Here is a 576,716-nt window from a genome sequence, read left to right as displayed (position 1 = left end):
ATTCATTGATGAACTGTAGAAGTTTTCTGGTAGCCTCTTTAGGATCTTGTAGGTATAGTATCATGTCATCTGCAAACACTGATAGCTTTACTTCTTTTCAATTTGGATTCTTTTTATTTCATTTTCTTCTGTAATTGCCATCGGTAGAACTTCCAAAACTGTGATGAATAAAAGTGGTGAGAGTGGCCATCCTTGACTTGTACCTGATCTTAGAGGAAACGCTTTCAGCTTTTCACCATTGAGAATGAGGTTAGCTGTGGGTTTGTCATATGTGACCTTTATTATGTTGAGGTAAGTTCCCTCTTTGCCCACTTTCTGGCAAGTTATTATCATAATTTTGGTGTTGAATTTGGTCAAAAGCTTTTTCTGCATCTATTGAGATGATCAGATGCTTTTTATTCTTCAGTTTGATAAGGTGGTGTATCACACTAGTTGATTTTCAGATATTGAAAAATCCTTGAATCACTGGGATAAATCCCCCTTGATCATGGTGTATGATACTTTTAATGTGTTTCTGGATTTAGAGTGCTAGTATTTTGTTGAGGATTTTTGCATCTATGTTCATCAGTGATACTGACCTGTGATTGTCTTTTTTTATGGTATTTTCATCCGGTTTTGGTAGCAGGGTGATGGTGGCCTCATAGAATGAGTTTGGTAGTGTTCCTTCCTCTGCAATTTTCTGCAATAGTTTCAGAAGGAGAGGTGTTAACTCTTCTCTAAATGTTTGATAGAATTCACCTGTGAAGCCATCTGGTCCTGGACTTTTGTTTGTTGGCACTTTTTAAATCACTGTTGCAATTTCAGTACTTTTGATTGGTCAGTTCATATTTTCTATTTCTTTGTGGTTCAGTTTTGGGAGACTGTACCTTTTAAGAATTTGTCCATTTCTTCTAGATTGTCCATTTTATTGGCATATAATTGCTTTTTGTAGTCTTTTATGATCCTTTGTATTTCTGTGATATCTGTTGTAACTTTTCCTTTTTCATTTCTAATTTTATTGATTTGTGCCCTCTCCTTTCCTTTCTTGATGTGTCTGCCTAAAGGTTTATCAATTTTGTTTATCTTTTCAAAGTACCAGGTTTTAGTTTGATATTTTCTATTTTTTTTTTGTTTCTAGTTCACTTATTTCTACTCTGATCTTTATGATTTCTTTCCTTCTACGTACTTTGGGTTTTGTTTGTTCTTCTTTTGCTAGTTGCTTTAGGTGTAAGGTTAGGTTGTTTATTTGAGGATTTTCTTGTTTCCTTAGGTAAGATTGTATTGCTATAGCATCCCTCTTAGAACTGCTTTTGCTGCGTCCCATAGGTTTTAGATCATCATGCTTTCATTTTCGTTTTTCTCTAGGTATTTTTTAATTTCCTCTTTGATTTCTTCAGTGATCCATTGGTTGTTTAGTAACGTATTGTATAGCCTCCACATGTTTGTGTTTTTTATAGTTTTTTTCTGGTAGTTGATTTCTTATCTCATAGTGTTGTGGTAGAAAAAGATACTTGATATGATTTCAATTTTCTTAAATTTATTGAGGATTGATTTATGGCTGAAGATGTGATCTACCCTGGAGAATGTTCCATGTACACTTAAGAAGAAAGTGTATTCTGCTTCTTTAGGATGGAGTGTCCTAAAAATGCCAATTAAGTCTGTGGTCTGATGTGTCATTTAAGGCTTATTTCCTTATTAATTTTCTGTCAGGATGATCTGTCAATTGGTGAAAGTGGGGTGTTAAAGTCCCCCACTATTATTGCATTACTATTGATTTCTACTTTTATGGATGTTAGCATTTGCCTTGCATATTGAGGTACTCCTATGTTGGGTGCATATATATTTACAATTGTTATATCTTCTTCCTGGATTGATTCCTTGATCATTATGTAGTGTCCTTCCTTGTCTCTTGTAGCAGACCTTATTTTAAAGTTGATTTTGTCTGATATTAGTATTGCTACTTCAGCTTTCTTTTGATTTCCATTTGCATGGAATAACTTTTTCCATCCCCTCACTTTCAGTCTGTATCTGTCCCTAGATCTCAAGTGGTTCTCTCATATACAGAATATATACAGGTCTTGTTTTTGTTTCTATTCAGCCAGTCTGTGTCTTTTGGTTGGACCATTTAATCCATTATATTTAAGGTAATTATTAATATGTATATTCTTAGTGCCACTTTCTTCATTGTTTTGGATTTGTTTTTGTAGGTTTTTTTTCTTCCCTTCCTCTTTTGTTCATTTCTCTCTTGATTTGATGATTATCTTCAGTGCTGTGTTTGGATTGCTTTTTCTTTTTTGTGTATCTATTGTAGATTTTTGGCTTGCATTTCCCATGAGATTTTGATATAGAAGTCTATGTATATACAAGATTGTTTTAAGTTGCTGGTCTCTCAGTTTCCAGTGCATTTCCAATATCCTGCATTTGCACTCTCTTCATGATTGATGGTTTTGATATCATATTTGTGTGTGGATGATTTCCTACCATTACTGTATGTTTGCCCTTACTAGTGTGCTTTTCCATTTGTAATTGTCTTGTTTCTAGTTGTGGTCTTTTCTTGTCCGCCTAGAGAGAAGTTCCTTTAGCATTTGTTGTAAAGCTGGTTTGGTGGTGCTGAATTCTCTTAGCTTTTGCTTGTCTGTAAAGCTTTTGATTTCTCCATTAAATCTGAATGAGAACCTTGCTGGGTAGAGTATTCTTGATTGTAGGTTCTACCCTTTTTTCACTTTCAATATATATATATATGCCATTTCCTTCCAGCCTGCAGAGTTTCTGCTGAGAAATCAGCTAACTAACTTATAAGAATTCCCTTGTATGTTATTTGTTGCTTTTCCCTGGTTGCTTTTAATATTTTCTCTTTGTTTTAAAAATTTTTCAGTTTGATTACTATGTGTCTCAGCATGTTCTTCCTTGGGTTTATCCTGCCTGGGACTCTATGCACTTCCTGGATTTGGATGACTGTTTCCTTTCCCATGTTAGGGAGATTTTCAGCTATTATGTCTTCCAGTATTTTCTCAGGTCCTTTCTCGCTCTCTTTTTCTTCTGGGATCCCTATAATGAGAATGTTGGTGTGTATTAATGTTGTCTCAGAGGTCTCTTAGAGTGTCCTCATTTCTTTTCAATTTTTTTTTTCCTTATTCTGTCCCATGGCACAGATTTCCAGCACTGTCTTCCAGCCCACTTATTCCTTCTTCTGCCTCATTTATTCTGCTATTGATTCCTTCTAGTGTACTTTTCATTTTAGTTATTGTGTTGTTCATCTCTGTTTGTTTGTTCTTTAAAGCTTCTAGGTCTTCGTTAGACATTTTTTGTATCTTCTCAGTCTGTGCCTCCATTTTTTTTTTCTTAGGTCTTGGATCACCTTTACTATCATTACTCTGAGTTACTTTTTAGGTAGATTGCCTATCTCCACTAAGTTTTTCTTGTGGGTTTTTATCTTGTTTCCTTGTCTGGAAGATATTTCTCTTCCATCTCATTTTGTTTAACTTTCTGTGTTTGTGTTCTCTTTTCTGCAGGATTGTAGCTCCTCTTGCTTCTGGTGTCTTCACCCTGGTGGGAGAGTTTAGTAAGGTGAAGCTGGTTCTTGTCCCTCTGGTGGCAGGGCCATGTCAAGGGATGTGTTTAGAGATGGCTGTGAGCTTGGTATGGCTTTAGGCAGACTGTCTGCTGATGGATGGGGCTGTGCTCCTATCCTGCTGGTTGTTTGGCTTGAGGTTTTCCAGCATTGGAGCCTGTAGGTTGTTGGGTAGGGCCAAATCTTGGTGCCCAAATGATGACCTTCTGGAGAGCTCATGCTAAACAGTATTCCCTGGGGCCACTGCCACCAGTGTCCTTGCCTCTCAATGAGGCACAGCCAACCCTTGCTTCACCATGAGACCCTCTAAGACTCGTAGATAGGTCCAGAAGTCTGAGTTCTTATGCTGGTGTTCAGTACATGTGCCATGTGAATTGTTCCACTTCTAGATGTATTTTTAATGTTTGTTGTGGGAGAAGGTGAACTACACGTTTGCCATGTTGATCATGGGCCCAAAGTTGACTCAACTATTAAGCCATTTTTATAAAATAGTAACTTTTATTTATTAGAAGTATAGTTGATTTACAACGTGTGCCAATCTGCTACACAGCCAAGTGACTCAGGTATACAAATATATATGTTCTTTCCCATTATAGTTTATCCCAGGAGACTGGGTATAGTTCCCTGTTCTATACAGTAGGACCTTATTGTTTATTCATTCTAAATATAATAGTTTGCATCTAAAACCCCAAACTCCCAGTTCATCCCTCTCTCTCCTTCCCTCCCCCTTGGCAAACACAAATCTGATATCTATGTCGGTGAGTCTATTTCAGTTTTGTAGACAGGTTCATTTGTGCCATACTTTAGATTCCACATATAAGTAATATCATATGGCATTTGTCATTCTCTTTCTGTCTTATTTCACTTAGTATGATAATCTTTAGTTGCATCCATGTTGCTGCAAATGGCATTATGTCATTCTTTTTTACAGCTAAGTAGTATTCCATTGTATATATGTGCCATATCTTCTATATCCATTTATCTATTGATGGACCTTTAGGTTGTTTTCATGTCTTGGCTATTGTGAATAGTGCTGCTATGAACATGGGGTGCGTGTTATCTTTTTGAATTATGGTTTTGTCTGGGTATATGCCAAAGAGAAGAACTGCTGGATCATATGGTACTTCTATTTTTAGTTTTCTGAGGAACCTCCATACTATTTTCCATAGTGGCTGCACCAACTTACATTCCCACCAACAGTATAGGAGAGTTCCCTTTTCTCTGCACTGTCTCCAGCATTTGTTATTTGTAGACTTCTTAATGATGGCCATTCTGACCAGTGTGAGGTGGTACCTCATTATAGTTTTGATTTGCATTTCTCTAATAATTAGCAATGTTGAGCATCTTTTCATGTGCCTTTTGGCCATCTGTCTGTCATCTTTGGAGAACTGTCTATTTAGGTCTTCTTCCCATTTTTCAATTGGGTTGTTTGCTTTTTTGTCATTGAGTTGTATGAGCTGTTTCTATATTTTGGAAATTAAGCCCTTGTCAGTCACATCTTTTGCAAATATTTTCTCCCATTCTGTAGGCTGTCTTTTCATTTTGTTTATGGTTTCCTTTGCTGGGCCAAATCTTGTAAGTTTGATTAGGTCTCATTTGTTTATTTTTGTTTTTATTTCTATTGCCTTAGTAGACTGACCTAAGAAAACATTGGTACAACTTATGTTAGAGAATGTTTTGCCTATGATCTCTCCTAGGAGTTTTATGGTGTCGGTGTCATGTCTCATGTTTAAGTCTTTAAGCAATTTCATTTTTGTGCATGGTGTGAGGGTGTGTTCTAACTTCACTGATTTACATGCAGCCTTCCACCTTTCCCAGCACCACTTGATGAAGAGACTGTCTTTTCCCCAATGTATATTCTTGCCTCCTTTGTCAAAGATAAAATGACCATAAGTGTGTAGGTTTATTTTGGGGCTCCCTATTCTGTTCTGTTGATCCACATGTCTGCTTTTGTACCAATACCACACTGTTTTGATTACTGTAGCTTTGTAGTATTGTCTGAAGTCTAGGAGAGTTAGGCCTCCTGCTTTATTTTGTTTCCCTCAGGATTGCTTTGGCAGTTCTGAGTCTATTATGGTTCCATATAAATTTTTAAATTATTTGTTCTAGTTCTGTGAAAAATGTTATGGGTAATAGGGATCACATTAAATCTGTAGATTGCTTTGGGTAGTATGACCATTTTAACCATATTAATTCTTCCAATCCAAGAGCCTGGGATATCTTCCCATTTCTCTGAATCCCCTTCAATTTCCTTTATTAATCTTTTATAGTTCTCAGCCTATAAGTCTTTCGCCTCCATAGTCAGGTTTATTCCTAGGTATTATTTTTTGGGTGCTATTTAAAATTTTTTTTTCTTTTGCATTTCCTTTCTGATATTTCATTGTCAGTGTAAAAAAATGCAACAGATTTCTGAATGTTAATCTTGTATCCTCCTACTTTGCTGAATTTATTTATTAGATCTAATAGTTTATGTGTGGAGTCCTTATGGTTTTCTATATATAGTATCATGTCATCTGCATGTAATTACAATTTTACCTCTTCCCTTCCAATTTGGATACCTTTTATTTCTTTTTCTTGTCTCATTGCTGTGGCTAGGACTTCCAATACTATGTTGAAGAGAAGTGGTGAGAGTGGGCATCCTTGTCTTGTTCCAGATTTTAGTGGGGAGGCTCTCAGCTTTTCACTGTTGAATATTATATTGGCCATGGGTTTGTCATAAATTGCTTTTATTATGTTGAGATATGTTCCTTCGTACCCACTTTGGTAAGAGTTTTTGTCATGAATGGATGTTGAATTTTGTCAAATGCTTTTCCTGCATCTATTGAGATGATCATGTGGTTTTTTACTTTTATTTTGTTTATGTGGTGTATTACATTGATGTGCATATAAAATAATAGCTTTTATTCTCTGAATGTTTCCACTGTATCTAGAATTGTGGAAGATACTATCAACAAATTAATCCACAACATGTGAAAGAGTTATTATGATCTCTAATTTCCAGCATTCAAATATAGAACTTCAATGATGTAAAATAGGTTAACCTAGTTTAAAATGTTATAAAGTGCAGAATCTAATAACTCATATCTGAACTAAACTGATTCTACAGCTTGTGTACTTTCTATCAAGCCAAACAAACAAACTTGGAGAATTTGATGGCTGTGGAAAGTTAGGTCCTGTTTTTATTCTAATTCTAATATACTTTTTATTCAATGTAAATCATGAGTGCATATGTAGCCAAGCTATTCTTTATGAAGTTGTATGAAATTGCAAGTGTGAAACACTGATGCAGAATGTATCTTCTATCACTTGAAATCATTTTGAATACAGGTGTTGGGATTTATGCTTTCTTAATTTATGAAAATATATAATTGAGGTTTATAATTTTCTATAATGTTTAGTAAATGAGTCAATGCATATCTTCTAATCATGTTTATTGATAAAAAAGAATTTAGGTGAGAAATTCTGAGGAAAATAATGATCACAACTCGCAATGGCCAGGTATAGACCATTTCATAATACATCTTAGCTTGAAAAGGATCATTTATGGCAAAAGCAATTGCCCTCATGATTTGATGGTAACAAGCATATTAAGTGGAAAAGTAATCTGAGAAATGCATGGATACTGTTTGTTCATACTCTCTGTACTCTTTCATCAAGTAAGTGGATATTTGTTCTGTAGCCTTTAGCAACTTTTACGAATTGCCTTTACTACTTAGACACCTCACCATTTTTTTAGTGTATTTTACAATTGTGCCCTTAATACACATAATTCATTATTGTTCTCTGCTTCCTACTTCTTGTTTCAACTAGATAATAAGTTCCTGGGGGGCAGAGGCTGTGTCTTATCCATGTTAATCCAGTGTAGACCACAATCTCCACAGTGTTTAGCAAAACACATGCAACTAGTATTTAGCTAAGAAACTTAAGATTTCTAGCCCTAGTAAAATCTGTGGGCATATGGACTCTCTGGAGCACTTTAGTGAGAATGTAAATTGACACAACCTTTCTGGAGGGTAATTTTTCATTATGTATCAAAATATAAAATGTCCAAGCCTTTCAACTTAGAGATCCCCCACCACCAGAACACTTTTCTTAGGGCTTTTCTCTGTGCATCATTTTCTCCTTACTACCACCACCTCATTTCCCACTTCACCATACTTTTCAGTTGGCTAACTCCTGTTATTTCTTAAATCTCAGGTTCAATGCCACATCCTATGAGAAGCTCCTCCTAATGTTAAAAATGTTAAGTGGCTTTATTTTGGATTCCCAGAGCCCCCAGTATATCTCAACCTAGCATTCATTTACACAAATTGTTGTATCCTTATGCCCAAGAGCGTCTGCCAAATTGTATGTACTTAATGGGTGTCCATTAATGAGTAAATGATTAAGTAAATGAATGAATAAATTACTGTGTTTGGACCCATAATGTAGAAAATGTTTGTAAGTATTTAAAAAATTACATCATTAAAATTTACCAGCTACCATAACAATATTTTTTCATAGTAGAATATCCTCATTTCTTTAAAGAATTATTAAAACACAAAAGCAAAGAGAAACCTAATTTGATATTCTCATTCTATAGTTCCTGCATTAAAGAATGATCCATATGCTTACTATAAGCCTCCTCTCAAAGTATGATATGGAGCTCTATTAAACAGAAAATATATACATCTGGGGTTTCTATTAGGGCGAATCATAGAAACTGAGAATAAGCTACCCTGTGATCTCTGAATGTTATATCCATATTCTATTATAGTCCAAATTAGCTTGAATTTATTCCTCAAGAACACTGTACAGTAGCATCACTAAGGAAAGAATCCTCTTGGATCATTCCAGCAAAAAAAGAACATTTTCTTTCTACCACCTTTTTATCTTACTAAGAATCCTTTAATAACTAATACTTTCATAAATATGCAGTAAGGATAAAGGGAAGAAATCAACTATATGAGGGGAAGTTCGTTTTGTCCATTCATTCAATTTGCTGTTTATTTGCTGTACATATTGAAAAAGAATCAGTTAATTATTTCTGTTTTCCCCTAAAAGGAATATAAGATTCCATGTTGCAATATATTAGTCTATCACTCCTCATATACATATACACATTTATGTATAGTTTTCAAACAAAAATTAAACTTCTCTCATCTAATCATTAGCCAATTAATTTAAATGACTTTAGATCTATCCAGCCTCTTAGTACTCATTTCATGCAACTACCTAAATACACAACTGGAGGGACTAATTACAGAGAGGATTTTTTGTGTCTTCTGCAAGGACTGAACATAAGCACCTGACAGAGCCAGCAGTGGAAACACCTCTTCACACCCAGTCCAAGGCTCCCAGCCCCCTTCAAATCACCTCCCACTTCATTCAGTGTATTACTTTAAAGTGGTGTTAATGACATTTTGGGCCCTAAACTGTAAATATCAACCAGGTAATCACTTATCCCTTAACTCATTCTCCAAAAAGCTCACAAGTTGAAAAATAACATTTTACAATTTGTATTATATCTATTTGCCAAAAATAACACAGCGGTAACCAAAACACACACACACACACACACACACACACACACAACTAAACTAAGGCTAGTAACAGTTCCTGTCTAAAAGAAAGAAAACAAAAAAAAAGTCAGTGATTTTGCAGGCAAATATTTCCTACGACTCTCTCATGCCATTCCCCCACCCTCCCCTACCCCTTGGTGAGATTAATCGTGTGAGAAATGACATGAGATGCCCTTATGAAATTTCGTCTGGAGCAATTTTTACTGCTAATGGAAATTATAAATAATATGTGCCTTTCGTCAACTGCATTCTTCAGTAATCTAATTGTATCAAGCTAATGAGACCTGGGTTAGGAAATGTTCTGAGGTTCCCATGCCCCAGGTCAGGGAATGCAGAAAACATCTCTGAGCAGATGTGCTTAGTCTCATGCGGATGGCAGCTGGAGCACTTGGTCACTCCACAGAGCGCTGGCTGTGTGGGGGCCTGTGCACTTGACCTTGTTGCTAGAGGTAAAGAGCCTTCCTGTTGGTTAGCTGCAAAATCGAAGAGAGAAGGAGGGCAGAGGGAGATAAAAGTCTCCTCTTCACCCTCTGTCCCCCCCCTCCCCACCTTTTCTTTCAATAATGGTGTAGAAGTTTCTCTTCCTTTTCTTCCAAGGGAAAATGGTTATAAATGATGCCTGTTCAGAAACTAGCACATGTGTTGGCATCTGCCTGTGTTGAAGGTGGCCAGAGGGCCTGCGAAGGGTTGCATGAGAATGAAAACACCTCTTTTCTCTGTTTCTCCAAATCAATATTGTTTACTCCACATTTACAAAGGTTGATGTGACACCACTCCAGGCTGTTATAGACTTAAACTGCTTCAAAGATGATTTTACGTTATGGTTGGATGAGAGGCGTTTAAATAAAAAAACTCCAACGTACTCCAAAAGTGGCATATGCTATGACCACCCACTCCTAACCTTGAGGTTAGGAACTGTGGGTGGCAGACCTGAGATATAATCACCTACATCCTCTGAATGATGTCATGAGAGGGCAAGACAAACTTAGGAGTTGATTCTAATATTTTGGGCAATCTCCAAAATCCAATAGGAGACTTGTTTCCCCTTAGTTACTCATAAGTTTTTTTTTTTAATTGTCCATTTTAATGCAGCTGGAAAATATTTTTTCTTTTATCTTTTTCTTTGTCTATTTTTTAACCAAAGTTCGACTAAACTCACTCCCCCATTCTTGCCCAATTCCATACACCATGTAAGTGAGTACACACACACACACACTCACACACACACACACACACACACAATCTGTGCTTCCTCTTTTCCCTTGATCCAAGGGACCACTGATTCCATAGCATCACACCAGCAAAGAATTATTCCTTCAGGAAGCCTCCCTGAGGTTTTATTTAGGATGTTTCCAATGTCCCAAGAATGAGGAGGCTCACTGATTTTCTAAGGATGTGATCGGTTCTCACAGTGAGCATTTTCCCTCTCTTTTTATGTTTAACTCAAATTCTTTCCTTTTAGTCTTTTGTGCTGTCCATTTGCATCCTGCCAAATTTGCATCCTGCCAAATTCCTCTCCTGAGGTGTTTACATCTCTCACATATTTGGAGACTGTTATCATGCTCCGTTTAGCAATCACTTAGCCAAAATATACATTACTCTGTGCTCTTTTAATCTCTCCACATAAATCAAGCCCTCGGTCCCCAAATCATTTTGTTGTTCTTCTATGAAGTCACTCCAATTTGGCTTTGTGTTCTGAGGTGACAAAAATGGAAGACAGATTTCCCTGTTTATACACAATTCTGTTATGTTGAGAAACCATCACCTTCTGCTCATAATATGAAGCTTTTTCATATGCCAACTAACTCAACGCCCCTCTCATATTGTTGGATTATGTGGCTGTTACATCCTTTTCTCCCTGGAGATCTAATCTGGTGGGAACCTTGAAGTGTTTTATGATGTTATTTTTGAACAATAATGGGAGTAGAAATTACACTTATTTTTGATAAAGTCAGCAGAAGCAGGCCTCCATGTCCCCACCCCAAATGTCCCAAGCATTTACTGGATGTATGGATTTTTCACAGTTTTCCAGGGAGTTTCCATTAAGAATAAAATGAGACATGGAAATTTCTAGGCCCCAAAAGGAAAAAAAACTTAGAAGAGGAAAGCAGAAGTTTATAGTGAAAATACCTCTTACAACTTTACCAAATATGCTTTGATATAGGCACAGAATCAAAAGTAGTTTATTTTATAAGCCCTAGCTAAATTTCAGAAAGAAAATCAAATGAATCCTGAATACTTAGAAGTTCTTCAGAGGCATTTTCTTCCAAAAGTGTATCAGGTTGCTGTTTTTAACTTTGTGTCATTTAGTGATAATCCTACAGCTTCCTGATTGGCTAAGGTATTTGGAACTGACTGGCCTTTGAATCACTCTTTATGTTGAAGGTGCGTGTGGATGTTAATCCATAGGTCATTAACACCTCATATATGTTAGTTCAGAGATCTGGGGTGTGCCTGTGTTTGCACTGCCAACATGCATAGCATTTCTTGGAAATTCAGAGGCTTTGTTTTCTGAGGGTTTGATTTGAAATATTTTCCACATAGGCATTTTCACTCTCACTCGGAGTAATCACTTTTTTGCAATATGGTTTTATTTTAATTCTTCTTTTCTGAACTCATCGATTAGCAGTGATACGCATGAGCTGGAAAGTCAGAAGAGGAGGTACGAGGTTTGCTTAATTGCTCTCTGGAGATGATATCTTGGGTAAAATAAGCACATCACCCTTCCAGCTCCATATTAATCCTGATTCCTAATCTTTATCTACAACAATATTTCCATGCTTATGAAATTTACAAACTCCCAATCTGACTCTCTTGATAAATCTCAGACTTTACTTTTCTATTAACATTAGAAAACTGAGTAAATTATCCTTCTTATCTTCTCTTCAGCATTTGACCTCAGATGCCACCTCCTAGATCATCATACCTTTAATCAAAATATTATATGTAAGAAAGATGTATTTATATATGTATGTATGAATATGTTCCTTAGTTTGACACTTTGTCATATATATTCATACATGCAGAAATGTATGTATGTTTGAATATATATATACATAGCCTTGTTTTTGTAACTCATATGTATGTATATTAATGTATAATTTTTATTTCTTATTAGAATATATGCTCAAAAGCAAAATGGTCAGTGCAAAACTCTTGCCTACTTTGCCTATCACTTCTCAAAAAACAAAAATTATTGGGAAAACAATCTGTTGGAAAAAAATCAAGATAATTAAAGTTGAACACGTTAGAGAAAAGGTTGATTTTAGAATTTTCAGTGGTCCATTTGCTTTTTATGATGTAGATAAGTTTTATAATACCAAAGGAAATAATACAAAAAAAGAACAAATAAAACCTCAAATCCTCCTTGCAGCAAGGTAGTAATCCCAGGCACTGAGTCTTTAAAGCAGTGTTTCTGCCACCAAGCCTTTGCAGTTTCTATTCCTTCTACCTGAAATGTTCTTCCCTCAGGTACGTGCATGGCTTATCATTTTTGCTTCCATCACATTTTGTTGAAACCTTCCTTTCTTCCTGAGGCCTCTTTTGATCAATCAGTCTAAAATTGGAGCACTCATCCAAGCACTTGCTATCTACCTTCCATGCTTCATTTCTTTTCTCTATCATTTATTAACATTGACTATGCCAGACATTTCACATTTTCATGCTGCTAAAATGTAAGCTCATAAAGGCAGACATTCATGTCTCATTGTCATATCTTTAGAAACTACAGTAGGCATTGTTATATCTTCGGCCTACCATAGGCATTCAGTGAATATCTGCTGAATAAATAAGTTAAAATAAAATTCCAACAGAACCAAACAAAATAGAAAGTACTTTGCAGTTTATTATAACAGACTGATGTTTACAATATACCTTTCTATAAAGCAGAATTAAAAATGAGGTAAATGTAATTGAAATAGCAGTGTTGAATTTAAGGGAATTAATGTGTAATAGGAAATTTTTATGTCCTGTTTATGTTTGCATACATGCACACACATATATTCAACTTGCAAATATATCATTAATTTCTAACTGATATTGTAATAGAAAGAGACATGCAGTTCACCCTTAATGTCATCTCCACGAAGGTTCTGTAAGATATAAAATAGAGAAGAGTATTGGTTTAATTAGGAGCACTAACACAAAAGTAATGTTTTCCAAATCCTCTCTGTGCTTCAAGGACTAAATTAAATCATGTTTCTTCCATAAAACCACTGCCAACTGTTCTAGTCCATATACATCACTCCTGTCTTTACATTCATATTTCCAGGTTAATAGTTTTTGAGAATTGTTTTATGCCAGACACCACCCCAGTGCTGGAGAGACACAGCTAAGGAGATAATGTCAAAAGACAGTCTTGTTTAGTCCAATTTTGCCATGATCATTTAAAAAAATAATCTCACTTCCAATTCACTTCCCCTGCTCCTTTTTTTGTTTCTTCCTCTCTTGCACATACTACTATTCAACCACATATTTTACTTATTTATCCTATTTGTTGGTATCTCTTCTACCAGTATGGAAAGAATGCAACCCCACAGCATATAGGACAAAGTTAAGCACACAGGAAGAACTTCTTATCCTGCCTTTCTTTGACATCATCTAAGAATATAATAAGTGGACTCCTGTATGTTAGAATCCATCAGAAAAAGATGAACCATTCTGAGCAGCTAAAACAAAAGAAATTTAAGGCTGGTTATTTGTTACATCAGGATTTGGAAGAGGCTGCAAAGGCAACCAGGGTAGAGTAAAGCAACTCAGAGATTATCTTGGACCAAGAGCATAGTGATTGAGGAAGAAACTTCTGTAGGCTTACAGTTTTACAGGGGACTTAACAGAAATTGATGTTGACAAATCAATTTTTTTCCTACGGCTAATACACTTTAAAATTTATTATTACTTAATTTATTAAAACACATTCTATGTATAGTATCATGTCACCTACAAACAGTGACAGTTTTACTTCTTTTCCAATTTACATTCCTTTTATTTCTTTTTCTTTTGTTTACTGATTTCACTAATTTTATTTTTCTTACTTTTTGTGAAAGCTTCTAATTTTGGTGCAAGAGCCTGGAGTTTATGATTACTAATCAATATTTAGATGTAATGAAAAATCCCATATTTTTCACCCAGTGTATCATTTATTGATCATTTTTGTAGCTCAGACAGTGGCCTGGGTGGCTTCCAATGGATTGTTCTGTTTACTCATATTATTCCCATTTTACGAGTGAGGCAACTGTGTCTTCATGATGTGAAGTAACTTTCCCAGTGATTTGGGTATTAAGTAAAAGAAGCAAAATTCCCACCCAGTTTTGTCTGGTTCTACCATCCATTCTGTAAGCACTAATATCTTAGTTCCAGACACTTGATGGCTAATGAAATAATGAAATGTAGTTGAGTTTGAGATGACTGGTCTGGGAATAGCCCTTATTTTGGTTGATACTGTTGGGTGTCTTTCACAGTTGCTCAACAGGTTATCTGTTTCAGATTTATTTTGAGATTAATTAATTAATCCTTAAGGGCTTTTCCCATTGTGTCAAGTTCAAACAAAAGAAAGCAATCCCACTACTGGGTATATACCCTGAGAAAACCATAATTCAAAGAGTCATGTACCACAATGTTCTTTGCAGCTCTACTTACAATAGCCAGGACATGGAAGCAACCTAAGTATCCGTCGACAGATAAATGGATAAAGAAGATGTGGCACATATATACAATAGAATATTAATCAGCCATAAAAAGAAACGAAATTGAGTTATTTGTAGTGAGGTGGATGGACCTAGAGTCTGTCATACAGAGTGAAGTAAGTCAGAAAGAGAAAAACAAATTCCATATACTAACACATATATATGGAATCTAAAAAAAAAAAAAAATTGGTCATGAAGAACCTAGGGCCAGGACGGGAATAAAGACACAGACCTACTAGAGAATGGACTTGAGGACATGGGGAGGGGGAAGGATAAGCTGGGACAAAGTGAGAGAGTGGCATGGACATATATATACTACCAAATGTAAAACCGATAGCTAGTGGGAAGCAACCGTATAGCACAGGGAGATCAGCTTGGTGCTTTGTGACCACCTAGAGGGGTGGGATAGGGAGGGTGGGAGGGAGGGAGACGCAAGAGGGAAGAGATATGGGGATACATGTATATGTATAGCTGATTCATTTTGTTATAAAGCAGAAACTAACACACCATTGTAAAGCAATTATACTCCAATAAAGATGTTAAAAAAAATCATTAAAAACAATAACATTAAAAAAATAAAAAATGGGGCTTCCCTGGTGGTGCAGTGGTTGAGAGTCTGCCTGCCGTTGCAGGGGACATGGGTTCGTGCCCCGGTCCGGGAAGATCCCACATGCTGCGGAGCGGCTGGGCCTGTGAGCCATGGCTGCTGAGCCTGCACGTCTGGAGCCTGTGCTCCGCAACGGGAGAGGCCACAGCAGTGAGAGGCCCACATACCACAAAAATAAATAAACAAACAAATAAATAAATAAATAAAATAAGAAATAAATAAATAAAAAATGAAACCGACACACTCCCATTATAAATTGAAAGTATGGAGCAAATAAACAGCACAAACCCTGACAAGAACTAATAGTTGGCAGGTTTAGCATTTGCTCCACTAAAGCCTGGGCTGGTGTCAGCAGTTAATTGCGTTCTCAGAAATATCATGGAAGTGGGGGAGGGTGATGGTGTGGTTACATGTCCAGGTTTACTACTGGAAAACCATGGCTGTATTTTCCTTCATTCTGAAAGGCATGGAGGAGATTTAGTGTTTTTCTGGTTTTTGTTTTATTTTATATGGGAGTGTAGTTGATTGACAGTGTTGTGTTAGTTTGAGGTGTACAGCCAAATGATTCATTCATATATTTACAAATATCCATTCTTTTTCAAATTCTTTTCCCATTTAGGTTATTACAGAATATTCAGCCGAGTTCCGTATGCTATACCATAGGTCCTTGTTGGTTATCCACTTTAAATATAGCAATGTGTACATGTCAATCCCAAACTCCTAATCTATCGACCCTCTTTTCCCCTTGGTAATCATAAGTTCCTTCTCTAAGTCTGTGAGTGTTTCTGTTTTGTAAATAAGTTCATTTGTATCATTTATTTTAGATTCTGCATATAATCAATATCTATGATATTTGTCTTTCTCTGCCTCACTTACTTCACTTAGTATGATAATTTCCAGGTCCATCCATGTTGCTGTAAATGGCATTATTTCATTCTTTTATATGGCTGAGTAATATTCCATTATATATATTTACCACATCTTTATCCATTCCTCTGTTGATAGGCATTTAGGTTGCTTCCATGTCTTGGCTATTGTAAATAGCACTGCAATGAGCAATGGGGTGCATGTATCCTTTCAAACCATGGTTTTCTCTGGATATGTGCCCAGGCATGGGATTGCTGGATCATATGGTAGCTCTATTCTTAGTTTTTAAAGGAACCTCCATACTGTTCTCCATAGTGGTTGTACCAATTTACATTCCTACCAATAACATAGGAGGGTTCCCTTTTTTCCATACAGTAGGTCCATATTAGTTCTCTATTTTATATATAATAGTGTGTATATGTCAATTCCAATCTCTCAATTTATCCCTCCAACCTCCTGCCTTTTCCCCCTAGGCAACCATAATTTTGTTTTCTATATCTGTGACTCTATTTCTGTTTTGTAAATAAGTTCATTGTACCATTTTTTTTTTAGATTCCACATATAAGCAATATTATATATTTGTCTTTCTCTGTCTGATTTACTTCACTCAGTATGACAAACTCAAGGTCCATCCATGTTGATAAAAAGGGCATTATTTCATTCTTTTATATGGCTGAGTAATATTCTATTATATATATTTACCACATCTTTATCCATTCTTCTGTTGATAAACATTTAGGTTGCTTCCATGTCCTGGCTATTGTAAATAGTGCTGCAATGAACATTGGGGTGCATGCATCTTTTCGAATTATGGTTTTCTCTGGATATATGCCTAGGAGTGGGATTGCTGGGTTGTATGGTAGTTCTATTTTTACTTTTTTCACGAACCTCCATATTGTTCTCCATTGTGGTTGTACCAGTTTACATTCCCACCAACAGTGTAGGAGTGTTATCTTTTCTCCACACCCTCTCCACCATTTATTATTTATAGACTTTTTGATTATGACCATTCAGACCAGTGTGAGGCAATATATCATAGTGCACTGATTTGCATTTCTCTGATAGTGATATTGAGCATATTTTCATGTGCTTTTTGGCCATCTGTATGTCTTCTCTGGAGAAATGTCTATTTAGATCTTCCACCCATTTTTTTTTATTGGATTGTTTTTTTGACATAGAGCCGCATGAGGTGTTTGTGTATTTTGGAGATTAATCCCTTGTCAGTTGCTTCATTTGCAAATCTTTTCTCCCATTCTGTGGGTTGTCTTTTCATTTTGTTTATGGTTTCCTTTGTTATGCAAAAGATTTTAAGTTTAATGAGGTCCCATTTATTTTTGTTTTTATTTTCATTGCTCTAGGAGGTGGATCAAAAAAGATCTTGCTGCGATTTATGTCAAAGAGTGTTCTGCCTATGTTTTCTTCTAACAGTTTTATAGTATCCAGTATTACATTTAGGTCTTTAATCCATTTTCAGTTTACTTTTGTGTAGAGTGATAGGGAGTGTTCTGATTTCATTCTTTCACACGTAGCTGTCCAGTTTTCCCAGCACCATTTATCGAAGAGAGAGACTGTCTTTTCTCCATTGTATATTCCTACTTCTTTTATCTTAGATTAATTGACCATAGGTGTGTGGGTTTATTACTGGGCTTTCTATCCTGTTGCATTGATCTATATTTCCATTTTTCTGCCAGTACCATACTTTTTTGATGACTGTAGCTTTGTATTATAGTCTCAAGCCATGGAGCCTGATTCCTCCAATTCTGTTTTTCTTTTTCAAGATTAGTTTGGCTATTCGGGGTCTTTTGTGTCTCCATACAAATTTTAAGATTTTTTTGTACTAGTTCTGTTAAAAAAAAAAAGAAAAAAGATGCCATTCATAATTTAATAAGGATTGCATTGAGTCTGTAGATTGCCTTGGATAGTAATTTCGACAATATTGATTCTTCCAATCCAAGAACATGGTATATCTTTTCATCTGTTTGTGTCACTTCCATTTATATCATCAGTGTTTTATAGTTTTCAGTGTACAGGTCTTTTGCCTTCTTAGTTAAATTTATTCCTAGGTTTTTTATTCTTTTTGATGTGATGGTAATAGGATTATTTAATTTCTCTTTCTGAGCTTTCATTGTTAGTGTATAGGAATGCAAGAGATTTCTATGTATTAATTTTGTATCCTGCAACATTACCAAATTCAACGATGAGTTCTAGTAGTTTTCTGGTAACATCTTTAGAATTTTCTAGGTATAGTATCATGTCATCTGTAAACAGTGTCAGTTTTACTTCTTTTCCAATTTGGATTCATTTTCTTTTTCTTCTTTGATTGCTGTGGCTTGGACTTCCAGGACTATGTTGAATAAAAGTGGCAAGAGTGGACATCCTTGTCTTGTTCCTGATCTTAGAGGAAATACTTTCAGCTTTTCACCATTGAGAATGATGTTAGCTGTGGGTTTGTCATATATGGCCCTTATTATATTGAGATAAGTTCCCTCTATGCCAACTTTCTGGAGAGTTTTTTTTCATCATAAATGGGTACTGAATTTTGTCAAAAGCTTTTTCTGCATCTATTGAGATGATCATATGATTTTTATTCTTCAGTTTGTTAATGTGGTGTATCACACTGATTGATTTGCAGATATTGAAGGATCCTTGCATCACTGGGTAAAATCCCACTTGATCATGGTGCATCATCCTTTTGATATATTGCTGGATTCAGATTGCTAGTATTTTATTGAGTTTTTGTGTCTATATTCATCAGTGATATTGGCCTGTGATTTTCTTTTTCATGTGGTAGTTTTGTCTGGTGTTGGTATCAGGGTGATGGTGGTCTCATAGAATGAGTTTGGGAGTATTCCTTCCTCTGCAATTTTTTGGAAGAGTTTGACAAGGATGGGTGTTAGCTCTTCTCTAAATGTTTGGTAGAATTCACCTGTGAAGCCATCTGGTCCTGGACTTTCGTTTGTTGGCACTTTTTAAATCACTGTTGCAATTTCAGTACTTTTGATTGGTCAGTTCATATTTTCTATTTCTTTCTGGTTCAGTTTTGGGAGATTGTAACTTTCTAAGAATTTGTCCATTTTTTCTAGGTTGTCCACTTTATTTGCTTGTTGTATTCTCTTATCATCCTTTGTATTTCTGTGATGTCTGTTGTAACTTCTCCTTTTTCATTTCTAAACTTATTGATTTGAGCCCTCTCCCTTTTTTTATTGATGAGTCTGGCTAAAAGTTTATCAATTCTGTTTATCCTTTCAAAGAACCAGCTTGGAGTTTCATTGTTCTTTTCTATTGTTTTCTTCATCTCTATTTCATTCATTTCTGCTCTGATATTTATGACTTCTTTCCTTCTTACTTTGGGTTTTGTTTGTTCTTTCACTTCTTGGTTTAGGTGTGATGTTAGGTTGTTCATTTGAGATTTTTCTTGTTTCCTGAGGTACGATTGTATTGCTATTAACTTCCATCTTAGAACTGCTTTTGCTGTGTCCCATAGGTTTTGGATCATCGTGTTTTCATTGTTATTTGTCTCTAGGTATTTTTTGATTCCCTCTTTGATTTCTTCAGTGATCCACTGGTTGTTTAGTATATTGTTTAGCCTCCACATGTTTGTGTTTTTTACAGTTTTCTTTAGTTGATTTATAGTCTCATAGCATTGTGGTAAGAAAAGATGCTTGATATGATTTCAATTTTCTTGAATTTACCGAGACTTACTTTGTGGCCCAGCATGTGATCAATACTGGAGAATGTTCCATGTGCACTTGAGAAGAATATGTATTCTACTGCTTTTGGATAGAATGCTCTATAAATATCAGTTAAGTCCATCTCACGTAATATGCCATATAAGGCCTGGGTTTCCTTATTGATTTTCTGTCTGGGTGATCTGTCCATTGATGAAAGTGTGGTGTTAGAGTCTCCCACTATTATTATGTTACTGTCGATTTCTCCTTTTATGGCTGTTACTATTTGCCTTATATATTGAGGCACTCCTATGTTGGGTGCATATATATTTACAATTGTTATATCTTCTTGGATAGATCACTTGATCATTATGTGGTGTCCTTCTTTGTCTCTTGTAACAGTCTTTATTTTAAAGTCTATTTTATCTGATATGACTATTGCTACTCCAGCTTTCTTTTGATTTCTATTTGCATGGAATACCCTTTTCCATCCCCATACTTTTAGTCTGTATGCGTCCCTAGATCTGAAGTGGTTCTCTTGTAGATGGCATATATACAGGTATTGTTTTTGTATCCATTCAGCCAGTCTATGTCTTTTTGTTGGAGCATCTATTTCATTGACATTTAAGGTAATTATTGATAAGTATATCTTACTGGCATTTCATTAATTATTTTGGATTTGTTCGTATAGGTTTTTTTTCGTCTCTTCCTCTTTTGTTCTTTTGTGATTTGATGACTAACTTTAGTGCTGTGTTTGGATTCCTTTTTCTTTTTCGCCTGTGTACCTATTGTAGATTTTTGGCTTGCAGTTACCATGAGGTTTTGTTGTAGCAGTCTGTTTATAAACAAGATTGTTTAAGTTGCTGGTCTTTTAAGTTCAAGTGCATTTCAAATATCCTACATTTGTGCTCTCCTCTTCTCACAGTTGCTGGTTTTGATACCATATTTGTGTATGGATGATTTCCTACCTTTACTGTATGTTTGCCTTTACTGAAGAGCTTTTCCATTTGGAATTCTCCCATTTCTACTTGTGGTCTTTTGTTTTCCTCCTAGATAAGTTCCTTCAGCATTTGTTGCAAAGCTGATCTGGTGGTGTTGAATTCTCTTAGCCTTTTCTTATCTGTAAAGGTTTTGATTTCTCTATCAAATTTGAATGAGAGCTTTGCTGGTTAGAGTATTCTTGGTTGTAGGTTCTTCCCTTTCATCTCTTTAAATATACCATGCCATTCCCTTCTGGCCTGCAGAGTTTCTTTTGAGAAATCAGCTGATAAACTTATGGGGATTCCCTTGCATGTTATTTGTTCTTTTTCCCTTATTGCTTTTAATATCTTTTCCTTTAATTTTTGTCACTTTTATTACTATGTGTCTTGGCACCTTGGGTTTATCCTGCCTGGGACTCTCTGTACTTCCTGGACTTGGCTGACTGTTTCCTTTCCCATGTTAGGAAAGTTTTCAGTATTATCTCTTCATTAGTCAATATTCAATATTTTCTCAGGTCGTTTCTCTCTCTCTTCTCCTTCTGGGACCCCTATAATGTGAATGTTTGTGCATTTGATGTTGTCCCAGAAGTCTCTTAGATTGTCTTCATTTCTTTTCATTCTTTTTTCTTTATTCTGTTCTGTGGCAGTGATTTCCATCATTCTGTCTTCCAGCTCACTTACTCGTTCTTCTGCCTCGCTTATTCTGCTCTTGATTCCTTCTAGTGTAATTTTCATTTCACATATTGTATTCTTCAGCTCTGTTTGTTTGTACCTTAGTACTTCTAAGTCTTCGTTAAATATTTCTTGTATCTTCTCTATCCTTGCCTCTATTCTTTTTCCAAGATCTTGGATCATATTTATTATCATTATTCTTTTTTTTTTTTTTCCTGCGGTATGCAGGCCTCTCACTGTTGTGGCCTCTCCTGTTGTGGAGCACAGGCTCCGGACGCGCAGGCTCAGCCACCATGGCTCACGGGCCTAGCTGCTCCGTGGCCTGTGGGATCTTCCCAGACCAGGGCACGAACCCGTGTCCCCTGCATTGGCAGGCGGACTCTCAACCACTGCACCACCAGGGAAGCCCTGAATTCTTTTTTGGGTAGATTACCTATCTCCATTTCACTTAGTTGCTCTTCTGGGGTTTTATCTTGTTCCTTCATCTGCAACATAATCCTCTGCTGTCTCATTTTCTCTATCTTTCTGTGATAGTGGTTTCCATTCTGCAGGCTGCAGGGTTGTAGTTCTTTCCGCTTCTGCTATCTGCTCCCTGGTGGATGAGGCTGTCTAAGAGCCTTGTGAAGTCCTCCTGGTGGGAGGAACTGGTTCTTCGTCATTGGTGGGTGTAACTGGGTCTTGTCTTTTTGACAGGTATGGCCTTGCCAAGGGGCATGTCTAGCTGGCTGTGGGCTCAGAAAATCTTTAAGCAACATGTGTGCTGATGGGTGGAGCTTTGTTCCCACCCTGTTGGTTGTTTGGCCTGAGACATCCCAGCACTGGAGACTGCAGGCTGTTGGGTGGGGCCAGGTGTTAAGAAAATGGCAACCTCTAAAAGGCTCATGCCAATGAATACCCACCAGAACTGCTGCTGCTAGTATCTTTGTCCCCAGAATGAGCCACAGCTGGCCCCCGCCTCCACAGGAGACTCTCCAATACTAGCATGTTGGTCTGGCCCAGTCTCTTATGAGGTTCATGCATTTTTCCCTAGGTCCTGGTGCACAAGAGGGCTTCTGTGCACCCTCCAAGAGTGGAGGTTATGTATCCTCCATTCCTGTGGAATTCCTGCAATCAAACCCCACTGTCCTTCAAAGCCAGAATCTCTGGAGGCTCCTCCTTTGGTTGCCAGACCCCAGGCTGGGGAGCCTAATGTAGGGCTCAGAACTCTCACTCCTGTGGATGAGCTTCTGTGGTATAATTATTTTCCAGTTTGTGGGTTGTCCACCCAGCAGGTATGGGATTTGATTTTATTGCAGTTGTGTCTGCTCTACCATCTTGTTGTGGCTTCTTCTTTGTCTTTGGATGCAGTGGATTTTTTTGGCAGGTTCCAGCATTTTTTTTGGCTGAGTTGGGTCTTTGTTGCTGTGCGCAGGCTTTCTCTAGGTGCAGGAAGTGGGGGCTACTATTCATTGCAGCGCATGGGCTTCTCATTGCGGTGGAGTCTCTTGTGGAGCATGGGCTCCAGGCACACAGGCTTCAGTAGTTGCAGCGTGCGGGCTCTAGGACGCATGGGCTCAGTAGTTGTGGCTCACAGGCTTGATTGCTCCATGGCATGTGGGATCTTCCTGGACCACGGATCAAACTTGTGTCCCCTGCATTGGCAGGTGGATTCTTAACCACTGCGCCACCAGGGAAGTTTCAGCAGTTAGTTGTGATTTTGGTGTTTTTGTAAGAAATGATGAGCTCACATACCTCTACTCTGATATCTTTTTTTTCTTTTCCTGTTTTATTTTTTTTCTTCTCTGAGTGCCATGGCTAGGATTTACAAAACTATGTTGAATAAAAGTGGAAACAATGGATATCCTTGCCTTATTCCTGATCTTAGAGGCAATGATTTCAGCTTTTCACCACTGAGAATGATATTAGATGTGGGTTTGCATATATGGCCTTTATTATGTTGAGGTGAGTTCCTTCTAGTCCCACTTTCTGGCATATTATTAACATAAATGGGTGTTGTACTTTGTAAAAACCTTTTTCTGCATCTATTGAGATGATCGTATGATTTTTATTCGTCAGTTTGTTAATGTGGTGTATCACACTGATTGATTTGCAGATATTGAAGAATCCTTGCATCACTGGGTGAAATCCCACTTGATTGTGGTGTATGTTCCTTTTAATGTATTGTTGGATTCAGTTTGCTAGTATTTCGTTTAGGTTTTTTGTGTCTATGTTCATCAGTGATATGGGCCTGTAATTTTCTTTTTTGTGGTATCTTTGGTTTTGGTATCAGGGTGATGGTGGTCTCATAGAATGAGTTTGGGAGTGTTCCTTCCTCTGCAATTTTTTCAAAGAATTTCAGAAGGATAAGTATTTTCTATATATGTTTCATAGAATTCACCTTTGAAGATATCTGGTCCTAGGCTTTTTTTTGTTGGAAGTTTTTAAATCACTGTTTCAAATTCAGTACTAGTGATTATCTGTTCATATTTTTTATTCCTGGTGCAGTCTTGGAAGGTTGTATCTTTCTAAGTATTTGTCCATTTCTTCTAGGTTTTCCATTTTTTTGGTGTATAGTTGTTTGTAGTAGTCTCTTATGATCCTAATGATGTTATCAGAAAACTGCTAGAGCTTATCAATGAATTTGGTAAGGTTGCAGGATACAAATTTTATGACCAGAACTCTCTTTCATTCCTATACACTAACAAACAAACAGTTAAAGATCAGAAAGAGAAATTAAGAAAACAATCCCATTTACTACTGCATCAAAAAGAATAAAATACCTAGGAATAAACTTAACTAAGGATGCAAAAGAAAGACTTTTACACCAAAACTATAAGATGCTGATGAAAGAAATTGAAGATGACACAAAAAGATGGAAAGATATACCATATCCTTGATTGGAAGAATCAATATTGTCAAAATGACTACACCACTCAAGGCAATCTACAGATTCAATGCAATCCCTATCAAATTACCAATGGCATTTTTCACAGAACTAGGACAAAAAAATTAATTTATATGATAACACAAAAGAGCCTGAATAGCCAAAGCAGTCTTGAGAAACAAAAATGAAGCTGGAGAAATCAGGCTCCCTGACTATAGACTATACTACAAAGCTACAGTCATCAAAACAGTATGGTACTGGCACAGAAACAGAAATATAAATAAATGGAACAGGATAGAAAGCCAAGAATTATACCCACACACCTATGGTCAATTAATCTATGATAAAGGAGGTGAGAATATACAATGGGGAAAAGACAGTCTATTCAATAAATGGTGCTTGGAAAACTGGACAGCTACATGTAAAAGAATGAAATTAGAACATTCTCTAACACCATACACAAAAGTAAACTCAAAATGGATCAGAGACCTAAATGTAAGGCCAGATACTATAAAACTCTTAGAGGAAAACATAGGCAGAACACTCTTTGGCATAAATTGCTATAATATCTTTTTTGATTCACCCCCTTGAGTCATGAAAATAAAAACAAAAACAAACGGGACCTAATTAAACTCAAAAGCTTTTGCACAGCATAGGAAACAATAAACAAGATGAAAAGACAAGCATCAGAATGTGAGAAAATATTTGCAAACAAAGCAACTGACAAGGGATTAATCTCCAAAATATACAAACACCTCATGTAACTCCATGTCAAAAAAAAAACCCAACCCAATCAAAAAATGGGCAGAAGATCTAAATAGACATTTCTCCAAACAAGACATACAGATGGTTAAAAAGCACATGGAAAGATGCTCAACATCACCAATTATCGGAGACATGAAAATCAAAACTGCAATGAAATATCACCTCACACTTGTCAGAATGGCCATCATCAAGAAGTCTACAAACAATAAATGCTGGAGAGGGTGTGAAGAAAAGGGAATTGTCCTACACTGTTGGAGTGAATGTAAATTGGTACCACCACTATGGAGAACAGTATGAAGGTTCCTTAAAAATCTAAAAATAGAACTACCATATGATCCAGCAGTTCCACTCCTGGGCATATATCTGGAGAAAACCATAATTTGAAAAGACACATGCACCCCAATGTTCATTACATCACTGTTTACAATAGCGAAGACATGGAAGCTACCTAAATATTCATCAACAGAAGAATGGATAAAGAAGATGTGGTACATATATACAATGAAATATTACTCATCCCTTAAAAAGAATGAAATAATGCCATTTGCAGCAACAAGGATGGACCTAGAGATTATCATACTAACTGAAGTAAGTCAGAGAGAGAAAGACAAATACCATATGATATCTCTCCTTTGTACAATCTAAATTTAGAAAATGATAAAAATGAACTTAGTTACAAACAGAAACAGACTTACAGATCTCAAAAACAAACTCATGGTTACCCAAGGGGAAGCGGTGTGTGTGTGGGGGGATAAATCAGGAGCTTGGGATATAAGATACATGGCCAACAAGGACCTACTGTATAGTACAGGGACCTCTACTCAGTGTTCTATGATGACCTATATGAGAAAATAATCTAAGAAAGAATGAATATATGTGTATGTATAACTGAATCTGTTTGCTGTACACCTGAAACTAGCACAACATTGTAAATCAACTATACTCCAATAAAATTAAAATTTAGAAAAATTTTAAACATTTAAAAAATTTCTTTCTTTCATGTGGGATGCCCAAGGGCCCAGTAGGGGCCTGGTCTAGGTTGGTGGAGTGTAGGGTTCTACAGGAAGGTATACACGGCACAGCTGGAGCCCACAGCGTGTGCTTTGTGACTTTGGGTGTGTGGGGGGAGTAAGTCTGGATCCTGATTGAGGGGCAAAGCGAAGATGGGCTGAGATGCCCTGAGTGTTAGAGGTGGTTCAGAAAGTAGAGGAATCAGGCCCCAGGCACTGGAACCACTAGCACACTTCTCAGAGGAAGCTGGATCTCACAGAATCTATGGGGGCTGCACACACCACATACAACATAAACCGCAATGCTGGTGGATGCCTCACCCACCGCACCCACCCTCAGAGTCCCAGTGCGGTGGCACCTGGCCCCAGAGTTCAGGCAAGGCCTGTGGAAGGGCTCTGGCCCAGTCTGTGCAGGGGAGGAACCACCCGAGACAAGAAAGGGGCCTTAAGCAACAACAGAAGTTGTCCGCCACCCCTACCCTTGAGGGACAAGGGGACCGACAGATTACTCGAGCCCAAGACCGCATTCACGTGGAGGAAGCTGAAACCATTTCCCACTCATCCAGTAAGAAATGAACCACAGAAGGGTCAGTGCCACTGCAGAAGATACGTTTCAGGGAAGAGCAATGAAGTCACTCTGCTTTCCCCACTCCTGCCCTCCAACCTTTCAACAGTGCCTGCCACTGGTGAAATCCAGTCTAAAGTCAGCTATGAAAGACATCCTGCAGAAGTCAGGCCCCATTGCAAGACAATAGAGCAGACCAAAGGGGCGGGGTGGATGCCTCTGAGGGCAAACAGGCCTGGCAACTGGAAACACCTAATAAGAAAAATCTTCTGACAGAACACATTTTTGAACATTTAATTCAATACAGCTTTTTTTCTGTTTTTTTTGGAGGTATTTTTTTGCTTGTTTTTTGTAGGATTCTGGAAACTCGGACCAGCGAATATTTTAAGTATGAAATGGTGATTCAAACATGGAAAAGGCTTTATAAGGAATTCTCTGGTACATGACTGAACTAGATATTGGCACTTATTCATGTGGATAAAGAAGAGGTTTGATTCAAAAGGGTAAAGTTGTGGCAGTGGAGGAAGGGAAATACTTATTGGAAAATTATCAGAGGATAATTTAGAAATTGACATTAAGAAAGAAATGTCTTATGGTTTAATCTCTTATATTTTTTGAAAAGCCCAACATTACCCAAGGAACAAATTTGTTTAAATTGGTAGTTATGTTTTCTATGTAAGATAAATAAGGAATAAACAGAAAACGATTGTACTCATTCAACTTTTTAGCTGAATTAGGAATAAAAAGGAAATGTTCTCTCTGTCCTCCTGAGAAGACAGTGCCCTTCAGGTAGAGAGAAAGAGAGAGAGAGACAGAGAGATTGGACAAAACCATATCAAATAAGAAGCCTCTGTAAATATAAAAGCTTAGTTGGTATTTTTCAAACTGCTTAATGCTGCTGACTGGACATCTTTACATGACAAACACCAGATGGAAAAATCAGTTGAGAGTCACAAGCCAAGGATGATTTCATTATAAAATGATCATTTACTCATAATTATCCAGAAAAGCCCAAAAACCTATAGTGCTTTCATAATAACGTTTATGTTACCAAAACATAGCAAGAGTGTACTTTTGCTAAAAGTTTACATTCTAATCTGCAGGAAAGAATTATTCTAATATGATAAACACATAAAATCCCTAATTTTAAAATTGGAATTTCAATTTCCAGTAACACATTTCCCCATAACACCATTTGCAGTATTTCTCCTAAACTACTGTCTACAAAAATACTGTAATAACACAGCTTTTCTGATTAACCAAACAACTGATGATCAAGAAGACAAAGTGACTGATTTACTCTCATCCTTATGTAAATAAAATCTTATTTTTTTCTCTATAGCTGCACATAACAATGAGATGCTTTTAATAAGTTTTAAAGACTTAGAACCAAAAATCAGTTTAGCAAATGCCTCTTCCAGTGACCACACATCATGACGTTTGCATTGTTATTTGGTGATAAACAAAATAAAAAGATCTGTCATTGAAACTTAAATAAGGGAGATTGGTTTCATAAACTGCAACATTCTAAACTTTAGTACTGTAAAATCAACAGCTTGAGGCAGCTCTCCCAGCTAACACAGTTGGATTGTGAAAGATTAATAGCTACAAATCATGACCTTTCACTTTTGACATAAATTCTAAGAAGTGAAATGCAATTGGAAAAACCGGTGAAACCTTAAATCATTGCCATAGAGCAGAATAATAACCATAGAGCTACAATAACTAAATATATACACCCAATTTCGGGTCACACATTTCCTCTTGAGCTTATATTATAGCAGACCCAATGAATGTACAGTTTCATGCTTTCATTCCCACTGTACTTCTACAAAATAAAGCCTCAGTTGCTGACTCCCTAGATAATGCAAATTGTTTACAAGCATGATTTCCAGAGAAAATAAACCTTTATAAATAAAGAAAATTCGTTTCATCTGACATTTTAATAGCCCTTACCTAGAAGCCACTTTGTACAGGCATTACTTCATAATATTACAATTCCAAATCTTCTTGAGGAACATATACCAATGACTTCCACTATATGTTTAAGTTGATAAAATTAGAAAATGATCATAATATGTTGGCATATGTGTAAGTTTTTTGAAATAGAAATGTGTATCTTTTATTATGGACCATGACCTTTAGCAATAATTTATCACTACTAAAATACAAATGAATGTATAACTTAATTATAATACAATATAATGCCATTATATCATTCATAATCCATTTATGATTATAATAAAATATCAGACATATGCAACTACCAGAAACAAGTCAAATCAGTAATTTTTTAATTGCCTTCAACCATGCTTCTGATAAAGGAATAATTAAATTAATACCTGTGTACCAAATGTGTTTGCAATAAAGAGTTAATTGCCCTTTTCATGATAATGTAAAAATGGAAATCCAAATAGTGTTCAGTGGCACAGAAGCAGCTCATCAAGCTTCACTCTTCATAGCCCTTTAGGAATAAGAGCTATCATGTTATAAATTCTGGAGAAAAAAGATCCCTGGATGAGAGAACTGATGAGTAACAAGCCATATTCTGATGTGTCAGATAAAAAGCTTCCTATAAAACACCATTTTCATAAATCCCATAATCCTGGCTAAACCTTTGCAATGAAACATGAAAAGTATCTTTAGTTTCCAAAACAAAGGGGAAACACACACTCATTTAGTTCATCTTTATGATCCTCAGATTCTAGCCCTGAAACATGACTCAGCCTTTGAACTTCAAATATCACGTCCATTCATTGGTTACGGGCATGTCATCACATCTGTTTACTGGCTATGGGCATGTCTCAGTTTTAAAATGAAAAGAAAACCTTAAAGATGAATTTCTGTTTGTTGGCCTTCTCTTAAAATTTATCATTTTGTTCACAAGAGAATTAAGATAACTCGTCATAATTCTCTTAGGAAAAAGAAATGTTTCACTGTTGTTCATTTTAAATGTGCGTGTCATTATTTCAAGATAATGAGCTGTTAGAAACCTGAGCATTTGCCTATCTCTTTTGACTTTCAAGATGATATACTTGAAAATGGACTAATATTTTTTTCTTCCTGAGGGCTATATAAAAAAAGACACAACACATACAAAATGAATAAATGCAGAGAACCAAAGAGGACACATGGATATCAATATCATCACAGATATTTCAATGAGATTTGGGGAGACTGAAAGTAGAGGGAAATGTGTAAGTCAAAGAGTAGAGCAGAATTTGCTGTGAAAAGGCTCCTGTCTCTGAGAGATGAGAGTTGATTTTCCCATCAGACCACTGAAGTGGCTTTGGGCTCTGAGGAGATTATACAGAGGGAGAAAGTGACAAGTAGGTCTGGAAAAAAGCAATAATTTAAGGGTCAGTATTTGAGATGGCTGTGCCAAGTAGCACTGTAAGCCCCCACACAGAGCCTGGACGGTCCAGAATTTACCTTTGTGGGGAAAAAAACAGCAGGATACTTTTTAATAAAGATATTAAATGAGATATCTCGGGGGAGAAACAGTAAAAAGACTATGGGGATACTGAAACCCTGAATAAAGCTCTGATTGTTTTGATATGTGACATGTAGCCCAATACCTTGCTTGGTAAATCTATGAAGATGCCTGCCAGTCGACCTGACTTACTCATGTACACAAGTCCTACTGTCTGTTTAAGGGAGGGGCATGAGTAGAACTATTTGTATGTTTACAAATTTGCCAAAGAAAACCATATCTGCTAACCGTTCTTTGTTCTTAAATATGAACAAATAAGATCATCAGATCTGTAAAAAATCAAGAGCATCAGAGAGAAATACCAAGATAAATATAAAAGCTGACTGCAGAGGAAAGAAAGATAACAGGTAATTCAATAAATGAAAGAGGAACAAACAACAAAAACCTCTCTTGTATAAATGGAGAAATTAAAGGTGATGCTATGTCAGTATAACAGAAACATGATAATATGGAAAGGGAAAGGAAAAAAATCTGAGAGTAAAATAAATTTGCTTAGGTGATTAGAGATTTAAAATTTGGTACACAAAGAAGGAAGAAGAGGAGAAAAAGGACAAGGAGGAGGGGTTCTGTCCCAATATGTAGAGCAGAAAGATTAACAAAAACTGCGAGAGAAAAAATACAGAGTTCTAAAAAATAAAATTGAGAAAAAAGCTGGGAAGAAATTATCCAGTATCAGAAGGGAAAAGGGAGAGAGAATTTAAGTCAGGAATCTAGATTTACTGATTCAACAAGTGCCCAATATCCAATGAAATATATTTTTTCAATTATCCTTGTGAAAATTTAAGAATGCCAAGGCTAAAGGTACTGCAGTTTTCCAAAAGCATGAAACAGCTTATTTAAACAAATAAAACTGAGAATGAAACAAGAAAAATCTCAAACAACCTTACCTACCCCTTAAAAGAATTAGAAAAAGAAGAAGAAAAGGAAGAACAAACAAAACATAAAGTCAGCAGAAGGAAGGAAATAATAAAGATGAGAGAGGAAATAAATAACAGATTTAAAAACAATAGAAAAAAATCAATAAAACCAAGAACTGGTTCTTTGAAAGGGTAAACAAGATTGGCAGACCTCAGGCTAGGCTCACCAAGAAGAAAAGAGAGAGAACCCAAATATATAAAATAAGAAATGAAAAGGAGACATAACAACCAATACTGCAGAAATACAAAAAACAATAAGGGAATACTATGAACAATTATATGCCAACAAATTTGACAACCTAGACGAAATGGACACGTTTCTAGAAACATATAGCCTACCAAAATTGAATCAAGAAGAAATAGATAATTTGGACATCACTAGAAGCAAAATAAAAACTCCCTACAAAGGGTGAATTCTGCCAAATATACAAAGAAGTACTTATACTGATCCTTCTCAACTCTTCCTAAAGATTGAAGAGGAGAGAACACTCTCAAAGACATTCTATTAAGCCACCATCATCCTGATACCAAAACCAGACAAAGACATCACCAAAAAAGAAAATTACAGGCCAATATCTTTGATGAATATAGATGCAGAAATTCTCAACAAAATATTAGCAAACCAAATCCAACAACACGTAAAAAAGATCATACTCCACGACCAAGTGGGATTCATCTGAAGTTCACAAAGATGGTTCAACATATGCAGATCAATCAATGTGGCACACTAATGAAAGAAAAAACAAAAGCCACATGATCATCTCGATAGATGCATAAAAAGCATTTGACAAAATTCAATATCCATTCATGATAAAAACTCTTACCAAAGTGGGTTTAGAGGAAATATATCTCAACAAATTAAAGCCATTTATGACAAACCCACAGCCAGGATAATACTCAACAGTGAAAAGCTGAAAACCTGCCCACTAAAATCTGGAACAAGACAAGGAAGCCCACTCTCACCTCTTCTATTCAGTATAGTACTGGAACTCCTAGCCTCAGCAATCAAACAAGAAAAAGAAACAAAATGTATCCAAATTGGAAGGGAAGAGGTAAAATTGTCATATGCAGATGACATATTATATATAGAAAACCCTCAAAACTCCACACAAAAATAAAACTGATAAATTCAGCAAGGTAGCAGTATACAAGGTTAACATATGGAAATCAGTTGCATTTCTTAATACGAACAATGAAATATCAGAAAGGAAATGTAAAAAAAAAAAACCTTCTAAAATCACACCCCCCAAAATAAAATACTTAGGAATAAACCTGACCAAGGAGATGAAAGAATTATATGTTGAGAACTATAAAACATGATAAAGAAATTGAAGATGATTCAAAGAAATGGGAAGATATCCCATGCTCTTGGATTGGAAGAATTAATATTGTTAAAAATAGCCATACTACCCAAATCAATTTACAGATTTAATGCAATCCCTATCAAATTACCCATGACATTTTTTCACAGAACTAGAACAAATAATCCAAAAACTTATATGGAACCATCAATGATCCAGAATTGCCAAAGCAATCCTGAAGAAAAAGAATAAAGCAGGAGGCATAACCCTCCCAGACTTCAGACAGTACTACAAACTACAGTAATCAAAACAGCATGGTATTGGCATAAATACAGACACATAGATAAATGGAACAGAAAACAGAGCCCAAAAGTAAACTCATTCACCTACAGTCAATTAATCTCCAACAAAGGAGGCAGGAATACACAATAGAAAAAAGTCTCTTCAGCAAGTGGTGCTGGGAAAGTTGGACAGCTGCATGTAAATCAATGAAATTAGAACACACCCTCATACCATGCACAAAAATAAACTCAAAATGGCTTTAAGACTTAAACATAAGACATGACACCATAAAACTCCTAGGAGAGATCATAGGCAAAACATTCTCTGACATAAGTTGTACCAATGTTTTCTTAGGTCAGTCTCCTAAGGAAATAGAAATAAAAACAAAAATAAACAAATGAGACCTAATCAAACTTACAAGATTTGGCCCAGCAAAGGAAACCATAAACAAAATGAAAAGACAGCCTACAGAATGCAAGAAAATATTTGCAAATGATATGACCGATAAGGGCTTAATTTCCAAAATATACAAACAGCTCATACAACTCAACGGTAAAAAAAGCAACCCAACTGAAAAATGGGCAGAAGACCTAAATAGACATTTCTCCAAAGAAGACATACAGATGGCCAAGAGGCATGTGAAAAGAGGCTCAACATCGCTAATTTTGAGAGAAATGCAAATCAAAACTACAATGAGGTACCACCTCACACCAGTCAGAATGGCCATCATTAACAACTCTACAAATAACAAATGCTAGAGAGAGTGTGGAGAAAAGGGAACCCTCCTAAATTATTGGATGGAATGTAAGTTGGTACAGCCACTATGGAAAACAGTATGGATGTTCTTCAAAAAACTAAAAATAGCTTTACCATATGATCTAGAAATCCTATTCCTGGGCGTATATCCAGACAAAACCCTAATTCAAAAATATACATGCACCCCTATGTTCATAGCAGCACTATTAACAATAGCCAAGACATGGAAACAACCTAAATGTCCATCGACAGATGAATGGATAAAGAAGATGTGGTACATATGTAAAATGGAATACTACTTAGCCATAAAAAGGAATGAAATAATGCCATTTGCAGTGACATGGATGCAACTAGAGATAATCACACTAAGTGAAGTAAGTCAGAAAGAGATAGACAAATACCATATGATATCATTTATGTGTGGAATCTAAAATATGGCACAAACGAACCTATCTACAAAACAGAAACAGACTTATGGGCATAGAGAACAGACTTGTGTTTGCCAAGGAGAGGGCGTTGGGGCAGGGATGGAGTGGGAAGTTGGGGTTAGCAGATGTAAGCTATTGTTTATAGAGTGGATAAACAAAAATGTCCTACTGTATAGCACAGAGAACTATATTCAATATCCTATGATAAACCATAATGGAAAAGAATATAAAAATAGAATGCATAAATGTATAACTGAATCACTTTGCTGTACAGCAGAAATTAACACAACATTGTAAATCAACTATACTTCAATTTAAAAAATTGATAAGAAAATGTTGGAACTAGAAAAAAAATGAGACTGGCATTGGAATTCTTCTTAGCAATACCAGAGTATAGAAAAATTATTACTCAAATGTAAGGGCCAAATAAAGATATTTTCAAGAAAACAGGGTCTCTAAAAATTTACCTTCCATATATCATTTTCTATATAGTTATTGGAGTATGTGCTCCAGAAAAAAATACCTGAAAAATAAGAGGAGGAAGATACTGGATGTAGGAAAGGGTGGTTAGAGCCCAGGCAATCCCTCTGTGCAAGTCTGAGCTGATGGTTGTCCATCAGGTCTAAAAATAATCTGGTCCAAATTGGAGCATGTAGGTAGAGGCCCTCAGGAAAGAGGCTTCTAGGAAAACAGAAAAGGGACTTCACAAAAGGTAGTATGTGTGAGAGGATGGAAATCTTGAGATTTTGATAAATACAAAGAGTGTCATTAAAGTTTTCAAGAAATAAAAAGATGACAAAATACCAGGGTGCAAATATTAGCCAAAAATAATGCACCATGATTTTTAGCACTTGACGGCACATAGAAAATAAGAATCCAGGTGAACTTAGTATTAGAAGTATTTTCCTTTAAGTGGCCCAGGCATCATAGCGTTAGACCTTTAGGAAAAGAAATTTAATCCTATTTTCTCTGGCAGTGAACATTATTTACATGGTTATATTGATGCACACAGTATAAATTCACCTCCAACTTTAAAAATCAACCTTTGGACAGAACATACAAGCATTGCTTATGTGTTATGAAGAGAATCTAAATATTAACCAACTTGCTAAATTAAAGTAAATGAGAAGAACTTCATTCTTCTAAGGAAAGGTGGAATAAAGGGTAGTTTAAAATATTGACTGGAGTTGATGGCTTAATAAGTATAAGTACATACATATTATTCAAAGTTACAACACAAAGGATGGAAGAACTCAGAGTAATGATAAAACTCAAACTCTGGGAGGAGGATATGGAGGGAAAATGACATAGAGTGAGATAAATCCTATCTTTCTTAGGAAGTGAACAGACATTGTCTCAAGTTGGAAAATTAAGAAATGAAGATAAAAAGATATAGTGTTAGGAAGATAACCTACAGAAGAATGAAAACAGAAATGGTCAGAAAAAAATTGTCCCTGGAGATTGAGGATGGGAATAAGAAAAAAATGAGATGGGTGACTGCTTTTTGTTAGAAACCCGTCTGCACACACAGCCATGATAAAATTTCAAAATAAAAATAAACATTGCTTCTTTTAGATCACTTCCAACTAGTTGTTAAGTGACCCAGGAAAAAAAAATGTTTTTTAATTCTTAAAAATAATTTACCAATTAAAAGAAGTCTTTGTCAAAGCAACCATTACCTCCAACTACAATATTATTTCAACTAGAAACTTGTTTCAGAATGTAGAAGAGAATAATAATACAGGAACACCAAATTTAGCTATGAGTTCAACAGAGTGTAATTTGTTTGCATGCTTGGAAGCATGGTTGAAATGGTTAATTTTTTCCCCCAACATCTATTTGCATACTTGTAAACTTTTTAGCAAAACGGTGGAAATTATTACATTATGTGAAATTATTTCACTGTACAAACTTTGCTTCTCGATTGACAGAGAAGGCTGTGATGATTCTCAAGGATTTGTGATGATTGCCAAGATCTTTAATTTGTGAATTAAAGCGGATTTGTGAGATACATTAGCCAACTAAGCCTAACAGGCCAAAAATGCACTCCTTTAAAAATTTCTAAATTTGGAATTAATATAAACATTTTCCACATTGAGCACACAGCTGTTATGTGGTCTTTGAATCAGGAACATACTGTCAAGTGAATGGAGCAAATTTTCAAATAAGCAAAATATAGAAACTTTATACCATATATATTTTTAAAATATATACTTGATATACTATTAACTGCTTTAAGCCAATGGCCACTCTAAACTGGATCCATGTAAATTTCAAGAACTGTCCTAACTATGATGTTTGGTCAAAATTATTGGTCTAGTACATGATACAATGAGTGTTACTGATTCATTTCCAGTCTCTCCTGATTTCACCAGTGGTTAGAAGAAATGGAGTTCATGTATGTGTTGACCATTAGTCCTATTTTATATATATATAAAACATGATCCTATTATCTATTTAACAATTTCCTGTTAATCTGCTGCAGTGACTCTGGAATCCATATATGAGGCTTGAGAACTTACAAAGTAGAGCTTAGTTGCATAAAAACTAGTGTTCTCCAGAGCAGAGCTGCTCAGTGCACTTTTTTTTTTTGCGGTACGTGGGCCTCTCACTGTTGTGGCCTCTCCCATTGCGGAGCACAGGCTCCGGATGTGCAGGCTCAGCGGCCATGGCTCACGGGCCCAGCCGCTCTGCGGCATGTGGGATCCTCCTGGACTGCGGCATGAACCCCTGTCCCCTGCATTGGCCAGCGGACTCTCAACCACTGCGCCACCAGGGAAGCCCTCAGTGCACTTCTGTAGTATGTAAGGTATGAGAACAATTATAATCCAATGGTATATTTGAAGAAATAAGGACCTTTTTTTTTCAGTTCTGGCTTCTTTTCACTTTTCTTCCACTTCGTATTATTTATTTTTTAATGTTTTCTTTTTTTTTAATTTGAATTTTATTTTTTTTTATACAGCAGGTACTTATAGGTTTTCTATTTTATACATATTAATATATATATGTCAATCCCAATCTCCCAATTCATCCCACCACCACCACCCCTGCCACTTTCCCCCCTTGGTGTCCATAAGTTTGTTCTCTACATCTGTGTCTCTATTTCTGCCCTGCAAACCAGTTCATCTGTACCATTTTTTCTAGCTTCCACATATATGCATTAATATACAATATTTGTTTTTCTCTTTCTGACTTACTTCACTCTGTATGACAGTCCCTAGGTCCATCCATGTCTCTACAAATGATCCACTTTCATTCTTTTAATGGCTAATAGTCCATTCTATATATGTACCACATCTTCTTTACCCATTCATTTGTTGATGGGCATCTAGGTTGCTTCCATGACCTGGCTATTGTAAATAGTGCCGCAATGATCATTGGGGTGCATGTGTCTTTTTGAATTATGGTTTTATTTAGTGGGATTGCTGGGTCATATGGTAATTCTATTTTCAGTTTTTTAAGGAACCTCCATACTGTTCTCCATAGTGGCTGTATCAATTTATATTCCCATCAGCCGTGCAAGAGAGTACCCATTTCTGTATACCCTCTCCAGCATTTGTTTGTAGATTTTCTGATCATGCCCATTCTAACCAGTGTGAGGTGATTACTTCATTGTAATTTTGATTTGCATTTCTCTAATAATTAATGATGTTGAGCAGCTTTTCATGTGCTTCTTGGCCATCTGTACGTCTTCTTTGGAGAAATGTCAGTTTAGATCCTCTGCCCATTTTTTGACTGGGTTGTTTGTTGTTTTAATATTGAGCTTCATGAGCTGTTTATATATTTTGGAGATTAATCCTTTGTCCGTTGATTCCTTTGCAAATATTTTCTCCCATTCTGAGGGTTGTCTTTTCGTCTTGTTTACAGTTTCCTTTGCTGTGCAAAAGTGTTTAAGTTTCATTAGATCCCATTTGTTTATTTTTGTTTTTATTTCCATTACTCTAGGGGGTGGGTCAAAAAAGATCTTGCTGTGATTTATGTCAAAGAGTGTTCTTCCTATGTTTTCCTTTAAGAGTTTTATAGTGTCCAGTCTTACATTTAGGTCTTTAAGCCACTTTGAGTTTATTTTTGTGTATGGTGTCAGGGAGTGTTCTAATTTCATTCTTTTATATGTAGCTGTCCAGTTTTCCCAGCACCACTTATTGAAGAGACTGTCTTTTCTCCATTGAATATCCTTGCCTCCTTTGTCATAGATTAGTTGACAATAGGTGTGTGGGTTTATCTCTGGGCTTTCTATCCTGTTCCATTGATCTATATTTATGTTTTTGTGCCAGTACAATATTGTGTTGATTACTACAGCTTTGTAGTATAGTCTGAAGTAAGGGAATCTGATTCCTCCAGCTCTGTTTTTTCCATCAAGATTGCTTTGGCTATTCGGGATCTTTTGTGTCACCATACAAATTTTAAGATTTTTTTTCTAGTTCTGTAAAAAATGCCACTGGTAATTGATAGGGATTGTATTGAATCTGTAGATTGCTTTGGATAGTATATTCATTTTCACAATATTCATTCTTCCAATCCTAGAACGTGGTATCTCTCCATCTGTTTGTGTGATCATTGATTTCTTTTATCAGTGTCTTATAGTTTTCTGAGTACAAGTCTTTTACCACCTTAGGTAGTTTTATTCCTAGGTATTTTATTCTTTTTTTTTTTTTGCAATGGTGAATGTGATTGTGTCCTTAATTTCTCTGATCTTTAGTTGTTAGTGTATAGGAATGCAAGAGATTTCTGTGCATTAATTTGTATCTTGCAACTTTACCAAATTCATTGATTAGCTCTAGTAGTTTTCTGGTGACATCTTTAGCATTATCTATGTATAGTATCATGATATCTGCAAACAGTGACAGTTTTACTTCTTCTTTTCCTATTTGTATTCATTATATTTCTTTTTCTTCTCTGATTGCTATGGCTGGGACTTCCAAAGCTATGTTGAATAATAGTGGTGAGAGTGGACATCCTTGTCTTGTTCCTGATCTTTGAAGAAATGCTTTCACTTTTTCACCATTGAGAATGATGTTTGCTGTGGGTTTGTCATGTATGGCCTTCATTATGCTGAGGTTGGTTCCCTCTATGCCCACTTTATGGAGAGTTTTTATCATAAATTGGTGTTGAATTTTGTCAAAAGCTTTTTCTGCATCAACTGAGATGATTGTATGGTTTTTATTCTTCAGTTTGTTAATATGGTGTATCACATTGATTGATTTGAGTATATTGAAGAATCCTTGCATTCCTGGGATAAATCCCAATTGATCATGGTGTATTATCCTTTGAATGTGTTGTTGGATTCTGCTTTTTAGTATTTTGTTGAATATTTTGGCGTCTATATTCATCAGTGATATTAGTCTGTAATTTTCTTTTTTTTTTTGTAGTATTGTTGTCTGGTTTTGGTAACAAGTTGATGGTGGCCTCGAAAAATGAGTTTGGGAGTGTTCCTTCCTCTGCAATTTTTTGTTAGAGTTTGAGAAGGATCAGTGTTAGCTCTTCTCTAAATGTTTGATAGAATTCACCTGTGAAGCCATCTGGTCCTGGACTTTTGTTTGTTGAAAGATTTTTAATCACAGTTTCAATTTCATTACTTGTGAATGGGCTGTTCATGTTTGCTATTTCTTCTTGGTTCAGCCTTGGAAGGTTATACCTTTCTAAGAATTTGTCCATTTCTTCCAGATTGTCCATTTTATTGGCACAGAGTAGTAGTAATGGCTTGAGTAGTCTCTTATGATGCTTTGTATTTCTGCTCTGTCTGTAGTAACTTCTCCTTCTTCATTCCTAAGTTTATTCATTTGAGTCATCTCCCTCTTTTTCTTGATGAGTCTGGCTAAAGGTTTAACAATTTTATTTTCTCCAAGAACCAGCTTTTAGTTTTATTGATCTTTGCTCTTGTTTTCTTTGTTTCTATTTCATGTATTTCTGCTCTGATCTTTATGATTTCTTTCCTTCTACTACCTTTGGGTTTTGTTTGTTCTCCTTTCTCTAGTTCCTTTAGGTGTAAGGTTAGCTTGTTTGAGATTTTTCGTTTCTTGAGGTAGGATGGTATTGCTGTAAACTTCCCTCTTAGAACTGCTTTTGCTGCATCGCATAGGTTTTGGGTCATTGTGTTTTCTTTGTCATTTGTCTCTAGGTATTTTTTGATTTCCTCTGATTTCTTCAGTGATCTCTTGCATGTTTAGTAACGTATTGTTTAGCCTCCCTGTGTTTGTTTTTTACATTTTTTTCCCTGTAATTGATTTCTAATCTCATAGTGTTGTGGTTGGAAAAGATGCTTGATATGATTTCAGTTTTCTTAAATTTACCAAGGCTTGATTTGTGACCCAAGATGTGATCTATCTTGGAGAATGTTCTATGTGCGCTTGAGAAGAAAGTGTAATCTGCTGTTTTCTGATGGATGTCCTATAAATATCAATTAAATCTGTCTTGTCTATTGTGTCATTTAAACCTTGTGTTTCCTTGTTAATTTTCTGTCTGGATGATCTGTCTATTGGTGTAAGTGAGGTGTTAAAGTCCCCCACTATTATTGTGTTACTGTCGATTTCCTCTTTTATAGCTGTTAGTAGCTGCCTTATGTATTGAGGTGCTCCTATGTTGGGTGCATATATATTTACAATTGTTATATCTTCTTCTTGGATTGATCCCTTGATCATCATGTAGTGTCCTTCCTTGTCTCTTGTAACAGTCTTTATTTTAAAGTCTATTTTATCTGATATGAGTATTGCTACTCAGCTTTCTTTTGATTTCCATTTGCACGGAATATCTTTTTCCATCCCCTCACTTTCAGTCTGTATGTGTCCCTAGATCTGAAGTGGGTCTCCTGTAGACAGCATACATATGGGTCTTGTTTTGGTATCCATTCATCGAGCCTGTGTCTTTTGGTTGGAGCATTTAATCCATTGACATTTAAGGTAATTATTGATATGTATATTCCTATTTCCATTTTTTAAATTGTTTTGGGTTTCTTTTTGTAGGTCCTTTTCTTCTCTTGTGTTTCCCACTTAGAGAAGTCCCTTTAGCATTTGTTGTAGAGCTGGTTTGGTGGTGCTGAATTCTCTTAGCTTTTGCTTGTCTGTAAAGCTTTTGATTTCTCCATCGAATCTGAATGAGATCCTTGCCAGGTAGAGTAATCTTGGTTGTAGGTTCTTTCCTTTCATCTCTTTAAATATGTCATGCCACTCCCTTCTGGCTTGTAGAGTTTCTGCTGAGAAAGCAGCTGTTAACCTCATGGGAGTTCCCTTGTATGTTATTTGTCAGTTTTCCCTTGTTGCTTTTAATAATTTTTAAAATTTGATTGCTATGTGTCTCAGTGTGTTTCTCCTTGGTTTTATCCTGCCTGGGACTCTCTGTGCTTCCTGGACTTGGGTGGCCAGTTCCTTTCCCATGTTAGGGAACTTTTTGCCTGTAATTTCTTCAAATATATTCTTGGGTCCTTTCTCTCTCTCTTCTTCTGGGACCCCTATAATGCAAATGCTGGTGCATTTAATGTTGTCTCAGAGGTCTCTTAGGCTGTCTTCATATCTTTTCATAATTTTTTCTTTATTTTGCTCCATGGCAGTGATTTCCACCATTCTGTCTTCTAGTTCACTTATCCATCCTTCTGCTTCAGTTATTCTGCTATTGATTCTTTCTATTGTATTTTTCTTTCAGTTATTGTATTGTTCATCTGTTTGTTTGTTCTTTAATTCTTCTAGGTGTTTGTTCAACATTTCTTGCATGTTCTCGATCCTTGCCTCCATTCTTTTTCTGAGGTCCTCGATCATCCTCACTATCATTATTCTGAATTCTTTTTCTGGAAGGTTGCCTATCTCCACTTCATTTAGTTGTTTTTCCGGGGTTCTATCTTGTTCCTTCATCTTTGTTCCTTCATCTGGTACATAGTCCTCTGACTTTTCATTTTGTCTATCTTTCTGTGATTGTGGTTTTTGTTCCACAGGCTGCAGGACTGTAGCTTTTCTTGCTTCTGCTGTCTGCCCTCTGGTGGATGAGGCTATCTAAGAGGCTTGTGTAAGCTTCCTGATGGGAGAGACTGGTGGTGGGTAGAGCTGGGTGTTGCTCTGGTGGGCAGAGCTCAGTACAACTTTAATCTGCTTCTCTGCTGATGGGTGGGGCTGGGTTCCCTCCCTGTTGGTTGTTTGGCCTGCGGCAACCCATAGGTTCCTTGGTGGGGCTAATGGGGGACTCCAGGAGGGCTCATGCCAAGGAGTACTTCCCAGAGCTTCTGCTGCCAGTGCCCTTTGCCCCACAGTGAGCCACTGGTGCCCCCTGCCTCTGCAGGAGACCCTCCAACACTAGCAGGTAGGTCTGGTTCGGTCTCCTATGGGGTCACTGCTCCTTCCCCATGGGACTGTATTTTTTTTTTTTTTTTTTTTTTTTGCGGCACGTGGGCCTCTCACTGTTGCGGCCTCTCCCATTGCGGAGCACAGGCTCCGGACGTGCAGGCTCAGCGGCCATGGCTCATGGGCCTAGCCGCTCCGTGGCACGTGGGATCTTCCCGGACCGGCGCACGAACTTGTGGCCCTTGCATCGGCAGGCGGACTCTCAACCACTGCGCCACCAGGGAAGCCCTCCCCCTGGGTCTTGATGCACACACTACTTTGTGTGTGCCCTCCAAGAATGGAGTCTCTGTTTCCCCCAGTCCTGTTGAAGTCTGCAATCAAATCCTGCTAGCCCTCAAAGTCTTATTCTCTGGGAATTCCTCCTTCCATTGCTGGAACCCCAGGTTGGGAAGCCTGACAAAGGACTCAGAATCTTCACTCCAGTGGGTGGACTTCTGTGGTTTAATTGTTCTCTAGTTTGTGAGTCACCCACCCAGCAGTTATGGGATGTGATTTTATTGTGATTGTGCATCCCTTCTACCATCTCATTGCGGCTTCTCCTTTGTCTTTCGATGTGGGCTGTCTTTTTGGTGAGTTCCAGTGTATTGCTGTCAATGATTGTTCAGCAGTTAGTTGTGATTCTGATGCTCTCACAAGGGGGAGTGAGCGCACATCCTTTTAATCCACCATCTTGAAGCAATCTCGTAAAGACAATTAAAAAGAAGAATTTAGCCCTTATAGAATTCATTTTTTTTGAATGATTCCATATTTAGCCTGATGTAAAGATGTTAGCAGACCCTTTCAAACACGAAGGATTTTCAAATACAATGTCTTCTTTTTGGAATCCATACACTGCTATGTAGATGAATTTTGTGAAGACATATTAGAACTAGAATTCCAGTTTAGAAAACCAGACACCTTCTTATTCACTGAGATGGTTCACACAGTAACAAGAAGTTATTTCCAGTATGTAACTGACCACTCTCATGTTTTGGTAATCTACCACTAAAAACTGGGACAATGGAGGGCTTATAAAAATGAAATAGGGAGCTTCCAGGAAGATGGCGGAAGAGTAAGACGCGGAGATCCCCTTCCTCCCCACAGATACACCAGAAATACATCTACACGTGGAACAACTCCTATAGAACACCTACTGAATGCTGGTAGAAGACCTCAGACCTACGAAAAGGCAAGAAACCACCCACGTACCTGGGTAGGGCAAAAGAAAAAAGAATAAACAGAGACAAAAGGATAGGGATGAGACTTGCACCAGTGGGAGGGAGCTGTGAAGGGGGAAAGGTTTCCACACATTAGGAAGCCCCTTCACGGGTGGAGACTGCGGGTGGCGGAGGGGTAAAGCTTCAGAGCCACGGGGGAGAGCACAACAACAGGGGTGCAGGGGGCAAAGCGGAGAGATTCCCGCACAGAGGATCAGTGCTGACCGGCACTCAGCAGCCCAAGAGGCTTGTCTGCTCACCCGCCGGGGCGGGTTGGGCTGGGAGCTGAGGCTCGGGCTTCGGTCAGAGCGCAGGGAGAGGACTGGGGTTGGCGGCGTGAACGGAGCCTGCAGGGGGTTAGTGTGCCATGGCTGGCCAGGAGGGAGTCTGGGGAAAAGTTTGGACCTGTTGAAGAGGCAAGAGACTTTTTCTTCCCCCTTTGTTTCCTGGTGCGCGAGGAGAGGGGATTAAGAGCGCTGCTTAAAGGAGCTCCAGAGATGGGTGCGAGCAGCGGCTAAAAGCGCGTACCCCAGAGATGGGCATGAGATGCTAAGGCTGCTGCTACCGCCACCAAGAAGCCTGTGTGCGAGCACAGGTCACTATCCACACCCCCCTTCCGGAGAGCCTGTGCAGCCCGCTACTGCCAGGGTCCCGGGAACCAGGGACAACTCCCCCAGGAGAATGCATGGTGTGCCTCAGGCTGGTGCAACGTCACACTGGCCTCTGTCACTGCAGGCTCGCCCCGCACTCTGTGCCCCTCCCTCCCTACGGCCTGAGTGAGCCAGAGCACCCGAATCAGCTGCTCCTTTAACCCCATCCTGTCTGAGAGAAGAACAGATGCCCTCTGGCGACCTACATGCAGAGGCGGGGCCAAATCCAAAGCTGAGCCCCTGGGAGCTGTGAGAACAAAGAAGAGAAAGGGAAATCTCTCCCAGCAGCCTCAGAAGCAGCGGATTAAAGCTCCACAATCAACTTGATGTACCCTGCATCTGTGAAATACATTAATAGACAACGAATCATCCCAAATTAAGGAGGTGGACTTTGAGAGCAAGATTTATGACATTTTCCCCTTTTCCTCTTTTTGTGAGTGTGTATGTGTATGCTTCTGTGTGAGATTTTGTCTGTATAGCTTTGCTTCCACCATTTGTACTAGGGCTCTATCCGTCCGTTTTTTTTTCTCTTAATATTTTTTTATTTTAATAACTTTATTATATTTTATCTTTATTTTATTTTACTTTATCTTCTTTCTTTCTTTTCTCCTTCCTTCCCTTCCTTCTTCCCTCCCTCCCTCCTTTCTTTCTTTCTTTCCTTCCTTTCTCTCTCTCTCTCTCTCTCTCTTTCTTTCACTAATTCTTTCTTTCTACTTTTTCTCCCTTTTATTCTGAGCTGTGTGGATGAAAGGCTCTTGGTGCATACAGCCAGGAGTCAGTGCTGTGCCTCTGAGGTGTGAGAGCCAAGTTCAGGACACTGGTCCACAAGAGACCTCCCAGCTCCACATAATATCAAACGCCAAAAATCTCCAAGAGATCTCTATCTCAACACCAGCAACCAGTTTCACTCAATGACCAGCAAGCTACAGGGCTGAAAATTCTATGCCAAACAACTAGCCAGACAGGAACACAACCCCACCCATTAGCAGAGAGGCTGCCTAAAATCATAATAAGGCCACAGACACCCCAAAACACATTACCAGACGTGGACCTGCCCACCAGAGAGACAAGATCCAGCCTCATCCAGCAGAACACAGGCACTAGTCCCCTCCACCAGGAAGCCTACACAACCCACTGAACCAACCTTGGTCACTAGGGACAGACACCAAAAACAACAGGAACTACGAACCTGCAGCCTGCAAAAATGAGACCCCAAACACAGTAAGATAAGCAAAATGAGAAGACAGAAAAACACACAACAGATGACAGAGCAAGATAAAAACCCACCAGACCTAACAAATGAAGAGGAAATAGGCAGTCTACCTGAAAAACAATTCAGAATAATGATAGGAAAGATGATCCAAAATCTTGGAAATAGAATAGACAAAATGAAAGAAACATTTAACAAGGACCTAGAAGAACTAAAGATGAAACAAACAATGATGAACAACACAATTAATAAAATGAAAAATACTCTAGATGGGATCAATAGCAGAATAACTGAGGCAGAAGAACGGATAAGTGACCTGGAAGATAAAATAGTGGAAATAACTACTGCAGAGCAGAATAAAGAAAAAAGAATGAAAAGAACTGAGGACAGTCTCAGAGACCTCTGTGACAACATTAAACACACCAACATTCTAACTATAGGGGTTCCAGAAGAAGAAGAGAAGAAGAAAGGGACTGAGAAAATATTTGAAGAGATTATAGTTGCAAACTGTCAAAAATTAAATACAAAGAAAGCATATTAAAAGCAGCAAGAGAAAAACAACAAATAACACACAAGGGAATCCCCATAAGGTTAAAAGCTGATCTTTCAGCAGAAACTGCAAGCCAGAAGGGAGTGGCAGGACATATTGAAAGTGATGAAGGAGAAAAGCCTGCAACCAAGATTATTCTACCCAGCAAGGATCTCATTCAGATTTGATGGAGAAATTAAACCCTTTACAGACAAGCAAAAGTTGAGAGAGTTCAGCACTACCAAACCAGCTCTACAACAACTGCTAAAGGAACTTCTCTAGGCAAGAAACACAAGAGAAGGAAAAGACCTACAATAACAAACCCAAAACAATTAAGAAAATGGGAATAGGGACATACATATCAATAATTACCTTAAATGTAAATGGACTAACTGCTCCCACCAAAAGACACAGAATGGCTGAATGGATAGAAAACAAGACCCGTATATATGCTGTCTACAAGAGATGCACTTGACCTAGGGACACATACAGACTGAAAGTGAGGGGATGGAAAAAGATATTTCATGCAAATGGAAACCAAAAGAAAGCTGGAGTAGCAATTCTCATATCAGACAAAATAGACTTTAAAATAAAGACTATTACAAGAGACAAAGAAGGACACTACATAATGATCAAGGGATCGATCCAAGAAGAAGATATAACAATTGTAAATATTTATGCACCCAACATAGGAGCACCTCAATACATAAGGCAAATACTAACAGCCATAAAAGGGGAAATCTACAGTAACACATTCATAGTAGGAGACTTTAACACCCCAGTTTCACCAATGGACAGATCATCCAAAATGAAAATAAAAAAGGAAACACAAACTTTAAATGATACATTAAACAAGATGGATTTGATATTTATATGACATTCCATCCAAAAACAACAGAATACACATTTTTCTCTAGTGCTCATGGAACATTCTCCAGGATAGATCATATCGTGGGTCACAAATCAAGACTTGTTAAATTTAAGAAAATCGAAATTGTATCAAGTATCTTTTCTGACCACAATGCTATGAGACTAGATATCAATTACAGGAAAAGATCTGTAAATAGTACAAACACATGGAGGCTAAACAATACACTACATAATAACGATGTGATCACTGAAGAAATCAAAGAGGAAATAAAAAAATACCTAGAAACAAATGACAATGGAGACACGACGACCCAAAACCTATGGGATGCAGCAAAAGCAGTTCTAAGAGGGAAGTTTATAACAATACAATCCTACCTTAAGAAACAGGAAACCTCTCGAATAAACAACCTAACCTTGCACCTAAAGAATTAGAAAAAGAAGAACAAAAAAACCCCAATGTTAGCAGAAGGAAAGAAATCATAAAAATCAGATCAGAAATAAATGAAAAAGAAATGAAGGGAACAGTAGCAAAGATCAATAAAACTAAAAGCTGGTTCTTTGAGAAGATAAACAAAATTGAAAAACCATTAGCCAGACTCATCAAGAAAAAAAGGGAGAAGACTCAAATCAATAGAATTAAAAATGAAAAAGGAGAAGTAACAACTGACACTGCAGAAATACAAAAGATCATGAGGGAGTACTACAAGCAACTCTATGCCAATAAAATGGACAACCTGGAAGAAATGGACAAATTCTTAGAAATGCACAACCCGCCAAGACTGAATCAGGAAGAAATAGAAAATATGAACAGACCAATCACAAACACTGAAATTGAAACTGTGATTAAAAATCTTCCAACAAACAAAAGCCCAGGACCAACTGGCTTCACAGGCGAATTCTATGAAACATTTAGAGAAGAGCTAACACCTATCCTTCTCAAACTCTTCCAAAATACAGCAGAGGGAGGAACACTCCCAAACTCATTCTACGAGGCCACCATCACCCTGATACCAAAACCAGACAAGGATGTCACAAAGAAAGAAAACTACAGGCCAATATCACTGATGAACATAGATGCAAAAATCCTCAAGAAAATACTAGCAAACAGAATCCAGCAGCACATTAAACGGACCATACTTCATGATCTAGTGGGGTTTATTCCAGGAATGCAAGGATTCTTCAATATATGCAAATCAACGTGATACACCATATTAACAAACTGAAGGAGAAAAACCATATGATCATCTCAATAGAAGCAGAGAAAGCTTCTGACAAAATTCAACACCCATTTATGATAAAAACCCTGCAGAAAGTAGGCACAGAGGGAACTTTCCTCAACATAATAAAGGCCATATATGACAAACCCACAGCCAAGATCATCCTCAATGGTGAAAAACTGAAACCATTTCCACTAAGATCAGGAACAAGACAAGGTTGCCCACTCTCACCACTCTTATTCAACATAGTTTTGGAAGTTTTAGCCACAGCAATCAGAGAAGAAAAGGAAATAAAAGGAATCCAAATCGGAAAAGAAGTCAAGCTGTCAGTATTTGCAGATGACATGATACTATACATAGAGAATCCTAAAGATGCTACCAGAAAACTGCTAGAGCTAATCAATGAATTTGGTAGAGTAGTAGGATACAAAATTAATTCACGGAAATCTCTGGCATTCCTATACACTAATGATGAAAAATCTGAAAGTGAAATCAAGAAAACACTCCCATTTACCATTGCAACAAAAAGAATAAAATATCTAGGAATAAACCTACCTAAGGAGACAAAAGACCTGTATGCAGAAAATTATAAGACACTGATGAAAGAAATTAAAGATGATACAAAATAGATGGAGAGATATACCATGTTCTTGGATTGGAAGAATCAACATTGTGAAAATGACTCTACTACCCAAAGCAATCTACATATTCAATGCAATCCCTGTCAAACTACCACTGGCATTTTTCACAGAACTAGAACAAAAACTTTCACAATTTGTATGGAAACACAAAAGACCCCGAATAGCCAAAGCAATCTTGAGAACGAAAAATGGAGCTGGAGGAATCAGGCTCCCTGACTTCAGAGTATACTACAAAGTTACAGTCATCAAGACAGTATGGTACTGACACAAAAACAGAAAGATAGATCAATGGAACAGGATAGAAAGCCCAGAGACAAACACATGCACATATGGTCACCTTATCTTTGATAAAGGAGGCAGGAATGTACAGTGGAGAAAGGACAGCCTCTTCAAAAAGTGGTGCTGGGAAAACAGGACAGGTACATATAAAAGTATGAAATTAGATCACTCCCTAACACCATACACAAAAATAAGCTCAAAATGGTTTAAAGTCCTAAATGTAAGGCCAGAAACTATCAAACTCTTAGAGGAAAACATAGGCAGAACACTCTATGACATAAATCACAGCAAGATCCTTTTTGACCTACCTCCTAGAGAAATGGAAATAAAAACAAAAATAAACAAATGGGACCTAATGAAACTTCAGAGCTTTTGCACAGCAAAGGAAACCATAAACAAGACCAAAAGACAACCCTCTGAATGGGAGAAAATATTTGCAAATGAAGCAACTGACAAAGGATTAATCTCCAAAATTTATAAGCAGCTCATGCAGTTTAATAACAAAAAAATAAACAACCCAATCCAAAAATGGGCAGAAGACCTAAATAGACATTTCTCCAAAGAAGATACACAGACTGGCAACAAACAAATGAAAGAATGCTCAACATCACTAATCATTAGAGAAATGCAAATCAAAACTACAATGAGACATCATCTCACAGCAGTCAGAATGGCCATCATCAAAAAATCTAGAAACAATAAATGCTGGAGTGGGTTTGGAGAAAAGGGAACCCTCTTGCACTGTTGATGGGAATGTAAATTGATACAACCACTGTGGAGAACAGTATGGAGGTTCCTTAAACAACTACAAATAGAACTACCGTATGACCCAGCAATCCCACTACTGGGCATATACCCTGAGAAAACCATAATTCAAAAAGAGTCACGTACCAAAATGTTCATTGCAGCTCTATTTACAATAGCCCGGAGATGGAAACAACCTAAGTGTCCATCATCGGATGAATGGATAAAGAAGATGTGGCACATATATACAATGGAATATTACTCAGCCATACAAAGAAATGAAATTGAGCTATTTTTAATGAGGTGGATAGACCTAGAGCCTGTCATACAGAGTGAAGTAAGTCAGAAAGAGAGAGACAAATACCGTATGCTAACACATATATATGGAATTTAAGAAAAAAAAAATGTCATGAAGAACCTAGGGGTAAGACAGGAATAAAGACACAGACCTACTAGAGCATGGACTTGAGGATATGGGGAGGGGGAAGGGCAAGCTGTGACAAAGCGAGAGAGAGGCATGGACATATATACACTACCAAACGTAAGGTAGATAGCTAGTGGGAAGCAGCGGCATAGCACCGGGAGATCAGCTCGGTGCTTTGTGACCACCTAGAGGGGTGGGAAAGGAGGGTGGGCGGGAGGGAGATGCAAGAGGGAAGAGATATGGGAACATATGTGTGTATATATATATATATATATATATATATATATATATATATATATATATAATTGATTCATTTTGTTGTAAAGCAGAATGTAACACACCATTGTAAAGCAACTATACTCCAATAAAGATGTTTTAAAAAAAAAGATGTTAAAGAAAAATAGAAAAAAAAAAAGAAATAGGAGGAATTATTAAAATACTTTACAGTGTGCTAATGACAGTGCTATGCCCTTTGCATGCTTTATCTTATTTAGTCCTCGCAACAAACTCCTGAGGTGAATATGGTTTCAATATTTCACACATCACGGAAAAAGGCCACAGACTAGTAAGTGACTTGCCCAGGCCGTACACAGCTGGTGTCTGATACAAGATTTTTAAATTTATTTTTACAGTTATTTTTACAGTTGAATAGCCATGGACAACACCTTTAAACAAAACCAGATATTGATGCCAAGTGGAAATGGTTGGGAGAAAGTGGTAAGTTACCCCACAATGTATCACAACTCTGGGAAAGAAACACTTGAAGACTATACCTAACAAAGGCATACAGAGGGAACAGGAGGTACGTCAGTTTGCAATAAAGGCAGAACGTTTATTCTAAATCCTTGTATGTCTTTACATTGTGGCTACAGTAGCCAGCAACATGATTTTGCATTATCATATCTATGTAAAAATGCATTTCAATTCTTTATACTATTAGAAGGATCTATCTCAGCACCAGCCTAATATTAAATATGTTATTTTCCTTCCTGTTTCCCACTCTTTTTTAGAATTTGCTGCATTTTATACTTAGTATTGAAGGTTTCTTAGAACATGCTCCTATAATGGAAAACTATATTCTGTGCAATTTTTCTTTGTACTGGAATGTTTTAAGTGTTTAAAATATTGAAAATACATTGAAAGCCTATGCTAGCATAGCATCACACAAGATAAGGCCACTGGGACTGTGGATTTTTGTTTTTTCAAAGATGTATCATATAGCAATGGTACATGGAGGACATAATTTCTCACACAGTAGAGACTAAAGGATTTGAAATGAATACTGCTTTATGGTGGGACTTTAAGTACCATTAAATGTAACTAAGATTTCTATTCCATTTGCCCAATTTGATCAACTGGTGAAATTTACTAGCTGATCAGAGAGCTAAGAAAGAGTAATAATTACTATTAACAGCAACAAGAAAGTTTCCGAGAAACTAAACAAAATGAAATACATTTTAAATTAATTTGATGTTGCTCTAGAGTCTGGAAAAGTAAGGAGTGTATATTTATGCTGGCTAAAAAATGAGACAAAACACCACAACCTTCCTCAGTCAATTACATTATAAAACTGAATATATATAGTAACATTAAGATGCTAGTACATGCTACTTAAATTAAAATCTCACATTGTTACATGGTACCACAATCCGTAGCCCTACAGCAAAACAACTAAAGGTAAATAACTAAAATCTCCAAGAGTCAAGATGAAGAATTACATGGTGAGGTTCATGAGAACCTGTACTTTGTCACCTCAAGAGTTATGATTTCATTCCTACTGCTAGGTCTGGAAGCAAGTAGGTGTGCAGTAGACACATACTGTGTGAATGAGTGTTGACTGCTATAGTCATATGTCTCATAACCAGAGTTTCAATGTACACGTAGGCCCGATTCCTGAACTCAGGATTTACTATGATTAACTGTGTGACTTTGAGGAAACGAACATTTATGGGCCTTGGTTTATTGTAGAAAAGAGAACATAATAGTTCCTACTGCCTTGGGTTGCTGCAAACATTACACAACAAAATCCTCAAAAAGTTCTAAATTTATACCTTGCACATAGTAAGCACTCAAAAAATGTTAAATGCCATTTCTATTCATACCCAGGGCCAAATATTCTCAGCGCATTCTCTAAGTTGTATACTCCATCTTTCGAGTTGTTTATTTAATGATAGTGGTTAATGATTTTGCTTTGGCCCTGATACCTTTGTCCTATTATATAGAAACATGCTTGGAAACTCCAAAAACATCCCATGCCTGCATTTAGGTTCACACCAAATTTGGTTTGTCTATATGGGCATTCTCTTTCAGTTATCTCTTTTAGAATTGACACTATGACTACTTTTATTGCCACTAGACACCTTGGTGACCTAGTGTAGAACATATAATGACAGGATTCTAGATGAATGGAAAATTTCAATTTTAGATACTTCATTGCTAAGTGTCCATCTATAAGATATAGTTAAGTAGGATGTAACTAATCCTTAGAGGTACTTTTTTCTTTTTTTTTGGCCACAAAAACTTATCTACTCTCAATTTCCATTGCTATGCCCATTTTTCCATCTCTTTCTTTCTTTACTCATTCCTTTCATTGCTCTACACATATTAACTGAAAACAAATATTACCATATCAACCCATAATTAAGACAATTCAATAACTTCCCACTGCTCTAAAGCTAAACAACAAAGTATTTAGTTGATCCTATAAGACGCTGCAGGTCTGCATCCTTCCAGTTGCTCTGGTTTCTGGAACGAGGATCCCCACTGCTTCCTGCTCTTAGCCTCACTAGCTCCCCTTTAATTCCTTTGGCCCACTGTGACCTTCATGCCACCAGATTTTGCAAATGCTCTTCTTTCTTTTCTAAGTTCTCTCACAGCTGTTTTCTTCCTCTTCTACAAGGTCATATTCCATAAAACAAGCAGTGGAACACTCTCTGACTCTCCTTTTTATATATATATATAAAATTTATTTTATATTTAATGTACTTTATTTAAAAGATACCATCACTTGTAAAACACACTGCTATTGTAAGCAAACACCAAGAAAGAGAAAAGACCACTCGTTATAGTTGCAAGACTCCATGGATTGTAAGAAGTATCCCAATTTCAGAAATGTCAAAATGTAAAAATAATTGCATCTTAAAAATAATGAAATATGGTGTTTCTGTAATCATCTGATTGACAGTGGTCCCTCCGCCCTGCCCTATTAAACTGTGAGCTCCATGAAGGCAGAAAGTGTGTCTATCTTTGTGTTGCCTTTTTATATTCATCACATGGCATACTCCTTGGCAGGTATCAATACTAGCAGTTAAAAAACTGTATTGAATAATCTGACAATATATGCTAGACATGTTAGTTGCTTTTGTTTTTTTCTTAACATGAAATGTAAACACCTCCAACTGCCTTCTAAATATCTTCACTTTACTTATAAATTCCTCAAGTAGAATGTATATGTTATTTACTTTTGCTTACTCCACATCAGCTAAATAATATCTTTCACATAGCAGATCTTTGTTAGCTGCCTTAATTATGTTCCAAATAATGTGGGGGTAAATATATAAGCAAAACAAAACTCAGTGCATGGTAAATTTTAATGAATACCTTGCAAATTTGAAGTGCATTTTTTGCCACCACAACTTGTTAAACATATTCCAGAAAAGCTGCCTTATCAATTTCCTTATACCTGCCAAATTACATCACCATTTGCCTGGTCAATTAGAATTCTGAACATTAAGTACTTTTTACTTTTTGTCTCGTATTTAGCCTCATAGTCAATAATTATGTTCAAACATGATTTCTCTTGAAAAAATTTTATCTTTCTCTTCATCACCACTTTGTCACTTTATAGATGCTCAACACCTCACACTTGGATTTTTGAAAGTCTTTTTTTTTTTAATCTCTTAGCCATAGATTGTACCTATTCATAGCTATTATTTTAACCACTTCAGTTTAAATTTTCATAGAAGTCAATTTCAACATGCTATTCTGCTAGGAAATGTTCACGATGTCTTATATCTAATTTCATAAAACCAAAACATCTTTTGCTGATTTTTAATGCCCTCTGAGTCATCTTTGCTCATGGTAGATACCTACCACTATTCAAGACAGAATTTTTACCAACATGCTACTCTTATTCATGTATCTATGACTTCACTCCTATACTACTTATTACCAATGTTCTCCTTTTCAAATCCTTAAGGGTACAGATTTATGTCTTCTGCAAGAGTTGTTCTCTGCCCCCCTACAATCCTCACTTCAGTCTCCTCTGAATGTTCAGAGAACAAATCTCACTCTATTATATGTTATTATCTTTTCAAAATTGTCCCTCTTTTATCAACCATTCATAATCATGATTATAATATAACTTGTTATTACCATTAGAACGCATCTGTAATCTCAATTTTCAGCACCCAGCCCTAAAACCATCACATCCTGTATCTTAGCTATCTCCCATTAATATTCTTCTCCAACAATTGTTCAACCTCACTGGGAACTAAACTCCATGAGTCCAACCAATTTTTCATGGGCTATCACTTTGCTTCTGTGTTTATTTCCTACCTTCATCTATTAAATTCCACCATTTGTCATTACAATTTACCCTGGGAATCTAAGAATGTACTCTTGTCTTAATCTTCCTTGCAGTACTAATCTGGAAAAACCCCAAACTTGATTAAACCCAAACCTCTGCTAAGTCTTCGTGTGGTAGATTAAAGAGATCCCTGTGTTCTACCCTTCCCTTGAGAGAACCTTGAGTAGTTTGCTTGCCCAACAGAAGTGTGATTCTTAGTCTTCTGAGGCCAGGCCACAGGAAACCTTGCAGCTTTCCCCTAGGTCTCTTGGAATACTTGCTCTTGGAAGCCAGCTGCCATGATGTGAGAAAGCCCAAGACACCCTCTGGAAAAACCCACGTGGAGAGGAATTAAGGATCCTACCATCAGCCCACTGAGATCCTGGCAGGAATCATCTACTCACCAGTCTTGAGTAAGCCACCTTGGCAATAGGTCCTCTGCACCATTTGGACTACCAAAGTTGATGTTGCATGAAGCAGAGATGAGCAATACTTTCTGAGCTCAGCTTAAAATTCATGTCCGTGAGCAAAATAATGATTGCTGTGGTTTTAAGCCATTAAGTATTGAAGTGGTTTGTTTGGTATTAATCAATAACCAGTAGTACCTTGCCTGCACGCATGCAGATTAACACCACTAGAGAAAAGCACAATCATGCTGACTTGCTTTGATTTACATCTTGCTCACAAAACTCAGGCAGCTCTTAAGGCTTTCCAGCAGTCATACTATATTTACTCATCCATTCACTTTCTTACTTTCTTGGAAGAATGTATCTTTCATTTTCCTCTTTCCTCAAACCTAAAACACCTTTCTCCATCTTTTCCTTCCGTTGCTAACCTTGTTTCCTATTTTCTGATAAAGGAAAAGCAATTGGGATATAATTTCTACAACCTCCGATCATAACTTCTACCTCCTAGTTGCTTGTAGAACAAAATGATCTTCTTCCTCTTAATATCTCTGCTCCTTCTCAGTCTGCTTTTTTGTTCCACCCCATCTCCCTTAACTTGTATCTTTAGAATTCCTCAAGGATAAATCCATGGACTCATTTTCTTCTCTATTTATACTCACTCCCTTGGTGTCCCCATTCAGTCTTATGGTTTTAAATGCCAATCGACTGACACAGCTTCATTTACAGACATGCCATAGTTAAAAATACTTCAGTGCTAAAAAATGCTAACAATCATCTGAGTCTTCAGCAAGTGATAATCTTTTTGCTGGTGGAGGGTCTTGCCTCAGTGTTGATGGCTGCTGACTGATCAGGGTGGTAGTAGCTGAAGGTTGGGGTGGCTGTGGGAATTTCTTAAAACAAAACAACATTAAAGTTTGCCACATCAATTCATTTCACAAAAAATTTCTGTGTAGCATGCAAATGCTGTTTGATGGCATTTTACCCACAGAAGAACTTCTTTCAAAGTTGGAGCCAATCCTCTCAAACCCTGTCCCTGCTTTAGCAACTGTTTATGTAATATTCTAAAACCTTCGTTGTCATTTCAACAGTCTTCACAGCATCTTCACCAGGAGTAGATTCCATCTCAAAAAACCAGTTTCTTTGCTCATCCATAAGAAGCAATCCCTAATCTGTTCAAGTTTTATCATGAAATTGCAGCAATTCAGTCACATCTTCAGGCTCCACTTCTAGTGTCTTTCCATTTCTACCACATCTGCAGTTACTTCCTCTACTGAAGTCTTGAACCCTTCAAAGTCATGCATGAGGGTTGGAATCAACTGCTTCCAAACTCCTGTTGATGTTGATATTTTCACTTCTTCCCATGAATCACAAATGTTCTTAATGTCATCTAAAATGGTGATTCCTTTCCAGAAGGTTTTCAATTTACTTTGCCCAGATCCATCAGAGTTATCGCTAGTTATGGCAGCTATAGCTTCACAAAATGTATTTCTTAAGTAATAAGACTTGGAAATCAAAATTACTCCTTGATCCATGGACTGCAGAATGGATGTTGTATTAGCAGGCATGAAAACGACATTAATTGCGTTGCACATCTTCATCAGAGCTCTTGGGTGTCCAGGTGCATTGTCAAAAAGCAATCATAATCTAAAAGGAAGGTTTTTTTCTGAGCAATAGGTCTTAATAATGGGCTTAAAATATTCAGTAAACTATGTTGTCGACAGATGTGCTGTCATCCAGGCTTTGTTGTTCCATTTATAGAGCACAGGCAGAATAGATTTAGCCTAATTCTTAAGTGTCCTAGGATTTTTAAAATTGTATGTGAGCAATGGCTCAACTTAGTCACCAGCTGCATTAGCCCTAATAAGAGAGTCAGCCTGTCCTTCGAAGCTTTGAAGCCAGGCACTGACTTCTCCTCTCTAGCTCTGAAAGTCCTAGATGGCATCTTCTTCAATAGAAGGCTGTTTTGTCTATATTGAAAATCTGTGTTTTAGGGTAGCCACCTTCGTTAATGATCTTAGCTAGAACTTCTTGATACCTTGGCTGCAGCTTCTACATCAGCACTTGCTGCTTCACCTTGTACTTTGATGCTATGGAGACAGCTTCTGTCCTTAAACTTCAGGAACCAACCTCTACTGGCTTCAAACTTTTCTTCTGCAGCTTCCTCACCTCTCTCAAGCTTCATAGAATTGAAGAGAACTAAGGCCTTGCTGTAGATTAGGCTGTGGCTTAAGGGACTGTTGTGGCTCGTTTGATCTTCTATCCAGACCACTAAAACTTTGTCCATATTAGCAATAAAGCTATTTCTCTATCTTATTATTTGTGTGTTCACTTTTAATTTCCTTCAAGAACTTTTCCTCTGCATTCACAACTTGGCTGTTTGGCACCAGAGAGAGACCTAGTTTTTGGCCTATTGCAGCTTTTGACATGCCTTCCTCACTAAGCTTTATCACTTCTAGCTTTTGATTTAAAGTGAGAGGTGTACAACTCTTCCTTTCACTTGAACATTCAGAGGCCATTGTAGGATTATTAATGAGCCTAACTTCAATATTGCTGTATCTCAGGGAATAGGGAGGCCTGAAGAGAGGGAGAGAGATGGCGGAATGCAGTGGCCAGTGGAGTAGTCAGAACACACACAACATTTATCAATTAAATTTACTGTTTTATATGGACGTGGTTCATGGTGCCCCAAAATAATTATAACAGTAACATCAAAGATCACTAATCACAGATCAGCATACCAAATGTAACAATAATGAAAATGTTTAAAATATTGCAAGAATTACACATGACACAAATATGACACAGAGACATGAAGTGAGCAAATGCTATTGGAAAAATGGCACTGATAGATTTGCTCTAGGCAGAGTTCCCACAAGCCTTCAATTCCAAAAAATGCAATGTCTGTGAAGTGCAATAAAGCAAAGTGCAATAAAAGGAGATATGCCTGTATATCTCCAACCTTGATCTTTCCCCTAAATTCCAGCCTACTGAAATATATACACTGTCTACTTTACATCTTCACTCTGATGGCAAACCTGCAGCTAAAACTTAACATGCCTTAGCTCAAACTCTTCATGATATGCCTCTCAAAACCTGGTCCACCAGCTTTCCCCATCTCAGTCAACTACAAATTCTCTTCTCATTTCCTCAGGCCTATCAACCTTGCCGCCATCTTTGACTCTACTCTTTCTTTCCTGTCCAGTAATGAATCTATCAATGAATCCTGTTGGCTTGATCATAAAAATATATACAGAATTTCACCATGTCTCTCTATGTCTACAGCTACCACTCTGTCTTAAGGTACTGTCATCTTTGTCTCCTCATTGGTCTCTGTGTTTCCTGTCTTAGGCTGTTAGTAAGGGGTTGAGGAGAAGGCAAGGTTTTTCTCAACACAACAGGCCATGAAATCCTTAAAAAACTGTTAAGTCAGATCAGATCAATCTTCCTAACACCCTCCAGTAACTCCCTAACTTGGTAAAAGCCAAAGTCCTAAAATGTCCAAAGAGACCACATGATCTGTCCCCTTCTGAGTCATATCCCACTTAGGCTTCCCTTCACCCACTCAAGTCTAGCTCTATTGGCCTCCTTGCTTTCCTAGAATTTCCAAGTTCTATATCTTGAGCTTTTGTGTTTGCTATCTTCTACTCAACCCAGAATCTTTTATTTGCTGCTGGCTTCCTCACCTTCTTCGGGTCTTTGTTCAAACATAAATTCCAATCACCCTATTGCAAATCAGAACATCCTCAAGCCTTGCTCTCTCTAGTAGCCTTCATAGGTTAGTTTTCTCCACAACCCGTATCCCCATGTGGTATTAAATATTTTATTTTATTTTTCATCCTTCCAACTCCCTAGAATGCAAGCACCATCATCTGTTTAGTCTGTTCTATTAACTGCCAAATCCCCATCATGCAGAGCAGTGCAGGTGCACAAAAGTATCTGCTTAATAAATGAATGTACATGTATCAGTCTTACATTCCTCCTAATTACAAATCAAGCTCCATGAGGATCGGTCCTATGCCACATGCTTCACCAGTACCCTCACACGATCTAGCACACATTTAAGGTTATGGTAGTTTTATTAAAAACCCTTGATGATTGATTGCAATTAAACAAAAGGTTCCTCAGCAAATTAGTAGGGCCCACAGGACACTATTAATAGGCTTTGAAGGCGTTTAGTACTGCATCAGTGCTCATTTCCAAGCAAAATTATTATCAAAATCACAAAGCATGATGTCTGATTATAACATTTCTCAAATTAACCCCAAGACTACTGTGAGTGTACAAAGTAATGAGGGTGAATTTTGTTTCAAAAATCAAAAATTTATACTTTTTACTAAAACAATGTGAGATTATTCCCGTTTATTTGAATTACTGAGACTTAGATCTTTGACAAATTAAAAATACTGAGTAATTTTTATACATACGAAAAACATTATTCTCATTTGTTTCTAAAACTTTCCATCACTTGGATTTTAGATCTTAAATACTATAGGAAATTATAACCCCAAAAAGTATTTCTCACTATATACCTGTCTAATAATAGGTAGGCTTAGAAGTAGAATTGAGTATTCATGGATACCTTATGTTTTTAAAGGAATTCAAAAGTTTCCTGTGTTCAATTTCTGGGCAGATAGAATTTATTTGTGCATATCTGCTCTTCTTTAGAGACAGGGAATGGACATAATGGAAGGAGTAGAGTTTGGTAGATTACTGAAAGCTTGGTCTGAGATCACAGAAGAAATTAGTAGTAATGGTAATTGATAACATTTAAATCATAAACACAAATGTGTTTGTTATTGTGTGTTATTTTGTTTTGCTGCAGGGTTGTAAGCACCTGTTATGTCTTAACTCATTGAATGCTCACAACAACATAGAAGAAAATACTATTCCTATCCAAAACTCACAGATGAGGGAACTGAAGCACAAAGAGTTATGTACGTTATTCAAAATCACAGAAAATGAAAAAAGGCTAGGTTAGAATAAAAACCTAGAGAGTATGGCTCCAGAGACAATGATCTTAAATATTATACTATGTTGCTACTCCAATAGTAAATACACACACAACACACCTCACACACACATGAACACAAAAGTATACAAAGCTACAGTCATCAAAATAGTATGGTACTGGCACAAAGCAGAAATACTTTTGTGGGGTCAATGGAGCAGGATAGAGAGCCCAGAAATAAACCCACCCCTCTATGGTCAATTAATCTACAATAAACGAGGCAAGACTATACACTGGAGAAAACACGGTCTCTTCAATAAATGGTGCTGGGAAAACTGGACAGATACATATAAAAAAAAGAAACTAGAACATTCTTTAACACCATACACAAAAATAAACTCAAAATAGATTAAAGACCTAAATGTAAGGCCAGATACTATAAAACTCTTAGAGGAAAACATAGGCAGAACACTCTTTGACATAAATTGCTGTAATATCTTTTTTGATCCGTCTTCCAGAGAAATGGAAATAAAAACAAAATAAACAAATGGGACCTAATTAAACTCAAAAGCTTTTGCACAGCAAAGGAAACCACAAACAAAACAAAATGACAACCCACACAATGGGAGAAAATATTTGCAAATGAAGCAATGGACAAGGGATGAGTCTCCAAAATTTACAAACAGCTCATGAAGCTCAATATCAAAAAAACAGACAACCCAATCAAAAAATGGGCAGAAGACGTAAACTGACATTTCTCCAAAGAAGACATACAGATGGCCAAGAGGCACATGCAAAGATGCTCAACATCACTAATTATTAGAGAAATGCAAATCAAAACTACAATGAGATATCACCTCACACTTGTCAGAATGGCCATCATCAAAAAACTCTACAAACAATAAATGCTAGAGAGGGTGTGGAGAAAAGGGAACCTTCCTACACTGTTGGTGGGAATGTAAACTGGTACAGCCACTACACTATGGAGAACAGTATGGAGGTTCCTTAAAAAACTAAAAATAAAGCTACCGTATGATCCAGAAATCTCACTCCTGGGCATATATCCAGAGAAAACCATGGTTTGAAAGGATACATGCACCCCAGTGTTCACTGCAGCACTGTTTACAATAGCCAAGACATGGAGAACGGATAAAGATGTGGTACATACATACAATAGAATATTATCCAGCCATACAAAAGAATGAAATAATGCCATTTGCAGCAACATGGATGAACTTGGAGATTATCATACTAAGTGAAGTAAGTCAGACAGAGAAAGACAAATATCATGATATCGTGTATATGCAGAATCTAAAAAAAAGTGATACAAATGAACTTGTTTACAAAACAAAAACAGACTCCCAGATGTAAAGAATGAACATATGGTTACTGGGGGGAAGGGTAGGGAGGAGGCATAGACTGGGAGTTTGGGATTGACAGGTACACACTGCTATATTTAAAACAGATAACCAACAAGGGCTTACTGTAACAAAAAATAAAAAGTGTATAATTTTTAGGAATATGTAAAAGAGATATTTATAAATATTTTTTCTAACTGCAGAGTTATTGGCATTTTAAGAAGGGCAGAAATGGCCCATGCACACAGGATATCCTCTATCCATGGTGACTATCCACTGCATGATGGAGTTTCCCCTTCAGCCATCATCAGAGCTGACAGCCCCCTCATATTTACAAATGCTTTTGGGATGGAAAATGCAGTGAAGCCCCAAGGGTGGGAACCAGCTCATTTCTCCATTCCTTATCAAGAAATTGCCCAAGTGAAATGTACAAGTCAACATGAGTCTGTCTTAATTTTTGAAAACTATAAATTTTTAAAAACTATAAAAAGCAAAGATTTCCCACATAAATACTACTCAATGTTAAATAATCCTCACAGTTGGGTATTTCCAGTTTCTCTATTGAGTCAATTCTACTGCAGCTAATTGCACTTCCTTCTCCTCTATTTGTAGTGAGATGGAAAACATGAGATGAGCATTGTCCTTTCATGAATTTCATACCCATATCATACTGTCTAATCTTTGCATCTATTGTAAATCCATATTTCATATGAAAACTTTCTATAATCCATAATCCCTCTATTAAAAAATAAAACAGCTTATCAGAATAAAGAATAGAATTGTATTTGCAATTAAGCATCAATCCAATTAGGTAAGTGGGTTCTGGAAAGAAATATAGTTTAACAAACACCTCATACAGTGCTTAAAACAGATTGGGCTGACAGGTCTTACTACCTTGGTGTCTCATTCCAAGATTTACAATGGTATAGCTCCCCTTTTTAGCAAATTAAACCTTATGTCAAGGCTTCAAATTAAATCCAAATCCCCTCTCCTTCCCCTGCAGAAGGAACAAATTCGCCCCACATGCCGGTAGTCGAGGGGGGCTGATAGGAAACAGAGTAAAGTGAGAGCTCCCCAACCTGGAAGGCGTCACACGGCCAAATCAACTGGGATAAGCAGTCAAGTCCACTTAAGGTTTTACATAAAAAGACTGGTAAAATACAGAGAATTTAAATATAAGAATTTTTTATACCACATGAAACTGACGGGGTGCCAACATTTTACATTTCTGTGCTGTGCAAGCACTTTATGGGAAATGTGCTTTTTATTCCATTTTTACATGTTTGTTATGGGTCTGTTTTGCAAAGATTGCTCCAAGCCTAGGTAATAAAACTAAAAAATGCACACAAATGGCCATGATTAACGCATAGAGCAATCTATGCTTCTATATGTATGAAATGCGTAATATCCCTCTCTGGATATTTCAATGTAGCAAAATGTGTGGAGGTCACTCTAAGTTTCACAAATTTATTGTAACAGCAGACCTTGCTGTGGAATTATTCTAAAATCCTAGAACACAAAGTGCTTAGTTTTGTATACTTATTTTGCCTGGAAAATATTGTGAATCTCTTTCCTATATGTTGCTTGGCATTAATGTCTGTATCAAGGATTAACAGGAATTGCTTCCATAGGAATCTGAGGATATAGCATGCATATGAAACATTTCAAAATATATTATTAGAATATTATCTTAATATGAGTTGTAGTATATTGATCACTACCCAAATAAAACTTTCTGATTTTAGAGGACACCTTGATTACCAAATATTTGTGACGCTTTCCAATGCCAGTGGAACAAAATCTGGTTCAAAATGCTCTGTAACCACTGGGTAAAGTGGTGAATTTCAGGATTAGTCATTACTTTGTAGAGGGTTTTATTTTCAGGATATACTTCAAAATATGAACGTGTTTCATCACCATTAAGATAGTAGGGAGAGATATGCAAACTCTTCATGGAAAACCTGAGTTATAGAAAAGTAAACAGTCTAAAACAGCTTGACACTGGTATGGTTGTCCAAAGTAGGTACTGCACAATTCTAGGAAACTGTGTGTGAAAACACACCAGTATGTGTTTTCAGGGAATTCCCTGGGGGTCCAGTGGTTAGGACTCTGTGCTCTCACTGCCGAGGGCCTGGGTTCAATCCCTAGTCAGGGAACTAAGATCCCACAGGCCGCATGGGTGTGGCCAAAAAAAATGTGTTTTCATCATAGATTTGTATGTTTACTAAGTGTCTCGATAAGGCAGGCATTTCAGAAGTGAGACAACTATCCTTAATGACTAAATGGATGGTGATAGATGAAATCAGAGCACACAAATTATTTTTTTGTTTGTTTGTTTGCTTTTGTATGGAATGCTTTAAATAATCTGAGTAGATACTTTTTAAAATTCTCTCAGTGGCACTTGGGGATTCTGAGCTAAATTGTAAGAAACCAGTATCTAAAGGTGAGAGTTTAGGAAACAAGATATAGAAGAGAAAAAGGCTTTCAGCATATTATAAACATGAATTCTTACCCAGTTTCTTCTTTCAGATACTTTTGGCTTTCATTTGTAATTAAATTCCAGGTTCAGTTTATCCCAGCTCCATAACTGGCAGCATATTAAAAAGAACATGCCACTTGCCAATTTATTTTGCAGCTATTTGGTTCGGAGTTACACATGGATTGCTATAAAGGTTGATATCTTTGTGTTATAGTATGGTCTAAATTCAACTTCAGTTTCACAAACTCTTGGATAGAAAGCAACATTGGGTTTATTTTACTAAAGAAATTTCATTTTTAACAGATAAGTAGCAAGATGTTTGGAGAAAATAAAAAGAAATCTGATTCACCTCAAATCATGCAATTTCATGGGTATGTACACACACACACACACACACACACACACACACACACACACACATGCCCTTTTAGGACAAATAATTCAATGATGATATATTTGTTGTGGTCCACAACTTAAATCAGCAACAAAGAAGTCATCCTTTGGGGTTGCACCAATTTCTGAATCATTCTTGAACAAGTTACCCTGCAATTTCTTCCAGTCATTGCAGGGAATCCTGTGATTGAAACTGTCAGGAGTTCTGTGAACGATTATTTTCTGTGGCTCCACATCCCTGTACCCACTAAGCCAATTTTTTGTTCTTAATATTGGATCAGATCTTTTACATATGAACCAAAACTGCTTTAGAGGATCCATTTCAGTATAGCCCATAAATTGAAATGAGAAAAAAACTTGTTGCCCTACTTTCTTCTCTGTATTTTAGCTGGATAAGTCCTTTTAAAATCTTTCTTACTTAGGAAGAAGGTTAAAAAAATCAAACCACATAGCAGAAAATAAACTCTTTACATTCCAATTAATTGGGTAGAAAAATGTCAGAGGATGTGTCCCAACAGTATTAAAGAACAGGACGTCAAGAGAAAACCAGAAAATGTGAACTTATGAATGAGATGCACCGTCTGCTGTTTCAGCTGGTTTTCCTCTGGATATTCTTCCAAAGCATAAAATTGCTATGTCCCACCAATACAAGGCACTGGCACAGAAATTACTGGTTCAGTAAATCTTAATTTTGGAACAGATTCTCATTTGACAACTACATTATTTCAGCTTATTTTAGTTCCATCACAAAAAGTGAAGCAAAAAGCTTCCTTCAAATGAGACACAGGCCCTTAGATTTTTTAGTATTTCCAGAAGTCTGTGACTTTTTTTTTTTGAATTAATATCAATTTAGTTTCAATATTCATAAAACTTCCTCCTATATAGCTACATCCCACCATTATGTTGTTATTGTCTTTATACATATTTATACATATTTAGCCTTTATACATTGTATAATCTATCAACCTAGATTTATAATTATGTTTTTTTATAAGTGGAGTATAATTGCTTTACAACGTTGTGTTAGGTTCTGCTGTAAAACAAAGTGAATCAGCTCTCTAACTAGACATCAGCTGCTTGATTTCAAAGGGCAGTGAGTGACTGCCTACTTGGACTTTATGGATCTGGGAGGGAATCTTCTAAGTAAAAATCTCATTTAGGTTTGCATTCATTGTCTGAAGTACATAAAAATAATATTTTTTCAGAACAGTCACAAAAAATGTCTTCCTCTATAAGACCTCAGGAATTAAAATATATGTTGAGTGTAAAGATTGGTGGCCACTTTCTGAAGGGAGGCATATCTATGAAGTAAAAATTTGCATAGAATTTTTCCTAAGACTAGTTGTTTTAGAAGAAACTTCAAACTTTATTGTTATTCATTAGTTCATTAAGATGTGTTTTATATTTTTAATTACTCAGATTTTGTTTCTTTATATAAAGCAGCAAAGCTAATATCGTCAACAAAAGACTAAAAAGAAATGCAATTTATGAATACCAAAGAGTTAGCTATGGAATATATGTGGGATAGGAGTCTCTATGAGTTTATCTTTCTAATATAACTATTAATTTTCTCAGAAATATATTGTAAATGGACATAGCAGTTATTATAACTGCAAGTATAAGTTTCCACATATAAAACGTCTTAATATGTAATATTCAATAATTTTGCTTTATTAATTATCACAATAAGGACTTTTTTATATGTTCTAGTAAATGTTCTACTTTAAAATAAACGCACTGTATTCCCCATTTTACAGATGGATAAATACAAATCACTTCAATGCATTTACCAGGACAATACACTTGTAAGTATAATCAGAGCAACAAAATTTTCCATGACTCAAAAAAACTCAGACATCAAATTTATCATTTTCTTGTTCTCCCATAAAAGTACAGTAATGATAGTAAAAGTACAGTAAAGGATAGGTAATAGGTAATAGGTAATAGGATTTATCCTCTTGGTATTCCCCCAAGGTGTTTCCCTCTGCGAAACTTTTATCCATATACTCCCCACTCTGGTCACCCAACTTTCTTCAATGTCCAATTAAAACAGTTTCTACTTGAAAAGACGATCTCATTGTTTTGAGTGAGCTGCCAAAATAGGCAAATACATTTCCGTAAATAGTAAAATTCTATTTTAAATATGTTCTGCCAGGATCCAAGTAACAGTTTTAGCAGCTAAGTTTCCAGGCAAGACAATACACAACTATTTAGTTAGTCTCTGTAACATGACCCTAATATCAGGAGAAGGCTGCTTTAGTTTCAGTGCCACCAGAAAAAAAATTGCCTTTCTCAATTTGTCAGCTTAAAAAAAATTGATTGCCATAGGGACTTCCCTGGTGGCGTAATAGTCCCCAGTGCAGGGGACACGAGTTCGATCCCTGGTCTGGGAAGATCCCACATGCTGTGGAGCAACTAAGCCCATGTGCCACAACTGCTGAGCCTGCGAGCCACAACTACTGAAGCCCACGTGCCCTAGAGCCCCTGTGCTGCAACTACTGAGCCCACATGCTGCAACTACTGAAGCCCACGCACCTAGAGCCCATGCTCCGCAACAAGAGAAGCCACCGCAATGAGAAGCCCGCGCACCGCAACGAAGAGTAACCCCTGCTCGTCGCAACTAGAGAAAGCCCGCGTGCAGCAATGAAGACCCAACACAGCCAAAAAATAAATTTAAAAAAATTTTTTAAAAAATTGATTGCCATAAAGTGAAAATAATATTTAGATGAAATACAATTTAAATAGCCCGTTGTAATGACCATGATAAAAATAGTAAAACTATTTTGGCGATAAGGGTGTTTGAATATCTTTGACAATAACGAAATATAGTAGACAAGCAAAATAAGTTATGATATGATTTTGAAATCAGATTACTTCCTTTAAGTAATATTTGGTCGAGGTCCTTGCAGGAAGTTGAGAACATTTAAGGAGAGTTTAATAAATGAACTCATTTCAAAGATGTAGGCAAAGAGTAGTGTAACTATCAGGAATAGTAGAGCCCTAGGGATGGTAAGAGCTAGTGAGATGCCCACAACCCCAGGCCTGAGGTGTAAAGGGGACAAGGTGGCTACTATATCTCAGAGGTGGGGCGCCATATGGAGAGGATCCCTAGACCTGCTGACCTCAGGGTCTGGAACCCCATCAGCCATGGTGCCAGTGAAATACATTTCCTGAACACACTCTCTCCCCACTGGCTGACCTCACCTCAAGCCAAAGGGCAGAGACCCTGTTGATGTTGTCTGTATGGGCCATTTTGTTGGGCCTTAGAGCAGAGGGGAGAAAATAAAAGATTGGATCGGGAGGGACAAAGAAAGACACAGAGGACTGTTTGTTTTAGGCTTATAGACATTTATATTCATAGATAGTTTAAGGTCACTGAGAGTGATTGTTTCTTCTGATGTATGTATCTGAGGTTGATATAAATGCTCATTTTCATATAGGACTTGCTACACACACTCCTGAGAAATTTACATCTATTACTCTATTAAATCTTCTCTAGTAACCATGTTTGCTTATCCCCATTTTCACCATCCCCATTTGGCAGATAAGGAGACTGAGGCACTGGACAGTTAGGTCAGATTTCACAGCTAGGCTGTCCAGCTAGAACTCTTAACTATTACATAATAAATCCAGTCCATGCTCTGTAGTAGTTGCCAAAGCCCCGTGATTATTCTATTAACCTAAGTGGATGTGATGGTTGAACATACTATCTGCACTCTTAGTCACTATTAGAAATACCTATATATGTTAACACAGTATTAATAATACATAAAATACATTTTTATTCAACAAAAAGTAGTAATTACTTTTTATGTGCCAGAGTTTCCACTGGCTAATACAATTAAAAACTGAACACACAAAAAGTTCAAAGACTTATTCATAGGAGAGATATCAAATTTTATTTTAATTATTTGTTTTAGTTATAACTGGGAGTGTGTAAAATCATTGCATGGGACATACTTATATACTAAAAAAAATTCAGTGTTTACCTGAATTTCAAATGTACCTGGATTTTTATTTGCTAATCTGGCAACCTGAAGATGAATAGAAGTCTGACCCTTGGGAAATGTGGGGGGAAAAAAAACCCTCCAAGCAGAGGGAATACGAGCAAAGAGACCTGCACATAAAAGTGTAGGTGTATGCTGAAGTGTGTGTTTAGAGAATAAAGAAGCAGTTTGGTTCAGTGAGGGGGGTTCATAATGTCCACAAGATGGAAAATCAGAAAATTTGACTGCAAATGTACTTTGAGGTCAGATAATTAAAGAGTTATACCCTGTCAAAGAGAATCACTATGAATCGTGGAGAGATTTTAACTAGGGACAGGTCGAGATCATATTTGCATTTTTAGAACCATAATTTGATGGCAGTATGAAAGGATTAACCAAAGCAGAAAGGGGGAGACATTACAGAAAGCTCTTGGAATCATCCAGAAAAGAGATGTAAAAAGCCTATAGTAGAATGAAGAGAAATTAATTTATTCTTTATATCAAACATGACAAAAGGCTTTCTCCTTTTCCATTTCGTATTTTTGCCGCCACAATTTTAGTTCACATAATGTCTTACACGGATTATTTTTTTGGTTTATTTTTTAAAAATTTTATTACCACAAGTCTTATAAGATTTGGGAACTGGCCTCCAGTGACTATAGGGACCCCTGAACTTTCTTGGAACCCTGAAGGACAAGACAAATCATCCCTTGATAGATGCACTTGGCCAAGGTGCTTGGTGAGTGCCATCTGTCTGAGAGACAGTCCAGAGGCTATTACAGCAAGATGAAAATCTAAACAAATGATCAAATCTGTCAGTGTAGTTTTATCTCTGTGATATTTTAACTGTTAAGATGATTTCTTATAAATCCGTTCTGTAAAGGTAGTCTCACTCTTGTCAAGTATACCAAAACCTAATCCGCATTATTTCCACCACATGCCTTCTTGAATGGTCACAAAATAAGATATTATACTTAAATATAAAATTGATCATAGGAAAAATATTTTTAGAAAGAAATCTTTCATGTGAAATGGAAGCAGTTTTCTGTATTTTCATTTTCAATGAAGTAATCATTCAGGCAAAATACATGCTCTTTTTATATTACCTACACAATTGTTAAAAAGTCATAATTGGAGGCAAAATACAGAAGTTGTTACAAAAACTTTATGTACTTACTTCATATAATATTAATCTCCACTATTGTTGGTTTTTCTTTTTTTTTTTTTAAATTATTTATTTACTTATTTATGGCTGCATTGGGTCTTCGTTGCTGCTTGTGGTCTTTCTCTAGTTGCAGAGAGTGGGGGCCACTCCTTGCTGTGGCACGCAGGCTTCTCATTGCAGTGGCCTCTCCCGTTGTGAAGCATGGGCTCCAGTTGCATGGGCTCCAGTAGTTGTGGCCCACGGGTCCAGTGGCTCCGTGGCATGTGGTATCTTCCCGGACCAGGGATCAAACCCATGTCTCCTGCATTGGCAGGTGGATTCTTAACCACTGCACCACCAGGGAAGCCCTATTGTTCTGTTTTAAATGGTGCTTTTAAAAAAGAATCAGAAATCAATGAAGGTCTTCTCAATGGTGAAAAACTAAAAAAGCATTTCCTCTAAGATCAGGAACAAGACAAGGATGCCCACTCTTGCCACTAATTGGAAAAGAAGAATTTTTGCAGATGACATGATACTATACATAGGGAATCCTAAAGATGCCACCAGAAAACTACTACAGCTAATCAATGAGTTTGGTAAAGTTGCAGGATACAAAATGAATGCACAGAAATCTCTTGCATTCCTATACACTAACAATGAAAGGTCAGAAAGAGAAATTAAGGAAACAATCCCATTCACCATTGCAACAAAAAGAATAAAATAACTAGGAAGAAAACTACCTAAGGAGGTAAAAGACCTGTACTCAGAAATCTATAAGGCACTGATGAAAGAAATTAAAGATGATACCAAGAGATGGAGAGATATACCATGTTCTTGGATTGGAAGAATCGTGAAAATGACTGTACTACCCAAAGCAACCTACAGATTCAATGCAATCCCTATCAAATTACCAGTGGCATTTTTTACAGAACTAGAACAAAAAATCTTAAAATTTGTATGGAGACACAAAACACTCTGAATAGCCAAAGCAGTCTTGAGGGAAAAAAATGGAGTGGGAGGAATCAGACTCCCTTACTTCAGACTATACTACAAAGCTACAGTAATCAAGACAGTATGGTACTGGCACAAAAACAGAAATATAGAGCAATGGAACAGGATAGAAAGCCCAGAAATAAACTCACGTACCTATGGTCAACTAATCTGTGACAAAGGATGCAAGAATATACAATGGAGAAAAGACATTCTCTTCAATAAGTGGTGCTGGGAAACCTGGACAGCTACATGTAAAAGAATGAAATTAGAACATTCCCTAACACCATACACAAAAATAAACTCAGAATGGATTAGAGGCCTAAATGTAAGACCAGACACTATAAAACTCTTAGAGGAAACCATAGGCATAACGCTTTAAGACATAAATCACAGCAAGATCTTTTTTGACCCACCTCCTAGAGTAATGAAAATAAAAACAAAAATAAACAAATGGGACCTAATGAAACTTAAAAGCTTTTGCAAAGCAAAGGAAACTACAAACAAGACAAAAAGACAACCCTCAGAATAGGAGAAAATATTTGCAAACGAATCACTGGCAAAGGGTTAATCTCCAAAATATATAAACAGCTCATGCAGCTCAATATTAAGAAAACAAACAACCCAATCAAAAAATGGGCAGGGCTTCCCTGGTGGCGCAGTGGTTAGGAGTCCTCCTGCTGATGCAGGGGACACGGGTTCGTGCCCCGGTCTGGGAGGATCCCACATGCCGCGGAGTGGCTGGGCCGTGAGCCATGGACACTGAGCCTGCACGTCTGGAGCCTGTGCTCCACAACGGGAGAGGCCACAATGGTGAGAGGCCTGCGTACCGCCAAAAAAAAAAAAAAAAAAAAAAAATGGGCAGAAGACCTAAATTTACATTCCTCCAAAGAAGACATAAAGATGGCCAAGAAGTATATGAAAAGCTGCTCAACGTCACTAATTATTAGAGAAATGCAAATCAAAACTACAATGAGGTATCACCTCCCACCGGTTAATCATCTGAAAATCTACAAACAACAAATGCTGGAGAGGGTGTGGAGAAAAGGGAACCCTCTTGCACTGTTGGTGGGAATGTAAATTGATACAGCCACTATAGAGAACAGTACGGATGTTACTTAAGGAACTAAAAATAGAATTACCATATGACCCAGCAATCCCACTCCTGGGCATATACCCAGAGAAAGCCATAATTAAAAAAGACACATGCACCCCAATGTTCATTGCAGTACTATTTACAATAGCGAGGCCATGGAAGCAACCTAAATGCCCATCGACAGATGAATGGATAAAGAAGATGTGGTACATATATACAATGGAATATTACTCAGCCATAAAAAGGAACGAAATTGGGTCATTTGTAGAGATGTGGATGTATCTAGAGACTGTCATACAGAATGAAGTTAAGTCAGAAAGAGAAAAATATCGTATATTAATGCATATATGTGGATCCTAGAAAAATGGTACAGATGAACCGGTTTTCAGGGCAGAAATAGAGACACAGATGTAGAGAACAAATGTGTGGACACCAAGGGGGGAAAGTGGCTGGGGGTTGGGGGTGGTGTGATGAATTGGGAGATTGGGATTGACATATATACACTAATATGTATAAAATAGATAACTAATAAGAACCTGCTGTATAAAAAATAAATAAAATAAAATTCAAAAATTCCGAAAAAAAAAAAAAAATCAATGAAGGTCTAATTCTTCTTTCACATCATAACAGAACAAGAAGCAATATAAAAACAAACGGATCAAAAATGTCAAATAGGGCTTCCGTGGTGGCGCAGTGGTTGAGAGTCCGCCTGCTGATGCAGGGGACACGGGTTCGTGCCCTGGTCCGGGAAGATCCCACATGCCGCGGAGTGGCTGTGTCCGTGAGCCATGGCCACTGAGCCTGCGCGTCCGGAGCCTGTGCTCAACGGGAGAGGCCACAACAGTGAGAGGCCCGCGTACAGCAAAAAAAAAAAAAGTCAAATCATAGTAATAAAAGCATGCACTGCATTCAATCAATAATGGGACCAAGAGAGTTTTGTGTATTAAGAGCATGTAGAAAGAAGGAATTATATCCTATTAGTATAAAAGAAGAGCTGAGCTTTCCTCCACACAGCCAAAACCAGTTCAGATTCATTGAAAATGACCTTGACCTTGTTGAACACATGAATGTTTCGCACAAGAAAAGAAAAATCCATAGTCCACCTATACAAACACCTGTCCATTCATTAAAAGAAACAAACAAAATAGGAACATATTTTGATATGATTCCATAAAGAATGATCCCTTGTTCTAGCCTGTCACGTAGCCATTTCTGTATGTGATGCATAAAAACATTAAGGATTCTGTACTAACTTCGGGGTGCTCACTTTCCTTCAACAATAATTGTCTTAATGCCTGTTTTAATCAGTATTAACTGCTAGCAATAACATGCTTTTAATTATGTTTTAAACGAGTCATTTATTAGGCTGTTTTGGGAAGCAAATTAGTCAAAAGGAGCTGTTAATCAAAAACGTGTTACTGGCACAAAATAAATGTTCATTTAAGGAGCCATTTGAAATAAACCTGGCTCATTGCCTCTGACAACCTGCAAGGACACCAGGGCCTCCCGAGGATAACTCCTTCAGTACTTGCCAGGATATGCCTTGCTGCTCAGAAGTTATAAGGAGAAACATTAAGCAGTTTAGGTCATTCATCAGCTAACTTTTACTACTGTACTCAAGAAAATGAGCCTCCTAGGAACTTCACAGCAGATCTATTCTTTCATTAGCTAAGTAATATTGAGAGAGATGTTCCTGTCACTGCGAATGGAGAAATCTATTGCACTGAATTTTAGTGGTATCCGTTTTGTCTATGAGCTGTCTTTGCAAATTCCAAGGTATTTAGGCTGAAAAACTAGCATAATTATCTCTGAACATTTTTCGTATATATTCATTCCCTTTTATGGAACGATCTCTGGCTGAAATGTACCACTGGGCAAGATTATATATTTTATGTTACACTCCAGCCTTAGGACTGGGCTTTCTCACTATTATCCTCTATTAGCAAGATGCAAATTGAAATACACCTTTGGAAAATATCTCAGAGCAATTGTTTTGATGATTTAATTCCTCAATTTTAAAATAACTTAAAACTATGTATTGTTAACTAGACTTTTTGTGGGGATCATTTTGCAATGTATACAAATATTAAATTATTATGTTATACACCTGAAACTAATATAATGTTATATGTCAATTATACCTCAATAAAAACTATTTGAAAACATTTGCCATTTTGCACTGAAAACAATTTTAAAGTCTATTCATTTGTTGGCTAGTCTACTTGCCCTTAGGATTTTTGCTTACAATTTACTATTCTTTTCTATCTTTCATGTTTGAAGATTAAGACTACTAAAAATTAGATGTTCTTCAGTAAATATTTTTCCACCATATCATAATACAGTTTTGGAAATCCAACCTTCAAAGAAGACCTACTCCTTTTTGAAAAGCTTATTATGTATGTGGCCAGCAAGGTGATCTTTGCACAGCCAATTAGCTCACCACAAGGCTTGGCATGCAGTAAGCAAGAATAAATGTTACTGAATGTCTGTTCAACATATACATATATCAAGCACCTGCTATATGTCAGACACTGAGTAAGGCATAAAGGATCCATAAGGAAAAAGACATGGCAAGCTCTCCTCACTGAGTTGTACAGTCCGATGTAGAGTTTAACAGTTTCCTACTTTATACAACACTAATCCAATATAGCACTAAGAAAGCTGAACAATACTGTCTGAGGGTGATACAATCTGTGGTATCTACCACTTCCTGGATTTCTAGAAAGTATTGATATATTCAGAGACTTTCCACCATGGATTTTTTTTCTTTTCTTTTTTTAATCGTTATTTTGTGTTTGTTTTAGTTTTTCTGTTTTGATATTTGGTCTTTGAAAGAAAGGAGTCAAACAAGAGTGAATGGTCTCCAATATCCCCAGGTGTGGCTCAGTATGCTGACTGGAAATGGAAGGTTGAGAGTCCTGTGTGGGAGATAAAAGCTTGGCTGGTATCCCAACATGGCTCCCTTTAAGGAATATAAAACATCAAGGCAGGTCTTAATTCATTTTCTCATCAGGAAGGTGGCAGGAACCTAAGGCAAAGATACTCTAAAATGATTCCAGGACATGAAGATGTAGTCTGATCAAAAGATGGAGTCTGAGATGCTTAAATTCCCTGAAGTAATTTCCCCAGTCATATGAGGAGAAAAAAAAAAAATCAAGAGTTACTCTGAAAAAAGGAAAGGCAGTCAGGGCAAGACATCTCAGGGTCTGCTTGGTCTGCCACAGAAATGACAGGCATGACAAGGAGAGAAAATCACTAACAGTATGTCCAAAGTACATCACAGTTGTAAAGAATGAAGTTTTTCATATTGACAATCAGGCACCAGAGGCTCGGAGAACATGAGCTGGCCTGTGGGGATCAGGGATAGAAGTCACGGGTAGGGGTCAGGGGTGGAGTTGGGGTGGCTGTAAACCTGGATGAAGTTTTGCTCCCATAAAAACTAGAAGTGAGAGAAATACTTGAGACATCCTAAATGGGTTTATTATTACCTTACATCCTGGCTGTTCCCAGAAAAACAATGACTCACATTAATAGAGCTCATGCTGTGTGCCATTTTGGTGCAGAGTGCTTTATATACATTATCTCATTTAATTTTCTCTCTAGGTAGCCCCTATTTTTATCCTCAAATACAAGTGATAGAACTGGTAACTTAAAAGATTAAGTAGTTTCTCAGTCACACCTCAGAGATAGGACTTGAGAACCTGGGTCTCAATATCATAGCTTGGAGAACAGTCAAGGGAAGCTGCCGGACCTGAATCAGCCTGTGAGGTGAGTTAGAAATAAATTTTGACTGGGTTATTCCAGTGGGATGTTGTGGTTGTTCTGACTGGAACACAGGCTATCTTATCCTGGATAATGTAGAAACTTCCACCAGATCAGATCACATACAAAATACCCTCTAAGTATTTGTGAGCTGAATGGGTGGGTGGATAAATGAGTAAATAAATATAGGCACCTACCAGGAGTTTAAATCTTTATTAGCTAATATATTGGCTAAATTTAATTATCATAACAACCACGGGGGTGCAAACTAGTCCAGACTCTGTACTATAAAGATTTTTTCTTAATGCCTTACATCGACATAGCATTTTTCCCATAAAAATCCAGTGATGTAAATTTTGTTATTAGTTATTGTTTGTTTTGTTATTGCTGGTGTGGAAACTGAGGCTTAGGAATGTTAAGTAACTTATTAAAAATCACATAATTATTAAATATCAAAGCCTAATTTTAAATGCAAATTTTCTTATCCAAAGTATTTTTTTTAATTTTTTGCACTATTAGAGCCTTCTCCAATTGTAGCTCTTGATAATCTGAACATCCTAGAAAATAAATGAAGCAAAGGTTCTCTTTTTCAAGCCTGGTCTCCATTTATTAACTTGCTAATGTTGCAATGTGAATTTGAGTGATTTAAAAATCATTTCTGTATATAATGGACAATTAATATATCAGAGGATTATGTACTTAATCTGTACCATAACAGTTATTTTAATGAAAATATATGTTTCAATTTAAGTTATGTCAATTTAAATCATGCTATTGACTAACTCCTGACATAAATGAGGTACTCCTATCATAAGATTTTTTTAATAGTAGAACTCATTTCAAACTCTTCTCCCATAAGGCTATATTCAGATGTGAAAGGAGGGCAGAAAACTCAAGTCAGACCAGTGAGAAATGGAAGGAAATGATCATAAAAACTCTATTAACTTTCCTTCTTGTTTTCATTGGTCCCAATTCTGACTTGTGCATGCCTCCCTCTCTCACAGCTGTCCAAAATGGTGGAGAGGGAAAGGAGGGAAAGGGTCCTCCCATTCCTTCTGCAGCAAACCACATATGAGCGAAGGAGAAATGCAAAGTTGAGTTATTTTGCTGGTACCATGTAGCTGCTCAATTAATATTAGTTAATTGACTCAATATGAAAGAGTTAAGAATGGAAGGTCTGGTTTATCATGGGTGAATTGAGCAATACTGATTTTATTGATTCCCACTAAATTCTATCACTCTGTATCCAGTTGGAAAAAAATGCTTTTCATTATAAAACATTAGAAGTTTAATTCAGCATTAAGAATGACTCAATTTTACTATGTATTTAAACCCTTTGAAACATCTTCTCAGCCAAATATCGTAATAAAATTTAAAAGTACTGATAGTGTCTTACTATGAGTTATTTAATTTTGATTTTTATGAAAGATTCACATTTTTTAATTTGATATTTTAAAACTGATTGCTTTTGGGGATGAATACTTGAATATATCAGAAAGTGTTAGGGTTGTGTGGGTCTCTGCATGATGATAGAGACTGGCCACTTAACTTTTCAAATGACCATCTTCCTCATTAAGTGCTATGTTAGTGCCTCTCCACTGATTATCATGTTGCACAAGCCACAATAAGAGATTACTTCTGACCCCGCTCTGTAACTAAAGGATTTTCCAGTTAACGATACAACCATAGTCTGCCTGTCTTAGAGTTCTGGAGTTGCAGAAATGTGATCTTTGCAAAACAAATTAACTACCAACCTCCCTGTCTATATCATCTGGTACATTTATTTCAATCAGCACTGATGGTAACTTTCTACTGGTTCTAAACTTCTATCAAACTCTCCTTTTATTTGTTGTGGGTATAGAGTCAAACAGTTTTCACCAGAAGAAGAAGATAGGAAACCAATGACTAGACCCATGCATGTCTTAAATCAGAACCACCTAGCATCCATTTTTATAGCCAAGTTGAAACAAAACCTTATTTGGGAGTTTTTAATAACAAAATAACAGCTTTAGTTTTCAAAGATAGATGTTTTGGCCCTTCTACATGTCACTTAGAATGGAACCAGATGTTACAGAAATTCATTTGTGAAAATCCTATACAGAACATTTTTTTCAGGCTGAGAAATTAATTTTTTAAATCTTAATGGGATAACTTGAATCACTTTTTAAAATGTAAACATCCATGGTTTTGATGCCCTAAAAAGCTAAATTTAACTCTCAGGTTTAGAGTTATTTCAGGGATTTTCAAAGAGGGTGATATTGCCCTGAACGGGCAATAATTAGTTATTTGGGGATTGGGAAAATGATCATTTTCTCAGTGTATAAAGTACAGATATACATACAGTACATAATGAACAGTATATACACTAAAATGTCATGGGAGGATTAGATAAAGATGCGTAAAGGCTTCTAAGGAAAGCAATAATAAACATGAAGCTGAGAAACACTATGCTATTCTAATGCATTTGAAGGTCAGGAGAAAAGTCAACATATGATATAATTTATAGAACTATTCAGAGAAATTTATAGAACTATTCAGTTTCTAGTTGCTGTATTTTATACATGAAGACAACTATTACTTCAGCTTCTTTCATTTTAAACTATTCTTTAACGAGTTATGTTCCAGGAACAGAAACCTGCCAGCTCTAAACTATCCATAAATATCTTCCTATTTTCTTCTATAGAACTTGGAGTTATAAGTAATATGTTTAGCCACCGTGAAATGTTTTGCTCATATACTACTCTTTTAATTGAGATATAATTGACATATAACTTTGTGTAAGTTTAAGGTGTACGTGTTAATTTGATGCATTTATATATTGCAATATGATTACCACTGTAGCGTTAGCTAACACCTCTATTATGTCACACAATTATTTCTTTTTTGTAGCAAGAGCAATTAGTCTCTTAGCAACTTTGATGTTCCTAATACAGTATTGTTGACAGTAATCACTATGCTGTGCATTAGATCTCCAGGACTATTTTATCTACTAGTTACAAGTTTATACCCTTAAACAACATCTCCCCAATTCCTCTGTCCCTCAGGCCCTGGGGACCATCATTCTACTCTCTGTTTTTACTAATACAGCTTTTTAAAACTCTCTGCCTTTTAGTGATAATTTTTAGAGTTTATAGGCATTTCCCCATCACCACGCTTTTTCCTAGATGGGTCACTTATTGACCCCAAATAAAACACTACACAAATGCACTTGTGGGTACCACTATTCTCTAACTAGGTGAAATCACTGATTCAGTATTCGGTTTTAAGTGATATGCTTACATGGGTGTCAATGACATCTTTACAATTCTTAGGCAATAGACCTATGCTTGCTTACTTCACAGAGAAAAGTCAAATATCAAAATAAAAACATGAAGATCTGTTACTACTACTAACTCTTTTATTTACTTACCTCTCAATATTTAAGCTTCTATCATGTCTCAGAACAACCAAAACTCCAAGAGTAAAAATATCAAACAAGGAGAAAAAAACCCCCTGCATATCACTTTGGAAATGTTACCAATACTTATTCTAAGTCCAGGGATGAAATAGCTTAAATTCTAACCTAAAATCATAAAAAGCAGAATCAAGAGTGTCTTATTTTATGTGCAATAGAAACATTAATACAAATAGCAACAAAAATATATATCACATAAAATGCTGTAAGTGATCACTTACAATTTCTGTTAAAGTTAAGAAATGAGTAATTATGGGAAACACCTCAAGCTTATCACATCAAAAACATTTATAATATTCTCATAACAATGCTGATTTGAGGAAATAGCACGTTGTGGTTGGGGGGTGATTCAGAATAAAACATTATAGTGTTTTCTATTCTAGGCCCATATTTAAAATATCAAAAAGTAGTGTTGGTTGTGGATAAAATAATATTTTAACTCACAAAATTCTGAAAAGAACATTATTAAATGACTACTAACTGTATACATGGAGTATATAATAATTATATTAATAGAATAATATTAAATACAGTAATCAAGTGCAAAAATAATAAGAGCTCTCAATTAACCTAACATGCTTGTACCTACTCTTACATGAAAAAAGACAAGGAATTTTAAAAAAAGAAATTCTTTTGGGCTTCCCTGGTGGTGCAGTGGTTGAGAGTCTGCCTGCCGATGCAGGGGACACAGGTTCGTGCCCCGGTCCGGGAAGATCCCACATGCCGCGGAGCGGCTGGGCCCGTGAGCCATGGCCGCTGAGCCTGTGCGTCCAGAGCCTGTGCTCCGCAAGGGGAGAGGCCACAACAGTGAGAGGCCTGCGTGCCACCAAAAAATAAATAAATAAAAAAATTTGTTTGACTTTGTAACATATATTATCAGTCTAGGATATGCCACACAGTCACAGACTAAGAAATATGCTGTCTCATTTCTTTTACATTTTATGTCTGTAATACACCATATATAAATATATAATTAATAAATAGGTAATATAATTAACATTATTTAAAAAGTAGGAGCAATAAGTATTATATCTGGTCAATAAAAGAAAAATGAAGATGAAAAAGTTGTGAGAATAAAAAGATTCAGTGTCTTAAAGACTGAAATGATCACAGGTCAATGTGTTTTTTCAAATATCAAATCTTATACATGAAACTGTTTAAAAATCTGAAAATGAAAGAAAATGCATTGTTACCTCTGGAATTTTTGGAAAAGAATTTCTAAAAAGATTCATGTAAAATATTTTGCACCATATTATGTAGCAAAACATAAAGCACTTAAAATTGGGGGGAGGAAAGCCATTGATAAGATCAAAAACTTGGCAAGAAAACACTTTCCATGAGGTTCAATCTCATTTCATGATAAGCAGTATAATTTCATGGCTATAGTTTCTACACACAGCAGCTCTTTAGAGTTAATAATATTGTAGTATCTCCTTAAAGAAAAAACGGACACATGACAAAATGCTAAGTGACTTTTGGTCTCTTTTGGACTCTTTTTCTTCAAACGTTCATTACTTACTCTAGGCCATAATCAGGTTCAAGAACTGATGTAGGTGTCAGAGGTGGACAAGAAGTAACAATAGAAACAAATATCCATGAGTAGTAGTTGTAGGCAAAATCATCTCTTTTTCATTATTAAATTCATAGGCTTGAATTTTCATGGACTGATTTTGTGTATGCCAAAGGAAGGTGATTAAAGGAAATCTCAATGGAACCATTAACTTTAGTGTAGGATTTGGTAAGACTTGGACACCATCCATAGTGTTTTACTGACTCAAGTACCAAAACTGCTCCCATATTTTGTACCATCTCATTAGTCACTAGGGATAACTTCAGAGGGTCCTCAGGGTATTAAGTAGGGACATCAGTTCAGTAGGAATAGATCTATTACATATATTGATTGAATAAGCAATTTATAATACACCAGAAAAATTATTACATATTTGACAATGATATTCTTTTGAATAATATTAGAAAATTAGAAAAATAAAGTTATAATTTGATAAAAGTACCAACATATATTCTAGGATTTATAAAGCACTAATATCTGAAATAGCATTTAATGTAACAATGAATAGTATTTCAGAAGATAATTTCTTAAATTATTACCATGATATAACTAGTACTCCAAAATTATTCAGGGAAGTGATTTTTAGGAGGAAAACACAATAATCAAAAAAAGCCTTATGTTTCTATGTATCCTTATTTAGTTATTCTCATAATCTTGGAATCATATATATCATAATTTTTAAAAATTTTAAATTCTTATGTTTACACATGACAGACTGACCAATACTTTACAGTCCCTGGTTATGGTAAATAATCTCCAAATAATTTAACTGTTAAAATAAAATTATGAGTAGGCTCAGTAGAAAACTGACTTACCATGTTATAGACCATAGCCATGTCATGTAAGAAGCTATGAAAAGTTTATTCCAACCATAGTGGTGCCATATTGAATTACATTTTACTTAGTAAATTTTTCTGCCTAAAGCACTATTTTCACTTTGTATATACACTGTATTCTAGGTCTTATTACCATTACATTATCTCACATATATATTAGGACTAGGTATACTCAATGAGACCTTTTTTACTGAATGACATAATTTTTCAATCAAAATTTAATCACAATTTTCTGAGTTTGTTCTGATGGAAGAAATTAATGGAAAACTAATTTATTGGGAAGAGATACTGCTTGTTTTATTTACTTTGGTTTGAACTGGAACTTCCTATGTCACTAGTTAAACTTTTAAAGAAAAACAAGGTATTAGAGAGGGAGGATAAAGTAAAAATTAGTTTCTGCAATGTACTGAAGATAAAAATCAAAGTTGTCATTTTTCATACCGAGTTTAAATGTTTTGAAAAATAAAAAGAATTGTATTTTCTTCATGGTAATCTCCATTTTCATCCCTCTTTAGCTGTACTTAGTTCTAGCAGAAAGCAACCCAAATATAAGTATAGTTAACCCTTGAAAAGCATGAATTTGAACTGTGCAGGTCCACTTATGAGTAATTTTTTTCCAATAAATATATTGGGAAATTTGGGGAAATTTGTGAGAATTGGAAAAACTCAGAGATGAATTGTGTAGCCTAGAAACATCAAAATAAAACGTAGAAAATTAGGTATGTCATGAATGCATAAAACATATGAAGATACTAGTCTATTTTATTATTCACTACCATAAGATATACACAAATCTATTATAAAAAGTTAAAATTTATCAAAACTTAATGCACACACTTGCAAAGCACCATTTGCAGTCTAGAGAAATGTAAAAATTAACTGTAGTATGTCCTGTACTATGGTAATAGTTTTGTAGCCATCTCCTGCTGCTATTGCAGTAAGCTCAAGTGTTGTGAGTATCCACTTAAAATGGCTTGTGACTCTCATCATCTCAACATGAGCAGTTTCTCCAGTAAATTGCATATCACAATAAAAAGTGATCTCTCTCAGTTCCTGTGTATTTTTCATTGTGTTTAGTGCAATACCATAAACCTTGAATAACACTCCAGGACCCATGCGAAGTGCCACTAGTGATGCTGGAAGTGCTTCCATGAAGCAGAGAAAAGTCATGACATTACAAGAAAAAGTTGAATGTTTGATATGCTGTAGATAGAGGTCTGCAAATGTGGTTGCCAGCCATGACAAGATAAATGAATCCAGAGTAAGGACCATTGTCAAAAAAAAAGAAAAAGAAAGGAAATTCATGAAGCTATCACTGTAGCTATGCCAGCAGGCATGAAAATCTTGACTTTCTGAAAAATACATTTTTATCTCACATTGAGAATGTAGCTTTTATGTGGGTGCAAAATTGCTATAAGAAAGGCATACCTATAAACTCTAATATGATTTGAGAAAAAGCAAAACTTAAGGCAAAAAGAAGGTGAAAGATCTAAAGCTGGAGAATTTAATGCCAGAAAAGGATGGTTTGATAATTTTAGAAAGAGGTTTGGCTTAAAAAATGTCAAGATAACAGAAGCAGCTTCTGCCAACTAAGAGGCAGTAGATGAATTCCCAGACATTACTGAGAAAATCACTGAGGAGAAAGGAAGTCTGCCTGAACAGGTTTTTAGTGCAGATGAAAGTGCCCAATTCTGGAAAAAAAAAAATGCCACAAAGGACATTTATTAGTAAGGAAGAGAAGCAGATACCAGGATTTAAGGCAGGAAGGGACAGGCTAAATCTACTGCTTTGTGCAAATACAGTCGGGCTTATGATGAGGACTTCCCTTATCTATAAAGTTGGTAACACCTGAGCCTTGAGGGGAAAGATAAATACCAGCGTCCTGTCTTTTGGTTGTACAACAAGAAGGCCTAGACCACAAGAACACTTTTTCTGGATTGGCTCCATCGGTGCTTTGTCCCTGGTCAGGAAGTACCTTGCCACCAGTAAGAGACTGCTTTTCTTAAATTTTCAACATCTTTATTGGAGTATAATTGCTTTACAGTGTTGTGTTAAGTTCTGCTGTATAACAAAGTGAATCAGCTATATGCATATGTATATCCCCATATCCCCTCCCTCTTGCGTCTCCCTCCCACCCTCCTTATGCCACCCCTCTAGGTGGTGGCAAAGCACTGAGCTGATCTCCCTGTGCTATGCAGCTGCTTCCCAATAGCTATTTTACATTTGGTAGTGTGTATATGTCAATGTTACTCTCTCACTTCATCCCAGCTTACCCTTCCCCCTCCCCATGTTCTCAAGTCCATTCTCTATGTCTGTGTCTTTATTCCTGTTCTGCCCCTCGGTTCATCAAAACCATTTTTTTTTTTTAGATTCCATATATATGTGTTAGCATAGGGCATTTGTTTTTCTCTTTCTGACTTACTTCACTCTGTATGCCAGACTCTATGTGCATCCACCTCACTACGAATAGCTCAATTTCATGTCTTTTTATGGCTGAGTAATATTCCATTGTATATATGTGCCACATCTTCTTTATCCATTCATCTGTCAATGGACACATACGTTGCTTTCACATCCTGGCTATTGTAAATAGTGATGTAATGAACATTGTGGTACATGACTCTAAGTAGTGGGATTGCTGGGTCATGTGGTAGTTGTATTTTTAGTTTTTTAAGGAACCTCCATACTGTTCTCCATAGTGGCTGTATCAATTTACATCCCCACTAACAGTGCAAGAGGGTTCCCTTTTCTCCACACTCTCTCCAGCATTTATTGTTTGTGGATTTTTCGATGATGGCCATTCTGACCGGTGTGAGGTGATACCTCATTGTAATTTTGATTTGCATTTCTCTAATGATCAGTGATGTTGAGCATCCTTTCATGTGTTTGTTGGCAATCTGTGTATCTTCTTTGGAGAAATGTCTATTTAGGACTTCTGCCCAGCTTTGAATTGTGTTTTTTTTTAAATATTGGGCTGCATGAGGGCTTGTATATTTTGGGGATTAATCCTTTGTCAGTTTGTTCATTTGCAAATATTTTCTCCCATTCTGAGGGTTGTCTTTTCATCCTTTTTATGGTTTCCTTTGCTGTGCAAAAGCTTTTAAGTTTCATTAGGTCCCATTTGTTTATTTTTGTTTTTATTTCCATTTCTCTAGGAGGAGGGTCAAAAAGGATCTTGCTGTGATTTATGTCATAAAGTGTTCTGCCTAAGTTTTCCTCTAAGAGTTTTATAGTGTCTGGCCTTAAGTTTAGGTCTTTAATCCATTTTGAGTTTCTTTTTGTGTATGGTGTCAGGGAGTGTTCTAATTTCATTCTTTTACATGTAGCTGTCCAGTTTTCCCAGCACCACGTATAGAAGAGGCTGTCTTTTCTCTATTGTATACTCTTGCCTCCTTTATAAAACATAAGGTGACCATAGGTGCATGGGTTTATCTCTGGGCTTTCTATCCTGTTCCATTGATCTATCTTTCTGTTTTTGTGTCAGTACCATACTGTCTTGATTACTGTAGCTTTGTAGTATAGTCTGAAGTCAGGGAGCCTGATTCCTCCAGCTCCGTTTTTCTTTCTCAAGATTGCTTTGGCTATTCAGGGTCTTTTGTGTTTCCAACCAATTGTGAAATTTTTTGTTCTACTTCTGTGAAAATGCCATTGGCAGCTTGATAGGGATTGCACTGAATCTGTAGATTGCTTTGGGTAGTGTAGTCATTTTCACAATGTTGATTCTTCCAATCCAAGAACATGGTATATCTCTCCATCCATTTGTATCATCTTTAATTTCTTTCATCAGTGTCTTATAGTTTTCTGCATATTGGCGTTTTGTCTCCTTAGGTAGGTTTATTCCTAGGTATTTTATTCTTTTTGTTGCAGTGGTAAATGGGAGTGTCTCCTTAATTTCTCAATGAGATTTATCATCATAAGTGTAAAGGAATGCAAGATATTTCTTTGCATTAATTTTTTATCCTGCTACTCTACCAAATTCATTCATTAGCTCTAGTAGTTTTCTGGTAGCATCTTTAGGATTCTCTATGTATAGTGTCATGTCATCTGCAAACAGTGACAGCTTTACTTCTTCTTTTCCGATTTGGATTCCTTTTGTTTCTTTTTCTTCTCTGATTACTGTAGCTAAAACTTCCAAAACTATGTTGAATATAATGGTGAGAGCGGGCAACCTTGTCTTGTTCCTAATCTTAGAGGAAATGGTTTCAGTTTTTCACCATTGAGAACGATGTTGGATGTGGGTTTGTCATATATGGCCTTTATTATGTTGAGGTAGTCTCCCTCTATGTCTACTTTCTGGAGAGTTTTATCATAAATGGGTGTTGAATTTTGTCAAAAGTTTTTTCTGCATCTACTGAGATTATCATATGGTTTTTATCCTTCAATTGTTAATATGGTGTATCACATTGATTGATTTGCATATATTGAAGAACCTTTGCATTCCTGGGATAAACCCCACTTGATCATGGTGTATGATCCTTTTAATGTGCTGTTGGATGCTGTTTGCTAGTGTTTTTTTGAGGATTTTTGCATCTATGCTCATCAGAGATATTGGCCTGTAGTTTTCTTTTTTTGTGACATCTTTGTCTGGTTTTGGTATCAGGGTGATGGTGGCCTCATAGAATGAGTGGGAGTGTTCCTCCCTCTGCTATATTTTGGAAGAGTTTGAGAAGTATAGGTGTTAGCTCTTCTCTAAATGTTTGACAGAATTTGCCTGTGAAGCCATCTGGTCTTGTTTGCTGGAAGATTTTTAATCACAGTTTCAATTTCAGTGCTTGTGATTGGTCTGTTTATATTTTCTGTTTCTTCCTGTTTCGGTCTCTGAAGGTTGTGCATTTCTAAGAATTTGTCCATTTCTTCCAAGTTGTCCCTTTTATTGGCATATAGTTGCTTGTAATAATCTCTCATGATCCTTTGTATTTCTGCAGTGTGAGCTGTTACTTCTCCTTTCTCATTTCTAATTCTGTTGATTTGAGTCTTCTCCATTTTTTGTTGATGAGTCTGGCTAATGGTTTATCAATTTTGTTTATCTTCTCAAAGAACCAGCTTTTAGATTTATTGATCTTTGCTATTTTCTTCATTTCTTTTTCATTTATTTCTGATCTGATCTTTATTATTTCTTTCCTTCTGCTAACTTTGTTTTTTTTTGTTCTCTCTCTAATTGCTTTAGGTGTAAGTTTAGGTTGTTTTTTTGAGATTTTCTTGTTTCTTGAGGTAGGATTGTATTACTATAAATTTCCCTCTTAGAACTGCTTTTGCTGCATCCCATAGGTTTTGGGTCATCGTGTTTCATTATCATTTGTTTCTAGGTATTTTTTGATTTCCTCTTTGATTTCTTCAGTGATCTCTTGGTTATTTAGTAGCGTATTGTTCAGCCTCCATGTGCTTTTATTTTTTACAGTTTTTTTTCCTGTAATTGATATTTAGCCTCATGGAGTTGTGGTCAGAAATGATACTTGATATGATTTCAATTTTCTTAAATTTACCAAGGCTTGATTTGTGACCCAAGATATGATCTATCCTGGAGAATGTTCCATGAACACTTGAGAAGAAAGTGTATTCTGTTGTTTTGTGATGGAATGTCCTAAAAATATCAATTAAGTCCATCTTGTTTAATGTGTCATTTAAAGATTGTGGTTCCTTATTTATTTTCATTTTGGATGATCTGTGCATTGGTGAAAGTGGGGTGTTAAAGTCCCCTACTATGATTGTGTTACTGTAGATTTCCCCTTTTATGCCTGTTAATATTTGCCTTATGTATTGAGGTGCTCCTATGTTGGGTGCATAAATATTTACAATTGTTATATCTTCTTCTTGGATTGATCCCTTGATCATTTTGTAGTGTCCTTCTTTGTCTCTTGTAATAGTCTTTATTTTAAAGTCTATTTTGTCTGGTATGAAAATTGCTACTCCAGCTTTCTTTTGATTTCCATCTGTGTGGAATATCTTTTTCCATCCTCTCACTTTCCATCTGTATGTGTCCCTAGGTCTGAAGTGGGTCTCCTGTAGACAGCGTATATACGGGTTTTGTTTTTGTATCCATTCAGCCACTCTATATCTTTTGGTTGGAGCATTTAATCCATTTACATTTAAGGTAATTATTGATATGTATGTTCCTATTACCATTTTCTTAATTGTTTTGGGTTTATTTTTGTAGGTCTTTTCCTTCTCTTGTGTTTCTTGCCTAGAGAAGTTCCTTTAGCATTTGTTGTAAAGCTGGTTTGGTGGTGCTGAATTCTCTTAACTTTTGCTTATCTATAAAGGTTTTACTTTCTCCCTGAATCTGAATGAGATCCTTGCTGGGTAGAGTAATCTTGGTTGTAGGTTTTTCCCTCTCATCACTTTAAATATGTCCTGCCACTCCCTTCTGGCTTGCAGAATTTCTGCTGAAAAATCAGCTGTTAACTTTATGGGGATTCCCTTGTATGTTATTTGTTGCTTTTCCCTTGCCGCTTTTAATATTCTTTCTTTGTATTTAATTTTTGATATTTTGATTACTGTGTGTCTCAGCATGTTTCTCTTTGGGTTTATCCTGTACTCTCTGTGCTTCCTGGACTTGATTGACTATTTCCTTTCCCATGTTAGGGTAGTTTTTGACTATAATCTCTTCAAATATATTCTCAGTCCCTTTCTTTTTCTCTTCCTCTTCTGGGACCCCTATATTCTGAATGTTGGTGAGTTTAATGTTGTCCTAGAGGTCTCTGAGACTGTCCTCAATTCTTTTCATTCTTTTTCTTTATTCTGCTCCCTTATTTCCAACATTTTATCTTCCAGCTCACTTATCCGTTCTTCTGCCTCAGTTATTCTGCTATTGATTCCTTCAAGAATATTTTTAATTTCAGTAATTGTGTTGTTCATCACTGTTTGTTTGCTCTTTAGTTCTTCTAGATCCTTGTTAAATGTTTCTTGTATTTTTTCCATTCTGTTTCCAAGAGTTTGGATCATCTTTACTATCTTTACTCTGAATTCTTTTTCAGGTAGGTTGCCTATTTTGTCTTCATTTATTTGGTCTTGTAAGTATTTACCTTGCTCCTTCATCTGTAACATTTTATTTTGTCATTTCACTTTTCTTTTTTTTTTTTTGATGGGTGGTGCTATATTCCTCTTACTGGTTGTTTGGCTTGAGACGTCCAGCACTGGAGTTTGCAGGCATTTGGTAGAGCCCGCCTTGGTGCTGAGATGAGGACCTCTGGGAGGCCTCACTCCGAATGATATTCCCTGGAGTCTGAGGTTCTCTGTTAGTCCAGCAGTTTGGACTTGGAGCTCCCACCACAGCAGCTCAGCCCCAACCTCCGGCCTGGGAACCAAGATTCTGCAAGTTTTGTGGCACGGTTAAAAAAAATAAAAAAGAAAGAAAGAAAGGAAGGAAGGAACGAAGGAAGAAAGAAAGAAAGGAGCAGCGCAATATCAAAGAATAAAATGCAAAATAAAATTAGAAAGATAAAACATGTATTAAGAAAAAAAAACTATAATTGAAACAACTGGTCACTGGGGGTTCCTCCCGGTCCCCTTAGGTGTCCGTGGTCCCCCACCAGTGCCTGGTAGGTGCCCTAGTTGTGAGGAGATGCGAATTCTGCATTTTCATAGTATGCCATCTTTTCTCCGTCCCTCTAAAATTTGATGTCTTTTAATTGAAACTTTTTCAAGTATTTTCAAGAATATGAAGTTTTATAAAATTGTCTTTTCAAATTTTTCAAATAGAAGTCTTCACATAGGATTAAAAACTTGCTGTTCAGGAGAAACATAAAGCATTACCAGGAGCACGTGTCTTCAAGGCTGTGCTTCCAGGCTTAAGGATCTTTGTAGGGGCCTTAAGCCCACTTGGTTTTAGCATACTCATTGTCCTTAGTACGTCAGAGCTGTTTTTCCTTTTCCTGTTGCCACTATCTTTCCCCAGTCATTGATACAACTGTGGGTGTTTCTACAGTGAAGTCAGTCTCTGGGTTAAATCGCTCGCCGCTGCCTCGGTTACCATCAGTCTCCACCACCTGCCACACTGCAGCAGCAGCAACAGCAGCTGTGCAGCCACGACCTCCCACCTCCTGGCTCATTAGCTCCAGGCCAAGAGACTAATTTTAAAGTTCTTTTGATATTGGACAGCGTCCCCTGGCCACCCAGAATTGCATGAGTTCAACACCAAAGGTGTTGGTGGTTTACCTACCCCCAAATACAACATCTCTAATTCAGCCTCTAGATCAGGGGGTCATAAGAACCTTTAAGGCTCATTACACACTGTAATCTATGGAAAGGATTGTTAATGCTATGGAAGAGAACCCTAACAGGGGGACCATCACAAAAGTCTGGAAGGATTACACCATTGAAGATGCCATTGTTGTTATAGAAAAAGCTTTGAAAGCCAGTAAGCCCTAAACAATAAATTCCTGATGGAGAAAAGTGTGTCCAGATGTTGTACGTGACTTCACAGGATTTCTGACAGAACCAATCAAGGAAATCATGTAAGATATTGTGGTTATGGCAAAAAGGTGAAGGGTGAAGGTTTCAAGGTATGGATCTTGGAGGAATTCAAGAGCTAACAGACAGCACAGCACCACACCAGAGGAATTAACAGAATTTGACTTGATGGATATGAGTGCTTCTGAACCAGTGCCAGACAATGAGGAAGAAGATGTAGAAGGAGCAGTGCCAGAAAACAAATTGACATTGAACAATCTGACAGAAGGATTCCCATTATTCAATACTGATTTTGACTTCTTTTATGCCATGGACCCTTCTATGATGCAGGCACTGAAACTAAAGCAAAAGGTAGAAGAAGGATTGGTGCCATAATGATACATTTTTAGAGAAGTGAAAAAGCAAAAATGTCAGACAAATTATGATGTAAAGTTACATCAAGGGTGTATGCCTCTGGTGCCTCCCCTTCTACCTTCTCCACCTCCGCCACCCCTGAGACAGCATGACCAACCCCTCCTCCTCAGCCTGTTCAATGTGAAGATGACCAGGATGAGCACCTTTATGATAGTCCACTTCCGCTTAAAGAAAAGTAATTATCATGCCTACAGTATAAACTTATCTGTTGTGTATGTGTGTGTCTTTGTGTGAAAATCTATGATTAGGTTGGCCAGAAAGTTTGTTCAGGTTTTTGCATAACATCCTATGGAAAAACCCAAACAAAGCTTTTGGCCAACCCAGTAATTATACGGCAAGAACTACATGAGAGGTTTTGTGCCACCATCACCACCACCATCAACATCACCCAAGTATTCATCATGTGCAAGACTTGTACTGAAGTGGATAGCCTATCCTGATATAGACATAAAGAGAGTGATATTTAATATAAAATTAATAATGTGTTAGCTTTCTTACTGTTTTATAACTTTGCTTTCAGAGAATTACATGACTATACAGTATGCCTCTCTCTTCTAATGGGAGAAACTGAGTATCAGCTGATCATCACAGGTAAGTGGTTTAAAAAAATGTAACAATGTTTCCAATACTGTATTATGAATATGACTGTAGTACTGTATGCCATAAAATTTTTATAATGATTCATTCATTAGTGTATAGGCTAGGCTATCATGAAGCCATGGTATTGATTACACTAAGCTACCATAAAACAATTGTATTGCTGTTTCTTTGTTCTCAGTGAATGAATCATTTTAACTGTAAATAAATATAAATTTCTTTTTCACATTATCTTTTCACTTTTGATGTCTAGTTTAGCAATACATAATATATCTACAATGCTTGGTATCATGTAAGACACTATTGATATAGGTACTGATGGACAGACCATTCACCTTGTAAACATACAATGTAAACTTATGGTATGTATAAATACAATGCAGTACTATAAATTTATTTTCCTTACAATTTTCTTAATAGCATTTCTCTTCTCTAGCTTGCTTTATTTTAAGAATACAGTATATAATACATATGATATACAAAATATGTGTTAATCCACTGTGACATTATCATGTAAGGCTTCCAGTCAACAGTGGGCTATTAGTAGTTGTTTTAGGAGAGTCAAAAGTTATATGTGGATTTTCAACTGTGCAGGAGGTCAGCACCCTTAACCCCTGTGTTGTTCAAGGGTCAACTGTACTTTGATCACATCATGCTTTCACATTCTTTTAAGATATCAATTTCCACACTTAAAGAGTAAATATCTGGCTTAAATTATCGCATGTCCTTTTTGTGCTAAAAAGTCCATATTCATGCAACCTTTATGCTGTCTTCAAACACAAGATAATCACCTGAAAACAGGCATTTACTTCATACACCTCACTGAGAAGAATGCAAAAATCTACCAAATCCATAATATCAAGAATGGAGTTGAAGAGCCTAAAGAGACAAAAGATTTTGATGAATTTTTGAAAGACTTAAAGCAGATAGCATATTACTGTAAAATAAAACAGAGTTGAGAAAGCTGAACCCCACACAAGAGAAGACTATAGCAAAGATGAGAATGTGACAACTGGAAAGAAAGAAATGTATTCTCAAGAGAGACAGTGACTTTATCTTTTAAGGTGGGAGACACTTGAGCATGTTTAATTATTGATGAGAAGCATCCAACTGCAAGAGCATGTCCAAATAATCAGAATGCAAATTGAAAACCATTTGAGATTAGTGTTAAAGATGTTTGTGGTGACATTAATATATTCTGTTATACAAATTTCTCCTCTTACACTTAGATACTCAGGGATGGGTGCAGAGAATAGAGATAGCAGGGTTCATCCAGGTTTGAGTTTTCACTGAATAAGTGTGATGAAAAGACAGAAATTAGTTACTGGTGGAATGTTCCTAAAATGATGGATCATGAGACCTACAGTGGATAAAATATGTAGGAAAAAAAAAAAGAAGGGGTGATGGATTTGGACAAAGTAAAAGGGTTAATTAACTGAAGGTTTTGCATGTGTCATTAAAGATTGTAGTTACGGAGCAACTGAAAATGCAACTGAGAAGTTTCCATGACGTTTTCAATCATGTATGAAGGCAAAATAGTGAGTTTCAAACACACAACAATTTAGAAATTTTGACCTAGTTTTACCTTGCTAAGAAACTCATTGGATGTCCTCACGAACATTACATAAGGAATATGTGGAAGTTATTATCGTAGGTTCCATGAAAAAATGGAACTCACCCAGAAATAAAAAAGGAAAAGAAATTGCAGGCTGTTGGTTTGACCACAGGTCTAAAATATAAATGAGAACAGGAAGCCAGGGGACTCTTAGTTAAATGTTTTCATGAAGAAAGAGGAAACTTAAAAAAAAAAGTGTGATTAAGAATCTGGACATTCTTAGTTATATATTGAGCAAGACAACTTTCTTGTCTTAAAAATTACAAAGAGAAAGAAAATAATTAAAATTACAGTCAAAAGAGTTGCTCAAGATGAATAGAATATGAACTGGATGGAAATATGGCACATTTTAAAACATTTAACATACTGCTTGTTTCTTTACTGAATAATAGGTAAAGAAACAATATCATACATAATATATACAGCTTTTCAATGTCTAGAAAGTTAGAGTAACAAAATAATATATATGGTATAAAATTTGATAGGGTAAAGCTTTATGCTGAAATATGTCTGGAGATGAAGAGGAGAATATAGGTAGATGAGTTTGTAGTGGAAAATTTAAAAAAAAATAGAGGTTTGAATTATGACCTAATATACAGATATAGTTACCAGAAAATTTAAAAATAGTAACATAACTAAGCAAACATGAAGTAAGGGAGTAATGAAAGTAGGAAGTAACATATTCCATTAATCTTCCATGTAGATAATGTATAACATTAATCAACTGAATTCAGAGGTAAAAGAATAATATTTAGAGTTATTTTTGTAACTGACAGGAGAACTAAAACGAGAAAATGCTTAAAGTTTTAACATTTTGGACACACAAAAGGAGACAAGGTGTGACAGAGAATACTACTTTCAATTAATATCTTTTGTACTCTTTGGGCATTTGTTTATAATCTATTTGTTTATACTCTAGTATAAAGATAACATACTCTTTATTTCCTGGTTCCTTGAAACATTTTCACTCTATTTTAATTTATTGCAAGACATTCTCTGTGGGACCTTCCCATGAAGACCATCCAAAAATCAAAGGCAGGAAATGAAATGACTAAGTAATTGCTCAATGGTTTAAGTTACGTTAAAGCTCCACATTCCTTCATAATTGCCCATTTTACTCTAGATACAATTCAAGGTGTAAAACTATGTTTCATAAAACTCTAAATAACTGTGTACTAACAAGTTTTGAGATTGTGCTCCGCAGTAGGCTCATTCGGAAAATTATGGTTAACTATGCTGACAGAAATTGCCAAATTTCATCCTTAGGGATATATACATACATGTGAGAGAGAGAGAGATTGAGAATGATTTCAAGGAATTGCTTCATGCCATTGTGAAGACTAGAAGTCCCAAATCTACAGGGCAGGTGATCAGGCTGGAGACCCATAGAACAGTTGATGCTGCTGCTTTAGTTAAAGGAAGTCTGGAGGCAGAATTCTTTTTTCCTCAGGGGAACTTCAGTCTAAGACCTTCAACTGATTGGACGAGGCCCACCCACATCAGGGAGCATGATCTGCTTTACTAATATATACTGGTAAATTGTTAATTTCATGTAGAAAATATCTCCACAGTGACATCCAGACTGGTGTTTTACCAACTGGTGTCTGACCAACTGGGTACCATGGCCTAGCCAAACTGAAACATAGTTAACCATTGCAATGACAACTATTACTATATATGACTACTTTAATTTTTAAATTACCATTTAAAATATCCACCATAAAACTAAAATACTAAAAGATAAATTATTGCAAATAGGGCATTTAATTTCAACAGCTATCATAGACAGTATTAAAATACCACATTCAATTTATATAAGGCTTGCTCCTGAATCTCCAATAAAGTATTTTTTTTCTACCCTCCAAAATTATATTAGCCCTACTTCTAAAGGATTCTGGATAAATCTGTAAAGGTTGTTTGAAAATGAACAACCTTTCTTGCTGTAACTTTCATAAGATTCCCATTTATTTCTTGCTGTAACTTTCATAAGATTTATTTCTTGCTGTAACTTTCAGAAGATTCCCATTTTTGATTTATCAATCTCTGTTTCTATACTGTGTGAAAAATTACCTAGTAAAAATATGTCCTCAGATCAATTCTACCTTTTGACTTTATCTGTTCTCATATAATGCCACCTTAAAATGTATGTACTTAAACCAGAATATTTCTAGTATAGCTTAACTAACATATTGTTCTAATGTACATTGTACAAATAAATTTTCACTGTAAAATTTTTACTTATTAATGTGAAATAAACAAAACTGTTCCAGCAACAACTGGCCATTTTTTAAAATCCATTTTACAGTAAGACTGACAAAAATTCCCACTGACCTGCTGGCTTCGTTTTATGTGCTAACACTGAAGCAGAGTTTGATTAGAGATTCTGAATTTATTTACTTTCCCTCATTGTTTATGTCTGTGTACACTTAAATGGCTGCCATGTTCTGATTCTGGCTCAAGGGAATATGAGTTTTAGGAGAGTTAATGGGGGAAGAATGTATGTGCATGCAGCCAATGTACGCACATTCTGTGTGTGTATATTTATACACATATCTATGAAATACTTGTGTAACTATACTTATAATTTACTTACCTACTCTCTCCCGCCTCTATCAGAAGATGCACGTGATCCATCTGTGTGTGCACATTTGTGAAAAAAGTCTCCATTCATTGTTCCAAATGATTCAAGAAAATATGAAATTAGTGTATAAACCTGTGTGAAGAGAAAAATAGAAAAGGCATCCCATGAGTTTCCTAATCTGGGTATGACATAACTTGAGAGATAAAATTATTCAGTGATATATTTATAAAAGGTGGAAGTTTGCAGAAAATACACAAAATATCTTGGGGAAACCATTCATCTGAAGCAAAGATTCTGAATCTTATCAAAGTTGCGTGATCATATATGGAGTTAGTGGTAAAACTGAAATTAGAGGTCAGTTTTCTTGAAGATTAGCTTAGACCCACATCCTTGTTCTACTGAGACTCAGTTTTCATATTATGCTTCACACTAGGTAGATTCCTTCTGCAAAGAGACTTAGAATAATTCTAAAAGAACTTGGGAAGAAAGAAAATTTCCATAAGAACAGACAGGTTTTGGTTTTAAAAATAAAACGCAGAACTCTAGCTACAAAAGTGTTCCAGAAATGTAGTTTTCAAATTTCTAAGCCTCTGTGGTATAGAAAGGCATCCTAAAAGGAGTGTAGAATAGAATATCTCAATAATTGCTACAACCTATATCTTGGCTGCTCAAAATCCATGCACATCCCTCTACTTAAACTTCAAAAGAGAAACAGTACCAGTAACTATGTTTACCTACTATGCATAATTAAATAATTATGAAAACACACCTAATCTTTTATCAGTAGGAGAGATCCATAATCATATCAGGAATTTTATCCATCTCTAAGTGAGATTCAATACTCTTCTAGGTATCCTACGTTACTATATTATAATATTCAGATAATTTTAGGTCACCTCTACCAACTAGGTGACCTCTGATTAAAAAAAAAAAAAAAGATTGGCCAGATATATGAGACATTATTAATAGAAACTAGTGAAAATACTTGAGACATAACTAATAGAAAATATCCAAGTGGAAAGATTAAAACAAATCTTTTGTTTATGTTGTGTGTTCCTCTGTGTTACAAAAACAGCAAAGCATGTTCTGACTCACAAAACAATGATACCATCCATTGCACTGAGCCACAGTCAGCTCTTTCATAAGAGGCATGATGTTTTCAGTTCTACAGCCAAAAATTCATCTACAGTCAGAAATTCATCAGAAAGCTATAAATGCTATGATTAGTCAACAAATATATCTTACGTAGATTTTAAGCTCTGGATAAAACTTTCAGGAGTGATTTAATAATTATAGCTTTCAAGTAAACCTAGGGCTCTCATGAAGAAAATGGTGACCAGGTGTTTTGTCATACCATTATAGGGCACATTTTTTTTTGTAAATATATAACATAATAAAACATGTTTAAGCAGTACCCTGAGGGCTTTGTCAGTTACATGAAGAGATCACTAAGAGTGATATTTGTTATATGTTGACTTCATTGAAGAGAGATGATTCTTCTGAGCTTTTCAAAAATGGGAGAGAATTTTGGTGTGAGGTGGCATAAAATGATTTGCTGGAAAATGGTATGACAGATGCCTGCTCAGGGTCCTTTTGACTTTACATTTGTGCCATCCTTTAATAACACTATGTTTCAAGAAATGCTCTGCAAAGGTCTCAAATGGAAATTGAACTTAGTGTGAATTCAGGCAAGTTCTTAAAGTTTCTAAGTCCTGGGTTTTTCATCTGTAAAATGAAGAGATCGAGCTAGACTGGGATTTTCAAAATGTGTCCTATTTATCCACACACTGAGGTATGCCACGGGGCCACATGAGCGAAGTTCGCACACTCTCTCCTTTACCTTTACAGCCTGATTCTAGCTACTGGAAAAACTGATGTCTGAATTTCATTTGAGCAAAGATCTCCACGTTCCATTCTAGAAGCAGTAAAGTACAGTGAAATGAGTTCAAATGTACTTTTCAATGGCCTGAAATAGGGCAAGAGACTGAACCTCTTTAAATCTTGGTGCCCTTGCCTATAGATATTCATGATAGCATCTCTTGATGGCAAAATGCCATAGCAAACTGAGAATCTCTTGACTTCCAGCTTTATGATCTATGATGCATTTCTTCTGCCTTTTTCTCTGCTGAATCGCTAACATTTTTCTCAAATGTGCAAGGAAGAAGTCTTTTTAGTCAACTGAGAAGAAATAAAAAAGGGATTCAACACCTTCTATGATTACAAGATATGGAAAAACTCTTGCAGTTTGTATAAGAGTATATACCCAACCATGTTAGAACAGCTTTAAAATACATTCTTTGAAGTACTTTGGGGCCATCTCAAATATAATGCAAAGAAAATCTTTGACTTAGCTATTGCAAACATTTATTCAACTGCAATGCAGTTATTACATGTATTATGTTACTATTTTATGTCTGTGTTTATACATGTAATATATTGGTACACATACGTATGCTTCCTTATTATCTTTCACTTTATTTTCCTAACTATTGCTAAGTTGCCTAAAAAGCTAGACCTCAGCTTTTAAGTACCTGAAACAAAAGATAAGTAGACAGGGGAAAATGTATGTTATTGGCAAAAGTGGAAACCCTAGAGGAACTGTGCTCATCCATCCTTCTTGTTATGTTTCTTCCTATCTCAAATCAGCTCTTAATCACTAGTTGTGCTTCACTAAAAGTCTTCTACCCCTGCTGAAGCTTGAGTGAGCCCTGAATAATCAGTGGATGCATTCTCAAACATGAACTGACAATGCAGAGGCTTCAAAGTTCTGAGCCACACGTTAACTTTTAGGAAAAAAAAAGTCACTCCGAGCATTTTATAGACAGCAAAACTATCCTAAATAACTCCAAAAGATCATCATAAAAAACAAACGAAGAGTCCAAGGACATTTTTTGTTTGTTTGTTTCCATGAGGGCGGATATTTAATAGAAAATTAACAGAGGGCTGAATGAAATAGAATTCCTTTCGAACATCTAAGTTTTCAGAAGTGTAATGGAACCCTGGGTGCTTGGGACAACATACACTGGAATATTGGAATATCTGTTGACTTAGAAGTGAATTGTGGTTTTATCTCCCCTACAGTCCATCTCACTGTTGCAGATTGCTGGACTAAAATTTTTATGTGAATATGTTGATAAACATTTTTTGTTTGTTTGTTTTGTTTGTGAAGATTGAGTGTAGACAGATTTCATTAATAATATCTGACATAAGACAATTTTAACAGGATACTCTCATTTCTCTGTGTTTCCTACCTGAATTCTGAGGAGAAACTGATGTGAAAGTATTTGCCAATTCTTGCTGATAGTTCAGCTAAAAAGTCACTTCCATGGGAAACAGTATGGAGAATCCTCAAAAAATTAAATATAGAACTACCAAAGGATCCACCTATGCTACTTCTGGGTATTTATCTGAAGAATATGAAAACACTAACTCAAAAATAAATATGCATCCCTATGTTCATTGCAGCATTACTAGCAATAGCCAAGATGTGGGAACAACCTAAATGTCCATTGATGGATGAATGGATAAAGAAGATGTGGTACACATGCATACAATGGAATACTACAGAGCTATAAAAAGAAGGAAATCTTGCCATTTGCAACAACATGGATGGGCCTTGAGGGTATTATACTAAGTGAAATAAGTCAGGTAGAGAAAGACAAATACCGTGTGATTTCACTTATATGTGGAACCTAAAAAACTAAACAAACAAACAAACCAAACAAACAAAAAAACAAATTCATAGATACAGAGAATGGATTGGCAATAACCAGAGGGGAAGAGCATTAGAGGGGGGGTGAAATGGGTGAAGGGGGTCAATTGTTTGGTCACGGATAATAACTAGACTTATGGTGGTAATCACTTTGAAGTATATACAAATATCAAATTATAATGTTACACCTGAAACTTATATGATGTTATAAACCAATTTAACCTCAATTTTAAAAAAAGGTCCCTTTCCTACAACCACTTCAAATTCATAAAACCACGTATTCCTCGTTTCAGCACTGGAAAGCTCAGAGCCTGGCATATGGTAAGTGCTTAAAAACATAATTGTTGAGAATACAAGAAATTATTATTTTATCAAAGTTTCATATTATCTTTCCTTGCAAAGAATTCAAAGCTAATTTTATTTTATAAAAACTATATAACAACATCACAAAAAGAATTTAAAATAGAAAAAAGGAGAGAAACCATTCACGATCTTGTTTGAATAAAAAAGTAGTGCACTTTTTGTTATTTGACTGTCAGTATTTTTTCATATGGCTATTTCCAGAGTTGAAGTGATAACACAGTAATATTTTATATTTCTATTTTCTGATGTTGTGATATCATTTCTATTGTTATCATTGAAATAAATGTATATTACTTCATTTTTATTATGCTAGTGGTGAATATAAGGTTGTTTATTTCACCATTTCAAAGAATATTGCAATGGATAGATATGTTCTTAGTTTGTCCCATTTTTACTGGTTTTTCCATTGGATATATTTACAGAAGAGGAATAATTAGGTTAAAATGTATAAGATTTTATACAATTGATTATAGATCACTGAATTATTTCAAAAAATGTACACATGATTCATCAGCAAGGTACAGAAATTCCAATTTCAGAGCAACTTCACAAGTACTGGAAATAATAAACTTTTCTAATGTAATTGAAAGAAACTGTACTTTGTTTTGTTTTTTGCGGTACGCGGGCCTCTCACTGTTGTGGCCTCTCCCGTTGCGGACCACAGGCTCTGGACGCGCAGGCTCAGCGGCCATGTCTCACGGGCCTAGCCGCTCCGCGGCATGTGGGATCTTCCCGGACCGGGCACGAACCTGTGTTCCCTGCCTCGGCAGGCGGACTCTCAACCACTGAGCCCCCAGGGAAGCCCTGTACTTTGTTATTTTAACTATATTTCTAGGATTGCTATAGAAGTAGAAAATATTTATGTTGTTATGAGTTATACTTTGTCTATGATAATTCACATGAGTGAGTGGTGTGTGGTTACCAGAAAACAATAGTTAATATTTATGGTAAGAGTTTGGCATGTATTCATTTAATCTTTAAACCCTATAATGACAGCATTTTAAAAACTCATTTTAATATATATGGACACTTAGACTTAGGGAAGAAAAATCACACAGTTCATACATGTTGCACCTAAAGTAATTCAAAATTATCCAAATATCTAGAGGATGGGATGGGAGATGTGAGTGAAGACATGCAAACTGAATGAGACTGCTTAATTCCTGTTGGAGTCCTCGAAGTCTCCCAACTTGACTTGTATTGTTGTTGTTGTATTTGGCTTGTTAGTTTCATTGTTTTAAAATTCCTGAACACTATACAATCATTTCTTGAAACTAATATGTCACTTGATATTTTGAAGAGTCCACAATACAAAATTCTCTTTGTCTTCATAAGCAATACTGGAACAATCTATAGTGAACTTCTAGGTGAAAGAAACCTTATGGGATGGTTAAAGGTCAAGGTCAATGTAGTTATGAATTTTTAGTTGAGTAACTTGAGACCAAGCAGGTCAAATGATTGGCCCAAATCTGAATTAGTAAGTAGCAGAGCTGTGACATTTCATTACCCTACATTCCCTTGTACTATCTTGCTATTGATTCTTTGTATGGAAATGTTTGCTTTGAGGGTGGTAAACATAATGTCAGGGTCCTTTCTCTATGGCAGGAATTAAATTTTATAATCACTTCCAAGCAAGGTGTTAAATTCCTGTTATTCCAAGCCCTCACCTGTGCATTAAATCCTCATGCTGAGACAGAATGTGAGAGTGCAGTACATGCTTCCAAGGATACAATTAACCCTATTCCTATTTGTACTGCATGTCACGTGGTCACATTAAAAGATTTTATTGTTTTGCAGATAAAGATTGTTTGAGGCATCCTATGTTCATCTTGAATTATTCATGAAATATCATTATTTATTCATTAGTTCCTGAGCAATCTTGCTTAGTCCAAGTACCTATACTCTTTTGTTTCTTATATGAAGATGTGTTAGGATAATAGCTTTATATGAGATGTACAGTATTAAAGGGCAGCTTCTAACCATTTAACCTAGCATGGACATTTAGAGACAGAACAACTCACTGGTAAAGAATACATAAGAAAATTAAGATAGGGGATGCTAATCAGAAGCAAAGTCAAATCATTTTACATTAATGGGCAATTGTTCAAATGCTAGTGTGTCACGATTAATAGTACTTATTTAGAATCTATCATCTGAGTCTCTGAAAGAACTCAAGAACTTAAAACGCTAGTTTTGAACGAGTATTCAAAAGCCTTACCTTAGAATGTACCTAAATGCTCTCAAATAATGCTTTATCAACCTGTTGATTTGGAAGTAGCAAAGGAACTCCCTGGGGAGAATATAAAGTAGAGTTTTATGAAGCATGATACACCAAGAAATGGTCTATGTGAATGATGAATTGAACAGTGAGAAGGAAGAGGATAAAAACAGAAATACAGAAAAAATGAGGTGGGAGGGGCTTCCAAAAGGTGTTTATGAGTTAGAAGATACCCCTGCTTGTGGGAATAGGAAGGACTTAAGAATGACTTACCCAAAACTAAGCAAATGAGCTTATAGATGGAATACCCATATCATATATTTCCCAAACTAGTCCCTTTTAAGAGTGAAAGTGGGTTACACTAGGACAAGAAACATAAACTAAGACTGTATTAAGTAAATCAGGGCATGCCATTATCCTAAATATAGAGGACTTAAGTGAATACTTATAACGAAAAGTATTTCCTGTTTATCATGCCACACTAGAATCTACTCAGCCCTTTGGGGATACTGAGAAATAATGCTCAGTAGAGTGTGTAAAGTCTAAAAAGGGATATATGTGAAATGACTGAAGGAACTCAAAACATTTAGCTTGTGTAAACAAAGGTATCAATAACTTATCATGATAGTTATTCTTAAGTAGTTGAAGGCATATCACATTATCTATGAGTAAGACTTACTTGGCCTAGCTGCACAGAATAGAACTAGAACTAATGTGTGAGTGATGACTGGAATATAAAAAGAGTTTATGACATGGTGTCATGCTTTAGGAAGTTTGGGTTTACCTAGGTTGGAATCACAACTTGGTTGCCAATTATTCAGAGGAACTTAGAGAGTTCTTACCTCTGTATCTCAGCTTTCTCATACTAAGGAATGACTTCTCTAAGGTTATACATGTGGCCATCTCAGATTCCTCACTGCTAGTTGTGCAGGGAATGTTCTTATATAAAGAGAGATAGTTAGAGCATCAACCCCCATTCTTGGTTAACAAGATATCTCTGGGAGGTCTCTCTCTACTTTCAGTTATCATCACACCTCTTAAAAGTTGGACGTATTGCTCTTCCTTTCACATTTTATCCTACGTATAGGTACATAGTTCAGGTGATACAGGTTGCACATCTATACAAAACTCAAGTAAGGGGTAGATGTTAAAACAGGAAAAGGGAGTAACATGAACCAAGGCAATCCAGTTTTAGGAAATTGGATATAAGTTCAACTTGGAGTCTTACAGTAGAAAATTCATGACATGGCTTCATTGGGCAAGTGCCATCTTTAGCAAGCCTACGTCTACCTCTGGCAGTGGGCCCTTGCCCTCTAAGCTAAAGAAAGGGGCATTATTTCAACATATTATAAGGCACAAACTTTTCCAACTAAGTATCTCTGATAGAAAGAGCAAGAGAAATGGGGCTGTGTGTTTGTGTGCTCATACAAACTTTGGGGAAGTGACAATATGTGTCACATATGTGACAATATGTGTGTTTATTTATGTGCTATCAGGCTGAAATGGTCTATCAAAAGCATAATATTTCTTTGGATTCTTACAATTTTCTTTAAAATCCTTAAAAATATTGCATGTACTCTATATCTACCTTATTTTCAAATAAATATAACAGTATAAAATGACTACAAAAAAGTTGATGATGCAAGATGTGCAGTTTTTCCCAGGAAATCTCATATACTTTATATTCCTCATAACTTGCATAATATCTGCTTAGTAAGTTAGGGTTGCTGTAACAGAATACCATAGGCTGCGTGGCTTATAAACTACAGTTTTCACAGCTCTGGAGGTTGAGAAGTCCAATATCCAGACACCAGCAGATTTGGTGTCTGGTGAGAGTTCACATCCTGGTTCACTGACAATCATTTTCTCACTGTGTCCTCACATGGTTGAGGCAGGAAGGAGCTCACTAGGGTCTCTTTTACAAGGGCCCTAAACTTATTCTTGAGGACCCCACGCTCATGACATAATCACCTCCTAAAGGCCTCACCTACAAATGCCATCACACTGCACATTAAAATTTAAGATATAAATTTGGGGAGGACACAAAACATTCACTCTATAGCAATATCCCCAAGGTTTTGTTTTTAGCTGTGCATTTATGAAACAGGCATGTACATTAACAACTGAAGAGGGCAGAAAAATCCCCCAAATGACATAAGCAAATATATATATACCCAACTATCACTATAACTGTATTTTAGAATACTTTCATGATGCTAAAATGAAACCTGTACCTCTTAGGTATCACTTCTCATTCCCACCTCCCACCAGCCCTAAGAAACTACTAATCTATTTTCAACCACTATGAGTTTGTCTATTCTGGACATTTCATATATTTTTTAAAAATCATACAATATGTAGTCATTTTTGACTGATTTCTTTCACTTGGCATAATGTTTTCAAGGTTCATCTAGGTTGTAGCATGTATCAGTACTTTAGACATTTTCATTGCTGAATAATATTCCATTGTATGATTATATCACACATTTTATTTATATATTCATCAGATGATCATCTGGGTTGTTTCCGTTTTACACAATTATTAATAATGTTGCTCTAAATATTCACATACAAGTTTTTCCATGGAAATAAGCTTTTATTCTCTTGGGTATATATCAAGGAGTAGACTTGCTGAGTCATATGTTTCAAATTTAACATTTTGAAGAAATCACAAACTGTTTTCCAAAGCACCTGTCACAATATAAATTTCTATCACCAATGTATGAGAATCCCAATTTCCCCACATTCTCATGAATATGTGTTTTAAAGCATCTTTTTGAGAAGAGCCAACCTAGTGGGTGTAAAGTGGTATCTCATTGTGGTTTCGATTAGCACTTCCCCAAAGACTACTGATTTTGAGCATTTTTTCTTGTATTTATTGGTCATCTATATATCTTCTTTAGACAATACCTATTTAGATATTTTCCCCATTTTTACTTATGAGATATATAATTTGAACATATTTTTCCCACTTTGGATAGTTTTTTACTTTATTGATGATACTATTTAAAGCACAAAAGTTTTTATTTTGATAAAATCCAGTTTTTTTCCTTTATCACTGTGCTTTTGGTTTTATATCTAACAAGACATCACCTAACCCAAGACAACAAATATTTACTTATATTATGTTTGCTTATAAGAGTTCTTACATTTAGGTCTACAATCCATTGAGTTCACTTTTGTATATTGTGTGAGATAAGAGTCCAGCTCCATTTCTTTGCATGTAAATATACAGCCCCTTGCATTGATAAGCCTACTCTTTACCCACTGAGTGATCTTGGCACTTTTACCAAAAATCATTTGACCGTATATTTGACAGTTTATTTCTGGACCCTCTGTTCTATTCCATGGGTCTGTATGCCTGTCTTTATGCCAGTACCACAGTATTTTGATTATTGTAACTTTGTATTAAGTTTTGAAATTAGGAAATGTGAGACCTCCAACTTTGTTCTTGACTTTAAAGGTTGTTTTGGTTGTTTGGGGTCCCTTAAAATTCCATGTGAACTTTAGATGGAATTTTCTATTCTTGTAATAAACGATGTTGGGATTGGAATAAATCTATTCCATTAAATCTGTGGATCACTCTGGAGAGTACTGGCATCTTAACAACATAAAGTCTTCTAATCCATGAACAAAGGATGTGTTTCTATTTATTGGGGTCTTCTTTAAGTTTTTTCAACAGCTTTTTGTAGCTTTTAGTGTACAAGTCTCTTGCTTTTTTGGGTTTTTGCTATATATATTTTTTTATGTCATTGTAAATGGAATTGTTTCTGTAATTTCTTTTCTTTCTTTTTTTTTTTTTTTGCGGTACACGGGCCTCTCACTGCTGTGGCCTCTCCCGTTGCGGAGCACAGGCTCCGGACGCGCAGGCTCAGCGGCCATGGCTCACGGGCCCAGCCACTCCGCAGCATGTGGGATCCTCCCGGACCGAGGCACGAACCCGTGTCCCCTGCATCGGCAGGCAGACTTCTCAACCACTGTGCCACCAGGGAAGCCCTGTAATTTCTTTTTTATATTGTTCATTGAAGTATATAGAAATTGAACTGATTTTTAGGTGGGGATCTGTATCCTGAAACTGCTAAATTCATTTATTAGTTTTAATAGATTTGGGGAGAATCTTTAGGTTTTTGTACATAAAAGATCATGTTATCTGCAAACAGGTAATTTTACTTCTTTCTAATTTTGATGCTTTTTATTTCTTTTCTTGCCCAATTTCTGTGGCTAGGAATTCCAGTATTATGTTGAATAAAAGTGGTGAAAGCAGTCATCCTTGTCTTATTCCAGGTTCTAGAGGAAAAACTTTCAGGTTTTCATCATTGAGTATGATATTAGCTCTGAGCTTTTATATATGGTCTTTATTAGATTAGTTAAAAATAAGAAAAAATGTTTTTATTTTACCTTCTCTTATTCCTTCTGAAATGGTCTTCCTTATTTTATGCAGAACTGAGTTTCTAACCTGTATTCTTTTCTGCCTCTCTAAAGAACTTCTTTTAACATTTCTTTGAAGGCAGGTATGCTAGAAACAAATTTCCTCAATTTTTGTTTGTCTGAAAGAGTCTTTATTTCTCCTTAAGTTTTGAAGGATAATTTTGGGAATTCTTGGTTGGTGTTTTTTCTCTCAACCCTTTAAAAATTTTACTCCACTCTGCTCTTGCTTGAATGATTTCTGAGGTAAGTTGGATAAAATCCTATCTTTGCTCTTTCATAGGTAAGGTGCTTTGTTCCTCTGACTTCGTTCAGGACTTTTCCTTTCTCTTTAATTTTCTATATGTTGAGTATGATGTGGCTAGATGTATTTTTATTTTATTTATTTATTTTTTTGATGTTTATCCTGTCTGCTGTCCTCTGGAGCTTCCTGGGTCTGTGGTTTGGTGTCTGACATTAGTCTGAGGAAATTCTCAGTCATTATTATTTAAAATATTTGTTCTATTATTTTATATCTTTTCTCTGGTATTCCTATTACAAGTATATATACCTTGTGTAGTTGTACCATAGTTTTTGGATATTCTGTTCTATTCCTTTAAGTTCTTCATTCTCTTTTCTTTTCAGTTTTCAAGAGTTCTACTGACTCTAGCTCGGAAATTCTTTCCTCATCTGAGTCTAGTCTACTAATGAGCCCATCAAAGTCATTCTTAATTTGTGTTACAGTGTTTCTACCTATAGCATTTCATTTTGGCTCTTAGGATTTTTATCTTTCTGCTTACATTGCCCATATGCTCTTGTATATTGTATACTTTATCAATTAGGAGCCCTTAGCACATTAATCATAGTTGTTTTAAATTACCCATCTGATAATTCTAATATTCCTGACATATCTGGATCTGATGCTTGTTTTGTCCCTTCAAATTATGTTTTTCTTTTTTTTTTGCCTTTTGGTAACCTTGTGATTTTTTCTTGATAGCTGGACATGTTGTATTGGGTAAAAGAAAATTATATAAAGAGACCTTTAATAATCTGGGGGTGAGGTGTGGGGGTGGGGGAAGAGTTCTGTAGTCCTATGATTAGGTCTCATTCTTTTTGGTGAGCCCATGTCAGTGGACTGTGAACTTCATCAGTGTTTCTCAGTCTCTATCGCCCACCTTAGGTGGAACAGGATGGATAGAGTGGGCTGGAGTTGGGTATTCCTTTCTCCCATATAGAAGGCTAGAGTAGGATGGAGTTGAGTATTTTCATTCCTCCAAATCAATTAGTGTCTGATAATACCCCAACAGGTTAGTCTCTGATTAACTGGATTCCCATGAGGGCAGGCCTTATTTAGAAAAGTGCTGTGGTTTATTTCAAAATGCTTTTTTTCCTCTCCCCCTCCAGGAAGGACGAGGGGATTTTTCTCTAATATTTACTGTAGGAACCTGGTGAAGCTCTTGAAGATAAATCTCATAATAATGTGGGGACACCCTTATGATTGGTTTTTCCTGGAGTTTTTAACCCTCAGAGCTGTCCTCACTAAGCTTCCAGCAATTTGTCAGTTCAGGTTTTCCTACCCTGGCACTGGTTCCCATGATAAAACATTTAATTCTGTACTCTGGTAAGCCATGACTCCCTGTCCATCTTCTTTGCCCATGGTTTCCTTTAGCTCCTTGTGCACATTTAAGACAGTTGACTTAAGATTTTGTCTAGTATGTCCAATGTCTGGGCTTCCTCAAGGACACATTTCTGTCAATTTGTTTTTCTGTAAAATTTCCCAAGTTTCCTGTTGTTGATTGTTCAGTGCTGTCCTTTTGTCGTGACTTTTCTAAACCATTTTTCAAAGAATATATTCACTGCATTTGGAGTCACTAAAGTGTTTATTCCTTTAACTCAGTGGTTAGCCAGTGGCCAGGCAGAGATTTTCTTAAATGCTTGAAGTCAAAAAGAGAAGGAAAAGAATTCTACCCTTCCAATCAATCATAGCATTGATACAAACTGGAACATCCCTTCAATGCTAAACAGGCTGCCTACAGCTTTGCCTTTTCTTGTACCTCCTGCTTGTTTGGAACCTGCAGATCAGTCAAGGGTGCAAGCCTAGAGGTATTCCTAGATCTCTTTATGCATGCGTCTGGTTCTGCGCATGAATGTTGTCCTCCCTCTTCCCATGGTGTATGTGAGGGCCTCTAAGTGCTTATTCCTAAAAAAAGAGACTTCCTCTTTTTGCCGCCTCCTTCCATGGTTTTGGGTCTATATCCGTCTTATTAAGCAGTCCTCTGATTGCTGTAAGTTTTGGATTAAATTTCAGAGTTCTGAAAAATCAATTATGTCCATCTTTGCCAGTTCATGGTTGTTTCAGTGGAGTTCCCTACTCTACGATATTTTGTGACATCATTCACAGTACTGTTTTTGATTTACTCTCTTGGGAAAGGGAGGGATCTGGATAGTCTTAGAGTATTCCATTTGACCTTTCCCACTATGATCACTCTTTCTCAACAGATTAGTGGCCCAATATAGGGTTACACTAACTGATAAGCACATAGGTTCTAATTAAGTTTTCAAGGATTGAGGAAATACCAGTATATAGGTGGTGGATCCAGTGGGTTTACTGGAAGGAGGACTTACTGCAGTCCAGTGTGAGTACTGGAAATAAATACTATATTTATTATCTACCTCCTATAGGTCCCCATTCTAGGGGAACTATGATAGTTCTTTGGGTATCCAGATAAAAATATCAACTTAGAACATATGTTCAATAATCCTTGAAATGTCTGGACATTCCTCCTTTTCCAATGTATAGTTACCCAAATAAATGATAAGTACTGAGGCTCCTTTGGGTAAGAATGGGGTAATCATCATTTTATATACCTGCCATGGTGTTGCCGGGTCCTTCCTTCTAGAGATCCAGTGGACTCTGTGTATGAAAACTGGCTCATATTCAGAAACTGAGCAAAGGACCATGACTTTTAACTTAGGAGACTGATCTCACCCTCCTCATCCTCCATTCTTTTTTTTTTTTTTTTTTTTGCGGTATGTGGGCCTCTTACTGTTGTGGCCTCTCCCGTTGCAGACCACAGGCTCCGGACGCGCAGGCTCAGTGGCCATGGCTCACGGGCCCAGCCACTCCATGGCACGTGGGATCTTCCCGGACCGGGACACGAACCTGTATCTCTTGCATCGGCAGGCAGACTCTCAACCACTGCACCACCAGGGAAGCCCTTTTGTTTTGTTTTATTGATCAAAGATGTTAAGCAACACCCTTGTTGGACACCTATCACTTTATTCCCTAGATGTTCTATGATCCTTTTCCATAAAGATGTCTCTATAATCTTTCCGGTCTTTACGGTAATTGTGTCCTCTTGACTCTTCGTATTTAAGCACAATTACTTCCCCTCTATTACTTTGTTATCATGGATGTTAACAAGTACAGCTTTATCTGACTGCCTTTCCAACTATCCTCGCCTGCAGAGGAGAACCATCAACAAACTTATCAGTGATGCAGGTGCCTCTATTATCAGCATATTCCTTATGAATTCCTTAGTGAATGTTGCATCCACTCAGTCTTCCCATTGAACATAATTTTTGGTGAATCTTCTGCCCTTACATAATATAGTCATTCTAGCATTTCCACCTACCCCAGCCTATTATTTTTTCTACCATCTCTCAGGGTAACATAGACATTTCCACTTCACTGAAAGCTGACCATTATTTTTCCAAGATTCTAGGAGCAACCCAAATGGCAAGTTTGACCCCATCCTGTGGGGTTTTTCTCAATGTGCTGAATTCTGTGTCCTGAAAAAGTGTCCCTAATTCAATGAAATCTTGCTGATCTAATCTTACATTCTGATCCTCTTGGTCAAGTAGCCTTGAAGAACCAGTCTTAGGAGGACTTTCTTCATCCCTGTCAATACATGCCATGTAAACCTTGCAATTATTTAGAGTTATAGTCTCTATCCTCCCTTATCAAGCCCAGCACATCCTCAAGGCAAATTATGCTGCGATTTAACCCTAGGTTGTTTTTTTTTGGCCTGGCAGCAATGAGAGCAGGTGGGAACAGCTCCTGAGGGGCCACCTTTTGTCTGTGGGAGAGAGACTTCTGCAGAATCTTCCAGCACAGCTAGATGCTACATCATTTTTTTTAAAAGGATGGACCATTTCTGGAAGCCTGAAAAGTCCAGGCAAGTTGTAGAGTCAATATCCTTGGGGATATCCCAACTTGTATCTCCTTATCATATTTCAGGATATCAGATTCCTCTCACCCTTCACATAACAGATCTGTTTTGCTGAGCAGTCAAATGTCTTTAGAGTGCTTGAGCTCTTACAATTAGGTCTTCAGTCTGCTGCTCATCTGTGTCAGCCCTTCCAGTGCTGGAGATAATGCCTTCTGTGATTCTTACATTAACTGCTTGTTAAGAGGTCTCAGTCTTTCATTATCCTCTACAGGGCTTAAATACATCACAGCAGTAACCAGCCAACTCTGCTGTCTTTGTAGGCATTGTTACTCCTATATATTTCAACTTTCCACACTTTATACCTACCACTGTATTCCCTCTATGGAGAAAATTTCCCAGATTACTGTTGGTAAAATTTTCAGCAATTGAAGCACCACATTTTTCTAAGTAAACTGCATGCCCTGCCTACCAACCAAATTGCCATCCTGCCTGTGAATGAGTCATTCCCAAATCCCAATCTTGTAGCCTCCTTTCTCAGACTATCCCAGTAGCAGTACCATTTTTATTAAATTTAGGTCTTCCAAGAAGCAGGCATCAAGATGGGATTAAACATACAAGAATTTCAATAGGGGAAATGTCTGTGAGAGAAAACAAGGATGAAAATAGGAAAGGCTGATCCTGAGCGAAGGAGATAGGGAAGGAAGGTTGGATGAAAGCATCACATAATACCAGGAAGTATAAGAATGGTTTGGCAAGAATTTCAGGGAGAGTTTGAGCCGAAGTCCACCATCAGAGGAGTCTCCTGTTTCCAAGACTGGTCCAGTGTTATGATTGTATCCCTGCTACACTAATCATTGGTTGGTAAGAACCTGTGGCCTATGTGAAGCCTGTGCTTGTTACAAATGAGGCAATGAATTTCAGAGTGCAACTCAACCTTTAGACAATATTGTTCCCTGGAAGTTGGAGGTCTGTAGGTATACTCATGGCTGCCACTCTATGTAAGATATCTTCAGTTCAAGTCTAGCAATTTATTTTTTTAATTGATCAGGTTGGATTTATCATAAAAGTATGAGCCTATTTAAATTCTAGATAATCTAGTAACATATCTAATTAAATTCAGATATTAAAGAAACAAGAAAAGAATTTCTGCTATCATTATTTAGTGTAACAAACACTGTAAGAATAAAGAAAGTGAATATATATGGAAAGAAATAATTACATGTCATTATTCATAGAGGATAAAATCATCTATATAGATTATTAGGTTAATAAGAAAATTCAGCAGTTTTCTATTAGGCCTACAATCAAAAATTAAACTTGTTCCTTCAGACAAAAAACAATTAGAAATTGTAATTGAAATGCATGGAGAATTTTCAAAGTAATATATAAATAATAAGTAGTAAACACTAGAAAAATATTCAGAAATTTTATAGAAAAAATTTACAAATTTATTGAAAGATAAGAAGACCTAAATAAGTAGAAAGAAAAACCGTGTTCATGAATGGGAATTTTTCATATTTTTAACTTCCTCAAATTAATCTCTAAATTCAATGTAATTCCAAAAAAAATTACAATGGGCATTTTTTTATAAACTAACTTTAAATTTTATATAAAAACAATAGGGTTATGAATCAATGAAACAAAGTTTGAAGGAAAATGAAAGTGAAGAAATTTTCTCTATAAGTTACAAATATATTTATAAATCTATAGTATGAAGAGAGTGTGGAATTTATGTAGAGATACATAAAGGGATCAATGAATCAGAACAGAACACCATACATCTATAGAAACTTTAAACATGAGCAATCTTCCACTCCTGGCTAAGAAACAGTAGCAGGGAGTGGATTTATCCTCTGTGCCTAAAACAACCATAACACTGAAAAATTTATGAGAAAACTACTTTCAGACATTAGGCAGTGCAGGAAATCGATCACTGAGAAAGAGGAAACAGACAAGGTGAGCCCTTTGATTGTCTAAACTTACTGCCTGGAGAAAATATGTAAGTCACAGAGGCAGCAAAAAACAAAAACAAAAGCAGAAACCAAAGGAGACCCTAGTAGATCCTAGAAGTCTCCCTGACTTGAAGAAATAAAGTTGTGAGTCCTAAGCGACCAAAGCAGTCTGAGTTCATAGGTCAGAGGACCAGAAAGGAGAATGATACAAAAGATAAAGTTCTGTAGGTCTATAGAAGGTCATTCTCAAGTCTTCAGCTGAGTACTGATTAGACTTTCTGAACAGAAATTTCCTGAGGTCCCAGAAATATCCATCTAAAAAGATTAGAGGGAAAAAAATCCCTAGAGCTGGACAGAGACTAGAACTAGTTTGTGTTTTCCACCAACCAGAATGGAAAAACCTTGTAGTTAGTGAAAAACCAGGGAGTCAGGGAGTCTACTTAAGTATGGCTTAATAGTAAGTCAAATTTAGCCAAGAATATAGGCTTCCCTTATCTTGATCCTAACAGGAAACTTAAATAAAGGAACTTGAAAGGAGCAAAGTATTTTCAAGTAACTTAGCTGCATACCAAAAACAAAAGCTTAATAGTATTTGTAGGAATATGAAAATACCTGGCACCCAACAAGGTAAAGTTTACAATATTTAGAATCAAATAAAAAATTTCTAGGCATGCAAAGAAATAAAACAATATGACCCATAATAAAGAGAAGTTATTCAATAGAAATTAATTATTAGTTAAGAACATTAAAACAAAAAATATGAATTATATACTCCAAATGTTCAAGAAGTTAAAGATTGACCACGTTAAATTCAGACATAAAAGATATATAAAATATGACTAAATCAAATTTGTAGAGATGAAAAATGAATGAGATTAAAGAACACAGAGAATGAGATTAACAGTAGATTAGACTTGCAAGAGAAAAGATTAGTGAAACTGAAGATAAAGCAATGAAAAGTGTCCAAAATGAGACACAGATAAAAGGGACTGAAAATAAATGAACGGATCATAATGAGCTGTAGGACAACTTCAAGCAGCCTAATGTACACATAATGAGCTTCCCAGAAGATAAGATAGAAATTGGGAAACAGAAAAAAGTATATGAAGTGGTTGCTTACGGGCAGAATGGACAATGATGGTCTTGAGAGAGAGAGTACAAAGGGACATGAAGAATTTTGGGGAGACAGGTTCTTTTTCTTGATTGTAGTGACGATTTTATGAGTGCATATATATATATAAACTTATCAGTTTATACAATTTAAACATGTGCAGTTTGTTACATTTCCTTAAAACCTTCATAAAACTGAAAACTTAGTGGGGAATAAATGGTCTAATGATTTTGGGAGAGCTTGTCATAAGGAAAATAAAGATTTACTCACTACGTTACATAGTATATGAAAATAAGTACTAGACATAAGATCTAAGATTTAAAGGTAAAATTTGAAACATCAAGAAAAAATGTTTTTATGACTACAAAATAGAGGTCAAGTTTTTAATAAGACCTAAAAACTAAATACCATAAGAGTGAAAGACTGGTACATTGAGTTATATGAAATAAGGATATCCCATGCATCAAAAAACTTCACAAAAACATGAAAAGATAGATTGCATAAAAACTATTTACAATCCAGAGGATTACTATATAGAAGACAACTTCTGTCCAATTAATAAGACAAAGAAAACTTATTAGAAAAAATGATAAAATATTAAAATAGTTGATACACAGTAGAAGAAATTACATTTCTAATAAACATAAAAAAGACCCCTGCAACCTCACTAGTAATCAAGAAACTGTAAGTAAAAATGACAGTGAGAATGAATCTGTATTTTCAGTAAGTAACAAAATGTTAAAAATCCTGATGTTACACATTGTGAAAAGAATTTAGGATAACTATAACTGACATTATTGTACACTGCTAGTGGGAATGTAAATTGTTTAAACACTTTGCAAAGCAAATTGTTATTATCTATTAAAGTCAAACATTTATAATACTTACACTTTAACTAGAAATTCCACACTTAGTCTTTCACCATAGAGAAAATCTCATGCATTAATTACCAGAAGATACTTATTAAGAATGCTACTCCAGTAATATTTAGAATAGAGAAAAATTATAAAAACTCAATGTCCATCAGCAAAAACTGGATTTTAAAATTGAGTTCATATATATAAAAAGTGTTATATGATAGACAAACTAGATGAACCAGTTATGTATAACAACACAGAAGTCTCAAAAACATAACAATGAGTTCCCATAAACAAGTAACATAAGAATATGTAAGCAAAATAACAAATAAATAATAGTTTACATTTTTCCCTTTATTTTTTGAAAGATATTTTTGCTAGGTATAGAATTTTGAATTGACAGGTTTTTTTCATGTTGGTACTTTAAATATTCATTTATTGTCATTGGGTTTGCATAGTTTCTAAGAAGAAGTCAGCTGCATTTCTTATTTTCATTTTCTCTCTGGCTGCTTGCAAGGTGTTCCTTTTATCTTTTCCTTTTTTAAGCAATTTGAAAATTTGAATATTATGTTTCTAAGAGTGTGTATGTGTGTTTTCTTATTTATCCTGCTTGGGTTTCCCTGAGCTTCTCAGCTCTGTGTTTTAATACCTTTCATTATTGTTGGACATTTCTTAGCTACTATTTCTCAAACCTTTCTTCTTCCATGTTCTTTCTCTCCTTTCCTTGTGAGACTCTAATAACGTGTGTTAGACTATTTGATATTGTATTACAGCTGTGTATGCTTTTGTTTGTTTGTTTTTTCATCTCATTACAGTTTTTGGATGCTCTGTTTTTTCTTTTATCTTTGTGATTGTATTTTGATAATTTTATTGATTAGCTTTCAATTTTGATTACCTTCTCCAGTTGTTTTGAGAGTGAGCTCTTTGAAGTCATTTTTCACTTTTGTTGCCTTTTCATTTCTTTTTTTTTATTTAACTCTTTTTCTAGTTTTGAACTCTCTGTTGAACTCCCCATTTATTCCTTCATATTGCCCATTCTGTGAAATCCTTTAACATATCACTCATGGTTATTCAGTTCAATAATATCTGGATAATATCTGTCTGACTTTATAACTTTCTCTCTTCACAGTGGGTGAAGAAAATTTTTTAAATTTTTCTTCCTTTTTTTGTCTTGTAATTTTTATTAAATGTTAATGATAAGGTATAAAAAAGTAGAGAATGAAGAAAATAGTATTCATTCCTGCAATGGGCATACCTCTTATTCTACCAGGCTGTTGGTATGGGGTTTTAGCTGGTTTCTCTCTCTCTCTCTCTCTCTCTATCTATCTATCTATCTTGCTATGATAACTTAAGGACACAACAGGCTTCAAATTTCTTCAGTGGTGAGATCCTATTGGTTGAACCTAGGGTGATGGCTCCAGAGTTAGAAGGATTTTCTCATTGTCCTTGCTGTATCCCCAGCTTTACCCTTAACTACATGCTGTGCCACACATGTGGTCTCCCCACTCTCTTGTCCTCCCTCTGTTGACATACTTTGCTGCTGCTTGTTACTAGATAGGTTACTCAGCTGATGATGTGGGTCAGGACCTTTTATCTGTTACCCTCATTCAACCTGAGTCTAAGGCAGGCCATGTGTTCTTATGCTTTGAAAGGGTGGTTTTATACTTTGAAATATAAAACATAACACTACATGCTGTTTGTTGACAAATACACATATTTTGATTTATATAGCCACAAGTGAGATAGAGTAATACTAAATATAGGATTATAGTATACTTTTGCAGAAAGAGGATGGAGAATAAATTGGAGCAAGGAACACATAAATATCAATAATATGTATATGATTTCCTAACCTGGTTAGTTGTTACAAGAACATTATTTTATTATTATATTTTATATTTTATGTGAATATTGGGCACACATAATTTATGTTTAATGAGATAAAAATATCCCAAACTTAGCTTGAAATTTTATTCTAATTAGCTTTATTTTTCCTTTCTTCAATGATAGCCACCCATTATGCACAGACATAATACTTCTTTACCAAGACCACTCAGATTTTTGTAATGTGACAATTAGTAGAACATAAATTTAAAAAAATTAATCATCTGGAAGAAGAATTATTTCTCTACAAATATTTATGATTTTATTAAATTGAGTTCTATTAATTGGGTAGGAGTCATAATTGCCACACAAAAAATGGGAAGCTATGACTAGCTGAAAGAACTATTTGGAACACAAAAACTAGACCAATTAAAGGCTATATATATTTAAAGAAGAATAGCCTTTAAAATCAGCCTTAGCCAGGTTAGAATCTCATATTGCTAGTTGCATAAACTTGGGCAAATTGAATAACGCTAAGCTCTTTTTTCCTCAAATATAAAATGAAGATAATATGCCTACCTTGGCAGAGGGATTAAATAAACAGGGTACTTATTTTAATTTGTACAGAATAAAAATGTGTTCTTAAAAATAAGAAACTACTTCTGTGATTTTAGGAATTTCACATGCCTTTTATGTACCAGTTTCCGTTTTTCCAACTAACCATAATTGCTTTTACCACCTACCTACAGAATTAAAAAATAAGGATAAAGTAAGATAACATATAAAACTTGTTCAGAAAAGGTATGGTACTGTAAAAAATTAAGTTATTATAGTGACTGGGTGTTTGCTTTCTTTCAGACAATTTAGTACCAGAATGGAAAAGCACTAAATTGAGTGACATTAGAGATTTACCATTCTTCAGTGATGAGGTAAGCACATAATAACATGTTTAGCAGTCCAAAGGAAACAGAGCTGTGAACAAAGTTTTAAAAATTAATGGTAACACACAAATCAGAAAAATAGCAAAATAACATAAATTTGGGGTTTTATTGCTTTTCTTGGCTTTTATTTTCAATATCATGATTTTACTTTTTGCAAACAGGATTAATATCTTTTTAATTGGAATGACAGTATGATGTGTAAACAGGTCTATAATAAATGTAAACCATGGATCAGACGATCATGTGTATGGAATTGTGAAACATAGTATGCACCACTCAAATATACTGCAAACTTAAACATCTTTGAGCATCAGAAAAAGTTTTGACTGTATGGAATCAGTAATAGATTTATTTTAGAAGTAGTATAGATATACATCCTCCACACTTTTAATAAATTAATACTTAATAAAATTTGTGATAATTTTTCCACCTTATTCTATATTTAGTCCCAACAATATTTGAAATCTATCCTACAAGACTTTTTTTCCTTTTTCCTACTTAAAAGACTGAAATTGTTCTTACAAATCCAAATTAGTGTGTTTACAGAATTTATATAGTTTGTTTGCCTTGCTTTGATGTTTGGCAGTTGTCCATAAGTAGCTATTCTGACTAATCTCAATTCTATTCCATCTAAGATTTATAATGGTGGTGATGAAAGAGTTTCATGAGGCACATAGAGAGAATTGTTTTCCTTTTCTTACAGTTGAAAAAAATCAAGACACACTTGCGATTTCACAAGATGATAGTATTGGTCATAACATGAGCTCATAGCTTCTCCTAAATGCAAACAATACATGCAATGACTGACATGGATACCATTTTTTAAAGAAGAGATAACATTTGATTGAACCTTGGATCAGATTTCAAACCAATCTGATTTATTCCACTGCAGAAAAACCCTGACTCTTGACAGGAAGAATTTAGTTTAATTATCTACCACTTATGTCAGGGGAAAATTATTATGAAAAATACGAACCTGTTTCTAAAGTTCACCATGAGGCTACAGTTGTAACAGGAAGAAAGCATTAGTGATTTGAAGCTCAACTTACTTAGTTTTCACTTATGGTGGGAATGTGTGCTGAAAGTTGAGACATTTGTTACCCTTTCAGCAAAATAACTGAGGTGCTGGCTTTTTGACCCTATTTGGGTACCCATAGATGGAAAGAAGAAAAGGGATTTCAAATCAGAGTCCCAACGTGTATGTTTTTCTCCTTTCCCTTTTTGGTTCAAGGCTCTCAGGCATCAAAAGCATAAGGTATCTTGGCCTCTTCTTTTCACAGCTTGAAAGTCAGTAAAGCTTTCAACAATCTCCTGTCCTTAATTGCTTTCTTTTCCATATATATTATATATAATTTTTCCCAAGCCCCAAAACAGCCATTAAAATTCACCATCAGCTATCCAGTTATAGAAGTAGCACAGAAAAGAGCTGAAGAGAACTATTAGTCATTGGCACAGAGCCAGGAATTCAAGCCTGATTTTCTACTTCTATTTCTTGAATTTAAGAGAATATGTCTCAAAGTAATTGCAGCTTAAGAGAAACTCTCAAGCCACACCATATATGTGTGTACAAGGAGAGAAAGAAATACATGTGAAATGGATTAAAAACTACCTTGATTCTCAAAGTTTAAGACCCTTCAACAAAATGGATGAAATTTCAAGCTCCTTTGTCCTTTCACACTAAAGTTTCACAGTGTTGCAGGGTTTGTCCGCACTTGCTACAGAACAGGTTAAACCCAATGATTCAAAGTAAATTCTTTAGCCATCTTCAAGTTGGCTAAATAGCAGCTCTTTTAAATCAGATGAATACCCAGTAATCTATACCATCCCTGGAGCATGAGACAAAATGGTACTAAGGTTGACAGAGGGTCCCTTAAATATTCCTCAACTTTCCTAAAGATCTGTGGTTCTGCAACAAACTTGGCTCTATTTCCTGTCAAATTTTTGCTTGTCTTTTTTAGTGCTGAATTTATATTTCCTCAAAATATGCATCATTTGGACTCCCCTGTCTCTGACGTCCATTTGTTCTAGAGCATCATATGTGCCAGACATGATCATTTGTTTTATTTTGCTGTATGTGTATGTACATTGTATTGGCCCTTCCACTACCTACTAAGTATAACACTATCTTGAACATAAGAGAAATAAGGTACTTCTAAACTCTGTGCATTTATAGATATTTTCCATGTTTTAAAAACAGTGTGATAATATTACTTGTTATAAGAAAAATAATTAATTCTAAACTAGGTATTTCTATATTAAGGATCAGTTACTTCCCCAGTGATCAGTGCTAGTCTATAAGAGAGGATTTCAGGTTGCCTAATCCTCTGAGGATTGAACAATTTTCAGCCCGTATATACCAGCATCTAATCTGATCGTCGGTGTGTTTTTTCATACCAAGTGCTCAGTAATGTGATTAATCTCTTAGAAATACTCATATTTCTCTACTATTCCCAATCCCTGGGCAGCTATGGGAATTATTAGTGTATTACTTTGTTGTTGCAAATAGTCCTAGTCCATTTGACCCTAGATTGACTCAAAACCATGTATATTTGTTCAATGGGCACAGTACCAAACTGAGAGTTTTATTCAGTGTTTCATCCATATGGAGACATTCAAGAACAGTTGGTAAATATCATGAAAGAGAAAATCAAGCAAAGACACAGAACATTATCAAGTAGACCAGTTTTAAAATTTATCCCCCAAATAGGTCCAAACTTTATACTCCAGGGAATATAACTTAATCACATATAATTACTGAGGCACAACTACTCATGTCTCCCCACATGACATATGGAACATATGAAAGACTGCTAGTTTAGTCAATCTGGCCTCTTGTTTCTGAGCTATAACCTTAGAGGTCATTCTGTAAGATTTTCATACTCTAGGTAACATGCTTTATTCTTCTTATATGATATTAGGGCTGGATTTTCCAGTAGAGTATATAAACTACAACATTTTTAAGAGAAGAACAAAAATCTACATACAGTAGGGGAATTTTTTCCCAACTACTTTCTCAACATTAAATGTATGTTTTAACCCACTACAAAAACATTCAATTACTATATTGTATATCAGAAACTAATATAATATTGTAAATCAACTATACTTCAGTTAAATATATATATAATTGAAAGTCTAAATATTTCTTAATTAAAATATTTCTTTAATTGAAAATACATCATTACGTGAAAAGAACTTAAATTTACAGAATACTTTCACATAATGAACCTGTCACTTGATAATAAAAAAGAAGCAGGAGACCAATTTGATGAACACAAATCCATGCATACAGAATGATGTTAAAGCTTATTTTTCCTTAAAAATTATGGCTAAAAAGTAAATCTTTCTACTCTAGTTAAGAAGTCATTATAATAAATTGTTAAATTTAACTGTTCTCTGTAAAGATTTCATTTAAAAAATTTTTAAATAATTGTCAAAAATGAAATTAACCCAGTTAACCATATAGAACAAATCTACCAAGACCAAGTAATGTCTCATTCAAAGTCTGAATTTATGTTTTCCTCAGGTGCTGTAAGACATCTCCAATATGTATATTTCATTGCTTCCCACAAAGCTATATTATAAATTTAAAAGACTAAAGCAGCTAAAGTCTAGTTTTGTTGTTTTACGTGACGTATTTCAAGCACATGCTTTGAAGTGACAGCTTGGGGTAGAGTGAAAAGAAATTAGAACAATTCCCTGGAACCAACAGTTGTTTTGTATTCTAATCCCAGTTATAAAGTTAATGAGTCTTCTTAGGGAATTGGAGTTCAAATAGTGGGTTAAAAGTTCACTGAAAGAACAAAGTTCAGGGGAAAATTCAAAGGCAGTCAAAAGAAGAATGAAGAAGAAGAGAAGGTGAAATGGAAAAGTCTAAAGGGAAAGGATGCTCTGAAATATGTTACACACACTTAAGAACAAGACTAAAAATCTCCAAAAAGAACGGAAAATGAGGTCATTTACCATTGTTCTCCATGGCAAGCACTATTGATGGAGGTTGCTTAGATGAATATCAAAAGCTATTATTTTTATTCAAATGCCCTCGCATCTTAACATGAATAGTCACCTCCCCTTAATAACATTTTAAAATTAATTATATCAGTTCATTCAATTAAGGGGATGCACTGACCATTTCTTTGGTTTCACAGAGGACATGATGAAGATAAAACACTATAATTTCTGTCTACGTATTCTTTACATTAAAAAATACACATGAGTTTTGGAAAATGTAAATCAATAAGCTACATTTTTAATTCTAAAATTAGCTATCAGCACAACTCCCTGCTCCTTAACTAGAAATAGTTTCATTGATTGTTCTCCTGGGTTGATACCGGCTCCTCCACTTTGGTTTGTCTTAATGGTGGATCTTGACTGCCTGAAGAAGGAGCAAAGGACAGTGCCAGGAGTACTGAATTCAGCCTTGTGTTAGAGTTAACTGGCCCCAACTTGTGTACAAATCCAGTCAAAGGAAATTAGCTACATGTGAGGAAGAGCTCTAAATTGTGAATGATTTTGAAAAATAATTCATATTTCATATATCCAGATCTGTTACCTTCTTAAAAAGTGTGGTTGTACATTTTTTCCAATTATCTTGCTATTGTTCAAATATTCTAGTGCTTTCTTAAGGAACTGAGATAAAATTAATGCCAGAAACTATAGTCTAAGTGAATTGTGATAATGGGCATTATTTTTATTTCTTTTTTTAGATAAAGAGATTGATACTCCATGAGGTTAAAACCTGTGATTTCTCTACCTTATAATGCTGAGTAACTGGGGACAAAACAGCTATATGACAGAGAAAAAGGAGAAGAAAAAGTGATAAATGAGATCTGAAGAAATTTACAAATGAAGCTCTAGCATTTTGATTGTACTAAGTGTCTAAAATACCTATATTGAAGGTTAACCCTATCTAAACTTTGTAAAATTTGTATATCTTTAAAAAAAAATCATCATTGCTATTTCATAGTCACACCTATTTAAGAATTAACTTGTTAGGAATTATACATTTTTATTGTATCTATAAGGTAAATATAACTTAAATTATCATGAAGTAAAGTAAAATACCCTGATTAATGTTTTCCCTCTTACACAGTGTATCATTTGTTTAAAATTCAGGTCAATATGTTTTATTCAGAACACAGTGAATCTAATTTTAAAGTAGCATTATTTGCCTAACTTCCATGGACAATTTCCAGTATTGTTCCTGCCCACTATAGATCCAGGACCATCAAAGATGCAATCCGGGAGTATCTTCTGATTTTCTGATTTAAAAAAAAAAAAAAAAAAAAAAAAAGCTGTTTCCATATCATCTCTGCCTCTCTTATCCTTGTCTTATAAAGCAGTAGTTGCTGGGATTATATTCCTGCATTTCAAGGAAAATGAGGTACTGAAATGTCTGTTTGTTTCCTCTGACAAATTAGTTTACTGTCTTCAGACTTTCTGAGTGGGCCCTCAATAAATACCGACCTGAAGTAAATTAAACTTCAACACATGGAATAATGTGTTTTCAGCAAATGAAAAAAAAAATTCTGTAAATTTCAAGAGGGCACTGCATATAATGAAGTACCTTATGTGGACTTAAAGCAATAAGCGTAGCTATGGCAAAGACCTTCATCTAGGTATGAAGAAAGCAGTGAAATGTGATACTAAATTTTTAAGTTCAAATCTAGGAGGGCTTCAGTTCTAGGAAACCAAGTCATTCAGAAACAACCTGGACATCAGCACACACAAAATAACCCACATGCCACCCAGAAATCTGAGTCACAAATTTTTAATATTTTATGATCTATAGATGTTATGAGAATGTTTTAACTAATTATGTAGAATTTTCAGAATATCACATTTTGGAAGATTTACAGAATACAATATGCACACCATAGACACTAGGAAAAACTTGCATTAAATACTCTTTTCACTGTTAGAAATTTATTATAAATGCCAAATGATGTTTACCTACGCCCCTGAGTTTATTGATTATTATCCTGGTTATCTGCAAGCTCATTTTCACTGTAACAGAGATGGCCTCTTATCCCCCAATTCTCCAAGTAACCAGAAATCTGGTCTTTGTAAGACAGAAAAATAAAACACATGACAGACATTAGGGAGGACTGTGAGATTCATTGATTCAGCATTTAAAAAATGGTTATTTACAGGTGTGGGCAAGTGTGGCCTAGAACCCATGTTCTTGTGATTTGGCGGGTGACAGAGTCTTGCATTCATCTAAATTGCAGAGAAGGTTAGCCTCTATTTACCTTAGTCTCTGCCTGATAGAAGTGTCCACTGCTTAGAAGAATCCAAGTGTACAGGACCAATATTTACTTCTGATGTGCTGAGAGGTGGGGAATTACAAAACTTGTCCCAGATGAAAGCAGTTATCCAGACATTTAAACTCAGTGTTGAATTCTTTACATATGACTATCTTCAACTACTTGAATATTTCATCCTGTCAATAAGGTTAAACACTTTGATTTTTTTTTTTTTTTGGCTGTTCAAGTTTTAAGTTTACTTGGTCAATATAATGACATTCAGATCCAACATAAGAATTATATTATTTCATGTAACATCATAATTAGAATTTAAATTTTATATTAAAGTAAACTAGGTTAGAAAAATATTTATTGTCAGAATAACTGAAGTATCCCAATAACTGTTAAACATTTTTCTAAGGATACATTTTGAACAAGTGAAAGTTTGGTATTCTGTAAAGTTTAACAAACTGGATATTGACCATATGCAAAATACAGTATGATTTGTTTCAGAGAACTATTTCTTCAGTTTACTTAATTACCTAAATATCTATAAATGTTTTTGGAGATGTGAGATTAACTAGATATCTACAGACTAAAATAAAAATGTGTGCAGCTTGAAAATAAGGAAGAAGTTAGCATGCCTTGTCTCTTAGCAATTTCTCTTGAATACCTACCTACAAGTGATGATCATTATCATTCATCAGTTTCTCAGTATGTACACCAATTTCAGATTCTCCATTTTGCCAGATAAATTTATAAAACTTACAAAAGGGAAGAGGAGGTTCCTGCATTGAGTAGAAAATTAGAATTAGAGTTCTATTTAGCTTGCATATCCAGGGAAATTCACATTAATTTGGAGAGAGATTCATTTGTGATATATGTTGTCATGGGTTTTAAAAGATACGTTTGAGGATGGAGAAAAGATTAAAATAGACCTCATATTTTACACTAAATGAAAGACATGTTTCCTAGTTATAGGCTACTATTAATTTCCTTGCTTCTGATATACCCAGAAGGAAACTACAATCTAAAGGAATGTTTTAAAAACTTCTATATCCAATATTAATGCAGTGAGGTAAGCTGAACACTCAATGTAAGGAAAGCTCACACCTACAAATATTGCTGAAACTCCAGTTAGTCAAGGAATCAAAGAAGTTAAAGCATTTATACAGATTTTATTGAAAATAAATCACTATCATATACTCAAATGTATGCATGATTTGTTCATGGAGATTATTTTTGATCCTCTGTAGATTTCTTTTTGTAGAGTATCTCCTGCCCTCTTTAGTCCAGATTTTATAACTACATTTAGGAAAGAGATCTAATTCTACAGCATAATTCTGACTTCAGCTTCTTCTATTACTTGGTGAAAATAGGTCATTATTAGCCATTTCTGGCAGGAACAGTTGACAGGAAACAGGACAGGAAATGATATAATGATTCCAGAATTGTATATTTCCCCTATGCCCTGCTGTTTGGGGAATGACCTTACAGTTAACCAAGAAATTAGGCGGTGGTACTGAACCTCACTCATACTATTGAACTTTTTTGTCTCTCGCTCTTCTTTACTTAAAAAAATAGATTAAAATTCTAGGACCAATAGACATAAAGAAAACAAAGAAAATATTTATCTGTTAAATTACATATACTTCTAGATTTTTGAGCAGACTATTCAAAGCAGACATTAATATCCAGTTAGCTAATAACAAATATAGCATATAAACCACTTAAATATTAAAACAACAAACTTCTCAATGCTTTTATATTTATGGAGTTTATTTTCTCATGAAAATGCAACTTTGATGCCATTTATTATTAAATACATAGTTTTTTATTTACAGTTAAATCATTACATTTTAAAACTGCTTTTTAAGATGTGTGCTTTTATATGCCACACAATGATAAATTACATTAATATGTGTGTCCGTTGTTATTTTTTTCTCTAAGATAGACGATATCTCCTACATGAAATATACCCAATAAAAATTACATACCTAAAACTCAGACAAACACATAGGCACAAGGATACCTATTTAAAATGTAAACTCTTCCATTTAAAATTGTATGCAAATGCAGTCAAATAAATTCCATTTATACTTTTTGTGTGGTATAAATTTACTTTATATCTTTTAAAACAGATATCCAATTCAGGACCTCACCTAAGATAACTAATTGCTCCACAAACAAAAGTGCAGACTCTAACACAGGAGGTCTGATGTTCAGTGTGATCTAAATATTTTGTGTTACTCCAGCATGGTATTAAGCCCTCTAAATATTTTAAAACACTTAACTATTTTATTTACATTCTTTTAGTCATTAACTTCAACCTGTTTTAAATTTATGTCACTGGAGAATTGAGAATAACAAAGCTGTACAAATTTAACAATTAGCCTTACTATGTAATTGCTCAGAATAAACATCCTGATTAGTCAAATCACTATTAAATTTTAATCAATGTGAGTGGGTGTTTCTATTTTTGATTGGGGATTTCACATGGATTTTCTAAGCAACTCCTTTTGTATGTGAAGTTGAGATGTTTTCTCTCTTCGTATTATGCCTAATGGATTGTGTCTCAATCTTACATAATGCACTGTTAGTGAGTAGTCAAAGACATTTTTCTTTCATATAAGCTTTCTCTTTATAATGCTAATGACACATTTTTCTTTTCTAAATGTATTTATTTTCTCTTGATGTTTAAATAAATAAAGGTATATATATAGAAATGTTCCAGTTTGTTATAATGATATTTTCAAGAAATAGAATTTAATTTCATGCAAATATTATTTGTGATTTTAGGTAAAAAAATGACTTTTAAAAAAGAACAATGCTAATTATTTGGAAGATGAGCATTTCTTTTTTAAAAAGAAAATATGTCGTGATTTCACCCACACAAAATACAATATCAGAAGTTGAGTTAATATCTAACAATTCCTAAAATTCAGAAAACAAGTAATTTTTTTCTAGGAAGATTTATTCTATTAAATAGACATATAACTGTAGTTTTGTTTTTTGTTTAGTTTGAAAACCTTCCAATCAGAAACAACCAATTAATACAGAATAGCATTTTTGTATTTAATATGCTGCAGACTTCCTTTCTATTGATTTCTTAAATGAATGCTTATGAAGTCTTCAGGTGTTCTGAGATAACTAACTCATTTCCTACATATTCTCTTATGCCATCATTGTGAGAGCATTATCCCTGCAGTCAAATGTTCAGAACTACTTCATCTCTTTTAGCATTCTCTGATAATTCAATATAGTCTACCAGGGGACAGGTGGAATGGCTTTTGGAGTAACAGGTTCTATTACAAATGCAATCAATTCTGTGAAACAACAGGTTTCATTTTTTTTCAGCAATGTATTTAGTTAAAAGACTGAAATAAAATAACACATACACAAACATTGCATTTATGAAAATGAATAAAATATTTTCTTCCAATCACAGGAATCATGTTTTCTAAATGCAATCTTTGTATTTTCTTGTCTTTTACAACCCAGCCAGTTCTGAATATGGTATTACTTTGAAACTTATCAGAACAAAGCACTGTTGAAATGACATTCTGCTTTTTTCTTGCTCAATGTACAGTTTGTGTTCTACAATTTCCATTTAGTCTGTTTTCCTTAATTAAATAATTATTCTGCTTTTTGAGAAGTTACATGTTTAATATGTGACTATGTAAATCTCCAGATAACTAAATGTACTTCCACTGTAATTTACCATTTCTAAGAAACATTTGAATGGGAATAATAGAGATCTCATCTTTTTTAAAGTAATGATGACAAAATTATGAAATTGTATTACTTACTAAAGTTAAAGACAAGTTTAAATGTGCCTTTGCTTTTCGTTTGGATCATTAAATGGTTAATCTGAACAAGCATGGGGGGAGGAAAAGAAATTAACTAAAGTAAGTCCCTTGTGATACAATGACACTTGCTCTATGCTCTTACGGAGAAAAAACATGATGATAAAACAGCACAAAGTGGAGTGTTATGAATTTTATTAATGACTAGGAGACAGTGTGCAAAACATCAAAGGTCTGTGGAAAAGATTAATGACCCCGTGTGAGACTGTTTAATTACCTCCAGCTAATTAGATTCTTGACCAAATTTTTAATATCTGCATTCCTTCTACAGCCTAATTGAGATTCCACATTATTTATCAATCTTTCAAAAAGCCCTTAGTGGACTGCTTTTTTAGTTTTTCCCTTTGCACTTTGACTCCATTTATGGTCAATTATTAAATAAAAAGCAAAGTAACTATTCACTACAAATTGTATATGTGGAACACTTTATGCCTGTTTATTTTGACTAGGAGACTATCACTGGCATCTTTTATACATAATGAAGCACTCCAACTAATAAACTAACTCCACCGTAAACAACGTGGATAATATTTTTGTTATCTGGGCTGTGCTCAGGAACTCCTCATGTGGTTTCTGTAAATTAGCCTTTGCAATAGTCAGTTAATCCTTTTTTCAGTTTACCTTGGTTGGGGCCCAGAGACCCGTGGAATGTTATCATACAAACTAGCGAGAACAACTCAATCAATTCTTTTCTTGTTTTTCTTTTTTCTTTTTGGTAAATTTAGATTGCCTTTTAGTGTTCAGAAAGTCTTAATTGCATGCCAATTTGCATCAATAAATATCAAGCTGTTCCTTTTGAAATACTGGTATCCCAAATATATATACAATATACTGTATATTGCATTTTATATATATTTATATATCACATAGCATTTCTGAAGGAGAAACATTTGATATAGTACCATAATGGAAGGAAAGGGCACTGTTATGGACAACCCACCATTCACCTAGAAAATGCTGATGACTTGGATTGTCCTTAACACACAGTGAGTAAAACAGGAAGTCCAAACTCAGCAAGGACCAGCCGAATTATCTTTGTCTAGGCAACAGCTTTTTCTAAATGATGTATAGATCTTACCTTTTTAATTCATTTATTTTTAATATAACAAATTCATTAACATGACAGATCAAATATTATTCTATCATCTATGTACTTATAGAACCAATGGAAAAAAAAGAAAAACTGAAGCAGTGCAAACACATCGAAAATGTCAACCCAAGACACATGAATCTAACAATGTGATTCTATTGAGGGATTCCAGGTATGTTTCATCTTGGGTTTTAAACCTAGAAAACATACATTGGGCTTCACAAAGCAAAACAAATTTTCAACTATTAATAATAATAATCTTCTATGTGTTTTTAGTATTATTCTTATGTTCATCGTTTCATCCAATATTTATGAGCCATCAATTCATCCAACATTTATAAAGAGGACAGGGTGATTTTAACTATTTCATGGGAGGTGTAATTCTCCATCATAACACATTTAAGCATGGCAGAAGAGTCATTCACCATTTTTTTTTTGCTCACTTTTAGTACTTGGTACAGTCCACTGTGCCCAATGTTGCATTTATTCATACTGTTAATCATCTTTAAAATTTAAAAAAACCCAAAAAACAAAATCCTGACAAGATGATTTCCAAAGTCACTTCCACTTCTAAAGTTCTATGATTCCAAAAGATTCTCATATCTCTACAACTCAAATACTTTCTTCCAGTGTAGTACCAAGTTTCACAACAATGGCCAGAGTCTAGAATCCCCATAAATAACTTCACTGTAGGCCTGCCGTATACTCATGCTTCAGATTCACATTTAGGTTAGATTAATATTAATAAGAGGAGCACCAACCTCCTATGAAATCTCATGGGAGTGAAAACAAAAGCAAAGCCTGTTATGCACCCCTAGGGAGACAGAGCCCAATAACAGTGATGAGATTTGGGGAAGTCCAAGGAGGATAGAATACATGACCAAAATAGCATGGAGCAGAGATAATCTCCCCACTCCACTCAAGAGAGCTGTAGATCTGAGACCAGATCCAGGACCCATGAATGAACAGAGAGAAGGTAAAAATTTACATCAGTTAAGTCTCTGAACTCCAAGACACCACCAACCCCATGTCACAGATACCTGGATTTCAACATGAAAACTCTGGCAAAAGGCAAACAAACAAAAAAAGTTAGCTGTTAATGGTAAAAATAGCTATGAGAGGGACAAAGCCTTATCTGTCATTTGTGCCCGTACGAAAATAAAATTTCCAGATTCTTTCCCCAGAGAAAGTTTCAATGAGAGGGAGGCAGCATGAGGAGATTGGCACCTAGATTCCAAACACGGGAAGGAAAGCAAGAGAGAAAGTACAAGATACACCAATGTAAACCTTGATTTCTTCTTTATATCCTTGACTAAGATTGATCCAAGGACTTCCTCACAGGAATCTCTGGGACTCAGTCAAGGTAGAGGAAAGGGATATAATTGCACCATGCCTCAGGCAACTCCTTTATTTTTAACATACTGATCAGATGATCTAGTCAGGACATTCCAGAAGCTTTTAGACTAATAGAGAAACCTCAATACAGCACCACATTCTTAGTTCCGGCCTTAGCTAATAGCATTCATTCACCATCTTAGTCCACACATTCACTCATTTACTTATTGTTTTAAGCAAGCATGTTGTGAGTGTCAACTCTGTATGTGATGGCATGTAATGATTAATCAACCATGGTTTCTGTCTTCCAGGAGTTTGCCATCTAGTACAATCTTATGTAGTATCTATAAATGTGGAACAAATCTGGGGGCAGTCTACTTTAAAAATGCATCCAAAAGAAATGAGAGATACTTAGTAAAAATGAGGGCTCACTCTCCTTCCCCAGAAGTCCCAGGAAATCTTATTCATGTTTTTGGCACTGGGTTCACATTGAAGATTGAGGCTGAGATTCCTATACTTTTAAAATCAAGGCAAAAGGCACCTGGCCAGCAGCAAAATTCAGATAATTTTGACATGATAATGAGGATAAAGGTCCCCTTTCCTTAATCCTACATCCATCTGGAAAAAACCTGTGGAGGACTTCATGACTAAAGCAGAGGAATCACCTAAGCCAACTTTCAGATCCTTATAGTAAAATCCATTTTACGGCATCCTTGGTAGGCTTTCCTTTCAGAGCCTTACCTCCCAAGAGTCAGGCCACTTCTAGTTACATTTTAACACATCATTAGTTGTAATGCTGCCATTTATGCTTATATACTGTGTAGCAACTATTTAAGCAAACACCCTAAATTTCTCCATATCATTGTTATAATTGTAAATTCTTGTAATTATGTTCTCAAAAACTGCAGGACTAATCTGGGAATAATTTCTTACCATTAGTTTTCTAGCTGCCATGTTTTTGCTCCATACTAAATCACTCAATAATTTGTTGGAAATACCAGTAGATTTTGGTGAGAATTAGGGTGAAACTCTTAGCAAGAAGGCCTTTTTTCCTACCATTTAGTGCAAATTAAAAAGGAAAACTTATCAATAAGACCATCTAAGTATGAAATTTCAGGGAAACAAGTACTCTTATCCACTTTAGTAAAAAAATTTTAGTTTAACTTTTTATAGTATTGAGTACTTACTTAATATAAAAAAAGAGTCTGAAAATTTCTGTATCTTTGGTCCAATATTGCCCATTGATACAGTTCAATAAGAAGAAAAAGGGGATGATGATGGTGAAAGTTACTCAAACTGATATCAAAATTATGGAGGTGTTTATTTCTAAATAGTACACTGGTCTATTATGAAGTTAAAAGAAAATATTGTGAAAATTTTACATAATGCTGAGAAATTATCCTAGCTCTAATTATGACTAAAAAAAGATGCATACAAGTTTATAAGTAACCATGATCCAATATGTTAAAAATACACACAGAATATACTTACCTAGAAGTCTATATATTTTGTTTATTTTTAAGGGAAAAGAAGTTTTGAAAGGACATGTATAACATAGATCCACTTCTTTAGCAATACTTAAAAATAACTTGCTATTTTATTATATACTTTTAATTCACGGGGAAAATCTGTAAGACTATACAAGCTCTTAACATTTACTAGCTCTGAAATTGAAATGTTTATTTTTTCAGCATGTTTTTGTAATGTTTGAATGTTTACAATAAATATTTTCTATCCATAAAATACATATTTATGAGTAGAAAAATTAAAACACATAGACATAAGCTGGGAAAGATAAACAATAAAATGTTATAATGGATTTCTTTGTCTCTATTTTTTTGTATTTGTCAAATTATCTAACATAACCATATATTATTTTATAATTACAAAAACATAAAATAAATTTTAATTAGGATGACATTATCCAAATAAACATGCCAAATGGACTTAATGAATTAAAATCTAACTTCAGATAATACGCAATAAAACCTTCAAGTAATAAAGCACATATCCACTTATACCTAAAATATAACACTAACATAAAATAAGGATTTTTATTTTCTGATACTGTTATGTATTACTTAAAAAAATGCCATACCATTAAGTTTTACACTACTAAAATGTTGGTCAATCAAACGTGAAAAGATGAGATTATACGTTTATGAAGCAGTCAGACAATTTTAGATCTTCCTTTTTCAAGACTTGCTAGAACTGCCATCACATTGAATGTAAATTACACGTAAAATATAAAGCATTCTCTTAATTTAAATTGCTCTTGATCATGCCTGTTCAACTTATCAATTGTTCCTACATTTTCCCTTAGATATATAAAACAATAAAACGCACACTTGCAACAAAGCAGACATTGAATTTAGATCCCTAATATTGTTGTTGACATTACTATTTAAAGCAGTCAAAGGAAGGTATGTGTGTGCATGGGAGTGTGTAACATGCCAGTTTTTCACTGGTTGTTACATTACATGGAACGAATATTCAATTCTATAAATAGAAAGAATATAAAACCTTAATCAATAAACTTGATAAAATGCATGTCAGTTATTTTATACTATTTGCTCTCCAGTTTGGATAATTGCTGCTACCTGTAGCCTAAACCATTAACCTCTCACCCTCAGTAAATTGAGATTTCCTAGCAAAAAACCACAGCACCAAAAGGAAACCACATTTCTAACAGGAGAGAGAGTCTGTACCACACTGAATTTGAGAGTTAAAATTGTGTTGGCGTTTTGTATTTTCTTTCAAAAACAGCTTCTTATAACTCCTCAATAGGCTCTACTTATCCCCAGCCATGAAAAACAGCAGTGTTTCCAACTTTTCACCTTTCAACCAATGTGTCCCTGCAGTATTCACAGTACTAATGAAAGAGATTCTTGACAATGTCACTATGGACCACCCCAGAAGTGGAGTCCTGCCAATGTAAACCATTATTACAGAACTGACCACTCATCTCTTGCTGTGAGGTCATTCAGAAACTTCCCCTGCTTCCCTATTGCTCACACTGTCTCTAAAGAGTGACATCCTCCCTTGAACCATAGACACTGAGGCAAGCCCCCTGCTACTGATTCCCATCCAGATCGCTATGGACAACATCCACACTTTGATGCTACTGAATGGACTTTCTTTCTTTGGGGGGAAAATCAAAGAACATTCAAAGAAAAAACAACTTGGTGATGACAAAGAAATGTCCACAAACTGATGCAGTCTTTGCTTTGGAATTTTCCTCACATCCTGAGCTTATAACAAGCAATGAAGCTCCTTGAGCATAATTATTTACTAATAAAAGCACCAAATAATATAAGAGCTGTGTTTTTGCCAGGATCACATTTAACTTCTAGGGGTGAAAATGATTTGGGTACAAATTTAGTCTACAGTTACTGACATGAGAGGAATTCAGTGATATGGATTATGAGACATGGGGACTATTAGACTCTATTAAATAATAGAGTGACCTGTCACACACAATTTGTGTTGAGTGCACAGAAAGTTTAGGTTGCTATAGGTTTGGAAATTGCTATGCAAGGATAAGGGAACATAGATAAACATCCAGTGTTGCTAAGAAACAACTCATCCAATCATTTTTTTCCCTAAAATAACTACCAAGTATCAGGTATTTTCATATACATGGCCAGACATGCCAGGTTGCCCTTATAGAGTCAAAGATAAATACATCCTCAGTGTTTAACTGGGTGTTTAAAGTGCCTTCCCCTTTGCCAAATTGGAGAACTTAGTCCTCCATGTCCCTGTCTTATACCTTTGCCTTTTGATTTCTTGCCTTTACTAATTGACAGTACAATGCCAAGAATGAAGGGTTAGTTGTCGCTTTACTCATTTGCCAAGAGATCAGCTTGATTTAGGCTCAGCAGTCCCTTATGTTCCACCTGTAATGGATAACCACCACAGCATTGGATGGAAAGATTCACTTAAGCATATATCATCAGGAGAAGAAAAATATTTTGTCCTTGCTCTCATGAAAATAAATCATGATATAGACAAAGAGAGAAATGTAAAAAGTTAAGTAAAATACAATGGGGTGGGTGTTGATATAAATTATGAAAAATTATTTTTGTTTAAAATTGGAGAAGAATGTACAGGGGAGCTGACACAAAAAAGGGTTTTAATGAATAATTAGGAGTTTTCCAATGGAGGACTTGGAAGGCGAGTTTCAGTATGGAAGGATAGACAACAGCACATGTGAATGTACAAAGCCATGGAGAGAAAGCCAGGCAGGCTTTAGTTGGAAGTGACTCAGTGATGTTCTGGCAAATGGTTAACGACCAGCTCTTTGGAAACAAGCGAAAACCATGATATCAGTGAGTACACAGTTGGGAAAAGGCACACACCGTTTCCTGTTATGAGCAAGCACTAGCACCTTACTGAAGCTGGGTGATATGGTAGGTCCCCAATCTTCTTATACAGAAGTTATAAACATAATTGAGCATTCATGAAAATAGAGCATTATGAAAATAGTGAGTAGAAAATTACTACTCACCAAGTAGTAATTCTAAATTTTTAGTTTTTGTTCGTTTTGTTTTTGTTTTTGTCCTTTTGGCAGGAGGGAGTCTCCTTCAAGCATCAAAGTCTGTTTTGCCAGTTTTCCTTTTACAGCTTTGTTTGTCTTTAACAATATTTCTACTCTTCTCTGGGCTGAAGAAAAGATAATCAAGCCTGTTAAAATATTACGTTAAGTAAGAGTCACTAGGACCCTCATTGAGGTCAAAAGATTTACAACCCAAGACTAAAAGACAGTGGTTTCTGACAGCTGTTGCAAGGCCAAGCCTTATTTCCAGATTCAGGACTATGGGTTGAAGGGTTAAGATGTCCTGAATATGAATCTCCTGGTGAGTAGAGTTGTAATATATGGATAGAAACATCGTAAACAAGTAGGTTACTTTTATGGTTTAAGCTGCAAAAGATCAGCTAGTTCCTTCATGTGAGAAAGAAGCAAAAGCAACAACAAAAATATCTGCCATTATTTTATTAATAGAAAAAAAATAGTGAATAATGATGACTTATTTAAGTAAATTGCTCATCTTATTAATGCAGGAGCCCCAAGCAAAATCTTTATAGTGTCTAGCAGGTCATATAAATGAATTCAACAGGGCCAAGTAAAATATAGGAGAAGTAAAATAGAGTATCAGGGACCACGACAGGCTGGAAAAGGAGCAGCTACCACCCATGCATTTTGTCATGGAATAGAGGTCCCTTTAAGAAAAACTGAGATTTCATGTAAAATTTCCTGATTCTTAAAAGTTGGCAAGTAATTCATATTTTAAACACACTGTGTGGGCCAAACAAAACATGTCAGCGGGCAGGATTTTGCCTGTTAGCCACCAACTCGAGACCTTTGCTTTCATTCATTCTAAACAGTGCAATGTGGTTTGTATTATGTGGTATTGGCAGGCAGGTAGTATGTGGAGCTAACGTGCCTGGATTTATTTTACTTATTAATTACTTTATATCCTGCCTTGTTCCCAGATGTATTTGAGATAGTTATTAAAAAAAATCATACAATAATATGATAAAGTAATTGAGGTGAAGGGAGAAAGGACTAAAATCATAAGAAGCATCCTAGGGAGAGGTAATATAAAGAAACAAAGGACATAAAGTTATAAAGTTAATAAAAGAAATAAAATTATGTAAGATAACAATGCTTCATTGAATTTCATAGCAGCCAAAGTAAAGACTGAAACAAATTTCCTTGTAAAATTCATGTCCATCATGTGTCAGATAAACTATGCTAGATCATTGAGAAAAATGGAGCTTTACAAAGAACTGAGGTCAGACAAAAAAATTCTGCAAGGGCTTTTGTATTTTCCAGCAATGGAAGAACCTTTCTTCTCACACAAATGGCCTGGTCGCCTCATCTCCAGTAACTCTTGGCAGTGAAATCACAAACTACACTAAAAGCACAATATTCACACATGGTTCTTAGGGGCCTTTGTCAAAAAATATTACTTCCTCCTTCCTGCCCATATGTATACCCCAAATGAGGAAAGTTCTCCTGTGCTCACTGACAGATTCACTGATCCCAAATATCAGTAAACTTTGTGGCCAAAACTTTAGTTAAAATCAGGACAGTTTTCAAAATTAAATTCCATTCAATATTTATTAAACATCCATAATATGTCAAATATGGTGCTAGATGCTTGGTAATTTACAAAAGTGAATAAAAAATATAAAAGTAACCTGCTTTTAATGAGCTTCCCTTCTAGTGAAGGAAACAAACAGGTTTTCAAATAATTATAAGATGCTGTGCTAAGTCATGTTAAAAATATATACAAAGCACAGAGGTAACAGAAAGAACATGATTATTTCTCTCTTGGAGGCATGAGAAAAGGCTCCCAAGAATATATAAAGAAGGCTCTTTAATATCATTTTGAATGATGATTAGAAGATTGCAGGTATCTCTGGGAAGGGCAAGTAGCCTTCTTGAGATATGCAAAAATATTTTATTTTTTGCCCAGAGAGACTTTTCCACCACTCTTTTTCTGAGGTGCTCACATCATTGGTAGTGTCTCACTTTCAATTATATTCACATCACTGCATTAAACAATACATTCTGATCCCTTCTTTTTATTACTCCCAGTGTGTCCATATGACTTACACCTGCTGCCCCACATTGAAGAATTCTATTCATTCCAACCAGCTATCATGCCTCTAGTATACATATAGATCCAAGAAAATTGGTATTTTCTATTCTGATTCCCATATCCTATCCCCTATGGCTTCAGGTTACCTGGAATAGGTAGCAGCCATACTCTCTGATATTGCCCAATACCTTGGAAACTCTGACCAGCTGTAACTGTCAATTTACTACTGCCTTTTTGGTCAGATTCCCTGGCTGTTTTGATCAGATTCACTGACTCTCTTTTGTTCTCTTCTTACATCTTATTTGTTGGGTACTTTTTCCCTTACTGATCATGTTATTCCTTCTTTATGGCTAGAGGAACTCTCTTCACTTCATTTAAAGCCCCTAACATTATGAAAATCCCATTAATTCTTTGCAAATACTTTCACTTGCCCAGTGTGATGGACCTTATTCCTCCTTGGGAAACACTGCATCTGTTTCTCAGAGAATCCTCTAGTTTAACTAAACAACTATGATTTTCCAAAATAGTAATGATTCCAAACATCCTATCTATTGCTTTATACACGTAGTCTTCCCACACTTACCTCTGTAGTATTGATGTAAACTCTACTTATGGAAGAAAATGGTGTTAGTTAGGAAGAAAAGGTATCTTAAGTATAGCACTCAATTGCATTTTAGCTCCACATCCTGAGACAGGAAAATTAGATTTAGCAAAAGAGTATTAGAAATACTTCTGTGATTACCTACATATATTAGATTCTCTCTCTATATATATTCAATTCCACAAAGGATAAAAAACATCAGAAGAGAACGGCAGACAAGTATTAGTAGACCGCACAGACAAGTAAATTCAAAGTTTTGGAAGGGCCCTAAATGTTGAAAAGAAAATAGACAATCCTAAAAGCACAAGTTCAGTCCTATGACCTCCATTTTTGAGGAACCAAGGTAGTTCGCACTCTAAAATTTGGTTATGTGCTTTGTTCTCAATAAGAGGCACAAGATCTCACAGGTAGGTATTTTTGGAAACAAAGAGGCAGAACCTTCTAGGAGCTGGTATATGTCAATTTTTGTCAGGGTCAGAGGTCTAAGCTTAACAGGAGTATCTTCCTTTAAACCCAAAACATACACAGAAGCACCATGCTCTAGTGAATAACAGTACATGTTTAAGTTATCAATTTTTGCATCTCTTGATTTGGATTTCCGCTCTCCCTTATACACTGTCTCTCACTGTCCATTAGAGCACAATAGAACTTTCTCCTGGAAAAAAGTTTCCAAAGAAGAAGAAAATTTCCAAAGAGGAGGAAGGTTGTCAGAAATAGCAGGAGGGGACTTCCCTGGTGGCGCAGTGGTTGAGAGTCCGCCTGGCGATGCAGGGGACACAGGTTCGTGCCCCGGTCCGGGAAGATCCCACATGCCGCGGAGTGGCTGGGCCCGTGAGCCATGGCCGCTGAGCCTGCGCGTCCGGAGCCTGTGCTCCGCAACGGGAGAGGCCACAACAGTGAGAGGCCCACGTACCAAAAAAAAAAAGAAATATCAGGAGGACAATAGGTAATTTCTCCTACCTCAAAGGAAGAGATCAGAAGAGGAAGAATCAAGAAGTTACAAATTGAGAAAAAAAAAAGTTATGAATTGCAAAAGAATGTAAAACCCTTAAAGTATAGAGGAATAAGATTTCTCATCAAGTGTTGGACAATAAAACAGTGTAGAATGTGAAAGAATTCAAGTAATAGTTGATGTCCAGTACCCTTCGATAATTCTTTCACTTTTACTAAGAATTCATTTTCATTCCCTTTACAAAATCACTTATTGTTATCAAAGTCAATGTCAGACATTTCTATATAGAGTTAAGAACCCAAGAGAAGCACAATCTTTGAGATAACACCTACTCTCCATCGCTATTAATAGATCAGCCTCAGATCCTTGATTTGCACCCTGTTGGTGAACAAGTAGGTATACCAGTGCTGTTGCTCCAATAACTTCAAAAAGGGAGTGAGGAATAGAAAAGAATGCTGAGTCAGAGTTAGGAGAGACATGGGTTTTATTGACCTGGGACTTTGCATTTATTTTTAAAAAATTGGTTAAAAATAAACCAATTAATTTATGTCTCTAAGAACATTTTGGGTCTTTACAGAGTTGGCAAAGCTGTAGTGAGAGAAACAAAAAGAAATAAACTTGGTTTTCCTTTTAACATACAATTATTGTCCTGTTAAACGTAAATTTAATCCCTATTTGAGACATGCAATTTAAATTGTGACCAAAAATATTATAAGCATGCTGACTACTTCTAATTAAATCAGGTGGCCTTATTTTAATGAATGGAGAATTTCGAGCGATACCAGTTGCAGTAACAAGCCGATGACTTGCTTTTCACAGTCAACATATCATTAGCATTTGGACCCAGGAAAGAGAGTAATTATTTTTTTTAAATAAACTTTTAAAATTAAAGACTAGGTATACATAACATAGTCCACCCCTGAGTTTCTTTCTTTCTTTTTTTAAGTGCTATTTGAAATAGACATAGACTAAACAAATTAAAATGTGCAAAAACACACCTGGTCCTTATCTGACCAACAGCTAAACCTTGGTACATGAACTGCATAAACTTATCAGCTGTTTCCTTTGCCCAGTTAGCATTGTCTTCTGGGTTTATTTTTTAAGACTTGGATCTGCATGGTAACCACTTAAACGTTTAAGGCTTGTTCAGCTTTATGGAATAAAATATAAATTGTTTACTACATCAGGGTATGGAGAGAAGAGCTAAATTCTCTTACTTTTAATATTTCTCTTTGATATCTGCCCTCCTGGACAGAAATTTCAAGCAACAGTTCCCAGCAAACATATGGGAAAACCCATTGGAAATATTGTAAGGTAAATTAATAATGGCAGATGCTGGCATGTCTGGATGTTGTTTATGCTGAAGAGTCCTGCATTCTTTATGTTTTGAAATTATTCTGTTGTAACCGTTTTCATATTCGTTTAGTTTGGCGGTGTATTCCCTCTCTAAAGGTGTCTGCATTTACTTGACTACAGAAAATATTTACTTTAGTAAAGGGCAGCTTAACCTTTCTTTAAATTTGAGGTGAGTTAAAGGTCACTGTAATTATTTGCTGTATTATTTGTGTCAGATTTGAATTACTATGAATACAGCCCATGCATTGCCCTTTATTATGAAATAAGCTAAAAGAAACTCAACTTCTGCATCCAGCCAGCATATTTTATGGAACCAATCAGTGTTGCAGAACATTTTCAAGGTTCTCTCTTGGACTGTGATTGACTGAAAGTGCTTGAGGTTAAGGTCCTTTCCCAGAGGGAGGGAAAGAGACGATTTAAAATGGCAGCTCACTCTCCCCGCCCCCACTCCCAGCTATGTTTTTGATGGCTAGCAGCCAGAATATGGACAGAGTGGGGTTCAAGGCTATTAGTGAAACACTGCAAGCAGTCACATTGGAAAAAATATATAGACAGGGCATTAGAAGGGTGGAACTGCTGAGCAGAGGAGGATTTCAGAACAGATAGGTTTTCATTGAGTGAAAATTCAAAGTTAAAACATGAATATTGGGATAAGAAAAGTCAGGGGAAAGTAAGGAGAAAATGATGGAAAAGTTTTGAACTCAAATAGGTTAAGGCATAAAAGTAGGTGAGCCTTCATTCTTTACCCTTCAGTCATGGAGAGAAAATAATGTAAGGTAACATGGTGACCCCACCTTTAAGCGCACACACGCGCACACACACACACACACGCACATGCACACGCACACACACATGCACACACACATCAACCAAAGATATTTATGTATGATTCTGGTGACAAAGAAATATCAAAGTTCAAATAGCAACTGAGCTACACTAATAAGTGTAGTTTGTTTACTTGGGAGGTTGCATGATGGGATGGAAATGAGTAGCACATTCAAAATAGTGAAAACAATGGGATTTATACTCCCAAATTAATCAGATGTTGCAAGTAAAGAATATCCTTATTTTCTTCATATAAAGGTAATATTACCCTTTTGTTGTGTGTTCTAAGAATACTAATACCTGTATAGTACATAGGAAGTGCCTGTAACATAGCAAGCATTCAATAAATATTAGCTCTTATTTTCACTATCACTATCATTATTATTACTCAAATACTTAGGACAAAAAACATACCTACAGCAAACACACACCTTTGGCACAAGCTAAAGTGAAGGTAAAACTGAAATCGACTTCATACCTCTATAGCAAAGGCATTCAGTATTGATAAAATACGGTGAAAAGTGTCTTTCAGGATAACCTACATAATTATAACAGTATGGTCACAAAAAATGGAGATAATAGAGTCAGAGCAGGAAGAAAAAATTCCAAATATTCAAAAGCATCTGTAAGTGTTGGTGATGATTACGATTACTGCCCAATAGCTAGCCAGGATTTTATTTCAGTTCCAGGATATTCTGTATTCGGTTATAGCCAAAATTTCTGCCTTTTAGATCCTTCATCTACCACTTCTTACCACAATAAATAAATTCTGTAAAACTAAATTAATGGTCGTTAATAGTGCATGTGGCTTTCAAAGCAACCATTTTGAGGGTTTTTTACATACCATAATTTACATACCATAATAGTCACCCACTCTAAGTGTATAATTCAATGATTTTTAGTACATTTACAGAGCTATGCAACCCTTCCCTCAATCCAAACATTTTAATGGCTTTATTGAGAAGCAATCCACCTACTATTTAATTCATTCACTTAAATTTTACAATTTAAAGGTTTTCAGCATACTCACAGAAAGCATTTTGCTGCTATCAGGACAATCTACTTTTTAGAACATTTTCTTCATCTAAAAAAGTAACTCTGTACCCATTAGCAGTTACTCCCCATTTCTTCCAAATTTCCTCTTCCTAGACAACTACTAATATGCTTTCTGTCTCTACAGATTTGACAATTACGGACATTTCATTGTATATAGAATCACATAGTATGTGGTCTTTGTGACTGGCCTCTTTCATTTAGTATGTTTTCAAGGTTTATCCATATTTATCAGTACTCCATTCCTTTTTATCTGCAAGTAGTATTCAATTGGATTAATATATCACTTTTTGTTTATCTATTCATCAGTTAATGAACGTTTAGGTTGTTTGCATTTTTGGCTCTTAAGAATACCGCTGCTATGAAGGTTCAAGTGTAAAACTTTGTGTGAACATATGATTTCATTTTTCTTGTGTAGATGCTCAGGAGTGGAATTGCGAGGTCATAAGGCAAATCTATGTTTAATATTTTAAGAAACGATAAAATTGTTTTCCATAGTATTTACAACATTTTATATTCCGATGAGTAGTACATAAGGTTTCCAATTTCTCCTTGTCAATACTTGTTTCTTTGTTTTCATCCATTTTTGGTAATAGCCTTTCCGGTGGGTGTGAAGTGGTATCTCATTGTAGTTTTGATTTGCATTTTCTTAGTGAATAATGATGTTAAACATCTTTTTATGTGCTTATTGGCCATTTGTATATCTTCTTTGGAGAAATGTACATTCAAACCCTTTGCCCATTTTATGTTGGGTTGTCTTTTTACTGCTGAGTTTATGTATTTTCTACATTTTCTACATTATTTATCAGATATATGATTTGCCAATATTTTCTCTCGTTCTGTAGGTTGTCCTTTCACTTTTTGATGGTGTCCTATGATAAACAAACGTTTTTAATTTCAAAAATTTTATTTTTTTCTTTTGTTGCTTGTGCTTTTGGCGTCATATCTGAAGAAACCATTGCCTATCCAAGGTTATGAAAATTTACACCTATGTTTCCTTCTCAGAGTTGTATACTCTTAGCTCTTACTTTTTAGGTCTGTGATCCATTTTGGGTTAATTTTCATATGGTGAGCAAGAAGTCCAACTTCATTCATGTTTAGAGTCAGTTGTCCCAGCATCATTTTTTGAAAATATTTTATAGTCAGTTGTTCCAGCATCAGTTTTTGAAAATATTATTCCCTTCCTATGCCCCCCCACAAAATGACTTGTCTTGGCATCTTCGTTGAAAATTAATTGACAATAAATGTAACTTTACTTCCGGACTTTCAATTCTGTGTCATTAATCTATATGTCAATCCTTATGCCACTACCAGATTATTTGGATAACTGTAGACTGTAGTAGGTTTTGAAATTGGGAAGTGTGAATTCCAACATTGTTCTTATTTTTCTAGATTGTTCTTACTATACTGAGTACATTGAATTTCTATGTGAAGTTTAAGAACAGATTATCAAATTATGAAAAAAAAAGACAGCTGGGATTTTGATAGGAATTGCATTGAATCTTTATCTCAGTTTTGGGTGTATCTGCCATCTTATCAATATTGATTCTTCCAATCCATGAACATGGAATATGTTTCAATTTATTTAGGTCTTCTTTAATTTCCTTCTTTATAGTTTTTGGAGTATAAGTTTTATACTTTTTACAGAATATATGGTTAAAATTATTGATTTTTTTTCCTTTTGATGTTATTGTAAATAAAATTGTTTTCTTAATTTTATTTTTGGGTTATGCATTGCTAGTGTATACAATTAAATTTTGTATATTGATCCTAAACTCTGCAATTGGGCTGAACATGTTTATTAGTTCTAGCATTTAAAGTGGATTCCTTAAAATTTTCTACCTACAAATTATGTAATATGCAAAAAGAGATAGTTTTACTTGTTCCCTTTCAATCTGGATATCTTTTACTTCATTTGGTTGCTTAACAGGCTTGACTAGAACCACTGGTACAATAATGAATAGAAGTGGTGAGAGTGGACATCCTTGTTTTTTCCTTATTTGGGGTGCAAAGTGTTCAGTCTTTTATTATTAATTATGATATTAGCTGGGAATTTTTTGTAGATGCCCTTTATCAGTTTGAGAAAGTTTCCTTCTTTTCCTAGTTTATTGTTTTTATCATTAAAGGGTGTTAATAGAATCATGTGATTTTTGTCTTTTTTCGTTGATAATTTGTATTACATTGACTAATTTTCATGTTGATCCAATCTTGCTTTACTGGATAAATCCCATTTGATAATGATGTATAGTCCTTTTTATTTGTTGCAGAGTTGGTTTGCTAGTGTTTTGTTAAGGAATTTGTGTGTCTAGAGTCATAAGAGATATTGATCTGTAGTTTTCTTGTCATGTCTTTGGTTTTAATATCAGAGCACTGATGACTTCATAGAATGAGCTAAGGTATATTCTCTCTTCTTCTGTTTTTTGGAAGAGTTTGTAAAGAAATTAAATACTTGGTAGAATTCACCAGTAAAGCCATCAACCTGGGTTTTTCTTTGTTTGAAGTTTCTTACAATTACCAATTCAATCTCTTTACTTCTTATAGATCTATTCTTATTTTTTATTTTTTCTTGAGTCTATTTCAGTAGTTTGTGCCTTTTTATAAATTCCTTTTCATTAAATTATCACTAGTAATGATGTCTCCCTTTCATTCCTGATTTATTGTCTCTCCTTTCTCTCTCTCTCTCTCTCTCTTGCTCACTGTCTACCTAGCTTAAGATTTGCCAGTTTTATGAATCTTTTCAAAGAGCCAACTTTTGGAATTTTAAAAAAAATTTTATCCTTTATTTTATTAATTATCTGATCTAGTCTTCATTAGTTTCCTTATTTTGCTTTCTATAGATTGTTTTATCTTTTTTATCAATTGTATTAAAATGAAACATTAGATTATTGATTTTACTTCTTTCATTATCTTTTTATTCTTTTTTAACATGGACATTTACAGCATGAATTTCCCTGTAAGCCATGCTAGAGCTGAATCCCAAAAGTTTTTATACATTGTGTCTTCCTTTATGTTCATCTCGAAGTAGTTTCTAATGTTCTTCGTGATTTCTTCTTCAACACATTGGTTATTTAGGAGCACATTTTTTAAGTTCTACATATATGAGAATTTCCCCAAATTTTTTCTGTTATTGAACTGCATTTCATTCCATTATGGTCAGAGGACATATGCTGGATAATTTAAATAATTTTAAATACACTAAGGCTCGATTTATAGCCTAGCATATGGTCTATCCTGGAGAAGATACGCCCTTGAGAAGAATTTGTATTCTGCTGTTTTGGGGCAGAGTGTTTTGCAGATGCCCATTTTCTTATTTATCTTCTGCCTAGTTGTTCTATCCATTTCTGAAAGTGTAACACTGAAATATCCAACTATTATTGTTGAATTATCTTTTTCTCATTTCAGTTCTGTCAATTTTTGTTTCAAGTATTTTGAGGCTCTGTTGTTAGCTGTATATAAGTTTGCAATTGTTAAATACCTCTGATGGATTGACAATTTTCATTAAACAAGTTATAAAAGTTATAATTTTCCTCATTATCTCTAGAATATTTTAAAAATCTATTTTATCTGATACTGGAGTATAGCCACTCCAACTTTCTTATGTATACTATTTGCAAAATTTATTTTTTCCATTTGTTTACTTTCAATTTATTTGTATCCCTAAATCTTAGTGTGTCCTCTATAAACAGTTTAGAGTTGGATTTTTTTTAAATTGCAGTGCACAATCTTTTTGATTGGGTTTTTAATCCATTCACACTTAATGTTATTATAGATATTTAAATTTGTCTGCAAATTAACATTTTGTTTTCAATATGCTTCATGTTTTATTATTGCTGTTGTTATTGCTTCTCTGTTCCTCCATTACTGCTTTTTTCTAGGAAGAGATTAAGTTGACATTTTCTAGTGTAATATTTAATTTTCTTTTATAAATGTTTTCAAAATGTTTTAAAAAATTGTAGTGGTTGTTCTAGGGCTTACCATAGTCATCTTATCACAATCTACTTCATATTTATACAAATATAATTACAGTGAGATACGGAAAAGCTATTCTCATAAAGCTCTATTCTCTCCTCACACTTTTGATGCCATTATTATACACCTATATATGTAAAAATCCAAACATTACATTAGTATAACTATTATTTGGTATAACATTATGGCTTTTAAAGATGCTGAGAGAATAGAAATTCTATATTTATAAAATCTGTTATAGTACTTACCATTTCTGTTTCTCTCCCTTTGTTCCCATGGAATCAGTTCATCATCTAATACAATTTCCTTATTCCAATACAACTTTGCTCCCATTCACTTCCTTTGTATTTTATTGTCAAATATATCAAATTTCTATATGTTATGTCAACATACAATTGTATACATTATTTTTACAATTATATTTAAATCAGTTAAAAATAAAGATGCATACATTACATTCTCTTTTTTAATTACATAATTACCTTTACTGGTTCTCTTGTGCGCATGCGCGCATGTGTGTGTGTGTATTTGCCTATTTGTGTATGCATTCAAATAAGTGTCTGGGGTTACTTTCTTTCAGCCTGAAGAATTTCCTTTAGTCCTTCTACCAAGGTGAGTCTGCTAGCAACAAATTCTGTGTTTTTGCTTATCTGGGAATGTTTATATTTCATCTTCATTTTTGAAAGATAAGTTTTGCTGGATACAAGATTCTTGACTGACACAGTTTTTTGTGTGTGGGTTCTAAATATGTCAATCTTCTACCTTCTGGTTCCATTGTTTCTGCTTAGAAATTAACTCTTAATCTTACTGGGGTTCAACTACCTGATAAATTGCTTTTCTCTTTGCTGCTTTCAGTATGTTCTATGACTTTGTCTTTCAATATTTTTACTATGACGACCCTGGGAAAAGATCACTTTTTATTTTTCTTACTTGGAGTTTGTTGAGCTTTTTGGCATGTAGGTTAGTATTTTTCATCAAATTTGGGAAGCTGTCAGCCAGATTTCCTTAAAATATTTTCTTCTCTTTTCATTCTTTACTTCTGGCACTTCCATTATATGTATGTTGGTGTACTTAATAGTAAGCTTTTCATTTTCTTTCTTTTTTTCCTGTTCATCTTTATAGATGTATCTTTAAATTTGCTGATTCTTTCTCATGTCAGATCAAATCAACTGTTGAGCCCCTCAAGTAAATTTTTCATTTCAGTTTGGTACTTTTAAATTTCAGAGTTTTCTTTTTCTAAAATTTCTTTCTCTTTCTTAATAGTCTCTATCTGATGAGACATTGGGATTATATCTTTCTTTAATTCTTTAAGCATGTATTCCTTTAGTTTATTTTTCCAACATATTTAAAATATGTGCTTTGAAATCTTTGTCTGTCTGAATTTGCACATTTTCAAGGGCAGTTTCTATTGATCAATATTTTTCTTCTGTGTCACACTTTCCTGTTTCTTCTCATGTTTTGTGTTTTATTTCTAATTTGGACAATTGTATAATATATACAAACTGTGGCTACTGATCCACTATTTCCCACCTCAGTGTGTAGCCTCTAATGTTTCTCCTCAGAGGGTAAAGCTTTGGGAATCTGTATAGTCACCTAAGGATGACAATGGTTTTAGCAGGACTCTCTTTGCTCTTTCCCTGCCTCTTCTTTAAGTTTGGTGTCTCCTTTTGGCATCATACTCAGGTGTTAGCCTTCACTAACTGCTAGCTAATTTTTCTATTGTTTTTGATAATGCCCTGAGACATAGTTGCTCCATGGTCTGACCCAATTAAATCTGGGATTCTTTGAAGAGGTAATATTTGAGGATGGCTCTTATTGGCTACCTTTTTCTCTGGTTATTTGTGGTAAACTTCTCACTGATTTATGGTTTAGTTTGTTGCTCTAATATAAGCTAACAGCCCTCTCTTAATTACTTACCTCCATATTCTCTATTATTTTTAACAGCACATTTAGGTCTGAACTTTCTCACACTTTGCTCAAAATAAAGTTGTTTCAGGTAGAGCTTTAAAGCTCTCTGCTCTTATAGTCTAGCTGTTCCCGGCAAAAACTTCTATGCCACCGCTCTGGATGTGGGGTCATGGAACGTGTCGCACTTCAGTTGGAATAAGACTGCAACTCCATCAGCTGGGCATTAGTCTGAGTTTGGAGGGATGAGGGCAGTCTCTTGTCTTCCTGACATGCTTTGCCAAGCACGGAACCTCTGTACTTCAAGCAAGCTGGGGTAAAGGCAATCAGAGCCATGGTACTCTCAGCTTGTTGAACTTGGTGTAGAGTTTCTGCCCTTCATATTGGAGATGAGTAGAGAAAGAAAGCCCCAGACCTCTCAGTTGCTCTTACATGGAATTAAGGCTCTGGAATTGGAAACTGGGAGGATGAGAAATGCTGGTATCCTGTCCCTCCCAGGGATATACTGTAGCTCTTGAATGAGAACTGAGAGGAGGGGGAGCCCTTAGCTCTTGGGTGCACCTGCCCTGAAAGGAATTTCCATCATGCTGAGTTGGGAGAACAGCGGGAAGTAACTAGTTGTGGCTTGAAGGCCACCACAAACTCTTGCTATTCGTTCTGAGATTTAGTAGATTTTCTTGATTGAATATTTCTTCATTTGCTTTATGTCCTTAGAACAACTTCCAGAGACTAAATAGTTGTTTTTATTTAAAATAATTTTCACAAGTTATGATTGTTTCACTAGGGAGAGGATCCACAGAGCTCTTCATGCTACCACTCTGGAAGTCAACTTCCTATTAGTACATATTTTTATACATATTGCGTCTTAACAGAAATGCTTAGTCTGGTGAAGCTAACTTTTTGTTTCTTAGGATAAAACACATAGAAAGTCAGGCAAGAAATTGTCATGGGGATTTACAATTCAGGAGGCAATGATGACTTAATGTGATTAGTGTAAAGCAATGTTTCCTGCATCAAATATCAACTTGGTTTGTGAGAAAAGTCCATACTTTTGAGATTCACCTCCAAGCTACTGAGCCAATAGGTTTCAGGAAGAGTCTGACAATTTGCATATTTAAATAAGCGTCCCAGTTGATATCGAATGATGTGGTCAAAGTATTCCATTTTGACTACTCTGGGACTAGGGAAAAAATTGAAGATGAAAGAGCTAGATTCAAACATGTACAAAATATGTAAAGGAAAAGGAAAGAGTGAATTAAAAAGAGATGCATTTCTAAGAAAACAAGAAACTGTAAAATATAGCTAATTATACTTCACCAATGATTGACTAGCACTGGAACTCAGAGAGTGAAAGAACTGGACTGATTTAGGATATCTTGAATAAAACAATGGACCCTAGGTTAAACTAAATTGCAAATGTATTTCCATTTATTTAATACTCTTTTAATACATTTTTTTTGAGTGGCTACTATGACCAGGCACTAAACTAGGAGCTTGAAGTATGTCAGTGAACAAAATGAATGAAGATCCCTTCCATGATGCACTTTAAATCTGAGGTCCAGGAAAATATAATGAATTCTTCTGAGCTAATTCTTAGCACCTAAAAGGGTACAGCCCTAAAATTATGAATACTAATTCGGTGTCCTAACATCAGTGACAATAGACAGAAAAAAACATAGGCACACAAGTGATACTGGGTAAAAGTGGTGAGAATTAAGTCATTTAGAAACTCAAGTATTAAATTTAGAAAAGGACCACCAAGAAGAATTCAGAGCTCAACTAAAATTATTTGTTTCTAGTCACCATTGGTCTGACAATAATGGGTTGAGATCACTTCCTCAACTGCTTAAGAATTAAAGGAATAGTGGGCCAGAGCAGTCAGTCACAACCTCTTGAAAACAAAACAAAACATGAATTCTGTTTTAGCACTCACAAGTATTTCTACACATGAGAGTTTAAGGGTTTTGTTTTTTTGTTTTTAATGAAACAATGCTTGAGAAGTCTTTGGGAAATGACAATAATTATCTTCCTTAATGTTTATTGAATACCTACTGTATGTCAAGTACAGTGATCCAGACTGTACATATTATACACTATTTAATGCTTATAACAATCATATATGCTATGGAAGAGCATTTCTCTAACCCTACCGGTGGGAAAGCTGCAATTTAATTTCTCCAGTCATACATAAACTCAATGGCAGAGGTGGGGTTGACTTTAGAGTTCTGCTGGCTTAACCTCTTCACCATCCTAACCATCAGTACAATTAAATCTATGGAACAAATGATTCCATACTCAGTAGTAGGAAGAAAGCAGAATATTGGAAAGGTAGAAAGCCAATAAGCAAAAATACTAAAGCTTTTAAGAAAAATTATTGGGTGTATGCAAAATGCCAAAATATTACTATCTATCTTAGTAAACACATGAACATACAGACTATGTGGGGTTTATAGAAACAGCCCTATAATTCCCTCAAGAGTGAATTAATGTGAATTCAAATGGTTAACAATTATATCCTTTAAACTTCCTTGCATGCCTAATTATGCAAAGAAAAAGAGAAAGATCTACTTATTCTTTCATACTGATAAATATTCATAATTGATTAATAATGATTGAGCAGCCACTGGGCTAAGTGAGATATAGATTTCAGACTCTTGAAACTCTGTTTAGTAATTAAACCCCACTTCCTCTTATGGCTTATGTTTTCATAAACTGAAAACTTGAGCCCCTAAATAAGTATGAGGTGATTTCAGCTCCCTTAGCATTAGGAGAAAATGGTATCTATCTTCACCCACAGATCTTGACCTAATTGCAATCACTCTGGGGAGCTGGGTGAGTGCTATGCCTTATTCAATACTCCTGGGTTTAAAGTAAGGCTGAGTTTTAATAAATGCTTGCAGAGTGGATAAGAAAACTTGATCATATACCGGGGTGGGGGGGCGGTGGCGGGGCGGGCAGAGCATTCCATTGACTTGGCTGGAGAAGGATGTGAATTCCAGAAAGAGAGGTCAGTCAGTTTTGTCACAAGTTGCACAGTAGTCCTGGTTGGGAATGGGATAAAATAACCCACCGAGAAAATGGCTGCTTCCTAGTAGAATTGCTCTTTATAATTTTATTGTCTATGTAAATACGAATTTGAGATAATGTTTCTGGTTTAATGCTTGCCATTTTTAGAAGGCAATGTTGTACTAAGTAACTGATTCTCCCCATGATAATGCCAAAACATAAAGATCATACTTAAAGGATGGTGAGGAAAAGGACATAGGAGAATGTGTTAGAATGAGATAATGGTATTCCCATATCAGCCTCTCAGATTCATGTGATCTCTCTACCTTATAACCCTCAGAACAGCTCCAATGCTTAACAGCAAATATAATATTTTTGCCCTGTTAAATTTTAGAACATGGAAGTAAAGAATAAATTTGCCTCAGTGTATTACTGTAGTGGAAATGGGGACCCAAATGGATAAAGAAGTCTCCTCCTCTCCTCTCCTCAGGAGAGGTCATGGCACACTTGACAAAAGTGCTCACCTTTTGCACTACAGCTGAGCAAATGCTTAACTACAGTATGGTTTCTCATACTGTATACCCAGTTTCGTTAAAATAACAAAAAAAACAACTCTCCATTATGGATTGGAATTCAGGGTAAAGAATAAAAAATAAACATGTTAGAAAGTTTTTAGCAGATGGAAGCCCTTTTTTTTTTTTTTATTTTTTATGGTACGTCGGCCTCTCATTGGTGTGGCCTCTCCCGTTGCGGAGCACAGGCTCCGAACGCGCAGGCTCAGCGGCCATGGCTCATGGGCCCAGCCACTCCGCGGCATGTGGGATCTTCCCCGACCGGGCCACAAACCTGCGTCCCCTTCATCGGCAGGCGGACTCTCAACCACTGCGCCACCAGGGAAGCACATGGGAGCCCATTTTAAATTTATAAGGATGCCCAACTGGCGCAAAGGAAGCAAAAATGATAAACTCAAGAGACCCAGATGTTGTTTTATAGCCAATCTAGTGAAGGGAAAATAACCCAGCTTACTTTATAACTAGGGGGAAAAAAGGCAAGCAGTGCAAAGTGATAATATTATAAAACTCATTATCAAATTATTTCTCTAGTGTATAAATAGGTTGTTTAGTGCCAGGAGATAGAATAGGAGACATAGGAATTTGTTAGCTAAGTAAATTATTAGCCATTCAAATAAGCTCACTTTGAGAAGTCTGATGAACTAGAAAAAGGCCAAAATGTTACACCAAAAACAAATAATGTCTTAAAACCAATCTCAAACATTTACAGTGCTGCTTAACAGCTTATTTTTTTTCTCTTAAGAGGCCCCCAGGCCACAGACTTTAAATAAATTTGTCCAGCCTTAAGGAAATGGGGCAAGGTAAAATGAGAAAATAAGTCAAAATTCAACTTGTACATTAGCAATAACACCAAACATTTCTTGCTAGACTATTAGATAGAGTCATGGAGTTGCCAGCTTCCATATCTGTATTTATGTTATAGCAATTATTCCAGGCATTAGAGTTAATATTTATAATAGTGAAATTAATTGATACAATAAAGAATTTGGATATGAGGATAGTCTGGAAATTGAGGACCAATTTTCAGAGTTGCACAGAGTAAATCGGATGGTTGCCTGTCTAACGTTCTCAGCCTTCACCTGCTACTCCAATTTTTCCTTTCCCAATCAGTGAAGACAAACAAAGGCCAACAAAAAGACACGACCATTCTATACCTCTATTCACTTTTGATTGGACAGAGATTCTGAGCCCTCACCCTAAGGCTTCCTCTGCCTGTAACAACCCTCTTACCTTCCTTAACCAGCCATCATCTTAGAGAAAGTATTTTCTGGACTTCACAGTTTGTGCTACACATTCCAACTCCAGAAATTTTCACAATGTTATCACATTATGTGAAAATTAAAAGTTTATATCACTTTTTAGAAATAGCGTGGAAACCTCTTGAGGATAAGGGACCGTGCCTTATTATCTTGGTACTCCTGGGTACAAGTCTTTGGCATATTACAGGCCTTTGATAAATATTCAGTGGACTGAGTTAAAGTTCAGTATAGTCTTTGGGGAAACAAGTAACCCCACAGGAAGTCTTAGAAGAATTAGAAAGGCATTAAAGGGCTGATGTGAATTTGTAGTTGCTTGATTGAAAACATTTTGGTTGCTGACAATGGAGACAATATTAGAGGATTCATATTCAGCACCAATGATTAAACTATTGCAGTGAAGCTGTTTAACCTTCTGAGCCTGAGGTTTTTCATCCATATAATAGTGATACTGTTAAGACTTAGTTTACTAAGTTCCTCATAAAATAATCGTTACAATGCTCTTATCTGACTCATTGTGAGCACCCATTAAATAATAGGTGCTATTGTTAATATTATGACTGTTGTTAGGAATGAGAGCCAGTGTTCCACAGGTAGTATCAATTAAGATTAGGAATGTAAAAAAAAAAAAAAAAAGATTAGGAATGTGTAAACAATGTACTGTGTACATTCAAGATGGTTAATGCAGTCATTTTTAATATGCATAATCAACATAAATATATATAGTATGTGCCTTGTAACTTTTTTTTATTAAAAGTTTTACTTCCAAAGGTAGCTTTCTATCCTCTTCTTTCAGACTTCTATTGTCTCCTTTCCTCCTTTTGCCACCATAAAGTGAACAGCACACATTCAGCTTTTTTAATGACTTGGATATTTTGGAAAGTTTGAAATTAAAAAAAAAAAAATCTACATGTTATCCTCAGTATCTAAAATAGACTGTAAAGCTGTAAACATTATCCATTTGAAATTTAAAGAAATACAATGAAAACATGTTGAATTAAATATGCTCATATGAGCACATTTATGGCAAGCAGTAATTTTGTTGACTAAGGGAAGATTGCTTTGGATTATCATTTATTTTGATAAAACCAGACTTCTTTCAAATAATAATGTACTTTAATTGCACAAGGAACCCATTCCATCTGTGTGTGAATATTCTCTAATTTACAACTTATGGGAATACTTCAAAATATGGTTATCACACATGAAGGTACATCCCTCTAAAACAAGTTATTTTTCAACACTTAGACTTAAAGGATTTTTTTGAATTGTAAGAATACATTTCCTCTACCCTCCCTTTAGAAAAATCCATAGATCAATTTTCTTTTTTAAAAGATATTATAATAACATGGAAAATTTTAAAATAGAAAGTCACTATTAAAACATCCTAGGTAAATTGCTTCCTTCAATAATACAATCTGCTTTAGTCGCATAGCATTTATTTTGCAAAGATTGCTATAAATCCAGTGACGTGATGGGCACTATATACTCACATTGTATTATATGCGACTAAAGTGTCTATCATTGGTTTCAAACATATTGGAAAATAGCAATGTTGTGCTTAACTGTAAATTTTTTATTTGTATTAATCACAATTGCATGTTTCCATCTATCCAGACTTGGAAGCTATAAACTCAATGAATTTATATCCTGTTTCATTCACAAATGAATTGTGCTCCTGAATTTTAACATGCTATTCCTAAAACTATTAGCTGTGTATATGCTTTATGGGATGTTCCTACACAAGCTGGCTGTTCATCAATTTGGTGTCCATACATTTCTTTGAAAGCTATATTATAATTAGAGTTTAGGGTACTACTATTCAGTAACCATAAAACAGACGTAAAATAATTATAACTCATTTAGTGAAATTAGAAAAGGAGCAATTATTAGACTCCTATTGTGAAGCTTTGCTGTGAGGGATAAATAATCTATCTGCAAGATATACTTTAAGAACACCATTTTCAAAGAAATAAACTAGATAGATGACTGCTTTGTCTTTGTGCACTTGAGGCAGAAGGGATGGAACTGAAAACTTCTGTTGTGTATGTGAGTTTCCTGAACTTTCTTGAATGGAGACAGGAAAATTAAAAAAAAAATTCTAAGGATAGTAAATGCTTAAGACAGATTTCTGCTCATTCTAATTTGTGAAGCTGAGAAATTACGTGTCTCAGATGTTGTAAATATGTTACATAAATTAATTTTTATTTGTAAAGTACACTTCCCATAAACTGCCAAAAATAAAATACCGCACACATGTTGTTTTTTGTTTTTTTACAGTCTAAGGCACTGAAACCCTATCTGAAAATCTTAATGATCAAGTTTTCCGGTGTACTCTATTGGGCTTTATAATTTGCCTTTTATTATTCAATCATCCACCCCCTGGCAAAGGTACGTTCATCCATTCAGAGATAAATGAGAAGAGACAATGTCTAAGACTTTCTCTGCACTTCATTTCATTAAACCTTGCTTCATCTAAATAATTTTACAGTGATACCAGACCTCCAATGTCCAATGTCCGATGTGTATATACATATGTACAGAAGCATATATGTGTATACATATGATATAGAAAATAATCCACTTAATAGAATACTAATGTTTTATGGAAAATAAATCGACAGATCTTGTAAATCTGTACATTTCATTTCTTTCAACTGTTGCTGAGAAGAATGCCTGGTGGCAATAATTCATATATCTAGGCTGGGTGAAATGGCACAGTCTATGAAATGAAAGGACTTAGTGACATATCTCCATTAAACCCCATGTGACAATGAGAGAAAAAAAGAAATCTCTTGGCATTGGCTTTAAGGAAGACAAGATGAAGGTCTATTCTTTCTTTCTTGTTACCCTTAATGATTTATTAATATTTGCCTTATGTAATAATATTGTCAAATCTAACATGTAATACCCCCCAAATTAAATTTTGACACATATTGCAATTGTGAAGGTGTTGGTTGAAGAAGCAAAAAAATAAAAAAGGCATATACTGTTTAAGTGCTGGGTCCATCACTAATTTTACTTGTCTAATAACATAAATTCTGTTTTTGTTTTTTTTTACAGGCTAGTTGTTTTAATATTTTATTATTATTTTTTAAAATTATTTATTTATTTGGGCTGCGCTGGTTCTTAGTTGCGGCACATGGGATCTCTTTTTTTGTTGTTGCTAACATATTTATTGGAGTATAATTGCTTTACAATGGTGTGTTAGTTTCTGCTTTATATATAACAAAGTGAATCAAGTTATACATATACATATGTCCCCATATCTCTTCCCTCTTGAGTCTCCCTCCCTCCCCCCCTCCCTATCCCACACCTCTAGGTGATCACAAAGCACCGAGCTGATCTCCCTGTGCTATGCGGCTGCTTCCCACTAGCTATCTATTTTACGTTTGGTAGTGTATATATGTCCATGCCACTCTCTCACTTTGTCCCAGCTTACCCTTCCCCCTCCCCGTATCCTCAAGTCCATTCTCTAGTAGGTCTATAAATTCTGTTTTGATTCTTGTTCAATGAAAGCAGAGATACATCCAGAGAATTATCTCTGACAGCTATGAACAAAAAGAAAGAAAAGGTTTTCTTCTGAGAGTATTTTTCTGTCATTTAAGCCGTTTACATGTTTCTTTACTTTTACATTTCTTTCTTGCTTTCTGACCACTAGGAACCCAATGTTAGCACAGGGTCACTGGGGCTCTGTCCAGCTCTAGACACATGTTGTTATAGTCAGGGTTTTATGATGACAGAAGGAGATTTCCAGAATGCACTGGTGAGTTCTGTGACAATTGTTAAGCTTGTCATTTACAGGAAATAAAAGGTAAGTCATTGATTACCTTCAACACTCACTACCTTTTTTTTGAGTATGTGAAATGCTTTTGTTTTTCCCATTCAAAAATAGCAGTTAGCGGCCCCCCAAAATAGACCACATTATTCATAGTCCAAGACTCTCAGGCATCATAATTTACATTGAGCCAAAAGGAATTAAGACTTTTAAGATGAGTTCAGTCTTGCTAGACAAGTAAGGGGAATTAATTGAATGAAAATGCAAAATTAAAAGCAAATGATGAATTTGGCTAATTTCTTCCTCTTCCAATGTTCCAGTATATTCCTCTGACCATTCTCCAGGAACATTGCTTGAACTAACAGCTGTGAATTATAGGTTTCCAGTAAATTACGGAGTTTTTTTTCCTTTTAAGAAAAAGTATCTGATGAACAGTTGTCTCAAAGATTTAGAGGATTCATTTCAGTTTTTAATAATCCCATGTGGCTTTAAAATATTGTAATACTTTCTCTCAACATGTTTCCCACTATACAGCTGTGAAATTAGTAGGACAATTTAAATAGGAAGAACAATGTTTTAATTTTTCTGTATCACAAGTAATTTTAGGGATCAGGTAAGAATTTAATAGCAATAAATATTATTATTCCATGTGTATAATAGTTTGGTAATTTAATCAAATTGATCAATTCTTTATTAAACATAACCAACTTGTCTGATTTGTTTGATTTTAAAAGTTAAAAGCATACTTACCTATCTGTATTTTATGTGCCAAGTCAATTTATTCAAAAACATCAAACAGACCAAGTGTGCAAGGTACAGCATAGAATTAAGAAAATAATTCATCTCTCACAGACTGTTTTACATTTGCCATGGATGTTTTCCCTGCCACATTTCTCTTGCATAAATAAGATAAATGACATTTTAATACTGATAAAATTTAATCATCAGGTGGAGAGGAATTTAAAAGAAGGAGGAAAGAGGAGATTATATTGATCATCCAAATAGATTTATTAATAACCTCATATAAATCAGTGCTAAAAACCTTTAATAAGATATCTAAATTTAACTCGTATACATATTTGAGATATTAATAAGAAAGAAAGATAGCTAGATATTAGAAAAAACAGACTTTAACAAAGAAAATAGTTTTATGAAATATGTAAAAGATGATTCTTACTATTAGGTGTAGCATATATGGACTCAATGTCACCTTACGCATCATTTTAATGACATTAAAAATGAAGAAGTATTCACTTTTTCCTGAAAATGAAAACAATCTTCAAAGAATTCTATACTTTGGGGAAGTTATTTTGAAAATTAATATAAGTGGACCTATCCAAATTTTAGGTAATTTAAATATTTCCAATTTAAAGATAAGAATATGAATGCTTATATGAAAATATTTATCTAAAGGTTTTAGACATGACACTATAATTTCCTTTTTTATGCTGCTTTGATTAAACTTTCAAATGCAATGCCTCTCCCTTAGTATAACAAATTATCTAAAATATTTTACAAACTTTATGTGTAATACTTTTTTGTATAATTTATAATACATATAATTGATTTGTAATAATATTACCTTTTAGGCACATAGATGCTTCTTTTAACTATTCATGAAATTTATATGGAAAAAGAATGTTTATATGTAACATATATTTCTAATGAGCATAGAACAATAGAACCTTAGTATATTCTCAACATATTTTGAAATGTTGATGTTTGTCTTCAGAAAAATCTGAAAGATTTTAGCATAAAACAATCTTAGTGTTCATTGTGAATATGTGAGAACTGTGATCTGTATATTTTAACTGTAATCCTAATATGATAAAATAAGTGTGCCCCTCTGTCCCTTCCCTCTATTTTCAGACCACTTCAGAGCCCTGTGGAGCCCTTCAACCTCAACCTGATCCTTTGAAAGACTTGTTGTTAATTGTTTTATTTTCATGATTTTGGTTATTTTTACTCTCCATTACACCTCAGTAAAATATTTTGAGATTTTTAAGATGAAAAATAACACAAACTCATGAAGAAATCTGTAACAGTAAGCTGTAAAAGTTGGGATGATATTTAAGTCCCAACCCTTGATGTCCTTTGAAATCATTAGGAATAATATTGTAAGAATACAAATCTAAGCCTATGCCATCCTTGAAACCAAACAGCATGCTCATCCTTTTGGTGTTAAGAAATTCCTTTTCCAAAAAGAAGCTTATTTTCTAGCTTACTTAGTCAAAGCAAAATGTTAGATTGAAGTCAAAAGTAACCAAGATGTAACTTTAGTCATGAGATACAAACAAAACTCCAACTGCCTGACTTTATAGTTAATTACCAGTTTAGAAAGCTACATTTTTCTATCAGAATTAACTTCAGCTACAAGAAGGATAACTGACACAACAATTTAAAGTTTTTCAGTTAATCTAAATGTAAAACTTTAAGTTTCTTCTGGGTTAAAGAAAAGCACAGACAAATGCGGAATTTTTTTCACACACTACCATAGAAATAATACAAACATTATGCAAAATGTAGTTAAATTTGCACATATGAGGTGACACAATGACTTTTTTCTCCAGTCCATTATAACATTAATTATTTGAATCCAAGTCAGGTCCAGAGAAAACTAAAGAAGAGAAAGAAGTGAGGGTGGGAGTGAGGGAGGGATATAAAAAGGGAGAAAAAGAAGAGAGAAAAATTGATAATGTGAGAGATGAAGCTAAACAAAATCCAGTATTGCTATACTTTTGATATAATATTAATACGTTGATCAGTTGGTCAGGTAGATTCTTTTGTTACATCCAACTCAGAACGTTAAAACTTGTCTTTGTAGGATGATAATTCTGATAATATTCAACTAAATTCTTTCTCTAAATCAAATTTGTAAACTTTGTTTACCTTACCATATTCTTTCTGTAACCTCTCTCAATTTTTATAGCAGTAAATTAGCACAGATGCCAGTAACAGAAGGAGGCTCTCCAAAAAAATGAAGACATCTGTCTTTTTGAAGAGGGACAGAGAGCTTACAAGAGGAAGACAGAAAAAATAAATAAATAAATGAAGATTCCCTTATGTAGGCAGAGCAAAGTGAGAGGCTGAAGTGATTCTGACTTTAATCTATTCAAAGTCAAGGTGGTTACTGTTGCATCAATACTATTATGGGAAGGGGGGAAACATTAGGTGGCATGTCACACACACACAAAGTATCCAAGATAAGACAAGTACTGAGGAAAATACTTGAGCACAAATGTAGATATCACTATACATCTTAAAATTACTATGAATTGCATGAATTCTATCCAGATTAAAAAATCAGACAGAAGCCAGATATTCAATGTTCATAGAATTCCAATAATGTATTTATGTCAAAAACCAGGTGCTGGACAGTGGTGAAAACAACTCAATAAAATCAGCATTGATTGGCAATACCCAAAAAGACTTGGTTTAAGCAACAGAATTTCTTTTCCATCATCAAATAAAATTCATTTCTAAGAACTAGATACTCATGAAAGGTTGTTGCAATACAAGCTGTCTTAGATAAATATCAAAGTTCAAAGACTTTTGAAGTGGAAAAGGACTTTGAAAATCATGTAGCCCATCTTCACTATTTTACATATGAAAATCATGTAGCCCATCTTCACTATTTTACGTATGAGAAAACCAAGACCCAGAGGTATTAAACTTTCTTATCCAGAAATTTCTTAACCACTGGTATAGATTGATAGATAGGACACAGATACATAAAATGGAAAAGATATAGATGGAAGATATAGATACAGATGGGATATAGTTACAAATATTGTATCTACAACTATATCAACATATCTATGTCTGAGCTTTATCTATTTATCTATCTATTTACCTAACTACCTATTTACCTATTTATATGGATCAATTATAAAGTTCTATTTTAACATGGTGTTAGTTCTTCTAAAGAAGAGAGATTTCCAATTATGTGATAACCCACCATTTCTTTCGCAGCAAATATTCAACCTGATGTTTCTTAAAACATTTTCTATGTCATGAATCCTGAAAGTTAAAATAGCCCTCCTTTGGAATAACTTACCTCAGTCTCTTAAAAATGTTTTGTAAGAGTGAAATCAGAAGGTGAATGTCTTTTCAGTCATAGGTGTCACTTGTTTCTCTTTTTCTGAATAATTAATATATACAGATTATTTTTCATATCCCAATATCTCCAATCCATTCAAAATAAAAATAATTATTCATAGTATTTCATTTAAACTTGAGTTAATGTATTTGAAAGAGTGGATAGCTCTTCTGTGTAGAGAATATATTCATCAGGCTATTAGAGAGAGTATTAAATTCCAGTTTCTAATATTATTTACATTTCTTCTGACTCTATCTCTGTAATGCCTGGTCCAATCTATATTATTATCTCTTACCTTTTGCCTATTAACATCAACAGCACTTCTTTTTCTTAGTCTCTTGGTACTCACTGATATTTTATGCCTAATGATGCTTAAATTTAATTGAGCTGTAAGTTTCTCTTTAATTATGAGGCTCTGTGATACCTTTAGCACTTTTCCTTCTATAGTAAAAAATTCTTTATAACCCCTTTAAAATCCTTCATATATTAAACCCCTAGTAGACAAGCCATTTTAAAGAGAAAGACTTTGCAATTATGTTAATGTATTTTTTTGAATTTTATCAAAATCCTTTATTTCTTTTCTTCCAGTTTTACTGAGATATAATTGACATACAGCACTGTACAAGTTTAAGGTGTAAAGCATAATGATTTGACTTACATACTTCATGAAATGATTATCACAATAAGTTTAGTGAACAACCATCATCACATATAGACAGAAAATTAAAGATATATATATGTGTGTATATATATACATGTTTGTATACACACTCCCCACACACATAGTGATGAAGTGTCTAAACGCTGGCCTTTGGTGGTCTAGTTCTCACTAGAAAAGTCTTTGGCTTGAGAACCAAATATATATTTAACCAAAAAAATGTTTTGTTTTTTTTTTATGTTTCAATTATGTTTTGTTTTTCACCCTAGTTTAGTTGTGTTCAAGTGGTACTTACTATTTTCCACAGTTGGTATATCAGTATGAAAGATATTCTGATGAGTCAGAGGTGCATAATTTTTTTATTGTGACAGGTATTCAATCAGCCACTTAAACTTGTGAAATCTTCACTGTGTATGACGTCCACAGGTAAAATTTCAAAACTATTGGTTAATTATCTAGATAACATATCTCTACATTAAAACATTCCCAGCCGGGTTTCCCTGGTGGCGCAATGGTTAAGAATCTGCCTGTCAACGCAGGGGACACAGGTCCAAGCCCTGGTCCAGGAAGATCCCACATGCCACAGAACAACTAAGCCTGTGCACCACAACTACTCAACCTGTGCTCTAGAGCTGACGAGCCACAACTACTGAGTCTGTGTGCCACAACTACTGAAGCCCGTGCACCTAGAGCCTGTGCTCCACAAGAGAAGCCACCACAATGAGAAGAGCGTGCACCACAATGAAGAGTAGCTGCCGCTCGCCACAACTAGAGAAAGCCCGTGCACAGGAACAAAGACCCAATGCAGCCAAAAATAAATAAATAAATGTTGATTATTAATTGATGCAAAAAAAAATGACCCCAAACACAGTGGCTTAAAATAATAATATTCATTATCTCACAGTTTCTGTAGATAAGGAATCTGGGTGAAGTTTAGCTGAGTGCCTGTGTCTCAAGGTCTCCCACAGGCTGCAAGCAAAGATATGGCCATAGCTGTCTCAAGGCTCAACTGGGAAAGGATCTGTTACGGTCTGAATGTCTGTGTCCCCCCAAAATTCATATGTTGAAATCCTACCCCCCAAAGGAGATGGTATTAGTATGTGGGGGCCTTTGGGAGATGATTAGGTCATGAGAATGAAGCTCACATGAATGGGATTAGTGCTCTTATAAGAGACTACACAGAGCTTTCTATCACCTCCTGTCATGTGAGGATACAAGAAGTCTGTGACCCAGAAGAGGGCCGTCTCCCATCTCAGGTTTCCAGCCTCTAGAACTGTAGGCAACACTTTTTCTTTTGTGCTTTTTATAAGCTACCCAGTCTGTGGTGTTTTGTTACGGCAGCCTGAACAGACTAAGACAGGAACTGCTTCAAGCTCTCTTACATGGTTGTTGGCAGAATTTAGTTTCTCACAGGCTGTTGGACAGAGGGTTTCAGTTCCTTATATGCTACTGGCCAGAGGCTGGTCTGAGTTCATTGCCATATGAGACTTTTCCACTAGAGAAGGTCACAAGATATCAGACAGAGATGGGGGAAGAGAGAGAGAGAGAACAAAAAGGAAATTATAGTTTTGTATCCTAATCATGGGAATGACATCCTATCACTTTTACGGTGCTCTATGCATTAGCAGAAAGTCACTAGGTCCAGCCCACACTCAAGAGGAGGGACTACACATGGGTATGAATACCTGGAAACAGGGATTACTGAGAGCCATTTTTAGAAGCAGCCTACCACAGTCCACCCTCTGGCCCTCCTGATTCATGTCCCTTTTGTGTAAAACTACATTCACCCCTTCCCCAGATTTGTAGAAGTTGTATCTGTTACTGTAGCAGCTTAAAGTCTTATCACTTATATTAGGACCAGATGTGGATGAGGCACCTCAGGTTTAGTTCCTTAAGTATAACTCCTAGAGTATAATACCACTTAATCAGGCCTATAAAATTAATGATAAAAGTTATCTGCTCCACGAACATTCAACATACAATGGTGGGACAGGGATAGGGTAACTGCTGGAAATGACCACCACAATATAGGGGACAAAAAAGGAACAGCTACTCTCACCTTTATCTTGGTAAAATATATAACAATTCGTTCAAAGTAGATCATAGACATAAATGCAATTGGTAAAATACAGAAATTTCAGAATGAAAGAGGGTAGAAAATCCTAATATCACTCTGCTAGGGAAAGATTGTTTAGTACATGTATTTACATTTTTTACATTTGTATGTATATATGTACATACATTTGTATGTATACATTTGTATGTGTATATATATGTATATATATATATTTTTTACATTTGTATGTATATATACATATATATGTATATATATGTATATATATACACACAAAAAAAACTTTATACACATATATATGCATATAAATTAAACTTATCATCAAAATGAGAACCTTATCTTAAACTTAAGAACCTTAAGCCTATCATCAAAATGAGAACCTTCATACACACAAAGACACTGTTAAGAAAATGTAAAAGCCAAGCTATAGATAGGGAGAACATTTTTATAAAGTATATATCTGATGAAAGACATATATGCAGAACATTCAAAGGATTTTTACAACTCAATAAAAAGAAGTCAGGGTCCAATAAAAACAGGCAAAAAAAATGGACACTTCACTGAAAAAGATATATGGATACTAAATAAGGCATGAAATAATTCTCAACATTGGTAGACATTAGGAAAATGTAAATTAAAACCACTACATACTAACAAGAATGGTTAAAATTAAATGGAAAATACCAAGTGTTAGTGAAGATGTGGAGCAAGTGGAACTTGCATACATTGCTAGTGGGGAGTGCAAAATAATACAGCTCTGTTGGAAAACAGTTTGTCAATTTCTTATGAAGTCAAACATACACACAACACAGTAATTTCACTCCTAGATATTTACGCAAGTGAAGTAAAAACTTGCTTACCCAAATACCTGTATGCCAATACCAGCTGGAAACAACATAAACGCCCTCAAGCCACTCCTAGAGGCCTGGAAATATATGTCCCGATATAGTGACTTTATTCATAGTCACCAAATCTAGAAACAGGTCAAATGTCTGTCAACTCATGTACAATAAAATACTCTTCAGCAATATTAATGAATGAACTACTGATGCATGTAACAATGTGGATGAATCGACAAAACCTTAAGCTGAGTGAAAGAAGCCAGGCACAAAAGACTGCATACTCTGTGATCCAGTTTATATTGTATTTCCATTATGGAATAGGCACAACTACAGGAAGAGGACTCAATGTCTGTCAGGGTCTAGTAGTAAAAGGAAGTCACTGACAGAAAAATCCACAGGAAAACTTTCTGAGGTGCTGGGAATACTCCATATTCTATATTATGGCTGTGGCGGTGATTACATGGCTGTATGCATTTGTCTAAGTTTATTAAAGCACTTACTTAAAGACAGTCGATTTTAAACTGCATTAAATTGTACTTTCAATACATCTGACTTAAAAAAGGAAAAGAAACTACACTGAGAGCTCCCACTATGAGAAGGATGCAGTAGGTTGCAATAGGAATGCTTTCCCTGAAAGAATTTTTAAAAGCTGAATGTATTTCAAAAATTATTTTTACAGACATGAGCTTTTATTTATTAATTTATCTTTAAAAATGTACTTATTTTTGGCCGCATTGGGTCTTCATTGCTATGCACGGGCTTTCTCTAGTTGAGGTGAGCAGGGGCTACTCTTTGTTGCGGTGTGCGGACTTCTCATTGTGGTGGCTTCTCTCATTGAGGAGCACAGGCTCTAGGCGCACAGGCTTCAGTAGCTGTGGCACTTGGGCTCAGTAGCTGTGGCTCGCAGGCTCTAGAGCACAGGCTCAGTAGTTGTGGTGCACGGGCTTAGTTGCTCTGTGGCATGTGGGATCATCCTGGACTGACCAGGGCTTGCACCCATGTCCCCTGCATTACAAGGTGGATTCTTAACCACTGCACCACCAGGGAAGTCCAGGCATGAACTTTTAAAGAAACAAAAACTAGATGAACAAAAAGCCCAGAAAGCAGAGAGTGTCTCCAAGGGGATTTCATGTTCATCAGATATTTTTCCCTTGAGGAATTTACTGAATTGTGGGCATTTTCTAATCATAGGTTGATGTTCCAGCTTACCTTAAACTTACTTGTTTGGAGCAAAGAGAAATCAGCTAAACTCTTAAAGTTCAAGCATCACAGGAGTAACAATTTTAAAATTTGAGAAGCCTCATCACTAGACTAGTGTTCCCTAAAACATACTGTGAATTTCAAGACCACAGAAGAACTGGGAAGTTATTTAAAAGTTTCTAAAAGGCAGCAAAAGTTTTCCTAGAGTCTTATAGACTCTGCTGGGTTGGGAAACTCTAGAGGGTAAAACTCAGTTTGCTGTAATCTCATCAAGATAAAGACAGAGAGGAAAATACAGGCTTTCAATCAAATCTCAAGAGGGACAGGCCCAAGAAACAAAGCAAACAAAAGATAGAATGAATCATTAAAGTTACAACCAAGTTCTGCAACAAATCAATTATGATTTCATTGAGGTTTCAGCTTTTTCCTATCTGTCTAGCAGAGGGAAAAGGTAGAGAGTAACAACATCTTGAACTTCTGTGTTTCCTTTATACATGATATCTGCCATACAATAAAAATATTATATACTAGACCTGAGAAGAGGCAGAGACTTAAGCAAAAAAAATCAAGAGAAAACAGAAGACATTTACCAAGAGATTACATAGATGTTAGAACTTGCAAGCATATACTTTAAATATTCATGATTACTGTTTAAGAGAATAGAGAATAAATATAAAAAAATAAGTAAAGTGAAAGAGATTTCAACAGAATATTAAAACATAAAAACAGAAAAACATTCTATAACTGAAAAATACAATATCTGGAACTTAGAACTAAATGGGTGGATGGAACAGCAGACTGCAAGTAGAAAAACACAGGCTTTGTAAACTGAAAGAGAGGTCAATAGAAAATGTAAAAATGTATGCAGAGAAAGAAAAAATAACAGAGCATAAAAGTCATGTAAAACGTGTTTAAAAATTCTAATATACCTGTAATGAGAGTCACAGAGGAAGAGGAAAAAAAAATGTGGCAAACTATTTGCAGAGATAAAGGCAAAGGATTTCAAATCTACTGGCAGATATCCATTTATAGATTTGTGAAGATTAGCAAAATCAAAGAAGGATAAATACAAAGGAAACCACACCAAGAAAATGACAGAAAACATTTTTTAAAAATCTTAAAAGCAACTAGAGAAAAAGTAGATACATTATCTTAACAGGTGCAAAAAAACAGAGAGATGACTAATCAACATAAATTATGAAAGACAAAAGAGTGGAACAACATCTTACTCCTCACAGAAAATAAATGCTAACCTAGATATCCATGAAAATATTCTTGTGGAAGAGAAGGTAGACAGAGGCAATTTCTGACAAAGAAATAATTTGCCACTATCAGGCTTTCACTAAAAAAAAGGCTAAATCTATAGGCAAAGGAAAAGGTCCTAAAAAGAAACATAAATGGGGGAAGGAAAGAAGGATTTTTTAAAAAGTGAATATGTGGGGAAATATAAATAATTAGCGATTATACAAAACAATAACTGTAAGGTTTTATGTGATTTTAACTATAAATAAAACTAACATGTTTGACAATAATATTGTAAAATGTTGGGAATTTGTGGAAGACAGACTGTAAATGCTCTGATGTTCTAGCAGCATTTTACAGATAAAGTAACTATTTTGATAGTGAAAATCAATACCAAATATTGTTACATAGAGTAACCACTATGAGAATAATTAAATAATTATAATGATATAATTGAAGAAAAATAAGAAAAAAGTTGGTTAATCAAAAAGAAGGCAAGAGAACAATTACAAAGTGAAAATTAAGTGAGTCTGAAAATTAATAGTATGATTGTGGGTGTATATATAAATAATAATTTAAATATAAATACTTCAAGTAAAACTCTGGGATTTTCAAATCTACTAAAAAATATACATATACATTTAATTTGCTTACAAGATGTAGGGAGAGAGAAAGTTTGAAAGTGAAAGGAAAAAGAACTTACTAATAATAACCAAAGGAAATACTGTATGATGCTACTAATATCAGACAAACACACCTAGAGTCAAAAGTATTATAGAAATAAAAAGGACTATTTCATCATAAAGGGGTCAATCCAATTTTTTAAAATATTAAATATATTGTACCCAATAACATACAGTCAAAATATATAAAACAAAAATTTAGACAACTGAAATGGGAAATAAATGAATCGACAATAATGGGAGAGGTTTTATTTTTAACATCTTTATTGGAGTATAACTGCTTTACAATGTTGTGTTAGTTTCTGCTGTATAACAAAGAGAATCAGCCATACATATACGTATATCCCCATATCCCCTCCCTCTTGTGTCTCCCTCTCACCCTCCTTATCTGAGCCCTCTATGTGGTCACAAAGCACAGAGCTGATCTCCCTGTGCTATGCAGCTGCTTCCCACTAGCTATATATTTTACATCTGACAGTGTCTATATGTCAATGCCTCTCTCTCACTTCATCCCAGCTTACCCTTCCCACTCCCTGTGTCCTGAAGTCCATTCTCTATGTCTGCGTCTTTATTCCTGTCCTGCCCCAAGGTTCTTCAGGACCTTTTTTTTTTTTTAGATCCCATAATACGTGTTAGTACACGGTATTTATTTTTCTGTTCCTGACATACTTCATTCTGTATGACAGACTCTAGGTCCATCCACCTCACTACAAATAACTCAATTTCATTTCTTTTTATGGCTAAGTAATATTGCATTGTATATATGTGCCACATCTTCTTTATCCATTCATCTGTCGATGGACACTTAGGTTGCTTCCATGTCCTGGCTATTGTAAGCAGTGCTGCAATGAACACTGTGGTACATGACTGTTTTTGAATTATGGCTTTCTCAGGGTATATGCACAGTAGTGGGATTGCAAGGGTTGTATGATAGTTCTATTTTTAGTTTTCTAAGGAATCTCCATACTGTTCTCCATAGTGGTTGTATCAATTTACATTCCCACCAACAGTGTAAGAGGGTTCCCTTTTCTTCACACCCTCTCCAGCATTTATTGTTTGTAGATATTTTGATGATGGCCATTCTGACCAGCGTGAGGTGATACCTCATAGTAGTTTTGACTTGCATTTCTCTAATGATTAGTGATGTTGAGCATCCTTTTATGTGTTTGCTGGCCATCTGTATATCTTCTTTGTAGAAATATCTATTTAGGTCTTCTGCCCATTTTTGGATTGGGTTGCTTGTTTTTTGATATTGAGCTGCATGAGCTGCTTGGATATTTTGGAGATTCATCCATTGTCAGTTGCTTCGTTTGCAAATATTTTCTACCATTCTGAGGGTTGTCTTTTGGTCTTGTTTATGGTTTCTTTTGCTATGCAAAAGTTTTAAGTTTCATTAGGTCCCATTTGTTTATTTTTATTTTTAATTCCATTTCTCTAGGAGGTGGGTCAAAAAGGATCTTACTGTGATGTCATAGAGTATTCTGCCTATGTTTTCCTCTAAGAGTTTGATAGTTTCTGGCGTTACATTTAGGTCTTTAATCCATTTTGAGCTTACTTTTGTGTATGCTGTTAGGGAGTGTTCTAATTTCATTCTTTCACATGTAGCCGTCCAGTTTTCCCAGCACCACTTATTGAAGAGGCTGTCTTTTCTCCATTGTAAATTCCTGCCTCCTTTAACAAAGATAAGGTGACCATATGTGCATAGGTTTATCTCTGGGCTTTCTATCCTGTTCCATTGATCTATCTTCCTGTTTTTGTGCCAGTACCATATGGTCTTGATTACTGTAGCTTTGTAGTATAGTCTGAAGTCCGGGAGCCTGATTCCTCCATCTCCATTTTTCTTTCCCAGGATTGCTTGGGTTATATGGGGTCTTTTGTGTTTCCATACAAATTGGGAAATTTTTTGTTCTAGTTCTGTGAAAAATGCCATTGGTAGTTTGATAGATGCAGTTTTTGTGCATCTATTGAGATTATCATATAGATTTTATCCTTCAAATTGTTAATATGGTATATCACATTGATTTATTTGCATATATTGAAGAATCCTTGCATTCCTCGGATAAACCCCATTGATCATGGTATATGATCCTTTTAATGTCCTGCTGGATTCTGTTTGCTAGTATTTTGTTGAGGATTTTTGCATCTATGTTCATCACTGATATTAGCCTGTAGTTTCCTTTCTTTGTGACATCTTTGTCTGGTTTTGGTATCAGGGTGATGGTGGACTTGTAGAATGGTTTGGGAGTGTTCCTCCCTCTGCTATATTTTGGAAGGGTTTAAGAAGGATAGGTGTTAGCTCTTTTCTAAATATTTGATAGAATTCACCTGTGAAGGCATCTGGTCCTGGGCTTCTGTTTGTTGGAAGTTTTTTGGTTTTTTTTGTTTTTTTTGCAGTACACGGGCCTCTTACTGTTGTGGCCTCTCCCGTTGTGGAGCACAGGCTCCGGATGCGCAGGCTCAGCAGCCATGGCTCACGGGCCTAGGTGCTGCGTGGCATGTGGGATCTTCCCGGACTGGGGAACGAACCCATGTCCCCTGCATCGGCAGGCGGACTCTCAACCACTGCGCCAGCAGGGAAGCCCTGTTGGAAGATTTTTAATCACAGTTTCAATTTCAGTGCTTGTGATTGGTCTGTTTATATTTTTTATTTCTTCCTAGTTCAGTCTTGGAAGGTTTTGTTTTTCTAAGAATTTGTCCTTTTCTTCTAGGTTGTGTATTCTATTGGCATATAGTTGCTTGTAGTAATCTCTCATGATCCTTTGTATTTCTGCAGTGTCAGTTGTTACTTCTCCTTTTTCATTTCTAATCCTGTTGATTTGAGTCCTCTCCCTGTTTTTCTTGATGAGTCTGGTTAATGGTTTATCAATTCTGTTTACCTTCTCAAACAACCAGCTCTTAATTTTATTGATCTTTGCTATCATTTTCTTCATTTCATTTTCATTTATTTCCAATTTGATTTTTATGATTTCTTTCCTTCTGCTAACTTTGGGCTTATTTTGTTCTTCTTTCTCTAATTGCTTTAGGTGTAAGGTTAGGCTGTTTATTTGAGATGTTTCTTGTTTCTTGAGGTAGGATTGTATTACTATAAACTTCCCCCTAAGAACTGCTTTTGCTGCATCCCATAGGCTTTGGGTCGTCGTGTTTTCATTGTCATTTGTTTCTAGGTATTTTTTGATTTCCTCTTTGATTTCTTCAGTGATCTCTTGGTTATTTAGTAGTGTACTGTTTAGCCTCCATGTGTTTGTATTTTTACTTTATTTTCCTGTAACTGATATCTAGTCTCATAGCATTGTGGTTAGAAAAGATACTTGATAAAATTTCAATTTTCTTAAATTTACCAAGGCTTGACTTGTGACCCAAGATATGGTCTATCCTGGAGAATGTTCCAGGAGCCCTTGAAAAGAAGGTGAATTCTGTTGTTTTTGGATGGAATGTCCTATAAATATCAATTAAGTCCATCTTGCTTAATGTGTCATTTAAAGCTTGTGGTTCCTTATTTATTTTCATTTTGGATGATCTGTCCATTGGTGAAATTGGGGTGTTAAAGTCCTCTACTATTATTGTGTTACTGTCCATTTCTCCTTTTATGGCTATTAACATTTGCCTTATGTATTGAGGTGCTCTTATTTTGGGTGCGTAAATATTTACAATTGTTATAGTTTCTTCTTGGATTGATCCCTTGATCATTATGTAGTGTCCTCCTTTGTCTCTTGTAATAGTCTTTATTTTAAAGTCTATTTTATCTGATATGAGAATTGTTACTCCAGCTTTCTTTTGATTTCCATTTGCATGGCATATCTTTTTCCATCCCCTCACTTTCAGTCAGTATGTGTCCCTAGGTCTAAAGTGGGTCTCTTGTAGACAGCATATATATGGGTCTTGTTTTTGTATCCATTCAGCCAGTCTATGTCTTTTGTTGGGAGCATTTAATCCATTTACATTTAAGGTAATTATCGATATGTATGTCCCTATTACCATTTTCTTAATTGATTTGAGTTTGTTATTGTAGGTCTTTTCTTTCTCTTGCGTTTCCTGGCTAGAGAAGTTCCTTTAGCATTTGCTGTAAAGTTGGTTTGGTGGTGATGAATTCTCTTAGCTTTTGCTTGTCTGTAAAGGTTTTAATTTCTCCATTGAATTTGAATGAGATCCTTGTGGGGTAGAGTAATCTTGGTTGTAGGTATTTTCCTTTCATCACTTTAAATATATCCTGCCACTCCCTTCTGGCTTGCAGCATTTCTGCTGAAAGGTCAGCTGTTAATCTTATGGGGATTCCCTTGTGTGTTATTTGTTGCTTTTCCCTTGCTGCTTTTAATATTTTTTCTTTGTATTTAATTTTTGATAGTTTGATTAATATGTGTCTTGGCGTGTTTCTCCCTGGAATTAACCTGTACGGGACTCTCTGTGCTTCCTGGACTTGATTGAGTATTTCCTTTCCCATATTAGGGAAGTTTTCAACTATAATCTCTTCAGATATTTTCTCAATCCCTTTGTTTTTCTCTTCTTCTTCTAAGACCCCTATAATTTGAATGTTAGTGCATTTAATGGTGTCTCAGAGGTCTCTGAGACTGTCCTCAATTCTTTTCATTCTTTTATCTTTATTCTGCTCTGCGGTATTATTACCAGTGGTATCAGTAATTTCCACTATTTTATGCTCCAGGTCACTTATCTGTTCTTCCACCTCAGTTATTCTGCTATTGATTCCTCCTGGAGAATTTTAAATTTCATTTATTGTGTTGTTCATCACTGTTTGTTTGCTCTTTAGTTCTTCCAGGTCCTTGTTCAACGTTTTTTGTATTTTCTCCATTCTTTTTCCAAGATTTTGGATCATCTTTACTATTATTACTCTGAATTCTTTTTCAGGTAGACGGTCTATTTCCTCTTCATCCATTTGGTCTGGTGGGTTTTTACTTTGCTCCTTCATCTGCTGCGTATTTCTCTGTCTTCCCCTTTTGCTTAACTTACCGTGTTTGGGGTCTCCTTTTCGCAGCCTGCAGGTTTGTAGTTCCCATTGATTTTGGTGTCTTCCCCCAGTGGGTAAGGTTGGTTCAGTGGGTTGTGTAGGCTTCCTGGTGGAGGGGACTGGTGCGTGTGTTCTGGTGGATGAGGCTGGATCTCGTCTTTCTGGTGGGCAGGACCACATCTAGTGGTGTGTTTTGGGGTGTCTGTGAACCTATTACGATTTTAGTCAGCCTCTCTGCTAATGGGTGGGGTTGTGTTCCTGTCTTGCTAGTTTTTTGGCATGGAGTGTCCAGCACTGGAGCTTGCTGCTCGTTGAGTGGAGCTGGGTCTTTGCGTTGAGATGGAGATCTCTGGGAGAGCCCTTGAAGAATGATATTATGTGGGGCCGAGAGGTCTCTGGTGGACCAGTGTCCTGAGCTCGGCTCTCCCACCTCAGAGGCTCAGGCCTGACACCTGGCTGGAGCACCAAGACCCTGTCAGCCACATGGCTTTCTTTCTTTCTACTCCTCATGTATATTTATAGACTTCTAATGGACTTCTCCTTCTTCACAATGAGTTCAGTTTTCACACCAAGCAGAGGGAAAAGACATCTTTTAATGTAGCAGCAGTGAAATAGCTCTGAGAGGCTCCATTTCATAGATTTCTTTTCCTTTTCTTTTGTGATTCATCTAGTTCCACTTGCTCATAGCGTATTGTGTGCAGAGGCCTTGCACCTGGCACTTCAGAACAGAGTTCCTTGTGGGAAACTGCTGTGCCCAACATCTCACTTTGGGGGCCATAATAATGGGAGAGTTTAACACTTCTCTTTCAGATAAAGAAAATTCCCAAAATATGCAACCAATGTACCAGATGTGGACACATAATTTACTTGATGTTAACTCAATAAATCTTGTATTCATTTGCAAAATATCTGAAAATTTACCTCAAAGTTAGGGAATAAAACAAATATAATAGAGGCTGACTCCATTGCTTAGGTTTGACTGCTGAGCTATTTCAAACCCCACTTCCCCTGCTTCACTTTCTGCCTCATATTTGGGCAAGCTGATAAGAAAGCCCCAGCGCTCTCTCCTTTGGCTCTAATGAGTTCAAGCTACCCAAGATCCAGTCTGTGTGAGGGAGCCCTCACTCCAGCAACACCCACAAATAAATATAATGCTTTAAACCAGTCACTTCTCCCAGCTCTCTCTTAAGCCATTTTCAGACCTGCATGAGAGTCTTCCCTACTTTCCCTATAAAGCATCATTATATGTTATACACCTTTTCATAACCTCTTGGTATGTGTATGGCATCATCAGTCTCAGCATCCAAATCAAATATTGGGTGGGGTGTCCATCTGCTTCTATGGCGTGCTAGCACGACTTCTATTAAATATTGTACTAGTGGACACACACACACACACACACACAAAAGAAAAGAAAGAGAAAAGAAGAAAGAATATAACAATTGGAAGGGAAGAAATAAAAACTTATAACTCAGGAATGAAATTATTTTGTACCTAATAAATTTTTTTTTTAATTTACAGAAAAACCTTTAGAATAAATCTGTGAATTTTACAATTTTGCTCTACACATGATTAACAAATAAAAATTGTATCTCTAAATACCAACAAGCAAACTGAAAATAAACTTCTTTAAAAAGATAACAACTACATTAGCATCAAAACCATTGCATCCTTTTTTTTTTTTTTTAGATTCCATATATATGTGTTAGCATATGGTATTTGTTTTTCTCTTTCTGACTTACTTCAGTCTGTATGACAGACTCTAGGTCCATCCACCTCATTACAAATAACTCAATTTTGTGTCTTTTTAGGGCTCACTAATATTCCTTTGTATATATGTGCCACATCTTCTTTATCCATTCATCTGTTGATGGACATTCACGTTGGTTCCATGTCCTGGCTATTGTAAATAGTGCTGCAGTGAACATTGTGGTACATGGCTCTTTTTGAATTATGGTTTTCTCAGGGTGTATACCCAGTAGTGGGATTGCTGGGTCATATGGTAGTTTTATTTTTAGTTTTTTAAGGAACCTCCATACTGTTTTCCATAGTAGTTACAGGGCAGGAATAAAGATGTAGACATAGAGAATGGACTTGAGGACACAGGGTGGGAGGGGGAAGCTGGGACGAAGTGAGAGTAGCATCAACATATGTACACTACTGAATGTAAAATAGTTAGCTAGTGAGAAGCAGCAGCATAGCACAGGGAGATCAGCTCTGTACTTTGTGATGACCTAGAGGGGTGGGATAGGGAGCATGGGAGGGGGCTCAAGAGGGAGGGGATATGGGGACATATGTATGCATATGGCTGATTCACTTTGGTGTATAACAGAAACTAACACAGTACTGTGAAGCAATTATACTCTAATAAAGGTCTGTTAAAAACAAACAAACAAACATTGCATCCTACCAAAAGCTGTGTTCTATTTCTCTAAAGATACAAAATATTATTAAGATACAATTTTTAAAGATTTAAATAAATGGAGTACCATATAATGAATGTAAATTGGAATGGAAGATTCAATATGCTAAAAAATGTCCTTTTGTGTCAAATTAATCTATGATTTCAACCCAATTTTTCTCAAAATATAATTGAGTATTTTTGTGGAAACTGAAGCTGACTCATAAATCCATATGAAAATACAAAAGGCCAAGAATAGAAAGGCAGTGATATAGAAGATGAATAAAGCTAGAGATTTCTCAGCTATCAAGCATTAATAAAAAGCTTTAGTAACTAATATTAATTAATATAGCAGGGTTTTAGCCAAAGGACAAAAAAACAGCCAGTGGAATAGAATAAGAAGGCCAGAAACAGATGAATATATACCCAGTCACATGATTTATGACAAAGGTGGCATGGAGTTTAGTGGAGATAAGATGGTGTTTTCTCAGTAGATGGAGCCAAGTTGATTATTTATCCATATGGGAAAAAATGAATTTAGACCCTTTCTTACAGCAAAAACACGAAGATATTCTATATAGACTGTAATTCTTAATGGGAATGTAAAGCAATTAAATTTTAATCAAAAACATAGAAGAACATCTTCATGACTTCAGAGTAAGCAGAGAATTTTTAGCAGAACCCCAAAATGCTAACCATAAAATAAAATATTAATTAATTAGAATATGTTTAAGAATTTATGTTAATTTAAAGTATTAATGAGTGAAAGACCATATATGGGTTTGAAGAATGTATGTGCAAAAAAACATATATCTTAATAAAGATGTGTTGTATTGTGTACAAGATATAAAAGACTAATAATTTATAAGAAAAATACAGCCCATCTTTAAAAAAATGGGCTAATGGCTTGAACACTTAACAAAAGAAATATTTCCATATCCAGTAAAAGTAAGTAAAAGTATTTAATTTCATTGGTTATTACTGAAATGTTAAATAAAACTATTTAATGTACCACTACCTACCCACCAGGATGGCTGAAATTAAAAAGAAAGAAAATGCTATGTGTTAGCTAGAATGTGGACCAATTGAAAATTCTGATAAACTACTGGTGGAAACACATTAGTAGAAGTTCTGCAACAGTTTGACATCATCTGCTTTAGCTAGCCAAATACACTGTATGACTTAGTTTATCAGTCTACTTGGGCTGCCATAACAAAATATCACAGTCTGGGTGGCTTGAACAATAGGAATTTTTTTCCTCACAGTTCTAAAGAGACTGAAAGTCTAAGGTCAAGTTAGTGAAATCTCTCCCCCTGGACTGCAGACAGCTGTCTTCTTGCTGTGTGCTCACATGGCCTTTCTTTGCCATGTGCAGGTGGAGACTGAGAGAGAGGTGAAGGGGCAATGTTCTCTGGTGTCTCTTATAAGGACACTAATCCTTTTGGATCAGGGCCACACCTTATGACCTCACTTAACGAGGTCCCGTCTCCAAATACAGCCATACTGGGCGTTAGGGCTTCAGCATATAAATTTTGGGGGAACACAAACATTCAGTCCACAACATTCTGCCCCCAAAATTCATATCCTTCTCACATGCAAAATATATGAATTCCATGACAATAGCCCTGAAATTCTTGACTCATTCCAGCATCAACTCTAAAATCTAAAGTCCCTACTAAGGTGAATCATGGGTAAGACTTGAGATCCAATTCATCCTGAGGCAAAATCCCACTCTAGTTGTGATTTTGTCAAACCAGACCAGTTATGTGCTTCCAAGATACAATAGTGGAAGAAGCATAGGCAGTCTCTAAAAGGGAAAAATTGTGAGGAAGAAAGGGGTTATGGGCCCTAAGTAAGTCTAAAAACCTAAATCCATCAGATATTGAGGGTCCAGAAAATTCCCTTTTTGTTGGATGCCCCCACCTTCTAGGCCCCACCTCAACAGCCCAGGATGGGGGTCAAGCCCCTGTGGTTCTATGAATAAGATGAGATATCACTCCTGTGATTAGATTATGTTATATGGCAAAGGTGAAGGGATTTTTCAGACAGAAGTAAGGCCTCTCATCAGTTTACTTCAAGTTAATAAAAAGTGAGAATATTAAGTTTGTGCAAGATCTATTCAGATGAGCCCTTTAAAAGAAGGTCTAGAAGTCAGAGTCAGGAAGAAGTCAGAGAGACTTCACATGTCAAATGTGCTCTCCCATTAGCCCTGATGAAGAAAACAGTCACATTTTGGAGAGAGTCACATGGTAGAGAATATGGGTACCTGCTCAGAGCTGAGGGCTTCAGCCCTATAACTGCAACAACTGAATCCTGGCAACAAATGAGCTTGGAAGAGGACCCCAAGCCTCAGATGAGATCACAGCCCTAAGTGACACCATGATTTCATCCTAGTGAAAACCTGAGCAGAGGACCCAGTTCACCCATAGCAGGAATCCTGACCACAGAAACTGTGTTCTAACCTAGCAGACTATGACTTTTGTTCCTTTAAACCCCTAACGGTGTAATAATGTGTGACATAGCAATAGAAAACAAATACATATGACTTCCCACATATCTTATTAATAAAGAGATCAAATCTATTCTAAGATGCATGCATATTTTCTCAAACCCCAACACTGAATACGTGCAAAAAATATTAAAGAAATTCATGAACAAAGACCTGCAACACACAGGTTTTAAAATCTATTGTTTTGCTCAGTTAAGTATAATTAGGTGGACTAAAAGTGTTGATACACCTTTCTACCATGCCTAATACAATATCTTAACTTACACTGTACAGTGAACATTCATTCAAATATCAGAATTCAGAAGAAGGCCATCGCTTACTCTAACTTACTAAAAAAGCATAGTGACGACAGTGCATATTTTATCAGCAATTCATGACCCTAGTTGATACCGTAAAACATTGCAGCAATGTCCAAAAAAGCAAATTTTACTTTTTTGACAACTTGTTCTCTAATTTTTATTACTGAATTTTTCTAGAAATAATTTATTATATCAAATTTTAATTATTCCTTAATGCTATTTCAAAAAAAATTAGGTTAATGGAATGATTCTTCTGAAATGGATCTGGTAGCTACCATTATTAAAATCACTTAAAAACTCACACTTCCAATAAGTAAAATCTTGTCACATAATGTTCAAGGATTTTTTAAAGAAATAGGAAACAAACTGTATTCTGGTGGTACAAATCATAAGGAACAGGGTGGCAAGAGGCAGAATATTAGCATGTCCGAGAAAATACGTATATTTTGTAAACAAATTATCAATTCACAATACAAACTCCAGAAAATAAAGCTTGACAAAATACTCCTGTTTGTGGAAACTATAAGGAGCGAGTCAAATGCCATACAGAGATCAGGATTTTTTTAAAAATGAGAAACACCAATGTGAAGTTTGATTTTAAAACTTTCCCCTAGGACAGATCAGATGGATAGCCTAAGCCTAAGTTATGTCCTTTTGCACTTTTAGACCCTAATTCTGAAATGTGAGCTCCCTAGAAGTAGTGCTTATCTGGTTCTGATAAGGGACCTTTCTTCCCCTGTGTCTAAGTGTTGTTGTCATAAGGGAAGAGCTTTATGAGCCTATGTGTGGTGTGTGAACCAGTAGCACCTGGGAGCTTGGTAGAAATGCAGGCTCTCAGGCCCTGCCTCAAGCTACTGAGTCAAAATACGCATTTCTACAAAATCCCCAGTAGCTCTGCACACACTAAAGCAGTAGCTCACAATCCTGGTTGTACACGAGAACCACCAAGAATCTAAACCAAACAAACTAAAACCAAAATATACACAAACAACATCAAACAACAACAACAAACACCTAACTAATGTTCGAATCCCGCTCCAGAACAATTAATTAAACTACAATTTAATTGGTCTAGCATTGGATTCTGGCCATGTGGATATTTTAAAGTTCTGCCAGGTGACTCTAATGGGCAGAAGTGTTCTGAATCAATGTTCATGACCCTCTAGGTAGAGAACCCAGCTATGTCCATGAACATTTCCCTCTTAGATAATGGATTTCTGTATCTGAGTCACAGTCCAAGATCAAGGCCTTCTTACTTTATGGACAGTCCAGACACCAACTTCTTGCTTGAGCTTTAAATAGTAACTTCCCTGGGACTCCCTGTTGCCCTCCTTTTTCTGTCCATTAGAAAATAAGTTATCATATATACTTGAAATTAACTGCTATCCTGGAATATAATTATATATTTCCAGACACTGCCTACACCATGGACTTTCTCTCACTATCTATAAACAATACAAAAGAAGAATTAAGTCTAGACTTTGGCCCTGCCCAGACCTTTCTCATGCCCCTTCTTCAGTAATTAGCTCAGATATTTATTCCATGTGCTAGAAGATGGTCATCCATTTTTACTTTTCCGCTTCTGTGTTTTTGTTTTCTTATACTGTTATCTTAAATTGCTGAGTATAGGTTATTTATGAATCACATCATTGTTTATTACTTTACATGCCTTAATTGCTTAATTAATCTCTCCAACAAAAGTACCATTGTTGGTATTGGTTTGGAATCCAATGCCTAATCATGAAAATTGATCATTCTTCCTTGATAATCAATGAATTAAATACTTTATAATATTTTTAAAAATAAAAATGAATCTCTTTCTTCTAGTCTTCTGCAAGTGCTCATTCCTTACAGGCAAAGAAAAAACATACTCCATTCACTCAATAGGTAAAATATTTTGTTTCTATTTCAAAACAATTGGCCAAATGTGTGATCAGAGGGCCTGCCCTGAGATAGTGGATGATTGCACTGTGATTCTGCACAATTGGTCCATATATGGGGAACAATAACAAGAAAACCACCCCATCATGTTAGATGTTAGGGCTGACTTAAACTGAAGAAAAATGAACCTACATAAGTAATGAGATAGCGTCTTTTACTTACAAGAGGCTGCAAAGACAGGCACTGATGATGCAGTCAGCCAGATAAATAAATCATCCTCCCTACCTTTTAGAAACTAATTTAGGGAGTAAGACCCATAAATAAAATATTCAGTAACTTAAGATAACTTAAGATAGCAAAACTATATTGTATGGAAAGTAAACACAAACTTTGGCAAACATCTCTACCAAAATATAAGGTTTAGATTAGGAACTGAATAACAAATCCAACTAATGATCTTTTCCCTACAAAACTCTAAAGCCTTGTGGTTTACGGTACATTAGTATAAGACTGAGAATATATGCATGGTAATCAAAAGTTTAATGTTGTCATTTGTGAATCTATGATAGTTTAAAAGAGCAGCTCTGGTTCACATTGCCTGGATTTGATAAATCCACCACTTATTAGTCGTGTGTCCATGGGTGAGTTTCTTAATTTATCTGTGCCTATATTCCCTCAAATGTAAAATAGATATATCTGTAAAACAGACACTTCTTGGGATTGTTTTAAGGTTAAATGAATTAATATATGTAAAGACCTTAGAATTATACATGACATACAACAAAGGCTATAAAAAATACTTGATATTTATCCTTGTTATTATCTAGTAGAAATAATGAGTACCAACATTACCATAGAATTCTTTACTTCTTCCTACAAAACCCTCGTTTTTGGTAATATCTTGAAAATTATTTTCCTATTAACATTAAAAACTACTAACACTCCTTATGACAATAAAATAGTGTTTCTCTAAGCAAATCACGTCACAACATAATATTTATATTGAAATTGAATTTCCATAAAAACTTGATAAATGTACATGCTGGACAAACACAGGACTGGTATCGTAATGCACAGATATCTGAGATGTAAATGTGAATGAATTAAGACATGCTCAGAAACATAAATATATAAAAATAAAACCTGTATAAATAGGAAAATGCTTTAGAAAGTTTCAGGGTTTCTTATTTCAAAGGTTTAGGCTCAACAATACAGAAGGCCACACTGGTAGTAGCATTATTTGGCATAATAGAAAAAATTTTCATAATTTATCCATGCAGGTCCTGCCCTTTTTGACACCTTAAAAGCCTCTGACAATTTTTCCTAATGTACATTCTTGGGTAATGTTGCAACAGTACAATTTGAATCTTTAGATTTGATGACCAGTATTTTATCTTAGTTTTCTTTGTGTCAAGTTCAGTATGGTGGATGAGCTAACCTCATTATAAGCTACATTATCAAAAGGTGAAAACAGTTGGAAGGCTGCTTTGTAAAGTACATGAGCTATTCAAATGCCAAAGATGAATTGTGTGGACAACTCAAAAAGCAAGGGAACCTTAACATTACCTGAGACTGTTTTAGAGAAAACAGATGAAAGTGAAGGAATACCTCCCCTGGTCAAGAAAATGGTTGCATTTTAATACAATAATAGGTGTGGTCATCAATATGGATGGCAGCGAGTGTTGTATAAAAGTTGAAAGGATGAAACCTGTACTTTGGGGCTTCACTTAAACATCCTCCCATATGTCTTAAACTGTGGAATTAAGAAACCGTTGGCTGTATCTTGATTTTGACCTCTCTTTTCTCCACTACTTGGCCTTGTCATGCATCCAAATTATCGTAGGTAATGCCCAGCTGTTTTCCTTAACATCTCACTGGCAAATGCCTTCGTTATCCTTTTACACCCTTACCAAACGTAAATGGGAAAGGAAAAATAGAGTTTAAAATACTTATTTAACGCTCAGCTTTTCCAAGGTGACCCCTTCAAAGCTCAGAATATTTGTCGTAACCAAAGTTTACAGCTCACTCCTGTTACATATTGGCTATGTGTCAGATGTGGTTCTTCTTCGCTTCTCAGGTCTACATTACAGGACCCAGGCTGAAGAAGCAGCTGCATTCTGGGACATACTGCTCCCAAGGCAGAAGAAAAAGAGAGCGGCTCTTTTTCTGCATGGCTGCAGCTCAGATATGGAGTGAGCACTTCAGCCTTTATCGCATTGACCAGATTAAATCAGATGGCTGTGCTTCATATCAATGGGTCAAGGACATAAATGCCACCCAGAGGGATTCACCTTCATTCACACGGCAATAGGAAGATACGCACAGCCCTTTTACTGATGGGAAGCCAGTAATTGGGAACAATAATGCAATCTATTATATCTCGCCCTCTTAATTATATATATTCACTCACTTTCTATCTGCACACAAAATAAACACATTCTACCCCAAAGAAGGCATCCCAACCAACCATGACATTAGACACCAGTCTAAGGTCGTATGCTTTTCTCTACATCATGAGTACAGCTTCTCTTGATTCAAAGGTGTGTGAACTACAAAGACAAGTTATTTGCTCCCTGCACACCAAATATTTAGTAGTGGAACAGGGACATATTAGTCTCAATAAACACTGCATTAGGAAAGGAGAATGGGAAGCACAAAATAACTGGTACATAGGAAGCCTGAAATTATTTCAGGAACATTTTTGAGTGCCCACCTACTTCAGGGATAGGGAATCTTCCAGGATTAGTCCTCAGCTCTTCTTTATGATTATATCACCAGGTTCTCTTGGTTACAGTTCCACCTCAAACAGATCCTTCCTTTTTCAACCTCCCTGGACACATCTAAAGAAAGTATTAAATTTTATACCCTCCTTGGGGGCTAATTAGTATTAATAGGTGTATCTTGCCTATAGTAGGTTGGGAGATCAAGGTCATTTTAAGTCTCACATTTAGTTTTGGGTCTTTTGCTGTATTTTGGATTTTGGTCCAGTCTAGGAGTTATTTCAGCAGTACAAACTTCTAACTTCTAGAATCTTCATCTATATGATCCTAATAAGCTCCATGTTCCAGTAAATATGCCCATGATTCTTTTTGAAATGCACCTTTCTCTCCCTAGACTTAACTGTCAATACCTTGAGATTATCAGGTTTCAGCAGAGAACCTGTTTGGGTTTTGTTTTTGTTTTTTTCTGTAAGCCACTTTGTCCAATGGAAAGATTTTCTGAAAGCCAATTTAATCCCTTCATGGACTTGAACTGAGGAGTTGATTTGATCTTTGCCCTAGGCCAAACTTCAGTCAGCCTTTGTTATTCAAAGCATTTCTCAATTTTATTTTTACTGGTTGAAGAAAATAAAACAGTTGCATCTTTTGAACCTGTAAATTTTGAAATTTCTAGATCTATGTTTTCCTTTCATTATTTTTAAACCTCAGTTTTCTAAGCTCATGGTTTTCTTTTAATAACATTTTAATGTTGCCAAAAGCAAACAAATCACATCAGTCACATTTTTTTTCCAACTTCTTCATCTAAAACTCTAAGTTTTTAAAGTACATTATCTGTCTTTCAAGTTATTGCATGAAGCAGATTTACCAACTATACCACCACTCCACAAAGTTTCATTTTTCCAGTCTCTTTTTTTTTAAACATCTTTACTGGAGTATAATTGCTTTACAATGGTGTGTTAGTTTCTGCTTTAGAACAAAGTGAATCAGCTATACATATACATATATCCCCATATCTCCTCCCTCTTTATACATATATCCCCATATCTCCTCCCTCTTGCGTCTCCCTCCCACCCTCCCTATCCCACGACTCTAGGTAGACACAAAGCACCGAGCTGATCTCCCTGTGCTATGTGGCTGCTTTCCACTAGCTATCTATTTTACATTTGGTAGTGTATATGTGTCCATGCCACTCTCTCACTTCGTCCCAGCTTACTCCTCCCATTCCCCATGTCCTCAAGTCCATTCTCTATGTCTGCGTCTTTATTCCTGTCCTGTTCCTAGGTTCTTCAGAACAATTTTATTTTTTTAGATTTCATATATATGTGTTAGCATACAGTATTTGTTTTTCTCTTTCTGACTTACTTCACTCTGTATGACAGACTCTAGGTCCATCCACCTCACTACAAATAACTCAGTTTCATTTCTTTTTATGGCTGACTAATATTCCATTGTATGTATGTGCCATATCTTCTTTATCCACTCATCTGTGGATAGACACTTGGATTGCTTCCATGCCCTGGCTATTATAAATAGAGCTGCAATGAACATTGTGATACATGACTCTTTTTGAATTATGGTTTTCTCAGGGCATATGCCCAGTAGTGGGATCGCTGGGTCATATGGTAGTCTTGGGTCACAAATCAAGCCTTGGTAAATTTAAGAAAACTGAAATCGTATCAAGTATCTTTTCTGACCACAATGCTAAGAGACTAGATATCAAGTACAGGAAGAAATCTGTAAAAAACACATGGAGGCTAAACAATACACTACTAAATAACCAAGAGATCACTGAAGAAATCAAAGAGGAAATCAAAAAATACCTAGAAGCAAATGACAATGAAAACACGATGACCCAAAACCTATGGGATGCAGCAAAAGCAGTTCTTAGAGGGAAGTTTATAGTAATACAATCCTACCTCAAGAAACAAGAAACATCTCAAATAAACAACCTAACCTTACACCTAAAGCAATTAGAGAAGGAAGAACAAAAAAACCCCTAAGTTAGCAGAAGGAAAGAAATCATAAAGATCAGATCAGAAATAAATGAAAAAGAAATGAAGGATACAATAGCAAAGATCAATAAAACTAAAAGCTGGTTCTTTGAGAAGATAAACAAAATTGATAAACCATTAGCCAGACTCATCAAGGAAAAAAGGGAGAAGACTCAAATCAATAGAATTAGAAATGAAAAAGGAGAAGTAACAACTGACACTGCAGAAATACAAAGGATCATGAGAGATTACTACAAGCAACTATACGTCAATAAAACGGACAACGTGGAAGAAATGGACAAATTCTTAGAAAAGCACAACCTTCCGAGACTGAAACAGGAAGAAAGAGAAAAAAAAGACAGAGCAATCACAAGTACTGAAATTGAGAGTGTGATTAAAAATCTTCCAACAAACAAAAGCTCAGGACCAGATGGTTTCACAGGAGAATTCTATCCAGTCTTTTTTAAGAGTTTCTGCACTTCCAACCCCAGAGCTCTGGAGCCAATGCCATACACTTTAAGATTTTTGCCATGGCTGTGTCCCATTTATAGGTACCAATTTTTATATCAGTTATCTCTTCCTAGGTATGTTGTGAACAACAACAAACTACACATGTAAAGACTGTAAATGTAAAGATTTAAGGAATGTAAAGATTTAAAGGTTTAAAGAATATAAAGATTTAGGTCTTGCTTGCATTGTATCTAAGTTGGAAATCATCTCTGGTTCACTGGTCTTTTTTGTGTATGATGAAAGGAGCAATCTGAAGGAGTCATACAGGCAGAAGGAGCAATCACCACCTAGGATATGCCACTCTCATGGCACAAAGAAAATGAAATGACCTAATAGTTCTTAAAGCGTCTGCTCAGACACAATGGATACCAATTCTGGCCACATTCAATTGGCTAAATAAAAAAAGTCACATGACCAAATCCCCCAAATGGGCTGGAATCCTATGTGTCTGGCCAGAGATAAGCAAATGATTTCAAAGAGTAACACAATCTATCATAGCCCATGGTTTCAAAATTAATGTGAAACAGTGTTAACACTAGATCCGAAGTTTCCAGGCAGGATGAGTGAGTGAGTGTGTGTGTGTGTGTACGTGTATTTTATCTATTTATATAATAAACAACTATTAACCCTTTTAAGAATATTATAATCAAGTTGAAAGCTTAATAAAAATATGTTTGTGAGAAAAGGTCAATAATAAAAAGAAGACAAATTGTGAAATCAAGCAAAAAAACCTGGGTGCTATATGATACCCTTGAAAGGGAGTCATTCAAAAAATGATTATATTACTTGCAATAGATTAAGTTTTATTGTTTTCTCATGCTAGGATAGTGAAATTGCAGACAAATATGTAGTTGAAACTGTGTAACTCTCAAAACAAAGAAAAAATAGAATCATTCAGAATTAACAAAGTTAAAAACTCAAAACTCCCCATGTTTGGTGACAAAATATGTATGAATCCTGTATTTGGGGGTTTAAGAATTAAATGATACATGTAATAATTGATAAGTCAAAAAAATTGATTTTTTTACAGAAAATCTTACAAAATTCAAAATGTTTAAGATGTTAAAAAATGTATACATTGTGTCACCCAAACAGATGTTCCATAGAAACAGAGCATTCATATCTGGATTAAATGAATCTTGTTCCAAGTAAAGGAAATGCAGAACTCTCTTGTTCCTGTACCAGCTGCCTCAGCTGTTAACAATGTTAGCAGCTAATGGAAAAGGTGACTTAGAAGTCTGAGTGTGGGGGGAACACCTGTGGGGCTTATTCTACCCACCACAGAAAATAGTCTTCACGTATTAAACACAAACTGAATGTAGAATCCAACAAAAGAACATACTCAATTATATCAAATTAGCATCTGAGTATACGTAATCACAGAGTTTAGACCAGAGTTATTAAGCTGTCCTTTGTAGCACAGTAACAACGATTGAAAATGATCTCATATTATAATGTAAGGGGTTTTATGAATGCACAGTGGCATCCTTTATAATGTTTTGATGCTGACACTGGAATTTTACAGACTATTTCCACACATGCAGGCCTGCGAGGAAAGAGCAGGTTTCCTCTTTTCCAAAGTACTTTCAGATCATTTAAAATTTTGCCATCTGACAAGGTTTGTATTCTTATGGCAATTCTAGATTTAGAAGAATAGAAGCGTGAGGATTATCAATAGAGATGAAGTTCACACCACCTGGAACTTCAAAGACAATAACAACAACAACAACAATAGTCTAAAGATTCCGAAGTTGAAGTAATGGTAGCCTCCATCAATTTTCCCCAAATGCCAAAATAAAAACTACATTTCTGGACATAGCAGGAAGAGAAGGTATGGGACTAAGAAGCCTGATTTCCTCTTGCAACCAACATGAAATGAATAGCTGCAACACTTAAGTGATGCTCCTCTGATACCTTCTCAAAGTTCTCACCTGGGCAGAGGGTCAATTCTAAACCCATTCACAGATTAAAGGAATTGGTCGTTCCTCCTCCTAAATCTTTGAGGGGACAAAGGTAAGCCATGGTCATGGGCTGGGAAACCTACCTGACATCTTGATACTGACGACACCTGTGTTGTTCTTGCCTCTGTAGTTTAGCCTCTTCTTTACAATACTGCAAGTCCCTTGAGAGCAGAAGTCATTTTTATGACATTCCTGCAAGGTAGAAAAAGCTCTGGAATCAGGCAACTTGGCTTTGAATCTTGGCTCTGCCACTTACCAGTTATGACTTTTGTAGTTTCCTCATCTGTAAATTGGATATAACCATTGTGCTACATGTCTTTTTTTCCATTCTCCCTCCACCTTTCTTCACTTTGCCTTCTCAGGCTGATCTAAAAGACCTGAATGAGCTCCTTTGCCCTCTGTCTTCTGGTTACCTTTAACCATTGGATTTTGGAGATTGGGTGGCAGAGGGAAGGGCACGAGGAGTGCTTTGCAGGGTCAAGAGGGCTGGTATGTTTTGGCACCTGAAAGGTGTCCACCTCCACAACAGCCCTTTCTGACTTTAAATTTGGCAACCACTCTCTCCTCTTGCTCTTTAACAGCTAAGGGTGGCAGACCTACCCACCATGCCCCATGCAGAGTTTGGATTACCTAAACTCTGCCTGATCCTTTGAATTAATCTGTTTATTAATTAATTGAATAATCTTAATTTGAATGTGCCATCTGTTTCCTTTGAAGATGCTCACAGAGCATTACATTCCTCCCTAGATTTTTTTTTTTTTTTTTCGGTACGCGGGCCTCTCACCGCTGCGGCCCCTCCCGCTGCGGAGCACAGGCTCTGGACGCGCAGGCCCAGTGGCCACGGCTCACGGGCTCAGCCACTCTGCGGCACGAGGGATCCTCCCGGACCGGGGCACGAACCCGTGTCCCCTGCATCGGCAGGCGGACCCTCAACCACTGCGCCACCAGGGAAGCCCCTCCCTAGATTTTTTAAAGATACTAAATATATAATGTGTTTTTATCCTTAATACCTAGGGCAATTGTTGACATACATTATGTTTTCAATGAATCAATTAATCAATTAAATCAAGTTTGCATAACACAGTTTGTTTTCAGAAATATCAGTAAAAGTTATATGCTAATGATGGATCCAAAGAATATAGCTTTTCCTCCTAAAAATAATCATCTGCATGTAGCCAATATATGTGTTCCACATCAAGAGGATCATTTATGGATTCTTAGATGAGGCCCATTTCTGTTTAATAAATTAGTCCAGAATTACTTGTGCAAAATTTATTAGAGAGTGTTCTGCCTTTATTCAGAAATCTTACCAAAAGCAATAGAACAGTGTCAACATCAGCACTGAAAATTCAAATCCATATTGACAACTTGTGATTGATTCTCATAAACTTTAAGGCCTGTGATATTTCATCCTAGTTTTAACTCAAGAGTCAGATAACTGTCATTGCCATATTTAACCTCCAGTTTGGAAATCTTGTCTCAATTTTGAAAAATTACAAATTTGCTCCTACTCTTTTATTACCTTGAATAACCAGAGTCATTACGTGATTTCTTTCTTATCTTAATATCCTGTAGTAGATGTTATGTTTGCTTACTATCAAGAAAATTGACTAAGTGAAGTAAGCCAGAGAAAGACAAATAACATATGATATGGCTTACCTGTAAAATCTTAAAAAAATGATATAACTGAACTTATATACAAAACAGAAATAAGCCCATAGACATAAAAAACAAACTTAATGGTTACCAAAGTGGGAAGGGGGTGGAGGGATAAATTAGGAGTTTGGGATTAACATAGACACACTACTATATATAAAATAGATAACCAACAAGGTCCTACTGTATAACACAGAAAACTATACTCAGTATTTTGCAATAATCTATAAGGGAAAGGAATCTGAAAAAAAATATACAAATATATATATAACTGAATCACATTGCTGTAGACCTAAAACTAATACAACATCATAAATCAACTATACTTCAATAAAAGTAATTAAATAAATTGAAAAAAGAAAACAGAGTAAACTAGTAGAACTTCAGTTTTTAGTAAACATTCATGCATAATAAAAAATCTTCTGTCAAAAGCAATCCAGATTTTTCATAAAATTACATCTCATTCTTTTTTTGTCATAGCATCTTGTAACCACAAATGTATTATAGAAAAAAAAGTCAATGAGACTATCCCTTCTTCTAACATATTTCATTACCTGCTTTATAAGTCATTATGTGGAAAAATTATAAATGCTTTAAAAAAACCTTACAAGTAAAAGTGAGATATTAAAACCCCAAAGAAATTATAAAATAATTGCTTAAGTTATTTTTAAAAAGACGTAATATCTTTAATCACAGGATGACTTGGATCACTGGCAAAAGTCTTAGATAAATCCTATGGTCAAAATCTTTCATGACCACAGATGAACCGACAAAATCACTGAGATAACTGACTTGAGTTGAGAAAAGTGAAATTTATGTATCAATAGAGAAACCAATATTTAATACATAAATTCTGCCTTTCACTGATGGAGACCTCCACCTTCAGTATTGATATGTTCCCTTTTGCCTGAAAACATGCTATCCATTGCTTGAAAGTTGGATGATGTTCTTGAAAACAGAAGACATTTAATTGCATGAAAGCGACATCTCTTTCTAGCAGCACCTATTCTTTCAAAATTCAAGAAAATACTCTAATTCATCATACTACAGTCAATGATCATCTTCACCCATCACTGTTTATATGCAATATGACACAATTTTGTCTATTTATACCCCTTGGAGCTTTAACTGAATCTCTGAGACAAAGTATCATCAATGAATTGTATAGAATCCACCAATTTTTATCAATTCCCTGGTCAACTTTCAAGATAGACTTTACAATTAAAATATACAAGTACTTGAAAACTGGATACTGTGTTGAGAATATACAGTTGAAGAGGAAATGGTCTCTGTTTTTTAGGAGATGAACACAGAAAAACTATACTAATTCCTATGATATAGGACATGGCTAATAAATGTATTTTTTTTTTCCTGTGGCAGGAAATAACTCTTAGTATTTGTTTTGAGAGAACAATATATGCAGGATATGGCAGAGTTAAAGAATCAATAGGTTTTCAAAAAGTTGAGATGCTTTACCGGAATGGAGAATAGAATAATCAAAGTCACAGAAGCTGAAAATTTCACAGTATTAGAGAAACTAAGCAAGCATTTTTTATTTACAGAATGTGTAGTAGGAAAGTGGCAGAAATGTAGAACATTTGATAAGGGCTTTGAAAGGTATACTAAAGATTTTTAACTTTATTCTGTAGGCAATAGGAAGCCACTGAAGATTTTTTGAGCAGTGAAGAAACAGAGAAAAGGCAAGTTTATAGAAAATATCACTGACTGAGAAGAAAATTTATTGGAAGAAGACGACTGTATTAGGAAAAGTAAACTCCTGTAATAAGTAGATCCCATAACAGTGGCTCAAACACAATAGAACTTTCTTTCTCTTTCCTGTAACAGTGCAGGGCAGGCGTTCCTGATAGTGCTTAGGCACGGGGGGAGGCTCTGCCACATTCACAGACACAGGCTACAGCGGCTCTTCTATCTTCAACATGTGGCTTTCAAAGACAGCATAATCATTTCTTTCCATCTTCAGCGAAGGGGGGAGGGAAAGCAAGAAGGAGAACACATGGGAATTTTTATGTAAACAGATACGAAAGTGGCAGGCATCACACCTCCAAATATTCCATCCTAGAGAGCTTAGTCATGTGGCCTGTTTAACTGAAGAGGAGGCTGGAAATTCAGTTGCCTGCCTGGCAGTTACATCCCAGGGGCAAACAGATTACCATGGAAGAAAAAGAACACAGATTATGCTGAGCAACTAGCAGGCAGCACCACAGATACTAACAACTCCACTCTTTATGGGAAAGTGAGTCCCAAAAGTCTTCCTTGGTGACTTCTTTTGATTTCTCCTTTCCAGTGGTTTTGTCAATGAAATTATCAACACTGCTTTCCAATCTCCCCACCTCCCACCCAATCTCATGCTTAGAATAAAACTATATTGGCAATGATTTTTTTTTGGATATGACACTAAAAGCACAGACAACAGAAACAAAAATAATCAAGTAAGACCAAATAAAATCTAAAAAGCTACTGTGGATAAAAAACAAAAACAAAAACAACTATATCTGCAAAATCTGATTGAAGAAAAAAAAAACTTTGCAATTAGACTCTCATGTCAAAGCTTACTAACGTGGTAAATTATATTATTGTATTTACAACATAATACATTTTGTTATTGTCCCCAAATTATCCCTTATTCACCATAGAAGGGTTATTATACATTGCAACCCATTTTCTAGCTATTTGCAGAATCTTCTTGTGGGATGCCACATGGATAAGGCATGGATATCAAGCTTACCCTGTGACCTTCTCTGACTAATAAAATATGAGATGATTAGACAGAAGGATTTAAGAGTCATATTATCGTTTCATACTGACCTTTCAACCTGGAATCTAAGTCAGAGACACAGAAAATGGACAATTGCAGACTGTAATATGGTAAGAAATATATGTTTGTATAAATTTGATGGTGATTTGTTAATGCAACATAACCTAGCAAAAGCTAACACAGTAGAAGAGCTCTCACTCTATAGGATGAGTACATTGATATGTAAATTCTGCAATGTGAATTTCTTCATGGACATAACCCAAACTTAAGATATCACTCTTTGCTGAATAGAATAAACATTTCATTGACATAGAATCACTATGATATGTATTAAATAGAATGGATATAGCGGATGACAGAACAACATGAAAATATTTCTCAAAGGAAAGCAATCTCATCTACTTATTCTTGAAGCATAGATAGCATTCTTCATTATTTCCGTTTATTTTCAAATTCTACCTGCCTTAAAGATGAATCAAAGTCTGAACTTACTCTGCTCTTGTCATTTATAGCCTGCCAGTGCTCTTCATACGCTGGTTTAATTGTGGTTTATTTTTCCCAAAGACTTAGCATTGCCGCATCGTCTTTATTTCAATTCACTGACTTTCTCCCTCTCTATTTTTCCTATTTCACTCTAACTGGGTTAAGTATAACACAGACTATATCACGTCCTTTTCCTCTGCAAATACTTTGCAACTCAGTCTCACTCTATTTCTTTCCACTGTAATCTGGTTCCTCTGTCTATATAACCTCTAGTTAAAAAGAGTTTGAGCGCACCGAGAATGGTTATTTTCTCGGTCCTTGTAGTTTCTTCATCTTGTCTCACATGAATTCCCTATCACTGGGTCTTTTTGTTTTCCCTGCAGCAAATTAACAAATGCAATGAAAACTACTTACTTCATGATTCTGCAATGGATTGTGGACTATCGGTCAAATTACTGCTATGGATGACTACTGCTCTTTAAAGAAGATGAATATCACTTTCATGTATCTGAAAGCATTTTGAATATATCGCAAAACATTTAAAATAAATACTCATAACAGAACAATATAAGCGATAGCTATGAATGAGAAGGCATTATTAAATAAATCAGGAGCAGATATTATTAAGATGGTGTCTATTACACAAGCTTAATATCTTATGGAAATCCTTTGCATTTAATTAATCTAATTTTAAATGATCCTGAACTGTCATTCTATCAAATTCTATATGCTTTCTACTTGGACACACTTTGCTGAGCAATAGCTCATTTATTGTACGTGCCCAAATAATAATATTCTTATACATTTTTAAAAGTATATCTCTATAGTAATATGTATAAAATAAAATTATAAGATTAAATACATATTCTTAGAAAGAATCCTGGAATAGTACCTATGAGAATGTTAAAAGTGGCTACGTTTGTTTTGTAGAAAAGTTATTCTTTATGCTTGTTTATATTTCCTTATATCTTCTACAACAATTTTTACTTGTATGCAAAATGTGTTTCTGATGTTGCATTGATATAAATTTGCTTTGACTCGGATTATAATGTATTTGAGGAGTGTTTGCTGTTCTAAAATTATGCTTTATAAAATTTGTGTTTTACAACTCATCACCCTATTCCATAAATGTTGAAACATATTATTAGAAAAAAAAGATGAACAAGGAGCAAGTTTTTTCCCCTTAACTTGGCAAGATTTGAGTTCCACCTAAATAATTATGCAAACACACAGGTTTAGTTCAAAACTTCTAAAACCAGACTTTTGAAGGAAGTCTTAATTGGTAAAAATTAATATTTCACCCACAATCTAGATATTCAGTTCCAAATTAATACACGCATCATCAAATACTTTACCTTCTTTACATAAATAGTTCTTTAATGTCCATTGATAATTATTGGTTCTTGCCCTTCTCTAAAGTATAAATTTTCACCAATTTTGTCACAGAGCTACTAATAAAACCTCATCATTTAGTTATAAATTTTTCAATATTCCAAGAAGGCTAAATCTTTTACTAATTTAATAATTATGCTAGCAACATTGGTTTACCATCAACGTCATCTAAGCAACATTCTGTATTAAAAGTAAGCTTTAGTTCTCATGTACTATTTTATTCTGGACAAGTAGAACTATTTTGGATAGGTCAGTCCCCATTCTTTGTGTATCATGTTAACTCATCAAATTGCTAATTTAAAAGAACAAGCACTATCTGTCAGTAGGCATTATTTATACCCACTGGCTGATAGTGAGCAAAGTTTTATTTACCCTTTGAAATGATACAGACTTCCCTGAGAAGTCACACACACAACACAAACTCACAAAGTCAGAAGAACGTGCCTCCCCCTGAAAATCTTATCTGATAATAAACTTTCCTAATATTTTCCTGCTAAAGATTAATAAACTTCTTTTGAAACTTATGTCTAATTTATGTGACTTTAAGGGTCATGCTTTAATAACAATGATGAAACACGATTATTACTTCCTAATGCTGAAATTACAGTTTTTACATTGTAAATTTTTCCTGCTATGCGCCCTGTGGCACTAACATCTTTATCACTCCATGTGTTTCTAGTTTTAAAACCTTTACCCCTGCTGTTTGAAAAATATTTCTCATTTTCGTCCCCTATGGAGTACAGCAATCCCTAAAGGCAAAGCCATTACTGATTCCTCTGCCTCTCCCCAAACACGTATTGTGATCACCAGTGCTGCTCCCACTGCCTCATTGGCTTCTGGTAAAGTATGCAAATGAGATGTTCAAAATACACACTTCTTGCAACTGTGCAAGTTCATACTGATTTATAAAATGGGCAGGCTATTAAAGTGACTGAAAATGTCAGCAAGATTTATGCATGGATGACAAATTGTATTGGAAATGTTCATTTTTAACATGCTGCCCTAGGTTTTTTTTTGTTTTTTTTAACAACCTAGATATTCCCTGTGATACATTTGTTTTAAGGCCATTTTTTCCCTCCCCAAACATACTTTTGACAGTGACTTTTTGACTGGAAAAGTAAACAATGCTACTTCACAATCATACAAATTGTATTTTATCACAGAAAGCAGTACTTGGAAGATATAATAAATTTCCTTTTGACACCCATTTTCCGCATGTACCATTAGTCCACTATGGTTAAATAGCTTCCCTTTATAACAGATAACTTGAATTGCATGCATAAATATTTCATCACTAAGATACAAAATTATGTAACTATCAAAACAATTACCCAGTCACCTCTGAGGAAAATATTTCATTCATATTAAAAATGCACAACTTAGGGAACAAAAGATAGGAGTGACAGCTAACATATATCTTCTGGAGTTTATGATTCTATCTTTGGAAAATTTCATGTTAAAAATGGTCTAAGCAATATTCAGATGACTTTTCTCTATTATTTGTGAATTTGTTCCCGTATGCTCCAGCTCTGTCTGTGATTCAACTGGGCAGTTGTGGCATTCTTGCCAGCCCAAGTGTGGTCTTTGGGTAGAGGTCTTGATATTTTACATCTCTGGATGACAGCCATTCATTAACTAAATGAAGCACAGGAATAGGAAAAATAATAATGGAGCCAGTTTACCCAAAGTATTTAAGAAATTAACTAGATCATCCTGGCAGATTGCAAGACATATACACACAACAGAAACATCACAAGTATAAGTGTGGTGTATCACAGTTACAGAGGAATGGATTGTAAAAATCAAATTCAGTAAATGAAGAACTGCCTACGATTAATTTTACAAAGAAAAGATCTTATCAACAGTATTATGTGGTCTTTCTAGTTTGGAAAGTTTGGTATTAGAATTCTAATTCTACTTTTTATATTCAGATCAGTTTGTACCAATACTATTATTGCGACTGATTTTCCTAATTAGTTCATTAAGTTGAATAACAATTGGTTTACAACTAACAACTCTTCTTGATGTTGAAATGGTGAATATAAAATTGATTTAATGCCCACTTCTGATCATTCATTCTTATACATTCATATGTCCTGGTGTTTGATGAAGCTCTCCTTATATGACTGCCAGCCCCTCTGCCCTGTTTTCACTTAAGTGCCATGGCTATGTTCTTGCTTATTAAAAAGAGTTAGCATTATACATTGTACTGAAAAAGTCCAAACACTCTTGAAAAGAAAAAGAAACAACAAATAAAACATCTGCTTTTCATCAAGAGGCACCATCTTACAGCTTATATTAAAATAAAGTTTTTAAGATAAAGAAATAGGAGTTATGAATAGGCAAAGATTTGTATAGGTGAAGATGCATCCAGAAAACACTAGGAGAAATCGTTTTTTTTCTTTGCTGTTATTTCTCCCTAAAATACTGTTTCACTTTAATAAAATAAATGCCATTTGTAAGATATTATTTATTCAAATATCTTCTGCTTAAAAGAAATAAATAGTATTTTATGTTAATGCTGAAATAACTTCATAATAATGTTTCCCTCTAGAATTTTAACTTTGCTTCCATGACTATTAGCCCCCATCAGTCTCTTTACAACAGTTAAGAGTTTGCCTTCAAGTTATTTTCAAGAAACATACATTCCTGATTGACAGTCATTCCCATAGAAACAGCTTTACCCCAGAGGATGCAAGTGGAAACAGTCAAAAAAGAGGAACAAAGAGCACATTTAAGAACATCTGGTATAATGTCAAGAAAATCTGTCTACAAGACAAGCAAAGTCCATCTCCTTCCCTCATCCCTGCATTGAGATGCATTAGAGGAGTAATTTACTACAAGTGGTTCAGTCAGTGGTTTATTTAACTCATAAAGTCTAGAGTTAAGAGGGGAAAAAAAAGCAAAAGAAAACATATACTTGCTCATATAAGTATATGTACATGTATATGTACATATAATTATATGGATATAATGTCTAATAAGAGATCATTTTGAACTCTCATTTGATTTTGTTGTCATCCTTAAATATTAAATAAAATAAAATTAAATAAAAACGCTGCGACACATGTTGAATCCAAAACGGGACTTTTTACCTTGCATTCAAACTGCTAATTGCACATTCTGTACAGTTGGAAATGTCACTATTTCCTCACTGTGTTGACTCCCCATCCAGAAGGCTCATGTTGATTTATTTCCCTAATAATAACTCTTTATTTGCAGAGTTAGCTTTACGAGATCAAAAATAGATTGGTTTAGTTGAAGAAACATTAATTGAGCATCTAATAAATTCTAGATAGCTGAGCTAGGCTATGGGAACACATGATTAAAAAGGCATGCTTCTCATCTGGGAACACATGATTAAAAAGGCATGCTCTCTCATCTTCTCATCTGTGAGTAAAGTATGACAATGAATAGAGTGCCTAGGCCATCACTTTAGATAAAGTTCCATTGCCAATATAGTCATTGTTTATTAGGGGGTGGAAAGAGTAGGGGATGCTTACTGAGAGTTAGAGCTTTGGTATTATCCTTTTCACAACGAAAGGTAGTCTCTCGCATAAACTGGTGAATCTCTAATGAGAAAATCTATTTAAACTATTTCTATTTTTTTTAATATAAAAACATTCTACAACTTATTCTCTAACAATACAGGCAAATTTCTAATTTCTCCAAAAATAATTCTTAGATAAACAGGCCTTTTAACTAAGTCTCTCCCCCCAACACTTATTCTCATTTATCTTTTGAAATCTCAGCCTTGATGTTATTGGACAGTAAAAAGGCTGCAATGGGACCCCTGTCAAAAGACAATTTTCTTCCTTGAATGATAAGCAATGGAACATGTAAGAACAAAAAGCCAACTGATTAATAGCATGCAATTCATCTACAATTATCTTGCCCATGTTACACAGTCATTGTATAGATTGGACTAGATCATTAAATTATGTGACAGCAATCAGCCATCTAACTTTAAAAGAGGTGGGAAGAGCCAATTTAAAAACTTAATATCTCAGGATGATACAGTAGCCTGAGAAAGCCAGCCAATTTAGAGAAAATTACCATATGTACCAACCAGAATGATAGATGTGAGCCTTAGCTAAGCATTTGTCCCTGAGCTGATGATGTCTGAAATTCAGTAAAGAACTCTGTGCTTCTTCAATATGTGTTCGAGAATGGTAGTGGTCCAGGGCAGTAAACACTTAGAAAAGTGAAATACAGACTTCAGGAGGATATAAGTTTTTGTGATAACTCTCCACTCTCTATGACTTTACTGGGAATTTGGAATCATATTCTGAGATGAGAAGATCAAGGTTGTCTGACATTTTTCCATGTTCAATGCTTAGTTGTGCCTCATATGTATTGTGTCTTTCTTTGAAATACTTATGTATTAGATATGCATTCTCCAAAATCCATAGCATGAAGTTCTCATTCAAAATGGGATCAAGAATTTTAAATAACAGTGGAAAGGTCCAATGTGAATTACTTCTACAGTTATAATGTAACTATTACTGGCAGTCAGCAGATATGACAGTAGCAAGTGAAATGTTAGGAAAGTAAAACATGTATTTCCATCTCATTCTTTCAGATAAACAAATACATCGAAAGCATAACTTTGTACAAGGCATGGTAGTAGGCACTAGGGATTCAGAAAAATGGGGACCTAAAAGATCTCAGAAACCAGTGGGGAGACAATCTAATTTCAGTTGACTCAGATAAATGCTATGCAGTGGAAAAGAGCATATTGGGAGCAACATGATGGGAGAGAGCACACTGAAGGGAAATCTAGCACAGGCCACCTTGACAAAGAATGACGTCGTGTCACAAGAAATAGTACAGTCAAGCCAACTCAGTTCTCTTAGAATAATACAGGATACATGTCAATGCATACTGTCTTAGCTCAGGCTGCCGTAACAAAACTGGGTGGTTTAAACAATGGAATTTATTTCTTACACTACTAGAGGCTGGGAAGTCCAAGATCTAGGTGATGGCTGATTTGGTTCCCAGGCGAGGGCCCTATTCCTGGCTTGCAGATGGCCAACTTCTCACTGTATCCTCACATGGCAGAGAAAGAGAGAGAGAGAGAGAGAGAGAGAGAGAGAGAGAGAGAGAGAGAGAGACAGAGAACGCTCTGGTCTCTCTCCATCTTCTTATAAGCACACTAATCCCATCAAGGGGGGGGCCCCACTCTCATGATTTCATCTAAACCTAATTAGTTCCCCAAAGCCCCATCTTTATCATATTGAGGGTTAGGGGCTTCAACATATGAATTTTAGGGAGACAAAAACGTTATTCAGTCCATAACATTCAGTTTGTGTGACAACCTATCTTGTTTTTCTTAAATATCTATGATGATTTCCTTATATGTAAAATGACTTTTCCTTTACTTCACAAACATGCACTTGAATCTATTTTGAATGCCCACCATCAAATTATTACACTGAATTAATGGATGTCAGAGAAGTTTGTGAGCGGTGTTCAGGGTCAGCAAGTATTTGATTTTCCACAAGACCAGCCAGGCTGATGGCCAGTTTCTGTTTTCTCCTGGTGAAGAGCACATTGATTATATGGCTCAATTGTGGATGTGGTGTGAGTGGGACCAGAGCAAATGTGACTTTAAGTGGTATGATTTTTTCTGAATCACTTCGACAATCTAAAGGAGAGACTCATATGCTATGATATTTTTTTTCTCCTTTACATTGAGAAGAAAATCTCCTTTACAGAATTTCTGCCTTTTGAGAATAAGTAGTAGGTAACTGACTCAAAAATCACAGCTGCTATTTTTTCTAAAACTGAAGAGAACCTAAAGTCCAGAAGACAGACCAAATACAGCATGAACATAAACCTGTAAGTCTGTGGATGGTTCTCATTTGGGGCTGTACAGTAAGGGACATGTGTGGTCACACATCTTTCTTTGAGTTCCATTATTTAAAAAGTTCCATTATTAAAACCTACCTATTTTTATGTAGAAAATCTCATGAAATAACTTTTAAATGATCCATGAGACTAAGCCTAACATACTTCCATTTGTACCTGCTGCTTTTTTTTTTTTTTTTCCCGGTACACAGGCCTCTCACTGTTGTGGCTTCTCCCGTTGCGGAGCACAGGCTCTGGACACGCAGGCTCAGCGGCCATGGCTCACGGGCCCAGCCGCTCCGCGGCATGTGGGATCTTCCCGGACTGGGGCAGAAACCCGCGTCCCCTGCATTGGCAGGCGGACTCTCAACCACTGTGCCACCAGGGAAGCCCCCTGCTGCTTTCTAATGAATTAAATGGGGTGAATTTTTGGTCTAATGATAACACTGATAATAATGTTGTTCACAATTTATTAAGACTTTAAACTATGTGTCAGCTATTCTTCTAAGTGTATCACAAGCATCATCTCACTTAGTCCTAACAATAATCTTATTGTTAGGACTGAGGCACAGGGAAAGCTAAGTAATTTACCTAAGGTCATAAAGGTAAAAAGACAAAGGGGCTTGGATTGGACACAGGCAATGTGATACCACAGATAATTCCCAACTATCATGCCACAGTAGGTGGTAACTAACTCAAAATCGCAGTTGCTCTTCTTTTTTTTTTTAACTGAAAAGAATCAAGATCTACAAGACAGACCAAACACAGTATGAAAATAACTATGAATCTCTGGATGATGCTCAAGTCATCACAGCAAACCTAAAGCTTTTACGATTTTGAGAATCCTCTTTAAGAAGAAGGACACAAAATTATGAATACATACTTTTTTTTTTTTTTTTTTTTTTAGCGGTACGCGGGCCTCTCACTGTTGTGGCCTCTCCCATTGCGGAGCACAGGCTCTGGATGCGCGGGCTCAGCGGCCATGGCTCACGGGCCCAGCCGGTCCGCGGCACGCGGGATCCTCCCGGACCAGGGCACGAACCCGTGTCCCCTGCATCGGCAGGCGGACTCTCAACCACTGCGCCACCAGGGAAGCCTGCATACATATTTATTTAGAAAGAGAAAGCTCACCAAAATACCATTTTTAAGGCAGTTGGGTATGGTAAACATCACAAAATCTTGAAAAATAATACTTTTCTCAATTGACCACCTGGCCTGTCTCTGTAATCATTTTTCCCCTACATTTTTGGTTTGTACATTCTTTGATTGTCTCTTCATAGAACTATAATTTCTTAATGATTATAATTTTAATCTCCCCTCTAGTATATTTGACTCTTTCTTTATTGGTAGTTTAGAAAAGTTATTTTTAGGATCACAGGTCATTGTTGGTAAGAGCATGTGAAATTTTAGGGTTGTTGTCAAATTTGGGGAAACTTCTGTGAGATCCTTTTTTTTTAATTTATGAGCTGTAAGATTTGGGAAAATTTTTTCACAATATAGCTTCTGATTTAGGAGATTCTGAACCTTGTTTCTCTTCCACCACTGGTATTCTTCCAGTGCCAGGGTAGCACTGGCCATGGCCATTTTGTAATATGACCTCTGAGCCCACACCTTTGGGTCCTGATGCGTGGAGAGTAGGTATAGTGGATGAGAAGCACACCTGGTGGTTGTTCTGCACCAGGATGATAGCAGAACCAAACATGGAAGTGGACTATAGCAAGATTTAACACACAAAAATAGGGGATGGCCAGTGAAGCTTGAATTTCACATGAACAACTGGTAATTTCTTTTGACATACTTACAACTAAAAACGTATCTGTTCATTATCTGAAATTCAGATTTAACTAGTGTTCTGAATTTTACCTGGCAATCTTGCAAAAAGGGCTGTGAAACACATAAACCTAACCCACTAAAACCAAATTAATGTATCAGCCAACTAAATTCCCCTGAGTAAGATCCCCAAACAGCTTATGGCCACTGTAACATCACTTGATGAAGGGGAAGGGAAATGCAGAGGAAAATGGAGGGGAAATAGGCAACAGTTTTAACAGTTTAAACAGTTAGCAGTTTTAATTATGGTTAAACTATCCTACTTTTGTAACTTTTTGACCATGTATGCAAATATATGACTACATGAGCATGTTGCCAGAGCCCCTACCAGTACCAGGGATCCATGCAAGTGAAGAGCCCAAAAGCTCAGGCTAATTAACTTTGAAGTTAATTTGCCTCAGTTCACTGGGTCTAAAAACAACTGCACTCACCCATGTCCATGTGCCATGACTATGCACGAAAACTACCCAGAAAGTTCTACCAACTCAGCTTCTGAATTCTGAATACTTTACTCTCTGATCATTCATATATTCATATTGTTATACAGTACCTCATGCTTATTTGTTTATAATTAAAGGTCTGGTTATTTTCTGCTTCCCAGCTAGTTGTCTACATTATCTATCTATCTATCTATCTATCTATCTATCCATCCTATCCACTACATACTTTCACAACTAGATTCTAAATTCCTCCAACGCATTGTGAAGGCTTCCCTTCTTCCCCCACCTTATATGATTTCCCTGGTTACTCAAATAAGAGTTAAGTGGTCGAAAGGGAAAAAAATATTTAGTACAAGAATATATTGTGCTGTTTTTTATAATTAGGGAGTAATATAATTTACATTAAAGGGCATGGCTTCTTGTTTAGGAATCTTGCTGGATGTCTGTTTATGTGTATAAGATGAGCCCATCAGCATGTGATCTTGGGGAAGAGGGCAATATATAGAGAGAACTGAATGATTCTATATCATCATAGGAGAAGAATATTTCTACAAGCAGCCCATGACAGAAAGAGAGGAAGGGTAAAGGAAGAAGGAGGTGTACAGAAGAACCAGGTGTGAATGGGAAGCTCAAGTTTTACGTGAAGAGGCCAACGTTCTAAAGAGAGAAACAATCAGTGAGATGATTTTCAAGATGGGAAATGGTAATACATTTCTAAGTATTCCAATGCTTAAGAATTTGTTTTACTTCACTAAGTTCTAATAACTCTTTCCTATTTACCATTCTTCTGTCAACGTCAAGTGCAAATGGTAAATTTAAATGAGTGGTACTTTGGAAGTACAGAGGATGGGTAGTCTATTACAGGACAAGGTAGAACAGTAAAATAGGAAGAACCTGATTTAATTGCAAAGTTGCTATATTCTCTGATGAAGGTTAGATGTTGGACTGGCAAGATGATTATACGGCCTATAGAAATCCAAGGGGAAATTGATTAAAACTGTATAATGTTTGAAATGATGTTCTGGAGCCGTAGTTTTTAACTATTTTTTAAAAAGAAAACTGGAAGCAAAGAGGTCATGAAGACATTATCAAGTGGCCAAAATGTATCAGTCTATGCCAGACTTAGCAACTGTCCATTCTCCTTCCCACCTCCTCTACCCTCTACCACGCTTAACACATTTTTTGTGCTTTAGCCCTCATCCATTAATTACTTGGGTACAGCAGAGATAAAAAGGTCTTTGCTAGCTGCATACCACTTCTAGCCATGCCTACCATACAGTGCACTCTATTCCCAACCCTGTTGAGTATCTCTGGTTTCCTCACTGCCCTTTATTTATAGAACTTCCAGCTACATTCCCAACACAGGTAAAATGTCAGGCAATGGAAACCATGCTTCCCTGCAGCCCTTTGGCCATAACATTAAAAAGAAAGCACCTTTAATTTATCATGTCCTCCTTGAGTGCCCACAGCTTTTTCACTTAGCAGAGCCCAGCATCCTTCTGTGGATGGCTTGGAGCAATGTGACAAGACTATAAAATGAAGGGGTTGCACGGGTCCAGCCCTAGGATTCTGTGTTGCCATGACTCCAGCCTCCAGAGCTAAATGGTCAGCTGAGTGCAGAAGGGGACAGCCATGCTTTACTAGTATCCTGTATTAAAGGCAAGACCACTTGGCAGTTTGCATGACTCCTGGCTAAATATTTTCAACCTAAGCTGTAATATATGCTATGTTATAATATTCTAAAGCTAAAATGAAATTTTTAGAAAAGTCAAGTGTAATATTTAGTGTCTACCCTTACCCCTGCTTGAGGGTTCTTAATTTGAAGAGGCAAGGGCTAGTGTAAAGGGGATGTGTGGAAGGCTTTCTTAAAAGCATTATGTGACACCTAGTGAAAAAGAACTTGAAAAAAAAATTTCTGAGAGTAATTTTATATTTATTGCACTTAATTTAACAAATTATTGCAGGAAACACATAGACAGCGTTTTCCCAGTAAAATTATTATACTTAAATGAACTTTTGACAATGTATTAATTACAAGGACATGACCACATTTATTCTGCTGATCCAGTAATTACATGCATTAAAGAAATATTTATCCACAAACTATGCAGTGTACTTCAAAACAGCATTTATTGCCAAATTACATTTCCTGGATATCTGTGCCCTATTTCCAGTTACTAGTAATTTTTTTTTTTAATTTCAAGAGGAACAGAGAATGAGAATTTTGAAAAATACTCTATAAATAAATGCTTACTGATGTCAAAAGACTGAAATGTAGACCATTTTAACCATAGGCGTCAGAAAAATAATTGTGAGGCACCCAAATTCATGTGTTTCAGACAGAAAGAAGACAAGCAAAATCACAAGGTGTCAAGCTCCTCTTTTTTCCCTGCCTATCTTTACAATGAATAAAAACATAGCATAAATTGTAAACCAACATGACTTCACACTAGATAACAATAGGAGGAAAATTAATATAACTGACATCTGTCTGAAAGATTCAAATATGCAGTTTATTTCAGAAAGCTGGAAAACGTCTATGAAATATTAGCAATCACTTCCAACACAATCAGAATCGTTCTACCTCTGTAGCAATTCGCAGATACAAACATGCTCCCCTTCACTCTGGATGTTGTAAAGAGTAGCTGAAGAGGGAGAGAAAGATATTCCTTCTTTAAGGTTTTACAGCTGGTGAGAGGCATAGCGGAATCAGAATTGAAGAACTAGCCCACTGAACTTAACCAAAGAGACTTTTTTTTTTCCCCTAGTGGCATATTTTATTACACTTGCCAAATAATGGAAACCCATTTCTCTATTAAGGCATTCACAGAGCTCTGATAGAAAATTTACTTCCTCATGTGTCTGGAAGAGCAAGAGCTTCCCAACATTTTAACTGAGCATCCCAAACACAGCACTTTGATATTTTAATTGAGTATTTTGGAGAAAACTGCAGAATGTATCTTGAGTTTAAATTTTCTCTGAAAGAAAACCCCACAATTTTTGCTAGTTGCTTATTCCAGGTAAAAAAGGAGGAAATGTTATTAAAAGCTTAGCACTTAGTGTGAAAATTAATAACAACAGTAGTAATGATAATAATAAAATAGAACACAAAATCTATTTTTTGAATGTCTTCTTTGAGCTAACATTTTATACATGTTACACCGTATCATACAATTTTTTAAAATGAGGTTAATGGCAAAAAACACATCTCAACAAGATTAAAAGTAGTATAATGTATGTTATGATCTGATTAGGTTGAGGGAATCCTTAAAACATGAAAAACTACAATATATTGGGGTTTTTTCCCCACATTTGATTGAACTTTTCGGAAAATAAAATACATCATCAAATTGATGTCTGTACTTAATGTATCAGTGTATCTACTCCTCCTAAAATTCCTGTATCAATTCCCAAAAGCAATTGGTACATCTTAATACTGACAAAATAGAAGAGAGCTCTTCCTCAAATAGCTACAAGAGACAGGCATGTAGAATTTTAAATGATGGGGGTCATCTAGGAAGTACTAGCCTTCACATAACATGTCAGATTCTATCAATGCACACAAATCTATCACCTTATTTGTTTGTTGTGGGAGTGCATCAGAACATGGCAGAAGACAGAGTACGTATGAATGACATGGTTAAAAGACCTATACCCAGAGTAGGAAGCCTCGATTTTGGTGGTCTTTCTGCTATGTCTTTCAGGTAAATTTGGGCTAGATGAACTTTAAAGTGTTTTTTAGCTCTAAATCCAATAAAGATATTTCATAAATTATAAAACACTGCTTAAATATAAGTATGCCTATTTTTTAAAAACTAACTTGTAGATATAAGACATAAGAATAGTGTATGCTTTAAGCTGTATAGACAATTCCTGCTATAAAAAAGCTTTACTCTTATTAAAACACAGAAGTATGCTCTTATAGAGGTATGTCTTAAAAATATTTGAAGGCATAAAATAGCAAAGATTGTGCTTGCTGTGGGGAGAATAAAGTAGGGGAACAGAGAAGTAATAGGGCTCTCATGTCCACAACTCTATTTATGAAGATGAGAAAATCTCCACACCCATCCACCACCACCAAATAAAATTAGAATGCCCTCACTGTATTTCTGCCTGAGCTACTGTATAATCTGTTACCACTGCTGGCAGTGATTGAGAAATAATATGAATTAAAGCATGTTAGATCAAATAGATAAATGTAGGTATGGCTAAAAAGGCAAATGAAAGATTAATATAAATTATATTCATTTATTTTTAAATGCTTCATTTTGATAGCCTACGTTCTGCAAAATTATGTGCAGATGACCAGTCAGGGATAAAGTAAGAGTTTAAAAGGTATTTTAGACTACTTCTTCTTCATGTAACAAATTATACATTTATTGTTCCTGAGTCACAACTACCAATATTTTTGGCTTCCAAAGCACCTTGAAAAATTCAGTGATAAATGCTTGGCACTGACTTCCTACACAAAAGTCTTCTGCATCAGCCCAAAAATCTATTTCTGTGGGTTTTGTGGTTACAGTAATTAGGCTTCCACATTTGGCTATGCCCCAAGAACCAGAGAATCTGGCCATTAGAAAACACAATTCCCAGTATAGAATCCTTCCTCTGTACAATTAGTTTAGAAAGGTGTGCTTCCCTTTCAAAAAAAGAAAATGTTAAATCATGGAGTTCCCAATCAAGGATTCCTCCTTTCTGTCACTTTCTGTCATCATCAATCATCACAATCAAAGTGAGTATATTCCAACAAAAACAGGATTTTAATAAGAAGAAACTGATCACTAATTATATTTACACATGACATCAACAGACACAAAAAGAAAGCATACAAATTAATATATGTTTAAAATATGATAAAATTTAATACCAGTTCTTGAAAAAAGAAACACTATGAAATACTAGGCTTAATTTTTCATCTAAAATCTACAGTCTATACCATGCTGATTGGTGAAACTCTAAACCAAGAACAATTGAACAGATTATATAAAAAGAATTTTAAAATACTGCTTCAGAAATTCTGATAACAGGAACAAATCATAAAATAAAGAAGTATAAATACTGGAGAAAACGATGTGTTATTGTGTTTTATTTTGTTTTTTTCCCAGAAACTTTTCTCCACAACAACAATAACTAGTTATGTGGCAACAGCAGGAAAAAAATAAAAAGCTAAAATGGCAAAATTTAATGAATAGAATTATTCTAGAAATAATTTTAACAATGTTTGCATAGGTCCAAAATAGTTTTTTAAAAACAAACTTCTGTAAAAATACCAACAAATATATTTTAATAGAAGAAAGAATCTAGATTTTTCTAAATCTTAGAAGAAACAAATATATAAACATTACAATTCTTCTCAAGATTTATAGGTTCAATGTGATAGAAATTATAATCTTAGTGGGCCTATATTATGCATCTTGACAAGATAATTCTGAAATCCACATGAAAGTAAATAAAATGTATTTGTGTGTGTGGTGGGAGCACATTTCAATGTAAAGAGGTTTATACCCTATACAGCTAAGGTAATTACAACAGTGAAGTAATAAATCAACAGTCAAAAGACAAACTGTTTGCCCTTATGCCCTAAAGAATGCTAAAGCAGCAAAGTCAGCTTCTCACATTTGAAACATTAGAAACTCAAATGAAAATGTCAAGAATTAAGTGTTAACGAGATAGGTAGGTACCTTCCTCCAAACTCTTGCCTTTATTAAATAAATGAACATTGAATTCCCTAACAATAGTTTTGTAAAAATAATAATAATAATAAACTGAAAGAAAAGAAATGCTGGCATGTTTAGAGTGGTTATCTAAAGGCAGGAAGATTACAGATTAGATTATATTCTTCTTTATATATACTCCTGTAACTTACAAATATTTTCCATTGATTATACACCTTTTTATTAAAAAAAAAAAACTTTCCTGAAAAAAATCCCTTTTTAAACTTACCTCACCCAACTAAGTTGGTCACGCACTGTATAACTAGAGAGAAAACATTCAGACAGCCATACTATACTGTGTACCAATCCCAAAATGAAGCATTTTCTTTGAAATCTTAGCCTTTGGCATTCTGAGAATTGTTATATGATGCCACACTGATATGCTGCAGTGAAGGTCCTCTCTAACAAGCACTGTAATTATGGGAAATTATGAATTCTTCTGGATTTCCATATTTTTACCTTTAAAATGGTTTGATTATATGATAACTAATTCATTTCTAACAGAGTTGCATCAGGTTTTCTGACTCTGGGTCTATGGTACTTGAACACATAATAAAGAAATAGAGAAACTTATTCATTGATTCACTTTCAGCAAATTGCAAATACACAACCCTGTGAATTCCCTGGTGGTCCAGTGGTTAGGACTTGGCACTGCCGGGGCCCAGGTTTGATTTCTGGTCAGGGAACTAAGATCCCGTAAGCCACTTGACACAGCCAAATTAAAAAAAAAAAAGAGAGAGAGAGAGAAAAGAGAAAGAAATTAAGGAAACAATCCCATCTACCATCACAACAAAAAGAATACAATATCTAGGAATAAACCTACCTAAGGAGACAATAGACCTGTACTCAGAAACCTATAAGACACTGACGAAAGAAATCAAAGATGACACAAACAGATGGAGAGATGTACCATGTTCTTGGATTGGAAGAATCAATATTGTGAAAATGACTATACTACCCAAAGCAATCGACAGATTCAATGCAATCCCTATCATATTACCAATGGCATTTTTCACAGAATTAGTACAAAATTTTACAATATGTATGGAAACACAAAAGACCCCAAACAGCCAAAGCAATCTTGAATAAAAATGGAGCTGGAGGAATCAGGCTCCCTGACTTCAGACTATATTACAAAGCTACAGTCATCAAAACAGTATCATATTGGCACAGAAACAGAAATATAGATTAATGGAACAGGATAGAAAAGTCAGAGGTAAACCCACACACCTATGGTCAACTCATCTATGACAAAGGAGGTAAGGATATACAATGGAGAAAAAACAGTCTCTTCAATAAGTGGTGCTGGGAAAACTGGACAGCTACATGTAAAAGAATGAAATTAGAACACTCCCTAACACCATACACAGAAATAAACCCAAAATGGATTAGAGACCTAAATGTAAGACCGGACACTATAAAACTCTTAGAGGAAAACATAGGCAGAATACTCTTTGACATAAATCGCAGCAAGATCTCTTTTGATCCACTGCCTAGAAGTAATGAAAATAAAAACAAAAATAAACAAATGGGATCTAATTAATCTTAAAAGCTTTTGCACAGCAAAGGACATCATAAACGAAAAGACAACCCTCAGAATGGGAGGAAATATTTGGAAATAAAGCAAATGGCAAGGGATTAATCTCCAAAATATACAAACAGCTCATGCAGCTTAATATCAAAAAAACAAATAACCCAATCAAAAAAAATGGGCAGAAGATCTAAATAGACATTTCTCCAAAGAAGACATACAGATGGCCAAAAAGCACATGAACATATGCTCAACATCACTAATTATTAGAGAAATGTAAATCAAAACTACAATGAGGTATGACCTCACAGCGGTGAGAATGGAGATCATCAAAAAATCTACAAACAATAAATGCTGGAGAGGGTGTGGAGAAAAGGGAAAACTCCTACACTGTTGGTGGGAATGTAAGTTGGTACAGCCACTATGGAGAACAGTATGGAGGTTTCTTACAAAACTAAAAATAGAACTACCATATGACCCAGCAATCCCACTCCTAGGCATATACCTGGAGAAAACCATAATTCAAAAAGATACATGTACCCCAATGTTCACTGCAACACTATTTACAATAGCCAGGACATGGAAGCAACCTGAACGTCCATCGACAGAAAAATGGATAAAGAAGATGTGGTATATATATATATATATATATATATATATATATATATATATATAATGGAATATTACTCACCCATAAAAAAGGAAAATGCCATTTGCAGAAACATGGATGAACATAGAGATTGTCATACTGAGTGAAGTAAGTCAGACACAGAAAGACAAATATATGATACTGCTTATACGTGGAATCTAAAAAAAAAGTCATAAATGAACTTATTTATACAAACAGGAGTAGAGTCACAGATATAGAAAACAAACTTATGCGGGGAGAGGGATAAACTGGGAGATTGGGACTGACATATACACACTACTATATATAAAATAGATAACTAATAAGGACCTACTGTATAGCAGAGGGAACTCTACTCAATACCCTGTAATGACCTATATGGGAAAAGAATCTAAAAAAAAAATAAAACAGTGGACATATGTATATGTATAACTGATTCACTTTGCTGTACACCTGAAACTAATACAACATTGTAAATCAACTATACTCCAATAAAAAACTAAAAGAAATAATAAAGCAAATACACAACCCAGTTAAGTGGATTTCCTGAGTCTATTCTTTTAACTAAATAACCTATTTTCTGAGTAAGCTAGAATACTGAAACGTTGTTCACTGAGTATAATTTTAAGTTTATATACTTTGTTGCTAATTACTTTTATGTGTTATAGACAGACTATAGCTCTCAGTCAGGATAATCTAAGTGTGTATATTTGACACATTTAGAAGGTGAGAACTGGATGTGTGCAGCTGTAGAAAGGCAAGACGTGTGTGCACACGGGCTCTGCTGGTCTCCTAGAACGCTGTCACTCGCCAGCTTTTTCAAGTATCTGTGCCCTGATTGTGAAATGGCGGTTATTTACTTTGGTTAGAAGAACGGACGTGTGGACACAGCGGGGGAAGGGGAGGGTGGGACCAACTGGGAGATTAGGATTGACATATATACACTACCATGTATAAAATAGCTAGCTAGTGGGAACCTGCTATAAAGCACAGGAAGCTCAGCTCGGTGCTCTGTGACGACCTAGATGGGTGGGATGGGGGCGGGTGTGGTGGGAGGGAGTTCCAAGAGGGAGGGGATATAGGTATACATATAGCTGATTCACTTCACTGTACAGCAGAAACTAACACAACGTTGTAAAGCAATTGTACTCCAATTTAAAAACAAGTAATAATTAGTATAAGTAGTTGAAGCCATACTAACAGCAATAAAGACCAAGAAATCAAACTGTGTGTATGTGCGTTTTTGGTTTTTCAAGAAAAAAGAAGAGTTTTGTCCTAAAGCATCAGTTGTCAAATTTTTTGGTCTCTGAACCAAAACTCTTAAAACTTTCTAAGGATTCCAAAGCGCTTTTGTTTATAGGAATTATAACTTTCAATATTTACCTAATCAGATATTAAAATGGAAAATTATTACCACTTTTATTTATTTAATCATTTGTAGATAACAATGACGAACACATTGTCTGTTAACATAAAACATCTTGGTACTGTTTTGAAAATAGTTTTGAACCCTCAGACCTGAGTGAGAACCACTATCCTCAAGTAAAGCCAGTTTGTTTTAGACTATGAAAGAGACTAACAAAAGAGAAAGCTTAGAAAGTAAATTTTATTTGCCATGGTATATAATACCTAAGACTGTAAAGAAGTGAGGAAAGGTGTTAAATAAAACTTTGTCAAAGTTCACTTAATCTTATTAGACTTAACTTCCTAGGTTTACTGATTAATGCCTTTGGCTACTATTGTGAAACCTTTTTTACCTGCTTTACCTAATCTTCTTTGAAAGCAGAGATTTCATGTTTTACCATAATACTTTTCCTATGCTTTATGTTGAATTAGTTATGCCCTTGATAGCAAAGAAAAAAGAAAAAGAAATAAAAATTCCCTTACTTATGAAAGATCTAGGGTTCTTTAAAATCACATTACTGTCCATGTTTATTGTTAAATGTTTTCTTGTCACTGTGATTAAATAGGTGTCTTTGGCAAGAATGATCCTATCTTAATAAGTGTCAAAATTTCTTCTGATAAATATTTTGAGTTGTCTTCTCCATATCAAATTTTAAATATGGAAAAAAAAATAAAATGAAAGTTTCAGCATAACTCTAACATCTAAAACTATCTTTGAAATTTCCCAGGGAAATGCTAGAAATAATTACATTTCTTTACTATGCTACTATTGTAAAGTGTTATATGGGCAAATCTGTCAAATCAGGAGAGACAAACCACCTACCTATGTTACATTTGTGTAGGTAAATTAATGTACATATTTCACACATTGTATGCCTCCATAGGAATTCCCTGCAGATTTAACAATGCATTGCTGCATTACCTGCAGAAACACTCATCAAAAGTCCTCTGAATTATTCTCTGCCTTGAAAGAGAACTGTGATCTCCTCCATATTGGTAGTTTGGATTATACTATTAAATAAACCACAGCCATTAAATCTCTCCTCTAAAATGAGATTTCATTTTAAGTTAGTGTTTGCTTGAGGGCTTTGATATAAGCTTTAGGTTAGAGTTTGTCTTCAGCCAAGGACAGTCTCAGAGCCTGTGAGAAATTACTGTACCAGGTACTTTGAACTGTTGATACTTCAAAGAATAAACTCTCAAATACAGGCTTCTGAGCTCACATCAACTATAAAACTTTCATACCATACCAGTGGACTGCATCAGGCTTTTTAGTCCAGAAGCAGAGGGTTTTATGAAAACAGACAGCTAACCAAATATCCAGTAAGTGAACACTCAGTTACATAGGACTGAATGAGCTGACGAGGGACATTTTATTGTGATTGTTTGTCTGAATATGGTTGATATTGGTTCAATGTCATATTTATCTGGATATAAAAAGCCATCTTTTCTCTTTCTACTTAACTTACCTTGAACCCACAAGTAGGCTTTTATAAACTAAAATGAAATACTTAAAACTAATATCTGACTCGGATACCAAGAATCTCTTACTAAATCTTCTTACTTTTTATTACTTTGGCAATATAGTTATTTATTTGGGGTCAAAAAGAATCTATCCTCCTTTTACCAGGACACAATTGGGGGAATCAACTGCATAACCAAGACCTTATCTGGAGTATCCTATTTGAGAATTATGTTTACTGAGTCAAGTAGTACAGGCACTTTTAAGAAAAAAAGATTGGTTTAGGTTTGGAGCTAATGTCAACAAAGACCTCTCAGGGAAATTGGCCTGGTACCTGGTTTACCAGGTCCCAGCCTTACAGGGATTAAGAAAAGTTAGGCAGACCATGAAAATTAGTAAATTTGGCAACATCGGAAAGGAAAGCATTCATCAAAATTTACAGGTAGGGCTGGAGAAACCTGGTAGAGTTTCTTGGGCTTAGTATTCTTGCCTTGGGAGAGTAAATTATACAGGCTTTTAAAAATCTAATCTGAGATTCCTTACAAAAACTTTCAGAGAGAATTTACTTCATGGCTTCAGTAATCTCAATATCTTAATCTTATTACTTTGAGAATTTATGATCATGATGGTGGAGTTGGGACTTGGAAAGAGGCATAAGAGATCTCTGGAAGTCATGACTAGAGCACCACTCTAGATTATCTACACCTTTCATTATGTTTGAGCCATTTTACAATTAAGTAAATTGTAGAACACAAGAAGTAATACAAATGATTCTTGTCCATAGAAATACAAACAGATTTCATCCAGTGGAATGCAACTGATTGTTGCCCTGTGGATACTGATCACTTTTACATCATTTTATAAATTCATTTCAGCATTCCTCATTGCCTGCTTTGCTCCATAAACATGTGCACACGTTTGCAAGTGCGCACACACACACATACATACATATGTAGGTATATATACACGTGTGTGTGTATGGTGTGTTCTTTGAAATCTCTTTTGAACTAGTTATAATATCTTACTGATGTCACCATTAATTAATTAAAATCCTGGAGATGTAGTCATTAAAAAAAAAATCTATAACAACTTTAGAGACCATTTATCCAGATGAGCATAGGAAGCAGGAGGGAATGAGGTGTATTCCAGAAGATAAAATAACGTATGTAAAATCTCTTAGCAGGAGAGAGCAAAACTTATTCAAGAAACTGGAAGAAGGACAGGTGTATGGGACAGGTAGTAAGAGGTAAGACTGGATGGGGTAGGCAGGATCCTAGCATGTTGGAAACTGAAGGCCATATTTAAGACTTTCATTTCTATTTTTAACTCAAAAGAAATGAGATAAATCTATTTCAATCCATTAAAGTGATTTAAGTTTGACAGGGGAAGATGAATTTTAGATACTTAGATTTGACTTAAAAGAGATGGCTTTGTGCGTTATGGAGAATTGATTGGAGAGGAGACTGTAGTAGCAGGCTGATGTGGTCTGAGGGAGATATTAGAGAAACTCGAAAAAAAAGTGGCAGCAGTGAAGATGGAGAGAAATGTATTATTTTGAGAGATACCTCTAAAGCAAAGAATTAGCCAAGACATAGAAACAACCTAAGTGTCCATCAATGGATGAATGGATAAAGAAATACATATATATATATATATATATATATATATATATATAATTCAGCCATAAAAAAGGAAATCCTGCCATTTGCAACATGGATGGACCTGGAGGGGATTATGCTGAAATAAGTCAGAGAGAGAAAGACAAATATGATCTTACTTATATGTGGAATCTAAAAAAACAAAAACAAACCAAACTCTTAGATACAGAAAACAGATTGGTGGCTGCCAGAGATGGAGGAGGGGTGTCAGGTGGCTAAAATGGGTGAAGGTGATCAAATATACAATGTACAGCACGGTGACTATAGTTAATAATACTGTATTATATATTTGAAAGTTGCTAAGAAAGTATATCTGAAAAGTTCTCATCACAGGAAAAAAAATTGTAACTATGTAGGGTAACGGATATGGATGTTAACTGGTCTTATTGTGGTGATCATTTTACTATATATACAAATATCAAATCGTATTGCATACCTGAAACTAATACAGTGTTATATGTCAATTATATTTCAATAAAAACTGTAAAAAACCATTCACTCATTAATTTTTCCAGCTTTGATATTCATATATTTAAATTTGCTTTACAATATAATCCACTGACAAGTGAGGAATATTCTCTAATTTAAAATACATAGAGAGATATACATTTATTTAATTTACTTTTGGATTGCATTTGACTCACTGTTTGATAGAGTAGGAACAGGAAGTAAAGACAGATGGAAACTTTGGTAAATTACCAATGACAGGCAGCACTTGTTGGGGATTATTATTATTATTTTTTATGTATTAAGGCAGAGTTACAGGCTATTGCTATCAGCCAGCAGGAAAAAATATAGGTTTAGCAGAATGATGTGGAGTCTTATTATTCTCTAACGATTGTGTGGGGGGTGGCTGGATGGTGTTGACAGTAGTGGGACTTTCAGGCAGTCACAAAGATATAAAACAGGCTCCCGTTTCATGTAATTGAAGGAGGTGGGGCTGGGAAAGTTGTGTTTCTGAGTCATGACCACAGCATTACCCATCCCAAAGGACCTTGAAATAGGGCTGCAGCTGCCAGCTTCACTCACCTCTACCACCAACACTTTGAATCATTACCAAAAATAAATAAATAAGTATTCAAGAACTCACAAATGTATTTGCTTTCGAAAGATAGATTTTGAACAAGATTTCACCTCCTATATGCAGAAAACACTTTCATTCCAGTTTCTAGTATCTCCATGCAAGAGGTGGCCTTGGCATTTGTAGTCTTCCCTAGGTATGTCAAGAGATTAGGGCTACAAGGGTTAGGGCAGGGAGAGTAAAAGATAATATTTAAACTGACTTGTTTCATGTTTTGAGTATTTTAAGAATCCTCTGTCTACAGGTTTAAGGATGAAAGTGTATCTACTTACTAGATATTCTAAGATTTAAAAAATTATCTTTTAAACAGTTTCGTAATATCCTTTTTATGAAAAACATGTTATCATCCCCATGGACTGCTTATTACTTACAAAAGGCAAAGGTACCTTTATAATTAAGAAATCTAGCAGACACCGCCTTAATTAAGTGATCATTCAATCTCCCTGATAATGGGACAATCTCTCCATTATTGATGGACTGAGAAGGACACATTATCTAAGTAGTAGTCCTACCAAAATCCAAGATCCTATTTGTTAGAATCTAATCATGAGGAAACAATCAGACAATCCAAATTGAAAGATAGTGGGCTTGGAGACTTAAAATATCAGTGTTATTAATTTAGAAAATGCTGGGAACCAATAAATGCAGTGTGTAATCCTTGATTGCTTTTGGGAATAAAAACAAAACAAAACAAAAACAATGAAAATACAAAGAAACAACAAAAACAGTTACAAAGTACATTATTAGGGTGATGGGGGAAAATTGAATATGGGACGAACATTAGATAATTGGATCAATGTTAAATTTCTGGAATATTTAACATATGTGGTTATGTAGAAGAAGAATATTTTTATTCCTAGAAGATGCATCCTAAGGTATTTTAATGACAACACAATGGAGTGAAAGAATATGGATAATGCAAAATGTTAACAATTGAATTTTGGTGAAGAGTTTACACGTGTTTACTGTACCATTCTTTCAACTTTCCTGTAGAATAGAAACTTTTCAAACACTAACTTGGGAAAATAATTAAAAATTTAAAATCCATTATGTTTTTAGTGCATAGTTGTGTTCAAACAGAAATCAGTGTTAGATGGCTTTATGCGGTTTTAGGTACACTGTTTACTCTCAAAACAAATCTGAAAGTTAGATGCTCTTTCTCTATAGGTGAAGAAATAGAAGCTCAAAGGAAGCAAGAGTTTTTCAGAAGGAAGGCTACTGTCTGGCAATGATTCTCACAACCATTTCTCCAAACTCTCCCAACACCCAGCTTAGAGAAATTCTTAAGAATTGCAGTTCTGAAAACCAGAGAATGACTGCTCTCAAAGAAAGAAAATTTGGCTTCATTTCTAAGCCTTCTTCTAATTCCTGATCCATCATTTTTACTATTTTTAAAAACAGTGTTCCTCAAGCCATTTTTACATAAGCAATAAATATCTTGCTCTTAACATCTGACTCAGTTCCTCCTAAAATTCCTAATAGTATTTTTCCTAGTATATTAGTATACTAATACTAAAGTAATATTTTTCCTCAATAGCATTTTCCTTAAACTCAACTTCAACTTTCTTAGTGAGTTTATCTGCTAAAATATCAAACAACTCTTTTTTTCAGTTTTGCTGTGGTCTACCTAATTGATTTCTCAAATACAGCTCTGTATTTGATCTCAAATACAGATTTCTGTATTTGATCTCAAATACAGATTTCTCAAATACAGTTACTGTTGTGTTACCATATAGTCCTTCCCTAGGGGACTGCTCCACCACTGCTAACATTAGACCCCACCATTCTCTTTCCAAAGGATTTGCTGCACGGACTCACCTGCACTGCAGAAGTCAGCACTGTGCAGCCTGCTGGCAGAACGTCTTGTAGCTGTTTTATCTTGCCATTTTGTAAATTCTACTATAAACCTAACGTATGTACAATCATTTTTTAAAAAATATTTTCAGCATGATACTAGTATTTGTGTCTGTTTCTTCCTTTTTTTTTTCCTTTAGAACTTATTTTGAGAGCAGTTTCTAAAATACAAAAGCAGATAGAAGACAATTTCCTAAATTTCCTTTTCCCCTCCCCACCATTTTTTTTAATATTCAGCTTGAACAGTACATCATTTTAGATTTCAAGGAGATCTGCACTTATCTGAAGGCCAGGTCAAATGGGCTAATTATAAGTCAATTTGGATGGACTGTTTGAATGTGGGTATGTGGAGAGTGAACACCTTAAATTAAACGAGAGTAGAGCTGGTGCAAAAAAAAACGAAAAGAAAGAAAGAAAAAAGCTGTGTTCACCAAGAATGATTCACAGAGAAATGATATAGCTCACCCCTATCTCCACTGGCCTATCTCCTGTGCACTCAGGGCTGACTCTTGAGGAAGGGGTACAGTGAATGAATAAGCCTCATTTCTCTATCATTCCCATGGACACTGAAAGCACTATCTCACCACTGGTGGACGTCTTATGGTTGAAGTAAGCTTGGCAATGGCAGATGGCCGAGTTAGAGATGATGGCCATAGTATTACCGCCTGCAGTAGCTATGCTGGGGATGGCAGTGATCCCTTCAGGATTAGGGCTAGAGAAAATGTGAGCTACTGGCAAAGGCATCCATGATTCTGGCCTTAGGCAATAGCAGCCTCCTCTTGACTTAGATGAGCCTAAGCAGCAGCAGTTGGAACCTATGCAGATGTTGGTGTGATTTGTTTAGTTACTGGCAGTTAATGGAAGCATCATCACAGGGAGCCAGTAAAGAAACAACGGAAAAGATTTACATTCCACGTGCTGGCTGTATGAGGTGGTTCCTAATATGATGTCCCTGTGGAAATCCCAACAATTGCTTTAGGGACAAGTAGAACTCTACCGTATACACTGGCTGGAGGTAGGGGGAGGTCAGACAGAGAAATATGATGGTTGGCTCTAACTCTCATCCTACAACTACCTCAAGCTGGGGTACTGATAGATACAAATGTTATGTTTTCCTTTACCAGAGAAGAAAAACGTATATATTTTCATGGGTGCCTGACACCACACAGTCTTAGCTTGTAATTTCTTTTGACCGATATTTAGAATCACACCTTCCTGCAGAGAAATTCTTAGAAATAGTACAAAATAGAAACCAATCACCACACATCAGAGATCTGAGAATAAGACAGAAGAAAATAAAGAACTCAGTAGGAAGGATGAAATTCATTATGAACTGATGAATTTGATGTTAGATACACCAATTGTAGTGTTACCATGTTATTTATTAATGTATCACAGTGATTAGGCAATTGAGGTAGAGACCAATGAAGTGTTAATGGAAAAGAAGGAAAGAGGCCTTCCCAGTGTCTATAGCTGGGAAAAGACGTATTGTTACTGAAATAATAATGATGTATCACTTGTTTCATAGGTAATAAAGTCTTACTAGCATCAGTTCATATCAAGGGCCTTTTGGTGTTGCAGTGACCGGGTGTCTACCATCAATTCCCTAAAGGACTACCAGAAACACCTGCTGATGGAAAAAAAGCTAAGATTGTGCAGTAAGAAAGAATGGTACCTTGACAGGGTTTGTGCCTGGTCCAGAGGATTCTAGGCTAGGTCTTGAAGACAGAGCCTGGGTGGGATGGGCAGGGTTTATGATGTTAGAGCTATGGATCATGGGCACTGAGCCCTGGGTATTGATGAGTAAGCTGTCAATCTTGAAAAATAAGCTGCTTAGTTAGTTCCCATTATTATCTCTTGGAAACAAGTATTACGTGAAACAAGCAGCTAAGTTTTTTTTTTTTAATTTTATCATAATAGAAACACAAAAGGGACAAAAATATGTCTGATTATAGGATTGTTTAAATAGAGGATAGAGACATATGTTGGTTTTAGTTTTCATAGAAAACACAAGTTTGTAGCTTAGGTCTCTAGGTATATATACCTTCAGTTCTTTCCTAAGGAATATCCATTACCTGATCACAGGCTCCCCATCTGGAAATACAAATTGGCTACTTGTGAATTTAAAATAGGCTTTGTTCAATGGAAGATTTGATGATTTTAAGTTTCTGAATTTTGCTGACTAAACATCCCTCCTATCATTTCTAAATATAAAAAGAAGTGCATGTATTTTGTGTGTATATATTTGTATGTATCTATACATGTATGTATTTTTACGTAGTGGATATAACGGATACAACATGCATATGTGTGTTTGGGTGTGTGTGTGTGTGTTTAAACCTACAAATATAACATGTGTTTTCAAATAATGGACATATATATGGAGGCATTACAAAATCAGTATGTTCCTGTAACTTGATTATTATTCTTAACAATATGTCATGAAGTCTTTCATATGTATGTGCTTCTATATGTGTATAATCCCTAAAATGGAGGGAAATAATTCTTACCTCATAAATCTATTATGTTTTAAAGAGTTAGCTTCTATAAATCACTTAGAATAATGACAAGGAAATAATACACATTATACAAGTGTTTAGTAAATAATTTTATAATATTGTCATGGATTATCATTGGCTTGTATTGTCTCTTCTAGAGGAATTTGAATCAAAATATTAGGCTACAAAAATTCTGTGGCTATTTCGATTGAAATAGCATAGAAACGTATAGATTGGTGTTATTAGTGAGAAATGACATTTCACGTATTAAATTTTTCTATCTAGGAACATAATATATGTTTTCCACTTATTCTGCTTTCCTTTTACATGTTCATTTTTAATTGAAGTATAGTTGATTTAAAATATTATATTTGTTTCTCATGTACAGCATAATGATTCAATATATTTGTAGACTACACTCCACTTAAAGTTATTATAAACTATTGGCTATATTCCCTGAGCTGCACAATATATTCTCTTAGCTTGTTTATTTTATACATAGTAGTTTGTACCTCTTAACCTCATATCCCTATCTTGGCTCTCCCTACTTGCCACCACTAGTTTTTTCTCTAAATCTGTGAGTCCGTTTCAGTTTTGTTATACTCATTCGTTTTATTTTTTTAGAGTCCACATATAAGTAATAACACACAGTATTTGTCTTTCTCTGTCTGACTTATTTCACTATTATCCAGAAATAGGCACAACAGTATTTTGGTGTCTATATTTCCCATCCTGTCGCTAAGCCTAATTGTAGTAAGTCTTGAAGACATGATGATTGTCTCATGGCAATGTGTCTTAAGACTGCATTTGTAATCATGTATTTCTTTATGTTCTGTTCACTTCCCTAAATGTAATTTTAGTTTTGGTTTAATGAGTCTTACACTATAGTATTATATAAAGAAAAGGGACATTTGATCTCTCACCTACTCTGAATACAATTTACACCGGCACACTATATCCTATATATGGTTTCCATAGGATATAGGAGAAAAAAGATCATCAGCTATTAACTCATGGACAAGGGGCACTTCTTTTCCAGACGCTTCTCTGCTTGGATGCCCTGGATGTGGCAGTGACTAAGTTTCTCTATGACCTTGCTTTTTATAGCGTGGCCCAAGGATGGAACAGATAGCATGGAAGTCACTTGCGGGCTTGTTAAAACTGCAGAATATGGGCTCAAATACCATAGAGAGACAGAAACAGAACTTGCCCTTTAACAATAACCCAAGGTGATTTTTAAACACATGGAGCTCCGAGGAGCAGTTTTTCAGCCACAGCTTCCGTCAGGCTTTCCTTTCTGGAGAAGCCTTCCTTTCTGGAGGCTCTAGCTCTCCCTAAGCTCTGGAAATACCAGTCCCTCCCTTGCCACTTCAGGCCAGGGATAGCGGTGGCTTCTTGCTCTCCTTATTCCCTGGGTTCCTGTTCCCATTCTTTGAGAATTCCTTTAACCCTACTCATACCTCTGTAAATAAAGTCTCTTTAAACCCCAGAGCTGGGTGATTTTGGTTTCCTTCCAGGAACCTGACTGATCACCTCCCGATAAGTGGGCTTGGCTGCTGGGAGAGTTTCTCTATCTCACTCTTTCTGAGGTTTTAAAATCCGGAATGCATAAAATTTCACTTTGTCCATTCTGCCACACTTAAGTCTCTCACATTTGGCTGAGTTATTCTGAACTCTAATGTGGCTCAGTTGGTTTCTCTCTCTCTCAGTTTTTGTCACTTCCAAGTCACCACAGAATTACTCCTTGAGGACTGAAATTCTGGTACAGTGCAGACATTCCCCTTCAGGAGAATTTTCTCATAGATAAGTTAAAATATATCATGTGTACTTTTTTCTTTTGATAAAATATCTTACTTGATCCTCATAATAAACTCACATTGTAAATACTGTTAAAGATGAGAAAACTGACAAAGGCGGTTACATAACTTTCCCAAGATCACACAGTCGGTAGTTGGCAAAGCTTTCTGATTTCAGAGGTCATTCTCTTAACAACAGTTGCATATTGCCTATTTTTCTGCTGACTACTTTCAGAAAAATATCTTCTGATGAAGTCTGCTAATTTCTGAGCAAAGATATTATTGCTCATCTTTGAAAATATACTAGATTCCTAATCATTCTAATAGCTTGAGCTGTTAGACCCTATTCACCAACCTCACGTTCACAGCCACATGTTCATTTCTCTCTTCAGTGGACACACACTCTACTAAGGACAACAAAGGCAATCCTGGATAGCCAAAAATGTGGCTGGAGATCAAACCTAATTTGCCCCCAGAAGCTTAGCCCTTGGCATGTCCTCAGGATGTGAGAGGATTCTAGAATCTCACGGTAACATTGTAACTCGTTCATTTATCCTTGTCTTTCCATCCATCTGCCTGCAGTCTCCTGTTAGAGGACCACTTCTTCTAGATGCTCACAGGGTCTTAGCATTTTTATAATTCTGACAGTCTCATGTCTCCTAAGGTAGGACTAGGTCGTAGACCTTTGGGGGGTTGGAGGAGTATTGTTCGCTTAGGCTCCAAGAACAGTCAGAATCAGTGCTATATTGCATGAGCCTGCTGTCATTAAATATCATGTTCAACCATCAACCCCAATGCAAGGGGTTATAATTAAGCATCACCAAACATATCACCTAAGAAGACATCCTCATCAACTGAGTTTAAAGCAGAACACTTTGCACTTTTTCACATTTTGATATAAAACATATGAACTTCTTTTGGGTGTCACACAGTGGGCTAAGTGCTTTCATATGTATTTTCACATTTAGAATTCATCACAACTTGTGAAATAGGTATTATTATTCTTTTCATTTTACAAATGTGGGAATTGTAGTTTTCTAATTGAAAAGTACAGAGCCTATCTCATTGAGAAAGAATTTAAAAGTTAGACAATGCAATGATGTAGACAAACCAGAACTCCAGTACTCTCCTATTGAGTGTAAATATACAGCCAGTATAAAGAACTATTTACTAATATTCAGGAAAGTTGAAGACGCCTTTACGCTATCAAATGACAAGTCCACTACCATTCATACATTCAGAGAAACTCCCCAACATCTACCCATGTATTGGAATGTCCATTGACGCCTCAGTTGTAATCATGGTAAAATGGAAATAACCTCAAGGCTCAACTCAAGGTACATACATACACTAGGCTATGCTTACATTCAGAATACCATAGGTACTTTATGACCATTTGTTTAGAGTTTGACACATGCAAAACTTTAACATGTATTGCTTATTTCTAACGATATATGTAGTGAAATATTAAAATATTGAATATGGGATGGTGTTTACCTCTGAGGGGAGAGGAAGGAGAAGGAATACATAAGGGATACACAAATGAATTTCAACCTTATTATTAGAGTTGAGTGGTGGTTTCTCATGTGTTAAGTTAGTTTATATTCTCTTGTCTAATTTTAATTCAAAAGACAGAAAAGTAGTACAAAGTGTCAAACGTGAAAAAATGTGTAATAATGGGATACCATTAAAAAATGCACACACACAAATAAACACAAGCAAAATCAGGGAAATCTGAAAACCAGTGGATTGTACCAATATCTATATCCTGGTTACAGTGTGTTACTATAATTTTGTAAGACGTTACCACTGGGTGAAACTAGATAAACATATTCAGGATCTTTCTGTTTAATTTCTTGCAAATGTATGTGAATTTACAATTATATCAATAACAATTTTAATTTAAAATAAAAATAATTTAAAAATAAATTAAAAAGATGATGCTTCCACAAGTATACCTAAGATACCATTGGCTTTCATTAAAATTCAAAGAATAAATTAAAAAATTCAAAAGGATCAAGAAAATCTGCCACAACTGTCAATCACAAAGTTGATTGCTTTTGGTTTCCAAGTTAATTTTTTTTTCTGATATTGAGTAGCACCTTTGCCCCATGGAGATAGTACGTTTGCTAGGGCTTGCCTGTAGAAAATAAAATGGCAAAATGTATAGGAAAATCACCAAAAAAATTTTTATCTGCCTTCTGGGAATTACAAATGTGAACTTAAACTCTACTCAATGTATTAAAATAAATGAAAAAGAACACATATTAGCTCTCATTCTCTATATATGAATAAAAAACCATCTTTGTCAGTAATATTAAAGTTTACAGTGAGTTTGCCCCAAACAACTTTAATATGAAAATTGATAACCAAACAGAGTATTTCAAGCCTGGTCATGTGCTAACTCATAATAATCTTTGGAGCCTGTGGAAAAGGCCGAATTCCAGTCAAGACTCAAAATTTCTGAATTAAAATCCCTTAGGATCAGGCAGAAGAATCTACATTTATAAGTTTCTATGTACAATTTCTGTGCAGTGAAATTTCACAACTACTCATTTGAATACCTGAATTATCCTTGCTGGCTATCACCTTTTACAAAATTAATCCAACTGTAGTCTGCACTTCATATATAGTTTGCCTTTTTAAACTGTAAAATCTATTCCCTTTTAATCTGCTAGGTTATTTTGTATCTAACTGGGCATGGGTAAGTACCTGTGTGTAGCCAAGTGAGACCTTTAAAGCCACTATGATGTTTAGACCCTAGCTGAGCTTAAGAACAATTAAAGGGATGACAGGGTTTGCAAAAAGGAAAAAAAAAGTCCATTGCATTGATTGTTTCTCATCTTTCTGAAAAAATAACTTTCATTTTATTTGTGTTAGTAGAAAGTTACTTACTCATGTAAAAAAATTTGTTGTTATGTATGAGAGTAGAGAAACTCATCATTTTGTTCCTAGCAATGTCTGGCTGATGGTAAGGTTCAATGAATATTTTTTTTTCACTAAATGAATGGGATTCCTGAAGCACAATATGCCGTGTTGACAGAACTTGGAAGATATTTTCTGAAATACCTTTTAAACAGGCCTTGGAATAATTAGGTGTTTTCCTACTGGCAACCACACTAATAATCTGAGGTATTCAATTTCAATGTCTTTCCACATCCCTAAACTATTTTGAGATTACCTGATTTTAACTCACATCCAGAGCTGTCTTGCTGGGCTAATGGAGTCACGTGGTATACGTCAGGGGGGTAGTTAAACATGGTTGTTCCTGCTGCTTCTCTCATTGCCTAATTACCTGACTCTTGGAAGTTATAGCTCATGGAATTTTGGACCTGGACACACCAGGGCACTTGATCAATCACAGTTTCCCAGGCCCAGAAGTCACATTTCAGCTCTAGCTCAGACCAAAGACCTGCCAAGCTCCTGGGATGATTTCGCATAGAAGATTTTAAATAGCTTCAGGAAATGCAACTCCCTGTCAATTTGAATGGTTCCTGTCACTTTTTAGAACACCTGGCACTCAAACATTTAAATTACAATTCCAGTTTTAATTTGAAGGAAACTAACAATAAGCCCTTTCTGCTTCTTTAGTACTTAGGTCTAGCCTTAATTTTCTAAAAAGGCAGATTTGGGAACTGAAATTAGCAATGCAAGGTGAACCTAGTGTGAATTTTACTGAATATTATGCAAATGCAGGAAATTATAATTCTATCAGGATGTCATTACATGTGTCTACTTAGACACACATTTTCTGCTATGTTTAAGTTAAACAAAACACTAAATGACTATGTAGTATGACATCTCATTAATATGTTTCCATTCACATCTGTGCCTTTAGTATAAAAAAACGACTGCTTCAGTGATAAGAGATTAGGTCCTTTAATTAGAAGCAAATGACAAATCACTGTTAACCCCATGTGATGCTTTCTAAAACTTCCATCAAATATTCCTCTTAAAACATTATTAAACACAAGTTCCCCAGCTCTACTTCCTAGAAGGTGCCATTTAACAAAACCCAGGCAGGATGTTAATACTGGGGCCGAATTACAGGTTGCCAAAGCATTTCCTGTGAGGGGATTGACAGGGGATCATTTTGTTATGGGGCCACCTCCAGTGTGTTGTGACAACCTCTCATTACACCTCTGAGCACAGCACTCAGCTGTAGGTTCTACAAGATGCAAATAGCTCCAAATGGGTTCAATTTAGAGCGAGTGGATAATGTATCATTCACTTTTCTAAGGTAGAAGCTTTTAATTTTCCAAGAACAAGGAAGAGAAGAACATTGTAGTTGCTGGAAACAGAGATTTAGTTAACAAACTGCGCCTGAGAAATGGAGTCACAATAGCAATATCTGTTTCCTTATAAATAAAAACACTTCACCTGCCTTGTTTCCCCTTGGCCTAAACCAAAATACCAAGTGGTCAAGTGAGCATCACCTCTCAATAAATATAATTATCCACTTAAGAGCTCAATGTCAAAAACGAGTACCCTCTAAGTGATGGTAGGTTTTTCACTTACAAAAGGAACTGCTTACAAAGTGACTATAGTTAATTATAATAATACTCAAAAAGTGTTTAAAACACATTTTGATATGGAAAAAGACACCCTGGAAAGCTTTTCACAGCTGGACTTTTTAATATTTCAGTGTACTTGCTTTCTACCCCTCTATGATTTTACTTCCACTGCTCTATTACTGATTTTAGTAAGAGTTGCCCACCACGGAAGGCTGCAAGTCCCTACTACCAGCTATTTACAAGAGACGCATGCTAATATGGATTGGAAAAGTCAATAAACCCATTTAAGATTACTGTGTTTAACAAAGCCACAGGAGAAGCCAGGGACCTACAAAAACAGGCTCATGGGAAAAGATGGCTGTTTTCTGCTATGAGTACCTTAATGAGCAGAAAGCTCTTGGCTCTAAATCACCAGCATCACTCTGGCCATTATTACTAAAATCCTCTGAATGTTACTGTCCTTTTGTTTCGAGCACTCTACTAAGAAATTAATTATCCACTAGAAAGGTACAGGTGGGCCTGTACCTGATCTATGTGAAAATCATAATGAATTCATCTGAAAAACTGTGAACTGAAAAAAAAAAATTTTTCTTTAAACCCACTTAGGGTGTAGAACACCTACTAAAGTAATGATTCTTAACGTTGTTATTCTTTTCTCTAAAATTAAGCTTTAAAGATTACTTTTCCCATAGAAAAATTATATATATATATAGAGAGAGAGAGAACCATTATAGTTACTGTTTACAGTTTGAAGACCTATAATGTACTTTGTACAAATTTAATATATATATGCATATAGACATATATGTCTCTCTCAGAGAGAGAGAGAAGTTTATTTTGAACTTTATCCCAGGAATCACTAGTAGGAGAGAGCAAAAGTGATACAGGGAAGAGAAGGCAGTCACTAAAGTAGGCATTATCAAGCAAGTTGTTTCTTTTGCTGAGGAAATCTGGGGGTCGATGTAATGTGCACCTTGGAGTTATCCACCCATGGGGCAAGGGAACCTAGCATTTATAGTCTTATTTCCATCAGTCGTTGGCTGGGTGCTGTTCCTAGGGTATGTATAATAATTCTCCAACACTTAGATGGTTCAATTAAAAGAAAACTCAAGGAACAAGTACTACTGGGTTTACACTACTGTCTCTTCTTTTTTAGTAATTCTTTTAGTCCCTTTGGGCGGCTATAACAAAATACCATGGACAGGGTGGCTTGGAAACAACAGATATTCATTTCTCACAGTTCTGGAGGCTAGGAAGTCTAAGATCAAGGCACCAGCAGCTTTGACGTCTGGTGAGGGCCCATTTCCTGGTCCATAGACAGCTGACTTCTTGCTGTGACCTCACATGGTGGAAGGAGCAAGGGACCTCTCTGGGGCATCATATAAAAGTCCCATTCATGGGGACTCCACCCTCATGACCTAATCATCTTTAAAAGGCCCATCTCCTAATACCAACGTTTTGAGGGTTGAGATTTCAAAATAGGAATTGTGAGGTGTCACAAACATTCAGTCTATAGTAGCAATGGAAAGCATTATTCTTCGTTGGTCATGTAGCTTTCTGGACAGAGATTATATTTCCCAGTCACCCTTGACCAAGTTTCATTTAATGAGATATAATCAGCAGCTCTTGTGCAACTTCTGAGCAGTGGCCTTAAAAGGAAAAAAAGTTATCTTTCTTCAATTTGGTCTCCTTCCTACTGCCTGGTATGTGACCTAAAGGCTGGAGTTCTAGCAGTCATTTTGGACCATGAGGATAAAATTTTGTGATAATGAGAACTAAGTTCTGGAAAAATTTATCTCCAGACTTCTTTACGTGTGAAAGGAATACATTTATATCTTATTTAGAAATATTATTTTGGATTTTCTGTCACATGTAGCTGAACCTAATGTCAACGACTACAGTTACTATTTATAATAGTTTGAAGGCCTATAACATAATTTGTACAAAATTTCATGAAAAATATCACATATTTTTAATGTAAATAACAATAATAATAATGAAACATATTAAGGAATAGAATACATTGGATAGGAATGCTCATTATAAAAACATCAATTTTCCCTACTTTAACCTATGGATCATGTACAATTTCAGAGAAAGTTCAAGAGTTTTTTTTTTTTTTTTTTTTAGCTTTAGAGATGTTTTTCTAAGTTTAATATACAAGAGAAAACCACAAGAGTAATCAAGACACTCTTAAAAAAGGAAAGCTTGACTTAGGTTTCAAGAGTTAGGGTTCCATAAAACTGTGTTAATTAAGAGTTCAATATTAATACAGGTTTAGAAGATTGCACAAAAGAGCTAATATATAAACCCATGCACTATATATGTATACGTGCATATGTATATGTGTGTATATATGTGCATATACATGTGTTTATATGCACACACTTATGTAATAAGGTTGCAATTGCAGATCATGACTGGAAATGATGGAAAATGTAAAAACACAAAAGAACTTCTACCTTATAAAATGCTATTTCAGATGAACCAAAACCTAAAAATGTAAAAGTACCATTTGAAAATATTTAGATATATCATATACTTATGACCTTGAGCTAAGGAATAATTTCTCAAGGAAGACCAAAAGCCCCCAAACTATAGAGCTAAATTTGTATAAATTGTACTTTAATAAAATTACACATTTCTATTTATCAAAATTTATATAAGTAGATTTTTCAAAAAATGAAAAGATATTTGGAATACCAAACAATAATGGTTAGTATTCAGGGTATTTTCCATGTTAATAAGAAAAAGATTCTACCCATTAGAAAAAAATGGCAAAAATATAAAAAGACATTTCACAGAAGAGGAATAAAAAATAATCAATAAATATATGAAAAGATGCTTAATGCCCTTAGTAATCAGAGATAGGCAAGTTAAAACTTCAATAACAAACTATTTCAAATCATCACATTGTCAAAATTTTAAATCAGACCAAATTTTATGCACTGCAAGTGGAAGTATAAATTGGGACTACCACTTTGGAAAACAATTTGCAATACTTAGTAAAGTGGAAGAACTGTATTCTTGGTTCTATAAAATATACTTCAAAGAATATATCTTAAAGAAATTCTTGCTCAGATTACTAGGAGACATGTTTAAGAATGTTAGTAGAGACCTTTCTGTAACAGCAAAGTATGAGGAGTGAACAAGAGGATAATAGATAACTTTATATATTCATACAGTATAATATTATAGAGAAGAGAACAAATGAGGATAGTTAATGCCACAACATCTTTGAATCTCTAAATTTAATACTGAGCAAAAAGAAATAGCAGAAGAATACACACAGTATTATCAGTAGGGTCTCACTGAGTGTCTCTGACTCTGAACTAATCTGGACATGCATGGCATAATACCTCACAAGATTGGGGTAAACCTAATGATTCTTAGCACCAAACAAACAAACAAGAAACAAAAAACAAACAAACTAGGAATACTTCAAGTTATCACTAGACAGGATTGCTAAAACCTCATTGAAAAAAATTAAACATTGGTTAGAATCTTCAGAAGAGTTTTCCACTAGTGGCTAAATTAGCCCTAGAATAAATGTTGTACTGCCTTTTATCTAATAAATCTTTAAAAGAAGGCTCAAAAGGATGAAATTGATCTGTTAGTAACTTAACAGCATACCAGAACAAAGTCTAACACTCTTTAAAGAAGTATTATGAACTTCAGCATTGGACAAATTAAATTTTAGAATGTCTGGCATCCAAAAATTATTTCTAAGCATATGAAGAAGCAGGAAAAAAATTTAATAGAAACAGACCTGGAATTTAGGGAGAGGATAGAGTTAGGAGACAAGAATCTTAACCATCATAAAAGTTATACTAGGATGTTAAGAACAACATGGATATAATGAGGAGAGTGAATGAAGATACAAACATTCAACTGGAACTTCTAAGATGAAAATAAATATATTAAATGGAAAATACATTTGTTGGGATTAACAGATAATTAGACACTGCAAAAGGAATGAAGAGTAAATTTGAACTTAAAGACACAGTAATCAAAATTATTCAGAATAAAGCACAGAGAAAAACAAACGCTGAAAAATGATAAATGGTGCACTAGAAATCTGCGGGACTGCACCGGTTTTCTATTGCTTCCATACAAATTACCACAAATTTAGTGGCTTAAACAACACAAATTTGTTATATTACAATTCTGTGGGTTAGAAGTCCAACACAGCTCTTACTGGGCTACAATCAAGGTGTAGGCAGGACTACACTCCTTCCAAAGGTTCTAGAGTAGAATCTATTTACTTGCCTTTTACAGTTTCTAGAGGCTCCCCACATTCCCTGGCTCATAGCTTCTTTCTTCCATTTTTAAACCAGTAACAGTGGGTTGAATCCTCATTTCATATCCCTCTGACACACAGATTTCAAATACAGATTATCATTAGCAGAGAGGTTTGACTGCACAGAGCCCATAATAAATCAATTGCTTGCAGACTCATATCGAAACCCTATCAGTGAGTGGCAAGTGAAAACAAGATCAGGGCTCCAACTGATTCTGCATAATGGTGAGTTGTATAATTATTTCATTACATATTACAATGTAATAATAATAGGAATAAAGTGCACAATAAATGTAATGCACTTGAATCATCCTGAAACCATCCCCCATCCCCCTGCCCTGGTCTGTGGAAAAATTGTCTTCCACGAAACAAGTCTCTGGTGCCAAAAAGGTTGGGGACCACTGCTCTAATGGTCACATCTCTTTTTTGTGATCACAGTCGGAAAAGTTTCTCTGCTTTAAAGGACTATGTGATACTGGGCCCACTCAGATAATCCAGGACAATATTTCCATCTCAATGTCCTTAACACAGTCACATCTGGAAAATCCCTTTTACTATGCAAGGAACGTATTCACAGATTCTAGAGATAAGGATATGGTCATGGCAGGGAAGCATGTTTCTGAGAACCATAGAAACCAAAATAAAGTCACCTAATACATGAGTAACTGTGGTTCAGGAGGAAGGATGGAAAACCAAAGATATTTGAAGAAATAATCATCAAAATTTTTCCAAATTTGACAAAAACTATAAACCCACACACCCAAAAATCTCATCAAAACTCATGCAGAATAAACAAAGAAAAACACCTAAAGGCACATCAAAATCAAATTCCTATATACCAATGACAAAGAGTAAATCTTAAAAGCATCCAGAGAACAAAAACACATTAAGCACACAGGACAAAGATAAAAAATAACAGCAGATGTGTTTTCTGAAACTATGTTTGCCTAAAGGTAATGGAGTAACGTCTTTAAATATTGGGGGGAGGGTGGAATGGACAACAGTCAACCTGGAAATCTATACTTAGCAAACTATCAAAAGTGAAGGAAGTCTTTTTCAGAAAATAAAAGCTGAGAGAATTTACCACCAGCTAACTGAACTACAAGAAATGTTAAAGGAAATTCTTCAGGCAAAAGGAAAATGATGCCAGATGGAAATTTGGATCTACATAAAGCAATAATGGGGACCACACATGGTAAATAAGTGGTAACACATGCAAAAATTTTTCTCTCATTTTAACCTCTGTGAAAGATAGTCAACTAGTTAAATTAAAAAAAACAACAACAACAACATAGCAAGGTATTTTGAGTTTTATAACATCTAGAGGTAAATTATATGACCAAAAAGCACAAAGGATAAGAGAGATAAAAGAGAGGTATACTGTTAAAAGTTCTCACACTCTGTGTGAAGTGGTATAATAGTTAAAATAAACTAAAAGTTAAGAATTTGTCTTGTTAGATCTACTAAAATCACAAGGAGAGGTATAGATAATAATCCAATAGTGGAGATAACATGTGATTATAAAACATTAAAATAATCCAAAAGGAGGCAGGAAAAGAAGGAAAAAGAAGAAAGAACATATTTTATACAGAGAAAGCAAATGGCACAATGGTAGATTTAAATGCAACCATATCAACATTTGCATTAGTGAAATGATTTAAACATTCCAAATAAAGAACAGAAATTTTCAGATTGTATAAAAAAGTGACTCAGCTATAAACAAAGTTTTTACAAAATGTATACAAAGACATTTAAATATAAAAAAATATTAAAAAAAATAATAGCTTGGAAACTGCACACCACACAACTACTAAACAAAAGAAAGTAGAAAAGTCTTTAGTAACATTAGAAAAGTAAGCTTCAAGTAAAAAATATTAACAAAAATAAAGAAGGACCCATTATAATGAAAAAGAGGTCAATTAATCAAAAAGGCATAATAATTCTACATGTTTATGTACCTAATATCAGAATTAAAATCATGAAGCAAAAACTGACAGAACTAACAAAGAAGTACATTAACAAATATGATTTAAGATTTCAACCCTTCTTTCCCAGTAATTGGTAGAACATGTTGTCAAAAATAAAGTATTAATAGAGAAAACTTGTACAATGTATCAACCAATTTGACCTAGTTGACATTGCAGAGCACTAGACTCAGCAGAATACACAACATTAACAAGTAAACATAAAATACTGACAAAATAAACCATATTCTGGGCCACAAAGTAAGGAATATAATGTATGCTCCTTTAAACACACCAAAAACAAGCAAACAAAAACAACTCGATATCAATTAAAGATATCATGACAACCCACAAATATATGGCAATTGTATAACACACTTCTAAACAAACCAAAAAATCATGGGTCAAGGAAAAACTGAAAAGGAAATTAAATATTTTAAACTAAATGAAAATGAAAACACAATATAACAAATAATTAGTTTGCTAGGTCTGCCTTAAGTACCACAGACTCGGTGGCTTAAACAACAGATACTCATTTTCTCACAGTTCTGGAGGCTAGAGGTCTGAGATCAAAGGGTTGGCAGGATTGTTTCAAGGAGGTCTCCTCTCCTTGGCTTGTGGATGGCCATTTTTATGTTCACGCACTATTTTCTCTGTGCTTGTCTTCCTTTCTGGCACCAATTACAATGTGTGTTTTTTTCCATACCACCAAGCAATTCTTTTTTTTTTTTGTTTCCCGGTACGCGGGCTTTTCACTGTCGCGGCCTCTCCCGTTGCCGAGCACAGGCTCCGGATGCTCAGGCCCAGCCAGCGGCCATGGCTCACGGGTTTAATCGCTCCGCGGCACCCGGGATCCTCCCGGACCGGGGCACGAACCCGCGTCCCCTGCATCGGCAGGCGGACCCCCAACCACTGCGCCACCAGGGAAGCCCACCACCAAGCAATTCTTGAACACCAGCTAGGTGTCCTACAATTCAACTCAATTCCAACACTATCTAGAGAGTTAGTGTCAGATCCCACAAGTTAAGGGCTCAATCCCACAAGACTCCTCCCCACCCCCTAAACACTAATCACAAGTTCAGGTTGTCCCCTGTGCTTCTGAAAGACTGGCTTCAGAATTTCCAACAACCCCCTCCGTGAGTTTGACTAATTTGCTAGATTGGCTCATAGAGCTCAGAGAAGCATTTTGCTTACTAGATTACCAGTTTGTTATAAATGAATATATCTCAGGAACAGCCAGATGGAAAAGATGCATAGGGCAAGGTATGAGGAATGGGTGAGGGGCTTCTATGCTCTTTCTGAGTGTATCACTCTCTCAGAATCTCCATGAACCCACCAACCCATAAGTTCTCTGAACCCCATCTTTTGGGGATTTTATGGAGTTTTCATTACATAGGCATGACTGATTATGTCTCTGACCATTGGTGATTACACTCAACCTCCAGCCCCTTTCCCCTCCCTGGAGGTCAAGGGTGTAGGACTGACAGTGCCAATCCTCTAATCTCATGGCTGGCTCCCCTAGCAACCAGCCTCCAACCTTATGTGTTTTCCAAAAGTCATCTCACTAACAACAAAAGACACCTTTATTACTCTCATCTTAGGAAATTCCAAGGTTTTTAAGATCTCTGTGCCAGGAACAGGGATGAAAACCAAATGTACATTCTTAGTATAAATCATAGTATCACAGAGACTATGTCCCAACTTCCTCTTCTTATAAGAACACCAGTCATATTGGATTAGGAACCACCTTATGATTTCATTTTATCTTAGTAACTACTTTAAAGTCCCTATCTCAAAACACAGTCACATTCTGAAGTACTGGGGGTTAAGACTTCAACGTATTAATTTCACAGGGATGGTAGTGGGAAGACATTTCAGCTCATAATACAATGCTTTTATAAAAAACAAAACTGCCTTATAGCAATGACATGAGCTTCCATCTTAAGAAATTAGGAAAGGAAGAGCATATCAAAAGCAAATAAGCAGAGGGAAGAAAATAATAAAGGTAAGCATAGAAATTAACACAACTGAAAACAAAAAAATAGGACAAGAAAAATCAATGAAACGGAAGTCTGAATATGTCAGGAGGTCAGCAAAATTGATAAACCTCTAGACAGATGGATAAATTAAAATTAAGAAGAAAGAAAAGAGAGACAACAAAACATCAGGAACGAAAGATTTGACATCACTTCAGATTCTGCAGAATTGCAAATGATACTAAGAAACTAGCGTAAAATTTTTATACAATAAATGTGATAACTTATATGAAATGGAAACTCCTTGAAAGACACAAATGATCAAACCTGACTAAAGAAGAAACAAATAATTTGAATAGCCCTATGTATATTAATGAAATTGAATTTCTGGTTATAAACCTTATTACAAAGAAACTACCTGGCTTAGATGGCTACACTGGTGAATTCTACCAAAGTTAAAAGGAAGTGATAATAGTAATTCTACACAAATTCTTCCAGAAAACAGAAATGAGAACACTTCAAAACTGATTTTATGAGACCATCAATACCCTTATTCTAAATTCAGGCAAAGACTTCACAAAGAAAGGAAATTACAGATCAATATTGCTCATGAATATAGGTGCAAATATTTCTAACCTAATTTTCATAATCAAATCCAGAAATATATATTTAAAAGTGTAATATATAATAATAAATCAGGTTTTATTGCAGGAATCCAAAAAGTATCAGTATAGTTTATTAGAATAAAAGTGTAAAACAATAGATGATGTGATGAAAATGATACTTACTGCTGTGGTCTTCCTTCCCAAAACCATATATTCCTAGCCTAATTATGAGAAAAACAACAGACCTATCACAAATGAGATACCACCTACATAATACCTGTCCATTACTCCTCAAAGTTGTTAAGATCATTAAAAACTAGGAAAGCCTGAGAAACTGTCACACCTAAAAGGAGCTTAAGAAGCCATGTAAACTAAATGTAATGTGGTATCCCGAATGGGATCCTGTAACAAAAAAAAAAAAGGTCATTAAGTACAAGATATCAATAGTGGTTTATTAATTACAACAAATGTACTGTACTAAAGTAAGATGTTAATACTAGGGGAAACTGAGTTTGAGGCCTGTGGAAACTCTGTACTATCTTTGCAATGTTTCTGTTAATCTAAAACTGATCTAAAATAAACATTTTACTGAAAAAGAAAAAAAATATTTTGTGCTATTAAAAAAAGAGAAAAATAGTAAATAAGCATGGCAAGGATGTGGAGAAACTGCAGCCCTTCTGCATTGCTAGTGGGAATGTAAAACGATGTAGTCACTATGTAAAGCAACATGACAGCTCCTCAAAATGTTAAACACAGAATTACCATTCAATCCAGCAATTTCTGGGCACACACCCAAAAGAATTGAAAGCAAGAACTGAAGCAAGTATCTGTACACCCAGGCTAATAGTATCACTATTCGTAATAGTCAAAAGGTGGAAACAACCCAAAAGTTCATCAACAGATGAATAGATAAATAAAATGTGATTTATACATACAATGGAATATTATTCTGCCTTGAAAAGAATGAAATTCTGACATATTCTATAACACGGATGAATCCTCAGACATTATTCTAAGTGAAATAAGTCTGACACAAAAGTACAAAAACTGCATAAATCCACTTATATGAGGTACTTATAACAGTCAAATTTACAGAGACAGAAAGTAGAATGGTGGCTGCCAAAGGCTGGAAGTGGAAAGAATGGCAAGTTATTGTTAAATGGGTACAGAGTTTCAGTCTGGGAAGATGAAAAAGTTCTGGATGGTGGTGCTGGTTGCACAACAACGTGAATGTACTTAATGTCACTGCACTGTACACATAAAATGGTTAAAATGACAAAGTTTATGACTGTATATCTTACTAACATTAAAAGAATCAAGCTTAGATTCCATACGATTCCAATCATATCCATATAGGATCTTTTGGTAGAAACTGAAAAGCTTATTCTAAAATTAGCATGAAAATGCAAAATCTAGAGCAGTCAAAACAATTTCAGTAAAGAAGAATAAATTTGGAGTATTTGATTTACAGATTTACTACAAAGCTACAATAATCAAGCTAAGGTGGTATTGGTATAAAGATAAACATATAAATCATTGAAGCAGAAGAGAGAGTCTAGATATAGATTTCTAACTAAAGAAGCCAGGTAATTCAATGGAGAAATGATAGTAAATTCAAAGAAAAAGGAAAATTAAGGGGGCATGGAAGACCTGAATATTCATATAAAAGAGGAAATAAATATTGACACTTACTTTGATCCATGTAAAAGAATTTCCTCAAAATGGATCATATTTAGATCTAAACCAAAATGCTAAACTTATATAACTTCTGGAAGAAAACAGGGAAGAATATCTTATGACCTTAAGGAAAGCAAATATTTCTAAGATAAGATATAGAATATTAACCATAAAAGAAAAAAGTCAAATAGGACTTTCTCAAAAGTAAAAAATTCTACTCTTTGAAAGGTATTATTTAGAACATGAAAAGGCAAGAAAAAGACTGGGGGAAAATATTTGCAGAACACATATCTGATAAGTGACTTCTTTCCAGAATATATAAAGAACTCTTAAAACTCAGTAATAAAAAGACAAACAACATGACTAAAAATAAAATGTGCAAAAGATGTAAAATTTATAAAGCAGATATATTAATTGTACATAAACATCATAAAATATGCTTAATATCATTTCAGGTTGGTAAAATGCAAATAAAATTCTCAATTAGATAACATCACAAAGTCACTAGAATGGTCAAAATAAAAAAGACTACTAAGGGTTTCCCTGGTGGCGCAGTGGTTGAGAATCTGCCTGCTAATGCAGGGGACACGGGTTCGAGCCCTGGCCTGGGAGGATCCCACATGCCGCAGAGCAACCAGGCCCGTGAGCCACAACTACTGAGCCTGTGCGTCTGGAGCCTGTGCTCTGCAACAAGAGAGGCCGCGATAGTGAGAGGCCCGCGCACCCCGATGAAGAGTGGCCCCCGCTTGCCACAACTAGAGAAAGCCCTCGCACAGAAACGAAGACCCAAGACAGCCATAAATAAATATATAAATTAAAAAAAGGAAAAAAAAAAGTAACAAATGTCCGAGTACAATTGGTGTCTTTAAAAAAAAAAAGAAAAAAGCCTACTAAGACCATACTAACTGCTGGCAAGAATTTGGAGTTACTGATACACTCACATTGTTGATGGGAAGGAAAAGTGGTATAGTCCTTTTGGAAAACAATTTTACAGTTTCAATTTTTTTAATGTTAATCATATATTTACCAAGCTACTCATCAAACCCACTCCGAGGTATTTACCCAAGAGGAATAAAAACATATGTCCCTACAAAAAATAGTATGCAAATGGTCATAGCATCTTTATACATGATAGCCAAACAGCTGCAACAACCAAAGAGGCTGTCAACTGAATGGAAAATGGATAAATGAATTACAGTATATTCACACAACGGAATACTACCGAACACTTTCAAAAATGAGCTACCGATAAACACAAATGGATGAATCTCATTAGTGTTATGTTAAACAAAAGAAGTCAGACATGGAAGACTATATACTGTATTAGTCCATGCATATGATATTCTAGATACAGCAAAACTAAAATGACAGAAAGTTGATCAAAGGTTGCTGGGGTCTATGGTGGAGGCAGAGAATTATTGGCAAAGAGGCTCAAGGGAACTTTTCATGGTTAAGGATAAATTCTACATCTTGACATAGAGACATATTGAATATACTAATCAAAATTCAACAAAGTATAAACATACATTGAGAGGCTTCTATTATATGTAAATTACACCTTCATAAAGCTGATTAAAAAGTAACAATTTTTGTTGTGTTTGAACACACATATATCTAACAAAATTATGATGGACGCAGGGTACTGATTAAGACAAATGCAGAATAATGGTAACTGGGATGGAAGAGGGACAAATAGAGTTCTTCGCAAGTCTTGGTAATTTTCTGTATATGTATCTGGGTACTGGGTACATATTAACTCATTTATTTATTTTCATTTATTCATTTGTATGTTTATTCTAAATATTATGCTGCAGGGATATGCTATATATATTCTTTTGTACATATGATACATTTAACAGTGAGAAACAATAAAGAAATAGGGAACTAAAGAAAAAGATTAAATAACCTTCTAGGGATGGATCAAATGACAGAATGGTATTATTTAAAGAAAGAACAAATTGTCAGGAAGACAGCAGTACCTCCCAAAACTGTTTTAGTAGGAAGCGTGGTATGGCAAATGCAGTACTACTCTTAGAAAGCTGGATTCTAGGACACTTCCTTGAATTCTACTAGGGGTTTGGAAGAGGGAAGAGGAAGCACAAATCTTACAGAGGTTGCTCGCTGTCCAAAGGGGAAGTAAGGCACCACAGGAGAAATACCCAAGATTTTTGCTTATTCAGGAAATCAGAGGTATAAAAGAGCAAAGTACCATAGATTCATAATTCAGCCTGATTGCACATGTGCAAATGTGTTTTATAAACAGATTCAGGTTACTATAATTTTGAACTGTCTAAAATTCATTTACACTTGCCTGCATTAGAGTTCTCTTTCTTCCCACCCATAGAAGAATGTGTACATGAACAGAATAAATAAGTGATTAGGAATATGCATGTCCCTAAAACTCATGGTTATTCATTCAATACGTTTCATTTATATCATTTAATGACAATTATCAAAGACATCCAGATGTAAAAATCTCCAGATCTTTCTGTCTACATTATAGTTGATCATCTTACTAAAAATGAAAAGACAGAAAACAAAAATAAAGTCAACAAACAAAACTATTCAGTAATATCACACAGATCAAAAATGTCAAAGAGCTTTCATAGATCCATTTAGAATGACCGCCTAGAGTTCTGTTTTGAGACAGACTCTGGTTCAAGTCTGCGTTTGGGAACAAAATCTCTTATTAATAGGTTAGGAATGTCTGCCCTTGGTGGAGAGAGAGAAAGAGGCATTGCATCTGCCAGGCATTACCATCTTTATTGTAGGCAATTATATGACTGAAATCAAACAGCTTAAAAGTAATCATTTAACAAACTCTCCCTAGACATCCCCTACTTCCATGTAGGAATGTATCCAATAAATTCTTAACCAGTAATTTGATGAAAGTTATGATTTCCTTCCTTCCTTCCCTCCTTCCCTCCTTCCTTCCTTCCTTCCATCCTCCCTCCCACCCTTCCTTCCTTCCTTCTTTCCTTCCTCTTTCCTTCCTTTCTTTCATTTATTCATTCCTTCATTCACTTAACAATTATTTATTGTACTATGAGGGAAGTTGGATATGGGGTTATGAACTAACCAGACATTGGCCTAGCAGACATGAAGCTTAGAGTGGATATGGTAAGAAAATAAAGAGCTAAGCAAGCAAATGCAAAGGAAAGCAATCAGATATTGTGATTAGTATTGTCAAGGAAAAATATAAGGGACAGAGACGTAGAACAATGGAGTAGACTCCTCCAGATAGGGCTTGAGCGTGGGAAGCAGCCAGGGGAAGGAGTACTCCTGTCAGAAGGAACAGTCCCTGTGAAGATTCTGTGAAGGGAAGAAATTGGAGGCTTGAGCAATGTGAAGGAGGATGGTGTGAAGAGATTTGTGCAATTTCAGATTTTTATACTAAAAAGTTTTGTGATCTTGGCTGGAATGTTGAACCTCTTATGAGTCTCAATTTTATCACATACATATTGAGAACAAGGTACTAGGTAATCTCAAAGATTCCTTGAGATTAAAAAATAAAATATCTTCTATTCTATAAACTAGTTTGTCATCTCTAACCTAATAAAATCTTGTAAAAACATAGTCATTGCAGCTGTGATCAGAAGGATTCAGTAAAATAATGGAAATTTGGTGTAGATGCTTTTTCTTAGATTTAACTGAAGGGAGCTCTGTGTACTTTAAAGAATTTCAGAACATGTAGAAAGGAAAAACAGTTTGTTTTTGTCTCACAGTGAAAATAAGAACCGAATTAAAAAAGCATTCTGACTTGCCACCCAACCAAACCAAGGTTAAGAATGTGAGAAACGATTAACAAGTAATTAAAATTAAAGAGAATTTGGGAATATATTCTCTCATAATCAGAGCAAAAAGTAATGTTGTACAAATATTTGGAGCAGAATATGAAAATCAAGCTTCAGAATCTTATTCAAGTGATCTCCTCTGCCACAGTTTACCAGTCCAGCAAATGGGTATATGCAAATGCATATTTCTTTTTTAGAGAATCATTTTGTAACTATTTTTTTATTTTTATGATTTACAGAGTTTTAAGTCTCCACTGGATTCAGGATAGAAGGGGTGGGTCATTAGGTTTTCTGCCTCAAGGAAAAAAGTCTCAGCATGCCACCAGCAGAGCTCAAATAGTGGTAATAAGGTCATCAATTATCTTGGCCTGGACATACTTTGAAACCCTGGGAGGTGAAACTCACACCCAGAAAAAGATACATTACCTTTCTAAGGGATTAAGCAACATCATCGTGGAAGACAGGTGGTTTGAGTGTCCGATATGGTACAGGAAAATGTCTCAGAAGAATGAGATAACGAAAACTAACACTCCATCCTCTGAGAAATGGAATTGTTTAAATGCCCTTAATCAGTACTTACTTCTTGTACACCAAAACAAGATTTATTCACGTTGATATGTATTTAAAAAAAATTAATTTGCTTAGTTAGGTTGCCTTTATTGATATATAAATAGGTATAACCTGCATGATAAATACACATGCAAGCACAATTTTAAGGCCAAACAAACAGATATAACAAGCAAAATAACTTTCAGAGATATATACAACAAGAAAAATTAAATTCATTAAAACAACAAATTAAAATACCATCTTCAAGAGCCACTACCCTAAGACATAACCCCTTGGAGACAGATCAATTTAAATAAGTGGGCTATACACTCCTCCCTTGGGTTCTTCCAGGGCAGGGTGGTCAGAATATTCCATAAGGGTCTTCTCAAGAAGGCCAGTTCACTGGGGATGCACTCTGGCCAGTGGGATCTGTCCTCAACTAATTAGTTGAGAGGTAGTGATTTCCCACGGGGGTCATTGTATCTACACACAAACTTTCAATACTTAACACCACGCCACTTACATTTCCTTAACTGTTTGTACACGTAAATGATTTACTTAGCTTTTGCGTCAGTGCACTCTCTCCTTAGAGGGATGCTTGGCTTTAATTCTATCGCATATAGTTAACCTCAAAGGGCTAGGAACTTGCTGGTAAATATGCAGAGGTACGGTGAATTCTGCTTGTGCTGGCTTGTGAGAGTAGAAACTGAAATTTTCATGAATTTTGTAAGCCAATTTTTAGATACCACCATTATTAACTAACTGATTACATAAACATTTACTTAAATAAATTATATTAAAAACAAAAGTAATAAATACAATTTATCGATTCCTAATTATTTTACTACATTTCACTATTATCTATATTCTTGAGATTATTTAAGTGTATTTTATCTGTATGGTGGAAACGCTGTAAAATGGTATGCTACTAGGCACCACTTACCAGCTCTGTGTTCAGTGATGTCACATTAATAGCTTGTAATTGACTGAGGCGGGTGCATTTACATGACAAAAATCAGCTAACATTGCAAAACAGAGCACCCATCCTCCACCCCCTTCCCCACAGCCTCTAGTTAAAGATTTACTAGCACACCATGGCAAACTGCTTTGTACAATAACTTACCTAGGGATAGAACATCAAAAGACTTTAAATATTACCTGTGATGATAACAATGACATCATCAGTACAAGGTCACGTGCAACCTCTTTCAAGCAACCATGGATGAAGGGTTGATGAGTAGAGAGATCTAGTGTGTATATAGAGCTTGCTATGTGAAAGCTGCTCCACTTACATCATCTCCATCAAGCCTCACTACAATCAGAGGTGGCATAGTCCCATTTTACAAATGCATAGATTGCAGTTTATAAAGGCTTATGATATTCTAAGGTCATCCAGCTGAGAAGTGGTAGAGTCTGGATCCTCAACTAGGACAGACTTCTTGAGCAGTAACTCTTTTCCACATGCCACACACAGAAGCTCAGGGTACTTGACTCTCATCAAAGTTCAAGACCTAGGAAATCAGTAACCTAAAATCCTCATTCTATCTTAGAGAATTTGAATACACATGTATGTATGCATCTGAAAAATCAGGAGGGGGCAGACATCATGTGTTCTTCTCAAGAAAGAAACAAAAACAGATTAAGTAATGAACAAATACTCAAAGCTTCTGGAGAATGCAGAAGATAAGAGAAATGCTAAAGAATTCACCTTCAAATATATTCTATTACTCAGAGGATTAAATGACAGGAAACAAAAAACATACAAAACTATTCTCATGCCAGAGGATTTGATAAAAACTTTACATGCATTTGTAATTCTTCATTTTCCTCCTACGGTTTTATTATACCTGCTATAAACAAAAGAAAATTGTTCATATTGAAATAATGCTGAAAATACCATTCCCCAGGGAGTTGGTACTAATGCCTATCCTTTACTCTTTACAGAATAAGTATGTAACAAGCATTCATGCTAAATGCCAATGTACTTGGAAACTGACTTGTTGATTATCATGTTTGGATATTATTCATTTTATTTATCTTTGAAAGTACAAACAAGCAAGCTCATTCTATAAATATTATCTCCATTGGAGAGCTACTGCTAATAAAATAATCTACATATTTTTGGCTACCAAATCCACTGAAACTCACTGTAAACATACAGTACTCATTATAATATTTTTTCAGTACACACAAAAGACTATTGGGAAGAAGGGAGAGGCAGTGTGGGGAGGGGAGTGGTTGGGGTAAACCAGTGGAAAGATGCAATTAGAGCTGTGTTGGCTTGGCAAAGCCCTATTGAACAACAAGCTGGGATTTTTTTTGTCAAACCACTCCAGGCTCCGTGGGAGGTCCCATGTCTGTTAAGAGGGTTTGATTCCAATAAGTAGAGGGAATCAATAGGAGGGAAATAAAGATGTAAAAAGAATTACCAAACTAAAACCAACATGCAAGTGCACACACAGGCATAACACACATAACTCTGGGTGGAAAATGCACTCAGTGGGAAATATTTGGTCTCGCAGGAAATATTACCTTGACTTTGTGTTCCCCATTTATGGTAGGTGCAAATTAAGAAATCATCAAAAATAGTAACCTGAGATAATATACACTGCGTTTAAAAGTTGGAAGCTTTCAACTGGTATTTTAGCACTATGTTGTTCCAGCTACGATTATGGTTCAAAAAGAAAGGTTATCATAATTAGCTGTATGATTGTTTAAGCATGCTCATGGGGGCTCACTAAATTGTATTTTGAAAAAGATATATGCCCAAAATGAAGTAGAAAGGTCAACTTTTGCCATTACGATGGCAATATCATCTTCGTCATAATTGCCATCATTGCTATCACCATCATCAAGAACATCATCATCGTTATCATCACTAGCAATTACTGAATGTCACTGAGCCAAAAAAAAAAAGTGGTGTGAAACGTACCTGATTTTTCCTTGCATTTTTGCTTTTTAGGGGGGCTAGAAGTTTTATTCAGGTTGAGAGACAGAGACCCATTGAACTGGCACAGGGATTGGTCTCATTTTTAGATACACGTTACAATCACCTGCAGGAGGTTTCACAAAATACCTCTTAAATTTTAAAGCTAGCCTGCTTTTTTAGTAGCCACACGAAGGAAATAACCAGAATGGTGAAGAAGAAGAAAATTTGTTGGATTTTGAATTTACTAGAGTGTGCAGCTAAGGTATTTCCCCTACCTTCCCCTGAGTGGTACCCAGAACTCCTCTGGAGCTTTTTCAGGTGAGTGGTAGGTCTGCCTCTTTTTCACTTTTGTTCTGCAACTTGAATCACATAAAGGAAGAGGTAATCACTCTGTTATTGACACCATCGGTAAGAGAGAATCAAGAGTAGGGATTCTAGTAATAAGATAATAGAAAGGTTTTTCGGAAACAGACTCACAGACATAGAGATCAGATTTGTGGTTGCCAAGGGGAAGTGGGGGAGGGAGAGTGACGGACTGCAAATCTGGGGCTGGTAGATGCAAACTATTACATTTAGAATGGTTAAACAACAAGGTCCTATTGTACAGCACAGCGAACTATATCCAATCTCCTGGGATAAACCATAATGGAAAAGAATATTAAGAAAAGAATGTATATATATGTGTAAGACTCAGTCACTTTGCTGCACAGCAGAGATTGGCACAGCATTGTAAATCCACTAAATGTCAATAAAAAAATAATAGAAAGGTTTTTAAGGCTTTTTTCATATTATGAGACATAATAGGCATCGTGATGAAAATGATATACCTTATATACTTTAAAGCTTTATAAATAGTTACTAAACTCTATTAATAATTACAGTGATAATGATTTATTAGTCTTAAGAAACAGAGACCATCTAACACAATCAATTTAAATAGTTAAGCATAACATGTGAATGCATAGGGATGGCAGGGTGATGGAGATGGGATTATTCAGAACTTTTGCATTCTCTGGTGTTTAACAAAAAGCACACTGGTTTCAGCTAGCATTTTAGTGAACAAAGCTTGGATTCATCAGTGTCCTTAACTGGTGGGTGAGTGCTCTAAGTGGGTACCCTTGACACCCTGACGAAGTGATATTTAAAACATGTAAATCTGAAGACACTGACCCACTGATTAGGATCTCCCTTCTGCAAAATCATTGTAAGCCCTCTGCTAACGCCTCTCTTGTCAGTGCGTGCTTCCCACCCTTTCACACAACCTTGTCATGCACACATATAAACTCCATGCATTGAAATGCTGAGCACTGAGCCTGCTTCCTGTCATCACCTCCAAACAACCCTTCCCTCTGCCTTGATTAGCCAGCCAGTCCTTGCTTCTTTGATCTATAGGGTTGACTCTGAGAAAGCATCATCTCCTATGTTTGGCATATGGTTAAGGAAAAGTTTAATCATCCATTCCCCTCTTTACTGTTCCTAGAAATTTGTTTAGGTATGTCTAGAGTTGATATTTGTTTACCATTCAGACCTATCTACTGGAATGCAAATTCTCTGAAGGTAAGAATTTTGTGTTATTCATGTAGCTTCCCAATGTTTAGCACTTAGGCCTTAATAAATATTCACTGGAAGACTGAATAAAAGAATGTCAAAGATATACACAAATAATATTTTTAACAACAATTAAGGATCCGGGAGTAGCAAAAGCACATTGGGAGTTATGATTAATTCATGGAATATTATTCCATCACTAATCTTATTAATATCTTCAGTGAATGACACACTTGAGGGAGACGTCGTAAAGTCAGAAGTCTAAGAAATATTATAATCTAGCTGGAGAAGCAATATATATTCATTGATATTTATATTAAGAAGCCACGTTAGATGAAACATTATTAAAGAAAAATTAAGAATATATGTATCTCTTTTTTCTATGCTTATATCCTTTTCCATTTCACTCTATATGCATTTGTTCAGTTAATTGTGGTCAATGTCAACTTTATCAAAGCCAACTGCATAAGTATCAGAACAGTATGGATATCACCACTGAAATTAGTATCTGACCAGTTATCCAAGTGGTACCATTGCTATACTTTATTTTATCATATAATAAAATGGTGATGATGGATGACAACTCTCATTTTGGAAATAGATATCTAACAAATTATAGGTCATAAAATTGCCTGAACCAATTATATTCTCCTTTCGTAGGAATGGTATAAATCATAGACTCATATGTAGAATGATAACATCACCTAGTCTAACACTCACATTTTACATAAGAAGAACTGAAAGCCAGCAAAGTGACAGGAGGACTTGTACAAGGTCACACAATGGGGTGAAACAAAGGTTAGAACCTAGAGTTCTCTATTTCCAAGTGAACATTCTTTGAAGATGTTTAGAACATTTTTAGGAATGAATCCAATATAATAGACATATTACTGCAACTAAATCATTTCAGGTTCTTTCATGGACTATCTATTTTGGCTCTATCATTAAAATAAAGCACTCATTCGATGAATCTTCATCCCTGTCTTAATATCTTAGGTCAAATATGATCTTTTTTTTGTGGAAGTATATTAATATAACAGATATTTGACATAAGAGGAACGGCAGCAGGAGGGAAGTCCTCAGTTCCTCACAACCTGCTTCTCAGAGGATATGTCCTTGCCCTCAGCACCTTCTGCATGGGAGCTGGGCTAGGGAATTCAGTTATTTTGGCCTCAACTGATTTGATCACGAGTGGACACTTAAGGAAAGAAAGTTTTACTGGCTAGGCAGAGTGAATTGGATTTTTTTAATCGATAACTTAAACGGAGATGACAGTCCTGTTCTGGACTTCTAAGGTCGTGTGGAGTTAAACAGAGAGACGGCATCATTTATTCATTAACTCAGCAAATGTTTGTTGAGAGCCTGCTATGTGCTAGGCACTCTTTGAAGCAAATGGGACACATCAGCATGTAAAAGAGGCGAAGATCCAACCTTTAGGAGCTTATGCTCTAGGGGAGACACAGATAATAAACCATAAACTTAATAAATAAGACATGATGCAATATACATGAGAAAGTGATAAATCCTATGAAACAAAGAAAATACAAACTGAATAAGGGGTGACATGATTGCTGGGGTGGGGATGAGGTGAGTCACAGTTTTAATCTGGCAAGATGACATAAGAACAAAGACTTTGAAAGATATAAGAAAGTTTTATCCAAGCAAATATATAATGGAAAGAGCTTCAGGCAGAAGGAACTCCCAACAATAAAAGTCAGGCAGGCATTTTCCAGGAATATCATCAGCAAGGAGTCCAGGGTAATGTAAGTGGAGAAAGCAAGCAGGAAACTGCAATGATGAAACAGGGAGAAAGTGGAGGACTTGAGCATCTAAGACGTTCTGTGTAAAATCATGACAAAATATTCCTCATATAAATCGAGATTATGAGACTGCAGAGAAAAATATTTGGGGAAAAGGAGAATGAAACTGATTTGCAGAGAGAGGTTAAGACCTTGTGACCCCAAAGAGGGGATGCTGCTGTGAGTATTGGCAACACTTTCCACAATGTGTATCTTTCAGATTACCCACTATTAAACCCCTTTATTCACCAGAGTTAGCTGGAGATGGTTTGCAATAGAACACCTTGGATTAGATGGCATTAGTTTTAAACGAATATGACAGAAACAGCTACTTTGGTGTGGGTTTTCCACATTCAGTAAGTATATATCATAGCAGCATGTTATATCAGGACAAAGGACAAAACTCTAGAGTGACATTAATGTTAATATTCCTTGAATGTTCGAAGTAGAGGTGTCTAATATCTTGAATATATTTTTAAAAGTAAAAATTTTAAAGTATTTTTCAGGGGCTCCCCTGGTGGTGCAGTGGTTCAGAGTCCGCCTGCTGATGCAGGGGACACGGGTTCGTGCCCCGGTCCGGGAAGATCCCACATGCCGCGGAGTGGCTGGGTCCGTGAGCCATGGCCACTGAGCCTGCGCGTCCGGATCCTGTGCTCAACGGGAGAGGCCACAACAGTGAGAGGCCCGCGTACCACAAAAAAAAAAAAAAAAAAAAAAAAGTATTTTTCAACGGTAAATTTGGATGGACTATTAACTGTGAGAGATACGACTGCTTAAAGCAATAAAAATTTATGTATATTAAAATAACAGTTTCTGCATTAATATTACACATACATTTATGATACAGGCTATAATCTTGGCAAAGACAGTATATTTAGGCCTCTCTGATCCAGGATGGACTAACTTTGTGAAACTAATGGTGATGAAGGAGGCATAATAGGACAAAATGACTAAAAATCTGTATTAATGCTGAAATAATAAAAATAAACATTGGGAAAAACTTAAACCCACTAAAAGAAATATGAGCCATAGAAGTAGTTGCCTTCTGAGATAAGAACAAGTCAACCAATAAAAGAGAAAGATAATTAACTAGTTAATTGAGCACTTATTTATCTTTCTGCGAAATAACAAATTGGGACTAAATAGTTCTTAAGGTCCTGTCTGGTACAGGTGTGTATGTGACCCCCAAGCACAGTTACCAACTGACTCACCAAAACCTTAAATGAAGGTTCTTCTCTAGGACAACCAAATGGGTAAAAAAACCAAATGAGTAAAGCCTCAAAGAACAGAAAATGGATAGAATCCAGGGATTATGAGATGATGCTTGAATGAAAGAGCATTTGAAATACTAGAAGAGCCTCAGTACCTCAGCCACTTAGAAGACAGGCTGATATGCCACCAAGAAATCTCAGCCCTCTGTGTTTAAAGAAAAATGACTGAAAAACTTGACCTTTGTTTTTACAGTCTATAGAATTTTTTAAAGTGTAAGGGGACTGCAAGATAATGTAAAACAAAACAAGACAACCACAAAACTCCCCCTATGACAATAAGAAAACTGTAACTCAGAGATTAGGGCGTCTTGTTCAAGGTCATACAGTTAGTGACAGAGCTGAGATGTGAACTCTGGTCTCTTGACACTCCCTGCAGAATTACTTAGCTTCTACAGCAATTCCTTAGCTTAAGAGCACACACCTCACACAAATCCTGATCACTGAGTACAACTACACCTTAGCAACGTCCCCACTCCCTGTGGCTTATACTGAAAGATTTTCAATGTGGAGGATGGAGAAAAGTACACATTTTTAAATTGGAATTCATCGTTTAAAATTCTGAAATATAAAAATACAAAAGTCACAAAAGTTGTCACAGATGAACATTAGTTGGAATCCCATCATGAGTCTTGGCTTTAAATGAAGGGAATTCCCCCCAAAATGTTGAGAGACTACTCTGGGATAGAATTCTGAAACCTCCCAACTTTTGGGGGCTGGGAAATTTGCATATGCAATTACTATATTTATATGCCTAATTACCCCACAGGAAGGCACATATGCCAATTGGCATTTGAAAATGTGTTAACTGCACACACAGAAGGGTGGCCCTTTAGAATGTTGGCCCTAGGAATCTAATCATTAAGAATAGGTCATGTGAGTCAGAGTGGGGAGAAAAAATGGTCCATTTTGAAGCAATCTGCGCATATCCAGTTTGGATGCACACAAGAATTGACTGATACACAAGTAGATGAAAAACTGGGTTTTCAGAAAGTACTTTTGAAACCAGCGGAATTCGCAGGGAAAGCATTTCAGGCATTAGCTAATTGGATTAGCTGTGGTGTTTTCTGTGGATCCTGAGGAATTTATAAGCTATAGATTAAAATCATCACACAACTCTGGTCACAGAGGTGAGGAAACATTTTTCTTGTGTTAGTAAACACTCAGTCCTGTAGACTATAAGTATATTCAGCTCTCTACTTCCTCTAAAGCAGATGGAATATATTGCATGGAGTTTGGAGTGTTTGTCTTTTTTCTCCTGCATTTTGTAAACAAAAATCCTTGGAGAAAACAAATCATAATTTTGAACCCTTCACTGTGGTAGAACAAAGATTGCCTGTTCTCCCAGAATTGTGTAACTTCCTCTCTGCAGGAAACAATGGGGTATGATCAGTTTCCTTGTTTCTCAAGCCATTTCCTCAGCGCAGGATAACCCTATTTAGCAGTCTTCTCTCTCTGCCCTGCAAAAATAAGGATTTGAAGATTCCTGCAGGGCCAGATGCAACCCTTGGAAACATACCAAAGATTATGAATCACTAGATCCCTTAGGATATAGGAGTAGAACAGGTTGGGGGCATGAACTCCAAAAATGATACGGGCTGGGGTCCAAAAATACCTGATTCTAAACACTCTCAAATTCCACAGTGGGAGTTTACTTTGGACTCTTCAGATATCATTTAGGTGGTTTTTGGATTTGCCTAAGCAAGTCACAGATACACTGTGTCAATTAAATCATTGAAAATAAAAAAGGGAGAAACTGAATGGTGTTTTAATACGCCTTGCCTTTGAAATACTCAGTGTATTATATAAATACCTTTTTGTAGTGACTTTATGTAAATGTATTTTGTAATCCATCCTCCTAGAGGATATGTCTTTTCAGATGAGGACTCAAAAGTACTTTACTACCCACAACATCAAATCTTATTCATCTAACTATAGTAATTAAATATAAGTGAATTTACAGGTCATCAGAATGCTATTTTTCTAATTTCACTGCCTGATTTATCTCAAAAGAAAAAAACAAATCTGAAACAGGTACTGAATGCACAAATACTTCCATTAGTACTCTTTTATAAGGGCATAATGGAATGATAGACAACACTGTTCTGGGAATGTATAGATCTAAAGTCTATGAAAATACTAATGGCTACCATTGTACCTTATTCCAATCCACGCTCAACTCAAATTCAATTAATACTTTTTACCATTTGCATCCCATGCATGAATCTCCACTGAGAGACATCTTCCTGACCACCACATGGAAAGTAGCCTCCCTGCCCCTATATTCTTACTATCACTACATCTAGTTCCATAGTATTCCCAGTACTTTTCTGGTTCTCAAATTGTCTTTCTATTTTTATTGTTTTGTCTTGGATCATCCAAATGACAAGAAGTTCCATAAGAATAAAAGCAAAATTAATACTTTTTTCTTGCAACACCCTCACCACCTAGAACAAAGCCTGATACATTTTATTTACTCCATGAATATTTGTTTAATGACTCTATTGAACATCTAATACACTCCAGGTAATTTTTAAAATATTATCTCATCAAATCCTCAACACAAACTCATGGGAAAATACACTAGTCCCCCTTTATCCATTATATCACTTTCCACAGTTTGAGGTACCCATGGTCAACTGTGATCCAAAAATATTGAATGGAAAATTTCAGAAATAAAAAATTCATAAATTTTAAATGGTATGCCATTCTGAGTAGTGTGATGAAATCTCATACCATCCCACTCCTTCTCGCCCTGGACATGAATTACCTTTTTGGCCAGTGTTTCCTGCACATTAGTCACTTAGTAGCCTTCTCAGTTTTCAGATCCACTGTTGTGGTATCGCAATGCCTGTGTTCAAGTCACCCTTATTTTACTTAATACTGGCCGGAAAGCACAAGAATAGAGATCCAGCAATTCAGATATGCCAAAGAAAAGCCATAAAGTGCTTCCTCTAAGTGAAAAAGTGAAAGTTCTCGACCTAATAAGAAAATAAAACTGTATGGTGAGGTGGCTAAAATCCTTGGTAAGAACAAATCTCCTATCTGTGAAATTGTGAAGAAGGGAAAAAGAAATTTTGCTAGTTTTGCTATTGTACCTCAAACCGCACAAGTTATGGCCACAGTGCATCATAAGTGCTTAGTTAAGATGGAAAAGGCATTAAATTGGTAAAAGGTATTTTGAGAGAGAGAGAGACAACGTTCACATAACTTTTATTGCAGTGTATTGTTATAATTGTTCTATTTTATTATTAGCTATTGTTGTTAAACTCTTATTGTGCCTAATTTATGAATTAAACTTTACCTTAGGTATGCATGAATAGGAAAAAACCTAGTATATATATGGTTTGGTACTATCCAAAGTTTCAGGCTTCCACTGGGGGTCTTGGAAGGTATCCCCTGCACATAAGGTGGGGACTATTGTACTGTAAAAGGAGGCTGAGACTCCGAGGAGGTGAGCATTGTGTCCAAATTGGCATAGCTAATAAATAGAGGAGGTGGGCTTAGTTTTCAGACCTGTCCTACTACAAAGACTGTTTCTTTCCACTACATGCTGTTGACTCTATTCTAATCTGTGCCAAAATTATAAAGGTAGCCTTAGATAAATAATTTATTGTGGCCAAATATTAGTTATTCATTCAAAAAAGGAAGGCTTTGGACTAGACACTCTTTTACGCTCTCCAATAACTGCAGAACTCCATGACTTTATTATTCCTATATTCTTCATGACAACTATCATACATTCATTTTCTAAGGGACAAACATACCTATTCAAAGTGCAGACATACACTTTGATTTTTTTCAAGATGTATTAAATGTAAAGTGTTTTAATATAAAAATTGTCTCACTGTATTAAATTTTGTCAATTCAGAACTATTCTTCTGAACATGACTAAAATTAAAATACATTTTGTCAAAACAAGCAGACTAAGAAGAGGAGGCAATGATTCTGAGAGACTCAGCATCAAACTTTTAAGGAAAACTCTTTCTGAAATTATATGAATGTCAGAGCCTATTTTTTTGTCCTCTCAGATGAATTTTAGTTGAAATCAAATGTAATCCTATAAGAGCTGTACTCTTTTCTTCATTTTTCAAGTCTGTTTTTGCCAATGCTGTTTGATCTTTTAATGACTCCAGTTTTTTGGGGTTTTAAAAAATATTTATTTATTTATTAACATCTTTATTGGAGTATAATTGCTTTACAATGGTGTGTTAGTTTCTGCTTTATAACAAAGTGAGTCAGCTATACATATACATATATCCCCATATCTCCTCCCTCTTGTGTCTCCCTCCCACCCTCCCTATCCCACCCCTCTAGGTGGACACAAAGAGCCAATCTGATCTCCCTGTGCTAGTGGCATGGACATATATACACTACCAAATGTAAAATAGCTAGCTAGTGGGAGGCTGACTCCAGTTTTTAAAGAATGGTTAGATTTAAGAAATCAAAATACTGGTTCTTTTGAGAATTCTCTTTGCTAAAAAGAACTACCAAAATGCAAATCAGCTTGCCCTCTTGGCTTTAGTTAAACTCTTGTATAAAGGAAATATACAAGTTTCAGTATAATTCATGATACTCTATGAAGTCTGGAATAAAGTTTTTAAAAGTAAATTAGAAGCAATTATTGATTTTTAAAAAGCTCACTTTATCCAACAGTTTTCTCTCTCTTGCTCATTTCCTTATGTAAAAGAATTTAACCAAAGAAAGTCAGCATTCTAATTCAATTTCTCCTCCAAAGTATATAATTTTATTTTGTCATAATGGCTGCTTTTATTTCCAGGGTCAGATTTTATCTAAATTTCAGTCCATTAGGAACAAAAACTTGCCATTTCCTGATAAACAAAATCAGCAGGGGAGCCTCTTCAAACAAGAAATGTGTTTCCATCAACCTTTGTTTTATTTGATCTAAATGACAGGTATATACCACTTTTCCTGTGTTTACTTTTAAAGATTCTGAAAAAATGGGGGTGACATTTTTAACAACAAAACTAGCAATCACCCCAGTAGTCCTGTGACAGGAAGATGGAAGAAATGATAAAAGATGTAATCCATTGCTTTAGACCACCAAAGAGGTCTAATATGAGTCATTAGCCGAAAACCGTTAATTTTCTTTTTTCCCTATTCTGACTGTTGTTTGTAGAAGTGTTCAACCTCTTAGGAACTAGAACATTTAACCATTTCTTGCTATTTTGCAAGAGGGAAGCCAAAGCATTAACAGAAGGGAATTAAGGAATGTGTCATTATATCGTTTAAGAAATCTGAGTGATGTAGGTAACATTTTAGAGGTTCTTAGACTGAGCTTGATAATAGCTAATAAAAAGAATGAACACCAGTAAAGCACAGTTAAGATTATAAAGGGTTTTCACAAATAGTATCTCATTTCCTAGACATCCTTACAAAAAATTACGAGTCTCAGAAAGTCAATCGTGTTGAAAATAGAGAACTAAAATCCAGGTATTTTGATTCCAAATTCAAGACTATCTTAATCCATACAAACTAATAGAAAATATTATGATATTCTAATCTAACAAGGATAGAAGTAATCACTTTCCCCCAGTTTGCTCTGCAAAACAACAGTTTTCTGAGATACTAAAAGTTGTCAATTAAAGGGGAAAGGAAAGGATACATAGATATAGATATTTAGATAGATAGATAGATAGACATACATATTTCATGCAGTGCTTCTTCAAGTTATAACGATCAAGGGAACTTTTACTCTGAGGATCTCTAAAACCAAAGTTAACCAAAGTTAAAGAAAACTCTTGATTAATGAATGCTATATGAGAATCTCTACTCTTGTGGACCACTCTCCCATACCCTCCACATCAATGATATGTCACATCAATGATATAGATGTAGATAGATACAGAACAACAGATACACACATTTATGTATGTATATACATGATATATAACTATATAGTTACATAGAAATATATAAGCATTTTATATGTACACACATTATATGTATTTATACATTACATATTTATACATATGTATATATATATATATTTTTTCTCATTGAGAAAATTTATAGGTTTATTGTGCACTGGCTTTTTTGCAACCAGTTCTGAATATGTGAATGTTTCCCAGTCACCCTGATACAACAGGTAATTAGTAATATACTTCAAAGCACTGTAAATCTTAGTGCTTTTTCAGTCAATAAAATTGTGTCAATTAGTGTCAATGTTTGATTTAGGCATGTTTACTTTAACAACGTATAGGGTAGTTAACCAATTCTTTTTTATAATTACATGAATCTGATTTAAAACAATGGTTTTAAACGTGAATACATGAAGGTAACTTTCGTAAGATAACAAATCGTTGGTTTAATTATGTGAGTCAAGATACTGAATATCATGGAAATTATAAAAACTTCACTGTATATACTGTATTACTCGAGTTCTCAAAAGACCAAATCCAGCCTCATTACATCTTTAAAAAAGCAAGTCAAATAAGTTATTCCCATAACTGAGATTACTTCTTAGGTACAGAATTTTTTTTCTCATTTTATTTATATTCAGAGATGATACAGAGATTATAGATGCCTTGTTTCTTGAGATCAGAATAAGGACAAAATGAAACCTTTGCAGAGTACTGTAAAGGAGTTATCCAATTTGCAACTCTCTTTTTCAGACCTATCTTGTCATCCAAGAGATTATGAAGACATTACACCAAGAAACTAACATTTGATTTCCACTTCCTTTTCCACAATATATACAGATAGCACTTTAAATATGAATAAATGTAACATTAAACATTTAGAGGGAGGTGTGGATGAAACCATGATCTTTTCTTTCAGCTCCATATGCTCAGATTGTTTTAAAAATCAGTTCAAAGTTCTGTAATAAGTCAGGTCATCGCAACTTTTGAATGGTAAAATTTATGGTTTTGAAACAGACTGTGGAAAGCAACTAGACGAAAAAATAAACTTTCTCTTAAAAGTTTATAATATGTTGCAAACAGGAAAAAGTGCAATCCTTAAAATAAGTTGAAAACAATTTAGAATACATCATTAAGTATCTAGACAAACTCATAGATGATCACTTCACAACAGAGTCTAAGGAATTCAGGGATTTGTGGGAAATCCACACAGTTTTGCCTTTAATGGTACAAAATATATTCATGTTAGAAAGACTGTCCTAATTAGGGTAAACACTAAATAATTACTCTCTTGTAGTCCATAGCATCTGAATACTGTGTTTTACCAGCTGGACCATAAAAACTAGATACTAGATCAATAATCAAAATTGTATGAGGACCACTTCTAACATTTCTAAATAATTTGAAGGGATGATGTGGTTGTATTTATGACAGCTTCCCACAGGTAACTCTGTAATATTTTTTTAAATATAGAGAAAAGTAAATCAATCCAATTATAGCATATACAGTTGACCCTTGAACAACAGGAGTTTGAACTGCAAGAGTCTACTTATATGTGGGTTTTTTCCACTAATTATGTACTACAGTATTACACGATCTGCGATTGGTTGAATCTGAAGATGCAGAATCACAGTCCAGAAGGGAGAGCTGACTGTACAGTTATTCATGGATTTTCAACTACGTGCAGAGGGTCAGCACCCCTAATGCCCACATTGTTTAAGGGTCAACTGTATTTTCAAAAATATAGCATTGCAAGTGTTATAACCCAGTGGTGCTGAACCAGGTATGATTTTGCCACTCCCTCCCCCCTTGCTCAAAAACATGGCAATGTTGGAGATTTTTTGGTTGTCACTATTATAAAGTACTAACAGAATCTAGTGGGTAGAGGCTAGAGATGCTGCTAAATATCCTACAGTGCACAGGACAGCCCTCACAGCAACGAATTATCTCACCCAAAATGTCACTAGTTGCCGAGGTTGAGAAACCCTGGCCTAAACAAAGACTACTGGTCAAGTAAATATTTAGTTGTACACAAAATTTTCCACAAAGAAATTACGGTGTCTTGGGAAAAAGTGCATCAATGGAGTAGAACATACATACACACATATATCACCATTCGAACAAAATACCAATGAGAATTGCCTCTCAGAACTCGGGACAAGAATGAAGTTAGATGGAGTATGGTCTAAGACTGGGAGACATCAGTGAGCCCTTGCTTTCCCCATGCAACAATTAAAATCCCTTATTCTCTAAGCCAAAGTTAAGGCTTGAGCTTTAAACAACAACAAAATTTCCCCTGCTCAATCTCAGGGAGTCCACGTACTTCATGCTTATTATTTTCCCTTTCTAAAATGGGAAATGGCTTCCATTCTTGCTGCACTTTGCTGCCATTCACACTTTAGGGTTTTTAATGCAATATGATAGATTTATTTTTAAATGCTCTGAGTTTGCTTTTCAATTTAATGATTTGTTACATTATTTACAGGCTAATTTAGTGAACCTACATAAGATTAATTTCATGGTATTTTAGGACACGTGACAAATCATTAAAAAGTGATAAAACCAGGCAACTGAAAAACAAATGGCTTGTGACATATGAATGGAATCCCCAGTACTGTTTATCAATGCATGTTTTTGTGAGATTTGTTGTAAAATCTACAGCAATACTAGCTCAAAATTGAACATAAGATTGTACAATATTTGAAAGTAAGATATCTGGATAATTCAATAGACCAAACAGAGTAATGAGCTTATTTTTATAATTAGAAAAAAACTCTGACATACAAATTAAAAAAAAAAAGAAAACTACAGTCTTTAGTGTCATATTTCTTATAAGAAGCAATTGACAAAACTATCTTAGGGGAACTTATTTTTAATTTGAAAATAGCAAAATTCTAAGTGCACTTTTTATCCAGCTTGTGTTTCAGAATGTAGATAAGGTCCATGTTAATAAAAATAAAGTGTGTCTGCAATAAAGTTAGATTCTGCAAGAAATGCTTTGGAGGAAAGAAGGAGTATTTGTTGCATATGGTTAAATCATCTTGTCTTCTATGTAAATATAGGGAATTTCTGTGGGTAGCCTTCTGGCATGTTTGGGGTAATTATTTGGGTTGCTATGCTGGGGTAGGACGAAGAATAAAATGTATTAATCTATATGTTGAAAAAAACACAACGGTGCTGCATTACCAGTTTTATGTTCAAACATGCTTGAAGCAATATATTTAACACACATTTCCTAGACCTCTTTTAGGCATCGAATGTGTGTGAAGTAGAGTGACTATCCCAGTATTCCCAAGACTCAGGGACTTACCAGGATGCCAGACAAAACCAGGATAGTACTGAGCAGCAGGACTGATTGGTCACTGTAGTCTTAGTACTAAATGTTATGGAAGATTCCCGGCACCTTGGTAACTGGAATTAGATGCGAAGCCAACGAGATATAACAACTATAGTATGGAACTGGATACACGCTCTAGGAGACTGCATCAGTAAGAGTTCCCTCGAGAAACAGAACCAATAGGAGATAGATAGAGATCACATAGATATAGATGATATAGATACAGATAAGAGAAGATTTATTATAGGAATTGGTTCATGCGATTATGAAAGTCCCACAATCTGCTGTCTGCAAGCTAGAGACCAGGAAAATCAGTGGTGTAATTTAGTCTGAGTCTGAAGGTGGATGGCTCAGCTCAAACAGAGAGAGCGAATTCACTCTTTCTTTACCTTTTTTGTTCCATTCAGGCCCTCAGTGGATTGGATGATGCCCACCTGCATTAGTGACAGTGCACTTCTTTACTCAGTCTACTGATTCGGAGGCATGAGAAGCCCAAAGTGGCCGGGTGGCAGTCTTAATTTTCAGTTCAATGGAATCATTGCTGTGTCTCCGGGTGGAAGAACTCCTCTCTCAGCACTAAGACTTCTGAGCCAACAAACCATACATTTGAGGCAACAGAGAGCAAAACTTGTACTAGTGGATCACTAGCGGTAATAGTGAGTGGGGCCACTCTTATTTCCACCCCTTAATTCCTGGACCCGTGAATCTGGGCTACTGGAGAAAGAACACTATATATTGTATGCTGATGCAGATTACATACAGCCTTTGATGGAGTTTACTCCTCGCTTTGGTCGGCATTCCCAAGCGATCTGACTCCAGGAGGACCAGGCCCTGAAAGCTCACACTGTCCTTAATGGTTTCACACCCTGTTAAACTTTCTCTTAACATTCTTTTCAATCTTCCTCCATCAGTTGTATTGACCATGGATCTCCTGCAGCTACTGACACACATTGAAACAGGCGATTTATTTTTTAACTCAGTCTACCAATTCAGACGCTAATCTCTTCTGGAAACATCCTCACAGTACACCTAGAAATAATGTTTTACCAGCTATCTGGGCATTCATAGCCCAATCAAGCTTACACATAAAATGTGTTTTCTTATCTAGGCCTGTGTTCTGATATACCATAAAGGCTAAAGGGCAGACCTATTTGAACTGCAGCCTAGGTCGGTTAGAGAACCTTCCTCAGTCTGTGCTTTTCTCAAAGATGACAGCTGTAAAGCTGATACAAAATGTCTCTTCCAAATCCACCAAGTGCTATACTTCTTTCTTAGAGGTAGAATGTGTGAGGTTCAGCAATTTATTTTTCTCTCGGTGGCAGGAATTCCAATATGACCTAGCCCACTAGATGCAAGAAATCTCACAAAAGTGGCATGCCCCTTAATTTTCATAGGGCTTACCTCCCACCCTATGGCACAGAAATGTCTCACTGAGGCATCATATCAATCTACTATGTGATACCATGTTGGTAGGACCTGGTGAGCAGTAAGTTGCACATGCCATGACCCAACCAGGCCAGCTAACCAACTCCAAATCCCTATCCTTGAGGAGCTTTTATCTGCAACCACATCTGCATTAAATACTATATCAACCAAAGTTCGCTTTCAGATGACATAGATACTGCAGGTATTTTATTCAGAAAAGCACTTAAAATCCAGCCAATTGAATATTTACAAAATAAGTAGAAGGAATAGAAGAGCAGGCTATATGCTGAGAGTATGGAAATGATTCCCACAACACTGGGACTAAAGTGATCCCCAAGGAGAGTGGAGATTCTACCACGATGAGGAACCTGGAGAATCAAATATTTCAGCTTCAACTTGTGGCTCCAGGAACAGGCTACCTAAGCTGTAACCTAAGGATCACAAAGCTTCTAATGATGCTGTTGGCTCCGGAGTCAAATCATATGAGCCAAACTGTACTCAGTTACAAATAAAATCTCATGGGAGTGCTTTGTTTGAAAGGACCTGATCATATTCAGACCACAGCCGAGAGAGAGGCTGGGAGATGCAGATTCTATCTTTCAAGAATGTATAGCAAGAAAGGCAAATCAGAAAGAAATAGGACAGGTCTAAAGCCAATCTACTGTACCTAATATAATGAAAGAATGGTTTATCATGCATTTGGGGTTCTAGTAATAAACATATAAAAATTTTTCTATATTAGGTATATATTTCTATGTGATCCTAAAAGAAACTCAATTAGCTAATCATTCTTTAAATTGTATATTCTGTGTTGAAATTATTTTTTTAACCATCCACACATTCAATGTATTCCCACAGAGCTTTTTCAGACTTTAAAAATAATCATTGACCTAGAAAAATTATAGAAAATGTGAAAGAGGAAAATATCAGAGATCGAGTACACACAGATAGTGAAGCATAGTCATGGAAAGCCAAAAGCCAACATTTTGTTAAATGGCAAGAAAAACATGTAAGTTACACAAATATCTGACAGAAGTCCTGCTTCTAGGGTTATCATATTCGAAAATGTATTACAACGACAAAGGACAAAGACACTTTCTGGACGTTTTCAATAATACAAATTGGTACAGAGAGGCCAATGAACTGTGTAGTGACACAGGTGGTACCTGGCTCCACGCTTTGAATACAGGTAGTTTTACTTCAGACACCATCCACATTACCACTACAGGCAGACCTTGTTTTATTGTACTTCTCAGTTATTGTGGTTTGTTTTGTTTTGTTTTGTTTTACAAACTGAAGGTTAGTGGCAACCCTGAGGCGAATAAGTCTATTGGTGTCATTTTTTCCAACACCATTTGTTCACTGTTTGTCTCTGTGTCACATTTTGGTAATTCTTTCGTATTTAAAACTCTCCACCAGCCGAAAGATTATGACTCACTGAAGGCTCAGATGATGGTTAGCATTTTTTAGCAATAAAGTATTTCTTTATTTTATTTAAGGTATATACATTATTTTTATACATAATGCTATTGAACACTTATTAACACTATGGTACAGTGTAAACATAACTGTTACATGCACTGGGAAACCAAAAAACTTGTGTGACTTGCTTTATTGTGATATTCACTTAATTGTGGTGGTCTGGAACTGAACCCACAATATCTCTGAGGTCTGCCTGTATACTACTCCATCTGACGGATTATTATGTTGTACCTGTGTTAGGGTACACACAGTATTCATAGGAAATGTATGAGCATTTAAGAAAAATATGGAAATTTTCTAAAACTTTTTCAAATGAATTTCCTTTAATCACCTTCATCCTCACTTAAATTACTATTTCATATTTTGCATCCCCACCTTCTATTTTTCACAAAGTATCAAAGGTGACCTTAATTCTCCTGCTTGAAACCACTCGATTAGTTCTCTTTGGCATCAAAATAAAATTCAAATGTCTAACTTTACAGCTTTACATCAGAAGTCATCAAACTACAGTCCCCTGGACAAATCTAGCTTGCTGTCTCATTTTGTAAAATAAAATTTTATTGGAACACAGCTGTGCTTACTTATGTATGTACTGTCTAGGACTGCCTTCCACTATATACGTTGATTGAGTAGTTACGACAGAGACCCTATGCCTTCGCTAAGACTGAAATATTTACTATTTGGCTCTTTACAGGAAAAGTTTGCTGACAATTGCCCTATATTATCAGGCATCTGCTTATTTTTTCAATCTACCCTTCACTCACTAAGTTCCAACCATGTTTGTATTCTTACTATCGTCGGAAACAATTAATTATTCCCCTATTTGAATGTGCTGGTCCCACAATCTAAAATGAGCTGGACTCTTGCAGGACTAGTTCTCTTTTTACCTTGAAGTCACTTCTTCAAAGGAGTCTGCATTGAATTCCCCTGTTACTCTCTGTCTTTGTTCCCTTCACAGCATTTATTATAACTTGCAGCCACCTTACAATTGCTAACATCTCGATATATTTTCTTTATCAAATACCTATCAGTCTGTCCATCAGTTAATCCACATTACTTTTTAACTTTTGAATGATTATAAATTCACAGGGAGTTGTGAAAGGTGCAGAGAGTCACCATGTGTCCTTTACCCACTTTCTTTCAGTGGTTATGTCTTATATAACTACAGTAAAATATCAAAACCGTGGCACTGATACAATGTGTACATAGTTCTATGCCACTCTATTACAAGTACAGAGTCATGTAACCACCACTGCTATCAAGATACAGAACTATTCCATCACCACAAAGATCTCCCTTATGATACCCCCTTACAGTCGCACCTACCCCCTCAATATCCCCCCACACCATCTCTAACTCTTGATGACCAGTAACCTGTTCTTGGTTTCCATAATTTTTAATCTACCTTAATTTTTTTTTTTTTTTTTTTTCGGTATGCGGGCCTCTCACTGTCGTGGCCTCTCCCGTTGCGGAGCACAGGCTCCGGACGCGCAGGCTCAGCGGCCATGGCTCACGGGCCCAGCCGCTCCGCGGCATGTGGGATACTCCCGGACCGGGGCACGAACCCGTGTCCCCTGCATCGGAAGGCAGTCTCTCAACCACTGCGTCACCAGGGAAGCCCCTACCTTAATTTTTGATGCATGTTTTCTTTTTTTTTTACTTTATTTTGATCTGTCTCCTCTACCAGAAATTACGCTCTAAAAAGGTAGGGACTTAGTTGTATTATTTTCCCTGTTTTACTCTTTCTTCTCTACTCTTTAGAATCCAAAATTGGTCTCTTTTGAGGTTATCTGATAGATTTCCCTAATCCAATTTCAATGTTCTATTTAAAACCAGGGCTGTTTTTTTCTTCCTTTTTTAAAGAGGAACTCTCAATCAATTCAGTGTCCTGCCAAAATTTTCATAATGGCTATTTTTATTAATAAACACTCTATTATTCACTAGCAATAGGCAGTGAACATTATACGATCATGTCGATCAATGTATGGGAAAAAATGCACCATAAATGAAACATTAAAGTTAAGGGGGCAACTATTTAAATATGCAGAGAATCATAATGCTTTACAAGAACCCTATCATGTTACAGTGTTTTGAAAGTATTATTTATTTGTAAAACTTGCATACTTTGTGAATAGCTATGTAAAATTAACAGCTGGATGGAGTTTCAGAATCGTTTACCAACCAGTCTTGTCTCAAACAATTGCTCCAAATGCATTTACTTGATTTTTAAAAGAGCTTCTGACAACTTTGTGAAGACTTTGAAAAGCATTTTATTCAAAAACAATTCTCCTAGGACTGCATATGATTTCTGTGTTTATTTTATCTGCCTTTTATTGACAATGTATTTTCAATTCAATTGTTGACTTCAGAAATATTTACCATCCCTTGGAAAAATGATTTGCATCACAGCAGCCTCTTTAGCTGTTAAGACTTCATCTGCCCTGCTACTTAGTTGTCTCTTGACATCATCTTTTGTGTCTGAAATCAGGGCCATTTGAAATTGGAATGATTGTAACATCATAACTCAGTAAAACATTGGAGGAAGATGCCAATTGTGTTCACCAGCCATTAATTCTATTCCTAGTCTATGCTGCATTTATAAAGCACCCATTGCTTTATCCCAAGGATCACTTACAAATTGTATAAGCATCTTTATTTTCCTCAATAATCCTTGTGAAGATGTAGAAACTGAAGTCCTAACAAGCACTTAGGTTATAAGCAAGTTCATTTTTTAGCAAAACAGGATACAAAAGTCACAAAGTAACTCTTTATCCTTCACAAAAATATTTTCTCTTATTCAAATAATAAAAAAAGACAATACTTTGCATGTAAATATATATATACTCCAAGGGAAAAAAAAAACCTGATAATATTGCACATAGTTTCATTTAGGCAATTTTGACAAATATTGTCATGTAAAAAATTTTGACTTAGTAAGAACTATGACAAGAATGTCTGTCTGCAAGTGAGGTCCATCATAACTTTATGAAAAGAGCTTAAGTATAAAGTAGGACTGTGTAGAAGCCATACCTGATGGAGACATTATAAGGTAAACTTCATTGTCACCTATTAATGATTTACAATAAAAGCAAAAACATTATAATATATGTATTAAACACCATTAGGTAATGTTGCTATTACCATTTCTTTTTTTTTTTTTAAATCTTTATTGTGGTATAATTGCTTTACGATGGTGTGTTAGTTTCTGCTTTATAACAAAGTGAATCAGTTATACATATACATATGTTCCCATATCTCTTACCATTTCTTTTGAATACACAATTAAGCCTTAGGAAGATTTATAAGCCCTATTGTTTTTTTCCAATGTGTTACTAGTAAAATCTTATATTTGTTCAGGTGAAATATTTGGAGGAGAAAAGTCTGGAAGGTTCCAAAGCTAAAGAGAGAGATAAGTGAGAAAAGTATCAACTGAAAGATGAATGATATATCTAAAAATGTTTCTGAACTGACACCTTAAATATTTTGGCCAATTTTTGTTTTAATATCTATAGAAATCTGTTGTTTAATTGTTCAAAAGGTTTTACAATATCGCCTGTTTTTTATCTAGTGATGTAGAGGTAAAATAAAGTTTCCAGAGTTAGAAATAAATGATATAAAATTCTGATCCTTGACACCAATTTTAGCTCACTGACTGTCAAACTGACTTCTAATTTGGAATACTAAAGTATGGGTTTGGGGTCATCAAGATACACTTAAATATCAATTCCAACATTTTCTGGTTAATTGATATTGGCCATATTGCTGATCCACTCTGAGACACATACTTTTCTTATGAGTAAAATAAGAATATTAAACTTTGCTCTGTAGAAATGATTGATGTTTAGATTAAATGTGAATATGCATATTCACAAATACTAGATGCTCAATAAAATTTCCTTTATTTTTCACATATCCTTTATCATTTTAACATTCTTCTCTGGATGCTTTCCCATCTCCACTTCTTTAATGTTAATATTCCTGAAAATTTCTACCAGTCTTTTAGAATTTCTTAATCCTGTTTTTTACTCATTCTGCATTTTCTCCCAGAAAATCTCATATATTTCCATGATTTCCATTACCAGTAAAGGCCTAAATCCCCAATACAAGCATCTCTCTCCTAACACCACATCTCTTATGATCTTTAGCTCCGTATTTCCAGCTATCATCTCTAAATGTCAGAAGGCACCTCAAAATTGTCATATCGTAAAGCGCAGTAATGGTCAGATTGTCACTCCCCAAACCTGCTCTTCTCTCTCTAGTCTGCATCTCAGTTGTTGGAAGTACCATTTTCTCAGTCAGCAAAACATTTCAGAAACACTCTCCTCTTTGTCTCCTTTTCACTCAATTATCAGTTTGCCCCAGTCCCATCTCTGATTTATATTTTCCTGTCACCCATCCACGTCACAATTTCAATCATCACCTCAGCACCCATGATATACTTCCTGTGAATGAGTCATCAGAAATGTTTCCCAGATTTTCATTCTTTTTACAATGCCTTTCCAAAATCTGCCAAGTAAAATTGAAATATAGAAGACTCCATGTAGTTTCTCTCTCATCTTCGTCTTGGGAATACCCTACGGACCAGAGCCACCATTCGCTCTTCCATTTCACTAAATATATTGCTCCCTTTTCTTTGTAGGTGATAAGCCCTATTCATCCCTCCAAGATAACTGAAGTATAAAAGATTTTCTATTTTGGAAAATCTTCATGATATCTCACAAGCAAAATTAGTTTTATCTTTCTTTGTTCTCTATAATAGTGGTTTTGACAAATTTAGATTATTGCCCTTTTCCAATCATACTGTACCCACTTGTCTATAGTTTTATATAAACAATAAAGGCTATGTTTTCCCACTACCTGGGCAGCTCCTTGGAGTCTTGGATCTTGTTAACTTGTGAGTTACCTTTGTAAACTCTACTCTGGAAAAATAAGAAGCATTTATCATGTTGGTTTATTGAGTAAAGGAACGAATTATGAATGAATTATATGGAGTCCTCTTGGTCTGACACATAGAGGTACAAAATAAAGGTTGATTGACTTTAAGTAAAATAAGAAACTATGGAAAAAACCAATGGCTTCTTATTGTGCATAGAACCTTATGTTGAAGGTGCTGATTACTGCTTATTTTTCAAACCTAATAATATATTATAATATATTATAAGCTTGTATTTGCGTAACAAATAATTGATTATCCCTAGAAAATCTGGCATATGTCTCAGAACTACATTTAACAAAATATTTACAAAATAACCAATATATATTAAGCATTTATGGATCTGAAGATAGCCTTCTAAACTTGTCAGGAATATTTCTCTTGTGAATTTTTATACACCATTGTTTTTCAGCTCAAACACTGTATAAGCAAACTTTGGAATCTCACATCATTAAGGAAAACAGAAAAATTCCAAGCAGTACAGAGCTCCAATGCTTAACCCTCTTCCTGCAGCCCCAAACTCCTCATATGCTGGCTTCCCAAAAGGAGCTCCAAAAAGCATCACTCTCAAAACAGAATGAATAATTTAGCACTTACTGTTCTAAGGGACCATCATCTATAGCAGATGCCCAGCAATTTCCGGAGCAAGAAATTGCAGTGAGAGGGGTGGGCATTTTAAGTGGATTAATTTATTTGGTTATGAGTTAAGTGTGTATCTTTACTATTTTTTATACAAAGTCTTTCTCTGTGCTTCAACTTCTATTCCCTCTTGTGCCAATTGGCTGTCCAAACCCTTCAATTATAATCTATATTAATCTAGTTTGTTTATGAAAAGATAAGTGCCCTGCAGACATCCATAAATGCATTTGAACATGTCCTGGAAAATTTTATTTTCATTATTTCAAAAATGTTGACACTTGGTTTTTATTTATGACCTTGATTTTTATCTCAGATGTGGGCAGATTCTATGAGGATGTGACAAACAGGTAGGATAACTTGTGCATTATCAAATAGGACATAAAAACATTGAAAATATTCAGGAAAAAATAAAAAGTAATCTATTACAAATTCCCTGCAGCTCTGGGAAAGATAGAATATTTAACATATCCTTTTAGGATATGAATTTTTATTTTATGGGTTAATCATAATAATTTTTTCCTTTTTTTCTCTTTATACAGATTTCAGAATTCTCTTTATTCATTTTACTTATCAAATAGTATTTGCTGTGATCTAGATATGATTCTTTAGGGATACAAACAAAGATCTCCAGCTGCACAGGGCTTGTACAATAATTAGTGGTGATAACAGATAATAATAAAGATAAATAAAGTAAAATACAGAGGGTTTTTTGTTAGTAATAAATGCTACCTATAAATTGGTGCCAAGGTAGTCATATAAAGATTTCCCTACGTTTCCCATTTCAACCTTAAAACTTTTAACATGCTTTCACGGAATTTTTCTTAATTTTCCAAATACTATAGGCTTCTCTCTATGTTCTTTACTTTTATCTGTGATTCTTCAGCTACTGCAGCCTATCTTTCTCTAACAATTTCTCTCTTTAAATGATTTGTGCTCCACTGGCAGCTCTGTGCTAAAGAAAGTGATATATCCTGATGAAGCCATTAAGCACTGTACCACAGACATTAAGGGGATGATATAGGCATGATTTCAATCATGCAAAAGGGAACTACCCTAGTTCTGAGAAGGAAAGCACCAGAGAGCTTAACCCACTCTAGTCTACATTTTCATTTCATTAGATTCAGATCTGGGGATGTCAGAACAGATTAACACTTTTTCCCCCCACAAGGCAATCACTGTAAGTATCGTCGTTAGATTCATGTTGAGCACCCGCAGGGAGAAGGGTTGGGACTCAGAATATGCGGCACACTGGAGAGAACCAAAGTACAAATTGAGGACAAATGGGTTGATAGTACAGAAAATATGTTAAAAGAATGTTGAACTTTTCACTCTGTGCTGTTACGAAGATTTCGTTTAAAAACTGGTGTTACACAGAAGTCACAATTTTGCTCCCAACTTCTGTTCCCCAAATTACATTTAAGAATCTGTTTAATTACCTCAATATTCGATTTTCTTAGGCATATCATTATAATTTGCTTTATGCAATAGATCCTTAAAAGCAATTCCTTAAAAGGAATATGTACTTTTGGTATATCAAGTTTTACATTAAGAAGAGTGAAAGACAAAGGTCTACGAGGAAATGTGCTTGCTAACTGCAAAATGAGAATAATTGTACTTTAATTTGATATTACTGTAGGGATGAATGTGAAATAACAGTGTTCAAGGCACTTCACTTGTATTGTCTCTTTTCCTAAGGTTTGATTTTTTTTTTCATTGAAAAATTTCTAGTTTATACTGTACATGGTGTATGTACTATTTAGTGTAAATGATATCAAATTAAGTTCTGTAAACCATATGATATTTTGGTAAATGATTCATAAATCCTGCCTAACAAACAGAGATGTCTGCCTTTAAAAAGAGAGCTAGTCCAATATGAAAAAAATAAAAAATTGCTTTAATTTCTTTAGCCAGTACTTACTAGCATTTTATCAAAACCTATGTTTTTCATAATGACAAACTCTGGATAATGGAATGTATATCTTTTAAGCAGAAAACAAAAATAAGCATTTGAAATTAAAATCACACCAAAATATAAAATTCACTTATCTTCTTAATGGTAATTTAAACTATGTGAACACTAAGCCACAGACTTTCACCACAAATCTCCTGTTTTCTCTGAAAAAATACTGAAATACGTTTCAATCTTTTATTGGTGCCCCAGGTTCGTATTAATAATGCCAATTATTTAACTGAGCTACATTAGCAATGAAGACCTCAGGGCCTGTGGGCTATGAAGGGCCATGTGCCTCTACCTAAAATCACACTGAGCTGCTCAGCTTTAAAGATTTGAGAGCCTGCTTTTCTTAGCTTATTTTCCCATCTCTTCCTTCTCATCATATTGAAAGCTTTTAGTTTTCATTGCCATTTCTGCAGCAGATAAAAGTATCTCCTCTCTTTGTAGTTATTAGACTAAGTTAATGCGATCTTGGAAAGTAAAACCAATCTCATTAGAATTAAGTGTAAACTAAGCATAGATAGACCTTTGGGTGAGGATCCTTGGGTCTTCTCTTTTTTTCTTTTTTAAACATCTTTATTGGGGTATAATTGCTTTACAATGGTGTGTTAGTTTCTGCTTTATAACAAAGTGAATCAGTTATACATATACATATGTTCCCATATGTCTTCCCTCTTGCGTCTCCCTCCCTCCCACTCTCCCTATCCCACCCCTCCAGGCTGTCACAAAGCAACAAGCTAATATCCCTGTGCCTTGCGGCTGCTTCCCCCAGCTATCTACCTTACTACGTTTGTTAGTGTGGGTCTTCTATTTAAAATAGGTAGACATGGTGAAGTTGCTTTGAACCAATCATTTTGTGTGTGTGTATGTGTGTGTGATATATTACTAATTTGACTTATCTTAATAAAAAAGGGAGGTCATTATCTGGAAAACACAGAAATTAGAACACATGAATTATAATTAAAAATCGATCAGAATTTAAAGCAGCACTAAGTTCTGATAACTGGTTGATTTGTCAAACTTGTTTTCATATTTACTCTTTTGAAATTATTAGTTTCTTTTTTGATAGGTGGTATTTCTCATATAGGTGAGATAATTTTACATCGCTTAACACCAGACTAAATGATTTTCTTTTTGAGAGGAAGGGACAAACATAAGGAATGGGCTCTTTCATAATGAACTTAAATGCTAATTGGGGAACGGGGAACTAGTGAAAAGTTGAATAATAACACCATTAAGAGTCAGTGTTTTGAATTACAGTGTGGGAATTTTCTATTCAAAGTGTGATCTGTGGCCCAGCAGCATCTGGTTCACTCGGCAACTTGTTAGAAATGCAGACCTGTAGGCCCCACCCTACACTTATCAGAATTTGCATTCTTATAAGATTCCATGTAGTTCATATGTACATTAACATTTGAGAAACTTTTTCATAGATCATTATAGATCTATTCTGACTATGAATATTTCCCCGCTACATGGAAGATGCCATGCTAACTGTAGTAGACGCACAGGAAGGAGTATACCTCATAAGAGGCTCTTGATCTCAAAATCCATATAGGGGTAACTCGATATCTAAGCACAGGAAATACACACCTAGGGAGACTGCTTGGGAGATACGAAAGGCTGCATGATCTCTCAAATAATCTCCTGGTGGTAAATTCTTGATATTCTACTAGGTTTAAACTCTTTTCCTTGAGGATAGAACTCTTATTACAGCTAAAATATGCCCTAATTAAATTCCACTTCATCTTTCTAAATTATACCAGTCTTTCAAAGCTGTTTGTGGTTCTTCTCCTCTTTGAGATCTTCTTCAGGCAACTCAGTTGGAAGGAATTCTCACTCTTTAGAAGCCCCAAAGCAAAATCCTATCTGGTTTGGACCACTTTTTTTATACTGATTTTCTTTATCACAGTGCTAGGTAGGGTTAATTCCTTGTGTAGGACTGTCTAAATACGCTTATGTGTATCTAATCCTACAGCATGAACCAGATTGCAAGATCTTTCAAGGGAGCAGCCACAGCATATAATTCTTTGCATCACTGTCAGTTTTTTAACACAGTGTCTGTCTAATAAAGGCTTGAATAAAAGAGCTGAGAAGAACATGTAATAAAGGACAGCATGAGAAACCAGATACCTGGAACTGGAGGCTACAGTGAAGACGATGGGTTTCTATTTTGTGCAGTTGTGCTCAAGAGTACTAATAATCCCACTCTTCCTAGAGTTCTTTGGAGAAGCCTGCAAGAATGCCATGAAGGGAGAACATAGCTATTGATTTAACTAGCAACTGTGGAAGCATTCAAGGGCTAAATGTAATTTTTGTACCTCTGTCATTGGCCTGCTTTTCTTTTTATCCATCCCCAAGTGAACTCTTACTTGCTACTCTGGACATTCCCTGTATGCTTTGGCATCAATCTTGGGCATTCACTGTTATTTCAGACAGTAAATCCTTCTCAAAATCAGATTGAGAAAAATTAAGAAGAATCCTGGACAATTTACCTTGAAGTCGAGGGGATGCTGTGGTTTTTCTAAGGCAGAGCAGCCAGGATCTTGGCTAGCCTAGCTTAAGGGCCAGATGAGGTGGGGAGAGAACAAGACTAAGTAGGATGAAGGGTATCCTTCTTAACAGCAAGACTTCATTCAATTTACCCCTTCCCTTCAGTGGCAAAAAGAAAGCATGCAAACTTACTAAACTCATCATCCAGAAACAAAAATGAAATATGTCGGAAATTTTCACATTAAATCTAGTTGGATTTTCATTGTTCACATCTTTGTGCACCGTAGTAAAATTTTTAACTTGATTGACTATGTGATATAAGGAGTCAGATTCTGATTCAGACACATTCTCGGTTGGACAAATTCCTGTCTTCTACTTTAGCTAGCACTTAAGTGTGCAGAGTAGCACCTGGGGAGTGTATAAAAAGGCAGACCCTTTGGTTCTAAGTCTCAGTCATCATAGTTTCGTAGGTCTATAAAAAGTGTGCAGACTTGAACTTTTAATGGGAACTGTTTGTTATTCTGATGTGGAGAAACACTATCTTATCTTTTTACAAACGAGCAAGCCAGCCACTTCTTTAGAAATCAGGTTAGTCGCTTTTCAAATGCTTCTTTTTCCTTTCACAACTTTCTCCCTTTCTCCCTTACTCCTGAAATGAGCAGCAAACAAGATTAAATACTCAAGCATTCAGCCTGTTGATGTGTATTCAAAAACAATCTACTAAAGAGGGTACCCATATGGCCCAGTTGCCAGGACAGTCCCAGTTTATGCCATCTGTCCCAGCAATGCATTTTCTATCATTCCCAAAGGGTCCAAGTTTGAAGAATGAGTCACATGATTACCCTAATCCTGTATTAAGAACTACAAGTGAGGGGCATGGAGAAATGCATTTGTATCTAAATAATTCTAACTTTTGCAGTAAAGATCATAAATGCCATTCAAAAAGTGTTTTTTTTTCAAAATGAAGGGATTATATAACTTTTAAAGGGTCATGGTCTCCAAAATGTATTCTTAATAATAAATTCTCCACTCTGATCCTTTTTGGGGGGCATTAGGAGAACTATGTAATGTCAACAACTAAGACAAAAAAATCTAATGTCAATAAAATGTCAAAACATAAATCTAAAAATAATTTAATTTAAAATAAATGAAACCATCATTTATATAGTTCCATTAGGTTTTTCTGCCAGACCCTAATTCGAAATGTGTGAATTATTAACCACATTACATTGTATGCAGTTCTTCATTTTTCATTAATAGGTGGCTGCCTAAACTTCTACAGTTGCTATAATTTTTCTTGAGAATTTATAGAATTTTAATATTAGATTACATGAAAAAATACTCACTAGATTTTTTTTTTAACCTTATGTTTTTACTCACCCTGCTCAACTACTAAAAATCAATTTGTTAAGAGTGAATAAGCAGCTAGAGAAAGCAGGGAACTCCGCTGCAGCTGCTACAAACGCAACCTTCTGAAAATTGGAAATCTCGTGCAGGATCTTCAGCTTCCATACTTCAAAACGAACTGGGAAGCAGACTTGTACTATAATTGTGTACCTTTTCCTCTTAGAAATTCAGGGACCTGTCATTAAGAGACTGTTGTGATTCTAAGTTTACTTAAGAATTTCTAAAAGCCCTGTGCTAGCCTTCAGGATTTTATATCTGCCTGTCTCTCTACCCGCCTGCCTACCTATTTCTTCTGCAATCCATCACGCCAAATTCACTTACCAAGGATCCTGAATATGTCTACCCACTGTGAAGCAAGCCCTTCTGCCTTGGTTCCCCCATTTAAGCTGACTTCACTCCTCCACCCCTTAGCATGATGTCTTATCTTAAATGCCTGAATCTGGCCATCACTCCTCCACTCTTAGGAAACAGGACAGGAGAGCACCACATTCACTCAGGTACAACTAGACATGGAAGCACTGTTTACCAAGATCTGGTACTTAAACATAGTAGGAAGTGGCACTGAAAAGTCAACTCCCAAAATCTGTTTGTGCAGCTGAATCAGAGTTGAGCTATACCAACCACAGCAGTATCAGTGGAATGGAGATAAGAACAAGGTGATATGTGCTAAGAAGATGATTTTTTAGAAAATAAAATGTGTTCTTAGGTTGGAAGAAGAGGCTAGTTCATTCTCCATCTCTAGCACCTCAGTTTCAGTGATTTCCAACATCAGAGAATCAGGGTTCATCTGAAGCCCATGCTCCCTCAACCTGCTTTCAGATTCCTCATCCTCCTTTTTGTCCTGTGTACAGAGATCTATCCTATGACCTATATTCAGTCTCAGATTACACTCAAGGATCTCTGGGCTCAAACTCCTGCTTGTGGGATGGTGAATCTTACATGACTTGTATCCATCACCAGCTTCTTGGACCAAGGGCCACACTTAGTTCCATGGGAACCAATGCAGTCACCACCTTCAGGCTTGAATTTTAACTCAATCCACTAATTGCTTGGGTTAAAATGACCAAACCACCTCCTGGAAGATAAACTTCACTGCTGTTTGGATTAAAGATTACATATACTTGAGGAAATTCCAGATTTTGTAAAAACCTATACCACTTTCTCTGTGTGTAATATTTAAATGTATTGGGTTGAATGTCCCAAGTTTCACCAGTATTGGTTAAAAGAATAAGATAGGATTCTATTCAAACTCATCTTCTGATCAAAGCTTGAGGCAAGTCTAGAAGGAAAATTAAGAGCTATAAAAGGGTCTTTCAAGCAGCCTTGAGAAATAGACAAATTAATCTATTTAAAATCCCTGTCATTTTTTTTTTTTTTTTTTTTTTTTGTGGTACACGGCCTATCACTGTTGTGGCCTCTCCCGTTGCGGAGCACAGGCTCCAGACACGCAGGCTCAGCGGCCATGGCTCACAGGCCTAGCCGCTCCGCGGCATGTGGGATCCTCCCGGACCGGGGCACGAACCCGTGTCCCCTGCATCGGCAGGCGGACTCTCAACCACTGTGCCACCAGGGAAGCCCTGTCATATTTTTAGATCATTAGTGTCCTTCACATGTTAAACACCCAACATAAAGATTTCATGCTAATGCAAATACCACAAAAATCAAATCAAAAATCAAAACTGGGAGGGAAGGGAGAAAGGTCATAACATCTTAAACAGAAGTTTTCTAATATTTCAACAAAAACTTGTTTGAATCTTAAGAATGAATAATGTTTCAAACTCATTCACGTTTCATGAAAAACTTTTAGTTGGCACTGAAAATAATTTTCAGAAAGTATGAATTGTCAACTGATCATTCTACATGGACTGCTATATTTTGATAATAATGTTCACGAGGATCTGTTTTAAAGATAATCAGTGTGGGCTTCCCTGGTGGCGCAGTGGTTGAGAGTCCGCCTGCCGATGCAGGGGACACGGGTTCGTGCCCCGGTCTGGGGGGATCCCACATGCCGCAGAGCGGCTGAGCCCGTGAGCCATGGCCGCTGCGCCTGCACGTTCGGAGCCTGTGCTCCGCAACGGGAGAGGCCACAACAGTGAGAGGCCCGCGTACCGCAAAAAAAAAAAAAAAAAAAAAAGATAATCAGTGTGCATTTATATAAATGGTGATCAGGGCTACCATTTAATTTGTGCTCGATCTCAAAAAACTGTGATCTTCTATAGCATATACCACCCTGAAATCCACTTTCAGGGGTTCTTCTGTGGATATACTTACAAGCAAAATTTAGACCAACTGAGTTCGTACCTAAAAAGCTTACCTTAGGCGGGAGGTTAAGTTGCACTGAAACTTTACAACACATTGTCTGTGGAAGCAGAGAGTGAGAGAACAGAGAAATAAAAGGCCACTAATGTATGTGTAATATAATACCCCAATGTTCATTGCAGCACTATTTACAATAGCCAGACATGGAAGCAACCTAAATGTCCATCAAGAGGAATGGATAAAGATGTGGTACATATGATTCAGTATTAGAGAGACATTTACATTTGTTATTTCATTTAATCTTTGTGAATCATCTATCCTCCACAGATGAAGAAACTGAGCCCTGGAGAGACCCTGTGATACTCATAGAGCTGGAAGGAGTCAGGCCAGAGACTTGTAATCTGGCTTTATGTGTAAAATCTAGATACCTCATTAATTATCTCATTACATAAGTTTGCATTTGTTTATTTATTTGGGGGCCTGTTCATGCCTGGGAATCTAAGTAGAGCAATATTAACAGGTATGTATACAAGCACCTAATAGAAGCAAAACAACAATAACAATAATTAAAAAAAGAACAAGTGGTAGTGATGTAGATCAAAGGAAAAGTACAGGGACTTCCCTAGTGGTGCAGTGGTTAAGAATCCACCTGATAATGTAGGGGACACAGGTTCGAGCCCTTGTCCGGGAAGATCCCACATGCCGCGGAGCAACTGAGCCTGCGCTCTAGAGCCCGCATGCCACAACTACTGAAGCCCACACGCCTAGAGGCCATGCTCTGCAACAAGAGAAGCCACCGCAATGAGAAGCCCATGCACCACAATGAAGAGTAGCCCCTGCTCACCACAACCAGAGAAAGCCCACACGTAGCAACGAAGACCCAACGCAGCCAAAAGTAAATTAATTAATTAAAAAAATAAATAAATAAAGGAAAAGTACAAAAGATAAATCAGGACAGAAGTATACCAGAGCTTTCACTCTGATGTATTATATCTAAATATACTAGTTGAATTTTGCAACACTTTCAAAAAATACCTATTCTAATTCAGGCAAACCTCAGTGTCCATGGCTACTAAAAATGTTTTCAGGGCTTCCCTGGTGGCGCAGTGGTTGAGAGTCCGCCTGCTGATGCGGGGGACGCGGGTTCGCGCGCGGTCCGGGAGGATGCCACGTGCCGCGGAGCGACTGGGCCCGTGAGCCATGGCCGCTGAGCCTGCACATCCGGAGCCTGTGCTCCGCAGCGGGAGGGGCCACAGCAGTGAGAGGCCCGCGTACCCCCCCCCCAAAAAAAAATGTTTTCAAAGTAAAGTGCTAGACCTCAGAACTGTGATCTCTTGTATTCAACCTTGAATTCTACTTTTGTAGGAGTTCTTCTGTGATTTTAAGTAGGATATAATTACAGGCAAAATCCAAGTTTTTGTGAGTGGAAAAAGTTACTGAAAAATACTTTTAGAGCAGCATTCTCCGATAGGGCTTTCTGCAACAGTGGACATGTTCTATATTTACATGGTCTCTATCTGGCTACTGAACACTTGAAAGGTGGCTAGTGGAACTGAGGAACGGATTTGCTAATCTTATTTAGTTGAACGAATTTCATTGAAATAGCCACATGTGGCAAGTGGATACCATATTGGACAGCGTAGGTCTAGAGCCTTGCAACTCAGTAAGTGATCTGAGGACCAGCAACACCACGATCTCCAGGGAGCCTGTTAGAAATGCAGAATCAGGGATCGGGGGCTCTGAATCAGAATACGGATGAACAAGTTCTCCAGCTGATTCTAAGGCACTTTTAAAGTTTGAGAAAGAGGGATCTAACACTATTGTCTGTGTTGCACAGTTTCAAAATTTATTAGAGAAAACATCAGAATAAATCACGATATCCATTTTAAGGGTAAAGAGTCTGTGACTATATCTACTGAAGACAAAATATTTCTATCAACCTCACAAAGCTAGGCAATGAGTTGATTTCCAAATATCCAGATGTTTGGCATTATGTTTGCACAATATAAAGCCCCATCCACCTTTCATATGAAAATTTGCCTCCAGATGTCTGGCATCATATAGGTGCCAGTATGTCCTTCAGAACTGCTCATGACTAACTTGCTCACTGTACTCTTGTGAATTTCCATGATGATCTGCAAAGAGAAACAAGTGCTGTTTTTCCAAAATGTTTTCTGGTATAAGAGGCAATTAAACTCATTAAGGGAAAGTGGCCACCGAAGTGTAGCGTTGTGCTTCTCTGCTTTTGCCATTTCTTGCACAACAGACCAGAAACCTCAACTCCCCAGAGAATAAGTATTAACACTGACTGAAAATGGAGGACAGATTATCTCCATCTATACTGCATCTTTTCCCTTAATGTATTAGTTTCGGGGTGTTTTAAACATAGGCAGCTGTAAAGTAGACAACTTGTAATATATTATCTCCAGCAGTCCATTGGCGAAGAAGAAATACTTCTATCCTGCTTTCATTAATCTGCTAACATAGATTGTTTATTCAGTTAGTTTATTTGACTTCGGAGGCATGAGAAACCAAGCCGGCTTCTAATAAAGTGGAACTCAGCAAGGAAGTTTCAAGCAGAGGAAGTTGGAAGGATGATGGTATACATGACTGGGAAGTGTCCATGTACCCTGGAGAAGAGTGAGCTGTGGGTTAGCTCATTGGAGGACTCAGTCATGGAGACGGGTTCACTGCATGTGTGCAGTCTCACACTCAGCTGACCTCCAGAGTTGCCTGCAAGTCTCGCTGTTTCCCTTTGGTCAACCTCTTCTCCCATTCGCCACAAGCAAATTCGGAGCTTTAACTCTCTCAAGCTCCCTTCCCCAGGATCACTGCTATCCTACTCTTTTTAGAAGCCATTAAGTGAGAATTCCTAATTCTCCCACCCTTGTTTGGCTTCTTCCTTTTCCTTTCCTGCCCCTGTCATTACCATACTGGGTTCTCCTAGGAGCATTTCCTTAATAAATCACTTGCACATTAACCCTCTTCTCAAGGTCAGCTTCTAGGGACCACAAATTAACACAAACACAGTCACGGGCCTTTGCAAATGGTATTTCCTCTGCCAGAACACTCTTCCCCTCAATTTTTGTCCTTCAGATAGTTTCTTACCTTGCAAGTCTTAGTTAACATCATTTTATTATTAAGGCCTTCCCTGATCACCTTATTATCAAACACCCTATTTAAAACATTTTTTCTTCAACTTTTAAAAAATTATTTTTATTGGGATCAGAACAGTTAACATAGATCATAACAGATAGTTCAGTGTACAATACAGTGCTGTCATCTATGGGCCCGATGTTGTACAGTAGATCTCTAGAACTTACTCATCTTGCATAACTGAAACTTTATACCCACTGATTAGCAACTCCCCATTTCCCCCTCCCCCAGCCTCTGGCAACCACCATTCTACTCTCTGCTTCTATGAGTTTGACTATTTTAGATACCTCATGCAAGTGGAATAAATGCAATATTTATCCCACTTTCTGTGACTGGATTATTTCATTTAGTATAATGTCCTCAAGTTTCATCCATGTTGTTGCATGTAGCAGGATTTTTAAACAATACGTGAGTTCCTCAAAAACTAAAAAATAGACTACCTTATGATCCAGCACTCCCACTTCTCGATATTTACCCAAAAGATCTGAAATCAGGCTCTCAAAGAGATATTAGTACTCCCCACAGCCACCGCAGTTGTATTCACACTAGCCAAGAGGTAGAAACAACCTAAGTGTCCATTGATGAATGAATGGATAAAGAAAGAGTAGTATATACATACAATAAAATATTATTCAACCTTATTTATTTTTATCATAGCTCTTGCCATAGGTTGTAATTACTTTTTGTCTCTTCATATTTTTTTAGTGAGAATCTCTCACACTAGACTGAATTTCCATGAGGGGAGGCATTATGTTGCTTTATTAGTAGCATCTTACGTATAGTGGGCATTCAAATATCCACTGACTGGATAAATTAAAGACTTCTAGTTTTAAAGGAAAGAAACACAAGTTGAGTTCACAATTCCTACAGAAAATCACTGCATAAACCATAAAACTTTTTGATGCCTAACTATCCCCACAAAGCGTCTATCCCCATTCTCTGGTAGGCATAAAAAAACATAAGGTGTTTACATAAAGGTGATCATTTCAACATATGCTCACGTAAGTCTGCATTTTTGTATAATGAATATGCTATAGTAATGAAGTTTTCTCAATTATTTTCCATGTTAAACTTATCAGGTGGCTGATTTTCATATTTTAATATTTCCTATTTTTTTTGATTTTCTAATAGTAGAAACCTACAAATCTGTTGTGATGGGTTGCTTTTTCTCTCACATTATAATTTCAGGGGAAAAGAGCAATTAATTACTGGTTCTAAATAAAGGGCAAAAAAATGTAAGTTCTTTTGTAGATTCTTTTAATAAAGGAGTAAATAATAAGTCAATGTTAAAATTTAGTGTCAGATAATGGCATATGTCATCTGTGGGCGCCTAAGAAAGCACCTTAGCTAGGAATTGTAAGAAGTAAATAACTAAACAGGCAACAGAAAATCGAAGGATAATGAAGTGTTCACCACATAAACAATTTTTGGTAGCTTTCTAATACACAATTTATATTCATATGTATTTCAATAAACAATTTCTGCTTCTTGTGCCTTTCATAGAAGATGTATTGAATATGTTTCTACTGAATAAGTTATTTTTCATTTCTAGTGAAGCCTAGTCTGTTCTTGTCTTTGGCCTGCCTCTCTTTTTTTTCTTTTTTTTTTATTCTTTTGAACACTCACTCTAGGCAACTAAGATTCTTAAACCTGTACTCAGAATTTCTAATTTTTTCCCCTAGTATCATATTTACTGTGAAAAGTTCATTGCTTATATCCATTTCTAGATCAGATTCATGTTATAGGTAGATTGATTCTACGTATTAAATATAGTAGTTTTAAGTGCATCCTTCAAAACTACATCTATACAAGAACAAAGACATGCTGTACCAAAGACTTTTTAGATTCTCATCGTTTTCTACTTGCAATATCTGCATTGCAGCTCTTATCTACCCATTAACAAGAAACTTCTGGAAACTGATGTGGAAATTCTATACAAACATACTACATATGTTAAAGTACATATTATATATATTAAACATATTATGTATATACATACACACATATATACGTATACACATATCAAGATAAATTTTTAATAATGAACCAAATAATAATTGATGTTACAAGTGTCAATTTTTATACCTCAATGTAAGAGTTCATTTCCTTTGCTGATGCTAATCTAAGATAAAATAATATATTAAGATTTAAAATTTGATTAGAAAATACATTAGAAATTACCTCAAATGGATATATAATATCAAATTGCATTAAAGTTTTTGCTTTCCTAATTAGTGTATAACCATCAATTTTAGAAAATAAAGCCTATTTATTAATAGTTGAATAACTTATTATTATAAATCCTAATGATACAAATTACCACACTGGATCAAATCAAATGATCCACCTAGCCTAGTATTGTAACTTACTCTAATTACTATCACAGCATTTGACCTATGATACCTACTCAATTGATATTAATTGAAGTGGTAAAATCTTACATGGGGCACTAGTCAGAAACATTGTCCTTTATAAGATATATCAAGATTCTTTGGGTTGCAAGTAAACTGAACAGACTAAAATATGACTGAGATAGGCAGCGACTTATTAGACCAGATAATCTAAGTCAAGTAGAACTGGGTTTAATGAAATCATCAGGTCACTGACTCCTTTCATTTTTTGGTGCTGACTTCTTCCGTGATGTATCATTCTCAAACTTAATGTGGCAGAAAGATGGATAATAACACCTCTAGGCCTATAATATACTAGGTCCAAATCCAGAGAAGGAAGGAAGGAAGGGAGGGAGGGAGGAAGGGAGGAAGAGAAGAAGGAAAAGAAAACATGTCTTTTTTCCAACAGTCAAATCAAAACCATTAGCACTCAATCTATTTTATTTTCTACTCTCAGCCATGAAGGAGTAGCCCTCCTGCCATAAACTACATAATTGGACAAAACATATGAAATAATTATAAGAGTTTCATTAGGGGGCAGTGCAGGATTATGATTTCTTAGAGAAGGGAAATCATTAGGGGGAGCCCCACAATTGCCCTAGCTTTTTGCGTGGTGACACTTTCTGGCCCATGGAATAGAGAATAAGGAAAGCCAACAGGGCACATTAGTATCCAGGAGGTGAGAAGACATACAGATCAGAGTTTGAGGTTACTGAGGTGGCTGGGTTTTGTGGTGCAGTGTACTTCAGAGAAGGGAGCTCTGGAGAAAAGGAACTCCAGAAATCTGCAGAGGCTGCCCTTACAACTTTGGCTAACTACTAAGCCTTGCATGCTCAGGGTAAAATTCCACAAGACCAACCAAAGAATCATTACTGGTGAAAGAAATGCCACCATAGAATGAACAACTTCTAGGACATCATGAGCTGAATAAATAATGAATTCACCCATGCTTGGAAACATTTAGTTCCAAAGGCCAAAGGGAGAGACCTTCTTACGCACTCTGGACCTTCGGTAGAGATCCTAGAAATGTCACATCCTAGAAGCAGCAGGGAAATTTAGTCCAAAGAGAAAGGCTAGTCTGGATGAACTATAATAAAGAAAAAAAAAGAAGTTTCAAAAGGATCAGGCTAATCTGCAAGTAAGTTTACTATACACTGTAATAACATTCAACACTTCATTAAGGAAGACAATCCAGACATGATAATATAGAATCTATAATAACCAACACCAAATCAAAAGTTACTAGATATAAAAAGGACAGGAAAATATGACAACCAGGTAGAAAAATCAATCAATAAAAGCCAACTGTAAATGTCAGAGATGACAAAATTAGAACATAAGGGTTTTAAAATAATTGTTATAAATATATGCAAGGATTTAAAGTTAAATACTAACGTAATAGAGAGAAAAATCACAAATAGCAATAGAGAAACATAAACTGTAACAAGGAATAGAATGGAAATTCTAAAATTTCACACTAAAATATCTGTAATGAAAATGTCATTGGATCAGCTTAACATCAAGTTTGATCACAGAATAAAAAGTGGGTACATTTAAGTAAAAGAAAAAAGAGACTATCCAAACTTAGGAGGAGAAAACAGAGAGGCTGAAATAAATTAGCAATGAAAACCAGGTTAAAAACCCATGCAATTGAAGTGCTAGAGGAGAGGAGAAAAAGAGTTAAGGAATAAAACATATTTAAAAAAATAATGCTTGAAAATGTTTTAGATATGATAAAAACTGTAAACCCAAAAATCTTAATGAATGTAACTGGGATAATCACAAAGAATAAAATACCAAAGAAATTTTTGAAAATCAATAAAAAGGAAGAAAAACCTTTTTTTAACATTCACTAGATTGTTCTATTTTTTAGATTCCACATATAAGTGATATGATATAGTATTTGTCTAAAAATTAAAACAAACTAGTGAACATAACAAAAAAGAAATACACTCACAGATATAGACAACAAACTAGTGGTTATCAGTGGGGGGAGGGAAGGGGGAGGGGTAATATGGGGGGAGTGGGAGGTACAAACTACTACGTATAAAATAAATAAGCTACAAGCATATATTGTACAACACAGGGAATATGGCCAATATTTTATAATAACTATAAAGGGAGTATAACCTTTAAAGATTGTGAATCACTATGTTGTACACCTGAAACTTATATAATATTGTACATTTACTATACATCAATTAAAAGAAAACATGAAATCCAAAAAAAAAATCATAAAAGCAGACAGTGAATAAAAGACACGTATCTTACAGGGGAACAACAGTAAGAAAACCAAAGACTTTTCCTCAGAGACAATGCAAGCTAGATGATAACAGAATGGCAACTTTAAAGTGCTGAAAAAAAATTACTCTAAATATCTAAATTTGACAAAAAAATAAACATTTCAAATAAGAATAATTATCTAAACAAAACACAAAACCATGGGTCACTGGCAGACGAACACAGTAAGAAATACTAAAAGTAGGGATTTAGACAGAAGAGAAATAATTCCAGACAGAAGTCTGAGAGAACACAAAGAAATGAAAAGCACAAATAGATAGCTAAGTTGAAAGATAAATATTTTTCCCTGTAGTTTCTTAAGTTCTTTCAAAGCTAATTGGCTGTTGAGAGCAAAAATAACACTACCCTATGAAGTTTAAAACAAAATAAGAAGGAAAATGTATAATGTGATAAGACAAAAGATGGGAGGGGAGACATGGGAGAATATTATTAAGAAGGCAAAAACATGAACAGACAGTTCATAAAATAATATATATATATAATTGGTCACAAGAAATAGTGCTGAATATCATTAGTCATCAGGGATATGCAAATTAAAACCAGGAGATTTTATTACACTCACACTAGAATAGCTAAAATTAAAAAGAGTTTCAGCACACCAAATGTTGGTGAGAACTGGGAGCATAAAATAACACAAACTCTTTGGAAATTTGTATGGCATCTTGTAAAGTAAATCATACACTTATCCTAGCAATTCCATTATGTGGCTCCCCAAGATAAAGGAAAACATGTTCACAAAAATATTGTAAAGAATGCTCATACTAGTAGTTTATTTATAAAGGCCCCAAACAAGAAACAACTCAAATGTCCCTCAACAGAAGAAATAAAACATTTGTGATATATACTCAGCAAAAAAAGAAATAAATTGGCGAAACATGAAACACCATAAATGAAACTCAAAAATGTTATGCTGAGTAAAAGAAGACAGAGAGCAAATACAATATGGTTTCATTTATTTGATGACCTAGAAATAGATTAACTATTATATGATGATCTAGATGACCTAGAAACTTGTCAGAACTATTTAGAAAAGACAAAAACATTAACCTACTGATGAAATGTTAAACTGGTTGCCTCTTTTGGGGGCTTGGAATGGATTGACCAGAAAACACAAAAGGCATTTTTCTGGTTGATAAAAAAATTCTATATTTTGATAAGCGTATGAATTAAATGGTATATGTAACCTCCCCCTCCACTCTCTCCTCCTCCTTCTCACTCTTTTTTTCTCCTTCTTCTATAATAAGGAAGAACAAATTTGACTCCATATTGGATCTATTTGTTTTACTTTAATATTTGTATTCTGCTGCTTTTGCTACAAGTTAATCACTAAAGGTATGTTGCCTATAGCTTAAAGCATACAAAACGGCCCATTTCTAGGAACCTTGCCTCCCATGCCTGAGCATTCAGCTAAAATACCTTTGTTTAGCTCACAGGAAACATCCTGACCAGGCCCACCTGTGAATGGCTGCAGGAAAAAGAAATTAACACATCTCCTCTGGAGTCTGGCCAGAATCAGGAATATTTGTGACAACTTCTCTCCTTTTTTACTTTACCTCCTCCTCACTTCCCCCTCTTTGTTCCATAAAAAAAAAACTAGCATCCAAACCCTGGGCAAATGTTTCTTTGGGACACTAGTCCACCTTCTTCTTGGTCTGCTGGCTTTCCGAGCAAAGTCGCTATTCCTTACCCCATCAACTCTTAATTTATTGGCCTATCATGCAGTGAGCAGTGTGAGCTTAGACTGGGTAACATTTCTTCTTTCTCTCTCTCACTCTTGCTCTCTTCCTTTCTTACAGTGAAGTAGGATAAGATGTTAATTATTGTTCCTGTTAATGTTTGACTTACTATTATGAGTAATATGCCAATTGTATCTACCTTTTCCTCAAGGTAATTTTAAAAGAATATAATATTTTAGGGCATAACTTTTAATTCATAGTAATCAAATTATGCATGTGTCTATTCCATGACTTATTTAACTCTTATAGTTCTGAATAGCTCTCCCTCTGTCATCTTTGTTTACCTAAGAAGAGCATTAGTTTCTAGAAAATTGGGAAATCTTTTTAACGTTTTGCCTTTAATGCAATGAAGTATAAGGAGTATGAAATTTCCAATCATAAATGCTTACAAATATTGATTATAAACAATAAGTAATCATTTTACTTCTACTATATGGTACTACAGAAAGAACAGTGTTATGCCTCTGTCAACTGTGCACTACTGGATAGGTCACTTCTGGTCCTTTTCTCCTTCGTTTTGTAAAATAAATATGTTTAACTAAAATATTTTTATGGCTCTAAACTTGTCATGAATGTTGTTCATTATAGCCTTATTTATATCTAAAGAATACAGCAATACAGAATTAGAAGTTATTTTATCAGCAGGTATATCACGCCCGACTTATCTTACTTGCTCTCAAAGCTCCTACTGGAGAGCTTACATTTTATGCAGATGCTTTTGAAATTATGGGTCTTCCCTGCTAAACTATAAGCCCTATGAGAACAGGAACTGCATTTGTCTTATTAATCACTGTATCCCTGACATCTAGTACATTTTCTGATTCACAGTATGTAGGTAAGAATAATACTTATTGCTATTACTAGCTTTTAAACTATGCCCTAATTTCTCAAAACTGTATGTGAGGCATTTTGCTAAGTGCTTTTAGGACTGCCATGTTTCACAGTTCCAGGAAACACTTATTTACATTTTACTCTATGTATTATATCGTCTACCTAAATAAAATATTCATGGTGACCCTTGGAGTCATTCAACACATTGGCCTTGATGAACGTTGTTCATCAAGAGCTTCATAGAGCTCTCGTTCATAGAGCTTCTCATTTAATCCTTAATATAAACTTATGAGTTAGATAGTAGTATTGCCTTTCACTGGAGAAGAAACTGAGGCGCAAACAGGTTAAGTAAGTGTCCATGATAATTCAATAACAAGTAGAACCAAAATGTGAACCCTGGTAGTCTGATTCTAGAACTCTTAGCTTCTACCTAATACTGCTTCCCTCACATATTGTTATGAATAAACAGATGCCTTTCACTTTTACCATCCTTAGGCATACATTATCCTTACCTACATTTAACCAATCTCATGCTTGTTTCATTTGCCCCTCAGCTCTCCATGTGTGTCTAGTTTCTAACTTTAGGCAGAAGAAAACACAGAAAAAATAACAATGTTACTTAATTATCTCAGGAATAGGTTTCTTAGCCAAGGGCTGAAGGGCAACTTTACAGGTTTTTCAGAATTAATACCAATTTTATTTTCTACTTTTGAACGAGTTAGTTTCTCCCAACAGAACAATGACATGCCTGGCAGGGCTGCACCTCTTCAAGACTGTGCTTTTTCCTTTTAGCATAGAGAAGGGGAGGATCAGGAATCTTATAGCAGTCCATTCTTGGAAACTTCCTTTCCACATTTTGTATACTGAAGAAATTCCAATAACCATCAAATTTCCAGATATTTCTCCAAACAAATTTCCTATTGAAAATATGCCAAGCTGGGCAATTTATTGACAGGGGAAATAGGGAAAAGAAAAATACACAATCTTCTTGTCAAAAAAGGACACATCAAGACAATAGAGCAATTCGTTCCTTTACAAACATATTAAAAAAGTGAATTATAATAATGATATACATTTCTACAGAAAGCATATTAGCACTCTAAAGAAATAGCTGGATTCTTCCTTTGCACTCCATGTCTCATCCTGTGCAATGTCAAGAACAGAACAGGGCAGCATGAGGGAGCATAAAAAGATCCAGGGGAGTAGACACACGGCTCACTTTTCCCATAAAATAGACTACTTTGTGGTAAGTGTTTTATTACAAATATTAGATACCAGACTGGATTGCAGCTGGACCAAGAGGTTTTTTGTTATCTTGTGTTTTTGTTTTTTGTTTTTTGCCTCAGGCTTAAATTAAAACCGGGAGGGAAACAGCTTCCACCATTCCACTCCTCTGGTCTTCATAAACTAAGAAGGGAAGAAGGAAGAAACATATTTGGAAGGATTACTTTAAAAACATCAAAAAGTTATGATGAATGGAACAAGAAGTTCGAAAAAGGAGAATATTTTTTCTCATAGAAGCATCGGGTGGAATCTAGTTAAGCAGAAATTAACAGTCTACAATCTTTTAAAGAGTAAAGTGTTCATTCATTCATTCAACCATTCAGTCAATATTTACTTAGCACCTGTACAAGGTAATGTGGATAGTATGGAAGTGGATGCCATGCTGTCTCTGCTCAAACAACTCATTTTCTAGTGGAAATTTCTGTCTTTTAAAATAAATTTATTTATTTATTATTTTTGGCTGTGTTGGGTCTTCGCTTCTGTGCGAGAGCTTTCGCCAGTTGCGGCGAGCGGGGGCCACTCTTCATCGCGGTGCACGGGCCTCTCACTATCGCGGCCTCTCTTGTTGCGGAGCACAGGCTCCAGACGCGCAGGCTCAGTAGTTGTGGCTCACGGGCCCAGTTGCTCGGCGGCATGTGGGATCCTCCCAGACCAGGGCTCGAACCCGTGTACCCTGTATTAGCAGGCAGATTCTCAACCACTGCGCCACCAGGGAAGCCCTCTAGTGGAAATTTTTATTTTGAAATAAAAGATTTTGAAAATGACAGCTATGACTATCTCATGTTCACAAATTCATTAATTTATATTTTGGTTTAATGCCCAAGAATAGTTATTGTAATGGAGTACAAAATGCCATTCTTACCTCTCAAAATATTATAATTACACATTATAATATTATAAACTTTGGGAAAATTTAAAATATTGACTTGTCCTGTGGTTATTGGTATAAGTAATATCTGATACTATAAAAAGCTCTAAGATGTAAAGAAGAGAAGCCCTAGATCCACCTAGGATAATTAAAGAAGACTTCCTAAAACATTGTGAAAGGAAACTTGAATAGGCTCTGAATTTGAAATCATGTAAGGAAGGGCATGGAGAAGGTCCATGTTAGGAATCATTTCAGGCATAGAGTCACACAGTAGAATCAAGGGGATTTGAAGAATAACAAGTTGTCATAATTACCTCAAGAACATACTGTGTGTGTATCATTAACTGGAAAATATATTCTCTGAGCCCAGGTACAATTTCTGTCTTATTTCCTACTTAATTTCCAATAGCAGCACAATGCCTGGCATGGAATGCCAGGCTCAATAACAGTTTGATGAATTATAATGAAGGTGATAATGAATAAGGACAAGCAAAATTTAATAACCTTTGAATTATAGGGAAGGGGAAAATTATGGTGAGCTATAAAAGCAAGATGTAGAATTTCAAACTTCATGTATTAATAGCAATAAAATAGACGAATGTCATGATATAATCAAAGTGAACCTTTTGGAATATTAGTCTGAAGTGATGTATAACTTACAACAATAGGGATGAGATTCTATAAGTAGATAAAGGAATATTACCAACTACCATACTTTATCATTGTTACACAATGTTCTAGACTTTAAAGTCTAGAATTAATGAAAAATTAAAACCACACATTGAAGGTCTCCATTTATTTTTGTAATATCATAATTGGCCCAGGAAGTCCTTATATATTGGAAATTTTGTGAATGGCTGCAAATGTCCGTTTCCTATGGAGAGAGGGTATATGTTTTGACAGATTCTCAAGGAAATTGTTACCCCAAACAATTTAGGAACATCTGTGTAAATTAAACAAAACTTTAAAACAAAACAAGATATGCCAGTGTGTAGAATGCCAGCTAGAATATTACTTCCACTATCAAAATTGCTTTTCCCTACCATAGACAGAATTATTTTCCTATATATTTAGATAGCTATTTGTTCATAACTTTATTATAAAAGTTATTACAATTTATTTTTAGTTGGTTCATGGAGTTGCTATCTGCTAGCTTTTCCCATTATACTGAACTCTTGAAGAAAAGGAAGTTTGAGTTATTTATTATCTAAACCCAGTATCTAACACAGAGCTGGCCCCCAAGTCTGTCTTTTTATTTAAGGTACTTCATTTAAACAGCCAATATTTTTTAATGAACATTTTTATGACCTATTAAGAGTCACAATACCTTGCTTCCATATGGATGCCATTCAGAATCTATAGGGCATTTCCACTAAAGGGAACAAATTTTATCAACACTGTGGCCCATAAATAGCACCGTTATCTGCCATGTATCATAGGAAAGAAAGCCCTTTCATCACATCTCTTATATTGTGATTTATCCAAACCTAACTACAGTGGAATTGCTTTAGAGAAGACTTCATTCCATTTATAGTCTATGTTCTCAAAACTCTTTTTGTTTTAATCGTTATTCCACAACATCAGCATACTATCCTAGTAATTCTTGGATCCTAATTTTAGGTCTTGTTTGCTAGGCTCCTCTCTACTCAACCCTTCTGGTTTTATCCTAAGCTTCACTGCATTCTAGGTAAGATTGCCTATTTCCTTGGCTCCAGTTATTATCAATAAGCTGACCATTCTCCAACCTATAGTCCTAACCTTAACCTTTTTCTTCAGTGCCAAGTTTCCACTGCTGCTTGATTGATCACTTTCTCCCAGAACTGCTCCTCTTCCAGTGTCCCTTGGCTCAATATTTCCTCCATGACGCAGTATCTTATTGCAGCCAGACATGGGATTCACTCTTGAATTCTCCATCACCCACACCTCCCCCAGTCAACAGGTCAAAATTCAATGTTGATTTTCCTCACAATGAGTTTGCTCCTTTTGTTTTACCACTAGCATCACCTAAATCTTTTCCTTCAAGTTCTCCTTGCTCAGTGAATGTTATCACCAACTTTAGCCAAAACATTAGGAAACATCCTTAAACTTTTCTTTCTCTCTTACGTAACTAATTCTTATCAAATCCTATCAACTTTAGCTTTAGAATTTATTCTGAATTTGTTCAGTGATTTTCTTATCTGCTAATACCACCCTTAACTAGAACACCACCATTTCTCCTCCCCCGCCAGCCAACACAATCCATTCTATGCACATTAGTCAAAACCTTCCTAAACAATTGAAAACAGCTACCTGTAGAAAGAGTAAAAAGGAAAACATTTCAAGCAGAAGAGACAGCATGTGTTAGGATCTAAACTGGCAAAAGTGTCAATGTGTTTTCAGAACAGAAGAAGGGAAAATGTTGTTGATGTGCACTGAGAAGTGGGGAAAATGACTCAACGTGAAGTGAGCAATGAAATGAGGGGCCAGTTTGTACAGAGCATTGTAGTATCATAATCTTATTTATTACCTTAAGACATCACTCTTGTTACCAGGAAGAAAATGGATTATGAATGAGGAAAGGGCAAGAAATTAAGTGGAATTAGTTAGCAGGTAAGAGATGACGATATCAAAGAAAAGGTTATGGATGTTGAAAAAAGGAAAAATGCCTGGAATTTAGATATACTTTGGAGAATAAACAGAGTTGTGTGGTGGACTGAATATGAGGTGTTAGGGAACAACTGAGAATGACTACTATAGTTCTGGCTTGAGCAACTGGGAGAATATTAGTGCCAATTATGGAAGCAGAGAAAGATTTCAGAGTGGGAACATTACAGATCAAAGTTCCAGGGCCAAACACATTAAAGTAGAGATACTATGAGACATTCAGTTGAAATGTCATAAAAGTGAAGAGTGAATAACTTTCCCTCTGATTTCCATAGCATCCTGGTACAATCCTATTACCAGGTAAACAGAAGAACTAAGAAATGTTCTGGTTAGGTTCTGAGCATATGCAGAGGTGACATGCAGAGCTTGGGGGTAATTATCAAGATGATATATAGCAATTATTAACAACCAAAATTTGAAACTCAAATTGCATTTCTTAGAAAAAAACCCTTACAATTAAACAAAGAAAACTAATGCATGGTGAATGGTTTTAAGGTAACAATCTAGCAAGTGAAACTGACACAGTCAACTATAAGGCAAAACAAAATGATCATTCTAAAAAATATATATATATAAGGCTTCAGTTAGATAACATGTAAGGCCAATAATGTATCCAGTGTATTTCCTGATCTACCCCAGATACGGTCATAGCTCCTATTAGAACATGATAATGCTGATAATAACAAGAGGTTTCCACCAAGGTTTAGGATTCTGAGGCCTATATAAGAACAAATGAGTTATTTATCTTAAGTAACTGAAAATAATGTAAGCAATTTTGAAGGAGGGGTGAAGTATTACACTTGAGGAAACTTGGAGATCAGAATCAGTTAAATAATAACACACATCACACTTAGGAGAGGCGATGAAATCACAAGCAGAAAAAATAAAATTAGAATCCAGAAAGAAGAAGAAATCATAGTGAATACTCTGTACAGATCACATGAACAGCAGTAGGACACTGGCTATTATAGCTTTGACACACACCTGCCTTCCGCCCCAGCAGTCACGGCCATTTGTGTGGCTACAGGAAGCTAGAAAAAATAAAGCCTGTTCATAGTAATTTGGGAACATCCATTAACTGAATAATGCCCATACCCTTCCTCAAGCTCATTTCAAACGGATGTATTTTGGGGCTTCCCTGGCAGTCCAGTGGTTAAGACTCCGCGCTTCAACTGCCAAGGGGCACGGGTTCAATACCTGGTCGGCAACTAAGATCCCACATGCCAGGCGGTGTGGCATAAATAAACAAACAAACAAAAATAAATAAATAAATACTATTTTTTTTCAAAAACAAAAAAACAAAACCAAAGGGATGTATTTTGATCTGGGTTTATGTAGCACACAGGACTATGGTTTGTGGAGTTAAAGATTCTTTAAAATTACATGTAAGAGAGAAACAAAGGTTCTAATCTGGTAAAGCTGCAGGATGATGCCCTAAAATAATGAGACTAGTGTCAACTGGGAATCTTTTAAAAAACATGGGTATTGGGTTCCACCTATATGGAATCTGAGTAAATCACCCTGAGACATACCACTATGGCTAAAAACTCCTTAAATGGATTAATGAAATAAAAGAAGAGGCTATGCAGATTTCTGGTCATTTAAGACATTTTGTCCTAATATAATTCAAACACCTTATAAAAAATGGTTGTATAAGAAAGAATTTTGAAGTGTTCTTTCTTGCCTGCACTGTGTACTATCTCCAATTTTAGAATTAAATGTCTACAATCTTAACACATATTAATCCTGGAGGTTTGTTTTAATGTGCCAGCTGCATGATCTGGAGTATACTAGCCAGGTTAAGTGGGACCATAAATGAATAAACAGATTCTAAAACCCAGATTTGGGTTGTGAGCAAGGGATGAAGGAAAGGAAATTCTTTTCTTCTTCGTACTCTTCTTGCCTCCTTTTCCCACTGCTACATAGACAAGAAGTTGGAAATATTATAACTTGACCAAGAGGAACAGAAAAACCTAAGCAGAGGTGCAAAAACACAAATAAATATTGCTTTTATATTGAAGATACTGTTAAAAGACTGTGTAAAAAGGAGGGCTTCCTAAATCAACGTAAAAATTCAAATTATTGGGCTTCCCTGGTGGCACAGTGGTTGAGAGGCCGCCTGCCGATGCGGGGGACATGGGGTTGTGCCCTGGTCCAGGAAGATCCCACATGCCGCGGAGTGGCTAGGCCCGTGAGCCATGGCCGCTGAGCCTGCGCGTCCGGAGCCTGTGCTCCGCAACGGGAGAGGCCACAACAGTTAGAGGCCCGCGTACCGCAAAAAAAAAAAAAAAAAAAATTCAAATTATCAGATGGGTGGTTGACTTCTCAAAATGGATTACTGAAAAAGAAATTTTAAGATTGAATCTACAGTTAAGTAATATAGAGTTAGCAGAATCTTCAGAGAGACTGATTATTTTACAAAGAGTAATGCACTATTGAGAGAGAAACGCCATTTCACTTTGTCAATCCAGAGCTGCAGGGAAGTTTCTTCTTTTAAAGAAAGAGAGGAATAAGCATCCATTGCTTTATATCTGCAGGTCACAAGTGCATGATCATGACCACAGATGTGCTGAAAGCTAAAAAAAAGTTGACAGATGACTTTTTTTCAACAGTCACATACGCACAGAATGATTAAACAGAGTGTTACTAGACATATCTTGTCTATGGACAAAAGCTATATCCTTATATTCAAAAAAGTGATTGGGAAAATCTGAATAATTCTGCCAAAACAACATATTTATATAAAACACAGGCTAAATTACATAAAAGAGACCACTGGATCAACAGATAAAGTACCTACGTTCTTGTTCCTAATTAAGCCACTAATTATACATACAAGACATTCAAACCTTGTGGCCTGGGGCACAATTTTCTCAACTAACAAATAAACACTTCCGACCAAGCAACTTAAAAAATCTCATCCAACTGTAAAAGACAACAAGGAGATTGCGAAAGGGAGGCATCATGGCCTTGTTGGTGAGGACACTAAGCCTATAGTCTTACCTCTACCACTGTTAACAATTTATCCCACTTTGAGCAAAACACACAAGCATGCATGCATGCATGCATTCATTCTTTCCACAGGTATGTGCAGTCGTGCGGTCGCCTGCTATGCCCTAGCAGTGTGTACACTGCAGTAGGGGAGAGATATTAACCAACAATTAAACAAGGTAATTACCAATTTGGACAAATTTTTAAAAGGCAGTGAATGGAAGGGAGCACTTTGTGGGAAGCCTCTCTGAGGAGGTGAGATCTGAGGGAGAAAGAAAAGCCAGTCCACGGGCAAGCTAGGGGAAGAGCTTTCCACGCAGGGAGGACGGCAAGCGCTAAGATCCAGAGGGGGAAGGCTTGCCACATGCTGAACAAGAAAACCCTAACCTGGGCCTCAGTTTTCTATGGAGTAAAATGGAAGAGGTGAGCTAGGTCACAGGCTTTTACCTAGGGAGAGTTCAGATAATACAGACTCCAAGGTCTCACCCCAAGGTATTGAATCAGAATTTTGGAAGGGAGGGCCAAAAGAGCTGTATGATTTGAAATCTCAAATTAACCTAATGTAGTAGAGTTACAAACTACTAAATGGCCTTAAATGTCCTTTTTTTATCTCCAATACTTTACAGCCCTATAAATAATTATTTAATTCTCTATTTAAGCAAGAACACATAGATTGCATCCACGTTATTATATATATATATATATATATATATATATATATATATATATATATAATATGACAAGGCACTAAAAAGAAAGAGAACCCAATGCTACAGAAAGCACAGAATAATGATTTATAAATTGTCTGGATCAATGTTTTATTGCAGGGGGAAAAATCAAAGGAATCTAGGTATCTACTTGCCTACCACCCCAACTAGAAGGTAATCTTTCCAAGGGTATCCACAATTCACACCTAGAAGAGTGCCTGGCACATGGTACTTCCTTTGTATGCGGCTGTTGAATAAAACATCACAATGTTGAACACAAATCATAGAAGAGTTAATCAATTTGCCCAGGTGCCCACAGTGTCAAGGGAGGGGGGATAGGGAGGAAGCACAAAGACACTCAAATCATCCAACTCCTTGTTCCTTTCCCTGTTTTGCAAACTGAATCCCCAAATTCAAAGAAAGTCAAGCTTATTTACTGGCATTAATGGCATGTTCAATACATCATAGATCATCCAAGATTCAAAATGCACAAATAAAGCCTTAGAGAAAGGCTCTGGAACCAATATATTTATTTGAAGAGTTGATATTATACCTGGGACTTTGTAGGATTCTGAGTGAGGTGGTGGGGAAGAGGGGAGGCCGACAAGCATGGAGCAAAATCCTTGACTTCAGTGAACTGAAGCTAGTGAGTAAAAGCCATACTTTAGATGAAAAGACAGAATTTACACTCTGAAATTACATTGAGAAGAACATAATGTGTGTGGTATAGCAAATACCACAATTTCCATGTTTAGGAGAATGTGATTTAACAAATCATTGAAGATGTAGAATATGAGGCTGTGATTCATTATCTTAGGCAAGCAGTAAAGTTCTAGGTTAGCTTGAGCCTGAAGAGAAATACAACAGGGCTGCTCATGATGCTTTATGTTTGACCATTTGGAGTAGATAGCAGACATCTAGCTCATGCCAAAATGTCCTTTTTGTCCTGTCAAAAACCACTTGGAATGGACAAAATATGCTCATGGATGTTTTTGACACGACCAAATTTCAAGGACCTCTTGGCGTGGACCAAATACCTTATGGATGTTTTGGGGAGGACCAAATGTCTTACGAGGACACAAATATACTATAGCTAACTTCTTCATGTTCTACCTATCTTCGAATTATACGCTTCTCTTAAGTGTTCAACTGTGTATTCTTCATTCATTTCCCCCCTCTTTTTCAAGACTAAAGTGTAACCTTTATTAAAAAAAAGAAAGTTTCTAATGTGTCATGTGATCAATAGATAGAAGTACCTTCATTTTTTAAATTAGTCTAAGGCTATTTTCCTTTTACTGTTGTATAAACAGGGAATTGAAGGGTAAAATAGTTAAAACTTAATGCTATAGTGCTAATGTGGCTTTTAAATCACGTCAGCTGAAATCACTGCATTATAATTAACAATTTATTGAACCAGCAATAAAATGAACATCACATTACTTCTTAAAGCAGCAGAATAAAATGGCTAATAAATAGCATAAGCCAGACAAATTGCAGAGTAATAGAAATTTTCTTAAGATTTATGGTGTGCAGAAAGATGGATGTGCTATTAGTAGGAGCTCCAATACTTGACAAAATTCTTTTACAAAGACATTGTTGCCATGCATGTCAGAGTTCACAAGTCTAAGTGGTTTATCCAAATTTTAGCTCTCTGCTCTTACAGTGGAAAATAGTCATTACAAGGTTTTGAAACTGCAAGCAATGTGTACATTTGCCAACATTCAAACTGCTACTGCCAAAAAGATACTAAAATATTTTATAAACTGTCAAATAACAAGTCTGCTAGCTTAATCTGAGTCTATTTTATACTATACAGACTGTAAAAACTATTACATTAATTCACTTCCTGCAAAACTTTCAAAGAGCAGAGAACAGCCCAGTACAGGCTAAACAAAATAACTGATTTTTACCTTTTGAACCCTCTGACTATGTCATACTTCTGTTGGGGAAGCAGCATTGTTTTCCTGAAATGCAATCACACCTCCCTTAACAATCAGCCATAATAAAGGAATCTAGGAAATAAAGTGAGATCACAGAAGCAGTCAAATTAGTCATGCTCCATGTCTCACCATTACAAAGGAGAGATATTGACGGGGAAATAAGATATTTTCAATGTTTCTGTTGATAATATGAATTGTGATGCTTTGTTTCTGACATGGAATACTAAGTTCATAATTTAGATTAAAAAAATTAAATCTTTTATTTTGTGACAGTATGCAATAACAATTAGTAATACTTTTTAATGAATTTTTTTTACGTTTTAATTTTAAAATTAGTAGTAGTAGTAATGGTAGCAGTTATGGCAGCAGTAAGCAGGTTCAACTTCCTACTAAAATGGGGAGAGAGTTGGCTCCTCAGATTTTTGTCACTAATTAGTTTATTCAATAATGAGAATCATTTTTTCATATATAAAGTGAAATAAATTGATCAAATATCCCAGATCAAAATCTAAACACTTAAAGTGAAATGTACAGTAATATTTGTACTAACTACTTGCTAAACATGACCGCTGTAGTTAAAAATTGCATAACACTTTCTAATAATGTGTTCTTAATATGTAACTGTAGGAGTTAATAAGACAAGAGGGCTGTTACCACCACAGAGGAAAATATAATACAGGGCTAAAATTAAACAGAAAAAAATCATTCCTACTTTCAGAAAGATGCACTGAACTGTTAGTGTGATATCCCAAAGCTCCCATCCATTTCATATTTTTTTCCAGTTAGATTTCTGGGAACAAAGGCTTACTGTTTGCCTTGTAACCTTTCTTGGTCCCTAGAACTATGGCATATATGAGGTGCTCACAAGATACTTCACTGAATGAATATTTCTTTTGTGAGACAATACTCCTTGGGCTTCTCATACTTAGTCTTGGCTTATGAGCAGAGGCACTGAGTATCTTTGCTTCAAACTATTAGTACAGATAGTGGCTCCCTTAGGAGTGATGGGATGGCACGCTTACTATTCAACATAAAAGATAAAGTTCCCTAAGCTCAAGGTTCCTCTCCTGTATTACAACTGACTGTTCACCATACATCTGAGCCTCTTTACCTTTTCCTGGGGAAATTTGGAATTAGGGAACATGTACAGGAAAATCCTGATGGTCTTGCTACTGCTATTACTTTGAGTAGTAAACTCTTTTTTTTTTTCTTAACATTTTTATTGGAGTATAATTGCTTCACAATGGTGTGTTAGCTTCTGCTTTAGAACAAAGTGAATCAGCTATACGTATACATATATCCCCATACCTCCTCCCTCTTGCGTCTCCCTCCCACCCTCCCTATCCCACCCCTCTAGGTGGTCACAAAGCACCAAGCTGATCTCCCTGTGCTATGTGGCTGCTTCCCACTAGCTATCTACTTTACATTTGGTAGTGTATATATGTCCATACCACCCTCTCACTTGTTCCCGGTTTACCCTTCCCCCTCCCCGTGTCCTCAAGTCCATTCTCCACATCTGCATCTTTATTCCTGTCCTGTCCTTAGGTTCTTCAGAACCATTTTCTTTTAGATTCCATATATTTGTGTTAGCATACAGTATTTGTTTTTCTCTTTCTGACTTACTTCACTCTGTATGACAGACTCTAGGTCTATCTACCTCATTACAAATAACTCAATTTCGTTTCTTTTTATGGATGAGTAATATTCCATTGTATATATGTGCCACGTCTTCTTTATCCATTTTTCTGTCAATGGACACTTAGGTTGCTTCCATGTCCTGGCTGTTGTAAGTAGAGCTGCAATGAACATTGTGGTACATGACTCTTTTTGAATTATGGTTTTCTCAGGGTATATGTCCAGTAGTGGGATTGCTGGAGTGTATGGTAGTTCTATTTTTAGAGTAAACTCTCTCTTGTCTCTGAATCAGGCATCTCATGTCGTTGGCCAGAAAGTTACAGCCTAAATGGCTACTTTGCAAGTAAGGTAAAAACCTCAAATCTTTCACAGTTGTTGACAATTTCAAGAGGAGACAGACTAAAACATTTTAATGCAAATTTGTCCTTACTTAAAGTCCCTACCTTAAGGTTCTTAACTTGCTTACAATTGTAGGTTAGAAAAGTAAACTATGCAAATGCAAATAACACAGAGCAAAGAGAAAAACACACCACATGAGACCTATAAATTCTGCACGATTATCAGAGGAGGAAAATATCACGTGTAAAGTGATCAGAGAAGCTTCAGAAAAGGTATGATATTTAAGGTCAAATTGAAAAGATGTGCAGGATTTTGAAAGGTGGATAGAAAGGAGGGAAAACAAAATGCCAGTCCCCTCTGAGGACACACATCTGAGAAGATTTCAAAGACGGGGGAATATGAAAAATGCTGGCAATGGCAGGGTGTCTCGTTGGCTGAAGAGTGGTTAGAAACAATTAGATAAGAGGTTCGGAAATACAGGTAAGGTGATGTATGTAAACTGCAAGAAGAGTTTAAACTGTTTTCAGTAAATTTTGCAAATAATTAATTTTCAAATATGACATGTATTATTACTTTTATCTATCTCCTAGAAGATTAGAGAAATATGTCTTGTTTAAGTACTACAATGCTAGGAAGTCAAGATTAAACTAATACCTTGTGTCTGAAGGCCCATTATTCTACAGTAGAAATCTTTATTTTTTCTTTTTTAACCACACAACTTTGTGCTAAATAAAATGTTAGTAATTACCATAATAAAAACTAGTGTTTCTCGGATAGAAATAGGGAAATATGACAGATCCATACATGGTCTTTTCTCTCCACCTCTGATCCTTCACCTCCCACATAACTTTTTGATCACTGAGGTACTTATAGAGAAATTTGGGTTTTCAGTATACAATTTAAAGTCACTAGGATACATATTAGCATTTGACCCAGTATGTGGTTTTGGCCTAAGACATCATGTCAATAAACTCAGCACATAATATTCACACCAAAATACATATTTTTAATCTTGTCCATGGCTACATCTGCCCACCGCTACTAAGTAAATAAGGAAAGGCACAGCCAAACATAAGTGCATACATCCACACTAAAATATAACTCTTTTTCTGCTCACTTAAATATACTAACTAACCAAAACTAAAATAATTTCAAAGAATCTGAGAACTGATCATTGAAAGTACTTGGGATATCCCAAAGTAAACTGATGATGCCACATGTAGCTCCCCACATTCTTGATCTATTTTCATTTAGTGCGTAACTCTCAATTCTTCAGCAGCTTTCAAGTAATATATGGATTCATTGATAACAATTAAACTCAAAATGCCAAACACTAGAGAATTTCATTTCCCAAATTATTTGCTTCAACTATTTTGAAAAACAAAATGGCTACTGTGCCTCTTCCTAAAGACTTAAAGTGAATTTTGGCTTTGTGTTTTCATTCCTTATACTGTAATTCAAGCACTATTATTTATTGTCTTCTATCAAACAACATTTGGTAGAGATTTTCTTTGCTAATTGGATTTATCACTTAAATTTCTGATGAACTTTCAAAGCCAGGATACTGGTGAGAAACTTACCAAATATAAACAAGTAAAGTCAAATATGAGGTGGTTAATAGGATTCTTCTTTTATATTGAAAAACAATTTTAATTATACAAAATGGAAGAGTGTGATCATAATCAAACCCCAAAATCTAATTCAATATTTACAAAATAATGAGCATGATGAATAATGATTTCTGCACCTCTAATAAAAACAACAGTAGCCCTAATACATGTATTAGTATATTAACATGTATCAGATGTGCATCTTAAATTACTGTACTCCAAACCAAATTCAGTCATGATACTCCTTGAGGGAGGCTGGTACACTGATTTTGTAAATATTAATTTTGCTGCTAACCAAAAAGAAAGGTTGCCTATTTAGCTTGCCTAGACACAGGACCTTGAAAAATGGAACGAAGTCCCCCTACACATAAATAAACACCCCCCCACACACACCCCTTCTAATAGATGGGACAGAATAGGACAAAGTGGTTTTTTCACTGACACCTGATGACCCTGATATTGCTGCTAGGCTTTTCAAGCAAAGATCAACTTCAGGTATTCCAAAATTTCTAAAAGCCCTACTTCCCCCTTCCCCAGAATAGAGCTACATTTTACCTCTCTGAGAGTGACCAATCATCCTTATTTGTCTGGGAATGAGGGCATTCCTGGAACACAGAACTTCACTACTAAAAGCAGGAAAGTCCTAGACGAACCAGAACTACTTTGTAGCACTACGTTTAAACATAGCCCAAGAGCAGCCTCTGGGGTACCTAATAAGGCCTAGAGATACTTGAATCACGCCAGGAATAACTTTCATCAATCACCATTTCTACTAAATATTCTGGAAAACTTTTATCTATTTTCTGCATCCAGTAATAAGTCCCTTGTTCAAGAACTCATTTATCAAAGATCTATTTCCTGGGAGGACCTTCAAGATAGTGGAGGAGTAAGACATGGAGATCACCTTCCTCCTCACAGATACATCAAAAATACATCCAGATGTGGGACAACACCTACAGAACACCTACTGAATGCTGGCAGAAGAGCTCAGAATTCCCAAAAGGCAAGAAACTCTCCATGTACCTGGCTGTGTGGCTGACAGGGTCTTGGTGCTCTGGCTGGGTGTCAGGCCTGAGCCTCTGAGGAGGGAGAGCCCAGTTCAGGACATTGGACCAGCAGAGACCTCCTGGTCCCATGTAATATCAATGGGTGAGAGCTCTCCCAGAGATCTCCACCTCAATGTTAAGACCCAGCTCCATTCAACAAACAGCAAGCTCCAGTGCTGGACACCCCATGCCAAACAGCTAGCAAGACAGGAACACAACACCACCCATTAGCAGAGAGGCTGCCTAAAGTCATAATAAGTTCACAGACACATCAAAACACAACATCAGACGTGGTCTTGCCCCCCAGAAAGACAAGATCCAGGCTCATCCACCAGAACACAGGCACAAGTCCCCTCCACCAGGAAGCCTGCACAACCCACTGAACCAACCTTACCCAATGGGGGCAGATACCAAAAACAACGGGAACTAGGAACTTGTAACCTGCAAAAAGGAGACCCCAAACACAGTAAGTTAGGCAAAATGAAATGACAGAGAAATATGCAGCAGATGAAGGATCAAGGTCAAAACCCAAGAGACCAGACAAACGAAGAGGAAATAGGCAGTCTACCTGAAAAAGAATTCAGAGTAATAAAGTGAAGATGATACAAAATCTTGGAAATAGAATAGAGAAAAAACAAGAAACGTTTAACAAGGACCTAGAAGAACTAAAGAGCAAACAATGATGAACAACACAATAAATGAAATGAAAATTATCTAGAAGGAATCAATAGCAGAATAACTGAGGCACAAGAACGGATAAGTGACCTGGAAGGTAAACTAGTGGAAATAACTACCACAGAGCACAAGAAAGAAAAAAGAATGAAAAGAATGAGGACAGTCTCAGAGACTTTGGGGACAACATTAAATGCACCAACATTCGAATTGTGGGGGTCCCAGAAGAAGAAGAGAAAAAAAAAGGGACTGATAAAATAACTGAAGAGATTATAGTTCAAAACTTCCCTAATATGGGAAAGGAAACAGTCAATCAAGTCCAGGAAGTGGAGCGTCCCATGCAGGATAAATCCAGGGAGAAACATGCCAAGACACATATTAATCAAACTATCAAAACTTAAATACAAAGAAAAAAATATGAAAAGTCGCAAGGGAAAAGCAACAAAAAATACACAAGGGAATTCCCATAAGGTTAACAGCTGATCTTTCGGTAGAAACTCTGCAAGCCAGAAGGGAGTGGCAAGGAGATACTTAAAGTGATGAAAGGGAAAAACCTACAACCAAGATTACTTTACCCAGCAAGGATTTCATTCAGATTCTATAGAGAAATTAAAACCTTTACAGACAAGCAAAAGCTGAGAGAATTCAGCACCACCAAACCAGCTTTACAACAAATGCTAAAGGAACTTCTTTAGGCAGGAAACACAAGAGAAGGAAAAGACTTACAATAACAAACCCAAAACAATTAACAAAATGGTAATAGGAACATACATATCAATAATTACCTCAAATGTAAATGGATTAAATGCTCCAACCAAAAGACACAGAGTAGCTGAATGGATACAACAACAAGACCTGTATATATGCTGTCTACAAGAGACCCACTTCAGACCTAGGGACACATACAGACTGAAAGTGAGGGGATGGAAAAAGGTATTCCATGCAAATGGAAATCAAAAGAAATCTGGAGTAGCAATTCTCATATCAGACAAAATAGACTTTAAAATAAAGACTATTATATGAGACAAAGAAGGACACTACAAAATGATCAAGGGATCAATCCAAGAAGAAGATATAACAATTGTAAATATTTATGCACCCAACATAGGAGCACTTCAATACATAAGGCAAATACTAACAGCCATAAAAGGGGAAATCAATAGTAACACAATAATAGAAGGGGAGTTTAGCACCCCACTTTCACCAATGCACAGATCAACCAAAATGAGAATAGATAAGGAAATGGAAACTTTAAATGACACATTAAACAAGGTGGACTTAATTGATATTTATAGGACATTCCATCCAAAAACAACCGAATACACTTTCTTCTCAAGTGCTCATGGAACATTCTTTAGGATAGATCATATCATGGGTCACAAATCAAGCCCTGGTAAATTTAAGAAAATTGAAATCGGATCAAGTATTTTTTCCAACCACAATGCTATGAGACTAGATATCAATTACAGGGAAAAAAAAGTAAAAAGTACAAACACATGGAGGCTAAACAATACACTACTAAATAACCAAGAGATCACTGAAGAACCCAAAGAGGAAATCAAAAAATACCTAGAAACAAATGACAATGAAAATACGATGACCCAACACCTATAGGATGCAGCAAAACCAGTTCTTAGAGGGAAGTTTATAGTAATACAATCCTACATCAAGAAACAAGAAATCTCAAATAAACAATCTTACCTTACACCTAAAGCATTTAGAGAAAGAAGAACAACAACAACAACAAAAACCCCAAAGTTAGCGGAAGGAAAGAAATCATAGAAATCAGATCAGAAATAAATGTAAAAGAAATGAAGGAAACGATAGCAAAGATCAGTAAAGCTAAAAGCTGGTTCTTTCAGAAGATAAACAAAATTGATAAACCACTAGCGAGACCCATCAAGAAAAACAGGGAAAGGATTAAAATCAACAGAATTACCAATGAAAAAGGAGAAGTAACAACTGACACTGCAGAAATACAAAGAATCATGAGAGATTACTACAAGCAAGTATATGCCAATAAAATGGACAACCTGGAAGAAATGGACAAATAATCAGAAAAGCACAACCTTCTGAGACTGAACCATGAAGAAATAGAAAATATAAATAGACAAATCACAAGTACTGAAATTGAGAGTGTGATTAAAAATCTTCCAACAAACAAAGCCCAGGACCAGATGGTTTCACAGGTGAATTCTATCAAACATTTAGAGAAGAGCTAACACCTATCCTTCTCAAACCTTCCAAAATATAGCAGAGGGAGGAACACTCCCAAACTCATTCCACGAGGCCACCATCACCCTGATACCAAAACCAAAGATGTCACAAAGAAAGAAAACTATAGGCCAATACCACTGATGAACATAGATGCAAAATTCCTCAAAAAAATACTAGCAAACAGAATCCAACAGCACATTAAAAGGATCATAATCAAGTGGGGTTTATCCTAGGAATGTAAGGATTCTTCAATATACACAAACCAATCATGTGATATACCATATTAACCAACTGAAAGATAAAAACCATATGATAATCTCAATAGATGCAGAAAAGCTTTCGACAAAATTCAACACCCATTTATGATAAAAACTCTCCAGAAAGCAGGCATAGAGGGAACTTACCTCAACATAATAAAGGCCATATATGACAAACCCACAGCCAACATCATTCTCAATGTTGAAAAACTGAAAACATTTCCACTAAGATCAGGAACAAAACAAGGTTGCCCACTCTCACCACTGTTATTCAACAGACTTTTGGAAGTTTTAGCCACAGCAATCAGAGAAGAAAAAGAAATAAAAGGAATCCAAAACGGAAAAGAAGTAAAACGGTCACTGTTTGCAGATGACATGATACTATACATAGAGAATCCTAAAGACACTACCAGAAAACTACTAGAGCTAATCAATCAATTTGGTAAAGTAGAAGGATACGAAATTAATGCACAGAAATCTCTTGCATTCCTATACACTAATGATGAAAAATCTGAAAGAGAAATTAAGGAAACACTTCCATTTAACATTGCAACAAAAAGAATACCTAGGAATAAAACTACCTAAGGAGACAAAAGACCTGTGTGCAGAAAACTATAAGACACTGATGAAAGAAATTAAAGATGATACATACAGTTGGAGAGATATACCATGTTCTTGGATTGGAAGAATCAACAACGTGAAAATGACTATACTACCCAAAGCAATCTACAGATTCAATGCAATCCATATCAAACTACCAATGGCATCTTCACAGAACTAGAAAGAAAAATTTCAGTTTGTATGGAAACACAAAAGACCCTGAATATCCAAAGCAATCTTAAGAAAAACAGAGCTGGAGGAATCAGACTCCCTGACTTCAGAGTATATTACAAGGCTACAGTAATCAAGACAGTATGGTACTGGCACAAAAACAAACATATAGATCAATGGAACATGACAGAAAGCCCAGAGATTAACCCATGCACATATGGTCATCTTATCTTTGGTAAGAAGGCAAGACTATACAATGGAGAAAAGACAGCCTCTTCAATAAGTGGTGCTGGGGAAATTGGACAGCTACATATAAAAGAATGAAAATAGAACACTCTCTAACACCATACACAAAGATAAACTCAAAATGGATTAAAGACCTAAATGTAAGGCCAGACACTATCAAACTCTTAGAGGAAAACATAGGCAGAACACTCTATGACATAAATCACAGCAAGATCCTTTTTGACCCACCTCCTAGGGAAGTGGAAATAAACACAAAAATAAACAAATAGGACCTAACCAAACTTAAAAGCTTTTGCACAGCAAAGGAAGCCATAAACAAGATGAAAAGACAACCCTCAGAATGGGAAAAAATATTTGCAAATGAAGCAACTGACAATGGATTAATCTCCAAAGTATCAAGCAGCTCATGCAGCTCAATATCAAAAAAGCAAACAACCCAATCCAAAAATGGGCAGAAAACCTAAATAGACATTTCTCCAAAGAAGATATACAGATCACCAACAAACACATGAAAGGATGCTCAACATCACTAATCATTAGAGAGATGCAAATCAAAGCTAAAATGAGGTATCACTTCACACCAGTCAGAATGGCCATCATCAAAAACTCTACAAACAATAAATGCTGGAGAGGGTGTGGAGAAAAGGGAACCCTCTTGCACTGTTGGTGGGAATGTGAATTGGTTCAGCCACTATGGAGAACAGTATGGAGGGTCCTTAAAAAACTAAAAATAGAACTGCCATACGACCCAGGAATCCCACTACTGGGCATATACCCTGAGAAAACCATAATTCAAAAAGAGTCATGTACCAAAATGTTCACTGCAGCTCTATTTACAATAGCCGGGACATGGAAGCAACCTAAGTGTCCACTGACAGATGAATGGATAAAGAAGATGTGGCACATATATACAATGGAATATTACTCAGCCATAAAATCAAACGAAACTGAATTATTTGTAGTGAGGTGGATGGATCTAGAGTCTGTCATACAGAGTAAAGTAAGTCAGAAAGAGAAAAAAACACCATATGCTAACACATATATATGGAATCTAAAAAAAAAAAATGGTTCTGAAGAACCTAGGGGCAGGACAGGAATAAAGACGCAGACGTAGAGAAGGGACTTGAGGGCACAGGGAGGGGGATGGGTAAGCTGGGATGAAGTGAGAGAGTGGCATGGACATATATACACTACCAAATGTAAAATAGATAGCCAGTGGGAAGCAGCTGCATAGCACAGGGAGACCAGCTCGGAGCTTTGTGACCACCTAGAGGGGTGGGATAGGGAGGGTGGGAGGGAGACGCAAGAGGGAGGGGACATGAGGATATATGTATACGTATAGCTGATTCCCTTGGTTATACAGCAGAAACTAACACAACAATGTAAAGCAATTACATTCCAATAAAGGTGTTAAAAAAGTTTAAAAAAAAAAAAAAACAAATATAAATTAAAAAAATAAAAGATCTATGTCCCTGTCTTCGTGGATCCTCCTACTTCCAGCTTTCATTTTGCCCAAGCTGGTCCTTTAATGTCTTTCTTCCCAGCTTCTAGGAGCTTTCTTGCCATTTGCAAAAAGTCTATACATAGGAAAGCATCTAACAGACTCATTCATAGTAAGGTATGTCTGCTCACAATCTAATACATTTCCCAGCAAACACTGAATTTTAAGAGCGAAAACCTGTTACATGGATAAACACTGAAACGCCAACTATCTAACTTCACATATAAGAAAATCAAGTTCACCACGCTCTCTCTTTATTCCCCTGTCCTGACTTTATCAAATATTCTTCTATCAAGGCCTCCTGATTTCCCTATTTAGTGGCTCATTTATATCCCAGTCATCAGGCCAATCCAGGCTTTGGTGCTACTGTTTAGAGCAGACTCAAAGTCCATTCCTCATGCTTAATCCCCAATACAGCAAGGCTTATTGTTTTGTCCTCCTTCCTGTTAGGCTGACCCTACTGTGATGCCCCATTGCAGACCTTTGCTGTCCTACCTAGTGCTCTAAACTGACAATCGACAAATCATACTCATTTGCCTTTTTGGAATTCTGCTGAGGAGCTATCTGTGCCTATGTGCTGAAGCCCAGTTCATAGGACTATTACCCACAGCATATTCATGTTCTCATAACTGATATATTCTTTTCAAAGAATACACATCTGCCTCATGTTAGTATTCTTTGATCTGAATCTGACCCTAAATTCCAGGCCCACATTTTCAAACTTGGGTTTTGTGTACATACTAAAGAAAAATGCTGAATATCAGGTTCCTGGTGCTCTTAAATACCACACACCTGTAGCACCAAATCATGTTTAAGAAACCTATTGTATCATCTTGAACTATTTGGACCAACCAATTGTTAGAGTTGTAAAAATTCTGGAGTTTTATTAGTCACTGATTAAGGTGTTTGAATGATGAGCTAAACTTCCATTACTCAGATGTGGATCCATTCAACTATCCAATTCCAGAAGTATACATGGTACAAAGATGAAAGAAACATTACCTGGTCTATGTCAATAACTCACATTTCTGTGCCCATGCAGACATCACTAATCAATCACAGGACACTCAACTGCTGGGTTTAGATAAGGTCTTAGAGTCCTTTTGTCCACATCTCTCCAGGCAGCCACTACAAATCAACTAAACTTGGCAGCTAAGACAAAACCTATCTGCCATTCTTAATCTAGTGGCATGCTTCACCTTTCTAATGACCTACCCTACTGTGAATAAATCATCATGCCAGGCCAGTGGCTTTAACAGCTCCCTCCATGATACTCTGAGGATGGAGATATTTCTCCAAAAGCTGCATGCCTACCCCTTTATGAATTCAAAAATTTTTCTAAGCTCTCTCTTCCACCATTCACTTTTAATCATCTAATTTACCCAGTGTCACAGTTTTCTAACCAATTAAGCTTTACCCAGATTGCCTTTTCTGCCAATTCCATCAGAAGGAGAAATCACCTAGAAAATCCACCCAGATACAAATTTGACGTTTCCTCAAGCCCACCTCTTGGATTTCTCCTTTAGCTTCTTACTCTATAGAACAGAAGCAAGTAGCAGCTTTCCACCAAGCCTGACACAGACTCCAGGGGAAAAACACTAACTCAGTTGCTAATGACTATGAATAAGAGAGATCAGATGAATGCCAGAATAGGACAAAGGATATAGGCCAAACTGGTACTACATAGGTGCCACATTTACCTACTAATGAGGCTGATATGGATGCCTCTCATTAAAAGCCTTAATTTACAAAGCAGCTTGGATCACTTGGTGTGTGTGTGTGTGTGTGTGTGTGTGTGTGTGTGTGTGTGTATTTATATGTATGTGCACTTATTTATATTATAAAAATAAGTATTCTAAAATTCCTTGTACTAAAATCACAGTTTGATTTATACATCATTATGGATTAAATATATATACACTACATGAAGTAAAATACCAATGACATGTCAAAATAATTATGCATATTTGTGAACAAGTATCCCTCTTCTGCATCTGTGTAGCTGAAAAGAATGATGTGAAGCTATCATTTCCAAAAGGATTTATGAATGTTCAGTAGTTTCAGTCAAGAGTTTTAAATTTATATTTAAGCCAACAAGCTCCCCAGTGCTTTTTATTTAAAAACCATTTCCTGCTGTACATTTGAGTTCTGTGATCCAGGTTGATCTGTCTCCTGAGACCCTCATAATACACTTCGTATGTGTGGTTCTACTGACCAGTTCGTCTCCCATTAATAGCTCCTTTCACAAGTCTAGTCCAACTAGCATCAATTTTTACTGGATATATTTCAAAACCCAATAGATAATAAATCTTTCCTCCATTGTATTAAATAATAAGTATGATTCATAAGTGATTCTGATGAACCTTCTAGACATATCTTTAGGGAAATTACAAGTCAGTCTAATATCCATTCCAAAGGTGACTAGTATGACTGGCTGGTAGACTTTCATTTTTGTCTTAAGTTTAATAAATCATTTGCTAAGCATTCTGCCTGACAACCTCCTAACATACATAGACACACAAAGAGAGAGAGGTCTTTAAAATTTGCTTTCCTCTTTTTGTGTTAAGCTGTCTATCATCAAATGGTGTGAGGCCTAGGTAAAAAAAGCCTCAGGAATTGTTATGGTTCTGTATGAACGCTGAGAAAACTTGTATAAGCATAAACTGTAGCTGCTGTGAGTTAGCAAGTGACGTTGGTATTCTTCAGACTTATCTTAGGTCGATAGGACCCAAGTACACCAGGAAGCCAGCTGTGCTGAGATGATCAAGAAGATGAGGCAATGAGGAACTTCCCATGTAGCCTTCAAATAGTGGAGCCCCATAACCTCCTGAATCCAGAAGCTAATAAGTGCCACAGAGAAATCTAATCCAGATGAAAATGATATATCTACCTTTTTATCATTATATTTTACTACCTTTAGATGGCATATTTGAAAACAGGATAAGAACACAGGAAAGGAGATACATTTCAGTTTGGGATTCCTTCTGGAATGTTCCTGCATTTTAAGCAAAAATATCCAAGGCAAACATGTGGCAAGTTTACCAGATGGGTGCATTTTTAAGACTGCAAGCATAATTAGTTATTCCAAATCATCTGCCTAACTGATTGGCAACAGGATATGGTTGAAAGCTCAATGAGAACTGAAGCAGAAGTTTGGATCTGTTTGGAACACTATGTGTTTTAGGTCACACTGACCACTATTTGACTCTCAAGTCTGCATTTTTTTTTCTTTTTTTCCTTAACTGTGTAAATATAACATAAGCATCATTTTTTTTCATCGATAAATATCAGAATTAAATGTGATGATATGAGTTGTGTCCAGCTCTCTACCTGGAATATTTCAGGCTCACTACGAATGTTAGTTTCCTCTTTTCTCTTACTCTTGTTTCATCTTCTATAAACCACTTCATTGCTCTGGGCCCATTTATTTATCTAAAAAAAGCAAGGCTTAATTTGGATGACCTCAAATTATTCCCATAGTTGAAATTCTATGATTCTATGCTATACAACTTTGGAGAGATGTGGTTCATCTAAGCAGTGGTTGTATCAGGCAAATAAAACCAATGTGTTGTGAAAGACAATGAGGAATGATGAACTAAAGAATACACAGATTTGCCTAAAAACAGTAAAAATTTTAAAACTTTAAAACGGTGTATCTGCCAAACAGAACTTACTCTTGGGTCAAGCATAAATTTTGGGGTCAAAGGTTTCCAATGTTGAATCTAAAGCTTTTTTTTTTTTTTTTTTTTTTTTCTGCGGTACGCGGGCCTCTCACTGCTGCGGTCTCTCCCGTTGCGGAGCACAGGCTCCGGAACCGCAGGCTCAGCGGCCATGGCTTACAGGCCCAGCCGCCCCGCGGTATGTGGAATCCTCCCGGACCGGGACACGAACCTGTGTCCCCTGCACCGGCAGGCGGACTCCCAACCACTGCGCCACCAGGGAAGCCCTGAATCTAAAGCTTTTAATATCGATCTCTATCATCCTATCAGCATCTCAGGTTGTTGACAGGACTGATAGAGAATGGACCAATTCGCAATTTACAGTCAAACTAATTAGTTACTGTCTGTGTAAGAATTTTTCATGAAAGTTGGTATCTCTGAAAAAATATACTTTTGAAACTACCCAGATCAGCCCAGAAAAGATAGGAGAGCTGGGAAGACCAAATCAGAAGAGAACCAAGCAGGGTGTTTGTTTCTAGCTATACTGTGCTTTGGCTGTGAAGAAATGACCTCTCAGCATTCTGAGAATCATGGCTTTATGGCTGACGTGTTTTTTCCCTCCTCTCTGCCATGAATATGTCTGAGAAACTGCAGAATAAAAATGCAAAATAACAACTATATTTAGATACACTCCCACACAGACTCTAAAGCTTAATATTTCACTGAACACCACATAGAAAGACTGAATTAATATCCATAACTCTTCCACATCATTCATGCTTCAAAGTTCTGTTGTTATAGATTTCTTTGGCCTATACAGTTGCAAAATTAGCTAATGACAGTAATCTTTCTTTAACATTCAACTGTACTTCTTAAGAAAAAAAAATGTATTAGATTTATTTCTCTTTTGACTCTGTATATTCACAGAATTTTCATTGATGTTGCAATAAATGCCAAATTTCTATCAAATAAAAACTAAACATGAGTGATTTTTGGAACAATTATTTATAATTCAATTCTAAGTATCATAAGATAATCATAAGATCAAAATCATTTATGATCTAGTCTATTCTCAACTCTATAACTAACTAGTTAGATCATATTGCACAAATCATTTAACTTCTCTGACACTCATTTATTCTCTGTAAAATGCGGGGTTGGTGAAAGTGACTTTGAAGTTTATTCTGATTCTCACACTTTGTGATTCTTAATGGAACATATCTCCAAACTGATCATCGAACAGAGCTCCCAAATTATCAGAGACTGCAACCAGACAAAATTGAGGAAGGCTAATGCATCTATAGCACAAGAACTTGGCCCCTTATAGCTCTGCATCTTTATGTCATGCAAATATTAGACTATTTCTTTTTATGTGAAATAAGAAGCAGAAATATTGAAATATAGCTTAAATTGGAAAAAGTAAATTTCTATAAGAATATGCATTAAATGTTATCAGAGATTATCAATGGGTAAAGGTACAAAATAGTTTCCCCCCCCATCTTTAAATATCAATTAAAAAATTATTTAACTTTGACTACCAAAATTAGCCTCAAGTCTGGGGAATGTTTAGAGAAATGTCATTAATGATAGGCCCTACATTATCATACAAATAGAATAAAATCTAAATTCTTATAAATGAAGTCATATTTCTTAAAATCATCTTATTATTCTATATTTTTTAAGTTAATGTGAAACAACAGTAAAAACAAACAACTTTGAGCAAACTCTTTCCTACATTGTCCTGAGGTCAAATTTCTAGAAAGGAATGAAACAGACTCTAAAATTCTAGCAACACTAAGGAGTATTCTAGAACTGCTAAACAAATCTCTATGTGGAATTTTATGTTTTTTGTAATTAAGTTATTGTTTTAAATACATACCAGTGTTTGAACATCAATGTTTTCTTATTGAATCAGATCCTACTTTAGATATGTAAACAAAACCCTGTCATTTCAAGGAACCACATTCATGCATTCACTGATTCATTTAATAAGCACTTACTGAGCACTGTTACCCTTCACAGCATTGGGTGTGATAATATCCATGAGCTCTCTTAAATTACCGCTCATGAGATTTATAATGTTTTACAAGGACAGTGCCCTGACAGTGCCCAAACAGCAGTTCATTCTTCCCAAAGAATGATGTTTAAATGACCCTCCCTTTGCCACAGCTCAGAGGAGAATTCTGATAAATGGCAAAGAGAATAGAGTAGCAAACAGTGATGCGTCTTGGGAGAAAAAGAGACAGAGAGCCAAAACAGTTCTCAATTTTCTCTTATTTGTAATGGAGGAAATCACAATTTTGCACAGAATATTAAAAGAAAGGAAATGTGGCATCGAAATCAATCTATTAAAGACCTAATAATAAAAGACTGTTCTTTGAGCAAGTGCATAAGCAAAGCCTAGGGCATTTTCTCAATTAGTAATAAGGTTCTTAATGCAAGAAGCAGGTATTGCAGCCCAGATGCCACAGAATGGCATAAAACAAAAGATCACTTAGATTTTACCCTGACATACTCTTTTTTTTGGTCTTAGATGATCTTTAGTGATGAGAAAGTGAGAATTTATAACAAAACAAAAATGAATGACTCTCTCTCTCTCTCTCTCTCTATATATATATATATATAAATTGAAGGAGAGTTTAGGGTACATTTTTTTCAATATATAATTTTGTCAACCTCATAAAGTTCCATTTTATAGCAACTGTCATGACCTTATAGGCTCATCGGAAGCAACTTTTTGATTATTATACTCAAGATTTTGGTGCCACGAATGGGTATATAGATAGGTAGTACTTCTTACTGAATCCTACAAGTTGGGAAGGAACATGATAGATTAAGATAACATTTTATGGCATTTGGATGGATGATGCAAGAAGGCCTAAGCCCTATTCTTCCAATCAATCCTCCTAAATGGAAGTTACTGCTAGGGCTATACACTTAAAAAATCATAGCAAAATGATAGAGATATTTTTATTTTATTATTAGCCTGGTCAAGGCCTGATGATCATGATTCACCAATTGTCCCAAAACCCAAACAAGACTCCCTCTCTCAATTTACTTAACCAACTTCATAAAGGAAGCAAGAGAAAGAAAAGGGCAGCATGTAAGTGTGTGACCCTTTGGAATATATTGATTCTACCTACCGGTTACCATGGTCTAATTGATATCTTGCAATGTCATTCTCCTCTGGGGACTGGCATGGACAAAGGAGTTGAATTCTTTCTTTCTCTTACTGCTTTAAAGAGATATATTTAGGTAGAGATATACTTTAACTGGTATTCTGCTAGATAGCAAAATTATACAAAATCATACATTGTGATTTCCTGCTCACGTTCTGGTCAATTTTGAAAATCTAGTGAAGCTATTATTACTCCAGTTTATTAAAATTCCTTGTATATTTTATAATACATAAGAGCAGGAGGTGCATGTTCAAATGACCAGACAAGTAACATAAGTGTGTAAGAAAACAGGGAATGAGAGGTCTGGGGAAAGCTTGCCAATTTTCTGCCATATTCAAAGAGGACACATATTACTCAGCCTCAGCCAATTGCTGTCATGTGAAAATGCTAAGTTTTTTCATACCTTTTCATTTTTAAGAGAATCTAGAAATCAACATATTTTATATAAAAATTCCATATTTACAAACATGAACTTATTCAAATTAAAAAATAAACACTATGCATGCCAAACAGAACTGTAATCCACATATTTAATTTTAGAGCTAGATTACAGATGATGTTTAAAAACTCTATAGTGAATTAATGACAGTACGTTCTATGGATTCTTACTAAACAAGACATATTAAATAGAAGAAGAATTTAAAATAACTGGATCGTATGACTTTCTCTGAGTTATCGTCAAAGAATTATACTGATGATGATGATATTATAATTTAGATAAATATGTTTGAGTGTTTTGCACTAGTCAGCTTAACTCTGTAGTTCCTATAAGCACATTCAGGTAATATTATAAAGATGGCTAATGTTTGACCACAAAACCTGTGAATTCAGTAAATTATTGATAATATGTCTGGACTAGGTATTTTTATATGCCCAGTCTAACCATGTTCTCTGCAACAGAGAATCCCAAATGTTGGTCCTTGAATCAATACTGGAATAGGTATAATGAATTACCTGGAAAGCTATGAAATATATACATTCTCAGGCTCCATGTTGAGTAAATCTGATAGTATATTGGGAAGTTCTGTTTTTCTTTGTTTTGTTTTGTATAAAGTTCCCATGTGAGTCTGATGGGAGCCATAATTAGGATTCATAGTTTTAGAAGAAATATAAGACATCTGCCATGAACTCACAGACCTGATGCCTCCACAGAAAATATGAAGTGAACACATATTAAAACATTAGGACAAATACAAGCTATAGTATCACATTATATTACCATATTTAGCATAGACAATACTTAGGAATTCAGAGTGAGGTCACTATGATCAGGAATGTCTGCTTGGACTACATGGAAGCGGGGTGGATTTTTGCATGGTTTGAATGTGGGTATGTGAGGTGAGAGTGAAAGAAATTTTCATGTTACAGAAACATGTCTGAGCATAAATGGATATTAGTATGTTAATAAGGTAGTAAGAAAATCAATCCAGGGGAAGAAGGAAATCTTGTTCGATAGCTTAGAGACTTTGAAATCCAGAAAGTGGTTTAATTATATTAAAAAAAAAAAGAAAAATAAATAACAGGCCAAAATGGAGTCACCTGTGCTAAGTCCAACATCAGCAAACCAAGGCTTAATACATGACCTAATTTGCAGTTTTGGGCCCTCCCAAGAATGTGAATCTGAAATTACCTGCGCAGCACTAGTGAGGTAATCTGTCTGACAGACCCCGCCTTCCCCCACAAAGGAAGGTGACCTTGCCTGAAACAATCCATTCTTTGCTAAAATAACTTCCTTGCTCTGTCTCCTTCTGCCTATAAAGTCTGCCATTTTATACAGCTCCTTGGAGCTCCTTTCTATATGCCAGGTGGGATGCTGCCCCATTCATGAATCATTGAATAAAGCCAAATAGATCTTCAAATTTACTCAGTGAATTTTGTTTTTGTAGACCGAGGTAGTATTTGAGGACAATGAAATTGGCCAGCTTATCAGGACAGATTCCAGGGTGTAGAGCACAGGATCATGAACATGTAGATTAAAGGAAAATAATTTAGAAAAAGGAAAGTAGAAGAAGTTTGGTTCAATTTTCAGATGAAAGACAGGTGATAAGAATGGGTGACTGATTTTATTTAATATTTAATAAAATGGAAATTATGGTTAACTTAGCAGCCTGTACATATGGACGATGGTTTTTCTCCATGAGATTTTCTTATATCAATCTCAATATTTTTGTGTTTGCTTGGAAATTTCCACAATAATATGTTTGAAAATTATTCTAGTTTGCAGTCTAGTCAATAGACACCAATAATGGTAATGAAAGTATCAGAGGGAGCACAAACCTGCACACACTTCTGGGAATACTGCTGACATGCCTAAAGAAAGCAACACTGAGGAAGAGGTGGGCTATACCACCACCCCTCGCACATGTCCATACAAGATGTCTCTTTTCACTTATTTGCAACTTCCGAAAAAACTGGCTAATGTGACCTAATCTATCTCTCCCTGGTGGTTGTCTGGCTCCTGTTAGAGGATCCAGATGAGCAGTTGTTCCCACTGCACATTCTATGGAAGTAGGAAAGGTATTCACTTCTCAGCAATTCCCAATTTACAGGCTGCATCTTCCTGAGACTGGAATATTTTCACCTCTGGGGGTGAGATAATCTATTGAAGAGAAAAAACAATAACTGCCTTTACTAGCTATCTTTCTTAGATTTGCATTGCCGTTGGAAACTCAAATATTTCTGTGCTCCCTCCTGGTATGGTGGATTTCTCCTTCACCGTAGGGGAGTACTGAAGTTTTCTGTACACACTGGTGGTCTATGGGTCTATGAATGGGTTGGTTCAGTTCTGCACACTCTCTCTATGGGAAACCCCAGAAGGAGAAATAATTAAATTATAAGATTGAATCTCAGATTCTTATTTAATCCATGCACAGAGAGGAGACCTATTTGAAGGATCTTGACATTTTGGATAGTCTTTACTCTTTTCCTCCCCCACCCCCAATGCAATGATTACATTACATAGTGTCCCAAAACAAAGCTTAAAAAATTATAAATTTTTCATCTATTTGATTGTTTTTTATTTGGTGATAAATACTCAGCTGAAAATTTAGGAGATGGGTTTATCCTTTTATCCCGCTGTGCTACCTTCTTGTTAAAAGACTTTAATCCCAGTGCGTGGTCATTTTACCACAAACAATCATTAAGTCTTCATTACAGTTTTTCTCAGTAAACCCTTTCACTAAGCAAATATTTATTAAGGGGCTACCATGTTCCAGGCCCTGTTTTAGGCATTTGGGACACATCTCTGAACAAACGAGACAAAGACACCTGCCCTCATGGAGCTTCTATTCTATCAGAGAGAGGATGACAACACATAATAAATTAGCTGCAAGTTCATAGAAGGTAGATATTTTTTCCCAGCCTTTTTATGATGTAAGTATTCAAACATAGAAAAGTTGAAAATTTTTGCAGTATGCACTAATAAGAATTCTTTATTTAACATATAGATTCTTTATGGTATTCGTTTTACCATGTATGTATCCATTTATCCATCCTTCTGGAAACAGACTTTTGAATACCATATTTTGGTGCACTGCTCAAATGTTTTCTGAGCCAATCTTAGAAGATTTTCTTCTTAGTAGGAGGGGATATAAGAATATTGATGGTCTAAATTGGAATTATAAGTATAGGATAAATATAAATAATAAGAAGAAGAATATAAACAAGAAGACTAATAGAGAAAAGCTGGAGAGAAAATCAGTTCCCCTCCTATATCAAGAGTACCATCCATATCTACAAATATGGTTAGGCTAGACTGAGCAGCCATGAAGGTGACTTCAAGGAGGAGAGCAGAAACATTGTCAAGCAGTCAGTAACAATCCCTACATTCCCATCTCAAGGACAAGGACAAAAATTAGAGCATGCTTCTGGGATCTAGAGAAAGGGGCTCTTTTGAAATTTATCCCAGAGTTATGTCTTTGAAATGGATACTCTTAAATGTTGAGCAACAGCAGTGCTCACAACAGAGGTAGTAGATTAGGACTGGAGAGTCAGACGGATCTGGCCACATAATTGGCAATTCTGGACATTTGTTTGAACTTCAATTTCCCAAAGCATAAGGTTAGAATAATAATGCTTGCCACAGGAAATTTGTTTAAAATTACATGGGATAAAACTATTAGATAACAGTTAATGCTTAATAAGTAGTAGCTATATTAATATTGTTATTACTATTACTAAATTCCTATAGAAAAATCACGTAGTCCGTAAAAAAAGACCCACTGATGCTTAGAAGTCCCTGAAGACAAAGTACCCATAGAAAACCTTCCCTCATTATCCATGGGCATTCCAGGACCCGCTGCAGATACCAAAATCAGAGAATGCTCAAGTCCCAAAGATGGCCTTCTGTATCCACAGTTCAGCAACTGCAAATTCAACCAACCTTGGATCGTGCTGTACTATACATATTTATTGAAAGCAATCTGTCTATAAGTAAACCCATGCAGCTCAAGCCCATTTTGTTCAAGGGTCAACTACATTTTAAGGATAAAAAAGGTCATGGTTAAAGACTGGACCACAGCTTCAATTAGATTGGGCTAGATACTGGTCCCACCATTTAATGATTATGGGGTCTTCTGCCAATTACTTAATTCTCTATAAACCTTGGATTTCTATCTGTAAAATATTATCTACCTCAAAGTTCTTATTGTATACATTAGACATACACTGCATTAGAACTCTGTCACTGTGTCAAGAACTCACTAAATGGCACCTATTATTCTAGACATACTATGTTACGTAATATATGCTGCATCACCCTATGAGACTGTCAACAATTTCTCATTAAAGAAACAACCTAGTTCAGCTGCCAAAAGAGCAATAACTGAAATAACAACAAAAAAGACATTGGATTATCAACACTGTTTTAATGTAGGTGATTCTATTTTGAAGTATTTTTCATCTTAAAGGAAAATTAAATAAGGGTATGCTGGAGCCTCTAGATAGATTTCACAAAATTTCTTCATAAATACTCGATCTTAGATCTATTTTGGGAAAAATCTACATTACGTTTGTTACCTAGAGTTTAAGTGTAAAGACACATTCCATTTGCTTTCAATTTTCTTTTTTTCCAGTGCTTTGGTCCATTATGTCTGGTTTGCTTATTTTCTTGAAGTTACAGAAATACCGAATTCCAAAAATCTAAATTGTAGGTCATGCTATAGTGGTTTGGTGGTAGTGTTAGCAGCAAATGATCATTATTAACATCTCTCTTTTTCACACACACACACACGGAGTTTCTTTTTTTTTTTTCTTTTTTTTTTCTTTTTTTGCTGTACGCGGGCCTCTCACTGTTGTGGCCTCTCCCGTTGCGGAGCACTGGCTCCGGACGTGCAGGCTCAGCGGCCATGGCTCACGGGCCCAGCCGCTCCGTGGCATGTGGGATCTTCCGGCACCGGGGCACGAACCCATGTCCCCTGCATCGGCAGGCGGACTCTCAACCACTGTGCCACCAAGGGAAGCCCCACGGAGTTTATTTCTATTTGTGACACTTACTCTTCTCCTTACCATGTCAGAAAAATTATCCCCCAAATCGAAAGTAGGCAATGCACATATATGCACACATATACCCTTATGTGCTATGCTGGTGCTGTGCTGAGCTTGACTTTTTATTTCATTTATTTTTCATAAGGTACAGATAGCAAGGATGGAAGCTTTTCCTGATGTCTGTAACATTTTCTTTAAAAGCTGACTTGAAAACTCATTGCCCAGATATGTCTATAGCATACTCCCTCAGTTCATGAAGGTTTCTGCTCTATGTGTCACCATGTCAGCATAGGCTTCATTAAGTACCCCACCACAGCATTTCTTACCCTCTTACTCTGCTCTATTTGTGTACATTCATCTTTTAAACATAGTTCTTCCTTCCCATGTCCCTTATTATTATTCAACTCTTATTCGGCAGGATTTCATTGTCAAGTCACTTTTTTCAAGAAGACATGGGTATTGTCTCCCTGGAGTTATTTATTGTTGAAAACATCTGCCTGTTGCCTTTTACTTGAACAACATCTTAGCTAGTACAACATATAGGAAAACATAACCCATTCTAGGATTTTTTGTTTTTTGGATTGTGATGTCTCTTTTATCTGTTTTTTAAATTTTTTTCCTAACCAGGATCCAATGAAGTTTTTTGTTGTTGTCATTTTTTCTTTTTAATATACCAGTGAGTCTCAAACTTTAATATACATATGAATCACCTGGGGATCTTACAAAATATGGATTTGGTAAGCCTGAGGTGCAGTCTGAGATCTGCATTCCTAATGAGTTCCTAAGTCATCTCACTTTAAAAAAAACTCAATTTAACAAAAACAAAAACAGCTCACCCATTTCTCCCACCCTCCACTTCTCTCCTTTGACAACTACCAATCTGTTCTTTGTATCTATGAGCTTACTTTATATAGCTATAATTACAGATACAGATATAGATCCCACATATAAGAGAGATCATGCAGTATTTGGTTTTCTGCCTGACTTTTCACTTAGCATAATGCCCTTAAAATCCCTCCATGTTGTTGCAATGGCAAGATTTCATTCTTTTTTTGTGGTTAAACAATATTTCATTAATATATTCCATTGAGATATATATATATATATATATATATATATATATCACAATTTCTTTATCCATTCACCCACTGGTGGACAATTAGATTGTTTCCATAGCTTGGCTATTGTAAATAATGATGCAATGAACATGGGGATGCATATATTTTTCTGAATTAGTGTTTTTGTTTTCTTTGGATAAATACCTAGAAGTGGGGTTTCTGGATCATATAGTAGTTCTAGTTCTCAATTTTTTTTTTTTTTTTTTTTTTGCGGTACACGGGCCTCTCACTGTTGTGGCCTCTCCCGTTGCGGAGCACAGGCTCCAGACGCGCAGGCTCTGCAGCGGACTCTCAACCACTGCGCCACCAGGGAAGCCCAGTTTTCAATTTCTGAGGAACCTCCATACTGTTTTCCATAGTGGCTGTCAATTTGCATTCCCACCAACAGTACAGGAGAATCCCCTTTTCTCCCCATCCTTGCCAACACTTATAACTAGACTTTTTGATAATAGTCATTCTAACAGGTTTGAGGTAATATCTTAAATGTGGTTTTGATTTGCACTTCCCTGATGATTAATAGTGTAGAGCATCTTTTCATGTACCTGTTAGCCATCTGTATATCTTCTTTGGAAAAAATGTCTATTCAGATCTGCCTATTGGTTAACTGGATTTTTTTTGTATTAAGTTATATGAGTTCTTTATATATTTTAGATATTAGCCCCTTATCAGATAAATGAGTTGGAAATATTTTCTCCCATTCAGTAGATTGCCTTTTCATTTTCTTGATAGTTTTCTTGATGATTTCAATCTTACATTCAAGCCTTTAATCCATTTTGAGTTAATTTTTTGTGTATGGTGTAAGATAGTGGTCTAGTTGCATTCTTTTTCATGTGGCTGTCCAATGTTCCCAAACACCATTTACTGAAGAGACTGTCTTTGCCCCATTATATATTCTTGGCTCCTTTGTAGTATATTAACTGCCCATCTATGTGTGGGTTTATTTTTGAGTTCTCTATTCTGTTCCATTGACCTATGTGTCTGAATTTATGCCAACACCATACTGTTTCAGTTACTATAGCTTTGTAATATATTTTGAAATCAGGAAGCACAATGTCTCCAGCTTTATTCTTCTTCTCAAGACTGCCTTGGCTACTCAAGTTTTTTTTCCATATAAATTTTAAGATTTTTTGTTGTGTGAAAAATGTCCCATTGACTTTTTGATAGGGATTGCACTGAATCTGTAGATTGCTTTGGATACTACAGACATTTTGAGAATATTAATTCTTCTAATCTATGAGTATGGAATATCTTCCCACTTATTTGTGTTTTCTTCAGTTTCTTTCATTCATGTCTGTAGTTCCCAATTTACAGGTCTTTCACCTTCTTGGTTAAATTTATTCCTATTATTTTATTCTTTTTGATGGAATTCTAAATCAGATTATTTGACTTTGTATTGACTGACTGTTTTATAATTCTTTAGGAGCAGAAGTCAACTTGTACATTGTTATCTAGAGATATGCAAATAATTCCTGTCTGGTGGACCAGGAAACCCCAAATGTATAATTCCCTGGAAGACATTAATAAGCCAGTTTTGTATGTAATCTGCAAGTGTATCATAGTGTTACTTTATATCTAACTTCTCAAATAGTTTTTGAACCAGTTTCAACATTTTACTGGTTCCTTCATTAATTATGAGTTGAACAAAATCTTTGCCACGTGCTGTCTTTTATATTTGCACAAGTCATGCTTTTTGACCTCTTGAAATTCTTCCTTTAGCACTTGTACATCTTTATTACAATGCCCCCAAAGTCAAGATCTGCGGTTCTCTGCTTCTTTTGCAATATGACCTAAAAACTTGTCGTTGTAACTCCTCATGAAGCTCATAGAATTAAAGTTGAGAAACCCAAGCAGTCAAATGAATAAGTAAATGCTAAATAAATAGTGTAAGGCTGAGAAGATACTCTGGTTGAAAAATCACATCAACTTGTTTTGCTCAAATAATAGTTCCATAAAAGCATAGATTCTGTTATCCAGATTGCGACCTCCATTCCCATTTTTTCTCTCCAGTGCTATGGACTCTAACTTTTTAAAAGTCTAGAAGTCATCTTTCTTAATTACTCACTTTATCTCAATGTACATCTATTCAAATTAATCTAATTATTTTCAACTAAAGAAAGCTATGTTTTCTCAAACGTCTAGATTAGTTAAGAGCATTCCCCAGTCATTCAATCTAGAAACAACCTTAGCCACATTTGTTCATGGAGCAAATATTTATAGAGTACAAGCATGTGCGATGCATCATATTGGGTTCGACGGGTATACTGGCGTATAAAATAGAAATAGACATTGAAAAAAATATATGTATATACTCTTTCTATATACTAATTATTAAAATTAGCATTTTGAGGAGAATATTCAAGATACTAAAATAAAATAGCAAATAATTCATGGTGGGAAAATAATTTAGATAAGATAATCAGAAAAGGCCTCTCTGAGGAGAGAACATATGAATGGATAACTAAGGTACAAGAAGAAAACAGACTTGAGAAAGACATTTTCTAAGTTCTGGGAAAACTTGAGTTTGAAGAATTGTATAATGCTTGACATGACTGGAGATTGGTGGGTTAAAGAGAAGTGTTGCTGGGAGGGTAAAGAAGTCTATTAGGTGTGTATATGGATGCCATATGACTTTCAAAAGTAGTTTATCAGAGAATATTTTCTTGAAAATCACCAGTGTATATGACATGGTTCAAGGTGATAGGGATATAAAATAATGAATTAAAATATATATGATATGATATGTTCTCAGATCTTAGGGTGTTTATTGTCTACTCTAAATAAAATATACCAAAATTGTAGATGCTCAGTGATCAAAGCCAAGCAAATCAAAAATGACAGAATTTAAGCAAGACAACAAACCTAGGAGGTAGATATTTATCTGCATTTTACCAATAATGAATAATGTTAAATAAAATTCTTAAGGTTACATAAATAAATGAGTGGCAGAGCTGGAGTCAGAATCCAGATGAATCTTGATTCCATATCAAAGTTTTGTTTGCTATGCCATGTTGTTTCCCTAGATCTCACACACTTCTCTATGAAATGGATTTATCTATACCGAAGAAAAAATCTAAAGCTATTTAAATTCTTAAAACATAACATTATGGTATCTCCTACACATTGTGGAATCAAAGAAGGTTTGCAGCTAGACAATGTAAATGATTGCAGACCACCCCATGCCTGCAGAATTACTGCTCCTGTATGAGGTCAGTGCTGGGCACCTAACATGGCACACGAAAAGTAAGAACCACTATAGTTGGCATCTCAGGTTTCCAGGATCAGGGCCATGATTTTGCTCTATACTCCTGCTTATCTTTTGCTCTAAATTTTTATTTTAAGTCAGAGCCACACGTATCACGATTTAAAAAAGGGAAGACTATTGCTATACAAATTGTGGTCTACAGACAGTAACAGGAAACTTCTTTAAAATGCAGAACCCAGATCTTCTGAATTGGAATCTGCATTTTGAGAAATCCTCAGATAATTAGCATGTATGTTAAAGTTTGTCAAACACTAATTTAGAGATCTGAAAATGGCCTAGTTGCATTGAATATACAAGCCGCCTTTCTCCCCCAAATCATGTCTTTGAAATACCACTTGCTAACCTCTTCTGTAAGGCTAACCTTGATTATAACATTCCTTTGAGACAGATAATATGCTAATTATTCAAACTGTAAAAATAAAATATAGAATTTAAGGAACGTTTCATCTTCATAAGAAAAATACAGGAAGCAAACAGGAAGAAATCATTTCTGTGGCTTATCAAATACGCCTGGCTGTAATTTTTTCTACTTTGTACATTTATTTTCCCTGAAATTCACTTTTATATTAAAACTAAACCTATGCATAGGTAAAGTCAGAGGGTTTCCTCATTTGGACCAAGAGAAAAAAGCAAGAAACTTCCCTTTGAACACGGGTATATCAATTCAAATCTATAACTAAAAATTAGCTAAGAGATTCATAAAAGATCAGGGGTTTATTTTCAATATTTTCCACATCATTGTATTTTCAGAGTAGCATGGAATGCGAATGCAACCTGATTTAATTTTAACATTTAAACCATATTCTTCCTTCATAAGACCGTGAAAAAAAAGAACAACTTCCCACATACATCATCTGTAAGAGGACATGCTCATTTAAAAGGACATATAAAATGGGTGGCTTTTTGGCAGTGACTGCCTACGTGATGTGATGGGGAGAACAAAATTTCCTATTTGCTTTCCCCACAATATTGACTTTATATAAGCTGTTTTCAAATGTAGTCTTTCCTGGGACTCAACCAACAAAAGGTATAGAATTATATATTTGTTCTTTAGCTCTTTAATTTATGTAAATAAAACATCCTGCAGCTTTTAGCTTTACACACCTCAGCAGACTTTGGTTCATCTTACAGGTATGTATAAACATAGGAGATAGCACAGTTTTACTCAACTCATGGTAATCTATGATTGCTAGGGAAGAATACAGTTGTTAAACTGAATCAGCCGTTCAAAGTAATCAAACCAAATAAATTCCTAGAATATTCCATAAGAGTAAAATTGTTTTCTAATCTGCACTGAGATCCTATTCAATAAGGTCATTTTATTATCAAACTATAAGTTTGGGAACAAAATATTGTATTTTAACACGGTACTATGAGTATTTTAATTCTGTTAGGACCAAAATAATGACAAACATGGATAACAGTAATAATAATCCCTTTCCCCAAAGAGTCCTAGAAATCCTAATTTACTGACTGGTAGCTACTTTCACTAAATAGAAATCCAGTAATTTAATAATCTTAGCATAGCAGTTTTCACTAAAGAAAATTAACTAATTCATTATTGCTTATAATTTGCTGAGGCATAGCTGCCATATTTGTAAAATCAGCAGGTCCTGAAAAAAATACAAGTTTTTAAATGAATGTTCAATTTCCCCCTAAACACATAAATGATACAATTACTTAGCTCCCTCTAGTGCCAATTTCTAATATAAACTTAATTGTAATAACCATATTCACCGTGCAATTCTGGAACAAATTAAAATTTTACTTGGCAATAATTAACAAGTAAACTTTCAAAGGTTTAGTAGACTGGGATCGGAACTAAGCAAGATTTGGCTAACGACACTGTCACAGGTAGGCTCAAGGCTGCTGTTAAAATGATGGTATTTCTTTGCAAATTTCATTTTACATGTTTCAATTAAAAACAAATAAACAGTAGTAAAAGAATGTTGATAAGAGAATTATGGCTTACAATGGAATATCTTTGTATTCCTCAATTCAGCCGTAATAATCTCATTTAATTGGTGGTTTGTAGTTATCATTATTTAAACAATAAAAAATACAAGAAGAAAGACACCTCAATGTTTCTATCAAGGTATACAGAAATAAAATTTAATTTGCAATTGTACGTGAAAACAGAGCAGGTAGAGCATAAGAATTTTTTAAAATCCTAATAACCAAAATATTTAATTTAATAAAATGACTTACACATATATTTTCCTTAGGATTTCCCTTAGACTAAAGCATATAAGTTAAAATTTTTATTTCCATCCAGAAGTAACATATACACCCTTTAATAGGTAAATCACATTGTGTTGAGTACATCTGAAGACAAGGTGACACAATTTGGAGGAAGAGAGGAAATAGTCATAGATAGAATTTCACTCAATAAAAACCTGCTATAAAACTAATGAGTTTCACAAGGAAACTAAAATTTTCACAACAGTTTATGTATTTATTTGTTTATTTTGTAATATAGCATAAGGGCTAAGAGGGACAAGAGCAAGGATTCTGGAATCAGATGATACGTGTTTGATAAACAGAACTGCTAAATGTAAGTCTGGGTAAAATGTAGATATTGCTTCCAATTAATAGGGTTGTTATGAAAATTATACAGGATACCTTACATGTGAAACACACAACTGAACAACGACCACTAATAACTTTTTTCCAACAGTTGGTGATGAAAAAAAGTTCACGGAATAAAAATAATATATAATTGAATTATAGTTGCAGTCATTGAGAACATAAACTTCATTCTTAACTGCTTAGAAATTCCTAAAAATAAGCATTGTAAAATCTATCTGGTTTTTGTTTAAATAAACTATTTTGTGTCCCAATAAAAAGAGAAAATTTCTTCTTAGAACAATTTTTGACATTTTTACACTAAAAAATAAATAAAAATGATAAGCTGTCTTTTCTCTAAGCTGAGTATAAAGATGTTGCAGAAAAGATTTTGGAAAATGTTTTTACGTATCTGCAGTTTGCTGTGCGTTTACAAACTCAGTGAAGAACATTTTAGAAATATTTTTAAATATTTCAGATATTAGAATAAAGAAGTAAACACAGTATTATGACTATAGCTTTCTAAACGTTTTTATTTCTAAATCTTAACAGATAAAGCCTAGTAACTATCTATTGCAACCTAATTAAATGAATAATATCTTAGAATTTCATGTTTCCTCCTCATCCTTGATTCAGTGAAAGAAACACTTATAAGTTCCCAGAAAAGTGAAGTTTTTCTTCTCACTTGTTGAAAACTAGACAGTAGCTTTCCCTGTATATTTTCAAAGAGGTAGTTATTTTCTTGTCTTATTTACTCGTAGCCACAATCACTTGACCAATTACATTGTCCACTGTTCTAATTCCTCCCTTCTTTTTTACTCAATAGATATGGGGGGTGGGCTTTCAAGAATGAAACTAAATCCATATTTTAAAAAAAATCTTCCATTATTTAGAACTGGAAATAAAAGTTAGGTTTATTTTCCGGTGGAGAGCTGAAATGTGATTTTTTTTTTATACTCCTGGGAAGTTTAACTCCCAGAGAACCATCAACTCTATCCAGGCTCAAGTACATTGAATGTACAAATTCCTAGCAAAAGAAAGTTCATTTAGGAGAAAAAACATCTTTAACATAAGAGCAATCTCTTCCATTATCCCTGATTTTAAGCCTTAAGAAATTTCAGATCACTTAATATTGAAAATGAATCATTTAATGAAATGAAAATGATCATTTAATGTTGAAATGGAAGAAAATATAAAGAACCACAGTGAAAAAAGAAGGCCATGCCTTTGGTCAGAGGCTGTTAGCAGAATTAAGTAGTGGGAAGATAAATTCCATGGGTACCTATAGTAAACTATCAATAGATCCCTGTATTCTCTATCTCAGCAGAAAGTCAGGTAATCCCAGTCTATCTGTGGATAGACTAGACATCAATAGCTAATGAAGTGACTACATTTAATCAGAATCACCCATCAACCAAGTCCCACTTTTCTTGGTCCACCCACCTTGTCTACAGAGTATGGTTTTAACTATAATCAGAACCTTTCATAGAAAAAGTTCACTTTCATTTATAGATATGAGCCACATGTTTAGAATTGTCCTAATTAAACAGTAAGTTATTGCCCAGGAAATAAATCTACTCACTGAATGTTTAGAGGGAAAATTATATATTTTCTGGAAGAAAACAAATTTTACTTCACATTTCCAGTTGTTTTTTGAGACCTCTATTATTGAAAAAATAGTTAAGTATTATGTATATAAATAAGAATTATGCTTTGAAAACAGATTTGGGGAGCCCATTTTCACAGTCTTCTTCCTGTCACTGGTTCAAGCTTACATCACAAGAAGCTGAATGGAACAGAATACGGTCACTCATTTATAGCTGGATTACAAGCTAATAGTAACAACAGCAACAGCAAAAGCAATAAAAATAGCTTTTTTGTCTTGTGTTCTCAGAGCTTTCTTTGTATTAACTTAGTCCTCCCAATAACCTTAGGATTTAAGTATTATTATTATTATCTATTTTACAAATGAGGAAAATGAGGTACAGATCAATTGAGTCATTTGATCAAGTCTACAAAGTAGAAAAGCTCTGAAAAACTTAGGCAATATGATTTCAGAAATGGAGCCTTTAGCTGAGTGAGCAGTACTCTAACTGTGACATAAAGGCCCTGATTAATAACACAGCAATAATACAAATTTACATTTCTTTGACAATTGACAGTTTCAAAGTGATGTCAATCCCTTTATCTCATTTGCTCCTCACACATAACTGTTAGACAAATACATCTGTCATATCACTTTTCTTAAAAATGAAGAAACAAGTGGTTCTGTGACTTTCATAGATCACACTCCTAAAGGTCTGAGGAGTAGGATAAAGAACAAAGGTGTTTTTACTCACAAATCACTAGCAGTTCACACTTGCAACCATAAAGTTGTGCTATTTTTAATTCTATTAAGGGGTTATCACTTTGAAAACCAGAGAAATCTACTTTTAAATGAACCTTCAAATCAAAATGCTTAACATTTAAATCTTAGCCAAAGCCCATAAACCAAAATGTTTCCAACATATAATGCTTTCGTCTGTTCATAGCAGTGCCCTTTCTAAAAAGTTACCCCAAAGCAAGATACAGTAAACAAAGTTCCTTTCGAGTATATGATTTTTATGTAGTTTTTTCACATCACAAGAGCAACATCAAAAATGAATCTCTCTCTAAATGCTCTCTGAATAGTACAAAAGTTAACCTAGGTAACAAAACAACGATCTTATTAGCAACTAATTGTATTTCCTGTGCTTCCAATGAGTTTATCTAATGAGCTGATGGATATTGAAATTATAAATTCAATTAATTATACCCATAGTTATGAATTATACCCATAATTTCTAAAATGTGTACTATTTTTTCAATATAGCAGTAACACCTGCTGCTAAGAACAAAAATGATTAGCCACAAACCAACCTACTATAGAATATCAAAATGCATTTGCCCAATGAAGAACTAATGGGAATTATGCAGATTATATTTCCTTTCCCGCTGAAAGCAACCAAGCTTCACATCAATAGCAAAATGAAAATATAACTGAAATATGAAACAATATATACACAGAGATGTAACCAAATCTATTTCTGATTATTTTTAGACATGTTTATTTTTCATGTAACTATTTGGTAATGGACTGAAATAAAGGTTTATAGCATTTGGTGGGTACCTGAATAGCTCGAAGTATGAATCAACTAAGAATATTATTCTGATACTTTATACCAAAACACACATTCAGAATTATAATGTAGATTGTGTGTGCTAACGGAAGCCAATTTTTTACAATACCTCATCATAATTAGATGTATTCTGTAAGTTTCTTTTAAGTGCTATTCTGCTGATAACAAAGAACTCAGAAGAATAAGAAAGTAATGCACTTGTTTGATCAACTTTGGGAAGTGAAATGAATTATCTTAATTTTCTCTGTAGTACTAACTGCTAAATAAAAATCTACTTTAAAATTATTTCTTTAGAAATTCTGTGATTGAACAATTCATTATAAAGGTAACTGTTTTGTAGTAGATGCCTTTCCTCTGCAGACAACTTTATTCAAGAGGAACGCAGGGATGAGACATTACTTTGTCTCCCAACCATCATCTTTTTGTAGATGAGCATCACTGGATCTTTTACAATAAAATATCTATTTTCACTCTGAGCAACTGGCAAAGAAAAGAAAAAGCATCATTTGAAACTGAAGATATTCAGCATACATTTAAATTTAGTTTAGATAACTAAATTAGATATGTGTTTCTATTGTTGAAGCTTCAGGACATATTTGCAAATTTTAAAACTGCCACCTAATCGTTTTGCTGAAAAAGCAGTAATAGCCAGACACTGCCCAAATCATAAAGTCCTTTGCACAAACCCTGAGAACAGTCTTGTCTGCATAATCTTTCCTTATGCAACAGCAGGGATAAACAGATGGGCCATACCATGTTTTTAAATGCCTATAGGTTTGGATTCTGTTTGAAAAGCTGGCAAAATTTTTTCTAGAAAAAAAATAATTCCATTGAATGTCATTATGATCATTTAGTCAATGGTAGAATGAAAATCAACCGTTCTCCATCAAGTAAACAAAAAGGATTGTAAGATCAAAACAGTTTGCAGAGACTACTACTATTTTCATATTGTTAAACCATCAAAATAAACGGGTATAGAGAAAAGTGTTGCTTTTTAGAATTAGAAAGATAGAGGACACAAAATATAACAGAGAAGTGCCTTCTGAAAATATGACAAATAATTTTATTTATTGGCTAACTGTAACTTCCTCCTCTGAACTGTATTGAGTGATTTTCTGTTTGTATTTGATATGGACATTCTACACATTTACTGTACACATTTGCCTAACTAATCTTACATTTAAAAGTATTTGGAAATCTAAGAACTAACCAATTATAAATCACCAACCTTGAAATTTACAGTTGATTAGTAAGCTTGAGAATGCACTATTCAGTTGAGGTTCAACTGAATCTCACTAAACACCAAAATAATTCGTTTGATTGTGAACAATCCACTCCAGCAATAGAAAGTTTTACATTCATTGTACAGGACAACTTAGATCATTTAAATACATTCTTAATAATAAAGGTTGACTTTTAACTAGTTTCTACAAACCAACTTATTGAATAGCAGTTGCTGCATCAGTGTACTGGCTATTCCATTTAAACTCTTAAGCAAAAAGTATTCTTTGGTTTAAGCCAACCCACGGAGGACAAATCAGCCAGATGGCCATGGTGCCGATTCGGCAAATACTAAACTGCTTACTGGAATGAGTCAACTGCAGAACTGATTAATTGATTTAGTCACATATTCAAAACTTTTGCTTCTTATCCCATTAAAAGTAGCACTAATGAGCGGTGGCTATGACCTTCCAGTGCGAAGCCACAAGTTCCACAACCCCTCAGTATTTACCACCCAAATTTAATCTTTTTAATGGACACCTTAAAAGGGATCTGATAGAAAATACTAAGAGCTGCTCAGATACTAAAACACTTAGGGAGGCTTTTGATTAATGTTGCATGATTAATCAATTGATTAATATAGTTTTCAATACAGATGTTAGGACACTGTCTACTTTAATCAACCATTCTGAAAATAGTGAAGATAAATGCCATACTTTTGTGTCTGCTTAAAAAAAAAATCCTTTCTTTAAAGGTTGTTAATTATGACATAAGCCTTATTTACCACACTCAAATTTTATCTAATGTTGACATTTTTATACATAGGAACCATTAATGAGATAAGTGGGATCCTTTTGGCAAAGCCATATTTTAATCACTTTAAAAATAATTTATTTAGCCAATTTATGGACATCTTCTTTAGTGAGAAATTAGTTTAGAATGATGCTGCAAAATGCATTAAAATCTTAAAGTTTTATTATTTTCCAAGACTGTTTGTAATTTGTGATGGCGCTTTCCACCACACTAAAACTGAAATCTTTATTCCAGTCAAAAATAATCACCCTGTAATTACTGTGACAAACCGCCCAAGCTGTATCATCGTGGCCATTTCAACTAATGATATTGTATTAGAATGCCTAGCAATAGACTTCAAATGGAAAATATAATTATGTGCATTAGTTTGTCTAAGCATTTATAAGATCACATATCCATCAGTTTTCAGGTCTCATAAAGAAAACCATACATCACTGTCACTGTGAGTTTTGTTATTGAAAGCACAGGCCTTTACAAACTGAGCTTAAGATGTGTATCTTAAATTTCACTTGTTTTGTGGATCACTAAAGTCCCTGTAAGTTAAACCAGCATAATTGAGAAGAGCTTTTCCTCGGGTGATGGAGGAACTCTGTGGCATAGACCCCTTCACACTCTGACCAAATGGAAGATTAGCCAACCCGAGACAGCTTAATCTAGCTTTTCCACACCTCTTAAATCTGTGGGAGTCTGATTTGGCATAAAAGACTATGGAAAGGCTTTTGGGAAAGGTATCAGATTAAGGTTTCATACTGCTGGCTCCACTGCCCTGAAAGAAATTAAGAGGGAAAAAAATCACACAAAAAGAAATGTTAAGTGTGAGTCGGGTGGTGGAGAGGAACAAAGACAGTTCAACGAATAAGGTGTAATAAACTTAAATGTATTTATAATGAACAATAGTGTTAAAAATACTGTTAATTAATTGACTGGACTGGAAATATGGCCCTGACTCTGCATACAACAAACTTTGCAACCTTGGGAAAGTTGCTCAGACTCTTTATCTCCCAGTGTTCTCAGTTGTCAAATGAAGAGATAGATGGATCCCTTGATCCTCTCTAGTTTCAACTTACTAAATGATATGAGTCAAGGCTCAATTTAGAAAATATTTGTTCTATTAGTTCAAATGAAAAAATGCATTAAAAAGCAAAACCTACTTATGGATAATCTAAGAACTAATTGGTTACAGGAAATAATCTATCAATAGGTGTATGATGTTCCTCTCATACCAGGCATAATTAAGTTACAAAATATTATACCCCATGTGCTCAAATTAGAATGCTTTAACTTCTCATGCTGTGTGTTCATTGTCTGTAGGAAGTGATAATTTGCGTGTGGTTTCCTCCTAAAATGTGTCACCTGTGTATGATGCTGAAAATGTGCTCAAATATATTCTAGCATCTTTAAATCTGACTTATACTAGATCTGAAATGAGAAAATTCACTTCTATATCATATGTCTAATAGAGGTGAGTTTCTCAAGAGAAGCAATATTGACATTTAGGACCAGGTAATTCTTTATTGTAGATGCTGTCTTTTGTATTGTAGGATGTTTAGCAGCATCCTTAGTCTGTATCCATTAGATACTGGTAGCACCCCTTCACCATGCACAGTCATGAAAATCAAAAATGTCTCCAGACAGTGCCAAATGTTCCTGGAGGAGGAAATCTCCCCTGGTTGAGAGCCACTGTCCTGGTAGGTAAGTGACTAGTAGCAGTACTATCTTGACCAAGGAAAAGCAGAATGGTCTTACATCATAAATATATGGATTTTGACATAATTCCATGGTCATTTATTGATTTTGTTTCACCACCTTGTACCAAAGCATAGGAAAAGATCTAAGTAACACAAATATTTTCTATTGCTGGATTTCAGGATGTTCTTGAAGTCTTGCCTCTGAGAAAAATTTTAAGTAGGAGTGATTACTTAACACAATTTAAATCTCACTGGGAAGAAAAGGTCCAAGTCAAAAAAGACCGAAAAATATTAGATAAGGTGAGATTTGTTCCATCCACAAAAAGGCAGTGTTCCTTTTTTTTTTCCTTTTAAGAGCCAACTGATTATCATGATTGCACAGCTCAGTTAAGGTCCTTATAGCTTCATGTATGTTTATGACAATTGCCAGTTGTCATAAACATACATACATATATGTTTATATTTCACATTTTAAATAAATACATCATCTTTATAAGTTAGGCAATACCTTTTCTATTCTATAGATTAGAAAATTTAGGCTTCGAAAGGCCAATATTGACATTAAGTGGTGGAACTAATACTCAAATCTACGTTTTTTAGCTCAGTAATATGTGATCTTAATCTTACTCTTCTCTGCTAGGATATTTTATTAAATTCTGCTTTTATTTTGTACAAATATAAATTGTACCTATTAAGTGAAAATATGGGTCAGCTCTATTTACTTCAGTTGTCTTCATGCCAAAAGCTAAGAAATAAACGGTTTTTCAATCTTTTTTGTATCATGATTTGCCTTGATTCATAAGTAGAAAAGAATAAAGAAAAATTAATCAAATCTTTTTTACTCTCGAGGCTATTAATCCACCAGTTCATGGTCTGTAAAAATGATGCTAAACTCTATGAAATACTGCCACACTGAAGCCATTATTATTAAATCCCCAAATTCCAGAATTTAGTTTGGCATTTCCCTGAGGTATTCATCCAAAACTTCATTTTTTGACTTTATGAGATCTGGCAGGGTTGTGGGCCATATAGAACATGACAGTCATCTTAAAACTCCATGTCAAAGAATTACGTCTACCATTGTAGAAGAACATTCATTTTCTTCAATAGGAAATGTCACTATTCCTTTGAAAATCTCATGCTATGCTAACATTAAGTAACACTTAGCAAAATTCAGCCTACATAGTATTATTTCCATGTTTTGGCGCTGTATACATTTGTCTATGCTTTCAACTCAGAAGTTGAGCAATATTGATTGCTGTATTTTGGTGCCAGCATAGATTTAAGCCATCCAAACAAGACTGTGTATTTGAACTGACAGAGAGTAAATGATTTGCATCTGGCATAACTGATGGTGGTGTCAAAACCTTGGAAGATAATTCACTGGTAAACATATTCCCCTGGATGACTAGCCACACATGCCCCATTTCCTATCAAGGGATAGAGCCAGATCATTGTCAGAACAATGAAAAATATTTCATAGAGATAAATATTTTGTCTGAAAAATAAAATATAAATTATGAAATATTTTATTTTATTCATAAAATAAAAATATGAAAATATTTTTCATAGAGATAAGTATCTCTATAAATATTTTATAGAGATAAGTATCTCTATAAATATTTTATAGAGATAACTCAAGAGATTTTGCTCTTATAGAAAACAGGGGTGGGGAAATGTGGTAGAGTTTTCCTCATTGATGAGACAAGATAATTTTTCAACTTTCATTGCAGAAATTAAATTTCATGTGAAAATGGCTTTCTGACAACTGTGGAGTTGATGAACTAGTAAGAATAATCACAAACAGCAAGCTAAAAAAAAGTCTAATCTACAATTCCAAGATGTAATTGGTGGAAAAAAATACTTGAATCAAGCCAGGACTAAAAAAAAAAAAAAAAAAGACAATGAAAGAATAGAGCTTTCAGGCCTTAAAACATGCTTGAACTATCCAGACCTCTTGAAAGAAATAGCTGTAACTCTAGATACTGTTCTCAGTTCATGATAAACTTCCAGTTCTAACAGTAGTTTTATGTTAGTAGCCTTTTGGGATACACAAGCTCAATGGAATGAACATATTTTAATCTTTCTATTTCAGTTCTTGAGGAATTTATACATGTATTCAATCTGATATTTGCAAAAGGTATTTTCTCCAAATGATCATAGAACTCAGTTGAATTAAGTATTCTACTGAAAAATGAATAAATGCCATAAGTAGGGAATAAATTTCAAAATAATTCAAATTAAATACATCATCTTGCTATTAAAATATATGCATCATAATTTAATCTTTCTTTGGTCATGTAGGTGACCTTTCAGGATCTTGTGGTTTAATCAAAAATAGCTATTAAGCACCTACTCTGGTACAGACTCTGTGCTAGGTAATGGACATGACATAAAGATGACTAAGATATGATTTCTTTCTGTAGCTCATGGTTCAGACAGGATATATAAGAAATTTACTTTAAAAAGAATCATGATGGTGTAACACACTATTCAAATTGATATGGACACAGATTCAGCCTGGGTCATTTCAAAGAATGCTTCACTGTTAAGGTGAGGATGAAGATGATTGTTACGGACTGAGTGTTTGTGTCCTTCCAAAATTCATATGTTGAAGTTGAACATGTGAAGATAGGCTTAAATGTGACACATTATTTTCAAGGGTCATACTTGTGTGGCTGGAGTCAATTAGTTATTATGATGAAAATGTAAACAATGACGAGGCAGCCTTCTAATGTGGCTGTAGCTAGAGATGGAGCCTGTAAGGAAGTAAGGTTAAATGAGATCACAAGGCTGGGACCCTGATCCTATAGGATTTGTGGAAGTACATAAGGTTAAATGCAGTCACAAGGCTGGGACCCTGATCCTATAGGATTTGTGGAAGTGCATAAGGTTAAATGTGATCACAAAGCTGGGACCCTGATCCTATAGGATTAGTGCCCTTTTAAGAAGAGACACCAGAGACCTTGTTTTTTTTCTCTCTCTCTCTCGCCTTGGCACACAAAGAGATCCTATAAGGACATAGTGAGATGGTGGCTGTCTAGAATTCAAGAGAAGAGGTCTCATAATGAAGCCTAGCTTGCTGGCACTTTCATCATGGACTTCCCAGTCTCTAGAAATGTGGAAAAAAATGAATTTCTTTGTTCACGTCACCCAGTCTGTGGAGTTTTGTTATAGCAGCCTGAGCAGACTAAAATAGTATTTCATGTGCAGTTTGAAGGATGAATCAAAGTTTGCCTCCACAGAGGGAAAAACAAATGGAATTAGGAGCAAGAGGATGGAGAGAAGGAGCAAATGGAGAAAGGAGAAGAGATAAAAAATGAAGCAAGGACCAGGAGCAGTCTGAGCAGAAGAGCCCTGGGAAACAAAGCAGGGCCACACTCATACACTTGGTCAGAGGTAGAAAGTGGGAAATATGGCATGTAATTTTTTTTCTTTTTCAATCTTTTGAGTTAAGGCAGGTAGGGATAAATAAATGAAGGAAACTATAAAGGTTTGAAATATTTGCCACAAGGAAAGAAAAAGTAAACTGAACACAAGTCAGTGACAACCAAATGGCATTATTAGGGTTAGGCAGGGGTCAGAAACAGGTTACTAAGGACCAATTAGATTCTGGTGGTGGTAGTGGTGGTATTTTCCATGTGGAACAAAAGTGGGGTGGGCAGAAGATTGGATTGGCCAGGTATGGAAGACTGACAGGGCAGCTGTGGCAGAACCAGGAAGTGGGGTTGCTGACACAGCAGAAAGAGGACTGCTGGCTAACCCAATGACTTGGGGGTAGTAGCGAAGAAAACTGAAGTAAAGCAAGAGAAAGTTTAGAGAGAGATTGGGGAAAAAGAAGAAAGGAGAAATCTGAATAAAGGATGGAGGAAAATTTGAGAGATTTTATTTTATAGAACTAGAGCCAGAGAGAAATTTTGAATAAAATGAGAATTTGTTTTAACTTGATTAAACACAGCAGAGTCTAATGAGCTCTCCAGCATACCATTTTCTTTTTCCTTCTGGGTACCATATAAATCACGGTTCCCGTATGGCCAATGCAGTATGGGAAGAACTTATATAAGCCACATTTAAGAACGGCGCCCCCTAAAATGTGATTCTCACATTCTTTGCCTTGCTATGGTGACCTTGGAAACCATGTGTTGAAGACACAGAAGCACAAGATGGAAGGAGCTTCAGAGCTGCTTACAGATCAGAAACACCTCCTTTGATCAATGTTGCTTTAATTAGTACAGGATGAAATACAAACATATTGGAGATATTCAAGTGGAATTCATCTGCAGATATTATAAGAATACCTTTCAATTTCTACAATAGAAATACTATCAACTGATTTCACATGTCCTCTAGTGATATCATGACTACACGCATTTCATTTGGGAATTGCTGTATGACGTTTTCATATGAGATCTTTGGGAGGTTTAAAAGAGGGTAACTATGATGACTATGAACTGTTTAACCAAATATAATGACATATTTATTGACAAATACTTGCAGATTTTTTAACTCAGAATGTACATACACATCTTCCTAAAACAGTCCTTGCCTTCCAGGTATCCCTCAAACGAGGGTGGGAGCTGAACTGTGAGTGTAGAAGAAGGGGTTCAGTGAGGTAGAAGTTCTGAGGAGAGATTTATTTACCTCAGCTCCACTTCCAGCTGCTCTGAGTAGAATTTCTCCCCTTTCTGTTCTTACCACGCCTTTGAGTGACATAAACAAAGCCACTGTGTTAAAGCAAAACAAAAAACTGCAATAGTCTCACAACCATTCTTACTTTTAGCCCCTTAAGTGGTTTCCTAAGGGTATTTTACAGCTTGTTATTCCAGATAAAAGGAGAGAACATTTTTTTAAAAAGCAGCCTCCAGCCCTGAGGAAGTGAGGGAGGGTGTAGCTTCAGCCAGAAGACTATTTGTGAACTTTAGAGAGGAAGACAAATTCTGCTGACAAGGGGCCAAGCAACAAGGCAGGAGCTGAAGAGGACAGTGTATTTTGAAAAGAACTTGTGCTTTAGAGCCACTCAGATCTAAGTCAGTCACCTAGTTCTACTGTGTTCTCTATTAAGGGCTGTTGCTTTAGGTAAACTAGTATTCTTCCCTGAATTGACATTTTTCCTCTCTAAACTGTGCAAATATCCACTTCACATACTTGCTGTAAGAATTAAAGGCCATAAATGTAAGCAATGCACAGAGCCTAATAAGGGACTTACTAAAAAGAGAACAACTTGATTAGCCAAACAAAAGATATTTGAGTACCCTACTATATGTGACACCAGCTTCTTTAAATTAGCAAGGAAGTGTTAGTGAAACAGACTAACACTTCTGTGATGGTATATGGGCATTCACTGTACTACCTTTGCAACTTTTCTGTAAATCTAAATATATCCCCCCAAAAAGCATAATAATATATTTATTTTCCATGCAGTTTGCCAAAATAATTTACCGCTAAATGTGGAACCTGAAGTGAAATTTTGCTAAGACTTGAGTACAGGTGTTTCAAATAACGCTCACAGCCAGTACACTTTTAAGTCAGGCCCAGACAAGTTGGAAACAACCTGTTTGGGTGGGGGTAGTGGTGGGAGTAGGGGGAAATCTCTAGAATTTACTACAGATCCATAATCCCTTTATCTGAAACTTTTCTGACCAGATATGTTTTGAAACTCAGAGTTTTTCAAATTTTAGTAAGGAATTACAAATTCTGTATGAGGTCTGGAGAAGCACCTTGTATTTGATCACATTAGTGATTCTGCAGTGAAATTATGAATATTCGGGTAAATGACTTAAAGAATGTAAATAGCCTCACATTAGGTCAGGTCAGTTTTTGCTACCTAATGGGGCATTTATTTCAGCTTTCAGAGCTTTCAGGACTTGGGTTTCTCAGATAATAAATTATGGATATATCTGCTAAGAAAAATCCCTAAATATCACCAACCAACCTTTGCTTCTTTCCTCACCCTGTACCCCACATACAATTTCTTATCAGGGGAGTGGCTTTCACCTCAGAATTAGCAAGAAACGTACTCTATTTACAGATTTTTATAAAGGAAAACATGAAACATAAAAGCAAAAATCATGTTTCCTTGTGCCATTATGACAACTTTGTGTCTTTTGTCTTCCTGGGATTAATTACCCGTCTCCCACCCTTGCATCTGCTTCCTAGATGTGTCACAGACTTAGTCAAGCCTCTCTTGCTATAATGAAGAGGAAAAACAAACAAACAAAAAAACCACGTCACTGTATTTTTCTGAAATTAGACCTTCACTGGAGACCATTTTATTTCCCCAACCATTAAAGAATAATACTTCCTTAGTCTCAATTTTTTTCTTTCTTTGATTTTTGATCTGTCAGTTAAAATTGGTGAGCCAAATGAATATTTCAATTTGAATAATTTAAAAATGTTTGATTCCAGCCTCCTTCATAGATAAAATTAATTTCGAAATAGCATTATTGAAACCAGGCATTCTTTCTAAACTAAGAATTCCAGATGTTTTTAGTCGCTGCCTATGACATTTCCACAATCAGAATAAATTGTGTTTCCTGAGTAATGTAATAGATAGAAGTGCTGAATAAATCTCGTGCAGTTGAGATGACAAAATTAACATGCTGATGACATTTTAATGTTTCAATATAATCAAGGGGGCATGGATCATGCCTCCACCAGTTCTAATATAATTCTATTCTTTAATCTTTTTCCAAGACAAAATAAAATATAGATAGATTTCAGAAAGTATATAAGCAGAGTGTGCTTCAGTCTTCAGGCGAGCTGTTTAGGATGCATCTGAAATGCTATTTAGGTTCAGCTTTGCCAGTAGATATTTTACCAAAGCAATTGAGTTATAAATAAAAATCCTGGATTGATTAAAAAAATATTTTGTTGTTCTCTCTCTGAAGGTTGCTGTTGATGCTTCTGCTACAATTACCATATTTAGGCAGAAAATTTGCTGATTTAAACAGGGAAATCAATATATTTTGATTGGATCCAAAAAACAACTGCTATTCACCTAGTCTCACAAAAATATGTAAGCACATAAATACATACATACATAAACTTCTTAGAGGCAAAATAAGCAACAAAAGACAAATAACTGGGCTTCCCTGGTGGCACAGTGGTTAAGAGTCCGCCTGCCGATGCAGGGGACACGCGTTTGTGCCCCGGTCCGGGAAGATCCCACATGCCGCGGAGCGGCTGGGCCCGTGAGCCATGGCCGCTGAGCCTGCGCGTCCGGAGCCTGTGCTCCGCAACGCAAGAGGCCGCAACAGTGAGAGGCCCGCGTACCACAAAAACAACAACAACAACAAAAGACAAATGACTGGTAATCATAAAAATATGAACGGTACATTTTTTTTCTAACAGTGTAATGCAAACTGAAATCTTACAGCCCAATTCGTCCCTGGAGGAAACAATAACCTGACTACACAAGTGGGTTAAAGATTCATGTTGAATGTTGAAAAAGTTGCATAGTCCTTGCTCAGTGGCATAGGAGAGGAGAAGAAAAGACAACGAGATGGAATGGCAATACTTCTTTCCTCATCCTCCCCTGGAGAGGGTGGTGATGACAGGCTAAATGAGAACAATAAGCAGTGATGGCCTTGCCAGGAGTCAGGTGTAGATGGAAATGGATGACACAAGATAAGTGGTTTCTTGGCCACTCGTGTTCACTATAAAACAATTAAAGAATGAAGACTTATTGCTAAACAGTAGTTTTCAATCTAATATTTAATTGTACACCTCTTTATTTTTCAGGCAAAATCTCATTCAAAGACATACCATATTAAACTGATAAGAGAAGAACTCCCTGAGTAGAGCAGGGGCCTACTGGTTGGCCCTGATGTGGTTTCCTAGAGGACAATATTAAACTTGCCACTACAGATTCACCTAAAAGCATGGAAGAGGCACAATTTTTCCCCAAGATTATTTTTCCAACATATTTTTCTATTTCAGTCACTGCCAACAAACTGATCTCTCTAAGACGTACATTGATACAATTTTTCAGTACTTCTACCTTTCTTACCTCTACCACAATTCGGAGGATGACAACAAGGCCACTTATGCCAGGCCTCTGCTTAACCTATTTTCCATGTGTTCTCTGTGTCAGAGTGGATGATTTCAGCTGCAATGAAAAGAAACCCTATTCTGAGTGGCTTCAGTTATGAAGAAATTGATTTTTCCTGCCCTAGCATTAGGGCATGTCCAAGCCGGACAGGTAGAATGGCTTAAGGACGTCATCAGTGGACTTAATTCTCCCATCTCTCTGGTTTATTGTCCCATGCCTGTTTCTCCTAGTAGTCCTAAGATGGCTGGCAAAAGTAACTGGGGCTCCTCTTGTTCATCTTTAGCAGGAAAGAGAAAGAGAGAAAGAGAGAGAGGAGGGGGAGGAAGAGGAAGAGGAAGAGAAGGAGGAGCAAGGGAGGAAGGGGGAGGGGAGGAAGAAAAAAGAAAGGGAAGAGGAGAAAGAGGAAGAAGAAAAAGAAGAGGAGGAGGAGGAAGAGGTAAAGGAGGAGAAGAAGGCAGGGAGAGAGGGAGGGAGGAAGGGGAGAGAGCCAGTCTCTAAGCATCTAACCATGGAATGAATATAAGCCTTACTTAGTCTTGTTGCCCCAATCTCAGAACAATCTACGGTTGGCAAGAGAAGACCAAGAGTCAGTTGGCCGAGGGAGAGGAAGGGGGGGCATTTTGTGAGGGCATCTGTGTGTTTCTACCACTACTGAAGTCTGTCCTGACAACTGAAGTCTGTCTCACAATCCCAAATCTGGTGGTCTAATAGAATAATCCATGCTTAACTGCCAAGATAAGTATTCAGAGAGGCTGAATACCGAACCTGAACAACACCTCTGACAGCAGAGACTGCATTAACATGGCTATTTTGTTTCTGTCTCAGCTAGGAGGCTTTATGAAGTATATCAAGTATATCATTCAAAAAAGTGGGCTTTAATGTCGCACACAAGGGATCCAAGTATGTAACGTACAATTGTGCTCATTTCTCTCTCTCTCTCTCTCTCTGTCCCCTGAGATATCTTGAAGGAATGAGTGTACTCATACGTTGACCCATTCTGGCTGAGAAATCTCCAGAATGTACTGTTTTACACTAACAACTTAGCACCCATCCCAGGCATCTACAAAAGCACTCCAAGCTGTCAGCTGATTTAGCAGATTGACGGCTCTAAAAACCTCCCAAAGCTAAGATCTGAGGTTCCTTGGTGGAGGTATGGTCAAAGGACGTCTCTCTTCTAATCTTGCTTATTGAATTTGAAAACTCCATAGCTTTTTCTGTTAAGAAAGCTGCTGAAAAGAGAACTGTTATAGAAATGAGATAAAAGAAAAGAATGACAAAAGTTTAAAGATAAATGTAAGCTAACTTTTCATTTCAACACATTGACAAAAACTAAATATATTTTTACTGAAAAATTGGGGGAGGGTCTGTTTTACATAATTTCTAACCTCAGAATACTTCTAACCACTATTGCAGTCGCCTAGTACTTTACTTTCACTAAAAGAAAAGTAGTAATTCAGAGTACTCTGAGCTTGTTTCAATGAGAATGGTACAACTGTTCACTTTTCTTTCATTAAAAAGTGAATTATTAGTGCATTTCTGTTATTAGGGTCAATGCAAGTTGAATTTTTGATGGGGATAGAATTTCTTATGGTTACTGTCATTCTTTCAGGCACCTTCAAATAGAGTCCTGAACTGTCCAAGAACCCCACTGCATAAAACCATATAGATCTCTGGACTTTCTCAAGCTTCTGTGCCCCCTAAAATCAATTTGTTTGTGTGTACTCTTTCTGCTACATAATAGTATGTGTTTAGGGATTAAACTTAATTATAAATAAATTTTTAAATAATAATTTCTAAAACTATTAACCATAAGACTATGGTAATACATTGCTCTTCTGATAAAATGTAATGCCTTATCAAGACAAAATGTAGAAATTCCCGGATGGCTCTCCAACAAAAATTTTTACAGAAGACATTTTAGAGACATTTTGGTAGGAGAGAAAAATATTTCAATAGACACATTCCTTATATTATGCCACTTAAGCATTGCCTACAGGTTAATCTGGTTTACAAAAGAAGATTTCAAGATGATTACTCTCAATTCATTTTTACATTTCTTATTCAAAAAAGCATTTTGAATATTGGAAGGAGTATTAGATTTGGGGGCTCTTTAGTCTCACACTGGTTGCAAGATTTTGGCCAAAGTATTTGAAATTTTTAACTTGTCGTTTCCTTGTAAATGGAATAAGTGATCCCAGGAGGGTCTTACTGTATGGATTAAGTAAGAGAGTAAACAACAAATTCAAATACAAACATGCCTCAAGGGGCAAAGAGGTAAGAGCACATATAAAGAAGTTTAAGTCATGGTTTTCAGTCAAGAAAGAGACATTAGACACAAACTGGGATATTTTGAGAAGGATTTATGTGACACAGCCTACAAGACAGCCCACAATGAGCTTTGCCTCACTACATTCTTGTGCTTGTGTAGTCACCTCTTATATTGAGCAGATGTGTCATCCAATGAATCCAATAGGATATGGTAGAATTGGCGATGTGACATCCGAGGCCAGGTCATAGGACATTGAGTCTTCCACCTTGCACTCTCTTGGATTATTCACTCTGGGAAAACTAGCTGCCATGTTGGGAGGATGCTCAGACCAGCCTGTGGAGAGTTCCATGTGGCAAGGAACTGAGGTCTCTTGACAACAGCCAGCATCAACTTGCCAGCCATGTGGGTGAGCCACCTTAGCAGCAGATCTTCCAGCTCCAGTCAGGCCTTCAGATGACTATGGTCCCTGCCAACACCACGACTCCAACCTCACGAGAGACCCTGAGCCAGGACTACCTGTCAGGAACTGTGGAGGGTCTAAGATTTTACCCTACTTGCCAACTAACACATCAGCCTGCCTCATTTTCATGGATACTTGCACAAGAAACAATGTTCCTGGGTTAGAGACAAAGAGCTTTATTATTCAGAGCGGGAAGAATAACCACAGTATTAGCATTTTCTTGCACTAGTTTGAGTCTTAATTCCCACAGAGCAATGTGAACAAGGCCAGCTGACACCTGCACATACAGAGGACTGTATTACCTGACAGGAACCTGAGCTTACAAGTCTTTTATAATGGACAGTAAGGATGCCTATATTTGCTTAAGTGAGAGATAGAATATCTATCTTCCAAGACAGCTCACTCTATAAACATACTTGAAGAGAGAGCTTAGAATAAAGGCAATCAGTGATTTTCTCTCAATAAATGCAGAAATGTGAGGTAACTATGGAGAACTGTCTTTCAAATCTACCCAGCTTAACCACACCTGAATTCCTGACCCATATAAACTGTGAGATAAAAATTGTTTATTACTGTTTTAAGCTTAGAGTTTTGAGGTAATTTGTTACACAGTAACAGATAACAAATATAACTGGTTTACAAAAGAGGAAAAACCGAACTGGAAATCAGTAATTATTAAGGAATATTTAGGGACTCTAGGACTAGTGGCAGTAGCATTGTTACCACACCAAAAACTGAAGAGATGATGGAGGAAAAGCTCACTGAAACCAGAGGAAAGCAAGAATCACATAGAAGAGGCCATCATTCAATGAGGGGTAACCTTTAGCTAAGGCAGGAGACCTTCCAGCGAGTTTATCCAGGAGAATAAATACCCTGACTTCTCTCTTCTTTTTTTCCCCCCATTTACCCACTGGCTAAAACCAAATGGACAGCAGAGGAATGGAAGTCGTGTTGATGTCATTCATACAGGTGAGCCCCCCAGGCAGAGAAGGACAGAAAGTGAATCTGGGGAGCAAACAGAAGATATCCCATATAATCTGCAAATAAGAGAGCTAATGCATACCTCTTCTAACAGGGAAAGTTTCTACCCAGTACTAAATGGTTGTTATGTGGTTATTCAGTCGGAAATGCAGGAATTTGAGAAGCATCACTGGGGGTAGGAGGTGGAGGGAGGGACTTGAACAATAGGCAAAAGTGAATAAGCAACTGCATGGAGACTCTGCCCAGGGTCAGCAATAGAAAGTCTTACTGTGTAAACTCACTGCAGTCAAGCTCAACAACACTTCCTCTGCCCACCTTGTGTCCTCCTCAGTGTCAGAGCCAAAAGTGGAGACGTTAGATTCCCTCAACCCAAATTCCTGACTGGGTTTCAAACCTTCTCCATAGCCACGACTTGTAGATAAGTAAAACTCTTTTGCATGTTGTAATTGGATGCAGGCTACCAATAGTCAATTTGTGGTATAGGTAAAAGTGCTTTGTAAATTATCATACAGAACACAAAATAAAGTGAAACACTGTGAATCCTATTTACAAAAAGACCATTTGTCAATTTATAAAAGTCTTCGAAAGCAGTCAATGTCTTTGCACGATTTCTAGGAATTCAACAACATTGGATTTCTAACTAGTGTTTAGATTTAATTTAGACTTACTTGTATCTACAATTCATACTCAGGATCAAAGGGATTGATAGATTTATTAAATCTACCAAAATTCACTAAATTTTTACAAGATATACTAAGACGTAACTACAAAGTAGAAACCATACAATTCTCTATAAAACAAATATGAACAGTTTGATCATTCTGACCAATAATTTAGAAAATATATAACTCCATCCATAAAAAGGAGATAATAATTTTAATGTAAAATAGGATTTATTAATAAAAACACTATTAGATTAAGATAATAGTAGGCAACAGGATATTAACTAACAATCCACCGAATAAACTAAACCATAAAATAAGCAAAAAAATGGTCAACATGCTTATAGTCAAATAAATACGAAAAGGAAAAGATAAAAACTTCAATTAAGTAAACTTTTGGTTGGACTACATGTTAATACGGACTTTCTAGAATGCTCTTGGGCAATGTGTAGTAAGAATTTTGTAAAAGATTATTTAATTTGATGTAAAATTCCATTGATAGAAATTTATTTTAAGGAAATAATCAGATATTTGAGAAAGATTTATACAGAAGGATGCATATCAAATAATTGTTCCTGATATTATATTAACAAAATATTAACAAATATTAACAAAAGTATTTGGAAACATCTCAAACACCAGTTAAAAAATGATATATCAAATTCCCATACACCCATAGTTTTGAATATTACTTGACTATTAAAATGAGATATTCAAACAGATTTTCATAATTTGGGGATGTTCTCACAATATGATAATGAAACAAAATAGAGACAAGATTGTATGCTGTATGATTGCAAGTATATTAAATATTCATGTATATATGACTGAAAGGAAATATGCCAAAATATAAATATTAATTAGAAGAGGATATCAATGTTTAGAAGGATTATAAGTGATATTATTTTACTCTTTATACTTTCTGTATTTCCCAGTCTTTCCAGTAATTATGAATATTATTAACTTTTCAAATGCTCTTTGTCCTTATTTAAAAAGCCCTAATGAGCAAATATTGGCCAAGTGAATAACATAAATACACACTAAAATACCTTCTAGGTACTGTCAAAACATTCTCCTAACCTACTACTAAGAAAGGGGTTTTATAATAGAAATTACTGTGTACTTTTTTTATGACTCTATTACTAAAGGTCATCAATCATATCCGTGACTCTTCACCACACAAAAGAATATATACGTTGAATTCAGGCCAAGTGATTCCTAACTTGTGTTTTAGAGTAACAATTCATGCCAAGTGATTGGTAACTGATATTTCAGAATGAAAATTCAGGGAATTCAAAGTGATAGGTTTCACTATAATTGTAACTTGGCCTTTTCCACCTCATGAGCGGATTGGCCCTTAAAGTCCTGCTTAAACACAAGCTGAATGATGTGTAATCATCCCAGGGAAGGGTTTGTAGGCAGCACAGTCTTTACTATCCTGGAAGAGGGAAGGAAGATAAAGAAATATGTTTGTGCTAAGACAATTCTTCTTCACATCTTTGTTTCTTTGATGAAATGAAACGATGGAAGGATATTTTCATTTTATATTACAAACACAGTAAAACCTGAAGGCTACAGAATCCTTGACTTTCAGTTTAATAATCTTAGTTTTCTATAAATCTCTTAAACACTAGTCATGGTAAACTTTTCATAATACTCAACAAACAACTACTTGAAAGTGTTCATTTCAATTATCTAAGGAATATTTCCTATTTTGTATATCTGATTGACTAACTAATAGCACAAAACACAATTTGATCAACTCTTACCTGAACTGTTTCAATAGGCTCTTAACTGTTGTCTCATTCCCTGCTTTAATTTCTTCTCCATGTTGACTTCAACATTACTTGCTGAAAAATAAAAGCAAAAATAAAACAAACATGAATTATGTTTTCCTTGCCCTCAAAATTCCTTAGCATGGCATCCAAGGCTCTTCAGAATATGCTTCAGCTGACCTCCTTGCCATTTTCTGTACATGCCATGAATATTCCCACCTCCACAAGTTTATATCTGCTCTCCACTCATATTCCCCCTGGAATCTTGTAGGACTCTGCCTATACTTCCAGTGTCACACTTCACTCATTTTCCCATTTTTTTCCCTCCTCATTCTGTTTTGCCCTTTAGATTGCAGGCAGTTAAGATACTTTTTCTTGAGTTCTCTAGCTTGGCAGGATTTTCCATAGTGCTTTGTATAGAGTTTGCTTTTACTAACTGTTGAATGAACAAAAGGCCAGCTGTTGACCAAACTCAAAATTCTATTTCAAACGTGTATGTAGATCACTGCACGTATGATTCTCCATGTGTCTGCAACCTTGGTTCCAGAGAGTCACTTTCCTCTGCATTGCTGTGTACCAATGTGGTATCTGTGAGGTTACCGTCTTTCCCCATAACATTATGACTCTAGCACCTCCTTCAGACACTCTATCTAATTATGACTTTATAAAAATATATTAACTCATGGACATTTAAAAAATAATTTATATGTACCAGTTCTTTCAAATGCGGACTAAAGGAACTGAAAAATAATCATTCTTCATAAATCTGTCTCTCCTTCCTTTTTCCTTTGAACAAATAATTACTGTGCAACTCCTAGGTTCCAGGCATTGTGCTAGGTAGGCACCAGGGACATAGCGCCCAATAAGGCAGATGCAGTCCTTGAGAGGTGATGGACCTCTCAGGCATGCAAAAGCAGATATGAGAGAAAGACTTTATTTTTCATTCATTGCAACTGCATTAAGTGCTAGGAAGAAATAGATTCTCTTAGGGGAAAGTTTATTTGGAAAACCTACCAAATTGGGGTAGTTAAGAAAGGTCTTCAGAGAAAGCTCACATTTCAGCTGAGATTTACAGAATGGACAGCAATCAATGCAATAAAAACCAAGCAGGAATTATCCCAGCTAGAAAGAACAAAGGCCCTAAGGTTCTTGCACTCGAAGTGCAAAGGCCCTGAGGTTGGAAAAGATATGAAGAAATGGAAGAAGGCCAATATGGCTAGAATGCAAACAGGGAGTAGGATTTATCCAAGAAAAATGAGGCTGCAATACCTCCCTGAGAGTTGCTCTATTATTGCTATTAACGATAAAGAATGGATGCAGTAAGACAACAAGGATTGTAGCCTGGTGACTAATTCCAGCCGACTTCCACTTTCTTAGCATGATAAATGAGAACAGAGCCTTCAGATAGGACATCTCTGCATTTCCACATCCTTGACCAACCAATCCTGCACAAAGTTACTGGGCCAGAAGTGGGTGGGGGTAGCTTTCAAATATACGTCTTCCATCTTGATTTAGAAAACCTTGTTAATAGATTCTTTATAAAGAACCCATAGCAAAGAACTTAGATTCCTTCACTTGAACTTTCAAATTACTTTCATAAAAAATGGAAGCAGTAGAAAGGCGAAACTAGTAAGTCAGAGAATTATAAGGTAGAGACCCTTAAAAGAGAAGAAGCACTGCAAATTTTAAAATCCAAGCAAGTATTAGCCACCACAGAAATAATCTTGTAACTCAGGCAAACTAAATTTGGTTAAAGGAAATACTTTTTTCTTAATGTGCTTCCTAGTAACCATTTATTTCTCTCACTTTTTAAAAACAAATTCCAGAGTTGCTCCATCTTTAAAAGTTTACAAATTAGCTTTGCAAAAATATGTGATGGAAAAGGATTTGAAAATGTACAGAAAAGTGCCAATCATTAAAAGGACTCAGGAGCTTCCCTGGTGGTGCAGTGGTTGAGAATCCGCCTGCCAATGCAGGGGACACGGGTTCAAGCCCTGGTCCAAGAAGATCCCACATGCCGCGGATCAACTAAACCCATGCACCACAACTACTGAAGCCCGTGCACCTAGAGCCCGTGCTCCTCAACAGGAGAAGCCACCGCAGTGAGAAGCCCTCACACAGGAACGAAGATCAGTCCCCGCTCGCCGCAACCAGACAAAGCCCGTGCACAGCGGCAAAGACCCAACACAGTTAAAAAAAAGACTTAGTAAGAAAAGAATGTAAAGTAACCTAGTAATAATTTAAAAATAAAGAAAAGGTCTCACCAATACAGAATGTCTTGTTAATACGAGTGATCCAAAAATTCATAAAATATACTCTGTTTACATATAGAAAGGATGCTTTTTGAAAGATGTAATTGCTTTTACATTGAAGTGGCCCTTGATAAATAATGTTCTACTTAGATATCTTTGAAAGCACAAACAAAAATTTTATAGCCATATATTTTATTACAGTGCATTGACATTGACATGTATGAAGAGTCATTCTTTACTTCATTATTTTGATCTTTTCCAGATAGAATATGCTTTTCAAGAGAGAGAAAATATAGTTAAGGCTAGTAATCCTGGCTCTCTGTTAAAAAAAAAAATGCTAACCTTACAAATAAAGTTACTCCACCAACATTGCCTTTACATCATTTATAGCAATATTATATATGTGTATTTGTTGGGTTATATAAAAGTTGCAGATCAATGAAAACCCAAATTGATAACAGTATCTTTCTCTTGTGTGGGGAGGACTGAGAAAGGATGGAGATGCTCTGCTCTAGAAACTGCCCTCCTGTGATATCCTTAGCCTGCATGTAATTCCACGCATATTTGGATAAATCAGGGTCTAGTCATCCAGATGAACACCCAGGTTACAGCAAACACTAACACCTAATTTATAGCTATGCACGGAGCAACCAGCAATACAGTTATCTGATTTTTGTTCACCTCTCTTTCTATAAGACCTTGCTAGTGTTCATGTACATATGAAACGTGAGATGCAGAGGTTAGACCATGGAGATTCAGGTTTGATGAAAAGGGAGGAGAAAGGAGGAAGGGGAAAGCCAAAGCAAAAAAGGGAGGAATGGAAAGGGGCAAAGGGATGAATAAATTATGGCCAGAAAGACAATGATAAAATATAGCCATGAGGGAGATAAGAAAATGAAGAGAGGAAAGTGCGGGGAAATGAAATATAGCTGTTGAATCCGAAGTTCAATTAAATGTATTTCAATGAATAGTCTTCCATTGTCTTCTAGCTCCAAATTAGTCAAATTCACAATAATTTAACTAAGGAGTGAGGTAATATGGAGTTTAATAAGTTTTACATATTTTGACCATAACATCACTTTCAAAGGTAGCATCTAAGCAAGTGACATTGTTTATAATATTCAGAAATAATACAATTCATACTCACATATATCATTTAAAATATACTCTAGTTCTTTGAAAAAAATTACGGTTGCAATAGAAATATTCAAGATAATGTCATTTTTCCACACCTCATCCTTCTCGGATTCTTTCTCCCTATGCTAAGTTATATTTTATTGAACCTATCTTTTCATAACATTTGTATCTGGAAATCTAGTTGCCTCTTCCAGTTACATTAAAAAAAAAAACTTTTCGTTTAAGAAAAGATTTTATCCCAAGTTTTAAGAATAGATTCCAGATTTTAACTAAAGTAATCATTCCTGAGCTCTGTGATATAAATGAAATTCTTTTCCTCCTAAGTTGAAAAGGATCAGCAGTTAGACAAAAAACAAAACCAAAAACAGGTTCAAACTACAAATGTGGACTTCAGTTTCTCACAATGTTATTTGACTACACTCTGAGGGATGTGTCTCTTACTATAAATTTAAGAGACAATGTGGGATATTTTATTTTCTGGGTAAGAATTCCTAAGAAAATCAAAAACAAGTTATAACTTGCTACATTGTGATAAATATGTGAGTCAAGTTCAGCATCCTCTTAGCTTCCACCCACCCTCATCAACTTCCAAATGCACGTGCCACTGGCAAAGTCCCTCCATGGCCGCTATTATGTGTTCCCTATAATTTAATATCTTTTGTACACTGGTTAGACACTGCTTGACACAAATATCTATACATAGTCTATGGAAGAGATCACAGAATTCAGGGTCAAGCTGCTAATACTACTAACTACTGCTAATCACTCTGAATATAAAGGTCTTAATTCTGGATTCTAATCCATTGCCAGAATAAATTATTCTGGGAACGAGTCTCAGAGATATTCTAATAGCACTGCAGTTATGTGAATAGTCCTGAAGTCCACAGGAGTCACATACTTCTGTTTTACTTTTCAAAAATATGTGTAAAATTCAATATATATTGTTCATATAAATTCATATATATTTACGAATATTTACAATTCAGTATACATTTAAAATCACTTCTGAAAGAGAGATGACTTTGATGGCTGCAGGATACACTTTTCCTGCAACTGATACGTATTAAATCATTATAAATGACTTTTATTCTAGGATAGGGTGCACTTTGTCTTGTAACATTTATTGCTAATTTCATTCTTCACATCCCACTCATTAAATATCATTTGTAACATAAAACACTAGGGGTTTTAGGGAATATAAAGTAAGCTCTTTTTATCTTCAAATTCAACATAAAGTAATTGGGTAAACAAGACGTCTGTGAGCTATTTCAGCTACAATATGTATTCATTCATCCAATAACATTTATTCAGTTATGACTATCTTTTGTATGCTGTTAGATGCTAAGGACAAATACAGAGATAGGTAATATTTACTAAATGGTACTGTGCATGTGCGTTACATGATTTCATTTATCTACTTCTGACAACCACCCTATGAGAGAGGTACAATTTTATATTCCATTTTTTTGTAAATCAGAAAATAAGGCACACGATGGTGAAATGCCTAGGCCTGAATCCCCTAGGCAGTAAATAGTGAATCTTGGATTCAAACTCAGGAAGTCTTTTTTCAAAATCTACACCTTTAGCGGCTATATATTATTGCCCCCAAATACAAATAAAAGGGGGGCAAAAGCATGCGTTCAAACTTACAACCTTGTTGGAACGCTGTATCTGCAAATATAAACAAATTTACACCTATTGCAGATAGGAAGTGAACAATTTCAGAACAGCATAAACACAACTGAATTAGAGAATGAAGTACAGTACAGATGGCCCGTGGATTCCTTCAGAGCTTGAAAACTATTTCTGGTAGTAAAAACTTGAATTTGGAAGCAAACACCTAAATGTCTAATTTGAAAGGACAAAATTGCCCCCAAAATCAAGTAGAGGGACAGCATGGTCTGGAAGCTACCCTGCACATCCAACAACACTGACTGGGATTGCACCCGGTAGCGCAAACTTCCTGGGCTGAAAATGAATACTTACACCCACCAAATTAACTAAATTTACTATTCCTTACTCATTAGACCCTGAGTTGTTGTTTTTAATGGCAAAGCTCGTCACAATTCAAGGACATATACACTAATCACTAGTGAAATATAAATGGATAAATCATGAAAGGCTTACTTAGAGAGTAACATTCTAAACTTGGTGTCTTCAGTAAAGCATTAACTTTGATTTACTAATATAGTCATCTCATGTTAATTGAACAGTACTATTAGGTATATACAAGATATGAGTTAATTATATGTCACTTAAAATAATTATATTGAGGATACACAATAATGGATTCACTACTGTCTTATAGCAGGTATTATTAATGCATCCTGAAGCCAAGGCCATTTGCAGTGACAACTGTTTGTGGAAAGTTCCAATGCAGAAAAGGAGTTATGATCTGAGATCATTCAACATTCCTTTTCCCTCAGTAAGTCAATGGTTCAACTTTATGTTTGTGAATCTCCTCTCTTTCTCTAGCCTTTTATAATCTTTCTATTATATGGAATAACTTTTACTTTACTTTATATTCAAGTGTTTCATGTCCTTTGAGATATTTCCATCTACTACCTTTAACATAGAAAAACAAATACTAGATCTTAAGGATTCACTCGTTTATGCTTTGGAAAAGGAAGTTATAGATTTCTGGCATAGCCAGGGAGAAGCCATTCTTTGGTAGGGCAGCTAAGCAATCAAATTTATTATGTCATGACACCTTTTTAACCCCAGGACTCAAACTGAAATTTTCCCCAATAATGATTTGTTATAATTTGCAGCTACTAAAAATCATATTATAAAATAATATTTGAGAAAAAGTACACTATAAAAGAGTATATATATTTTACTAAGACACTGTATACATATATATGAAAAATTACCAAAAACTCATATGCCACACATTACCAATTATTAGATTTTCATATCAGAATTACTAATAGTAACTTTCTTTCCCAGCTTAGTCCTTTAGTATTTTAAAAGATTTTGTATTCAGTATGAGATACACTTACATTTCACTACAACATTATTCTTAAAAACCTATTTAGTTCTCATTTATTTGCATTATTTGTAATGCATTGTATGTAGAATTATTGAGTTGCAGTCTCTGACTTATTTATTCCTTCAGGCTGTCCTCCACCACAGTGAGCTAATATCAAGGTGCTGTCAGCAGGGTTTTTCTAACTACAGGGGGGAATCCATCCATTTAGTGGTCAATTTTTTGTGAAACTTTTTTTTGTTTTACATGTATGAAAATATGTTGGTATGCATGGTAAGATGTATTTCTTACTATGGGACTAGGTCAGGAAAGTTTGAAAACTACTGCACTAAAACAACCTATGTAAACAGAGGAAGAAACATAAGTACAAAGGGATTAAAAAGCTTGCTCTAGAGTTCACCTAAGCAAGAAGTGGCAGCAACAGGAGCAGTATCATGTATGACTGTCAAGTGTTTATCTTAATCATGCTGCCATAGGCTGCATTATATAAATCAAAGAATGGCAGCTAGCTACAATAACTGTACCCCGTATTTCAGAACTTTTTATGCTTATCACTCAGCAGGATTCCTTAATGTGGCAAATATGGAGCACTCTAGAAGGAAAAGAAGGAAAATATAATTATTTACATAATTAACTTGATTACTTTAACACTGTTTCTAGTCCCTATAAAAAACAATGACACCAAAAAAATCTACACTTTGCCTCCATTAGTATCAATTAGTAATATAGTCATTTCTCAATTATATCATTGCCTACCATGCATGTATCCAATAATCTAAAATTAAAACCCAGTACGCTGTGCCATTCTCATTAAATGCCTTACATCTAATCTGTTGCACTTGAGCTAGTGAAGGATATTGTTTTGGAAAGGTAATTAGCAATATTATTCCTTACAACATTCTATCTGCTACAGTAGAGAGTTTTAGAAGAAACCAGCATATATTCTAATTGAACTATCCATTTGACATAAGCATTCACACTGATACTATTAATTGTTATCTGCTTTAACTGGTCAATTAAAACTGTAAAAAGGACGGCCAGTGTGAAAGTAGTGTTTTAAAAATGTTGTCTCCTCATCGTTTAACTCCAATAACTTAATAGTATCACTTTCACCAAGTGAATCAAATGCTTCAAATGCACATATCTTTCTTAAAATATTAAAAAAAAAACAAGTAATAGTCTGTGTCATATGGTGACAAGTACAGTTCAAAGTGCTATTATCACTGTTCTCATGGTGATAATTAATCCTTTAGTCATTATCATAATGAGAAACCATGTTCAGAAAATGCTGATTGAAAAATTCAGATATCAAACACAAGTCACTCATTGCCTATCAGCCAAATTGATTCTTACACTTATGGCAGATTAGCACAGAGCCTTCTAAATAATTTATCTAGCCCACTCCAAATTTTTCTAGCCTTCTTATGTTTCACTTCATGATTTTTTAAGTGGGTTGCTCTAACATGAAGCACCAGAATTACACTTTTATTCCTTAATTTATGATGGAACTTTCATCCTAATCAGAATCATTTCCTGATTTTGTTTTTAACATTGTCTATACTTCATCCCTTAACTGAAATAATTGGAATAAGTTTGCAACTATCTATGGTCAATTAAGTCTGAAAAGTTTCAAATTTTTAAGTATAACTTCAAAAGAACCAGTAGTCATTTTCACATTGCCCAATGAAAACCACAAGCAAACTTAATATTTCAAAGGAATCTAACTCCGACTTCATCTAGAAGGATACAGATATAGAAAAAGATGCTGGTTTTTTTCCTCAACGCGCAGAAACTCTAAGCACTACACATTATTAAGTGTGAAATAGTTTTAAATGAATGTTGATTTTTATCTCAAATTTCAGTCCTACATTTCCATGGACATTTCCATGAAGATGTACTGTAATAGCCTGAGGATACACTCAACTGCCCCAGTTATATCTTAATCCTGCTTGCCCTCTTACCTCACTTTCCCCAATATTTCTCAATTTTGAAATGTGAGTGTTATATTGAAATCCATTTTTTGTCCTTGGCAATCACACCCAACTGGCCACACACACATGGCTTCTCCAGTTTCAGTCATGTGTGTTAAGACCACACACATACAAAGAGTAATCAGGTTACACTGCAGCATCCCTTGACACTTTTGTCTAAGATCCCACTGAGTCATGGGTGGCATCACAGAATAAGAAACAGAGAAAGAGTGTGGATTCAGAGTGCAGCACTAATAAGAATAAAATATGGGAGGCTTGGAGCGAGGGGTAGGCATATTCATAACACAAAATTGCAAACTTCCTCAAAGGTGATCGTACATAAGCTTAACTACACAAATATCAATACTATTATACCAAAAGGACCATTCTAAAAAGAAAGGAAAAATTAAAAGAAAAAAGGAGGAAAGGTAAAAAATAAAATAAAATCATTGGTTCGGTTATACCCCCTGAGCCAATGAGAAACAAAAATTCTATGGTGTTTGACTGATGGCTCCAGCATCAGGAATCAGAGCAGCATAAATCATTGTTGGAAGATTTCACATTCTTAAGCTTACAATCCTTTAAAGATCTCTGCATGTTAACCAATATTATAATTATACTACACCAGAATGACAGCAATATCACCAGTTCAGGCAAAGCATCATTCATAGGAATTAAGGATTGAGATCATTGCTCCTCTCTGAGCCATTTCTCTAGGAAGACTTTTACAATTCAAAGACTTGTTCAATATGCCTGTTTATTATCACAATCTAATAGTGTTCTGTGTCAGCTTGTGGATTAAGACTGTTATAAATTGCATTTATATCTTTAATCAAGCTGCCGAGATTATTGATTACTTAATAGTAAAACCTATTTCCTTACTTACATGGGATATTTAAAATCAAGTTTGATAATGGCCATTGCTCTCTCAAATATGCTTACACATCAATGCTGACCATCCATACAACTGGAACTTCGAATCTGTGGAAATAAGAACTTGAGAGGGGTTCTCTCCAAGTTAATAGTAACTTTTCATATTCTAAAGGTTCCTTAGTTCTCTATTCTAGCTGTCTTTTGCATGTAGCCATATATTAACATGGGACAATTTTGACAGTCCTTTGGCAAGGCAATTGGGAACTGGCCATTCTATCTCTTAGGTCAATGAATTCTGCCCAAAACATCCTGTCAAATTCAGCTAATGGATACGCAGAATATGTAGAGTTGAGAAGACTGTCAAACTGGACAGCTGGGGAATCATCATGTACGACTATCATAACCAATCAAAAGTCTGGAAGTGGGGCTCGAATTATTGGCTGCTATTATTTAGATGACTATCTTCCTCTGCTATTAAAAATATACAGACCGCATTTCTGTTCTTCATCCAAACAATGTCTTGCTCACCTCTAGACATTTTCACAGGCTATTCCCTAAGCTGACAATATCTAATACCCTTTTGCTTTTATTTGCTCCTTTTCCTTCCAGTGATTTCCCATTACCTATTTGATTTGATTTTCTTTTAAAACATTATACCCCATATTTCTGAAGGGCATGGACACACTTAGTACACTCTCACAGAGAGTCAGTGAAATTCTCCTAATAGCTCTTAGTGTAAGCAAAAAATAATAAACAGTTTGCCAAAATGATCATAATTCGCACAAATAAGTAGGTGAGTTGATGAACATATAGTGCTTTTACTATTCTTCTCTCTTTCTATTCTGCTCTCTTCCTTTCCATTTCTTTCTTAGTCCTTTCCCTTCTAAATTAGCCCTAAAACCTCTAGGTGCGGCAGAACAACTTACTGGTGAGTGGATGGAGAAGGGATATGTGGGTAGTGGTCCAGGACAGGTTGTGGGTGCCTAAGCAGAGTAAGGAAGGCATCCCCATGGAAGGGCAGTCTAATCGGAGATGCCAAATATCAAGGAGGGTAGACTTACAGAACATAAGCCCATCATTGAATACTGGAGGCCAAGCTGTGTCAACAGGGAGTCCATGCCAGGGAACGAGTACAGGGCAGACAGTAGTTTGCGTACCTACAGTGGTTTAATCAAATAAGTATATTTGAGGATAACGGGAGGTGGTTTTCTCATTGTAGAACGGATTTACAAATATGGAAAAGTAAAAATAAACTAGAATAAACCCTGTGGTAATAGATTGGAATTGGAGTTGTTGGTGGGAATACGCACTTACACGTATACACGTGCACACATACATATATATGCCATATATATATACATGTATATATATAGTTATATGTTGAAAATATAGATGTAAACCTAAGAGATATATATTGGATATAGATCAGTGATAGATATCAACATAGTATATGTGAAACACATACAGAAACATTCTCTAGCTTCCTCCACTGAAGGATCTGAGAGCAGTGATACCCCAATAGCAACAAGGAATTAGAGAGAAACTGGGCCTTGGCTTCTAAATATCACTCACTATTGACAAAATAAACACTTTTTGCACCATTGAAAAAACCCCCTTGGAGAAAGCGCTGTTTCCAGTACTGGAGCAGGGAAAGTGTGAGATAAGCCAAGAAATCTTAGTCTGCCAAAAATAACAAACAAAAAAGAAGCACTCAGATAATGATGGGACACAGTAACTAGCTTGAAGAGCTCCCACTAGACAAGCGAAGGTAAGTGATAGTGGTTGATTAGAAGCCGTTGAATAAAATAGAAAATCATGAGTCCAAACACATATGAATAAAGGAACAAATAAATAAGGAGCATATTACATACTTTGAAGTACTTTCTCCACACAACTTTTTTTTTTTTAATTCCAAAGGTAAAAATGGTGAGGAGGACTTGCAAGATTTGTAAAGACTCCTCTGAATAATTGCGCAAAATCAATGGTGAAATGCATGATGTATGCTTACTTCAGGAATTTTGACAACACTACTTTGGTAAAGCCATAAAATGAATAGCGTAAGTAACTGAACAAAAAAAATGTGATCTACTCAATAGAATGTAGTGAGAAAACACAGCACTGATACTTTGATATTCCTTTCAGTGTTATATAATCTAGATATAATCATGAAAGCCAGTCCAAATTGAAAAACATTCTGCAAAATAACTAGCCTGTAATCTTCAACAGGTCATGAAGGTCAAGGGTTGATGAACTGTTTTAGGCTGAAGGAGGAGACTAAGGAAATATAATAACTATGTTTCTTGACGCTGACCTGGATCCTCTGAGAATTAAATGGCAATGATATATCAATGTTAAGTACCTGGTTTTGATGGTTGTACTGGTCATGTAGGAAACAAATACTAAAACATTTAGGGGTGAAGAGACACCAGGGCAGCAATGTACACTCAACTGGCACAGGAAACAACCAAAAAGTTATGTGTACCATACTTGCAACTTTTCTGTAAGTTTGTGATTAAATAATTAAATAAATAATTAAAAATTTTGTTAGGGAACTGAAGATAACCAAGCACTGATTATACTATACCAGTTTCCTAGCACTACTCAGTCTTGTATGTGCCACTGCAAATCCGCTTACCACACTGCACTGAAAAAATGTGTGTAAGTGATTGTTCTCCTGTGATCTACTCTATGTTATATATTTATGGCTCCACTGCTTAAAAGAGTTGATAGCTATGGTTTAGTAGATCATGTTTTGATCATAGTTGGATTATAAATAATCAGCCTTGGTTTGTATTCTTTTTTCCATAAAAGAGAAAAGTTTTGACATGTATTAAAGAACATAGAGAAATGGGAAGCAAGTCTCAGTGCAGAACACAAAACATTTGCATTCCACCAACGCACAGAGTAACTGCACTGGTTTCTTAGAATTATTCAGAGAATTCTTTCCAAATCTTGCAAGTTCTCTGTGACATTTTCTAGAAAATAGGTGGATAAATCATTTAAAATTATTTCTTAAAAAGGAGTCAAATGTAATAAACGAATCCCCCAAACTTGTAAACTATGCTGACAATTTTCTAAGAAACTTGTTTTAGTTGCACCATACTGAACAGGTAATGTTTCCACTATATTCTTCTTTTTGCTAATTGGCAATCTCTAAGATTCCTAACTTTACTGTTTATGGTTCTTTCCCTTGTTAATCTTGTTCAAAACTCTGATGCAACTGGGGCTCAAATTGACTAGAACTCATATACACAGGAAAAAAAATATTAATTTGCCTTTGGGACATGAAATAATCTTATGGTATAACTTTAATACAAAATTTTAATAGCTAGCTGCATTATGTATCCTTCTTCAAATAAAAATATAGTCAAATAAATATATATATATCATGTTTTATATAAATACTATATATGAAATGTCAAAACATGCTGAGGGTAGGATAACTTTCTCTGCTTGCTATTACATTTCTCACCTTGCAACGAGTTAAATAATATGGTTTGATAGGTTCAAGAATGGAACGTTTTCTGTCTTGTATGCCTGTTGCTTATTTTAAGTTAAACATCTTTAATATCCTGATTTTCTCACTGCAACTGCCGTGGGTTGAGGAAAGATTTACAAGCTTAAAACTATATTGAAGTCTAATTTTGAGTTCAGTTTCAGTTGCCTCCAGCCCCACCCCTACCTCCTGCATTATCTCTTCTCGTTTCCATGGACTATTTTATTCTAAGATACTGTGTAATATTAAATTACAATAATAGCAATCAAAGTCATGGGGAGCAAAGGATTTTCGATTGCAGCCCATGCTTGGCTTTCAATAGCCGGCAGAAAGAAAGCCTGAAAAGCTCAACGATTCAGAAAACTTGCCAGCAGACCCCATTGTCCTTTCAGTTTCTAATGACACTGAAGTACTTCCATGATTAAAATTTAAAGGCTTCCCAGTAACCAAGTAATTTGCCCAGAACTCCTTATCTAGCACTCACCAAGAAGACTATGATTTTAATATACTATTAATCAAGCTCCAGCCAAGTTTACCACTGATACTTTCAATTACAGAGAGACTAGCTTCATCGCTCTCAGTATGTATGGATGAGGGGCAATTTTTTTTTCTGATTAGTCAGTTATTCAGCAATGAAATAAACAGCCAACTTGGTTTAGACACACATTACTAACACATTAGTTGTAGATTTGCCAACAAGAAACCAAAACACTGTAAACTATTTTAAACTATTAATCATTTCTAAGAATGATTACAAGTCTGAATCCCTTGGTGTTCACTGTTAACAATGAGTTATTAGTATTTTAAAACCTACACTCATTAAGAAACATGCTGAAATATGCTTTACAATAGAAAACTCAACTAAGGAACTTATTTCAAGAAAATAATGATGGATATATGCAAATATTTCTGTTTCAGTGTTGTTCATAACACCAAATATTTAGAGCAACATAAATATTTAAATAGAAAATTGATTATATAAATTATGGATCATCCCCCCCCAAAACTGAATAATATAAAAATATGCTTAAAAAACTTTTTCTTAATAATATGAGAAATATTTTTATTATATTTAGTGGAAAAAAGGCTGGTTTATTTTGTTAAAATATATGCAAGTACCAAAAACACAAACAAAAAACCTATAAGTATAATCATTTACATATAACCAGTCCTTATCTTTTGATGATTATGAATCATAATTATTTCCTTAATTCTGCATTCTCAACATCAAATACACATTGCTTTGTAGCCAGATAAATGACATTAATTCATCTCATTTTGCAGTTAACAATGCACCTACGTAGCCAAGGAAAAATGGAAGTATGTTGTCCTATCTTTTTTTCTTTCAATGTTTGTATAGTATCATAATGACCATTACACTAAACCACATAATTCCTTACAAAAATAATATCTGGATAGCTATTGTATAATAGTTGATGTTTGTGACAATAATGTAGACTCTGCGTACATGTGGCTTAGTGAATGGTGAAGATGATCACCAAGTTGCCTCGGTAAATTCAATAAAAAACAATCGTAAAAATTTTGTTGATTTATTTTTTTCCATTCAATTTTTGATTTGCTACATGGGAGAATTATTTTTTAATAAAATTAAAGCCAAGGAATTTTACTATGTCTTACATAAAATATAGGCTAACTCTATACAGTAAGTAACTACATGGCAGTACTATCTGCGAGTGAAAATAAGATGAAATTAAAAATTGGCTGAACCTGCATAGATTGAGTTAGAAAATTTGATAATTATACATTATCTTATATTTTGTTATAATATAAATTAAATTTTGATTATTTATACTGACAATGATCCATATAATAATAAGAGAGAAAAATAAATTTTCTGATAAGGGTTTTAGCCAAAGAAATGAGCAACATCTAATTCTGGAGTCATATGATCTTATTATTTTTATGCTAAGTTGGAAAAACCGTAGTGTAATTACAAAATCAGGATTTTAGAGGGAGAAGTTATTCATTAGTATGTTACTGATAATAGCTTGTATTTGTATAAGATTTTACAAAGGGCTTTTAAACAAATTATTGCAAATAAATCGCAGAAAATAATCACTGAACTTTATATTAATAACCATTTTACAGATGAGAAAATTGTTCATCAGAGAGTATGTGAGAAAATGTTCAACTTTAATAATGAGAGGCAAGCAAATAAAAACATGCTACTTTTAATTTTAACCTACAATATTAAAGATTTATTTTGTTATTGTTTTGATGATAATATCTGATACTGTTAGAGACGTGGTAATCTAAGTTTTCTCGTATATCTAAGGAAAAGCAGAACCATTTTGGAAAGTAATGAAGCATAGTGCATCAAATTTCAATGTATTCATACCATTTAAGTAAATAACACCACTTCTGAAAATCAGGCCTAAAGAATTCAACTGAAATACAGGAAGGGTTGACGAGTAAAGATGTCCATTGCTTTATTATTTATAACTGAAAGAAAAGGATACAACTTAATATGTAGTAACATCAAAATGAGCAATTAAATTTTAAAACCATAAATTTATTAAAATTATATTAATAGTGATTTTTAATAGTGAGCCCATTCTTCATGTTACGTAAGATTTTACTACTTACAGCATGGTGATGCTTTTAAAAATATGTAGAACAAAGTTGGAATAAGATGAATAACTTAACTGTAGTTATTCTGCAAAAGTGATATTGCAGGTGATTTTTACAATACTTCTTTGTTGTAGTTTTTAGGTTTTCAACAGTGGGAAAATGTTTTTTTAAACAGGAAACATAAAATTGATTGTGTTTTAAAACTGTAAATTACCTAAATATTCACTGAATTTACTTTACATGGAGCTTGATTTGGCACTATTGACTCCAAAGCAATTTACTTACAAGATGACTGAGACCAACAAAGAGTTAAAGTAAGATTTTCTATAAATGATCATTTAAAATACTTCAAATATTTGATTTAATTTTTCCATAAATGTTAGGTTTATAGAAATATTTGGAAATTTTTAAATTTTACCATGGAGCGAAAAACTGAAAAACAATCATTTTGCAGTTTTAGACATTCATGATGCTTTTAATCTATATGACTACAATGATTTATTACCCAGGTGTGACCAATGACTTGGATTTTGGAAATATTCTGCAGTAGAGGATTCATTAATCCTATTGCAAGTAGACTCACTTTTAAGATCTATTTAGGCTGCGACAGGCACCTAAATGAATTCTCTTTCTTTTTCAAAACTATAGTCTGAGGTTAATAATTTTCTTCCATAATTAAATAATAAGAAGGAAATAGAATGACACATTTTAAACAAATATAAATATACTTTTCATGTGAGCATATATACATGTATTTAAAACATGTAAATGCATAATTGTCAATATTCCTTAACACTAAGGAAACACCATGAAAGATTTCTTGGACTTTTCTAATGAATTCTATACAAAGTTGAGAAAGACTTATTTTTCTGTGAGCTTTTGTTTGACATTATAACAATGTACAAACACTTGTATATAATAGTAGATGAAAAATCCTTAGTTCTAGTGATTAAAAATGTCCAAAAAATAGATTGGAATTAAACTGAAAACATAAAATCACAGATAGTTTGAGCTACTTCCAAGGAAAAAAATTGCAAATTTTACATTTATTATTTTTATCTTTATTCCTTTAAGATACTGGTAACTTTACCTGAACACCAAAAAATAGATCTCTGTCATTTCTCAGGTGATTTAATTATGTATCCTACACTTAAAGTCTCTTTTATCCAGATCTTCCTTTAAAATGTAATAACTAGCTATTTAACTATTTAAAAATATTCTCCATCTCTAACTTCTTAGAAAGTTAGAAGATTATCAGAAGCTACCAAAAGAGGCTACAAATGTGTTTTATATCTACCTTATATAACAAATAAATAATTACACAAACATGAACACAAATATTAAGTAAGTAGGAACGAGGACCTGTGACCTGAAAAACATGATAATTTAGTTCTATGAAAACTCCTTTCGTATTTTACATATGTACTTGATTAAGACATATTCAAGCTCTATATTTCACAAAAAATTTGAATCCCCCTATGAACTGAACCTTCACCAGTATGCAGATTTACTCTTCACGAAGGGGAATTCTCAAATTTTAGAGTGCTAAGTAAATCTTACAATAGAATATTTAGGCAATTGTCTACAGTCTAAAATAACATTGAGCTTCACTCTGTATTACCTTCCCCAAAATGCACAGCATTAACCAATTCTTTTCTGTCAACTAGCAATTTTTGGCAGATCCCTTTTGCATGATTCATGAAGGACCAGTAAAAGGCTAATTGTTCAAATTAATTTGCGTAAATGACTAAGCAAGAGATAACAAAATTACATCTGCACTTGTTTGGCAAAGATTCAATAGCAGAGGCCCTGTACTGCCAGCTGCTTCCAGACAACACTCTTGCAGAAATTAAAAGCTACAAATATTAATTAATACACTTTTTTGGTACGTTAATTTGCACTGAAAGGTTCCGGAGTGCAAAACTGCTGAGAAGATGAACCATGATAATTAGAATTAATGGGATGGATGCATGTTTTTTGCAGCTGAAGTTTTAAAAACCCATGAATGGAACTGGGAACTTGAAACTGACATTCCCATAAATCTCTATGATAATGCAGCTATTAGTATTAGAAGGATTAAGTACTATGGCTCCAGAGTTATCCATCACATGACATGTTATATCCCATCTGTCATTGCAGTAGCTAAGACATGATAGCTGTCCTTGAGGAAGCTGTATGAAAAGCTTTGGGAATTCAAGGAATTGTAGTGATGACTGTCAGACTACAAAATGAATAGCTCAAATCTCTGACTTCCAAACAAATAATAGCCGGCACTCTGTATTTGTCAGCTTAGTACTTTGCAAATACCCTAACCCTCATATCTATACTTAAGTTTAGTTAGGCAATCTGAATTATAGATAGGTCAGATGGGAAAAAAGAGTACTAAAATATCACATATTTTATCTTTAATTCATATATAACTTTAGGAGTGAGTTCCCTGTAGAATAGTTTTTTACTGATTGCATTATTAATTATACATAGAACAAACTAGGAAAATCTTATTGTTGACGTACTAGTAAATATGCTGAAATGATGCAAAGTACTAAGAAGGGAAAATTCAATGCTAAGTCAAACACTGGGTCTTCAGTTTTATCTATTGATTTAAAAATTTTATAGTTCAATAGCGGGCAATAAAAAATAGAATATCACTTTCCACATGGAACTTCACAAATAGTGCTAATGTATGCTACACAGCTAGACATACAAATGGAGAAATTTACTATTTTTTACTTAAAAAATACAAAAATGGAATTTACATTGCTTACAGAATAAATGCAACACAAATTAAAGGACACAGCATCTCAAAGCTAGGAACTAATTGTTTTACAGTAGTCTACTTTGGCACTTTCTAGGAATGCTGTAACCATCTTGGAGTTCTGCATTTAATGAGAGGTTATGGGTAAATAAAAAGGAGTTTTAAGATTTAAATATATATAGTATTTAGAAAATAACATGCTTTAAACCAGGCTGACCTTCTGCACATGGGTGAAGGGAAAATTCTAGATCTAAGAAAATCTATCCTCATTGATATCCAGAATTATACTCTAACATGTTTATTCATTTTATTGTGTGGTTTTTAATGCATATTCCTTGGATAGCTTTCCCAGATATTGTCTTTCTCTAAAATTTTGTGGAAAATTGTATGTATTTTTTTCTTCCTCAAGAAATGCCTGATTGCATTATTATACTATATTCTCAATGGCGTTAAGACCCAAGTTTAAACTCAAGGCTTTGATCTCTTTTATAGTGGATATAATATAAGCATTGCCAGAAAAGCAGTACTTGAAATTGCAAACAGTCATTTACTGTTCTTGGAAAGAGATTTCTATCCTTCCTCGATAACAGTGTACAAGGGGACACTGATGTAATTTCAGGCAGACAGAAAGAAATGTCCAGAAGTGGAGAACAAGGATGCAGAATCAGAAGCCTGAGAATCCTTGGGTAAAAATTGCCTAGCTTAGAGCTGTGCTCAGGTCTTGTGTTTCTTTTGAAGAATGATAAAGAACACAAGTAATTTACTCAGGGGATAAAAAGGTCATGCAGTAATGTAATAGTTTTAAGCATTTGGTAACTCACTGTCATAAAGAGACTATATATTTGACTTTATAGAGAATGTCTTAATGACAGGTTGATGAAGCCTGATGAAACAGCTCCAAGTATGGAATCAGAGAATGTTGTTCAGAGGATAAAGTAAAACTCAGTCATTTGCCTGCTCCAAATCACAATAAAAACATTTCAAATATTTTTTCCCCAACAGAGGCGTTTATAACGTAAAACAGTTTATTCAGATAGATAATCTTTTTTGTAAATTATTTAAATGAGCAGCTAATAGGCAGAATAAAAACTTTTTTTGTTAGAATGGAGAAGGCACATGCCAAGGTGTTTGTCTACTTAACTGGTGAAATCTATGCAATAGATGCATAACTATTTTCTATAAAAATAGTTTTTATAAGTCTTTTAGTAGTTAACTTCTTAAAATTGTTAAAATGTGTGCTGTTTTCTAATTTCAGAATCAAATGTATATTTTAAAAATACTTCATTAATTTATCATTTTTGTGTAAAGTTAAGATGCATCTCTATCTTTAATACTCATAGTTGATTTGAGCCCATTAATGTACTTGTCAGAGTAGTTCAAACATTTCATCAGAGGGCACACAACATTTTCTTCAGTCGGTAATGAGTCTCTACACATATATGTAACTCTAGAACTACATAGGCTCTACTGTTTTGCAGATGCCAGCTTAGCACCGTGCCTGATACAGAATAAGCTGTTGTTTTATTAGGGTAGAATTATTGATGCTTGTCTAAACATGACATTGCCTGGAAAAATGTTAGTTATTTCTATTACTACCTAAAGTAAGTTAATATATCAGGAAACAGCACGTATCACATGCAACAATAACCCAATTTGAAGAGATGCCTATGACACAGAAAAGTACACACAAATATACAAAGAAAGCAAGTACCATGTCGATAATTTATTTTCTTTGGGCAAAGTGACCAAAGTTGAGAGAAAATATCTCTACCGCAAAATAAACATAATTAAAAAAATTAAGGTCAGTATTTTTTAAATGATCAAATTCCTATCATCAGTATCCAATTTCTATTTTACTTTTAATGCCCCATGAAAAAAACAATTCATAAGTAAAACCAAGGAGACTTTTCTCACAAAAATCTTAAGGGGGTAAAACAGTTTTCCTGAATCCATGTTTTCATATTACAATTTCATAAATAAAACAAAACGCATATACACAGCTTTACCCCACTTGGAAGCTCAGAGGCACACAGGTAAAGGGCAAGAAGGTTCGACACTAAGCTACTTGGGTTCCTTCTTTTCCTTTGTTTTTTTCCTTTCCTGCTCATGATCTGAGTCCTCTGCTTGCAGGCAGCAAGAGAAAGCCTGTCATCTAAGAAAAATATTGAACACCCAGGAAGTTATATGTCATCCTTGCACAAGGGGCCATGCTAATTTTCTCTATATCATTAGAAATTGGACATTTGTAACTGAGGGGTCAGGTTCTAAACATCTTTAAAACTCAGTCAATTTAACTACAGTAATTTAAAGAGAATACCTATGAAAGCTTCTAGTTCATGTTCCCGGATCTGGATTCTTGGCTGTTCATCCACTTCTTGGATCTACAACCTAGCTGGAGTTGTTTTTTCTTGGTTTGTTTTTATTTATATTTTCATTTACTTGTAATTCTAAGAAACTTAACTAATACTTACAGCACTATATTCCCTGGGGTCAGCAACATAAAGGGACCACCCCTGCACCCCCGGGTTAAAGCCTTGGCTTCAAAATAAGGCACATGATCTTTACAACCAATTTTAAGAGCAAAAATAATAATTTCCTATCGAATACCTTTCCTTAAATGAATAAAAATACCCACTTTGCTATACTTAAATATCCTAAGTTGCAAATCATGTCAATAAAAGATGGAAAACACCTTTGAATATGAGTTGCACCAAGTTTTATTACATGCATTTAAACAAAATGTTCAGTTGATTAAAATATATTTGAAGAATCCCATTCACACTTGATTCACTCTTCCGCCTGCCTTTACCTCAGGGTAGGTATGCAAGTTTTCTTTTTCTACCTATAACTCTCACACCAACAAAATAATGCTGTCTTTAGGATGTGATTTTATGATCCCTGAATTCTTTACTGCATTTTCTATGATATATTATGAAATGTTCTTTGATTAAGCGAAGTCAATGTCCCATAAGATTATATATACCCCCATAATTGATACCTTAAAAAACAAAGACTTCATTATCCCATTAGTGAATAGGAAAAAAAAGTCACAATCATTAGGAAGTCAAATGCTACCTTTGAGATTTGGGCAATGAAGTTACTTTGAGGGAGAACATCTATCATGAGAGAGACCATTTCTTTATGTGAAAAGCACATAGAATCTACATGGTAGAAAAGTTCTTTACTCATAAGGAAGCCAGAAAGAGTAGAATCCATTTGTTTGTGAGTCTATTTCTTGAACCCTTATCGTTTTGGTTTCTTAAATCAAATTACTGAAATTGGTATTTAGAAATAAAAAGATAGGTTTCACACACAGTCACTAAGGTTATCACTCCATGGAAGAAAATGTCTGACATGGCTAAGTATAAATTGTATAGCATATTAAGAATTCTGACGTTATGAGAAGAAGTGCATTTTAATGCCTACTAATTTCTTGGAAAACAGTCTAGTGAAATTATGAAAAATAAGACGCTTTAAAATTATCCACCAACACAAGGCTATGTTAGAACTTTAACAATCAAAATATCTAATGTTCAGTCCAGGTAGAGAGACTAGCTGTAGGATACTAGATGGAAAGGCTAAAAAGGTACCATATTTCTTCAATACAATGCATTGTGACTGAATGATCTGCCATGATGCCTTTGGCAACTGTTTCTCTGAAGTTCAACTTACAAAAGGAAAATGAATTAACCCTGTTTACCACTTACTGGTAATAACTCACACTGATCTTGCCAAGGAAAGATCTGCTATCAGGTTTCCAATAATCTTAGGTTTTTGTCATCCTAACTCCTTTCAAAGAAAAGCTTTCATTCTTTGAAAGAATATTAGAATAAAATCCCTTTGGAGATAACTTTACATTTCCTATTCATAAGCCCCCAAAAAACAGCACTCCAGAGTAATAGCAGCGGCCTAATAATTCACCACATGTCTGACCACTGATTACCCTTATTTAGAGGAATACACTTAAGATCAAGTATAGGTTTTTAAAGCCATATGGCAAAATGGAAAAATCATTGTTCTGGGGGAAGAATCCCTCCAATGGTTCTTGGGTGAGCTTACAAAAGTCATTTAAATTCCCCTAGGCTCAGTGTATGCATCCAACATATGGGGCCATGCAAACTGTATATTCTAACTACCTCAGTAAAACCAGTGTAATTAACAGTGAAAGTTGATTTTATCCATTCAAAAGAAAAGACAAACACACTAAATAACCTGCTTCTCCCATCTACTGGAATAAATAACTTAATTTATATATGGATTGCTCTTGATGATTTAGCAGTGAAGGTGGGGCTCAAAGAAACAAACCAAGTGAATAAGCATGATGTGCCTATGTTTTATTTCATTTAACAAGCATTAACTACAGTGGTGGTTGACTTTCCTTTTCTGGCCTACAAAAGAGACTTTACACTGCACTGCTTCCGTAAGAGATTTACACAACCAGGCTTTACATTTTTATCATGTGGAAAGCTGTCAGAAGAGGTTGGAAATCGCAGACCGTCAATGAGTGGGCGGAAAATAAGTGATCTTATTTATTAAAAGAAATACAGTGCATGGACAATTCAAAAGGGAAATAAGGAAAAATAAAGGTAAGGAAAGCAAAGACAAGGGGGAGTAATAGGGCTTTGTTATTGTGTAGCATGTTGGAAATAATAAGAATTCAATCAGATATTTTTAACAAACATTTTTTTCTTAAAGTACTAATAGGATAAAATGAATGACTTTTTGTTCATATTTACTTATTCTTTTTTCCTATACATTGGTCCACCATCCTTCAAGGAAAAATAAAATATCACTGACCAAAAGCCAGGATCTGGCTTTCTCAACAGTATCTGTGCCTGGCGACAGTTGCAGGCTTGTCACATTTAGTCTATCTCTAAGCTTCTTGTAGAAATATGAACAGATATCACTGTACAAAGCCTTAGAAAGACAAGACTGTGATTCAAATTGTCCTTTCTATTCAACACCTTCTTGTGAGTAGAACTAGCCAGAAGCAATGCAAGCTGGGATAAAGAAACATGACCAGCTGTCCAATGGAGTCAGACTCTTTGAAACTAGTGGTATCTTCTCTGAGAAGTAATTGAAATAAACAAGAAATTTATCCTTGCTTCAGCTCAAGGAATGGAGAAAATGCATCTTGAGAAGTGAGAATAGAGGATGAATTGGCTTAAAAACATAGAAGAGACATTCTGGCAAGGGCAAAGGAATGAGCTGAGAGTGCTTAAAGACATTTTACAGTAAATATTTTGGTAAATCATTATGCAGTTTTATTTTGCTTGTTTTTCAATTTTGTCCAGTCTGCACTTCCAGCAATGAAGTGATGATGACCAACTGGATTTGAATTTATACAAACTGTAAAATACCAGCTTTAGATATCATAGGAAATCGGTTATGTTTAATACCACATAAATATTCTAGTGAAAAAAAAGCATTGTATTAGTCTGCTAGGGCTGCTATAACAAAACACTGCAGAGTGGATGGCTTAAACAACAAAAATTTACTTTCTCACAGTTTTGGTGGCTGCGAGTTCAACATCAAGGTGCTGGCATAATTGTTTTCTCTTGAAGCCTCTCTCTTTGGCTTGGATGGCTGCCTTCTCACTGTGTCCACACATGATCTTGCCTCTATGCACACACATCCTTGATGTCTCTTCCTCTTTTTAAGAGGACACCAGTCCTATCAGATGAGGGCCTCACACTTATGTCTTCATTTAGCCTTAATTATCTCACTAAAGACCCTATCTCAAAATACAATCATATCAGGGGTTAAGGCTTTAACATATGAATTTTTTGGGGACACAGTTCAATCCATAACAAGCATCTGGTAACTACAGGAAACTTTTTATGTATTCCCTGGTTATGGGGAGATTCCTTGTTCTTTATTCATCTCTTTAAGATAAGCATCGCTAAGATTTAACTTTCCTTTGGAGTTAATGTAGCTATATTTATCAGGGCATTTTTAGAGAACGTATTAGAAAAAAAATTAATTCGAAATAAGTTGTTGATCACACCAATATTTTAAGTAAGTGATCTAATATGAAAGCCAAGAACACTGTCTACTTTGGTGCACTATGGAAATGCCTCACCAGTCCAACCAAGCCACACTGACATGCCAGTGCAGTGACTTTATTTCAGAGCAATATTTTTGTAGGAAAAGACCATACCACCTACATATAAATATCAGAAAAAATTACCTGAAGTTTAGAAATAAGCAATAGATTACTAGGTATTCTTTTATCCCTTGGTTTTGTATTTATTTGTCATTTTAAAAACTCTGTAGGAATAGAGGTTAACTTGTAGATTTTTGTCAGGGAGAGATGTAAATAATTTCTGTCCAATGAAAGAAATAACCCCAAAAGTTACCACTTATGGCCATATAAGACATTACTCAGTTTTATATCTAAATATTTATTGTTTATCTAATCTTACCCTAATATTTCTTTTTAAAATTAACTCTATACTTACCTCATCAAATGTCTTTTGAACTGATTTAACTTGACTGGTTCACTCATTAATTAATGGGTTAAACAGAATCTTTGACAAATGCTCATTTGATATTTGCCTCAGAGGCATAAATTTATATTCCTGAAAATAATACTTAAACATAACCAATAAACATGTATTCATTGATTAATAGCTTACATTGGCATATTATAATAAACAGTCTAATCTGGAAACTGAATCCTTAATAGGAACTATAACACCAAACAATTTGTAGTTTAATTTTTAAGTTACTTTTCATGTTTTTAGAGAAAAATAGAGAATTGGAAGTTCAAGAAAAGCAACAGGAGCATTTTTAAAAATCTTTTATTTCTAAGTTTGTTGATTGCAAATTTATGTATGAAAAGCTTGTGCCTATTGCTGAATTTCCTCATTGTTTTCCATTGTTAATATTAAACCAACACATGTTGATTAATTCTCTATGTGGACATTGTGAATATATATTTATAGAAATACTGCAGGAGAGTGAGTATGATTTCAGTCCATGGTAGTTTATAGTAAAGGAAGCCAGGTTTAGTCCCCAGTGGCTAACCTAACAGATAAGGTACTCTCTAAGGTTAATTTGGCTAGAGTCCCACATTAACTTTAGGTATTTTTCAGAGAAGAAAAAGCACAGTGGTTTTTACCCAAAGAAATTTAGCCTAGTACCATGGCAACAAAGGAATTAGCTAGCTGGATTGTTGGAGGTTATATAACCATGAATGTAGAATACTTTTGACCTAGTCCCACTGAGTTGATTTTTCTGTCTTTTCAGAATTCAATATTTGAGGTCAGGAATCTTTCCCACTGTGAAGTCTTCCTTACTATGGACCTAGGCTAAATTAACTGCCCCTAAATCCCTATGCCATCCTTTAACTGCACTTAATTTCATATACTATATACCTCATTTTATGATCCTGTTTACTCCATGAACTCAATAAAAAGCAATTATGTTTGTAATTCAACTAATTTAGTGTTTGACATCTGTATATTAAATAAGTAAAATGGGATAAAATATATTTGCTTGACCAGCCAAAGTGAATTAACTAACTTGAAATACAAACTTGAGTATGCTCAAAAATAAAAGGACCTTATGGAATGTATCTACACACAAAAAGCAGATCTATAAGCACAAATATTAACACATGAATTATCAAAAATTTTCCCCCAAATAACTGCTTATCCAACAGAATTCAACCATTTTGCTTCTTTTCAAATCTTATTGGGAGTATAAACACAGTCTCAATCTGAATCTGTCTGAATCTAATCTAAACTCTACACCTTTAACTGGCAATTACTACAACGTAGATTTCTCTATTGTCGCAGCTATAATTTTGTAAAGCATTTATTTTTAAATCATTGAGACTTCTTATAGTTATTAGCATAAAAAGTTATGGAAATATTTAAAATATCCCAAATATAACACTGAGTTTTATTTCAAAGGAAGGTTTTGTTGTGCATCTAAATGCCAGAAAATAAGGCATATAATAAAGAGCCTGGTAGACCTTTTACTTTGACAATATCACTGAAAATGGCTATAAAATCTGAAGGAAACCTCTGAGGGGGATGCAGAATCCATTTTGTTTTAAAACTGACCCTGAAGCTGTGTCAAAACATTTTTAATATCCACAATGAAGAGTCAAAGACAGGGCTGGCAGATTTCTCAGGCTTGAAGTAAAACATTCAGTTTAGTGATTCTACTTATTTCATGTGATGGGGTTGAAACCAATGTAGAGAAAGGGTCTTTCATTTTCCTTTATTTACACCTATTAATTGCCATTTTTAAATTATGAAAAAGCATAGCTAAACCGTACAAAAAAGTATTTTTAACTGCCAGACTAGTTCAAAGAAACACCAAATGCCTCCCTTTCGATCATGAAATAAGGAAATACAAAAGAGTTAATTTTTTCAATGCTTCAAAAAAGAATTCCATCTCAACCATATGCAAGTCTATCTGATTTGACCTCCTTCTAATGTAAGTTAAAATGTAAGTTATTCTCACACCTCAGCAAGAATGTAAAATATTTTAAGAACAGACATGTGAGATAAAAATGTCAATAATATATTCATCCCCTGTAGTCAGATGTAGCCTTTTGTAGTCCAGTAATTCAGTTAGGAAAACAGGTTGTGCAGCTCAGGCTTTCTGAATGTCTTACCTTCTAAACTTTATAAAGCTTGTTTTTAGAGCCTAGTAGTTATAGTTATTCAGAAAGGACGAAACCTTTTCTGCTTCTGTGATGTGTCCGTTCTGTTAATTCTCATTACATTTTTATAAGTGTATCTTATTTTAAATGATGCATCTTTTCACTTTTCTTAGAAATCAATCTTAGGAAAGATACTCTGTTATAAGTGTTACTCAAATATGTAGGCAATTTGTTCCTTACTGGAATAAAATATCTACCAACAATTAGCAACTGCTATATCCTGTTACCAATCTTACCCAAGACATCAGTCAAAGAGTTTGTTCCTTAGTCAAGAAAATACTTTATTTATTCACTCTTATATATTCTGGTATGTTTCAAAGACTTTGGTAGCTGTCTCCTTGTAATATTTTAGCTTTTAAGCTGCTTCCCTGCCTCACTGAGCCCACATAAGATACATCTGAAAGCTTTAGTACAAATTTACTTCGAATAAAGTCTTCAATTCATTTTCATGGCACCAAAAAGACAGCTTTAATAACTGCAATGACAAATAAACTGGAAATCATTCCAGGCCTTTTCACTTAACTGACAAGTAGAACACTCTCATAATGAGCCGCAGGTTTTACGTTTTCTCTTTGACCATAATAGCTTCATTTAAGAGCGTCAGACCCTGACACTTCATCATTTATCTACATTATTTCTCATCTACTTTCAAATAAATTATGGAATACTAGACTGAGCACATAAAAACAAAGTGACTTGTTATCAGTAAACAGAAAGATAAATTGTCCAGAAGTTCCTCATTTAGTTCCCTTTAAATTTAAGGGCAAGTTATTGGGTGCACCTTTTTTAACATCCAATGTTTGCATTTTTACAGCCATCTTATTTCTCTTGCCACTGGCCTCTGTGCACTCATCCAGGGCCTGATGTGGAAGGCATAAAGTAATCCCATTATCCCGAGGTTTGCCGCTAAAGTACAAAGAGGCAGAAGGGGAGAAAATCAAATAAAAAAAAACTTGGAAAGAGATTTCTCCACATCTGTAAAAACCCCCATCCATAATACATCTTGTCATACTAGGAAATGTGACACTTCCAAAGTAATGAACAGTGCAACTGTAACTCTTTTAGACCTTGGAAATATAGCACTGATTTTAAATGGATGGGTGAGTGCCATCTCTTCTCATTGAATCATCCCCCTCCTTTTTTAACCATATAGAACTGGAGAAAATAAAATCACTATCAGGTTGTATTTCTTTTTAAAACTGTTGGCCAAGTTAACAGAAATCCTCACATCTCTTATTTCTTACTTATTTGTTTGGTATTAACTTTCAAAGACTTACAGAATCATATCAGATTAATAATTACAAAAATCAGTATTAAAAAACACTAAACCATGAATTTTTGTATGTGTGGTAGTACATATTGAAGTCTTGGACGTACGCTGTATTTATCAATGAAGGGAGTCATAGGGTGATTGTGTATTAACAAATTTTCAATGATTTGAGCTATTCTGAAATTAACTCTCAAAAAGCATACTTTTTTTGTTGTGTTTTTCCTAGCTAGTCCAATCAATTTGGTCATAATACCTTTCAAATTTAATAAGAAATTATATGGAAATTTATTCACAGGTGACAACATTTATAGACCCCCTTACTCTGAGTTAAATCCTGATACAGGCAATTACAAGTGAAAGGATATGTTCCATTATTTGTCCTCAAAGAGCTCTGAGAAAAAGGTTTCTCATTTAATTTTGACATGCTATTTAGCTTCTGAGATTCTACAGTGGTGAGAATAATTTAAGGAGTTAATTTATATTTCTCTATATTTATCCATTGAGGGACTCTTCCAAGTTCTAGTTCCTGAAAATATGGTAAAATAATATGGTCGTCTGGCTCCTTCTATATATATATAGAACCTGAAGAGGTTCTAGAAAGAGAGGCTGATGGATCTGTCAGCCAGTCAAAGTCATAGAGAGGTTGGTGGATCAGTTGGGACAAAAGAAGGTAGTTAGTGCTGTGTGTGAGTGGGGGAGTGACAGAGAGGGGGAGGTAGAGGTAGAGAGAATAAAAGGCAGAAGAACCTGGAGTAGAAACAGTATAGATAGGATCAATTTAGCTTTTTTAAAAAGTAAGGGAAAGAAAACAGGTACAGTGCTGGTGCTGGCTTTTTAAAAATAACAGTGTCTGGGTAAATGTATAAATTATACCTTGACGGTTCCTTGGCATTCCCCTACCCGCTAAAGCCACCAAGAGAGACAAAGGTCAGGACATGGATCTTTTCCCCCATGCCAAACTACACAACCCAGTAAAGATGACTAATCCCCAAAAGGCAATATACACTTACAAAGAAAAGCAAAAAAAGACATCTTGAGAGCTCAATAAATACAAGAGAAAGACAACAAACTCCAAACCTATAGGATGAAGCTGATTCAACAAGCATTTAAGTGTTGTCAAATAGCAAAGGGGGATATTGTAAACCTGAAACAGGAACAAAACGTAATAAAATATAACAACCATAACAAGTAGGGGTTCTGGGTGTGAAAATATCCATTAAAATAGGCAACTCAATAAATAGTTCAAATAGATAAAACTGAAGAGCTAGTCAGTGAAATGGAACATAACGTGAATCTCAGAAGGATTTGAAGGGGAGAGTGGTAATGAAAGAATGAGGATAGACATGGAAGAGTTAAATTGCACTTCCTAAAAATCCAAAAAGAGTAAAATAGAGAGATGACAGGAAGCCTTTAATAAACTGATATAAATTCACACACATGCACAATATACCTCCATAATAACAGTTACAACTGATTTATAAGATTCAAGGAAATGAATGAAAAATGGAAGCAAATTTATATAAAGTAATACTCTTACAATTTAATATGTTTAGAAATGTGAAAGAACTTTGTTTAAACGAAGTTAGTAATCATACCAGCCCCATGTTTGTGAGGTTATTGTACTTATCTTTATGTTTTCAGCCGGAAGAGTAACGTCTGGCTCTTAGTGTTTAAATAAAATAGATGAATTTAAATTCTTCCTAAACCAGCATTATAGATGAGTTGGTATCATTATTAAAGAATTAACTCTATTTTTGTTTGTACCAAGATTACAGAAACTAGGTTTGTCTAGCTGCTCTTCTAAGGGGGTCAGGTACAAGGGGGTCCTGGAATATTTTCTAGATAATGTAACACCTAAGTAAATCTTAAGAGTAGATATATATTCATAAATTGGAAGGCTCAATACTGTTAAGATGTCAATTTTCCCTAAATGAACCAGAATAGAGTCCAGAATGTTTATTGATTTTCATCAACCGGCTAAGGCAATAAAAAGAGGGAAAAAAAAATCTTTACAAAAAATGGTCCCTGAAAAACTAGATAAGTATATAGGAAAACAAAAACAAATAAAAAACTTTGACCCATAGCTCATACCATACCAAGACCTTAATTATAAATAGATCATAGACACAAATATAAGAGCAAAACTATAAAACTTTTAGAAGAAAATGCAAGAGAGTTAGAGATTCAATAAAAGAAAAAATGTGGATAAATTGGACTTTATCAAAATTAAGAACTTCTCCCCATGAACAGACACCTTTAAGAAAATAAAAAAGCAAGTCACACACTGGGAGGAAATATTTGTAATACATACATATATATATATATATATATATCTGGAAAAGAACTTATATTTAGCCTATGTAAACAACTGTTCATGGTAAGTAACAAAAAAATAATAACCCAATAAAAATGGGGAAAATCCCTTAGGAACTTCTAAAAGGAAGATAAATTATTGGCTAATAAGCATAAGAAAAGTGCTCAACATTTTAGTAATCAGAGAAACATAAATTAAAATGGCAATGAGGTACCACTACACACCCCCTAGGATGGTTAAAAAAAGAAAATGACTGTCAACACCAAATGTTGGTGATGTGGAGTCACTGGAACTCTTACTAATTGCTGTGGAAGAATAAAATGTTTCAACCACTTTAGAAAACTGGAATTTTCTTATAAATTTAAATACGTACTTACCATATGACCCAGTTATTCTATTCCTAGGTATTTTCTCAAGACAAATACAAACATATATATATATATATATACATATATATACAAAAACTTGTACAAGATTATTTGAGTAGCAGTTTTGTTCATACTATCCACAAAATGACAACAACCCAAATATCCATCTACAAGATAATGGATAATCAAACTGTGATATATTCATACAAAGGAATACTGCCTCATAGTAGTAGCAGCAATAGTAGTAGTAATATAACTACATGAGTAAATCTCAAGAACATCTTGAATGAAAGCAGGTGGACACAGAAGAGTAAACACTGTTGGCTTCCACTTATATGAAATTCAAGAACAGGGATAATCAGTCTATGGTTTCAGAAATAAGAAGAATTCTTATTTATAAGGTATGTGAATTGACCGAAAGTGGATGTGAAAGAAATTTCTGAGATGATGAAAATTAGCTATATCTCTTTGTTGTTGTACCAAGATGTACACAGTTTGTCAATAGTCATTGAATTTTACACCATATGAAGATTCAACCTTAATAATAAAAAATACAAGGAACCTTCTTCCTAGTTTGGTGATAATCTCATGGGGTGGGTTTAACAACAGACTACACAGAGTAGAAAACAGGATTAGTGAAGTCAAAGAAATGTCAACAGAAAATGTCCAAACTGAAGTACAGAGAGAAAACAAATGAAAAAAAAAAAAAGAATAGATGAGAAGAGTAGGTGAAACTCAACCAAAAGATCAGAAAAACTTCAGATTCCTAGAACAAGAGAAGGATAATGGCACAGAAAGAAAAATGAAGTAATAATCTAACGAATCAAACCACGGATTCAAGAATCTCAGTGAATTTCATAGGATAAGTACAAAGAAAACTACTCATAGCCAATTAGTAAGAATCAAATACAAAGATAAAATTTGACAAGCAACCAGAAGCAAAACAAATTACTTTCACTGAAACCACATCCTGATGGCTGAATATCAACCAAATTTTGGCAGCTAGAAGACAATAGACTGAAATATTTAAAGTACTAAACGGTGGGGGGGGGAAGCTATTAATCTAGAAATATATATTCACCAGAAATATGATTTTAAGCTGATGGTAAAATAAAGAAGTTTTCAGACCAAATCAAATCAACAAAAGGCTCTTTACTCCTCACACTTGCACTCTACGAAATACTAAGCAGATTTCATCATAATGAAGAAACACGCCCTCAGTTGGAGGCTCAAAGCTTTAGTTTGGAATAAAATGATCAGAAAAGATAAATATATTAGTAAATATAAATGAATATTAACTACTTAAAATTACAATGTGGATCAAGTTCTATCAGGAAACATAAAACACTCAATAATTTGAACAGGAATAAATTGAATATAAATTAATTCATATTAATATAAAGAATTAGTAATTAGCAAGAGATGGTTTAACTACTAAAAATGGTTAAGAGAACTTTAAACAATATAGGAATAGCAAATGGGAGAATCTTTTACCTCGAAGGCTGAGGAAAACTACCGAAGGAAGAAATATACTTGGAAGACTCCCTGCTTGCAGACCACCACCACCAAGCTGAGATTCAGACATTGCTGAAGAGAGAAATACTATGGCCTACTGGAAGGTAGGGAAGTTCACTGGGTATTATGGGGAAAGAGCTGGTCCACATGCAGTGGACTGGGATTGGTTACCAGGAAGTCACTTGATTTCTAGTGAAACAAAGAAGCTTGAAAACCATTGGACATTATCGTATACTAAGAGCACTGCCATAGGAAGCAAAAAGAAAAGCACAGCAGAATCGGAAAAACAAGCCCAGTCCCTTGCTCTGTGCTGCAGTGTGTGTTTCAGCCCCTCTACTGCAAAGCCTAATATTGAGCCAACCGGCAAAGGAGCAATGTTTTCAGGGCCCACCTCCAGCATCACCAACTAGGGCAACGCAGGAGAGATCTGAAGCTGAGAGGTAAATTTATAATTGGTATATAATAAACAATATTCTGTTATAAAATATTTGACTGTTATAGCATAAAGGATGGGGCAAGGATAAACAATTAAATTTATGTGAGGTACTTGTTTTGTTGGAGAAATGGTCGAATTTTAAATTAGACTACAACATATCACAGGTGCATATTGTCAGGCTAAAATAACTAAAGAAGGTTTAAGGAAAACATTTTTTTAAAGCTCAAATAATAAGGATTTTTGCCTCACAGTTATTATAATAAAAATTTTAAATAATTTATTCCCAGTAATAAGGAAAAATTAATTACGCTTATCCATACAACTGAATATAGTCACATCACTAAAAGAAAAAAAAACCCAGGAATGGTAAATGAACATCTACTCACAACAAATTTTCATTACATTCAGTCTAGTGATAAAAGCAAGTTCAAAAATTGTAAATACATTTTATTTCGAATTTTATTTTTTATACAGCAGTTTCTTATGAGTTATTTATTTTATACATATTAGTGTATATATGTCAATCCCAATCTCCCAATTCATCGCAACAACAACACCCACCCCTGCCTCTGCTTTCCCCCCCTTGGTGTCCATACATTTGTTCTCAATATTAACTTATATTAGCTACATTACTGAGTACCTGTGGAGTACCAGGCAGTCTGCTGCATGTTCTCATTTAATCCTACTGGCAGCCCTACGAGAAATTATCTCCATTACATTATAAACTCATTTTCATAAATACACTCACACATATATTGGTAGGAAAAAATATATACTAAATTTGATTCTGATTGGTAAGATAATCAGTATTTTGAAGCTAACCTCTGTTTGCTTTTGAATATTTTCTACTTCTCCCCATAGTAAACACATTAATATTCTGAAGACAAAAAGTTAAATACTAATCATTTAGAATTTTATATGTATGATCTAATCACAATTATTTACCACAATTTCAGATATATGAATGAAGATCATAAAACCAAGCATGCTTTATAACCTAGTAGTTATGTAGTTTTCAGATTCTTTTGATTTGTGAAAAGAATCTGTATAGAAGTAGATTTCTTTTCATAATGCCTCTACCATTAACAAGAAGAAGTTTGTTCCATTACTTTGAATCTGAAAACTACAAACGTTACTTTCAAGGAACTAATTAAGGTCTCATAACTCGATCTTTTAATTTAGGTACACTGACATAAGGTGTCCACAGATGGTTCACTCAGTTGATCCATGGTTGGAACTACAGGACATGTATTGTATGTGAAAACAAGGAAAAAAATGACATCAATTTTCTACTCACAAAAGAGAGCAGTCTTTATTTAAAGAGATCAGTGTAAAATTAATCAAAGAGGAGCAGAGACACTAGTAAGCAAGATGAGCCAAAGTTTTATGCAAGATCTATATCTTCTATCACTCTCAAGTGTCTAATAAAGTCCTTGAAAATCAAACATTTCTGAGACTTAGTGAATAAATAAACCCATGAAATTTAAGTGACTATAACATGAGGATCAATTATAAAGTTCTATAAATGTACATCACTGAAGTTCTGAGATGTGGGTTCAAGGGAGTCTTCCAGGGGAGGTGAGATTTCATCAAAAGAACCTCTGTATGCTCTGAGGTTCTAAAGATGATAAATGGATCCAAAGTTTCAGAGAGGGCATAGACTTAATGCTAAAGTTTCTGTATGCTGAGAGATGTGAACGATTTAAAAATGAAGCAGCGCCTCAAAAAAGCCCATGCTCAACAACAGGATTCCCATTGGAAAGCTTTAGACTTCCATTCTCAGTCCACATTCAGCACATACTCCACCCAAATTGGTTCACTTCTATGTCTTATTCATGCATGACTACACAGCCAACTCCATTCTCACTAGATAGAAAACTCTGTCGAGGAGAAAGACATTCCATAAACATCTTTGCTTTCTTCATATTCCCCATTTGTAATGCCTGGCAGGTTACTTGCTGAAAATGGGCATCAAATAAGTAATAACAGATTCTGTGGAGGATTCAGCCTCCCCTTTTTGTAGTATATAAAGTAAGAATATGACAGAACAGGACTCATGAACCCAGTATATTGATCCCAACACCTAATACGCCAACATTAAAGCTCTATTTCATGTCATGCACTTAGCAAATCTCATCCTTCAAATTTCAGCCAAAATACAGATATATGTCACATTCTTATTAGAAAGTATTTAGCTTTTTTCTGACTTTGAGACATACTTGACATATAACATTGTGTAAGTTTAAGGTGTACAATAGGATGGTTTGATACACTTGTAAACTGTGAAGTGTTTACCACAGTAAGTTTAGTTAACGTATCTTTCACCTCACATAATTACATTTTGTTGCTATTGTTGTTATGGTGAAAACATTTAATATTTACTTTCATAGCAAATTTTAAGTATACAATACGGTATTGTCAACTATTAGAGTCACCATGCTATACATTAGATCCCCGGAATTTATTCCTCTTATAACTGGAAGTTTGTACCTTCTGACCACTATTTCCTCACCGCCACCCCTCCCCTAGCCCCCTACTCCCCAGCCTCTGGCAACCACCAATCTACCCTGCTTCTATGAATTCAGCATTTTTATATTTCACATATAAACAAGGTCATACAGTATTTGTCTTTGTGTGTCTGGTTTAATTCACTTAGAATAATGCCCTCAAGGTCCATCCATGTAGTCACCAATGACAGGATTTCTATTTTACCCACTGACAGACAGGTAGGTTGTTACCATGTCTTGGCCATTGGAAATATGCTGCAATGAACATTTGAGTGCAGCTGGCTCCTTAAGATAGTGATCTCACTTCCTCTGGACATATTCAGAAGTGGGATTGCTAGATCATATGGTAGTTATATTTTTAATTCTTTGAGGAACCTCCATACCATTTTCTATAGTGGCTGCTCCAGTTTACATTCCTATCAACAGTGCATATGGGATCCCTTTTCTCCACATCCTTGCCAACACTTGTTATCTCTTCTCCTTTTGATAATAGCCATCTGGCAGGTGTGAAGTGATATCTTATTGTGGTTTTGATTTGCATTTCCCTGATGATGAGTGACGTTGAGCACCTTTTCACGTACCTGTTGGCCATTTGTATGTCCTCTTTGGAAAAATGTTTACTCAGGTCATTTGCCCATCTTTAAACCAGATTGTTTCTTTTATTTTCCTATTGAGTTGTATGAGTTCCTTGTGAATTTTGGATATTTACCTCTTATCAGAGCTGTGGTTTATAGATATTTTCTCCTATTTTGTAGGTTGCCTTTTTATTTTGCTGACTGATTATTTTATTGTGCAGAAGCATTTTAGCTTGATGTAGTCCCACTTGTTAATTTTTGCTTTTGTTCCTTGTGCTTTTGTGTCATATCCAAAAATCCTTGCCACAGCCAATTTCCAGGAACATATTCGCTATGTTTTCTTCTAGGAGTTTTATGGTTTCAGGCTTTATGTTTAAGTTCTTATTTCATTTCAAGTTAATTTTTGTGAGTGGGGTAAGTTAGGGATCCAACAGAATATTTTTCTTACATAGCAGGTTTTCTGATATCTGGCTCTAAATTATTTTTCTCTATCATAATCTATTATGTGACCATAACTGGATCCACATAAGATAAATATGATAGAAATCCACTATAGCCTTATGCTTGACTTAAAACAATAATTTCTTTAATACTATTTATACCTTTTAAAAATCTTGGTTGATAAGAGGAACCAAATATTCAGTTTATTATTTCTTTCTTTATTTCCTTAATTTTACTTGTCTAAAAATATTTTTATTGCATCTTTACTATAGATGTAAATATTCAGTGGCCTTAAAAACTTTGGATTAGCTACTATTTTCTTTCATCTTACTCTTTTTTCCATTGATACTGTTTAGAAGTCATCTATGATTAATTTTTTTTACCCCACTTAAGTAATCTTTCTCTCCTCATTTTCCCTCTGAATGGTTTTAAGATTTCTCTTTGTCTTTCGTTTTCAGTAGTTTTCCTGTGATAATCTAACTGTGAGTTTCTGTTAAGATATTGCTTAGGATTTAGCATGATCCCTTGAATCTATGAATTAATTTTTAATAAGTTTTGGAAAATTCTCAGCTATCCTCACTTGAACGTGGGTTCCAAATAAAAGTATGCTGGGTCTAATGATTGTGCCTTCTCTGTTTCTTACTCTTTTTTCTACATTGTCTATCTTTTTGTCTCTCCATAATCTACTCTTGATATTTCATCCTTATCTCTTTTAGATATCTCCAGTTCTCTTTTATTCACATCTACTCTGCTGTTAAACTATCCATAAACTTCTTTATCCTGTCTTTTACAATTTACGGTTCTAGAATTCATATTTGTTTAAGCCTTCTTTTTGTCATTTTACATTCTCTAAGATCATTAACTTCTATTTTTTAAAATGACTTTAAGTATAGTAAGCATTGGCTTTTAAGTCTATATTTGATACCTCCAACATCAAGAGCCCCTACAGCTCTCTTTCAATTTTCTCCTTTTTTGTACTGGTTCTCATCCATATTTCCTTTTCTCTTAGGTTATCTTTTTTTTTTTTGCGGTACGCGGGCCTCTCACTGTTGTGGCCTCTCCCGTTGCAGAGCACAGGCTCCGGACGCACAGGCTCCGGACGCGCAGGCTCAGCGGCCATGGCTCACGGGCCCAGCCGCTCCACGGCATGTGGGATCTTCCCGGACCGGGGCACGAACCCGTGTCCCCTGCATCGGCAGGCGGACTCTCAACCACTGCGCCACCAGGGAAGCCCTCTCTTAGGTTATTTTTGATTTGATGCTTGACACTGTATTTGATAACTTACTTGTAGATAATAATTTGAAGTCTAGGCTCTTGTACTGCTCTGGTTAGACACGTGGGGGGAACTAACATCTGGAATACCTTAATCCAACTTGAGCAGTAATTTTCCGGGCCACTTAAATGACTAGTAGACGGACTAAAGTCTGTATGATGCCTGATTTCCTTCCAGTTTACCTTGTCTTCTGGTGGAGCTATCCGTCCCAATTTAAAGATAAGGGGATATACCAGGTTCACTATCATTGTGAGCCTGCTATTCTAAATTGTCCTTCCTGGCCATGAAAGGATCAAAAGAACTACTCAGCCTTCAGTCACCTCTTTGGGAATTTGCAAACGTCCCTAGGGGAAAAGCAACCCAATGCTATGGACTTTCATCTCCTCCTGGATCTTAGGCTGAAAACATTTCACACCTTTTAGCTCTCTGATGCCTTCAAGCAGACACTTCTAGCAATTATCCCACCCCCCATCCAGTTCTAGTGTCCTCAGTGAGAAGGGTGCTCAGCTTCTATCTAATTTGGCACTTGGAGAAGGGGAAGTCTCCACACAGAATTTTAAGGACAGATACTTGGGTAGTTCAAAGTGGCAGGGATGCAACTAAGGACAATTAAAATGGATAACCAACAAGGACTTACTATTATATAGCACAGGGAACTCTGCTCAGTATTATGTAACAACCTAAATGGGAAAATAATTTGATAAATAATAGATACATGTATATGTATAACAATCACTTTGCTGTACACCTGAAACTAACAAAACATTGTTCATCAAATATACTCTAATATAGAATAAAAAGTTAAAAAAAGTTTATAAGCAAAACACTGACCATAGGAATTTGTATTAACTGGTGAAAGATATTTAGTTTTTAGTGATAGAATATAAAAAGCAAACATATTAACAAACAAATAAAACTGATTATTTTTAAGCTGATTGTGCAGGCTTCTGAGGACTTAAGAAACTGCAACTGGTTTCTGAGGCACTAATATAATCATCATTTCTCCCTGCCAGAGTAGTATGTTCTGGTTAGAAATGTGAGTGCCTTGCTTATATCATGAAGCTCTCAAGACACACACAAAATTTTCAGTCATACATTAACCTTAAATATGACTTTCTCCCTGAGCTCATGAATGACACAAGGTTGACTTTCACAGAAAAGCAGAATTTAGTTGCTAACGCTTGCTCGTGTTTGTGGATAAACACAACTTTTAAGAACATAAACATTATTTCGCTTGATTGAAACAGACGATACAGGAAAATATGGCACTGTTTTGCTTTTTCTTTAACTTCAAAATAGTTATATTCAAATTTGGGAGGCAAATCTCTAGCAATTGTCAAATACATTCTGAGACACTGTACAATAGTTCCAAGGTTTGAAGCATCCAATTGTGTAAAGTAATCAAATTAACCAAATGATTATATTATCAAATCTCTTTTCACTATGTCTGGATAGCTTTCTAAGGATGGAGACCAGAATCATTGCTTAGTTTTGTATACAATGAGATAAAAACACATCCTTACATATAAATGTCTTTGATATAAATGAAACATAAAGGTATTTTAGTTTTACTTTATAATTCAAATTCAACACAACACACATATTAAAGTTCATCAAAATAAAAAACCTACATTTTAATAAGATACACCAGTTTTTAAATAGCGTACTCTGCAATGTATAAGAGGTTTTGTCCTATTGATACCACCCAAACAATTATAGATAGAACATTTCAGAATACAGATGCATTTTGAGATTGCTAAGAGGCATCAAAAAAATGAACACACAATCTGTTTAGAAATGAAATAAAACCTATATATCACTTAAGAAAGTTAGAAATGTGCAAAAAAACCTATATATGATAAATGTCGATTGGTTTTGAATGTTCATTGTGTATCTATATTACAGTAATTCTTATTAAATATCTATAAATTATTTCAAGCAGGAAGAATAATCTATTTGTGATTTAGCTTTACATTCAAATATTTCTGTAAAAAAAAAAGGACGTTTAAAAGTTAATTTTGACTATCTTTCATCTACAATGTAGAGGATAAGTATAAATCCTTAAAATAGTGCCTTTATATGTATCTTTTAAGAAAATGTATCCAGGCATGTAAGGTTTTAAAGTAAATTAACGGAATAATTTTGTGAACAAATTGCAAGTTACATTAAAGGAGAGTACTTAGTTATGAATACATTAAATCAGTTCACACTTTGTACTCTTTATGACTGAAATTATGTAATGTTCAGCTCTCTGTGTGTGTGTTTTACTTGACTGATACCCAAATGAATGTTGCATTGATTATATATTATCCTTTCTAATCCTCTTAAATCTAAATGTAAAATAACCCACATACACATACAGGAGTCTCAGGAGTACCTTGGAGTATGTAATATTTTCAATTAAATTTGGTACGCAACAAAACATTTTTTAAAAGTCTCTTTATTTTTTGACTCACTTTTAATTATGCAACAGTTTAAAATGAACAGTAAGAGGTAATGTAATCAAGCAATGATGTTATGAAAATCTGGGCATGCATTAGTTTCCATAGCTGACATGTTTTTCCTGCCCCTTCTTTTTTTGAAACTGTATATCAACTCATATTTTCTAAAACAACTCATGGGCTGTATAGGTCTGTCTTCTGAAGTGATGAGTTAGAGAATGTTGCAGGAGTACTTGCCAGATCATAGTACCATATTAGTTCAAGCATGATGAAATTGTTCATTTTAACTATAATCATGTAATTCATCAAAATACTACTAGAGCATATCATTCTCAACTATTACACTGATAAAGCACTTTATTCTAACAGCAACAAATGCAGAGAATTATTTTTTATGTTATCTACCCCCGAAAAATAATTGTTTTGAATCTGGGCAGGTCTTGCCTCATATATATTTTTTTTCGTTAAAATTATTCTTTTAATTTACCAAAGTGCAATGTAATCATGTCTTTTTTTTAATTTTATTTTATTTTTTAACATCTTTATTGGGGTATAATTGCTCTACAATGGTGTGTTAGTTTCTGCTTTATAACAAAGTGAATCAGCCATACATATACATGTATCCCCATATCCCCTCCCTCTTGCGTCTCCCTCCCACCCTCCCTATCCCACACCTCTAGGTGGTCACAAAGCACCGAGCTGATCTCCCTGTGCTATGTGGCTGCTTCCCACTAGCTATCTATTTTACATTTGGTAGTGTATATATGTCCATACCACCCTCTCACTTGTTCCCGGTTTACCCTTCCCCCTCCCCGTGTCCTCAAGTCCATTCTCCACATCTGCGTCTTTATTCCTGTCCTGTCCTTAGGTTCTTCAGAACCATTGGCTTTTTTTTTTTTTTTTTTTAAGATTCCACATATATGTGTTAGCATACGGTACTTGTTTTTCTCTTTCTGACTTACTTCACTCTGTATGACAGACTCTAGGTCCATCCAGCTCACTACAAATAACTCAATTTCGTTTCTTTTTATGGCTGAGTAATATTCTATTGTATATATGTGCCACATCTTCTTTATCCATTCATCTGTCAATGGCCACGTAGGTTGCTTCCATGTCCTGGCTATTGTAAATAGAGCTGCAATGAACACTGTGGTACATGACTCTTTTTGAATGATGGCTTTCTCAGGGTATATGCCCAGTAGTGGGATTCCTGGGTCGTATGGTAGCTCTATTTTTACTTTTTTAAAGAACCTCCATACTGTTCTCCATAGTGGCTGTATCAATTTACATTCCCACCAACAGTGCAAGAGGGTTCCCTTTTCTCCTCACCCTCCCCAGCATTTACTGTTTGTAGTTGCCTCGTATTTTGATAAAAGGAAAATTTCAACATGCTTTCATGTACTGACTTGAATGTAGTTGTTTTGCATTTGAATAACTCCAACTATTAAGCATTAAAATATGTCAGGGTGTCTGGAACTGAAATGGTATATTTCCCACCTGACAGTTTCTTCATTCTCCTTGATGAATACACAACAAACTGGGAGAGTAAGCAAGCAAGCATCCCCTTAAGTCATAAATCAAGAAGATCATGCAAACCTACAATCTTATCACCCAACAATCCTTTCTTGAAAATTCCATTTGTCATCAGAGACTACAAACTTTTCAAATGTGTTGGAAATCAAACTGCACTAGACGAAAACCCTATTAATTGTCATTTATTCAAAAAAGAGCAAAGTGAGGCACAAATAAAAGATCAATTAGTAACACTTTTGTACTTTATAGTTTACTAAGACACCCAACTTTTGTGTATTGCTCATGGGATTATTTATTTCATAAAATAAGAACAATTAACTACCACTGAAACAATACTGTAATGACTAATAATACTCACGTATTTGTATGCTGTACTTGAGCACTAGAATATGTGTGTGAAAATATCCCTGCTTTCCTTCTGAAGATTGGATTATCTGCACCACAGGGCCAGGCATAGAGAGCAACTTTATTAGAAGAGAGAGTTACCAATACTGGAAGAAACTCTGGTTGCTATCTGTGCCACCTAATCTATCATTTCCTTGTATGTTTCTTTTGTCTTGTTTTTAGGTTTTATGCTTGTAAATTAGTGTTCTTCATCCAGTACATGTTACAACCTTGGAAATCTTCAGCTTGGTAGATTTCCAAGGCAGATGAATTCCACAACCCCCATTAATTCTGATTTACATGGAGACAGGAACACAGTTGGCAACATTGTCCTTGCCCTCATCCCTCCTTTCCATACCCCATTTAAAGACACTCTCTTTTTGGGGTTCTGGAACTTCATGAAAAACATCTTCTACTCTCAGAAACTGTGATCAAGTTTTCTAAAATATGAAAATTAAACTTACAAACTGAAATATTTGGAATAAAATTAAACAGCCCAGTGCCTGTCACTCAGCAACAAAGCCACTTTCCATACTCTATGATCTGCCTGATATGCTCTTCTCTTGACTGCCTACTGACCAGTAATCTACTACTCACCAATCTTAAAATATGTAATATCTTGGATGTAAGATAAATATATGAAATTTTGCTCTACTCTCGTTCAAGGGTAAAAATAAAATACATATTTCTTGTAATTATACAAATTTTAAACACTTGCTGAGTGCACTAAGACCTAAACAAACCAACTTCCTAAAAGTAAAAAGAAATGACACTGATATTTTCAACAGTACTTGTATAGACGCCAACAGGTACATGAAAAGATACTCAACATCACTAATTATCAGGAAAATGCGAATCAAAACTACAATGAGATATCACCTCACATCTGTCATAATGGCTATATCAAAAAGACAACAAAGAACAAGTGTTGGGAAAGATGTGGAGAAAAGGGGACACTTTTGCACTGTTGGCAGGGATGTAAACTGACATAGCTATTATTGAAAATAGTGTGGAGTTTCTTCAAAAAGTTAAAAATTAAACTGCCATACAATACCTCAATTCCACTTCTGGATATTTATCTGAAGAAAACAAAAACAGTAACTTGAAAAGATATGTGCACCCCAACATTCATTGCAGCATTATTTACAATAGCCAAGATATGCAAGCAACCTAAGTGTCCACAGATACATGAATGGATAAAGAAAATGTGGTATATAAATATAAAATGAAACATTTCTCAGCCATAAAAAAGAAGGAAATCTTGCCATTTGCAACAACATGAATGGACCTAGAGGGTATTATGCTAAGTGAAAAAAGTTAGACAGAGAAAGATAAATATCATATGATTTTACTTATACATGGAATCTGAAAAACAAAACAAATGAACAAACATAATAAAACAGAAACAGATTCATAGATACATAGAACAAACTGGTGGTTGCCAGAGGGAAGGGGTAAGGATATAGGCAAAATAGGTGAAGGGGATTAAGCGATACAAACTTGCAGTTATAAAATAAATAAGTCACAGGGATATAATGTACAGCACAGGAATAGTCAATAACATTATAATAACTCTGTATGGTGACAGATGGTAACTAGACTTATTGTGGTGATCATTTCATAATGTATAAAAATATTGAATCACTGTTATACACCTGAAACATAATGTTGTATGTCAATTATACTTCAATTAAAAAAACATATTACTGTAAGTTTATCATTTCAAAACTTTTGCTGTGGTCAATTGAGAGTGTTAGCAATTAAACTATTATTTGAAAAAATGTCTGTTCCATACTAAAAAACTTCCTTACTCTTATCCTATGAATACTGTTATCTTGTTCAAGGCTATCAGCCTAGGCTTTCATAGAATTTCTTTATCTATCTATCCATCTATCCATCTATCGGTTCTGGAATTTAACAAAGCACATACAAATTTCTTATCAATTTATCTGAGTATACAGCTAGAAAGATCTCATGTGGCCCCAGTTTAAACACACTGTGAATTCACAGATTCTCCATTTTGAAGCTAACTTAAATAGACTGAAAGCTGTAATTCATTTACCCTTGACAAAACATGGCTCCATACGGCCAAGGGGGAAAATGTTCACCGCAAAGGATTGTAAAAAATGAAATATTTATTGAAAATCAGTAATTTGGCCATTTCCATGCATGGTGAGTGACATATGTATTGAGATTTCCTTTCAATACAGTTCCTTAAAAAAAAAAAAAAAAAAAAAAAGGAAAATGAAAACTATGTGAATATAGGATAAAATACAAAATAACCTCAAATCATGGCCTAGTTTATTCTTTCTAAGGGCATTATTCCCTATTTTACCTGTAGAAAAGAGAAAGCATTTTGCTAAATCATTACTAAAAGTTTCTATTCTACTGGGATGTTTCCTCGAGAAGTGAGTTTTCCTATGTAATAACTAAATCTGCTTCTATAGCCTTTGCATGTTAAATGGATCAGTATGAGTCTTCGGATTACAGTCAAATTTCAGAATTCTCATCCCAGAATTTTTATTGGTTTATGGTATTTCTCTCTCCTTTCCCACTCCCAATTAATGCATATATGTTTTTGTAATTTTTGAATTAGGAAAACAGTATGAGCAGTTAACCAAAAAAAAGAATACCTAATATGTAAAGATATTTTAAAGGAGACACATATTGTTATCACTGTCTCAGGCCACAATATAGAAGACCTGAAGTCTCCAAATATTGTTATTTGATTCTTTTGCAAAATTTAGATGAGGGTGTTCCCTTTACTTCTATACTATAATATCTACTACTTTGAAAGTATTATTTAGTATAAAATGCAATCCATTGGTCCTCTGCTTTTTTCACACAATATCAACAGAAAAGAGTATAATATAATAGTAATAACATTTCAAATACACACAAATAATAAAATTAACTTTTACTAACATATGGTTTGCTCTGTTGGGTAATCATCTGTGAACCATAAGAATTAGCGTCATTCACTAAGCCCCTGGCAGATATCCTTCTACCTTTTATGCGTTAAAGCACTTTCTACACGTAAGAAGAAGGTGTAAGAGCTTTCTATGGACCATAAAATGTAAATAGCAAATTCATTTTTTCCTGAAAAATAAGCATTTTTTGAGTTCCTAAGAGCTAAAGTTATGGTAGGACAGGCAATGTTCCTGTCACTGAGATTTCACATTCTACTGGGGAGCCAGAGAAGAATCAAATTATCAGCTGTCTAAATAAGGTAATTTCCAGATTCTCCTTAAGTGTGCTGAAGGAAATAAATCAAGTGATATGATAAAGAAGCAGTGGAGAAGACTTCTTTGCATAGGGTTGCATGTGATTTGTTAGCTAAGAGGTGAAAGATGTGAAGCCATTTATTGTATAAGGACTGATAACCTACAATCTGTTTTCTCCAAGGGTCCAGAGGACTCTGCCTTTACTAGGTCAATAAGGAATGTGTCTATGAAGAAGAGCACTGATAAATTTGAGAAATTTGGTAATGGCTACTGTCCATCCCCAAGCCAGGCTTGATATTAGGAGATGCTACCATTGAATTAGAATATAGAATTTGAGAAGAGCAGAGACTAGGTGGAAGAACTTAAGCAACAAGGGAAAGGTAAATGAAGCTATTTAAATGAAGAGTAAGTCATCAGTCATCTTAATAAATAGAAGCAATCAGAGTATTTTGACCTAAGAGATCTAAGACAATGGCTAGTACATCTTGATGTTCTGAAGGTCAATATAGACGGATAGTCAACTAGGGTGTTCTCGATTTGAATAATAATAAGCATAATCTTAACTATAATAGAAAAGCTGGTGAAGAGAAGGTTCACCTCAAAGGAAAATCATGGTCTTCTTTCAGTTCCTAGATCTAAGTCACTTCTTATATCCTGAGCCTACTGATTAAAGGGAAGTTGGGATTCCCCTTGAGGAGATTCTGTAATACAAGTGCAGGATGTAGAGTAAATACAGCACTTTAATGTTTCCCCAAGGAATCTGAGTCTATTTAACAGGGAAACTGTGCACTATAGAAAAGGGAATACCCAGACTTCTTAAGGACTATAAGACACAGGATCTGAGCTGACATAATACAGAAGGACCTGAAATACCACCATCAAGGTCCTCCTTTTATCTGGGGCCACATGAGTGCTGGGCTGAGTCCATCTCCTACTGATTTCAGTGGGTACTCAGACCCACCTAGTTGTTATTTCCTTAATCCCTGAGTATGAATTCCATCACCCAGAAGCAGCTGCCTGACAGAAGAGAGCAACAGAATATAGAGTAATGTGCTTAGAGTTCCGTTTCCCTGCTCAAATGCCTCTGCCACACCATCCAAGGGCTTAATCCATTGTCATGGTATCACATACAGCATTGCCCCAGACTCAGAACTCCTATTACTACACAAGCATATAATGAGATAATTGTGAGATTCTTTGCCCTTACCCTGTACACAGCTGCCCTAATATAACAGTGGAATTATATATTGAAGGCTTAGTTAAGGTGCAAGCTCAAGAACAAAACCTTGTAAGCCTGAATGGCAGTCCAATATGATGAGGTCTACACACTTAACCAACAGCCAATGATCAATAGTTAGAACATAGAGGAACAAAGAATTGGAAGTAGGAATGTCTCTTTTCATCACCTCTCTAAGGGACACATTTGTGGAGTTTATATTGTTACAACAACCTTAAACTCTGTTTTAGAGGGTCTTTCGTTTCCAGAGGGTGGGGGGAGTTGATAAACATTTCTGTTGTAGGACATCAAAAAAACTGATCTAAACTGGAAGATATAACTATACACTTCGGGGCCTTCATAAAATTTGACAGGGGGCAAATAAAAGCGTTGTTATACTAGCTGGGGTAATTAACCCTGATTACCATGAGGATACAGTAGCAACTGCACAATGGGTAAGGGGAGGAGTATGTTTGGAAACCATGAATACATTGAAGGTTCCTGGATATTTCCATGCCAAGAGACTGGTTGGATGATAGTGTTACTTACTTGGGTGGACAAGACTAGAAGAGGAACAGGTTTTGGTGGAAGGTTAAGAATCAAAATTTTTGTCTTAAGTACATAATAGAAATCAAACACAACATCAACTGGGCAGTTGAAAATAAAAATCTGGAGCTCAGAGGAGAATGCTGAGATAGAGCAATTTATATTTAAATGATATATAAATGCAATTTAAGGCCACAGAAATGCATTAGGTTACAGAGGGTGATAGTATAGACAGAGAAGAGAAGGAAGACAAGAATTAAGTCCTTGGGAAATTCTAAAATCAGAGGTTGGTAGAAAGTGACAACTAGATTATGGGACTTACAGGATATAGCCAAAGGAGTGGCAAGTACGTTACAATGAGAAGTCACGGGTCCAATTGTACTGAATACTCACAAGAGGTCAAGCAAGTTTAGGAGATAAAGTATCCATTGGATTTGACCACTTGAAGGTTGTTGATGAGTTTTTTAGGAATAATTTCCATACAGTGATGGTTACAAAACAAGATTGAAAAGCGTTGGTTAGTGAATGGGAAGCAAGGAAATGGAGGCTGTGAGAGTAAGCAATTATTTCAACGTGTTTATTTCAAAAGTTTTACCATGAAAGGAATGGAGAAATGAGGTAGTAGCTGCAGAAGGATGCAAGGTTCAAGATTTCTTTTTTTTTTTAGTATGGGCAATGCTAAAGTATGTTTGTATACCCATAAAAATGATCCTGGCGAGGTTGGTGTCAGTGGGTGGAGAGCAAGAAAGGAATTGATAATGGAAGAGGGAGCTACCGAAAGCAGAGAAGGCATGGGATCCAGAGGAATACTAAGAATGCAAATATTATGGAGATAGGCTTCTAGTGAGAAGATGAGGTAATTTGTTTCTGATTGTTTCTATTTTTTCAACCAGGTGTGACTGAGTAAAGGCAAAAGTGGGAAAACATTTGGCAAGAAAGAGGAAATTATAGCTTTCTCGAAGAGTAGGAAAGTGATTTTGCCTCAGAAATATAATGGGATTTAGCATACAGTACCCATATAAGGCTCATCCATGACTAGCCTTTGGCCAATACTTCTGGTGTCCATTGTGACACTGATCGGTATGTGACTGTTTTACTGGTTGATGAGAGAGAAAGAGAAAATAATTGCTCTGTAGAGTGATTCCCGTTCCAACCAAATTTCAGTTGCTCTGATGTAGATTTGGAGAAGTAGCTTTAAATTTGGGCTGGGCCAGGACTATAGGGTGGAAAGAGTGGAGTAAATTTTTAGGGTATTTTCAAGTGAGTGGTCATAATAATTGGTCGTAGACTCTAAAGTGAGGTAAGAAACATGGAAGGAGCCGTGTGTTGACAGATAATAAAACAATGATATGGGTAAACGGTTTGGAGTTATTAAAAGTTGCTACAGCAGGAGTATTAAAGTAAGGAAGTAGAAAAATAAGATGTGGTGGTCAGAAAAGAAAAAGCTTGAAATCCAGATTTTGCTGGTAATGTGGTTATTGGTGATAACATAGTTTAAAACGGGACACCTAAAAATGAACAGCTGAGTGTAGCTGAAACAACCAGTGTGGTTCTACAGACAAGGAAATTCAGGAGCGAAGAGGCCAGGCGGTGGGATGGGGCATCAACATGGATGCTATTGAGAAGAATGACAAAGAGCAGAAATGAAATAAAAAAGAATTGACACAGCAGCTAAGTTTCAATGAGGAAAGAGCTTAACATGAAGAAAATGGCAGCCATAAAAGACACAGATGGTAAAGATGATGATACAAGCATCACTGAAACTGAAGTTGCTATTCTTGATCCATGTCTTGTGGTGTTTGAGGAGGAATCAGGAGACAAAGGTAATGAGAAACATGGAGGTAGCTGCCTAGGGTGACCTTATATCTTGTTAGCCTGGGACAATCCAGGGTTATGCCTGTTACAATAGCATAACCATTACCAGAATCCACTTCTACTTTCAAAATTGTTCCAAACTGGACAGTATATTATTTGGTCACTCTACATCTACCACATTTCCAACCCCTCTGTTATATGCTCCTCAAAATACTTGTCTAGATTTATCTTTACCTCATGCTCTACAGAAATCGAAAGTCTTCACAACACTCATATTCCTCTATCCTGGCTATTCAGACAGGTGAATGTTTGCATTCTCTCTGAATTCTCTCACTGAGCAAAATAGGAACTGACTACCCAGTGACTCCCAAATTTCCATAGGCTAACTGGTATAGGATTGGTTGCTGCACAGGAATCCCTAGGGAGAAATCACAATTCAGCAGATCTGAAGCAGGTGCTGGAAAACTTATCTAAAATGCCTTGATATGATTCATGAATGCTACCAAGTTTGGACAGCACTCAATTCTGACTTTAACAAGCATAAGGAAAGTGTGTGTGTGCCAGTGTGTGTATGTGTGCGTGTGGTGTTGAAAGTCACAGGAATTTCCATTTGAACAAACAGCACTTCACAGTTGCACTATTTGAGTTCTCTGACTAAAGAATCCTAAAATTGAATAGTTGGGATTTATAAGGTACCTTAACACTTTCAGGGCATATTCTAAGTCTGGCCTCCTTAAATTCCCTTTGACAAATAAACCCAGTTATTCCAATGAGACTGTAAGCCCCTTGTGGTTCTTTAAAATCCTGAAAAACATTTTGTTCTGAACCTTGCACATAGCATGTATTTAATAAATAAATAAATAATTGATTGAATCTCTGATTAGATTACGTGGAACTGAACCTTCTGTCAATATTTCTTTAGTTCTTGGACTCCAGTGGGGTTCACGAGGCTATCTTTTCCTGTCTACTGCTGAACAATACCTGTCTGGCCAGGGTGGGATTTATGATTCATCCTCAAGACTAGAATTTCTTTCCATTTGTGACTGCTTAGCCTCCAAAAAGCACAGTGTGTTCTCCAGTTAATTTTTAAGTATTTTCTCTATCTTTCTATTGGCAGTTTATTCAATTAGTAAGTAATGCAATGTGGATTTGGATGTTCCTTTATTTTTTCCAAGTAGGATACAACTTTCTAATAAAAGGTCCAAAACAAAAGACAGTTTTATGAATATTGCACATTCATTTAATAAACACTCAGTAGATATAAAATCAAATGCATCTTGTCCATTTGAACTATATCTAATTTTGGCTTGCATTGTAGATAACACGGTAAATGGTATTTGTCATCATAAATGTATTATTATTTAATCAAATGAAAGTTTTGGTTTATCTTGAGCAAACTTTATAGTAGTTTTAATACACAGGAGCCATTCTTGACAGATATGATGAAATAGATTTATCACTCTCGACAAATTATATTGCAGAATGGCCTCTCATGACTACCCACAATAGAAACCGCATTGCCATATTCAACAGGAATGTCACCTGTGATTCTGATTTTATAGCCTTGTTCAGTGGCAGTCTAAAACTGCTTTTCTGGGGGACTGTAGTATACTTGGAGTGTGAGATGGTTATAAGAATAATTGTATGAATGAAGGAAACCTGTAGCCCTTTAAATCAAACTAAGTAGTGTTTTATTAAAGTGCTCAGCAAATCAATCTAAATCCAAGGGTAATAAAACCCTAATCAGGTAGTAGAAAAAATAGGTTGTCATGCATGAGAAAAAATAGGCAATCATGGAATGTTTTCTTTAATTAGGTCGTGTAAAGTGGAGGAACTGAGTAGGAACTGGCAAGACATTCATCATGAGCAAGGTGGGAAATTATTTAGATGACTAAGGAAGGAAAACTGCATGTGATACACTTAGATTTGACTGGACAGAAAATTAAAGCTTTTTTTAAAAGTATATGTACTATTTTGCTGGTGATAACTATTGACAGGTGTGGGACTTTTCAAAGCTTAATTCAGCCAGTTAGTCATCTAGTTTGCTAAGTCCACATACGTTAATTGTTTTCTAATGATTTTCATTTCAGCGGGGCTCCGGGCCGCTGGATGTGCTCCTCTGGCATTCTTACTGCAAAACTGTCTCTCACCTCCAATGGAACTTGGCTCCTAATAAACTTGAGACTGACTATTAAGCACTTCTCATTTTCCTCTTAAACTGAAAGGAGTAATTAAAACTATCTGACATTGTTAGTACACTGCTCTGTACAGGGATACTGTTACAAATTACAAACATCAGTAGACAGATTTCTTGTTAGACACCGTCTCCTGTAAGCTAAGACTATAAAATATGTCTTTTTTTTAAAGCCTTAATTTTGGGAATGTAATGACATGATTTCAAATATTTGCAGTATTGTGACAACCACCTCAGATAAAGTTATGTTTACCAAATTAAATCTGAGAACTCAGCCTTTGCCACCCCAAATAACACCATTAAACAATAGAAACATTGTTGGTCTTTATTTCTCCACTATATAAAGTCATTTCTATGTCCCTAATGATACTTCTAATTAAAGACAATGAGTATCTATGTGGTACTCCTCCATTTCTTTTTATGTCAATCAACAATGCAGAGGGAATACATATATACCAAGGAAACATTTGATGAAGTTTAGTTTCCATGAATTGCAGTCATGACTTTCCTAAGTTAAGAAGAGGTGGCAAATACCGGCAGGCACATCTAAGATATCTATGGACACAATCTCATTTGTTAAGTTCAGATTTGACCTAAGAATCTTTTTTAATCAGAGAGTGTTGGCCAAATCTCCCTGACCCACTTCAGAGGTCAGCTTGCGCTACTGTGGACAGTTCCAGTACTTACCAGTGGCTTTCTACCCCAAGCATCTCTTTCTAAGGAGTCTGTTTGACCAGTGCATGGGGTAGGCCAAGTGTTAAAGACCCAAGAGCATGTCAGAGAAGCCACCGTCACTCACTGCGTGATGAAAAGTCGGTGTTAACACCCAAATTCCTTACCCCTCATAGTGAAAAGTCTGAGCCATTCTGCACAATGTTTTAAAGGGTCTCCAGGAGGACTGAGTCCCAGTGGCCTACGGCAATAACTTCACATTAACTTAGCCACTGTTAGCTTTTCTCCTTTCACTTTCTCACTTAATTTGCCAAATAAGATACTCATCTCTGGGTCTAATTTGGGGTGACTTCTCAACACAGCACTCTGGGCAGAGACTACCAATCACCACTGTTGCCTGTGAGATGGGAACTCTCTGGCAATCCAGCAGTGGGTACTGGCAACACTATATCCTGATTTCTGCTGCAGCAGCAATAAACCAAGCATTGTTTTATTAGTTTACCTCCTTCCACTCTGAACTGGCCATTTCTCTATAATTAATTACAAGACCAAATTATTTTGAGGCTTTTCATTTGGCTAGGCACAATTCAAGGTATTCTACTTATGAATTAGACGAAAGGTACCTTATAAACAAGTCTTCACCCTGCCTTTTACAGGTAAATCCCTGCTAAAAACACACCTCAGAGGATAACTTCTCAGAATGACAAATTTTCCACTACTTTAAATTGTAAAAAACTTATTATTCTTTAGTTCCAAAATTGACATCTATTTTTTTAAAATAACTGGAAATGCTATTTAAATGGAGAGTTATTTCAAAATTCCACATCAAACATTTTCTCTTAATTAATTATATATGCTGTTTACCTGCTTTTGTTAAACGTTTTTGTACCTCCTGTGAATTGTATAATTGAGATTATGCTGAAACATAAAATGAAGAATACACTTAAAAACCCACAGAGATCAGTAAATATAAAATAAATCAATAAGACAATGCATTTTGGGTGACATGATGCACAAAATTATTATTTCATAGACTAGCAAGCCAGAGTACACTGAGAGGAGATTGTAACAAAATAGATATCTATTATAAATGGGATTATGTCACAATGTTTGACATGAGAAATCCACATAGGCTCTTTAAGATGTAAAGAAATCACTCATAAGCCCAAGGTAAAGAAAATGAAGTTCCATGTACAGTTGGATTTTCATAAACTATATTTACATGTCTAGGGGTGTGCCTGAATTCCAAGATGGGCAGGCTTTCCTGAAACCCACTTACACAGTACAGCTACTTTTGTTTTCCACAATATCTGGCCCTAATACATTGGTTCTTAAAGTTTAAATTCCATCAGAATCACCAGGGAAATTTTCTAGAAATGCACATTCCTAACCCTAATCCCCAAAATTTTCACTAAGTACATCTGGATGGGGCCCAGTAACTTGTGTTTTTCCAAGAATTCCAGGTGATTCTGATACAAATAGTGTACAGATCAAATTTTGATAAAATCTAATCTATTTGGTACCTAATAAATTCTTCTTGAATTTAACTTTAAGTGCTCAAACATATTGAATATAAATAATTTTAACCTTGCTTAAGAAGGAAGCCATGATAAAAATAAGATGAATATATTACATAATTTTCCATGATTACACTAACCTATTGACTGACCATCAGTGGGTATAAGAACAATTAAGCTACTTCCTGAGGAGCAGATTCTCATTAGCCTACCTGAGATTTGCAGACAATTTAAATCACCTGGTTTGGTCCCAGGAACACGTACTGTATTCCATTACCATCAAGTAATATGAAATGAAGTTCATACTTGCACAGCTTTCATATTTCCATGTGCTGCCTGGCTGGATGTTGGCATGAGCTCCACAAGGTCTGTCTGATTTAGTGGTTCAACAAGCCCGCCAAAGAGGTCCTATTGCCTCTCTTCCACCCATGAAGAACCAACCTACAAATCACTTGTCAACAACTTTGATCTACCTTGTTTCAGGTGGTTTACTCTCTGTCTATTATTTCTGCTAAGAGACCCGTGAAAATTAAATACAGACCTCACTGATGCTTGACTGACCCGGTGCTCCATCATAACAGCAGTGTAATAGCAATAAATCATTTCAACTTTAATCTATTGTTATTGATGAATGTACAATTATTTGTCATCTAATATGCTGAAAATGATGACCAAAAAAATAGATCAACTTTTTTCTTCTTCCAAGTGCGGCATTGATGGATTGTATCCCCAAGCTGTTACTACACTTATAATGTGCTCCTCTGCACTGACAGCACAGCTAGTTTTTTAATCATTCCACAGTAATCAACTTAAGACAGCACAGCAAGACTCATAACTCATGTTCTTTTCTCTTTTGGCAGTGATGGGAAATGAAAATGTTTTTATTCTTTTGAAATAATTCTTACCTGACTAGGCTGAAGATTGCTTTAAAATTGTAAATAAATGGCTGTTTATTGAGCTGGAACTGAAACGTGACATATTAAAATGTCTCTTTCCAAAGGGGGAAAAATTATTTAGGCTTGAGTGGAATGAGACAGTAAAAAAAAAAAAGAAAAGAAAGAAAAAAAAAGTTTTTCTTTTCTTTTAACTGGTCCATTGCTAAGTTTACATGTTCAGGAAATACTTTAGTAAATTCTATGTTATGGGCACAAATGCTGTAAGGGAAAATGACAATGTTAAAATAAGAAATAATAATTGCTCTGAAAGCACTATTCTATCTTCCTGCAGGTGCTTTTCCAACTCTTTTCATTTATGCTTCAGTTACTAGCTCAGGTGGCTGGTAATTTTTGTGTGATGAAATATACAGATTAGAAAAAAAAAGTGATTTCATCAACAATTGGCTCAAGATAAAGTTTCCCCGTAAACCAACAAAATATGCATAGCTAAGTAGAAAGCTCAAAATCTTGGGACCAAAAATGAATTAACTTTAATCCCTCTGTTCTTATGACATGAAAAAATATTCTTGAAAATTCCTGCTAAACATTAATCTAAATCTCTGTTGCTCCCATCTATTCATAGGAATGATTTCCCCACAACTAAGAAGAATACAAAGTGGCACTGCTGGGTCTAACGGAACAAACCTTTGACTCTCATACAGGGCCCAGCTTTTATGTTCTTAACTCAGGAACTGGTTAGAAAAAGAGCCACATTCTTAGATTCTCAAAGATACACAGTTGGGATATATTGTAAATAAGGAATAGATAATGACTTAATTAAATATAATGTAACAGTGAAATTCAAAGTATAGTCTATAGATCAGCAGTACGAACAGGACCCTGGAAACTCATGAGAATGCAAATGTGTAAGCCTCAGCCCCTTGAATCTGAATCTCTGGGGATGGGGCTCACAGAACTGTTTTAACAAAGTCTCCATTGGACCTGATGAATACAGAATTTGGGAAGCTTGAATTGAATAAGGCTTCTTCTCTTTGTGTTATTTATTACCAGTAAAAGGGTCCAAGACAGATATATGGCAGGAAGATGCTTCTACTGTAGACCAGCACCAGGTGGTCATTGAGGGCACACCTCTAAATCTGCATTTGGCTTAAAGTCCTCTACATATGTGACCCAGGGAAAGTCATTTACCTTTGATCTGCTTCAGTTTTTCCATCAGTAAAATGGAAATAAACGTAGTGCCAACCCCCATAGGGTTGTTGAGAAGAACAATTATTTAACGGATGTGAAGGACTCAGTGTCAAGCATATAATAAATGCTCAATAAATATTAGCTATTAATGTTATTCTTCACTCATATTTGGAGAATATTTTAGAGGAATTGAAAATGTCTGGGAGAGGCCAGGGACTTGAAAAAAAAGTGGGCAATCAATATTACGTATTAAATAATGTTTTAAATCTTCAAAAGGCCAATTGGAAAATACTGTTTTATTACTGTTATATGGTTGGATATACATGAAAAATAAAAAGAAAATAATTACCATTCTCTAATTAGGCTTGTCAAATTTCTGGCTTTCCCAAACAAAACAAAACAAACTGGCACGACATTTCAGGATTCAGATCATTACTACACGTTGGTTTTCCACATCACTTAAAGGACACAGTACTCTAGTCTCAACCTAGTCATTACTTATCTGTTTTACCTTTCTCTGATATACCTGCTCAATCTAAAATGCTGCCTCTGGTGAAGGAAAATGATAAGGGTTTTAAGAGGTAAGCATTATAGTGGCTTGCTGCTATTAATCTACTTTGGGGGCAAAACCCTAGGCATTTAGAAAATAGACAAACTGCAGCCTCATGAATCATGAGTTCACATGTCTTCTACTAACAATGTGTCCCTGGTATGGAGGGGAGCAGGAATGAACAAAAAGTTGAATATTCTCAGAGGGAGTGGAGAGTTCTAAACTGTCAAAACTAACAAAAGTTGTTTTCTGCAATAGTAGGAGACAACCAAGGATTCTCATGACAGGGAAGACTTCACAATAGCTCACATGCATTAAATAATAGTCATACCTGACCCTTCTTCTTTTACCACCCCATGATAAATGTATACTGTGGTGTAGAATCAATGACTTTCGGAAATTATATTAATCACTGTGCAATATTAAATATTCATTTGCTTTATTCTTTAATAGGTCTTTCTCTTTAATCACTGTCACTTCCATTATTATTCTCTGTGGTGTTCATACTTTCTGGATGGCAAAGACTTGTTTCTGGTGCACTTTCAGTGACAGCATCGAAGATGAAATTGTCCCTTGATTTAACCCCCCCAAAAATCATATTCCTTCTTTAATCCTAATAATTATTGTAATATTATTTGTAATATTGTTGGAACTGTTTTTAACTGTATTTTTTAATCATCATGCAAACTTTCAACTGATTTTCTATGCCTCTTCCCAGCTCTGTTGTGCAATTATTTATACTAAGTTTTCTCCTAGCCCTAGAATCCTTTGTAAGATTAAATAATACTTTGCACATGGATTCCTTTTGTCATGTTCTTCCCATACTGATAATATCTTTATTTATTTGACTTCATTAGTATAAGCCACACTACTCAGCTTCTTATGTGGAAATTTTATTAAGATGGGGATCATTGAAGATAAGTCAAAAAACCTAATGCTGTTCATTGTAGCTGCTTCCTGGCACCATTCTTGTAAGTCTAAGGTCTTTAAATATACAAATAAATATTATGTTTAGAAGGTAAATGAACAGAGACTGTAGGACATTTTCTCTTTTCAATGCTGTATATATAACTGCACAATGGTTTTGTTTCAAATAAAAGTTATTTGGAAACATAAATTTCTAAAATTCACTTGATAATGAATAGATAAACAGAATTTCAGAATTTCCTTATCTTTCATTTTCAGTATAACTGAAAATATGTCTGGCTAGTATAAGAAGGAAACAATATAAAAAAGATGCCAAGTAAAATGAATTTTATCCAGAATAAATCACTGGTGATTTGCCTACCTGCTCTTAAATTTGGTCTGTTCTTAAATTTCTTTTAAAATGCTGTTCCTTAGTGATCAAAATAGGAAATGAAAGAGGCTTAATTATTAGTAAGTTATCATAAATGACATATATCAATTCATATATAGATGGTGAAAAGAGTCAGTGAAAGTAAAGAGACAGAGTACTTAAATAGGTATTCCTAAATTGTTGGATTCTTATTAAACTCTGCCAATGTTTTGGTAATATGTAAGACCTAAAATATTTCCAAAAATCTTCAAAATATTAAAAAGAACTATCGTCAGGGCACTAAAGTTCTTAGTCTTCATATTCTTCAGCAGAATTCACTCTATAAAAACTCCTAATTCACAAAATAACAATAATTTATTGAGAATTTATTTGCTCTGTGTCAGGTGCTCTTCGGAGTGCTTCATATCAATTTGACATGATTATTCTTATTTAATGTAACTAGAAATTAATGTTTGAGATATGAACAGTTTCCCCACTGTTATTAAGAGGCCTAAACTGAATTAAGAGGCAAGATATATCTACTTCAACAGCTGTTGCACTGAAGACTGTATTTGTACACCAAATACTCAAAACACTTTGCTACATGTCCCAGGTACCCTTGCAGTTAAACTGAGGTCATATGTGTATCTCTAGTTACTGGACTATGAATGGAGGTGATGCGTGTCTCTTCTCACCAAGGCAGAAAAGAAAGTGTGCAACCTACATGCTTCTTTTTGTTAAGGCTAGTTTGGAGGCATCTTTCAGATGGTGAAATTATAAAAAGTTAGAAGTCCACCTGCATTAGTTTACTAGGGCTGCCCTAACAAAGTACCACAAACCAAGGGGCTTAAGCAATAGAAATTCATTGTCTGACAGTTCTGGAGGCCAGAGCTCTGTAATCAAGGTGTCAGTTGGGCTGTGCTCTCTTTGGAGGCTCTAGGGAAGGATTTGTTCCACATCTTTCTCCTAGCTTCTGGTAGCCTCGGGCACCCCTTGGCTTGTAAATAGCCATTTTTTCCCTGTGTCTCTTCATATCGGCTGCCCTCTATTTCTGTGTCCAGATTTTGCCATTTTATAAGGACACTGGTTAAAGGACCCACTCTGATGATCTCATCTTAACTTGACGGCATCTGCAAAGACCCTATTTTGAAATAAGGTCACATTCTTAGGTACAGGGGTTAGGGTTTCAAAATACATTTTTTGTTTTTGCAGGGGTACAATTCAACCTATGCCACCACCTAACGTGCATTACACATGAAAGCAAGAAATCAACCATTATTATTTTAACACACTGAGATGTGAGGGTTGGGTTTTGTTTGTTACACCACAGGATAGCTTCTGTTCTTAACTCATTCTATACTATACTGACTTATTCTTTTTTTAAAACAGATTTTATTTATTTATTTTTGGTTGTGTCAGGTCTTCGCTGCAGCACACAGGATCTTCCGTTGCAGCGCACAGGCTTCTCTCTAGTTGCGGCGCGCAGGCCCTCTAGTTGTGGCGCACGGGCTCCAGAGTGCATGGGCTCTGTAGTTCTGGCAAGCGGGCCTAGTTGCCCTGCAGCATGTGGAATCTTAGTATCCCAACCAGGGATGGAACTGGCGTCCCCCTCATTGCAAGATGGATTCTCCACCACTGGACCACCAGGGAAGTACCATATACTGACTTATTCTATATTATAACATCTCTGAACAGTTTTCCTTTTCAGCATTTCTATTCCGATACTATGGCTACTTAGCTCAGTTGAATAAAACTATCTATGGGCAATATAACAAATTCTGATGCATAACATTAGTTAAACCCCATATCACTCTAAAATACTTGTCCTGGTCATTGGTTACACACTTTATGATTTTCCTCACTGGCTACTATTAATGGTCAATTTTCCCTTCAAGCCTCATAATCAACCCCAATTCGCTTTCACTTTCTTTCTCTTTCTTCCTTAAGAAAATGGCAGTCACAATGATTAAGGGAACTCTACGGCTCTGTGAAATGTACATTAAAATAATCAGCATAAAGTCCTAAGTTTATACATGGAATTATAAGATTCTCCATAATATGGCTCCGGCCCACTCCATAGCCCTCTCCTCCTCATACCAGATAAGGCAGACATACTGTACGATGGGAAACATTTCATATGAACATTTTTCAGATTCACATGTCTTCGCTCATGCTGTTTTCTGCATATAATTGACCCACCTCACCCCACCCCCATCTCTTCTAAATGTACCCCTTAAAAAAACTCACATATAATTAAAGAATCAACTTTGAAGCATTTCCTAATCCTTTTAGGTAGAAATTGGTAGATTAGTTAGGGTAGCATTTCGTTGATTTAATAAATTTTCCTATAATGTCAGAGAACTGATATGTTCACATGTTAGTCCAGTCACAATGTTCTTGATCAGGGATGATTCACGGACCCCAGATCCTTCCATCTTGAGGCACTACCTTCCTTACTGGCACAGGCAAAAGTTAAAGAAAGAGAAGATATGGCACATTGATGTAAGAAGGCCTGGAAAGTGCAGTCCTTTGGGGGAAAACATCGTGTCTAACAACTTTGTATTAGTGGTCAGTTAACTCTCTCTTCTTCACTTGGTACCTAAGTCTACTGAGCTCTCACTGCCCCTTGTACATCACTTATTTTATACTATCTATGGTACTAGATTACATTCTGTGTTCTTTTTTTTTCATGCTTTTCTCTCCAAATAGATTCTTAATTTATTGTGAGAATAAAAATGCTTTGATAATTGTGTTTTCTCAGAGTCCAGAATTTTACCTGGCACAGGGCAGGAACAAAATAAGTGTATATTTCACTTAATTACTCAATTAAGCAAACTTGCTCATTTCTGCTACTATTAGTACTTTCACTGTCCTGATTTCTGGTATCATACAATCAAATACGATTAAAAGAAATCAAATTCATTTGTAATACTCTGATTATTTTTTCTAGTTCTAAAAGGTAGTTAGCTAATGTTCATAGCTAAGCTTCTTAAGCACTAGGCCTAAAACCCTTAGTCAAATCTAACATTACTGGTGGCATCTAATTGCTCAAGTATTCAAGTAATAGAATGTGGAAACATACAGTTTATATTAGTAAAGTCTCATAACATCCAATTTGGTTATTACTATCTCCAGTGATTTGACACTCAATGTTATTTCTAAGAAGTTTATATGATAATGAATTTCTCCTATATTATTTATTGCTCAGAATTGTTTGGGCTGCGGCATTCACATTGATCACGAAATAACAAAAACTAGTGAACTATTTGAGGAAGTAAATAGGAAGAAGGAAAGTCTGAATATGCAGCTGCATGGAACTGCTCATATTAAAATTTATTTTAAAATTTTATGATCGGTTTCTATTTCATTGTGTATAGTTCCACATTTTTATTTGTTTCCACATGTGTTAGCTAAAATGAATTGTTGTAATTAGTATAAATTGCTGTATAAGAGAAATAAAGAAGTTAAAGCTACCTGGAGGCCACTATAGCTCAAAATGTGGTCAGGAATTTCCCAATTCCTCTTCTCCACATGCTATCATTAAGCTTTACACATTTACTGAACAGAATTTTTAAAGAAAACCAACAGCAAAGTCAACAACATTAATTCTGGATTACAAATCTCATCATAAAATTGTATCAATATAGCATATCTATTGTCATGAAACCAATAATATTGAAATATTTGTCAACAGTTGTTTTATAAATTTGAATTATAGCTACCCGAATTCTCTATTGCTCAAAAAAAAAAAAAAACAACCTCAACAACTCATCTTTTTTATAATGCTCTCAGTGCCTTAAATTCCAGTGTAAACTCCATAACCACTTACACATATATGCAAACAAAAAGCAGATGTGGCTTTTCAAGCCACAAATTCTGATGGGCAAAATATAACTTGATTTTTTATATTAACTTCATCTTTACTTTCAAACTATTTTCTCAGTAGTGGTAGAAAAATCAATTAGTTAATATTAGATAAGCTTGATCATTTTTTTTTCAGCCATTTCAAGTTTAAATTCAGCCAATTAAGATTGCTTTTTTCTTTTTCCTTTTCTATGGGCTGGATAACTTTGGTATCCACACTTAATCTGATCGTGACCTCAAGAGAAAAAGTCTGATCAGAGGTTAGTTTCTGTTCATGATGGCCCTGCTGAGTTGTAAACTCCTCGCTACTTCCCAGCTGTCATGGCTCTTCCACACCGGCAACAGCTTTCCTGGACACAGTCTCCACTGGCCTCCAATTACATAGCCCAACCTGATATTTTCTAGCATCCTGACCAGCTCATTTGAACTCTTTCTCACATCCTGCAAATGCTGTATTCTTCTCCACTTAATGGGTAATGGAAATATTCCCTCGCCTACCATCCCAGTGTTCCATATAGGATGTGGACCACATAGCCTTATATTCCCACAATCCATAAAACTGTCACAGTGTTTTATCACACCCCAAATTCAGCCTGGAATTCTGAGCCTAGAGCCCGTCTTCCGAGACCCTCACTGTATGCCTACAAATTCTCAGCAGTTAAACCGGTTCTTAGATTTCACTGTATTCCAATCATCATCACTATTTATACAATAAATGTACTTTTGTTACTATTTATGTAAAACAGAACTAACATATCCAGTGAAAAACTCTATCAAATTGGTCAAACGAAAAGGGCAATGAGAGTGTCGATGGGTCAGCTTGCAAAGGGAAGATGCTGCCCAGCACTGGGCACAGGTATGCACACCTGTTAAGCTAACCCAAGAATCTTATCTGCCTCAAATATTACACGAGGCCATTACACATTTGGACCACACAACCAATCATCCCTAGACTGATTTTAGACTCATTTAAATAATATTCCGACAAGCTACCTTCTTAAATTGTACAGGGAATAAATATACTGGTAGACAAACACACATTTTATTGTATATGAATATATTAGCATATTATGTACATCATGCACTCAAGAGTTTTACTTACATAATTCCACATCCTCAGTTTTCTTTATGTCAGAACACTCACAAGAAAGGTTTTTTCCTCAATGTACAAGACTGAACATGAAGTGAATTTAGTTAGGCAAGTGCCTTCTTACATGGGGCCCCAATGTCCTTTCCTCAAAATTCTACATTATGCATGTTCTTCGTCTATAACGTTCCACCAATCTCCAAGCTTTGTAAATTTTTTAAGTGACAGCTTTAAGTGGAGTTGCTCAACAATAAAGGATCTTTGAATATAACTCTGGTGTATTTACCCAATTTACTGCAAAGCTTGTTATTGGCTGTTTACAAATATTTACCTAAGGTTTATCATTATTTAGCACTTAAATATCTAAAACATATAAATGTGCTTAACTTGCTTCCATAGTGAGACGGTACTTGTTAGGGAAGCATAGTCGAACACAGACCCGAAGCAGTTGAGGCTCACATCACAGAGGCGAGTCATCTGACGACAAGCAAAGCAAAAAGGAAGCATTGTGAGGGTGGCAGAGAAAGCCTGGGTATCTCCATACCTGTGTAATTATTGTGCATAAGTACCTCATACTCAACTAGTGTCAGGCATCAGTCAGTTATTATTGATTCCACACAGCTGAATCACACACAATTCATTCTCTCTGGGACTCAGCCAGAAACACGGTTTATTAAGTCTTACATCACTTTATCATCAAGGTTAACTCCTCACTCTAAGGGCCATTAAGAGAGCTTCATTATTAGTTTGTAATTTTGTATGTTTTAAGTGGAATGACATTATTTTGCCCAAGTGAATAAAATGAAGTTCAGTAATGGTAACTGCTATCGCCAGACTCCATAGCGAACCTCACAGGACTTTCCAAAAGTAAAATGACAATGCATCATCATCAACCTGGCTACCGTCCTGCCACGATGATTTCTGGCATATTTCCAACGTTCTTCAACAGTTCTTGGGTGTCCCTGCATAAGATATATGGCATGTCAAAGTCCAGATTCATTACCTTTCTACTTTTTATTTTTCCTTCGGTACAAGATAATCCTTCATCATTGACTCATTTTTTAAAGGAGTCCTCCAGTTAAAAATATATTAAGATCTTACCACAAGATTTCTTGACACTGTCTCGTTATTATAGAAAAGAATATGTTCAAGGAAACTAATGGGTAGTAAAATGGCCAAGTGACGAAGCACGGCACTATACATACAAGAATGGATAGCACTGACATAAGATGATAAACTGGAATACCTGAGCGTTCATGGGGATTTAAATTGTATTCGGTTAAGAAAAGTGCAGGTGGGAATTAAGAACCAACACATTACAAAGAATCTGAATAAAACAAATGCTTCATGCCTTAGGCCAACATTACTTGGTTCCTGTCCTGAAAGATAATCTCATCATTTGAAGCTTGTTCCTTTGCCCATTCCCCTATTCCTTTGTTTCATATTTTTCCATATGCATGCAGTACACAAAATAGACAGATAAAAGAACACGCTTGTAACCAGCCAACCTGACCTCCCTCAGTTTCTTGACTACTTTGTATTCTTGGACACCACTGGGGTTTTGTTCTTCTAGTACCCTCCACTTAAAACTGATTTTCTTCCCTTACTATTTGCTCTAATTTAGGACCAGAGTAGATCTTGTTCTTCCAGAAACATTTGGTTCACAGTGAAAAAGAAACTGAACTGGAACTAACTTAAGCCAAAATGTGGATGCCACATGTGATAGGCCACTTCTCACAGAACCACAACATAGTCAAGTGGTTAGGACACGGTTTTGATGAGGCTGTCACAGAAGAAGGTCCAGGTCCCTCAATTATGGTAATGAGATTTGAATCCAGCCTTAAGCAAACTCTGCTTACACTCAGCTAGATGACCTGTTGCATCTGCCTGTGGAGTTGGTATCAATGAATTAATATGCCTTTCCATGCCTTCTCAGAACAGGCATGGAAACTTTATTAATCCTTCTTCAAAATGCTCAAAGAGAACTCTGAAGAACTCTGAATGTCCTTGATTTGCATGTGCTCAGCCTTTGGTATAGTAGAAATATCTACTGAAATTTTAAAAAAGCAACAAATAACTTGAGACCAGTAAGCTTATGTCCATTTAGTTTGGATCAAAGTACAACGTGCTTTCAGAATTTCACAGTTAAAGGTACCACGTAATACCTCTGGTTAGCCTCTTGGCACTGCACATGAGGAAACTAAGGTTGGGTGGGTTTAGTAAGTTATTTAATTAAAGATACATTTCAAAAGCAATATGTACCTTTAGAGGGGTCCATATGTACTAAGAAGGCAGAAATTGGACTCTAGAGGCAATTACGTAGTTGATCAGCCATGGTTATTAGTCTCTGTACAACATATTAAATACCCTTACCCTAGTTTATCTTCTTTAAAACCATGATAATAAATATACTTCATAGGACTATTATGAGAGATATAATACCAGAGACTCATAGCTCAACACACGGCACAGAACAGGCCACCAAATAACTTCTCTTTCTACTTAACTCATATTAGGTTGACTTTATGATACTACTCTTACCTCTTTTATGCGTTAGATAAGTGTACACCATATACCACTTTTCTCTTATTTTTATATTACAGTTGAAGACGTGTAATATTATTTTGGAGGTATGTATGTACATGTTTTACATAAATGTTATGTTCCATTCTGTACCTTGCTGTTTTTATCTAACAGCATGAATTGAAAAACTTTTCACACAGATATATACATTTTTTAAACTATGGTGCAGTGTTTCATAGTATATATATCCTAAGATTATTTGGCCAGTCTCCAATTTATGGACACTTAGTTTTTCAAGTTTCTTGCTCTTACAAATTATGATCCAACAAATATTTCATATATACCTTATCATGCAAGATTCTTCTTGAATACATACCAAATGTGGAATCACTGGAACAAAGGCAATTAGCTATCTCTTGCTAGGTAACAAATTATTTCAAAACTTCCTGGCTACATACAACAATTATTTATTATCTCTCATGGTTTCTGTGAGTCAGATATTCAAACAAGGCACAACAGGGATGGCCTGTGTCTACACTATGATATCTAAGGCCTCAGCCCTCTAGTTGTCAGGGAATGAAATATAGATGTTACTTTTGATCTTTTGGAAGAATGTCATCATCACATTGGGGGAAACATTTCTGGAAAATTCCATACACAATAAAAGAAAATGAGCATTTAAATTTCAGTAGATACTGCCAAGTGTTTTCCAAATTGGCTTTACCGTTTATGCTTCAAATGGCAGTTATATCTAGGTAAACATTTTGACTTCTTAATGCTAAAAAAATCTTTTAATGAAAGATGTTATGCTCCATCTATCTCAAGCAAAACAAACAAACAGAACTTGTATTCAATTAATTAGAGTATTTCTGGGTGCTGAGAGAGATTTTTTTTTTTTTTAAACAAAGCTCTCAAAATACAGATAGGCTACTTAATATTTTTATGCTTCAGTTTTCTTATTTGTAAAATTGAGATAATACAATCTCACTCAAAATAATAAGACTGAAAATTAACTAAAATATTTTATGCAAAGTCCTCAGCATAAGCAACTAATGCTTAAAATTAGCATTCTATATTCATAATTTTATCATAATAATCAATTTTATAATTATTCTGATTATGATTTTTATACTTTTCCATTTTCTCATGCAAACTTTCCAAAATAAAAACTTATATCACCCTAATTTCCCTTCGATTGCCTTTAAATCTGCAACCCACTATAATGTGATTTCAGTCCTATAAATATTTTACAAAAGATAATTTTGCTAAGAACATTATCAACCACTCATTTTCTAAATTAAATAAGCAATTTTTAGTTTTTACAGTAGATCTCTTTGCTGTTTTGACACTAGTCATTTATTCTTCTTTTTAACATATATGGGTGTATGTATGTACATAAATGTGTATGCATGTTTATTCCTTCAAGAAGTATACAACACAGTTAAATTCACTTTGTTAAACACATGCTTAAAATTAACATTTGAAAGCTATTAGAACTGTACCTAAATATACTGAGCACTATAACGGCTTATTTGTATCATTATTTGCTATTATTACTAGAAATAAAGTAATTTATTGTTCATGGCACAATCCATAAAAGCCAAAAGACAATGGAGTGACATCTTCAAAGTGCTAACAGAATTAAAACAATCAACACAACACAAAAATCTATATCTGGCAAAATTATCTTTAAAAAATGAAACAGAAATCAAGACCTTCTAAGAAAAGAGAAAGAGAAGTTTCATTAGGTCCCATTTGTTTATTTTTGTTTTTATTTCCATTTCTCTAGGAGGTGGGTCAAAAAGGATCTTGCTGTGATTTATGTCATAGAGTGTTCTGCCTATGTTTTCCTCTAAGTGTTTGATAGTTTCTGGCCTTACATTTAGGTCTTTAATCCATTTTGAGCTTATTTTTGTGTATGGTGATAGGGAGTGATCTAATCTCATACTTCAAAGCTTTTGCATAGCAAAGGAAACCATAAACAAGACCAAAAGACAACCCTCAGAATGGGAGAAAATATTTGCAAATGAAGCAACTGACAAGGGATTAATGTCCAAAATTTATAAGCAGCACATGCAGCTCAATAACAAAAAAACAAACAACCCAATCCAAAAATGGGCAGAAGACCTAAATAGACATTTCTCCAAAGAAGGTATGCAGACTGCCAACAAACACATGAAAGAATGCTCAACATCATTAATCATTAGAGAAATGCAAATCAAAACTACAATGAGATATCATCTCACACCAGTCAGAATGGCCATCATCAAAAAATCTAGAAACAATAAATGCTGGCGAGGGTGTGGAGAAAAGGGAACACTTTTGCACTGCTGGTGGGATGTGAATTGGTACAGCCACTATGGAGAACAGTATGGAGGTTCCTTAAAAAACTACAAATAGAACTACCATATGACCCAGCAATCCCACTACTGGGCATATACCCTGAGAAAACCATAATTCAAAAAGAGTCATGTACCAAAAAGTTCATTGCAGCTCTATTTACAATAGCCTGGAGATGGAAACAACCTAAGTGTCCATCATCGGATGAATGGATAAAGAAGATGTGGCACATATATACAATGGAATATTACTCAGCCATAAAAAGAAATGAAATTGAGCTATTTGTAATGATGTGGATAGACCCAGAGTCTGTCATACAGAGCGAAGTATGTCAGAAAGAGAAAGACAAATACCATATGCTAACACATATATATGGAATTTAAGAAAAAAAAATGTCATGAAGAACCTAGGGTTAAGACAGGAATAAAGACACAGACCTACTAGAGAATGGACTTGAGGATATGGGGAGGGGGAAGGGTAAGCTGTGACAAAGCGAGAGAGAGGCATGGCCATATAAACACTACCAAACGTAAGGTAGATAGCTAGTGGGAAGCAGCCGCATAGCACGGGGAGATCAGCTTGGTGCTTTGTGACCGCCTGGAGGGGTGGGATAGGGAGGGTGGGAGGGAGGGAGACACAAAAGGGAAAAGATATGGGAACATATGTATATGTATAACTGATTCAGTTTGTTATAAAGCAGAAACTAACTCACCATTGTAAAGCAATTATACCCCAATAAAGATGTTAAAAAAAAAAAAGAGAGAGAGAGAGAGAGATCATTGCCAGAAGACCCGTACCACAAGAAAATTTCAAAGCAGTTCTTTAGTCTTTTTAAGATTCTTTTCCCATATAGGTCATTACAGAGTATTGAGAAGAATTCCCTGTGCTATACAGTAGGTCCTTATTAGTTATCTGTTTTATATATAGTACTGTGTATATGTCGATCCCAATATGTATATGTGTAACTTACTCACTTTGCTGTGCAGCAGAAACACAACATTTTAAATCAACTATACTCCAATAAAAATTTAAAAAATAAAATAAAGTTGTCTCTCTTCTATTCTCTCCTTCTGGGACTCTGATAGGGTCCTGTAAACCATGTCTAAATACTTATAAGTTATAAATCAAGCTAACAAAGAATTAAGTAGAAAAATTTTATCCTCTGAACCTTGAAAATTATACCTTCATATTGACATAAATTAAAAAAGAAATGTGAGTAAAGCTATGATTTTTATATGACTTAAAGTTGTCAAAACATCAAAGACAATGGAATTTAATTATTATTATGCAGGTAGGGATAAAATAAATAAAATAAAATAAATAAAAGCAGTTCTTCAGGAAGAATTATGATACCAGACAGAAATAATAGTTGGAGATGTCAGTATTCTACTTTCAGTAATGGATAGAGACTATCCAGAGAGAGAACAATAAGACAATTGGAATAACATTAAAAACCAAATAGACCTAACAGTCATAATGACAACACTCTATCCAATGATAGCAGAATATGCATTTTTCTCAAACACACGAGAGACATTCTTCAGGACAGACTATATGCTAAGCCACAAAACAAGTCTCAATATAAAAAGATTGAAATCATAAAACTATCTCCTCTAAACATAATGAAATGAAACTTGAAATCAACAACAGACAGAAAATTGGAATATTAAGAAATATGTAGAAATTAAACAACACATTCCTAAATAACCAATGGGTCAAAGAAGAAATTACAAGGGAGATTAGAGAGTACTTTGTGACAAATGAAAATGAACGCCAAACATATCAAAATTTACCAGTTGCAGAGAAAACAGTGCTTAGAAGAAAACGTATATAGAGAGCCCCAAGGAGGGTACAAACATGGTGTCAGACATATGGGAAGTCTAGCACAGTGGCCCAGGCAGGTAGAGTCAGGAAGCTGACAGGTGAATTCCTCAAGTTTCAAAGACCATAGTTCCAAAGCGAAATGTGTGAACATTCACTGTGTCCCCTGGCTATGGGCTTTTGACACTTTCATACTGAAGTGGTCCAGGCCTACTGGTTCAGCCACATCTCATGGTTCTCTAGTCTTCCATCTGGGCAGGAAACTCACCGCGTATATCAGAGGGGCAAGTTGCATCCTTGCAGTGAATTGGAAGTCTCATTGGTGGAGGGAAATCTGGACCATCAGGATTTCTCTGGAGAGAAATCTTGAGCTCAGGGTTTAGATTGCACTGTTTAATATGGTAGCCATCAGCCACATGTGTCTACTGAACACTTGAAATGGGGCTAGTCAGAATTGAGATATGCTATCAATGTAAAGTACACAATGGGTTTGAAGACTTAAGAGTGGAAAATATCTCATTAATATTTTTATAGTAATTATATGTTGAAATGATGTTTGGATATAGTAGGCTAAATTCAATATATTATTAAAATTTATATTTTAATAATATTAATATTCCAATATATTAATATTCCAATATATTAGTAAAATTTCTCCTAAAAAAAGAAAACTTATAGTTGTTAATGTCAACATATAAAAAAGAAAATCTCAAATCAACAGCAAACTTCACATCTAAGTGATCTAGAAAAAGAGAGCAGACTAAACTAAATCCAGAAGGAAGGATTATACTGGAAAACCTGGAGCTGGTATGCTGTCAAAGAATATGCCAATTATGACCCATTGAATGAGGGGCACAAGCCATCCACATGAAGATGGCAGGCAGCTCCCTCAGCATCCAAGTTCCCACTCTAGGGAAGTGAAAGCCCAGAAGGTATTTTGACTGAAGGTGCTGTTTCAATACACTCACACAAAGGTAATAAAGTCATAGTTTTATTACTTACAGATACCAGAATAGAGGCGCAATGAGCCAGGGGAAGGGAGGTCCTCTGCTCCTTCCCCTGGTCACTAGCAAGCAGGAGATAACAGAGAGGGTAGGAAGCACCTATTGCTATACGGTGGTTGCGGCAGCAGTCACGAATTTTTCATAGGCTCAAATATAAGTGGCTATTTTAAAAGGTACCTCAGGAAAAGCAAGGTGGGAACCTGTGCTGGGAATCCTAAGCTTGGGTCCTTATCTAAATGTCCAGATTCTGAGTATGAGCAGAGTTGTCATACTGTAAAATGACCAGAGAGCAACTCGGAATGGCTTTTTCCATCCTAAGGATATGATGAAGATTAGAGCACACATAAAGAAAACAGGAAAACAATATAAAGAATCAATGAAATCGAAGTTTGTTCTTTTAAAAGATCAACAAAATTGACAAATCTTTAGCTAGATTGATTAATAAAAAAAGAGAAAAGATGCAAATAACTAAAATTAGAAATGAAAGTTGGCTCATTACTACTGACTTTACAGAAAAAAGATTATAAGAGAATACTATGAACAATTATATTCCATTAAGTGAAATAACCTGTATGAAATGGACAAATTCCTAGAAACACTCAAACCACCAAATGGATTTCAAGAAGAAATTAAAAATCTGAATAAATGTATAATAAAGAAGGAGATCGAATCAGTAATTTAAAACAAAACATAATTTTCTAACAAAGCCCAGGACCAGACGAATTCAATGGCAAATTCTACCAAACATTTAAAGAAGAATTAAAACCAATTCTTCTGAAACTCTTCCACAAAAGGAAGAGGGAAGACTTTCTAACTCATCCTATGAAGCCAGCATTACTTTAATACCAAAGTCAGATAAAGGCATCACAAGGAGAGAAATGTACCAGCCAATATCACTTATGAATATAGATGGAAAAATTCTCAACAAAATGCTAGCAGACTAAATCCAACAGCATACTGAAAGGAGTATAGACCGCAACAAAGTAAAATTTATCTCAGGAATGTGAGTGGTTGAACATATGAAAATCAATCAACGTAATATACCATATAAATAGAATGAAGGAAAAAAAATGATCATCTTGATTAATTCAGCAAAAGCATTTGACAAAATCCAACACCTTTCATAATAAAAATACTCAGAAAACTAGGAATAGAAGGAAACTTCTTCAATATGATAGGGAGCATTTATAAAAACTCACAGTTGACAGTATACTTAGTAGTGAAAAAAAGTGAAAGCTTTCCACCCTAAGATGAAGAATAAGAGAAGGATGCTCCCCATACCACAGTTACTGAATTTTGCATTGGAAGTTCTAGCAAGAGCAAATAGGCAATAAAAAGGAATAGAAGGCATTCAAATTGGAAAAGAAAAGGTAAAACTATCTCTTCACAAATGGCATGACCTTATATATAGAAAATCCTAAAGAATCCTTAAAACATCTATTAGAGCTAACAAATGAATACAGCAATGTCTCCGGGTACAAGATCAACATGCATTAAACAACCTGAAAAGCAAACTAAGAAAACAATTCCATTATAATAACATAAAAATGCAATTCTTTCCAAATAATTCCAGAGGCCAGTACTACCCTGATATGGAAAACAACGTTATTATAAGAAAGAAAACCATAGACCAAAATGCCTCATGGACAAAGCTACATAAGTATCCAGGAAAATACTTGCAAATCAGATCCAACAACGTATAAAAAAGATAATACATCAAGGCCAAATGAGGTATATCTCTGGAATACAAGGTTAATTTAACATTAGAAATTAAATCATGATCATTCAACATGTTACCAAACTAAAAACACCACCCACCCAACACAGACACTAACAAAAACATAATCATCTTAGAACAAGCATTCAACAAAATGCAGCATCCATTCCTGAAAGAACTTATGAGCAAAGTAGGAAGAGGAGAGAGTATCCCAATCCTGATATATGGCATCTAGAAAAAAACCTACAGCTATAATTATGTTTAATATTTAAAGACTGAATGTTTTCTTCTACAATCAGGAAGAAGAAAGGGATGTCCACCATCACCACTTCCTTTCAATATTTTAGTGGAATTTCTAGCCAAAGCAATAATGAAAGTAAGAGAAATAAGAGGTATCCAGGTAGGAAAGACAAAATTAAACTTGTCTTTATTCACAGATAACATAATTGTCTATGAAGAAAATGTGGGAGAAACACCCAGAAGCTGCTATAACTTTTACATGAGTTTAGTAACATTACAGGATACAAGATCAATATACAAAATAATTGAATTTCTATGTCTATAACAAACAATTGAAAATTGGAATAGAAAATACCAGTTACAATAGATTAAAAAGTAAAACATATACGGAGATAAATGTGGCTGAAAATGTGCCAAGTTCTGTACACTATAAACTACAAAATTTTACTGAAAGAAAATTTTTAGAAGACCCAAAGAAATGGAGAGACAAATTTATTCATTGGTCAGAAGACTCAAAAATTTTAACATGTCAATTCTCCCCAAACTGATGTATAGTTTCAACATAATTCCAATAAATATTTGAGAAGGATTTCTTTGCAGAAATTGACAAGCGGACCTTAAAATTCATACCTGTTGTGACTTTCTTAAATTAATACTTGTTAAGTAAATCACCAGGGTGTCAGATGGTAAGCTATGATTCGACAAAAGAGCAAAAGAAATTGAAAGAGAGGAGTTTATTATACACAGGTCCTGGACTTAACAGGTATATGGTAACCTTGAGGAGCCACATGGGGAGATCAAACAGGGTGTAGGCAGAGAAAGTGGCAGGAACAAGAGCAAATGTCTTTATTATGGTACATGAGTGGAGTGCTCTGGTATTCCCAGGCTAAGGCCAGATTGGTCAATTCAAACCAGAAAGAGAGAGGTTTTGGTAAGCTCCACGGGAGTCTTATCTAAGGGGCACACAAGAGGAAGGCCCTCAGTCCATGGACCTGTGAGTAATAAGTCAATTATACCTCAATAATAAAAAAGAAATGAAATAAAATAGTTTCTATTTATACGGCTAATTGTAAAAACATGTATGCCAGGGAAATATAAAGTAAAAATCTTGTAATTCCCAAGTAGTCTAGAGAAACAGAAATAATTGTTTATAGAAAATGAAAAAGGAAGCATCCATGTGGAGAAGAAAAATGAGAGCTGGAGATAGAGTACCTTGTGACTTCTCTGTGGCTTTCCGGTTTTTCGTTTTAGCCCACTTCGGAGACCTATCTGCAAGCAACCCCACAAACTCCAAGACACACTTTTTTTTTCCCGCAGTACATCTTCATTACCAATTCACATATTCACATTTAGTTATTTTTTGTTTGTTTAAGCTGGCACAAATAGGTTTCTGTTACTTGCAGCCCAAAATATCCAACTAATATAACTATCCCATAACCCAGTATACTTGAAGCTGCGCAATCAGTCCTTTCTCTCCTATAGGCAGATCTACAGGTAAAGCCAAATCATAAGTAGCTTATTTGGTGAAATGTGGAAGCAGCACAAAATAAGTCATCAAAATTGAAATGTTAATAGTATCATACTCCTATGGCCTTATGTTTTAATGTCATAATAGCAAGGCTTGATCTTGCCAATGGGATTGTAATAGTCCAAGTCCATTTCTTAAGGCCCTCTCTTCTGGATGGTGCTTGGAATAATACTTATTTCTAACATTTCTCTTTGTAAATAATTATTCTGTCTTCATGGCTCATCAATGCCCATTTTGACACCATTTTTTAAAAATATAGTGATGCACTCTGTCAAATTTGAGTTGAATCTTATGGGTGACTGTGCTCATCTCTTTCTTTATCTAATAAATGTTGATTTTAAAAGCTAATACTTGGAGAAAAAAAGGATATTTTCCTTATTTCCAGGTTCTTCAGAGACACCCAGCCATTGTTACTAATTACTGATGATAATAATCACACTGTTAACAGCATTTGTTGCCAGAAATAATTTTGAAAACTTTGTGAAATTATAAACTGAAAACTTTATTCAAATGTGAAATCTTGTTATTGATAGAATGGTCAAAATTATGTTTTAACATGTATCTTGGCCTCTGCATTATAATAAGACCTTCCTTATAAGAAATGTAAATATCTTTTTTCTTTAGTCTTCCCACGCCATTTAGAGCTAGACATTAGCCCGAAGCATACATGGATAACTCATACTGATAATAAAGAGGATTCCATCTTGGTTTGTACTGCTGAGCCTGTAAATGATGTGTAATGATGTGTAATGTTACAGAGGTCCAGAAAAAGGGTAGAGTGGAAGTTATTCCACAACAGATAGAAGGATGGATGGATGGATGGATGGATGGATGGATGGATGGATGGATGGAAACACAGAGTATTAAGGGTCACTGATTATTCAGGTAGTCTATAGTAAGTAAAACAGTGATGGATAAAAGCCAGACATCAGTCATCAGAGGTCCAGATATACAAGTGGGAACAAGAAATACTCAAGCACTTCTCATGGATGCTGCTGAACTTTACCAAATTCCATAAAAATCCATTTCAAAACCCAATAGGAACCAATTTATAGCTGGAAACTTGAAAAGTCTTTTCATCCAACATATTGATCGTGAGCATGCTGAATTCCAGGTACAAAAGTAGATACTATAGACACAATAATAGATGAGACAACTATCCTAATGAGGGCAGAGGTTGCCAACAGATCCAGAATTGAGGCATGAAGGTACTGTACGCTCTTCTCCCCTCAGCCGATGGTCAATCAATAGCTTTCGACCAACGCTGGGAGTAGTTATCACATACATAATGCTGTTTATTGGGCACTGAGTAAAGCCACGGAGGAGGTCAAAATATGGCCTTAGGCTTCAAGGGTCATAAAACTTAATTTGAAACATAATCACGAATTTTAAACTGTATTAAGTAGGGATATACGAAATCACTGACTTGAAGATGTCTGAGGAAGAAAAAAATCATGAAAATGGAAAACAGACTATGGTTCCCAACCAAATAAAAACAGAAACAGAACAGTTGTGTTTTATTTATTTCATTATGTATCTAAGTAATATTTGGCTGAACCAAGAATTTCTTGGCTAAACAGAGTCCTAAAACCACCAGACTGTAAATCCCTTTCATTATTCTCACTTTACAGATCAATATACAGTAACTGAGACAAGTCTCTCCTCCTTCTTAGGCCTGTGAATTTCTTTCACATCAACTTCTCCCAGTATTCTGGCTTACGGGATATCCTGAAACCATTTTCCAAAAATTAAGAGATGTTATCCATGGTATTCTGTACCCCACCCTCACCTCGACCTTCATTCAGATTCCAAACTTGCTCTAGATAGAATGGAACAGAAAATCTCTTTATCCCTCCTCATTTTCCAGCTCTTCTTGCCACACTACCAATCCTATAATCCTGAGTTTGGTAATGAAGTAAGAGGAAAGCTGTGTTCAAGTGATAGCAGAAGACTGGTAGAGCAAAACTGAAGAATTCCACTGTTCAAAATCGAATTTTTTATTTGATGCATGAAAAGAGGCACAACTGAGTACAGCTGTGTATAGTTTTATAAAATTATCACTTGACAAATCAAAATGAGGGTATTGGGCTGTGGAATCAGGTATATCTAGGTTTAAATTACAGATCTTCTAATTTGATCCAGATAACACTAGACAATTTATTTAACCTTTAATTGAACGTCAGGAAATGTCGATAATAATACCTAAATAATAAATTATTATGAAGTTTAGTACAGCAAGTTGTTATATAGGAAATATATTAAAAAAGAGATTCTATGCTCTTATTTTTGGGTGAACGGAAAGGAATATAGTTACCTATCTTATTTTACATATGTGGATACTGCATATTTTATTCAGCAAGCACTTACTGATAAAATATTCTTCTTATTAGCACTGAGTTATATATTGGGGCACAATACAAAGTGTTTTCAAGTAAAAGACCCCAATAGCTAAGGTTGCCTGACTGGAGCAGACACCTCCTTTTCCCCCAAATCCGAGTCAAATTGATCAGGGGATCACCAGGTGTTAGCCACCAGCATTCTCAGATAACTTCCTGTACAGATGGAACTCTCCTTAAAACTATCTTCTAGCTAAGTGCTATCTTTTCATATCCTATATCCAAGGCTGCTCTCACTCTTGTACCATAAGAATGTTGAAGAGCAGGGGGGCTGGGTTTCCCTCCTGGAGGATTATTCCACTGAGTATCCAGCAATGCCATAGGTCCAATTTGTCTTTTTTTGGATTACGAGGCAACAAGAGACCATTTGCCTCTCTTTAACTGACCCTTGAATTATATTTCCCCAATAAAGCCAGTTACTTACCCATACTACATGACACTGTAATATTTGCTTTTGCTGACCCTGCCATATAAATGTATAATAAGGCATGGCTTCTTTACTCAATAACTTAAAATATTTAGATAATATGATCTACAATATGTATTAAAGACATTAACATATTCTACTTAGAGAAAAATACTCAATATTTTAATTTTTGAGGAAAAGCAATGCTTGATTTTTATAGTGAATCTCAGGGTCCCTTGGTAATAAAATAAATAACAAGCAAGTTGCTGTGGCAGTTGGGGATGAATAAGCTATATGTGATCATGGCCAGTATCTCTGCCTAGTTGCTTAAGCTCATTTGGGGTTCAGGTATAATTTAGAAATGATAGGGATCATTCTAGTTCTCAGTATCTTGTAAGTCAGTGTGACCTAATAATGCCTACTGGTATCGGAACAGTGATAGGGCTGCATTTCAATTGCTACTCAAAGCAGTAGTTTGGACAAAAGGCATGTCTTTCACCATACTTCAAAATTCTTTTACATTCCAGCTCCCCCCCATCACCAATTGCTGAAATAATCCATATCTTATAAGAAACAAGAATTTATGAGGAGGCATGGGAAGAGCGGGTCTTTGAGCAAACCCTTTCCTATAATTTGGAATTACTTGCCCTTATGCATGTCTATCAGGTGATTTTATCATCTTTTTGTGGAAACTTGGCATCTTGTGACCTACAGCACCTCCTCCTCAGTCCTGGAAAAGTCTTAAGCTGAATTCAACCATGTCCACCCAAACATCCAGTATCCTCAAAAAAGGAAAACAATAGAAGTATATTGTACTCCATATCCCAGATCTAATATTTCTGTTGGTTGCTTCAATCCATAGATTAAGAATAATACATAATGTCAGAAGAATTATAAAGTCACTGCCTAAAATGAGAAGAAAGGAATGCAGATATTACCTGGTTTAAAAACCTATATCTCCACTGAATAATTAACCAGAACATATTTTTTTTAAGGGAAGGACATCCCTTTATCTTAGAAAGAAGGAAGTTAGAATAAGAGGATTGGACAGAAAACTTCACTCAAAATGGATCATGGATCTAAATGTAAAAGTTAAATGTATGTAAGTCTTAGGAGAAAACATAGGAATAACTCTTCATGACTGAGGATTAGACAGTCTTCATGTAACAACAACAGCAACAAAAATTAATTCAACTTCATCAAAATTAAAAACTTTTGTGCTTAAAAGGACAACATCAAAAAGTGAAAAAACAACCCAGAGAATGTGAGAAAATACTTGCAAATCATACATCTTAAAATGGACCTGTATCAAGAATATATAAAGAAATCATAAGGCAACAATAAAAAAAGAAAACTCAAGTGAAAAAATGGGCAATTTGAATAGATATTTCTCCAAAGAAGATATACAAATTGACAGTAAATTCACAAAAAGCTGACTATCATTAGCCATTAGGGAAATGTAAATCAAAACCACAGTGAGATATCACTTCACATGTACTAGGACGGCTATAATCAAAAAGACAGATAACACCAGTTGTTGGCAAGGATGTGGAGAAATTGGAATCCTCTTACATTGTTGATGGGAATGTAAGATGTGTCATCTGCTTAGATAATCTATTTGGCAATTCCTGAAAAATGTTAAATACAAAGCTATCATATGATCCAGCAATTCTACTCCTTAGTATATGACCAAGAAATGAAAAGATGAGGATATGTACAGTCACACAAAAACCTGTACAAAAATGTTTATAGAAGCATTATTTATAATAGATAAAAAGTATAAGCAACCCAAATATCTACGAACTGATGAACACACAAATAAAATGTGGTATATCCAGATAATGTAATATCATTCAGCTATAAAAATAATGAAGTACTAGGGCTTCCCTGGTGGCGCAGTGGTTGAGAGTCCGCCTGCCGATGCAGGGGACACGGGTTCGTGCCCCGGTCCGGGAAGATCCCACGTGCCGCGGAGCGGCTGGGCCCGTGAGCCATGGCCACTGAGCCTGCGCGTCCGGAGCCTGTGCTCTGCAACAGGAGAGGCCACAACAGTGAGAGGCCAGCGTACCGCAAAAAAAAAAAAAAAAAAAAAAAAAAAGTACTGATACATGCTTCAATATGAATAAACCTTTAAAACATTATGCTAAGTGAAAGAAGCCAATCACAACGGACTATGGATTATATGATTCCATGTATATGAAATGTCCAGAAGAGGCAAATATACAGAAACAGGAAATACATTAGAGGTTGACAAAGTCTAGGGGGTTGAAGAGAAATGGGGAGTTACTGCTAACAGGTGTGGGATTTATTTTGGGGATGGTGAAAATGTTCTGAAATTGACTGTGGTAATGGCTGTACAACTTTGTGAATATAATTTACAAAAACATTAAATTGATCATTTAAAAAGTGTAGATTATATACTTTTAAAATTACACCATAATAAAGCTGTTAAAAAAGTCAGTAGATTTCATTTGAGTGACCAATGACAATCTTACTATTACTGCAATGTCAAGTCAGAACAGAAAGCACAGTCCACCCTCTAAGAAGAAACCAAAAATGCCTAATCTCTAGGATTTGACCTGGATGCTGCTAACTTATTCAGAAGTAACAGAGCTTGAGCAAGTGAGGCAGCTTTCAGAGAAGATATGTCCAGGGTTGGTAGACCAGCACGTCAACAGAATCCTTGCTTAAAGAGCTTTAACTACCCCTAGAAGGAAAAGAGAGTTCCCAGATTTCTTCCTGTTAAGTTCTAGAATAAAATGTAGACAATCAAAAGGCTTTAAAATTGCCTAAGTCAATCAAATCATGGAGGAGCAGAGCAGTTATACCACCAGAGATGGATACATTTACCATTGAAAGTAACAACATATAGATAATGCTCAAGTAGACATCATGGGAAATGCATTTGCCACTATGAAAGGGAAGCAGATTTTTAAAAATGATCTCCAGCCAGGAGATCTTTTTTTATGATCTCCAGACATTACTGACAGTGTAGAGAAGGTCACTGGCTGTCACTCTATGACTCTTAGATGATAGGCATCATTATTATTAAATGCATTTTAAAGGTAAGGGGCTCAGAGAGAGCTTGGTATATGTACATGTAGAAAGATGCCAAGTTGACAGTTATGGAGATGTCTGATGTGCAAAAAGTGAAAAAAAAATATTCTCTCCCCTGTAAGGTAATTTACATTATAATGTGTAGTATGCATTTTTTAGACCTGTTTCAAAAGTTAATAGTTATATATTTTCATTACATTAATTACTTGGAGATAAAGGGAATGATTTAAAATATGTATTTACATACATATGCCATCAGGAAGTGTATTGAAATGAGCTAATTAAGTGAATACTAAAGGGGACTGATTATAAACATTGAAGAAATTATCAAACAGAGCTTCATCAGGAGAACATACACAATCTAAAAAGAAAATCTTTCTTTTGTTATTAAGCTACTGGCAAATTTTACCATAGCTATTCCACAGGGAATTATTGAGAATTGATTATTATTCCTTGTTGTACAATTTTAAAGATAACCTGTTTAAACTAAAGACACAATCTACCTAAATCAGAGTTGTTTTTACTCAATTATTTGCACTTTTTTTCTTAGGGGAATTTCAGTGGGGTTTTCCCAAGTAACTTGATTCACTGGGCCCACAGACAACCTAACCAGTTTTCTATAGCAATTCTCATTTTTCTTAAAATCATGACCCATTTGATATCTTAAAAACAGCAACATTAATTTTAATTTGTCATATTGTAGGGTATAAATTGACTAAATGTTAATAGCATTCTTTTTGAGTAATCAGTTCTACATGATTAACCTAAAAATTACCAAAACATTGTTTATTCTTCATTTGTATCTGAAGAAGAAAAGCATGATGAGTCAGACAGAGTTGGATTAATTTACTCTGATTTGTATTAAAACTTGACACTATGATTCATAATCATTTTACTCGATATTTATCCTGACAAAACAGCTTAATTTTGAAGGCAGCTCATTGGAAAATAATTCAAGGCCAAAAGGTATTCTACGTCATAACTACATACAATTAAGTTGCATGGAAAATATCACTCTAATTTTTCTTGCTTCTTCCCTCTTGAATAAAAAGTGGGCAAAATACAACCTTTGAAACCTTTTAAGCCCTCTCCTTTGAAGACTTTTTCTTTTAAATAGAATCAAACTAGGTAGCTTGTGGTTTTAACACCATCTAGTGGGCTTCCTTTGTGACAGCAAGTGAAAACTAAAGAGACAAAGAAGCAGGACACAGGCCATTGTACCGTCACAATGGAAACTTCCCAGGATTTTCCTTTGAGGGTACATTTAATCTACTGAGGGGCTCACATTGAAGAAGACACCTGGTTTTTGTGTTCCAGCTAAAAGAAAAAAATTCTTAATGTGGTATCTCTTCTTCAAAACAAAGAAACTGAGAAGTGACCACACAAATACTTTTCCCTCTCTTTTAAAGTTGTTCTGAAAGTGCAAAAACACCTTCAAAAGGTCACCTTCAAAAGTCTAAAATGATAGTGTTGCCTTAAACAAATAATTCTGACTGTAGACTATTTTGCAATACAACAGAAAACATTATAGCTAATGAAAATAAGATAGTGGAATGTTAAAAATACTATCTTATTTCAAAAGAATCGCTGTATTAACAGCTGTGTTAAAATCTTATAATAGTTAATAATTTAAAGGGCATATTATAAATAATAATTGGGTGATTTTAAACTCACTGTAGCAAAAGATGGAATACAGTCACTTTACATTCTTCTAAAGTTGTCTGGCATTAAGATGGAAAAGGAGGGAACATAGTCTGTACATATTGAACATCTTACATTACATATAATCCTTGGCACATACTATAACAACCTATATATTCAGACCTGGCTTACCAAAAGTATTTTCTCTGTTTTCAACTCAAAGAATCGAACCTAGTCTAATATAGACTTTAAAGAGCTTAGATCTTATTCAATTTCTACCATAATTTACTTAAGTGTGTGTGTGCAGTGTGTGTGTGTGTGTGTGTGTGTGTGTGTGTGTGCATTCCATTCTAATGAAATCATTTTTCCTCATACTACCAATGAATTTCTGGACACTAAATCCAATAACATTTTAAAAGTATCATTCTTCCTAACTTTTTAAAAATTATTTGATACTTCGAAAATTGCCAAATTTTAAAAACTTCTTTCTTTCCTGTTTCCCGGTTTCCATGAAAATATGCTTTCCTGAATCTCCTTAATGTATATTAAATGAATGAGTAAATGATGTTCTAAGAGATTCTTAAGCTCACCAAGTTCTCAAAGGTAGAAAGGGGCAGGGATGTGAGTCAAACCCAAATTTACTAACCCTAAGTCCGGGTTCCCTCTGGCTATAACACAACCACCATTTGACTGGGAAAAGAGAAAACTCAAGGGTTTTTAACTTCATAGGAGGATCTCTTTATCTGTTCTTTCAGTAAATATTTACTAAATAACTTCATATTTAATCACTGTTCCAAATGCTTTTATGTATAAGATTTAGTCTCTGTTTTTCACCAATTTATAACATAGTTTTGTATAAAGCTATGTACACCAATACCTGTAAAGTAAGGCAGTATATGATAAATTTCACATGAGTATTACAGAATTCTGAAAGAGGAGAGTATCTTTTATACAAGTAATATGCCAGAAAATTCTTGAATAATCCTGCTTCAGCCCACCCAAGGGCTTTCTTTACTATTTTTTATGTGTGAACTTTGCCTTCCCTTGAGAACATTTGGATTTGCTATACTGTCACCAGGAGAGCATCATACAGCAACATCTAGACTGTCTGAATCCTATAAAGGTCTAACATCCAATTCGTCTTATACAGAAGTGGGACCAAAGCACAAGATGTTTTATAGTCTTTATGCCTTGCACTATGTTATGAGAGTGCTATTTGGTGAATTCTCTAATACTAGTCAGAGGAAATCTTTTACTCTGGGCCCCAAGTGAGGAAGGAAAAATATTAGTTGTCAAACATCTTAGATATGAGACACAAGTCATCTCAAATGGAAGGTGCAGTGAGCATAGTGGTCAATCAGTTCTGCTTAGGCTTTTGAAACTGTTCAAAGGGAAAGAACTATCAGAGGGATGAAATATATCTGATTATAACTTAAGGTTACCTTAAGTTAAAATTTATCTATTTTTTAAGTCCTTCTGAATAATGTCTACTTCTTAACACTTTATCTTTTTCTTACTGTCTTCTATAAAGAGCTAATTAAATAATGTGGGGTCTAAAAAGGAGAAAGGTTTCTTTTATGCCACCCCCTTCCCTAATTCCTTAAAACATCCAATTAAGAAAGGACTTAGAAAAGGTGATTTTTAAAAAATAAATCCTAAAGAATAAGATTTTGATAGGCCAGAGGAAGTAAGGACGTGCTATAGACTGAATGTTTGTATACCCCCAAATTCATGTGTTGAAACCTAACCCCCAGTATGATAGTATTTGTAGGTGGGGCCTTTACGAGGTTATTAAGTCTTGAGGGTGGAGTCCTCACGAATGGGATTAGAGACTTTATAAAAGAGACCCCTGAGAGATCCCTCAACTCTTCCACTATGTGAAGATGTAACAAAAAGACAACCATCTGTGAACCAGAAGGTGACTCCTGACTAGACACTGAATCTGCTTGCACCATGATCTTGGACTTCCAGCCTCCAGAACTGTGAGAAATAAATTTCTGTTGTTTATATGTCACCCAGTCTGTAGGATTTTGTTATAGCAGCCCAAATGGACTAAAACAGAAATTGGGGATCTGAACAAGATGTGAACTTTGCAAAGCTCATTGTTTTGGGGAATGCCCATCAGATGATATTGAGGCTTTGTTTGTTTATAGAAAAGATATGAGTCATATGGTAGGAAACATAGGTTATATCCAGGATAGGATGTGGAATATAAGGAACCAGAAGGATTTTGAAAATATATCTACAGGTATAGTCAGTCCCTCAGGAAGAATGTGGCATGCTCTCAGATACATTTCAGGAAAATTTGGAGAAAAGTGACTTGGCATGGAGCTATTGCAGAAGGAAAGACATGAAAGGAAGAGAAAACTATTAGAATCAATTGTCTAAGTACAATAAGCCTGGTATAAGCAGGTCATAACTGAAAATAAGGAAAATCTTTGGGAATGAAAATGATGCATATGATATCTATGAAAAAAATAAGAAATTAAAAGGGCTGACAACTCTTCCTGAAAGTGAGAGGTGAAGGGGAGAGAGGAGCAAGAGGGTTCAAGCCAAGGATGAACAGCAGAAAGGAAAATACAATTAACAAAAATTGGAATGTCAGGAGTCAAAGCAAGTGTTGGAAGAAAAAGGGATAAAGATAAAATAATATTTCTTAATTTTGAGATGCTGCTTAGACATCTATTTGAAAATGTCCTGTAGGAATTTGGAATTTCCAAACTGTATTACAGAAGAGAGATCATGGGTTACTGTGTGTGACCCCTTTAAGGGAAAAGAGCAAAAGGATTTAGGTAAAGAACAAAAAGAAGAAAAAAAGCTAGCAAAGAAATAGCTTAGAAAGTTCAGAGACGTTGAAAGAGGGTCAAAGTAGTACCAGTAGGGAAGGCCCCTTTTTCAAAACATGAATCAATGATTATTTCAGCAATATTATAATTAGATCTTCATGATCAAAATTTAAATTTCTGTCTAAAACTGTCAATTATCTTTCATTACAAATTACAAGTAATTGGGTCAGTTTAATTGAAAAAAACAAACATTGAAAGAAAATGTGGCCTTATTCTAGCCATGACTCTTCCCAAAATTATTTTCCTTAGGATTTTAGCTATTCTTGAGCTGAAAGTAGCTTACACATTACAATAAAAAAAAAAACTATACATTCTATCAATAAAGGAAATAAAACTTTTTAAGGCCATTGATTCTAAGCTGTAATTCTAATTTTAGAAAAATATTTGGGTTTTAACTACTTTTAATTTATATTGTACCTCAAACAAAAGGTTTCAGGAGCAAAATCACCTTCCTGCATTCTAGAAAAGTAAACATATTTTAAAGGTCATGATCTGTCTCAGAGTTACTGAAACATTCCACCAGCAACAAAATATTCTTTAAGTACTGTGGCCACTGTACCAGACACATTACAAATGTTATTTTATAGCTTAAGATATCACGTAAATATAATAAGTTTTCAATTAATTAATTTTGCCAAGACATCATGTGCCTGTCCATTCATTCATTGAAAAATATTTATTGAGCACTTAGGATATATCAGTGAACAAACAGAGAAACATCTTTGCCCTCTCATTAAACATGGTTGAAGTTCAGACAATAAGGTTGAACCCAAACTATAATTTGACCCTATGAAATGTGGAGCATTTGCTGTTAAATTTGTCAATGCTTTTGTGCTCTGTATGTGTAAAAATCATTTTTTCCCCCTCAGAAAATCTATCTTTCAAGTGTGAGGGAAACCAAATGACCTTTACTCCTGTCTACTTTAATAATACTTGGATTGTTAATTCTCACTAAAATGTCCCATGTCCCACTCTTCAAAAGCAAACATACTTATATTTTAACTTAGATTACAACAAAAGATAAAAGACAGATAAAATTCCAAACAACTGACCATTGAGATTCCATGTCTGAACTTTGTCCTTCCTGGAGGGACCATAGATTTTGCACTTAATTAAGTAGTGACTGAGCAATGGATTAGTGTTCTCAATGATTTTCTGATTTAGTTGACTAACTGAAAATTTCCACAGGGCAGAGCACAATTTACTTGTGTGCCCCAATTAGCACTGCTAACTGGGGCACAAAATTGGCATAAAATTGGACCCTGATTTTGCATTAGCCACCATTCAGAGAATAGCAAATAGCCAGAAGACTCAAAGGGAAGTCCTTAGTATCTTTCCTTTCCTTATTTGTTAAACCACATAGTAGCCCAGTGTTAATTTATAAAAAAGATTATAGCTTGTGGACTACTGTGGATTATCAAAAAGGATGTGATTAATTAAGAAGTATATGAGGATTGAAAGCCTAATACTGATTGAGAGATAGATATAAGGAAAATGGAGGCATTGGGAATTCTTTTCTAGAAGTTCTTGAGTACCAAGTTGAATCCCCAAAGCAGCTTTCTTTTGTAGACAAAAATACGTTAAAATGTTGCAAGTAATTTTGTACCTGTTAAAGAAAACATGTGTCATATTTCCGTAGATTGTTTGTAAGGCCCGTGTAGCCACAATAACATTTTCTATCTATGCATCACAGGTCTTCCCTGCCATTTTTATAGTCTTTCAGAGGCCCATAGAGCGGTATTTAAAGAACAAGACTTTTTAACACATTTGTTTGCCATTTGAAAGCCCAACATTTTCTTTAATCTAATATTGCATTTTCCTGCTATTTATTCATTTAATAATAGGCTTCAGTACAAACACATAGTAATGTTACCAAAAGGGCAAGTGCAGTAAATAGCCTTATGAAGGAAAGTCTGTGAGCTTTTCATAATGCAAATTGGGAATCTTGTTAAAATATGACTGTGCATAGGACCTTTACTGAATGAAAACAGCTCTTCTTCAGAAAACCATCTTGACTTTGCTTAAATTACATTAGAGCAAATGACCAGTTGGGCTCTTTCATTAGCCTCTACCCTGTATTGCCTCTCCTCTGTAGATTGCTGCAGGCACCAAGCCAGTGCTAATACAGGTAAGTGGTACTCATGAATGCAGGCAGAGTAAAAATGAAGCAATAGGCTTAAGATTATTTCAGTTTAGGAAAGAATGCAGGCATGACTCAGCCATGGCCTCCAGAACTTACCAAACATCTTACACAACTACGACACTAACACATTGTCTCCACACTAGTAGAATGAGAGCTCTGTAGCCCTTGACCAGCCTAGGTAGTACATTGATATTCTATCGTACACACTTTTTCCACGTGACGGATAAAGTTTGCAATCCTTCACACTTCTGTGTTAAAATTTGCCCCAATAACTGTCAATTCTAAGTTGAATTTCCATCAGCAAAATCATATAAAATATTTAGAACACTTTGGACTTTTGTTACCAAAAATATAATTCAGTTGAAAGAGGTCTTAGATGAATTCAAGGCAAGATGAAGATGATTCATTATGTTTGATGTATTGCTCTAATGATTTTGGACAGGGTTGTTACCACTTTCTTCCTGCCAAGAAAATAACCCACAGAATCAATAAAGAGAAAGGTAAATAAATAGTAAAATTTAGAATACTTCAATACTGTAATATGCTGGTGTGTTAACCACAAAACTATAGTACAAAGGTTAAAGGACAGAAGTATTAAAAATAACTATAGCTACAATTTTTGATAATGGATATAAAAGATGTAAACTGTGACATTCAAAGTATAAAATGGGGGGAGTAAAAGTGTAGGGTTTTGTATGTGATTGAATTTAAGTTGCTATCAGGTTAAAACAGACTTTTATATCTATACGATGTTTCACGTAAGCCTTAGGGTAACCATAAAGCAGAAACCTATAGTATATACACACAAGATAAAGAGAAGGGAATCAAAGCATATGACTAAAAAATCATCAGTTTATAAAGAGAAGAACAAAGGAACTATGAAACATCCAGAAAACAATAAGATGGCATTAGTAAGTACTGACCTATCAATAAATTACTCTAAATGTAAAAGGATTACATTCTCCAATCAAAAGGTACAGAGCGGCTGAATAAATTAAAAAATTGGGACCCAGTTATATGCTGCCTACAAGAGACTTACTTCAGCCTTTAGGACACACATAGACACAAAGTGAAGAGATAAAGAAAGATATTCCAGACAAAGGGAAAACAAAAGAGAAGAGGGGTAGATACTTACATGAGAAAAAATAGATTTTAAATCAAAAACTGTAATGAGACAAAAAGGTCATTGTATAATAATGAAGGATGTCAGTTCATCAAGAGAATATAACAAGTGTAAATATATATGCACTCAACATCAAGGCATCTAAATATATTAAATACTAACAAGTCTAAAGAGAGAAATAGACAACAATACAATAATAGGAGAGGGCTTCAATACCCCAGATTCAATAATGGACAGATCACCCAGATAGAAAGCCAATAAGGAAACACTGGACTTGAACCAAATGAATTTAACAAATATATACAGAACATTCTATCCAACTGAAAAAGAATACAAGCAAACCTGGAGTTATTGTGGGTTCCATTCCAGACCACTGCCATAAATATTGCAATAAAGTGAGTCACATGAATTTTTTGGTTTCCTAGTGCATATTAAAGTTACATTCCCACTATACTGTAGTCTATTAAATGTGCAACAGCATTATGCCTAGAAAATGTACATATCTTAATTAAAAATACTTTATTGCTAAAAAATGCTAACCATCATCTAAGCCTTCAGTGAGTCACAGTAGTAACATCAAAGATCACTGGTCACAGATCATCTTAAATATAATGGTAATGAAAAAGCTTGAAATATTGTGAGAATTAATTACCAAAATGTGACACAGAGACACAAAGTGAGCAAATGCTGTTGGAAAAAATGGTGCCCACAGACTTGCTCAATGCAGGGTTGCCACAAACCTTTGATTTGTTTAAAAAAAAAAAAAAAGGCAGTATCTCTGAAGCACAGTAAGGTGAAGCAGAATAAAACAAGTACAGACATCTGTACACATTCTTCTCAAGCACACACAGAATATTTTCTAGGAGAGATCATATGTTATGTCATAAAACAAGCCTTAGGAAATTTAAAAATATTAAAATCATACCAAATATCTTTTCTGACCACAAATGGTGTGAAACTAGAAATCAATAAGAGGAGGAAAATTGGAAAATTTACAAAAATGTTGAAATTAAACAACAAACTCCTAAAAAACCAATGTCAAAGGAACAACTGAAAAGAAAACATCTGGAAACAAATGAAAATGGAACTCCACCATAACAAAACTTATGGCAAATAGCAAAAGCAATTCTAAAGGGAAATTCTAAAGGGAAATTTATGATAAATGCCTACATTTAAAAAAAAAAAAAGAAAGATCTCAAATAAACAACCTAACTTTACACATCAAGGAACTACAAAAAGAAGAACAAACTAAGTCCAGAGATAGTAGAAGGAAGATGATAACAAAGATCAGAGCAGAAATAAATTAAATCAAGTATAGAAAAACATTAGAAAAGATCAAGGAAACTAAGAGTTGATTTTTTGAAAAAATAAAAAGAATTGACAAAACTTTAGCTGGACTCACCAAGAAAAAACAAGGAGAGGACTCAAATAAATGAAATTATAAATGAAATAGGACATATTACAACTGATACCATAGAAATACAAAGGATCTTAAGAGAAAACTATGAACAATTATATGACAACAATGGACAGGCCTCGAAGAAATTGATAAATTCCTAGAAACATACAACCTACCAAGACTGAATCATGAAGAAATAAACAATGTTAATAGATCAATGTGTAAGAAGAAATCCCAACAAAAAAAAGTCCAAGACCAGATAGCTTTGCTGGTGAATTCTACCAAACATTTAAGAAGAATGAATGCCAATTCTTCTCAAACTCTTCCAAAATGTTTGTGAACACTCAAAATTTATTTAATAAGGCCAGCATTACCCTGATATCAAAGTCAGATAAGGATACTACAAGAAATATACAGGCCAATATAGATGCAAAAATGCACAACAAAATACGAGAAAACTAAATTCAAGGGCACATTAAAAGGGTCATACAGCATGATCAAGTGGAATTTATCTTTGGGGAGGCAAAAACAGTTCAATACATGCAAATCAACAAATCCTATACACATTAATAGAATGAAAGATAAAAATTATATGATCTCAGCAGATGCAGAAAAAGCATTTGACAAATTTCAACAACTTTTCATGATCAAAAGTCTCAACAAAGTGGGTATAGAGGAAACACACCTAAACATAATAAAGGCCATATATGACAAGCCCATAGCTAATATCATACTTAATGGTGGAAAACTGAAAACTTTTCCTTTAAGATTAAGAACAAGAGAAAAAAAGATCAGGAACAAGACAAGGATGCCCATTCTCTCCACTTCTATTCAACTGGAAGTCCTACCCAGAGCAGTTAGGCCAAAAAAAAAGAAATAAAAGGCATCCAAATCACAATGGAAGAAGTAAAACTATCTTTACTTGCAGATGACAGGATATTATATATAGAAAACCCTAGAGTCAACCAAAAAAAACATTAGAACTAATATCAAATTCAGCAGTTTCAGGGTACAAAATCAACATACAGAAATCAGTTGCATTTCTCTACACTAAAAATGAACTATCTTGAAAGAAATAAAGAAAACAACTTCATTTACAATAGCACCCAAAACAATAAAATATTTGGTAATAAATTTAACCAAGAAAGTGAAAGTTCTACATACCAAAAACTATATGACACTGATGAAAGAATTTGAAGAAGATACAAATAAATGGAAAGATATCCCATGTTCATGGATCAGAAGAATTAATATTGCTAAAATGTCTATACTACCCAAAGCCATGTATAGAGTAAATGCAATCCCTATCAAGATTCCATTTCACAAAAATAGTAAAAAGAATCCTGAAATTCATATAGAACTACAAAAGACCCCCAAAACCATAGCAAACTTGAGAAAGAACAAAGCTGGAGGTATCACATTACCTGATCTCAAACTATATTACTAATCTATAGTAATCAAAACAGTATGGTACTGATATAAAAACAGACACATAGATCAATAGACATACTAGAGAGACCAGAAATAAACCCATGCAAATATGTCAGCCAATATTTGATAAGGGAGCCAAGAATACTCAATGGGGAAAGGATAGTCTGTTCAATATACAGTGTTGAGAAAACTGGACAGCAATATTCAAAAGGATGAAATTGGACCCCTATCTTACACCACTCACAAAAATTAACTCAAATGGATAAGGACTTTAACATAAGACCTGAAACCATAAAACTCCTTGAAGAAAACACAGGAAGAAAAACTCCTTGACTTTGGTCTTGGCAAGGATACTTTGGATCTGACACCAAAAGTGCAAGCAACCAAAACAAACAAACAAACAAAAAAAAAGTGGGACTACATCAAGCTAAAAAGCTTCTGCACAGCAAAAGAAACAATTAACAAAATGGAAACGCAACCTACAGAATGGGAGAAAATATTTACAAATCATATATATAATAAGGGGTTAACCTTCAATATATTTAAGTAACTCATACAACTCAATAATAAAAAAAATAATAACAGTCTAATTAAAAAGGAGGGATAGGACCTGAACATTTTCCTAAGCAGACATACAAATTGTCAACAAGTACATGAAAACGTGCTCAACATGACTAATCATCAGGAAAACGAAAATCAAGTCCACAATGAGATATCACCTCACATCTGTTAGAGTGCTTATAGACAGGAGATAACAAGTGCTGGTGAGGATACAGAGAAAAGAGAACCCTTGTGCACTATCGATGGGAATGTAAATTGGTACAGCCACTGTGGAAAACAGTATGAAAGTTATTCAAAAAAATTAAAAATAGAACTACCATATAAACCAGAAAACCCACTTCTGAATACATATCTGAAAGAAATGAAATCTATCCTGAAGAGGTATCTGCACTCCCATTCATTGAAACCTTATTCACAATAGCAAAGATATGGAAACAACCTAAGTTGTTCACTGATAAATGAATGGATAAAGAAAATACAATGAAATATTATTCAGCCATAAGAAAGAAATCCTGAGATTTGTGACTTCAAGGAGAGACTGTGAGGGCTTTTTGATAAGTGAAATAAGTCAGACAGATAAAGACAAGTACTGTATGATTTTATATGTGGAATCTATAAAAGCTGAACTCACAGAAGAAGAAAGTAGAACAGTAGTTTTCAGGGGCTGGAGGTTAGGGGAAATGAGGAGATGTTAGTCAGGAAGTACCACTGGATAAGGAAGAGTAAGAGAACAAAGAAGAAGGAAAAAGAGAAGTGGAAGGGGAAAGATGAAGGTGGCTTTATTTCCACCATGGAGTCATTTATATCTAGTCATGCCTGAAAATTAACCCACTCTACAAGCCAAAGATTATCATTAGATATTACAATGTCATCTCTAGTTTATTTCATAGCTTGTATCAGTCTTGGTGATTTTGTCTATATTTGAGTTTTAAAATCACCTCAGTTTAACTTGAGAAGTCTGAAAATACCCCTTTTCAACTACTGAGTGACAACTAGAATTTTTAATTTTGTTAATACTTCTGAATAGCAATTCAAACATCACTAGGACCCACATTAAATACATCTATCTGTTATATAAAAGAGACAGCAAAAGCTTTTCTGAATTCAAAAGGAAAGTTGGAACTGCCTATTGCTCTCAGGCTGTCTACCTCTAATATAAAAGTTGCTTGATTTTGTAAGTTTTGCCAATTACATCAATTTCCACTCCAGTTATTATACCTGTATAATATTATCATTCAATAGCAATCAGACATGACTTTAACCTAAAGAAGATGATGAAGTTCTAGTGACTTCATACTAATATCTCTTTGTCTCAATAACAGCCACAGACTTAAGGCCTTTGTGACAGTTATGAACATATTTTATTTCTGAGTTGGAATTCATTATGATGTTACTTTTTGTTTGATGTAGTTTGTTGTCAGTTTTAAGCTCTGAGTTCAATTTCAGTACTTCTGTGTTTAGCTGAGCAAAGGAAGTCTGAAATCTTACTAATGAACCTTTTGATTTTGCTGCTTGCCCTTAAGCATTTATAAGATGCTTCCATGTATTTCATGAAATCTGATCCTTACAAAAATATAAATGAGGGCTTCCCTGGTGGCGCAGCGGTTGAGAGTCCGCCTGCCGATGCAGGGGACACAGGTTTGTGCCCCGGTCCGGGAAGATCCCACATGCCGTGGAGTGGCTAGGCCCGTGAGCCATGGCCGCTGAGCCTGTGCATCTGGAGCCTGTGCTCTGCAAGGGGAGAGGCCACAACAGTGAGAGGCCCGCGTACCACAAAAAAAAAAAAAGAAAAAAATATATATATAAATGAGAAAGCTAGACATGTTATTATCCTTATTTTACATATGCTAGAACTGAGGCTAGGAAAGTCACTTGGCTCTTAGGTGACCCACTTGGAACTAGAATCTTGTCCTCCTCTTGCAGTATCATACACACTCAAGTCGGATTTCACTAAAATTAAAAACTGTTCTATAACAAACTGTTAAGAGAATGAAAAGACAAACCACAGACTGGGAGAAAAAATCTTTGCAAAACTCAGATCTGATAAATTACTTTCATCCAAAATATATGAAGAACTCTTAAAACTCAACAAGAAAACAAACCAATTAAACAGTGGGCAACTGTTCTAAACAGACACCTCAACAAAGTTATACAGGTGGAAAACAGAATATTAAAAAGATGCTTGAAATCATATGAAAGGAATTGTCACTTGAAACAACGAGATACCAGCATACACCTACAAGAATGTCTAAAATTCAAAACACTGACAACGACAAATGCCAGTGAGGACATGAAACAACAGGAAAATTCATTCATTCCTGGTGGGAATACAAAATGGTATAAGCCACTTTGGAAGACAGCTTGGAAGTTTCTTATAAAACTAAACATACTCATCACATAACCCAGCAATCATGCTCCATGGTATTTACCCAAATGAGTGAAAACTTATGTCCACATAAACACCTGCACCAAAGGTTGATAACAGCTTTATTTATAATTGCCAAAACTTGGAAACAACCAAGATGTCCTTCAATGGGTGAACAGATAAACAAATGGTGATACATTCATAAAATGGAATATTAATTAGAAATAAAAAATAATGACCAACTAATGATAACCTACTGTATAGCTCAGGGAACTCTACTCAGTGCTCTGTGGTGACCTAAATGGGAAGGAAGTTCAAAAAAGAGAGGATAAATGTATACATGTCTCTGATTCACTTTGCTGTACAGTAGAAACTAACATAATATTGTCAAGCAACTCTACTCCAATAAAAATTAAAAAAAAAAAAAACCTTGAAAAAAAAAGGAATGACCTATCAAGCCACAAAAAAGAAGATTCTTAAATGCGTAATACTAAATGAAAGAAGTCAATCTGTAAAGGCTACATATGTGATTCCAAGTATATGACATTCTGGAAAAGGCAAAACTATAAAGGTGGTAAAAAATATATATATATCAGTGGTTACTAGGTTTCCATGGAGAGGGAGAGGCAAGTAGATGGAGCATAGGGATATTTTTAGAGCAGTGAAATTATCCTGTATGATGCTTTGATAATGGATACAGGTCACAAAACATTTGTCAAAACCCACAGAATAAACAATACAAGTAGTGAACCCCAGTGTAAACTATGGATTTTAGTTAATAAGAATGTATCAATAATGGTTTGCCAATTATAAAAAATGTACCACACTAATGCAAGGTGTTAATTATAGGGAAAGCTGGTATGTGGGGTGGGGGCAAAGAGATATATGAGAACTCTGTATTTTCTGCTCAATTTTTTTAAACCTAAAACTGCTGAAAAATAGTCTATTAATTAAAAAAAACTACAAATGTGCCAGAAAATATATAGCACAGGTCCTTTTAATTTTCTGTGAAACTTGTTTTTACAGAATTAGTAGAAGGGAGCCTCTGATTCAACTAGCCCATAAAATGTTCATGTAACTGCTCAGATCGAAAGATGAAGAGATAGATTCGTGATTTTTCTTCACCAAAGAATCCCCAAATCCTTTACTCTTACGCTATTCCATCTAAAATGGTTAAAAACAAAAACTGAAATCTAATGCACAATGAACACTAAATGCAGTCAGTCATCACATGTATGACAAGAAAATGTGTCTAAGTGATGTCCATGTGCATTTAGTGCTGCGAGCCACACAGAATTTTGATTTGGAACTCCTACCTATTAAAAGCATAACAGCACAAGAATAAGGACTAGATGTATCCATATACAAAAATACATATATACATTCAAACACATATATAAAACTACGAATGCAAAAATGCACGCTATCAATGTCTTTGAGCTTAATTTTCCACAGGTAATTTTATCTGAATTGTAACTACTATATACATACATGAAAATGGTAGAACTGAAGCTTTCTCAGACCTTTTTGAGGTGAAATAATATCTATGTCTATTTAACTTTGATCATGAAGCCCTAGGAAAAGGATCATGTCATCTTCCCCACTGAGAATGACGGTAGGAATTTTATCAGTACCCCTCTCAAATAACAATTAGCAATAATAATAATGGTAATGTGAGAGCCAGTTTAAGCTGTAATGATACCCTAGATGAAATAAAAATCTGCCACCCTCTCTATCACTGCGTTCAGCCAGCCTGCTAATCAAATACTGGCAGAATGAACTGGAGTTTAAATAGCATCATTATTATGATTTAAATGTAAGTTCTTGTGAAAGACTGACAACCTTGGAAAGTAAAGTCATCCATTTATCCACAAAATAGGCAGCGCACTTGCAGTGACAATACTTGCTTCCCCTTCACTGACCTGCCAAGCAGTTTGAACTCTTTTCCAAAAGACCACATCTGGTGAGAAGAGAGTCTTAACCCTTAGGGATCAAATGCCCACATCATCAGAACTAAAATAACAGTGCTGGCAAACTGGAATAAAGATCCCTATGTGCTGTTCTCAGAAGACCCACAAATGTTCCGGCTACTGCAAGTGTCAAAAAATTGGTATATTATACTTCCTGTCTCAGGAAAGTTGCATATGATAGAATTTAATTAAAGATGGGAGGTATATTGCAGCCTGCATTCCATCTCCAAATGTTACCATGTGAGAGACTTTGAGGCTCTATTATTCTATAGGAGCTTGGTGGGAAAGATCAATGTAATCAACTAGCCTTTCTTTACTCTCTACTTTACCAGTCTACCCACCTTCTTTTTTATACCTCAAAAGTCACGAAGGACAACACAAGCAGGTTAAAGTATTGCTAATCAAATTTTCATTACACTTTCTCTAATTCATCTTCAACTAACATCATCCCACACTGTCATGTTCATCACAGACTTCCTTTGAGCTCTCATGATACCCCATAATCATTTTAAGGCCTTTTCTTTTTTCTCTGAATCAGCAACCTCAGGAAGAAGATTCTCTTCTATTGGGACAAATGACAGCTATACATACAATAATACAAAAGACAGATTCTGTTTCTGAGCCCTTTGTGATAGACTATTCTATGTGCTTTATTTGTGTACATTCATTCAGTTCTCCAAATCTCCATTTTACTGATGATACAAATGAGGTCACTGCTCAGAGCTGACAATTGGTGGAGCCGATATACAGAGATAGCAGTCATCTCCTTCCACCCACCCCCAACAATTTAAGAAGTATAACACCAAGTCCACAAGATGTCCAATACTACATGAATTGTCATCGAATTCCATTTGATTCAAAATCAGGTTCAAGGGAAACAGATTTTTTACCCATCAGGGTAAATATGTCCATAGTGAGAATCTCCCCCTTACACTATTTGGCTTCTCGCAATCCACTGCAGACACATATTTGAAAAATGACTAAAATCTAGGGAGGATTCATCAAAAATCATGATTTCAAAAAATCATTTCATATCTAGAAATACAATTCACATACAATAATAAAATCAGGGTGGATTAAGTCAGAAAGAATCTGCCACAAAAACATGATAAGTTCCGTTTATAACTAATACCTATTTCCCCCTGTCCTAGTCCTTCGTGAACTGCCTTCACCTTCTTCAATCAAAAACAAAACGAAGTTCACTGATGCCACCATCAAAACACACACACACATACACATAAAATTATGAACAGATATTTCAGATGAGATTTTTAAAATTAGACAAGTTATAAGTGGCTGTAATCAATAAATTTTCTGATAGAGGGAGGTGAAATAAATGTCATCACTTAACCAAAATATCCATGGCAAATACTGTTAACTGACTGTATTGGTCTTTCCTATTGAACTGTTATAGGGTGTTAGAATCATTCTTAAGAAACTCTCCATGCAGCAACATCTGGAATTGAATTGTAAAATGAATTTCATTTCCTATATTTCCTGAGAAAGAATACTGTACCAACTTAACTATTAGTGGCAAAGGAATTATTATACGATCCCCAAATACAGAAGGAAAATGACATATGTATTTCATTCTGCTGTGCCTCTGTCACAATTAACTATGTGGCATATTGGGCTGGGCAGAGGGCTCAGCAGTAACCCTCATAGAACACTGCTTCTCACTCACATGGTTTTAAAGTGGTGTATTTAAAGTTTGCTACCATGTTCGGCTGTCAATCAGCCTTTACTTTTTTGCATGTCTTCTTTACCACATTATTTCCCTTTGTAGGAGAAAAATATGTTAATTCTCATTGAATAAATCTGCCAGCTTTATTTTTCAAGAAACAAGCTCCCTTCTGGAGGTGTACATTAAAGGGAAGCAGAAGAAAATCTAGGAAACTGAATGCTAGAAGCAGTCTGCCTGTAACTGCAGAAAAGCAAGGAGTTTGCTTGTACTGCAAAGATTCTGTGTGGAATACAAACACTTAAGTTTCAATACCACCCTTTTATGAAACAAGGAAGTATGAAAACAAAACTATTCCCCATAGGGATAAAATTTCAAGAGAAACATCTTGAAATTCAATTTATATCTGTTGAAAATTTTACATATTTTGAATGGAAAACATGTTGAGAATGGCCCTTATCTTAAACCTAAGACTTGAACCTAAACTCTGTCCTAATGTCATCAGACCTACTATCATCTTTCCAAGAATTCTACTACTTTCATTTGGTACTGGATTAGTTTTAAACGAAGTAATTACATAGAATTGATTATTGTTCTGGGAGGCTTTTTATTTACGTTTAATAACTTTGTAAGAATGGAATGCACGTTATATTAAAAGCCTTGATTTTTTTTCCTCTCCGTATGAGGCTAAACACGTTTTCCTACCCTAAATGACAATAAACCTGGTGAAAACTGGCTAATCGGGCTTCCCTGGTGGCGCAGTGGCTGAGAGCCCGCCTGCCCATGCAGGGGACACGGGTTCGTGCCCCGGTCTGGGAAGATCCCACATGCCGCGGAGTGGCTAGGCCCCGTGAGCCACGGCCGCTGAGCCTGCGCGTCCGGTGCTCCGCAACGGGAGAGGCCACAACAGTGAGAGGCCCGCGTACCGCAAAAAAACCCCCCAAAACTGGCCAATCAGGAGAGGAGCTTAGAGGACAGTTAAATGATTGAGGTAGTGGTCGTGACACTGATAATGAATCTCAACATTTTTGTATCAGCAGTCTCCTTTCCTCTCACCTTTCCACTTAAACTTTATTCACATTGCATTGGGAGGGAAAACAGAGTGAATGGTTTTTTTTTTTTTTATTCTCAAACAAACCAACAATTTTAGATCATTGATAGGAAACTCAATTCTCTCAATTTTCTTCTTACTCAAAGAATTTCAGAGATGGAAAAAGACTTACAGGGTATCTCGTGAAGCCTCTTATTTCACAACTTAAGAAACTGAGAAATAAAGAAGATAAGGGCTTTCAACAATGTCATGCAATTAAATAGATGTCTGACTCCAGATTCCTACTCCAGTATAATTTTTATTAACTTCTATCATAACTGAAATATTTTGTCTTTCTTTTTTCCTAGTGAGTTTATTGACATTTCTCTTCATTTCTTTCTTTTTTTCCCCCCTTCTTGTATGAAGGAGCTTCCAGGCATATGTATAGTCATTCACTCATTAAATGGAATCTTTATGGAACACAGCATTCCAGATTGTGAGGACTGAGAGATAAAACATAGCCATGAGAAGAGTATGTTCTGTAGAGATATTATACCATTTTAAACTAATGTAACATTAATAGAGCTATTGATTGTCAAGAGAAAATGACATTTTAGATCCATTAATCTGGATCTAAAAATATTAATCAATCTTCATAGCAGAGTAGACCTGAGAAGAAATGTGGGTGCCTTGTCAACATAGTGAACCCAAGTACTTTGGGTTTTGAGAAACCTATGGGAGACCTGCTTAGCTCTTGTTAATTAACAGAAGTCCCATGTGGATAAGAGGGATTCTCCACGCTATCCTCAATGTTCAGTGAGCCTGGCTTTACCCTGGATATCTCTACTTCAGAGCCCAACTAAGCCCAGCAAGAAAACTGACTGTATTCACTCAGGCTTCTTATCAACCCTCAGAAATTCTTACCAAAGGCACTAACGTTCCTTAACTGCCTCATTTCTTAGAGCCAGTTTCACCTTTCCTCTCAGACCTCAGTTCTCTTTTTATTACTTCTTAAATAACATCTGATGATCTTCAAACTTTTTGGAACAGACGTTCCCTACTTAGGGACATTTACTTATTTATTGAATAATAATAACTTATTTATAAATTATAATCTTAATAATGACTTGTGCATAAGTAGAATATATACAAAACCCAGACATCTTTAAAGGTTGAGATAAGATAAACAATATTTTATATAATTTCTATTTTAATTTTCTGTTAACAGGGCCAGTAGCTTTGTGCCATCACAGACATTATTAGCCAATTTTAGTGAGAGTAATGTGACTGAATTCATTATATTATTTGTGAAAATATTTTTAACACTTTAACGAGATAGCAATTCTTGATTCAGTTTATTCCAATCATTGATTTTAATGGCTCTCATAGATTTTAATCACTCTCTTGTATCTTGCAAGAATACATAGACAGACATAAAAGAAATGTGTCAGTACTTACACTTTCTAATTATATCCATTTTTCAATCTTACCTACCAATTATGCAAAGGTTATTTCTTTAAATTTATCTAGTAGATTTCCACTCTCCCTGAAGTCAGCCATTTTTTTCTTTACAAACTAATTGTAAATTATAGCATTTTTAAATTATAAAATCCATTCAATATTCATTAAACTTTTTCACTTGGTGGGTTTTAAAATGTCATAAGTTTCCAAGTATTTGATAGAAATCATCATCATAACTAATAGTAATTGAAAACTTCCCAATGTCAGGCAGTCTCTTAACTTTTTCTATCGTGCAACTTTGTGAAATAGGTACTATTTCTGATCTCTATTTACACATGAAGACATGTATAAGAGATTTGATAGGTGACAGTATTTTTCCCAGCATCTTCTAATAACTTTCTATGCTATCAGGACTCTTTCAGAAAATTGTATTTCGTCAGTCGTGTACTGTACCTTGAAGGAACAGCAAAGCAAAAGAGAAAATGTGTGCATGTTTTAAAAATACCTGCTATATACTATAGTCTAAAAGCCATCTATCTCCCCAGAAAACTGCAGCAAATTTGGTATACTTTTTTCTCTATAAAATGGAACATTAGCTTTAAAAACACTTTTACACACTTGGTCACAAAATACTGAAGAATTCCTGTGTATAATAAAGATGTTCATGGTCACTCTCAATCTCTTCACGTAGTAATATAAATATTTTATCAAAAACATAATCCCAGGGCTTCCCTGGTGGCACAGTGGTTGAGAGTCTGCCTGCCGATGCAGGGGACACGGGTTCGTGCCCCGGTCCGGGAAGATCCCACATGCCGCGGAGCGGCTGGGCCCGTGAGCCATGGCCGCTGAGCCTGCGCTCCGCAACGGGAGAGGCCACAACAGTGAGTGGCCCGCGTACCACAAAAAAAGGAAAAGAAAAACGTAATCCCAAATCCACCACACCTGGCACACAAGAACTGCAACTGGCTGCAATATAGTGAGAGCAAACCAGAGAGAGAAGGAGCCACCAACAAGATGAGCTTCTGCTCCTCCCTTTCCAGCTCTCAAGACAGACTCCTAACACACCAAGCCAGTGTTAAGCCATACAGAAATGCTGAACTTTTTTCTTATTTTTAGATTAAAATGAATAAAGTAGATGTTTTAGTGGTTTACCTTTATATTTTAGCCTGCACTCCCCCCAGCATTTTGAGCTCCCACGGTGGACTTGTCCTGAACTTGTCCTACCACTGGAGGCAGAAATGTGTTGCTAATGTCTATTGTGGATGATGTGAAGAACTCTAGAACCAGATGATCTTTTCTGGAGGCTCTAGAGGTTTCTTGTGGTCCAGAGTCAATTTGCATCCCCTCAATTGCCATGCAAAGGAAATTAAACAGCTCACATAGACTACACTGAAAACCAGCTTTCTACTTGCAGAGATAAAATGAGAGGGGAATGGCTGGGGAAGGATCCAGCCTTCTCATCTCATCTTGTGTAAGGATCCAGGGTATTTTGAAAGAAGATTAGACTGAAAACATATGGCACCCTTTTCTCCGAGAATAAAAATGAATACTGAAAAGATCCATGTTTCAAGAGATGCAGATTTTTCCCCCCTTTTATCGTGACACAGAATAGCTGCAGGATCTCAGCAACTTCATTTTATCTATTGTACCTCAGTTTCCTTAACTGTAAGCTGAGAATGTTAGTTGTAGCTGAATGATTTTCAAACGTTATTTTGCCAGCAAAGCCTTTTATTACATGACATCCTAGTTGACATGATAAACATGGATAGGAATGAGGGCCCCAAGCGCCTCTTTTCTCCCTCACAGAAGCTTGCAACAAGGTCACTCTGGGAAACCTGAAAGTGCCAAAGAACACAATTTGAAAAACACCAAAACTAGGTCTCAAGGGCCCTCTGTAGCTCTAAGACACTGTGATCGATGAGTCAGGAAACCTAATTCAGTTTTATACTTTCTCCTTGCCTCAACAGACGATGACTCAATATTATAAAATAGGAAATTTATGTAACTCTGTCACTTAAAGGCAGAAATATTGTAGTCCAGACAATTCTACTGAAATATTTTCATCCACATGGAATTCATCCTCAACAAGGTCACAGGGGTTATTAACTAGACCCTTTGTACTCAACCATTTCCAAGTAAGTTAAGTCGCTATTCATTAACCTTTCTCTTTCTTGTTAAATAGCACCATTAGAAATCACCAATAGATGAGTGCTCAGACTACACTTCTCTTGATGTGTTTTCTTATTTTTGCCTTGCTTTTTGAGGTCAGCAAACAAGCCAAAAGCCCAGGAAGGCACAGAGGCAATGGGGACATAGCTATATAAAGAAAGCTTTCATTAACCTTGCTGACCCACCATAATTTCAAATGTCAGCAGCTAATCAGAGACTCAACTGACATCATCAATGGATGGAGAAGAGAGATATCCTGTGGGATCAATCTTTTCTCTTAGTCTGAAATATATATTCATAACGCCGCGGGGTTACTTTTGCTCTGAAGTGATGGTGGGAAAATTTCCCTCCACTATTGAAATACATGCTTCTAATGCTGAAGTTAATCATTAATTTTGATGGAACAGTAAAAACATTTATTTAAATGTCAGAATCTGACTACATTATTGGCTTCTTTTCTACTAAATTCTCTCATGGCATTTTGACAACATGGGCAGCTGTAATGTTTGGCTCACTAATCCAGAAAAGGTAAGCTAAACTGTATTTTTTTCTTATAAAGGATTTCTCTCCATAAATTTTATTTGTCTCAATGGGAAAAATACAGAATAAAGTATTCTTAATTACCTCAATTGCTAAAATTTCTAATGTAATAAAATATCAAATAATTTGTCCATTCTACCAGAAGTACCCATTGCAGACACATAGCAAAGAATGTAAATGAGTTCAACCAAATCCAAGAGAGCAGGTGAAACTTAGCCGAAGAAAAACAAGAATTTACAATCTGAATTTTACTACATTCATACCTTATATAAAGCTTATCTTTAAAATGGGTTTCCCTTGGCAAAATCATTGCTTGGACAATCACCGACCAAATGGTCCTAGCCAAATACACAAATAAACATGAAATGATATCCCAAGTTTTCAACATGTATAACATAAAACTCCTGGTTTCTACAAATTATTTTAGATTTCAAAAAACTCATAAAATAAATATTCTTCCTGATTCAAGACTCTTGTTTATTTCATTAAACTCAGGTAATCGTGTCCCCGTCCATCAAAAGTGGAGAGAGACTATGGGAGCATAAAATAAGCACCTTTACATTTAATCCAATCCAATTCATCTCATTTAATAACTTTTCCCACACAACATTGTAAATTAAAAACTATTCCCTAAAGATTTGATCAGTAAGGTGACAGAAACCAGGAAGTAGGAATCTGAAATGCATCCTGGGCTCTTAAGGATAAAATATCAATGTGTGAAACTGAAAAGGAAGAGTAAAACCTACCAAAAAAATTTGAGGAAATAAAGGAGAAAAATTCTATAAGTTAAATTTAACCACCAGTACCTGTACGGGGACATCAGCACCTAATTTTCAAGGTTTAAAGAAAAGCTCTCTTATAATGCGGCATAAAAAGTTTATACCTAAAGCTGTATCTTCAGTTGTGAGAGGATGCTAGTATAATCACAATCCACTAACACATTAATACTAATTAGTATCTTTAATTTTTGTCAGTTCCTTTACAATAAGCCAGGAATGAGTAAGCTGTTAATGTACCACAAAATTACTGCTGGGCTAACTGTTTAAAATTAGATTCCACGTTTTGCAACAGGTATAACTAGGCAGTGGTTCCTTCTGTACAGTTTCAGACCAGTAAAAGAATGAGTCTATACTCATTTTAGCTTCAACTGATTTGAAAAATCCAAGTTACTGATTTTATCATGGAAATTTTTCATCACACAATAGCCTAGCAATGTTCTTGCAGTCTCAGTTCAGAGTTTGCCTCTTACAAATTTTGTAACCTCATGTGAATCACGCAATATCCCTGGTATTTTTATGGAGATCAGAATAACTTCATAATTTTATGTGAATCACTTAATTTCTATGAGATTATTTTGAAGATTAAGTAAAATACAACAAAAGGGCTCTAGAACACATGCACACTTCTGCTCCCACTCTTTGAATCATGTGCTTACACAAACCAGCTTCTACCAGATGTGTAGCTTTACCATGGATGGCTTAATTAAATATGATAAAAAACTGATAAACTATGGGTGTAAAAATTACCTAATTGGGTACAGAAGAGACAAGTGTAAAAGTCTGGGGAAACTTTTCAAGATAATACTTCATTCATATCATATCACAGGTATATTTAAATTTGTGACTCCTTTAAAGAAAAGCAGACTAGAAACCACAACTCATTTATCATAGCACTTGTTTATGCAAGAAAGTTAATTTCCAATCCTAATCAGCAGGATTAATACTTCAAGAAAGGACTTAGGCCCTACATTTAAAAGATTGCTGAATGGATGTGCCCAGTTTGAACTAATATTAAATTTTTAAGGGATTAGGTATTCTTTTTTATACCTCCTGACTTTTCAGCTAACTAACCACTTTCAGGTTCTAATATCTTTGTAGAGAGGGATTTTATGTACATATATAAATAGAGAGGAAATAAGTACAGAGTTTTCTCTCACTGTATACACACATGCGTGCATACATACAACTACAAAGTGTTAAATCAGTTCTTAATATTTAATATTAGTTCTGAATATTTAAATATGTGAAATAAAGTCCTAGGATTCTGGGGATTTAGTGCATAAGATGTCAGGCTGTCTAAGCCAAGTCATTCATTTTGCGCTATTGAAACTGAACAACCTCCAGGCCCAAGATGAGTTGCCTTATGTAAAGCATGGAGAAAAATATAAGTGCATGTAATAGCTTTCTCTTATGGTCGTTCAGATGTTGTGACTCCCAGCTTACTCCATGACATGGTTTTGTTCTTACAAATCTGAAGGTCTTGGCTCAATTTCTTCATATGTATAAGACTATAAAATATTTGGCATGCTATTAATTTACAGGTCAGTTTAACAGAAAACAAAATTACTGAAATTAATAATGTAATTTATAGCATATTCCTGGTATACTTGGAAAAGATAGCTTTTATTTCTTCCAGACAACTGTACAAACGTAGTGATTTGGAGAAACATTTTGGGACAGAACTTGGGTGCTCTCAACATTAAAAGCATATCTAGGGACCAACTCATGAACAATGTCCACTTTCCAAGGTCCAGTTTCATTTCATTTGCACTTAAATGAGTGCTATGCATTTTATTTATAATATCAACCATCTGAACTTAGGTGAAAAAAATTAAGAGGCTTGGAGCACAGTCCTGATTTCCAGAAGCCTTTTGCTTTACCATGAATATATCTAATCGTCTTCTTTTTCTATTCAATACATTTTGAGTCTCTCTATACAGAGAAGGCTGCAATCAATTTAAATGTCACATTAAAAGCTAACCTAAGCCACTATTTTATGCTACTGTACAGCATTATGCTTGGTATATAGTAGGCTCATTTTTTAGTAAATGAATGAATAAATGCATCTGTTTATACAAATAAGATGCATGGAAACAAAATCTGCCATTTGTTCGTGTCCTATTTCCCAAGGATGACTTTCTACAGCATTTATGTATTAACCCATTCTCTTTTCTGTTTAGTGTCTCTGCGATCTTAAAATTCAATTAAATTTTTTTAGTTTTATGTATTCTAAGCTAGCAGTTGTTACTCTTTTTCTGGCTAATGCTGGCATTAATTTCTGTGTATAATTCATTCTGTCTTCAAAACTCCATTGAGAAAGACTCTTATAGACCTTCATTACCTACAACTTATTTGGGCATTAACATTTCTTAAATTATCCTTTAGTGCTGTTGTGCTGGTGACTCATAAGTTTGTAAACAAACACATTTGTTCTCTATATGTTTATGCTTTGCCTTCTAAACAGAGTGAATATAAACCTAGAATCTTTATCTTATTCTCAACAGGCTTTGATGATACAATTAAAATACAAAGTAACCAGAAGTTAAATTATCAGTAAGAGTCATTTATTTTGCATTTTTATTTTAAAGAATACTTAAGAGAATTGTGATGAATTAGCAGTGACAAACTACTTCTTGCAGGCTGATTTTGTGTGGAGAGTTTAATTAAACATTGCAGCTGTTTATCTCTATGGTGATTAAATTTTCATATGTAAATTACATGTATTAAGATCAAGATACTTATGTAAATGTCACTTGCCTTAATGTTCTGCGTTACTGTTATTAACATCTAACCATCACTTTATAATCTTCTTGTATTGCAATCTATTGGCATGGCTACATTTTTAAGACAATCAGCTTTGGAGCCTAAGAACAAACAAGTTTATTTTGTATTTTTGTCTAACGTCTAAAGTTTATCACACAATCTAAATGTATTTAGAGAAAAGTAAAATCCAAAACTTTAGGAAGAACACCTGTCTACTTCCAAATCCCATTCCTTAAAGAATGCATTTTATATATCACCTAAATGTATATAAACAGATGATTAAGAAAAAAATACCAACAAACAAAAACAATAATGCATTTTCAAAAAACAGACAGTAGTAACAGATACAGCATGGCGTATATTTTGGAGTGGCTATGTGGGTATTATCAGTACTTTAGAAAAAGGAAGTCACTTCATATCACCTCCATGTAAAGGACTTGCTCAGCTTTTGCTTTCCAGGTTAGCTCTTCACCCTCTGGGCAGAGCAAAGGGAATATTTAAAGCAAGGTTGCTAGGAAAACCTTCAAATAACAGTAATGATCCTCACACTGCTCAGCATAGCTCCCACACCTAAATCAGCACACTTTTTAAACCATTAGAAATTTGATCTCTAAGTGGAATGAAAGAGAGTACCTTACTAAATGGAAGTCACTCAAAATGCCACTGGCAGTTAAAAATTATTTTTTGCAGATACTAGAGATGGGTGTGAATTGGAGAATATGTCACCTTTGTGAAAATATTTGTGCTAAGTCTTATTATCCACATTTAGATTCTCCCTATTATAGCATATTAGGTTCTATCTTCATATCTGAATTATAACAATAATCTGTTCTATATGGCTCTAATGAGATTCTTCTTATTAAATTAATCTAAAAATAAAAACAAAAGAATTTTTTCATCTTTACTTGATGAGTATAGCTATTTATATCAATGGACTCCAAACAGTCTAAATGTTGACCTCCTTAAAATGTATCCTAATATATGTATATTTTCATAAATTATAAATATGTTTGCCAATTGTATGTTATACATTGGTAAAGCTTTATTTTCTGTATATAATATACAATACAAATAGATAGAAGTTCTAATACTTCCTTTCCACATTACATGGGATCACTTTACACATCCACTTGGGTGAGTACTGCACATATTTCAGTGTACTGACTTGGTATATAAGCCATCTCAGGTCTTCTTAGAGCTGTTTAGCATTTCCCTGCTTACTGACTTTATCAATCCCAACCCTTGCACCTATATTTTAGACATGTTATGTTTACAAATTATAAGAGGATAGGGACGAGAAGAGGAAGTGATAGATTTGAATAAATCTGTAGTACTACATTCTCCTCTTCTTAAAAAAAGGTCGGCATCACAGTATAAGGGTGATAATGAACTCTAGTATGACACTAAGTATTTTTCAAAGGATCATGTGTCTGTTTTGTTTATGTGGAGTGGTCTAGATCATTTGAGGTACTGATAAATATTTGTCAGAATACTGTTGAATGTTCAGTTCCTATCACTCTTCACACAACTTTCAACTAATTTATTTTCTCATTTTTTTTGGCTAAACAATAGACTTTTTTTTTTTTTTCTTTTTCACAGCTTTGGAGGTTGAGAAGCCAAGATCAAGGTGTCAGCAGATTTAGTTCTTGGTGAGGTCCACTTTCCGGACTTGCAGAGAGCCGTCTTCTTGTTTTATCTTAACATGCTGGAGAGTTCTGATCTCTCTTCCTCTTTCTATAAGGGTACCAATCTCTTCACGCAGGCCCCATTTTTATCATGCTTCATGGCTATACACTTATAGCTCAACTGAGTTCTATACACTAAAGCTGTTCAGCTTTTTACATGTCAATCATACCTCAATAAAGTGGTTTTTAAAAAATTAAAAATGACTCAGGGAAAAATGCCCATGATACATCTAAAAAAGGCAAGCAAACAAAGGCTTTGGGAATCAGACAGTCTGTGGTTTTATATGTCTGTGCATATGGCACAGTTTAATGGTTTTATAAAATTGCTTCTCTAAACAAAAAGAACCATCTGAAGCATAGAGGGGGAAGAAAAGGTTATGCCCGGTATTAAAAAAATCCAAAAGAACAGAGTGTTTCAAGGTAGAAAAAGTGATCAAGCCAAAGGAAGACTGGAGTGCTCATGGACTTAGCAACATGGAAGTCATTGGTGGCTTTGATAATGAAGTAAAGATCAACACTCATTGGACCAGGAGCAAATGGAAGGTGCATAAGTGGAGACTGTGAGTCTTTCTAAATTATAAGATACTTGAAAAATAAATGGAAGAAAAAGGGCAATAAATGGAAAGTAACATGGGATTCCGGGAAAGAATGGTTATTGTTTTTTCAGATGGGAATGGTAAAGGACTTGTATCCGTTATGGCTGGGTTTGGTTGTGACACTGCTATGGGCTGGATCTTTGCTTCCCCCCAAAGCTCATAATTTTGAAGCCATAACCCCTAAAGTAATGATATTTAGAAATAGGGCTTTTGTGATTGTTGGCTTCTGCCTAAATGTAGTCAAACAGATTCCTTATATATTTTGCCCAGTTTTATAGTCTGTTCTTAAGCTGTGAAGGTTAATCCTTAACAGTTTACTAGATCATGGGGGAACATAATATCTTGATGTTGTATTCATCACTTTCCAAACTCAAGTTTGTTAACATTTTCTATGATGGTTTTAGACTTGCCTATTTAGTCGGATCATTTGCCTCTTTAACCAAATTATTTGGTTAGGTTTTACTTTACATAGTTTGAGGAAATATTATTACTCCTCACACAGCTTCAGAAAATGTATATTCTATTCATGAATTTTTAATTTGATTTATCCTACCCCTAAGAGATTGTTTTATTTTGCTTTGATTTGTACTCAAGTCTATTTTATGTGGTACACACAGAGCTACTCCAGGTCCTTTGCGATGAATGTTCACAGGTATAAATCTCCCAGTTCTTCCACTTTCAGGTTTTCTGGCTACATGAAGAGTTCAAGTCTTTGAGAGACTAGAATGGTCTCTCAGAAAGTGAGGGTGCTTGTGGCAGGGGTAGGGGACGGGCACAATGTGTTTAAAACAATTGAAGAGGCAGCAGGACATGGTGAGAGAGCAGATCCTGGAGCCACAGAGCCAGGGTTCGAACCTTGTCTTGATCAGGTACAAACAGACCGCCTCAGGAAATTCATTTAACCTCTCTGTATCTCATTTTCCTTGACCGGCAAATGGGTAATAGTGGTAGTACAACCTCTTTTGGTTATTATAAGAATTGAATTAATTTATAAAACACTCTGAACTGTGCCAGGGGAATAGTAAGTGCTATGTGTTTGCTAAATAAAAACAGGGATTTAGAAATCATAAGGGAGGAACAAGAGGGCTTTAGGTTTTTGTCTTTCAAAGAGAATATAGCTAGATTTTATTTCACCAACCTGAGACTACTTCACTTTCACGAGCAAATTTAATCTGGCCACATTTTTTCTTATTATTTATGTATCTGAATTAAATAGAAGAAATTTCATTATGTCTCTTTTTTACACCTACTGATTCAGAAGTTACCCATTCTATTTTTAGTCTTTTACTGGATATTTTAGGAGATGACTCTCCATGAGTCACCTGCATTTCTGCATATCCTGTAAGCAGAGCCTATGTTCCAGACAATCTCACCAAGGATGTTTGTCTAGCAGACAGCTTCTGAAGATAGACATAGTGTCTCCCTTTGGAACAAGTGGCAGGTTTGTTTTCTGTCCATGATAATAGATACTGTCTTCCTCTGGAGCAAAAGTCAGACTGCTTTCCTGTCCACTATAAAAGATTCAGGTTCTCTAAGCTTGGGGTTCCTTAGCTGTGCAGGAGGCCCTCTACCACATGTGTGGCATCTACTTGGCCCCTTCACATCATCTTCATGGGACTGGGGGTGAAGGTGCACTGATGCAAACATAAAGCTAATGCTATTTGCTGCACCTCGAGTAAATAAGTCCATGACTTCACACTCAGGAGTCTCACGTCTTCTACCAGCATCCGTAAAACAGAATCCGACGGGCCAGGATTAGGGTAGAACAAGAGAGTAAATCATCCAAGTGCAGGGTAATATAGTATATTCAAATTTTTAAATTTTGTTCACCATGGAGTTTTTGCATTAATTTCCTGTCTTTTAAAATACTGCTTTAAAATATTACTTTATATTCATTACTCAGCTTTTTGGCACCTCCTTAAACTTTCCGCCCAAAGTGAGTGCAACGCTCGCTCCTTCTAGTTCCAGAACTGCTTCTGAGTCAAGAAACCCCCATAGGAGAAATAACGTTGATGTAAAGATTCTGGTGAATAGAAAACATTAGAAATTGATACAATTTTGGCTCTGAGAGTGGCCCAACCGCCAAAAACTGAAAGTAAATGTCTCTTACTTACTGGTGTGCAGCTGTGCTTGTCCCTCCCCACCCCAATACCTTCCAACACTTCTCATCGGACCTCTGCTGCTTTAAGGGGAAAGATTTAATAGTAGCACTAACATCTCCTTGTCCCCAAAGAAGAACAAAAGTCATCCACATATGTCATAGCATACTGGAGAGCTGGGGGGGAAAAGAGGGACTCAAACTTGTATAGCTCTACTGATACAGGTTCTCAAGTTAACATCTTATCCAGCCTTGCAGGGTAGTGAATGCCCAGAATCAGCTAATGGGGTTTGGGCAGAGTTCACCATAGTGAAGGGAAGCTAATACAACCTTATGGATGAGACCCTTTGGGTTGATTCAACATATTATTGTTGTGGCTTCAACTGCTAAATATAAAACCACTGTTAATATTTACACACCTTTACTGTACATGCTCATAAGTGGTGGAAGGGATCGTCCTGACTGGGAAAAGCCACATGCAGGCTTGTGCTAGAACCTTTGGAACCGCACGACCCTAAAACCACTTTGAGCCATAAATCTCCATCACTGTCGATTTCACCAAGTGAAAACACTGGCAAATGGAGGGAGCTTACACGAGGAGGCAACACTTTGACGTTGGACTCACCGTCCTCTTGACGTACCTCAGCTATTAGTTTGCCACTGGGCTCTTGTGGAAACTGAATGTATGACACATGGAAATCTGTCATTCTCCATCCTGATATACTATTTTGGGGTGGGTCAACTCGGACTCAACAGCAACAAGGTAGGAAGGGCCTAACTAGCCACATGTGTCAAAGGGAAATGGTGTATTCAAGAGCACAGCCACCCCTGCCCCAACACCATCCTGTCTCTACATGGAAAAGGAGAAACTGTCCTTTTGGAGGAAACTTTACCCTTTGCTATGTGAAGCAAAACTACTGGTTCAACGGAACTCTTGATTCACAGATATTCTCCTAAATACCTGTGACATAATCTACACTGATGATTTAGGTAAACTGAAAGCCCATGATGTGGACTGGGGAGTCTCCTATCTAATTGCCAGACATGCAGAACAGAAGCAGATGTTGTCACTCCCAAAGGCCAGAACTCAAGGCTGTTTTCATAGCTCTGTTCTTTGCTTTAAAATTTTTACAGCTATATTGAGTCTTGGGTTATTGCCAAGAGCCTGGCCCTTTGATTAGTCACTTGGAAAGCTACAGACTGTCAGATTAAAGCTATCCCTCTCTGAGTCCACAAACTATAGAGAAACACATTTCAGCTGCTGTCAGACTACTTGGACCACTCGCGTGGACATCATAGAAAAGATCTATTCTCTAATAAGACCAACTAAAATCAAGCTGCTGATTGAGTCTACACTCCCTAGATCGTTACTATTGCTGCCCAGACCCACTATAGCAGAATGGCAACATGTCCACTATCATAGACAGGGCATAAAGTAAAGGACTCTATGATCTCTGAAGCAGGGGCTATCACTGCATCCCAGGCCTGTGGTTCCTACCAAAAGCTGACACCTCATTGTGGTGAGGGGAGGGTCACACTGCATTTTTTCACAAAGCACAGGGATTTGCCCCTGCCCACTCCTGGGGGATTGACAACATCAGACTTTTAAGCCTTCTAAAGGTTACTGTTGCCTCATCACAGCTAGACATTTTTTTAAGCTACAATGTTGCTGTTCCAGTCTAATCAGTTAACTCGGGGTACACTACTATGACCCTTGAAACAAATTTTTGCTATATTTTCATCTCTCATTTGCATTCACTCGGTATAACTTTTACAGCAAAACAATAACGGGCTGATAGTGAAGGTGTTTGGTGGACGTGCCACTTTCCCTACCATCCACATGAATCTGGTATTCTTGAGCACTGGAATAACCTCCTCAAAAATGAACTCAAAAAAGGTTTCTGACTCTACCTTCCTCACTTCCTCTTGCACCACAAACTTTCACAAGGCACTTCGGTCAAGAAAAGGATGATATCCTCTCAACCACTTCCTAGTCAAAAATCAGGACAAAAGGAATAGGAGGTCATTTAGATCGATCTTGAAAATTTGGGATTCCAAACTGACCATTCCAGGGCATGATGCTTCTTCTTTCCCCCAATGGAAACCCCAGTTCAGATTACTTGATACTATCTACTGGTAGCAACACAGCCAAAAGGGAGCCTAGGAAATTCTAACTTAATTCTGGGTTAGTCATTTGGATTTTCTTGTTGGATTGAAATGATCCTAGATCATAAGAATAATGACCACTGGTTTGAGTACAGTTTACCATGTAACCCATCACTAGCCCATGTGGGACAAAGTAGAGTAAAAATGTACCTCAGTAAGTTTTATAAAAATGCTCCTATTCCTCCTGCACCAGATTTTGTGGCTCTGTAAAAAGAACAATGACCTTGGCATGTGAAGAGGGAACACCTTCAGGAATCAGGAGGTATAGGGGAAAGAGAGAGCGAGAGACCTTAATGAACTTTGCTTCAAGGGATGAACTGTGGAGATTTCCACACAAAGGAGAAGGTTCTCCCCTGTATCAAACTGTGGCAGCTAGGTCTACTATCTTCTACTTGATGTTTCTGACCATGGCATGACTGTCATTCTCTTAGATGTCTATCAGAAACAGCAGTGAATGGTCCCAGCTCCCACAAAAAGCACCTGTAAACATCTCTGGATGTATTCCCTACTGCATTTCCATAGCCATCACTCAGACATTCCATGGGAAAAGTGAAAGTCATCTGGCTGGTGGTGTCGACAAACAGTACAAATTAGATTATTAGTACCTCCTAACAACCACCACCACCAACCAACGGGGCTCAATCACTGCAACTGAACTGGGGTCCTATAAGACCTGCCTACCAACTACTTGGGAGAACTTATTGTCAGCCTGTACCCCTGGTGTACCTCCAACTTATACACTTTTCATATTATGCACTTCCAAACAATTATCAACAACACTTTATTTCCATGTTTACCCTGGAACTATATTGCTTTTGTGGAAACTGCTCATTAAGTTGCCTCCCTCCTGAAAACACAGTCATTTGCATCTTAGGAGTGGTCATAAAATATTTTCAAGTATTTAAGAAAACACCCCAGTATATTACGTAGCCTCAAATGACTGTGGAGATGTCCTCAAAATAAGACTACTCTTCTGGGAGTGCTTCCCAGAAGGATGAATGACTCATTACTTACGTACATTTGGAGGGCAGTTATTCCCTTTTATGGGAATAAGTCAATTAGAAAAAGTGATATAGAATTTGTCCCTGACTTCAGCTTAAGTGATCAGTACTACCCAGGCCTTAGAATCCTTTCAGGTCAGTCTCAATTTATTGGTCAGTGTTGTACGGGGTGCTAGAGTAGCCTTAGATCTCCACTTTATGGGCTAAGGTGGAATCTGTGCAATCAGTAATACATCCTAAAGACGAATGCCTCCAGCTAAGTGGAAAAGTCAATACAGAAACTTAAGGAGAAAGCCATCTGGTTTTCAAGTGTAGATTGCGATGGTGTAAGAGATTTATCCATCTGTTTGTGGGCATGGTCAAGATTAATACTGCAGTGGAACTCATCCTGCTGCTTCATAGTAAATGTAAAATGCTTCATGAGATGAATTGAGTAAATTTTGTCCCAGTCATTGTCAGATAAATTGGAGTAGTCACTGGTATGGTGTTTTGAGGGAAAATGTTCACTTGTGTAGACATGAAGAATGTATGCTGTGGAAGACAACTCATTCTAGGTCTCTCACACTCTGCACATTTTATGTGCAGAGATGACTTCTGTCTTTAGTCTTGGAATATATATTATCTCCTTCTGAAGCACTGGGCAGGCATAATAACTGTAGTCCAATAAAGATAACATATCCTCCAAAGCAAAGGGCAGGCAGGTTTACAACCCTATTATAAAATAATCAGGTTCCCTGAGCTTAGGGTCCATTTTCTGTTATGCAATTCACTATGTGTACAGATGTCACCTGATTCGCATCATGTTGCCCTGTGAGAAATGGGCCTCAGGAAGCCATGAAAGATATTCCTGATACACTGTCAACCACTATTAGTATGAGTAATGAGTCCCTTATCTCTGACCCAGAAATGTCTTCTGCCAGCATCCATGAAATTGGAGCAAGCTAATTTGTTAGCTTGCAAATCAGGTAGAATCTTAGACCTTTCATAGTCTTTGAAAGTAATCCTGAGAGCAACCATTAAAACCTATGCAAATTGGTATAGCTAAAAAGCTTATAGATGGACTAAAATGAAATTTTTTTAAAAGGTGAAATATTCTAAAAAGAAGTCAGAAAACAAGGAACAGAAAAATCAGGAAATGAAGTGGAGGGGATAAGTAAGCAGAAAACACATGATAAAATGGTAAAATTGAAACCAACAATATCTAACACTGCATTAAATATTAATGTAGAAAACACTCCACTTAAAAAACAGGAAAATGTCAGGATCAATAACAAGCAAGATCCAAAGACATACTGTATATAAGAGTGTTTCTTGGTTTTTCATGCCCTGTTCACTTGCATATCTATGTGAAGATCATGTGCCAAATTCCAGGAACAAGTCTATTAGGATTTTATCATCCTTCCAATGCTTTATAGTTAATGCTATTTTTACGCTATTGAATCTTTCCAACAATAACTGGTAATCACTCCATTTATTTTTATTTCCTTTCATATTTCTAAATGAAACATAATTTACATGACCCATAAATATGCTGTCTACAAGAGACCCACTTCAGACCTAGGGACACATACAAACTGAAAGTGAGGGGATGGAAAAAGATATCCCATGCAAATGGAAATCAGAAGAAAGCTGGAGTAGCAATACTCATATCAAACAAAATAGACTTTAAAATAAAGACTGTTATAAGAGGCAAAATTGGTTCAAGATGGCTTAGTAGAAGGATGTGTGCTCACTCCCCCTTGTGAGAGCACCAGAATCACTACCAACTGCTGAACAATCATTGACAGGAAGACACTGGAACTCACCAAAAAAGATACCCCGTATGCAAAGACAAGGAGAAGCCGCAATGAGATGGCAGAAGGGGCACAATCACAATAAAATCAAATCCAATAATTCCTGGGTGGGTGACTCACAAACTGGAAAACAATTATACCACAGAAGTCCACCAACTGGAGTGAAGGTTCTGAGCCCCACATCAGGTCTTCCAACCTGGGGGTCCAGCAATGGGAAGAGGAATTCCCAGAGGATAAGACTTTGAAGGGTGTCGGGATTTGATTGCAGGACTTCAACCGGACTGGGGGAAACAGAGATTCCACTCTTGGAGGGCACATGCAAAGTTGTGTGCACATCAGGACCCAGGTAGAAGGAGAAGTGAGCCCATAGAAGACTGAACCAGAACTACCATCTAGTGTTGGAGGGTCTCCTGCAGAGGTGAGGGGGGGGGTTGGGTGGGGGGCTATGGCTTATCATGGGGACAAGGACACAGGCAGCAGAAGCTCTGGGAAGTACTTCTTAGCATGAGCCCTCCCGGAGTCTGGATTCTGACATTAGCCACACCAAAGAGCCTGTAACCTCCAGTACTGAGTCATCTCAGGCCAAACAACCAACAGGGATGGAACTCAGCCCCACTCATCAGCAGACAAGCAGATTAAAGTTTCACTGAGCTCTGCCCACCAGAGCAACACCCAGCTCTACCCACCACCAGTCCCTACCATCAGTAAGTTTACACAAGCCTCTTAGATAGCCTCATCCACCAGATGGCAGACAGCAGAAGCAAGAAGAACTATAGTCCTGCAGCCTGTGGAACAAAAACCACATTCACAGAAAGATAGACAAGATGAAAAGGCAGAGGGCTATGGACCAGATGAAGCAACAAGATAAAACCCCAGAGAAAACAACTAAATGAACTGGAGATAGGAAACCTCCCAGAAAAAGAATTCAGAATAATGATAGTGAAGATGATCCAGGACCTCGGAAAAAGAATGGAGGCAAAGATCGAGAAGATGCAAGAAATGTTTAACAAAGACCTAGAAGAATTAAAGAAAAAATACCTAGAAAAACTAAAGAACAAATAAACAGAGATGAACAATATAATAACTGAAATGAAAAATACACTAGAAGGATTCAATAACAAAATAACTGAGGCAGAAGAATAGATAAGTGACCTGAAAGACAGAATGGTGGAATTCACTGCTGGGAACAGAATAAAGAAAAAAGAATGAAAAGAAATGGAGACAGCCTAAGAAATCTCTGGGAGAACATTAAATGCACCAACATTCATATTATAGGGGTTCCAGAAGGAGGAGAGAGAGAGAAAGGACCCAAGAAAATATTTAAAAAGATTATAGTCAAAAACTTCCATAACATGGGAAAAGAAATAGCCACCCAAGTCCAGGAAGTGCAGAAAGTCCCAGGAAGGATAAAATTAATGAGAAATACACCAAGACACATAGTAATCAAACTGACAAAAATTAGAGACAGAAAAATTATTAAAAGCAACAAGGGAAAAATGACAAATAACATTCAAGGGAACTCCTATAAGGTTAACAGTTGACTTCTCAGGAGAAACTCTACAAGCCAAAAGGGAGTGGCATGATATATTTAAAGTGATGAAAGTGAAGAACCTAAAACCAAGATTACTCTACCCGGCAAGGATCTCATTCAGATTTGATGGAGAAACCAAAAGCTTTACAGACAGGCAAAACCTAAGAGACTTCAGCACCACCAAACCAGCTCTACAACAAATGCTACAGGAACTTTTCTAATGGGAAACACAAGAAAAGAAAAGGACCTACAAAAACAAACTGCAAACAATTAAGAAAATGGTAATAGGAACATTCATATTGATGATTATCTTAAATGTGAATGGATTAAAAGCTCCAACCAAAAGACACAGGCTTGATGAATGGATACAAAAACAAGACCCATATATATGCTGTCTAAAAGAGACCCACTTCAGACCCAGGGACACATACAGACTGAGAGTGAGAGGATGAAAAAAGATATACCATGCAAATGGAAATCAAAAGAAAGCTGGAGGAGCAATACTCATATCAAATAGACTTTAAAATAAAGACTGTTACAAGAGACAAGGAAGGACACTACATGATGATCAAGGGATCAATCCAAGAAGATATAACAATTATAAATATATTTGCACCCAACATAGGTGTACCTCAATACGTAAGGCAAATGCTAACAGCTATAAAAGAGGAAATCAAAGGTAATTCAGTAATAGTGGGGGACTGTAATACTTCACTTTCACCAATGGACAGATCATGCAAAATGAATATAAATAAGGAAACATAAGCTTTAAATCATACATTAAACAAGATGGACCTAATTGATATTTATAGGACATTCCATCCAAAAACAGCAGATCACACTTTCTTCTCAAGTGCACATGGACCATTCTCCAGGACAGATCACATCTTGGGTCACAAACCAAGCCTCAGTAAATTTAAGAAAACTGAACTCATATCAAGCATCTTTTCCGACCATACCGCTATGAGATTAGAAATAAATTACAAGGAAAAATAGGTAAGAAACACAGACACATGGAGGCCAAACAGTATGTTACTAAATAACCAAGAGATCACTGAAGAAATCAAAGAGGAAATCAAAAAGTACCTAGAGACACATAACAACAAAAACACGATGATCCAAAACCTACAGCATGCAGCAAAACCAGTTCTTAGAGGGAAGTTTATAGCAATACAATCCTACCTCAAGAAAAAAGAAAAATCTCAAATAAACAATCTAACCTTACACCTAAAGGAACTAGAGAAAGAAGAACAAACAAAACCCAAAGTTAGTAGAAGGAAAGAAATCATAAAGATCAGAACAGAAATAAACAAAATAGAAAGAAAGAAAACAATACCAAAGATCAATAAAACTAAAAGCTGGTTCTTTGAGAAGATAAACAAAATTGATAAATCTTTAGCCAGACTCATCAAGAAAAAGAGGGAGAGGATTCAAACCAATAAAATTAGAAATGAAAAAGGAGAAGTTACAATGGACACTGCAGAAATACAAAGCATCTTAGGAGACTGCTACAAGCAACTCTATGCCAATAAAATGGACAAGCTGGAAGAAATAGACAAACTCTTAGAAAGGTCTAAACTTCCAAGACTGAACCAGGAGCAAATAGAAAACTAGGAACAGACCAATAACAAGTAATGACAGTGAAACTGTGATTAAAAATCTTCCAACACAACTATATTTCAATAAAAAAATAAATAAAAATAAAGTTTTATGAGAGAAAAAAAAAATCTTCCAACAAACAAAAGTCCGGGACCAGATGGCTTCACAGATGAATTCTATCAAACATGTAGAGAAGAGCTAACACCCATCCTTCTCAAAATCTTCCAAAAAACTGCAGAGGAAGGAACACTTCCAAACTCATTCTACGAGGCCACCATCACCCTGATACCAAAACCAGACAAACATACTACAAAAAAAGAAAATTACAGACCAGTATCACTGATATATACAGATGCAAAATTCCTCAACAAAATACTAGCAAACAAAATCCAGCAACACATTAAAAGGATTATACACCATGATCAAGTGGGATTTATCTCAGGGATGCAAGGATTCTTCAATATATGCAAATCTATGTGATACACCTATTAACAAATTGAAGAATAAAAACCATATGATCATCTCAATAGATGCAGAAAAAGCTTTTGACAAATTTCAACGCCCATTTATGATAAAACCTCTCCAAAAAGTGGGCACAGAGGGAACCTACTTCAACTTAATAAAGGCCATATACAACAAACCCACAGCAAACATCAATCTCAATGGTAAAAAACTGAAAGCACTTCCTCTAAGATGAGGAAGAAGACAAGGATGTCCACTCTCACCACTATTATTCAACATAGTTCTGGAAGTCCTAGCCATGGCAATCATAGAAGAAAAATAAATAAAAGGAATACAAATTGGAAAATAAGAAGCAAAACTGTCACTGTCTGCAGATGACATGATACTATTCATACAGAATCCTAAAGATGCCACCAGAAAACTACTAGAGCTAATCAATGAATTTGGCAAAGTTGCAGGATACAAAATTAATGCACAGAAATCTCTTGCATTCCTATACACTAACAATGAAAGATCAGAAAGAGGAATTAAGGAAACAATCCCATTCACCATTTTAACAAAAAGAATAAAATACCTAGGAGTCAACCCACCTAAGGAGGTAAAAGACCTATACTCAAAAAACTATAAAACACTGATGATAGAAATCAAAGATGACACAAACAGATGGACAGATATACCATGTTCTTGGATTGGAAGAATCAACATTGTGAAAATGACTATACTACCCAAAGCAAACTATAGATTCAATGCAATCCCTATCAAGTTACCAATGGCATTTTTATAGCACTAGAGGAAAAAAATCTTAAAATTTGTATGGAGACACAAAAGACCTTGAATAGCCAAAGTAATCTTGAGGGAAAAAAGTGGAGCTGGAGGAATCAGACTCCTTGACTTCAGACTATACTACAAAGTGACAGTAATCAAAACAATATGGTACTGGCACAAAAACAGAAATATAGATCAATGGACAGTATAGAGAGCGCAGAGATAAACCCACGCATATATGGTCACCTAATCTATGCAAAGGAGGCAAGAATATACAATGGAGAAGAGACAGCCTCTTCAATAAGTGGTGCTGGGAAAAATGGACAGCTACATGTAAAAGAATGAAATTAGAACACTCCCTAACACCATACACAAAAATAAACTCAAAATGGATTAAATACATAAATGTAAGACAGGACACTATAAACTCTTAGAGGAAAACATAGGAAGAACACTCCTTGACATTAATCACAGCAAGATCTTTTTTGACCCACCTCCTAGAGTAATGGAAGTAAAAACAAAAATAAACAAATGGGACCTAATTAAACTTAAAAGCTTTTATACAGCAAATGAAACTATAAACAAGATGAAAAGACAACCCTCAGAATGGGAGAAAATATTTGCAAATGAATCAACAGAGAAAGTATTCATCTCCAAAATATATAAGCGGCTCATGCAGCTCAATATTAAAAAAAACAAACAACCCAATCCAAAAATGGGCAGAAGACCTAAACAGACATTTCTCCAAAGAAGATATACAGATGGCCAAGAGGCACATGAAAAGCTGCTCAACATCACTAATTATTAGACTAATGCAAATCAAAACTACAATGAGGTATCACCTCACAGTGGTTAGAATGGGCATCATCAGAAAATCTACAAACAACAAATGCTGGAGAGGGTGTGGAGAAAAGGGAACCCTCTTGCACTGTTGGTGGGAATGTAAATTGATACAGCCACTATGGAGAACAGTATGGAGTTTCCTTAAAATACTAAAAGTAGAATTACCATATGAACCAGCAATCCCACTACTGGGCATATAAACAGAGAAAACCAAAATTCAAAAAGACACATTCACCCCAATGTTCATTGTGACGCCATTTACAATAGCCAGGTCATGAAAGCAACCTAAATGCCCATCAACAGATGAATGGATAAAGAAGATATGGTACATATATACAATGGAATATTACTCAGCCATAAAAAGGAATGAAATTGAGTCATTTGAAGAGACGTGGATAGACATAGAGACTGTCATATAGAGTGAAATACGTCAGAAAGAGAAAAACAAATATCGTATATGAACGCATATATGTGGAATCACGAAAAATGGTACAGATGAACCGGTTTGCAAGACAGAAATAGAGACACAGATGTAGAAATGAAACATATGGACACCAAGTGGGGAAAGTGGGGGTGGGGGTGGGGGTGAGATGAATTGGGAGAGTGGGATTGACATATATACACTAATATGTATAAAATAGATAACTAATAAGAGACTGCTGTATAAAAAAACAAAATTTAAAAAAATGAATAGAATAAAATATAAATAAGAAACTAAAAAAAAAAGACTTTTACAAGAGATAAGGAAGGACACTACATAATGATCAAGGGATCAATCCAAGAAAAAGTCGTAACAATTTTAAATATATATGCACTAAACATAGGAGCACCTCAATATATAAGCCAAATGTTGGGGACTTTCCTGGCAGTGCAGTGGTTAAGACTTTACCATCCAATGCAAGGGGTGTGGATGGGTTTATCCCTGGTCAGGAAGCAAAGATCCCACATGCCTCGTGGCCAAAAAACCAAAACATAAAACGGAAGCAATATTGTAACAAATTCAATAAAGACTTTAAAAATAGTCCACATCCAAAACAATCTTTAAAAAATATATATCTATATAAGCCAAATGCTAACAGCCATAAAACGGGAAATTGACAATAACACAATAACAGTAGGGGACTTTAACACCTCACTTACACCAATGTACAGATCATCCAGACAGAAAATTAATAAGAAAACACAAGCCTTAAATGACACATTAGACCAGATAGACTTAATTGATATCAAAAGGACCTTCCATTCCAAAGCAGCAGAATACACTTTCTTCTCAAGTGCACCCAGAACATTCTCCAAGATAGATCACATCTTCGGCCACAAATCAAGCCTAGGTAAATTTAAGAAAACTGAAATCATATCAAGCATCTTTTCCAACCGCAACAGAGATTAGAAATCAATTACAAGAAAAAAAAAACATAAAAAAACACAGCTACATGGAGGCTAAACAATATGTTACTAAACAACCAATGGATCATTGAAGAAGCCAAAGAAGAAATTGAAAAATACCTAGAGACAAATGACAATGAAAACACAACAATCGAAAACTAATGGGACGCAGCAAAAGCAATTCTAAGAGGGAAGTTTATAGCAATACAATCTTACCTCAAGAAACAAGAAAAATCTCAAATAAATAACCTAACCTTACAACTAAAGCAACTAGAGAAAGAACAAACAAAACCTAAAGTTAGTAGAAGGAAAGAATTCATAAAGATAAGAGTAAAAATAAATGAAATAGAGATGAAGAAAACAATAGCAAAGATCAACAAAAGTAAAAGCTGGTTCTTTGAGGAGATAAACAAAATTGATAAACTTTTAGCCAGACTCGTCACGAAAAAAAAGAGAGAGGACTCAAATCAATAAAATTAGAAATGTAAAAGGAAAAGTTACAAAGGACACCAGAGAAATACAAAGGATCATAAGAGACTACTACAAGCAACTATATGCCAATAAAATGGAAAACTTAGAAGAAATGTACAAATTCTTAGAAAGGTACAACCCTCCAAGACTGAACCAGGAAGAAATAAAAAATATGAACAGACCAGTCACAACTACTGAAATTGAAACTGTGATTAAAGAACTTCCAACACACAAAAGTCCAGGACCAGATGGTTTCACAGGCAAATTCTGTCTTTCATATTTTTAAATGAAACATAACTTACATTATAAATATCCTGTACTTTTGTTATAATAGATTATTATTCAGCTTCTTATAATTTTTGCTAAATATATACATGATGTTTTTGTGGGAAGATTCAGTTTATAACAATTTTTTTTGTTGTATAGGAATGCTGTTTTCTGTATATTAACATCTTACAAGTAGTTTATTTTTCCAATTTTTCTCTATAGCATCTCTTGATTCCCTAATAAGATATTCACATTATCTGAAAATTATGGCAATATAGTTCCTTCCTTTGTAAGTCTCATACCTTCTGTTATTTTTCTTCACTTAATCAGCTGTCTGTAAACCCTCCAATATAATAACTATAAGAACTATGATTTTAAACATTCTTTTCTTATCATTCAATACGTCATGATTGCTGCTTCTTTTTAGTCATCAAAAAGGAAATGTAGTGTCAATTTTGGTTCACAAATTTATTTAAAAGAGAAAATTTCCACATATTCCAAGAATATTAAAAAATTTTAAATCATATATGGATATTGAAATGCATCAAGTGTTTTTCATCAGCTATTTTTAGAATCATATATATTTTTCCTTTAATTTTTAAGTGAATTATTTTGAGATATTCCAAATATTGAAACTTCTTTGTTTCCCTAGGGAAAAATAACCCACTTTGCCATAGTGTATTTTTACATATATTTTTTGGATTTTGTTTATATTTTTGTCTCTGTATTTAGAAATCAGGTCGCCTATGCTTTTCTTTGTCATAATGATATTAAGACAACCATCTCTTGTAATTATTTTGAGTAATTTCCTTTTCTTCTATTTTCATGAAAACTGACATAAAAAAAAAACTATTTGTTTCCTAAAGGCTTAGTGATTCTTAATTTTAAAATTATCTGGGTCTGGTGTTTTGTTGTTATATGTCTGAGTAGAGCGGGTTGTGGATTACTACCTAATGATTATGTTCTCTAATTGATAAATATGTATTCCTATTTTCAGTTTCTTCTGGGTCATTTTTTACTAAATTGCACTTTTTCCTAGAAATTGTTTATTTGGTCTGAATTTTCAAATAGTTAAAAATATTTTCAAATATATTTGGTCTAAATTTTCAACTATTTCAAATATCATAAAATTTTGTATGGTATTTTACTTTGATTATAAATAGTCTGCCATAATTATAATTACATCTCCTTTTTAATTCCTTCCAAATTTATATATGCTTTCTCTTTTTTAGACGATTCATTTTGGCAGAAGTCTATTTTATTAGGTTTTGCAAATAGCCAAATTTCAGTATCCCACACATTTAATTTTTTTAATATGATAAAAATTATATATGTATGTTCTTATTTTCCTTTTTAATTTCCTAGTAGACTTTTTCTTTGGATATGCAATGCCTATTTTTTTTTAAATAAACTTAATTTTGTTTTTTAGAATTTAGTTTTAGAATTTTAGAAAAGTTGAAGTGTTAGTACAGAGAATATAAAACCCAGTTTCCCCTACTGTTAATATACTACATTATTATGGTACATTTTGATTCATTAATTTTAGAAACAATTTTGATAAATTAATATTAACTAAATTCCATACTTTATTTAGATGTTCTTAGTTTTTCCCTAAAGTCAGTTTTTCTGTTTCAGAATCCCATTCAGGGTACCATATTACATCTAGCCATCATATCTTAGGCTCCTCTAAACTATGATAGTAATGCAGATTTTCCTTGGTTTTTGATGATGCTGACAGCTTTAAGGAATACTAGACAGGTATTTTATAGAATTTTCCTCAATTTGGGTTTGTCTTATATTTTTTCATTGTTAGATTAAGGTAACATTCTCATCAGATCACATCAATGATATGCAGAGTGAACATGACATTACTGATGATGTTAATCTTGGTCACCTGGCTGAGACAGTGTTTGTCAAGTTTCTCTATGTTAAGCTTCTTTTTTTTCCCCCTTCCATTCTGTGCTTTTTTGGATGGAAGTTACTGTGTGCATTCCATGGTTAAGGGTTGGGAAGTCATGCTCCAGCTTTTAAAGGAGAAATATTTACATCGGTATTTGCAATTTTTCTATAAGGGAGATTTGTCTCTTATCCTCCATTAATTTCTTTATTCAGTCATCTGTGTATATCATCTTTTTGGGCACATGGATATTTGCTATATTTGGGTTACAATTTAACAGTAGTTACTTTGCTTGCTCAAATTCACTCAAATAATTCTAGCTTTGGCTATTGGGATCTCTTTCAGATGGCTCATATGTCCCTTTGACATACAACCATCATTTTGGTTTTTAAACACGTCCTTATTTTCTGGCACTGCAAGATGCTACAGGATCATACTGTGTATTCTCCAGGCCTAACCCTAGATTCAGCCATTTCTCCAAAGAGCTCTAGTTTCTTCTACTGGAGAATGGTATTAGAAGCCAAACACAATGTCTTTCTTTTTATTTCACTTATTGAATAGAATTCTGAACTTACAGATTTTCAATCATTTTTTTCCAGCTAAATGTATTCGAACCATATTCTAACCTCTAAGAGACTGCTTTATCAAACTTAAAATGTTGATGTATAATAATTTTTATTATCACTAGGTTCTAAATATTCCCTGTTATCAATCAGAATATATTATGTGATAAATAAATTAAAAAGTAGATTTAAAAATTTTCTAACATGTAAATGCTTTAATTTTCTTTTTTTATTTCTAATTTTATTGCATTATGGTTAGAGAATGACATTTTCACAGTAATAAAAATTAAATATTGGTTGAGATTTGCTTTGTGGCCTACTTGTTAAAAAATTTTTGTTTTGTTTTTACCTATGCCAACTTTTCTTTATGTATTTGGAAACAATGTGTATATAAATACTGAATCATTATCTCACCCTGGTGAATATACTCTTTGTTTTTTATTGTGTACTGCAGTCCTAATACTGATTTTACTTTAAGGTATACTTTCATTAATTTATCTACCTGATTTCTTTTCTAAACATATGGTTGAAACTTTATTCTCTATATTGAAAGTCTGTGAATTTAAAACAAAACAGATTTAACGCCTTTATATTTATTGTAATTCCTTAATTAAGAATTTATTTACAACTAAATAAAATTTTTTGTCCTCTACTTGCCATGCTTTTTCTTGTTCATTTTTCCCTGTTTCCCAGCTTTTATTTTATTAGTGAAATATTTCTTACTCTCTCCCAGTAGTTTGTAATTTCTGTATTGTATTTCTGTCCTTGTCATGCTTAATCTTAAATTTTAACCTGACTATTTAAATGAGTCTAAAGATAATCAAGATCCCTGAATCCTATGGAACAATATTTATAATGTTTCTATGCTGGTTACTCCATTCTCTTCTACATCTGTTCTCCAATATTTTATGACCCATTTTACACTCTCCAAAGGAGTCACTATTTCTATTACATAATATAATTTGAGTTCAATATATGTTTATTAAATCAATATTCAGAAAAACAAACTTATTCTTTTGTGTTTCTGAATTATATCTTTCCAACTTGTATGTAATTTTGATAATTCCTTGATTATACTCTCCCATTCTCTCTGTTCTTTCCCTTTGGAAATCTATTAGACCTAGATTAGACCTTTGGGTTACATCTTGCATGAATTTTAATATCTCTCCTTAATTTTAATGTCTATACATTTCATTTCTAGAATCCAAGATTATTTTCATATCTACCTATTTCATTTCCTTGGTTTCATTTCTATATTCAAGTTTTTTTTATATGTCCTTTTTTATATTCTTTTCTTAGGATTTATAAACTTTCCTCACATCTCAATCATAAGAAACATACCAGTTTTATAATCCCATACATGTTGTATCAGTATGGATAATCTGCTGTTTATCTTGCTGGAAAAATCTAATTTATTTTGGTTGTTCTACCTTGGAACACTACACATGTTTGCAATGTTATGTCTCCATATTTATTTTGTATTAATTATGTCAAATGACTCAACTATCACCAGCATGAGACCATTTTTTATATTATTTTGGGTGATTCATAGACCAATGGATACAGTGAATACAAGCATACCTCAGAGAGATTGCAGGTTCATTTCCAGACCACCACAATAAAACAAATATCACAATAAAGCAAGTTGCAGAGATTCTCTGATTTCCCAGTGCACAGAAAAGTTTCGTTTACACAGTACTATAGTCTATGAAGTGTGCAAGAGCATTATGTCTAAAAAAATGTACATACTTTAATTAAAAACTACTTTATTGCTAAAAAATGCTAGCCATCATCTGAGCCTTAAGGGAGCTATAATCTTTTTGCAATAATAGCATCAAAGATCACTGATTACAGACCACCATAACAAATATAATGAAAAAGTTTGAAATGTTGCAAGAATTACCAAAATGCGACACAGAAACACAAAGTGAGCAAATGATGTTGGAAAAATGGCACTGATAGACTTGCTTGTAGTAGGGTTGCCACAAACCTTCAATTTGTAAAAAATGCAACATCTGTGAAGTGCAATAAAGCAAAGCGTAAAAAAATGAAGTATGCCTGTATTCAATATTTGAAGCCTATATATTGTGCAGACCAATGACTATATAATTTCACATCTTGAGGATAGGAAGTTTAATGTTTTTTCTACCTAGAAGCCAGGATATTTATCATTTGATCACTACTTTTGAACACCCCAGATTTATGCAACAGTATGTATTCCATCTCCCTATTTTTCATAGGCCCAGGATTTTGTTTTCTCTCCTTCTTGGCACATTAAAAACATATCTTAGTAGTTGTGAACTTTAAAATAAAGAAGAATAATGACAAATCAACCAATTCCAAAAAAGAAGAAAATAACCATAGTCAAGCAACACTACCGTGCTCTATTAGATACTCCCTGTTCCAGGTTCTTTCCATAGTGCATCCCATTTAATCATGACAACAGCTTTATGAGGTAAAACTCATTAAAACCCATCATCAGATATGGAAATTAAGTCTTAGAGATGTTAATGAAGTTAAAATAATGACAGATTTGAAATATGAACCAATATCTAATTATGAAGTTGGTCATTTTAAATTACTTCTCTAAATTTCAGAATAGCTTTCTATTCTGAAATTCAGGAAAACCCAAAGAGTATTATCTGTAAAAACTGACAGGATTTGGATTATCTAAATGAGGAGTTTCAGTATTTTAGGAGGCAGAGTGGAGAAATGATACTTGGTATACATAACCTGGAAAACTATTTTAATTGTGTATTTCCCAACTTAGGAAATCAAAACTATTATACAGTTCAAGATCATAGTTCTTTAATTTCATGACAGTTATTTTTAGCAAAGAAAGAGAATTTAGCATTCTCTTTTCTGATCTTGCTGGGGTTAATTTTTGTATCTTCCTTATACACTTCTGAGATTTTCTTTTCTCCTCATAGTTTTATAAGACATTTTGGTTTTATAACATTTTGTTAGGTTTAATAACATCTAATTCTAGATTTAAATAATCCCTTTCACCAGAACTTTTTTTTTTTTTTTGCGGTACGCGGGCCTCTCACTGTTGTGGCCTCTCCCGTTGCGGAGCACAGGCTCCGGACGCGCAGGCTCAGCGGCCATGGCTCACGGGCCCAGCCACTCCGCGGCATGTGGGATCTTCCCGGACTGGGGCACGAACCCGTGTCCCCTGTATCGGCAGGCGGACTCTCAACCACTGCGCCACCAGGAAAGCCGTCACCAGAACTTTTAAGAAAATAGTCTTCTCATATATGCACCTTTCCTGGAGTTTCAATCAATATGAACTGTTTACATGGTTTATAATTTACACAAATATTTCAAACTAATGACATTTTTCTCTTTCACCTTTTTGTATGTAGATACCATTATAGTTGGGTTAATGGATGAAATACTCCTTCATAATATAACATACCTCCATTCCAGAATGTTGACTGGATTCACCCTGTTACTTGTATTCCTCTTGATTTTCAAACAAGGATTATTAATTTTTTTGTTTTCTTTTGTTCCTACCCTCATTTCAGAAAAAATGAAGATAAAGTATCTCTAACACTAAAAAAATAAATGAATAAAAATAAATTACTTCTCTACATTGAAGAATAAGGTAGGGTAGTAGTTCTTTAACATACATACACTATTTTATTTTGTTTAACAAATTGATAAAGTATCTAAAAAGTCAAATAATATGTAAAATAGTATGGTTTTTATTTTAACTTAATAATTTACTATAACTCATGGTTCTATGACAACTAAATTTTTTTCTCTTAAGTTGATTCACACAGATAATCTCTTGCTGCTTTTTTTTTTCTTTACTATTATATATTCCATATCATTAAATGTGGTAAAGGGCTCATAGATGTCATCTCTACAAAATATATCTTTCCAAAACTTGTCAGTCTATTACTAGAAACTAACTGTAATCTCGGCTTTGTGACATGAATAATTGGAGAATGAGCAATACCGTGTTGTTCTGTGAGACTGACTTAAGTCAGAATTAATCTGAGTCATTTGTGTAGCTCAGTTCTGTGTATGCATCTTCACAATCCATGCCCATTATAGCGAGACTGATATAAATTAAGTACCAAAGATAGGAGACTTATTATCAGTGGAAATGCAATTCCTGGAGTCACACATCTCAGTAATTAATGATAATAAGTTCTTAAAAAAAAAAAAAAAATCACGGCCTTCCCTGGTGGCGCAGTGGTTGAGAGTCCGCCTGCCAATGCAGGGGACACGGGTTCGTGCCCCGGTCCGGGAAGATCCCACATGCCGCGGAGCGGCTGGGCCCGTGAGCCATGGCCGCTGAGCCAGCGCGTCCGGAGCGTGTGCTCCGCAACGGCAGAGGCCACAACCGTGAGAGGCCCGTGTACAGCAAAAAAAAAAAAAAAAAAAAAAAAATCACACACACACGTTTGTATTTATATATGTATATGCGTATGTAATATTTTAAAGAATTCCCATAGTTGCATATTACTGTACTGGAACTTTTGGTTCTTTTCAAATATTTATATATAGAATATTTATTGGTAATTTTTATATTCTCCAATGAGAAAGAAAACTTAGTTGGCCCGCATTGTTTCATTTCTCATAGGATTATAGGGAACTATAACAATTAAAAATAGAAACAGTCACTTGCAGATTCTCAGCAATTAACAAAAGTTAATTAGAATTATTATGGTAACAAACATGCACCCATAATGTTCTTGTTGATAAATTTTAACTACATGTAATAAGGAAATCCAAGACTGAGCCAATCTCATAAATTGTTTTACACTATGTGAATGCCTTCTCTGGCTGGTCAAATTAAATATTGATAGACTGTCCTCTCAGAAAGGGTTAGACAAAGACATTTTATTTGTCTCAAAGCCTAAAGTTAAAATGCAGCCTTCTAGAAACAGTGTATTGAATCAGTTAAGCAATAAAAATGAACATAATTACTTGTTCCCCGTTCTATTCTCATCTGATAAAGAAAAGAAATAATAAGATAGGACTGAGACCACACTGGGTTGTCAGTCATTTCTCATGTTATGTTTTAAGTGTCAGTAAGTATTTTAATAAGATGTTTAGTTTTCTTTCCAAGGAAATAAGTTAAATGAGATTTTAATGTAATTAAAAATAACTGAAGACAAGTTGTTGCTTTTCCTGAGCATAAATTTTACTCTCAACATTGTGTTGTGTCACTGAGAGATTTCCAAGGATGTGAATGATAAGGCCCCTTTCTCCAAGAAGTTTATAAATGCCAGGAATATCAGGTTGATATACATAATTTATATTACATACTGTAAACACATATTAATACTTTGTTTCATCGTAACTACTAGGAACTAAGCTCTCAAATAATAAGATATATTAGTGTAAGAAACTTTCATAGTTAATAAAATGATATATAAACATGGATCTTAGATTATGTTTATTTTTTATGAATATTCCCAAGTATTTTTGAAAACTTCGAAGTGCAATTCATTACCACGTTAAAGAAAGCAGTATTGCTTCATACACCATCAAGCAAACAAATATATTAATAAAGGCACATTAAGTGAGAAAGTATCTAAAAGTTTGAATGCCTTTTTTTCTATTAGTTATAGTTGAATAATGTAAAGAAGGTTCAAATAAGCTTCACGGTACTTGTCTATTTCTCCAATATCTTACTGTTCTTTAAATTACTATTCCACTTTCTTCTAATTCCAAAGCTGAATCAGCATTTTAAACCTCACCCAGTTTGTGGAACTTGGTTATGACAGACCTGGGAAACGAGTACCATTACTTTTTTTTTTTTTTTTTTTTTGGTACGCGGGCCTCCCACTGCTGTGGCCTCTCCTGTTGTGGAGCACAGGCTTCGGATGCGCAGGGTCAGCGGCCATGGCCCACGGGCCCAGCCGCTCCGCGGCATGTGGGATCCTCCCGGACCGGGGCACGAACCCGCGTCCCCTAAATCGGCAGGTGGACTCTCAACCACTGCGCCACCAGGGAAGTCCCCATTACTAATTTTTATACCATGCATCTTTATTTTTTAGCAAGCTAGTTCAAGACTACAAGAAAAGAGGTGATAATTTTATCTCTAGCTGAGATGGCACACAGAGCTATGACTAAGTTAAATTAAAAATCAGCTTGATCAATTAATGATTATCATCATCACCTCCACAATCCTTGTCATTTTATCTGTATGCAATTTTTAGCTGGAAGGAACTTTGGATGATTTATTAAGCTTTGTAAATCTCCAACACAAAATTTTAAGTAGTTTTGGTGTTCAATATGTTCTCCTAGTATCTTTAAATCAGACTGTCCTGTGCCTTATCCTATAGACTTAGATGTTCACTATTTATTTTATAGAGAGGTTTTGCATTTGCATATTGAGTTTAGCAAAAGGTAACAGAGTTCCAAAAAACTGAAGACTGGAATGTGTAATGTTTACGTGGTCATGTTTTCTCCGTTGCTTTCCTCAGGTTTACCAGGATGTATCTGAGGAGGCGCTAAGTAGAGTAGTGATAGGGAAAAGATAAATCACAGTCTCCTACTCTCACCCTCCTTAGTCAAAAGTGAGCTTTACTCTGCATTTGCAACTAGAGTAGTGATAGGGAAAAGATAAATCACAATCTCCTACTCTCACCCTCCTTAGTCAAAAGATTTAATTTGATAAAAACTAAATAGAAATACTTTAATTGTCTAGAAAAAATATGCTGATTATCTTTAAAAAAGTATAAAGAGTATAATTTTTAGATTCTAGATTAAAAAGAAAGTAGTGATGCGGTGGAAGTAAAAAGAAGAGGTAATTTCTAAAGAATCTGGAACACCGGAAGAAGAATAAAGAGAGAAATGAGCAGAAGAAATATTACAAATATGAATTTTTCAAAATTATGACTATGAACAAACCTAGGAAGGTCAGAGAACATCAAGAAGTCATTCAAAGAGAAGGAAAATGATAAAGTTCAGAAACTTGGATATAAAAAAAAAAATGTTAGAAAAGGAATAAATGAAAGTAAGATTTAACTTTTTGGTTTCCTTATTTTTAACTGCTTGAATAGATAACTGTTATGTATGAATAATGATTTAATAATTATTTAAAATATTTTTAAAAATTAATAATAATTTGTCATTTGAATAATACTAAATTTTATTTTGGTTATAGCTTATGGATAAGTGAAATAAGTAACAGCAATATTATAAGGTATAAGAAGAAGGAAAGGGAATACTCTAAGTTATTTCTACTATCAGTGAAGGGGTAAAATGTTATTTGTAAAGGGATAAAATGTTATTTGAAAGTGGACATAAATTTATTTTAAAAGTATTCCACACACAGTGAATATAGCCAGTATTTTATACTAACTTTAAATGGAGTATAATCTATAAAAATTTTAAATCACTATGTTGTATGACTGAAACTAATACCTCAAAAAGAATAAAATAAAATAAATGCATTCTACAAAATCTATGACAATTACTAAAAAGAAAAATTAAAGTATAAGTAACATTAGAAGAGTAGAGAAAATGGAATCATATAAAATTGCTTAATTAAAATCACAGAAAATAGATAAAGGAAGAAACAAAGAACAAGTACAATGAATAGAAAACAGTTATACTAATCCAACTGTACCAATAATCATGTTAAATGTGAATAGTCTAAATACACCAATTAAAATACAGAGACTGTTGGAGTGGCTAAAAAAGTATGATCCAACTATACGTTTTTTTATAAGAAACTCAGTATAAACATAAAGACATAGAATAAAAGTAAAGGGATGGATACAGATATATCATGCTAACACTAATCAAAAAGAAAAGCTGTGGTAGCTATATTAATCTCAGACAAAGCAGACTTTAAAACAAGGAAAATTATCAAGATAAAGAGGGGCATTATCTAATGAAAAGGGGGGGGGTCATTTCTCCAAACAGACATATCCTTAATGAGTATGCACTTAACAACAGAGCACCAAAATAGATGAGGCAAAAAAATGATAGAACTGCTAGGAGAATATATAAATACATTATTATAGTGGAGACTTCACAATCCATCTTTACCAGGAATTGATGGGTACTACAACTAGACCAGGAGTAAAGGTATAGCTTAACTGGGTAGTACCATCCATCAGTTGGGCTTAATTAACGTATATAGACTATTTCATCAAGCAACAGCAGAATATACATTCTCCTCAAGGTCACTAAAATATTATCTGCCACATCAGTAAACACAGGATGCTGCAGCCATCAAGTCACCACATTACAGCTGCCCCTATGGCGAGCCACAAGGGCACTCAGGATGGAAACAAACAATGCCCACCATCTAGCAGTCAACTTCTGCAGCCACTCCAACAGTGCACCCTGAGGAGACTCGGGATGAGAAAACACAAGATACTGGCCCTAGATAGCTGAGGTGCATATCAAAGGAATGATTTCAGTGAGCCCGGACTCTTACATCTTCCCATACATAGAAAAGTGCTAAATTCTTCAATTGGAGATATCTGGTTTTTCCCTCTATATCCTGCTCCACCCCTTGCCTCTTTGGGACAGTTTCTCAGCGTTATCTGAGATACTGTGTCCCAGACTTGAAGTCCTCAGAATACCTGCTGAATAAAAATATAACTCTCAAATTTTAGGTTGTGCATTTTTTTTCAGTCGACAGTCAAATGAAACATTCACCAAGACAGACCACATTCTCATCCATAAAACACATCTGAACAAGTTAAAAAGGAGGGATCATACCATGTATGCTTTCAGACCAAAATGGAATTAAACTAGAAATCAATTACATAAAGATAGCTGGAAAATCACAAAATACTTGGAGATTATACAACACACTTCTAAATAACACACTGGATAAGAAAAAGTCTTAAGAGAATATTAAAAATATTTTGAACTAAATGAAAATGAAAATACATCTTATCAAAATTTGTGGGATGCAGCAAATACAGTGCTTAAAAGAAATATATAGCATTGAATACATTTTTTAGAAAAAGAAAGACATAAAATCAATAATCTAAACTGCCACCTTAGAAAACTAGAGAAAGAAGAACATTATAAATATGAAGATAGAAAAAGAAAGAAAATAATAAAAATTATTGTAGAAGTCAATGAAATTAAAAAAGAGAATACAGAATTTTTGTTTTTCATTTTAAAAGCTAGTTTGTTGGAAAGTTCAATAAAATTGATAAAACTCTAGCCAGGCTAACCAAAGGAAACAGAGAAGGCACAAATCACTAATAGCAGAATTCAAAGAGAAGCCATCACTACTGATCCATGAACATTAAAATGACAATACAGGAATATTGTGAACTACACTATTTCTACAAATCTGATAACTTAGATGAAATGAACCAATTCTTTGAAAGACATAATCTACTAAAATTCATACAAGGATAAATAGATCATCTAAATAGGTCTATATCTATTTTTTAAAATTGGATCCATAATTAACAACCTTCCAAAATAGAAAGCACCAGATCCATATGGTTTCTTTAGTGAATTCTCCCAAACATTTAAGAAAGAAATGATACCAATTCTTTACACTCTTTTTCAGAAAATGGAAGCAGAGGCAACACTTCCTAATTCATCATGTGAGGCCATGTGAGGCCAGCATTACCATAATATCAAAACCAGATAAGACATTACAAGAAAGGAAAACTACAGATAGGTATCAGCCATTAATATAGATATAACAATCTTCAACAAAATATTAGTAAGTAGAATCCAACAATGCACAAAAAGAATTTTGATTTAATTTTGATTAAAAATTCAGAAAAACCCCAAGCAGGATGACTACAAACATAGGCACATAAGGATTAAACTGCTAAATATTAGAGAGAAAATGTTAAAGCAACCAGGGAATATAAAAGTTATTACCTAGGGATAAATATCAATTATGAGATGAATTTTCAACAGTCACTATGAAAGTCAGAAGAAAATGGAATATGTTTTAAGTTTAAAAAAAGAAATATCCTGCCAACCTAAAAGCTTATATTGAATAAAAATATTCTTTAAAACAGAAGGCCAAATAAAGATGTTTTCACACACACACACACCCCATATCACCAGCAGGCTTAAACTGTAAGAAATATTGATAGGAATTCTTCAGGCTATAGAAAATTATCCCAGATGGAAGCATGAAACTGTAGGAAGGAGTTAAGAGTATAAGAAATGCTACTATATAGGAAACAAATCAAAATAAATTGCTTAAACAATATAATTATTTAAAACAAAAGTAAAAGTCTTGTGGAATTTATAACTTGTATAAAACTAAATAGATGTCAATAGCACAATATGTTAGAAGTGGGTAAAGGCAGTTAAACTCTTATAAGGTTTCACATTGTTTGGGAAGTAGTAAATGTCCTGATTTAAGGTAGACTGAAATAAGGTAAGGTTACTATTTTTAGTATCCAATATAACCACTAAGAAGATAATAAAAGATGGCATAAATAAAATGCTGACATAGGGGAAAATGGAATAAAAAGTAGTTGATTAATCCAAAGTTAACAGAGAAATAAACAAAAAGAAGCATATGGGGAAAAAGAGAAAACAAATACCAAGATGGTAGAGTTAAATCCAATTAAATCAAGAATTACATTAAACATATATAATCTATAAACGTTTCAGCTAAAAAACATGGAATTTAAGAGGGAAAATTTTCTTTTTTTTTCCCCTTTGGCTTGCAATAGTTTTACTATAATGTGCCTAGAGAATTTTTCTTTTGTTTGTTTCTTCTTTTTCATGTTTTTCCCATTTTAGCTTTGCGGTGATTCTTGCATTTGTCACTTCAAGTCTTTAGCCTGGTCTTGGAAAATTTGTAGCTCTAATTTACTGAGTTCAGGGTTGTTGGGGTTTCTAGAATTTTTATTGCAGAATATCAGAAGGGAGGGAGCTGCACAGAGGAAGGGTCCAGAAATCTGCACTGGGTGTCCACATGTGTCCTTGGCTGAGAGCTGGACTGTACAGGTATCGTACAATCTCTGTGAGTTCTAGCAGAGAGTAGTCCCTGGGAACAGAGTAACTAACCATACCAGTTTTCCTGGGACTGAGGGAGTTCCTAGCACATGGGGATTTCGGATTTTAAAACTGGAATAATCCTGGGCAAACCAGCATGAATCTGGTCATCCTAACTGGGATGTAGAAAGCTGTAGAGAGATATCAGTGCATGTGCAATGCTGGAAGACACTGGAACTCAGGCAGAGTGGAGATGTCTCACCAAGAAATTTCAGTTGAGATCCAGAAAAAGTTATAACTCAGAAGTAAGGATTAAAAATTAGATCCAGGGTCATGTAATAGAACTAAAGAATATTATATGATAAATTCTAACACAGTCTTAACCCAACCTTGACAGAATCAATAGTCAGGCAGTAACTGATACAACTGCCAGAAGAAAACTGAACACCTAAAGGAAGAGAACATATTCCAGATTCGCTGTAACATAATATCCACACTGTTCAGAATATACTTTTAAAAATTCCTAGACACATAAATAAGCAAGAAACTGTGACCCATAATCAAGAGAAACATTAATTAATAGAGACTTTAAGGTGACACAAATGTTTTGAATTAGCAGATAAGGACACTAAAAAGCAGGTCACTATGCACCATGATTTCTCAGTCTTGGCACTGTTGACATTTGGGACCAGATAATTCTTTGTTTTGATGGCTTTCCAGTGCATTGTAGGATGTTCAGCATCATCTCTGGCCTGTATGTACCAGATGACGATAATGACTCCCCCACTCAAGTTGTAACACCCCCAAATGTCTCAGAAATTGCCCAATGTCCTCTGGGGGGGGGTGGATTCCCCCCAGTTAAGAACCACTGCTATACACTGCAAATGGAGTGATTACCAGGATATACAGTTAAGTGAAAAAAAGCAAACTGTAAAATAACATGAATTGAATGCTCACTTCTTTGTGAAAAGGAAGAGGATATACAAAATTTATATATATTTGAAAATACTGAAAAGATAAACCAAAACTGATTATGATGGTTATTCTAGGGAGAGAGAGGGAACAAGTTATCAGAGACAGGAATAGAAAGTGAGACTTCTCCAAATATAACTTGCTTCATAGTTTTAACATTGGAAACCTAAGTATTTTACATTTTCAAAAATATAATTACATAAAAAGAAAAAAATACCTAAACTTCTTTAATGGAAATAAACAAATTTAATCATATACCAGAAGGAGGAATTATTTCAAGTGACTTTATAGCATAGTATTTTGACTGTATTTTGCCTAGAGGAATACAGGTCCTAAGCAAAAATGGACCTGTAAAGAAAATCTTAAAGTTTATCCTCTAGTCTGATTGTAAATATTAGTAGTAGTAGTAGTATTTTGAAATCAATTTAGAATATTATAGGATAATGGGAATAAGATATCTAAGGTTCTGACTCCTTACTCTGAAAAATGACAAATAAAATGAAATCATTAAATATTTAACTCACCTTCACTTTTACAAACACTATGCCAAGGTAACTGATAACTCCTCATAGAAGACAGAAAGTTTTAACCAAAGAATTCTAGCTAATATATGTTGGCTAAATTATATGATTATAAAATCAATATTTTGCAACCCTAATAAAATAATTATTTCAATTAACAATTACCAACAGATGAAGCATTAGATGAGAGGCTGATAGAAAGCTTTACAATACGGAAATCAGTCTTAAATAGTTGAACATGAAGCTCAAGTTTCTGGCATTAACTCCCATTTATAGGTACTAAAACAACAAAAGTTAAATGACACTAGGGAAATAAACAGACACATCCAAAATGTAAAATATTCTACAGAAAAGCTAATTGCCCTGTAATAGACAATGACAGGATAAAAAAGGAGGGGTGATTTTTATAGATTAAAGGAGATTTAAGAGCCTGAACAACCAAAAGTGAGTATGGCTCTTGTTTGAATTGTACCTAAAAAAATACCAGCTGTAAAAAGACATTTTTAAGATAACTAGAGCCATTCAATGATGTACAGAATGTTAGGCAATCTTAAAGATTTATTTAAAGTGTTTGTTGGTATTATGGCTACCTAAAATCTATGTATTACTTTTAGAAACACATACTAACATATACACAGATTAAATAACTCGATTCTGGGATTTGTATTTAAATATGACACTGAAGGGAAAAAAAGACAAATGAAGCAAATGAGGTAAAATCTTGATAAATGCTGAATCTGGATGATGAGTATATGTGCGTTCATTGTACTATTCTTACTACTTTCATTTATGTGTGAACATTTTAACAGAACTAATAAAAATTATATGATCTCAATAGACACAGAAAAAACTTTCAACAAAATTCAATATCCTTTCATGATTAAAAACTCTCAACAAATTAGGTAAAGAAAGAATGAATCTTAATATAATGAGGTCCATATATGGCAAGCTCACAGCTAACATCATATTTTAGTGAAAAGCTGAAATTCTTCCCTCTAAGATCAGGAACAAGACAAGGGTGCTCACCCTCACTGCTTTTATTCATCATTGTGTTAAAAAATTCTAATCAGAGCAACTAGGCAAGAAAAAGAAATTAAAAAACTACAAACTATGAAGAAAGGCATTAAATTACCTTGTCTGAAGATGACATAATCTTGTATCCAAAATCCTAATCTTATATATAAAATCCTAAAGATTCCTTACACACACACACACACACACACACACACACACACTGTGAGAACTCATAAATGAATTCACAGCAGTTTCAGGATAAAAAATCAATATACAAAAATCAGTTGTGTTTCTGTATACTAACAACAAATTACCTGAAAAATAAATTAATAATAAAATACTTAGGAATAAAATACTTAGGAATAAAATACTTAGGAATAAATTTATCGAGGCAGTGAAAGATTTGTACCCTTGGAAATACAAGACATTGATGAAAGAAATTGAAGAAGACACAAATAAATGAAAAGAAATCCCATGTTAACAGGTTAGAAGATATAATATTGTTAAAAACGTCTATACTACCCAAAGCAATCTACAGATTCAATGCAATCACTATCAAAATTCCAATACTATTTTTCACACAGGTAGGAAAAAATCTAAAATTTATATGGAACCACAAAAAATCCCAATTAGCCAAAACAATCTTGAGAAACAACAAAGCTGGAGGCATCACATTTCCCGACTTCAAACTATACTACAAAAACCATATTAGTCAAAAGAGTGCAGTACTGGCATTAAGACACAGAGACCAAAGGAACAGAATAGAAAGCTCAGAAATAAATCCATGCATATATGGTCAACTAATCTTTAACAAGGGCACAAGAAATATACAACTGGGAAATAATAATCTCTTCAATAAATGGTGCTGGGAAAACTGGAAATCTACCTGTAGAAAAATGAAATCAGACCCATATTTTACACCACTCCCGAAAATGAACTCAACACGAATTAGAGACATAAATATAAGAAAACCTACAGACTGGGAGATGATATTTGCAAACCATACTTCTGATAAACGTTTGAAATCTAAAATATATAAAAACTTCTACAACTCAGTAGCAAAAAAACTCAATAAATAATCCAATTAAATAATGGACAAAGGACCTGCACAGACCTTTTTCTAAAAAAGACATACAAATAGTCGACAGGCATTTGAAAAGGTGGTCTACATCACTAACCATCAGAGAAATACAAATAAAAACCACAATGAGATATCACCTCATACCTGTTAGGAGAACTATTACCAATAAGTCAAGAGATAAGTGTTGACAAGGATGTGGAGAAAAGGGAACACTTGTACACTGTTGGTGGGTATGTAAATGGGTGCAGCCGCCATGTATGGAAGTTCCTCAATAAATTAAAAATAGAACTACTGTATGACCCAGCAATCTCAGTTCTGGGTGTATATCCAAAGGAAGTGATATCAGTATCTTGAAGAAACATCTGCATTCCCATGTTCATTGCAGCATTAGTCACAATAGACAAAATATGGAAACAACCCAAGTGTCCATCGACAGATGAACGGATAAAGAAAATGTTATATGTATAATTCAGCCATAACAAAGAAGGAAATCCTGTCACTTGTGACAACATGGATGAACCTAGAGAACATTATGCTAAGTGAAATAAGCCAGATACAAAAAGACAAACAGTGCATGATCTCACTTATACGTGGCACCTAAAAAAAGTTGAGCTAATAGAACCAGAGAGTAGGGGGATGGGAGAAAGGGGGAGATGTTGGTCAAAGGGTATAAACTTTCAGTTATAAGATAAATAAGTTCTGGGATCTAATGTACAGCATGGTGATTATAGTCAAAACTACTCTATTGTATACTTGAAATTTTCTATGAGAGTAAATCCTAAGTGTTCACCCACACCCACACCCACACACAAAGGTAACTATGTGAGGTGATGGATGTATTAAGTTGATTGTGGTAACCATTTCACAATGTATAAATATATTAAAACATCACATTGTACATCTTAAATAAAATCACACTGTACAACCTAAAACATAAGCAAAATATAAAGGAATGTTTTCAAAGATTATTTCATCACATAGGAAAAATGATCATGGCATGAGAAGCTATTATATATGGCCCAATTTTATTACTTTTCTCTGGGTGGTATCATTATACATATTTTTTTCTTGAAACATGTCTTTATGTGTTATATTTTATATTAACATAATCATAAAAATGCATATACTTTAAAGGAAAAATTCATGAAACCATGTATAAGCCCTGTACTCACCTGACACAGCTTTTACATCTTTGTCTGCTATGCCACACCTTTGATTATTTTAGCTAAGATTAACTTGTCACCTTCCCATTAACAGAGCTGTCAGAAATTTCACCTTTGGTATTATCTACTCTAGTATTTCAACATGTCTGATTATCATCATTATTAATAATTACAATTTTGTAGAATTTGATAATTTTAAGTCACAACACTATTCATTCAGCAAACATTTACTTTGTCTGGTACTTGCTAGACACTGTTCTAGACACTGGGGCATAAAACATTAAGAAACAGAGTCCCTGCTCTAATTGAGTTCAGAATCTCAGGCTACTGAAAAAACAAAGGAATGACATAGTCTTAAAGGTATCTAATAGCAATGTCACCTTGAAACAAGGATTAATATGACATTTTCAGTCCTACAAGATATTCAATTACCAAGACAAGTTATATGAAGTCCCAACTTTCAACAATCTGACCTGGAAAGTGTCATTTTCATAGTTTAAACCTACTGATTTTCTCAGACTTCTATTTTTTAGAAATGAAGCAGAATTTTGAGGTCATTTGTTTAATTCATTTCTTTCATAGATGATGAAACTGTAGACCAGAAAAATGATGACTTAGAATCACAGAGCTCATGCATTAGGACTACAAAATAGATATTTTGCATAAACTAAGCCAAGGGTTCCCTTTCTTCAGTTATTGGTAGTATAAAGGAAGAACCAGATGCAGACAAAAAAGCATATATCCTAGAATTGCCATAACTTACAAAAGCCATTAGTCTCCCAATATTTCCATGCATATTATAAACAGACTGACTCTTAGATCTCGTGCTCAGAGCTGGGGAAAAAGAAATTGAGCAACACATACAATGTGTGTGTGTGTGTGTGTGTGTACATGTGCCTATAGGGGTTGGGAGGAAGGGGTACTTCTGTGTAAGCTTTATCAGGATGCTGTAGGTGGATAGTGTCTAACCACAGGAACTGTAGCTGGGGAGGAATGGACAGCATGTTACATGATAACACAGCTGAAGTAATTACTGAGTAAAAAAATCTTAAGAATTATGGGACACACATTCAGACGGCATTAAATTGTGTGTGTTTGGTTGGTTGGTTTTTGGTCCTGCCGCATGGCTTGCAGGATCTCAGTTCCCTGACCAGGGATCAAATCCACACCCCCTGCAGAGGAAGCATGGAGTCCTAACCACTGGACCTCCAGGAGATTCCCATTTGGTTTTTTTTTTTTTTTTAAATCAAATCTCTCCAGCAAAGTCCAGCAGTCATCTCCTACAACCACCCCCAGCATCAACAGGCTGCTAGAGAACATATTTTGCAAATGCTGTGAGTGTGACTGTCCTCCTTTTCCTCATGGTTTATATAACTCATATATGAAAGCAAAAAGCTAGAGCCATAGAAATACAGATAATTATGCTGGTAGTTTAAATGCTATTCTTTGAGTAGTTGCACGTACAATAACTCAGAATTCTGAAAATTATATGTAAGTTCAGATGCAGATATAGCCAATCTAATATGAACCATGCTGCTTAGAATATTAAACTTTATATGTGGGCGAGAAGGGAAATTGGTGAACAGCTAGCCAGACTCTGTCACTTTTTGTGAGAAAAGATGGATAGCTAACTACAGCCGCACATTGTAGCTATAACTGGTTATCGTTTCCAGTTTTCAAACATGTTTATCTCTAAGTTAAATGCTTCATAATATTAACATAATTTTTAAAAGTACATTTAGTTTTTCTCAACACACTTTCCTTTAGAAAATTCTGCATAAACACCCTTACACTTGGAAAGTTGTTTTAAGTTTCTTTCTTATTGAATAACTAAGAAGCTAATCAATCAATTAATTCAACAACAGTTTATTAAATAGCAAATGTGGAGCAAGCATTAAGTAGGGTGTTGGCAATGCAAAGGTGAATGAAAGAGATATGGATCCCTGCTTCCCATACATCCACAGTCTTGGGCTACACTAATCACATTATTATTTATAATGCAGTTGTTCTCATTCTTACTAGAAAGGTTTTATGCTAGGTAGTTGCTAATGCCCAAATTAGAAAGTGTTACTTAATTCTTCTTTAAAATATTTGAGATATGTGTGATTAATAGTATTAACTCATTTTATAGATAAGAAATCAAGCAATTATTTTAAAGAACAGCAAGCTCTTGATAAAGTCAGAAGAGAGGTATCTTAAAACCCAGTTCATGTTATACTGAGTTAATCAGTTTAACATGTGTATTTGTTTCATACATTTTATTTCCATTTAGCCTATATTTTCCTGATAGTCCGCAATGAGCAATCAGATAATTATAAAATAAGAAAAAAAAGAAAAAAATTTCTAAACATAATATACATTAGGAACTTAGAAAATGAAAAATGTGTGATACAATATAAGAGAAAGAACACCAAATTTTAGTGATCAGAAGGTCAGGGGTCCAGCATTAGTTAAAAAACTGAATTTATTCAAATTATAAAAATTTATAAATGTCAGCCTTCTTGTATATAAAAACAGGGAGAGTAGTACATACTTTGGTGAGTAGTTTTGATGGTCTAATTTGTCTTGTAGTTAAAATGCTTGATAAATTTTAAATTTACATACATTACTATAAACTAAGTATGATTTTGAGTATATATCTTATGGATGGCATAAAGTTATGTTTTAACTCTTGCTGAAGGTATTTTTTCTTTTAATTTATAAGCTCATTTTTTTACATTTTTGTTATAATAGATATATTTAATTAAAATAGATATATTTAATATTATTTGCTATTTTAATTCACGTTTTCTTTTGCCCCCATATTGCTTTTTAAATTTCTTATATGACGTTGCCTGTTTTTTACATAATTTTACACTGAATGTAATGTAATGGCACCCTCTATGGCCCCCAATAATGTCTTCATTCATAGCTCCTAATTTCCATTCTCCTCTCATTTGTCTGAGTTATGTCTTCCAGTAAATTTTTTAGAACAGATGGACTGTGTAATTCCTGAGCCTTGTATATTTGAAAATGTCTCTTTCCCTTGCTTTGTTATGTAACGTATATGCTTTGTAGCTAAAAATTCTCCGCCTATTGATTCTGTAGATTTTCTTGTTCTTGGTCATTATCAAGTTTTTATTCTGATACTTGGTGATATCAGTCATTTGCCTTGTGGATTCAAATCTTTAATAAATCTTTTCTCTAATTTAAATCTTTAGGGCATCTTCTCTATGATTACCTTCACTAATATAGTTTTCTTAGGCTTTCTTATGATTTTCTTGATTTGTCATCTCTAGCACTAATTATGATTACTGAAGTATTTCTGCTCTTTGCTATTCTAATAAGCTTTAAGGTTCTGCCAAGTCATTATTTTTCTCTTAAATTTATTGCCTTGTTTCTTGTAGTTCTTTTGGTTTTCTAAATTGCTTATATTCCTCAAATGCTATTATGACTCCAGACTTTGTAATTTAACATTGACATGTTTCCTGTGGTAAATTATCTAAATTATTCTTTCCCTACTTTTATCACACTATCTCCATACTCTTTTTACATTTTCCCTGTAATCTACTGCCATAAGTTTCATGTTGTTCTTCAGCCTTACTATTGTTACTAGTACTACTCCTCTCACTGCTACCACTACTATTACAACTAATACTTTACTCCTCTTGTTAGTAAAACTTTAAATTAATATAATTTTTCTAGAGTGCAATTGCCAACATGTATCTGCAGTTTTAAAATTATTCAAAAATTTAACCTAAAAATATTTAAATATGCACCAAAAATTTCTGGAACAAAGCTATTGATGGTAGTGTTACGAATAATATTAAAACATTGGAAACATACCCAAATAAAGGAATGGCCAAATAAATGCTAATACATATATTCACCTACTAGAGTATTAAACATTTGATTACACAGAAAATTATTATGATCTAAGGCCAAAAGATATAAAACTATATATACAATGTGGTCACAAATACAGACATATATATATATGTATATGCATATATATTTTCTCTGTATAAAATATAATTATTTGTAAAGATACTCTTCATATGCATAAAAATACTGGATTCAAACAGACCAAGATGGTAAAAACAATTATTGCAAGGAAGTATGGAAAGAGGAGATTGTTGGTGATATACTGTTCTTTTCTATGTGTCTACTATATTATTTACAATGAGCATGTGCTTTTTACTTACATCAAAATAGTATTAATAAAAAGCAAATCTAGGGCTTCCCTGGTGGTGCAGTGGTTGCGAGTCCGCCTGCCAATGCAGGGGACACGGGTTCGTGCCCCGGTCCGGGAGGATCCCACATGCCGCGGAGCGGCTGGGCCCGTGAGCCATGGCTGCTGAGCCTGCGCGTCCGGAGTCTGTGCTCCGCAATGGGAAAGGCCACAACAGTGAGAGGCCCGCGTACCGCAGAAAAAAAAAAAAAAAAAGCAAATCTATATTGTAAAACTATCAAAAAAAAAAAACCTTTATGGGTTGAGTTACATTCGTTAACAGGGAAAATAACCAGTAGAAAAAATAAATTTGAATGCTTATAAAAACCCTTGGAAAATAACATTTTTACAAGAAAGATGTAATTTTTGAGAAGATAGTGTTAATTCAGACTAACCTCAGGGCATGCTCAGAGCAGGGAGGTATATGTTAAGACTGCCTTCCTTATATCACAATCATGCCAATTTTGACACTGGAATGGCAAGCTTTTTACTTTAAATGATTATCAAGTTCTTTGTAAGCACTTGAAATTATCCCTTACATTATAATACATTTTAATCAAGCTATCATACTTGACTGCAATTTGTTGTTGTTTATTAGAGCTAATGTTACTCTTTTGGTTGGTGATATTGCTTTTGTTTATTAGACAGTCTAGCATTCCCCAAACAGAGCAGTAAAGTGAGCCAGATATCTGTCTTCTATAGCAATGTTTCATACCTAAAAGATTTTGTGCTTAAAATCAGTGGTAGTTTCATTTGCGTAAAAAGTTATTTTATTGTTGCTTTTGAACCACTTAGTGTTCATTCAAAAATTTCCCTAATCCCTCTAATACTTTGGATATTTCACTTATGACTTTGAAGCAGAGTTAAGTTTTCCCGATGTTCCTGGAAAACCACTAAACTAATGACGGAACACTGTGTTTGTGTGTTGATGAGCCCTGTGACCTCAGAAGCTTAATGTGGTTCAACTGTTCATTATGACTTAACAGAAGCATTGGGACAGGTTTCTTGAATCAACAGAAGAAGCCACAGTTGGGGAACCTGAAAATCCACAATGGGAATGTAACAATTTTGCAAGCTAAACACCTTCCTCTTTAGGACTAAAAGAAAAAAAAAAAAAAGGCTCCTCTGAAAACTCTTCAGAAACAAAATGATCCAACGGGTTGGTGATATAGTTACCAGCAATTGTTTTCTTGTGCTTGCTCAAGACATAAAACCTCAGAATATTTTTAGCATTCTATTACCACATGAGGGTGCTCTCTCCCCAAATATGTGCCTGTAAAGTGAGCAGGCCTCAACCAGGAAAGAAAGTTGTTTTGCTGTTTCCTTCCATATGCATTTTGGAAGTTGTGAAGGGATTTTTTAGAATAAACATGTGTGAGAAGGAAAAAAAAAAAAAGAGTCCAGACCTAAACACAAATAGGCATATACGCTATACAAACCTTTAGAGTATGAATCAGGCATACAAAAAGATAACTTTGATTTAAAAATGTGGATCTACATAAAGGTTTACAGTGTTAGGCAAAGCAAGATCCATGGACCACCTATAACATGATGGTAGAGGGAGGCCAAGGATATGCGCTCATTAAATAAGCATGACTCTGTTACCTGACCTACAGGTTCAAAATATCTAGAAGCCAGGCCCAAGAATCTATACTTATATTTTGCATCTTGGGTTTTTCTCATGTACCTTAAAGTTTAAAAAGCACTCACGTGAAATCATTTAAAAATGATTACTATCGTAGACACTGACATATATGTGAATATTTAAATCTACTAATACAGATGACTCCTTTGACAAATGTCATCAATGCTTTGAAGCAGTTCATCACAAGGGAATTTTATCTGAAAAACAAGTGAAAATTTTCAACCAACATTCTCACAACCTTTACAGATATAATAAATACAACATCTGCTCTCTGAGACAACAGAGAATATGAACTTTACTCATCTTGCAAGCTCATTGATTTTTTTCTCTTTCCTTTTGACCTAGTTCAGTAAATAAAAAATAACTCCATGTTTCAGCATGTAAACTTCACACCTATAAAATCAACTGATGCTTGTCATTTTCAGAAAATGGCCTGAAGTTTAAGAACTAATTTATAAGGTAGAAATTTGTCCTATAAAATAGAACTGTAATTATAATTGTATTTTCTGTGGAAAATGCATTTATATTGGAGAAAAATTAAAACTTACGTTAAGCAGTAAGTAATGGTTGGTAGAAATGTTAATCAGCATGGTCAGCTCTTGACCTTTTAAAGATCTGAAGTTATGCTCATAATCCAAAGGCCTGGCTTCACACGTGGAATTTTATGTTAGAGAGAGGAAAAAGTACTAGAAGGGAACAGGATAGTAACTGAGCTCCAAGCTCAGGAAGATGTTGTTGAGTATTACATTCAATTAGGTGGTCTCTAGGATCAAAATTAATGTCCATAGAAATAAAACGGGCATATTTATGTGAGAAATATAGGTACATATATAAATTTTATATAAATCTAATCATGTATGTACCTTCACATGTAGCTACTCACAGACATATTTGTGAATAGAGCTATGCGTATTAGTAAACTTACAGAACATTAGAACTCAGATAGGGTCTATCAACTTCACCTTCCATCCAGCACACATCTTATTTTATAATTTTCTAAATACTTAACCATCTGTGGCCTATGCTTGAGTGCTCACTAGAAAAGGAAGCTTCCAACTAACCATTATGGATCATATCACTTTAAATAGTAATTATATAGAATATTAATGATAGTGTTTTAAACACTAAAACTGGATCAATCATTTTCACCCATTGCCACGAGTATTTTCTGAATCCACTCATAATAAGTTTAGTTATTTTTTCATCTAACACCTCAAAACTGTAAAGTATGCTAATTTAACTTAACTTCACTAATTTTCTTCTCTATTATAACTTTGGTCCCTAAATTATTTTTTTAAACTTTTTAACACTGTTAGAACTGATGTTTTTCCAGTGCCTTCTTCAAAGACAGAAATGCAAAATAAAAAGTTTGTGCTGGTGCAGAAGACAGAGGATTTTTATGTCTCTTAATCCGGACCTCATTCCTTTAAACGAAGATGTTTTTCTTTCTTAGATGTCTCGGCAATGATGAACATTTTACTTGGATATGTAAATTCTTCATCTTTTTTGCAGTAGATTTATTTAGTCATTCTTTAATTTTTCCCTCATGCAGCCATTCATTTAAAAGCAATTTCTGCACATCTACTATATACCAGCGCTATTCTAAAAGTAAGGGATAAAACAGTGAACAAAACAGGCAGAAGTCCTTGACATTGTGGAGCTTTAATTTTAGGGGAGAGAGATCGATGATAATAATAACAAATATATGTTATATTGTAATTTAGAAGGTAACACATGTCATGGAGAAAAATTAAGTATGTAAGCAAGTTTGGGATTAGGAGAAATTAAAAACTTTTAAATAGAGGAATTAGGACAATCACACTGAGAAAATAATATACAAATGAAAACGTGAAGGCTATGAGGGAGTGAACAACAAAGGTATCTTAGAGAAAGGCATTACAGAGTACAATGCCTCTGAGACAAGAGCGGGCCTGAAATGTGAAAGGAAGAGACAGGGGCCAATGCGGGGGGGGGGGGGGGGGTAGAGAATCATGTTAAGTCTGCAATATAATGGGATAGGAATGACTTGTAGACGATTCTAGAGACTTCAGAATTCTGAGTGAGAAGGGGCTTGATTGGAGGATTTTGAGCTGAGAAGTGACAGACTTCTATTTAAATGGATTAATCTGACTACAGAGTTCAAAGTACACAGAATGTAGCAAGGGTGAAAATGGGAGGAGGGGAGGCTATTGAAATATACAGGTGAGAGATTATGGTAGATTGGATCAAGGTGAATACTTGAATTGCTGAAAACCTAGCAATTCTGGAAATCTTTGGACACACTTTTCTGACTATATCTGGAGTGTCGGAAAAAGAGTCAGGGATGACTTGAATTTTTTGTCCTGATCTACAGGAAGAACCAAAGTGTCATTAATTAAGATGCAGAAAACTGAAGGTGGTGCAAGTTCGGAAGAAAAAAATTAGGAACTCAGCTTAAGTATGAGGTATCTGCTAGAAATTCAAGAGAAGAATGCCTATGCAAGCGTGCTACTGGATATATTAATATGGAGTTCAGAGACAGGTGTAGACTTGAGATTTAAAATTGGAGAAGTCCCCACACATGAGGGAGCCAATGCTGTCAGTCAGTGATCACTTACACAAGGAAAGAACGGAGGTGGAATAGGAAGTACAGACACTGAAGCTCTCTACCGCTGAGACACAGGGAGATGAGGATTACCCAGTAAAGTAGACTGAGGTGTGGTTTGCAGACTAGGGGGAAAACAAGGTGGACACTATCTCCTGAAGCCAACTGAAGAAGGCATTTCAAGGAGGAGGTGTATCAGCATAGCTGGTTTTATTTTAGGTTGAACACAAGCGAACTCACTGCTAACCACCCTGTTCAATTCAACGCAGAGTTCTAGGCTGTCAAGTTAGTTTGAATCTTGAGTCTACAATTCAAAATTTCTCAAGGAATTCAAGTGTATGCCCTGAAAAAAGTTATCCATTAAACATCACCTTAAAAGAAATTCCTCTTAACTCTAGTTAGAGTCATCAAATCTGTTCAGATTTTAATTCTGACATTGCAGCTTTGTGTCACCTTAATAAGCTTGCCTTCTATGAGTTCATTCATTCAAGTCATTGATAAAAATATAAAGCATGACACATCTCAGCATATCATCTTCTGATTTTATGAAATGCCTCAAGAGATCCCTCCCGAGTTGCCACCTATTTAGTAATTATATTTTAAGTAAAGTTACTGACTCAGCTATAAATCCACATAATTGTTCTAAATCTTGAATTCAAAGGTATTCTTATTTCAGTTGTAAAAGCATAGTATTTTTGAACTTGAAGAGACCTTGAAGATCAGCTAGGCAAATTACCATCAGGAAAGACAATAAAATGCCTTGAAGTTAAATTCTTTTGATATGGTGGTCTAATTAATAAGTATTTTGCCATTATTTGTTCTTCTCATAAGCTGGCTCATTATAAAATTGTTTTCTTAAGCACTCCTAAACCACTGGAATCCACTGGGGATCCATTATATAATTACGTCTACCCAAAGATTAATAAGTGCCCTTGTATATAGTTTCCAGGGCTTTTTTTTTTTTTCAGGTTCTCCTCCTAGAAATCCATCTGTTCAAAACCTCAATTGTTGTCAATGGTAGTTTTTTTCCATTCCATGTATAAATACTTCCATTTCTTTAGAATGAAATCTATATGGGCTGGTGTGCTTAAACAGATCTAAGGATATTTAGATTATCTTTTTAAACACTTCCTATTTCCTGTGATTAATTCAGTGGCTGCTGGTTGTTTACTTATTTGTGCTTTAGCTTTTTCAATTTGAAGTCTATCATCCTTGGATTTTGCTTTTGTCATTGTGATTTGTAAAGGTTTTACTATCTATATTAATATTGTCCAATACAACTTTCTGCAATAATAAAAAATGTTCTCCACTTACATGGAAAGACAGCTTCAAATACAATTAGAAATCTAACTAATGCAACTGAGGAAGCAAATTTTCATTTTTATTTAATTTTAATGAAATTAATCTTATTAAAAAAAATTTTTAACATCTTTATTGGAGTATAATTGCTTTACAATGGCATGTTAGTTTCTGCTGTATAACAAAGTGAATCAGCTATACATATACACATATCCCCATATCTCCTCCCTCTTGCGTCTCCGTCCCACCCTCCCTATCCCACCCCTCTAAGTGGTCACAAAGCACGGAGCTAATCTCCCTGTGCTATGTGGCTGCTTCCCACTAGCTATCGATTTTACATTTGGTAGCATATATAAGAAGTCCATGCCAATCTCTCACTTCGTCCCAGCTTACCCTTCCCCCTCCCCGTGTCAAGTCCATTCTTTACGTCTGCATCTTTATTCCTGTCCTGCCCCTAGGTTCTTCAGAACGTTTTTTTGTGTTTTTTTTTTTTAAGATTCCATATATATGTGTTAGCATAAGGTATTTATTTTTCTCTTTCTGACTTACCTCACTCTGTATGACAGTCTCCAGGTCCATCCACCTCACTACAAATAACTCAATTCTGTTTCTTTTTATGGCTGAGTAATATTCCATTGTATATATGTGCCACATCTTCTTTATCCATTTATCTGTCAATGGACACTTAGGTTGCTTGCATGCCCTGGCTATTGTAAATAGAGCTGCAATGAACATTGTGGTACATGACTCTTTTTGAATTATGGTTTTCTCAGGGTATATGCCCAGTAGTGGGATTCCTGGGTCGTATGGTAGTTCTATTTTTAGTTTTTTAAGGAACCTCCATACTGTTCTCCATAGTGGCTGTATCAATTTACATTCCCACCAACAGTACAAGAGGGTTCCCTTTTCTCCACACCCTCTCCAGCATTTATTGTTTGTAGATTTTTTGAAGATGGCCATTCTGACTGGTGTGAGGTGATACCTCATTGTAGTTTTGATTTGCATTTCTCTAATGATTAGTGATGTTGAGCATCCTTTCAACATGAAATTGATTTTAAATGGTTGTATATGTCTAGTGGTTACCATATTTAACAGTGCAGATCTTTGTTCCATCTTTAAATGTAGTTCAGTAAGCCCCTTAAGTTAGTTCTAGTAATTCAAGGACACAGATCTTTTGTGGGTTTAAGACAGGACCTACAAAGCCAAAAGCCAAAAGCCAAAGGTGCTAGACGGATCACATAAATGAGCAAAGGAGTCTAGTAGTAACTATAGGAGGCTAAAAAATATATAATCATTCTGTAAAACAATAGTAACTACTCCAACAAAAAGGGCCAATGATTCAGCCAATTGTAGCTATGCTAAGATACAAAACCAGAATTGCCAGACTTAATTTTCAAGAGAAGCACAAATCCAAATTTTAAGTAAAATTTCCCAACTTTTAAGTGTTGACAATATATTCAAATGCTCATAAGATATTACACATGTCAAATAAGACATGCCTAGAAGTTGCCTGTTTGTGATAAATTACCTAAGACATCTTCACAGTACCCTAACAGGTACAAATTATGCACGTGTGCCCATCCTGATCATGTGCCCTATTTCTGGTTCTCTTACACAGCTAATAATAGGATTAGCTAATCTAAGATTCTCTGCAACCTCACCCATTCATTACAGAAGACTCACACTTTATCACTTAACAACAGTTTCTGATTAGTATCTCATAAGGATTATTTAAAAGACTCAATAAGATGTAAACATTCATAAGAGCTCTCAATTCTGATAAATTTCTCTAAAATGTACTAAGACTTAGAGTGTTAGTAGCCACGACAGTTTGAAACTTGCAAGTCTTTCATCTCCAAGTTTCAGGTTCACCTCAGAATTTAATTTCAGACAGTTGAGTCGCAGAGAACAAATACGTATATAGCAATTATTTTCTTACAATGGACAAGGCAGGCATACCTGAGGATTTGTTCTAGGTGTTTCTAGGGAATGTTACCAACAAACAAAATGGAAAGAGAAAGAGTTAAAACTAAATTAAAGGCATGTATGGCTTCACCTGCTTATTTACTATTCGCTTAATAACCCACCTTATGCATGAGTTCTCCCAAACATAATCCCATACCTACTTGGCAAATACTCATTTATTAGAGCAACTATGTTCACAGTTATGCACCAGGCACTAAGGAGGAGTATTGGGAAATGTAAAATATTGTTCCTGACCTCTAGGAGCTTAAGATGTTGAGCTAATCTAACATGAAAGTATCAGGGAACATATGAACAAGAGCAAAATAATGTAGCAAACAAAATACATGTGGGCTAAGAAGTTTTATATTTCATTTGTTCCTTATCTAATAAAATTGATGGGATTTTCTTGTAATAATGGACAGAATGTTGGCCAACTGTGTTCCACGAAAAGACACTGATACCATTCCACAGTGGGAATACTTAAAGTGTAAAACATGAACACTCTGTAGTAAAACTTTCATATACCCCTAAAACAATTGGTAAGTTAAAGCAAAGTTATTAGCTAGAGTTGTAACATGTACTGTTTCCTTCAAAAATTAAGTGTAAATTAAATCTCTAAATTTATTTCCTCATAATAAAATAGAAAAATTTAAATATGAAAAATATTCTTATAAATATGAGAGAAAAACTAGTGTACACTTTCTAGTTAAAATCTCTCCAAACATATATCCTCTACTAAAATATCCATTTTGATTTGCAATTTATTTGCTTTTATCCAAGACAACCTCTCTGGGCCTATTTTCTCTTCCTAAAAAATAAAAACAAAGGGACAAATGATCTCTAATGCACTATCCTAGATTTGGTACCGCCATCCTGAAATTCTCCTCAAAATCATGGGAAAAAGTGTTTCATGGGAAAAAGTTAGCTCTATACTGGCGTTGTGAAGGAAGACAGTGTATCACTCAAAATGTCTTTAGCTTTATTTTCTCAGTGGTTAAAAGCCTAATGGCAGGAGTCAAGGGCAAAATTCTGCAAATGCCACTAACACCTACACTTAATTCTAATTGCTCACTTATTATTTCAAATAGTGTTCGTAAGTGTACGTCACTTTAACAAAGGGGTGTAAAATTGATGCAGCCACCTTCACTCTACTTAATACTTAACCTAAAATAGGAAACCGTTTCACCAGTGCATAAGAACACCCAATAAAGGTTACAAAAAAGCTCACATTTCTCCCTCCCTGAAACCATTATATCTTCTTCTTTACTGAGAAAGGGAACATCTCAAGTTCAAGAAACAGAATACTGATATGGATCTAGTGACTGAATCTTTACTTTCAAGATAAACTCCATTATGTTTAATTTAAAAAATAACTACTACTGGCAAATCTCCTGAAAATCACCAATTCCTTCACCTCCTAAAATAAAAGTTTACTTCTACTTGGGTCTCTACCATAAAAAGCAAGGGACTTCTCTGAATAAGTCACTTCAACATTCATACAAGGTGGCCCTTTCTAAAGACTGTACTCTTTTGCTTGACTTATTATTTTAATAAATAAATTATGTTAAATATAATTTTACTAAGGAAATTGAGAGTAAGAGTCAATATTTATTGTAGCAGTGCACTTTAATCAGATAGACTGACCATGTAGAAACGATTAAAATACCAATATTTTTTAAACCATCTCAGATTAATTCAGAGGTTATTCATTATAACCACATTTTCTTGGCAAAATAAATGACAAAAGATAGCACTGCAATGTACTACATTATTTTATGATAAAATGATATTGGGAGTTTCAGTTCTTTTATTTTTATTGAGTCTTTAATATTTTTGTCTAATATCACCATTAACATAGGTTGGAAGATACAACACAAAAAGTACCTACCAGTCCCACAAACTCCTGAAAAATCTCAATGTGCCTCTCTTACTTACAACCCTCTTCTAATAGTGTCCTTACATGTAGAAGATCTCAGAATTCCACCAAGGTGATTTGCCCAGCGATGGGATTTTGACGCCAAGGCAGCGTTTTATTACCCAAATTTTCACCCTTAAGATAAACTCCAGAACAGTCAATAATAAATAAATACTAGTGGTGATTTTCCTGAAATGACTCCTGAGTTTTCCTGACGTAAGATTTACACTGGGAATGTATTATATTTTGTGAATCTTTCACCTAATTAGATGCTCTCTCCCTGAATTTGGAATATAAGACACACAAAGTAGATGTTATGTAATATAATGAACAAATTTGAATATATATAAAAAGAGAAGGCAATAAGCAGAATCTCTGAAACAATACAAGCCAACAAGCTTAAGTAAGCAGAAGTCTTAAATAAAGATATATTACCACAAAGGAAAAGAAGAAATTAATCAGTTTCCATGGTAAGAAGTTGAAACAAAGTAATGTGAGTCATCAAAAAGATGGAACACTAGAGTAGTGAAGAATGCTCTCTACTGAGGTAGTTCCCCAAGATGCTTTACATCTAAACATTTCATTTCTCGAGAAGGATGACTACTAAAGTTGTTTTAAACTGTGTGCCAATATTTCATGGGGTCTAATAAGATAGTTTACTTTCATTTTTTAAATTCTGTGTCCATCTTATAAACATTTCCAGTCACCTAAGCTAACTTGAGTAGGTCTCTGTTCTTTGTCTCCACCTGTCTTCCTTGAATTTCATCTCCATTTTCATACTTCTTAATCCTTCATGGGAATCAAATGTTAATTATTATATTGAAGTGACTTTGTAATTTACACTACATTATTGCTGTTATGATTCTGTTTCTAAACATATAACATTACATATTTGAGGACTAATTTTATGTTTAGTTGTAAGACATTGATAAATCTTTGAAGTAATGCATATACATCAAAGTAGGTTTCTCTTTGATAATATTTTGAGTGATTCTCCTTGCCATAGGATGTTTAATCTAATTACCAACTAAGTCATAGTAATTATATGTTCAATAGCAATCTTCCACCAAACACCTGGATTTGCTTTTGACAAACCATATTGGCACCTAAACTGCCTAAACTGATACCTATTAATGGACAATATGAAAATTATTTATTTTCTAGATTAATATTTTACTAATTGATTCTTTAATGAATCAAACATCTAACATTTTCAGTAAAAAGTAGACATAAAAGAAATTTAAACCAGCTTAGATTTCCCTACTTGGTTATGAATGTTTTGTTTTTTTCCACTACCATTCACATCTTTCAAATAAACATTCGTTTTCTTCTTAATTCATTCTGTCTACATTTAAAAAATGCTTACTATACACAAGGTGCTGAAGCACATGAAGAAAAATGGTTTGCCATTATCTTTCTTTGCCCAATAGTGGTTTCTTTGTGTTTTATTGCTGCTAAGGCAACAATACAAAATGTATTTTAAAATTTAGGAGTTTTGACTTTTCTAAAAAGGTAGAAAAGAATTATCACAATATATGTGTATCTAATTCATGGTCTAACTTTTGAGAGAAGAGGAGAGGAAGAAAAGGAAATATAATAGCTGATCCCATGTAATCCTAAGGGTCCCCAATCCCTTAGACCTCACTCCATGCCTTTTGCCTCCAGATCCACCTAGAAATCTGAAATTTGGAAAAATAGAGATAGTTAAATAGGAAAAGGGTTGTAAAACAGACAGCTTGATTATAAAGGGGGGGGGGAGTTTTATCCAAAATTGTTTTTACACATTTTAATAACAGAAATCAGAATGTAAACCCTAAAAAAAGAAGCTGATCTCTTTCTTCTCTTTCTCCTCACTTCAAGCTCTATCTCACTATTAGATATATGGTTCCAACATCACTAAAAATCAAAGACATGCAAATCAAAAGATCCCATTTCCAGCCCATAAAATTGGCACCAATCAATAACGTGTGGTATTAGCAAGAGGGGACTGGCATTCTGATACATTGGGATGGGGTGTAAAATGTCACTGCTCTTTTATCAGAAATCCCCAAATATATCTGTTCTTTCTTCCAATAATTCTACTTCTAGGATTTTTTCCTAATTATTTGCCTTTTCAATAAAACATCTAGATTCTAGTAGTTAAAGTGAGTAAATAAATGGCTGCAAATTTTGCCTGTATTTTTGAAGGAGAAACAGCTTCAACTGGTGAGCATGCTTTGATATGATAAAATATGTTTTCTGAAGTAGCAACTGCATGTGGTAGCTTCATGTATTTTAGTCCTGGAGATTCTACTTAGCATTCTTCATGAGCATTCATCTCTGTAACAATGGTTAGAATCTGTTTTTTCGTTGTTATTTCTGAGATATACATTTTAAAGTAATAACTAGCATTATGACTTATAGCATTATACCAGAACATATAAGATTTTTAGAAATTTCATGTAATGTCTGAAATATTTATGTTAACATATTTCCATACAAATAACCCAATGAAAGTTTAGAATTAGTTGTTTTGTTTGTTTTATACTGCAGATTCTTATTAGTCATCAATTTTATACACATCAGTGTATACATGTCAATCTCAATCGCCCAATTCAGCACATCATCATCCCCACCCCACCACAGTTTTCCCCCCTTGGTGTCCATATGTCTGTTCTCTACATCTGTGTCTCAACTTCTGCCCTGCAAACCGGCTCATCTGTACCATTTTTCTAGGTTCCACATACATGCATTAATATACGATATTTGTTTTTCTCTTTCTGACTTACTTCACTCTGTATGACAGTCTCTAGATCCATCCACGTCTCAACAAATGGTTAGAATCTTAATAAGGAATTTCACTACGAGGAGGCACAAGAAGGGGACTCAAAGTTCCCTACGATGGCTGGTAAAGATCATTCCCATCAGCGGACTAAGAAATTTCTGAAAGTTTAGAGCGGCCTCATTCACAAATGCCCAAAGTGAAAAACACTCTGAAATTTCCATCAACAGGTAAATCAGACAAGTAAATTATGGTCTACTGCAAAGGCAGACTGCAATACAAAAATAAAAATAAACTACAGTGACATAAAAATGGATGAACCTCCCAAGAATTAACTTGAAAGAAACAAGTCAGATATCCACACACAAAAATCATACTGTATTACGTATATAAATTTTTTTAATAGGCAAAACTAATCTGTGATATTGAAGTCAAGATAGCGGTTAAGAGAGGGATAGTCAACCAATGACACAAAATTCCTACAGTTAAACCAGAGAAATTCAGCCTCAACGTCCAGAGCTTTCCAAAGTCAAATTGGTATACTAAACATCTGAACTGTTGTCAAATATCTGTATCTAGGGATTTGGCTATACCTCTGACGGTACACAAAAACCAAATGGCATGTAGGCTCACATAGTCAATTTCTAGATCTTCAGTGGAAATACACCCTTGTAATTTCCTAATGATAAGAGCACCAGGAGCATCTTTTTGTTCTAATATTTGGTCTTTGACCCTGCTTCCTGACACAGAGCTCCTAAATCCCTTGGAATGTCCTGGCTAATAAGAGCATCTTTTGTTCCAATGAGATAATTCTTGGTAGGCTCCTAGCTGGGACTCTTCGTCAACAAAGACCAAGCCATGATTAAAGGCTTGGAACTTTTAACCCCATTCTCCAGAGAGGGCCTGGAAATTAAGTTATCACAATAATGCCTACGTGATAAAGTCACCATAATACTTCCCAAAATACAAGTTTCGGAGAGCTTCTAGGTTCTTGAACACATCTACATGCTAGGAGAGTGACATACCCCAACTCCGTGGGGCCAGAAGCTTCTGTGCTTGGGACCATTTAGCACCTCATCCTATGTCTCTCTTCATCTGGCTGTTCATCTGTATTCTTTATCATATCCTTTATTAAATAATAAACTGGTAAACATAAGTAATCATTTCCTTGAGTGCTGTGAGCTGGCTAGCAAATCATCAAATCCAAGGGGAGGTCTGATGGGAACCTCCAATTTGTAGCCAATGTGGACAGAAGTTGTGGGTAACCTGGGACCTCCCATTTATGACTGACATCTGAAATGGGGAGCAGTCTCATGGGACTGAGCCCTTAACCTGTGGTGTCTACAGTAACTCTGGTTAGTATTAGAATTGAATGGATTTGTAGGGCACCCAGCTGGTATCACAGAAAATTGCTTGGTGTGGGGAAAAAAACCCACACATCTGGTGTCAGAAATATTGTGAATGTGATAGTATGAGAGCAAAGGAAAAACACATAGTAGAGAGAAGTGAGTTTTTCCTACTGAATGGCTAAGAAGAACTTGCTCCTGTACCTTAAAATTGATTTTGGTAGATATTAAATTACTAGAGTAATTAGAGTCTACTGGATACATTTAAATAATATGGCATTTTATTCTAAATATTAATAATTACAATATACCAGAGACTTCATTCTTTGCAAGTATTTAAACTTATGATAAAAAAGATGCTAAATTAAGATGTACAAAGGAATAAATAATTTTTTAATTTATGAAGATAACTCCTCTGTCTGTGGTCTATCACTAAATTCAAAGGGAATAAAGGCGTGGCAGGTATGTTAATAAACATTAGTTTCCTTTAGAATTTCCTTCACCAATTTTTAATTTTTCCTTATTATCTTCAGATTATTTCTTAATATAAAACATAATAGAAAAAGAATTTCTATATAATCTGCAAAAATTTTTAAGGGACATATCATTTATGAAAAGATCCTCTTGATATAAACCCCTTCTTATTGAATGTTAGAGATATTTTCTTCACCCAAATAAATTCTAAGTTCCCCTTTGATAAGACTATCAAAGCCAACTAATTAAGATCATTTTATTTTCCTTTACGACTTGCTTATTAGAAAGCTCGGAGCTAAATTTAGTGCTTAACTCTTCAGTATAATAATTTCCTCCTTATTCACTACTTGACTTTGGATTTTCTAATTTTTATTTAATTTTTTTTGTATATCTCTTATTTTAATCTAAGTTAAATCTCTTAGAAGTAAATGGTTGCATTGCATAGTGGTAAGAACACATATTTTGGAGTCAGACAACCCATTTAACTCTTCTCCTCTTTTTGGGAGAAGGAGATACATGGTCTTCCATCCTCATTTAAGCCAAGTGATAGACACCCCAAGAAAACTACTTATTAGGATTAGGGTCCTTATAAGAAAGGGAAAGGCACCTCATTCCCCAGCAAGAGGCTCATTAGAGAGCTCTAGATGGGGTAAGGTGAGAGAGCTCAAGAGAAAACTAGAATTTAGGAGCAAACAACAACATAGAGAATGTGCCTACCATTCATACTGAAAGGTCTAAAAGCAGAAAGCTGGCTAGAGGACACTCTGCTTGGCAGGATGAAAGAGGAGTCAGAAGTTATGCAAACTGTCTCCCACAGTTTGGTTAGACACAGATGCACAAGTTTCCAGTGCGCCATGTATATGCTTGCAGAAGGTAGCAAGCATAAGGCACCCTTAATGGACTCTGTCAAAGAGAGAGCTCAGTCAGGGGAAAAAAGCATGGCAGTACACCACCAATGGTGCACGGAGACCTCACAGGGAATCTCCTGAAACCTGCACACTTATTCCAGGTTTCAAATATCTGCCATAATCATGATGATTAAAGACACAAAATGTCAACCAACAGAAAATCACAGAGGGCATCAGTGGGGTTCAAACTCTTTGTTCCTCTTTCTCTAATCGTTCCTCCCCACTTCCTGCCCCAACCCTAGAAGGAGAGAAAATGGAGGTGGGAAGGGAAGATTAGGTAGAGGAAAGTGATAATAGATCACCCCTCCCCACCATCTGGCTCACCGGTGGTTTTTGTCTGTCTGATGTTTTGTTTTGTTTTTAATTATACACAGATCATGCCTAAATTAATGGGAGCTATGGGATCTTTCTGAGATGCCATCTAAAGACAGGCAGGGGAAATTTGATAGATCTTGCTTAAATGTCCGGTGAGGAGAAAAATAAAGGAATTTCCTTTGTACTTGTTTTGAGTTCAGTCTGACCAACTTACCATGTAGACAAGGTCATGTTACTCATGTCTCCAAGGCCAATGATAATGCACCCTCCCTAAAGAGTTCTTCACAGTTTATGATATGAAAAGTGATATAAGAGATGACTTCAGCTTAAGCTTTTACAATATCAAAGACCACTAATATGAGGCATTTATTCAGTAAGATTTGCCTAGCAATAAAACAAGCCACCCACACAATTTCCCATTAACTATTAAACATTCTGTGATAATTCTTCCACCCACCCTCCACCCAGTTTTGCAAAGTGAAAAAATTAGTCTTACAATAATATGTAAGTACATTTCCATTGATTTAAAATCTACCATTAATTAACTCTGCCAGTCATATGAAAAATGATCTTTCTGCTAAAAACAAAAGTATTTTATTCAAATTCTTACATTAACTAAGCTATAAAATGAGTTTGGCTTTAGTTCTTTGTTCATTGGATCTCTTTCCTGATTTTGTGTTCTCCATTTACATCAAGGTTTTTTTTTTTTTTTAATTCTGTTTTTCCTAAATACCTTTTGACTTCAACAAGCTACCGCATATTGCTCATCAGTATTCAACATTTCCCTGTCTCTAAGACCCCAAATTGTAAACTCTCCTTCTCACCTCACTCAGTCACAGCTACTAAATGTGGACTTTTAGTTCTCATCACAAATTCTAGTTGTTTCCTATTTTCTTAACCCCAAGTGCATCCCATCTTTTATCATTTCCCTCGCCTTTTTAACAAACTCTGGCGTCAATGCCGAAAATATTACTGGGCATTCACTTCTACTGAAGCATTTCACCATTTCCAATACTCTTTGCCAGTCCCTAGGTCTCAATGACCCCTACAAGCTGTATTCTCTGTTCTATCTCTGGGGCTGCTGCTTATCAGTGGAAAAAATCACATAACTCTACTAATGAGATTCACTACAAATCCAAGCTCCTCCTTCTCAACTTAGTGCTCATTACTGAATGGTATATGTACAATTTATTCATTTGCTGCTCATACTAAAGCAAATTTATCAGGATGGCTATTCCAGGCTTTTTCACTAGCCTTAATTCCTAAACACAACTCTCACTGTTTTATTGTAAGCACATGATGCCACACCCTAATGTCCCAAGAAATTCTGAATCTAATGTGAAATACCTCCACAACTTTATGAGACCTTCCTTTCTTTCTTCCAATCTTTGAAGAAGAGTCTCCCTCAAATTTCTTTCTGACCAGGTTTCCTCCCTCCACCTGTCATTTTGCTGGCTTCTCTTCTTACTTAAATCTAAGACTTGCTCTATTCGTTGTTCTATTCTCTTGTGCTTCATTTTCTTCTTCTTTGTTAGCACACTGACTCTCTTAAAACAAATGTTAGTTCTATGATCCCCTCAAGCTACCCTGTTCTTTATCTTTCTTTTCATCATTTTGAAGTCTTCACAAATTATTCACCTTCACAGCTTCTAATTCCCCTTCAAGTATATAGCAATCTGGCTCTCAAACTCACCAATCTAACTTAAACTAGCTCTTCAAAGTTCAACAATGACAGCTTAATCTTTGCATCCTCTGATGCCTCCCGGTTTTCTGGTCTATGCCTGCTTTGGGCTGAATGGCCTCCTCCCCCAAAAAGACACGCTGAAGTCCTAACCTCCAGTTCCTCAGAATGTGACCTTATTTGGAAATAAAGTTTTTACAGAGGTAATCAAGTGAAAATGGGGGTGGGCCTTAATCCAATATGGCTGGTGTCCTTATGAAAAGGAGAAATTTGGACATAGAGAAAGACACACACACAGGGAGGTTGATGCACAGGGAGAAGATGGCCATGTGACAAGGAATGCCAAGGATTGACGGCAAACATCACAAGCTAGAAGAGGAGGGAAAGAATTTTTCCTTAGAGCGTCAAAGACAGTATGGTCACACTAAAAAGTTGATTTCAGACTTCTAGTCTCCAAGTCTGTGAAAAAATGAATTTCTGTTGTTTTAAGACAACCAGATCTTGGTACTCTGTTACAGCAGCCCCAGGAAACTAATACAATACCTTTCTTTGGCAGTCTATACTGTGGACCATCCTGCTTTAAAATTCTCTATCTTGGGTTTCAAAGCCATTATAACAACCTGATCCTCACCCCAATTCTCAAATACATTCTATTCTCTTCTCCTTCACTCCTGAGATTCTCCTATTTTTCTTGCTCTCAAACTTCTCACTCTAAAATCTACTGCTCTCTAAAATATTACTCGTTTGATTATCTACCGTCGAAATTTTCTAATTCATGCAGCCTTTCCTTAAATTCCAGCCAAAATGGATTGTGCTGTCCTTTGCATTTGTAAAATATTTCATTTTTCGTCTCTCTGCCAGCTTTCACAGTTTATATTTCTTCTCTGCGTACAGCTATATTTATTACTTATTCGAAACCATGGGCCATCAAACTTTTTTTTTAAAGGGACAAATAGTAAATATTTTAGGCTTTGCAAACCATATAGTGGTTTAGCCAGCTACTCAACTGCACTGTTGCGCAAAAGCAACACAGATGATACATAAATGGAGGCACAAGTAATGCTAGAGAAACCTTATTTCCAAAAAGAGGCAGCCATCCAGCTGACCATAATTTACCAAACTCTGTTCTAAATTACAAATTTATCAAACACAGAAGTTATTTTTTATTCTTTTATGTATATCCTGCAAAACGTCTAGCATTTGTCCTCCATACTGCAAATCATCAATAAATATAACTTGAATAAAACTGACACAAAAATTCTCATGTACCTCCCAATTCCCTTTCCCTGTATGTCAGCATCTAAAAATTTAAAAACAAAAGGCATAACCAACTAGTTTATAATCTGGAAAGATGACTGAAGATTTTCAAGGACACTAAACACCGTTTAAAGCTTAAGTGGACCTCTCTTTAAAATATGCCAGTCTATAATAAAAGAGCCTACATTTTGCTTGGGATACAGAAGTTTCTTAAAATATGAATAATACACGACAGCATTAGCTGATATATAAGTGCCATAATTATTCTAAGAAGGAAGTAAATGCCAAGGGATAAAGTATTCAGGAAATCATAATAGAGTTGATCATGTATAAACTATCTACTGTTTTACATTATTGTTATTTAGTGTTGTATAACAAACCATCCCCAAACTTAGTTGCTTTAAACAATGGTTAATTCATTCTCATGATTCTGTGGGTTGACTGGGCAATTCCTCTGTTGGTTTCATCTGAGCTCAGAGATGAGACTGCTTTCAAGACGGAGGACTGGTTGACCAAGAAGGACCAAGAAGTTGGTGCTATTTCTTTTCTGGGGCACCTTGGGTCTTCTCCACATGGCTCTCATACTCTAGAAGAATAGACTGGCTTCCTCACAGCATGCTGTTCCCAGGGTTCCAAGAGGGCAAGGGTGGAAACTGCAAGGCCTCTTTAGGTATGGGTTTCAGAATTCATACAAGATCACTTCTGTTTGCATCCTACTGGTCAAGGCAATTGACAAGGCCAGTCCCGATACCAGAGGTGAAGAAACAGCCTCCACCTCTTGGAGGAAGGAGAGTCAGGTCATATTGTGAAGGAGTATGGATACAGGGATGTGTGATTCATTGAGGTCATGATTATAATACTCCTCACCGTGATCCTTAAAGGGAGGCAAATTTGACTGGCGTTGGAATGTTGCACAGAGGAGTAGTGGGAGAAAATTAGACAAAGATAAAATAGTAGAAATTGGCAAATGCTAAGCTAAGGACTTCACATGTACCCTATTATAGTGAGAAGTCAGTGGATATTCGAGCAGAGAAGTTCTCCTCTCTTACAAATAATTCACATTATGAAAAGGAGATCATATCTAATTTCAGTGGGGTTTTTTTGTTTGTTTTTTGCTTTTAATTATCAAGGGTGAGGGTAGGAGGGGCAAAATGATGATGTCTGGCTTCACTAAAAAGGAAATGACCTTAAATCACAGCATATAGTAGGGCTTTCTAGTTGAGAGAACTTCCTGATGATGAATGTGTAAGTCTTGAAGTTACTGAAAGATGCTGATAGACTGTCTTTAAAATTAATCAAAACAAGATCTTTTCATTTACTTGTGATGCCTTTATTCCATCACAAACCTCAGGAGTGTGAGGAAAAAGAGAACTAAAGGGCTTCCTAACTTTCAAGATCTTCTTATTGTGAGATTTTCAGATATTCCTTGCCATACCCTTACTTTCTATTTATTTGACCCTCCATCTCCAAGCTGACAGAAGAAAATAAATAATATTTCCTTCACTTCACTTTCCATTGTGGACCACAATTCTCAGAATATGTTTAATTCAAACTGTCTGGTGTACTTATTCGAAAACTCATAGGTAGTAGCTCTGCTCTATGTGACTCATAAATAACAAACTGTACTGGAGAATGTAGCATAAAGATGAGGAATTCCTGCTTAAGATAATACCCACAGCATGCTGTGAATCAACCACTTGTCCTGCTCTTTTTAATCTCTAATTTTATACAAAAGCAGTTTTTTCAATTAAAGTGGCTACTATGGGGAAAAATCCAAAGTCGTATAATTTAGTGGCTGCTGTTAGAAAAAGAAAAATAATAATGTCTCCCTGTTTCACACTACATATAAGTGTACTACTGCTTTGAGACAGGAAAGGGCCTGATATATTTTAAACTTATTGAAGCTACATGTCAGCAATTCAGATATTCTTTTTGAATGGTTATGCCAGATTACATACATAAACTTCTGTAGATAGCCCCAGGCTCTCTAAACACAGTATTCTGAGCAGTAAACAGCACCAATAGTGAAAAGATTTGTTGATATTCCTTGCTGGTTGCCACAGGGATAAAACCAAATTGAAATCCTCAAAATATAAAAGACCACAGATATTAACACTCAAACCACTCAGTCTGAATTCAAGACAGACCTACTTCTATAACCTTCCAGGTGTTCTCAGTATGTCTGAATCCTAGTGTACTTCACAACACAGAATTATGTGTAAATGTACAGAGGAATTGGTAAGTTAGCACTGCAGTCATAAAATGAGGCTATAACTTCCTATTGATTCAGATTAAAGACCTATATTTTTTGGTTTAGTTTTCATGTGGATTTGAAATGAAGCTTGTTTACAAAGATTATGAATGCTTTGGGGGGGTGGTATATTTGTATACATTTTATATATATGCTGTAGCAGCCTTTATCAGGAAAATAGATCCCTCTTTTTTTCTGTTTTATTTAACCTATCAAAAAGATACAAAGGAAAAACACTTGCCCAGCTCATTGCACAGCATGATGCCTTAGAGGCAAAACATTTGAAGCTTATATTAGGCTTCGTTTTTATAAGGTAACTAATGAAGTTGGATATTACCTGGGTCCTCTGATAATTCACAGTGCTGAAAAATAGAATCATGATATTCAAACAATACTGAAATTCAGGAGGGAACAGTGAGATAAAAATAAACGCCATGCAATTATACGATCTAATATCCACCAGGTATTAAAATCCAAAACTCTTAAGAAAAGCTTAACAAATTTACCTTGCAAAATACAGTGTAATGACTAATTTATATAAGACAATTAATTTTACTTCAGCTATCATGCTTAGAAAACAGATGTCATTAATCACACATTAAAATTCCATTAAACTTGTGTCTAAATCAATCTTTTCTTGTAAACTTCAATACCCTGAATGCCACAGAAAGTCAAGCGACAGATTGCTCTGTTTCATTCGGAGAGTCAATCTACAAAGCTACACGCGAGGATTTTAGAATTGTGGTGGTTGATGATGTACACACATATTTATAAGCACTTTCTGGAGTCACGTAACTCTTATGTAGAACACAAAGCTGCAAAGATGAGCTAATTTAAGGACCTTTACCAGGACGTACTCTAAGAGAATTGAAAGTCACCATGGAAACAAGTTACCAGCCCTTAACAACCTGAAAGATGAATATTTACTCAACCCACTAGATACCCAATATGCCTTCATTGTCACTTGGGCAGGCAGTTCCTATTTGCCAGTTACATCACCCTCCCTGCTATTTCTTGAGTTTCTCACATCTCTGTGTCTTGCCCTCATCATCCAAAGTACCCCCTTTTCCTTGCCAAACACTTAAGCCGTTCTTTTTCTCAGTTCTCTACAGATTTATTACTCCTCTCTATCCATCTTAGAAGCATAAATTCTTAGCTTATTAAAATAATAGTAATAGTTACAATGTGTTGAATGTTCATACTGTGTTATACACTATGCTTATTTTTCTCCATATGTCATCATGTTTCATTTCCATAATAAACCTGTGAACCCAATAGTAGCCTGGATCTCTGGGTCAAATCCTGACTCTGCCACTTATTAGCTCTATATTCTTGGATAAGCCACTCAACCTCTCTGTGCTTCACATCTGCCATCTGAAAATGAGAGTCATATATCTATTTGATGGGGTTATCATGAGAATTAAGTGAGTTAATACATGTAAATCTCTCAGAATTGTATCTGGCATACAATAATAGCTGACATATACTGACAGCATGATAGTATCTCCAATATATGTGAGGAAATAGGTTGGGAGACATCAGGTAATTTGCCAAGATCTTATCACTAGAAAGGATGGAGATAAGATTCAAATGCGGATCTCTTCACTACTAAATCTTGGTGCCTTCTAAACTGTGTTGGCTTTTTCCCTTGGGCAAGTCTTCTACTGCAAACACATTTTCATAGTAGTTTATAGTTCACAAAGCTCTTTTATATATTTGTCTTATTTGATCTTCACAACTCCTACAGGTAATACCAGCCCTATTTTCCTTTTTTTTTTTTTTTAGGTGAAGAAACTGAGACTTAACAGAGATTGTATGACTTAAGCCTGGTCTCACAGAAAGGATTCAGTCCCAATTTGGGATTCAGCATTTCTGATTCCTTGGCTCAAATTCTGTTACAACATTTAGGAAGCAAATAGAAATAAATGAATGAATGAATGAATGAACCTATCTTTGTCTCATTTCCTCATCTGTATAACAGGAATCACATACCTATTTCACAGGGTTGTAGTGATAATTAAATTAATCTGTGTAAAGCTCGCAGCACAGCGCCTGGCACATAGTAAGAGCTGATTAATTAATTATAGGGTCCAGGTAGAGGAATGAAAGAAACAGGAGAAGGTGATTTTTTTAAAAAGCAAGATCTTATACTATTTTCAACAGATATAATGTCTAGGCAGAGAATGACCATCATTGATTTATCTTTCACAATTTGTTCTGCAATTCATCTAGAATTTATTTCTGCATATGATATGAGGCAGAGATAAAAATGTACTTTTTCCTCTATGGCCATCCAACTGACCTAGCATCATTTATTGAAAACACCATCCATACCCTACTGTTTGCAATGAAATCGTCATCAATTTAGTACCTTATATATGTAGGTCTATTTGGAATTTTACTTCCTGTTTGCTATTTGTCTATCCTTTGGCCAATACCCCACTATGTAACACAGAGCAGATTTATAAAAGACCCTTATGTCTGACAAAGTAAGTCCTCCAATTTTGTCATCTTCTTCAATATTGTCTTGAATATTCTTTGCAATTTTTATTCCCATAATAAATTTTATAATCAGCTTGTTAATTTTCCACATAGTCCTCCTGATATTTTTATTGGTATGTCATTGAATTTATTGACATTTCTATAATACTGAGTTTTCCAATCCATGAAAAACACATAACACAAAAGGGTATACCCTTGCATTTATTTAAGTTCTCAATTTCTCTCAAAATTATTTTGTGGTTTTATGTTCATTAGATTTATCCATAGATATTTTATTTTTTTGTACATAGTATTGCATTTTAAAAATCTAATTATTTGACAGAAGGAATATAATTAATTTTGTATATGTACTTGTATCCAGCAAAATTGCAAAATTTACATTTTAAAGTTATTTGTTTACAAGTTATTTTGCAGTTTTCAACACAGAATCATGTCATCTGTTAATTATGACTTTTTTTTCTTTTTTTGTCTCATTCTCAATTGCAAAGGAAACATTTTCAGTTTTAATCAGTTTGATGTTTGCTGTTGGTTTTTGTAGCTACAATTTATCAGATTAATGAAGTTTCCTTCTATTCCTAATTTGCTAAATTTTATCATGAATGGGTGTTGAATCTTGTTATGTAGTGTTTTTACTTAGGTTGAGACAGTTAATTTTTCCCTCATAATGTGTGGTGAATCCCACTTAGTAACTTTTGAAATTTTTAACTATCTTTACATACCTGAAATAAACCCTACTTGGTTATGATTTGACATTATGTTAATAAGAATTTTTATGTCTCTGAGAAATATTATCCAGAAATTTTCAGTTTTATTTGGTAATTTCTATGACAATTTTGGAATCAGTTTATGCTGACCTTATAAAGGTATAAAGGTCCCTTAAATAGAGAACAGAAAATGTTCCCTATTTTCAAGTAAAGAATGAAAGATTTTAATGTTTTTTCTTTAAATACTTGAAATAACACACTGGTGAAGGTTTCAGTATCATTTTATCTGTGAAATTAAAGAAGGGACTCAACTTCTTTGATTGATAGACCATTCAGATATTTAATTTCTTCTTTTGTCATCTTTGCTAAGTCCCTCCCCAAGAGATTTATCCATCCCTTCTAAATTATGACTTTTTTTTCATAATTCTCTCTTCTCTTTCTGATATCAAGAGGACTGTAGATGTGTCTTTTTTTTTTTATTCTTGATATTGGTAATTTGTGATTTCTCTTTTTCTTGATCAATCTTGTTGAAGTTAAGCTTTTTATCAATCTTTCTATATACAAACTTTTGAATGTTTATTTTCCATTTCATTGAATTGTACCTTTAACTTTGTATTATTTTTTTTACGTTCCTTAGGTTTGCTTTGCTTTTTGTGGTGGTTTTTGTTTCTTTCTTTCCTTTTGGTTCCTAAGATAGAAGGTTATATCATTGATTGTACAGCTTTTCTTCTTTTCTCACATATGCAATTAAGACTATATATTTCTATTTAACACTGCTTTTAATTCAGCCCACACATAACCATTGAGTTTTAAATATTTTTTAACTTCTGCTTTAGCCTTTTTGATTCATGGATTTTTTTGAAATATACTCCAGGCAGTTGAATTTTCTCTACTTACTTGGTATTGATTTCTAGCTTAATTCCATTGGATCAGAGAATATTCATTAATTAATTTATATTCTTGGAAATGTGCTGAAGCTTCCTTTTTGGCACAGAATATAGTCAGCTTTGCTCAATATCCCACAGGCATTTGAAGAGGATGCAAATTCTTCTATTGTTAGATGCAATATTCTATCATTGTCAGCTGCATATGACATGTTTTCCTTATTGTGGTCTTCAGATGTTCCATATCATTACTTTTTATTTTTGTCTGCTTTTTATATCAGCTTTTGAAAAAGGTAAGTCAATGCTTCCCATTATGATTGTGCATTTGCCTATTTTTCCTTTTAATTCAGTAAGTTTGCTTTATAAATTTCAAAGCTATGTTATTGGATGCATACGTATTTATGATTGTATGGTTGTAATATCATTGTATTGGAATGATGCCTTAATCATGAAATTTCCTTTTTTCTCTAATACTTCTTTCTTTAAAGTCCACTTTGTTTTTCTAGTATAGCTTTGGCTTCTAGTATGGATAAACCTGCCTTCTTTGGGTTAGTATATGAATGGCCTAGTTTTTTCTTCCCTTTCAAGTTTTTGTGTCCTTATATTAATGTATGAATCTTATAAGCAATATATAGTTATGTTTGATTTTTTTATCCAGTGTTAAAATCTGCCTAGTCTATTTTTACTATGGTTTCTGATAGAGCTTTATCTACTACCTCACTATTTGCTTTCCATTTGACCCATCTGTTTTATGTTTTTCCCTCCATTATAGCCCTATTTGCATTTAATCAAATATTTTAGCAGTATTATTTAGATATAACTGATATACAAAAAAGTGCACGTAAGTATGTGATTTGACGTTTTCATGTATGCATATACATGTGAAACCTGCACTACAATAAAGATAATGAACTTAGCCATAACCCCCAAATGTATCTTTGTGCCTTTACATAACCCCTCACTCCAGCCCTTTGCCTCTTTTGCTCCTCTATCCCCAGGCAACTGCTGACATGCTTTCTGTCACAATACGTTAGTTTGCATTTCTTAGCGTTTTACATAAATGGAATAATACAGTACATATTCTTTCCTTTATGGTCTTGCTTCTTTCCCTTAGCATGATTATTTCGCAATTGTAATTATAATTATTCATCAGCATTGTAGCATGAACCAATAGCGTATTCCTTTCCATTTATACCATGCCATAGTCACTTATTGATAGGCATGTAGAATTTTCCTGTTTTAGAAACAGACTTGTGTGCAAGTCTTTTATGCACATATGCTTCTTTTCTCTTGGGTAAATACCTAGGGGTATAATGTCTGCATCATATGGTAGGTATATGTCTAACATTTAACACATTTTACAAACTACCAAAATTATCCTAGGTGATTGTCATGTTTTACATTCCTATCTGTAGTGTATGAGAGGTCTAATTCCTCCACATCTTTGCCCAAATTTGGTATGGTCAGTCATTTTAATTTTAGCCATAGTAAAATTATGCAGAGGTATTTCACTGTAGTTTTAATTTGTATTTCCCTAGAGACCAAAAATGTTTAACAACTTTTCATGTGTTTGCCATTAGTATAGCTTCTTTAGTAAAGTTTCTGTTCAATGTTCTCCCATTTTTATTAAATTGTTTTCTTACTGATTTTTGACAGTTTTGTATATATTATAGAAAGGAGTAATTTTAAAACATGTTTTTAAAATATTTTCTCACAGTCTGTGACTTGCCTTTTCATTGTATTAGCAAAGTCTTTGGATAATGTATAATTTACCAATTTATTTTCTTATGGATTTTGATTTTGGTTTCATAATATATCTTTGCCTAACTCAAGTTAACAAAATTTTTTCTCTTTATTTTTCTTGTTTTTTTTACTAGCAGTCACAGAGTTTTAGGTTTGACATTTCAGTCTGTGATCCATTTTTGAGTTTGTTTTTGCATGTGTTGCAAAGTATTGATTGAAGTTTTTTTTTTTTTTTCTATTTCTTTTTGCAACCTGGCACATCTGTTGAAAAGACCACTCTTTGTCCTTTGCACATTGGTTGAAAATAAGTTATCTATACATGTGTGACCATTTCTGGACTTCCTACTGTGGACTTCATTAAGCTCTATATCTACTCTTATGCACCTAATATCTGAGCATTGTTACTGTAGTTTAACAGGAAGTTTGAATCAGGTACGTAAATCTTCCAATTTTGTTTATATTTGGCAAATTTTGTAGGATATGCTAGTTCCTTTGTGTTTCCATATATATTTAGAACAATTTGTCAATGTATAAAATCACTAGCTGGGATTTTGGTTGAGATTACATGGAATCTACAGATCAATTGATGAAGAAATGTCATCATGAAACTAATGTACATTACTCTCCTAATGTACAAATGTATGCCCTCTCCCCATTAATTTGTACCTTCTATAATTTCTCTCAACAAATATGGTAGGGTTTAGTATACAGGTCTTCCAGATTTTTAAAATTCATTCATAAATATAATACTTTATATTTTTATATTAGTATAAATGGTATTGCTTTTTAAAATTTTAACTTTCATTTGTTCATTCCTAATCTACAGAAGCATAATTAATTCTTATATTTTGACCTTAAATTCACTTATTGTTTTCTGGAACTTTTTGGATATAACCTTTAGCAGTTTAGACAACTGCATAATCTGCAAATAAAAGACAGCTTTACTTTTTTTTGCATCTAGCCTTAGAGTTTTCTTGGTAGGACACTTTTAAACTCTAAATTACAATAGATTTCTTTAGTTGCATTTTTAAGGAGCATCTGCAAGGACTGCCATGTCTCTTCAAATCACTGAGACTGATGGTTTCTATTTGAGCACACTTCCACTGCCTCCGGTCATAACTTGTACAATCTTATGTCCCTTCTCTTGAGAAACACAGTGTTATCTAATATTCAATATCTGAAACCCATTATAATTTTAATCCTTGTTACCCTACCTTGAAACAAAGCAGAGGCATCAAGTATTCACATTATATAATATCTTCTATTTAGGAAAAAAAAAAAGATTTCCTCTGTTTGGTCTCTCTTCCAAAGCCACAACATCACACTGGCTTAAAATAAATCCCTTAAACATTATTTGTTATCAAACTAAATTTATATAAAGTATCATCTTCCCATCTAACATTGTATAATTATTTCATTCTTAATTATAAAAATGACTCCAAGGTATTACCAGTTGGTAGCCTGATGCAAAACTTTGTTATACAATTTTGAGGGGATCTGTAAATTTAAATTTGGCAATCATATTCAATTTCCAAGGCTTATTATCCTCTTTGCATTTCAGGTAACTGTAGGTAAAAGTGATCTCTAAAAATACAAGCTTTTTCATTGTTTGGGAGTAATTGACTGAAATCAGGTAACAGTTATTATTCTGTCAAGACATTGATATGTCACTGGATGAAAAATATTTCCTCTTTAGTCTTCTATCATATTCCTATCTGACAACAGTGAAGGCAGATACCAGGTCCTCATCAGAAAGGTTTTTTAAAGTCAATATACTAGCAAGAGATACAAATCTCCCTATTCTCCATTAATGTCACCAGTTCTCAGAATCAAAGTTCAGAATAATTTAAGAAAACTTATGTTAATCTTGGCTTCTTTAAAAAATGTAAATATTACCATGGATAATTGTGGAAAAAAATTATATAGGCAATGTGCATGAATCAAGTATGTGTTGAATTTGGGGAAGCAGAAGCTGTTTTAGAAGTCATAACATCTCAGTCCCTGGCCTAAGACTACTTTGAACAGGTTGTTTGACATAGAGTTCATTAAAACCTTAGTGATTCTATCTATAAGAGGAAAACTTTTTTTTGTGATGGTCAAATGAGAGACAGAATCTTAAAAGACACTACAAAAATTATAAAGAAAAAAGTAAAGTCAATATAGGCTCACTATTGCTAGCTATAATTTGTGATCCAAATTATGGTCCTAATTTTCTTCCAATCTATATCATGGATGTAAGAATAAGATAAGTATTATCTAGTCATTATGAAAAGAGAAGTTAAAATACGTTGCAATTCAGAAGAAAAAGAGCTTGAATGCTATCTATGTACTTTAAAAAATAGAATCTGAAGGCAGCACCCTCATTAATGGCTTTGAGTGATGAAAATATGAGAAAAATTCAGGTGTGTCTTTGATTCCTGTCCAAACATATCTGATGCTTCCTAAGCAAGCATAAAATTAGAAGTATTTTAAGTAAATGGTATATGTAGCAATTGCAATTCATTCTCATCCAACATTAACTAAAATAAACATCAAATCAGAAAGCTTGGAATACTGTATACAGAAATCAATACATAAGCAAGTGAAGCTTCCAAATAAAGTTAAAACACATTTTTCATATTTCATATTGAACTTTACAGCTTTTGAAATGATACTTTTCCATTTTATCAATACTTTCTTGAATAAAATAATTCTATTTTTCAGGGAACATGCTGTCAGTAGAAAAGAGAGAGTATGAAAATGGGGTCACAAAATAAAGCTCAGGCCCTGGTCCATGTCTGTGTCCTTTCATTTAGGATCCATGAGATCCTTCCTTAGTAAAGACAAGTCAGATCAGATCACAGAGTATCCTCCTCCAATACATAACAAAATACAAAAATCAAGAGGATTCAGATGAAATATACTGACAGCACTGTCTAAAGAATGAAGCACAACCTCCCAACACATTCTTTGAACACACTGGCCAAAAGGAAAAAATAGAGATGCTAGTGTATTTAAGCATCACCACTACTCACAGTAATAGTGGCAGGGAAAGGAGGTAATTGATAAAATCCTGACTATTCTTACAGAACCCAATTTTGGGAGGAAATAAAATAGAAATATAAAAGGAGTCTGAGGAAATAAACTCTTGAATCTGAGGAGTAATCTCAAGAGTATTATGAACACAACATTTCATTAGATGTGGGAGTTTCCAAAGGGTTTATCACCTTTATCTTTATAGACTGAAAGAAAAATAAGATCATGGAAAAAAATGATCATAAACATAAAAAGATAATTATTTTCAGGGGTGTGGTAGTTTTGAAATATGTCCATAAATTCTTGGATATTCCTTCTCCTTGAGTTATCCTATACCTGTCCCACCATTGACTGTTGTGCGTATCTAGGGGGCAGATTATTGTTCTTGTTAATTCACAGATCTTCAAATCAAAAGAAACTAAACATGGAAAATTTTACCTAAGCACATACACGCAAGGACGCCTCATCCATACCTGGACCTAATTTAGATACCAACAACTTGGACTTCAAACTGAGGGTGTAAAAGGATGAAAATTTAGGGGTCTTGTACAATGTAAGTGCATTTTGCATAAATATTTAGAGGTCAGAAGCCTGACTATGGTGGTTCTAAATTATGTACACAAATAAACAGATTATCCTTCCTTTGTAGAGAATCCCTGTCCCTCGACTGTGGGCTATTAGTAATGACTTGCTTTTAATGAATAGACTCTGGCAGAAATGGTGGAGTATGAGTTCCCAGTGTAGGTCAGAGAGGCATCATGGCTTCTGTATTTCTCTTTTTCAGATTTTCACTTGGAGAAAGCTATCCACCTTGAAGTGAGGACACACTATCAGTCCTGTGCAAATGCCCATGTTTGCCAACAACCACATAAATGAGTTTGGAAACTGATTCTATAGCCCCAGTCAAGCCCTTGGCTGCTCACCAGTCTGAGTAGAGAACCTCCTAATTCTTTTGAGCATTGGCAGAGTACTCAGAAGACTTTAGCCTTAGTAGAAGGACAAAATTAGCCCTAAACATTATTCTGCTACCATTTAACAATGCTTAAAAGCCATACCTGAAGACTCAAGCTAACTCTAATTAACGTAACGATGTTCCAGAACAAAGATCAAGAATATTGACAGAAGTGCAAAATTAGAACCCAACAATGTAAAACTGATAATGTCTAGAATCTAATAAAATTATTAGAGAACCAAAGAACCAGTTGTCTATAATCCACAAGGAAAAAAACTTAATCAAAATAATGAACAGACATAGATGACAGAATTAGTATACAAAGACATTAAAGCACTCATCATAACTATATTTGATATGTTTAAGAAGTTAGAAAACAGATTGATCATGTTAAATATAGACATACAAAAGACACATATCAAACTTTTAGAGGTGAAAACTATAATTTTGTTTCATGATGTTCTGAAATCTTCAAGAAAGAGCTATTAATATAGGCATTAATTTGGGTGTTAAACTTTTTTTTTTGCACATGTAGAATGTCATTTATGTTTTTCAAAAATACCCACAAAACATAGCAGTTGGTTCTGCTATGATGCTTGTTTTTAGAACAATTTGTTATGACACAACTGATATATTAGAAAACAATTTGAGCATTAACACAAATTTCATGATTGCTTATGTGCAATTTCATCCATGAGAAACTAGGCAAAAACAGGAACTCAGCTACATGGTAATCCACAAGCACAGGCATGCACATCAAAATCCACCAGCTACCTATGATCTCTCAGATGAAAAAATATAGTAGACAGGATTAAAAGCCAATAAGATGTTGCAGAAGAAATACTAGAGAACTTGAAAATATATGAATAAAACATACATAAAACAAAACCCAGAAACAACAAAGACTGAAAACAATGAAAAGAGGATCAGTTCTGTGGGACAATATCAAGTGACCTGATCTACATGTGAAAGGAGACCCTTAACAAGAGAAGAGAGACATAAAACATATCTTAAGAAAAAAATTTCAAATATGTCCCCAAAATTTGGTGAAAATAATAAACCCACAGATCCAAAAAGCTCAACAAAACTCAAGCAAAAGAAATAGGACAAAAAAAAAAAAAAAGGGACTACTAAAAAAAGGCACATCATAAAACCAATGATAAAAAACAATCTTACATAGTCAGACAAAAAAGACACATGTGTACAGAGGAACAAAGGTAAGAATAACAGATGACTTCTCAACAGAAACAATCTAATCTGGAAGACAGTGGAGAAACATCTTTAAAGGATAGAAATAAATGTCAATCTATAATTATTTATTCAGCAAAAAATATGTTTCACAAAAGTGAAACAAAGGCATTTTCAGAAATGCAGAAGCTGAAAGAATTCATCACCAGCATACCTTGCTATAAGAAAAAGTAATCAGTCAGGCAGAAAGAAAAAAATACCATATGCAAATCTGCATGTAAACAAAGGAATGAAGAGAACTGAAAATAGAAATTATGTGAGAATTATAAATTTTTTATTATTTAAATCTCTTTAAATGGTAATTGACCATCTAACAAAAAAAAATATGTCCTAGGCAGAATAATGTACCCTCCCACCAAAAACATGCACATTCTAACCCTCAGAACATGTGACTATGTCAGGCTACATTGAAAAGAAGAATTAGAGTTGCAAATGGAATTAAGGTTGATAATCAGCTGACCTTGAGATGGGGAGATAATCTTGGATTATCCAAGTGGGCCCATAGTGATCACAAGGGTCCTTATAAGTAAAAGGGGAAGGCAGTAGAGTGAGAGTGTCAGACTGATGTGGTATGAGAAAGCCTTGATTAGCTATTGCTGAATTGCAAGGTGACCAAGATCCAAGGAATGTGCCAGCCTCTAGAATATGGAAAAGGCAAGGAAACAGATTCTCCGCTTAAGTCTTCAGAAGAAACACAGCCCTGCTGATACCAGGGTTTTAGCTTACTGAGACCTATTTTGGACTCCTCACCTCCAGAACGATAACATAATAAATCTGTGCTGTTTAAAGACATTACGTATGTGATAATTAGTTAAGCAGCCATAGGAAACTAATACAACAAGCAGTAGAAATGTATTGTGGGGTTTATAACACATGCCAAAGTAAAAAGTATGAAAAGTAGCATCAATGCTGGAGGGGAGAAATGGAAACATTCTGCTGTTAATTTCTTATATTATATCTAAAGTGGTATTATATCACTTGAAGTAGACTGTGATAACTTAAATATGTACAATACAAATCCTAAAATAACTACTAAAATAATACAATAAAGAATTAGCTAAAAAACAATGAAGGTAATATGGAATCACAAAAATACTCAATACAAATGGAGAAAAAGAAGGAAAGAGAAACAGAAAACAGATGAAACAAATAGACAACACACCACTATTGAAGCAAAACCTAGCCTATATTGATTAACACACCAGTTAAACTATCATTTCAGTATAAAGCAACAGGTATTGTCACATATGCAGAAAACCTTTATCTTGTTTATTAATCATTTAAAAGAGCTCTTTGAAATAAAACCAAACAAATTAGAGATGAATCAAAATAAAATTTAAATTGGAGAAGGTATTACAAAAACATTAGGGCTGTAAATAAGGAATACTGCTTTAGAATATTAATATTATAAATCTCAAATTAAAAATAAGAAAAAAATCAATAAATAGACGTGTAGAAAAAGAAATATGTGTAACTGAAAATGTCTTCATTTTATCAATAGTGGGAGCTAAACTATACCACACTTAAGGTAAACTGTGTTTGGCTTTAAAAATGAATTTCTGTATTTATAATCTTTTTAATACAGAGGAAAATTTAGGTGTTTTTTATTAAGTTCATTAATTCTTACATTTTCATATCTAATTATTTTCATATGTTAAATTTATTTTAATATGATTTTATTAAAATAACATGCAGAATAAAATGTCAAAATCTCAGAGTTCTGACTATCAATTTATCCCTCTTCTTATCCATGTGTGAAGTCTGTGAGGGACAGTCTATGAGTCTATGACTGAAGCCTGAAACAACATCCTTCTACAACTGACAATTAGGGCAATTTTCTTTACATCTTCTTTTACTTCCTACGTTGCTGTGGTTTTCTTACGAAGAACATGTAAAATCACTATTTGTAAAAATATTTAATCTTAAATGAGCTAAACTGTTCAGACTCATGTTTTTTTAAATATTTTTTACCTACAGAGGGAAAAAAGGAATCACAAATATCTTTCTAAAAGATGGTATGTAATGCTTATATGAGAAAATACGAGAAAATGTAGTGTGAACTAGAATGTTGCATGTAATAGCTATCATTTTTACCAAGTTAATGCTAACATCCTCAGTCTGCCATCTTCTCAGACTCATCCTCCAACACCAACAAACAAAAAGCCCCACCAACAGGCTGATTTCTTCCTAAAACTTAAGTGAATTACATCACAGCTTATGAGGTAGCTCCATTTACTTTATTATTTTATACTTACTAAATTGAAATATAACAAATACACAAAGGTATCTAATACAAAATTACATGTAATTATATATAGAAGTATACAGCTCTATTAATTTTCTGAAATTGAACATACCCATAAAACTTCAACTCAGAACAAAAAAGAGAATATTATATCAGCATTCCCATAAGCACCCATTATGCTCCCTCCTATGCCCGAGTCCCCTCCCCAAAGAGATTCTGATTCGCATTACCATAGATTAGTTTTCTGGGATTTTGAATTTACAGAATAGACTCACAATTTATGTATTCGTTTGTGTCTGGCTTACTTTACTCATTATATTATTTTTTGACAATCATTTTGTGGTTATGATTGTGAGATTAATCCATAATACTGCTTGTAGCAGTAATCTGTTTGTTTTCATTGATTTATAGAATTTTAAATTGTATGAATACACAAATTATCTGTTCTACCTGTTGATGGACATTTGAGTAGTTTCTGGGTTTTAACTATGGCAAATACTGCTGCTATGAACATTTCTGTATATGTCTTTTAGTGTGTGTATGCATGCATTTCTGTTGGGTATATAACTAGGACTCCTAAAATAAGTGAATGTTAGGTTGAATAGGAAATGCCAAAAAGTTTTCCAGTGTGGAAAGGTTCCCAAGGCCATGTATGACAGTTTCAGTCTCCCCACATTCCTGACACTTGGGAGTTACAGTAATTTTCATTTCAGTCCTTATGGATGATGTGTACTGAAACCTCATTGTGGTTTCATTTTGTATTTCCCTAATTACTAATTAGTTTGAGCCTTTTTCATGTTTACCAGCCATTTGGATAACCTATCTTGTAAAGTGCTTGTTCAAGTGCTAACTTCTTATCTACTGGAATGTTTTTCCTTTTCTTGTTGATTTAGAAGAGTTCTTTATTCTGCATATGAAATAGCTTCACTTTGAAATTAAAACAGTTATAGGCAAACCAGAATTCTTTTATTTGAGTTTATTTCAATGTGATACTAAGTAACAAAAATAACCTTAACAATTGTGTCTCTCCATATAAAAAAGTATAATGACAGTGATGATGGTGGTGGTGAAGATTGATCGATTTCTCTCTCTCTCTCTCTCTCTCTCTATATATATATATACACCTATAATACATCTACACACACACACACCAGGGAAGACAACTAACATTTATTGAGAGCATGTTCTATACTAAGAGCTTTACATTTTCCAATAAACGTAAGAGGTACATATACTATATAGTTTAATTCTTAAAGAAGTGAGATAACTTGCCCAAGGTCACATAGGGAAGTGGCACCATGTGTATTGCAATAAGAACCTCTCTGGTCATGAATACAAGATAAACTAAAGCACAAGAAGAGGACACTGTGAGGCTTTTGCAACCAGAAGAAAGGTACCAAATCAGAAGATCAAGACTGAAGAAGAAACTGAGTGTTTCCTTTTATTTGGGGGAAAAATTAATTTTTGTTCCATTCTCAGATGTTAAAGCACTCAAGTGTGATTTGTTAAAATTATATTGGAAAGCACCACACACACAATAAGTGTCATATAGTAGACACTCAGAAAATGTTTCCTGGATTAAAAACCAGAATTTTAATTTCACTTTCTCTATAAGCACAGAGAACTTCTAAATTGTTAATGCAAAGTGTCTTTACTCAAGTCTAATAAGGAAAAGAATTAAAATACTGCCTATGTATTCAGTGTAAAATAAGCAGGCAGATATTGTACAATGTAATGCATTGTTTTGTAACACCTTTTTTTCTGTAAAAGAAATCACTTGATGTAGATTTAAACTTGAAAAAGAATTCACTGGCACAGTATTTGATGAAGGAAATTTGACTGTTTTCTTTTTTAACAACTCACACCTGCAGACAAAATCTTTCCAGATAAGTAAATCAGGTGCCCACTCCAATCTCAAGTAAAAGAAAAAAATTCACACTCTAAACTAAAATTAATATGCTACAAATTTATCCATAGATTTACATGCATATTAATACACACTGACACACATAATCTGAAAGAAATATATATATTTGCTGTGTAAAAATCTAAAGTGAAAGGCCTTACCTGCTTCTTCTTCCCTTCATCTATCATATATAACCACAGTTTGGGCTATTCCTTACATATCTCAGATACAGAGTTCCTTCCCGTTTCCTGATGTTTTCAGGATAAACCAATGTGTCGCAACTTCTTTCCAGAATCTGGAGCTCACATCCACTTTTAGGAATTTGACCTATGCCAATTTAGTTTTTCGCAGAGAGTCAGATTCCCTTTGGAGAGAGTAGGCAGTTCCCAGTGGCTGTAGGTAATTGAGAGCAGAGGTTTTCCTTCCCTACAGCCTCACTAGCAGGTAGAGCTAGAGTGAAAGCAAGGTCAGGGCCAATTTTCCACACATGTAAACACTTTACAGGCACAAAAAAATACATAATCTGTATATAAGCTCAATGTAGCTCCCACTTTCTACCTTCTTCTATAAGCTCCTCTTCTAATATAATTGCTCAAAGGCAGGTGTAAAACTATACTAAAGAAACAATAACTTCACCTTCAAATTACACTAGGAGATAGATCCTCTTTTAAATGAGTAGAATAGGACAGAATAGAGTTTTGACCCACAGCCCCTCTCTAAAGATTCTTACTTGCCCAGATTCATATAACCTATTTATGAAGACTTAAGTGCTGGTACAAAAGGTCTAATTAACACCATATATTAAACAACATTCATTTTACAATTGAAAAATTATTTTCAATATACCGTGTTAACTATGTATATCTCAAGGACAAACTCAGTGATGTTGGCGGCTCTTGCTTTAGCTGCTTCCAGAATGCAGATGGTTAATCAGCATACTTCACATACTAACAAACTGCACCACAACAGAGTCTAGCCTCAAGTATGTAAAGAATATAGAGAGACAGAATTCTCAATCAAACAAATACGGTGGCCACGGAGATTGCACAGGTGTGATTCCTTGGTAACCCAGGAGTGTCTGGCAGGTTCTGCCACAGCACTGTTAAGAAACTCAAGCCTCGAGGTCCTGCTGTGACCAGAAGTTTGGTGGGTGGCTTATTTGTGCCACAATTGCCCTCCCTGTGCCATGGTCCCCGTCAGAGCTAGGTGCTTCCGATGAATTCTCGTGTTGAGCCACTTCTGTGATCTCTGCATCAGGCCTACTCCCAGTGACCCACTCCCCAGAAGCTCCCAGGCCTAACTATTCCAAACATATCTTCAAAGGAAAAGCTCAAATCTCAGCTTTTCTAAAGTCAGGGCCAGGGCACTTTCCTTCGCTCTCTTCCCACAGCTGCGTACTATTATTTCCTCCTGCCCTTTAATACCAAAGATCTCTTGCTTACATATTTCTTGGACAGTGAAGCTTCATTGCAGATAATGGGTTCATGCATTTAAAGAACAAAAAAGGTTTAATTACAACTTTTTTCCCCAACAAAAAGCTTCCATTTTTTAGTCAATTTCTAATTTTTTAACCCTTAAATGCCACAGGCTGTTTATTCCCCCTTTCCTAGACAGAAGAGAGTGTTGCCAAGAGAGACCAGAATTTTGAAATGACAGTGAGTTGTTTACCTTCTTCTGAGGGGAAAATGCTAAACGTGCTTCAATGGAGAGACCTTTTCCTAAAGGTGAGAAACAGAATTTTCTGTGAGACCTCTGTCTTCCCAGTAGAGAATAGCACAGGTTTATTTTCTGAAGGCATTTTCTATATCATGATGTAAATGTTAGCTTATGTGTTGCGGTATCTTGCTTAAGAGTCTAATCTAGAAAATTATAGGTAATGACCTCCATCTTTATATATAATAAATGTGATTAATATAATATTACACAATATAGGCTTGGAACTTTAGGAGGAAGTAGAGTTGTTTCGCACTTTGTTTTGGTTTTTCACAGAAATGTATTCGATACAAGTTATTGAAACCATATTTGATGTGACAGATGCTGTTGCAGAAACTGGATATTCAATGGTGAACAGAGTGCCCTGCCTTATGGAGCTCACCCTGGAATTACTCAAACCACACATTGTTCTATAACTTTTTTCCCCATTAAAAATATGTAATGTTAGGGAAGAATTCCAAATAATTTATGCAGATACTTCTCCCTCCAGAAGGGGAGCTTAAGTCATCCCCTAACCCCTCCTGAATGCGGGCTGCCCTTAGTGATTTGATTCCAAACAATAGAGTTTGGAAAGGCGAAAAACAAAACTTCACAGTGGAGAGACCTCAAAAATACTACTTTAGCCTGCGATCAAGTTTAATTTCATCATCAATGAGTTATGTTGATCCCATGAGCCCTTGATATAATGTGATAAGAACAGCACTTTACCTCGGTAGTCTTCCTCCCTAAAAACCATAACCCCAGTCTAACCATGAGAAAAGCATAAGACAAATTCCAGTTGAAGGGCATTCTACAAAATATCTGACCAGTACTCCTCAAAACTGCCAAAATCCTCAAAAACAGGAATTCAGAGAAATTGTCACAGTTTAGGGGCACCTAAGGAGACATGACAACTGAATATCCAGTTCCCGAATGGGATCCTGGAACAGAAAACCACATGAGGGAAAACATAGTGAAATATGAATAAAATATTGAGATTAGTTAATAGTAATGTATCAATACTGGTTCCTTAACTGTGTCAAATATACCATAATAATGTAAGATGTTAACAATAGGTGAAAGGGTGTGAGGTAGGGGAAATCTCTGTATCATCACTGTAAACATTTCTCTAAAAACTATTCTAAAATAAAGCGTAGGTTAAAAAATTTATACACAGTTGACCCTCGAACAACATGGGGGTTGGGGAAGCCACCATCCATGCCCTCGAAAATCCATGTATAACTTATAGTCAGCCCTCTGTATTCCAGGTTCTGAATCCACAGATTTAACCAACTCTAGTTCGTGTAGTACTGTTTTAGTTACTATCTTAAAAAAAGTCTGCTTATAACTGGACCCACGCATTTCAAACTCATGTTGTTCAAGGGTCTACTGTGTGTGTGTGTGTGCATGTGTATGTACATGTATATATGTATGTATCTCCAGGTAGTTATCATTTCCAGTACTTCTTATTCCTTTGTATAAATTCAGGTTTCCACTGGGCATTGTTTTCCTTCTCTTGAGGACTTCCTTTACCATTTCTTGTAGTTCAGGTCTACTGATGGTGACTTTGTTTAGTTTTGTTTGTTTGTTTTTTGTCTATGATGGTCTTTGCTTCATTTTCATTTTGAAAAATCTTTTCACTGTGTAAATAATTATAGGTAAACAGAATATTTTTTCTTTCCATTCTTTAAAGATGCTGCTCCACTATTTTCTAGCTTGTATTGCTTTTGATAAGAATTCTGACACCATCTTTGTTTCTGTGTATGTCATGTTTTTTCCCTCCAGATGTTTATAATATTATCCCTTTATCACTGGTTTTAAGCAATCTAATTATGAGGTGCCTTGGTGTAGTTTTCTTCACATGTTTTGTGTTGGGGATTTGTTAAGCTTTGAGATCTGTGAGTAAAGTGAGTTGAATGATGGCTCCCCAAAAGTTATACCTACCACCCAGAAGTTGTGAATGTGACTTTATTTGGATAAAAGGTCTTTGCAGATGCAATTAAGGATCTAAAGATGAGGTCACACTGAATTATTTTTATGGGCACTAAATCCAATAATAAGTGTCCTTATAAAAGACAGTCAGAGAGAGATTTAAGATCCAGAAGTTTATGTTAAGATGGTGGTAGAGATTAGAATTACGCAGCCCCAAGCCAAGGAATGCTGAGAGTCACTAGAAGTTGCTTTGGAACTTCTTTTAGAACCCTCAGAGGGAGCATGGTCTTGCTGACACTTTGACTTAGGACTTCTTTTTACCATTCTTTTAAGCATCAAGTTTGTGGTAATTTGTTATGACAGCCCAAGAAAACTAATAGTATGGATTTATGTGTTTAATCAAATTTGGAAAAATTCCAGCCATTATTCTATTTTATTTTTTTTTTGCGGTACGCGGGCCTGTCACTGTTGTGGCCTCTCCCGTTGTGGAGCGCAGGCTCCGGACGCGCAGGCTCAGCGGCCATGGCTCATGGGTCCAGCTGCTCCGTGGCATGTGGGATCTTTCCGGACCGGGGCACGAACCTGTGTCCCCTGCATCAGCAGGCGGACTCTCAACCACTGTGCCACCAGGGAAGCCCCTCCAGCCATTATTTCCTCAAATATATTTATTCCCTTATTCTCCTTGTTGGGGACTTTGATTACATGTATATTTAGCCAACTAAAATTTCCCCAAAGTTCCCTAATGCTGTTTATTTCAGTATTTTTCTCTCTGCATTTCATTTTATATTGTTTCTATTACTATGTCTTCAAGTTCACTAATATTTTCTTCTGCAATGTATAATCTACTGTTACTCTCATTCATTGTATTTATCTCAGACACTGTGTTTTCATCTGTAGAACTTTATTTTGGATCTATTTAAAATATCCTGTATATCTCTTTTTGTATATTCAATCTCTCCTCGTGCTTCTTAAACATGTGGAATACAATCATATTAACTCTTTTAATGCCCTTGCCTTCTAATTTGATCATTGGTGTCATTGCTGGGTCAGTTTCAGTGGATTTTTAAAAATCCTCACTATGAGTTAAGTTTTTCTATGTCTTTGCATGCTGATAATTTTGATTGGATGCTACAAAGTGTGTCTCAGTCTACTAAGGCTGCTATAACAAAAATACCATAGACTCTGTGGCTTAAACAACAAACATCTATCTCTCACAGTTCTGGAGGCTGAGAAGTCCAAGGTCAAGGCACTCACAGACTTGATGTGTGGTGAGGACCCACTTCCTAGTTCAAAGATGGCCATCTTCTAACCATGTCCTCAGATGGTATAAGGGGTGAGGGAGCTCTCTGGAGTCTCTTTATAAAGGCACTAATTCCATCATGAGGGCTTTGCCCTCAGGGCCTAATAGTCTCCCAAAGACCCCACCTCCTACTACCAGCACATTGGGGATTAGTTTTCAACATATGAATTTTGGAGGGACATAAACAATCTATAGCTTTGTGAATTTTACACTTCAGGCACTGTTTTGTTTTTTTTTTAAATTCCTGTAAATATGCTTGGAGTTTGTTCTGGGAGGTAATGTAGTTACTTCGAAACAATTTAATATATTTGCATCCTGCTTTTCTGCTTACTTAGGCAGGACCAGAGTAGCATTTAGTTTTAAGTTAATTTTCCCCAGGACTGAAGCAATACCATTCCTGGTAACATAACCAATTCTTCATGCATTACGAGGCTTTCTGCTCTGTTAGGAACAGTCACCCTTCTTGGCCCTGTGAGACCTTCAGCTACTCTTTCTTCTCATACTTTAGGATGTTTCTTATCCTAAAATCAAGTAGTACCCCAGACACATGCACTGATCAGTATTCTGCTGCATATTCTGGGGGACCATCTGAAAATGAGCTCTCTCTCTCTTCACATGTCTCTCCTATCTGGTACTCTGCTCTGTGATCTCTTGCTGACTTGGCTTCCCTGGAATCATAGTAAAGTCCCCTCAACTTAAGAAAGCCACTGCACTTAATTTAGGTCTGTTTTCTCTGTGCCCTGGCTTGGAAACTTTCTCCAGGCAATGAACTGGTTTAGTCAGAGGGGTACCTCATTGGTTTCCTATCTCTCAGGAAAGGCTGTCCTTTGACTGGTGTCCAATGTCTTGAGTGCTGTTGCTTCTTATATATTATCCAAATGTTTTTGTGGTTTCAGGTGACAGAGTAAATCCCATTCCATTTTTCTCCAACTTGACCAGAATCAAATTTCTCCTTAACTTTTGATTGCATGCCAGACATTGTAGATAAAAACATTTAGCGTCTCCAGAGGAAGTCACTTTCCCCAAATATAAATTTTCCTTTGGCAAGGAGAAAGAGCAACAGCACATCACTTTGACGCTGTTGAGGCTGGGGTTTACACTTCATTAGAACTGGCACACTTTACTTTTTCCCATTGTCCGAAGGCATGGTACTTCTGAGGTTTCAAAGAAAAGCTGAATATTTTTACCAAGTCCCTCTGACTTGGCAGGACATGAACTCCAAACTATCTTTGTATGCCTAGAAGCTGCTAAAGGCTTTGAACAGCTCTTCATCCTCCAAACTATACTTTTCTGCTGAGTTCTTTAGAGTATAATCTTATGTATGCAGTTTGGGAGTCAGCTAACTATTTGAAAGACATTTTATGCAGATTTTGGGATTCCCCTCTCTGTGGCTTCCTCTGACATTTTTCTCCTCAATTTTCAGCTTCCCTTGCAAACTCCAACAGTGCTATTTCCTCAGTCCAGTGAGACCACTGTTTACTGCAGGCTTCATCTGTACACAGAGGATCTGAGAGATGTCCTCAGGGAGAAAGCTTGGTATATATACTGAACTTACCTAGTAGTTTCCCCTTCTTTCAAGAATCAGATCCTTTCTAGTTTATCCTCCCTACTTTAGTTGTTCTTCACTGCCTTCAAATACTTGCCTTTTATATTTTGTCCAGCTTTAGGAATTGTTATTGGCAGGAGTTTTAGTCTGTTACTTTGCCATGACAACAACCAGTACTCTTTCTGATATTTGGAAAGCCTTTAGAAATATCAATACTTGGGCTTCACTCCAGACTAATTAAATCAGAATATCTGCAAGTAGGGTCCAGGCATTCGTATTTTTAAATTCTTTCCTAGTGACTCTAATATGCATAGAGATCTGAGAACCACTGGTCTAGATTGACTAGTACTGACAGCTGGCTTGGATTTCTTTAATCCAAATAAAAATCCCTGTGGTCCTAAGCTTAGAAACAAATTTAATTGCAAGAGTTTTAGTGGGTGGATAAAGAGCTCCTAGTCTTGAGGTGCAGCAGAAATTTCTTGCAGGAGTATCCTTTCTTTCTCTCTAGCTCCAATGCATTGATGGCAATTCCACAGAAGCTCATTCCCTTTATTTACAGTGAGCTGGACACAGGGTAATCACCACAGCTATAAATGAGAGGAGAAACTGGTATAGCCTTTTTCCATCCCTTCAATTAACCCCTCAGACGTGTCCACTGCTCACTTCAACTTCTAACACATACTACCTCTGATATCAGGGCTATTCCAGAGTTCTGACAGGAAAAAAAAAATTCCAGAAAGTATTTTAACTATTGATACATGGGATTTCAGGTTTCTTGGAAATAGGAAGGTTGGAATTCCAAGCAACCCCTTGGCTTTATTACTTCCAAAATTTTCCTTAATATTAAAGCCTTGTGATTGGATTCTTAGTAGATTTATATCACATTTAGAAATTTACTCTTAATTTTATATTTCTTGTGCAATTGTAATAAGTGTGTGGTTGAATATGAAAGGTACCAGTATAATGACCTGGTAGTTTTAGGCTACAAAACAGAATATTTTGGTTCAGACCACAACTTTTATTCCATTGAGTTTACAATATTTCCTCTGCCTCTCTTCAAATCTTAGAAAAAAAACATATAGGTCAAAGTGGTTAATGGTCTTAAGTGAACAGTCATGTCAAATAATTCAATACATCTTGATGGTTAAGTCATAAATGCTCAGGGATACATCACGCTGTTTTGCCAACTTCCTTCTCCCAAAGTAGCTTACTGGGGATAGCCATCTCTTTCTTTGCTGTGAAATGTCCATTAGATTATCTACTTTATGTGAGACATGACTGTTTAAAACTTACAGTTTTCCCTTAAGAGAAAGACAAAAATCTAACTGCCTCACTATTAAGTCACTGGCTACTCATTATTACCTTCTGAATTATAGGTTTTTATTGGCATTAAGGAACCATGATCTTTGGGAAACACTTCATTACATTTTCTATGAGTGAACAGTAAGCCAAAATGCTAAAATTCACACTTACATCTCTTGATAAATCACAAGCCAATGCTGAGAAGCCAGTCCTAACAAATACTTTTCCTTTTTCGTCATTCACATGATTGAATAAAATTTTGTATCCTTGTCTCCTTAAAATATAGCTTCTTTCTCAACTAAGACAATGACTGCTGATTCATCCAATGCACTCCAACTTTTACTGCAAAAGCCTAAAAACTTATCAAACAACAAGAATTTGGGGGAAAAGCCAGAAAGAGGCCAGGAAGAAAATAAATAGAAAAGAGATAAACTTGCGATGAAATTATAAAAGAAATTCAAGATTATTTAGAATAAAATTCAATTAAAGTTTGGTAACTTTTACAAGTCTTTGAAATATAATTGCAAGTTCACTGATATCCTATACTCCATCTTCACTGAAAACAGGAAAAAAAATATGTATTTAAAATTAGTCCATGGGGACTTCTGTTAGACAAAGGGCATAATCTCTGCTCAAGAGGTAATTAGCAAATGAATGATACTCAAAGTTATCCAACATCTGGAGTGATTACTAAGAGTCTGCAGAAAATCCCTGCCAGAGCTCCTTTGGCAAAGGGCATCCTAGGTGCCTCTAATGGCTGTTTTAGACACATTCACGAAACTGCCTCTTAAAGATTTTCTACTGTATAATACAAGTGCTTCATGACTTACAGAGGATAACATATGTTTAAAAGGAACTTCACTGACACCTGCTGTGTTCAAACCACATAGCTGAGAGAAAGTAGGGAAGAAGTAAGAGTAAGAGTAAAAGGAGAGGAGATAAGAAATATATATATCCCGTTGCGGAGCACAGGCTCCAGATGTGCAGGCTCAGCGGCCATGGCTCACGGGCCCAGCCGCTCCACGGCATGTGGGATCTTCCCGGACCGGGGCATGAACCCGTGTCCCCTGCATCGGCAGGCGGACTCTCAACCGCTGCGCCACCAGGGAAGCCCAGAAATAATTTTTAAAAGAAAGAAACAAGTGGTGAGAGAGGGAGGGAGAGAATCAAGTCCGAGGCATCTGAATCTCTAAATTTGCTATTTTAGGCACTGATATAGCTCTAAATGAATAGCTATGGTCCTGTCCAATGGGTATTATAAACCCCTCAGGGAGTTTTTTCCTTTTTAATCAAAACACTCTTTGATATTTTTGCAGGCAAAAAAACCTCCTTGAGATAAACTCTAAGAAAAAGTATGGTAAGTCTCTGGAACCTCTTTAACTGAGAAGCCTGACAAATTGAATTTCCACCATCACCGATAACAAATTGGATGAAATCAGCTTATTTTAATCAGTGGTGCCAATAGACAGAATCCCTTTGCAGTGACTCTCCTAGGCTCTTCATTAGAACACATTGTTGTTCCAGGAAAACACAGCAGAGTATTTAGGACTATGTGCTTTCACTCTAATGAAGATAAAAATGATCATTAAAAAGATGAAACATTTCTAGCCCGGGGTGATATATCTAAACTAAAAAGCATGGGCATGAGATCAAGCCATGGAAGTGTTGTGCCTGCCTCAAAATTGAAAAATGATGGATGATGACAAGAGAAATCATAAGAAAAATAAAGAGTTTATACCAATCTAGAAAGTACCACAGGGCACTTGAAACAGCAAAATTGTGGCCTCTCATCAATACAATAAAATGCCATCAATAAACTAAGTGAGCACCAGCCCTCACAAGACACACAGCTTATAAACTACACCCATAAGTCATCTCAGACTCTACAAAAGGCACTTCCTTCAAGAAGCTAAGTGTGTGTATTCATTGCAGGCATAAGCATATTCTCACACAAAATTTGATAAAATCTTTCCATCTTTTGGCCAAATATAATTTTGTTACTTGTTTTATATAGAGAGGAAACTTTAATGTTGCCCTTGACAGAGATCTAAGGCAGCCCACAGGATAAATTAAACACAGAGTAATTTTAAAAAGCAAAACCCACTTGAAATAGTTCCCAAGTAAGGTGGTCATATATGTAGTATTTCACACAGCAGCAATAAAGGAATTTTATTGGATTAAAGGTCAAGGCTCAGCTGTGGAAATGCAGTTTGATAAGGAAACTTACGGACTCTGAGGTAAAATGTTTCCATATCCCCTTAGTAGAGCACTGGCATGTTGAATCTTCAGTGAAATTTAAAAAATCCCTTTTCATTGGGAAAGAAGGCTAGATTGAGTGCTTGGAGGCTGGGAGTCCAGTGCTGTTCTACAATGACTTATATACATGGTCTAAATTAGGTCATGTCACCATTCTGAACTTTAGTCTTCATATGGAAAATGAGAAGGTTGCATTGTATCTCTTCCAGCTAAGATTCAAAAGCACATTTAAATCTACGGCTTTAATAGAACAGCAGAACATGCATAGTCAATTTGCCATGGTGTATCTTATGTTGCTAGAATCTTAGGAGAAGTCTGAGGAGGCAGTACAGCAAAAGTGATGCTAATAAAAGAGCTTAGAAATTTAAATGCAAGGTCATCCTATCACTTCACAAATTTCTATTTCTTACTATTCCATGTATATATTATATAAACTCTCCCCTTTATCTTTTTTCTCCCTTGCAACCGTCATTGTCATTTAAAGGCTTTAATTTCCTTTCATATTTTCTTCATTAAGGTTGCACTTACATTGTAAGAGTGAATTAGGAGGTATCCTCTATAACATAGAGGTATCCTCTAAAGCTGTAACTGTTCCTTCTATAAGACATATGGTTGACCAGAGGAAACTCACTGGATTTTCTTTCAGGTAGACCCTAGGCATTTCCCCAACCTATATGTAGGATTTGAAAAACAACTTAGAATCCACTAAAAGGTTTTTATGCATTTTGGAGTCAAGTAAGGCATCAATCTGATTCACAGGCTTATTGGTCATGTGACCTTGCTTAAAACCTTGGGTGTGGCCAGTAGATAGGGTTGCATGGTGGTGAGGTTGCTGGCCTGGCCCAACAGTCAGGGAACCTCTAGCAGGCCTTCATGGTAGAGACCTGCTCCTAACAGGCTCCAGGGCTGGGTGGAGCTGCTGGTCAGGCTCCCGAGAGACAGAGAGACAGAGAGAGACAGAGAGAGACAGAGAGAGACAGAGAGAGACAGAGAGAGACAGAGAGAGAGAGAGAGAGAGAGAGAGAGAGAGAGAGAGAGCTGTCCCGTGAAGTTCATCTCTTCCCACAAACGCATCAAGAATACATCTACGAATGGAACAATTGTCACAGAGCACCTGCTAAACGCTAGCAGAGGACTTCAGACACCTAAAAGGACAAGAAAGGTCTCCATGTAACCGGGTAGGATGAAAGAGAGAAGGGAAAAGGAAGAATACAGGAAGCAGGATGGGACCTGCACCCCTGGCGGGGAGGTGAAGGTGAGGCAATGTTCCCACATCTGGGGAACCCCCCTCACTGGTGGGGAGATCAGCTGGGACAGAAGGGGAGCCTCAGGGGCTCGAAGGAGAGCCCAGCAACCAGTCTGTGGCAGGGCGGACAGAGTGAGACCTACACAGATGGTCTGTGCCACAGCCCTGTGCACCCCAGCCTGAGATGGGTGTCTGCCAGTGCACATGGGGGCTGGAGGGAACTGCTGTTGGCCATGATGAGACAGGCTGAGGGGACAGGAGTGAGGAGCTCCACAACGAAGAATGCTTGTGGAGGAAGCGTGGACCTCCAGAGAAGTGAAGAGTCATTGCTGAGTGATGCACAAAGGGCAGGGCTGCCATTTCAGCCTCTCTTCTCATGCGCTGGCCCCTGCCTCCACGGGCTCTAGGGAGGGCTCCCACCGGAGCTGCTCACAAGTCCCTGCCATCGCCTCCTCTACACCTCCATCCCCAGCCTGGGCAACACACTCACCCTGATCGCTGCCTGATGGGCTCTCGCATTCAAATCGCTACCCCAGCACCCTCCCGACTGAGCAGCTTGTTTGCCGCGATCCCCACCTTGGCTCCTTCCTGCCTGATGGGCTCCTGTGCTCCAGCAACCTCTGGAGGGAGAAACACACACAAAAGTGGGGCTGAAACCACAGCTGAGTCCCAGGGGCCGTGTGACTAAGGAAGAAGAGCTAAAACCTCTCCTTGTGGCTGCACAAACCGTGGAATTACACCTCTGCTGATGGCTTCCTAAATTCAGCACCTATGAAACATCTGAAAGGAAAATAAGTGCTCCTGCAGCTGGGCTGTGTCTTTGTCTCACTTTAGCAACTTTGGGCTTTGTGGGCATGTACAGGCAGGGGTTGGGCCAGGACAGAGTCTGACCTACCTCTAAAGCTCCCACAGTGGGTCCAAGTGCACGACTATTACAGTTATGGGACCTGACCTCAGTGGATCTGTGCTAGTGGCCTGTTGAAAACAACACCTGACAGTCACCAGGACCAACTGCTGGCATACCCACAGTTAAGGCAAGACTGAGAGCAATGCCAACAACAGTGTACTTTGTGAGCCTGCACAACGGGTGAAAGGGGCCACAACAGAGGACGTTCATAGGTGAACAGCTCCAGAGGAGGAATACTCAGTGGTTTCTCTCCCAGTGGGAGTGCTCCAATCCCAGCTACCTTGCATCACAGATCAGAAACACAGTTAAGAAACAGGTATGAGGGCCTCTATTCCAACAACTAGAAAGCAGACCTCACCCCTGACAGAGCAGTGACAACCACAGAGCAAAGGGGAGGCCCTGCTCAATATCCAGGGCAGGCTCTGGTTACCACAGCTCCAATCAAACCCCTAACAAGGGGATAATGGCACTAGCCTATGGAAAAACCTCACCCATGAGGGTGGCAGACATCAGAAGCAAGAGGAAATATGATCCTGCAGCCTGTGGAAAGAAGACCACAAACACAGTAAGTCTGACAAAATGAGAAGACAAAGAAATATACTGCAGATGAAAGAGAAAGATAAAAACCTACAAGAACAACTAAATGAAGAGGAGACAGACCTGAAAAATCTACCTGAAAAAGAAATCAGAGTAATGATAGTAAAGATGATCCAAGATCTCAGAAAAAGAAGGGAGAAGATGCAAGAAATATTTAACATCCAAGATCTCAGAAAAAGAATGGAGGCATGGATAGAGAAGATGCAAGAAATATGAAACATCCAAGATCTCAGAAAAAGAATGGAGGCATGGATAGAGAAGATACAAGAAATATCTAACAAAGACCTAGAAGAAAGAAAGAACAAACAGAGATGAATAATACAGTAACTGAAATGAAAAATGCACTACAAGAAAAGCTAGAGTAGCAATACTAAAATCAGACAAAATAGACTTTAAAATAAAGACTGTCACAAGAGATAAGAAAGGACACTACAAAATGATCAAGAGATCAATACAAGAAAAAGATATAGCAATTGTATATATGTGTGCTTCCAACATAGGAGCACCTCAATATATAAGCCAAATGCTAACAGCCATAAAAGGGGAAATCGACAGTAACACAATAATGGAGGGGACTTTAACACCCCACTTACACCATTGGATAGATCATCCAGACAGAAAATTAATAAGGAAACACAAGCCTTAAATTACACCAGAGAGACTTCATTGCTATTTATAGGACATTCCATCCGAAAGCAGCAGAATACACTTTCCTCTCAAGTGCACAAGTAACATTCTCCAGGATAGACCACATTTTGGGTCACAAATCAAGCCTTGGTAAATTTAAGAAAATTGAAATCGTATCAAGCATCTTTTCTGACCACAACACTATGAGATCAGAAATCAATCACAGGAAAAAAAAAAAACCTGTAAAAAACACAAACACATGGAGGCTAAAAAATATGTTACTAAATAACCAGTGGATCACTGAAGAAATCAAAGAGGAAAAATGAAAAGAAAAAAAAAAAACCTAGAGATAAATGACAGCAAAACACAATGATCCAAAACTTATGGGACGCAGCAAAAGCTGTTCTAAGAGGGAAGTTTATAGCAATACAATCTTACCTCAAGAAACAAGAAAAATCTCAATAAACAACCTAACCGTACACCTAAAGCAACTAGAGAAAGAAGAAGAAACAAAAACCAAAGTGTAGAAGGAAAGAAATCATAAAGATCAGAGCAGAAATAAATGAAATGGAGACAAAGAAAACAACAGCATAGATCAAAGTAAAAGCTGGTTCTTTGAAAAGATAAACAAAATTGATAAACCTTTAGTCAGACTCATCAAGAAAAAAAGGGAGACAACTCAAACCAATGTAATTAGAAATGAAAAAGGTGAAGTTACAACTGAAACCACAAAAATACAAAGGATCATAAGAGACTACTACAAGCAACTATACACCAAAAAAATGGACAATCTAGAAGAAATGGACAAATTCTTAGAAAGGTGCCACCTTCCAAGACTGAACCAGGAAGAAACAGAAAATTTGAACAGACCAATCACAAGTAATGAAATTGAAACTGTGATTAAAAATCTTCCAACAGAAAACAGTCCAGAACCAGACGGCTTCACAGGTGAATTCTATCAAATATTTAGAGAAGAGTTAACACCTTCACTTCTGAAATGCTTCCAAAAAATTTGCAGAGGAAGGAACACTCTTAAGCTCATTCTACGAGGCCACCATCACCTGCTACCAAAACCAGACAAAGATATCACAGAAAAAGAAAATTGCAGACCACTACCACTGATGAACATAGATACAGAATTCCTCAAGAAAATACTAGCAAACAGAATCCAACAACATATTAAAAGGATCATACACCATGAACAAGTGGAATTTACCCCAGGGATGCAATGATTTTGTCAATATCCACAAATCAAGCAGTGTGATACACCACATCAACAAACTGAAGAATAAAAACCATACGATCATCTCAATAGATGCAGAAAAAGCTTTTGACAAAATTCAACACCGATTTATGATAAAACTCTCCAGAGAGTGGGCACAAAGTGAACCTACCTCAACATAATAAAGGCCATGTATCACAAACTCACAGCAAGTATCATTCTTAATGGTGAAAAACTGAAAGCATTTTTTCTAAGATCAGGAAAAAGACAAGGATGCACACTCTTATCACTTTTATTCAACATAGTTTTGGAAGTCCTAGCCACAGCAATCAGAGAAGAAAAAAATTAAAGAAATCTAAATTGGAAAAGAAGAAGTAAAACAGGCACTGTTTGCAGATGATATAACACTATACACAGAAAACCCTAAAGATGCTACCAGAGAACTACTACAGCTCATCAAGGAATCTGGTAAAGTTGCAGGATACAAAATTAATACACAGAAATTTCTTGCATTCTTATACACTAAAAAGAAAAGATCAGAAAAAGAAATCAAGGAAACAATCCCATTTACCATCACATCAAAGAGAGTAAAATACTTAAGAATAAACCTACCTAAGGAGGCTAAAGACCTGTAGTCAGAAAACTATAAGATAGTGATGAAAAAAATCAAAGATGACACAAACAGATGGAGAGATATACCATGCTTTGGATTGGAAGAATCAGTGTTGTGAAAATGACTATACCACCCAAAGCAACCTACAGATTCAATGCAATCCATATCAAATTACCAGTGGCATTTTTCACAGAATTAGACCAAAGAATTTTACAATTTGTATGGAAACACAAAAGACCATGAATAGCCAAAGCAATCCTGAGAAAGAAGAACAGGGCTGGAGGATCAGGCTCCCTGACTTCAGACTACACTGCAAAGCTACAGTCATCAAAACAGTATGGTACTGGCACAGAAACAGAAATATAGATCAACCGAACAGGATAGAAAGCCCAGAGATAAACCCACATACCTATGGTCAACTAATCTATGACAAAGGAGGTAAGAATAAACAATGGAGAAAAGACCATCTAATTCAATTGGTGGTGCTGGGAAAACTGGACAGCTACATGTAAAAGTATGAAAATAGAACACTCCCTAACACCATACACAAAAATAAACTCAAAATGGATTAGACCTAAATGTAAAGCCAGATACTATAAAACTCTGAGAGGAAAACATAGGTAGAACACTCTTTGACATAAATTGCAGCAAGATCTTTATTGACCCACCTCCTAGAGTAATGAAAACAGAAACAAAAATAGACAAATGGGACCTAATGAAACTTAAAAGCTTTTTCACAGCAAAGGATATCATAAACGAAAAGACAACCCTCAGAATGGGAGAAAATATTTGCAAATGAAGAAACTGACAAGGGATTAATCTCCAAAATATACAAACAGCTTATACAGCTCAATATCAAAAAAACATAACAGCCCAATCAAAATTGGGTGAAACATCTAAATAGACATTTCTTCAAAGAAGACATACAGATGGCTAAAAAGCACATGAAAATATGCTCAACATCACTAATCGTTAGAGAAATGCAAATCAAAACTACAGTGAGGTATCTCCTCACACCAGTCAGAATGGCCATCATCAAAAAATCTACAAACAATAAATGCTGGAGAGGGTGTGGAGAAAAGGGAACCCTCCTACACTGTTGGTCAGAATGCAAACTGGTACAGCCACTATGGAGAAGAGTATGGAGGTTCCTTAAAAAAACTGAAAATAGAACTTCCATATGATCCAGTAATACCACTCCTGGGCATATATCTGGAGAAAACCATAATTCGAAAAGATACATGCACCCGAATGTTCACTGCAACACTACTTACAATAGCCAGGACATGGAAGCAACCTAAATGTCCATCAACAGAGGAATGGATAAAGAAGATGTGGTACATATATACAATGGAGTATTACTCAGCCATAAAAAAAGAACAAAATAATGCCATTTGCAGCAACATGGATGGACCTAGAGATTGTCATACTGAGTGAAGTAAGTCAGACAGAGAAAAGACAAGTATCATATGATATTGCTTATATGTAGAATCTTAAAAAAAGGGTAAAAATGATCTTACCTACAAAACAGAAATAGAGTTACAGATGTAGAAACCAAACTTTTGGTTACCAGGGTGTAAGCGGGGGAGGGATAAATCAGAAGATTGGGAATGACATATATACATACACCACTATATATAAAATAGATAACTAACGAGGACCTACTGTATAGCACAGGGAACTCTACTCAATACTCTGTAATGGCCTACATGAGGAAAGAATCTAAAAAAGAGTGGATATATGTATATGTATAACTGATTCGCTTTGCTGTACACCTGAAACTAATACAACGCTGTAAATCAACTATACTCCAATGAAAATTTTAAAATAAATAAATAAATATTTAGAGTAAAAAACAAAAAAAACTTTGACTCTGTTTTATCATGTATAAAATCTAAATAAAATATCTACTCCATAGAATTATACACTTAAATTAGTTTTGTAATATATTATGTTTACTCAATACTTGTTAGTATCCTATACCCAGGATAATACCTACCTTTTATTTTATGAATAACATTAAAGAACCTAATTTCATTGGAGTAAAGTCACAGTCAATTCTTAGGACTGCCAAATAACTTTACTACTTTGAGGAAAATGAACTGAAGCAGCCTTGGAGAGTCAGCAAAACCCATCCCTCCTCCTGGAAATCAACTAGAGGTAGACTCAGGAGAGTTGTCCTTGAAGTAAAGAACAGTTTGTTATATGCACTTCCATTGCATTTGAGAGACTATGGACAAATCTAAACTAAGCCAAACTGTTTGAGAGGTATAATTCATTACCAATTAAGGACAAATGGACTTTTGATGCAATCAGTTCAAATTACCACAGAATGCCTATTCTTCCATTTGATTTAACATCAATTTAGCAACTGGCAGAATGCATAACCTCCAAATTTACAAATTAACTTTGATCCAAGGTATTTGTCTTTTGAATACAAAAAACGAGTTGACCTCTTCCACTTTAAAATGTATGGAAATTATATAAAAATTAATGCACCAACAGCTTGCTCTATTAATCAAAAATTTTATGTCAAGATTCAGTCACTTAGTTTTTAAGTCAGAGGAGGCACTTACAATGCATGTTCTGACAGGTTGAAGTTAATACAAGCATCCAAAGCTATCTGAAATTCCATCATGCAAATACTCATTCTGATGACTTCCATAAAAGGGAGTAATTCTGAAAAATTACTATCATAATTGAAAAGACAGTACAGAGAATGTGCATGTATGCACCAGGAAAACATTCAAGTTACACAGGAGATCAGAGGAGAGAATGTTTAGTAGCAAATAGTCATATCTCAACCATTTTTTGATAGAATCACATCTTGTGTTTATGTGTCTAAATATACTGAATATTAGGATGCACTATTATCTTTCCTACATATTAAGGATGAGGATGCATTTTCTCTTGCCATAAAATATCACTCGAGCAATTCTTCAGCCAGGAAGTAACTAATCTTAATTGCATTATTGCTTGTTTATTTTGCTAAGATTTATCTGTATTGATCATGTTGCTTTAACACATGCATTTTTATATCACGCTTTATTCGTTTCCATGTAGAGTAAAAAATTCATATCCAGTATTCCACAGTATTGTTGCATACTGCACACAGAATAGGCCCACATAAGAGTTTGTTAAATGACACATAATTAGGTAATTAGTGTTTTTCATACTTTATATTCTACAGAAATTTGTGGCAGATGTTATATATGTGTTTAAATATATCCTAGTGATATTTGAGGAATTGCTTAAGGTTTTGTGATGGACTGAGAATAAACTGTTTTCCCATTTAAAAAAATACAAGATTCAATACTTTTTCAGGAGCAGAATAGACTCAGATGATCTAACTTTTTTAGATCATTATGGTTAACATTAGTCAAAGACTTATCTAGATATAATCAATAAATTATTTTCTTACCAATGCTAAATTATTTGAGGACTTCTAGTTGCTGTTTATATAAGAATGAAAAGAGCTCAGACATTTAAAATTAACCTGTTTGGGTTCAAATCTTGTCTTTATCACTATCTGTGTGAACTTCAGCAAGTTACTTAATGTGTTTGCTCTTCCTTTTCCGATTTATAAGTTGGGGATAATAGCATTACCTCATAGGCTTGTTATGAGGATTAAAAGGGTTAATTTTGGAAATTATTTAAGTAGTGCTGGGCAAATACTAATCACTAAATGAATATTTATGAAAGAAAGGAAAAAACAAAGGTCATCTTAGTAATATGAAAAACACTTATTTAATTAAAAAGTTGTTTAAATATCCTAAACATATTTGCTTTTCTTTAAGTGCAAGATAGAGGATGCATAATATAAGTTCAACTGGCAAGGACCTAAGTTTATGAAAACTTGGCTTTAGAACCTAATGGAGAAATTATAAAATGCAGATATCCTAAGGAACACAGAAGCAGGATGAAATTTTTTGGCAGGGGATGATATTTTGGTTACCAAGGTAACAGAGGTAAATTCAATTGGATGTACTTCTCCATTGAGTTTAGTTTGAGTGGAGTTTGTTTTGGGGGTTGAATGGTATAAGACAAAAGTTCCATTGTATTAAGTAAGCACTGGCGAACAGACTTAAGTGGAAAAGCTAGTTACTGAAAAAAAAAAAAAAAAATTGTGGCTCTGTAGCTTACTACAAAGCAAACCTTGACACTTTTGCTAGTAGAGTCAGAGAGAGCCACACTTATCAGTACTCCTTGCATAGAAATTAAACAGAGGAACACAGCTGTTAACATGAAGGCAATAATTTACTCAGCTGAAGTGACTATCATTCCTCTGTGACTTTAGGTTTGTCTTCTTATTTCAAATGGCATCACCATATTTAGTGTATTTTAAGAATGAGTTATGTAAACCACGGAATAATGAATATTTTCATTAAAATAATTTCAAAACAACTATATTCAATGTTTATGTGTTCAAATGCCTGCAAAGAATGCCTAGAGAACCTTTGTTGGCAATGCCTAGCTACTAAATAAAATATGTGTGACACCTAGTGCAAAAACCGTTTAACAGCACACAAAATAGACTAGAGGTCTAGAGATACACATCTCAGAGTATGTGTCCAATTTACTGCACAGCATACTAGTAGAATTTTTGGTGTGACAAAGTCATGAATTCTATTTATTTTGACTATTTCTACTATCTTTAATAGGCACTTTTATGATAATCTTTTAATGTAATGGCTACCTCCAGTATATTAGAAATTAAATAGTTTGTGAACATAAATGCTAATACAAGATCTATTAATTTACTAATCTATAATTATATAACATGAGCAGCTCAAATTTACAAATAATAACTGGGATAGTAACTTCTAATTCTTTTGTATCACTTAGAATGTCTTTGGTTGCAAGTAACAGAAGAGCATAATACAAATTATTTCAAATAGTAAGGAAATGTGTTGTCTTCTAAGAATGTGAAAACATTTTCCAAAAGCTTTCTCTCATCTCATTGGCCACATGGTTGTAGAGTATCCCTAAAAAGAGGTTCTCGAAGTGTAGTCTCCACCAGCAACAGTGGGAACCTGTTAGAAATTAATTTCTCCAACTTCACACAAGACCTACTGAATCAAAACCTCTGGGGGTGAGGACCAACCATCTGCACTTCAACAAGCTCTCCCGGGTGATTCTGACACACACTCAAAGTGCAAAGCACTTCCCTCAACCAATCATGGAAAAATGAAAGATTACTACAATTTGTTTAAACTATCTGAATACACAGCCTGGAGTTTAGGATAAGGGCCTTTCCTGAGGGATAACTGAAAACAAGACAAAGCAGTATTCTGTTAGCAAAGAGGATATCAGAGGATGGGTATGTGGAAGGGTGAGTGGATACATGTTGAGAAGGCAACATTTTCACATTCCTTTGTCATGGAACAGTAAAAGCAGTAGAAAGACCTTGAGCTTTCGAAACCAAACATATTATTTGGAAACCAAATTCCACCCCTTAGTGGAAAATGGCAAGTTATTTCATTTCTAGGCACCTCGACTTTCTCATCTTAAAATTTGAATAATAATGCATTTCTCAAAGAGATTTTGTGACTGGGATATAGTAAGCAATGAATAAACTATAATTTCCCATCACAATTTCATCTGAGCTGTTAATGTGAAAAGCTTAGCATTTTTGTGCTTTATTTTTATTCCACTTCTGACTACCCAGTTTAGATGTGTTAGCAAGAGCGCCTCAAATTGGATTTGTTTATTATTTCTTTGTACAGTAAGAATGCTACCTAAAAATTAACAGGTTATTCCTTCTGCAAAAGGACTTTTTATTAAAAGCTGGTTCATCTAATGGACTGGGTACTAGATTTCAACAGACTTTTGTTGGAACATTTGGAACAGGAACATTTTATTGTTTTAAGTGTAGACTGTTTTCCAACATTCTATCAAGAACACTAGTTATTAGGGTCACCAGATTTAGCAAATAAAAATGCAAGACACCCAGTTAATTTTGAATTTCAAATAAGCAAAGAATTATTTTTTAGTGTTAAGTACAGGCTCACCTAGGAAATATTGTGGGTTCGGTTCCAGACCACAACAATAAAGCCTGTATTGCCATGAGGTAAGTCACACTGGTTTCCTAGTGCTTATACAAGTTATGTTTATACTATACTGTAGTCTATTAAGTGTACAATAGAATTATGTCTAAAAAACAATGTACATACCTTAATTATAAGATTTATTGCTAAAAATGCTAACCATTATCTGAGCCTTCAGCAAGTTGTAATCTTTCTGCTGGTGGAGGGTCTTGCCTTGATGTTGATGGCTGCTGACTGATCAGGGTAGTGGTTGCTGAAGGCTCGGTGGCTGTAGGAATTTCTTAAAATAAGACAACAATGAAGTTTGCCACATTGGGGTGACTCTTTCTTTTAGAAATTATTTCTCTGTAGCATGCAATGCTGTTTGATAGCATTTTACCCACAGTAAAACTTCTTTCAAAGCTGGAGTCAATCCTCTCAAACCCTGCTGCTGCTTTATCAACTAAGTTTATGCAGTATTTTAAAACTTCTGTTGTCTTTTCAACAGTCTTCACAGAATCTTCACTAGGAGTAGATTCCATCTCAAAAAACCACTTTCTTTTCTCATCTGTAAGAAGCAACTCCTCGTCAGTTAAACTGTTATCATGAGATTTCAGCAGTTCAGTCACATCTTCAGGCTCCACTTCTTTCTTGCTCTCTCCACTACATTTGCAGTTACTTCCTCCACTAAAGTCTTGAACCCCTCAAAGCCATCCATGAGGACTGAAATCAACTGCTTCCAAACTGCTGTAAATGTTAATAATTTTGACCTTTTCCCATGAATCACAAATGTAAGTAATGGAATCTAGAATGGTGGCCCTTCCAGGAAGTTTTTAATTTACTTTGCTCAGATCCATCAGAGGAATCACTAGTTATGGTAGCTATAGCCTTAGGAAATGTATTTCTTAAATAATAAGACGTGAAAGTCAAAAGTACTCCTTGATTCATGGCCTGCAGAATGGATGTTGTGTTAGCAAATCATAATAACACTATTACATCTCCATCAGAGTTCTTGGGTGACCAGGTGCATTATCAATGTGGAGTAACATTTTGAAAAGAATCTTTTCTTCTGAGCAGTAGCTCTCAACAGTGGGCTTAAAATATTCAGTAAACCATGTTGTAAACAGATGAGCTGTCATCCAGGCTTTGTTGTTCCATTTATAGAGCACAAGCAGAATAGATTTAGCATAATTCTTAAGGGCCTTAGGATTTTCAGAATGCTAAATGAGCACTGACTTCAACTTCAAGTCACCAGCTGCATTAGCCCCAACAAGAGAGTCAGCCTCTCCTTTGAAGCCAGACATTGACTTCTCCTCTCTAGCTATGGAAGTCCTAGATGGCATCTTCTTTCAATAAAAGCCTGTTTCATCTGCACTGAAAATCTTTTATTTAGTGGAGTCACTTTCACTAATTATCTTAGCTAGATCTTCTGGAAAACTTGTTGCAGCTTCTACATAAGCACTTGATACTTCACCTTGCACTTTGATGTCATGGAGACAGCTTCTTTCCTTAAACCACAAGGACCAACCTCTGCTGGCTTCAAACTTTTCTTCTGCAGCTTCGTCACTTCTCTCAGCCCTCATAGAATAGAAGAGAGTTAGGGCCTTGCTAATTCTCTTCAATATGAGGGTTTAAGGGAATGTTGCGACTGGTTTGATTTTCTATCCAGACCACTGAAGCTTTCTCCATATTAATAATAAGGCTTGTCGTTTCTTGTCATTCATGTGTCCACTGGAGTATCACTTTTGATTTCCTTCAAGACCTTTTACTTTGTATTCACAACTTACCTAACTATTCGGCACAAGAGGCCTAGCTTTTGACTATATCACCTGTCAACATGCCTTCCTCACTAAGCTTAATCCTGTCCAGCTTTTGATTGAAAGTGAGAGACCTGCAATTCTTCCTTTCACTTTAATACTTAAAGGCCACTGTAGGATTATTAATTGACCTGATTTCAATATTGTTGTGTCTCAGGGAATAGGAAAGCCCAAGGAGAGCAAGAGAGGTGGGAGAACAGCCAGTCAGTGGAGCAGTCAGAACACACATACGATTTATGGATTAAGTTCACAGTCTTATATTGGGCATGGTTTGTAGTGCCCCAAAACAATACAACAGTAACATCAAAGATCACAGATCACCATAACAACCATACTAATAATGAAAAGGTCTGAAATATTATGAGAATTACCACACTGTGACACAGAGGCACAAAGTGAGTAAATGTTGTTGAAAAACTGGCACTGATAGACTTACTCGACACAAGGTTGCTACAAACCTTCAATTTATAAAAAACACAATAGCTGTGAAGCACAATAAAACAAGGTAAGCTTGTGTACCCAAAGTACTATATGGAATGTATTTATACAAAAAAAAAATCATTGTTTATCTGAAATTCAAGTTTAACGGATGTCCTGTATTTTATCTTGAACTGTGCTAATATTTCCACTCCTCTATCTCTATTAAACCTCTCACAATCATGAGCACAAACAGTGTCACTTCATGGAGGTTTGGTTTACTTGGTTGTGAAATTAGGCTATTGGACTAAAGGATATCTGAGGTCCCTACTTTCTAAAACTCTAACGTATAGGAAGTTTCACTGCACTTCTGGGACCATATGAAAAATTAGATGAGGCCTTATTTTAAAAGCTATAAAGTCATATACAAATATTGGTAATGGTGATGATAGAGCAACCTATTATATTAAATTATATGTCTGACTATAAAACTATTCAAAGCCTTCTTATATATTTATCTTTTGTTAAATATCCCCACCAAATATTGTCACAAGAGAAGTCAATGTAAGTGATACCTTTGAATTTATTCTACTTATATTGTCTATAGATATTTATAAGTTAGGCCTTGAGAAAGCTTTCTACCTTAGAATCCTTCTTAATTTAACAGAGTAAACTACATTTATCTGTTATCAACAAATCTCATAACAATCCATAACATACGTGTTGAGCAGATTTGCTTCTTGTAAAACTGTTTTCAAGGAATAAGTAAAACACGGTACATAAACAAGAATAGCTGAATAATCAACATATAGTGAATTTTATCAAGAGGTATATTGTAACAATAATATAACTAGGTTAACACTATGTTTTAGCTATTTCTTAAATATATAAGTGAAATTATTTTTTTCCTCTATTTATGTTAAAACTTATTTTGATAATATAAGTTGTTTTTTTTAAAATAAATTTATTTGTTTATTTTTGGCTGCGTTGTGTCTTTTCTGCTGTCCGCAGGCTTTCTCTAGTTGCAGCAAGCGGGGGTTACTCTTTCTTGCGGTGCACAGGCTTCTCACTGTGGTGACTTCTCTTGTTGTGGAGCATGGGCTCTAGGCACGCGGGCTTCAGTAGTTGTAGCACGTGAGCTCAGTAGTTGTGGCTCGTGAGCTCTAGAGCACAGGCTCAGTAGTTGTGGTACACGGGCTTAGTTGCTCTGCGGCATGTGGGATCTTCCCGGACCAGGGCTCAAAACTGTGTCCCCTGCGTTGGCAGGCAGATTCTTAACCACTGTGCCACCAACGATATTTTTTATAGCATAATTATAAATTGCATATTTTTCCCTCTTTCTACTATATTAGTAATGTATATCAAAGCAATGAAATAAAAATACAATAATTTTTACATTAATAAAACAAAGATCTGTTTCTGTGTATATTTTGTATGCTACAAAGACAATTAGGGATAACCAGCTTAGCAAACTTATAGCACAGAAATTATACAGAGTTAAAAGACACATGGGTGGGCTTCCCTGGTGGCGCAGTGGTTGAGAGTCCACCTGCCGATGCAGGGGACACGGGTTCGTGCCCTGGTCCGGGAAGATCCCACATGCTGCAGAGCGGCTGGGCCCGTGAGCCATGGCCGCTGAGCCTGCGCGTGCGGAGCCTGTACTCCGCAACGGGAGAGGCCACAACAGTGAGAGGCCCGCGTACCGCAAAAAAAAAAAAAAGACACATTGGCATCCCTTCTCTATTCTGGTCATATAATCTTTAAAAAATTGATCCCACATCTTAATGTTCAAAAACAAAAGCCTCATTTTATTAATATTTTAAGTACCAATTTTCTTCAGTGTTACAAGTTGGTTATGTTTCTAAAGCTCATTCACTTCTGCCAACTACTGGCAAAATAATGTAGGTGATATAATGTTTATGTATAATAATACTTGATTAAAGAAAAACTTTGGTTGAATACCATTAAACAAAACAAAAATAAGAAATTGATTTCAATTTATAACTTACATGTTTAAGAAAATAGATTTAAAGAGATAGGAAAAATTAAGGCAAAAGTTTATGAAATGGATTTTATTTTAGATTTATTGATAGATTTATTCATTCAATTATTTTGTTTAGATTATGAAATTGCTATTTTTAAGGTCAAACGTTATCAAACATCAGTAATTTAATGTGATTCAAACTAATGGAATGCTTTCAAATGCCTTGGGAGTTAAAACTCGTTCTTTAATTTTACTCCAGATATATAATTTATAGTTTCATACATAAAGATACTTATTGCAGCAAAAAATAATTAAATAATTGGAAGCAGTTTTAATGTCCTTTAGTAGGAATATAGTTAAGAAAACTATAGTTCATATATACTATGGAATATTATTCAATACTTGAAATAACTTTTATATAATTTTTATAATACTTTACAATGGAAAGTCTAAAAAAAGAGAAGCAAAACTACATATGTAATATAATCTCAACTACTATATAAATGCATACATCAAAGTATCATTGGTGGACTATTTATGAGATTTTGCTGTATGTCCCAGATTTTCTGCTATAAACATCCAATCTTTTTTTATGATGGATTTTTTTTAATCCATTTTTTTTTAAAGCTTATGATTCTTCTCCTCTCCAATGGAACATGGAAAGAAGTGACCATGTGTTAGTCCCACATGAAGGCTTTGCAAATTTCTTCTATCTTGCTTGCACTTTTGCCCTCTACTGTGAAGGCAGGTGCTCAAGTTAGGAGCTATATCTTCAGCTTAGGTCTTGCACTGAGAAAACATGCAAACTTGACTGACATCCTGGAGCAAGCCACCAGAGCTGGCCTGAAGATCCATGGGTTAAAAAAAATAATTATTTATTGTATATATTGTAAGCCACCAATATTTAGGAGCTAATGTTATGTGATCATTATTGCCATAAAAGTGGGTTAATATATAGGAGAAAGATCAGACATTAGCACGATTAAATTTGGGGTTGTCTAGTAGATATCCAAGTGGGAATGTGGTATGTAATTGTACATACGAGTCCTACCTGATCTTTGGGAAACATGCACTGCCATTCTCTCTGGTATCCAAGGCCTCAGATACCAGATATGGCCTCTACTGTGAGGTTTTCTCTACACCCTCCTTGGCCTCCTCCCAGATCTCTCTGCCCTTCAACTTTCTCAGCTTTCGTTGCCTGTTCACTTCTCATCCTTCTTCCCTGGCCGTCTGCTTTCTCCGTAGTATATAAGAGTTGCAGGGTCAGGTGGCATGCTCTTCTAGTACCATGCTAGGTGAGACTTCTCTAAGAAGCTTTCAGGTTTCTTGAGCTACACCTAGGAAAGTGAGGCATAAGGCCACTTTATGCCTCCATAGATGAATCCATCAGAACCCCCTGGGATTTGACCTCTAGGACTCAGCAAGCATGGTGATTTTTATTCCTATAAGTCTTCATTCCATTTGCTTACTGGAATTTGAATTGGGGTAGAAAACCCGCAATTAAATATTATACCACCTAATATTGTACTTTCATATAGTCTATAAATTCTGAAAGTTGCCAAGATCTTTACAATCCTTACAATTAAACAGCACCGGGCATGTAAATAAAGCTTGTTTTAGATTCATAACTATTATGTCCTTTAAATTTCAAGGACATTTTGAATTTAAACTTAATAACTTGTTTTTGTTTTTTTAATAAGGTATATCTTCTTTCCAAGTGTTATGGTCACTTGCAGAGACAGATGGACCCTCACCCAAAATTTGGTTCTGATGTTGAGACTGATAATGTCACACATACACCAAGAGGGTATAAAAAGTTTTAGTGCTTACATAATTGAGGAATCTGGGAGGAGCAGGGCAAACCTCTCAGGCAGGTTTGAAATGGTCTGAGAGGGCAAGGAAGAGGCACTAGGCACATAGGCTTTCTTACCAGCTGGTCCAGATGTGGGCAATTAGCTGATCTGGCAAGGGGAAGAGAGAGGGGTGAAGATTAAAAGCTATTAGGAAACATTTAAAAAGGGCTCTGGCCTTCTCATTACACTGAGGCATTGCATATATGAAGGTCTGGAAGTCAAGTGGGAGCAGTGACAATGGGGACAGAGGGAAGTGATTTCTTAATATCACCTTAACACCTCAAATAAGGTTAGGCTTTTTTTTTTTTCTTTAAACTAATCAATACATCAGTTTTGAAGAAAAGAAAAGAGAAAAAAGGAAATAGGAAGAAGGAAACTAACATTTCCTGAGCTTGTAATATATTCCAGATGCTGCAATATACATGTCAAGAAATTTATTGAGATATTTGTGTTTTATTCTAAAATAATTTGCATATTTTTCTCTTCTCCTCTCCCAACTCAGTAGTAACCACAGCTATCATTTCTTTGCCTAAGGGACAAATTTGTGTGGAAAGTCCCAAAGAAGAGTTGTATGAAAACAATATTCTTTCCCTGGATTTTGCTTTTCAAGGTCTAAGTTGTAAGGATCAACCTAAATCACATCCATAGGAAAAGGGAAAGAGGTGGGTGCCCTAGGAGGTGCTCAGAGGAAGAGAGGCGAGCCTTCTGGGAGCAGAAGGAGAATAAGAATTATGACTTTGGGGGAAGGGCAGCAGATGCTCAAAGGTCTACATACCACCACCAAGGAAATGCTGGCTGTGCCAACAGCTCAATATCTACAGGTCTTCTTAACAAGTCATGACTTGCTATAAATTTAACAAACTTAACAGCCCAATAATCATAACAATCCCATTTTAAAGATGAGGAAACTGAGGCTCAGAGAAACTGCACAATTTGCCCAAATTAATGTGATTAGTAAGAGTTAGTACCGACATTAAAATTTAAATCTGACATCGAAGATTTTTGCCTTTGTCCTAAATTATGTTACCACCCAATACATTTTTTTTTTTGGATATTACTGGACAAGATTTAGATGAGTTTACAAAGAGGATTAAAATGAAAACACAGTGTGATATTAAGGAGAGAGATTATCTGAAGAGGAAAGAGGTAATCTTAAATAGCAAAAACCAAAGGAAATTCAGGGGAAGCAGGACTGCTGATTTTTTTCTACTTCTGCCCAAGAGGGGTACCCAGGCAGGATGCAGGCTGGTGGATGGACTTGGCTTGGGGACTGAAAAGATCGGAATTACATGGTAAAGTCTGATAACCTGGAGAAGAAAGAGCCAAGGAATGAACAACTAAGGGTCAAACAGACAACTCAGGGATACAGAAAATGTTAAGTATGGAGCCAGTCCCTGAGGAAAAAGTAAAGAGGTACAAAACCACCTGGATGGGGTAGTAGTAATAATTGGAACAAATCAATAATTGGAACATAGATCAGTCACTCAACTGACTAAAACATTTCAATTGCTGCTAATTGCCCTTTTGATAAAATCCAAATTTCTTATTTTGGTATAGAGGGCCCTTCAGGAGCCAACCCAGTCTATTTCTATATACTTATTTCTGTCCAATCTGCCCTTACCCTTGCATCTACTTTTCTTTATTGGCCATGCTTTGTCCTGGACCTCACAGTTGCTATTCCTGTCATGTGTAATATCTTCAGCTCCTCAGTCTATAATAGCCTAAACTCCCTAGTCTAAGTTCTATCAGTTCTTCAATTATAATAAAAATTGCTCACTTAATCAACTGTTCAGTCCATTCTAGACATTATGTAAAGAATTTAATGCATTATAGCAGCCTTTGAAGATAGGTAACTTTCGCATGTTATGGATAAGAAGACTGAGATTCCGAGAGGTCAAGTATTATATACATCGCCCATAAGTTACAAAGCATGGATTTAACCCATGCCCTCCTGACTCCCAAGCCCTTAAATACATGATAAACCTATTAATGCTGCTTTTAAAGCACAAAATAAACCTCACTTATTCTGAATAAAAAAATGTATGAGAGACCACAATCAACTTCAAGTTCCCACTGGATTGTGTGTGTCTCATGAGCAAAAACATTAAGAAAACACAGTCCATTTCATCTGTAGAGATTGTCACTCAGACTGGGGAACAAATCTCCAAATCCATGATGTAAACCTCAGAAGAATCTTTTCTCCTAGATGTCTTGGGAAGATCTTTCTATTGTCCATGAGCATAGTAAAGACATAAGAAAGGTGACTCTTAGAAAATGTGTATCTACTCTTGGTTGTAGACATCTTTTCTATTTCTAATTTAAATAATGAAATAACTATTTAAATATAGATATTAGAAGACCATTAAGTGAGACAAGTTATGGTTTTCTGTTAGATATTAAGTTACGTATGGAAGTCTTCTGGTGTGCTAGACTGTTGCTATTAAGAGTGTTCAAATGCAAACTCTGATGAAGATAATAAGTCTACAACTGAAAAGGCAACTAAGGCACAGGAAGAGGCTTTCAATGGCATCACAATTATTAATAGTTTTTCCAAGACTTCTCATCATGGGATGATAATACTGTACTTTCTCTTAAAAAGAAATTTTATAAGCATAATTTAGCATTAGGTTCCAGAGTAATTTTCATTTGATAAGTGGTTAAATTTTAAATTATGAATTTCCCTTGAACTTAATTTCATATTAGATCCCTCCTGGCCATCCTCCCCTGAACTACGCCCCCAAAGTAGTCACTATCAATGTTTATAGAATCATATAATTTTAAATAATCACTTACTAAAAGTCCCCTGTTTTAAATGCTGGGAAAACAAGACCCACAGAGGTTATGGGAGAATTTTAAAGTATAGCTGGGGGCCAGTACCATACTGTTTTAATTACTGTAGCTTTATAGTAGAGTTTGAAATCAGAACACATGATACCTCCAGCTTTGTTCTTCTCCCTCAAAATTGTTACGGCTACTTGAGGTCTTTTGTGTTTCCATACAATTCTTTAAATTATTTGTTCTCATTCTATAAAAAATGCCCTATTTGGATAGGGGCTGCATTGAATCTGTGGATAGCCTTGGGTGGTATGATCATTTTAACGATATTAACTCTTCCAATCCATGAGCACAGTTTATCTTTCCATTTGTTTATTTTATCTTCAGTTTCTTCAATTTGTGTCTTACAGTTTTCTGAGTATAGGTCTTTTACCTCATTAGAGTTATTCCTAGGTATTTTATTCTTCTTCATGCGATTTAAATGGGATTATTTTCTTAATTTCTCTTTCTGATAGCTCATTGTTAGAGCACAGAAATGCAACAGATTTATCCAGTAATCCCACTCCTGGGTATTTATCCTAAGAAAATGAAAACGCTAATCTGAAAAGATACATGCATCCTTATGTTCACTGCAGCTTTACAATAGCCAAGATATGTAAGTAACCTAAATGCCCATCAACAGATGAGTGGATAAAAAAGATGTGGTATATATACACAATGTAATATTACTCAGCAATAAAAAAGGATGAAATCTTGCCATTCACCACAACATGGATGGACCTAGAGGATATTATGCTAAATGAACTAAGTAAAAGACAAATACCATACAATTTCACTCATATGTAGAATCTAAAAAACAAATGAACAAACATAACAAAGCAGAAACAGTCATAGATACAGAGAACAAACAGGTGGTTGCCAGAGAGGAGAGGGGTAGGGTAATGAGAGAAGTAGGTGAGGGAGATTAGGAGGTACAAACTTTCAGCTACAAAGTAAATGAGTCACCAGTATGAAATGTTTAGGGTGGGAAATATAGTAAATAATTATGTAATATCTTTGTATGTTGACAGATGGTAATTAGACTTATCATGGTGATCATTTTGAAATGTACAGAAATACCAAATCACTACATTGTGTACCAGGAACTAACGTAGTGTTGTAGGTCAATTAATTTTGTATCTATATAGAGGCTGGATGTTCACTAAACTTATTGTGGTAATCATTTCATGACGTATGTAAGTCAAACCATTATGCTCTACACTTTAAACTTACACAGTGCTGTGTATCAGTTATTCTTCTGTAAAACTGAAAGAAAAAATAAAGTGCAGATTACCATATTTTAACAAAAAAAAGTATAGCTGGGGGTGGAACCAAAGGTCCTTCATCTCCATCTACTATATTAAGCCACTAAGTACTAAGGGAGGGTAAGCTAGCCGTATTTCCTACATTGGGTAACATTCATTTAAATGAAACTATAAACAGCCCTCAAATTGCTAGGATCTGAATTAGATACAGTAGATAATAAGTGGCATAAATTTTGCGACTCCCCGCGGAAAATGTAAATGGTTAAAAACAAACATGTAATTCAGGCAAAGAGGCTATCAGTTTCTATATGGCAATATTTTCCTTGTTCTGCCAAGGGTGACAAATTGACACATAGAAAATAGGATCAGTGTTAGTGAGCTGTTAAGGACTGCTGTTTATTTTTTTCTTTCTTTTTTCTCCTTTTTGTTGATAGAGAGAATCATCTAGGCATCGAACTGTTACACTAACACTGGAATGGCAAGCAGCAATTAACAAGCTGAAACTGAGTCACATATAAACAAGCTTCAGCTGTATTTTCATGAAAAAATACTGACAAAATTAATTTTTAAAAATGTTTAGCTCCTCCTATTAATTTTTTTTCTGCCTTATCACTCAGACCTTCTTGTCCCTCCTACAGATCCAGCATCTAGATTCACCTCTCTCATAAGAGGTATCGTTTTCTTCTTTGAGGGAAAAACAGTAGTACAGGTGGCTTTAGTTGTGTTACTATCTAGCCCATTATTTCAGCATAATTGTGATATTTAGTACATAGATTAATCTGCTTTCCTTCATGGATTACCTTTATTCATTTTTGTATTTTATTTGCTCATCAAATATAATTCCACACAAAATATGATTTCCTTTGGATTTATTCCCTACCAGTTTGAGAAATTACAATATAATTTTTCATTGCCACGAAATATTATGTGACTAATTCACGTCCTGCTTTAAAATGTATCAGCAGGTCATGGTAGCTAACAAGAACCTCTGACATAGTTTCATGGAGAATTTTGAAAGATTTCATGTCTATTCTGAAGTGACAATCTAAATTATTATTGCTTGTTTTTAGAATTGCTTCTCAGACTTTAATGTATATAAGAATCATCTGAGAGCTTGTTAAAATGCAGATTTCTGGGTCCTACATCTTGGGGTTCTGATTCAGGAATGCCTGGCCCGGGGCCTGAGGTTTTGCATTTCTAACAAGCTCCCAGATGAAGCTAATATAGCTACTACTCTGTGCCTTCAGTTTCCTGGAAAAACCATTCAAATGTCCTTTTAAACATACACAACAAATGGACACTAAAATCCATCCTTGCACGTTGTGAAAGGGGATATTCGCCATTTAGTTCACATCATTAAATCTGTTAAATAAAATATGACATTGAGGAAATGGTAGCATCGTGGTTTCCACCAAATATATCACATGATGATCCTCTCCCGCTGTAATTATGCCTCCTTGTTTGAAAGTCACATATTTGTACAAGAGAAAACAATGACTTGTGCAGGAAACAAACCACTATAGAGCTCCATCTGTATTAAAACAGAAATGTTTGTAGATTCTCATTATTGCACTGACCCGGCTCCTCATTTCTAACATCTTACAGACTGAGTTGATAGGTTTATGGACAAATCTGTAGGCTATAGAACAGCAAGAGTAAATAAAATATAAAAAATATCTATGTGCCAGTCAAGGGCATGAACATTTCAGGGAGAAGGGCTTTAGGTGCCATGGCTTAAGGAATGCCTCAGACCTCCTAGGGAATGGTGATAATGTATTGGTTCTGTCCATTTCTAATCCAGGAAGACATTAAGGAGAAGTTGGAGCTTTCTGGGTGAGCTTAATAAGAGAGGGTTGACTAATGTTGAGGAAAGAAGCATACCCTCTGCTTTAGAAAAAGAACCGATTTGTCTCGATCATGCCCATCTATCAGTAAAATGTTTTTGAGCACACACTTAATATATGCATATTTATTTATTTCAAAGAATTTATGCTCACCATTATAACATAATTATATATAAATACTATGAAACACACACTAAAAATATTTTTGAAAGTTGAGATAAAGATGAAATAAACACATTTAAATGTCTTACTTAGAAAAAGGTTTATCATTAGCAATATTATATATAAATCCATATTTTTAATGGACTTATTGACAATGTGAACTTTTTTCTTTCTTTTTTTTTTTTTTTTTTTTTTTTGCGGTACGCGGGCCTCTCACTGTTGTGGCCTCTCCCATTGCGGAGCACAGGCTCTGGACGCACAGGTCCAGCGGCCATGGCTCACGGGCCCAGCCGCTCCGCGGCATGTGGGATCTTCCCGGACCGGGGCACGAACCCGTGTCCCCTGCATCAGCAGGCAGACTCTCAACCACTGCACCACCAGGGAAGCCCGACAATGTCAACTTTTTGAAAGACAATGTGTCAGTACAATTAAATAATTATTTTTTTAGCTTCTTAATGTGGCCAAATGTCCATACTAGGAGTAGGAGAAACATTAGCTGTACCAACTTCTCATCATTTGCCTATGTTTGCATATTATATTCATTTGTAGTTCTTTTGTGGGAATCTTTTTAAGCTTTCCCTTTAAAGCCCTAGATAGAAATTCTCTCTTTTTTCTCCAACTTCCATCCTTACCACTCTTGGTATGTGCATCACTCTTCACCCAAATTATGATCAGTTACAGTCTGTGTATCTTGGGGCATCTTTTACTCCTTATTCTTCTCATTACCTACCATAGTATCTTAGCCATAGCAAGTGCTTAATATTTATTTACTAATGAGTGATAGAGGGAGAAAACACATCTTGCTAAAGCACAGAAGAATCTTTTCATTTTCAGTTAGGAATCCAATCTACTATATTTCTTTTATAATAAAGCCTTTAATTACAATTAATTTTCAGCAATAATCACAAGAGTGTTTTTCTATGAATCTTTTTGCCATGCCAACAGGATGATTACTCATATTCCACTAGAAATCTGGCACATCACATTACTTTCGCTTATTTTTATAGCATGTAAATTGTCTCACATCTGATAAGTCGGCAACAGAACTCCTCCCTAGAGATGGACTAAAATAATTCAGGAGAAGGCAAATGTCTTTAAATCTAAAAAATTTTCGGAAAATATCTGCTTTGAATGTTACAGAAAGAGGATAATTAATGTACATTAGCTGGTCTCTTTCACCAGTGTTTCAATATATATCTATACCTATAATTCTTGTGTTTCATGAAAGCACTGATGTTTTTACATAAATGTATTGAAAATACTAGCTTTGCCAATAGAAAATGTCAACTATTTCTCAAAACATCCCTAATATCACAAGCTAGGAAACTTTAATATAAATGAAATATAAAAAGTGTTGAAAAAAATCTAAAATGACATACAGTGACTCTCTTGGAAAATAGCAATAGAATCAATGAATTCACATAAACATGGCCAAAGCAAGCAAAAATAGTTGTTTAAAAAAAATCAGAAGCAATGTTCCACATGCATCAAATCTCCTTTCCTCTGAAAAATCTTGTCCTATGAATGATTGGGTTTGTAGGTTTATTATACAATTTTCAGTTAAAAGAAAGTTATCAAAAATTATTTTTTATTTAATAGTTAATTTAGACATGGCAAACCTAAAGTTCTCCAAAAATGTTTTATGATGGTTGTGTTGAGGACAGCTTGGGACTCTACTTACTTGAAATTCACCTACGTGATAGGGAGTCAAATAGCCACAGGTGTGCCTTAGAAGTTTTATTGAGGTCCATTAGCATTTATTTCCCCTCCACACTTATGTATTTTCCATTTTTAGCAGATCTGTGGGCACACAAAAGCATTCAGTGCAGCATGTGCTTCTAAATCCAATTTATATTTAATTTGGAAAAAAAAGATTTTACACTTTCCATTTTTAATGCCATTCTAATGAAGAATCAACACGCCAAGTGAAAGCCCAACTGCTGATGTAAGTTGGGAGTAAGATGTGACTGTAGTTTATGTTTGCTTTAGAGAGCAGCTGCTGCCAGTGGTTGTGAAGGTTAACGCAGGGGTGCACGAGACCACCGACATCCCTGACCTCTGCTGCTGAACTGGTAAAGGAGCATGACGTGGATACAGAGATGAACAAAGGACTTTACCCATAGGAATCCCAAATGCTCTGGAATACAACGACTGGTAGAAGATCACCAAAGACCTCACTCAACAAAATATGGTTCTTTAATTCTACCACCTGCATATAATAACAGATCCTAAATAACACTCAATTGTGACACATATTAAGATTCTAGAGTCTTTTTTTTACCCTTAACATTCCTAATGCTCCCAGACAGAATCAAGCAAACTCGCTGGAATGCTGAATGACCCTGAGTTATTTGAGAAAGATATAGTCCTTAGAAGAGGTAAAACCACCATAGCTCTGAACATGCTAGGAGGGAAAATATGAAGATATTAAATCTAAAGACATATCCCTGCCCTTTAAGAGAGTTTTGTGATCTACATATAGACAGACACATATCATATATTCTAAATTTGTGCCATTACATAAGGTGACAGACAAGGGCAGATGACATGTCTTTTCAAACCTTCAATCTCAATCATTTAATTGATTGACAACAATTATGTCTCTCTTAGGAGGAATCATTAATAAGAAAGTATCTTAAGTATTCAGAGTCAAGGCATTTTTAAATGCTGGAATCAATACCCACATACTCATGTACACATACATTAGAAGAAAAAATAATCAAAGGGTTGTTTTTGGAAAGAATATGAAAATGTGAGAAAAGTCTTCACAGATATTTCTAGCCTGTTATCATTCCTAGTTAGTTCAGTGTTATCTTTGAAACGTTCTCACTTAATCCTGGAAAACACTTTACAGAGCTTCAAAACCTAGTTGGAATTTGCCTAACTCAGAAAAAAATAAAGTACAACATCACCAAAGTCAAGATTTTTGCTGTGGGAAAACAGATAAAATCAAAAATCATAAAAACCTGTCCAAATGATACGCATTTCAACTGTCAGCAATACAGCAACTTCTACCTACATTCAGATGAGACCCCTGAGAGCTGCTGTGGGGCATACATGAAAACTAAAGTAGTTGTTCCCAATCCCTGCAGAGAGAACAGCAGCTGTGGAATCTTGGGAACAGGAAGGCTAAGAGCAGCCACGGTGGGAGCAGACAGAATCCAAGACAGAGTGAGCTTGGTTTTCCAATAACCTATAATCATTGATACTCACAGTATGGTCCCTAGGCCAGCAGCATCAACACTACCTGATGTGGCAGACAGAAAAACGGGCCCACAGAAATGCCCGTATCCTAATCCCTGAAACCTGTGAATATGTTGCTTTACATGGCAAAAGAGACTTCTGGTTATGATTAAGTTAAGGGTCTTGAGATGGGAAGAGTATCTTGGATTATCCAGATGCGCCCAAATGTAATCACAAGGGTTTTTATAAGTGAAAAAGAGACCAGAGAGTCATGGGTCAGAATCAGAAAGAAATCTGAAGATGGTGGAAGGCGCCACAAGCCAAGCAATGCAGAAATCCTCTAGAAGCTGGAAAAAGCAAGGAAACATATTCTCTCTTAGAGCTTCCAGAAAGAGGACACCTCGATTTTAACACATACAGATCTGTTTCTGACTTCTGACCTCCAGAACTGTAAGGTCATACATTTGTGTTGTTTTAAACCACGAAAGATTGAGGTAATTTTTCATACCAGCAACAGGAAACTAAAATATCTGGGAATGTCTTACAATGTGAATTCTGAAGAACTCTGCAAGGCTTGCTAAATCAAAAACTGAAAGGAGGGACAGCTGTTTTAACAAGCCCTCCAGGTCATTCTGTGCACACAAATGATGACAACTACTGTTCTATATCAAATCCTCTTACACACTGAGCTTTGCCTAAATATACAATACACAATATGCATTTTAATATCAAACTATGTCATACCGAAGAAATTAATCACAAAAGGAGCCATAAAATTATGATTCAGGAATGCACTGTTTATCTATTTCTGTGTAATAAATTACCACAAACTTAGCTTGAAACAACACATTTACCTTACAGCTTCTATGGGTCATGAATTTGGGCAGTTTAACTGAGTCCTCTGCTTCAGTCTCTCTCACAGGCTGCAATCAGAGCATCAAGCAAGGCTGAGGGCTTACGTGGAGGTTCAACTGGAGAAATATTCACTTCTAAACTTGCATGGGATTAGCAGAATTTCAGTTCCTCGAAGGCCCTTGGACTAAGGGCCTCAGCTCCTAGTAGGCTGTTGGCTAGGGGGACTCATTTTCTGGCCATTTAGGCCTGCCCAGAAAGGTAAGCTGCTTCATCAAAGCCAGCAAGGCTCTTTATATACTATCAAGTATATATCAAGTATATATATATATATATATATATATATATATATATATATATATATATATTTTTTGCAGGTTCATATTTTATTTCCAATACGTTTGGAGCTTTGAATTTTGCATTTTTGTAAGGAAGTTTTCACTTAATTCATTGAAAGTGCTTTTGTGCTGAGCCCAACAGGGAGCCTGGGCCGGTCCAGACTCTTTGCAGCCCTCTTGCTCCCACCCCAGACCCCCAGTGCTGGGAGCAGGGTGGCTTCCCTCTGTCTACTCTGCCCTCCCACCCCCTGCTGCATCTCTCTGTACAGAACAATTTTAAAAATGGAAGCTAAGACACAATATACATTGGACAGGCATGCACACAGACGTCTGCTCCAAGACTATAGACTACAGCTATCAAGATGGAAGTTAAGAGTCTCTTGTAAGCCAATCATAAAATTGAAATCCCATCACCTTTGCTCTATTCTGTGGGTTAGAAGCAAGTCAATGGGCCAGCCCACATTTGAGGGGAGGGGATTATACAAGGGTGTGAATACCAGGGGGCGGCTATCGCTGGAGGCCAGCAAGAACCTGCCTGCCAAGGCCTCAAAATAATCAATAAGTTGCCACAATCAAATTAAAATATTTCAGTATTTTACTAGTGCTCCTTACTATTACCACCTCTTCTTCCTGCCTTTACGGATTCTTTTAGGAAAATTCATGTCAGAATAAAAGATTCCTAGCGTTCTTGCAGCAATTACATTCCTTGTCTTCCTCAGATTTCCCCTTAAGACTCAGACTTGACAGTCATCCCTCAAGACATTATACTATGTCATTTGAGCCTGACCCTGTATCTTTGGTGTATGATCTACCGGGCATTAAATATATTACCAATAAATGCAACGAGTTTCATGTAAACACATGAATAAATTAAAATATTATTTATAATCAAGATGAAATCTTATACAAAGATCCAGGAATACCACATTCCGAATCACATTCAGTAGTAACATATTTGACTCATAATCAAATGCCCCACTACTTAAAACAAATACCCTAGTCATTGAGATTAAAAATGTTTGAATCAGCATGCATTTTCATAAGGGAACTCTTTTCTATTCTCTCAGATCCATATCCTTAAACATTTCCAAATGCTGACAGAATAATTCATCTTGTATGTAAACGACCAGAATTCTTATTTCCTATTTATATTTCCACTATATATTTAGTAGTAAGTAAAAAATACATATAGTTTAACCAAAAAAAAATACATATAGTTTAGATTGAAATTGAGGTCATGTGCATAAATCGTTTAAAAAAAGATAGAAGCACCACGCTTACAGGCTTTATAACTCCCTATCACCTTTGGAAAACCACCTAAGCTTCCATAGCTTGTCTACGTCTTAAAGAGCTACTATAACTAGAACGCTATCTGAAGATTTCTCTTTGTGGGTTTGGAGGGTGAAAGAGGGGCAGATTGGATTATCCTTGAAATCTCCTAGTTCCCCCCAATACAGGCTGATGTGTGGTCTTTAAAATACTTTCTAGACCTTGTAAAATCACATGCATAAATCACATGGTGTTATCAGTCAGCCCACCTACTGAGGTCATGTTTGGAAATCATGATACAAGGACTAGCCTCTAGATAGGTGCCCCAGAAGGGCTTAGATCCTGTATATAATGTGTAAGAGAGGGGTGCCGCCCCTTCACTAGGTTGTACAGTGGGAGAGGGACTGCTTAATTGCTGACTGATTGTAATATTAGGACCTTTACTCTAGATACTTTTTATATTGTTTAATACTGGGGCAAATTTGCCTCCTTCTTCTCGGTCCACAGTCCTGAAATGGTGCTCGTTATTAGGGACCAAGGCAAACTCCCAAACATCACATATTCTAAGAATATTTCTAACAGTGCTCCACTGGGCAGTATAACTAACAGAAATAAACACACACAAAAATCAGTGTATTCCTCTTTAGCTAAAAAACTGATGACATTTGGACCCTTGGAACAGAGATATTGGGTTGGCCCAAGTGTTCGTTCAGGTTTTTCCTTAACATCTTACAGAAAAATCTGAACGAACTTTTGGGCCAACATAGTATAAACCAGATTAATCTCTTATTTTGATAAGAGATATAAACAATCAACTTAACTCCATTAGAAGAAAATCAAACCTTTATGCTTTTAAATGAGTAAAAATAGGATCACATCTTAACAAGTCTTGGAAAAGTTATTTTTATATTACTTGGCAATTATGCTTGGTGGGGAAACTAATTTATAGCATGACTGTTTTAATAGCAGCACTTAATTTGATCATTACAACAGGACACAGAATCAAGACCAAACTACAGCATTGGAAGTTCTTATTTTAGGCATTTCGTGCCAAATGAAATACAAACATCACCTAGAGGAAAAATGTTATAGTCCTACTGCATGTTTTAATGTATATAATAAAAAAATTGAAAGTTCAAATGATTCCAACATTTTGCAATTAAGCGAGAAACTTTAGAGAAATGAGTTGTTGGAAAGGAAACACAACTGTAGCTATTTATACCCTCTATAATATTGGCACTTCTTTTTCAAATGACAGGACATGTAACACAAGTCAGTCTTCCTCAAATAGAAATAAAAATCAAATTGAAAGTTTATAACAAGCTTGCCAATATGAAAGCAATGGAACAGTACACATTTTCCTTCTTCCAGGAGAACAAGCTATAGAGAACTTCGGGGAATGCAGTTCCAAGAGCAAAATACTATAACACACACACACACACACACACACACACACACAGAGAAGCACAAAAGGCTGAAATGTCCCAACATCTCTGCCCCAGAGGATGGCTAGAATTTTCCCCAATTCTGCTTTCTTATTACTTCTCTGAGGTCCTGTATTAACTTTTGCTGGTTTATGCCATGGTAGCAAATGTTTCAGTCTGAACGACTTGACACAAGAAAGTTAACTTCTAATTTCTCACTCCTGTAATGTGTTCTACAACTGTTCTTCGTGTACTCTTCCCTCCAAGATCCTGGATAAGAAGCAGCGGCTGTCTAGATATTACCCTTCCCAATGCAGAGAGAAAAGGGCAAAAGTATAGCCTCACAGTTATCCTTAAGGTCTCTTCTTGAAAGCAGTACACCCCACTTCCGAAGCCAGTCACTGAGCCAAGCTTGATGGCCACAGGACAGGGATGCAGAATCCAGAAAGAAGGGAAAATATTGGACAATAATCAAACTTACTACAGATCATCACACCCAAATAAATAACCTGATATCAAGAGTGATCAGTTTTGGAGAAATTAGTATAATTTTTTTGATTTTTTTTAGTTTAAAAATTTTTTAAAAAGTGATCAGCTCAGGCTTTCTTTCATTATGACCAAGAGAAGAATTGGAGTTGAGAATTTAGGTCTTAAGTATTCTTCCTATGTAGAAACACCTTCACCTTCGTCAGGGTGCAGAGTGCATTTTAGCAAAAGTGAGTCAGCTCCCCTTGGCTCATGACATCTATTTTTATTACCAGAGTTTTACTATGAAAGTAATATGTGCTCATGATAAAAAATTCTAATAGCAATAGAAAGCAACACAGCAACTTTTTAAAAGCCCACTACATCCTTTAGTCCCACTCCCCAAAGATACTCATTGCAGACAGTTTCAAATATCATTCCAGAAACTGTTCATGCATATACTCTTTGTTTCCTCATTTGAAAACTAAGAATAATAACACCACAAATGATCTTTGCATCCAATGACTTAAAAGATATAAAACATTTAGAAGAGTAGCTTACACATAGTAAGTTGCTACTATTATTATTTTTGCCACACACTGTTCTAAGTGCTTTGCATGTATTAACCCACACACCCACGTACATACACTCACACAAACTCCAGCACCGAATCACCACCCCCCATCACACACACGTGCACTTTAATTATTACTTAACAATATTATCTTAGAATAGCTTTCCATGTTAACTCAAATACCTCCCACTCATTTTTGAAAGGCTATAAGTTATCCCATTAAATGTGCTTAACTTGATTTATTTAAACAGAAATCTCTCTTAAGGATTTTCTTTCTTTCCATCATAAAAACACAGACATGAACATGCTTGTGCCATAGTATAAATTCCTAGAAATGGAATCATTCAGTCAAAGCTATGCATTTTTAATTTTGAGTGATTTTGCCAAGTTGTCCCTGAGATGGTCAATGGGGCTTTTACCAAGGCCCTAATTACCTCCCTCATTGAAATTAGGCATGGATATGTGATTTACTTTGGCTAATAAAATGTTAGCAGAAATAACATGCTACATATTTCACTATTAACCCACCCTCCCCTCACCACAGTGAAAGAAAATGTTCCAAATAGCAGCTGCTCCATTGGTTTGTTCATTTAGTGAGGACAACGCAAAGTAGAGCTCTTTCCCTGCTGATCTGAGAAGGGCATGTAGTGTGATCAAGAAATAAACCTTCCCGTTTTAAGTCCCTAAAGGTTCCGGATTGCTCGTTTTCACAAACAAGTTTGTCAAAATATCAGTAGCTATTACAATGGACTTGCTCTTTATAAAGAAATGACAGTTTTTTTTTTTACGCTTGGATTCTTATTCAGGAAGAATCAAATTGTTGCCTGCTCTAGGAAGTAGGAGATGACTAGGTATTAAAAGGTATATCTGAAGAAAGCATGTTCCAAAGAGGATAGATTACTGTTAAAATTAGTCAAAACATAATAGTTTCCTTCTCTGTGATTACTTAAATTTTAAAGAAAACAGGTCTCTCAGTAAGTTACAAAGGGTGGTTTTAAGGTTGATGTTTCTTTTTTTACATGATATTCACTGCATATCATAAAACTGAGACAAATACTTGTCACTTAAATCTATGTAGGCACATAAAAATCAACTATAAAGTTTTACTGGAGTGCCATAATCATCAATGGAACTAGAGTCTGGATACCATTTTCTGAATATGTGGGACAACATTACATACCAATTCTTCCAGTCATATTTATGACATGCTACTTTCTGTATATTTTTCCTAGACAGAACCTTGTAAACCCAAAGATGATGTACTATGTATACAGCCGGACAAATTGAGAGAAGAAATCTCAAAATGCTTCACTGTTTTCCCATCTGAATTAAACTGCCCCCATTCAAACACTATTTCTCATATGAGTGGAGAAAACCTGAGTGCAAATATATTAGGTCCAGGCCCAATCCCAACAGCAGTTGAGTTTTCTTAAACAGAAGTATATTGCTTCATGCCTCAGAGAATTCCAACATTCTCGACTTTTTTTTCCTGAGCTTGTTTATGACTTCCATGAGTGCCAGATAGTCCCCTTCTGCCCTCCAGAGGTGGGCAGCTTGATCCTGTTCATAATACCATCTGTCCCATGTCCCCACCAAAGGACAGGAGCCATGTTACCTTCATGTACCTTTTGCAACATTTCTGAACAGTACCACTGTGTACTTCTAGTCATTCTGGTTAAACTTTGTAAAATTGTAATGGTTCTCATAGCTCATTTCCAACATAGCTGAGACATTAGAGGAAACATTTATTTCTTGGATGAATTTTTTGAACAAATAAGGATTTTGTCCAGATATTGCCTTGAGGTCTGCTATAGGAGAATGTCAATCTGATGGTTGGGCTGAGGTGGGAAGGGAGGCCTACCTTAAGAGTCTCTGCTCATGCCACCATTTTATTCAGCTCCTCAGATTCCATGCTGAAAAAGAAATGTTTAAATTTTGTTAAAACTCAAATTGGAGACTCAAGGAAAAAAAAGTCTATGTTCTAACATGCATGAAGCAAAATAAATATTTCATGATGTTAAAGGAGTTCATGTTGAAGTACCTTTCACTGTAAGGTTGAACTGATCAATTTTTAGTTTTAAATTCTTATATACTTTACTTAACGTCAATAAAAGGCCAGAGAACACATATGGATGAGAACTTATTTGTAAATCATACGCCACTTTAAGACTAAGCTTTTGCTAGAAAAAAAAGTAAAAAGTTATCCCCATACAGCTTTGCTTACAAACATATAACATCTTAGACTTTAAAAAAGTAAAAAATGCTGTAGTTGTTTCCCTTTTGCATTTTCTAAACACTGATTTTCCCAGACCTCAAATTGAAGTGGGTATAATTCCTACAACTTATATACACAAACATATCTGTTTATCTCAAATGTGTAATTGATTCTGTTACCACTATTCCAAAATAAATATTGGTTTCCTAAATGCTGCACCAGCGACTATAAGAAAAATACCTAATATATTGGTTTTACATTACCAACTTTCAAAATTATTGTTCAATTATTTCTTGGCTTTATAATGGTATACTTTACGGAATCAATTAGAAATTAGAGCTGTTTTCTATTTAAATTAAAGTAAGCAAAGGCCAATTTGCATATATATGTACATATATATAAACTTTGCTTCTTTTGTGGTAAAATTCTTAGTGAAGCTATGTAATACAACAGGGGAAAAATACTTTTTATCATACATACTATATGTGTGTGTGAACTATAAAGGATTCTTGTGCTTTTAATTTGCAAACTTTTTAACTTAAAAAAATTAAGAGGCCTTCAAGATGGCAGAGGAGTAAGATGTGGAGATCAGCTTCCTCCCTGCAAATACATCAGAAATACATCTACATGTGGAACAACTCCTACAGAACACTACTGAACACTGGCAGAAGACCTCGGACCTCCCAAAAGGCAACAAAATCCCCTACCTGGGTAGGGCAAAAGAAAAAAGAAAAAATAGAGACAAAGGAATACGGATGGGACCTGCACCTCTTGGAGGGAGCTGTGAAGGAGGAAAAGTTTCCACACACTAGGAAGCCCCTTCACTGGTGGAGCTGGGGGTGTGGGGGCGGGTGGGGAAGCTTCAGAGCCATGGAGGAGAGTGTAGCAACAGGGGTTCAGGGGGCAAAGCGGAGAGATTCCCGCACAGAGGATCAGTGCTGACCAGCACTTACCAGCCTGAGAGGCTTGTCTGCTCACCCGCTGTGGTGGGTGGGGGCTGGGAGCTGAGGCTCGGGCTTCAGAGGTCAGATCCCAGGGAGAGCACTGGGGTTGGCTGCGTGAACACAGCCTGAAGGGGGTTAGTGCGCCACAGCTAGCTGGGAAGGAGTCCAGGAATAAGTCTGGACCAGCCTAAGAGGCAAGAGACCATTGTTACAGGGTGCGTGAGGAGAAGGGATTCAGAACACTGCCTAAACGAGCTTCAGAGATGGGCGCAAGCCACGGTTATCAGCGCGGACACCAGAGACGGGCATGAAACTCTAAGGCTGCTGCTGCCGCCACCAAGAAACATGTGTGCAAGCACAGGTCACTATCTACACCTCCCCTCCCGGGAGCCTGTGCAGCCTGCCACTTCCAGGGTCCTGTGATCCAGGGACAGCTTCCCGGGGAGAACACATGGTGCACCTAAGGCTGCTGCAACGTCATGCTGGCCTCTGCCGCCGCAAGCTCACACCGCATTCCGTACCCCTCCCTCCCTGCAGCCTGTGTGAGCCAGAGTCCCCGAATCAGCTGCTCCTTTAACCGCGTCCCGTCTGGGCAGGGAACAGATGCCCTCAGGCGACCTACACGCAGAGGCGGGTCCAAGTCCAAAGCTGAACCCCAGGAGCTGTGCGAACAAAGAAGAGAAAGGGAAATCTCTCCCAGCAGCCTCAGGAGCAGCCGATTCAATCTCCACAATCAACGTGATGTACCCTGCATCTCTGGTATACCTGAATAGACAACGAGTCATCCCAAAGTGAGGAGGTGGACTTTGGGAGCAACTTACAGACTTTGGGTTTGCTTTCTGTATCTAATTTGTTTCTGGTTTTATGTTTATCTTAGTTTAGTATTTAGAGTTTATTATCATTGGTAGATTTGTTTATTGATTTAGTTGCTCTTTTATTTTTCCTTTTTCTCTTTTTGTGAGTGTGTATGTGTATGCTCCTTTGTGTGACTCTGTCTAAATAGCTCTGCTTTTACCATTTGTCCTAGGGTTCTCTCTGTCCGTTTTTTGGGGGTGTTTTTAGCATAGTTTGTAGTGCTTCTTATCACTGGTGGATTTGTTTTTTGCTTTGGTTGCTCTCTTCTTTCTTACTTTCTTTTTCCTTCTTTTTTATTACTTTTTAATATTTTTAATATTTTTCCATATTTTCTTTTTAATAACTTTATTTTATATGTTTCTTTCTTTCTTTCTCTCTTTTCTTCTGAGACGTGTGGCTGACAGGGTCTTCATGCTCCAGCCAGGTCTCAGGCCTGTGCCTCTGAGGTGGGAGAGCCGAGTTCAGGACACTGGTCCACCAGAGACCTCCCAGCTCCACATAATATCAAATGGTGAAAGCTCTCACAGAGATCTCCATCTCAACGCTAAGACCCAGCTCTACTCAACGACGAGCAAGCTACAGTGCTGGACACCCTATGCCAAACAACTAGCAAGACAGGAACACAACCCCACCTATTAGCAGAGAGCCTGCCTCAAATCCTACTAAGCTCACAGACACCCCAAAACACACCACCATACCCAGCCCTGACCACCAGAAAGAAAAGATCTATCCCTACCACGAAAACACAGGCACCAGCCTCCTCAACCAGGAATCCTACACAAGCCACTGAACCAACCTTACCCAGTGGGGGCAGACACCAAAAAGCAATGGGAACTAAGAACTTGCAGCCTGTGAAAAGGAGACCCCCAAAACAGTAAGTTAAGCAAAATGAGAAGACAGAGAAACACACTGCAGATGAAGAAGCAAGGTAAAAACCCACCAGACCAAACAAATGAAGAGGAAATAGGCAGTCTACTTGAAAAAGAATAAGAGTAATGATGGTAAAGATGATCCAAAATCTTGGAAAGAGAATGGATAAAATACAAGAAACGTTTAACAAGGACCTAGAAGAACTAAAGAGCAAACAAACAATGATGAACAACATAATAAATGAAATTTAAAATTCTCTAGAAGGAATCAATAGCAGAATAACTGATGCAGAAGAGTGGATAAGTGAACTGGAAGATAAAATAGTGGAGATAACTACCACAGAGCAGAAGAAAAAAGAATGAAGAGAATTGAGGACAGTCTCAGAGATCTCTGGGACAACATTACACACACTAACATTCGAATTAGAGGTCTCCCAGAAGAGGAAGAGAAAAAGAAAGGGACTGAGAAAATACATGAAGAGATTACAGTTGAAAACTTCCCTAAAATGGGAAAGGAAATAATCAAGACCAGGAAGCAAAGAGAGTCCCATATAGGATAAATCTAAGGAGAAACATGCCAAGACACATATTAATCAAACTATCAAAAATTAAATACAAAAAGAAAATATTAAAAAAAACAGCAAGGGAAAAACAACAAATAACATACAAGGGAATCCCCATAAGGTTAACAGCTGATCTTTCAGCAGAAACTCTGCAAGCCAGAAGGGACTGGCAGGACATATTTAAAGTGATGAAGGATAAAAACCTGCAACCAAGATTACTCTACCCAGCAAGGATTTCATTCAGATTTGATGGAGAAATTAAAACCTTTACAGACAAGCAAAAGCTGAGAGAGTTCAGCACCACCAAACCAGCTTTACAACAACTGCTAAAGGAACTGCTCTAGTCAGGAAACACAAGAGAAGGAAAAGACCTACAAAAACAAACCCAAACAATTAAGAAAATGGTAATAGGAACATACATATCAATAACTACCTTAAATGTAAATGGATTAAATGCACCAACCAAAAGACACAGACTGGCTGAATGAATACAAAAACAAGACCCATGTATTTGCTGTCTACAAGAGATCCACTTCAGATCTAGGGACACATACAGACTGAATGTGACGGGTTGGAAAAAGATATGCCATGCAAATGGAAATCAAAAGAAAGGTGGAGTAGCAATTCTCATATCAGACAAAATAGACTTTAAAATAAAGACTATTACAAGAGACAAAGAAGGACACTACATAATGATCAAGGGATCCATCCAAGAAGAAGATATAACAATTGTAAATATTTATGCACCCAATGTAAGAGCACCTCAATAAATAAGGCAAATTCTAATAGCCATAAAAGGGGAAATCAACATTAACACAATCACAGTAGGGGACTTTAACACCCCACTTTCACCGATGGACAGATCATCCAAAATGAAAATAAATAAAGAAACACAAGCTTTAAATGATACATTAAACAAGATGGACTTAATTGATATTTATAGGACATTCCATCCAAAAACAACAGAATACACTTGTTTTGCAAGTGCTCGTGGAATATTCTCTGGGATAGATCATATCTTGGGTCACAAATGAAGCCTAGGTAAATTTATGAAAACTGAAATCGTATAAAGTATCTTTTCCAACCACAACACTATGAGACTAGATATCAATTACAGGAAAAAATCTGTAAAAAAAAAAAACAAACACATGGAGGCTAAACAATACACTACTTAATAACTAAGAGATCACTGAAGAAATCTAAGAGGAAATCAAACAATACCTAGAAAAAAATGAAAATGAAAACAGGATGACCCAAAACATATGGGATGCAGCAAAAGCAGTTCTAAGAGGGAAGTTTATAGCAATACAATCCTACCTCAAGAAACAAGAAAAATCTCAACTAAACAACCTAACATTACACCTGAAGTGATTAGAGAAAGAAGAACAAAAAAGCCCCGAAGTTAGCAGAAGGAAATAAATCATAAAGATCAGATAAGAAATAAATGAAAAAGAAATGAAGGAAAAAATAGCAAAGATCAATAAAACTGAAAGCTGGTTCTTTGAGAAGACAAACAAAACTGATAAACCATTAGCCAGACTCATCAAAATAAAAAAAGGGAGAAGACTCAAATCAATAGAATTAGAAATGAAAAAGGAGAAGTAACAACTGACACTACAGAAATACAAAGGATCATGAGAGATTACTACAAGCCAACTATATGCCAATAAAATGGACAACCTGGAAGAAATGGACAAATTCTTACAAAAGCACAACCTCTGAGACTGAACCAGGAGGAAATAGAAAATATAAACAGACCAATCACAAGCACTGAAATTGAGACTGTGATTATAAAACCTTCCAACAAAAGCCCAGGACCAGATGGATTCACAGGCGAATACTATCAAACATTTAGAGAAGAGCTAATACCTAACCTTCTCAAACTCTTCCAAAATATAGCAGAGGGAGGAACACTCCCAAACTCATTCTATGAGGCCACCATCACCCTGATACCAAAACTAGACAAAGATGTCACAAAGAAAGAAAACTACAGGCCAATATCACTGATGAACATAGATGCAAAACTCCTCAACAAAATACTAGCAAACAGAACCCAACAGCACAGTACAAGGATCATACACAACGATCAAGTGGGGTTTATCGCAGGAATGCAAGGATTCTTCAATAGATGCAAATCAATCAATGTGATACACCACATTAACAAATTGGAGGAGAAAAACCAAATGATCATCTCAATAGATACAGAAAAGGCTTTTAACAAAATTCAACACCCATTTATGATAAAAACCCTCCAGAAAGTAGGCATAAAGGGAACTTACCTCAACATAATAAAGGCCATATATGACAAACCCACAGCCGACTTCGTTCTCAATGGCGAAAATTGAAACTATTTCCTCTAAGATCAGGAAAAAGGCAAGGTTGCCCACTCTCACAGCTATTATTTAACTTAGTTTGGGAAGTTTTAGCCACAGCAATCAGATAAGAAGAAATAACAGGAATGCAAATCGGAAAAGAAGAAGTAAAGCTCTCACTGTTTATAGATGACATGATACTATACATAGAGAATCCTAAAGATGCTACCAGAAACGTACTAGAGCTAATCAATGAGTTTGGTAAAGTAGAAGGATACAAAATTAAGGCACAGAAACCTCTTCCATTCCTATACACTAATGATGAAATATCGGAAAGAGAAATTAAGGAAACACTCACATTTACCACTGCAACAAAAAGAATAAAATACCTAGGAATGAACCTACCTAAGGAGACAAAAGACCTGTATGCAGAAAACTGTAAGCCACTGATGAAAGAAATTATGATACAAACAGATGGAGAGATATACCATGTTCTTGGATTGGAAGAATGAACAACGTGAAAATGACTATACTACCCAAAGTAACCTACAGGTTCAATGCAATCCCTATCAAACTACCAATGGCATTTTTCACAGAACTACAACAAAAAATTACACAGTACTAGAACAAAAATTTGCACAATTTGTATGGAAACACAAAAGACCCCATATAGCCAAAGCAATCTTGAGAAAGAAAAATGGAGCTGGAGGAATCAGGCTCCCTGAATTCAGATTATACTACAAATCTAAGTAATCAAGACAGTATGGTACTGGCACAAAAACAGAAATATAGATAATTGGAACAGGATAGAAAGCCCAGAGATAAACCCACACACATACGGTCACCTTGTCTTTGATAAAGCAGGCAAGAATATAAAGTGAAGAAAAGACAGCCTCTTCAATAAGTGGTGCTGGGAAAACTGGACAGCTACTTGTAAAAGAAGGAAATTAGAATACTTCCTAACGCCATACACAAAAATAAACTCAAAATGGATTAAACACCTAAATGTAAGGCCAGACACTATAAAACTCTTAGAGGAAAATGTAGGCAGAACACTCTATGAAATAAATCACGGCAAGATCCTTTTTGACCCACCTCCTAGAGAAATGGAAATAAAAACAAAAATAAACAAATGGGACCTAATGAAACTTCAGAGCTTTTGCACAGCAAAGGAAACCATAAACAAGACCAAAAGACAACCCTCAGAATGGGAGAAAATATTTGCAAATGAAGCAACTGACAAGAAAATATTTGCAAATGAAGCAACTGACAAGGGACTTATCTCCAAAATATACGAACAGCTTATACAGCTCAATATCAAAAAAAGTAACAACCCTATCCAAAAATGGGCAGAAGACCTAAATAGACATTTCTCCAAAGAAGATATACAGATTGCCAACAAACACATGAAAGGATGCTCAACATCACTAATCATAAGAGAAATGCAAATCAAAACTACAATGAGGGGCTTCCCTGGTGGCACAGTGGTTGAGAGTCCGCCTGCCAATGCAGGGGACATGGGTTCGTGCCCGGGTCCGGGAAGATCCCACATGCCGCGGAGCGGCTGGGCCCGTGAGCCATGGCCGCTGAGCCTGCGAGTCCAGAGCCTGTGCTCCACAATGGGAGAGGCCACAACAGTGAGAGGCCGGCATACCGCAAAAAAAAAGAACTACAATGAGGTATCACCTCACACCAGTCAGAATGGCCATCATCAAAACACTACAAACAATAAATGCTGGAGAGGGTGTGGAGAAAAGAGAACCTTCTTGCACTGTTGATGGGGATGTAAATTGATACAGCCACTATGGAGAACAGTATGGAGGTTCCTTAAAAAATTAAAAATAGAAGTACCATACGACCCAGCAATCGCACTACTGTGCATATACCCTGAGAGAACCAGAATTCAAAAAGAGTCATGTACCACAATGTTCACTGCAGCTCTATTTACAATAGCCAGGACATGGAAGCAACCTAAATGTCCATCGACAGATGAATGGATAAAGAAGATGTGGTACATATATACAATAGAATATTACTCAGCCATAAAAAGAAACGAAATTGAGTTATTTGTAGTGAGGTGGATGGACCTAGAATTTGTCATATACAGTGAAGTAAGTCAGAAAGAGAAACACAGATACCATATGCTAACACATATATATGGAATCTTAAAAAACAAAAGAAAGCATTTCTGAAGAATCAAGGGGCAGGACAGGAATAAAGATGCAGACGTAGATAATGGACTTGAGGACAGGGAGAGGGGGAAGGGTAAGCTGGGACAAAGTGAGAGAGTGGCATTGACATATATACACTACCAAATGTAAAATAGATAGCTAGTGGGAAGCAGCCGCATAGCACAGGGAGATCAGCTTGGTGCTTTGTGACCACGTAGAGGGGTGGGATAGGGAGGAGGCGAGGCAGACGCAAGAGGGAGGGGATATGGGGATATATGTATACATATAGCTGATTCACTTTGTTATGAAGCACACACTAACACACCATTGTAAAGCAATTATACTACAATAAAGATGTTTTAAAAAAATTCAAGAATCATTTCAAAATTAGTTCATCGTTTATGAAAAAATGACTGAATAAGCAATTATTCACAAGTAAACCCATGACTGGTTTTTAAATGGTTCTTGAGAGGTACACTGTGATTTTGCTCTCCATCCTAATGAATGTGTGGCCTTTGTTATTATTCTGTACCTTCAACCTTGAGTTCTTTGAACATTCTCAACTAAATTCCATATCTCCTTTGTAGAAGAATTTTCCATAAAAACACAAAATGAAAGTACAAAATGCAAACTTACTAATGATTGGAGAATTGAGAGTCAAAGTAGTGAAACAACTAAAGACTCACACTAATTTACAGTAATTTCTGGGCTTAAGATCAGGTCTTTAGGCTTCAACTTTTGTGGGGTTTTTTGAAACAAATAGTTTGGCTCCCAGAATAATCTGAAGGCTTCTGTTAGAATGGCATTGGGTTAGAAATTCTAGAGATTTGTTCACATAGAACTTCTTATTAAAAGCCAAAGAACATGAAAAAAGTAATGATTTCATAAATCGGCAATCTTTAGTATAAAATCATTATTTGTTTTGCTAATTTCCCATTGGGTTAAAACACACTTGTGTTAATTAGTCATCTGCTGCCTTTACTTCTGCTATCAAACTACTGAAATAAAAATCATACAACCTCACAAATTCATTCAACTTTAAAACTCATTGCCCTAATTTCAACTGGACTTTCACACCTGCCTGACAATCCTTCTTGTTTTCTTAGTCAACTCTCTTTTCTAATTTTCATAAACACTATTGAAAACTTCCATCCTACCACCTTTCTCATATTATCAGAAAAGCTCCTAAAAAATCATGGGACATACTAAAATAATTTGGGGGTTTCTACTATACATGATATGAGGGCTGAAACCATTTTTATTTGAATGGTTCAATATAGAATGGCCTCAGCAGGTTGGAGGGCCTAACAGCTAACCAGGTAACAATGACACATCAGATGAACATATCCCTGTTTCATTCTCTTCATCATTTTCATCACTGCAGGAAAAGTAAAAATACAGTTCTCACCATCCTTAAAATAAGGTCAATTATCTAACAAACATGGAGGGTGATTATTAATCAATCATTCATCAAATATTGAGTGCCTGCTACTATATGTTTCATGTGAAATTTCTCAGTCAAAATAGGTTTTACTTTCACTGTAGGAGGAAAAAGAGTTCTCAGGTTGTATTATATAACTCAAACATTTCTATCCAATATACTCTTTTTCTTAATAACTGAAACTCACAGAGTTGATACCATTGACCTATACAGGTACTCTATTCCTCTTGTCAGCATGGCTAGTTTTTGAAGAAAGTGTCTCCAACAAATTTTCCCTACTTTAATAATTGCTGTCACAATGGGATATATCCATTTGTCCCTCGGTATTCACAGGGATTGGTTCCAGGATCCCCCTAGGATACAAAATACGGTGGCGCTCAAGTCCCTTGTATAAAATGGCATAGTATTTGCATATAACCGACACACATCCTCCCATATACTTTAAATCAACTCTAGATTATTATAATACCTAATAAAATGTAAATGCTATGTAAATAGTTGTAAATACATTGATCCTTGAACAATGCAAGTGTTAAGGGTACCAAACCCTGCACAGTCGAAAATTCTCATATGACTTTAGAGTCAGCCATCCATATCTGCGGTTCCACATCCATGTATCCAACCAACCATGGACTGTGTAGTACTGTAGTATGATTTATGCAAAAAATCTTGGTGTAAGTCGACCCGTGCATTTCAAACCTGTGTTTGTTCAAGGGTCCACTGTACAATGTAAATGCTATGTAAATAGTTGCCAGTGTGTGGCAAATTCAAATTTTGCATTTTGGAACTTTCTGGAATTCTTTTTCAAATATTTTCCATACATGGTTGGATGAATTCACAGATGCAGAACCCACACATATGGGAGTCCAACTGTATGTGATGTGAAACTAGATGCTACCCTAGATTAGGCTGGATACTACTGTCAAAGTCATATAAACAATTACTACAGCAATTTTTTAAATGTCTAAGACATTATATGGTTAAACAAGCATATCTGAATACAGGTCCCCTTTGAGAGAAGGTTCATAAACTCTACCCAATGTTGGGAGTGTCAAATCAATCTGATTGAATCTTCTTACAGAGCTGAAATACAGGATAAATCACTCAGCTCAGGGTGCTTCTTCAAAGGACAGCAAGCAACTCTCCCAATATGTTTATTTATGGATGGTTGCATCACTGAGACCACTATGTTTCTGTGTGACTGGTGGAGGAGTTCTCTTTCTTGAACAAACTTCTACCACTATAAGAAATTTGTAGAGTGTTGAGAAAATTGACCAGCAGTTAGGTCAATTAATTATTACCAAATTAATTAATTAAATGACCATATGATAAATTGAGTAGTTACTAATTTCTGTTATATAAAATATATAATAAAGGCAAGTTCTCTACCTTTTTCAAGCCCTGTCACCTCATATTGATCCAATCTTACCCATGTACCTTCTAAGCAAAAATGTTAAATGAAGGAAATTTCTACGTAGGATATTCACCTTGACAAAATTCAAGACCCTC

The 576,716-nt window shown here is 35.5% G+C and overlaps 1 long non-coding RNA gene and 1 other non-coding gene across 2 annotated transcripts; both read right to left on the bottom strand.

Moving 5' to 3' along the window:
• Positions 1-92,420: 92,420 nt before the first annotated feature.
• Positions 92,421-566,238, bottom strand: LOC149748583 (uncharacterized). The gene is made up of 4 exons (XR_016394174.1): positions 565,699-566,238; positions 342,927-343,007; positions 184,744-184,852; positions 92,421-94,791 (listed from the first exon to the last, which is right to left on the bottom strand). It is a non-coding gene; the product is annotated as an uncharacterized LOC149748583 (long non-coding RNA).
• Positions 363,154-363,257, bottom strand: LOC115802202 (U6 spliceosomal RNA). Its single transcript, XR_004022600.1, has one exon. It is a non-coding gene; the product is annotated as a U6 spliceosomal RNA (small nuclear RNA).
• Positions 566,239-576,716: the final 10,478 nt, after the last annotated feature.

Source organism: Delphinapterus leucas, chromosome 8, assembly GCF_059928025.1.
Source record: "Delphinapterus leucas isolate spDelLeu-1000000601 "Yukka" chromosome 8, BTC_Dleu_Yukka2, whole genome shotgun sequence".
In the NCBI taxonomy this organism is placed as follows: Eukaryota; Metazoa; Chordata; class Mammalia; order Artiodactyla; family Monodontidae; genus Delphinapterus; species Delphinapterus leucas.
Note: the sequence above shows the minus strand (reverse complement) of the source record. Positions and strands in the feature narration are given on the sequence as shown.